The sequence below is a fragment of the Marmota flaviventris genome, chromosome 2, assembly GCF_047511675.1.
Source record: "Marmota flaviventris isolate mMarFla1 chromosome 2, mMarFla1.hap1, whole genome shotgun sequence".
Classification (NCBI taxonomy): Eukaryota; Metazoa; Chordata; class Mammalia; order Rodentia; family Sciuridae; genus Marmota; species Marmota flaviventris.
This window is the reverse complement of record NC_092499.1, coordinates 92,241,104-92,771,872: the sequence shown is the minus strand read 5'-3', so window position 1 is coordinate 92,771,872 and position 530,769 is coordinate 92,241,104. Positions and strand designations below refer to the sequence as shown.

Sequence of the window (530,769 nt, the reverse complement as noted above, 5' to 3'; positions counted from 1 at the left end):
GTTTCAGAGGAAATTTTCTCCTTTGTGCTAACGATGAGGAAAGAAAAGAACAACAAAAAAGTCATAAAATATGACGTCCCAGACATTACTGGGAAAAGCAGGAGAACATAAACTTCAGGTGGTTTCCTTCATGATCCGAAAGAATGTTTCAGGGTAGTCAGATCCTGGTTTTAAACGCACTGCTGCTTTTGGCTCAACTGGACTTCCAAATACAAAGTCCAAAAGCTGCTCTCAATGAATAGTAAGTAATGCACCCTTACTGACAGGGAACACGTTCTGGGTTAGAAATAATAGCTCTCTCACAAGTTGTTTCTGCACGCCTCGTCTCATCTTCTCAACAACATAGTTTTACAACTCAGAAATACAATAAACAAAGACGTTCAAAAACTTTCTCTAAGTCTTATATCTTGTTTGAAACAGAATTAGGCTTGAATCCATATCACTAGTCTTTGCATTATATCAGGCTAGCTGTTGCTATTATGTGCAGTGTTAATTTCACTGGTGCAGAGAAAGCCCTGCCTCTTCTTTTTTCTCTGCATATTTCCTTTCTATGTGTATAAAGAAAAAATTAAGTTACTGGCTCTCACTTGTTTAAAAAAGAGATGGAGTTGCTTTATCAATAACTGTCATGGGGACTGGGTTTGTGGCTCAGTGGTTAGAAGCTTGCCTAGCACGTATGAGGCACTGGGTTCGATCCCCAGGACCACATAAAAAAATAAACAAAATAAAGGTATTGTGTCCATCAACAACTAAAACTATTTTTTAAAAAATAACTGTCACCAACATAAAACCTAAAGAACACAAAAACTGGTATTTTCATTCAAATCAAGTAGCACGATTCCGAGACAGAAAGATTTTTCATCTTTGAATAATTATTCTATGCTTCCGGTCCATTGCTAAAATAAAGTTAATTGTCTTGCAGCTTACAAAAATTATTCAACTTTCAAAGAGGCATGTTTTCTCTCTCACAGATACTGTAGAGAAAAAGAAGTATCATCAAAATTATTAATAGTTAATTCACATGAAGTTGAGCTCTTTGCTGTGGCTTCATAATATCTAGGGAATCCCCTTTATTATGAGAAAGCAAGCAGACTGGCAAAAAGAAGCAAGACAAAAATGGGAACTCAGAAAACCCTCTCAACTCACATTGACCTTGTGTGATGGCAAAAAGTGCAACTTATGCAGTTGAGGGGGAGAAATAAAGAATGTCCACGCGTTTCTGCCTTTGTCAATGCTTTATTCACTCATATCACTGAATACAATTTCACTCTATAGGTTCTTTTTTTATGACAGCGGAATGCATTACAATTTTTATTACACATATAGAGCACAATTTTTCATATCTCTGGTTGTATACATAGTATATTCACACAATTCATACCTTCATACCTATACTTTGGATAATAATGATCATCATATTCCACCATCATTAATAACCCCATGCCCACTCCCTTCCCCTCCAACCCCTCTGCCCTATCTAGAGTTGTTTATTCCTCCCATGCTCCTGCTCCCTACCCCACTATGAATCAGCCTCCTTATATCAAAGAAAACATTCGGCATTTGGGTTTTTTGGGGACTGGCTAACTTCACTTAGCATTATCTTCTCTAACTCCATCCATTTACCTGCAAATGCCAGGAGTTTATTCTCTTTTATTGCTGAGCAAATTCCATTGTGTATATATGCCACATTTTTTTTTTATCCATTCTTCTATTGAAAGGCATCTAGGTTGGTTTCACAGTTTAGCTACTCTTTAGGTAGCTAAATTTTCTTAATCAAGAAAATGACAATCCTTAATGCTAGGCACTGAAATAGACATAATCAATTCACAGCAAACAATTCTAGATTAATTTTAAACACTGCAAACACACTTAATTATGACAGGCTCATGACAGACATTCCCTCTGCATGCTAAGTTCAAGTGTCAGATCAAAAGTCTCAAGCCTAAGGCATCCAGCAGATACACCTTCACATGGTGATTAGATCAGAAACCAAGGCAGGCTTCTCCTGGGGTGGCACTGATGGCTGGTCGAGGAGAGGGTTGTAGGGAAAATTTGTGGCTCTCACCAGGGTCAAGATGTGGCTGTAGAGTTTGAGAGTACTGAGGAAAATGCAGAGGATCAGACAAACAATGAGAAGAGATAGGATGTCAGTCCAGATCCTCTTCAGGTTCTCCAGCGTGAGGGCATTAGTATTGTCTGGCTGAATGTATGTTCATTTGCTCCATCATTTATAATAAATTTTGGGGCTTTTGACCACCCTTTCAATCCCTATCAGCTGCCACCAGGTCTCTCAGTGATGTCATTTACACTGGGGTTAAAGCATCTGGTCTGGTGGTCCTTACCCTGATTTTTTCGCCTTTCTCCCTTATGGGGTGAGGACAACATGCCAGAGACTTCACCCTGAGTTTGTCAGGATGGGAAGAAGTGACTTGTTTGTGCCTAAGGGCCATACTGGAGGGCTCCATTAGGCGTGTGTGGTGAGACTGCAGGTTTCAAACTGGAGTTTTAAAATGGAGTTGCTTAGGCTCAGGCCTAAGCCCATCCTTACACTCTCTGCTCATCCAAGAGTTGAAAATAAGCCCACTAGATAATGTTAATTTTTAACATTAAAAATTAAATTAAATTAAATTTTAACATTAAAATGTAAACTCTTTCCAAGATATTTTTTAAATATGGGATCCTGACAGTTCTAAAAGTATAATATTTTACAAAACATATGTACAAACATTTCTCAACAGGTATTTAAAAGCACTATTTGGTATTACTATTTCATTTACAGATGCAAAAATAACTTGTCCAAAGTTATATGTCTAAAATATGTCAAGGCCATAGTTTAAAAGTCAACCCTCTTTTCACTTCCTGAGGGATTTTTTTTTTTTTTGGGGGTGGGGTAGGTATTAGGGATTGAACCCAAGGGTAATTTACCACTGAGCTACATTCCCAACTCTTTTAATTTTTTTTTTTTTTTTTTTTTTTTTTTTGAGGCAGGGTTTCCCTAAGTTGCCCAGGCCTCAAGCTAGGGATCATCCTGCTTCAGCTTCCTGAATACCTGGCATGCCATCATGCACCACCCTGTGGCCAGCTTTTTTTTTTTTTTTTTTTTCCTGTTTTGATGGTTACCTCACCAACCTTTTTCCCCTAGTAATGAGTCCAGTCCAAATCACCAAGACAGTACATAAGTGCTTTCATATAGGTAGATCTAGATTAGGTATTAAATAAATTAAGGTAAAAGTCAATTCCTTAGGCCAGATGATCAAAGTTAAAATTAATAATGTTATAATCACATTGATAGTATAACCTTGATATGACATGATGATGGTAACACTCTGTCGTCTTCCTCTCAAAAACCTCATAAACTCAGTCTGATCATAAGAAAATCATCAAATTCAAATTGAGGGATATTCTACAAAGCACCTGACCAATACTCCTTAAAATTGTTAAGGTTGGGGTTGTAGCTCAGTGTTGGAGCATTTGTTTAGCATGCATAAGGCCCTAAGTTTAATTCCTCACACCACAAAACAAACCAAAAAAAAAAAAAACTGTCAAGGTCATCAAAAACAAAAAAAATCTGAAAAACTGCTACAAACCAAAAGGAGCCTAAGGAGACATGATGACTAAATGCAACATGATATTCTGGGTGAGATCCTGGAACAGAAAAAGGACATTAGATAAAAACTAAACTAGTCTGAATAAAATACCTACTTTAATATATCAGTATTGGTTCATTGTCACAAATGTACCATAGTAATATAGGAAGTTAATAATGAAGGAAATTACAGGTGAGGTATATAGGAATTCTGTGTGCCATTTTCATAATTTTTCTGTAGATCAATAATTATCCTAAAATTTTAAACAATTTTAAATTATTTTTTATTCTTATCTTTTAGGATACCAAGTATAGATGTTAATATAATTAATTGGAAAGGCAATATAATCATAGATAAAGTTTTAAGATTTAATTGGAGGAAAAGAATCTATTATAGAGTAGCAAGTGAGGTTGAAATGTGGAAATCTTGTATTTGAGTGGAGTCTTTTTTAAAAAATATTTTTTAGTTGTTGTTGGACATAATACTTTTATTTTTTTTAATGTGGTGCTGAGGATTGAACCCTGCGTCTCTCACATGCTAGGTGAGCAATCTACTGCTGAGCCATAACCCCAGCCCCGTTGAGTGGAGTCTTTTTTAAAGGTAAAAATCATGTCATTTGTTTCTTTTCTTTTCTGATCCTTTCTCCCACCAGAAACACTATTTGACATATATTACCTCTAATATATTTGACTTAATATCATGGAGTTGGGCAGAGGAGTAGATTACTTTCTAGATTATTCCTCAATATTTAGGTCTAGGTTAGAGAAGGTGGCAGTTCCCAGAAATACCCAATATACAGATGTATTATGCCAGGTTCTTTCCAGTATAAATAAAAATACCCTAAACCTACACTAGATTAAGAAAAATATATACGTATTTAGAAGGATAGTAGGAGAATTCACAAAACTATGAAAGAACATCAGGAACCAAGGACCTACAAGAAATTTGATGCTTCCAAATCTCTCACTTTTTCTCTTTCTTCCTTCTGCTTGACTTCAGATGATACTTTTCCTGTAAACAGGAAATATGGTCACAGCATTCCTGACATTTTCATGATCTGAGAAACAAAGGAGACTGTCTTTCAGCTCTCACTACAAAAATTACCAAGGAAGGATCCTGATTATCCAAGTTCAATCACGTGCCTTTCATTGTACACCATCACAATGGCCAGGGATGAGATATAATGATTGGTCCAGCACAGGATACTCCTATGTGGCCCATGGGCAATTTGCTACTAAGAAACAGAGTATGGGGTAGACCACAACAAACAATAGCAACTGAATTTTTTTCTTCAGATATATTAATTACAGTTAATGGTCAAACGATTCTGGGGTGTCATAGGTTGGATCCCCCAAGAAAAAGACTCTAAAATGGAGATTAGTAAAAGCAAATTTTTTAGGGGGTGTTCTTGGGATCATCACCTGAAGAAGAAAAGGGAAAGGAAGAAAATAGAATGGGCAAAGAGAGAAGTCCGGCTGCTCTACAGTTTCAGTGGAAGCTTTAGTGAACTCCCTGTAGAGCTCCAAAGTGGGGATGACCCTTCAGAGTCGTCCTGCTTTGAATGGACTCAGGCCTCTATACCCTCACATTGACCTGATTTAGAATAACTAGGGGGATAAGAGCAACTAGGCTGTGTGCTAACTCAAATCAATTAGTAACATGCCTGAATCGCTGGATTAAAAAGATTAGGAAAGTGCATCAGAGCTAAATGAGAAAGAAAGCTGTGATCAATTAGTAACTTGGCAACAAGCACTGGAAGGGGATATAATGCCATACATGGATAGTGGTTGTTATGCTGTGCCACCTAGATCCCCTTCACACTTGAAGGACTTATCCCTCTTCCCCCAGCGTCTAGGATTGCTGCCAGTAGACAAACTCTCAGTGATCAATCACCTTCAGAATTGCCTCAGTTTAAGAGGGCTACTTCATGAAGGCAGCCCATATGCAATACTTGTCAACAGAGCACACATATTTGTCAAACCCATTTCCTACAGTTACACAACAAGAAGCAAGAAACTATCAGAGTAAGGTGGACTCTAGAGTAAGTGTGTGAACTAAAAGACATCTCTGCCTCTTTTTAATTTTGTAACATTAGACAAAGTACTTAACTTTAGTACCCCAGTTTTCTCATTTTCAAAATGGCATATTAGGATTAATTTTGACTTCATATAATGGGAAAAAATAGAAGTAACAGGTATGAGATAGAATGTTCTTTTCTGTCACCTAAACTAAGAGAAGGGCTCAGAGTATAGCCCAGCAATAAAGCACATGCATAGCAGAGGTAAGGACGTAGGTTGGATGCCCAACACCACTTAATAAATGAACAAATAAATCTAGAAGCCAGCTATTCTGAAGAGATAGGGTAGGCTCTCTTCAGTTGGCTGCTCTGACATCCCCACAACATGGCCCCTCCCTCATCTTCACCTCTGGCCATGACCTTCTTGATCCAGGAAGTAGGAAGGAGAGCACTCCCTCCCTGAACTTTTTTTCTTTCTTTCTTTCTTTTTTTTAAAAATTTTTAGTTGTAGGTGGACACAATACCTTTATTTTTTTATTTTTTATGTGGTGCTGAGGATCAAACCCAGGGCCTCGCACTTGCTAGGCGAGCGCTCTACCGCTGAGCTACAGCCACAGCCCCCCTGAACTTTTAATGAGATGTCTGCAAGTATCCATTTTCATTCACTTCTCATTGACTTGAAGTTTCACACATCACCCCAGAGAGCAAGGAGGAACGGAATATAGTCTTCCGACTGTAAAGGAACTCCTGTGTGGAGAGACCTGTGGAGAAGCCCACAAAGAACAGACACAGACACATAAATAGTGCAAGCAGACAGACAGGAGGAGGAGAGAGGAGTGAAGCGAAGTGGCGAAGAAGTGCAGAAGTGAAGTGTCCACTCCTCCCTGCCTGGGAATTTATTAACTCAAAGAACACATACCTCCCCTTACCATGACTACATTCTAATTAGTATTTCTTTAACCCTGAGTACTAGCTAACTGAGATAAGGTCCAGGTTAGAACAAACATGGGGTCCCCATTCTCCAGGAACATCACCATGGAGACCAGATAGTGCCTGCAGAGTTGTCTTATTACCACAGAGGGAGGAGGCTGGGCATCCTAGTTCTGGGAAGCAGGGTAAACCTGTGAAGGACATTGCTATGGCAGCCAGGCATCCCATGCTTTTACACAGGAGTTTCCCAGTTGCCAGGTATTACCTAGCAGCCAGGCATTCTGTGTCTTTGCCCAGAAACTTCCTAGTCACCAAGCATGTCAGAATCATGAAGTTTGTAGACCCCAATCTCAAACAAAGAATTCCCACATACAACAGGGCAGTTACGTCCTCAGTTGAAAATTAGTCAATAAGTAAAGGAAAAACAAACCTCTCTTCCACAAATGAGGATAATAATAAAGACTATATCATATGGTTGTTGTCTGAATTAAGTGAGTTCTTATATATACAGTGCTTAAAACAGGCACTTTGCAGGTAGGTATTCATTAAGTGTTGCTACTACTGCTGCTGTTACTGCAGCACTGGTTCTTCATGGGATGGGAGTCCATGAATGTTCACTGTCTGTTCACAAACCCTTGCCTACATACAGAAAAAATAAGATCTACACTATCTCACTACTTTAAAAAATGTCCACAGTTTGTAATGGATAAAATAAAAAATATAATTATATAAAATATGATTACTATCATATGAACATCTGTTCAGTTTTGACATTTAAAAATAAGTTTTTTAAACTGGGTATGTGGAGTATGCATGTCATTCCAGGAACTCAGGAGGCTAAGCAGGATCCCAAGTTTGAGGCCAGCCTTGGCAACTTAGCAAGACCCTGTCTCAAAACAAAAAAAAATAAGGGCTGGGGAGATAGCTCAATTGGTAGAGTGCTTGGCTTGCATGCACAAGGCCCTGGCTTCAATCCCCAGAACCAAAAAATAAATAAATAAAAAGGGATGGAGATGTTCAGTGGTAAAGGGTCCCTAGGTTCAATCACAAAACCAAGAGAAAAAAAAAGTAATGTTTGGCCTGTAAGACAACTTTTTTTTGTTGTTACTTGTAATTGAACCCAAGGGTGCTTTACCACTGAGTTATATCCCCAACACCCCCCACCCTTTTATTTTGACACAGTTGCTTAAGGACTCACTAACTTGCTTCAGACTCCAGAATTGTTGGGATTACAGGTGTGCATCACCACATCTGGCTAAAACCACATATTGGACAGGACTCTTTTCTGCCTCTACCAAACTGCACAGCCCTGTTTTTTCTTCATAGTCCCAGGTCCCTTTTTCTAAAGATATCTTATTTCCTAGACTATTATGTCTCTGACCCTTTGTTTGGCTATTGCATCACATTGGAATGCCTCCCCAACTTACTTCCTGCTTTACCATCTTTCATTCTTATTTTTAATATTTTTTGTAGTTGTAGCTAGATACAATACCTTTATTTTTTATTTATTTATCTTTATGTGGTGCTGAGGATCGAACCCAGGACCTCATATGTGCTAGGCAAGCGCTCTACCACTGAGCTACAAACCCAGCCCCCAATTTTTCATTCTTTTTTTAAATTAATTTTTTTGTTTATATATGACAGCAGAATGCATTACAATTCTTATTACACATATAGAGCACAATTTTTCATATCTCTGGTTGCATAAAAAGTATATTCACATCAATTCGTGTCTTCATACATGTACTTTGGATACTAATGATCATCACATTCCACCATCATTAATAACCCCACGCCCCCTCCCTTCCCTCCAACCCCTCTGCCCTATCTAGAGTTTGTCTATTCCTCCCATGCTCCTGCTTCCTACCCCACTATGAATCAGCCTCCTTATATCAGAGAAAACATTTGGCATTTGTTTTTTGTGGATTGGCTAACTTCACTTAGCATTATCTTCCCTAACTCCATCCATTTACCTGCAAATGCCATGATTTTATTCTCTTTTATTGCTGAGTAATATTCCATTGTGTGTATACCATTTTTCATTCTTAATGATGATATAAATTTCTCACATACTCATGCAATGGCCATTATAATGTTAATATAATAACTTGACTGAAAAATATTTAATTGAATAAATTATGGATTAAGTAATGTTTTTAAAAGAAAAATTTAAAAATTACACCATGGCATTGTTATTGGAAGCCTACTTTATTCAAGGCTTCATATCATGGAGCATGTATTAATTAATTAACAAATGAATAATTGACCAAATATTCATTGAGTGCCTGCTCTGTGCCAGATAGTACTGTAGATGGAGGGAGATGATATAGCAAGCAGAGACAGAAAAGTCCCCCGGAGGCTACCAGTCTCTCCCTTCTTTTTATTTATTTATTTAGGTACCAGGGATTGAACCCAGGGGTGCTTAATCACTGAGCCACATCCTCAGACCTTTTTTATATTTTATTTAGAGATAGGGTCTCGCTAAGTTGCTTAGGGCCTTGCTAAATTGCTGAGTCTGGCTTTGAACTCATGATCCTCCTGCCTCAGCCTCCTGAGCTTCTAGGATTACAGGCATGGGCCATTACCCAATATGGGAAGCATTCAGTTTCCTTCCTCAAAAACATTTTTGGCACCCCCTGACCCAAGGGCAGCTGACCTTAAGATCGATCGTGTGAATTTCCAGGGACACCAAATAGAACACTTTACCTTTAAACAAGCTTCAGGACGGCTTCTCCACTCTGGGCCTCAGGGTCCCCAAATGGGAGAGCAAGAGAAAGTCACCAGAGGCCGGCGAGAAGTAGACTTTTATTGGGGAGGGAACCCTTGTTCTTAGAAAGTTCTGTCCAAAAAAAGCCAGAGGGGCAGGGTTACAAGGGACAGGTGAGTGTAATTCAACCCAAGGGGTGTCACCTACATCTGAAGACACACCCTCAACTTCCTGAACAATGCCCAAGTCACTACTACCAGAGCCTCTTGCTTCAGGATGAAAGGCATGAGTCATTCAGAGTGGCTCCCCACAGATGTAGGCTGTGATCTTGTTTTCACTCACACCATTAGGCCTTCTTCTCTTTCTCCAAAGACTGCTCACTTCTCTCCAGTTTCTTTGTATTTATCTAAAATAGTTTTTATATACTCTCCTCACTATTTCATTCAAATTATTTCTTGTGTCCTTGAATTATGGAATTTTTTAACAGGAAGGGAATTTAAAGATGATGTACTACTCTAAAACTTCCATTTTGTAGATGAAGGTCAAGATCCAGAGAAGTAATGTGACTTGCTCTAAGTTCTAGCCCAGCTCATCTTTCTCTTCTGAATGTTGCTTTTATTTTCTATAAACAGCATCATTTAGGCAATAATTACATAGTACTACCTTATGTTGTTACTCAACTCTTTTACATTGGTGTGTCTTATTAACCCCAGAAAGCACAAATTTCTTCACCTCTTAGTAAGTAGCACAGAAGCCAGCTATATTAAGTGTGTATGTGTGTGTGTGTGTGTGTGTGTGTGTGTATATATATATATATATAAAATTAATGGGCACATAATAGGGATTCAATAAATATTTTTGACTGATTAGTACTTCTCATCTATCTTTTAAACATAATTGGTTCTTATTTCTTAACATTATGCTTCTATTTCCTTTGCAATTTTTAAAAACCAGACTTAAATTCTTGGCAACCAATGAAAAGATAGTCATGCCTCTGCACAGTCTGCTGCAATGTATTTTTTTCTGGACTTGGCAGAAAACCCAAGGTTTCTGCCCTATTTTTTGTTCATTGCACTGCAGTTCATCTAATCTTCTCATGGTGGCTTTCTCTGCTTGACATTGTTTAGTAAAGTGACCCAATTAAAGATGGCCCCATTTAATGCAGTGGGACTATATGTAGAGCTGGTTTCAAATAATTATGCTATAATATCTAAACCTTACTTATTTACTTTTTTCCTTCATTTTCTGTTAAGGTACCTACTGCAGATACTAGCATAGCATCACGATAAATCCTCCTGCACTGACTTTCAGGCAGAAGACACAGCTGTGAGCAGAGCTAATTGTGTGTCACACAGTGCCCTTTAAGCAGATCCTTGTATATCTGTTGTCTGAGCTGTAAGTAGAAGCTAAAGCTCTTTTTAAATCTACATAGTTTTTCACTAAATCTGTTAATTTCAGCATGTCCTTTGTGTTGTTTTCAGTAGTGCAATTCCCTGTTATATATCAAGTACATATGATGATGGATTGAACGCACTTCACTGCTCCTGTTCAGGTGCTATGTTTTGATTTTGTCCATACCCTAGAGAGGCAGCACATTGCTTCCTAAGACAGACCAGAAGCCAGAGATTTTCTAACAGTAACTTTGAAATATTGATCCTTACTAACATTATGTTGATGTGTACAATGTTCTTTCTTTTGGCACTGTTAGAATTAATTAAAATCTATTTTTAAAATATTTCTTTTTAAAAATCTATTAATTTCCACAGCCAAGTAACTTCTGTGAAAAAAAGTGTGACTAAATCACTCTCTGTACATAATATGATATCTCATACCTCCATGCATTGGTATGCTATTTCTCTTCTTTAGAATGTATTTCCCATTAATTCTCTAAGTCCTTTAAGATTTTATACAAAGCCAGGTATAGTTGGCACACAACTGTAATACCAGCAACTTGGGAGGCTGAGGCAGAAGGATCACAAGTTCAAGATCAGCTTCAGCGATTTAGTGAGACCCTACCTCAAAATAAAAAATAAAAAAGGCCTGGGGATGTAGCTGAGTGGTAAAGTACCCCTACATCGAACCCCCAATGCAAAAAAAAAAAAACCCAAAACCCCAAAACAACAGAAAGAAACGAGGATGAAAAGTGAGGCCCAGATCATGGGAGGCTTATATTCATATTATATAGTCTGGATTTTTACCCAAGAGTAAGAAATAGGAAGCCACTACAAGATTTTAAGAAGAGAATGATATAGTCAGATTTATGCTTTAGAAAGGTTGTTCTGGTTAAATGTGATTGTATCTGCAAGTCTGCAGATGACAAGAAGTTCAGTCATCTGAATTTCAATTCAGGTGAGAAATTAGAGAATCAAGGAATCAGGGAAGCAGTTTTTAAGTTGGACAACTAGGTCAATGCTGGGACCATTCACAAAAATCAGGAATTCTGGAGAACTGATCAGAAGTTTCTTTGCCAATGAATTTACAGCTGTTTGATAACTGTAGAAGTTTTTCTGTTTTCAGAGGAAAAATTATACATTACTTCAAGAATTCTTCACCTGACAACCTCAAATACTCTACTCTCTCAACTGCTGTGCAAGAGTTCTATGGGGTGCAATTGTCTTGAGCTTTAATGTCATGCATTACTCCTATAGCTTTATCCCATTGTGATGAAATACATTTTCTTGGTGAAATACCATGTCATGCCTTTCACCTCCTCCTGCTAAAGTATGAGGAGAGCTATATAATAACATTTTTTTTCTAAAATATTCTTTTGATAATCAATTCACAGAGCGTGATCCTTTCCTATGCCCTTTTCTCCTTTCCTCTTTGTCCTCCTCCACCTTATTCTTCCACCTCCTGCTTCTCCTCTTTTTCCTCCTCCTTCTCTGGAAGGTTGTTTTGGAGGAACAGTCTTCTATCCAGATTGTTTCTCACTTCTAATTTGTTGACTGATGCTTCAGAAAGATGTATTACATTGGAAAAGGAAATTGTCTTGGTGTTTAGTCAGCTAGGTTTGTAACAAAACACAGATAATTCTCTTGGTCTAGCAGTATAATAGGAGGCAGGGCCTGGAAAGGTCCATTATAGCTGGTGTTCCTGATCTCCCATCCTGGACTTGCATTTTGTTCCCCAATGAGGGCCCAACCTAGCAAGACCGATGGCCAACTCTCTTGACCATGCTTGGAGAAGACCCACTCCACTGCCTTTCCATCTTTTCCTCTTCCATTTGGGAATAATTTGGGGACAGGAGCAAATACAGAACTTACCAACTTGAAACATTGCTTGTTAAAATATGCTTTAGCTCTAGTATTATTTAGCTAATAAATAATAATAAAATATTGCTAATTTGCAAAACATGACTCATTTCACCTAAATCTATTGAAATGTTCCCACAAAACAGTATCCAAGGATTAATAACTTTTACTTTTTGTTTAGGACTCATTTAAATACCATATATATATGATTAGAATTTTTCTAAGTGGATATATAGAAAGACTATTTCCATAAGATAATCATCAAATAATAGTTAAGCTGGGAGCATAGTTCAGTGGTATTGTGTTTGTAGCATGAGTGAGGCCCTGGGTCCTGGGTTCAATTCCCCAGCTTAGGAGAGGTTACATCCATGGGCAAATCATTTTGGGAAGAACTTCATCCACTACTTTTCTCTTAAAGATGTATAAATCCATTAAGATACTAAAGTCTCAGAAAAATTCTGTTATAAAGGAAAATTTTAACTTTTTAAACAGCTTTATTGAGATATAATTTATATACCATAAAGTTAGCATTTAGAGGTGCATAGTTTAATGATTTGTCACATATTTCCCGATAATTTTTATTGTTACAAAAAGAAACTCATAAGCAGTCACTCCCTATTTTCCCTCCCCTTAGTTCTAGACCTTCTTTTGATCTCTCTGGGTTTATTAATTCTGAACATTTTACATACATAGTTATCATACAACATATGGTCTTTTTTGATTGGCTTTTAAGTATATGTGTTTGAGCTTCATCAATATTTGTAGCATGTATCAGTACTTTATTACTCTTATTGCTGAATAATATTTCAATATATGGATAGCTCACATTGTGTTTAGGTTATCAGTTGGTGGGCATTTAGTTTATTTCCACTTTTTTTTTTTTAATATTTATTTTTTAGTTTTTCGGCAGACACAACATCTTTGTTTGTATGTGGTGCTGAGGATCTAACCCGGGCCGCACGCATGCCAGGTGAGCGTGCTACCGCTTGAGCCACATCCCCAGCCTCCACTTTTTTTTAATATTATGAATAACGCTGCCATGAGCATTCACCTACAAGAAAACTTGTTAATTTTGTGGGTATTCAATAGCAGATTGAGAGTGTGGCATGCCTGTTATGAACCCAGCCTAATTCCACCTTAAGATTGGGAGCCATCTCGTCACAAAGGCATGAAAAGTTAATTTCTGTTTTACATAAATTACTGTAATTTCTAAACTTGTTTGGAATTCCTGCCTGTGCTTGAACTCACCCATGCCTGGCTTTCCCTGACCAGATAACAATCCTTTCTGAAACCTCAATGGTGCCTCATAAATTCTGATGTTGGGATCTAAATTTATTCCCTACCTTGAAATGTTAAGCTATGTAGATCATTAACCTACTATCTGCCTTTGTATTATGCTTGTCAAAATCCTGTTATCTGTAAGTTCTCAAGACATCCCACCTTTGCAACTTTTTGTACTATAAAACTATGCTCCTAGAGAGCTGGGGTACTGTTCTCTAACCCAGGGTTTTTGGGAGAGACAGTCCTGGCCAGAATTACAGCTTGCTTTAATTTGATTTAAAATTGGAGTCGGTGATCTTTTCTTTGGGTCGTGGTTTAACACCTGTGAATATGTGTACATCATAAACTGTCATGTGACCCTAGGAAAATACTGTATGAGATTTAAGGTTTAGGTTGTTTTTCCACAAAATGGCACATATAGATTAAATCAAAGAAAATGAAAGAGTATACGAAAGTGTTTATATGCTTACCACTTTATAATATTTCTAACAGAGTTATCTATCTACCCTTTTCTGCACCAAATAAGAAGGAAAGAGTTATAATTTAGTATCTTTACTATAAATCTTATTCATTAAAAGAGCACGCAGCAGGTTACCCGGGAAGCAGGGAGGAGTAACCAGAAGTAACCATATTTTATGGAGAAGGGCATGCTTAATCCAGTTCTGCTTGGAATTTTGACAAAATTCTGGAAGCAAGATCATCAGGAGCAGATGGCTGATAAACCGGTGCAGGTAATACTAAGTAATTACTTAGTGTTATCTTAGGTGAAAAATAAGGAAACAATGTAAAAAAAAAATTCAATTGATGTCTGCTTCTTGGAGCACAGATTTCACTTAGTAAACCAATTAATTAATTCAGGTCCTGGTTTATAAAATATTCCTCCTTCTTAAAATTAAAAAAAATAATTTTTTCCCTTAATACTTACTGAGTTCTTTGTCATTAATGTTCCACAGAGCATACCTTGGGAAAGGCTGTTCTAATTACCTCTTTTTCTTTTTTTCCCCTGCCCTCCCGTATTGGAGATTGAATCCAGGGGCCCTCTACCATTGAGCCTCATCCCAGCCCTTTTTATTCTTTATTTTAAGACAAGGTCTTGCTAAATTGTCAAAGCTGGCTTCAAACTTGCCATCCTCCTGCCTCAGTTTCCTAAGTTGCTGGGATTATAGATATGTGCGACCGTGCCCAGCTATTTACCATATTATTTCTGTGCCAATCAAGAGTTGTGATCTTCTCCTGAAAATAATTATTTAAAATTTTATAAAATATCAAAAGTAAAAATATAATAACTTGGTCATTTTTCCATATTTGGTGCTCAGTTCAAATTCGTTTCATTTCCAGTGTAGGCCTGGGGTCAAATGATCTACTGTCCTTAAATAAGTAGACAAAGTCCTGAAATTTAGTGACTTATCTAAGAGATCAATCTTACACGGAAGTATAGACAAAGCAGTTGCTGTGACCAAAGTAAAACTCCAAAATCCTCAGATTGGATTCTTGTAGAATAGATCTTTTCAAAGTGAGAACAGTGACATGAATTCCAAAAACAGGTCATATAAAAATACTGAAAGTTGGTTGCAATGCATATTCTCTACAGTAGCAGATCTTTCTAACTATCTTTAAAATATTGCTAAAAGTTCTAATAAACTGATAATTCTCAGTCTCTTTTGTTCTGATACACATGAAGGATGATGATCACGGATGGGACACTCTTCTAGGGTTATCTGTGATTCTTAGCTTAAAACTGCAGTTCTTCTCCTTTCTTTTCCATTCAGGAAAACATTAGAATGCAAATTGGTGACTTTTTCCTCAGCTCAGAATGAAATAGGGGAGAGTGAGATTGTAAAATGTATTACTGGTTTTTGTTTGTTTGTTATTTGTTTGTTTTGTTTTTCTGTTAGGGAACTCAGCAGGACCTAAACAAGCGGATATTATATTTCTCTTGGAAAAAAGATCTCAAGTCACAGTGGGAATTCTTTCTAGCCTATCCAGAAAATTCAAGATGAAAGGGAGGTGACTGGGATAAAATAGAAGCCAAATTTTGAGGGGACATTGTCTCTTAGAAAGAAATCATCCCAAAGAAAGAAGTAATAAAACAGTGCATTGGGGCTGGTGTTGGGGCTCAGTGGTAGAGCACTTGCCTGGCATGTATGAGGCACTGGGTTCTATTCTCATCACCACATATAAATAAATAATAAAATAGTAAAAAGGTCCATCAACAACTAAAAAAAACAAAACAAAAAAAACACCAATGCCTTTCTCAGTTTGGGTCTTTTGCATCTCAGACCTGCCTTTTTACCATTATGCTTGTGCCACTGATAAACCTTTACTATAGGAAGTGTTGTAAAATGACCACTACCACAGAATTAAAGAGCAGCACAGTGGGCGGGATGCTCACCAAGAGAAAGGGGTTAATGTTCTCAGTTCATCTTTATTGTTTCTGCTCATCTGCCCAAGCTTTGCCATATTTTCTTGGGTTTCAGAACTTTCCCCATCTTCCTCTGCCATGATTCTCCATTGCTTAGTGAGAAGCATGAGCCCTGGCCTCATTCTGAAAGAGCAAGAATCCTCAAAAACCACAATAATGACATTTGAGCTAGATAATTCTTTGTTAGGAGACTGTCTTACCAGAAGAACACTAAACTACATCCCCTTTCTCTTGGTGAACACCACGCCCACTGTGCTGCGTTATGGATGTTTTAGCAGCATTCCTAGCATATATTCACTGTATGTCAATAGTCTCCAGGCATTGTCAAATGTCCCTGAGCAGGAAACGTTTTTGAGAACAACCATTTTAGAGGTATGAAAATTATTTTTCTTTTCATTCACCATAGAGAGGAAACTATTTGTTAAAAATAGTATTTTCTAAGGAAACTAAGTAGAAAAAGCAAAACACAAAAGCATAATATTTATGGGTACAGGTGATAATTTCCCAACATCATGAATGTCCATAATGCCACCAAATCATGCATGGTTAAAAGGGTAAACCTAATGTTATATATATTTTTCTACATCTCCTAAAAAAAGTATAACATTGTTCAAGTGTATATAATTCTGATTTAACTAAATTTTGATGGTCAATTATTGTTGCTAGTAAAATCTATCACATCCTTAGTTTGAGATTCTTCCCCTTGCTTCATCATTGTCTAGGAATCTCTACCTAAGAGTCCCCTTCTTAGGGTGTAAATATTTCTAATTTCTGATTTGTTCCAAGTATTGGGCAAATCTTCTAGCCAGACAGGACCTTAAGCTATTCATTAGCTCACTGGAGTTTCTTCTTTCTTTTTTTTTTTTTTTGTACTAGGAATTGAACCCAGGGGTGCTTAACCACTGAGTCACATCCCCAGCCCTTTTTATATTTTTAATTTTGAGACAGATTCTTCCTAAATTGCTTAGGGCCTCCCTAAGTTGGTAAGGCTGGTTTTGAACTTTGCCATACCTCTGCCTCAGCCTCCCAAGCCACTGAGATTAGAGCTGTGGGCCACTGCACCTGGCTCATGGAGATTCTTTTTTTAAAAATCTATTTATATTTTAATTAAATATATGTGAAAGCTGAGTGCACTTTGATTCATTGTACACAATTGCAACACAACTTTACATTTCTATGGTTGTACACAATGTAGTGTTCTACCATATGTGCAGTCATAAGTATACCTAGGGTAATAATGTCCATATCATTTCACCATTTTTCCTGCCCCCATACCCCCCACTCACCCCCCTTCCATTTTGCCCAATCAAAGTTCTTCCAATTTTCCCCTGCCTCCCCCCCTCCCAGTTATGGATCAGCATCCACTTATTAACATGATCTTCTCCAACTCCTGCAAATGCCATAATTTTATTATTTTTTAATGCTGAGTAATATTTCATTGTGTATATATACCACAGCTTCTTTATCCGTTCATCTATTGAAGAGCATCTATGTTGGTTCCACAGTTTAGCTATTGTGAATTGAGCTGCTATTAACATTGATGTGGTTGCATTACTATAGTATGCTAATTTTAAGTCCTTTGGGTATAGACTGAGGAGTGAAATAGCTGTATCAAATGATGGTTCCATTCCAAGTTTTCTGAGGAATCTCCATACTGCTTTCCAGATTGGTTACATCAATGCAATGTATGAGTGTGCCTTTTCCCCCACATCCTCAACAACACTTATTGTTGTTTGTATTCTTGATAACTGCCATTCTGACTGGTGTGAGATGAAATCTTAGAGTAGTTTTGATTTACATTTCTCTAATTACTAGAGATGTTGAACATTTTTTCATATATTTGTTGATCAAATAGGTGCTGCTACTTGGTCACCTCTCATCGACATATTTATTTAGATGATTTTACTCCTATTAATCTACATTTATTTCCTTCTCATTTGCCATTTTCTCCTTTATGGTAATGACTATAATTATTGGCAGTCACTGCTAAAATATAGACATTAGTGTGGTTTGGCAGCATGAACACTGAACCCCAAGCAGGATATCTGTGTGCTTATCCTGGCACATCAAGAATCTCCATGATCGAATGTATATCATGGAGATTGTATATCATGGAGATTCTTGAAATGGATATACAGATGCATTATTTTAAATGGGTTTTTAAAATTGTCTTTCAAAAACCCTGTCTTTCCATGACAGTTCATTTTGTTTCCTGCCTTTGTTCTTGCAGTCCTCACCTGGAGTTGCCTTCCCTTTCTTTTACAGCTGCAGACATCCATATCCTTACTCAAAACTCAGATTGAATGTGAAACCGTCCCTGCACTTCAACTCCCTTATACCTCTTAAGAAGGAATTAAACATTGCTTTTTCTGTTTCCATAGCAACTTACATGTATAGACATTTTACCTACAGATTTTCATATTGCAAACTTAAGTATAATCAAATCTATAGGGCCTAGAAAGGACATAGATTCTAGATCATGAACATGATTTGAAACTGCTGTTGCCTGAATGAGTGACTGGGAGTCCAACTGGGTTATTGTTCATGCTTGGTGTTTACAAAATGGACTCAGGTTTTTTTTGCCTCATATATCATTTCTGGGTGACATCAACTATTAAAATGAGTAATAAAAGTATGATAGCATATGTAAGATAGCATATGTGCTGGTTTAATGACAGTACTGAGCAGAGTTAGGAAAATAAAGGCCATGACTTATGCAAAAGACAATAGTAATAAATGTATCAAAAAGACACGAAAGGGACTGGAGTTGTGGCTCAGTGGTAGAGCACTTGCCTAGCATGTGTGAGGCACTGGGTTCATTCTCAGCACAGCATATAAATAAATAATATAAAGGTCCATGGACAACTAAAACTATTTTTTAAAAAAGACATGCTGGGGCTGGGGATGTGGCTCAAGCGGTAGCGCGCTCGCCTGGTATGCGTGCGGCCCAGGTTTGATCCTCAGCACCACATACAAACAAAGATGTTGTATCTGCCGAAAACTAACTAAATAAATAAATATTAAAATTATCTCTCTCTAAAAAAAAAAAGAAGGGAAAAACTCATTGATGAGTTTATTTAAAAAAAAAACACATGCAATATTATTAGAGCTGTTGGATTTTGTATCATTAGAGTTAATGTTAATAAGATTTAAAAAATTTCTGGAACAAAAGTGCATGGAAAAACTCAAGGCCAAAGATGATGACAGTAATGGAAAAGTTCCAGAGTATGAAGTTAAAGGGCCATGACAAAGACTTAGCTTGAGCTTTTTTTTGGTCTGTTTTGATCAGCCAGTCTATTGTATTTAAGCCTCAATAACAAAAAATATCTTTATTGATGAAATTATTGAGGAAAAAACTTGATTATTATTTTTCTTTATTATACCTCAGTTCTTCCTATTGATGTCATCACTTTTAAATGCAATTTTTTTAGAGAATGTAATGTTTTATAGGAACCCAACTAGTACAAATAGCAAAATAGTACTTTATTTGCTGCTTATTCAGTTCTTATAATAGTAATACTTTATGTATCTTGTATCTTTCACTGCCATAAGAGGTAGTCTTTTTTGTGTGTGTGTGGCTCTGGTAATCAAACCCAGATCCTCCTGAGTGCTAGGCAAGCACTCTACTATTGAGCTCTATACCTAGCCCCAAATGGTAAGCTTCTTGAAGGCAGGAACCATGGCCTTTATCTTCATATCTCATATTCTCCTTGGTTTCAGAAAATAAGCACCAACCCAAACATGCAAGCACTGAATGCTTTCTTTTTTTCGGTAATAGTGAATAGGAATTTTAAAATTCTGATTTTTTAAATTTTTAAAATATTTTTTGTTGTGAAATAGAATTTCCAATTGGAAAAGTGAATGATACAAAAATGTATATAGCTCAATGAACTATCACAAAGAAATCTTCCATGTAACTATCACTCATCTCAATAAAATAAAATAAAACAAATAAAACAAAAGAAAACAAAAAAATATATAGGGGCTGGAGTTGTGGCTCAGAGGTACAGCACTAGGCTAGCATGCGTGAGGCACTGGGTTTGACCCTCAGTACCACATAAATATAAAATAAAGATATTGTGTCCACCTATAACTAAAAAACAAATATTTAATATATACACACACACACACACACACACACATATACATCTATATCTATATCTATATATCCTGTTGTGGCACACACCTGTAATCCCAGCTACTTGGAAGGCCAGGGCAGAAGGATTGCAAGTTCAATTCCAGCCTGGGTAACAGAGAGACCCTGTCTCAAAATAAAAAATAAGAAAAGGTCTGGGCATATAGCTCAGTAGGAAGGGCCCCTGGGTCCAATCCTCAGTACCCCCGCCCACAAAAAGAACCACCACTCTTTCTTCTTCTTTCTTTAAATTTGTTAGTTCTACATAACAGCAGAATGCATTTTGATTCATTGTACACAAATGGAGCACAACTTTTCATTTATCTGGTTGTATACAATGTAGAGTCTCACCATATGTGCAGTCACACATATACCTAAGGTATGATATTCTTCTCATTCCACCATCTTTCCTGCCCCTGAGCAACTCTTTCTTGATCACTGTCCTTTTTGTTTCCACTTAGATAGCTATTCTCTTGACTTTTCTAAACACATACTTTTTAACACTGTAGATTGGTCTTGCCCATTTCTTAAATTTTTCCATAAATTAAATAATACATTACGAATCATTTTGTATGTTGCTTTTTTTACTCAGCATTATGTTTGTGAGATTCATCCACAATGTTGTATGTAGATGTAGTCTGTTAATTATCCTTACTGTGCATCATTCCAGTGCATGAATACATCACACCACGTATTACTCATTCCACTACTGATGCCACAATTGGGTTGTTTCAAGTTTGGAGAGATCACATGTGATACCTTCATGAAAATTCATGTACAGTTCTCTTGATATATTCATGCACATATTTCTACACCTGAGGTGGAATTGTTGGATAATCTGGTATGTATATCCTCAATTTTAAGTAGAGAACACTAAACTGTTGTATAATTCCTCCCAGTGGTATACGTGAGTTCCTAGTGCCGACTGTTGTTATTGTAAGTCTGTTTAATATAAGCTCTTCTGATGAATATATAGTATTATGAAATTGTGGGGAAGGTTTGTTTATTTGTTTTGTTTTGGTACTGGGAATTGAACCCAGGCATGCTTAACTACTATACTACACTACCTCCCTAGGATTTTATTTTTTAAATAATTTTTTAGTTGTTGATGGACCTTTAATTAATTTATTTATTTATATGTGGTGCTGAGAATTGAAGCCAGTACCTCACACATGCTAGGGGAGAGCTCTACCACTGAGCCACAACCCCTTTTTGTTTTTCAAGACAAGGTCTTGCTAAATTACTTGGGGATTTGATAAGTTGCTGAGGCCAGCTTTGAACTCTTTTTTTAAAATTTTTTTAGTTATAGGTGGACACACTACCTTTATTTTATTTTTTTTTAATGTGGTGCTGAGGATCAAACCCAGTGTCTCACACATGCTAGGTGAGTGCTCTACCTCTGAGCCACAATCCCAGTCCTGGCTTTGAACTTCTGATCATCTTTCTTCAGCCTCCGGAGTCTCTGGGATTACTCTCTATATTAATGTAGCCCTCAAAGCTGGCTGCAATTGTGGCTTTAATTTGCACTGTCCTGATTTCTAATGATATTGAGCAATTTTTACATATGTATTAAATATTTGGATATCCTCTATTGTGAAATGCATGTCCACATTTCTTGCCTACTTTTCAGCTGAGTTGTTCATCTTTTCTTTGTTGTTATCTTGTAGTTATTTCTATACTCTGGAAACAAGATCTTTCTCAGTTATTTAGTATACATGTTGTAAATTTCTTCTTTCCTGTTCGTTCTGTTAATACAGTGTAGTCTTTAAAAAAACAGGAGTTCTTAATTACAGTCAAATTTATCAACTTTTTAATATGTGTGTCCTATTTTAGAATTGTTTATGTACATTAAGATCATGAAGATATTCTATATTAACCTCTAAAAACATATTTATTTATTTTGCTTTTCAAATTTAAATCTATAATCCACCTGGGATTGTTGTGTATGTATGGTGTGAGTTACAAATTGGTTTTGTTTTTTCTCCCCAAATATCTTGTTAAAATATCCTATGATTATTTGTAGAAAAGACTTTTTTCTTCACTGTTCTGCAGTACCTCCTTTGCTAAAAACTGAATGTTGTTTAATGCATGAGCTCTCTATTCCAAAATTCTTTTTGTCTATCCCTGTGCCAGTGTCATGCTGCCTTAATTCCTATACCTTTATACTATGTCTTCATGTCCTGGAGAACAAGTTCTCCCTGCCAGTTTTTCAATAGGGTCCTGGCTATTTTGTTACTTTGATTTCTATATAACTTAGAATTAGTGTGTCAAGTAGCACTTTCATTTTCTCTCCTAGGGCTGACTTTCAGAAGCTGTTTCTATAGGACCATGTTTACTTAGAACTTAAATAGCAATAGCATTTTGAAAGTATGTGATATCGTAAATAAAAATCATGTGCTACTAATGTCAGACTTGAGTTTGAATTTATCCCTGCCATTACTCTCTCTATTAATATAGGTCCTGAAAAGGATTCAGGCTTCTTTTTAATCTATTCTGATCAACTGTCTATTATTTTTAGGCCAAAATAACAAAAACACATGTATTTCTAAAATTATTGAAGAAAAATAACTTTGTTATTGCAAATATGAGACTACATCTTTCCCACTGAGACTATCAGTTTTATACGCACAAGTTAATTAAATTTGCTAAATTCAAGTTCATCAGTTCTAAAATGGGGATTAAAATATCTTCTTTATGTGGAATACATTTTATAAATGTCCTTAGCATAGAAAAGAAACTTAATACAGCTGGAAAACTTAATCACATCTGTAATACCAGTGACTAAGAAGGTGAGGCAGTAGAATGGCAAGTTTGAGGCCTGCCTGTGCAGCTTAGTGAGAGCCTGTCGCAAAGTAAAAAATTTTTAAAAAGAGTTAGGCTTGTGACTCAATGGGAGAGCACCCCTGGGTTCAATTCTCAGTAACAACAACAATAAAAAAAGGACAAGAAAAAGAAAATAGAGGAAATGGAGGGAGGGAAAGGAAGGAAAGAAGAAATGTGATAATAGTAGTCCCTACCCTATAACTATTTTTTTCTTGTCTTGTTCACCATACCTTTCTCAGCTGACTGGGAGCAAGAGTGGGTCAAAGATGCTAGAAGGTTTTGCATAAGGAAAGCTTGATTTCCAGAAGTTCAGACACTCTTTATGATGTTTCATAAATTATGATGTACACTTTCTTTTTTTCCATTTTTTAATTTGTTTTAATTAGTTACACAGGACAGTACAATGATCTTAACATATCATACATTTGAATCAGATGGGATATAATTTCTCATTTTTCTGAGTGTACAGGTTGCAGAATTACATTGGTCATGCAGTCACCTATATACCCACAGCAATAATAATGTCTATTTTATTCTGCTGTCTTTCCATTCTCCCTTTCCCCTCCCCTCCCCTCCCATCACTTCTCTCTACCCAATCTAATGTGACCCACTTTTCTTTTTTTTTTTTTCCCTCACATTGTCATACCTGTATTCTGTATAACAAAGGGGGTCTCCTTCCCTCTTCCATGCGATTCCCATTCTCCCTCCCTTTCCCTCCCACCTCTCTTCCCTATCTAGAGGTAATTTATGATGTACACTTTCAATTTCACCTCATCATTCTTCTCTTTCTCCTCTGATATTTGTTATAAATCATACAAGTGTATAGGTTTTATTTTTAAAATGCTCAATGCAATTAAAAATCAGACTGTGCCTAGATTGTTCACATTCCAGCACTGCACAGGTATGTTGGCATTATGATAAATATTTTTTGGTTCAGTACGGAAATGTGTCAAAGCTATCGTGACAATGCAGCAAAGTATCAGTCAGTGCTGAGCATCGTTGCCCACTTATCATAACTGTAACTTGTACCTCATCTTTTCAATTTTAAACATTTGTACTTGCCTATAAACCAATTTAAAATATTTTGCAGAGATAGGGTAGTTCAGTGGTAGAGTACTACTCTTCTGTTCAAAGTTCTGGGTTTAATCTCTAAAATCACAAAAACAAAAAAATCTGAAAGTATAGCATAAAGTTAAAGTTAATAAGGAACATTTATATTTTTTTCTTTTTGGTGCACATGCATGATAAGTAAATACTGTACCATTGAGGTACACAACCACCCCTGGAACATATATTTTCAAACTCACTATACACACACACACATACACACACATATGATATGATATATATACACACATATATGATATTATATATATATATATACATTTACATAATACATATGTATATATATCATGATAAATATCCATGAATTTAAAATCAGATATCCAAACCGTGTGCTCCTCCTCTTATCATGCTGACTTCATATTTAAGTATGTTTGAAAACTTGGCCTAATTTAAATTATTTTTTTAATATTCACTTAAAATATCCTTAGTATAGACAACTGCATCTAGCTTCAATATGTGGTTATTTTGCAGCTCATTAATGCTATGAAATCTGTGAACATATTTATTTAGAAAAATTGGCAAGCAGGGCAGTTTTGTCTCCAATTCTATCTACACCTCTAAGTGTCTGTGTGTAACTGTGACTGCATATGGCCTCTTACACACATTCAGAAATGAATTTTAGTCTCTTTCTCCCTCTGTATCACTTTCTTTCTCTCATACACATGCATATTCAGACATACACATAACAGAAAGCATACAAAAAAGGAAAAGATAAAAACAGGTCCCATCTGATTCATCTTGATTTGTACTCTCCTATCCATCACTCTGCAAATTTGGGCAAAATGCTCTCTCTTGTATTCATTTCTCTCCCTATTCCCTTATTCATGCTGGGTTGGAGACAAAGTGGGTGTGCAAAAAGGCAGTCTGCTATTTCCTGCTGCATGATTTCCCTTTTCGGTGGCTCCATGGCTGCTGTCAGCTCACACAAGCCATCACAGAGATGCTCTTTTATAGATACGTGGGGAACTATGATTGAATACTTTGTGGAAGGTGTCTCACAGGAAGAATGTGAATAGTCTATCAGCTCCTGTTATTACTGCAATCCTGTCACCAGGTAGCAAAGGGAAATGTGCTCTCTTAAATGACCTGGAAGCTCATCAGACAGGAAAAGATTGAAGAGTTCATAGCATCTGAGCTTATGCAACATGCTCATTTAATTCATGAGATATTTCATTTTTGTATTTAGCTCTTCAATTTTAGGAACACTTATGTCTTTATGATTGTAAACTTTTGTTCTCTCCCATAAATGCCCATGTATTTATTTATATACATATGTATACACATAATTTATATCTGTTTAGCATAGTTCAGTTAAATAGGTAATTGTTAGATATTAATGTGCCATGCTTCAAGGATACAAAGATGAATAAGATATTAATTCTGTTCTCAAGGTGCTTGGAGTCTAATGGGGTTTGTATTTTTTTATTTTTTATTTTTTTGTAGTACTGGGGTTTGAATCCAGGATCTTGCACATGGGAGGCAAACACTCTACCACTGAGCTACATCTTCAGCCCTTTTTAAAATTTTATTTTGAGACAGAGTCTCACTAATTTGACCAGGCTGACTTAAGATCCTCCTGTCTTAGCCTCCCACCAAGCCTGACTGGTATTTGTCTTTCTAAAGTGACAATTTTATGCATAGGGACCATGTTTGCTAAGTTATATTACCTAGAATATTAAAACCTAGTAGGACTTTCCAGAAAGCACAGTTCAGCCATAGAAAGCAAAAGAGAACTGGTTCTTGTATCATTTATATGCAATTTTAATTAATTAAAAATTTTTTGAAATGATTTTAGAGAAAAGTTGCAAAGATAATACAAAGAGTTCCTGTATACCCTTCACCCAGGTTCTTCCAATGTAACATTGTACCTAACCACAGTACATTTATTAAAACTAGGAAATTAACATTGGAAAAATAATATTACTAGAACAGACTTAATTTGGGTATCATAAGTTTTCACTGTAGCCTTTTCATGTTGCAGGATCTGAGCTGGGATCCCAGAGTGCAATCAGTTGTAATTTCTTCTTAGTCTTCTCCAATTTCTGACAGTTTCTCTGTCTTTCCTTATCTTTTGTGATTTTGGCACTTTTGAATTGTACTGATCAGGATTTGGTAGAAAGTACCTCAATTTGGTTTTGTCTGATGCTTTCATTATTAATGTTGTAGATTTGGGGTAAAAATGTCACAGTGACAATGAGTCTTCCTTGCTGTATCCTATCAGGGATACATATTGACATATCTAATCTCTGGTGATTATTAACATTGATCAATTGATTCAGGTGGTATCTGCCAAGTTTCTCCACTGTAAGGTTAACGTTTTTTTTCTTTGTAATCAACAAATATATTCTAAGGCTATTCATGTGTTTGTGTGTGTGTATATATATATATATATATATATATATATATATATATGTGTGTGTGTGTGTGTGTGTGTATGCATACACACACACACACACATATTTTGGTGGTAGTGCTGGGGATTAAGGCTGGGGTCTTGAGCATGCTAGATATGTGCTCTACCACTAAGCTACACCTCCAGCCCCTCTTGTTTCCCCTTAAACCTTCACCTGTTGATTTTTTAATTTTAAAATAAACTTTTATCTTCAGAATAGTTTTAGATTTACAGAAAGATACAAAGATAGTACAGAGAGATCCCAAATGCCCTACCATTTTCCCCTACAATTAATATCTTACATGTACATTTGTTACAACTACTGAATCAACATTAATATATTACTGTTAAATAAACTCTACAGTTTATTTGGATTTCACTGCACCCACTCATTTTACTATCCAATTGGTCTTGCCTGTAGCAATTACTAATGTGATGCTGTGATGATAATATTCTGTTTTCCTCCTTTTTTTCTACATTATTGATTGTAATTCTTCTGTAAGGAAGAATTGTTCCTTCTTCCCCATTTATTTAATAACTTTTTTGTATCAATGTGAACTCATGAATATTTATTATTTCTTTGGGTTATAATATAATACTATCTTTATATATTTTTGGGTCAAATTATTTCAGCTTTCCTCACTGCAGGCTCTTTCAGGCTATCCTCTGGTTCCTTTTGACATATTCTCTTCCCTTTTCTTTTTTTAATGCTTTCTTACTTTTTGACTCTGGACATATATTTTTATGTGATTTTAGATTCTTTCATCTAAGAGGCTGTGAATTAAATGTTATTATTTTCTTCTTCAGTTGACATTTTAACTTTTTTCTTTCCTTATTTTTATTATTCAAACATTATGATTGTCCCAAATCACACTGAAAGGTCAAATATGACAAATATTCAGAGAAGGGAAAGAGGGTGGATAGAACTTGTTTTCCTGCTCATTCTTTTATTTATGGTTTTGGGTAAGTTACTCAATCTCTAAATCTCAGCTTACTGATCTGTAAAATGATGATAATAGTAATATTTACCCCATATAGTCATATAGATTAGATGAATTATGTGTCATATAATAAAAAGGGACTTGTTAATAATAAAGTTTTACATGAATGTAATAGAGTTATCTGCCTCATTCCACAAAAGCACAATATCTTATCCTTTTATTTGGTAAAAACTGTTACAAAATGTTTTTATGACTACACAGAGAAACCTATTTGAGGAAGAACAATGAAGAATTGAAATCGTATTAGCCAAAAAACTGAGCATAGAACTAAAATAATGTATTTACTCAGATGCAATCTTATTTCTATAACTCTCTTCATTCAGAAAAACCCACAGATTATATGGTAATAAGCATGACCCCTCATTCTGACATAAAATGAAAGCTTTGTCTCTATTAATATAAAGATATGGCAAGGTCAAATTATTTTTTCTCCAAAGCCACATAATGTGTTTTCTAAACTAACATGAACTATTACATGGCAATAATTCAAGCTGCAGAAGGGACCAGTTTACTCACAGGGGTTGTTTATCTTGTTCATCACTAAGATTAATGGAGTACTCATTACAGACAAGGAGTACATGTGTCAGGTACCACCTTGGAAGTAGCAGACTTAGTACCTGGTACCTGCCCTTGAGCAGAATGTAAACTACCCTATCATTTCAGGAACCTAGAGCTAAAGAAGGAAATGGGTTTTGAATGAATTTCTCAAATTGGAATCTTAAAGTTTAAGTGAAAACATTTAATGTTTTATATATATATATATATATATATATATATATATATATATATATATCACAGTTTCTTTATTCATTCACTTGTTTGAAGGGCACCTAGGTTGGTTCCATAGTTTAGTTATTGTGAATTGAGCTGCTATAAACATTGATGTGACTGCATCACTGTAGGCTGTTGATTTTAAGTCCTTTGGGTATAAACTGAGGAGTGGGATAGCTGGTCAAATGGTGGTGCCATTCTCAGTTTTCTGAAGAATCTCCATATTGCTTTCCAGAGTGTTGCATCAATTTACAGTCCCACCAGCTCATTAATTCTTTTTTTATGGCTAAAGAATGGTTATAATAAAAGATACAAAAGATAACAAGTGTTGGTGAGGATACAGGGAAAAAAGGTAAGAAATGTAAACATTACAACCATTATGGAAAACAGTATGGAGGTTCTTTTAAAAATTAAAAAATAGAACTATTGGGCTGGGGAGTGTAACTTAGTGGTAGAACACTTGCCTAGCATATGTAAGGCCCTGTGTTTAATCCTCCATACAGCAACAAAATTTTTTTAATAAATTAAAATTAAATTTAAAATAATATAGAACTACCTATACTCTAGTAATCTTATTACTGACTATATTTTCAAAAGAAATGAAATCAGTATGTTGAAGACACATCTGCACTCTCATGTTCATTGTAGCAGTAATTATAACAGAAAAGAGATGGAAACAACCTAAGTGTCTATCAACTAATGAATGAATAAAAGAAATGTGATAAGTAGATATGATAAATACTATTCAGCCATAAAAGAATGGAATTCTGTTATTTACAACAACATAGATGAGACTGAAGATCACTATTCTAAGTGAAATAAGTTGAGTACAAAAAGAAACATACCATGTTATCTCTCTCATATGTGGACACTAAAAAATTATTTCATAGGAATTGACAATAGAATGGTGGTTACTAGAGGCTGGTGAGGGGAATGGGGGAAGGTTGATCAATGGGTACTAAGTTACAGATAGGTAGATAGAAGTAAAATAAAAACTGCTATGCTATTGCACAGTAAGGTGATATAATGGACTATGCATTTCATAAAAGAAAGGTATTTGAGTGTTTTCACCATAAAAATGATAAATGAGATGTGTCTAAAACTGATTTAAACTTTGTGCAATATACACGTTTCTTTTAAATCATTTAAAAAATGTTTATCAGAGATACACAAGGCCCCTTCTATAATTTGCAAATCTAACCAAATAAACCTCAGTAATTTATCACTAAATTTTTTGTATACAGTAAACTCAAAATTTAGACAGATACAATCTTACTATCTAAAACCCCAACTTCTGATTCTAACCCCACTGAGGATCTTCCCTCCTCCATGCAATCTAGAGTGGTATCAGGAAAGTTGATTTTAAAAGAATCTGCAACATTATCTAGAAAGCAAAGAACATGGACTAGGAATCTAAACTGATTTACTAAATAGGGGCCAGAGCTTTTCTTCTCTCTGGCTCATACTTCTTACTCTGGTTTTATTCTCAACATAAGTGCTATAAGCTTTGAACTTCAACTTCTCAGATTGAATATAATTGCTTTCCTTTATTTACTCCTTTATTCATTAAATATTTTCAAGTGCCAACTCTATGTCAGGCACTATGGTTGGCATTGGGAAGCCAGCAATGAAAGCTTCACTCTAGACTGGGTGTGGGTTGCATGCCTGTAATCCCAGTGGCTCAGGAAGCAGAGGCAGAAGAATCACAGACTTTGAGGCCAGTCTCAGCAATTTAGTGAGACCCTCACTAAATTTTGCAACTTAGCAAAAACTTGTCACAAATAAAAATTGAAAAGGGGGCTGGGGATGTGGCTCAAGCGGTAGCGCGCTCGCCTGGCATGCGTGCGGCCCAGGTTCGATGCTCAGCACCACATACAAACAAAGATGTTGTGTCCGCCGAAAACTAAAAAATAAATATTGAAAAATAATTCTCTCTCTCTCTCTCTCTCTCAAAAAATTGAAAAGGACTGGGAATATAGCTCAGTGGTATAGCATCACTGGGTTAAATCCCCAGTACCAAAATAAATAAGTAAATAAATAAATAGTCCCACTCTTCCCACACGAGTGTGTGGTTTATGTGAGGACAGAGAGAATGCAATCAGTCATGGGAGAGTGCAGCATGTGCTATGATAGGGTCTGAATGGGGTTCTGTGACAGAATAGAGACTGTTGGGGTCAGAGAAAGCCTTTCAAAATGAGGTGGCATTGAATTGAACCTTGAAGAGACAACCAAGTGGAAATGCTGAAGCTGAAATCTCCTATTTGTAGTAATATCTAGTAATAAGCTACAACTGGCAACAATATATAAGGACTAGATAGAATAGTAGAAGACAGATTTATCCCAAAAGGGGTTGCAAAAAAGAGATCTCTCGCTCTCTGTCTTGAACTTTGACTTCCATCCCTGAGGCTGTTTTCTCTAATATAACCAATATTCTCCTTTCAATCAGTTTTATTTAGTTCATATTATCTCCTCCATAACATTTATTCTGCTAATCGCCCTCACTGATGGCAGAACCTCTCGTTAGTGTTTTTTGGTGGTCCACCACTCTATCATCTTTGAAGAAAAGGAGGAAAGTAACATCATGCCCCTGAAATACCTCTTTTAGTTCACAAGGACCTAGCCAAGCTCAGGGAACTATGAGAGCCAGCCCAGGCTGGAATACCTAGATAAATATTATCTAGAAGGATGTTGACTTTTTCCTCATGTATGCTGGGAACTAGGGCAAGTTAGTATTATCTGTAGAAAGCTGATTTCTTGCACACATATCAGGACATCTGCTCCTTGGGATGCTGATCGTACAAGGAACAAATCAAACTAAGCACATTAACGGTGTCACTGCTTTTGTGTCCTAACTTATAAAATCCCTCAGTGGTAACTGATTTTGGATCAGAGCCCCATGGAGAGGGAAGTGCTCAACCAGATGGCAACTGCCCCTGGAAAAAGTACTGGAAAGGATATGAGGTGTTATTTTCTTTTTTTTTTTTTTTAAGATATTTATTTTTTAGTTATAGTTGGACACAATACCTTTGTTTTATTTATTTATTTTTATGTGGTGCTAAGGTTCAATCCTCAGCACCACATAAAAATAAATAAATAAAGATATTGTGTCCAACTAAAAAAAATAAATATTAAAAAAATATGGTCTTTTGGGACTACAGGTATATGTAGCTCAGTGGTAGAACACTTACTTAGCATGCACAGGACCCTGGGTTTGATACACACATCAAGTGGGAAAAAAAGTCTTTAGAGTGAATTCTGAGTTGGTATTTCAGTTCTATTTCTTATCCTATTATGGTTTGGATCTGGAATATCACCCAAAGGCTCATGTGTTAAAGGTTTGGTCTCCAACACAACAATATTGAGAGTTGGAGCTTTTGGAAAGTGCTTAGATCATGAGCGTCCTAATCTCATCAATGCATTATTCCATTGATAGATACACAGCTAAATGGACTATTGGAGATGATTAGAACTATAGGAGGTGGCAGCTTAGTTGAAGGGAGTGGGTCATTGGGGTATACCCTTGGGGGCCATATCTTGTCCTCAACCCCTTTCTCTCTTTCTCTTCTTCCTGGCCACCATAAGGTGAGTAGCTTTACTCTGTCATATCCTTTCTGCCATAATGTTCTGCCTCACCAGAGGCCCAGAATCAACATAGCCACGTAGCCTTGGACTGAAACCTCTGAAACTGCAAGACACATCTTTCCTCCTTTTAAATTGTTTTTCTCAAATATTTCGTCACAGTGATGAAAAGCTGACTAACACAACCACATAACTTTATATAATGTACTTTATCTTTCTAAGCCTCTCTCTCTCTCTCTCTCTCTCTCTCTCTCTCTCTGTACTGGGGATTGAACCCAGGACGTTTAGCCACTGAGTCGCATCCACAGCCCTCTTTTAAAAAATATTTATTTATTTTTCCATAGCTTTATTGAGGTAAAATTGAAGTACAATAAAATGCACATATTTTAAATATGCAATTTGATCATTTTTAACATGTTAACATTTTTAACATTTTAACATACAATCAATATAAAAAGCATTTCCATTACTTTTTTTAAAATTTGAAATCATGCAGACTGTGTTTCCTGCATGATTTATTACATTAGAAATCAATTACCTTAAGATATATAGAGATCCATCCCCACATGTAAACTACTTCAAAATTAAATGGTGCACTTATAAATATCTCAGAGGTCAAGGAAGAAAGCACAAGAAAAGTAAAGAAAAAGTGCTTTGAACTAAATGATAATATAAGCTTAAAATATCTGAATCTCTGGGATGAAACAGTACTCAGATAAACATTTATAACTTGATGTACTTGTATCAGAAAGAAGATAGAATAACAATCAAATTATTTTCAAATTATGTAGTGAGAAGTAAAAAATAAAAGTAGGAGCAGAAATATATGAAATAGAGAAGAAATGATAGAGCTAAAATTTGATAAAAAAATAAACAAGTCTAATCTAGAAAAAAGCAAGAGCACAAAAATTAGTATCAATTGAAAGAGAACTATCAAAATAACCTTACACATGCTAAAAATATATTAAGGTTGTATTCTAACATATGTGATAGCTTACATAACATGATCTATATTAGAGAAAGATCTAATGTACTGTTGAGAAAAAAAAAAGTTTCAGGGCTGGGTTGTGGCTCAGTGATAGAGCCATGGCCTAGCACATGTGAGGCGCGGGGTTCAATCCTTAGGACCATATAAAAATAAATAAAATAAAGGTATGGTGTCCAACTACAACTTAAAAAATATTTAAAAATGTTTGAGATTTGTGTTTCCCTATTTTTTTTTTTTTTTTTTTTTTTGGTATCAGAGATTGAACATAGGGGTATTTAACCACTGAGTCACATCCCCAGCTCTTTTTATTTTTTATTTTGGGACAAGGTCTTGTTAAGTTGGTGGCAGCGACTTGGTGGCGACTTAGTGGCAACTTAGAACAAAGCAGCCCGCATCGGAAAAGAACACCAATCAGATGCCGGCGGAAAAGCCTGTCAATCAGCCAGATCTCCTGACTAATGCCTGTCAATCAACAGGACCCCCCTGGCCAATCCTGAAGTTCAGCCAACTCCCCTGACCAACTCCAAGGGGGCAAGGGACCCTAGAAACACCTTTTCCTGTCCCAAGCCCTTCCCTTCCTGCTGTAAGCCCCATAAAAGTCCAGTCCGGTGGAGCTTCCACGCAGTTTCTCCTCAGACCCTTCCCCTATCCCCTCTGTGGGTCTGATCGAGTTCCGCCCGTGAGTGATAGATATCTCAATAAAGCCTGTTCAGCGGCCCTTTTAAATCTGCCTCCTTTGGTCGCAGCCTGCCCCGACTGATCTGACAGGTCTCACTAAGTTTCTTAGGGCCTTGCTAAATTGCCGAGGCTGGCCTTGAACTTGCAATATCCCTGCTTTCACCTCCTGAATTGCTGGAATTACAGGCATGTACCACTGTGTCTGGCTTGCCTTTTTTCTTTCTTTCTTTTTGATTTTTTTAAAAATATTTTTTCAGTTGTTGATGGATCTTATTTTATTCATTTATTTATATGTGGTGCTGAGAATTGAACCCAGTACCTCACACATGCAAGGTAAGAGCTCCACCACTGAGCCACAACTCAGCCCCTTGCCTCTTTTCTTTATCCTTAATGCTGCCACACTAGTCCAAACCCTCATGGGATCTTATTTACAATATTGAAAATAGTTTTCTGTCAGGCTCCCTAATTTCCTTTTTATTTTAATCTATCTTGCCTGTTACTGTTAGACATATATTCTAAAAATACCATTTCTATTCACATGCATTAACTTGTTTAAACCTTACAACTCTATGAGAGCCATCTTTCTACTGATATAGAACCTGAGGCTACTTTTTAAGATCTTTCAGTTTGGTCTCTGCCTAGCCAGTATTTCCTGTCACCAGTATTCTTCACACACTGCATATTCCACTCAAACTGTCCTATATATTTTCCTTTATCCCACTTCTGACCTCATCCCAAATCTTACTTAATCCTGTTCTAAATCATGAAATACACTTATCTTCTTTATTTTACTTCAGAGTTAACACATCTATCAAAGAAATATAGAATCCTACCATGAAGACTTCTGAGACTGTTGTAATCTTCTTTCTTTCTTTCTTTCTTTTTTAAAGAAAGAGTGAGAGAGAGAGAGAGAATTTTTTGATATTTATTTTTTTTTTTAGTTTTTGGCGGACACAACATCTTTGTATGTGGTGCTGAGGATCAAACCTGGGCTGCACGCATGCCAGGCAAGCGCGCTACCGCTTGAGCCACATCCCCAGCCCCTGTTGTAATCTTCTTTCAAAACTTTATATAACTTCCTTTGCATATAGAATCTTATTTTATTTAGCATGTTAGTATTAACTCCAGTTATTATGTCTGATGATTTCATGTGGGTTCATTAGTGTAGTCTCTCTCTCTCCCTTGTATCACAAATTAGGAAAACAGTCCATGAGTTTTAATTCTTCATGTGCTGTTCAATATCTAAGTGAACTGAGTATATAGTAGAAGCTCAATAATGATTGAGTGATATTGTAGAAGGTAATCTGATAAAGTTGATGTTTTAGGAAATAGTGCTTTCTCAAATATCGATCCAAGATAAGATCTATGATGTTTCCAAATAATTTGATTGATACCACACTATGCTATCTGTCTTATATTGACTAGAATGTAAAATGTTAAGCATACCATTTATTTTAATAAAAACAAAAAGGTTGCTATTGATGAAAGCACTCTCCTAGATTTGTATTTTTATCTAAATTTGATAATTAAAAACAGTTTCACAAAAAGGAAAAATAAAACAAAAATAAAAAATAAAACAAGATGGTGGTAGTTACTGAATGTTAGGAAGGATGGTGTGTCATGAAAAAGGACAAAGACTCTGTTTCCTCTTAAGTTTCTAACAAAATTTAAGTTTGGGGGCTGGGAATGTACCTCAGTGGTAGAGTGCTTGCCTGGCATGTATAAGGCCCTGATTTCCATCACTGAAAAAAAAATAATTTACCTTAGAAATTTAAGGTTGAGTGGTTTGACACAGTTTACTACATTTTTTATTTTTCAGTTCTACCTCAGGAAAATAGGTGCATGTATGTATGGGAACAGAGGAAACTTTAAATGTCCTCTTCTAGGCTATTCTCTTTTTTTTTTTTTTTTTTAATTTTTTATTGTTGGCTGTTCAAAACATTACATAGTTCTTGATATATCATATTTCACAATTTGATTCAAGTGGGTTATGAGCTCCCATTTTTACCCCATATACAGATTGCAGAATCACATCAGTTGCACATCCATTGATTTACATATTGCCATACTAGTGTCTGTTGTATTCTGCTGCCTTTCCTATCCTCTACTATCCCCCCTCCCCTCCCCTCCCCTCCCCTCTTCTCTCTCTGCCCCCTCTACTGACATTCGTTTGTCCCCCTTGTATTATTTTTCCCCTTCCCCTCACTTCCTCTTGTATGTACTTTTGTATAACTCTGAGGGTCTCCTTCCATTTCCATGCATTTTCCCTTCTCTCTCCCTTTCCCTCCCACCTCTCATCCCTGTTTAATGTTAATCTTCTTCTCATGCTCTTCGACCCTACTCTGTTCTTAGTTACTCTCCTTATATCAAAGAAGACATTTGGCATTTGTTTTTTAGGGATTGGCTAGCTTCACTTAGCATAATCTGCTCTAATGCCATCCATTTCCCTGTAAATTCTATGATTTTGTCATTTTTTAATGCAGAGTAATACTCCATTGTGTATAAATGCCACATTTTTTTTATCCATTCATCCATTGAAGGGCATCTAGGTTGGTTCCACAGTCTAGCTATTGTGAATTGTGCTGCTATGAACATCGATGTAGCAGTGTCCCTGTAGCATGCTCTTTTTAGGTCTTTAGGGAATAGACCGAGAAGGGGAATAGCTGGGTCAAATGGTGGCTCCATTCCCAGCTTTCCAAGAAATCTCCATACTGCTTTCCAAATTGGCTGCACCAATTTGCAGTCCCACCAGCAATGTACAAGTGTACCCTTTTCCCCACATCCTCGCCAGCACTTGTTGTTGTTTGACTTCATAATGGCTGCCAATCTAACTGGAGTGAGATGGTATCTTAGGGTGGTTTTGATTTGCATTTCTCTGACTGCTAGAGATGGTGAGCATTTTTTCATGTACTTGTTGATTGATTGTATGTCCTCCTCTGAGAAGTGTCTGTTCAGGTCCTTGGCCCATTTTTTGTTTGGGTTGTTTGTTCTCTTATTGTCTAATTTTTTGAGTTCTTTGTATACTCTGGATATTAGGGCTCTATCTGAAGTGTGAGGAGTAAAGATTTGTTCCCAGGATGTAGGCTCTCTATTTACCTCTCTTATTGTATCTTTTGCTGAGAAAAAACTTTTTAGTTTGAGTAAGTCCCATTTGTTGATTCTAGTTATTAACTTTTGTGCTATGGGTGTCCTATTGAGGAATTTGGAGCCCGACCCCACCGTATGTAGATCGTAGCCAACTTTTTCTTCTATCAGACGGCGTGTCTCTGATTTGATATCAGGCTCCTTGATCCATTTTGAATTAACTTTTGTGCATGGCGAGAGAAAGGGATTCAGTTTCATTTTGTTGCATATGGATTTCCAGTTTTCCCAGCACCATTTGTTGAAGATGCTATCCTTCCTCCATTGCATGCTTTTAGCCCCTTTATCAAATATAAGGTAGTTGTAGTTTTGTGGATTGGTTTCTGTGTCCTCTATTCTGTACCATTGGTCCACCCGCCTGTTTTGGTACCAGTACCATGCTGTTTTTGTTACTATTGCTCTGTTGTATAGTTTGAAGTCTGGTATCGCTATACCGCCTGATTCACACTTCCTGCTTAGCATTGTTTTTGCTATTCTGGGTCGTTTATTTTTCCATATGAATTTCATGATTGCTTTCTCTATTTCTACAAGAAATGCCGTTGGGATTTTGATTGGCATTGCATTAAACCTATAGAGAACTTTTGGTAATATCGCCATTTTGATGATGTTAGTTCTGCCTATCCATGAACAGGGTATATTTTTCCATCTTCTAAGATCTTCTTCTATTTCTCTCTTTAGGGTTTTGTAGTTTTCATTGTATAAGTCTTTCACCTCTTTTGTTAGGTTGATTCCCAAGTATTTTATTTTTTTTGAAGATATTGTGAATGGAGTGGTTGTCCTCATTTCCATTTCAGAGGATTTGTCGCTGATATACAGGAATGCCTTTGATTTATGCGTGTTGATTAGGCTATTCTCTATTCTACCTCCGTAGGTGAAAAACAACCTCAATAAGAGTTCCTATGCTTCAGTAATGTTTGCCAAATATTTTCCCTTAGATATTCTCATTTATATTATTTACTTAAAAAGAATGTGTCTTTATATCATTCCCATAAATAAGAAATCAGTTTCTGTTATCAGAAGCAGAATATAACCATAAGAATATAAAACTTTTTCCATCAAATTCTATCTAGACACTCTTGGATTCTAAGCCCAAAGCTGACTCACTCTTTGTTATAAAGAAAATTAACATAGATGTTAATATGGTATTAAGATGTTAAAGAGGTATTAAGACATATTAGCATTAAGGTGAAACCTTCTTGTTGTCATAGTGTTATTAAAAAAGAATTAAAATAAAAATAATTGTCTTATTGTCCAAGTTAAATCAACTTCATAGCTGCATATCACCTAAAATTATTTCTTGCATCCTAGTGGAATGTATGTAGGTAGTATCATGGGATATACTAGATTAGGAGAAAATGGGATTGAGTCATCTAAAAAAATGAGGAAAAATCACAAAAGCAGAGGAATCCTTATGCCATCAAAAAATATCTGTCATACCTGTGTTTTCAGATCTGTAAAGCACAATATTGTTAGTTTTCACTTTCATTCTAGTAACCCTTACTATAAAGGGTTAAGTCTAATAAAAGAATACCTTTCAATCCTTCCATGTTCCCTTCTGCGGTGCACTATTTATCCACACTAAAATTAATTAAAGCTCTTGGCCTATTTAGAGCCTAACAAATATAAATAAATAAATAAAGAGGCTGGGGATGTAGCTCAGTGATAGAGTACCCCTGGATTCAATTCCCAGTTCCAAAACAACCTTGGCTTATAAGTCTAAAATAAACTGAAGGAATACAAGTCAGCAGAGGTACAAGGTAATAGTTTTCATCAGTCACCTACTTGTCTAGCTTAGCTTTCTGATTTGGGGATTAAATGATAGGAAAACAAGAATGGTTTAGAAAAAGGAATGACTCACTAGAATATAAGCAGAATAAGGAGAAAATAAAAAATTAGAATCTCTACAGTTTCTGTCTTACTTGGCATAGATTCTTAAAAAACAAACAAAAAACAATCTTTTGATATAGATGTAGGGTTACTTTTTCCTTTCCCTGAAGCTTTCCTAAAGTTTTTAATAAACAGTTTCAGTTAATATATCTTTTAATGATAATGGTTTACTACCTAGCTGTTGTATAATACCTTCCAACTTTACTTTCATGGATAAGTTTCCATGCCTATCAAATTCTTGGGAATGTCAAGAATTTAACCCAAGAATATAACTGGGCTAGATTTTTTAAGCAAAAACTTTGTGTTCTTTATATTGGTTCAGGGAGCTTTGGCTAAAAAAGAAAAGGAAACTAGGTATTTTAAAATTTGCTTGTCAAATAATAAAACCAATATTAGAAACAATAATGCCTGCTATTAAAATAATAATTTTCAGATATATATTGATCATCAATTATGTGAATGAAATTAAAGAAAACAAAAAAGGTAAGTAAGATAAAATCATTGGCCTTAAAGGAATTATTATTTAGTGTGTTAAGTGCTAGGTGAAAGAATTCCCCACGCAAAGACACTTCGCCGGGAGAATTCCAATTTTATTGCAAAAAGCAGTGTGCTTATATAGAACTAAGGGGGAGATGGTAGGGTTTAGATAAATGGCAGGCAACCCGTTTATTGGCAAGTTCTTTCAGATATCAGCTCCGGAGCCCAGGAATTAGTTCTCATTGGGGCTAAGGTTCCCCGCCAGCGAGATTTGAAATTGGCACCTGTGGGAGAGTTCACACGGGCGGGAACTTTTCGCGCCACTGCAGAAAAGAAGAAGGTAGGAAGAAGAGGTGCTTAGGCGCCATGTTGGGGTTTTTTTCTCTGGGGTATGGCTGCCGTTTATACTTTTTCCAACACTAGGAACAAGTATTAATGCAAAAGAAGTAATCAAGAGACAATTCAGAAGTAGACAGAAATTATTACTCTACTCTTCCTAACAGAACTCTGATTTTGACCAGGAATTCACCTTCTATTGAATGAATCATATGACTCAAATGAAACTGATTCAATTCTATACCTCTGAAGATGTGATTAATCTAAGTCAGTCATGATAAACCCTGTCATATAATTGCCTTATGAAGAAGCATGTGAACCAATTCTGACCAACAAGTCATAAGGAGAGGCTTGATTCTGGAAAAGAAGTCCATTGACCTTGCTGACTTTTAAAAGTTAGACCATAGCCTTAATAGCTACTGACAACCATCTTAGGACAACAGCAGAGGAGGTAGGTAGCCTCAGAATGAAGTTTATCTTGTGGAAGGCAGACACACACACACACACACATATAAAAGCAACTTAGTGAGGCCCTAAGCAACTCAATAAGACCCTGTTGCTGAATAAAATATAAAAAAAGGGCTGGGGACGTGGCTCAGTGCTTAAGTGCCCCTAGGTTCAATCCGGGTTACAAAAAAATAAAAAATTACAAACTGACAATTTTTTTTTCTTTTTTTTTATTGGTTGCTCAAAACATTACAATGATCTTGATATATCGTATTTCATACATTTGGTTCAAGTGGGTTATGAATTCTTAATTTTACCACGTGTACAGATTGCAGGATCACATTGGTTATACATCCATGTTTATACATACTTCCATACTAGTGTCGGTTGTATTCTGCTGCCTTTCCTATCCCCTTCCTATCCCCCCTCCCCTCCCCTCCCATCTTCTCTCTCTACCCCATCTATTGTAATTCATTTCTCTCTTTTTTTCCCCTTTCCCCTCAATCCTATTATATGTAATTTTCTATAACAATGAGGATCTCCTTCCATTTCCATGCAATTCCCCTTCTCTCTCCCATTCCCTCCCACCTCTCGTCCCTGCTTAATGGTAATCTTCTTCTCATGCTCTTCCTCTCTGCTCTGACAAACTGACAATTTATAATTGTACATATTTACATGGTATAAAATGATGTTATGATTAATAAAGTCAATGTAGAATACTTAAATAGAGCCAATTAACAAATCTATCACCTCAAATACCAATTTTGTGGAGAACGTATGAAATGCACTCTCTTAGAAATTTTGAAACGTAGAACATATAATTATCAATTATATGTGCATTGTGCAATTGATCTTGAAAACAGATAATCTTATTTCCTCTTCTGAGATTTTATGCCCTTTGACCAGCATTTCTCTATTGCTCCACTCCTTAGCCTTTGTAGCCACCATTTTACTCTTCTATGAGTTCAGTTGATACAGATTACTTTCATAACTGAGAATATGCAGTATTTGTCTAACTTTCATAACTGAGAATATGCAGTATTTGTCTTTCTGTGCCTGGAGTATTTCACATAGCAAAATGTTCTCCAATTGCCATCAATGACAGAATTTCCTTCTTTTTTAAAGGCTGATTTGTGTTCCATTGTGTATATGTACCACATTTTTTTTTTATCCATTTATCTATTAATGGACACTTAGGTTAATTCCATAACTTAGTTATTGTGAACATTGCTGCAGTGAACATGAGAGTGGAAATAGCCCTTTGACAAGCTGATTTCAAATCTTTTTAAATAAATACCTGGAAGTAAGATTGCTGGATCAAAATCTGAGTTCTTCATCACATCATTTTCCCACTGAATTAACCAAAACTGAATTTTAGCCATATCATTTTTGGGTGATTATGAATCAACACATTTTCTTATTTATGTTATTTGCTGAGAACTTACTTGGATGCAGATTCCAACTTTCAAAGACTTATTCTCTAATTAGAGAGGCAGGATTAACCATATTTCATTAACTTCATTTTCCCATATTTTAACATCTCTGAAATCAGGGTATTGTGTCACAAAATTGTCCTCAGCCAAGGAGCATCCTTATCATAGTTGTGAATACTTGTGCATGTGTATGTGACATTAGTCATGTTGTTCAGATTGCTGTTGCTCTAATTAAGTTATAACTATTGTTTTAAATACAGGTATTACATTTAATTGCCATTTAAAACTTATCATGATTGCATCTGATTCAGAATTGAAATAAAAAGCTTTTTCTGTCTTCAGAAAAGCACAGAAAGAGTAGTGAAGCATAGCTTTGATATAAATGGAACAAATATTCATTTTGGAGAAAGGACCATAATTTCATAGTTTGGGGTTTTGTTTTTTTTTTCCTCCAAATACTTTAGTTTTGTTTTTTAGATGGGGTTGCCTATGTTGCCTAGGCTGGTCTCAAACTCCTGGCCTCCAGCAATTCTCCCACCTCAGACTGCATAGTAGCTGGAACTACAGACATGTACCACCTTGCCAAACTTCTTACAAAAACCATGTTCAAGACCTGGGAAAGGAAGAAACCCACAAGTATATGAAAGTGTTACATTCTGTTACTGATAAGCATGTAAAAGAAATACCTATCACCTACCAAACAACTTACTTGAAAGCAAGAAAAAAAAAAAAAAGGCTACATCTCAGAATAATTGATACAAGAAGTTTCAAAGGCAGGATAGGTTTATCATACAAGACTGTCATTAAAACATTGTACCATAGATAAGGGAGACATCATCAACTGTATTTTGCTTGTAGGAAACTAATTGCTAAATTGGTCTTTTAAGGAGACTGTGACCACACCAGCCATGTAGGAGAATTCATTTTCCTGAAATAAGAGAGGACTTTTCAGTATTATGATTCTCAACTATTCTTTTTGTCTTCAAAGGACAGATCGACTTCTTTTTTTAAATTTATTTTTTAATATTTATTTTTTAGTTGTAGTTGGACACAATACCTTTATTTTATTTACTTTTATGGGGTGCTGAGGATCAAACCCAGGGCCCTTATTTGTTCTTTTAAGGTATACAAGACAGTACAGTGTGCAGATTAACTTCTTTACATAATTGAAGCATTTTTTTTAATATTTATTTTTTAGTTTTAGGTGGACACAATATCTTTCATTTCTATGTGGTGTTGAGGATTGAATCCAGCGCCCTGCGCATGCCAGGTGAGCGCGCTACCACTTGAGCCACATCCCCAGCCCCGCATTTTGTTCTTTAAATGAATTGACTAGTACTATTGTTAGAGTAATAGTAGTTTCTTAGTCCTGATTAAAATAAAAGAAAACAAAAGTCTGTTTCAGAAAGAAAACCATCCTAGTCTGTAATCCCAGCAACTTGGGAGGCTGAGGCAGGAGGATTTTAAGTTCAAACCCAGCCCCAGCAACTTAGTGAGGTCCTAAGCAACTTAATGAGACCTTGTCTTGAAACAGAAAAAAAGTGTTGGGAATGTAACTTAGTGATAAAGCATCTAGGGTTCAATCCCCAGTTCCAAAAATAAAAACAAAAATAAAGAAGGCTATAAACAAAAACCACCCTTAATTTTGGAACATACACCTCTTGGCATAAACAGCTGTTGAATAGTTTCTTTGTGTGGAATCGACATAAGTAATGTCTATAGGATAACATACATTCTTATAGGGGTGGGATGTGCAGCAGGGTTGAGATTTCTTTATTGAGTTTTTAAAAAATATTTTTTTAGTTGTAGATGAACACAATACCCTTATTTTGTTTATTTATTTTTATGTGGTGCTGAGGATCAAACCCAGTGCGTCACACGTGCAAGGCAAACACTCTACCACTGAACACAGCCCCAGCCCTATTTTTTGTGTTTGTTTTGTTTGTTTCTGTGGTGCTGAGGATCAAATTCAGCACCTCATGTATATGAGGCAAGCTCTATACCACTGAGATACATCTCCAGCCCTTTTGTATGTTTTAAATGTTTATGGATATATTTAAAGAGTACAGAAACTGTTGTCTGTAAATAGATCTTCTCTTCAAAACAGTCCCTAAATGATCTCTCTGCCCCTTCTTTTTTATTTAATTGTATACATCCCAGAATATTCTTTCTAAAGCCAGGTCTGATCCCCCACTGCCTGCAGAATAACAAATAAACTTCTCAGGCTGAAAATTCAGTTTGATTACACCTTTATCTTGTACCACACATTTCCACACGTTCTATGTCTATTTGGAGTACTTGCCTTTGCCCCAGGCTTTTTCTCCATATTTATGCTAGTTACTCCTCAGGAAATTCTTTCCCATGAGCTCTGCCTATTGAAGTCCTTCCCATCCTTCATGGCCCAGATTAAAGAGTGCTATTTTACATCTCCTTATGAAAGTTAATGTCTTTTTCCCTTACTTTCCTGATACTTACACTTTATATTGTGTCACTATTTAATTGGTTCATCTTGTATTAAAATTAAGAGTTATTTGGATTCATTCTTGACCTACTAGTCTATGGGTTCTTGAGGGCAGTCACCAAATTTTTTATTAACTTCATTCAATAATGAATGGGGGTATCCATTGTCCTAAATGCATACTAATTGAAGCTTCCAATCAGTCAGGAAAGTCAGACATTAACAAATTATTAAAAGATGTTGAATATTATGATAGAGAAAGGCAAGTTTTAACAGGAAGATAAAAATAAAGAGAATAAAATTTAATCAGGTAAATTAGAGAAATCTTCCTAGAAGAAGTAACATCTAAATTGAATTCTAAAGGATAGTCACAAGTAGATAGGTAAAAGTGAGAAGGGAACTGAAAGAAAATGGGAATGGTATCTAAGAAATCGCAGACCTCAGAAAAAATAAATGGCCAGGGGTGTAATTTAGTGATAAAGTAAGTCAGTAACTATGTGTTTGGTTAAATGATATTTATAAAAGGCTGTTATTTTGGATGAAGTTTTTGCACTAAGCCCCAAGAGACCAGAACAACTCAGAATGGAGTCACTCATGCTAGGTGCCATGAAATCAAACTAAATTTTAAAATGGGCCAGTCTTCAAAAACACCAAGAGTTCACATCAACTAACCAGAAGAGGACCAATTAACAAGAGCTGGCATATAAGGAGGTCCCTTCTGCTTTAACCCTATGAGGAAAATAAATTTGAAATGACCAGTATGCTTTTTGTTCCCTTTTTCTACTTTTTCTGCTTATAAAGCCCACTTTCTCTACTCAGCTCATTGAAAAGACTTTTCAGTTTTGTATATAATATGCTGCCACATTTATGAATCATAATAAAAGTCAATTAGGAATTAGAGGCCCTGAGTTGAATCCATGCCACCACACACACACAAACACAAAACCAACTAGGTTTTTATAACTAAATTTGTTAAATTTTTGTCCCTTTACAGTTCTAAGTTGTGAAATGTTAGAGTTTGGAAAATCAATGAGTCAGTGTGTGTGTAGCAGCATGTTAACCTATAGAAGCAATGAGAGTTTGAATCCTACCGTCCTAAATTAATTTTTTTTTTCCCAGTACTGGGGATTAAATCCAGAGGCATTCTACCACTGATCTTCATTGCCAACCATTTTTATTTTTTATTTCAAAACAGGTGGTCTCACTAAATAGCCAAGTCTGACCTTGAATTTGTAATCCTCCTCAGCCTCCCGAGTAGCTGGGATTATAAATGTACACAGTTTATGATTTTATCCTAAGAACAGTTGGAAGAATTTGGAAGTTCTAATAAGAGGAATGAGGACACCAGAAATATATTTTTTAAAGTACACATTGGTAGCTGGGTACAGTAGTGTATGCTTGTAATCTCAGCTACTTGGGAGGCTGAGGCAGGAGTATTACAAGTTTGAGACCAGCTTGGACAATTTAATAAGACCCTGCCTCCAAATAAAATGAAAGAAGGCTGGGATGTAGCTTGGTGGTAGAACACTTTCCTATCATGTGTGAGATCCTAGGTTCAATCTTCAGCACTGGAAAAAAAAAAAAAAGGGAAAGAAGAAGAAGAACAAGTACACAGTGACTACAATATGAATAAATTGGAGACATGAGGAGACATGAGAAGTCCAGCTTTATGTGTGTATTTGTTTGTTTCTCAAACAGTGATTTTATTTGTTTGTTGAAATCATTCAGACAAGAGACAATGATGACTTAGATGCTTAGATCTTTTCATCCCCTACAAGTTTGAGTACTCATGTTTGTTTCCAGTATCATTAATAAATGTTCCTTGAACTGAAGTAACGTAATTAGCTCATCATGTGTAAGCTTCAAGACATTACACTCAGCTCAGTGGGAGAGCACTTGCTTAGCATGTGAGAGGTTCTGGGTTCAATCTGCAGTACTGAATAAAAACCAAACAAAAACATAAAAAAGCATTGCAATCACTTAGGCACCCTTTTCCAGGTGAGTTGAGTTCACAAAACCCGAATCTAGATTTCACTTAGTCCAGAACAAACCATTCTGTCTCTGGTGGCCCCCACAAAGATTTTTGTATCATGGGACTGTAGTTATAATTCAGTGGTAGAGTGCTTGCCTAGCATATGTGAAGCACTGGGTTCAATCCTCAATACCACATAAAAATAAATAAATAAAATAAAGGTATTGTGTCCATCTACAACCAAAAAAATTTAAAAAAGGAAAAAGATTTTGTATCAGGAAGAAAGTGCTGTAACTAAAACCATTGCCAGCCTCATTTTATGGAAAATTTCCGTGTAAAGGTCACTTGTTTAAGTATTGGTGGAAATGACATTCCTTTAAGCTTCCGGGGAGGAAACTCTTTTTCATTAGCTGACTTCTGCTTTGGCTGTGAATGTTTAAAATATGCAAATAAAATCTCTCTCTTAGCTTATTGCATAAAAACAACAGCTTGTGCTTTTAATTTTTTGTGAGGTTAGAAAATCAGTCCAGGTGTCATATTTGGTAATCTGTCAGACCATTTTTTTTATGCTTAGTAATTTTTAAAATGTCAAGATAACTATTTATCAAAAAAGGGAAGTATTTATGGGTATGCATAAGCATCATTTAAAAAGAAAAGATGACATTCTTTTATTTTTCTTTTTATTTTTTGTAGTTGTACATGGACTGCATGCCTTTATTTTATTTGTTTCATTTTTATGTGGTGCTAAGGATCAAATCCAGTGCTTCATACATGCTAGGCAAGAGCTCTACCTCTGAGCTTCTGCCCCAGCCCCCCCTCCTTTTTTTTGCTGGTGTATTTTAAAAATATTTTTTAAGTTGTAGATGGACACAATACCTTTATTTTATTTTTATTTGGTGCTGAGGATTGAACCCAGTTCCTTCCATATGCAAGGTGAGCACTCTACCACTGAGCTACAACCCCAGCCCAAGACCACATTCTTCTTTGTCATGTTTTCACTTTAAAATAAACATAACTATAAGGCATAATTATTCAGGGAGTTGGGATATATCTATTTGGTATCTAAAATGATACATAAATATATATTAAAATAAATATTAAAATTATTAAATAATTAAAATATATTAATTAAAAATAATTAAAATTATTAATATTATTAATATTAAATTATTAAAATAATAATATTAAAATTTTATTAAAATAAAATTACCATTTGATCAAATTTCTTTTGTGACAAAGCCAAAAAAAAGTTGATCCTACTTCATTCACACCAAGGAAATTTTCTTATCTGTAAAATGGAGAAAATAATATCTACTTCATGAAGTGGTAAGGATTAAATAAAATAATATATAAAATAAATAAATATAGGAAAATTTAATCAGTAAGATAATACTTGGAAATCACAATAAGATGCTCTGCATATCCAATCTCCTTCCCTGAGAGGTTCAATCTTATAGGAATGAGTACATTATGGATTGGAGGAAGAAAATTTTTAGAAAAATTCTGAAGTATAGATGCAGTTAGTCTTTGGCTTACCTCTTCCCTTCTGGCTAATCTTCTTTCATATTTACATTCCGGGTGTCCAAACAGTTCTGTGGCTCATTGCTTCCCTTTCTGCAGCCTCTTCAGATCTAATCTCTTTCAAAGCATTTCTTGATATACCCCAAAGTAAGTTGTCTGTCTCTCTAACCCTATTCAAACTATCAGTCTTTTTTGGGGGGGTTGACCTTAGCTAGATGAAAGAAAGGAAGTGTCTTACTAAGCTAATTTGGATCAAACAATTTTGTCAACCTTTCTGGGGTATTTATTTTTGAAAAGGAGACAGTTATTAACCCAAGTGACAATGATTTTGTTTTGCTTTGTTTCTGCAGTGCTGGGGTTAGAATCCAGGGCCCAGTGCATACTAGGCAAGTACTTCTACTATTGTACATCCCCAGTCCATGACAATGATTTTGTAGTAGAATTTTAAGCTCTATGAAGGAGATGCTTTTTAGGCCAGGCAACAATATAGCTAGAAGTATTTCTCAATTTTAGCTGCATACTGAAATCATTTTAGAAGGTTTTAAAATATGTCTATTGCTAGAATATGCTTCCACTTCACTCTTTTTTTTAACATTTATTTATTTATTTATTTTTTGGGGGATTGTATTTGGACACAATACCTTTGTTTTTATTTATTTATTTTTACGTGGTGCTGAGGATTGAACCCAGGGCCTGGATTGTGTTAGGTGAGTGCTCTCCTGCTAAGGCAAAACCCCAGCCTCTCCCCTTCACTCTTTTTTTTTTTTTAATATATTTATTTTTTAGGTGTAGATGGACACAACACAATGCCTTTATTTTTATGTGGTGCTGAGGATCAAACTCGGGTCCCACCCGTGCTGCCACTGAGCCACAATCCCAGCCCCCCCTCCCCTTCACTCTTGAAGATTCTAATATAATTGTGCTGGGGTCAGGCCCAGGAATTGGAATTCTTGAAGTTCTCCAGATGGATTCTAATGTGCAGTCATGTTTAAGAACCATTGAATTAGAATGACTGTCCGTGTGTGTGTGTGTGTGTGTGTGTGTGTGTGTGTGAAAGAGAGAGAGAGAGAGAGAGACTCTCATTAATTTGCTGAGGCTGGCCTCCAACTTGTGATCCTTCTGCTTCAACTTCTCAAGTGGCTGGAATTACAGGAGTACATCACCAAGCCCAGCTTAGAATGACCTGTCTTGATTGAAATTTCATCACTGAACTTCCATTTTTCTGTTACATGAGTTGTATATACAGTTATACAGTAATTTCTATTTCTGGAAAAAGAAGGTTGGGAAAAATTTAATAGAAAGACAATAGAGCAATACTTATAATTTAAATGTCATTAGATCCTACATTTTACTAACAAGGAGACAAATTTAAGTGATTAAAATTACATAGTTAGGGGCTGGGATTGTGGCTCAGTGGTAGAGCGCTCGCCTAGCATGTGTGAGGCACTGGGTTCAATCTTCAGCGCCACATAAATGTAAAATAAAGATATTGTGTCCACATAAACCTAAAAAATAAATATTTTTTAAAAATTACATAATTAGAGGTGGAGCCAGGACAAAGTTTAAATAATTTAAATAAGAGGGTATTTTGAAACATCCTAAGTGGATTTTTTTTTACTTTTGAAATTTATTTATAATAGGTTAAACATTTAAAACAAGATTCACTCATGCAAATAACAAAAATTCAAACAATATAAAAGGTACAAAATGAAAAGTGAATTTCTAGCCCCATGATAATTATTCTTTCAGAGGTTATTTTTTTTCCTTAGCCTTCTCTGCCACAAAAAAAATATATATAATTATTGTCTTCCACAAGGCGGCAGTATTGCTTATTCTTCAACAGTCTTTTCTCTAAGGACCAATATTTTCCTATTGTTCAGGGTAGATTGTGAAGATTCTAGTTGTCATAGTGACATAATCAGTCCCTGGTACTGAAATGCCAGGTCAAAGTCAGATTCCTAATTCATGAAGGAAAAAAAAATATTGAGAATGAACTATACCAGACAGAACTGTAACTCTACAGATAAATAGTAAGAAAGAGGTCACGGACTGAGAAAGAGGGAAGTACAGAGTGGCGTGCTTCTTGGAAACCTATAAATTTCCTCTTTCCATAGAATTACTGGGAGAGCTGAGATCCAGTTTTGTGAAAATGTGCATCCAATTATGTCACATAGTAAAATCTTCCCCTCACAATAAACTGGACCCCATCAAGGCCTTCCATGGTATTCCTGATGATGCCAGGAGTCTCTGGGCTACTAGAGAAAGGCCTAGATCTTTTTTTTTTCCTGTAGTGCTGGGGATTGAACACAGGGCCTTGCACATACTAAGTACATATTCTACCACTGAACTCCATCCCAGCCCTGAGGCCTGGATCTTTAGATATTACTATTCACCAGAAAGAGTTGGGGAGACCATGTTTGGGCCCCCCAAACCATCTAGATCTCAGTAGGAACATATGATAAAGAGTACACATGTTCTTTTTTTCACCATTAAATTCTAGCGACATATGGTGAAGAGAAAGATGCTTAGACTTTGTTATCACATATCTTTGTCACTGCTGACATCTTTAGGATCCTGAGAGAATGACCCTTCTTTGTGACATTCATGGATAGGCTTTCCCATAACCTAGGAGGGGACAGAGCAGAAAAAGTACTAAGTGATGGAGGAAGAAAAATTCTTTTTAATCTCCCCAAAGTGTTGAGATTGTCACAGTAGGCACAGGAATGGACTGTAAGAAAAAAGGGTTGTGGTAGGGCTAATTATTAAGAGTGAAGCTCTGTTTTCAAGGTGAACACAGATAAAGCACAGCGTTAAGAATACATGGGAAACATTAAGGAATTTCCAAGATGAAGTTCTAACAAGCACTGATCACTGGAATGTGGTCTACAGTTCAGGAGTCTTTGGAGTAAAGGGTTTATTCTTCTATTCTGAACATGAGCACAAAACCAACACTCCAACTCCCCACCTCTCACCAAAGGGCTTTCTAAAACTTCTAAGCACTTTGGCCAACTTGGTAGTTTTGTCTTGGTAATCAAGGGAGTTCCTGTACCTAATTGCAAGAATCAAGAGAGGCATCATTTTAAGTACTTTGAGTCATTTTGTCAATTTAAACCAAAATGCTTACTTTCCATCAGCATTATTTCTTTTAATGCCCTTTGGCTATTTTTAAATGATGTGTTTGATTTCTACACAAAATTACATTTTTTTTGTATGACATATCAAAACTTCATTCCAGATTAGAACACTTGGCAGTATATCCAATCACCACAGTTTGTGATGGGATACCCTGACTACTTCCTTTGTAAGGCCTAGAAGTATTCATTCCTGCCAAAGTTTTATTGATAAACAACAGAAACAAGATGTTGATCTGCAATTTCTTGGGGTTTGAAGCTAAAATAGGTTTTGCATAGGATATATAATGTAGTCAGTGAGTACGCCCAAGAAAGTACTCAAATTGGAAATAAGGGACCTGATCAAAAGCCACAGAGGAGGACTGAGGATGTAGCTCAGAGATAGAGCACTTGCCTAACATGCGCAAGGCCCTGGTTCATCCCCAGTACCACATACACACAAAAACCCAATGAGGAAAGAGGGGTGTGGTGGCACAGGCTTGTAATTCCAACTGAGGCTAAGTCTAGAGGATTTTGAGTTTGAGGCCAGCCTGGGCAACATAGAGATTATGTCTCCAAAAAGGAAAAAAAAAAAAAAAAAAGGAAGAAAGAGAGAGGGAGAGCGCGAGAGAGCGAGCACATTGGTAATGAAATAAAGATTTAGAAACATTCAATCATGATCAGGCTATCTTCAACAAGTCTAACCTGGGAAGGGACCTCAACTCTGGTGAGGGCTTCTGGAGAGCTTTTCAAAAAGCACTGATACCCAATCTAGTTCTCAGAGATTTTTTAAAAAATTATTTTTTAGTTTTTAGTTTTATGTGGTGCTGAGGATCAAACCCAGTGCCTCACGCATTCTAGGTGAGTGCGCTACCACTTGAACCACAACCCTAGCCCCTCAGAGATTCTTATTTATTTATTTTTATTCTTTTATAGCAGCAGGAGTTGAACCAAGGACCTCACACATGCTAGGCAAGTGCTCTACCACTGAGCTCATTCCCCAACATATTTTAAAATGTTATTTTGAAACAGGGCCTAGCCAATCTTATTTCAAGCTTGGCATCCTCCTGCCTCAGCTCCTGAATAGCTGGGATTACAGGTGTGCACCACCACACCTAGTTAGAGATTCAAAAAAAAAATTTTTTTTTGTACCAGGAATTGAACTCAGGGGCACTCAACCACTGAGCCACATCCCCAGCCCTATTTTCCATTTTATTTAGAGACAAGTTCTTGTCTCATTGAGTTGCTTAGTGCCTTGCCATTGCTGAGGCTGGGTTTGAACTCACGATCCTCCTGTCTTAGCCTCCCTAGCCTCTGGGATTACAGGCATGGGCCACCATACCCGGCAATGATTTCTTTTTTTCATTTTCTTTTTCTTTCTTTCTTTCTTTTTTTTTTTTTTTTTTATGGTGCTGGGGATCGAACCCAGGGCCTTGTACATGCAAGGCAAGCACTGTACCAATTGAGAGAGATTCTAATTTAACTGGTAGAATTTATACCTTGTTGTCTTTTTTAAATAAAAAAAAAAAAATTAAAGGCTCCTAAGTAATTCTTTTCTATCAGGGATAATAACCACTGGACCAGACATTCTCAAAGACAAAGCAGCACTGCTTCCCCTAGGAAGAGGTGCCATGCAAAGAGCAGAGGAGTAATAATATAGAGCACAGGAAGTAGCTAGCATGGAATGCAATTCACTCTTGAGTTAGGTGAATCTGGCCTCACACCAGTAACAAAGAGCTGAACTCATCAAGAAGAGACATCGATGTCCATTTCCTGTATTTTATCATTCCCATTTCATGACACACTATTTGAGTGTAGAGGGCCCTTTATGACTCATTTGGAAAACATAAGAAGGAAAAAAATGAATGTGGTTATTCCTGGACTAGTACCCATAGTCAGCATCTTTCTGCACAGATGCAGTTTAGAAATCATCTCTATCTTCAGCCCCTAAAATTTTAAATTCTTATTGAGTAAGTTTTAAAAGCTATTCTTCAGGAGATCTTCTTTATTATCTGTTATCTTGAGAAACTCTAAGACCAAAAGGGAACTTTCACATAGATTTTAAAAGTTAAAAATTAAGGTAAAAATTAAATAACCATTAAGAAGGCACTTTCTCTTTCTTAGCACAGAAAGGGGACTTGGTCTGGGGTAAAACAGTGACGTGGGATTATCATGGCTGAGGTTGGTCATGAAATGGATGTATTCTTTCCTGAAATGTCACTTGAAATGGGCAATGGTATGGTTATATTTTAATAAAGTGATTCCATGTTCATCTAGTATGTCAAAATTATAATGTGTACATTATCACTTTGAATTTTTCTTTTATATATCTTCATAGTATTGTCTCACTTATTTACACTGGTCTCATTTACTTGAGGTTCTAATTATGAATGTTGATTGACTTTCCTGTTGCTATTTTTGGTCTTGAGCACCTACCTTGAGGGGAAGTGTGGAGATATTTGAAGGCACAATTTGTGAAATTTCGTGAAGCATGAAGATAAAATTTCCAGGAAATTCTCCATGAGGAGAGAGTCAGCATCAGTTGTATAAATTGACAAATGCTCAGAATTAGCTTATTAACACATTGTTGATGATTTTGGCAGATGCAGAATTTTTTTTAAAAAAATCAACAATTTAAGATTATCAGTAGAGACAACAGTAGATGCAGAGACAGATAAATATGGATCCAAGAGGGCTTAAATGCTAACTCATCTTTAGTTCATTATCTTTCATTTCTTTTTAAATTTTCTTATTGACAAATTTAAATGATATGTATTTATCATGTACAACATGCTGTTTTGAAGAATGTATGCATCATGGAATGGCTGGATTGAATTCATTAGAATATTCTTTATCAGAGGCTGGGTTGGGCTTAGTGGTAGACAGTGCTTGCCTGGCAGGTGTGAGGAACTGGGTTTGATCCCAAGCAACACATAAAAATAAATAAATAAGATAAAGGTATTTTGTCCATCTACCACTAAAAAAATATATATATATATTTTTTAAGAATACGCATTATCATCTCTAATTTTGAAGAATGGCAACAATGCCTGTGGATCCTTTTCAGATTGCCCACTCTCCCCAGTTGCTGAAGCAGTGAAAGCAAGTTAGTGCCCATATGATGAATTTCCCCAGCCCCCGCTGATTGAATAAGAGTTACACACCTGACCTCAGTAATTACTTCTCTGTCCTGGGAATCTGGCTTCTTTTGTTAGTTTGTATCAGGCCCAGGAGGTAGTGAACTATGAAGAGCTGGCACCAGACTGCCATTTTCTACCAAGGAGATGCTGAAGGTGAAAAAGTCAATCTTCAGAGAATAAGAGAGAACACATTATGGAGCCTAGAAAAGATGAAAATAATATCTTCATTCCTGACTTAAGTTCAATGTTAAGATCTTTGTGAAACCTGGCCATCCTGCCAGCTTTTGTTTTACAAGATACATAAGATCTCTTTTCAAGAAGCAGCATTCCCTGATGCTTGGGCTAGTTCAAGTGGGATTCTGCCTTTACAAGCAGTTATCCCTAATCAAGACAGTGTTCTTCTCCACAAAGAATGGCTGAAATCTTTAAAGGACATAGGCCATATTGACTGCAGATGTCTGGCTTCTGAAAATTTTGCTTGAATTATCTAGATTAGCCTTCCGGTAGATTAAATGGTTGTTTGGTACAACAGATGGGGCAGGCTTTGTGAGCAAATAGATCATAAAGAAATACTGAATGGCATGAAATCTTTGCAGCAATGGGCACTTTTTTTTTTTTTTTTTACCATACATGTTCTAAACAAAAAAGCATAAATCCAAGCATAAAAAGTATGGTTGAGTTTTCTTTATTTAACTTAACTAAGCCCTATTAATAAAGACCAATTTAAAGAAGATATGCACAGCAATTTGATGTCCTTTATAAAAGGGTTTGAAAAGATGCTAAGATGGATAGAATAATCAACTCTATCAATTCCATCAGTTTCTGGCCCCCTTTTGCTTCTGCTTTAGACCCTTGACACCAATTATGTAAATCTGCTCATGCAGTGCATGGTTGCTTTGCATTGTAATTTAAATGTAGGTGTCTTATGAAAACAAAAGGAAAAGCATCATCCTTTTTTGAATTTGGAATTTGAACTGAATCACTGATTTTGTTCCTGTTGAATTATCAGGCAGCTGGAGAAACAGCTGGACCAGTTTTTGAACATCATCAACAACAACAAAAAAACTCAAAGTCTGAATTACGATAGGGGATTTCATCAGAATTTTATAGTATTGTTAATAAATACAAAACATACTTTACTGGTAATTGGCTGCTTTCCTGTTTACATTAGCCAATGTATTATGAAGATGTAGCCAAATGCCGTAGGAGTTTCCCAATTCACTGAGAGGAATTAGTTTGGACTTTAAGGACTACAAAATCCAGTTTCAGGAAGGAATGAAAGATCAGAAAAAATATAGCATAGCAGTCCTCTCTGATTGCTTAAGTTTAATGCCTTTATGGCTGTGTAACCTTTAGTAAATTACACAGCCTCTTTATGCTTTAATTTTCTCATTTATGAAATGAGGATAACAGTACTACTTCATTGGATAGTTATGAGGATTAAATGAATTTTTGTGAAACATTTAAAAATAGTGCCTAGCATGTAGTAAATTACATTAGTCATTATTTTATCCCCAAATGCAAATCCTTGTTATTTTCTTGAAATTTCAGCCAATGGAACTAATTGTTCTGTCAGTGCAATATTCTTTCAAATCCAGTCAGATTCACAGCATTGTGGATAAGGAAAAGTACAGTGTGTATAGGTGCTATGTATCTGTATATAATTGCTTTGTGTATACAGGAAGACTTGATCTCAAAGTTCAGACCGCCTACCTCCCTTACGAAAATTATATTCTATCTATCTAGTAGAATATAATTGGTTGAATGACCATCTTATCTCAGGTTAGGGCCAGCATGTCCCAATTAAGTATAGGTGGACAAGGTACAATGAGTCAAGACAGGTACATGCTAATCCTTTAGATGGGGCAGGCTTTGTGAGCAAATAGGTCACAAAGAAATGCTGAATGACATGAAATCTTTGCAGCAAAGGGCTCATGTTTTACCATACATGTTCAAAACAAAAAAGTATAGATCCAAATATGTAAAGCCTATGGTTGACTTTTCTTTCTTTACCCTAAAACTAAGCCCTCTAAATATTGACAGAATTGAATACTTGAAGTCTAAATTTATTTACTATACTTTAAATATTATTTTAGCAAATGCTCCTACTTATAAGAAAAGGTGGGGGCTGGAAATGTGGCTCAAGCGGTAGCGCACTCCCCTGGCATGGGTGCAGCCCGGGTTCGATCCTCAGCACCACATACAAAACAAAGATGTTGTGTCTGCCGAAAAAACTAAAAATGTAAATAAAATATTAAAAAAAAAAAGAAAAGGTGAATTGTAAGACAGCTTCAGGTAGGTCCTCCAGGAGGAATTCCTCTAGAGGGGAAGGTCCTAAGAGGAAGTCCTGTCTCACTGGTATGCAGTGGGAAGACATGAAAATAGCAAAGGGAGGGAGAGTAGCTTAAGGAAACTGTGATCAAAGAGAAATAACTACCTTTTTCCCCCACATCCTCGCCAACACTTATTGTTGTTTGTCTTCATAATAGCTGCCATTCTGACTGGAGTGACGTGGGGAAAAAGGCACACTCATACATTGCTGGTGGGACTGCAAATTGGTGCAGCCAATATGGAAAGCAGTATGGAGATTCCTTGGGAATCTGGGAATGGAACCACAATTTGACCCAGCTATCCCTCTCCTTGGACTATACCCAAATGACTTAAAAACAGCATACTGCAGGGATACAGCCACGTCAATGTTTATAGCAGCACAATTCACAATAGTTAAACTGTGGAGCCAACCTAGATGCCCTTCAGTGGATGAATGGATAAAAAAATGTGGCATATATACACAATAGAATTTTACTCAGCAATAAAAGATAATAAAATCATGGCATTTGCAGGTAAATGGGTGGCGTTGGAGAAGAGAATGCTAAGTGAAGTTAGCCAATCCCCAAAAAACAAATGCCGAATGTTTTCTCTGATATAAGAAGGCTGACTAGTAGTGGGGTAGGGCGGGGGAGCATAGGAGGAATAGATGAATTCTAGATAGGGCAGAGGGGTGGGAGGGGAAGGGAGGAGGCAGGGATTAGCAAGGATGGTAGAATGTGATGGACATCATTATCCAAAGTTCATGTATGAAGACACGAATTGGGTGTCAACCTACTTTATATACAAACAGAGATATGAAAAATTGTGGTATATATGTGTAATAAGAATTGTAATGCATTCCACTGTTGTGTATTAAAAAAAATAAAATCAATAAGGAATAACTAAATAACTAAAAAATTTTGGGAAGGTGGACAGCACAGTGTGAGGTGAGGCAATTGGCTGGCCAGTTCCCACTGCTGGAGCTACAATGCTGTGTAGTGGGTTTTCAATTATTTGGAGGTCAGAGCCAGGGATGTAGCTCTGTGTTAGAGTGTTTGCACAAGGCTGTGGGTTCCATCCCCAGCACCGCTATATATATAAAAAAATATTGAGAGGTTGGTTCTCCAGTTCATTTATCTTCTTGGATTTTTGCTTTAGTTTTTACCTTCTTCCAAATGGCCTTTCAGTGATTTATTAATCCACAGAGAAGATGAGGCAACAAAATAAAGTCACATTAGCTGAAACTTTCCTGATATTTTCTTTGTGCAAGAGTTCAACTCAATTCATTCTCACCATAGCTCAATGAGAAGGACTACTATTATTCCTGTTTTACAAATAAGGAAACCGAGGTTTATCAATATACCCAAGGTCAGACTGCTTGTAGCACGGCATGGAGGGAGCGTACTAACTGTGAACTGTCTGAGCCTCAAGCCAGGCTCTTATCAATCATGTTCTCCTGCTTCCATGCCACTTCTAACTTGTTCCTGGTGCTTTAGAGTTCACACAGTCCTTTCAAACTCTTCCTCTTCCTTCTTCCATACGTATATAAATGAGTCCTGCATTGGTTTATTATATTGTTCTTTTTATATCTTTTCAGTTCTTAAGCCTCAAGCTCCTCTGTGCTACAGTGTTTAAGATTATTTTTTACTGGAGCTAAAAAAAAGCACAGTGTGTAGGAGTCAGGTAGAGTCATGCACTGCATAAGGACATTTTGGATGGACTACATCTGAGACAGTGGTCCCATAGAAGTATGACAGCTGAAATATTCCTATCACCTAGTGGCAAGATAGCTGCTGTAGTGCAATGCGTTACTATTGTGTTTGTGGTGGATTCTAGTATAAACAAACCTGTGCTCCCGGTTGTATCAAAGTACAGCACTCACAATTCTGTTCAATTATGTAGATGGTACTTGATAATAATAGTAAACAACTATGTTACCGGATTTTGTATTTACTATTCTATCCTTCAAATGTTATTTTAGAGAATATATAAGAAAAAGTGAACTGTAAACAGCCTTATTTGTGTCCTTCAGGGGGAGGAATTCCAGAGGAAGGCATTATTGTCACAGGAGATGGCAGCTCCGTGCATGTGACTGTTCCTGAAGACCTTCCAGTGGGCCAAGAAGTGGAGACAGACGAGTGGTATTAATGATCCTGACCCTGTGAAGGCTAGGGTAATGGGTGTGTTTGTTTCTTAGTTTACAACCAAAAATTAATTTTAAAAAGTTTACAAAATAAAGATACAAAGACTTTTTTTGTTGTTGTTTTGTTTAAAGACATGTCTTGCTATGTTGCCCTAGTTGACCTTGGATTCCTGGACTCAAGAGATCCTCTTGCCTCAGGCTCCTAAGTAGCTGAGACTATAGACACTCATCACTGTGCCCAGCCAGAAAAATATTTTCTTTTACAGTTTTACAATGTATTTCTTTTCTTTTCTTTATTTTTTCAGTACTGGGGATTAAACCCAGGGCCCTGCAAGTGCTAAGCAAGCTCTGTGTCAATGAGCTGCAATTCCCAGTCCAATGTGTTTCTATTTTAAGCTAAATATTATTACTAGAGTCAAAACTATTTTTAAAATAGTTAAAAACTTAATGTTTATTAAGTAAACATTACAGTAAACTAAGATCAATTTATTATTGAAGACAGAAAAGTATTTGTTTTAAAATTTAGTGTAGCCTAAGTACACAGAGTTTATAAAGTCTGCAGTAGCTGGCTCAGCGGTTGAGTGCTTGCCTCACCTGAGTGAGGCACTGGGTCCAATCCTCAGCACCAGATAAAAATAAACAAAATAAAGGTATTTGTTCAACAACAACTAAAAAAAATCAAGTCTGCAGTACGGAATGGCAATGTCTAGGCCTCTACATTCACTTATCTACTCATTCACAGACTCACCCAGACAACTTCAGTCCTACAAGCTCTAGTCATGATAAATGCATTCTCTTTTTATCTCTTAAAGTGTTTTCTTTTTCTATCATTAGATATGTTTAGATACACAAATGCTATCATGTGGTTAAAATTACCTGCAGTATTCAGCACACTTTCTTGCTGTATAGGTTTCAGCCTAGGAGCTGTGGGACATGACATATGGCCTAGGTGTGCAGTCAGCCTCACCATCTAGGTTTGTGTAAGTGCTCTATGATAATCACACAATGGCAAAAATCATCTACAGACATATTTCTTAGAATGTATCCCCCATCATTAGGTGACACATGACTAGTTCTACAGGTCCTACAATAAAAAAAACATTGATTCTCTGGTCTTAAATTCTTGCTCCCAAGTCTCCACCTCCTGCAACAACTTTCAGTTATTTTAGTGATTTCTTTTGATATTTGTCTCAATATCTCTAAATATACTAGAGATATCTTAATATCTCTAGAGTTATAGCTACCTCTTGATTTTTTTTGAGAGAGAGAGAGAATTTTTTAATATTTATTTTTTAGTTTTCGGTGGACACAACATCTTTATTTAATGTGGTGCTGAGGATCGAACCCAGCACCCCGCGCATGCCAAGTGAGCGTGCTACCACTTAAGCCACATCCCCAGCCCTAAAAATTTAGATTTTATTTATGAAAGATATATTGCTTCCTTCAAGTACTCCAAACCCCAGCCTAATTCAATCACATATATACACACTTTTTTTTCTACATTCTCCCAATATAGTTTACATTATAACATTGGTTAAAACAATAATATGTGTTTTACTTGACTATGTAAACACTTATATACTAGACTCTCTTTTCTTTTCTTATACAACTTTATGATTTTCCTGGAGTTAATGAATGCTTTGTTTTTATTTTTCACTTAACTTTGTTTTAATATAGTTATAACCAACTCATAAACAAATTATTCCCACCCCATGCATGCATTTCTTCTCAATATAGTAAAATATATTAAATAGCCTATCAATTTTATTTTTTGGAAACATCTGAAGAGTCATGTGATTTTCTCTATTTAGACCTTGGTTCTTCCTACAGTGGCTGCACAGATATCATTTTGGGAGTAAACTTCATTTTTCTTATTTATTTATTTTTAGTTGTAGATGACACAATACTTTTATTTTATTTATTTTTATATGGCACTGAGGATTGAACCCAGTGCCTCATATGTGCTAGGTGAGTACTCTACCACTGAGCTACAAACTGAGCCCCCAATTCATTATTCTGAGGGTTTATATCACCTCTTGTGGTGCAGGTGATCAAACCCGTTTTTAGGGATCTAACACAGATCCTATATATCTTACTCAGCTTCTGATATATTTTTAATGACTCAAAATATGAATGGCTTACAACAAAGATTTATTTCTCACTTTCATTAGATATCCTCTGTGGGTTGGCTGCAGATCAGCTACAAATTGGCTCCTTCCCAGGACTCAGGAGCAATGTTTGTCTGGGCCATGTAAGTCTTTTAGTTGAGAAAAGAATAGTATATTCACCATTTCCATTTATACTCCATTGTTCAAAGTAAATCAATAGCCAGGGTTGATGTCAGTAAGATAGTAATAATATTATAGTCCCCAATAGAGAGGGGCAGTGTATATTTAAAGACTTAATATATTCTATTATGCATTCCTATTTCTTGGTTTGCTCTGACACATTGGGACATTTACTCAATAACTTTCTGAGGAAGGATACCCAAAAGTTAAATTTATTGAGGTTTTCCTTGCTTAAAAAATATTTTTAGGGGCTAGAGCTGTGGCTCAGTGGTAGCACACTTGCTTTGCATGTTGAGGCATTGAGTTTGATTCTCAGCACTTCATATAAATAAAATAAATAAATAAACCTTTAAGAACAGCTTGAAGTTTTTTTTAAAGTACATATTTTTAAATTATGCTGCTATAAACATTAATGTGGCTGTGTCTTGTAGTATGCTGTTTTTACGTCCTTTGGGTATGGACTGAGGAGTGAGATAGTTGGGTCAAATGGTGGTTCCATTCCCAGTTTTCCAAGGAATCTCCATACTGCTTTCCATATTGGCTGCACCAATTTGTAGTCCCACCAGCAGTGTATGAGTGTGCCTTTTCCCCACATCCTCGCCTGCCGCAGTCTGGCTGGGCACAAATCACCAAGCCGCCACAAAGCACTTGTATGTTTAAACAGGAAACTTTATTGCCTGAACTCCAACAGCACTCCATGCACACTCCCCGGGAACTCTCCCAAACGCCACCCATGCGGCCCCTCTCTGGCACACCACACCAACCGGAACTCCCTCCACTGGAACTTCACCAACCAACGCGAACTCCCCAGGAAATCCCCGTGAAAACTCCAAAGTAGCGGGGGCGCCTTAGGCGAACAGCAGGGGTCTATATACAATTGAATCAATCCAGCATCATCTTGATGGCTCGCCTCTCAACCATTACTTCTGGCAAAATGCCAGGGGCCATTCCGACTTGGCTGTGGCTCTCAACACTCGCCAACACTTATTGTTGTTTATATTCTTAATAGCTGCCATTCTGACTGGAATGCATCTGATTTGCATTTCTCTAATTGCTAGAGATGTTGAGCATTCATATATTTCATAGATTTGTTGATTGATTGTGTATTGTATATCTTCTGAGACGTGTCTGTTCAGTTCCTTGACCCATTCATTGATTAGTTTATTTGTTTTTTTGGTGTTAAGATTTTTTAGTTCCTTATGTATTCTAGAGATTAGTGCTCTATCTGATGTGCAAGGGGTAAAAATTTGTTTCCAAATTGTAGGCTCTCTATTAACCTTGCTGATTGTTTCTTTTGCTGAGAAGAAGCTTTTTGGTCCATCTCATTTATTGATTCTTGATATTAATTCTTGTGCTATAGGAGTCTTATTAAGGAAGTTGGGGCCTAATCCAACATGATGGAGATTTGGGCCTATTTTTTCTTCTAATAGACACAGTGTCTCTGGTTTAATTCCTAGGTCCTTGATCCACTCTGAGTTGAGTTTTGTGCATGATGAGAGGTAGGGGTTTAATTTCATTTTGTTGCATATGTATTTGTAATTTTTCCCAGCACTATTTGTTGGAGAGGCTATCTTTTCTCCAATGTATGTTTTTGGTGTCTTTGTCAAATATAAGATAACTGTAATTATGTGGTTAGTCTCTGTGGAACCAACCTAGATGCTCTTCAATAGATGAATGTATAAAGAAAATGTGGTGTATATACACAATGGAATATTATTCAACGTTAAAAGAGAATAAAATCATGGCATTTGCAGGTAAATGGATGAAGCTGGAGAATATAATGCTAAGTGAAATTAGCCAATCCCAAAAAAACAAATTCTGAATGATTTCTCTGATTTAAGGATGCTGCTCCATAACATGCTGTGGGGAGAGAAGGATAGGAAGATTAAATGAACTCTAGATAGGGCAAAGGAGAAAAGGGGAGGGAGGGTAAGGGAGGGGGTATAGAGGTAGGAAAGACAGTGGAATGTGATGGCCATCATTACCCTAAGTACATGTATGAAAACACGAAGAATGTGACTCTACTTTGTGTACAACCAGAGATATGAAAAATTGTGCTCTATATGTGTAATATGAATTATAATGCAAAAAAGAGGCATACATTTTTACTTGATTGTAGTGTATTTGGTGATAGAATTCTAGGTTGGAGATTATTTTCTTTAGAATCTGCTTCTCCTATTTTCTTGACTCCGATGTTGCTGTTGAGAAGTCCAATGTAATTCTAATACTCATTTGTAACTTTTTCCTTTCTGGAAAAAAAATCTCTATTTTTTTTTTTTTTTTTATTCCCAGCATTCTAAAATTTTACAGTGGTGTGTCATGGTGTGGATTTGTTTCTATCCATTATATAGGACATCTGGTGGCCTTTCTAAATTTTGAAGTTTATATCCTTTTATGCTTTTTATCACTTCTGCCCTCCCCCACTTCTATTCAGCTTTCTCCTATTTTATTTCTAGTTAGAATATTTACTAATAATTTTTTTTCTCTCTCTTCCTCTTCTTTGTGGTGCTGGTGATCAAACCCAAGGCCTTGCATGTATTAGGCAAGCAGCACCCTACCATTCAGCAGTAACCCAGCCCCCAAATTTGCTTTTTGATATTTTTATTTTTCCTGTTTTTCTTTATTGTTCTGTCCTCTGAGTTACCTATTTCCTTTTTGTTTGGTCTCTGTTTTTTTTTTTTTTTTTTTTTTTAGTTGTAGGTGGACATTTTTAATGTCTTTATTTTATTTTTATGTGGGGCTGAGGATCGAACCCAGTGCCTCATGCATGCTAGGGAAGTGCTCTACCCCTGAGCCACAACCCCAGCTGGTCTCTGTGTTTTATGTTGAAGATATTTCTTTCTGTTTTTTAAAAAAATTACTTTTAATTGACACTTAGTTGTTATACTTATTTATTGGATACAGTGTGACATTTCAATACATGTATACAATGTATAATGATCAGATCATGATAATTGGCATATTTATGACCTCACACATTTATTATTTGTATAAGAAACATTCAGAATCCTTACAGATATTTTTTTTTTTTTGAGAGGGGGGGGAGAGAGAGAGAGAGAATTTTTTAATATTTAGTTTTTTTTTCATTTTTTTTCGGTGGTCACAACATCTTTATTTTTTATTTTTTATGTGGTGCTGAGAATCGAACCCAGTGCCCCTCACATGCCAGGTGAGCGCGTTACCGCTTGAGCCACATCCCCAGACCTCCTTACAGATATTTTTAAAATCCTGGTATTCATATTCTGAGTTCAGAAATTTCATTTTATTCGCTCCATAGAATTACCCTGCAGAATAGTATTCCCATGTAAGAGAGAAGTCTTTTGGCTGCACGTAGTTGAGTAGATAACTATTTCTTTTTCTTTTCTTTTCTCTTTCTTTTTTTTCTTTTTTTGGTTCCAGAGATTCAACCCAGGGTCGCTTAACCATTGAGTCACATCCCCAGTCCTTTTATTTTTTAATATGTATCTTTTTTTAGTTGTAGATAGACACAATACCTTAATTTTGTTTATTTATTTTTATGTGGTGCTGAGGACCAAACCCAGTGCCTCACACATGTGAGGCAAGCACTCTACTGCTGAGACACAACCCCAGCACCCCCAGCCCTTTTTTAATGTTTTATTTTGAGACAGGGTCTTGCTAAATTGCTGAAGCTGGTCTCAAACTTGCAACCTCCTGCCTCAGCCTCCAGAGTTTCTGGGATTACAGGCTTGCGCAGCCACCGTGCCTGGCTCTGAAACTACTTCTAAAACAGACTTTCAAACAATCCTCTTTTTTACAGTTCTATCTCTATTTCCCAAAGTACCAAGTGGGGACCACAGCTTTGTTTTACCTAGCATGTAGGAACCCTGGGTTTGAACCCATCGCAATAAAATAAGAATAAATAAACACTGGATGCATTAATTTCTACATATATTATGGGGTTTTTTACACTGCACAGTTTGCTTCTCATCTTTCCTCTTTTCTGGGGTTAGATTCAGCTTTCTTGGGTCTGCTCAAATATTATTTATCCACATAATTTCAGTCTTCAATATGTTTTTGTTGTGGTTCCTCTTTGTTCACATTGTTCTTTTAGGTTTATCCTTAAAAAAAAAAAAATCACCAGCTGTTATTTTAGTGAATTTGGTGTGAGAACAGAGGTAAGTGCATGTGTTCGACCTGTCTCTTTCTTTTTTCTTTAGGTGATGGGGATTGAACCCAGGGTCTCATGCATGCTAGGCAGTGCTCTACCACTGTGCTGCACCTCCAACCTTCAACCTGTCAATTTAAAGCGAAAGTCTTAAGACAGAATGAAGAAGTCATCCTTATCCCCATTTTACAAATGAGAAATGGAGTTTAATTGACTTGCCCAGATTGGCAAAGCATCCTGGGTTTAATCCCAAGTAATAGGATTAAAAAAAAAGAGAGATGAGGCCTGATGTAGTTCATTGGTTGAGTTCTTGCGGAAGGCCCTGGGTTTAATCCCCAGTTCCCAAACAGACAAACAAAAAACATAGTCTGGGGTTGGGGTTGTGGCTCAATAGTAGAGTGCTTGCCTAGCATGTGTGAGGCACTGGGTTCAACCCTCAGCACCACATAAGAAATAAAATAAACACACTCTGTCTATCTACAATTACAAAAAAATTTTTTTAAAAAGTCTTTGTTATCAGTGGCTTGAGTATGAGTCTAGGTTTTGCCTCTTGATAGTTATACTTTTTGATAAGTTGTTTAGTCTCGCACAAACACATACAAATGGGATAATAACAACAGCACAACCTTACCAACCTATTATGAGTATTCAACTAAGTAATACATGTAAAGTACTCAGAATAGTCTTTGGCAGATAGTGCTCCTATATTACTATAATGGAATAATTAAAATGATAAGATATATGATAATGATTTTCAGTTTTAATTAACTGAACTGTGTCCAGAAAAAATTTTAAATTAATTTAGTAGACATTTACTGAATAATTAGTTTGTGCACTGTGAAATGTTTCTTCTTCTTCTTCTTCTGTCTGAACCTCTCTATGAAAATAACTTTGGGTGAGCAACTTCATTACTTCAAAATTAGTTCAGCTTTACTGAGTGACTTGTAAGTAAGGACAAAAAATAAGGCAGGGTTACAGGTTTCCTATCCATTAATACCTAAAGAAACAAACAACAAAACTGAATTGACAACACACAAAATCCATCAGTAGCTACAATAAGGAAAACGTTATGCATAAATGTTTTCTTTTAAAAAGTGGCAATGAGGGGCTGGGATTGTGGCTCAGTGGTAGAGTGCTTTCCTAGCACGGGTGGGACCTGGGTTCGAGCCTCAGCACCACATAAAACTAAAGGCATTGTGTTGTGTCCATCTATACCTAAAAAATAAATATTAAAAAAATAAAAAATAAAAAGTGGCAATGAAAGAAACAAAATAGCTAGATGCAGTAAAGAGTGACTCCTCACTCTGTCCCTATTCTTCAGAAGCAGAGTGAGAGAAATAACAAACAAACAGGTAGTGCTGTTGACAAATTCTTCCTAATACCTTCACTAACTTGCAAAGAATAATTGTGAGGGTGTAGATAACTAACCTTGGGGAGGTATATGTTTAGTGAATTAAATTCAGTGAAATTAGAGATCCAAGATAAGACATTAAAATAAGAGAATGTTTGAGAGCCAAGTAATGTTTTTGCTGATCATATGAATAAATTTGCAACAGCAAGGAACAAATTACACTGGGCTGGAACCAGGCTAATGGCATGGACGAAAGACTTGAGGAAATCACAGTGAATCAAGAGGAAAAAGATTGATTTAAGAACTGCAAAGAAATGAAATATATGCTCAAATATGATTCAATGTATGGTTAACTGGTATTCCAGAGGAAGAGAACACACAAATTAAAAATTATTAAGAGCTACTATATAGAAAACCATAATCTTACATCAGGTTTATTTGCTTTAGAACAATCAGCATAGAGATATAATCTGATTAAGTTATTGAACTTTAGGGATAAATATATAAATCTTTCAGGCATCCTGGAAGAAAAACTAAACCACTTAAAGGGGGAAAAATTAGATTCATCTTAGACTTCTCCATAGCAAATGTCAGGAAAAAAGATAAAGAATCCATGGCTGCAAAACTCTAAAAGAAAAGAAGAAAGTAGGAGACACAGCAGATTTGTTGTTGTTGTTGTTGTTGCAGTACTAGGGATTGAAACCGGGGGAACTCTTATCACTGAGCTGTATCCCCTCCCTTTTTATTTTTTATTTTGAGACAGGGCCTCACTAAGTTGCTCAGACTGGCTTCAAACTTGCAGTCCTCTTGCCTCAGTCTATGGAGTTATGATTACTGACACACACCACCATGCCCTGCCCTTAAGCAATACTTCTATGCCATTATTCAAGTATAAAGGCAAGAATAGAAAAAAGCCCTAAGTGGATTTGGCCATTAATCATTTTTTAAAAATTATACATTAAAAAGATAAAAATTGCACATATTTATGGATTATCATGTGATGTTTTGAGACACATATGTAGTATTTAAACTAGGCTAAATATATCTATCTCCTTTTATTTATCATTTCTTGATGATGAAAACTCTGAAACTTCTTTCTTCCAGCTTTTTGAAATGTGCATTATTGTTTTTTTCCATTATTGTTATCTATAGTCATCCTACTGTACAATGAAACTTATTATTCCTATCTAATAAGATAGGAATTTAATATCCACTTATCAACTTCTCCCTCTTCCTTTCAACCCCTGCCTCACCCACCCCCATGCTCCCTGGACTCTGGTAACTATTTGACACTCAACTTCTAGGAGATCAACTTTTTTAGATTCTAGATTTGAATGAGATTGTGCAGTACTTGTCTTTCAGTGCCTGGTTAATTTCACTTAACAAATACATGTTGTTGAAAATGACAGTATTTTATTCTTTTTTATTCCATTGTGCCTAGGTACCACATTTTTTTATTCATTAATTGATGAATACTGAAGTTGTTTCCATTTCTTGGCTATTGTGGATAGTGCTGAAATGAACAATGCAGTGCAGATGTCTCTTTCACATACTGACTTCAATATGATTTCATTTCCTTTGGGTATAGTGGGTCTGCAGGATCAGATGATAGTTCTAGATTTAATTTAATCTTCTAGTTTTAGTTTAATCTTCTGTGTTAATCAGTGTTTTAGTCAGTTTTTTTTTTTTTTTTGCTGTAAGGAGTAAAAGACCTGACCAGAACAATTTTAAAAGAGGAAAAGTTTATTTGAGGAATCATGGTTTCAGAGGAGGTCTTAATCCACAGAAGGCTGTCTCCATTCCTTGAGGCTTGAGGTGAGGCAGAACATCATGGTGAAAGAGTGTGGCAGAGGGACGCAGCTCACATAGTGATCAGAAAGCAGAGAGAGAGAGAGAGAGAGAGAGAGAGAGTGAAAGAGGCTCCACTCTCCATATATGAAATATATACCCTATAGCCACACCCTCAATGAAATACTTCCTCCAGCCACACCCTACCTGCCTTCAGACACCACCCCATCAGGGATTTGATTCACTAATTAGGTTAAGCCTATAACCCAATTATTTCTCCTCCAAACCTTCTTGCATTGTCTCACACGTGAGCTTATGGGGGACACCTCACAGCCAAACCATAACAGTCAGCTTTGTGTCACTACAACCAAAATACCTACAAGAATAGCTTAGAGGAAGGAAAGTTTATTTTAGCTCATGGTTCCAGAGGTTTAGTCTGTGGTCAGAAGAGTCCATTGCTGTAGGCCCAAGGTGAGGCAGAACATCATGTTGGAAAGGCATGGTGGATGACTGTTACTCCATTCATGGCATCCAGGAAGAAGACACAGCAGGAAAGGATCCTCAGGGAAGGTGTACCCTTCCAGTGCGCACCCCTAGTAACCTACTTCCTCCAACCATGCTCCACCTGCCTACAGTTACCATCTAACCAGTCCATTCAAACTAGGATGGACTGATTAGGTTGCAGCTCTCACAGTCCAATTGTTCCACCTCTGAACATTCCTGCATCAACACAGAAGTTTTTGGAGAACACCTCATATCCAAACAATAAGACCTAAGTTTTCTATAATCACTGTATTAATTTATATTCCTACCAACAGTGTGCACATCCTCACCAGCACTTGTAATCTTTTGTATTTTTGATGATAGCTGTTCTTACTGGAGAGAGGTGATTTTTCATTGTGATTTTGTTTTGCATTTCCCTGATGACTGGTAATGTTGAGCATTTTTCATATACCTATTGACCATTGTATGTCTTCTTTTTTTTAATTAAAAAAATTTATTTTTAGTTGTAGTTGGACACAATACCTTTATTTAATTTATTTTTACAAGGTGCTGAGGATCGAACCCAGGACCCCGCACATGCTAGGTAAGTGCTCTACCACTGAGCCATAATCCCAGCCCTGTATGTCTTCTTTTGATAAATGTCTGTTTAGTTCTAGTGCTCATTTTTTAACTGGATTATTTGTTTCTTCACTGTTTAATTTTTTGAGCTTCTTGTATATTCTGGCCCGTGTCTGCTGTTTAGTTTGCAAATATCTTCTCCCCTTGTAGATTATCTTTTCACTATGTTGATTGTTCCCTTTACTCTGCAGAAGCTTTTTAGTTTGATGTAATCCTGTTTGTTTATTTTTTCTATTGTTTCCTATGTTTTGAGGGGTCTTATCCAAAAAAATCCTTGCCCAGTCCAATGCCTTCAAGCATTTCCCTAGGTTTTTTCCTAGTAATTTCATGTCTAATATTTAAGTCTTTAATCTATTTTGAGTTGATTTTTGTAATTGGTAAGTATTGGCCTTTCTTGAGCAGACTACTTAGCAAAGAAATCCCACCCATTAGATCAGGAATGAAAACCCCAAAGATGACGATAAGATAAAAAAGACTAAGCTGGACATGGTGGTGCATGACTGTAATATTAGCAACTTGCAAGCCTGAGGCAGAGGAATCACAAGTTTGAGGCCAGCCTCAGTAACTTAGCAAGACCCTATCTAAAGAAGAAGAAGGAGGAGGAGGAGGAGGAGGAGGAGGAGGAGGAGGAGGAGGAGGAAGAGGAAGAAGAAGAAGAAGAAGAAGAAGAAGAAGAAGAAGAAGGGATGATGGGGGGATGGGGATGGGGAGGGGGAGGGGGAGGAGGAGGAGGAGGAGGAGGAGGAGGAGGAGGAGGAGGAGGAGGAGGAAAAGATATAGCTCAGAAGTAAATGCCCATGGGTTCAATCCCTAGTACCAAAAATAAATGAATAAGTAAATAAAAATAAAAAGACTAGAGGTAACTGCCAAATCCTAAGATTAAACAACTACAGGGTTTACAATATTCATAGATTTTGGCAACCATATGAGTCACAAGAATTGGAAGTGGGAATATGGAAGGTGGGAGGAAAATAGGAATGTTGAATATTTCATATTGTAGAACAAGTAGTCAATTGATACTATTAATCAAGAAATATGAGATGTTCTGATTTCTTCTCTTTTTTTTTGGTATAAGTTTTTGACCCTTATTCTTTGGGCTATTTCTCATATCTTTGCTGTCTTTTCCCTTTATATCTTTTATAAAAGTTAATGTGCATCGAATATTAATCTACATAAACTGAATACTTAATAAATGTTGTTGAAGTAATTTTTCAGGTTGCACCAAATGCTAAGTCCTATGAAGATTGGGAATATATTTTATTCATCTTTGAATTCTCTCAGTACCTGGCACAGGGAGTTGAACATAGTAGACCATTAATAAATTTTTTTGAATAAATGAATTAATTTTTTTGTCCCATATATATTTTGTTGCTAGAATAATGGCTGAAGACTAGTTAGAAATATAAGGAAAATGAACCATAATTGGAGAATATAATAAAGCCTATCAACTAAATCTGAGACACCTATTATAAATGCTTCTGATGCCTCATTAAGGATATTCTACTGTTTTCAGAGTCTATTTTTCCCCCAGCAAATAATTTCTTCTTACTCTAATTTAATCCTGTCATCAAAATGATCATTTCCAGACACAGAACTGACCCTGTCACTTCTCTGCTTAAAAACCTTTAATAACTGCCTCCTGACTGTGCAGCAGAGTCCAGATTCTTAAGCATATCACTGAAGGTCCTATGTGATCTAGGCTCAGTCCATCTATTCCTGGCCAATGTACCCTTACACACTATCCACCAGGGGTACTTGGAGTTTCTGGAAAAATGCTATGCACATTTAAGCTTCTATGTCTTTGCTTATGTAGTTTTCTCTACTTAAAATGTCCTTCTTGCTGGGCTCAGTGGCACACACCAGTAGTCCCAGCTTCTATGGAGGGTGAGACAGGAAGATTGCTTGAACCTAGGAGTTTGAAGTCAGCCTGGGCAACAGGGTGACTCCCTCTTAAAACCAACAAATAAATATGAATAAAAATAGTTACTCCTCTTCTGCATCCTTCTCTTCTGCTTCTTTACCCATCAAGGTACTTTCATTATGATGTTCCATTTCTCAGTGTCCAAATCAAATGCCTTCTCCGTAAGGCTTTACTCTTTTTCAAGCACAAATAATTACACTGTTTGTTGTTCTCCCATAATACTTTGCTCAACTCCACACACTGTATTATAGCTAATTGTACATACATTTAATGTTCTCTTCTAGATTGCAAACTTCTTTTTTTTTTTTTTGTACTGGGAATGTAATCTATGGGCAATTTACCACCAAACTACATCCTCAGAACTTTTTGTTTTTAAATTTTGAAACAGGGTCTTCTTAAGTTGCTCAGGGCCTCACTAAATTGCTGAGTCTGGTCTTGGACTTGCCATCCTCCTGTCTCAGACTCCTGAGCCACTGGGATTACAGGCATGTGCCACCATGCCTGGCTGAAAAATTCTTGATTTGTGTATTTCCTTTCCTCATATTTGGGCTATGTCTTATATATCTGAGTGCCTGACATTAAATGCTCAGTAAATGTAGTTTGGAATAATAATAAAAAAGCTTATATATTCAGATTTAAAAACATTTTGAGCGTGAGCAGGGGTAGACTGAAAATCCTAAGAGTTGGGAGAAGGTAGAAAAGCTATCTCTTAAAACTATAGGTGGCTTTCTGTCCTGATTAAAGGGAAGACTTGAATATTTCGTTAGGAGCGAACTGTTTTGGGGAAACTGCATGAATTGTTTAACTATTTATATTATAGCAACTATATATCTATTACTCTTTATCTACTACTCTTAGAAAATTGTAAAGTAACCGTTAACCTGAGTATAGATACTTTAGATAAAGAAGAGTGGTATTCCATTTGGTTATGCAAATCTGTTTGTGGAGCAGAAGCCCTGCTCCTGTAGACATTGATGTAGAAGAGAATAAAAAAACTGTCTCTTTTATTGGGCACAGTGGTGCACACCTATAATCCCAGCAGTTTGGGAGGCTGAGATAGGAGGATTGCGAATTCAAAGCCAGCCTCAGCAAAAAGCTAGGTGCTAAGCAACTTAGTAAAACTCTGTCTCTAAATAAAATACAAGAAATAGGGCTGGGGATGTGGCTCAATGATTGAGTGCCCCTGAGTTCAATCCCTGGTACCCCCAACAAACAAAACAACTAACTGTCTCTTTCCTCTCTGTGGATTTTATATATATATATATATATATATATATATATATATATATATATTAATTATAGTTGGACACAATACCTTTATTTATTTATTTTTATGTGGTGCTGAGGATTGAACCCAGGCCCTCACACATGCGAGGCGAGTGCTCTACCGCTGAGCCACAACTCCAGCCCCATATTTTTTAATATACTGTTTCTATAGAGAAATGAACGTTTTTGTTTGACCCTTGCTCTTAGGAGAAAAGAAGCTGAGATCTAAAGGATACCAGAAAACAAGGACAGACATTATCTTTACTGTTTACTGGAGAAATAATTATGCAAAGGGACTAGAGTAGCTTTGATGAAGCTCTTCTGGAACTTATGCATTAAGATTGAACAACTCAATCTTTGTAAGAAAGGTGTTGAGGTGAAAGTATCATTTTAAAACTTGATAGTCTCATTGGATCCGAGGTCAAGGTCACATACCTAGCATGGAGGGTGGGGATTCCTCTAACAGAGTTGATATTTCCATAGTTAGTCCCCTAGGAAGATATGGCATGTGGGTCAGAAAATGGGACTTTTCTTGAAAGTGGATCCTAACCTGAGTGAGAAGAGTTGTTTTCTTCTCTGAGCTTCACAGTGGTTGGGTCAGGATACCCAAGTCACAGTCAGGGGAATTCTTGCTGGAGAGACAAAGCTGTGTTTTAGCACATGGACCCTTCTGCATCTAGTCTGTATAAGGGCTTTGAGATTAGCCATATCATACCTGCAGGTTACATCTTAGATTCTTCTTTTCTAAATACTGTTAGAAGTTTTAGCCTGGTCTTAGCTGTGCTACAGGGAGACTTTGATGGGAAGGACCTATACTTGTGATGTTCTGGTGAAAAGAGGGTAGTGCTCCTTCCTGTCCTACTAAGGCAATGGCAACGGTGAAGAAAGATCACTCCTGGAGAGGGAGAGGGGGAGGGGGAGAGGGAGAGGGAGAGGGAGATCTCTGATATCTCTCTATCTCTATCAGTGTCCCAGAAACGGAGGCAGGAGTTGTTATTTCAGGTATGTAGGGGAGAGAGCATCTTCTCTGGGGACTCCTTCATAGTAGAGAAAGGGGCAGATATCCTGATAATTTGGAAGGCAGGGTTTCAGAGCCATTGTAATTTACAGTTTTATTTTAAATATAGCATCCTTTATACTCAAAGACACATGAAAGCTATAACACACTGGTTCTCAAGGGCACATGAGGCCTTTTATTGAACAAACCCCTTCTATTCCAGGAATTCTGCTCAAGATTTGAGAGTTCAGAAAAAAACAAAGGTAACAAAGTATTTCTCAGTTTGACTCTATATGAACTCTTTCTAATTCTTTTTGGATTCTTCTGCTCCCGAATCTTGTTTTAGAGGTATACATTTAGATTGTTGCATTTCTTTTATTATTTTTTCATCCTCTATTTTCTTCACCAAGTGTTCTGTATCAGAGAGAAATAGTCTTTGTAGCTGGATATTAAGCACAAACATGGATGAATATCTAACTGGTTTTTCAATGAGGTGAGCATCTAAGCAGACATGATTTTCTTAGACTGGGCAGGAATGCTACTTAACACATTGGCACAGCAGTCACACTCTTACCCTGTTGATTGCATCTGTGGTCATACTTTGAAGAAAGACAGCATTCAGCTCCTTAGAGCTTTTCTGGATTCATGGTATTTTGCTTTTTTATTCTAACAGCTGCTTATTTGCATAACCTGTTAAAGACACTTCCCTTCCATTATACTAATGGGCTTTCTCTAGCTTCTTGGACTTTTTTTTTTTTTTTTGCTCTTGTGCATTTTATAATATATATATATATATATATATATATATATATATATATATATATATATATATATATATATGAATGGTTGGTATCGGGGATTGAACTCAGGGGCATTAGACCACTAAATCACATACCCAGCCCTATTTTGTATTTTATTTAGAGACAGGGTCTGAGTTGCTCAGCATCTCGCCATTACTGAGGCTGGCTTTGAACTTGAGATCTCCTGCTGGGATTACAGATGTGCACCACTGTACCAGGCTCATAAATAGCAATTTTTGCCTTCAATAAAAGTTCTTCCTGTTTGAAATCTTTCATTGTCTTCTCCCACTTATGCAACAAAGCTGAACTTTATAGAATATCACTTTGGCATATTAATGATTTTATGTATCTCTAAGACATTCCTGAAGTTTCTTCACAGATCTTTCTTGTCATGTAGACATTATCAAAATCTATTGATTCTAATGATTTCAGTTTAACATTTATAGAATACCTATTATGTTGCAGATTCCAAGCTACCTTCTGGGGTTACAAAGTAGAGTTCCTGCCTGGTTCTATGCCTAGAACACTTGACTCACTGATTTTAGTCTCATAATTTATTCTGCCAGGATTGCACTGGAAAGAGGAATCTCCTCCTATGGCTATTAAAAGCCACAAGGGAGAATCCAACCAATAAGGAGAGCAATCCAGATTACTAGGGTGATAAGTGGACAGGAAGAGATAGGGCGTGGTTGGGGGTGGACAAAAATGAATGAGAACCTTCCATGCAAAAAAATTGGGAGAAATATTGGAATTTAAAGACCCTAATGAAAAAAACATACTTTAAAGGTCAGGAGGCTGGGGATGTAGCTCAGTGGTAGAGTGCTTGCCTAGCATTAGGCCCCGAGTTTGAGATCTAGTATTAAAAATAAATAAATAAATCAATGATACGTTTTTCTAGCCTAACGTAGGTTTTTAATTTTGTTATGTTATATAATAAAGGCAATATAAACAAAAACAATAAGAAACAATGCATATTTCATTAATTTTATTTTGTGGTCTGGGGATTAAACCCAGGATCTCACCCATGCTAGGCAAGCACTCTTACAACTGAGCTACTACCTCAGTCCTTGCTATTTTAAATAAATATATTTATCACAGCATTAATGTTTGCTTCCACATGTTTTTTGTTTGTTTTATTTTGAGGTGCTAACGCTGGAACCCAGGGCCTCAGGCATGCTAGACATACTTTCTACGACTCTTAGCTCAACATGATTCTTTCTTAACATTTCTTTCCGTAAAAATCTGTGAGGAAGAATATCATGTCTCTTAGCGAAGTTTTAGTAAGGAACTTTAAGTCTTTAGATGTAGGAGTCACAAAGGAGAAAGAAGGCAATTTTTTTTTTCTTGGTGATGTATACCTCCTGACATATTGTGGTGTTTTGTTGAAGGAAGTCTGAAGAATTCTAGTTCTAAAGGTGCAAGGAAAGGATCAATACTTCCTGTTTCTTATCAGCTGAAGGGGCTCACCTCAATCTCCTTTTGTCTTCTGAAAATAAAAGAAAGGAGGCAAAGGATGTTAAAGTGGAAGGGTTAAACCCAGGCGCTTACCAACCTCTGCGGTTTCAACAGTTTTTACTTAAGTAGCTCCTACAAAGCAGATGTTCCCCGAAATAAGAGTAGTGGGGTACCGAGGCCCATAAGGCAGACAGCGCACAGCACAGGTGGGGGCCAGCAGCTCGGTCTGGAATGGGAGGCGCCTGTATTATGCAGGTGCAGGGATTGTGATCTCTCACTCTGCCGCCTCCTTGTCCTGCCTCCCGAGAGGGCGGGAACCGCAGCGTTGCAGGGTTCGGGACATGGCCCCTGAAACAGAGCAGAGCTCAAATGTATTCCTGGCAGTAGACATCAATCTTGATGGATACCCACACCTGGCCTGGGGAGGGGAAACAGCATCCATAAGAACCACCGGTAAGAGACAAGCCGCTGGTTTGGGACGCTAGAGGGCTGGTCTGGCTTGGCTGGGTATGACTATTCTCCGGTGATTGCTTTCCCCGCCCGCCCATCATCCCAGTACTCTATATCTATTGGATCCTCTATCTGCCACTCAGTTCTGCCGCGCTGACCCCCATTGGCGCCCTCCGACTGAGACCCCGCCCCAAGAGCTGGGCACAGGCAGTGGGGCTCCGGGGAGAGAGCCCAGCGCTTGCTCTGGGCTGGGGGGAAGCGGTGGTGGCTCCGAGAAGGAGGAAAAGGAGAAGGAGTCGGGCCAGTAGGAGGCAGCGGAGGCGATCGGGCCGGGGTGATGGTGCAGGTGCCCCCGGCGGGCGCGGAGCTGCCGGGCTGAGGGGCGCCTGGTCCAGGGTCCGCAGCGCCGCCGCGTCGCTCTCAGGGACGGGCGAGCGGGCGGGAAGATGCTGAGCAGGTTGATGAGCGGCAGCAGCAGGAGCCTGGAGCGCGAGTACAGCTGCACCGTGCGGCTGCTGGACGACAGCGAGTACACCTGCACCATCCAGGTCAGCACCGCGCCGCCTCGTCCGCGGGGTCCCTCAGTCCCACGAGTCGGTTAACTTGGCCGGTGGCTACCGCCCGGTGGTCTCCTCAGCCCCAGCGTCGCGCTTTTGTCCATTCTGCCTGCGGAGGACCGCCCGGATGCAGGGCTCCTTTGCCTGGAGCCCCTGCTGGGGTCAATACTCAGCGTCGCCGCGGACAAGTCAAAGCGCCCGGCCCCTCAACTCCTCTCCTGCTTTCTCTCGGGGGTGTAGGCGATGGGTTCTGACTCCTCGATCCCTACTGGGTCGGGAGCACGCTCCGCGGGCGTCCAGAGGGAGGCGGGCAGGGCGGAAGGCTCCTTCTCGGGCCGCCCCGTCGGGGGGCTCAGGCTTCGGCTCCCCGGCTGGGCAAGGACGACTGGCTGGCTTTTCTTAGGTTTTTGGTTGGAAGGATAAAGGTTTATGTCATAATTTCTTCCCTAGCATTTGTGAGTCAGAGCTCTCAGAAGGTGGAACTGAACGCGCAGCCCATGCAGAGTGGCCTATTGAAGGGAGCCCAGCCCTCTGGGCTTTAAAGATTTAGGCCCCCCTCCTGCCCTTTGATCCCGAAACCTTATTGTGTTAGGTATTTCTGGGGGGCGTAAGGTAGACACTTAGCAACAAGTCTCGGCTATTGGGGTGGTTGGCAGTGGCCAGAAAGAATCAGTGACTTAAAAACGTCAACAATACAGTAATGCTGCACAGCATTTCTTTCAGAACCTGCTATTTTTGAAGGGATTTTTACAACCTCTTGCTTATGCTTCTGCACTACTGCTGTGTGCCACGTCAGGAGTAGTAGTCTTTCCCAGGAATGCAGTCACAGCCCCCTCTTCTCCTTTATAAAGTCAGAGATTGAAAACATTTGACAATACTCCCGGTGTTTAGTTCATCAGCTACGAAGATTCTGGGCGCACAGCTAGTAACTGCTCTTTGTGAAGAAGCAAATTGAGTTAGACCTGGAGGGGTCTCACCTGATCCCTTTCCTTTGCAGTAAGAAACCAGAGGAGGCTTCTCTGCTCAGATGTGATAGACAAAAACTGCCTGCCGGGGTCTTTCCTCTTTGGCATACCCACCCCCATTTATTTATTTATTTTTGCTGACAATGCTCAATAACGGAAAATAGCGGTGTGTGAGAAAGACGCTGGGTAGTATATGAGAGCAGCTGCTCTCTGCTGACTCTGTGCTCAGTTCAGCCTTTTCTCCGCTTTCCTTTCCTCCCTCTCCCCAAACCAGCTCTGGGCCCAAGTGATGACTGCTGCCAAAGATCCATGAGGTTAAAGAAAGAGCCATTTAAATACAGATTAAACGGTCCTAAAGATGCCATCAAGTAAAAGGATTTTTGTAGTTGAATATGGCAGAGAAATGTTATGTATTATTTCCTTAATGAATGAGTGGCATACTACTTTTTTTGTCTATTGTATCATTGTGCCACGTATAGTTTTTTGTTTTGGTGGAGGAGGAAGATAACATGGAGTTGATATTTTTGTTATTTGATAATATTTGAAGTCTATATCCGTTTGTTTTGAAATTGAAGGCATTTTTACACAATAGCCTATCAAGAGCAGTGTGAGATTTAGACTTCATGAGTCTTAAGAATAGTTTTCCTGTATGAGGTGAAATAAAATTTCTGGAGCAGGTCATTAACTTTTACCAAGGTATAAAGTATAATGAACACAATTCACATTACCACTCCACTAGAAACTATTGATAACCTTGTGGCTTTAAGGTCTCATAATAAGGGAACTAATTATTTTTCCCAGTTGGTGGAACTTATGAGGTTGGTTGATTGGTATTACAATTGTGGGTAGTTTTTTTTTCTCTCATTGTCATTGAGAAAAAGAATATTTTTAAGTTAAAAAGAATATTTTTAAGTTACACAGGACTCACTGGATTTATACTTGCTATATCCTACTACAGTTGTATTTGTTTTCTTGCTCTTATTTTACATTATTATTACAATTTAATGCTATTTAAAAAATTAAGCATTGTGTAATTGGTCACACTGTAGTCAGTGTCACAGTCTAGATGTGTTAATGATTGTGCATTGTGATTCTTGTATGGAATCTAAAAAATAGGAATTCTAAAGATATGTAATGTCATTCTTTGGCACCACTATTTGAATTGCTTTTGTTTTAACCCATGTGAGGAAAGATTATATAAAAGAAATACAGTATCTTATATGAAATTAATATTTTTACATATAGCTTTTTGATCATTTAGAGATTGAGATTTTCTTAACAACTTGTCCTGTACATTTCTATTGTGTGTGTGTGTGTGTGTGTGTGCACGTGTTTGTTTGTCAAACACTGGGTACAGAGTCTGTTAAATTAGTATGGAAAGGATGGGTAAGCTTCTTATTAGGTGAAGCAATATTTCCAACAACTTAAAAATTGTAGTACTGTATATATAAAAATTTTGGGTGCTAATTTGAACTCTTTTTTTCCTTGAAGTGTTGTTATGTCATGTTTGTGTTTAAATAAGGGTTTGTATTTTAGAAGGATTTTTATGACTTTTAAGATAATCAGAGAACACTTAAGTTATTACAGGACTAGAAATGTATCACTGGGTTGTAATCATGATAGTCATATTTGGTAAATTTCAGTTGTAGGCAGTTCTGTCAAAGTATTGGTCAAGGGTTTCATAATGCAGCAGCTATACTGATCTGGCATTTAGGATGTGCTTATTAATGTAATCAAAATGCCTTATATCTTCTCAATGAAGGATGTCACAGTTTCTTTCTTTCTGATATACAAATGTATTTGTAGACCATGAGAAATGAAATCTTACATTGGAGGTCTGTAGTATAATTGCTCCCCTGTGAAGAACATTGTTAATAGCTCCCTGCCAGTTTTGAAGGTCATTGCCTCATAAGTGCAGAACTGGTCCATATTTTTCACTTATCTGTTTTATTATGCATATCTATTTTATGTTCCACATTTACTACCTTACTTTGTTATTTTATTTGGGAGAAAAATGGGAAAAATGAAAAATGAGAAAGCTATCTAATGTCTTTGAACTCAAACTGAATGGAGTCATTGAAATGCCTAGGCATGGAATATCCTAAGGAATATATTTTTAAACTATCTTTTTTGTTATAATTATTCATAAGTTATTAAGAGTATACATTGCAGAATTTTTTTAGTAGAAACATGTATTAAAAATACATCAAGTGAGAAATTTTAATAGTTTTTTTTTGTTATTACTGAAAGGTAAAGGTATCCTAGAAGTGAATTTGATTTTAATAGGGATACATTAAAATAACTGGTTAAGTAGCCAGGTTAAACTGACTTTTAAATAAATTAGAACCATAAATAAAATGTAAGTGCAGAGGCAGTTCTACAGAGGGACCAATATTTTGATTTGATTGTGGCTTATCCCCTTGGTAATTTTGGCATCTGGGGCGGGGGGTAGGGAGAGAACAAATGAATTGAGTCCTGTGCTTGCCAGGCACTCTACATGTATTATTATCTCCTTTCTGTCACCATAGCATTATGGATTGATTATACATCCATTATACAAGATGAATGGAATTGAGGATTGGTGGGAGAGCACTTGCTTATCGAATGTCTAATTATTTTACTGAGTGTGCTGTTAGATGCTTTGCTTACACCTCAATCAACCATTTGAGAGGTAGGTGGTTTCTATTTTAATGATGAAAAAACAGGTCTAGGAGGTCAAAGAAATTTTGCTCAATGTTAGTTGGTGGCTGTAATATACTTAAGAACTAATCTTTTTCTCTCTTAATTCTGTTTTTGTTTCCTCTCTTCATCTTTTTTTAAAAATGTTTATTTTATTTATTTATTTTTATGTGGTGCTGAGGATTGAACCCAGGGCCTTGCACGTGCTAGTCGAGTGCTCTACCGCTGAGCCGCAACCCCAGCCTCTCCTCTCTCCATTCTGACTTCCCAAGTCATTTTATCTCTCTTACCTTCGTTTCCTCATCTGTAAAATGGAAATATCAATACTTATTTTACAGTCAAAAGAAAATGACTTGAAAATATTACAAATAATAAGGATCACTTAAACAGACTAGTATATTACATTGTGGCTTATTCGAGTCGAAAATAGAATTGGAAAATGTTTTATTCTTTTTAAAGAAAATAAATCAGTTTATTCATTAAGTGCCTTTAAAATGATTTCTGGTTAATTTCAATGAAATTTTAAAATCCTAGATTGGAATACCTCGATTCTTTATTAGGATTCTTTTTAAAAATCCTTTTTAAAAAGGAGTTCATATTTACCTTCCTTCTATCCTGTCACGTCTTTGGCTTCAGAGGGGCATTTATTCCTGGAGTATGATTTGTCTTTTCTAAAAATTTCTGCTTCATATTAAAAAGTGGAAGCCTTGGTTTCATTAATGCAAAAGGAATGTTTTTAGAAAATTAGATAATTTTATTCACAGAGAAAAACACAAAGTTATCATATTTTCATGTTGATTTGTACTTTTTTATTTTAACAGATAATTATGCTTTCTCAGCATCTTTGTTACAATAGCAAGTCAGTTAGACTAGCTCTTGAAACTAAGATAATTCCAAAATTAGCCTCCTAGAAATCCTAAAACACTTATATTGTTTCTTAATTTCTATACTAAATATTTATTGTATAAAGCTAATTGAAATCCATCTTTTTTATATAGAAGGTAAATTCTAGATACACAATTGTGCACTCATTCTTTTTCCTGTTTAAGGAAGAGTCAGTGGAATCTGAGAGAGATCCAGAAGGATTCACCACGGCAGATTTTACTCATGGGTATTTGTATGAATTTGCATTCTGTTAAATGTTTGGAATCAATATATTCAACATAGTGTCTAATATAAAAAAAGCATGAGGTTTTTGAGTCCTTTATTTGTTACAATTGCCCAGGGACTCATTTATCATAGTTGTGCTCTCATTCATATCAAACTTAGAATAAGACATTTTTGTTGTACCTTTGTAGTGGTTTTAGGTATAGGCATAAAAATGTATAACAAAATAAGAGGTAAGGCATTAATTTTAGAAGAGATTTGCCAATGATGTAATAATTATTATATTAAAGTTCTTAAAATGATCCAAAAGTATTTCTATGGTAGATTGTACTTTAGAATTTACAAAGGAGAGAGTAATAGAAAGCTGTAAATCGTGAACCCTAAGAATTATAGCATCTTGTTCAAAGCCATACACAGTTATAGTTCAATAAATATTTGTTCTGATTTGTTTGTGCTGCATGCTTGCTGTGTTAGCTTCAACATTTTAAGATTTCTTATGCCTGAAAACAATAAACATTTTCTAACAACTGTATAACTCTTTAAAAATTTCATCCCATCCCATTCTAAACCATTTGCTCTTCAACCATCTCCCTGGTGAAAAGTACAGTATGTAAATGTGGTATTTATGGAACCTTTGAGGTCTCTCTCTCTGATAACTTTCTGCAATTATCCTCTGTTGAATTAATGGAGCCCCAGTCTGTAAGCTCCTGTGACTTTTTGGCTTGTCTCTTAGGATTTCAAGTCTTTCAGGTTTTTTTCCCCCTCATCTCTGCAGGTTTAGAGGGCTTAGATCAAATGAATCCTGTGTAGTGCAGTGCATCATGGAGCGTTAGAGATCTGCCAGAATTAGGATTCTGAATGTAGGGATCACCAGAGCCATAGAAACCTTCTTCACTTCTTTCCCCCAAGTCTGTACCACATAAAATGAGAAGCAGACACCCTCACAGCTTCATTTTCTAACCTCTTGTCTCAACAGGAAGTGAACCATGCTGCTCAGCCTGTTTCTAGTTGTCTATTTTAATCTGAATTCATATTTGACAGCCTCATCATAACATTCTGTGTGATCTACAGACCCTGTTTTATGGAGCAGCTGTGTGTCACTCTTCTCTTAGGTGTGCCTAGTAAGCACTTGTACAGCAAATGTGAATACCACGGAGGATTGGCACCAGCCTTCCAGCTTCTCTTTTGTATCTGTATGGTGCTCAGGGAAGGGTAATGATGTTGCTTTCCCGAAGGCTAGGTCATAGTCATTGTACTTCTTGTTTCCTAGCCTTGACCTGTTGGGCTCAGGTCAACCACCTGAATGTTTTTCTTATGCAGCTGATAAATATGAGGAATACTAAACTATCTTCATTCCCATGTTGCAAAATGAATGGTATTTTCCCTAAGGGAGCAAAGTACCCAGTCATATGTCCTTTCTAGCCTTGAAGCAGGTCTTTCCTTCCTGTACTAGTGACCAAATGCAACTCTTTGAACTTTTATAAACACTTTAAATTTAGCCAGAGTTAAAGATAGACTACGGAGGGCAGAGTCTAAGTGTGAATACTCCAAACTCCAGTTTTTCTGAGTGACTAAACCCTAGATTTAAATTATGGACCTCTTGTCTCCCAAGGCTACTGTGTCATCCTCATTATTGTTGGCAGTATTTTTGACCAAGATAGACCACTGTATTGGTTCTTTATCAGTTGAAATTATTTATTATTTCTAAGGATGGTGTTTTACTTTTGTGATCTTTCTAACTTCCTTCCATTGTATTCTAAAAACTTGTCAAGACTCTTAGGTTCAAATTCTCTAGGCTTCTGCCTGCTGTATGTGAGGCTAAACACAAAACTTGTGTGAATCAAATTCTCTAAAGAGATCTTTCCGTGCCATGCTCATACAGGCAAAATAATTGGGCCACATGCTTGGCAACCACTGAGTTTGTGTACAATAGCCCCATTCACTTGTCTACAGAAAATACCCCTTTGACTGTGATTATTGCTTTCATTTCCCCCTCCTCTACTTCTGACTCCTTGCATGACCATGACCTCATCTGCTGGTTCAAATTTTGAGACACTCTGGACAACTCCAGAAATGCTTTAGGACTCATTCCTGAGTGTTAATGATCATTTCAAAACCTCAGAAGTCTACTGCCCACCAAGGAACCTATTCAAGATCAAGAACAAATCTAATTACTCTCATGCATCATTAAAGTCATCTTCCCATGCTACAACCCAAGGACTCTTTTTTCCCTTTTGTAAAAATTGTGAACTCTGTCAAAAGCATGGAAGATAGAATAAGGAATGGGTTAAAGCAGTGATTTATCAGTATCACCTGGGTAATTGTTAGAATTATAAATTATTGGCTCCACCCCAGACCTAGTGAAACAGAAACTGGAGCTAAGTAGTTTTTTTTAATGTTTTAATTATGTTTTTAGTTGTAGATGGACATAATACCTTTATTTCATTTTTATGTGGTGCTGAGGATTGAACCCAGTACCTTCCACATGCAAGGCAAGTGCTCTACCACTGAGCTACAACCCCAGCCCTTTAGCAGTTTACTTTAGGTTTCCAGGTGATTCTTATGCTTGCTGAAGTTTGAGAGTCATTACTAGTAGGTTAGAGACATTGAGTAGGTAAAATTGACAAGTAGTAATGATTGGATATCAAATGTGAGGAGGAAGGAGAAGCAAAGAATGAAAAAGTTACATTTCTGACTTTTGATTTATTTCTGAATAGTCTTAACTGATTGTCTTCTCTTGTCAGGTGAAAGCTAGGTTATTTGTATATGTACACACCTTTCTTCAAGTGGGCAGGATTCTAAGGATTTTACAGAGGGGCTATTGTACTAATTTGATGCTTTTATATTTATCAGGTTTTTTTTTTTTTTGGTCTCCTTGGCCTAAAAACAATGTGATTATTGTATATTTATATGTTATTTTAAAAACAAATTTTCTGCACAACTTAAGGCATTGAGTAAAAGGAAGAGTAAGTATGTTTGTCATCCAAGAACTTAAAATTTAGATAGGAATTGCAAACACAAATCTCCAACTATAAACATAATGTGGTATTGGGGGCTCAGACAAGGTGGTGTGCTGTCAGTGCAAATGTGTGGGGGAGCCTGGGAGGAGGGACTCTAAAATATTAAGTATTTCTTAGTGGAGGCAAGATTTGAGCAAGCTTATGAAAAATGGCCTAAAGCAGAAAATGGGATATGGGGATATGTCGAGGTCATTCTAGGTTGAGTTATCAGTAGTCTGATTCTAGATAGAAAAGGTAAAGATGAGTCTTTGGTTTTTCCTTTAGTATGTTTACTGTGGTATATAGTTGAATCAAATAACAGAAATGTACTTGCTTAGGGAAAATTACTGTCAGCAAATTTCAATCATACTTGACATGCTGAGAGGAGTCAGTCCAAACTAGAAATAAATGCATAAAGCTGGTGTTGAATTAAATCTGATTCTAAAACTGTATAACACAAATTAAGATTCTTCACAAAGCAATGGCATCATATAACAAAAAGGTGGATTCAGATTTCAATCTGTGGCTGCAGCAACGACATACGAATTTTATTTCCAAGAGACCTCTTCTCTGGCATCATTTTAGCAATCTGATGAAAAAATAAGGGGGTGTCTGGGGGGAGCTGTCAAATTTCAAATTTTAGCTGAGGTTCAAAACTCTTTTGGTGGATACAGTGCGGCCTCAATTATATGAACAGTTAAGAAATGTGACCCATGCAGCCCTAAAAAGGCACATTTCAACATCTCTGTCCCTAAACCTAAGTGTCCACCTAAAATAGCTTCTCTACGAGGATCCAAGAGTGCTTCCCCGGGTCCCCAGCAGACCCCTGCCTGCCAGCTCCAAAGCTCCAAGCCTTACACAGCGTGCACTTTTAGCTCTTAACACAATGCTAGGCTAGAGCTTTGAGGATGGGAACCTCCAAGAAAGCACTGTTGGGCATTTGGGCAATCAATGTTCGGCAGAATGCCAATGCTAATAGGTTATTTTGCTTTGGAAAAGGAGAAAAAGAAGGGATAGTTTGAAGACTGATGAATAGAGGATAACTGACAATAGGAGCACTCCTTTGTTGGAGAGATTAAGGGGGCTTGCTGTGAAGTAGTAATAATTATGAGAGCCCAAAAAATTAGTAAAGGCCCAAGAACTGAAAAAAATAGTGGTAAATCAAAACAGCATACCACAGCATACCCACAGGGCACACTCCAATGTCTGGCTACTGTCGTTGAACTTGTAGCAGGAATAAGCTGAAACATTTGGGATCCTCATAGTTTTGCCCTCCATAGTAAAGCAAATTGTCCTTCATCTCCAGGCTTCTGGGGAACTTTTTTCCTCTGCATCCTGATTTAACTCAAGAACTTTTTTTCTCTGCCCCTAATTTGGGCCCCAGTTTAGTTTAAAAAAATTTTTTTTTTGGGGGGGTTAATAACCAGGGATTAAACCCAGGGATGCTTTACTGCTGAGCTACATCCCCAGTCTTTATTTATATTTTATTTTAGATACAGGGTCTCTCTGAGTTGCCTAGGGCCTTGCTAAGTCATTGAGGCTGACTTTGAACTTGAAATCCTCCTCTCTGCCTCTGGAGCTGCTGGGATTACAGCCATGTGCCACTATGCCTAGCCCCAGTTTCGTTTTGAGAATACCTAAATGGAAGAGTTGACTTTGGGATTCCCAGAGAATTTCAAACGCTTTAGGCAGGTCCCACTAAGATTCTCTGTTAGACTTTGTTAGATATGAGCTAAGCAGATAAGAACTTTGATCAGAACACAATAAAGCAGAATCAATCAATTCACTGAAGGAGCTTATGAATTTCCAGGAATTATTTAGGCTGGAGAAAGCACCCAGCCTGCCCTCTTTCAGAGTTTGGCCTCTAGAAAAATCCAAACCTCCAATGTTATTATAGAATTGGAATTTTGCAGGTCAGAAGGACTCCATAGACTGGCAAAGATGCCTGGAATGTTTTATGGCATATTGATCCTGCATTTCCACAGAATAACCCATCAGTTCTCTGGGAGATTACTCAGAGATTATTTCTATCAAAGAAATTTTTGCTGTTGAGAGAGAAAAATATGATAAAAGATTATCCCAGTACTAGAGTATAACTTCAAATTATGTCCAATTCCAGATTCTAGTATATATGAAATAGGTTAAAAAATGTGCATAGGAGTTTGCTTGAAATAGTTGCAGGACATAAGATACTGAGTTAGCTATTGCTGTGTCAGACTTTATAAGTAGCATTGCTGATCTGAAAAATTAACACTTTCTTTCTTTTAATTATGTCTTGAATAATTTAGACAAACTTGTTTACTTGAATAGTGCTTTTTTTTTTACAGAAAGCACATCTAAGAATTGCTTTCTAATAATTTTATGATAAAGGAAACATTGTTCATTCTAATTTTTAACATTGGGTACACTAGAAAGTCTGATGGATTATTTTTTTTCAGATGACAAATATGTAATGAGTGTGAGAACTTATTAGCTTCTTTTTTTTTTCAACTTTCCAAAAACTTATTGTTGAAAGGATTCAGATAGTATATATTCATCTTTCCATTTGTCTTTTTTATTTACTTTTTAATTTGTTCTAGTTAGTTATCTATGACAGTAGGATGCATTTTAAAGAGGCAGATACGATGATGATCTGCTGCAAATTAGATCTTTCAGTATGTAATTACAAAATGTTATGAACTATTTTTTACTAGTAATATATTTCACATAAGATACCTTTACTTTCTGGTTGAAAGACAATGACAAAAGAAGTGGAATTTATTTTTTCTTCTGGGCTGGGGATGGAACCCAGGGCCTCATGCAAGCTGGGCAAGTATACTCTAACAAGTGTAGAAATTTTACTTTCCCCTCACATCCTGAATTCCACAATTTTGTTTTCTATCATTTTTCCTGACATGATAACTTTTCTGTTTAGCTCTTATCTCCTTTGCTTTATGCTAATTTATACTTCTGGCCACTCTTTTCATATAGTCTCTTACCATTTCTTATTATTGTTTTGGTGCTGGGAATTAAATACAAATCCTCCCTCTTGTGAAGCAGGGTTCTACCTCACCCTTAGTGCTCCTATTGCCATCATTGCCTTATGGTCTTTCTGTGGCAGAAGATGTTTAATAAAAAGGTATAATCATAATGAAGGTAAATATATACAAAAGTGCTATGTGATATACACACACACATACATATCTCACATATATGGATATCTTTTAAGTTCATTATTTAACATAAGAATGTTATGTATTGTAGTTAATGGGAACTTGAGATAATATGAATGGAAATCTGTCTTGACATATTGGGGCTCCAACCTAAAGATTCCTGAAAACTTTGGGTTTTAGTTAGATTGGCTATTATATGTTTAGAGTTTTCTATTAACTTAAAAAAAAGTTTTTATTAGCCCAGTGAGACTCTGTGTCTACTTTGTTTTTGCTTTGGGATTGAGTGAACATTGTGGGGTCACTGCTGGACTCTCTAATCTGGACCGTTGAAGTTAGTGAAATTGGAGGGAGAATTAAAATAATTTGGGTAAAGGGAGAAACAAAAGACCAAATCCAGAGAACTGAGGAAGTGTAGGATGAGCCTTAAGCAGAAATAAATACCTGGTTACAATCTGGATAAATGGGTTTGGGATGATGAAAGAATATTGAAGATCCATGTTTTAATGTTACATCTCTGTGTTATGGAAGAGATTTAACTGTTTAGAGAAACTCTCTTCAGGTGTGGTTGGTGCACTCCTGTGATCCCAGGCAGAAGGATTGCAAGTTTGAAGTCAGCTTCAGCAATTTAGAGAGGCCCTTATCAATTTAGCAAGACCCTATCTCAAATTTTAAAAATGAAAAAGGACTGGGGATGTAGTTCAATGGTAAAGCTCCCTTAGGTTCAATGCCCAGTACCAAAAATAAATAGAGAAAGAAAGAAAGAAGGAAGGAAGGAAGGAAGGAAGGAAGGAAGGAAGGAAGGAAGGAAGGGAGGAAGGAGGGAAGGAAGGAATTAAATTTTTTTAAAAAAATGTCTTAGCTTCCATGTGGGGGTAGTATTTAACATATTCAGTGATCAATGAATCATGTTGAATACCTCACTGAGCAAGACTATGCCAGAATGCCCTGGAGCTGGGACTAAGACTCTCGTGGGTCAGATGCTAAATATTTAGTGCTGAATACATTGCATTTTCTGGCTCCCCATTTGTTCTTGTTATCTAGATGGTCTAGGTTATAATCTAACCGTGGTGTGATAGACCCATTTACTTCTCTCACATGCTTCCCAAATGCAACTCTGATCATTTTCTCTTTTTACAAATCCTTTATGGGTTTCCCACTATCAATATGCCTTTTAGCATGGCATGGAAGGACTTCCATGATCTTTCTGCTGCCTTTCTTTCTTTTTATTTGTTTGAAGTACTAGAGAGATTGAATCCAGGGCTTCATGTGTGCTAGGCAAGTGCTCTACCACTGAAGTGCACTCTTTTAAAATTTTTATTTTTAAAATAAATCCCTTTAAAAAATTTTTATTTTGAGAGAGGAGCTCACTAAGTTGCTGAGGTTGGCCTTGAGCTTGTAATCCTCCTGCCTCAAGCTCCTGAGTAGCTGAGATTACAGATGTGTGCCATTGTGCCTGGTTGCTGCCTCCATTTATAGCATTGTCTGGTCTCATCCTTCATGTGAATCTTCCCTGGCTGCATGGTTCAGACTCTTATTACATCTTATTCCAGGACAGACTCCCTCCCCATTGTTGCCCAGCAGTGCCTGGGGTGACCTTATTACCTTGAAATGTACTACCTCAGATGTCTGCCTTTTACTAGGCTGCAAACCTTTTATTTTTTTTTAATATTTATTTTTTAGTTGTAGTTGGACACAATACCTTTATTTATTTTTTATGTGGTGCTGAGAGTCAGATCCAGGGCTTTACACGCACTAGGCAAGCACTCTACCTCTGAGCCACAACCCCAGCCCCTAGGCTGCAAACTTTTGAAGGGCAGGAATTACATCTTTGTAGAATTAGTGTTGGTGTAGACATGCATAAATAAAAGTATTAATTCTGAAAAAGTTGGTTATTAATAATACAAATGAAAAGTTACTTCTAGCTTGAGCTAGGAAATTTAAAAAATGAAGACATTTGATATTACGGTCTTTAGTGTAATGCTATGGTGACCTTAAAAGATGGTTAGTTGGTGGTGATGGTTGCACAACTCTGGGAATGTGAAAACCATTGAATTGTACACTTTAAAATGGTGAATTTTATGCTGTGTGAATTATCTCAATTAGCATGAACGTCAGTTTCCTGGTTTTGATGATATACTATATATATATATATATATATATATATATATATATATATATATATTATATATAAGATGTTACTACTGGGGCAAACTGGGTGAGGAGTACCTACTATTTTTACAACTTCTTGGGTCTGTAATTATTATATCATACCATTTAAAAAAGGTGAATAAATTAGTTTCTTGGCCAAATGTGTTTATTACTGAGATTTATGGTGTGGAATGACTATAGAAAGTTTTCTCACTTAATTAGGATCTGGTTACTTTTCAAAATTATGTATAATTTTTTATAAGTAGGTAAGCTTTGATATATGACACTTGAAAATAAATAAAGTCAATTACATTCTAATAAAAAGAGAAATTAAACATTTGAAATGATATCTTGGTGGTATTTTTGGATCCTGATGTTTTGACTATCATTCTGTTTCTCTGACGTAATTATAATTAAAATGAATGTACTTATAATGTATGTGTATCATAGCAAGGTAATACTATTGTGGTTTAGAGAGTTATTTGATGTAAGGTTCATATTATATATGTTTAAATTGTAATTGTGTTACTTTATCTTGAGTTCTTACTTTGTTCTAGGCTCTGTAATAAGCACTTCATATATATTTTTCATTTAGTTCTATTAGAAAATGTTATTGTTTCTACTTACAGATGAGTACAGTAAGGCTTAGAGAATTTAAATCACTTTCTATCCAGGGATAAAAAGTAAGGGAGCTGGGATTTGAACTCAAGTTTGTGTGACTTCAGAGTTGTTCTTACTGCTTTGGGATGAAGTAGGCAGTGTTCTTTAATGGGAAAAACACTGACTGAGGGGAGTCAGGGAACCTGTGTTAAATGCCCAACTCTGACTAATTTTAATACCCTGGATAGGTAACTCTAGGATGCAGTGTAACTTCTCATCTGCAAAAATGAGGAGGCTCAAATAGAAGGTCCCTCCAGTCTCTTTTAGTGTGGACATACTGTAGTTCACAAGACATTTGTCTATGGCTCAATATGTGTTTTTTTTTTTTCCTGTTCCCTTGGTGAAAGCTATTTTTTTATAAATGCAGTTATTTCTTTGAAAGAAAGAGATGTCACAGTAAAAGCCTGGTAACTCTTTCAGTTTGTGATCTGGTCCTTAGTTTTGCAGAACACAAAGTTTTTATCTGCAGGTTCAATACAAATGAGGCTCTGGATGATTGATTTATGTTAACCAAAATCACAACAAGTTTTATTTTTAAACCAAGAACCTGTTAATTGTACTTGGGATGGGGAATGTTACTTTATTCCATTGTAGGCAATGCTTTTAGGATCAGAATTTGGAAAACCAAATTAGAAAGCTGTTTTGGAAAGCAAAAGGAACCAAATCGTTTTGAGGGATATTCTTCCAGAGTGTATTAAAGTCTGATAAATGGTCTCTGTTCCATTGTAAAATTTAGTAATTATGTGTCTACTAGATTAAGTTTTTCTTTCTCCCTTGAATCGTGCTGATAACTGATGAAGTCTTTTGTATAGCCCATCCCTTCCTCCCTCCACTATGTGCAGATTATTGTACCTGTGAAACAGACTCATACAACAGTACTCTTTATTCTGCAATGTATTGTGTTGTCATCACTCCCAAATTCTATTTATTAGCTCAAGGAAGAATTATAATGAAAATTCTATTGATCAAGATTTGTTGAAATAAAAAATATTTGAAAATATTTTTCATATTGAAAAGTAGTACATAGACACAAAATCATCTCTCATGAGTTAGCTGTACTGAAAAGTGAGGGTTATATTTTCTTTAGGAAACCAATTTCCAGTACAAAACCTTCTAAAATTACTGTGCTTGGTTTCTAAGTAATGTAGGAAATGTGGCACAACTGTCAGAGGTTATAAATGACAATACATTATGGAAGTAGGTGAGGGAACAAGCAGGGATTTGCCATGGTGAAACAGACATTATATTTTGTTATTAGTTTTGACAAACATTGGCAGAGGTTCATCAGTGTTGAAAGGGTAAAATTGAATTCATTAGATGCAATCATAATGGTTAGAATAAGTTATTTTTTTTTGTTTTTCTTTTTTGAACTAGATCTGGCTTTAAAGCATATACAACAGGTGTCATGTTATCCACAGCAGTAATAATGGCAACAACATGAATGGTGGGGGCAGGAGTTATAAAAATCAATTGAAGCAGGTTGAAATAACTCTCAGCTTCCCTTCTCTCCAGTATAAGGTAGGGTGGAGGGGGAGGTATTGACAATTGGAGTTCTATTTGCACAGACCAGATCAATGCAGTCCCAGGATGGGATTGCGGCAGGGTTCTATGAGTATAAAAGTTACTGTGATTGGTGCTTAGGTCTAATCAGGCCTTAGGGTATTTTTTTGGGTGGTATCTGCTGTACAGAGAGTAAATCAACAGACCTGTAGGGCCCAAAGTTGCCTATCTCTGCTGGGATTCTGGATCTCAGGAACCTCCAGGAAGTCTGATCCTAAGTTATTTTTTATAGGAAGGATTCAGTTCTGAAATCTTTCGTTTACTGAAGTTTTTCAAAAAATTATCAAAGTGTGAGGAACCGGGGTTATAGCTCAGTGGTAGAGCGCTTGCCTCTTACATGTGAGGCACTGGGTTCGATCCTCAGCACCACATAAAATTAAATAAATGAAGCAAAGATATTGTGTCTATCTTAAAAAAAAAATCTTAAAAAAAATTCTCAGATTGTGAAGGCAGTTTTATATTGACAATTCTGAGATTGGCTATAGGACAGATAAGTAAGCAGTGCATGGTTAGATTGACCAGAATTTTATTAGTATGCTTTTGGTGGATTTTAATAGGAGTTTTATGTAATAATGATATTATAAAAAGAGTATCATATTTGTATTCAGAAAACTTGAAGTCTTGTCTTTGCTTCATACCACCTATATGACCTTAAATGAGTCACTTAACTTTGATTATTTGTTCTTTTTTTCCTCCCCTAAAGTTAGATGATAGTGATATCTGCTCAGCCTATTTCTCAGAGTTGTAAGAAGATGAGGAAACATGTATGAAAATGTTTTGTAGGGCTGGGGGTTGTGGCTCAGTGGTAGAGTGCTCACCTAGCATGCACAAGGCACTAGGTTCGATCCCCAGCACAACATAAATGTAAAATAAAGATATTGTGTCTACCTAAAACTTAAAAATAAGTATTTAAAAAGATGTTTTGTAAATTTTGGCGTTATTCAGCTTTTGTTTTATTGTTAGTCACAATCTTTGGAATTGTGACATATAGGGTTTTTAAAAAAATGTTTTCCGGGCTGGGGATGTGGCTCAAGCGGTAGCGCACTCGCCTGGCATGCGTGCGGCCCGGGTTCGATCCTCAGCACCACGTACAAACAAAGATGTTGTATCCGCCGAAAACTAAAAAATAAATATTAAAAAAAAAATGTTTTCCTTCCTCATATTTGACTGTAATTTACTTGTATTCTTTTGGCCTCTGTCCCATGTCTCTAGTTATTTGGGGAAATTTTTCTCTTTTAGTCAAATAAATGACATTTTCTCATTTCAGTCTAATAGGAGAGATAACTATAAGAATTTTCACCTATGGAAAAAATGAATTGGGCTTTATTTTGCATAGATATTTAACTCAATAAGCCTGGCTGACGTATTAAACCTGTAAGTGGCATGTAGGTTTTCTTCTCTGGCATCGAATGTCCCTGTTTTATGCTTAAGTTTCCTTTATGGTTGTGTTACCTTTACTGCTGTCCTTTTTGTGGTCTTTCTGCTTCCCTTAGAGTGTTTGAAACTTTACACGCTTTTGCCTTGGCCAAGCTCATTTGTTGATCTGTGATAGAGTGTATCTTGCCCCTGCACACTCTGTGGATACCAATGGCTGGCATGTTTCTACTCCCCCAGGACTGACAAGCAGTGGTTTCATTTGTTGATCTGACACCTCCATCCCAGATGGAGTTAACTTCTTTGCCAATCCTTGGTGACTGTGGGCACTGGAAATAACTTTCTCCTCTGCTGATGAAATGGAAGTACCTTCCTTTTCAGGTATCTATAGCTGATATGGGTGTCACCTTTAGTGTTATTTCCTTTTCCTCCTGGTTAAGAAAAGGAAATATTTTTTACTTGAAGGTTTTCAAAGTCATTTTGAATGGTCATTGCTTATCCTATCAACTTCTTTTTCTTTTTCTTCAAGTTACTTTTAAAAATAAAACTGTATATTTTAAGTAGTACAGAGATGAATGGATATTTTGGAGAATAATCATAGCTATCATAAACTACTGTTTCATTCTTAGGAGATTTATATGGCTTCTTTTGTTAGATCTGCCTTCATCATTTAGAGCGAATTTAAAAAATAACAGCATGTCCCTTTTTTTGAAATTGGAATCTAGTTTTCAAAAAGTCACTGAATTTAATTCTAAATCAAAACAAAGAATATAGGAAATAGTGATGTGTGTGTAATTTATATGGAATTACTACTGGGTTATGTTGTACTTTTAAAAAAACAGATACAACACGTTTTTATACCTTTATTTATTCATTTTTAAGTGGTGCCGAGGTTCGAACCCCGTGCCTCACACATGCTAGGCAAGTGTTCTACCATTGAGCAATAACCCCAGCCCCTGTACTTTTTATTTTGGAAAACATATTGTTCATGTAGTTGAATAAAAACGATGTAAAGTGATATTGTGTTAAAAGCTAACACATAATCATGTAAGGAGTTCTCTCTCTAGTAAAGACATCCTAGGGTCTTTGTGTTCACAGCAATCTTTTATGGTGGGGTGGGAAGACAGCCTGGAGTGGGGTAGATGAAGCTCTCTATGCCAGTTGAATTACTCATCAGGAATTCAGTTTGGCATATACTTTAATCATTCACTTCTAGGGGACAGTCATATCTTGGCTTATAAGACTATATTTCCTAAGAATACTATAGGGGCAGCATTCTCAGTGTGCATTATTGCATGCTTCATAGTATATGGAAGAGAAAAGCTGAAATTAGTGGTCCCTAAATGCAGCCTTGAAATTATAACAAAAAACTTGTAATGTTGAATACTCAGAAGAGAGATTCATAAACAGTGAAATTGGGCATTTTGAATAGTTTAATCAATGACTTGGCTGGAAATAAAATGACTTCTTTAAAATATCACTAGGCTTAGTTATAGTAGCAATTATAATTTGCTTTTCATATTTTTTAGTAATATATGCATTGTATCATCTTAAAAGATTGTCATCATTCTGTAATAACAGTATATTTTGTATTCAGATGTTGTTATACCAAAAATAGGCACTAACATGTATTTTTTAAAAAAGCAGATTCCTATGCTTAGTATCCTAAGTATTTTTGTGTGCTCTTAAAATGCCTGCTTGTAGGCGTATATCTTGTCACTGAACTATGACTAGTATAGATTTTAATGACATATGTATGTTTCTTAAAACATAGAAACATGAATAGGCAATATATTTAAAGCTAGAGTAATATAGGTATGTTTGTCAAGGTGAATTTCTAAAAAAATTATTGTAAGTGAAAGTATTTTCAAATGAACTATTTACAGAAGTCTGTATCCCTTTGTTATATAGAAATTTAAAAATCACTGTATTGTATAACTCAACCTAGAACTTTTATGTTACAGATGTTATAATGCAACCAATTGGATATAGCCGGCAAAAGTCAGTGGTTTATCTTAGGACAAACGCCTTCATCAATGCAATATGTAGTTTGAATGCAATAACATATATTTCAAAATAGCTAGAAGAGTTTGAAAGTTCTTACAACAAAGAGATGATAAATGTCTGATGAGACTGATTTGATCATTACACAAAGCATACATGTATCAAAGCATTGCACAGAACCACATAAATATGTGCCATTACTATGTGTGAATTAAAAAAAAAAATGGCTAGCAGGGGTCAAAGACTCACCTTGTTTTATTGACAAGAGGCCTAAGGCCTCGGAATGTTGTTAGGGCCCAAATGGAGTAATGGTTAAGTACCAGATTTACAAGTTTACAGAAGGGAAAAAATCTTGGAAAAATAGGGATTTTTTTTCTGCATATAAAGAGTTATCTGAAAACATATTTAAAGTATTTGATGATAAAGAGTTTTCTTTTTGAGGTACTGGGGATCAAACTCAGATCTTTGTGCATGCTATTCAAGTCTTCTGCCACTGAACCACATCCCCTGTCTTTAAAGTATTTTAAAATGAGGTAGTTTTTTTTTATAAAAAAGTCACCTTCCCCCAAACAAAACAAAACAAGTAGGGTTTGGAAAATGTTACATTTGGAAAGAAAATCTCAAAAAATAACATTTAAAAGCCTAAAGGAATAATTCTACACTGATACTATATTCTCTCCAGGAGCAAAAGTGCTTGTAGCTCTGTATATAAGACAGTATTCAAAGGCTGAATATTATGTTCTACCTCTGAATGTTTCTTATAAAATTTAAAAATTTTATTTTTAATTGTCAAATAATAATTGTCTACATCTGAATATGTTTTGATAATGATGGCACATTTTTTTCTATAACATATTATGTAAAGGAATTTTAGTAGTACTACATCTAAATGGGGAAATAGTTATTTCCACATTTTTATAAAAAGCATATTCAAATAGCCTAACTGAATTTGTGATTCTCAGAAATTATAGCCACCACCATATTTATGGATAAAAGTTTTCTTTCTTTTCATTCTGTTTTTTAATCATTGTGTCATATTGAAGCCCACATATTCTGAGGGTGGAGATGAAGCAAGGGTCCCAGGAGTCTGCTCTTAGATAAACTCCTATAAAACCTGGCCTTCACCCTCCATTTGCATTTGGTGGGAAGAGACATGTGCTTGAATATTTTCAAGCTGTTCTCAGCAGCTTTCTGCCAGTCCTTCTCTCTCCTTTTAACTATTTTTTTTTTTTTTTAGGAACTTCATTTTGCTCCATTTTTTACCTGGTGATCTTATGACCACAAGATTAAAAAAAAAAAAAGGAAACTCCTCAAAATATTATTATTTTTTTGTGTGTGGGGGGAATCCAAGTTCCAAATGAATAATTTGGTTAAGGTAAACTTCATGTGAATATGAAAGCATATTTAAAGTATTTTTAAATGGTAATTGTAAAAAAAGGTTAAAAAAGTAGGTTTTGGAAAATGTATATTTGAGAAGAAAACCTTAAAACTTGGTATTTAAAAACTAGAAGGAACAATTGCTATACTGATACTGTCTCTTCCCCAGGAACAAAAGGGCATGTAGCTCTGTATACAAGGCAATATGCAAAGGCTGAATATTACATTTCTCTGTATCTGGAGGAATCTATGGAACTATTTTATATTTTTCTGATGGAAGGCAAAGGGCATTCAGTGCCCTGAAGGATTATAGGCAAAGTGAGAATAAGAATTGATCCAAGTCTTTCAGGAAACTAGGAATAAATGGGGGAGGTGAAAAGAGCAAATTTAAGTGTAATGCAGAAGCCAGAAATAAATGTTTTATTTTTATTTTCATTTTATTTTTTGTGATACTGAGGATTTTACCCAGGGCCTCATGCATGCTAGGCAAGCACTCAGCCACTGAGCTTTATCCCCAGCCCTGAAATAAATGTTTCGTTAGTGCAGAAGTTTTATATTTACCAGCTTCCACAGAATAAAATTAAAGGGGTTCATCCAGGGCCTGTGCATTTTTCATGTGAATTCTCTGTGACCAGTGCTTGCTCAGAAGCACAGGAGAGAACTAATAGTACAATCTGAAAAAGTAATGGGGAGGAGTAGCCTAGGTGATCCTGAAATGATATTGATCAAGGAGCAACAGGAAGAGAAGAAATGTTTGAAGTGAAGGAGGCCTGTAACAGCAGGTGAGTGTTAGAATAGCATAGCACTTATTTAGTCTGCTTGGCAGAAGAGGAACCTGGTGTATTAAGATCCACACTTGAGAAGGAATTGGAAAAGAAAAGAATAAGTAGAGATGGAGTAAACGTACAGTATGGACTATCAGGAACAAAGTACCTTGGGAAACCTGGTTTGCTTCAATTCTTTGAATTTTCCCAGCCCCAAATGTAATTGCACCTATAGTTTTAATTCTTAACTTCAGCATACATTTAAATTGATACCTGGACTCTGATTGGGCAATGAAGGTATAGTTTATGTTCACTTTTTGAAAGTAAAGCTAATAAATTTTAAAAAATTACATCAAATAATTGTTTTGACATTATTATTATAGATTCAGTTGTGTTTGCCACCAAATAAATTGATTGACCCATATGAATGTGGGAATCTAATTCATTTCAGTTTGTAAGTGAGCAAGTCTGCTTTCTGTGAGAAATTAATCAAATAGTTGATCTCTTCTACATGTGAAAGAATTCTAAACTCAGAAGGACCCTCGAGTATAGTTGTCTGACCTTGACATTTTAGAGATTTAGTGACCTGGGGTTACAGCTCAGTGGTAGAGGGCTTGCCTAGCATGTGTGAGGCACTGGGTTCGATTTTTGGCACCGCATATAAGTAAACAAAATGAATGTTCATTGACAAAAAAAAAAAAAAAGTGATTTGTTAATGGCATTTTAAAAATTTAGAGATTTACAAGATTGTAAGTATTAACTGCTTTCTAAAATTAATTATCTCTTACTCAGGAAATCATTCAGAGAGTGTGAGACTTATATTTAAATAGCCGTATAAACCATGCCATGGTCCATTGTATTTAGTGTGTTCATTTTTTCTGTACAAGAGGTTTGTTTATTCAATGTAAACAATTTGAGTTATTCTAACAGTTCTCTTAACAGTTGAATAAATTATTCCTCAGTTTCAATGAAGGATTGCTTATCTGTTCATTGACTGGTAATAGTGTTACTAGCCACTTTGTCTGATTTAAAGATTATACAGTTAATTGATATTAGCATCACTGTATCTTAGAACAGAGGATAAATAGAAGCAATGTTCTGCTTTGTTGAAGATGGACTTGTCTCAGTGATCCTATAGCAAATTTGAAGTTAAACTGTAATAATGAAACACTGTATTAAATTGCATAGAATGCCTCAAAGAGAGGGCCTTGGACTGTATATCATTCAGTTACCCAAAAGGCACTAGACCAAGTACAGAGAATGAAGAATGAGAAGTAAAGTCTCACCCTTCAGGGTCCAGAGTGTGAGGCAGAGAGTGCATTTGTTGCTGTGTTCCCCTCCCTAAACCAGGGCCTTTGTAATGCTGCTGCTTTTCTCTGCCCAGCATTTTTCTTTTTTATTTTATTTTATTTAATTTTTTTTCTAGTCCTAGATGGACACAATATCTTTATTTATTTTTATGTGGCGCGGAGGATCGAACCCAGTGCCTCATGAGGTGAGTACTCTACCACTGAGCCACAACCTCAGCCCCCCAGCATTTTTCTTAATCCTAGTGCTCTATGCAGCCAATACTGATTGCTTAGAGATAAAACCTATTGGTTCTTCCATCTAGTGTTATTTTTGTAGTGAAAAATCTAATTGATAAAGACAGATTTCTTGGAAAAAAGTTACTAGTTAAGGAGTTAGTTGAGTTGAAAAATGCTGAAAGATATTAAACCTATGATTTGCTTTAGTGGGAATGAGTCACTGACTTTTGAAAATATTATTGTTTATGTAAAAACAAACTCAGTAGATGACTTTTGAGGATAAACTTTAATTTTTAAATAAGCAGGAATGAGAGTGACTAGAAGAAAAATAAAATTATTTGTTTAATATATCCATGGGCAATACTTCCTAAATGTAAAAATAATGAATGAGATAAAAATATCAAAAGATATACCACAAAAATTAAAAATGGAGGCTGGGGCTGTGGCTCAGCAGTAGAGCGCTCACCTAGCATAAGCGAGGCACTGGATTCAATCCTCAATTTTAAAAATAAAAAAAAATTAATTTTATTTATTAAAAATAAATAAATAAAATAAAGGTATTGTGTTCAACTACAACTAAAAATATTTTAAAAAATATTAAAAATCTCTTAGGTTAAAAATATCAAAAATAAAATAAGCTGGGTATGGTGGTGCACAATTGTAATCTTAGCTACTTGGGTGGCTAAGGCAGGAGGATCACAAGTTTGAGGCCAGCCTGGGTAACTTAGGGAGACCCTGTCTCAAAAAAAAAAGGGTGGTGGTGCTGAAGGATATAGTTCTATGGTAGATGGCTCCTGGGTTCAGTTCCCTCGTACTGCAAATAGCTAGAAAATAAGTAAAAATTTAGAAGAAAAATTTGCAGCCAACATAATAAATGGTTAATACCCTTAATAATAAGCCCTCATGTAAATATTTAAAAAGAACCCAATAACTCAGTGGGCAAAAATGTCACAAAATTGGCAATTAACATAATTAGGAATTACAATTAGCTAATTAATGTGAAAAATATATTTTAGTTTCAGCAAGCAGAAACCTATAAGTTAAAACAAAAAGATACCAGTTTTTATTGTTTAAATTAGCAAGAACTAAAAAATTCTTGGTTATTGTAAGAATGTACTGAGTACAAGTTTGAATTGGTACCGTGCTTCTGAAAAGATTGGCAAATTCTCTTTAAGGACTCTACCCCAAGAAACTGATTAAAAATACAAGAAAATTGGGGCTGGGGTTGTGGCTCAGTGGTAGAGCGGTTGCCTTGCATGTGTGAGGCCCTGGGTTCAATTCTCAGAACTGTGTATAAATAAATAAATAAATAAATAAATAAATAAATAAATAAATAAATTGTCCATTGACAACTAAAAATACAAGAAAATTTCTTTTATATGAAACCATTCATTATTTATAATAGTGAAAAATTTTATTTTTTTTAATCAAAAATAGAATGGTTAAGTAAATTATGGTATATCTGATGATAGAATAATATATAAACATGTATACAAAAAACCTAATTCAAAAGATACTTTCATAGAAGTTTCAGTGTATATTATCTGAACTATGTAAAATAATTCTTAAAAATATTGCAAGGATATTAATTTCCTGTGGCTGCTTTAATAGGTTATGACAGACTTAGTGGCTTAAAATAATAGATTTGTGAGCTGGGGTTGTAGCTCGGTGGTAGAACACTTATCTAGCATAAAGTAAGCCACAAATAAACAACAGAACCCCCACAGACTCTTATTTTCATAGTTCTGGAGTCTGGAAGTCCAAAATGAGTATCTCTGGGCCAAAATCGAGGTGTCAGCAAGGTAGTGCCCTCGCCAGGGAGAACCCTTCCTTGCCTCTTCCGCCTCTCTCTAGCTGCCAGCATTCCTTGTCTTGCCAGAATTCTTTGGCTGCATCGCTCCAATCTCAGTCACAACGCTTTGTTGTCTTCTCTGTAATTTCCTTCTGCCTCTTTTTAATAAGGACATTTGTGACTGTGCTTAGGCCCCACTTGGATAAATCAGGATAATGTCCCCATTTCAAGGTCCTTAAGGGGCTGGGGTTGTGGCTTAGCGGTGGAGCACTTGCCTCCCATGTGTGAGGCTTTGGGTTCGATCCTCAGCACCACATAAAAATAAATAAACAAAATAAAGGTATTGTATCCATTTACAACTAAAAAAGAAGAAGAAGAAGAAGAAGAAGAAGAAGAAGAAGAAGAAGAAGAAGAAAAGATCACAGCTGCACAGAAAGACCTTTTTTTTTTTCATATACATTTTCAGGTTCTAGAGATTAGATTCAGATCTTTGAGAGCAATTATTCAGCCAATTATGGAAGGTAGTACATAAACATTTTTATGGTGCCAGGCATGGAGGCACAACTCTGTAGTCCCAGCAACATTGGAGGCTGAAGTAGGAGGGTCTTGAACTTGTGAGACCTGTCTTACATCTTAGGGAGACCTGTCTCAAAATAAAAAAATAAGAGGGCTGGGGATGTAGCTCAGTGGTAGAGCACTTGCCTAATGTGTGAAGTCCTGGGTTTAATCCCCAGGATCCACCTCCAGATTTAATGGTGATTATCTCTGGGTGTTGGGATTGTATAGGATTTTAATTTTATTTTTATATTTTTTCTGTCATCTTCCAGGAAGTCTCAGGGAAATAATATCAACTCTATTAGCTACTCTTAAACTGTACCAGATATAATTTAAATCTTTTCAGATTCTTTATCAAAAGGGATTTATAAACATAAAAAGAAGGTCTTTTTGCCCCTCTAGTTTTGCTTCTTGTTTCTTTTTGGGACCTGGGATTAAACTCAGGGCCTCATGCATGCTAAGTGAGTGTTCTACACTGAGCTACATCCCAAGCCCTGTTGTATCTTTAATTAAACCATCTCTACTTTGGTCATGGTACTTCAGCTTTTGGGCAGTGTTCAGAATTTCTGTTTTTAAATTAGTGGGTATTCTAATTTACCTTTTGTCTTCAACTCACTCTCTACCTTGATTAATTGATTTTGGCTTTAGATTAAAGTGAGCATTGCATTTCATTTTGATGGGCAGATGGTAATGTGGTAAAATGTTAAGATTTAAAGTCAGGAAATCTCAGCTGTGTGTTTATAACTGTAGGTACAAATAGAATTTCATCCATTTGTTTCTCCTCAACTATGCCAGTTATTGAAAATATCTTAGTTTATTTCCAGGATTACTATGGAAGTGGGTAGCCCAGGTTGCAGGAAGGTTGAAATTTCATTCCCATTAGCTGAATAATTCTTTGATTAATGTTACTACTGTTGTTGCCATTATGGGACGTGTGTGTGTGTGTGTGTGTGTGTGTGTGTGTGTGTGTATGTGATACTAGTGATTTAAACCAGGAGCACTTTACCACTGAGCCATATCCCCAGCTCTTTTTTATTTTATTTTGAGATAGGATCTTGCTAAGTTGCTGAGACTGGCCTTGAGCTTGTGATCTTCCAGCTTTAGCCTCTGGGTCACTGTTATTATAGGTATGTGCCGCTGCACCCAGCTTCTACCTTTTTTTTTTTTAATTCCTTAAGTCCTTTCTTTAAAATGAGAGGGAACTGTTTGAGACTGCATAAAGAATACTGAGCTTGCAGGTGGAGGATGGGTTTCAATTCTTTAAATTATTTTATATTGTTAAAGGGCAAGGTAGCCTTTGTTAAATAACAGTTAATCTTTTCCAAATATACAATTTTACCGTAGAACTGTAACATAATAGGAACATCTCCAGCCCCAATCAATAAGTGTGGTTTGACTAAGTTCATGATTTAATTTCCAAGGTTTACTGTATGTTATATTATCCAGCTCCCCCCATTTTATGCATATTGCACAATATCTTTACAGTGTACAATAATCCAGAAAGGTTTTATTTCACTGATAGTAACAATAAATGGACTGAATTGACTTGACTAGGCATGTGTATAGTATGTACACTGGTTGCCTGGGAATTTTAACTTTATTATTTTAAATCGTAGCTAATATCAACGCCTTTGACTGTAATCCATGCACTTGGGAATATACTTGAAAAGTGGCTACAAAGCAGTAAACAAAGAGATTTCAGAATCTCAGAATTGGCAGGAATGCTTACTTTCAGTGTGAATGGAGGGAAGTAAAGGTTCTACTGTCAGTCTTTATGATCAAACTGTGTTAGTGGAATTAGGGTTAGGATTCTATCTTTCAAAATAATGTTATGATTTTTTTCAACCAGTATTTCTTCTACATATTGAAACATGTATGTTACTTATGTCTCTTTTAGTACTCAGAGATTGAATAGACTTTAGTAGTCTTCAACCATATTGTTTATAAAGCTTGAGAATCATGAAAATAGGTTTGGCAAATGTTTTTCTCCTGTATTGCAAAATAAAAGCTGTCCACAGCCTTGGAATTGCTGTTGGGTTAGGAACCTAGTTGACTTAAGAGAGAAAGTATCACTGAAATAGCATTCTGCTTTTTTATTTCATTGTGCTATAATGATACTATTAAGCAAAGGAGAAACAACATATATTTCCCCAAAATTTTCTCTGAAAATTTTTCTTATAATTTTCTTGTGACATTGGGAGGGACCAATAATGTATCTTTATTTTTTATTTTTTAGATGTATGGACTTTTATTTTATTCATTTATTTTTATGTGGTGCTGAGAATCAAATCCAGTACCTCACACATGCTAGGCAAGCGCTCTACCTCTGAGCCACAATCCCAGCCCCTGTTATCTTTATTTTTACAAGTGTGCAAAAGGGTATACTTGAACAAAAAATAAATATTACTGTATGTACATATATACACTCACACATATACACACACACGTGTATATCTGAGCATATATTGCTTTTTAAAAACAGAAGAAAATGTTTTGTTTTAAAGAGAATACCTATTTCTTCTATGTGATCCCAAGAGTTGAACTGTTTAAGCTCTCAGATGTTAACTTGTTTTGATAAATTCTGTATTTTGAAAGCTTATTGTAGGAGAAAACCCAAATATCTCCCAACTGGTAAAAGGAAAAACAAATTGTGGTACATCCATAAAATGGAATCCTATTCATCACCCAACAGGAGCAAGCTAGTGATACGTGCAACAATGTGAATGAATCTCAAATCTGTTTTGCTATGTGTAAAGGTCAAGCATAAAATGTTCCATATTATATAATTTCTGTGACATTCTGGAAAGAATGTCAAAATATAGGGACAGAAATCACATACTGATGTGATTGCAAGGGTCTACAGATGTAGAGAAGGAATTGATTCCAGAAGGCAATTATATAAGGCAGCTTATTTAGATGATGGGAATGTTCTGTGTCTTGATTGTGGTGGTAGTTAAATGACTGTAACTTTTGTTAAAATACATTATGGGTTGCTCTCCATATCCATGGGTTCTGCATTCACAGATTCAATCAGCTGTGGATAAAATAATAGAAAAGAAAATTTCATTATACTAAGCATGTTTCAGGCTCCCTTCCCCCTTGTCATTTCCTAAACAATACAGTATAACAACTGTTTACATGGTATTTACATTGTATTAGATAGTGTAAATAATCTAGAGGTGACTTAATGTATATGGGAGGGTATGCATAGGTTATATGCAAATACTGTGCCATTTCTTATAAGGGACTTGAGCATCTACAGAGTTTGATTTCCTGGAACCAACCCCTACAAATACTGAGGGATTACTATTTTAAAGGTGTGTAGTTTACTTTTTTTGAGAGTTGTACCTCATTAAATCTACCTGCCTCCCAATTAGGTATCCTAAGTGGGTCCTCAACAAATATTAGTTTGCTGGAATTGGATTAATCTGTCATTTATTATCTGCTAGCTAGTAGCCCACTGTATCCAAGTTCTTGCAAGTAACAAAACTGACTTTGATTTTAACAGAAAGGAACTTTATTTATTTATTTATTTTTAATATTTATTTTTCAAGTATCGGCGGACACAACATCTTTGTTTGTATGTGGTGCATGAGGATCGAACCCGGGCCGCACGCATGCCATGCAAGTGCGCTACCACTTGAGCCACATCCCCAGCCCCAGAAAGGAACTTTATTGAAAGGACATTGTACAGCTTAGAAAAATTTATAGAAAGGACATAGAAGCAGGTGTGGAAAATGGACAACAAGGGGAGGGTAGGTAGCACCTAGGACCCAGAATAACACTGCAGGGCCAGTTCACAGAGGACTCTGAAGCCTCGACCTCTGAACTGTGGTGCTGCAGTTTGCACAGGGCACTGAAAGCTGGGCACCAGTGCCTCAGTGCTGCTACTTCTGTCTTTGCTGCCTCTGGAATAGATCCTCTTTGGTCCCTGCTTCTTTACTGTCACAGTTTTATAGTGAAAGTTCAGGGTAGAAGTGTCCGATTGGCCAAGTCCAGGCCATATATTTGATTCTAACTGCAAGGGAGGCTGGGAAAGTGAATATCTGTTGTTTTCTGTTTCTGTAGTGTCTCCTCCTAAGACTCACAAAGCATAGAAGCAATTTGTATGTTAGGCAGAAAAATAAGTCTATTATACCTATGTATCCATGAAAACATAAGCAGTGTGTTTTTGTTTTTTTTTTTTTAATAAGCATTTTTTTTAGTTGTAGTTGACACAAATACTTTTATTTTATTTATTTATTTTTATGTGGTGCTGAGGATCAAACCCAGGGCCTCCCATGCCTCGCACGTGCTAGGCGAGTGCTCTACCACTAAGCCACAACCCCAGCTCCATGAGCAGTGTTTTAACATTTACTTTCTGTGGTTCTTATCTTACCAGTGAATAGGTTAGCATTCTGCAGTTTTCTGATTGTGTGGTATCATTCATATGAGTATGTCACAGTTCAGCTTCATATGTGATCTCTCATTGATATGCTGATTTTAATTTGAAGAATAGTTTTGAATCTGCAAAAATGACCAATAATGTGAGTTTTAAACATGTCATATAATCAGTAAATGCTGTTAAATGAATCCATAAAAGTTGGAATTTTTTTCTAATCCAAAAAATGTGCCTTAAAAAAACAAACAAACATACACTACATTAAAAGAGTGTACCATGATCAAGTGGGAGGAATTTAGGCTAGGTTATCATTGGGAAATGCATAAATAGATTGTGATATCAAAAAGTCAAATGAGAAAAATGCTGGGCTTGCCTTGGCATCTGCTGAGATGACCATATGCACTAGAAAGCAAGGAGGTCAGGGAAACCAAGAAAATCATGATGGGAGATAGACTTCCTCTGAAAGGCAAAGACAGGGAGGAGTGAGAAGCTGCAAAGAACAGGTGGGGACTGGAAGATAGAAGCCTCTCATTAGTTTGTCTCTGTTGTTGGTCTTGCTTTCCTAAGAGCTGGTGTGGATGCTAAGAATAGGTATCATACAATGGAATTCAGGTTTGAAAGACTTCTCCTTGCTAGAAGAAAGGCAGAGACAGAGAATGTGGGGTTAAAAGCAGATGATGATGTCTATCAACATTTAATTTGGCTCATACAGAATGAAGTGGAGGCACTTGACTAGGCAACATTCAGGGCCTCTAATCAGCAGCATACTCTCTGCAGGCAGCAAAAGAAGTGGCCTTGTTAAAAACCTTAGCACAGCAGAGAGGAGAGAGACACAGCAGCTTTTTACCCTTACTGGAGACCCTGCAGAAGTTATTCTCTAGCTGCTCACTTCCTTCCCTTTCAGATCTGCTGACGAATGAATACTTGGGCGGTTTGCTTCATGCAAGCTTAGTTAGCAATCTGACTATCAAATGGTACAATATCCATATATGCTGAAGCCAGATTCTCAGCAGCGCTGCTTTTGGTAGTCATATGAGGATGATGAATAATTAATAGAACTCCAGTGTAGTTATCAAATTGATATAAGTGGAAGGGAAATTTGATCTGAAGTGATCAAAAGAAACAATATAATGAATCTGTTAAAACCAAAGAAGCGCATCATGACCACAATCATTATTGATTCACTCAATCATTCACAGGGTATTGACCAAGTTGCTAACCACTCTGTTCTAGGCAGCAGTTGTGTACAGGACTATAGCAAAGAAGGCTGACAGGCCTATTTCCAGCCCTTGAGGAGTTCAGTCTACTGAGGAAATGGACACTTTGAATGTAATCAAGAAGTGCTATGGACATGTTTAACATTTTCTTACAATCTTGAGAAAATCAAGCGTAATACAAGCTCTAAAAATGGGGAGATAGTGGGAACATAGGAATTTTAAGACAATCAGAACATTAACTTTCTAGCCTAGAGGCAGGAAAAAACATGACTTTAGAGGAAATAACAGCAATCCAAAATTGGCAAACTGTAATAAAAGAAAGCTAGCAGAAAAAAAGAAGAGTATTAAGCAAAGTAATGTAAATGGAAAGGCAGATAAAGGGAATGGGGAAAAGTTGATCAATGGATTCCGAGTTATAGTTAGGAGCAATCAGTTCTGGTGCACTATTGCACAGGAGAGTGATTACAGATAACGATAGTGCACTATACATTTCAAAAAGCTAGGAGAAAGGATTTTGAAAATTTTACTATAAAGAAATGATGTATGTTTGAGGAGATAGATACATTTAACCTGATTTAAACATTGTACGATGTATGCATGTATCAAAACATCACATGTACCCCATAAATTTTTTTTTATTTTCTGTGTAGCAGTTAAAAAATTAAATAGAAAAGAGAAGTATAAAATGTGAAAATGAATGAAAAGTGTGAAAAGATACTAGAAAAATATAGAAGTTAAAATATTAAAAATATTTATAAAAATATTTATTTGATAATTGTGGAGAAATTTCTAATCACAAAAGCTGAAAAAGTTGAAAGCAAAATATTAATTTGGCTATGTGAGTGAAAATAACCTCCTATGTGTTGGATGAAGAAATTAAATCTCAATCAGGTTAAGTCACTTTCTCAAAATCACAGAGCTAGCAGTAGGGACACTGTTTAGATCCTAGGTCAGTCTTTTTTTCACATCTGAACTCTTAACTATCACACATTTCTCTGCTTCTTTTAAACCAAAGGGAGTTTTGCTTCTGCACATAATCATTACAAAAAATTCCTGTAATCTTGTTTCTTTTCTAAGTGATGTATTTATTAGCTTCATGATGGTAGTCAGATTTGTGGTTTGTACCTTCTTGATGTTTTTTCATATGCAAATAGGTTAATTGCATCTTTGCTGAGGTCCTTTCTTTTTATTTAGTTTTTTTTTTTTTAAAGAGAGAGTGAGAGAGATAGAGGTAGAGAGAGAGAGAATTTTAATATTTATTTTTTAGTATTTGGCGGACACAACATCTTTGTTTGTATGTGGTGCTGAGGATCGAACCCGGGCCGCACGCATGCCAGGCGAGCGCGCTACCGCTTGAGCCACATCCCCAGCCCCCTGAGGTCCTTTCTTGATCCTGACATTTTGAAGGATTTATTAAATATTTCAGGTATCAATGGCACATTGTTTACTTGCTTTTACCTTTTTAAAAATAAAAGCTTTAATGAGAAGTCTGTGTGTATGTGTGTGTGTGTGTGTGTGTGTGTGTGTGTGTGCGTGTGTATTGTTTGTTTACCCTGTACTGGGGATTGAACCCAGGGCCTCAAGCATGCTAGGCAAGTACTCTACCATTGAGCTATATTTCCAGCTCTGAGTTGTAATTTACTTACCATATAATTTACCCTTTTAAAGTATATAATTGAGTGGTTTTTTTAGAACATTCATTGTTGTACAGCCATTATCGCTGTATTTTTAGAATATTTTGCCACCTCAAAAAGAAACCCTCTACCCATTAGCAGTCATTCCCTGTTCTCTTCTACCTCCAGCTCCTAGCAACCACCGATTACTTTCTCTTTCTATGAATTTGCCTGTTGTGTATATTTCATATAAATGAAATAGTGCAGTATATGGTCTTGTATTTATGGCTTCTTTCACTAGCATGGCATTCACCCATGTTGCACCATTGATCAGTACTTCATTCTTTTTTTTCTTTTAATGTGGCAAAATAGGACAAAGTTTTTTTTAACATTTTTTACGTGTACAATTGTGACATTAACTGCATTCACATTGATGTACTCCATTTCTTTTTATTGTTAAATGATATTCCATTGTATGGATATACCACATTTGTTTATGCACTCATCATTTTCTTATGGGCGTTGGATTGTTTTCATTTTGGGCTATTCTATGAATAATTCCTGTGAACATTTGTGGTCCAGCATTTAATTTTAATTTGAAATACCTCAATCATGACATGGAGGAAGGAACTTTAGACTTATATTTGAAGTGCATCTCTTAGACTAATGAAATAGTGTTATTGTGCTCCTGGGTAGTCATCTACTTCTCCCCATTTTCAAGATGAGACACCTGCATATAGTTCAAGGTATTGTTTGAGAAGTAAATTAGTATGCAACAGTTGAGACCAACGGACTTACATGATTTCTTTACATGGTTGCTAATAGGGGCAGAGGTTGGCTTTCAGAGGGAAAGGCAAGGAGGGGATGATGCCTGGGTGGTTTTAGGTTGAGATTCAAAGTCAGTCTTTGGGCTTTACCGTTTGCTTCCTGCTCTGTTGGCTCCCCTGTGATCTCATAGCCAGAGCTTTCTTGCTACCCCATTATAGTAGTTTCTAATTCAGCAGAACTCCACCCTCATTCCTCCCCTTTATCCCCTCAGTATGACTGAACATGAGCTTGTTTCATACCACCACTAGACCTATGTTACATAGTGTGTTTGCTTTTTCAGTGGCAGGAGAAGAAGGAGTGCTTATTTGTTAATTCAGATGAATGTGTAAATGGTGGAATGCCTGGTAATCTAGGGGAGAGATTTGGAGGCAAGACAAGCTTTTCTTAATTCGTACCACTTGGCCTTTTGTAACTACTTTTTATTTTTATAGGCATTAGGAGAAGGGAAACAAAAGAGAGAAGTTGGAGGTTCTTCTAATTCTTAAAGAGTGTATATACTTAAAAATCCCAGGAAAGTATGGCAGAACATAAGGCTCACAAATGTGACAGACAGTTCAATACAGAAGTAGAGAAAGGAATCTGTCATCTGAGCCCTATTTCCTGTGAAAATAACTTTGGTGAAGAGTTTGTGGGAGGAGGGGAAAATACTATAGAGTAAAGGGCTATTTGGATCTTGAAACATCTTGAAACAGTCCCATCTCTGATGGAAGAAGTTGGTTGTCATATGTCATCCCACTTCATTCCTTGGAATTACCAATGGTAGTAATTTGTACAGTTATTTGTAGCAATTTATATCAGTTATTTGTTTAATTACCATGCATCACATCAACGATTACACATCAGATGTTAAGTTATTGTTGTACTTTATTTTATTAGAAAAGTATATATAACCTTTATAGTTATACATGCTGTTCTGTTGTTCTCATTGGAAAAATATTACTAGCAGAGAAGAGTATTGTTAAGTAGATGAAATTTTGCGGCACTTTTTGAATCACAGGCATTCCTTTTCAGCAATCCTTTAATAGAGCAATGCACTAGCCCTTGAGGGTTTTGCAGTAAAACGTAAGGCTGACTTAAAGAGGCTTATTAATTGGTGAGTGAATATCAAATTACCATTTTAATAAACTGCAGGATACTCAAGAGATATGAGCAGGACATATTGGCTCAGGATGATCGTGGTCAGGGAAGGCTTTCTGGAGAAGTCATAGTTGAACCTTCTTGAATGATAAGAAGCTGGTTATGCACAAAATTGGGAGAGTTGAGGGATTTTATGGGTAGAAGGGAAAGCATGAGCACAGGTAGAGTCTTCTCTGACTATAGTTATTGCTAACTCAAGGAGAGACCAATAAGCATCCATGGGATCTAAAATATACTTGATTCTGCTGACAGAAAGTACACGGTTTACTTATTGGAGATGCATTTAATCTTTTGTTCACCAGAGTGCCATTGAGTGAATTACCTGCCTCTTCTATCATATATTTGGTATGCTTGGCTTGATTAAATTAATATACCCCCAACAAGTGAATGATTTACTTTCTTCTTATAAAATTGGTACTAGTCAATCCCAAAAAAACCAAAGGCTGAATGTTCTCTCTGATATGCAGATGATGACTCACAATAGGCTGGGGGTGGGGGGGTGGGCAGGGATTGGAGCTTCACTGGATTAAATCGGGTGAAGGGAATGGGATGGGAATGGAAAGACAGTAGATGAAATCTGACATAACTTCCCTATGTTTATATATGAATACACAACCACACGAATGGGAAGTTATAATCCATGTATGTGTGATATGTCAAAATACATATAACTAAAAAGAACCAAAAAAAAAATTAAAAAAAAAATTGGGGCTAGTAAGTTGCTATGATCCCCCCCACCTGCTGCTGCCAGTACTGGGGATTGAACCCAGTGCTACTCTACCACCGAGCTAAATCCCCAGCAGATTTTATTTTTTATTTTGAGTCAGGGTCTCACTAAGTTGCTGAGGCTGGCTTTGAAATTGCAATCCTTTTGCCTTGGCTTCTTGAATAGCTGGGATTAAAGGTGTATGTCACTAAGTTGCTCTGATTCTTTAGCTGAATCTGTAGAGTTAAAAAGTTTTTTTTTTTTTATTTTAAATATTTTCGTTAGTTGTTGATGTACCTTCATTTTATTCATTTATTTATATGTAGTGCTGAGAATCAAACCCAGTTGCTTCATACATGCTAGGCAAGGGCTCTACCACTGAGCCACAACCCCAGGCCCTGTTTGTTTGTTTGTTTGTTTAAGACAAAAATTTAAAGGCAAATTAAAAAAAAATTTTTTAGTTGTGTATGGACACAATGTCTTTATTTATTTTTATGTGGTGTTGAGGATCGAACCCAGTGCTTCATATGTGCTAGGCAAATGCTGTTCCATTGAGCTACAACTCCAGCCCGCAAAGGCAAATTTATACACAGAAACTTGAAATAAAATACTTCAATATCCCTAGATGTCATCATAAAAATGTTAATTACTTGGTGATTATGGGCTTAATGCTTAAAATTAGCTTGAAAAACTCCAATTCTAAATATCTAACAATAGGTGATTGATTGAATAAATTATGATATACAATTACACACACACATGTGTGTGTGTATTTTTTTTTTTAAAATAATACTGGGGATTGAACTCAGGGCTTTATGCATGCTACCACTGAGCTACATTCCCAACCCCTTAAATTTTTTTTTTTTTTTTTTAGACAGTATCTTCGTAAGTTGTTAAGATCCTTCTCCCAAGTGGCTGGGATTTCAGGTGTGCATTACCACACCTGGCTATAATTAGATACTGTTGAGCTTTGAACATAAAATTATAGAAGAGTGTTATGGCACAGAAAGTGCCATCATATTGTTAAATGTAAAGGAGCAGACTACAAACAGTATGAATAACATGATTATATAACTTTTGTTGAAATGTTTATTAACTGGCAAGCTGTAGGCTTTTGTAGTCTGGGAGAATAAAAGAGATTCCATTTATCTTCTCCAAGTGATAACAACTTATGCTGCCCGCCTCTCCTTTCCAGATTCTGTTCCATCCTGTAAAATTTCCCCAGTTCTTTCTGTGAGACCTAAATGTCAGCAGTGGCCATCATAAAGTGCCATCTGTGTATTAATCTTTGGCTTATCCTTGTTGATTAATACTGCCCTCCAAGGGACTCACTACTATTGAAAAACCGTAGGTCCTTGCCAGAGAAGCTACATTCAGAGTCTGTCAAAGTCCCTAATTTTCAGAATGATAGATAGGTGCTGGATTCTGTTCAAAGGTGTGTTAAAAAAAAAAAAAAAAATCCTCCTCATATCTGGGCTGCTCTTTGTTGCCTGGGCCCTGAGACAGCACAAAGTCCATAGGCCCACTTAAGAAATCAAGCAACTCTTCCAAGCTGCTGGTCTTCATCCTTTATCCACAAGGATTTAAAGTAGGCAGGTCCAAGCAGAAGTCACTGACTTCCAGTCTATCCTGCTTCTGGTCTCTGGGTGAGTGGCACCCTGTCATTTGCCTCATCCTTCTTGCTGAGGCTCCAAGTCCCCATCTTTCTTCTTTCTTGGAAATCTGTTCATTTTTTTTTTTTGAGTGGTAGATAGACACAATGCCTTTATTTTATTTGTTCATTTTTATGTGGTGCCGATCGAACCCAGTGCTTCATACATGCTAGTCAAGAGCTCTTCCACTGAGTCACAGTCCCAGCCCAATCTGTTCATTCTTTTTTACTCCATTGCCTCTCAAAATTCAGACCGTCATTTCTCATCAGAAGTCAGAAATACCCTCCTAATCATTCCTGGACCTTCTAGTCTTTTCTGTCTTTGGTTAGCCTCCACCCTTCTTCAGTAGGGAATACAAAAAAAAAAAAAAAAAAAAAGCTCATTATAGTCTAGCCCTGATGCACCTCAATGCTTTCTCCTGCCACTCAGTCTTCTTCACAGATATCTTATGTTTCTGCTTATAGACATCTATGTTTGTGTGTGAATGTGGATACGTATATGTAAGATATCTATGTAATATAAAGCTTACCATTTTCATTATACAATTCAGTGACCTTAAGCACATTCACAATATTGTATACCCACACCTCTCTATTTCCAGAATATTTGCATCACCCCAAACAGAACATCTCTATTTTCTTACATGCTGCTTCCTCTGAACAGAAAGCCCCATCTCTCTGCTTATGTCCCTGATCCTCCTAAGGTGCTATTCAGATTTGATTCTAATGCCACCTGCCACCTCACCTGAGAAGCTTTTCCCAAATCATCATCATCATTATCATCATTATCATCTTCATCATCATCTTTTTCTTCTTCTTCCTCCTCCTCCCATGTCACTCTGGGCATACTGCTGTTGTGACACTTGATCAAGGTATTGTGATTGTAGCTCTCTTTTTTTTGGGACTTTGAGGTCTTTGAATGAAGGCAGTGACTACATCTTTTATCTCTGCATCCTTAGCTTCTAGCTCTGTGCCTGCTGTGAATAAATGATTGGACTCAGCTTCCTATCAGCTATGTAAATTAGCACTTGCTCACTTGCTATCATTGAATGAAAATCAGGCAGCAGGTCTAAAGAAATTTCATAAATATAGGCTCTTTCCTCTTCCCATTAGATATTCATGGAAATTTGTTTTTTGCAGGCTGCTTTGAGTATGTAATTTCTCAGGCAGTTACACATAATCACTCATGATCATAATTTTAGTGAGTGATAGGTTGGGTCAGGAGTGTACAGTAATTGGGGGAAAGGGACAAGGATTAGGGAGAGGAAAAATGTTTTGAAATACTGGAATTATATGTGTTCTTAAATAGCCAGAAGAATTAGTTTCCTAGACTGCTTTGTCAGGTTATGAGATACTAAAGAAAGAAGGAAATGGAAATCTTGTTATTTTAATGGTATTGGATAAAACATCAATGAGAAAGCATTTTAGAATGAGTCAAAGTATTAGCAGGACTTAAGGACATGGCAGTTCCCCTCCTCCCTTCTGTTTGTTTGTTTCTTTTTCCTCTCTCTTTTCAAGAACAGGAAAATAGATGGGAACATTCTTTTTTTTTTTTTTTTAACTGTAGTTGTACACAATACCTTTAATTAATTAATTAATTTATTTATTTAATACCTTTATTTTGTTTATTTATTTTTATGTGGTACTGAGGGTGGAACCCAATGTCTCGCATGTGCTAGGCGAGCACTCTACCACTGAGCCACAACCCCAGCCCTAGATGGGAACAATTCTTAAAAACAGAACTGCTACTAAGTCTGTTTTGGAACCTCTCATTTCTCACAATAGTAGTCCAGTGTTTCACTGCTGGCTATTCTTTATCCTGGTGTGAGGTACTGAATTTGTCAGGAGTGGGATAGGCTCAAAAATTCCTAGAATAAAAATTAGATATGTGGACCTATCATCCATGAACTTCTATTTTACTTCCTTTTTTCCTTAAAACAAGTAAAGTAAAATCCTAAGCATACTATTTGAAATCCAGTTCAGCTAGCTGCTCAGCTAGAAAGGTCAATCTTTATCACTCCGTTTACACTGAACAAATATATTTGTGGCAGCATGAGAGGATCTGAATCAAGGGGGAAAATGTAGTTCAGTAAAATGATTCAATTGTCTAATCAGGCATATGGCTGGAACATAATTTGAAGGGTCCTTGAGGTTTCTTCTTTTAAAGGTTTGAAATCAGAAATCCACAATCAGCATAACCCAAGTCATGCAGATCTGATTGAAGATCCGAAATTTTCTTTTTCTTTCAACTTCTGAACTGTACTCTTTCATTTTCTTTCCTATTTGGAGTCTAGTGAAGAAAAGAAGTGAAAATAATTGAAATTGAAATTGGATTGTACATTTGCTTATTCTAGAGCTATTAGTATTGTGGATTTATAACTTATGTTATAAATGAATTAGTGATGGTTTTTTTTTTTTTTTACACAGAACATTTAGAAATTTCTGTTTCAATGCACTGGACAAAGTAGTATCTTAGTAATAGGATTTACTTCCTTAGGATTTTTAAAGACATCACTATTTTTTTAGATTTAAAAAAACTAACTTAAAAACATTGGTAGAAAAGAAGCTGACTGCCATTTAATAATAATACCTGCCTCTAAGATTCTAGCTTAGTTTGTCCTCTGGTGATTTAGGGCTACATTGTACATTGATGTAACAGAATGTTGTTTTGTTTTCCCAAAACATGTCATTTAAAAACTCAATAGAAGGTTGTTCAACAAGGGTCTTTTTTTTTTTTTTCCTTGCCTGCTTGGCAAAAGTATTTAATTGGGGAACTTTCCATATTTTCCGAACAAAACATCTATAATTTTGTTGATTTATTTGTGTAAAATTATGTATAATTTCAGAGGAAAATGTTTTTTAAGAAGGCATGTGCCAAAAAAAAAGAAAAAAGAAAAAAGAACAAAAGAAAGCATGTGCCACCAGGATACTACCAGTGGTGCTAATAATTCAGATGTCTGTTAAGGTTGTCATATAATTAAACGATCAGCAGTCATTTTAAAAAGAGTAATTCTGAAGGCCCAGCTCCTGCTGTGAGAGAAACTCATAAATAGATCATAAATATAGAATAACTCTTGCATGGATGCTGATTGATGATTCTTAAACATTTGGCCACTAGAGAAAAAATGTGAACTAGAGCTACTTTGGGTTCTTTATGTGTTTTTTGACATGAACTATGGTTTTTAGAGGTTAAGAATAGGGGCAGATGAAGAACAAAGAAGACTTTTTTAAAAAATTAATTTTTTTTTAATTGTAGATGGGCACAATGCCTTTATTAGTTTTATTTATTTTTATGTGATGCTGAGGATTGAACCCAAGGCTTCACAAGAGCTAGGCAAGTGCTCTGCCACTGAGCTACAGATCTAGCCCAAGAAAGAAGACTTTTTACCCAGAAATCTAGGAATTAAACATGTTTGGAGGGGGTCTGGATTTTAGTTCTCATAAAAAATAATCTATGTAAATATTATATGTATAAATGACATTGACGCTATAATCATCGTGACTTTATTTGATAAGCTCAACTCATTTTTAATAACAGAGCAAAGTTATATAAAATGAAAAATTGATCTCTGTCCTATTCCTGACCTCTAATTTCTGAGCTTGCCCTGTCAGAGGCAATACGGTACTGTTACTGGTTTCTTCTGTATTTAGAAGGGGCACTTTAAAAGATGTATTCTCAGTGTTTATCACAGTGACAACATAGAGTGATATAAGTAAAAATGTATATCAAAGTCCTTTTTCTACTTCCAAATGGTAAGTTAGAGATGAGATGTATGTTCAGAAGCAGCACCAACTCTATTTGGGTCTCCTCAATTTTCATAGATTGTGTTTATGTTCCTGGAATCTCATAAGAGTCAAATATGGAAACCTCAAACTTTGGGCTTATATGTTTTAAGGGAAATTTAGACTGCTAAAAGCTATTACAAAAACCTGAACGTTTTAAAACATTTTTTTGTAGTTACAGATGGACATGATGCCTTTGTTTATTTATTTTTATGTGGTGCTGAGAATCAAACCCAGTGCCTCACATGTGCGAGGCAAGTGCTCTGCCTCTGAGCCACAACCCCAGCCCCTGAACTTTACTTTTTAAAGCACACTCTTTCATGACCTCTACAGTTTAAAAAAAAATTCTGTATGTTCTGTTTTATGTTTTAATTTTCACAATTGGGCATAGTTGACTGACTTATGTCTCTTGAGACAAAGCAATACCCTTAAAGCTTTGATCTTTGCCTACGTGGTTTCTTTGTAGCTCTGTGCTCTTCATTATGACCATTAGCTCTTTTTCCTTTGGAGAACTTCCCTATTCTAGACACTCCCATGTATATTTTATTATACTCCTTATTGTACCTAGCCAAAGGTTACTCAAGTGATGATATGTTTTGGGCAAGATTAAATTTGTGCGTGTGTGTGTGTGTGTGTGTGTGTGTGTGTATAGAATGTGGCGGTCATGGATGTAGTTTTGTGATATTTTGAAATTGAGTGGCTAATTCTAGGTTAGGGTTTCCTAAACTTACTACAAAACATTTTAAAGTGTCAAATTCATTAAAGAAAATACAGGTAGAAATATATAATTAGTGCTTAGATTAAAAGAAAATGTTGACAAAGGAGATAACTATTACAGTAAATGATAGAATTTGATTCTTTGGCTTTTTTCTTTTTAGAATTGGGTCTTTTTTTAATATTTAATTTTGTAGTTGTAGTTGAACACAATAACTGTTTATTTATATGTGATGCTGAGGATTGAACCCAGGTCCTTGCACATGTGAGGCGAGCACTCTACCGCTGAGCAATAACCCCAGCCCCTAGAACTGGGTCTTAATCTACAAATAAAACATTTTGTTAAGGACAAAAAGAATAAAAAATTGCAAATAAATGCTTTAATTATAGATTTGATTCTTAAATGCAACACAGAAACATTAAAAAATAAAAACAATGTTTTTATAGTTCTACATACCCACCATTTTTTTTACTCAGGAACCACACTGGCATCGTCTGATCCTCATAGTAGGTTGGCATCAGATCTATTCATTTATTTTGTTGGGAGTCTTTTGTTACCACATAAGCCTATTGAAGAAAGGTTTTTTTTTTCTAACAAAGGAAAGAACATGAGCTTCAGGTTTGTGATAATCTGATGTTCTTAAAATAGACAGCTCTGACAATTATAAATTCTTTAATGTTAGTTTACTTACCATTTTTCTTTTAAACCAAGTGCTGTGATTATTAATTTTACAATGAAGGGTCTGACTTTTTGCATGCTTGGGTCATGTGCAGATTATTAACTAGCAGGGGAACAACTAAGAGTGGTATAAATATTTAATATATAATAAATAAAATATCACAAATATATGTTGGACCAAAATGACAGGATTCATAATACACTGGCACTTATTGAAATGGTAATATATGTTTAGTGTAACTGGTAATTAGTAGTTTGGGTAAATGACAAATCAAACTGTCTTGGCATAGTCAAAGACTGTGCTACTGTGCACCATTTCTTTCTTTTCCCCTCATATTTTGAATGTAAACTTTTAAAGTCAAGTGTAATACATATAATGAAAATCCCCAATAATAAATATAAAAATAGGTGGGTTTTCATGAAATAGACACTCTCATGTATCAATACCCAGGTCAAAAAAAAAATATTACCAGCACCCCTTAAACTTCCCTCATGGTGGCCCTCTCCCATTGCACTACTGTTTTTCTTCTACCAAAGGAAATCACTATCTCAATTATTGATGTCCACAGAATACTTTTACCTATTTTGCATTATTTTAGTATATATTCTTGTGTGTCTTTTTTTCTCAATGTAATATTGGTCCAATTTATCTATATTGTTGTATATAGTTCATTTTAATTACTGCGTGGTATTCCATTGTGCAAACATACCATAATTCTTTTTTATAAAAATATTTGTAGTTGTAGATGGACGCAATACCTTTATTTATTTTTTATTCATTTTTATACAGTGCTGAAAATCAAAACCAGTGCCTCAAATGTGCTAGGCAAGCTCTCTACCATTGAGCCACAACCCCAGCAAATATACCATAATTCTAACTGCATTGTTTTTCTCTTTTTTTGGTACTGAGGATTGAACTCAGGGGTGCTTAACCACTTAGCCACATCCCCAGCCTTTTTTATTTTTTATTTTGAGACAGAGTCTCACTAAATTCCTTAGGACGTTGCTAAGTTGCTGAGGCTGGTCTTGGATGTGTGATCCTCCTGCCTCAGCCTCCCAAGTCACTGGGATTACAGATGGGAGCCACCGTACCTGGCTGCATTGTTGTTTTTAATGGACTTTTGAGGGGTGCTTTCAGTTTACTGTTACTACAAATGATGCTAATATAGATGTTCTTACACATGTGTTTTAGTGTCCATATATGATGTGTGTATTTATCTATCTATCTATCTATCTATCTATCTATCTATCTATCTATCTGAATGAAGTTGTTAGGTCAACAGTATACTTATATTCAACTTTAATAGATACTTCTAAATTGCTTTCCAAAGCAGCTGTACAAGTTATTCTTATCAACAGTGTATATATATGCTATACTACACCCTCACCAACATGTTATTATCTAGCTTTTCAATTATAGCCATTTTGGTGGATGTATGATGTTATCTTATTTTTGGTATTAATTTTTTTTAGTGAAGTACTTGTATAAGTACCAATTTTCCTTTCTGAATTAACTGTTTTGAAAAATAATTCATAGACCATACAATTCACCCATTAAAGGGTACAATTTGATTGGAATGGCTGTTGTATAGTCACAGATTTGTGCATCCATCACCACAATCAAGTTAGAACATTTTCATTATATCAAAATGAGACCTTGTATCCTTTAGCCATTATTACCTAATTCTTTTCTTTCATTACCACCTCCCAATCTAATTTTATGTGTATAGATTTGTCAATTCTGGATATTTCAGATAAATAAAATCTTATAGTATGAGGTCCTTTGTGACTGACCAGATATAGAAGACATTATAAAGTGGTTTCAATAAAGGCTTTATCCATAAAGTGTGTGTGTGTGTGTGTGTTTTTTGCTGCCTATTTTGCAGCAAAACCAGTTTACTAAAACTTAATTAGCAATATATATCAAGCAGTTTTTACTAGAAGCATCTTATAAGTGTATACTGACTATAAGTCTAAATAATGGTTTTATATCATTGAGTAGTATTAAAAACATATAAATCCCAAAGAAAAAGCTTTGGTTTTTCCAAGTAACCAAACATGTAAGTAGATAAGGAAATTAACATGGTGATTGGGGAAAACTAGCAACTTGTTTTCCCCAATCGCCATTATTTTATTGTATTTTTTACACTTTCCAGTTTTTAATAATATTTTTTAAAAGTACATATTACAGAATTTATGCTCTTCACCATTTTAAGTTTACAATTGTCATGTTAAATACATTCAATGCTGTGTAACCATTAACACCATTCATCTCCATATCTTTTCATTTTATAAAACTGAAACCATATGCTCACTGAACAATAACTCCTCATTTCCCTGTTTTTCTGGCCCCTGGTAACCACCATTCTACTCTCTTGTCTCTGATTTTGACAACTCTGAATGGTAAGTGGGATCATGCAATATTTACCTTTTTGTGACTGACCAGATATAGAAGACACTGAGCAAGGTTCATCTATGTTATAGCATATGTCAGAATTTTCTTCCTTTTCACAGCTGAACAATCTCCCATTGTAGTGTATACCTCATTTTGCCTATTCATTCGTCCCTTAAAAGAAATTGGGTTGCTTCCTTGTTTTAATTACTGTGAATAAATGGTGCTATGAACGTGAATGTGCAAATATTTCTTTGAGATCCTTGGAGGCATCATATAGCATTTTATTTTTAAGTTTTTGAAGAACTGCCAAATTGTTTTCCATAGTGGCTGTACCATCTGTGTATCATTGACATTCCCACCAACAGTGTACAAGGGCTCCAGTTTCCCCACATCCTCACCAACAATTATTTTCTCTTTTCTTGGTAGTAGCCATTTTAATGGGTGTGAAATAATGTCTCATTGTATTTTTTATTTGCATTTCCTTAATGATTAGTGATGTTGAACGTTTTTTCATGTGCTTATTGACAATTTGTTTATCTTTAGAGAAATTTTGATTCAAGTCTTTTTTGTTGTTTGCTTTTTTGATGAGTTTTAGTTCTCTGTATATCCTGAATATTAATCCATCTTAGAAATTTGATTTACAAATATCTCCTCCCACCCTTAGGGTTGCTCTTTTGCTCTGTTGCTATCATCTTTTGATGTACAAGTTTTAAAATGTTATATAGCGGGCTGGGGTTGTAAGCTTAGTGGCAAAGTGCTTGCCTAGCACATGTGAGGCACTGGGTTTGATTCTTAGCACCAGATAAAAATAAATAAATAAAATATGGAGACATTGTGTTCATCTACAACTAAAAAAAAAAAAAAAAAAGAATTCATGAAGTACAAATTGCCAATTTTTTTGTTCTGTTGCCTAAGCCTTTGGTGTCATGTCCAAGACATTATTGCTAAATTCTGTGTCCTGAAGTTTTTGCTTATATTTTCTTCTAAAACTTTTTTTTTTCCAATTTTTTGGGGATACTGGGGATTGAACTCAAGGGAGCTTAACCACACTGAGCCACATCTCTAGCTCTTTTATTTATTTATTTAGTGATAGGATATCCCTAAATTACTTAGGATCTTGCTAGGCTGTTGAGGCTGGCTTTGAATTTGCGATCCTCCTGTCTAAGCCTTCAGAGCTGCTAGGATTACAGGTGTGTGCCACCATGCCAGGTTCTTCTAAAAATTTTATCATTTAGTTTTTACATTTATGTCTTTGATTCACTTTGAGTCAATTCATTAATATGGTATTTGGTAAGGGTTCATATTCATTCCTTTGTAGGTTGATATCCAGTTTTCCTAGCATCGTGATGAAGAGACTCATGATGAAGAAACTGTTGTATCTCCATTGAATGATCTTGGCACCCCTTTCAGGAATCATTTGGCCTTATTTATTTATTTCTGGGCTCTTAATCCTATTCTATTGGAAGTCACTTTGGCTTCATTTTCCACTGAAGAAGAGAAGGGGTTTGCAACGTTGAGGGGAGGTGCAACAATAATGACTGCCTGCCTCTTTGCCTGCTACTGGTCTGAACTTATTATTATTATTTTTTTGGTACCAGGAATTGAACCCAGAGATGATTAACCACTGAGCAACACCCCGAGTCCTTTTTATTTTGAGACACGATCTTGCTAAGTTGCTTAGGGACTTGGTAAAGCTGCTGAGGCTAGCTTTGAACTTGTGGTCCTTCTCCCTCAGCCTCCTGAGTCACTGGGGTTGCAGGCATGCACCCCCATGCTTGGCTTAACACCTGTTTTTTAAAATTCCTGTTGAAAGACATAATGCTTTCAACTTAAGTTTACTTCAAAGTGAAATTTTGATTCTATTCTCACCATGCAAAGCCATAATGTATTAACTTTCTGCATAGTCATAGAGCTTCCAATTTTAAGTTGCTGCTTCCATATGGAAAACTCCTTTAGTTTGGTGTGTTTTTCTTCTAATAAAGATGATTAAAATGAAAGACAAGGGGCCCATTATATTTTATCAGTGGCTAAATATGCTCACTAAATTGCATGTTTTAAATCTTGAACTTTCTCATTCAGTTTGGCAGAATTATCCTTGGTAACCATGTGTCCCTGCTGCTTATTAAACGTAATTGGACTGCTAGTGGGCAATCAGAATTGTAACTGTGAGTATATGCTAACATATTCCAGACTCTGAATAGCGACCTTTTACTGTTGAGTTCCGTAGAGTTGGAGTTTTGCACTGAAATGGATTTCCTCTCATATTTTCTGTTTTGAAATATATGTTTCACTTAAGTTTCCATTTACTATTTCTTGTCAACCCTTATTCTAAGAACTGAAACTCTTTTCCCCCTAAACTCCTTTATTGACGCCAGAAATTAATCCCTGACAGTTTTATTGGTGTGAGCACATTTATGAAACACTGTTCTGTAATAGTGAAAAATAAAACATTACTTGAAACAGTGATTTTTAAAGAGAAGTTGGATTTTACGGAGGTAATGGGCACACTAAGTTGATGGTTTTATAACAGATGATTATTTCCCATTCTTGTTTTGGCCTAGAGTGGGTAGCTGGTGCACTCAGTTCTGTGCTGCTTTGCTATCTGCCAGCTACCTGATGGCCTGGAGCATTAGGACCTCAGGACAAATGCTTGCAGGAGGCCTTTATAGATAGGGTTGTCAAGCAGAAATCAGTAGTTAGCAAAAACAGAGAAAAAGACTACTGCAATTTATATATGATCCCCCTGGGACTCTCCCCGAGAAATTTTTATTTTAAATCTTAGCAAACTGAGGAGAATAAGAGTTTTCTCTCTCCAGAATACTTTATCAGGACAATTCAATAATAACTCTGTGATAGTGGGTCTCTGGCCAGGTTTCAACCACCAGCTTTCCTTAAGCCTGCCACTGAAAGGGAGCATCATGGGCTTCCTCAATCTTCTCCCAGTTTAGAAGGTTTGGATGTTCTGTGGATTGCTTCTAGAAGGATTTTATTTGGAAGAAATAAATGGAAAGTCTTAAGAATAATAATGGCATGTTTATGAGTTATGTAAGTATACAAATGTTGGTTGATTATGATAAATGGATCTAATGCTTTAAGTGGTGGGTGAGGTTTTTAAGTTAGTTCATGGGAAACATTTAGCTCCTGGTACCCTTGAAAAGAGGAGTTGTAGTCTAGGATCCTTTGGGGTCCTTGAACCACAAAGTCCTCCTCTGGGCCCAGGTAACTCTCAGATTCTACCCATGACTCTTAGAAAATGATATTGAATGGTCTCAGTGACATACGCCTATAATTTTAGCAGCTGAGGCAACTTAGTGAGACCCTATCTCAAAAACTAAAAAGGGCTGAGGATAATCCTACAGCTTAGTGGTAGAGCACTTTTGGGTTCAATTCCCAATACTGGTCCCCCGCAAAAAAAGTATTGAATGATAATTGTAACATCTATGATTCAGTCTTTTTGCTTAGTTCCTGGTGGAAAGGAAGTAGGAAGTGGCTGCAGAGGACAAAAGATTAAAAAATTATTGAATGCTTAGTGTATTTGACACTGAGAGAGCTCTTGGGGGCTTTCATGGTCATGCTGGGTACAATTTTTAGCTTTTAGATGCTGTGTATTTCCATTTCTCATTTATAATCAAGTTAAATGTGTTTGGGCTTGGGGTTTAACTCAGTGGTAGAGCACTTGTCCAGCATGCAAAAGGCTCCAAGTTTGATCCCCAGCATTGTTGGACAAAAAAAAAAAGTTCTTTAGACATGCCATCTTGGCTGTGCTGCAAGGATCCACTGTGAGTCCCCCTGGGGCTGCAGAGGTGAGATCCAAGGGCAGTGAGATTTACAGATGCCACAGCAAGCTGGGTGGAGCACTACTGGAAAGCTTACTCTGTAGAACTCCCAGTACCTTCTCTAATGCCCCAGCTATCTCCTGACACCCTGGAGATATGGGTCCAAGATGGCAGCAAAATCCGAAACCTGCTGGGACTGGCACTGGGTCGATTGGAGGGGGGCAGTGCATGGCATGTAGTGTTCTCAGGTTCTGGCTGGGCTATAGGGAAGGCTGTCAGCTGTACTGAGATTGTCAAACAGAGGGTTCCAGGCCTGTGCCAGTTCACCAAACTGTGTTTCCTGCATTCTGAGGACAGCTGGATCCCAACTTCACCTGACATGGGCCTAGACCCCCTTACAGTATATCCCAATGTGCCTGCAGTAAGGGTACTGCTCAGCTGGGACACCCTGGACCTTAGTGAGTGTGGCTATCATCCCCCAGGAGCACCCCCTGGCCTGGCTCCATGACTAGCTCGAATTGTGGTCCCTGACCCCAAAGAAGGCCTCGAGACACCTGGTCCTAAAGATCTGCTGAGCCAGGCTGTTCTCTAGGCCTGAACATCTGAGATAGCTGTGCCTTTGCTGAGGACTCCTTGTGACTGCTCAACATTCCCAATGCAGCTTGGGTCCACAGAAATCCTACTGCCTTTTCCCTCTGGCCTATGAGAAGAGACTGCTATGAAGAATGCTATGTGTGGTGTGATTTCTGGATTGTTTGAGAAAGGCTTTGCCTTCAGCCTATAGTACATCTTATGTACCTTCTAATACAGTTCCAAGAATAGAGGTAGGAAATAAAGGTTCTGCCCATTGTCAGATGAAAACAAAAGTGCTCTACAATCAAGATAGTATTGTCTACTATCCAGTAATGCATTCTCATTTCACTAGTGTAGGTTTTTTTTTTTTGGGGAAATGTTTCTTTGCTTCTAAATTGGCTTTTGAGGCTAAATTCTCATATCTTGCTTATTAACAGAACTCTTAGAAAGGCATTTGTATGTCACAAAATATTTATTCTAGCTCAAGGTTCTCTGTGGTCAGTGAAAATATTTTGGCTTTACGCTCACTTCTGTGTTATACAGTATCTTTATAAAAAGCTGATTTCTAGTCCCAGAGTGAACAATTCGTGTTTCTGGAGCACTGAGAATACTAAATGGAAGTAAATCTCATAGGTACTCTGGTGTCAATTCAACAGGAAGATCAATTGAGGAAATGTTTCTAGGCTAGCTCTCTGAGGGTGGCAGAATATTTTCTACTCTACAGTTCAGTTTTTGGGGTGTACTGTGTGGTACATCCTTTATGGTCGGGCAGTTTCCCATGTTATTTTGGGAGCTGAATTTTAGAACTCATTTATATTTTTTAAAACATTGTTTACATCTTTTTATGAAGAAGCACAGAATTTGCTTGTGTATCCCAGTCCTCCTTTTCTTATTTAAACCATCAAAGTACTTTTTTAAAATACTTTTTTTTAGTTGTAGATGGACACAATACCTTTATTTATTTATTTATTTTTATGTGGTGCTGAGGATGGAACCCAGGGCCTCACGCATGCCAGACCAGTGCGCTACCACTGAGCCACACCCCAGCCTCCATCAAAGTACTTTTTATGAATTTATATTTATTGCTCTCCTCAAACTTTCCCCCTACCTCAAAGTATTTCATTTTTTAGAGCTATTAATTGTTTTCTGTGAATGATAGATTTTAAAGACATTTTCTGGCCTGCATATTGTAGAGAAACATTTTTCATAATTATATGTCTTCCATGGAGAGTATAATAATTAGGTGATAAATGTGTAGAGTCCCCATAATGTGGTCTCTTCTGTAATTTGTTCCAAGTTTTCTTAAGTATACTTATAGAATCATTAATTACTGGTTTGTGAGCTTTTAAGAGAAGAAACACAAGTTCCTTGATGCTATCATGGATTCACTAAAACCAAATTATGCCAGATTTATCTTCTTTGAAAGGTTTAGTAGATTGACAGATCATGGAAATGCACTAAGTAAAGCTAAGCCCAAACTCAGCAGAAAGTTGACCACATTTCATAGTATTTTTGAAGGATAGAGGAAAATGCGGACTAATTGCTAATGTAATTAAGTGGATTGGTACTAATGAATCAATGGAGGAAGCTTTCTCTTATGCCTCTAGTGTTCTCTGTTAGAGCTCCTTGATCAACATTTTTAATCAGTTCTTCAGATCAAGGCTTCTGTAGAAGGCATGCTTATTGATTTCGTGAAAAACAGTGTGGGAAGGATAATGAATACATAGCATAAGGAAATATGGAAAAGGTCACTGCAGACAAGGACAAAAGGCTTAACTTAATTTAAATAGCCCAGGATATGAGAGGCTTAGTTGAAGTACAGCTGGTAGGAAAGTGACTTAGCTGTTTAACAGATAGCTAGTGCGGTGTTCATCAGTCCTTTTTTGGAGTGAACAAATAAGGCTAGTATGAACTTAGGAATCTCTAGGCACCTGCAGTCTGATAACCAGAATTGGAAAGTGAAGCTTCTGCTCTATCCCTGCTTCTTCCAGATTACAAGGAGAATTTAGTTCTGAGTACAGAGTACCCTCAAGGAAAACAAAAAGGATTATTTAGAGCCTACAAATTGTATCAAGAAAGAAAGTCAAAGAAACTGTAGTATTATAGTTCTATTGAGAAGTTCTATAGTTTTGCTTTTCATATATGGTTTTTTCCCATCAATTTTATTTTATATTTTTTCATCAATTTTATTTTATAGTATAGTAGGGATCTAATTTACCTTGTGTATAGCAATTCCTTTATATTGTTATTATTATCCCCATTTCTTTTGTTGAATAGTCTTTCTCCCCTCAATTTGTATTGTCACTGTCCAGTATCAACTTTCTGTATAGCATTTGACTGTCTGAATTCTCTATAATGTTCCATTGATCTGTTTGTTTATCCTTGTGCATCACATTAATTTATTATATTATTTTCTTCAAAACTCTCTTGGCTATTTATAGTTCTTTATTCTTCTGTGTAAAGTTTAGAATGAGCTTGTCAGGTTCCATAAAAATGTGCTGTAGCATTATTACTGAAATTGTATCAGTTTTTAATAGAGTAATTTAAAAAGAACAGATCTGGTTATCCTCCAGGTATTTCTAGTGAACATAATATAGGTCTCTATTTAGTTAGTTTTTTAAAAAAATATTTATTTTTTTAGTTATAGTTGGACGCAATACCTTTATTTTATTTATTTATTTTTATGTAGTGCTGAGGATCAAACCCAGGGCCTCTCATGTGCTAGGCAAGTGCTCTACTGCTGAGCCACAACCCCAGCCCTTTATTTAGTTAGTTTTAAAAAAATTTTAAATAAAATTTTGTCCTCTTATCTGGCAGGGACTTATACATATTTTGTTGAGTGTTTTTTTTCCCGTTGCCCTGTAGCATTTGTTGTTATTGTAACTGGTTTATTTTTTAAATAACATTTTCTAAATTTTTTTATTGGTATATAAGAATATTATTTTTATAAGTTGATCTTACATCTAGCAACTTGCTGAATTCCCTGCATTAATTCTAATTGTAGATTCTCTTGGATTTTTTAAAAGTATTTTTATCAGTTGTTGATGGACATTATTTATTTATTTATTTATTTATTTATATGCAGTGCTGAGAATCAAGCCCAGTGCCTCACACATGCTAGGCAAGCACTTTACCACTGAGCCCTCTTGAATTTTTTAAAAATAAGAGTAATGATAGTTTACAAATAATAACAGTTTTTATAATTCTTTTCTAATTCTAGGCCTTATATGTATATTTTTTTTTCTTACTTTATTATACTGTCTGGGACCTCCAAAACAATGTTGACTAAAAGTGATAATAATGGACATCTTCATTCTATTCTTGTCTGTCCCTCCTTACCTTGAAGTTGTTTTACCCTTGTATTACCCCAGGTTTAATATGTGGTACTTTCACTGTTCAGTTCTAGTATTTCATAATAGTTTGATTCTTCCCTATGAGTTATTTTTAAGCACATTATTTTCTTAACATGTGATTAAGGACTCTATTTACTTTTAAAATTTATATCTAATTATTTATAATATGCATGAAAATATGTTTGGTATGATTTTTTTTTCTAGAAATTAATTAATGCACCTCTGAGGACTAATATATAGTAAATTTTTATAAATACCTTATGTGTGCTTAAAATCAATTTATGTTCTTTTTCTGTTTAGTACAGTGTTTTATATCACCTTATATAAATACATACATGTGTATATGAATATGAATACATACTAACTTTTTGATTAATGATGGACTGCATATACAATGGTAGTCTGATAAGATTATAAAGGAGCTGAAAAGTTCCTATTGTCTGGTGATATTGTGGCTGTCATAATGTTGTAGTAAAACACACTGCTCACTTGTTTCTGGTGATGCTGGCATAAACAAATCTAATATATAAAGGTAGTAATATGATTATGTACAGATCATAAAACTTGATAATAATAAATATGTTACTGATTTATGTTTTTACTATACTAAACTTTTTTTTCATTATTTTAGAGTGTACTCCTGCTCATAAAAAAGGTTTCCTATTAATCAGTGTGCCTGTTATACTGACAGCAGTCTCTGTGTTTACATGCCTCTGGATTCCATGGTTTGATCTCAAGTTGTTTATTATCACAGCCTGAGTATACAAAATCTTCTGCTAATATTGCCAGGAAGAGGTCATGTTGCATGATTGACCTGGAAAGGAAATTAAATGTGATTAAAGACTATGATGTAGAAAGTGAATGATGGCTATTCCTCGATAGCCAGGCATATCCCATTCTGCCATAGCTACCATCTTGAGGCACCAGAACAAAGTGCTGGAACTTATTACAGGGTCTGCTTTGTTGAAGGCAACGAGGTTAACAAAAATTCAAGAAGTGCCTGTATCTGATATGGGGAGAAGCTTCTGATAACCTGGGTCACAGACCAGACCCTGAGGACCCTTCTCAGCACCTTGAGGATCATGGCCAGAAGGAAGTGTTTGTGATGTTGAAAGAAAAGGCTGGCCTGTACCACAGTGGTGAATTTATTGCTAGCTTTGCATGGTGTAAACAGTTCAAGAATTGTTATTCATTATGTAATATGAAAAGTGAGTGGTGAGTCTGTAAGTGCTGATGTGAAAGCAGCTAAGGGGTTTTTGGAAACTCCACATAAGCTGATTGTGGAGGAAAATTACTTGCCAGAGCAAATCTTCAAATATGATGAAAACTCCCTGTTCTGAACATGAATGCCATGTCTGTGTTGGCTTTCAAGGCTTTTAAGGACTGTATAACAGTCTTTGCTTGGGGGCAATGGTGCAGGCTACAAATTAAAACCGTTTGTGATCTGGCACAGCGAGAATTCCACTGCCAGTGTACTATAGAGCAATAAGAAGTCACACATGACCCAGCTTCTCTTCCAAGGTGCCTCCTGAATTGCTATGCCAGTGCAATGGAGAAGTACTATTTGGAAAAAAATTTCCATAGTTTGCTTATTGTTGACAAAGCTTCTGCATATCTTCTTTTATTGGTGCTCTTCATACCAATCTCAAAGTGATATTTCTCCCTTCAACACTATTTCTTTGATATAGTTAGTGGATCAAGGAGTTATAGCAGCTTTTAAGCCCTGCTACCTTGCAGGATCTTTTGGCAGGCTATTGCTGCAACTGTGAGAGACACTGAGAAAATACCGATGCACTACTGGAAGAATTGATTACAATATCTATGACTACATCAAGAACCTTGTTTGGGTTTAAAGTGATGCCAACAAGGAGTGTATGAATGACATCTGGATGAAGACACTCAAGAGGTTTGTCCATAACTTCAAATATTTGCCAGTGAAGAGGAGGTTGCAAAAGGCAACATGGCTGTGGTTGAATTGGCAAAAAACTTTAAAATGGGAGTGGATGAGGATGATGTTGAGGAGCTCCTAGAGGTGATTCTCAGGAATTGACTGATGAGGAGTATTTAGAACTGAAATAGGAATATGTAGCTGTAGAAGAGGAAAGAGAGAAGGAGATTGAAGTAAAAAAAAAAGAAGAGCCTCCAAGAAAATGTACAGTGAAGGGTTTAGCAGAAGCCTCTGCAGCCTTGACAAGCTTGTCAAAAAGGATAAAAATGCGGATGCCAAAAGGTTTTCATCAACAGAGAGGAATGTTTATAGTACAGTATCTGCTTTACAAGCAAAGGTATGGCATTAGAAATGAACCAAGCAAACCAATAAGGAGATATTTCTGAAAAGAGGTACACCTTATCAATAAGAGCCCTAGGCAGGTCCTTCAGAAGGTGTTACAGAAGAATGCACTGTTATCATAGGCCATGACAGCTCCATATATAATGACTGCCCCTGAAGACCCGCCAGTGGGGCAGGATGTGGAGGTGGAAGACAATGATACTGATGGTCCTGACACTGTCTAGGCCTCTACCAATGTGTGTTCATGCCTTTGTTTTTAAGAAAAAAGTTTTGACAAGTAAAAGAAATAAAATTTAAAAATAGAAAAAAGTTTTTAGAATAAGGATATAAAGAAGAAAAATATTTTGTACTACGATATAATTTGTGTTTTATGCTGGGTGTTATTACAATGGAGTCAAAAAGTTTTAAAGAATTAGAGTTAATAAAGTTACACTAAGCTAAGGTTAATTTATTATTGAATAAAGAAAAAAGTTTTTTTTTGGTGGTGCTGTGGAATGAATCCAGGGCTTTGTGCATGTGAGGCAAACACTCTAGCAACTGAGCTATATCCCCAGCCCCAAGAAAAAAGTATTTTTTAAAGTGTAGTGTCTTATTTTAAAGTGTAAGACCGTGTTTAGAATGTCTGCAGTGGCATGTGGCAGTGTCCTAGGCCTTGACATTCACCAGCCACTCACTCACTCACTCAGAGCAACTTCTAGTCCTGAAGGTTCCATTCATGCTAAATGCACTAAATAGATGTACTAGGTATTACTCTTTTTTTAAAGCTTTTTATAGTTTGTTCTTTTCTATGTATTACTCTTATACCATATTTTTACTGTATCTTTTTATCTTTATATGTGTTTATATATATAAATACTTACTGTTTCAATTGCCTGCAGTATCCAGTCCAGTAACCTGTCAGACAGATTTGTAGCATAGGAGCAGTATGCAATACCATTTAGCCCAGGTGTGTGATTGTTTATAACATCTAAATTTAAATATGTCTAAATATAAATTTAAAATGATGTTCACACAATGACAAAATTGCCTAACAAAGCATTTCTTAGAATGTATCCCTGTCATTAAGTGATGCATGACTGTATATACATATCTATGTGTATATATGTGTATAATAAGATCAAAGTTATTACCATGCTCCATGTAGCTATATACTTAGGAAATTTTTGTCCTTTTGGTCTATTAGTTTCTGGTAACAGAAACTGTAGTTCTTGTCAGTTTCTCTTTATTAATCATGTCTGCTTTTGCATCTTGAGTACATTTGAGAGCCTCATACCATTAGTTGTGTAAGTTTATTATGTCTTCTTTTCAGAGTACCTTGATTGTTACTGCTATATAATGTGTCTTCCATTCCTGTTTTTTATCTTAAGTTCCATGCTATCTGTTCATATTGCTTTACTGGCTTCCCTTCACTTAACATTTGTCTGATCTATTTTTCACCATCTATTTTCAATATTTCTGTATTATTTTGCCTATGACATGTCCCTTAAGCTGTGTGTAGTTGGATTTTTTTTTTTTTAACCTAGACTGATAGACTGTCTTTTAGTAGATTGGGGTAGGGAAGGGAAGAAGGGTATATATGTGAGTATATGTGGAAACAGGTTTGAACTAATTTTTGCCATTTTATTGTAGCTTTTCTCTTTACTTTCTTTTGTATCATTTTGTCACTTGAATTGATAAAGTTGTCAATATAATCTTTTTTGTTCTACTGATTTTAAAAGCTATAGAAAACATTTCTCTTCTTAAAATAGTTATCCTTAATTTTTTAACAATCATAAATAACTACAAAATTTCTTATCAAAGATTAAAAGGATCTTAGTATATGTGAACATCTCCCTTTCCTTTCCAGTTCCACTTAAAACAGCTTTGTTAATATACATTCTCTGCTGAGCACGCTGGGGCACACCTGTAATCCTAACAACTTGGGAGGTTGAGGCAAAGAGATCACAAGTTCAAAGTTAGCCTCAGCAACTTAGTGAGACACTACATTAAAATAAAACATAAAAAGGACTGGAGGTGGGCTGGGGTTGTAGCTCAGTGGTAGAGCGCTTGCCTAGCATGTGTGGGGCACTGGGTTTGATCCTCAGCACAACATAAAAATAAATAAAATAATAATAAAGGTCCATCAACAACTAAAACACAATTAAAAACAAGGGCTGGAGGTATAGCTCAGTGGTAGAACCACTGGGTGCTATCCCCAGTATAAGGAAAAAAAAAGATAAGATTCACATATCATACAATTCACTCATTTAAAGGTACAAGTCATTGTGATACAGGGGTGTTCATAGGGTTGTACAACTACCACCATCTAATTTTACAACACTTTTGTTGCCTTTAAAAGCAATCCTGTACCTGTTGATAGTGCCTGGCCTTTTTCCCACTCCCCCCTCTGTTCCCTCAATCCTGTGCAACTTCTAAACTACTTTCTATCTCTTGAAATTGTCTATTCTGAATTTTTTATATAAATAGAATTATGTAATATGTGCTTTTATTACTGGTTTCCTTCACTTAACATGAAGTTTTCTTTTTATGGTGTGAGCAATAGAACCCAGGGCCTCTAGCATTCCGTGCAACCTCTTTACCACTGAGCTAGTATGATGTTTTTCAAGGTTCATCTATGTCTGCTACTTTATTTTATTTATAATCTATTAATTAGCTATATTTGATAATATAGTTTTATTAATTTGTGTGATCACTAGCATATATTTCTTCCTTTGGGCTCTTCTTTCTCAAATATACCCTATGGTGTATTAATTCTTTACTGAGAGTCTGTAGAAAACTCCTAGTCATTTAAGTCTTGAAATACTTTTATTTTGCTTTATTTGTTGTGATAGCTCTGCTGAACATGGAATTCTAACTCGAAAGTCTTTTCTAACATTTTGAGCATTATACATACCAAGGTGTCTATTATTGCTGATGAAGAGGCTGTTGTCAGTGTGATTGTTGTTTTTTAAGTATTTCTTTAATGCACCTTGACATTCTGCAGTTTCACTATGAGATGTCTAGATGTGATCCATTTGTGTTTATCTTGATTGGTAATGAGATTGTACTCTGAATTTCCATTTTATGGCTATTTTTTTCCTTTGTCTCTTTGAGGATTCTAAATATTTTTGAGGTAATTTTTAGAATGTTCTCATTTTCCTTAGTGAGCTCATCTCCCAGTAGTTGTTTTGGGGGAATTATGGTATTAATTTTCTTTATGTATTTTAGAGTTTTGGTTGAGAGTTTAACTTGAATGAGAGCTATTACTCATTTCGCTGCACCCTATCCTGTCTAGTGGTAGGGTTGCCTCTGTCTGGTTCTAGCAGCTGACTTGGGATGCCTGATCATCATGAGGATGGTGATAGTGCAGGCCTAGCCACCATGCTAAGCTAGTGATGGCTTGGATTCTGGTTCCTCTTACCTCTTTAAGTGTACAGCTTTATATTCTTTTTTTTTTCAGTCCCATTTCTGGAGTTCTGCCCACTCCCTGGCTTTAAGCAACAAGCCTGGCCTTAGTCCTCTGCCTTAAGTGAGGCACTTTTAATTATCATTAAACCTGGCCCTTTTTGCCTGGATCCTGATGTAGAGTCCATTGGGCCTCCTTCATTGCTTTCTATTTTTGTTCCAATTACAGTCTTAGAAATATTTTTTATAAATAAAATAATATTATAGAGTTAAAATAATTTATTGCCATTTTTTTCTTGGAAAAGTGGCTGTGGAATATACAGTACAGTAGATAGGCTAACTCAGCATCTCTTAATTTCCATCCCATGTGCCTTCCTGTACTATAGAGACTGGAAAGTGAAAATTACCCTATGGGCTTCCTTCCATCCACAGTTTCTGCTGTGATTCTGATTGTATTAATCATATTTACTTCTGTGAGATTTAAATTCAGAGCGGAGTTGGTGGAGAGACGGTAATAGGACACATAACAACCATTTTGCTAGTGCAGCTCCAGGGGCTTGGAGTTGGCTGCTATGTCTGGTCCCCAGGCTGCAATCCTGGGCTGTGTTCCCCAGAGCCAACAGTTCTGGCAGCAACTTCCTGGTCTCTAACTGAAGCTAAAACTGTGTGTTTTGGGGGCCAACAATCACAGTAGTGGCTACCTAATTCCTGGACTTTGATTGGGTGGTGCTGCTGTATTCAATAGTTGGCACATGGATGTGTCCTGCTTCCTAAGCTTTCTGATGACAGTAGTGGTGATAGTTCCTTTGGTCTGCCAGCTCTTTGTGGCTTCTGAGACTCATTCCTTAAGGTCTAGCATAAAACCTGCCTCACCAATCCTTCCAATTGTTTTGTGTTTCAAATACTAGAGTTTTCTTTTTAAGTCCCTGCAACTAACAAAACTCTGACTAATAACAAGAACTATTATTTCACTTTTAAAATTTGTACTTAAAAAAAAAAAATCAGTGTTCCATGAGTGGTGCAGGAATACATGTACATGAAGTGTGGCCTACTATCAGTACAGCTACCTTGCCCAGCATTCTCTGTCACTTACAATGTTTTCCAATTTAAAATGATTTATTTTTGATCCTGGACATGTAATACCACTACTTATTTGCATAGTTATCTGAACCATAACATTATAAAACTGAAATATAATGGCATTTATTATCGTGGAAGGAGAAAGAAGACCATGTGTATTTAAGATTCCTATGCAAACCAATTTGCCTAAGGAAATGTAGAAGATGTAACACATTTTTCTACCACTGAAAGGTAATAAAGGGTTGTGCTCTTTGAAGACTATGATGAACTAATATGATCAAAAGTAGAAAATATCAACTGGTTACAAATGAATCTTACTCTCTTATTTTTGATCATAGTTTGCTATACCTAGTAAATATATATATATATATATATATATTTAGAGAAATAAAGTTTTTCCCTAGAAAGATACTTTTATACAATAAAAATATTCATTCTAATTGTCTTTATGAAAGGGCTCTGGGATTTCTGACATTCTGCTTTTATTAAAATGTTATTATGTCTCTGATAAGAAATGTTTCATTTCATAATTTTCCTCACATAACTTGTTGCCACTCATCTGTATCAGATTTGTATTTTAAAGAGTACTGTGAAAATATCATTCAGGAAATAAGCAGAAATACTCTGAAAATTTTGTGCCTCATCTACAAACTTTTCTCTTTGTTCCTTTTTATTTGCAGTAACATAAAAATTTATGGCAGAGTCACCAAAAAGAGAATGCTTATAAGATAGTGAAATCTAAAACAATTAGTAATAGAAATGTGTCTGTTATAATTACATGGACAAAAATCAGATATGCATAGAAATAAGGACTGAAAGAAAATATGCAAAAAAAAAGAAAAAGAAAAGAAAAGGAAACAGCTATTTCTTAAAAAAAAAAAAACAAAAAAAACCAGTTGGACTTATTTTGTTTGTAGTGGGCTTGTTTTGGCTTCTAGTTTCTGAAATCTACCTTTCCTCTATTTGGAAAAATATTTATCTCTAGGTTTCTGTGAAAAAATTTTTTTTTTTGAGAATAAGTTATAAAACATTTTTTTTGAGAGTGGCTGTAGGGGTAACACATTTGTGTAGTTTTTCAGTACCACGAGTTTGGGGACTCAGATTCTGTGGCTACCATCATCCCTGTCCCAAACTAGCAACAGTCTCCTAGCTTATCTGCCTACTTGCATGCTTATCCCTCAACCTCTTTTCTGCAGTAGCCACAGTAGTACTTTTAAAATGAGTTGGGTCTTTGCTCTGTCACTTGAAGGTTTCCCTCTCTTACAGTATGAATGCCTTGTGGTATCCTCCAGGCTGTCCCTTCAGATCTTCCCTTCCTTCCTTCCTTCCTTCCTTCTTTCCTTCCTTCCTTCCTTCCTTCCTTCCTTCCTTCCTTCCTTCCTTCCTTCCTTCCTTCCTTCCTTCTCTTGTCATTGCTCCCTCAGTCCTCACCATGTAGCCTTCTTCTGTTTCTCATTTAAGCATCCCTGCTGACTCAGGGCCTTTCATTTGCTGTTGCCTCAGCTTGTGTGGCCCTTGCTGCATGGCCTGCATTCTTATTCTACCCAGTCCAGTGACCACTGCTGTCTCAAGTGTGCCTCTCTATCCTCTTACCCAGCTTTATTTTCAAAAGCACTATCCCTCCCTTTCACTTTCTGTGCATCTAAGAAGAACCCTTATTATTTCCCTCCATATTTTTCATGAGTCTCAACTCATTTTTGAATCTTTACCTTCTTGATACTCTTAAAAAAGAAAAAAAAAAAAAAAAGAAAGAAAAAAATATAGATGTTGATGGACCTTTATTTTATTCATTTATTTATATGTGGTGCTGAGAATTGAGCCCAGTGCCTCACACATGCTAGGCAAGTGCTCTACCACTGAGCCACAACTCCAGCCCCTGGATACTCTTTTTATAAGTATTTGCCAGTTTTTTGCACAATTCTCTGTGGCCATGTCATGCCCCGCCCCCTTGTTTTGAAGACGTCCTTTGAAAGTCTGGGTGCTTCACAGTATCTTGACTGTCCACATTGACTTATTTAGAGATCTTTCCCTTTTCTTCTTCTTTTAGTGACTATGCATATAAAATTTTAATTTTTTTCAACTTGTAGGACTTAATTTAAAAAAAAACCCTACAAACTCTGGTTATTAACTTGTATCTTATTTTTCTCTAAACCTTGTGTAATCTATTTTGTTAAATGTTAATATGTCTGGATAATCAGGGTTATTTTAAAAATATTTGAATTTTACATAGGCTTCTTCCAAAATATTTATCATTTTCACATCAGTAACCTATTTTTTCTTATTTGTTAAAAATCAAGTCTTTTTATCAGTTCTCTTCCTTTATTTTTTCATTGTTAATTTCTTTAAGGGTACCCTTTTTTTTTTATTAAGTAGTTTTAAAGATTCCTTGCAAAGATACTTGAGAATTTTTATCGATTGTTTTATTGTGCTAAAATACATACGACATAAAATTTATTATCTCACCCATTTTAAATGTGTAGTTCAGTGTTATTAAATATATTCATGATGCCATGCAACCATCAGTTATCACCATCATCTCCACAACTCTTTACATCTCATAAAACTGAACCCCTATCTCCACTAAATAATAATTCCACATTTCATCCTCCTTCTAGTCCTGGGGAAACCACCATTCTACTCCGTTTTTGTGATTTTTTAACTATCCTTAGAACCATATATAGTCATACAGTATTTGTCTTTTTTGTGATGGGTTTATTTCACTGAGCACGATGTTATCAAGGTTCATCTGTGTTGTAGTGTAAGACAGGATCTCCTCCCTTTTTTTCTTTTCTTTTTTTTAAGCTGAATAATCTTCCATTGAATATATATACCACATTTTACTGATCTTTTATCTGTTGACGGACATTTGGGTTGCTTCTATGTTTTAGCTATTGAGAACAATGCTGCTATGAGTTGGTATATACTCAGAAGAAGTGAAGTTGCTGGATCATATGTTAATTTAATTTTTTGAGAAATTGTTTTCCTTAGAGGCTGTACCTTTTTACATTCCTATCAGTAGTGTAAGAGGGTTCCAGTTTTATCTTTGTCAACACTTGTTGTTTTCTGATTGTTTGGTACTAGCCATCTTAATCAGTAAAATATGTTATCTCATTGTAGTTTTTTTTAAATTTTTTTTAAAGTTATAGGTGGACACAATATTTTATTTTTATGTGGTGCTGAGGATTGAACCCAGTGCTTCACGCATGCTAGATAAGCGCTTTACCTCAGAGCCACAACTCCAGCCCCTCATTGTAGTTTTGATATGCATTTCCCTAATGATTATTGATGGTAGAGCATCTTTTCATATGTTTATCAGTCATTTGTTTATCTTCTTCAGATAAATGTTAAAAGAATTACTTTTGAAGGAAAGTGGATAGTACCAGCTTGGTAACACAATAAAAGTTGGAGACTTTATGAATGGCATTTCAGAGGTTAAAAACATTAGCTAGCTTTTTGGTCAGGTCTCTGAGAAAGTTTGGATAACTGTAAGACTACTTCCTGATTTGGCAAATAGAGTCATCCATGTCAAACTATTTATTAATTTTCTGGTAACAATATTATTGTGAAATTACTAGCATAGAAATTAAAATTTATTTTTCATTGTTTACATCAACAGTTTATGTTAAGGTGGCTTCCAGCTTGCCTGAGTCAGGATTTTAAATAAATCTATAAAGCACCCTGTGTATTGAAGTTCTGATTAATCAAAGGCTAGGTAAGAAGTGCTGTCTTTTCCCTTTTAGATATCCCTGGTGTGTCCATATGACTGAAAATCAGGTGCTCTCTTATAGCTTGTATGGCTCCTCAAGTTTGGATGAAATATGTACCTTCTGAAGTGCTAAGCTTGCAAATTCCTAAATAGGCTCACAGTTCTATAATAACATAATAACATTATGGAAATACTTGTTCTAGAGTCAATGTCTCGAACTTGTTAAGTTTCACGTTGCCTGCACTGTACTAGACTCATTCTTTTTCTTCTTTGTTAGCCAGAGTCACTTGAGAACAGGTTTCCCTGTTTGCCAGGGATCCTTACTTGTATTCTCTAGAGTACTGGAACTGAAGTATGATCTTTAGAAAAAGAAATGGAAAGGGAGTCTAGTCAGGGTCCTGGGGGAGGGATCTAACCTGCATTGTCCCTGAGTCGAAGAAGGCTAAAAGGTGAAGCAGAGCTGCCCCAGTCTAGCAGACAAATCCTGTCGCCTCCAGGGCTTGGACAGGATGGTGTTCTCTTGTGGGCCTCACTTTGCATAGGGACGGGATGTTATGATGACAAGTGGTAGCAATCTCCTCAAGCATGATGGGTTGGAGGGGAGTGGGTTGTTCTGGTATGAGTGTGGCCTATCTGGAAGTAGTCATTGACTGCAAGAAGGAGGAATCTTACTAATCACTCAGCAAGGTGCAAGCTGTGTCAGCATCTTTCAGAAAGGATGGGTTTGTGGTATAAAGGCTCTGACTAAGGGATGTCTTAGCTGTGAATATGGACAGCTTGGTTGACCTTCCCCAAGCTGGTGTTCTCTGGAGGAACGCCTATTACAGAAATTTGCTGAATCATTCACTTTGCCCATGACTTAATTGTTCTTTGCCAGAAGTCAGCCATGGGAAGGGTCCTAGTAATTAACCTGGGAAACTACTGCAAGTCAGAGGATCTAGGATCCTTTTCTTCTGGAGGAGGCACAGTGGCTGTGAAAACTAGAGAGGAAATTCTTTTCCTGTTCTGGGCGCTAGGTAGGTCTATTTTTATGGTGTGGATTGTTGTCACTAAAAGTTTATCCTAATGTATCTCTTGATGCCCTTGGAAATGACTTTAAGCTGTCTTTCCTTGTTTGGAGTTAATGGAATATTGAAGCGGAAACTGAGTTATAATATCATCTGGGGACTTCAGGGAATCTCTAAGGATTACTTTCACTTTTTGTTTATTTTACATTAAGAAATGCCTTTGAGGTACAGATGACAGGGTAAAGACAAAATCAGAGGAATTGCTGTCACTCCTCAGTAGATTCTTCAGAAACAGGACAAAGTTGTTGCTATAGTTCCATAGCCCTGGGGATAATATCTGTGATTCCTTTGCTTATTACATTTTGTGGATAATGCTTCTTGAACTTACAGAATCTGACTTACAATAAATTATAGAATGGTTGGGCTTCAGGTTTATGAAATGTTTACTAAGTATATAAGATTGGGTTTTGACATCTAGTATAAAACTATTTTTAAATACTAGATGGAGGTTTTTTTTGTATGTGCTGGGGCCTGAACCTAGAGCCTCATGCATGCTGAGTATGTGCTGTACACTGAGTACACTCTCAGCTCCAGTGGGCTTTTTAAAATGACATGTAAGTAAGGAGTCTCTTTCATTATTTTAGATTGGGGAAAAATAAGAGCAACTTGTACATCTTCAATGAATTGAATTTTGTGGGGGTTACTAGGGATTGAACCCGGGGTGCTTTAACACAGAGCTACATCCATAGCACCCCCTCCCCTTAAATTTGGTATAGAGTCTTGTTAAATTGCTGAGGCTGATCTTGAACTTGAGATTCTCCTGGCTCAGCCTATTGACTTCATCTATAAAGATCTTAAAACTTCCACTGAGGTTCCTCTCCCAGTTGCTATTTGTTTAACATTGCCAACCTCTTCCAAAAGTAACTCCTACCCACTATTCAGTAACCTCTTACCACATTACTGTATTATCCTTTTCCTTATTTAGCTTATCTAGTCTTCCTCTCTCTACCCTTGTCCAGATTTTAAAATTTCAGTTTTAAGTTAATTCTATTGATTCTTGTCATCCTCAGTAAAAAGAAAGAATGATGTTGGGGATGGCAGAAGAGGTCCTAGAGGTAGTCATATTATTTGTAGTACAACTATTTTCTTTTAGATTCTCATCAAATAAAAAGATAATAGTTTGCTTAAGTAAGAACATATCTAGGAATGCCCTATGCTACTCAATAGTGAATTCCAGTGTTGGAATCCTAGTGTGTTGTACTTGGCATGTGTCTTAACTACATAATCCTATTTCTTTTTTTAATGATAATTCTTTGTAAAACCTGATTTCTTTAAAAAAATTTTTTTTGTAGTTCTAGATGGACAGCATGCCTTTATTTTATTTGCTTATTTTTTGTATGCAGTGCTGAGGATCGAACCCAGTGCGTCACACATGCTAGGCAAGCGCTCTGCCACTGAGCCTCAGCCCCAGCCTCCAAACCTGATTTTTTAACTCTTTTTTTTTTTTTTGGGCAGTGCTGAGGATTGAATCAGGGTCTTGTGTTTGGTAGACAAGTCTCTACCGGTGAGCTATGCCCCAATTACAATTCTTTTAACTCTTGTGTGCTAAGTAATGATGTAAAATAAATTTTCTATCTTTGAAAGTTTTTTGAAGATTGCCCTTTTTCCTCTAAAGAATCATTGAAATGTGATGCCATTTCTATACCATAGGGTGAAGTTTACTTTTTCCTTCATAGCTATTAAATTAATTAATAAAAAATGGAAGTATAAAGGAAAAGGGGGAAGGGTAGAAAGGCCAGATTCTTCTAGTTGCCTCCTTCATATTACTAAAAACTTATTCTTTACACTGATATCTGGTGTCATGATTTTTATTAATGAGTATCATTGAGAGAAAAGAGAACCAACAACAATGAAGTTGAAATTGTTCAGTAGTCATGAAAGCAGGAGATGGTGATGGTTATGCAGTGCTTCTCACTTTTTGAAATGAACACTGAAGGCTACAGATTGAGACCTAGGTGTCTCTCTCTTATGACCTTCATATTTTTTTAAAAAAACCATTTATTAAGCCAGTTGTGGTGGCACATGTAAGCAGAAATAACCAAAGCAGGGCTGGGATTGTGGCTCAGCGGTGGAGCGCTCGCCTAGCATGGGCGTGGAGCGCTCGCCTAGCATGGGCGGGACCCGGGTTCGATCCTCAGCACCACATAAAAATAAAGGTATTGTGTTGTCCGTCTACACCTAAAAAATGAATATTAAAAAAAAAATAACCAAAGCCGTTTTGGCACCATAATGAAAGCACAAATGACTGGGTAGGGAGAAGATTTCAGGGATCAGCAGTGCCTTTTATTCACCAGTGGAGTCGGGCATCAGAGGGCCTCACTTTCTGGGTAGAAAATGGCTCCCAGTTACAAGAAAGGCCTGCGTTTTTATAGGTTACACTGAGAGGAAACTTAATTATTGACAGAATGTGTCAGTTTGGGCACTTAGAAAACAGGTTATGAGAATTTGAAACTTGTTTTTACTGGGCAAGGATGGAGGGTCCAGTGTTTATCTTTTTCCTCCGGAGGTCATTGTACTGTCACTGGGAAAGGGTTAATGTTTGGCTTTTTCCTCCGTGGTCTATTGTCATTGGGAAAGAATTTATTAGGAAAGGATCAATATTTGTCCTCTTCAAAGGCACTGCCATTTTAGGATTGATGTTCACCTCCTTCCCAGGGATTGTCTTGTCACTGGGAAAGGATTTACTGGGGAAGGATTGATGTTTTGCCTTCTTCCTCCCTCCCTTCTCCTGGGTCCCACTGTCTTGGAGGGTTGTCATTTTCCATATCCTTCAGCGCATGCCTGTAATATCAGCAGCTTGGGAGGCTGAGGCAGGAGGATGGCAAGTTCAAGTCCAGCCCCAGCAATTTAGCAAAGCCCTAAGCAACAATTTAGCAAGACCCTGTCTCAAAATAAAAAGATAAAAAAAGGTTAGGGATGTGTCTCAGTGGTTAAGCACCCATGGGTTCAATCCCTGGTAACACAGACCCCCCCCCCCCCACACACACACAAAAGCATTTATTTTATGAATCTATGTGAAATGTATTCTGTTGTATACATATAAATTGCTCTTCTCTAGGAATGTGTTATTTAAAGTGAGCAATCACAGAATGAACACTCATTAGGAACAAACACTTAAAAAAGTGTTTGTGCTGCACGAATGCAGTAGTGCCCAATGAGCGGGACGAGGAAAGTATATCAGTTTAATTAGTAACTCTCTGTTAGCTGGACTTTTCCCCTTCCAATTACTTGGGAAGGATTGTGAAGAAGACTGATTTCCAACAATATTTAAATGATGGCAGGGTGGAAGACTGGCTAGCTGAGAATGGGAGGGACTCATAGGAGAGAGGCAAGAGACAGGGTAGAATGATGAGCTGGTAGAGGGAGGACTAGGTATACTCTAATGTGGTAAGGGCCTACTGGATAGTAGGGGTTAGGGTTCTTGATATGTAGCAATAGGAAGGTGAAACTCAGATTGAAGTTGAACTGGTTCCTGGCATGAGATTTCTGCAGGGGTTTAGGACAGGATCACATCCCTGTGGAGGGGAGAGAAGCTAAGTGTTGCTATTGAGCTGGCTGCATTTTATTAAGAACTCGGTGACACTCATAAACATACTGTAATCACTAGAACTGTGGCATTTAGTCTCAGTATAGTTTAGCAACATGTAATACTCAGACTTAGCTTATGTTAAAGATTTGTTTGTGTTAATTTATGAATTTTAGTTTTTTTTTTTAAATGAATAGATCTAAAGTAATTACTGTGGTGGAAAGTAACCTTCATCACTAGGAAATGCTGTTATCTCAGATCCTCAGCACTGTCAGTTGGAGCTGTATTTCTTTCTTTTCTAATATATCTTTATTTTATTTTATTTTTTTAATGTGGTGCTGAGGATCGAACCCAGTGCCTTACACGTGCTAGGCAAGCGCTTCGCCACTGAGCTACAACCCCAGCCCGGAGCCATATTCTTGAATCTTAAATTTTTTTTTTGAAATTGAACTTAGCAAGTTGGATGTATCATTTTTAATGTAACCTATATTAGAGAAAAGGAGGAAATGATCCGGGTGCCTATTATCACTTGGAAGGAGATTCAGAGAGGTGAACTTTTAATGAGACTTTGGTGTACATTGGATACATTTGTCCAGCAAAATCATTGAAATAACTGATCTGACTTTATCGTTTTTTTGATACCATCTGTTTACAACTCTGTGGTAATTTCTCCAAGTGAAAGGTAATTTATGGAACTTAGTGATAAGTCTACTTATATTTTTAAAAGCTTTCTATGCTTTTAGATATTCTGAGGAAAGGCCACAATGTCCTCAGGTTGCCTGTGAATATTCTGCTTCCCTGAAGTCAGGGGTGGCAGTGTAGAAGGGTGAGTTCTAGACGACAGGAACAAGAGAACTGCTGTGGCAAGACTGGTGATGGGCACTGTATCCAGTAACCATTGGCATATAAAAAATGCCACAAAGCTGGTCATAAAAATGATGGTGAAATTTTTAAGATTGATGGGAAAGAGTGTGATTTTATCATCTTCATATTCCTTTTTAAATTTTCTTTAGAAGTAAGAAAAGAGCTATTATTTCATCTGAATGTCAAGTCAAAAGTGGTTAGTATTCATCAGGCCACACTTCTCCCTTCGAATGTCTAAAGATTTCAAGATCTCAGAAGTTATTAGTGGAAGCTCTATCCTCAATTCCAAAGGTAAAGGAGTTTAAAAATCAGAGGAACTTAAGCATTTAGAAAGAACCTGGAACAATCATCTAACATCTAGCTTGGTATTACTTATAAGAACACAAGATTCTAGGGCAATAATCAAAATTCCTCTGTGAAAATCAGTCATGTCAAATCCATTTCCTGTTCTTCTGTGATAGAATGAAAAAACCCATAGACAAAGGGGAATAGTAAATCATTTTTTTCTTCATTTAAGTCAGGTTTATGATTGTTATTCATGAGACATTTTCATTTACAAACTAGGAAAACATCCTTTTTATAAATTTAAGCTACTGCACAGAAAAATAAAATAACAAAATTTTATTTACATCCAAATTAATTGGTCTTCTTTGTCATTGGTTATATTCTAGTTGTTGTGTGGAAATATGTCACATTGGTGTATCCTAGTTTTCACAATTATTCTGCTTCTAAGGGGAACTTGGATGTTTTTCAGTTTTCACTATTTTAAATAGCATATCTAAGAGTGTCTTTTTTTGCATTTTAAAAATTTTATTCTAATTTGTGAAATATGACAGCACATTGTATATATAGAGCACAATTTTTCATGTCTCTGGTTGTACACAAAGTAGAGTTACACCATTTGTGTCTTCATACATGTACTTAGGGTAATGATGTCCATCTCATTCCACTGTCTTTCCTACTCTCATGCCCCCTCACTTCTCTTCTTTCCCCTTTGCCTTATTTAGTGTTCATCTAATCTTCCCATGCTCTCTCACAACCCCACCATGAATCAACAACCTTATATCAGAGAAATCATTCCGCATTTGGGTTTTTGGGATTGACTAACTTCACTTAGCATTATATTCTCCAACTCCACCCATTTACCACAAATGCCATGATTTTATTCTCTTTTAATGCTGAATAATATTCCATTGTGTATATATACCACATTTTCTTTATCCATTCATCCACTGAAGGGCATCTGGGTTGGTTCCACAGTTTAGCTATTGTGAATTGTGCTGCTATAAACACTGATGTGGCTGTGTTCCTGTAGTATGCTGTTTTTAAGTCCTTTGGGTATAGACCAAGGAGTGAGATAGCTGGGTCAAATGGTGGTTCCATTCCCAGTTTTCCAAGGAATCTCGATACTGCTTTCCATATTGGCTGCACCAATTTGCAGTCCCACCAGCAGTGTATGAGTGTACATTTTCCCCTACATCTTCGCCAACACTTATTGTTGTTTGTGTTCTTAATAGCTGCCATTCTGACTGGAATGAGATGAAATCTTAGAGTAGTTTTGATTTGCATTTCTCTAATTGCTAGAGATGTTGAACATTTTTTCATATATTTGTTGGTTTATTGTGTATCATCTTCTGAGAAGTGTCTGTTCAGTTCCTTGACCTGTTTATTGATTGGGCTATTTGTTTTTTTGGGGGTTAGTGTTTTGTGTTCTTTATATATCCTAGAGATTAGTGTTCTATCTGATGTGCAAGTGGTAAAAATTTGTTCCCAAATTGTAGGCTCTCTATTCACTTTACTGATTGTTTCTTTTGCTGAGAAGAAGCTTTTTAGTTTGAGTCCATCCCATTTATTGATTCTTGATATTAATTCTTGTACTGTAGGAGTCTTATTAAGGAAGTTGGGGCCTAATCTGACATGTTGGTGATTTGGGCCTACTTTTTCTTCTAATAAGGCACAGTGTCTCTGGTCTTTGATCCACTTTGAGTTGAGTTTTGTGCATGGTGAGAGATAGGGGTTTAATTTCATTTTGTTGTATATGGATTCTCAGTTTTCCCAGCACCATTTGTTGAAGAGGCTGTCTTTTCTCCAATGTATGTTTTGGGCACCTTTGTCTAATATAAGATAACTGTAATTATGTGGTTTAGTCTCTGTGTCCTCTATTCTGTACCATTGGTCTACCAGTCTATTTTGGTGCCAATACCATGCTGTTTTTGTTACTGTTGCCCTGTAGTATAGTTTGAGGTCTGGTATAGTGATGCCACCTGCTTCACTCTGCTTGCTGAGGATTGCTTTAGCTATTCTGTCTCTTATTTTTCCAGATGAATTTCATGACTGATTTTTCTATTTCTATGAGGAATGCCATTGGGATTTTGATCAGAATTGCATTAAATCTATATAGTGCTTTTGGTAGTAGGATCATTTTGACAGTATTAATTCTGCCTATCCAAGAGCAAGGTAGATCTTTCCATCTAAAAGCATCTTTATAGAGATAATTTTTCTTCTTCCCTTCACTTTTACCTCCCTCTTTCTTCCTTCCTTCTTTCATTTTTAGGGTTCTGAATATTTTCTCACTTTCCTTATACTGCTTTATGGAATTATTGGCTCAAAAGATAGGAATACTATTATTGTTCTGGTTACATATTCCTGATTATTTTTCAGTTGATTGGATGTATTAATAATGTCACTCAGTAGAAGTATAGGACAGTCAACACCAGATTTTATAATTTATATCTTGTTAGTTAAAATAATAGTACTTTAAAACTATTTTAATTAGCATTTCCTTAATTTGTCTTCCTTCCTTCCTTCCTTCCTTCCATACTGGTGATTGAACACAGGACCCTGTTCATGCTGGGAAAGTACTCTATCACTGAGCTACATCCTCAGCCCTTTTCAAAATGTTATTTTGAGACAGGTTCTCACTAAGTTGCTCAGGCTGGCCTTGAGCTTGGGATCCTCCTGCCTTAGCCTCCCAAGTAGTTGGGGTTACAGGCATGAGTCATTATGCCTGGCTTGATTTCTGTGTAGTTTCTCATATGATTTTCCCTCATTTGTATTTTTTTTTCAAAATTTATCTTTTTCTCTCCTTGACCACATTAATTAATTTTAGGTGTTGCTTTGATATGATTGTATATTTCTTTCTTTTATATTTTTGGACAACAGACTTTTTGTCAGTTTTCCTCAATATGTCATATTCCTTTTTATATTTCTTTATTACATTCTGGTGAAACAATTTTTAAGTCTACTTTTTCTCTGAGGTAGTTTGTTAATCATCAAAAAAAAACAGTTTTCAGGTTTCTTTTCTTAATTTTAAAAAATAATCATAGATATATACATATATGAGGCAAGATAGGAATTCAGATTTTCCTTAATAATATTCACTTATACCAACAATTTCTCAGTGGTGATTACTTTCTCTAACATTGAGTTGCTATTGATTACTATCTGGTTATATATTTAAAAAAATACCAAATAACCCTACTATCATATTCCTTGAGTGTCACTTTTCCTTAAGCCTATGCCATATTATTTTGGCTCATGTTTACTTTAAGATAGCTATAAAGTGATTTCTTGCTATCTTATTTTTTTACACTTATTTTATCAAGCTGGTAATCACTTAAAGTATAAAGGGATTTTAATTGCTGTTGAATGAAATTTGTTTTTAATTAGGAATTTTATTATCTTTGCAACACTTAGTCATCAGCTTAAAGCATAGCTTTTTATTTGTTTTTTCCTTCTTTTACCATTAATAATATGTCCCTTAAATTTTATCTTACATTTGGTTAAAACAATATCTATTTCCTTTTGTTAATAGAATTTTAATTTCTCACAACATCATCTTATGTATCACTATAATTTAGGAAGGCAATTTGAATAATTTTATTTTATATCTTACAGTGAGAAGTATGGGGTTGACTATCCCCAGTATTGGATAAGAAATATTTTAAAAGATTTTCTTCCTCAAGTCTACAGATAACTATAAAAGAGCCATCAAACTGTTGAACTTACTGGGAAAGGGTCTGGAAGAAAGAGAGGGAAGGAGACATGAAATTTAAAACAAAAAACAAGCAAAAGCCTTTGAAATTTGGTAATTGGACTCTGACTGCCCAATGGGGACTCCTGGTCTTGATCATAGCACTTTTAGACCAGTGATCATTGTCCAGAATACTGAAGCCTGGTCAATAGTTCAGTAACACAGTGGTAAAACTTATTTAGTGGCCATTTCCACCTTATGAAAGTCTGTTAATTCCATTCTCCCCCCTCCTCCCATAGCCAGCCTCCTTCAAAGATACACCTACTCTTTCATTTCCTTGGCCTTTGTTCCGCCACATCTTCTGATATCTGCTCCCCAAATGCTCACTAGCATTGATAGTGATGCTTATCCATCTCTGTTCTAATTGACCTTTTTGCAACAGTTGACCCTGTTAACCACTTTCTTTTTAATAGTTTAATTGCAATCAGTAGAGGTAATTGCATCTCTTTTCCTCTTCATTCTCTGAGTTTTTTGTGGGTTCTTTTTCCTTCCTTCATGTTGGGGATGCACAGGAATTTATACTTCACACATTTTGTTCCTGGATGAGCTTATCTGTGACCTCAATTTCCACTAATGTTTAGTCACTGATGACTATCAAATCTCTAAGTTGATTGAGTTCAGGCAGTATTCCTAAGCACAAGACATGTACACTCTACTTCTTGCTATATATCTGTGTAGTATTCAGTCCAGGCATCTGAAACTCATCCTGTTCAAATCAAATCAAACTATACAGAAATCAAATTAAATTCACCATCTTATCTCCAAAATCTGTTGCTTCCCCATAATCCCTATTTTGGAGGGATGTCATCATTGTCCTTCCAGTTATCTAAGACGAATCTAGTACTTATTGTATTGTCCTTCTTCTATCCTGCCTCTCATCAATCTGTTATCATGTCCTGTCAGCTCTGTCTTCAAAGTCTCTCTTAAATCTGGCTCTTCTTCTCCACATCCCTGCCACTTTCTTCAAGCCCTCATTATTTTTGTCTGAACAACAGGGGCCTCTTACCTAATCTCCCTGCCTCTAGACAGCCCTTCCTATTCTTCTGACACAGTGATTTCAGATCACACAGTGATCTTTCTAAAATTCAAAATACTCATGTCATTTTTCTTGTTGGAATTCTTTAATGGTTCCATTATTGTCAGGATAAAGCCTAAATCCCTTATGATGGTAAATGGAGAATCTGTCACAAAATAATATGGAGTATTCTTTTGGACATGTGGTCTGAGGAGGAGACCACGAGTGTTTTGGATTTTTAGGGGCACCAGAAAATCTTCTCATACACCTTAAAATATATTTTCCATTTATTAGTGAAGGCTAACATTCTTTTAAAGATGTCTTTGACCTTGTACAAAGCAAATGTGTCCAGAAGGGAAAACACCTTATACTTCAATAAACTAATTTGGTCTGTTACGAAATTTGGCTCAGGGTAGAGCCTACTTGTATTAATATGGTGTTACCTGGGGGCTGTTAAAGAAGTTTAAATTCAGAAGTTTTCATAATTGTTTCCTTGGTTTCTTCTTCATAGTTTCATTCTAAATCAGAAGTGGGTAGGTACCGAAATATATGAATCCTCTTCCACCATCGCTCCTAGCAATTTTCTTTTTTTTTTTTAATTTTTTATTGTTGGTTGTTCAAAACATTACAAATTTCTTGATATATCATATTTCACACTTTGATTCAAGTGGGTTATGAACTCCCATTTTTACCCCATATACAGATTGCAGAATTACATCAGTTACACATCCATTGATTTACATATTGCCATACTAGTGTCTGTTGTGTTCTGCTGCCTTTCCTATCCTCTACTATCCCCCCTCCCCTCCCCTCCCCTCCCCTCCCCTCTTCTCTCTCTACCCCCTCTACTGTCATTCATTTCTCCCCCTTGTATTATTTTTCCCTTTCCCCTCACTTCCTCTTGTATGTACTTTTGTATAACCCTGAGGGTCTCCTTCCATTTCCATGCAATTTCCCTTCTCTCTCCCTTTCCCTCCCACCTCTCATCCCTGTTTAATGTTAATCTTCTTCTCCTGCTCTTCGTCCCTACTCTGTTCTTAGTTATTCTCCTTATATCAAAGAAGACATTTGGCATTTGTTTTTAAGGGATTGGCTAGCTTCACTTAGCATAATCTGCTCTAATGCCATCCATTTCCCTGCAAATTCTATGATTTTGTCATTTTTTAATGCAGAGTAATACTCCATTGTGTATAAATGCCACATTTTTTTTATCCATTCGTCTATTGAAGGGCATCTAGGTTGGTTCCACAGTCTTGCTATTGTGAATTGTGCTGCTATGAACATCGATGTAGCAGTGTCCCTGTAGCATGCTCTTTTTAGGTCTTTAGGGAATAGACCGAGAAGGGGAATAGCTGGGTCAAATGGTGGCTCCATTCCCAGCTTTCCAAGAAATCTCCATACTGCTTTCCAAATTTGCTGCACCAATTTGCAGTCCCACCAGCAATGTACAAGTGTACCCTTTTCCCCACATCCTCGCCAGCACTTGTTGTTGTTTGACTTCATAATGGCTGCCAATCTTACTGGAGTGAGATGGTATCTTAGGGTGGTTTTGATTTGCATTTCTCTGACAGCTAGAGATGGTGAGCATTTTTTCATGTACTTGTTGATTGACTGTATGTCCTCCTCTGAGAAGTGTCTGGTCAGGTCCTTGGCCCATTTGTTGATTGGGTTGTTTGTTCTCTTATTGTCTAATTTTTTGAGTTCTTTGTATACTCTGGATATTAGGGCTCTATCTGAAGTGTGAGGAGTAAAGATTTGTTCCCAGGGTGTAGGCTCCCTATTTACCTCTCTTATTGTTTCTTTTGCTGAGAAAAAACTTTTTAGTTTGAGTAAGTCCCATTTGTTGATTCTAGTTATTAACTTTTGTGCTATGGGTGTCCTATTGAGGAATTTGGAGCCCGACCCCACCGAATGTAGATCGTAGCCAACTTTTTCTTCTATCAGACGGTGTGTCTCTGATTTGATATCAAGCTCCTTGATCCATTTTGAATTCACTTTTGTGCATGGCGAGAGAAAGGGATTCAGTTTCATTTTGTTGCATATGGATTTCCAGTTTTCCCAGCACCATTTGTTGAAGATGCTATCCTTCCTCCATTGCATGCTTTTAGCCCCTTTATCAAATATAAGATAGTTGTAGTTTTGTGGATTGGTTTCTGTGTCCTCTATTCTGTACCATTGGTCCACCCGCCTGTTTTGGTACCAGTACCATGCTGTTTTTGTTACTATTGCTCTGTAGTATAGTTTGAAGTCTGGTATCGCTATACCGCCTGATTCACACTTCCTGCTTAGCATTGTTTTTGCTATTCTGGGTCTTTTATTTTTCCATATGAATTTCATGATTGCTTTCTCTATTTCTGTAAGAAATGCCATTGGGATTTTGATTGGCATTGCATTAAACCTATAGAGAACTTTTGGTAATACCGCCATTTTGATGATGTTAGTTCTGCCCATCCATGAACAGGGTATATTTTTCCATCTTCTAAGATCTTCTTCTATTTCTCTCTTTAGGGTTCTGTAGTTTTCATTGTATAAGTCTTTCACCTCTTTTGTTAGGTTGATTCCCAAGTATTTTATTTTTTTTGAAGATATTGTGAATGGAGTGGTTGTCCTCATTTCCATTTCAGAGGATTTGTCGCTGATATACAGGAATGCCTTTGATTTATGCGTGTTGATTTTATATCCTGCCACTTTGCTGAATTCATTTATTAGCTCTAATAGTTTCTTTGTAGACCCTTTTGGGTCTGCTAGGTATAGAATCATGTCACCTGCAAATAGTGATAATTTAAGTTCTTCTTTTCCTATTTGTATGCCTTTAATTTCTTTCGTCTGTCTAATTGCTCTGGCCAGTGTTTCGAGAACTATGTTGAACAGAAGTGGAGAGAGAGGGCATCCCTGTCTTGTTCCAGATTTTAGAGGGAATGCCTTCAATTTTTCTCCATTCAGAATGATGCTAGCCTGAGGCTTAGCATAGATTGCTTTTACAATATTGAGGTATGTTCCTGTTATCCCTAGTTTTTCTAGAGTTTTGAACATAAAGGGATGCTACTCCTAGCAATTTTCATTAATTTTTTTTTTTTTTTTGTACTGGAGTTTTAACCTTAGGATGCTTAACCACTGAGCCACATCCTCAGCACTTTTTATTTTTTATCTTTAGACAGGATCTTGCTAGGTTACTTATAGCCTCGCTAAGTTGCTGAGGCTGGCTTTGAACCTGCAGTCCTCCTCCCTCAGCCTCTTGAGCTGCTGGGATTACAGGCATGTGCCACTGGTTCCTGGCTAAGCTTCATTAATTTTTGAGGTGTTTTTCCCCTGTAAAGAATGGTGACTAAAAAGAAAAGAAAGAATGGAATCTAGATGAAATGACTAGTTTTCATTCCTTCCTCTAATTCCTCAAAGCAAACCTTTAAAGCTGGGTATTTGAGAGAGATTTATTAGTGATTGAAAGCGGATGCTATATTTAGAGATTCCTTTTAATTTTAATTTGGGTCACAGGGACAAAAGAAGTATGCACATCTGCGGGAACCCTGATTAAACTCATATCACTTTCCCTTCTACCTCTGCTGGTCCCTGTAAGTCCCTAACCTTCATGAATGCTAAGGCCCTGGTAGGCCGCCGAGCTGCATAGTGAAGCAGCACAGTGAAACACAGTTTATTATCTAGAAGAAATTTGCTTCCTTCAAAGAATGTTATATAAAATCTAAGTTGTAAGCCATAGCAATACTTCTCACAATCCCCTGTATTTATTTTTTCTCTCCAATTTTTCCTTAGGGCTGCTCAGAAACCCCTCCCTCACTAAAAACTTGAATTCATTCTGGTTCCCTAACCTGATTTGTTTTCTCTCTCATCTGTTCTCTTAAAACTCTTTATTAGATGGACAAACTTAAGTCTTTCCAGCTTTTCTTCTTATTTTTCCTCTATTCTGTGCCCATTACTCAGATTCTCTACAACAAGTGCTGAGTCCAAAAATTGATAGAGCAAGTAGGAATTCTTCCCCTTTTCCTCTCGGTTCTCTAGTCTTGCCTTTCTTATTCTCTTGATTCTGAATCATAACAGGACTTGGGAAACTGGATAATCCAAAAGAGAGCTTTCCCTAGAGGGCAGTGAAGAAAGTACAAATTGAGTGGGTAAAGACAAAAATGCATTTAGGTTTCTCTTCCTTTCCCCAGGATGGGTGCATTCACACTTTCATAAATTTTGTCATAAGGTTGCTTTGGGGATCCAGAATTCTCTTTTCTGGACCCAAGGGAAGAAGGGTGCAGACAGAAAGATTAGTAACCAGTTCTAGGAATGAGAGAACAGAGAGTGCTGACCCTTCTCCCTGTCTCCCAGCCCTAATCAGTTGCAAGCAGCTGGTTCCTTCTTTAACCCTTTCATGAAAGTGTGTTATGCTGGCATCAGTGTTCTCAACTGGCTTATTTGTATGCCTTTGTGACAGTTTTTAAAAGGTACCCTTCCTCTGGCTGTTGGAGCCCTGTAAACAAGATGAGGTTTCTGCAACTTGTTAAGCTAAAGAAATATATCCTGAAATATTCTTCCAACTCCTCTAATAAATCATCTGTCCTCCACTTTATCTAACCACTTCTGGTTAGCACATGTCCTGAGCCACTGTCATAATGAGGAAGGTTGGCTATCAAATAGGATTGATGGGACAGGGCTTATTATCAGCAGGCACTACGTTAGACCCCAGTGCTTACATTAGCTGCTCTGATCAGCCAGCTACTTAGCATAATCCAGAAAAAGAAAAAACCAGCCTTGCTGTATCCGGTGTACTTTTTTATCCTGGTGATTGCCTCAGAACCCCCATCTGCTCCTTATTCAACTACATTTGGAGCTCCATGAAGCTGCACCTACCTTCACAGCAGTTTTTCCTTACAAGTGTTTAGAACTTTGGTTTCCTCTGATCTTTTTCTCTCATTGAATTCTACCTGCTTTCTTTCCTTTGAGAAATCCTCAAAAGTCGTCATTTGCTTAGCATTCTTTCTTGTTTTCACTGAAAATTTGAATTTAATCTTTTAATGTATTTTCTTTCATTACTTTGGATTTGGGATGGGAAGAGTTGAAATATGTGCATCAATTCTTATCATCTCAATCTAGTCTTAGCTTTTATTATTTTAGTATGCATATCTGTAGTTTTATATAATATCACCCTTTGGTGTATGATTGACTCAGAATGTTATTAAAGATTAGAGCATTATTTATAATTTTCTTTGCTAGGAAGAAACACATTCCCAGTGCAAGTATATTAAAAAGTAGAATATGTTAAATTGATTTTGCAAGTCAATTCCATATGTACAAGAATAAAATGCAAAATGACATAAATGAGTAGTACAGACGACTACTGTTTCATGGAGATGAAATTGATGTTGATAACAAGATTTATTATTGGTTTATATTACATGTAACAATGTGGGTAGTTTTGAAATGTTTCTGTTTATGAGAAGAGTATATTACATTTGTATAATTTGACTTACGTTCCAATATTTTGTGTTTTTTGGCATTATACGTACTTTTCAGAATTTCAGAGCACATTTCAAATGGGTGAACTCCAGGCCAAATTCAGGCTTTGAAATGTTTTTGTTTGGACCTCATACTGTTAGCTCACTCAGTTTTTAAAACTGAATTTAATTGCCAGTGTTTGAATGTTAAGTGGTTTCATAGAGATTCTGATTTGCAGCTTCTCTTTAAAAAAAAAAAACAGAGATTTAATAATGTTGAGTCCACATTCTGCTATGGCAGTGAATGGATGGAGCTGAGCATGGCTGGCTTATTGGTTGCTGGACGTTTAGCATAGTCTTCTTCATTGCCTATTATCTCTTGAGCCAATCTGCTCTTCTTTATAGTTTCTTTCCTGATCCTCTATGCATTTGAGTTTGCGAATCCTACTATGTAATCTTTATAACTGTATTAAATTAGTATGTAATATTCACAGAGAAAGAGTACTCGAATTGTCAGTTTTTTTTTATTTTTATTTTTATTTTTTTTTTCACAAAAGATGAAGTTTAATTTTTTTACCCAATATGCTGCATAATCACTGACATTCATTTGAATGGGTCAGTATAAATAATTTCAAATTGAATATAATGAAGAGTCTCATGAGTTTATTGTCATTAGGTAAGTCTTTGGTTTTATTTATTTATAATTAATCTCCCTCTAATCTTAATGACACTCTTCTCTTCTAATTCAAGTATTAATGAAATCCTTTTCTAGTTAAAATATTAAAAGGGTGCACATAGCATCTTAGATATTTACAAATGTATAAAACTGTAAAATATGCAACTAAACCAATTAAATAATGTTGATGACAACTATAAAATTATTCTTTAGAATCTTGAGTTCTAATCACATTTTTATAAGTTACATCAATGATTTTAACATTTATCACTGAAAGATACTCAAACAGCTGTTTTAGAACATGTCTTATTTTCAGAACATGCCTTTAAAACCTATATTAATAATACGTGTATGTCTAAATGTGGTGTATTTCAAGTAATTGTTGCTTAAGGTCCTGTTGACGATATCTTAGCATATCTTAATTGTTCTTTTAACAATTTTTTTTCTTTTTTTTTTAAATTTTTATTGTTGGTTGTTCAAAACATTACAAATTTCTTGATATATCATATTTCACACTTTGATTCAAGTGGGTTATGAACTCCCATTTTTACCCCATATACAGATTGCAGAATCACATCAGTTACACATCCATTGATTTACATATTGCCATACTAGTGTCTGTTGTGTTCTGCTGCCTTTCCTATCCTCTACTATCCCCCCTCCCCTCCCCTCCCCTCCCCTCTTCTCTCTCTACCCCCTCTACTGTCATTCATTTATCCCCCTTGTATTATTTTTCCCTTTCCCCTCACTTCCTCTTGTATGTAGTTTTCTTTCTTTTTAAAAAATGTACATGAAATTCTATGGTTTTCAACTTTATAAACATGTTTCCCCACATTGACATTGTAACTAGAAGAAGTATGAAATTAAAAAATGAGAATGGTTATATGGCCCTTGATAAATATGCAAAATACTTTCTCAAAGATAGTGCATATTGAAGTTGGAAAGAGGAGTCAGTATATTGACTTTCTACCCACTGGGTCTCACAGTGTCCTGGTGGTGATCACATCAGTTTATATCTTGTTTTTATTTTTACTGATCTAATTAGTAATCAAAAAGGTGGCTTGGTGAACAGAGAATCAGAGTGAAGGAAGCAAAGTAGTTCTGAAGGGGATTTCATTACATCTAGTGAGATCTGACATATTAAGCTAGCTTTATAATATAGAATATCTGTCTCTCAAAATCACAATGACTGCTGAGTTCTACTCATTTTTCTTGGACACTGCTGGGTAAACGTTGCCAGATTTTTCTTCTTTGCAGCTCTCTCCCTCTTTCTAAAAAACCCTTTTATACTGCCATCTTCTGTTAATATTTTCTTCATACATATCTCACTACCAAAAAGTTCCAGCTTTATTTTAAGCAAACCATTTTTGCTGAGATACCTAAACCATGTTGGACTTGGTGTAGAGGAACACATATGAACTTTTTACAGATAGTAATTTCATCCATTATATAGTTAGCTTTTCCAGATTCATGTTCAGTTTTGTCTTTTACATTCTGGGTATGCTTTGTTCTTATGTTTTGGTCAGATTGGCATTTGTTTAATATTTCACAGTTTCTGAAAGTTCACATAGATCATGTTATTTTATCCTACTCAGTCCCTATATCAGTCATCTGAGGGGTAGTATGATCCCCATTTTTAAAATAGTGAACAAAATAATATAAGGAGTTTTTATATTTTCTTCAGGCTTTCTAAAAAACGTAAAAGGAAGATTTTTATATAAAACTATCTATTATAAGTTCATTGGAAGTTCTATACACTTAAGGTAAACATTATAACACAACTTTGAAATATAAAAATCAGATATACTTCTGTCTCTGGGAACTTCTGACATTTTCACATGAAAAGAGAAGAATTCAACAAGCCATTTTTTGGCATGTGGTTTTCTTCTTGCTATTTTTTGAAATATCCATTAGTAAATATATTCCCTATGTCTTTACTGCCCCTCAGATGACTGAATGGAGCAAGTACCTTAAGTAGCATCCATTTTTTTTTTTTTGTAGAGATTAGAAACAAGATGCTTATTGCTCTTCTTCTTTACGGCTCTGAATGAGTGATTAAGAGCACCTTTAATAATTCCAGTGATTCAGGAGGCTGAGACCGGAATATCACAGGTTCAAACAGCAACTTATCAAGGCCATAAGCAACTTAGTGAGACCCTAAACAACTTAGTGAGACCCTACTTAAAGAAATAAAAAGAGCTGGGGATGTAGCTTAGTGGCAAAGTTTCTTTGGGTTCAATCCCTATTACCCCTGCCTCCCAATTTAAATGTTAAGAGTTGAAAGAAAGTTGAAGCCTAGCTCCTCTGAGGCTAGTGATCTCAAAATTCAAAGAAGCTAAAAGGAACTATATGCCTTTATAAGTGGTATGTACTTGTAATCTTTTGAACATATTGGTACATTTTATTTGAATTAGTAGATGTTCAGAGTGTATAAAGATCTTCATTAATATCTATTGCAAAACTCATTGTTCTCCTTTGGTAGTTGAAGTGAATATATGCATGGAAAGTTGTTTTCCATGATATTTGAAATAAATACTAGGTTTGTATAGTTCATGTTTTAGTTACTGCTGATATACATACAACTATTTTACAACTTTCCTTTGCTTTTTTAGAAAAGTACAAGACTGCCATCTAACCTCTGGAACTTTTCCACATATAAATTATTCTAAGGGGAAAAATACCTCCATATGATCTATAAATACTACCAAATGCATTTCTAAAATACTGTTAAGACACATAGGCATGTTTTCATATGGAAGAAGTATTCCTGTGGACATTAGAAATTCTTATTGTATTTTGATCTAGAAATCCTCTTTTTTTATGAGTCTTTTTTAGGTTGAAAGTACTCAGGCTAAAAAGGGATGCATACCCAGTCAACATCACAAGGATACTGCTAGCAGCTGCACCAAAATATTCTTAGGAACTTTGTTTATAGACAGGATGAAACCTGAAGATCAAGAGAAATAAACTGATTAAGCCCTTGTAAGAGCAATTTATCACTCTGGAATATCTTTGGCAATTGCTGAAAATGCATGCTGGCAGGAAGTTTTTTAATTACCAAAACGATCAGATCATTTGCTTGGTTCTTTTAGAGTCAGTGAAATATATGAGTGGGTAATGGAGTCTGTCCAAGAAAAAATGAGCTAAGCATTGTGCCTGGCACTGTCCCTGTTGCAGATGGAAGGCCAGATGTGCAGGGTAGTCACTAATCATCAGGCTTGATGATTAGGCTTGTGTGTATGTGTGTGTACAGACACACAAATGTATTAATATATGTGTGTGTGTGTGTATGCATACACACACATACATACATACATAACAGTTAAAATAAGAAAGAAAAGATTTTTACAGTGCACAAGGACCTCAAATTTGCAGCCAGTTACATTCCTGGAAAAAATATTTTAAGTGAAAATGATTTATAAGTTTAATTTGGTTTTCGTTTAGAAATAATAGAATAAGAAAGGTTATATGCTTGAGTAGGAAAGAGATACCTGAGTCTTTGTATAATTGGCTATACATATAATATTTAATCAGCTATTAATAATAGAAAAGGACAATAATTTCCAAGTACTTTTCAAAGATAATACATTTTTTTTCTCATTTAATTTCTCACACTATTATCTTCATATTGCAAATGAGGAAACTGAAGTTGAGAGGTTCGGTAATCTGAGGAAGATCCTATGACCAGAAAGTGCTAGAGCATGGATTCATTAAGGGGATTAGAGAATGCTAACTCCTAAGAGTTTCACTTTTAGAAATATATGAGGAGCAAATAAAAGAATATTGAGACTAGAGGTGGATTATAATAGAAAGAAGAGGTATTTTTGCTGTGTTCAAAGCAGACACGGAAAGTAATTGCCAGAGGGTTGTATGAGCCATTTACTTTGTTGAATGGCAAAAAATCGAGGATGCTCTGTACTACATTTGTAAAGTGTATGAAGTCCTGCATAAAGGTAGCATTAAAGAATTTGCCTTGCATGAGTAAATGGTAGGAAATTAAAAATAACTTGGGGCATCATCATGGACAAATAAATATCTTCTTATTAGGATGTGTACTCTATTGTCCAAATATATTCTTCATGCATGATGACATTGGGCATGATATCTCTAAAATAGATTAGGGGCTGGGGATGTGGCTCAAGCGGTAGCACACTCGCCTGGCATGCGTGCGGCCCGCTTAGATCCTCCGCACCACATACAAACAAAGATGTTGTTTCTGCCGAAAACTAAAAAAAATAAACAAATATTTTAAAAAATTCTCTCTCTCTCTCTCTCTCTCTCTCTCTCTCAAAAAATAGATTATAAGAGCACAGGAAATTATGAACTATTTAAGAGTTATTCATAGCCAGAGTATTTAAAAATAGTCAAATTGGGACAAATTTATTCTTACATTTAGAAGCCTGGAAGCAGTATCATCCTACAAACCAGAAAAGTAAGATAATATACAAAATCATAACTGTTTTGAACCTATAATCAATTAGACTGAAATTAGGAAAAATATAGGTGTTTCTGTAAGCACTCGCTCACCAGGGACAGGGCATGGAAGAAAATAGAATCTACATTCAAATGAATGAGAATTCAGTTAAAATTTTAACAAATTGTTAATGGGTGAATATGGGCTAGGATGAACATATTGAGATTCAGACACAAAGAAAGTTTGCACCTACCGATAATTTCATATTCAAGGACCTCTATGGAGAAAAGTTGGGAATGCGGTGGGAGACCAGAGAAATCATCCCTTAGATTTGTACCTGGAAAGGAGAGTAGCTATTGTTGTGGGATACACACAAAGTTCACCTGTACCTTGCTCTCAAGGAAAGCACTCTTAAGACATTTGGGTAAGGGTAGCAAACCCTGTTGAAACCCATTGGTGGAAACTCAGTGTAGCTAGAAAAAAGGAAATAAAATACCTTCTACTGATGGGAAGGACTCCTCCTTCCGTTACTTTGTTGAATGGCGATAAATCGGGGAAATCATCACACTGGAGTCTCCTATGGGATGTCAGGTGTTCAGGAAAAAAAAAAAAAAAGAGAAATAAAAAAAAAAAAAGCAAGAAAAACCAGCCCACTGTTAAGAGACAAAGTAAACAACAGAACAAGATTTTGGGATAATGAGGGAATTTTAACTGTGATTAGCATGTGGAAAGTTCCAGTGAAAAAATGGAGAACATACTTGAGCAGATAGGGATTTTCAGCAAAGAGATGGAAACTGTAAGAAAAAATCAAATGGAAATAGTAAATGTGTTAACACAGTAACAGTGATGAAGAATGCCTCACTTAATAGGTTCATGGGAAGACCTGCCACAGCTAAGGAAAGAATAGTGAACATGAAGATAGTCAATAGAAGTTACCCCAATTGAAATGGAGAGAACAAGTGTGTGTGTGTGTGTGTGTGTGTGTGTGTGTGTGTGTGTGTGTCGGAGGGGGGGCCTACAAAATAGAACTGAGCATCTAAGAATTGTGGGACCATATCAAAAAGTCTCATGTATTAATGTACATCTAACTGGAATCCCAGAAGAAAAAGAATGGGACAGAGAAATGTTGAAAGAGGTAATGGCTGAGATAATGAAAGATATCAAATCACAGATTCAGGAAGTTTAGAGAACCCTAAGAAAGATAAGTGCCAAACACACAACTCCTGCCCTCACCCCTACTTAGAGATGTTGCATATTTAAATTTCTGAAAACCAGGGATGAAGTGAAAATCTTGAAGGTACCAGTGAAAATAGACATATTACATGCAGAGGAACAAAGCTGTGAATTATAATAGAGTTTTCATCAGAAACCTTGCAAGGTAGAAGACAGTGAGTGGCATCTTTAATGTTCTGAAAGGGTGTGGGGGAAAGTCTGTCAATCCAGAATTCTGTAAATAGTGAAAACATCTTTCAAAAATGAAGGAAAAAAATCTGGTAAATTTTATGAGTATTTTACCATAGTAAACAAAAAAAAGGAGAAATTAAGATATTTCAAGAATAAAAAGAGCGAAGAAAATTATTCAAGGAGCATAATCATTAAGGATAATAAAATATAGGAATAATAATGACAAACTAGTACCAGTACCTTTGGTACTATTAATAGTTTTGTAGTACTACTGTAGTAGTAGTACTAGTTACAACATTATTGCCATTTATTGAATATATATTATTGACCAGGCACTAAGCTGAATGCTTTATACCTGTCATCAGCAAACTTTTTTTTTTTTTAAATAAAAGGTTAGGAAATATTTTTGACTTTATAGGCTATATGCGATTTCTTTTGTCTACTATTTTTGTTTTTTAGTTTTTTTTTTAGTTATACATGGAAACAATATCTTTATTTTGTTTGTTTGTTTTTATGTGGTGCTGAGGATAGAACCTAGTGCCTCACATGTGTAAGGCAAGCGCTGTGCCACTGAGATTCAACCCCAGCCCTTGTTTTGTTTTTATACCCTTATTTAAAAATGTTTTTTAATTGTTGATGGATCTTTCTTTTCTTTTCTTTCTTGTGCTGAGACTAAACCCAGTGCCTCGTACATGCTAGGCAAGTGCTATATGACTAAGCTACAACCCCACACCTGTTTTTATACTCTTTTTTTTAAACAAAAAAATGATATTTTTTAGTTGTCAGTGGACCTTTGTTTTATTTATTTATATGCGGTGCTGAGAGTCAAACCCAGTGCCTCACACATGCTAGACAAATGTTCTACCACTGAGCCACAACCCCAGCCCTGTTTTTATACCCTTTTAAAAATATGAAATCCATTCTTAGCTTGAGAGCCAAGACCTTAATTCAGCCTGGGACTCTAATTTGTCTACGCCTGGTCTAAAACTGAGCTTTTGACCTTAGCTTAACAAAATCCAAACCAGTTGGATATCCCTGAAAAGTCTGCAGAAGGCCCAAAAGAACAAAGAAGGTACAAATTACTTGTCATATTATCATGAATTTTGTTCCTGTAGAAAAGATGACATAATGAAATTAAAGAAATAATTAAAATCACCTATAATTCTGCCACCCTCCCACAATAGCCAAATGCATGTCACTTTCCAGTCCTGGCTTCATGTAGCATATTTTAAGGACACTAATTTTTAATGTATTTTCAGCATATAAAAATAACTTTAGCATTTCTATTTAAAAAATCTCATTAACATTTTTTATAATCTAATAGAATGTTTAAAAATTTATCAGTTGAATTCTGATCATGACGCTTCATCAGAGCTGTCGCTTTTTTGCTTTATTCATGTAACATTTGAGCACCATTTTTTAGCCAGTGACTAGAGAGCAAGAGAGAATAGAGTTCAAAGGAGGAATGTGTGAAAAAGAACACATGAGGATTGGGAATGGAAAAAGATGAGTGGGTGGGATGGAGTTGTCAAAACTGCACTTCATACCCCAGAGATCAATTTCTATTTAAGATTTCATTCAAACTTTTGGCTTTCTGTGTCATTCTTGTTTGTGTAGTATTACTTTTGGCCTTTTTATTATTTTTCTTGAGACTGATGCTCTTTATACTTCATTACCACCCTTTCTTTTCTTTGCCTTCCTGTCCCCAGCAATTTTCTCTAGCTATGATTAAGGTTGTATCTTCTTCCTCTCCTTCTTATTTCTCTTCATTTGCCCATGAACTTTCTCAAATATTTTAACTTGGCATGTGAGTGAAAATACATTTTATAATTTAAGATACATGCACAAAAAAAACCCACAAAAAACAACAACAACAAAACACTATACCATGATATACTCGTCTGGGTCCATTGGAGTCCCTGAGATCCATTCAGAGCCCTTGAAGTCATGGCTTTTTTCATAATATGTTAGAATTGTATGCTTTTCTTATTCTCAAATTCATACATTCTTTACAAATTTCTTAACTGAACTTTCTAACACAGTAAATATTAATATACAACACATGTAATCCAAATAAACACAAGCTCCTTGAAGTCCTTAATCATTTTTTGAGTGTAAGGAGTTCTGAGACCACAATGTTTGAGAGTAGCTTATGTGTCCCATCAACATACAAAAAGCATCAATTAAGGTACAGTACTAGTTCCTTAGAATCAGTGACAGAACCTTCCTTCACCATTTAGAGGTAAAGACACACTCTTTGAAGAGTAAGTACTATTGGAGGCAGGAAGTGCAGAGATATTACCTGTCAGGTGACTCTAGAGGGAAGCAAATTCAACTTGTGATCATGGTGCAAGTGGTAAGAAGCAGCAGTGAATGTCTGGAGCCACATCTGACAAGCCTTCCTAGAGAAATGACCATGGAATCCAGGGTTGTAAAGATTAGAAAGAATGAGCCAAGTGAAGGGCTGTGGTAAGGAGGGGTTCCAGAGGGAGCAGTAGGAGCAAGGGTGGGAAGCAAAGAAGAGAGCAAAGTGAGCCAACAAATGCAAGCAGGTCTCTGTTACTGCAGGCCAGGTGAATCTTGGAGAGGAGAGGAGAGGAGACCAGGCTGGCAGGGGCCAGACCTTAGAGATCATTTTAGCCTTTTAGGAGTTTGAACTCTATCCTCAAAAGGAAATGATGTTTTATTTCATCTTTCTGTACATCAATAATTTTGTTTGTTAAAATATTAATTATTAAGTGATAGACACATTTCTAAACATTTTCCATGTATTAACACTTTTCTGTCTTCATTTCACTTATGAGGAAATGAAAGCTGAAAGAGGTAAAAAATACATCTAGAAGATGAACCATATTCATGCCCTGCTCCAGAATCGCCAGAGCACCTCTTAGTGCAAAAGAAAAGGAAAAATGGGGGAAAGGTATGGGAGGTGAAGAGTTGATCGCAAAATTTCTCAAAAGTGAAAACTAGCTCTGTATATGGGCTAAAAATTTTGAAATGTGCATTTTGAGGGGCACAATTTCTAGTTGTATGAGTTGTACTTCTATGAAGCCATCAATGATTTTTTTGAAAAAAAATCAATGATGGTAGGAACCTATAATGAAATGTGTAAAACTTTTATAGATACAACTTTATAGATACAATAAAGCCCTTCTATTAAGGCTCATTGATAGACAGTTAGCAAATGGGCTCCTTATAGACTTCTCTGAAATTTGAGAGCTTCAAATGCAAATTATGAGACATATGTGTAAATTCAGTCATGGCCCTCTACTTGGTCATATGTAGAAATTCAAAGGATTCTGTTGTGAATGTATACAAAATAAACTTGTTCCACATTGTGACTTGACTTTGTCTTTCCTCCACTGACCTTCCAGTGAATTCTCTGCTTTGCCTTGTCAAGATATTGATTTATGTGTTTGCTTTATAATCAAGGGATTAATGCCTTTAAATGTATGCTTGTAAATATTGCTTTCTCCTATGCTTCTAGTGATACCTTGAAAAAATGGGTGGAAAAATAAGCTTTTGTACAAAGTTAGGTTAGTCTCTGTCTGGGGTTGTAGCTCAGTGGTAGAGTGCTTGCCTTGTACATGTGAGGCACTGGGTTTGATTCTCAGCACCACATAAAAGTAAATCAACAAAATAAAGGCTTTGTATCTATCTACAACTAAAGAATATATTTTTAAAGTTAGGTTAGTCTTCATTGAAAAACATTTGTGCAAGTTAATGTCATTTAACTTTATTTTTCCATGAAATAGAATGTAACCATAGTTTTAAAAAACATAATAGCAAGTTTAATAGGAAGGATTCGTGTAGTAAATGTTCACCATCCATTTAGTTCTGATGGGCAGTAATGATGATGGGTTTCTTGTTAAAGCTAATGAATGTAAAAAGTATTTCCATTTTTTGAAAGGCTAAATTGAAAACTGCTAGAGTTAAAAGCAAGATAGGTTTACACCCAATTCGAGTCTTCATATATGTCCTTTGGATAATGATGTTCATCATATTCCACCATCCATACTTTATATACAGATATATGAAAAGTTGTGGTATATATGTGTAACAGAATTGTAATGCAAAAAAAGTACATGTATAAAGGCATGAATTGGCGTGAACTTACGTTATATACAAAGATATGAAAAATTGTGCTGTATATGTGTAATAAGATTTGTAATGTATTCCACTGTCGTGTATTTAAAAAAAATCAATTAAAAACTTTTTTTAAAAAGCAAGAAATTCAGAGGATTCTGCTGTAATCAGAACAGTGCATTTGTAATGCATTCCACTGTTGTATATTTAAAAAATAAAATCAATTAAAAAATTAAAAAAAATTTTTAAAAAGCAAGAAAGGTAGGAAAGGAATAATAATAAGCAACAAATAAAGAGTAGTCATTAATATGGTATTATGTAAAAATGTGGATGTGTAACCGATGTGATTCTGCAACTTGTATTTGGGGTAAAAAATGGGAGTTCATAACCCACTTGAATCAAATGTATGGAAGATGATATGTCATGAGCTTTGTAATGTTTTGAACAACCAATTAAAAAAAAAAAAAAGAAAGATGAACCCTAAACCTTTAAATCTTTGACTCACTAATAAATAACAAAACATGTTTCCAAATCTTCATTTTTTTGTATATATATTTTTTGTATATATATATTTTTTAGTTGTAGGTAGACACAATACCTTTATTTTATTTTTATGTGGTGCTGAGGATCAAACCCAGTGCCTCACGCATGCCAGGCTAGCACTCTATCAATGAGCCCCAGCCCCAGCCCCAACCCCAGATTTACATATTTTGACAGTCATTTAAATCTGAGTTTCTTATGACTAACACATTTGTTTTTAAGAAATTTTGTGGTCTTGGGATATATCTCAGTAAGAGAGCACTTGCTTATTATGCATGAGGCCCTGGATTGGGTTCCCAGCACTGCAAAAAAGAAAAGAAAGGAAAAAGAAATTTTGCTTTCTAGACTTTTGGAATAATCTGAAAGATAAGCTCTTCATTACTATGTATGGTATTGATTTGAAGGTTTCGTCAGAATTATTCAGAATAGCCAAAGAGTGGAAAGAACACAAATATCCATCAACTGAGAAATGGATAAATAGAATATGGCATGTCTATACAGTGGAAAATTATTTGGCAATAAAAAGAAATATATCTTGCAACATATAAGAACCTACCAAATTGTACACTGGATTGAACTACTGAATTGTATACTTTAAATGGGTGCGTTGTAGGTATATGTATCAAGCTGTTTGATCTATCTGTATCAACAGTTATAGTATTAACTTGAATATTGAAATTTTTGAAAATTAATGTTATAAGGGAAGGTAAAAAGCCAAAGACTACATTGTACAGTATATGTCTAATCAAAAATATTCCATAAAACTTCTTCATAATTTGAATAGGATGATTTTTTTTTTCCTTAGGAAGATAAAAATCCTCTGTATCTAATGCCATTTTATTGATACTAAATTCCTGTGTCTCTCTTTCTGGAGAAACTCTGAATCCTGGCAGAGCTCATTCTACACTGTCCTGACAAGGTCTTAGAGGCCAGCACTGTGCCAGCTGATGAGTCAGGTGGATATCCATGCTGGCTGTGTTCCCAAGGCTGTTCTTTTTTTTTTTATTTTTCATTTTGTACAACCATTTAATAGTAATGAAACTATTCATTTAAACATGGTTTTTAACTGTTCAAAGTCACCATCTGGATTTATCTGTGAATCCACTATTTATATGATTTCTAGACCTGTGATAACTTGAAATATTTGTGTTTATTGAAAGGTAAAACTGCATTAATAATTTTATTAATTAAAATTTTAAGCATGTAAATAAAATTAAGGCATGGGACATTTTTGAAAGCAAAATAGTATATGAGAACATTATATAAATATCATGAAAGGCTTATACATAATGACTGAACATGCTTCCTTCTGGGTGTGCTTTTAGTGTGTCTGATTCTTTAAATCTCAATTTATTTGGACATTATGTGGTGAGGTGACAACTGGCAGTCTGTCACAAACACGAACATAAACCTTCTCCTGACAGATACTTTGAATGATGTATTAACATGCTAAAATCATAAAAACCCCTTCCAAAGTCACAGTGATATACGTTCTTTTCAACACGACAATGTTTGTCATTATCATTGATGGCATACAGCTTCTTCAGATCCTCTTCCCTTCCACAGAAGAATTCAATCACAAATAGCACTATACAACTAGTGACTCAGTATAAAATAAATTCTTCCAAATATGCCCAATGTGATCAATCCTTTATAAACACCAGGAAATGTATACTCTTGGATGACAAAGAGTCCCAATGCCTAAGAGGCTTAACACTCATATCTCGGTCATGGCTGCATAACCAGGAAAATGAACATCATGATGGGCTCCTGCATTCTTCACATTGTGCTCATGAACAAAGTCAGTGTAGTTTCTATGGGCGTTCTGGGGTGGGGGCAAAGGCCTTGTGTTCCACTGGTTTCCACCACGTTGACAGCAGTCACTGGCCACAGACAGCCATTTCTTGTCATGCTGATCTGTTCCAGAATTCTTTGGAAGATTTTCTATCTCCACCAGCACGGGACCAGAGGATGTGGAAGGAATCACAGACGCAGTAGATCTTAGACCCCAAGTCTGTTGGGAATCATTACTCTGGGTAGAAACATTATTGTGAACACTGAGTTCTTCAGATTTTGCTGTACTTGCTTTCATATGCAAAGTTCGTCTAGAATATCGTTTGCTAGGCCTTCTTTCAAAGGATGTCGATCTTCTTGCTTTACTGGTTTTTGTGGTCTGGTACTCAGTTTTCCCACTATATCTAAAACGTGATCCTAGTCGAATAAATCCCGAGCGATGAGAACTTTTTTGGACAGGGCCTCGGAGGCGGAAGAAGGCATGATGCTCCACAGCACATTTCCATAAATGTTTGCAAGCTTTTGGATGATCCAGTCTAAAAACAAATGTATGTTCCTGCTCTTTGCCCTGATCATCATCTTCTACAACCACTAAGGTTATTTTATTCTTCTTAAAATCCATTCTGGTTATCTTGGGCCAAAAAAATAAGCCAATCTTGGTGTCTCCTTCAAAAACAAGGACTCCTGTTGGGGTCAGTCCCAAACTATAGTCATTCCCATCTCTAGCCTTGACCACATGCATGTCAACCCCATACATTTCTAGCCATTTGGCTTTATTCAGATAATTGGTTTCAGCTTGTGCTGGTGTCTGACCTCTGTATTCTTTCCATTTCTCAAAAATAGCCAGTTCCATTTCTTCAGTCTGAATGGGCACAAACCTGAACTCAGAGACAAGTTCAGGACTGTGTTCAGCAAGATCATAGTCACCGAGTTCAGCTTGCAGATTATAAGCTGCCAATTGTACTGCTGTATCAAAAGGACATTCTAATTTTCCACTGAGAATATCTTGTTTTAACTGAAGAACAAATAAATACCGGGTTAGCTCTTCACGAAGATTATTTGGTTCTGAGGAATAAAACTTAACTCGAAGATGCAGACAATACGGTGAACCAATTTTCACTTGCTTTTTGAGCCATCCAACCAGTGTGCTACTTGTGCAGAATCCATAAATCTCAAACCAAAATAGTCACTCTCAATAAGGTCCAGGTGATACATAATCTGATCAAACAGCTCTTGTCCTTTGGCTTTTTTCGGCAAGTCCACACTAACATCAGTGCCATCCAGGAGGGACACCCGGCATGTGATAATGGACTTAGAATCTCCAGCTGCAGGGATGTGTGTGGCAGCTCTCTGTGCTTCTCGGAGTCGTTCCTTCTCAGCATGTTTACGCATTGACCGGCGCCCAAGAGTTCTACGGAGGAAGCTCAGCATTTTTGTCACTGAGACAGGGGACGACGGCGATGGGGGCTCCAAGAAGCTGAGGAGGGGGCGGCTCCTCAGGCGACGCCAAGAAATGGCGGCCCACAGCGCGAGCCCACCCTGCGCTAATCTCAAGAGGACCCCGGTCGCCCGCCGGCCCGCCCCTTAAAGCCCTTCCGAGCTCCGCCCTCGAGGGCGGGGCATTCCCCCAAGGCTGTTCTTGTATAGGGCAAATGGTGTGTGGACAGTGCATCCAGTGTATCAGGCACAAAGAGGTTTTTCTTCCTGATTGACCAGTGTGTCTTTTTGTCTTAGCTGTATCTTTCTTTGGACAACAGAGGAAAAATCTCTTAACCATGACTGCTGGTATTCCTTTCTTTTCTTGGTACCCCAGGTTATAGATATAGGCAAGTTTTTTTTTAAAAAAATTAATTAATTTTACAGTAGAATACATTATGACATATAGTACACAAATGGAGCACAACTTCTCATTTCTCTGGCTGTACATGGTTTAGAGTCGCTCCGGTAGTATAATCATACACTTATATAGGGTAATAATGTCTGTCTCTTTGTACTTCCCCTCCCATCCTCACAACCCCATCCCTCCTTTCATTCCCCTCTACACAAACCAAAGTTCCTTCATTCTTCCTTATCCTCCTGCCACACTATGGATCAGCATCTTCTTATCAGAGAAAACATTGGGATTTTGTTTTTTGGGGGGGATTGGCTTATTGCACTTAACATGATATTCTCTGGTTCTATCCATTTACTTGCAAATTCCATAATTTCATTCTTCTTTCAGCTTGAGGATTATTGCATTGTGTATATGTACCGCATTTTCTTTATCCATTCATCTGTTGAAGCATCTAGGTTGGTTCCATAGTTTAGCTATTAAGAATTGAGGTGCTGTAAATATTGACATGACCACATCACTGTAGTATGCTGATTTTAAGTCCTTTGGGTATAAACCAAGGAATGGGATATCTGGGTCAAATGGTGGGTCCATTTCAAGTTTTCTGAGGAATCTCCCTACTGCTTTCCATAGAGGTTGCACCAACTTGCAGTCCTACCAGCAATGTATGAGTGTACCTTTTTCCCAAATCCTTGCCAACACTTATTATTGCTTGTATTCTTGATAATTTAGGCAAGGCTTTTGTTTCATAGTTGTCATCTCCTTTTATCTGGTCTCCTTCTTCATTCCTTTTAGGTCTTCAAGCCTCAGAGCAGAAAGTCGTGCCTGAGTTTTTCTCTGATTTGTTTGGGGCACACAGTGGACAGCTGGGCATAGGCCTGTTGCCTTGTCCTGTTGCCTGTTGTCCCGATTCCCAAGGGAGTCACCAAGACATTAAGTGCAACTCAGACTGTCCATTTGGTCAATGGGTGGGGACTAGGAAATCTTTTGAACTCTTACACAGCTCCAAGGAGTTTGCTTGGGAGCTCCTGAAAAGACTCCTATCTATATACAAATTAACAAATACTACATTTAATTATAAGTTAGGTCAATATCTTTCAATTTTTTTCTGTCAAAGAACAGTCTGTTTATGAAATTTTCATTTTCTTTTATTTATTTATTTTGTACACAACACCTTTATTTTGTTATTTATTTTTATGTGGTACTGAGGATCAAACCCAGGGCCTCGCACATGCTAGAGGAGCTCTCTACTACTGAGCCACAACCCCAGCCCTTACCTTGATTTCTCCATGGTCCTTTTAATTCCTTTCCATTTTATTTTCATTGTTTACCAGAAATACATTCTTAATGACTGAGGACCTTTTTCATGCCAAAACCCAATTCCACTTGGCTTCCTGTGCTAATACTCTTGACTACTCCTTCCTTCTCAGAACTTTTCTTCATTTGATTCAAATTCAACTGATGCGGGCTGAGGTTGTAGTTTAGAGGTTGAGCACTTGCCTCAAATGTGTGAGGCACTGGGTTCGATCCTCAACACCATATAAAATAAATAAATAAATAAATAAATAAAATGAAGACATTATGTCCATCTACACCTAAAAAAAAAAAATTAAAAAAAAAAAACTTAACTGATGCTTTTTAGATTTTACCATATTTTCGCCCACTGCAGCGTAAAGGCAGACTCCTCACCTTTCAGGCAATATATCTTTGTTTCTTGCAATGAACTGCACATTCTTTTCTTCTCTAATTGGAGTATTCTTTCAAGGCTCTACATGTCAGCGCATGATCTTCTGCATCTTGCTTCTATATAGGCCTTTTGGTCCAAGGATGTGTGGTATCCACTAGGTCAAAGATACCTGCCAAGAATGGATAATGGTGCCAGGTGGACTGGGTCTGACTTGAATGTGCCGTGGCCATCACCATAAAAATCAATTATGAAGATTGTACTAAGTTAATAGTGCAAAGGTTTTTAGTCCTGCAGTTCTTTAAACCAGTTTCCAGGCTTTAGAGGGTACTAGGAGTAATGATTTGAAGTGCCTGGAATCCCTCCAGATCTATGATACAGACTATGTTGAAGTAGCACCCAGGATTTGCATTTTTAAAAAGCATCCAAATGTTTCTGATGCAGTTGATTCAGGCATAATTCTTGGAGGAAACACTGCTATAACCACCTTTTCTTTAGTTATAGACTACATCCCTAGAGAATAAGGAGGCACTGATAATAATTTGCAAAAAATACAGTGTAAACTGCTTAGAACCTGGAATATATCTAGTTCTAAAATAACAACAGTACTCATTATCTAACGTATGTTTGTCCGTGCACTGGGAATAAATCCATTTATTTCCATTCTTTTGTTGTTGTTTTTTTTTTTTTAGTTGTTGATAGACCTTTATTTTTTTTACTTATTTATACATGGTGCTGAGAATCGAACCCAGTGCCTCACACATGCTAGGCAAGTATGCTACCACTGAGCCCCAGCCCCTTATTTCCATTCTTTATAGAAACAACCTAAAAGAAGCAGGCACACCAGTTCTCATTTGTAAGAGGCCTAGAATCTAGAGGCACTCAAGAGAATTAGCAACAAGAAATACATAGTAAGTAGGTTAGTTAATGAGGTTATAGTATTAGTGTTATTTTACATCGTTTGAGATACTCCATTATCCTTACATTTAGGGGGAAGCATGGGTCCTCTGACACTTTTACTTGATTTGGTTTGATTTCATATACTGCCTTCTCTCCACAAACATTCTTTGGGTTCCTCCCTCTGGGGGAAAGTCCCTCAGGATCCTGCAACCCACTGCCAGGCCACAAAACTGGCTTCTACAGCTTGTCATCGCAAGGCTGGAAGGACTATTTTATTTCTAGCTGCAGGAGTTAGTTCTGTTGTCTAGTTTCTTTAGTCTAATGAGTAAAAAGAATCCAGAAAACCAGGATTCTCATCATATAGCAACTTCTTTAGAAGGTGGAGAGAAAGAATCTAATGCACACAAGTCAAGCTGTCAGTGGTTGCCATTTGCTTGGGGAGACACCAGCTCCCCTCATTGTGTCTCACTGACAGTTGCTGCTTTCTGGTGTTCCAAGAGAGCTAGGGACTGAGGTGTAGCTTAGTGGTAGAATGTATTAGGCCCTGGGTTTAATCCCCAGTAGAGAAAAGTGAGACAGTGAGCTTGGGTCCAATGTGAGGCCACTAAGATAAATAACGTAAAAGTATTTTTTAGCTCAGGAAGAGCAACTTGTCAATAACTTGTATTTTAAATGTTGGGCGAGGGGGAAGTATATTGTATTCATGGAATATGTGCTTCTTTGTAGGGGATCTTAATTTATCTGAGTGATTTGATGTACCCTAAAGATTTCTAGTAATATGCTTTTGACAAGGTAGATAATTTGGATTTAAAATTGTGACTGAGGAGGTGTCAGATACAGTCAAGATGACTAGATTTTAGGTCTAGTGAATACAATTTAACTTTTTTTCCCTTTGTGCTCCATCTTTTAAAATGAAAGACTTTGGGACTGGGGTTTGGCTCAGTGGTAGAGCTCTTGCCTAGCATGTACAAGACTGTGGGTTCTAATCCCTGGCACCAAATAATTAAAATAACAGACTTTAATTATACTCTTTTGAGGTGTTCCTGCTGTGACTAGACCCAAGAGTTAAGGGTTCCCCCACCTCCCTGCTCCAGATTGTTAGTTAAATGCTATAAACTAAATCAGGAAGAGAAAAAGCCAGAAGAAAAAAATTGCTTAACCAGAATAGTTTGGTTAAACTCAGATAAGATTGTCATTTTAATATTGTGAAACTCTTTTGAATTCAGTGTTGTTTATGTATATTTCTAATTCTAGAGATAGTCTAATGGCCTCTTCCATAGCAAACCTGAAATCACCCCAGGGCTGGCCTCTGATAGTTACCAGTAGATGATTAAAGATAATGCTTTTGTATCTTGGATACTGGTGAATCTAGACAACAAACAATCTCCATTTCTCTTGAGAGAGTCAGGATGCCATGCCAATTTTGAGGAAAGAAAAATAGAATGATGGTGAGAGTCAAAATAGGGATAAATATCCCATAATTATTTTTTCCTTGCTTCCTTGCTAGTCCTCACTTTTCTCCAGAAGTGAGGACTAAAGTTTCCCCATTCTCTCTATATTTTCTCTTTTTTTAAAAAAATGGACACATTATTTCCATTTTATTTATCTATCTTTATGTGGTGCCTCACATGTACAAGGCAAATGCTCTACCACTGAGCTAACACCCTAGCCCCTGTATGTTTTCTTTTAACAATATCTCTTCATTATCATGTGATAAGAATTCTTGTGTGTCAAAGAGATTACTTGGAACTCCCAGGAGGGATCATGCTGGATGACCTTGCTATTGAAAAAAGGGGTCTGTGGAGCAGCAGCATCTGCATCACCTGGGAGCTTGTTAGGATTCTGTGATCTTAGGCCCCCACCCAGAACTACTGAATCAGAATCTGTATTTTAATGAGACCCCAAGGTGATTTGTATGCATGTTAAATTCTGAGCATCTCTGGCATGGGGAATTGTGGCTGTATTTTACAGGTCAGGAGCACACTGATTTCCCAACCTCTTTTGATCATTAAAATGTGAACTTGCCAGAACTCACTAGAACTACAACATATGGTGTGAGGGAGATGTTGGTATGTGGGGGTTATTGGCTTCCATGTCGAAACCATGTAACACCTAATATAAACAGTTTCTGTTGTTGCTGTCCTTAATCTGGGAACTCAAAGGATAATGTTGTTATGTTTTTGATAGTTGACTAGAGTCTTAATAAACATGACTAGGAGTTCTCCATTTGTAAAACAAGCAACTTTAAGTAGCAAATAGTTGATTTTAGACACTTGAAAGATAATTTTTTTCCTCTTTGGTCATTTTTATTATCTGTGAAATGTATATATTCATCAGGAAGCATTTGCCTTGGACATACTGAATTATTTTTGAAATTATGACATTTTAAAATTCATTTTTTATTTTCATTTGTTATATTTGACAGCAGAATGTATTACAATTCATATTACACACATATTCACACCATTCATGTATTCATACATGTACTTAGGGTAATGATATCCATCTCATTCCACAATCTTTTACCCCCACGGCCCCTCCCTTTCCCTCCCTCCCTTTGCCCTACCTAGAGAGCATCTCCCATGCTCCCACTCCCAACCCTACTATGAATCAGCCTCCTTATATCAAAGAAAACATTCAGCATTTGGTTTTTTGGGATTGGCTAACTTCACTTAGCATTATCTTCTCCAATTCCATCCATTTACCTGCAAATGCCATGATTACACACACACACACACATATAATATATATAAAATCTCACAGTTTCTCTATCCATTCATCTACTGAAGGGCATCTGGGTTGGCTCCACAGTTTGGCTATTGTGAATTGTGCTGCTATAAACATTGATGTGGCTGTGTCCCTGTAGTATGCTGTTTTTAAGTCCTTTGGGTATAGAGCAAGGAGAGGGATAGCTGGGTCAAATAGTGGTTCCATTCCCAATTTTTCAAAGAATCTCCATAGTGCTTTCCATATCGTCTATACCATTTTGCAGTCCCACCAGCAATGTTTGAGTGTGCCTTTTCCCCCACATCCTTGCCAACACTTATTGTTGTTTGTGTTCTTAATAGCTGCCATTCTGACTGGAATGAGATGAAATCTTAGAGTAGTTTTGATTTGCATTTCTCTAATTGCTATAGATGTTGAACATTTTTTCATGTTTATTGATTGATTGTATATCATCTTCTGAGAAGTGTCTGTTCAGTTCCTTGGCCCATTTATTGATTGAGCTATTTGTGTTTTTGGTGTTTAGTGTTTTGTGTTCTTTATATATCCTAGAGATTAGTGTTCTATCTGATGTGCAAGTGGTAAAAATTTGCTCCCAAGATGTAGGCTCTCTATTCACCTCACTGATTGTTTCTTTTGCTGAGAAGAAAAAGCTTTTTAGTTTGAGTCCATCCCATTTATTGATTCTTGATATTAATTCTTGTGCTGTAGGAGTCTTATTAAGGAAGTTGAGGCCTAATCTGACACGATGGAGATTTGGGCCTTCTTCTAATAGGCACAGTGTCTCTGGTCAAATTCCTAGGTCTTTGATCCACTTTGAGTTGAGTTTTGTGCATGGTGAGAGGTAGGGGTTTAATTTCATTTTGTATATGGATTCTCAGTTTTCCCAGCACCATTTGTTGAAGGGGCTGTCTTTTCTCTGATGTCTGTTTTGGGCGCCTTTGTCTAATATAAGATAACTGTAGGGCTGGGGATGTGGCTCAAGCGGTAGCGCGCTCCCCTGGCATAGGTGCAGCCCGGGTTCGATCCTCAGCACCACATACAAAGATATTGTCTCTGCCGATAACTAAAATGTAAATAAAATATTAAAAAAAAAAGATAACTGTAATTATGTGGTTTAGTCTCTGTGTCCTCTATTCTGTACCATTGGTCTACCAGTCTATTTTGGTGCCAATACCATGCTGTTTTTGTTACTATTGCCCCGTAGTATAGTTTGAGGTCTGGTATAGTGATGCCACCTGCTTCACTCTGCTTGCTGAGGATTGCTTTAGCTATTCTGAGTATTTTATTTTTCCAGATGAATTTCATGACTGCTTTTTCTATTTCTATGAGGAATGCCATTGGGATTTTGACCAGAATTGCATTAAATCTGTATAGTGCTTTTGGTAGTATGGTCATTTTGACAATATTAATTCTGCCTATCTAAGAACAAGGTAGATCTTTCCATCTTCTTTTTTTTAAATATATATTTTTTAGTTGTCAATGGACATTTATTTATTTATATGTAGTGCCGAGGATTGAACCCAGTGCCTCATGCATTCCAGACAAGCATGCTACCTGCTGAGCTACAGCCTCAGCCAGATCTTTCCATCTTCTAAGGTCTTCTTTAATTTCTTTCTTTAGCATTCTATAGTTTTCATTGTAGAGGTCTTTCACTTCTCTTGTTAGGTTGATTCCCAAGTATTTTATTTTGTTTGGGGTAGTTTTCCTTTCAGAGGTTTTGTCACTATTATACAGAAATGCCTTTGATTTATGGGTGTTGATTTTGTATCCTGTTACTTTGCTGAATTCATAAACTAGTTCTAGAAGTTTTCTGGTGGAATTTTTCGAGTCTTCTAGGTATAGAATTATACTGTTGGCAAATAGTGCTAATTTGAGTTCTTCTTTTCCTATCCATATCCCTTTAATTCTTTCAACTAATTTCTCTGGCCAGTGTTTCAAGAACTATGTTAATTAGAAGTGGTGAAAGAGGGCATCTTGTTCTAGTTTTTAGAGGGAATGCTTTCCATTTTTCTCCATTTAGAATGATATTGGCCTGGGGCTAGCATAGATAGCTTTTATGATGTTGAGATATGTTCCTGTTATCCCTAGTTTTTCTAGTGTTTTGAACATGTATGGGTGCTGTATTTTGTTGAATGCTTTTTCTGCATCAATTGAGATGATTATATGATTCTTATCTTTAAGTCTATTGATGTGATGAATTATGTTTATTGATTTCTGTATATTGAACCAACCTTGTATCCCTGGGATGAACCCCGCTTGATCATTGTGCACTGTCTTTTTGATATGTTTTTGTATTTGATTTGCAAGAATTTTATTGAGAATTTTAGCATCTGTGTTCATTAGTGATATTGCTCTGAAGTTTTCTTTCTCTGATGTGTCTTTGCCTGATTTTGGAATTAGGTTGATATTGGCCTCATAGAATGAGTTTGAAGTGCTCCCTCTTTTTTCTATTTCACGAAATAATTTGTATATTATAGGTATTAATTCTTCTTTATAGGTCTTGCAGAACTCAGCTATGTATCCATCTGGTCCTGGGCTTTTCTTGGTTGGTAGGCTTCGATGGTGTCTTCTATTTCCTTGCTTGAAATTGATCTATTTAAATTGTGTATATCATCCTAATTCAATTTGGGCAATTCATATACCTCTAGAAATTTGTCGATGCCTTTGATATTCTCTATTTTATTAGAGTACAAGTTTTCAAAATAATTTCTAATTATCTTCTGTATTTCTGTAATGTTTATTGTGAGATTTCCTTTTTCATCACATATGTTAGTGATTTGAGTTTTCTCTCTCCTTCTCTTTGTTAGCATGGCTAAGGATTTATCAATTCTATTTTTTTTTGAAGAACCAACTTTTTATTTTGTCAGTTTTTAAAAAATTCTTTCTTTTGTTTCAATTTCATGATTTCAGCTCTGATTTTAATTATTTCCTGTCTTCTACTCCTTTTGGTGTAGATTTGTTCTTCTTTTTCTAGGGCTTTGATATGTAGTGTTAGGTCATTTATTTGTTGACTTTTTCTTTTAAGGAATGTGCCGCAGTCTGGCTGGGCACAAAATCACGAGCCACCACACAGCTTGTAGATTCAAACAGCAACTTTTTATTCCCGAACTCACACCAGCCGTCTACAATCACGTTCTGGGGAAATCCACGTTCTCTGCCCAAATCCACCCCCACTGGGCTTCTGTCTCCCAAAAAATACTGTCTGAATCCCGTGAGAACTCAAGGGGAACTCAGGCAGCAGGATACGCCCTATTCCCAGCAGGAATAACCTTAAACCTGGAACCACCCTAAACCCGGATAGTCCTAAACCGGGAACACCCTAAACCCGGATCCGCCTTGGTCCTTGAGCAAGGTCACCTACATGCAATGTCACTGCAAAATGTCCTATTTCCACGAGTCCTTCCACTAAGCAACATGGGGTAAGCTGGCAAGGAAATTGTCATACCTACTTGGCTAATGGCTCCCAGCAGGAATGAACTCCATGCAATGTACTTTCCTCTTAGTACTGCCTTTATAGTGTCCCAGAGATTTCGATATGTTGTATCAGTGTTCTCATTGAATTTTTTAATCTCCTCCTTGATGTCTTTTATAACCCATTGTTAATTCAGTAGCATATTATTTAGTCTCCAGGACTAAATAATGGAGTAGTTTTTATTTTTTATTTTATCTTTGATTTCTAATTTTAATCCATTGTGATCTGATAGAATGCAGGGTAGTATCTCTACTTTTATGTATTTGTTAAGAGTTGCTTTGTGGCATAATATATGGTCTATTTTAGAGAAGAATCTATGCGCTGCTGAGAAGAAAGTGTACTCACTTGTTGATATATGAAATATTCTATATATGTCACTTAAGTCTAAGTTATTGATTGTATTATCGAGTTCTGTAGTTTCTTTGTTCAGCTTTTGTTTGGAAGATCTATCCAGTGGTGAAAGAGGTGTGTTAAAGTTACCCAGAATTATTATGTTGTGTCAATTTGACTCTTGAACTTTAGAAAAGTTTGTTTGATAAATATAGATGTTCCATTGTTTAAGGCATATATATTTATAATTGTTATGTCTTGTTGGTATATGGTTCCCTTGAGCAGTATGAAATGTCCTTTTTTTGTCCCTTTTGATTAACTTTAGATTAAAGTCTACTTTATTTGATATGAGGTTGGAAATCTCTGCTTGCTTCCTCAGTCCATGTAAATGGTATGATTTTTCCCAACCTTTCACCTTCAGTCTTTATATGTCTTTTCCTATGAGATGAGTCTCTTGGAGGTAGCATGTTGAGTGCTTTTTTTGATCAAATCAGCTAGCCTATGTATTTTGACTGGTGAGTTTAGACCATTAACATTCAGGGTTATTATTGAGACATGATTTGTATTCCAGCCATTTTTGTTATTTAACTTGAGTTAGTTTTTCCTTTGATTATCTTTTTCTTTAGTATAATACCTCCCTCTGATGATTTTTATTGTTGTTTTTCATTTCCTCTTCATATAATATATTTTTAAAATATTTTGCTTTTTAGTTGTAGTTGGACACAGTGTCTTTATTTTATTTTTATATGGTGCTGAGGGTCGAACCCAGGGCCTCGCATGTGCTTGGCAAGTGCTACACTAAGTGCTACACACTAAGCTACAACTCTAGCCCCCTTTATAAAATATTTTGCCAAGGATGTTCTGTAGTGCAGGTTTTCTAGCTGTAAATTCCTTTAACTTTTGCTTATCATGGAAGGTTTTTATGTCATCATCACATCTAAAGCTTAATTTTGTTGGATACAAAATTCTTGGTTGGCATCCATTTTCTTTCAGAGCTTGATATAGGTTGTTCCAGGATCTTCTAGCTTTCAGAGTCTGGGTTGAAAAATCTGCAAAGAACCTAATTGGTTTCCCCCTATTTGTAATCTGATTCCTTTCTCTCATGGCTTTTAATATTCTCTCCTTATTCTGTATGTTAGGCATTTTCATTATAATGTGCCTTGGTGGGGATCTGTTGTGATTTTGTACATTTGGTATCCTGTAAGCCTTTTGAATTTGGTTTTACAATTCGTTCTTTATGTTTGGTAAATTTTCTGATATTATTTTGTTGAATAGATTGTTCATTCCTTTGGTTTGGAACTCTATGCCTTTCTCTATCCCAATAACTGTTAAATTTGGTCTTTTTATGCTATCCCATATTTCTTGAATGTTCTGCTCATGGTTTCTTACCATTTTCACCATGTGGTCTACATTCTTTTCAAGATTATATATTTTGTCTTAATTGTCTGAGGTCCTGTCTTCCAAGTGGTCTCATCTGTTGGTGATGTTTTCAATTGAGGTTTTAATTTTAATTCATTTCAAGGATTTCTGTTTGGTTTTTCTTTAGAACCTCTATCTCCCTATTGAAATAATCTTTTGCCTCCTATATTTGCTATGTAGTTCTTTGTTGAAATGATCTTTTGCTGACTGTATTTGTTCTCGCATGTCATCCTTTAATTCACAGAACATTTTAATTATGTACATACTGAACTCCTTCTCTGTCATTTCATCTGCTGTGCTAGCCATGGATTCTAATAATGTGGCATCTTGATTTGTTTGGGGCACTTTCTTCCCTTGTCTTTTCATGTTGCTCATGTATCTTCCTTTCTACCTCTGTGGATCAACCCTAATCGCTTATAGTGCCCCTGTAGGTTCCAGTACCTCACCTTTGAGGGGAAGGACAATGTTAACAGACCCCAAAATAAACAAAATACTACCTAAAAACAAAGAGTTGTTATTAAGATATTCCAGTTTAGTCACAATGTACAGAAATGGTGAATTCAAGTATTATTTACAATATAATCAGTGGGTTTGTAAAAGGGTTTACAGTTTCTGATGGTGGACAAAGAACCAGGGGTGAGATCTAGGAAGATATCCTGAGGAAGTAGGAGGTGAGGATATAGAGTTATTATATCTTAGGAAGTGTGAAAGAGAAATCTAAAGAAGTTAGTAGCAGGAGAATAGAGAGGTATTACTTTTGGGCAGATGAGTAAGAGGGAAACAGCGGAGTACATAAGACAAATACACATATATACTAAGAAAAATTAAAAATGTTAAAATGTTAAAAATAGTAAAAAAGTAAGAAAAAAAGAAGAAGAAAAAGAATTTACAGCACAACTGTAATATACTATTCAGTTGTCTCAGTCCTCAGTATCCTAATTCATGCAAAGTATTTGTTTTCACATATGTTGGGGATGTGAGGGCAGGAGAATAAAAAGGGAGAAGAATGAAAAAAAAATCTCAAAGGAAGAAACAAGGATTGTTTTGGTTGGAGATCAGTATCTTCCCTTCTCATCCAATAGGTGGGGTTATCTGTTCTTAGTTGGTACCTCCGCCCTCTGGATGGTGGGGGTTACCAGAGTGTGAGGGTTGGGTCTTGGGTGTAGGACACCTGGAAGTGGGGTATGGCACCTGCCGGTTCTGTTGGTAGACTGTACCTCAAGGATCTCCTTTTGGGGTCTGCTCCTGTGATGTGGGTCTTATCACTGTATCTCACCTGTAGACCTCACAGTTCCTGCTCTCTAAATTGGTCTCTAAAGTATATCTCCCTCACCCTTTCCCTTTCTACTTCTTAATCAGGAAGCTTTCTCTCTGGAGATCTTGTGTATTGCACTCCGGTGGCTGCACACCTGTTGCTGTACACCTTTTGAATTGGGCAGTCACTCTGCCAAGTCAGTGGCTGCTGTGGATTGGGGGGAATTAGAAAACTATGGATACCTGGCTATCTGATGTTCCAAACTGGTAGTTGCCCCGATTAAAGATGGTAATGGAGGTGACCCAAGATGAAGGCTGCTGCTTTCAGTGATGGCATGATGGGTCTGGTGGGGGGAGCTGGGCGATGGCATTGTGTGATGTGTTCAGAGATGAGCTCTGTGGTGTGCAGTGTTCCAGTTGTAGGCTTTCTTCAGAGTCTGGGATGTCCCCAGATGCAGGCAAGCTACCGTGAGTAGAGGACTATGGCTGTAGCTGCCCAGTCCCAAGATGGAGGCAACTGGGGGAGCCCCACATTAATATATGGGGGTTCACACGGGAGTGGCGGCTAGAGTTCCTGCATGTGAGTAGTGGCTGAGTGTCCTTCGTGGGAGAAGTGTCTGGAAATTCTGCACTGGTGCTGATGCTGGGGTCCCGCTAAGGCACCCGCAAGTCCTGCATGGGCAAGTAGTTGGGAGTCAGGAGTTCTTTTTTAACACTGAGGCCCGGGGCCCCATGTGGCATTGGCCATGATTCCTAGGTAGGATCAGCTGTGGAGGGGTCCTCTATCACTCTCATCAAAGCAGTATTTCCACTAGTTGAGACCCAGGTCATGGAGCGAAACAGAAGTCTGCCTCCCTCTGGCCTACCATCTTGGATCCCCAAAAGATAATTTTTAAATGAAGATTTGTTTTGAAAGAATTTAGTAGTCATTGGAAAAGGGTGACTGTCTAACTATGCCTAATGCATAGGTATAATTATTCTGATACATGATGTTTAAAGGAATTAAATAATGTAAAAAAAATGTAGACAGGGTAGTGTAGAGTCTCCTTTACACTTTAGTGAAGTGTCACAGCTGTGACAGGGTCTTTTAGAAGGCATCAGAAATGTCAGATGACTGTGAGGAAATGGTACATTTGTGGTTGGGGTTCATATTTGTCCAATTCTTCTTCCTAATTGCATTTCTGCTGGTGTCTTCTTTTTGTATGGAATATGTTTTTTGAGTGACCAGTGTCTTATAGACATTGAAACTTGAGCTTTTTATTTATTTGTTTATTTGTTTTTGTCACATGAACTTTTGGGAGTGTGGCATTTCTTTTCTGACTGCTTTAGGTATCTGGCCTTCCCGCTGATATACGTACCATGGGGTCAGGCCAGATCCCTACTGCTGCAGGCCCTTTCCCCTGTACTTTAAGAAGATGACATTTTACATCAGGATGCAGTACACATGTCATTCAAAGGCCTTTCTGTAGCTTCTGGAGCATAGGGACTTGCTGAGTTTGCCATGATTGCATACATATTTTTGAAAAGTCAAATGCCTGTATAAAACAGTTTGTCAGGCTGGTGTTGGAGGAAAACAAGAAGTGAAATCATTTGTTTGGGAGGAATATTTTGGCATGGTTTCTCTGAAGTTGGATAAACATAATTTGTCCATGTACCCATCTGGGCACACAGTAGCAGTCCTTCTGCCCACGGAAGGAGTTTGCACACATTTGACAAGTTACTAGTCTGCATCTCTGGGATATAGATAGATGGTATCTGTGTGTGCACGCATATATGTGTGTGCATGCATGTGTGCACTTGAGTATGGGGTGTATTTGTGGGTATGTATGATTATATATTATCTCTTTATATAGCATTGATAGTAGAGCCTCCCTGTCTTTTGGTAGCACCTTCTACTTCTTTGAAGGATTGTTCAGGGTCAGGTTGATGGGTATTCCCCTTTCAACCTGTCTGACTCAGCTGAACACTTTTGTACTATGCCATTCTACAGGGGTTCTCACCCAGGTCAGTCTTATTGCCCAGACTGCTTGCCCAGTGTCTCCCAAGAACAGAAAGTAGAGAGAAAGGGAGACCTTGCTAAGGCATTTCAGGTTTTTTTTTTTTTTTTAATATATATACTAAGATTTTATTTCCTTCTAGGTGAGGGCAACTATTCTTTTCTCAACCTAAGTTTGCTTTATTTTCACTCATCAACTGTGGTAAAATGGGTTTAACCATTAAAAGTATCAGTTTGTTTATGTCAGAGATCAGAGTGATTTTATTGGGCTTGTTCTTTCAGTTTTTGTGGAAACGTGTCCCATAAACTAAAATTATTACAATTTTGCATCTTTATATCATTTGATTAACTGTTATCAGTAAATCTATGAATAAATTCTTCTTGACATCCATTTTCTCCTTTTGTCTATTGATTCATTGTTGTCATGCCTTTTTATTTTCCAAAGCAGGCCCCACGCTTTGTTGCTTCGAGCATCATCAGCATGAGATGCAGCAAAGGTCGCTTACCATCATTCCTCCTCATGCCTCTTTACTTGCTTCTGGCATTTCTCAGGGAGTGTGTGTCAGCTGGAATACATAATGGGGGCCTCACTGTACGTAGACATTTGTGGTTTATGAAATGTGCTGGCCAAGGGCTGTCCTCTTGCAAATTCCTTCCTACAAAATCCATTTCAGAAATACTACTGGACCTATCCTTCAGTAATACTCTGGGGCATTTTCCTCAGATTATTCATTGGATGAGTTTATACCACCTCAATTGTTTTAAAGTGTTTATATATATAGCAAAAGTGCTGCATTTGTGATCAACTCAATCACCCTGAGTCGGAATGATGAAGATAATTTACATTCATATTTCTGGATGACATGTAGGTCAGCTTTCCTGGAGTCTGTTTTGGATTGTGGTGGACTCTCAAGGCCAGATAATATCCAGTCAGGGATGCCTTGGAGTGCAGCATGCAGTTGGAAGGGCCAAGGCAAAAATGGGAAGAAGATATAGGAGCAATTCCCAGTGGTTTGTACTTGGCCCCTCCAGGAAGGAATAAGGTAGCTAAATTATGGAAAAGCTGCCAAGCCTTGCTAGTGGGGTTCATTTTAAAGGGAGCCAGAAAACACAATGCCTTGTTCAGGAACATCTGACAGGGGCTTCTTTTGGTGTATGGAACTCAGGGGTCATTGTTAAAGTCATGCTAAAGAGAAACTGAATTCCCTAGGGATGCTTATTATACATAGTCTTAAGCCTGTTGCTTAGAGATTCTGATTCATAGGTCTGAGGGGGGCTTCTGGAATCTGTACGTTTACAAGTGCTCCAGGTGAGTCTTATGCTTGGGTACTTTTGGGAAACATTCTTCGTTGCTAGACTATTTATTTTGCTCTGTTGGCTGGTTCTCTAGGGGTCTAGTGAGTAATGTACAGTGAGTCACTGGATCATGGTAATGTTATATCTATGGATATAATAATTCCACTGATGCTTTCTAAAGAGGTAATTTCAATGTGTCCCTCAATGAATTTTCCCAGAACTATTATTTATCAGCCCAATAAAAAATTTTTGGATGCACTTGGTCTAATTAAAGAGATGAATAAATTCTCTGAACTCATTGACCCCTTGTCTTCGAAAGTATCTTTTAGAATATTGATGTGCATATATTAGCAACTCAGAGTAAATATTATTAACCAAATGAATCAGGAAGCATAGACTTTGGATATGTTATAGACATAAACCATTTGAATGTATGTGGCCTGAAATAATTTGTTCTACCATCAAAAGATATTAAATAAAATGGAAAACAAAACTCTTAGATTTCTTTACATTGATAATAAACAACTTGTTGTAGGAGCTTGATAAACATGAGAGGAATTCCAACAGATTGGTAGGTGGGAATTTTGTGGCTCAGTAAAACATTTTTGTCTTAATTAGGACTAGCTGGTTATGAGTGTCTGAAAGGAACTTGAGCTAGCCTTAGCAGAAAGAAAGGTTTATTACAAAGTTGCCAGATCCAAGAACAAGAGAGCAACTGGGTCTTAGAGAGACCAGCACAGACCCAGGGATGCTCATGCTACCTGCCAACCCTTGATTTTGTTTGCACAGCTGCTTCTTTCTTATCTGTGTACAGATTAGATTTAGATTTCTCTATTCCACAGTCCCCTTCATGGAATATGACCACCCCGAGGTACCTGAGTAATTCCCGAAGACCCTGCTTAACTGTTCTTGAAGTTCCAGTTCCAAACTCAGGAGAGGAAACCTGCCTGGCCTGGCATGAGTCATTCAACCATGAAAGCACAAGCCTGCAAGAGTCCATGTGTATCTAGAGAGATGGGATGGAATGTGGAGATGTAGTTGTTGAGAAAAGAGGAGCCTTGTAAGCTGGTCCACTCCCCACAAAATGCAACCACAATGATATATGTCTGTTGAAGGTTTTTGTGATGTTGCTCCATTAAGATATTAACATGGTTACAGTGTTTTATTAACAAACCCTGGCCTCTCTTCTGTGCTTTGGTAAAAACTGATAGATTTAGTTCTATCCTCTGGCATCTGATTTAACCCCTATTCATGTTTGAGTTTGAAATTAAGTGACTCTTCAGAGGAAGAATTCCTCAATTCATCTTCCTTGCTTCTATGTATCCTTCCCTTCTACCTCTGATGAGATCAAGGATATTTTTGGTCTGAAGGAAGGAAGAGCTTTAGAAAGTGTGTACATTTATGAAAATGAGCCTTCAGTCATGTACTTCCTACCTAATTTATACAACTTTCTGTGCTAATTACTGTCAATAAAAAGGGAGCAAGATTGAGAATATAACAAATACACAATTACTATAATGCAAAGTAGGTGAAAGTTCTAGAAGATTAGTATAGGGAGAGAGAACATTAGGGTTATGGAGTCGGCTAAAGACTTCACAACCATTTCACTTGACTTAGGCCAGAAGATATAAATTGAATTTGTGGGGAAGAGAGGATTCTAAATACTAAAGTCAGAATAAATAGGATCTGGATGTAGCACAATTCAAGGTGTATAAAACCCGTTTCACTAGAACAGAAGTATATTATTTATCTAGACAGGGTCCCTTAGCTCATATCCTCTGATGGGCAGAGTGAGGAAATTACACTTAATTCTATTGGCCATTGACGGATTTGGGAAAGAGTAATCACACCATTACAATGTGAGCACCAAGAGGTAAAAAAAAACCTGCCTGTCTTTTTTTTTTTTTAATCTGTAGAGTCTAGTACAGTGTCTGCCATATAGAGTGTTGTGCTTAACAAATACTCGTGACTGAATGATCAGCATTATATCTTAAGGGCTAGAGGTATAGCTCATTGGTAGAGCTCTTATCTAGCATATGCCAAGCCCTGTCCCAGCACCACAAACAAACAGAAAACTATATCTAGTAGCATCTCACAGAATGAGCTGTAGGAGAAAACTGGGAGGTATGAGACCAATTTAGAGGTGAATACAGTAGCTTGAGTGAGAATTAGTGAAGAACTATGAATTACAATAGAAAGGATGAATGCTGACTTTTAAGACACTGGAAGTGGAATCTGAGGGCCAAAAACATGGTAGGGAAGAGACTGTCTCAGTCAAAGGACTAGATTCCTAAAAGAGATTGAGGACCAAAGGAAACCTATGAATACTGTTTTTTGGGTTTTTTTTGGTACTGGGGATTGAACTCAAGGGCAATCAACCATCAAGCCGCAACCCCTTTCCTTTTTTGTATTTTATTTAGAGACAGGGCTTTGCTAAGTTGCTTAGGCTTGCTTTGAACTTGAGATCTTCCTGTCTCAGCCTTCTGAGTCACTGGGATTACAGGTGTCTATCACTGTGCCAAATTTCCCTTGCTTTTTAAATTAAAAGTTGATAACGTTAAACTTAAGTTCCACTCAGCTACATTCTCAATCCTTTGTCTTTTTGTTTTTTAATTTTGAGACAGGGTCTTGCTAAGTTACTGAGGGTCTAAGTTGTAGAGGCTGGCCTCCAATTTTCAATCCTCCAGCCTCAGTCTCCTGAGTTGTTAGGATTATAGGTGTGTACTACCAAACCTGACCAAAAGTGATATTCAAAAACATATATTTAAAAATAAAAACATATACTGAAAGTCTGCTTCTCTTTCATCTTGATGTCCTATGATGAGGCTCTTTGTGTTCCAAGTAGAATATTAGGACTGAGTTTTATCCTAAAATTCATACATGGCCACTTTGTTTTTTTCCTCTTCTTCTCTTGACTCAACAGAAACAGGCAAAGAGAGTGTATTGTGGCAAACAAAAACCATCAGTTTAAAAAAAAACAAAATAAAAACCATCAGTTTTTTTTAAAAAAGTTTCTTATGGAAATTAAGAGCACTGGTCTAGAGTTTCCTTTCTTAGGAAACAAAAGTTTGTGAAAAAGATGAATATTTAATGAAACAACCACCATATTATAAAAGTGTGGTTGTACACCTCCTTCTGGAACCTAGCACTATGAGACTCTTTCAGTCACTGATTCCCATTTTTCCTCATCACAAAATCTTGTTCACATTAATGTGCTGCAATTTATCTTTTTCTTAAGTCTCTTGTGTTTCAAGAAGAAAAAGCTAAATTATTCAGAAAATATTTTATTAAGGACTATATCATGAGCACTCTGTTAGGCACTGGTAGTAATGAGACTTATGAGTTATTTATATTTTCCGCTACAGAGAAACTTATACTCCTGGCTAAAGAAACAGGCCATATGTAAACACATATACGTATATGCATATGGATATATGGTATGAAGTAAACAACATTATGAACCTGTGCCAAGTGTGCCAAATAAGCCTGATTTCATAGTGTTTATTTTATGAACTAATTAAAGACCATCAGTCAGGTACACCATACCATTTAAGTGAATTTAATTTATCATTTTCTTCTCCTAAAGAAAAACACTTAAGGAGTGTTCCCAAAGATCTCATTGAGAGAGAAAATCATGTTTGACAAATTAAACAAAATATAGTTATTAATAGCTTACAGTTACTATAAATTGATCCTGAATGCCTGCTACTTGAATAATGGAACAGGTTCTTTGATTTACCTTGTATCTCCATTGCCAAGTGTTTCCATAGTTACAGTGCTCTTTGTGTAACGTCCCCAAGCTGGTTGTGTTGGGTAGTCTCAAGTTGCCCATTTTCTCAGATTGCATATTTGCAGTCTTTAGAAATGGATAAAATTTAGTGGTTATGATAAAGATTCATAGTGATCTTTTAAAAATTCAAAACTGAAGGTAGAATGATTACAATATAGCACTTTCTTTGGAAATGAATACTACAAGATTTAATTTAAACATGTGCATCTTTACATCTTTAAAAGAAAATTGCAATTATTCATCTCTTTGGTAATTCATGGAAGGCATCCACAACATTAATCTTTGATTTAAAAAACATTATACTATTTAAAAAATACCAAATCTAGCTATTATATACACAATTAAGTTGGTAACATGGGCATCTAAAGAGAGTAGTGCTATGTATTTTATATGTCACCTCGATAATTTTTTAGGTGAGTGGTCTGAGAATCCAAAGATTAAGTAAGGTGCTTATGGGCTTACAACTCACAGAAGGGGAATAAAATTGTACCCTGGTGGTCTAACATTGACCTATACCACACATTTTCAGATTCTTAGCATCACCACAGTCTGCCTCTGACCTCAACTCCAGTATAGCTGAATTTAAAATGGAGACTAGTACAGGAGTTCCTCAAATCACAGACTTAGATCAAGTAAAGTGAGGGATGGAGGTGCGCATGCATGTAGGTCTGTGTGCATGCAGTGCACGCTGCTGAGGGCAGCATGTCGGAGGCCTCCACTGTGCTCTTTCTTTAAGATAAAAGGAGGAATGGGCTAAAGACAACATTTTAACAGGCCCTTGTGCCTAATCAGCCACTTGCTCATTTCTCTAGCTTTATAATTTGTGCTTCTGATGTTTTGACTTACTTGGCTTCATGTGGTGTGGGAATCCTTCAGTGAAATTCTTTCTATTCCTTACTTCCCAATTCCTTTCCTTCTTGCTATATCTGCAGAAAACCACCCAAAAATTGAACCAGAGTTCAATCCTTGGTACCCAAACAAATTTAAGAATCAGGGCTTCATTTTTCTCTTTCAAGCCGTACAGTATATGTGCGTATAGTATATGCTGTACAAAAAACATGGAAATGAGGGAATATTATAATTATCCTGTAATGTTCTTAAAATTGTTGGGTTCTTACTATATATATATGGTTTCGTTTATATGAAATGTCCAGAATAGGTAAAACTATAGAGACAGAAATTTGATTAGGGATGGTGCAGGGCTGTTGGGTGAAAGTTAAAGAGAAGTGGGAGCATTTCTTTGTGAGGTGATGAAATATTTTAAAGTTTATTATGATGGGGTTGCATAACTTTGTGCATGCACCAAAACCCACTGAATTGTGCAGGTTGAGCATCCCTCATATGAAAACTGAAAAGCTCTGAAATTGAAAATTTTTGAGGGCTAACATAATATTCAAATAATTTCAGATTTTCTAACTTGGATGCTCAATTGGTAGTCTGCAAATATTCCCAAATCTGAGAAACTCCAAAATTTGAAATATTTCTCAGAATTTCAGATAGGTGATACTCAACTTGTATTTGTTAAATAAGTGAGTTATATGGTATGTGAATTATAGCTTTTTAAAATTTTTTTGTAGTTGTAGATGGACAGAATGCCTTTATTTATTTTATTTATTTTTATCTGGTGCTGAGGATTGAACCCAGTGCCTCACATGTGCTAGGCAAGTGTTCTGCCACTGAGCCCCAGCCCCAGCCCCATGAATTATATCTTTAAAACGTTTAAAATCTTGGGCTGGGAATATAGCTCAGTTGGTAGAGTGCTTGCCTCCAATGTACAAGGCCCTAGGTTCAAACCCCAGCATCAAAAAAAAAAAAAAAAAAAAAAAAAAAGATTTAAATCTTGGGTAGTTTTGCCTGTCTCATTATCTAGAATGCCACTCTCTTAGAGAGTAGAACCTAAGTCTTTCCCCTCAAAACCCCTAGCATAAAAACCAGCACACAGTAGATATTCAGCAAATGTTGAATGACAAAGGACTCCTCGAGAGGGTGCTTGGTAACATCCAGGACAGAATTCTCAAATGGTGTAACTCATCATACAGGAATCACTTCAGTTAGGCTCACTGTGCTTCAACTCAGTATAAATATGAGGCTTTCAATTTTTATTTTATATGCATATCCAAAGAAGTTTAAAAATTGCTGGTACAGATCATTGAGTTTTATTCCTAATGTAATATAGTCTTATTTTAGTGCCTAGGATGATGGTGATGATGATGACGACGACAATGATGATATAATATTTATCCAGCATGTTCTATGTCTCAGGCACTCTTCTAAGCATTTTAAATACATATTAACTTCAATCTTCCTAAGGCTGAGGTGGATTCTATTATTCTCACTTTTCAGATGAGGAAATTCAGTGAAAATAATTCATGCATGGTCACACAAGTAGTAAGTAGTAGAGCCGAAGTTCAATGTGGCCCCCAAACCTACACTTCTAAACTACTACACCTGGTTGTCACATAATGTTTTGTTTTACATATTTCAAAGGAGCCTGCTCTGACTATTTTCCCCTCATGTTCACAGAATACTGTATCACTCTTAAATTTTCATCTTACATTGTTGTCTTTTTGGGCTCTCTGTGAATCCTACTTACTCAACTTGATTTTAAAACCTATTAAGAGCAGCGACCTTTTCTAGCCCTTGCCCTTGTTGTCCTGTGTTGCTCCTTCATTATCAAGATGATGAGTGATTTTTACAATAATGGATAGCCTTTCTCTTCTACTGCTTTATTAAGGCAAATGCCCCTTTTATTATGGAGATGTTTTATAAAAGATATAATTAATGCTTTTTAATGGTGGGGTGAGGGAGAAGGATGAGTCTATCATCCCTACCCTCTAAATATTTCCATGGAAATGTTCTATTAAGAGGTCAATATCCACCTTTTAAAATTCATGGTAAAACACACATAAAATTTACTATTGGAATCTCTTGAAGTGGACAGTTCAGTGACAATAAGTATATTCACAGTCTTGTGTAGCCATTAGCACTATCTGGTTTCAGAACATTTCATCACCCCTAAAGGAGACCCACTAAGCAGTCACTCTCAGTTCTCTCCTGTGTGCGGTCCCTAGCAACCACTAATCTGCCTTCTGTCTGTGGATTTGCCTATTTTGGATATTTCATATAAATGGGATCATACAAGGTGTGGCTTTGGGAGTTTGGCATCTTTCACTTAGCATAGTGTTTCCAAGGTTCATCCATGTTGTATGCTGTATTAGTATTCTATTCCTTTTTATAACAGAATAAATTCCATTGTGTGAATATACTGCATTTTGTTTATTTGTTTATTGATGGATATTTGCATTGTTTCTACATTTTGGCTATAGTTAATAGAGCTGCTATGAAAATTCATGTACAAATATTTGTTTGAACATCTGTATATGTGTGTGTGTGTGTGTGTGTGTGTGTGTGTGTGTATATATATATATATATATATATATATATATATATATATATCTGTGTGTGTGTATGTATGTGTGTAGATCCTTGATCCATTTTGAGTTAGCTTTTGTGCATGGTGAGAAAGAGGGATTCAATTTCATTTTGTTGCATATGAATTTCCAGTTTTTCCAACACCATTTGTTGAAGATGCTATCCTTTCTCCAGTGCATGATTTTAGCACCTTTGTCTAATCTAAGGTAGTTGTAATTTTGTGGGTTAGTCTCTGTGTCCTCTATTCTATACCATTGGTCTACCAGCCTGTTTTGGTGCCAGAACCATGCTATTTTTGTTACTATTGCTCTGTTGTATAGTTTAAGGTCTAGTATAGCGATACCACCTGTTTCACTCTTCCTGCTTAAAATTGCTTTAGCTATTTTGGGTCTCTTATTTTTCCAGATGAATTTCATAATTGCTTTTTTCTATTTCTGTGAGGAATGCCATTGGGTTATTTATTTATTTTTAAACATTTATTTGTTGTAGTTGGACACAATATCTTTATTTTATTTATTTATTTTTATATGGTGTTGAGCTTGGAACCCAGGGCCTCGCACGTGCTAGGTGAGTGCTGTACTGCTGAACCACAACCTAAGCCCATCCCCAGCTCTTATTTAAAAAAAAAAATTTGAGGGGCTGGGGTTGTGGCTCAGTGGTAGAGTGCTCGCCTAGCATGTGCGAGGCACTGGGTTTGATCCTCAGCACCACATAAATGTAAAATAAAGATATTGTGTCCACCTAAAACTAAAAAAAATAAATATTAAAAAAAATTTGAGGCAGAATCTTGCTAAGTTGCCTATACTGACCTCAAACTTAAGAGCCTCCTGCCTCAACCTCCCAAGTTACTGAGGTTATAGACATGTGCCACTGCACATAGTTGATGTTATTTATTTTTAAGTGTCTTCTAACCTCTCTTCCTCACACTTGATTACCACAAATCCATTAGTCAAATTCTGCTAGAATTTTTCTAAGATGCAAATTTGATCATGTGGCTTTCCCTATATCCCGCTGTAATTATGCTTACAGGATAAAGAGCAAACTCCTTGGCTGGGTTTGAGACCCCTTTCTTTGGTTTCTCCTGTCCTTTGTGGCTCCTTATCAAAACCAATGTCTGTGCCCCAACTAGCCACAGGGTTGCTGTAATTTCAGGTCACTTGTTTAATCTTCCATGTTTTACTTAATTTTTCTATTTTGGCTTCTGAGTAATTTCCTTATTAAACTTAGCTAGTTTCTTCCATTTACCAGCAAATGCCAAAATTTCACAGAATACTGTATCACTCTTAAATTTTTATCTTATATTGTTGTCTTTTTTAACCTATTAAGGGCAGGGACTGGCTCTTGATCCTTTTCTAGCCCTTGCTCTTGTTGTTCTGTGTTGCTCCTTCTATTATCAAATGATGAGGGTGTTTACTCTATTTTATTTTGAGTTTTTTGTTTCCGCTGAGGGAGGTTTTTTAGGCAATTTGGTCCAGTCTCCTACCAGAAATAAAGTTTTAAAAAATATTTCTTATTTCCCACCTGTTTCTTGTCTTGTCTTTTACCTTTGCCTCTCATACCAGACTCCCTTCAGGCTAGACCTGAACTAAATTCATCTTTATATTCCTAGGTTCTGGAACATGGGGGGAATATATATATATATGTCTTTAAGCCACAATATTGATTTAGACTACTTGTTCACCTTTAAAAATTCACAACAAACTAAACGCTGCAATTATTAAATAAGAATCTATGTAACTTCCAGCTGCTGAGTGAAGTTGGTGCATATGGGAACATTTCCTGATGGCCATATTAGATTTCCCTTTGTGGTCAGATCATAAGCATCTTCATATTCTGATCCCTGGATGTGGTTTACATGTGCTGCTTCCTCAAATTGTGGATTGTAGTCATAACATTTTAGCAGAATTATAAATATATTTCCCCAAGGGAATGATGGCCTGAGTTTTACAACTTAGGGAAGTATTCTTAAAGTTACTGTCAATATTTTGCTTATAGATACATCAATTAAAAGTGATTTTTAAAAAATATTTATTTTTTAGTTATAGGTGGGCACAATATCTTTTTTTTTTTTAATTTGGTGCTAAAGATCGAACCCAGTGCCTCTCGCATGCTAGGCGAGCGCTCTACCACTGAGCCACGGCCCCAGCCCTAGAGACATATCAATTAAGATGTCTTACTTTTCCATGGTTGTTTTTGAAACAGTTTTGAGGTGTAATATACACCATGCAGTTCACTCATTTAACATGTAAAATTCAGTGGGAAAAAAAAAGGCAAAAGGATAATCAGCCCAGATAAGTGAGAAGACATACAGAAATGTAATAGCTTCTTCCATTGTTAGATCTGTCCTGTGGGTCATGTAGAAAAGGTCTGTGTCTGTATTGTGTATCCCAGAGGGAGAATCAAGATGTTGCAGCCAAATAGCTGCACATCAGCATTTATATCTGAATTCATATAAGAAGAATTTCTGACAGTTGGTGTTACTTGAAAATGAAGTAGGCTGCCTTGGGAGTTCATAAAACTCTCCATCAATAGTAGTATCCAAGCAGGAACAAGATGACTACTAGTGGGGAATTCTGCATTGGCGGTTCAGGCATCAGTGGGTTGTACTAGATGATTTCTGAGATCCCTTTCTATTGAGAGAAGTGGATGCTGTGGAGTCTAGAGGAAACAAAGGTTGAGGAAGTTAGCTACAGCCTGCAAAATAGTGGGTATATATAATGTAAGGTATAATATGTATAATTTCTTGAAATTTGGTGGTCAGATCATAAAATTTTAGAGCAGTGAAGAACCTCATTGATCATTCCCATACTATGTAGATGGGGACATTCAGATACAGAGTTTATTCATATTGCCCAAGATCAAATTGCAAGTTAGAATAGAATTAGGACTAGAATCTGTAATGCTTTAAGACAAAGGAGTTATTCATTTTAATAATTAAGAGAAAATAAAAACAATTTAATTAAAATAATGATGGACCCAAGACTAGGTTATGCCTAGATTCTTAGTGCATTTTTAATGAAAGCTATGTATGCCAGGATGCCTTTCTAACCTTTTGAGGGCGAGATCAAAGAGTGTGAATGACAAGATTTGCCACAAAACTTACCCCTGGTGCTGCTGTCAGAGAGAAGATATTGAACTGAATGAACTATTGACTTGACACAATGTGGCTTTTTAAACTGTATTCTATGTCTGTTTTTTTTTCCTCTCTCTTTCTCTTTGCCTTTGTCATTGTTTTTGAATGTTCTGTTATTTTTGTAGTTTGATCTCACAGATTTTGTTTCATGTCAGATCTACCTTTATTTCAATATTTACCACAAACAACAAATACATTAAATAACAAAGCATTCAAAACTTCTAACATCAATAACTGTAAAAACCAGAAAACATTCAATAACAATGGAATAATAGCAGCTGGAAAAAGAATTGTTTGGCTTAGCTAACGCTTGGCTAGGAGGACATCAGCTATTTGGAGGCCCAAGCAGTATTACTGAGGTAGACAGGTTGGATAGAATGTGGATAGACAGCAATTCTCTCCTCCAAATTTAAGCACATAGCATTAAAATATCACAATGACTGGTAACCATATGAGACTAGCATGAGGAAATAAAATCTATTCTTGATCATTTTTTGGTTTTTGCAGTGCTGGGAATTGAACCCAGGACCTCATGATGCTAAGCAAGTGCTCTACCACTGAGCTACAGCCCTAGCCCCTGTTTTGAATATTTTAAGAGGAGCTTATGAAATAAAGTTCCTTGTTTAAAATGGATGCATTTTGTTATAATGGGAGCATCTGGATTTGCCTCTGTTCTTCTCTGTGAGATTGCATGTCTTAATCTTCCCCAGAGCATCTTAAAGAGAATAGGATATTTTGCATATTTCCTGTTTTGTTTTTACTGTTTTGTGATCCCATGAAATATCCTTTGATACTTATATGTGTCCACTGAGGCCCAAAGGTAAAAAGAAGAGCATTTTATTCTGTCATCTGAAGCATGTAATCAGAAAGTGTTGGAGAAACCTGTCATGAATTATGAGGACTTTCAATGAGTCATTTACAGAGTATCTTCCGCCACCAAATCCTGTGAAATTCAGTTTCATAATTGCATCACACTTCTTTGGTACCACTGTTGGAGTCAGAATTCACTTGGGAAAACACTAACTTAATTGCCAAACTTTATCTTTCCTTCCTTCAGTACACCTGCAAAGTGCTTCTCATAGTGGGAATTATATGCTTGTTCCAAGGAGAGCCTATCCTTGTGAATTAGCCAATTAGCCAGTGTTCCATATCTTATCTTTCATTCCCAAGCCTATGAATTTTTTTCCTCTAAGTACTGACACTTATTTGTGAGCTTGCAAATTGAAATATATGTATTCCTTTGCTTGACATCTCATCATTGCATAATATGACCTTCAGCTATGTTTTGGGAAAGTGATTATATATGTCTGAGTTTTAAAAAAAAATCTCTAGACTATATATATGTGAAGACTGATTTTTAAAAAAATTTTAAAAAGAACCCTAATCATAGTGTTTCTTGGCATATGAAACAAGGGTTTCTTCAACAGAAATAAAAGAACATTGGAATGAGATTTGTACAAAGCAGCACATAATTGCCTGTCAATTATGGACAAAATCACTAGCAATAAAACACTTTGTCCCTCCAAAGAGGAGGACTAATTGCCACCTAGCAAGAATTCTGGCTGACCTGATATAGTTCAGCGTGTGCCATGAGGGAATCTTACCACCAGAGAAGTCACCTGAGTACCTTTAAAAATACGTTTGTTTGGTTTTGCCAGGTTGCAGTCTTATTCTTGACTAGTGGATCGAGTGTATTTGAAGATTTGCTGCAACCTTGAAACTTACTTTTCCTGTGTTGTGATGTGAGCTAGTAGAGGAAGGGAGCCCTAGGTGTTGCTTTTCAGAGTTGACATGAGCAAGGAAAAATTTATTTGAAAATTTATACAATCTTAAGAATAGCCATTTTTGAAAACAAATTGTTATATGGTTCCCAAAGTACCAATAAAATTAAAGAATTCATGAGGAAAAACAGGTTTCAAGATAATTTCAAAGCCTATGGCTATTTCTTGGATCCTGAAAGGCCTTTAGGATATTGGTGTTGACATTTTGGGTTCAGTTTTCCTCCTCACTGTCCTCAGAGACTGTCTATATGTAACAGATGGACCAGATTGTGGCACAGCTGACCTGTTAATTTTCACTATTTCCATTATTAGAAACTTACATTGGTTGTGTGGCAATTTACATCAGCCACAAAGATGGGAAAAATTAATGGATTTTTAAATTGCCTTATAGACTATTTATTTATGGCCCCAAAACACAGACAAAATGTCAGTTCAGAGTTTTATTTGTAGGGGATATAAATCAGCTTCAGCAATAATTTTTAAATACATGTTAACAATCCTTTTTATTAATCCTCTGAATTCCTGAGCATAGTGAGAGAATATTATAGGAACTCAGTAACTATGAAATACGTTAGAAGTAAAGAAATGGATCATAGTTTATCTATGTGTGTGAGAGAATAAAACTAGTCCCTTCTTGGTGTTTATCATTACTGTTTATTATTGTTGCTGGATTCCACCTAATAGTCTCTTGGTTTCCTGAAATAGATAATTCCAGATTACTTCAAGAATTACAGTGCTGACTTGCTTTTTGTGTGTGTGTACAATATTGAACTTTGTGGTGACATATAGACTTTCCCAAGTTCATAGTTGAGGATTTTTAAACAGTCAGTAAAGGCAGAAAATTAAAGGAGAGAAAATCCAGAGCAAGCTGTTCAAAACTAATCAGTAGGAAATTATGTAAACTTAATTACTAGGGCATCAAGGGAAGGGCTATGGAGTATAATGAAATATTTTAGAAATGAGGCAAAGGAGCCAAACTAAAACAGGGTTAGTTGAAGTGTTCCCAGAAGGAAGGGTGGGAGAGCCCTCCCTGCACTGCTTAACCTTGTGCCTTGTTTTTGGCCATGAAACTCTGTGCCAGGATCTTGGGAGGTGACAGGTATATAAGGAGAGTCTGGAGCTGAATGAACTGAGTTGGGGGGGATGGAGATGAAGAGAGGGGGTGGGGGGAGGGGGAGGGAGGGAGAGAGAGAGAGAGAGAGAGATAAAGTTCTGGCTTGCACTATTTATTGGATGATGTTCATATAGTAAAATGGAGACTGAAATAGGCATTGTGATCCAGTAGCAAAACCTCTGACTTTCCATTATTAATTGAACCCAAATGATTAGTTAGGATTTAGAGAAACTCTGTACATTTCAGACTTACATCGTCGACCAGATAGAGAAAGACTTGAAGGTTCTCTACATGGGGCTCAGATTCAGTTCAATTTGGAAAGTATTTATAGATATGATCTTTTAAATTAAACACACACAAATTTTATTATTATTTGTACTGGGGGTTGAACCCAGAGGCACTTAACCACTGAGCCACATCCCCAACCCTTTTAATGGAAAGTATTTATAGAACACGTGTTCTATTAAAGGTGCTATGCTAAGCTGGGTGGGGTGGTGCACACCTGTTATTCCAGTACTTGGGAGGCTGAGGTGGGAGGATCACTTGAACCCAGGAGTTCAAGACCAGCCTGAATGACATAGCAAGACCCCTTCTCCAAGTAAAAAAGAGAGGAAAAAGGTCCTGTGTTAATGATGCATGGAATAAATGCTGAGTAAAGCAGTATTGTCCTTTAGGAGCTTTTAGTCTATCATGGAGAATGAGACAAGTATACAAATGGTAAGTATACTAGGCCATGGTATAAAATAGCACTATGTCAGAAGACTCCTAAATGTCTGTCTCTAGACCCATCTTTTCTCTTGAACCCCAGACCAAAATAGTTAAGTACTTGTACCTTTCCCATAAACTCTTTATTGGGGATGCTGGAGATTGAACCCAGGGCCTCACACGTGCTAGGCAAGTGCTCTTTCACTGAGCTATACCCTTAGTCCTACTATATATATATATATATATATATATATATATATATATATATATATATATATATATGTAATTTTTAATTAGTTGTAGTTGTATATGGACACGATATCTTTATTTATTTATTTTTATGTGGTGTTGAGGATTGACCCAGTGCCTCAACTGTGCTAGGTAAGAGCTCTACCATGGAGCGCAACCCCAGCCCTCTCCCATCGACTTTTGAGCAGAGAAAGAAATGTAAACTTTCAGTTTCTGACTCCTTCAAAGATAGAGTTAGAAATTTAGGTACACCCTGAGCAAGCCGAGAATGCATGCACACACACACATACAGAATGTTTCTTCAAAGCTATCATTTATTTGGGTTTCAAAAGCAGAATTTAGTTATTTAGGAATATGGTATTTATTACATATACATAAACATTTCTATATAAGACCTTTATGAAGAGGACAAACTCTCTAAAACATAACTGTCAAATGTTGGAAGATAATATATATGCAAATTCTTCATTTAAAATTAGATTTAGAAAATCAGATAAAATACTGTAAGAGTGATATGAAATTTTATTTTTGTTATTTCTTGTGATCTCAGTGACATGCTTTAAAAGTTTTAAATTTCAGTAAAACAAATATAACATTAATTGTAGTATTTTAGCTATCTTTAGGAATATAGTTCCATGACATGAAGTATGTTTGCATTGTTATAGTAACATTAGTGTCATATATTCCTAGAAATTTTCATTCTTACTGAAACTGTACCCATTAAATAATAACTCTCCTTCTCCCCCACCCCCCTATGGTGCTAGAGATTGAACTCATGGACCCATACACGCCAGGCAAGCACTTAACCACTGAATCACATCCCTAACTCTCTCGATTCTATTTTGTGTTTCTATGAATTTACTTTATATAAAATCATACAATATTTTTCCATTTGTGTCTTCTTTTACGTAGCATAATGTTGTCAAGGGTCAACCATGTGTTAGAATTTTCTTCCTTTTTAAGGTTGACTCATTAGTCCAATTCCTTTCTTTTAAGGATAAGCATAACATTGTGTATATAGACCATGTTTTTTTTCCCCTTAATCCATTCATCCATCAGTGGATATTTGGATTGTTTCCACAATTTGACTGTCCTGAATAAGGATGCTGTGAACATGGGTATACCCATGTCTATTCAAGTCCTTGCTTTCAATTCTTTAGGGTATATACTCAGAAGTGAAATTGCTAAATCATATGCTAATTCTGTTTTTTTGTTTTGTTTATTTTATGGTTGGGAATTAAACCCAAGTGTGCTTTACCACTGAGCTATACATTTCTAGCCTTTTTTTATTTTATTTTGAGACAAGGTCTTACTGAGTTGTTGAGATGGTTCTTGAACTTGGAATCCTTCTCAGCCTCTTCAATCACTGGGATTACAGGTGTGTACTACCATGCCTGTGTTGAATATTTTGAGAAAGTGTCATTCCTTTTTCTATAGTGGCTGCATCACTCCCATCAGCAATCCACAAGGGTCCCAATTTCTCCACATCCTTGCCAACATTTGTTATACATGTATTTTATATAAATACAATATTTTATATTTTATACAACATTTGTTTTACTTACATAGTCATTCAAATGGATGTAAAATAGTATCTAATTTTAGTTTTATCTTGCATTTCCCCAATGAGTAGTGAATTTGGGTACCTTTTAATGTGCTTATTATATTAGCCATCTGTTTACCTTTGGAGAAATGTCTGTTCAAGTCCTTTACCCATTTTTAAATTGGGTTGTTTGTTGTTGATTTGTAGAAGTTCTTTATATATTTTGGATATTAACTACTTATCAGATATGTGATTTGCAAATATTTTCTCCCTTTCCATGGTTGCCTTTCATTCTATTGATAATGTCCTTTGACATACAGCAGTTGTTAATTTGGATGAAGTCCAATTTATCAATTTTTGCTTTTGTTCTCTGTGCTTTTAGGGTCATGTTCAAGAAATCATTGCAAAGTTTTTCAAGGTTACAAAGCTTTTCCAATTATGTTTTCTTCTAAGCATTTTGTCGTTTTAGCTCTTAGCCTTTGATCCATTCTGACTTAATTTTTGTATATAATGTAACATAAGGGTCCAAATTTATTCTTTTGCACATGTCTATCCGATCACTATTTGTTGATAAGACTGTCTATTATCCATTAAATGGTCTTGGAACCCTTTTTTTAAAATTATTTTTTAGATATAGGTGGACATATATTTTTATTTTATTTTTATGTGGTGCTGAGGATTGAACCCAATGCCTCATGCATAGTAGGCGAGTGCTCTACCTCTGATCCATAACCCTTGGCACCCTTGGCCCTTGGCACCCTTTTTGAAAATCATATGTCCACAAATGTGAGTGTGAAGCTCGCTATTATATTCCATTGGTCTAGATGGCTTTATACCAGTTCCACACTGTTTTGATTTCTGTAACTTTGTAATAAGTTTTTAAAAAATTTTTATTTTTTTAGTTGTAGATGGACACAATACCTTTATTTTATTTATTTATTTTTATTTGGTGCTTAGGATCAAACATAGTGCTTCACATATGCTATGCAAGGATTCTACCACTGAGCCACAACTCCAGCCTTGTAATAAATTTTGAAGTCAGAAAGTATTTTACCCTAACATTATTCTTTTTCAAGGTTGTTTTGATTATATGAGGTTCCTTGGGATGTTATATGAATTTTATGACAGCAACATACTTTTATTGTGGTCTTTAAAGTATCTTATAAGTAGTTTCCTATGACATTTTAATAGAATTACCTCAAAAGAAGTTTTTTCTTTCTAGCTCACTGAGTTTGGGGTAAAAAGCAAAGTCTGATAATTTAAACCAATATAAGGCTACATAGTATTCTTTAAGTCCATAAGAAATAAACTATAGGATTTAGAAAAGATACTTCCATTCTAGAGGGGGAAAAAGCAGTTTACATGTCTTATGACTTTTAAAATTTTTTTTGGAGAATATTCAGCTATTTAGCATTTACCCTAAGAGAAGAATCCTCCATTCTGCCCCCATACTGTCACTTATCTTAGTTTTTGTTTTACAAATGGATAAACTTGGGATGGTAGGGGAGGGTTATACCACAATGTATGAAAGTTATTTTCATGAAGCAGCAAGTTGCTTTCCCTAGCAGATATTTAATAATTATTTTTAAAGAAATCTTAAATATAATTTTTTTTTGCTTTTTTTCCTATCTGATAACAAGCCATATTGAAAGGAATTTTTCTTTTTTTAAAAAATTTTGTTCTAGTTAGTTATACATGACAGCAGAATGCACTTCAGTCATTGTACACAAATGGAGTGCAGCTTTTCATTTCTCTGTTGGTATATGATGTAGAGTTAGTTGCACCATATGTGCAGTCATACATGTACCTAGGGTAATGATGTTCATCTCATTCCATCATCTTTCTGCCCCCACGAACCCTCCCATCCCTTCCCTCCCCTTTGCCCTCTCCAAAGTTCCTCTATTCTTCCCATGCCCCACCTCATTATGGATCAGCAGCCACTTATCAGGGAGAACATTCAGCCTTTGGTTTGGGGAGGATTAGCTTACTTCGTTTAGCATGATCATCTCCAACTCCATCCATTTACTTGCAAATGCCATAATTTTATTCTCTTTTAATGCTGAGTAATATTCCATTGTATTTATATATCACAGTTTCTTTATCCATTCATCTACTGAAAGGCATCTAGGTTGTTTCCACAGTTTAACTCTCATGAATTGAACTTCTATAAACATTGATGTGACTACATTACTATAGTATGCTAATTTTAAGTCTGAGAGGAACTTTTCTGACTTAGTAACTTAGTACATCCCTTCACTTACTTTTCTCCCTTATCTATTCAAAGGAAAGATATTTTCCAGATTTGGTAGTGATGATAACTTTTTAAAATTTTCAGATTCCTTTTAGTCATTTTCGTTAAGATGTGAGAAGTTCATATTTTTTCCATTAATATTAATATTTATTTGAATTATCAAATTTATTGTTTATATATATATATTTGTTCATTTTAGTTATATATAACATTAGGATTCATTCTGATATAGTTATAAAAGCATGGGATTTAATTGCTGTAATTCAGTCCCCAGTATTTCTCTTTCTTCTCTCCTTCCCCCTCTGCTTGTTCCCTTCCCTCTGTTCTGCTGATCTTAATGTTTTGAACGTAGGCATGCTGCAGTCTTCTCTTTTCCTGTTTCAATCTTACAGTTATTTATTTACATTTACTTTGTAATATGTATAAGAGTCCTTTTTTATCCCCTTCAGTAGGTAGAGTACTCTCCTTCCTGGCTGCCATGAGATGAGCAGCTTTCTTCTGCCACACCTTTCCAACCATGATGCTTCTGCCTCACCACAGGCCCAGGAACAATGGAGCCAGCCAACCATGGACTGAAACCATCAGAAAAAAATTAGTATTTCCTCTAAGTTGTTTTTCTAAGCTATTTTGTCATAGTGTTGAAAACCTGACTAACACCCTTAGGTTCCAGCATATCAAGGACAACAAATGTGTATGTATCCACGGAAGCATTCAGAGTTGCCTCCCATGCTTGTCCTGTATTTGACCCATTTCGTCTAGAGAAGTTTTCATGTAGGAAGGAATGACCTAACTCCAAATCAGAACAAACAAAAAAAACTATCCAAATTCAATTATTCACTCCCCTGATGTGAGAGCAGAAACTTGTGAAAGCAAGTCCTGACAGGCAGAGGGAAATACTCAGATAAATGAAAAGCTCTATGAACAAATACAGATGTTTCCTGGTCCCTGGGCTTAAAATGATGCCTCTTTCAGTTCTCTCTTAGCCTAAGATGTCCAGAAATGGGTATCCTAAAGTGAGTGGTCCACATTGTCACCATAAATCTCAATTTAGTCATCATATGTTCTCTTAGAAACTCATCCTAGCCAGATTTATCTACTTGGATTTGCCGTTGGATATAGACTGCTGTAGGGAAATGTTGTGATGTCTACAATCACAGCACTCTTGCCCTGATACATTCCCCAGAAAACATTTCTTTTGCTCACTCTCCAGCAACATTTTTCCTAGGGAGGCCTGTAAGACAAGGATGACAGGTTATGGCACATCCATGTCAATGGATAACTGAGCACAATTTAGGGGTAAACTGTCATTTCCTGTCATGACTTAAAGTTCATATATATCAAAGAAAATACCCTCCACCTAGAACTAGTACTCTGGTACCATCACCACCACCACCTCCACCAAAATGGGATACTTTTGTTCTGTGAGAGGGAAAGTATCTACTATGTAGAATCATAATTCAGTTAGTGTAATAAACTTCTTTCAACCTGAACACAGTCCTCGAATGGACATTAATATGACATAAGAGTATTGTATAGTAAATTCTGGTGTCCTACAAAAGCAAAAACACCCAGAGCTGTTTTTTAAAATATTAGTTAGTAATCTTTAGTTTTTTTCACCTTGAGAGGGAAAGGTAGTGTAGTTGTGTTTTTAAATCTGTTAATTAACAAGAGAGAATCATTTGGTCACTATTATGGTAAGTTGCAAGACGGTGTGAGAATTTACAGGGTTGTGTGGAGTGGGCTGTTTGTGTCAGACAGCCCCAACACACTGAGAGGCATACCATGCTCTGTTTTGAACAATATATGTCACATTTAGAACTGTTAGGTCTTCGACTTTTTAAAAGAGAAGTGATGAGGTCAGTAGGTCCAAAACATATTTTCTGTTTGTACAATTAGAACACTTAATAAAATCTTAAATTTTTTTTAAAAAACAGCATTAACAGTAAAGCTTCAGCTTTTACATTAAAACATCTGTGTATCTAGTGGAATATTAAAGATTTTAAAAATGTTTTCCTAATTCTTAAGAATGCAATCAATTGGGGCTGGGGTTGTGGCTCATTTGTAGAGTGCTCACTTTGCACGCATGAGGCACTGGGTTTGATCGTCAGCACCACATAAAAATAAAATAAAGATATTGTGTCCAACTACAACTAAAAAATAAATATTAAAAAAAGAATGCAATCAGTTTACCTTGATTAATACAATGAGTGACATAAGATTCAAATGTAGCTTCATAATCTGAAATGATGGAACATAGCTAAATGATGACATTAAACATTAAAAAATATATAAATTCCTGAACTTATATTACAGAAATCAACTCTGGATATATAAGATGGAGAAGATAATATTTTATGGGAAAAGATCTAGAGGTTTTAGTTAACTATAAGCTCACCATAAAGAAAGGTGTCAAACATTAGTCCCCAGTGCTTATATTAAATTGTATTAAATAGGGAAGAAAGAGTTTTATAATACATTTGACTATTGCCAAAACTTTAGTTTTGCATTCTATTTCCAGGCATCAAATTTTAAGAAGGGTATTAACCCACACCCTTCAGAGAAAGGCAGCAAGAAGATGAAGGGACTGAAAACAGCCATAGAAAGATGAATAAGAACAATTGGGCAAAGACATGCGTAAAATCATAGTTCTTACCTTTGGGGAAAAACTCAGAAATTATTTGATCAGAAACCCTTACTTTCAGGATGAAGAAACAGGCTCAGGGAGGTGTGTCCTGGGTTACATGGTGAGAAGGAAGCAGACTGAAGATTAGTTTCCAAAGATGCCAAATAATAGGATAGCTGCCATGTAAGTCACTTGCTGTGTGGGACAGGGGCCCGACATTTTTCAAAGCTTGAATAGGCAGAATCAAGACTAATGTTTCAAAATTAAAGAAAAGATTTGGGAAAAAAGTAGAAGGAAAAACTTTCTAGCTATTGTAGCTGCCTGACGTTGGAATTGGTTGCTTTGAAAAGTAGTGAGCTACCTGCCATTGAGTAAGTTGAAGCAAAGGTTGGGTAGGATATTGGGACTATTGTTGAGATGATTCCTTCCATTCAGATAAGGCTCAACTACACAAGTTAATTATTATAGCCTCTTTTGATTACTAATACAGGTTGAGTATCTGTGATTTGAAGACCTAAAAACTGAAACTTTTTTAAATTGCTAACATGATGTTCAAAAAAGATTTTGGAGCATTTTGGATTTCAGATTTCTGAATTAAGAATGCCTCTGGTAAAGTATAGACTAACTGATAAAGTATATACAAAAATCCCAAAACTCTGAAATCTGAAACACAAGTATTTCAGATCAGGGATACTCTACGTATGATAGTTAACATTTATTGGGTTTTTGTTGAGGCACTGTGTTAGGGGATGTGTATGTGTGGTCTCTTTGAATCTTCAATACACATGGAAGCCATGGCTCACAGAGCCACTTGTTTGGCCTGTGGTCACATGGGTAGTAGTTGGTGGGGTAGGATTCAAATTCAGGTGAGTCTGTCTTAGCCACTTAATTACAGTTGTTTGATTTAAATAAATATTAGTTACATCCATTTTTCATGATTGATAGCATTCCTAAACAGAAAGAGTCTCTCAGTGAGAAGGCCCAGCCTGTTATCAGGGGGATCTGTATTTATGGGTTTCAGATCTCATAAATGTGCTGTGCTCTTTAAGGCATATATATGCCATCACAGTCTTTGAGAATAAATCCTGTGGAAATGGTTAGCTATTTGCAGTTCCTGAGCCATTTCAGTAATGGTAGCAGTTATTTTAAATTATCACTTATTAAGAGACTTTGTGTTCCAGAATTTTCTTACTCTCTCTATAAAACTCACAGTAGTTATTATAATCCATATATCAGTTTTTGATTTGGTTTGTCTCCCACTCAACCTGAGCTATTTCTTAAGTAAATTACTCTCTTTTATTTTGAGATAATTGTAGATTCACTTGCAGTTGTAAGAAATCATACAATGAGATCTCACATACCTTTTACCTATTTCCCTCTGTAGTAACATCTTGCAAAACTCTAGTACATTCCACAACCAAAGATATGGCCATTGATAAAGTGAAGAAACAGTACATTTCCATTACCACAAGTATCCCTCCTCCTGCCCTTTGGTGGTCACCTTCTTCTCTCTCACCCTCCTATTCCTGACACCTGACAACCACTAGTCTTATTATCTGCTTCTATAATTTTGTCATTTTAACAATGTCATACAAATGAATCATACCATACATAACCTTTTCTTTTGTTTCCACTTAGCAAAAGTCTCAAAGATTTATCTAGGTCATTGAATGTATCAATAGTTTCTTTTGATTGCCAAGCAGTATTCTATAGTATAAAACATTTTCTTTAATCATGACCTGTTCAAGGACGTCTGTACTTTCAGTACTATGAATAAAACTATTATCTGTGTGAAGGTTTTTTTGTGAACACAGGCTTTCATCTCTCTGGGCTATATGTCCAGGAGTGCAACTGCTAAGTTATATATGGTAGTTCCATGTTTAGTTTATAAGAAACTGCAAATTATTTCCCAGAGTAGCTGCACCATTTTACATTCCCACCAGCCATGTGTGAGTAACCTAGTTTCTTGGCAGCCTTGCCAGCTTTTGGTGTTGTCACTATTTTTTATCTTAGTCTTCCTGATAGGTATGTGATATCTCTTGGTTTTAATTTGCATTTCCCTAATGGCTAATGATATTTTATATCCTTTCATATGCTTATCTGCCACCTGGATATCCTCTTTGGTGAAATGTCTGTTCATGTCCTTTGCCTGTTTTATAATTGGATTGTTCCTGTTTTTATTGTTAGGCTTTGAAAGAGCCTGGGCTTTTATATAGACCTAATTCAGCACCATGCTGGTCATTTCTTTGCTTCTGCGCCATTCCAGGTGCCTTGCTCATATAACCCCTACAGCCTGACTTATGTGACTTATTACAGATTGAAAAAGTCATGATTCCATTCTGAATAGTTGGAGAACAAAACAGCTTGTCTAAAACTCACTGCTGCCTAGAAATCTTTTTTTTTTTTTAGATAGAATTCACATGTCATAAAAATTCATGTGTTTAAAGTATACAAATCAGTGGCATTTAATATATTCACCAAATTGTGCGACCATCACCAATATGTAATTCCATCCCTCCAAAATAGAAAAACTTGTTAGCAGTCACTCCTCATTTTCCACCCTCCCAGTACCCCAGGCCCTGGAAATCTCTAATCTATTCTTTGTCTCTATAGACTTGCCTATTCAGGACATTTCATATAAATGTGATCATGCAATATGTTACCTTTTGTGTTGGCTTTTTTCACTTAGCATAATAGTTTCCACCTTTAGTAGTTCCTTCCCTCTTTTCCTCCTTTCCTCAGGATCTTGCTATGTTGCCAGGCTGGCCTTGAACTCCTGAACTCAGGTCATCCCTCCACTTAACCTCCTGAGTAGCTAGAACTACAGGTGATACCACTGTGCCTAGTTAGCATGTTTTAAAGATTCTCCATATTGTAGTATGTATTAGTACTTTTTTCATTTTTATGGTTGAATAATATTCTGTTGTTGGATCGCCTACATTTTGTTTATCCATTTATTAGTTATGGAAGTTTAAGTTGTTACCACTTTTTTTCTTCTATGAATAAGGTTAATATGAACATTTATACAAGTTTTTATGTAGATGCATATTTTCATCTTGGATATATACCAGGAATGAAGTTAATTTCTGGGTTATATGGCAACTCTTTATTTGTTTGGAGAATTTGCAAACTCTTTTCCAAAATAGGTGTTCATTTTACATTCCCATCAGCAATGTATGAGAGTTCCAGTTTCCCTACTACTTTAGCAACACTTGTTATTTTTTATTATGGCCACTTGTGTTTTTGATTATGACGATTCTAACAAAAGTGGTTTTGATCTGTATTTTCATAATGATTGATGATGTTGAACATTGTTAACGTGTGCTTACTGGCCATTTTGGTTTTTAGGGAAAATATCTTTTGATATCCTTTGCCTCTCTTTTAATTGGGTATTTTTTTGTGTTTTCATTGTTGAATTGTAAGAATTCTTTATATATACTGGACGCTAGACCTTTGTCAGATATGTTATTTCCAAGTATTTTCTTCCATTCTACAAGTTGTATTCTCACTTTTTTTTTTTTTTTTTGGTACTGAGGATTGAACCCAGGGGTGCTCAACCACTGAGCCACAATCCCAGCCCTGTATTTTCACTTTTTGGGTGGCATCTGCTATTGTCTGAATGTTGGCATTCTCTTAAATTCTTGTGTTAGAAATGTAATTTCAAGTGCTATAAAATTAAGAGATGAATTAAGAGATGGGGCCTTTGGAATGTGATTACATCATGAAGATTCCACCCTTATGGATGGGATCGGTGCCCTTATAACACAGGTCTAAGAGAGCCTGATAAAAGTGAGGCTGTCTATGAGGAACAGGACCTCACCAGATGCTGAATCTGCTGGTGCCTCAATCTTGGACTTCTTGGCCTTCAGAACCATGAAGAATACATTTATGCTGTTTGTGAATTACTCAGCCTGTGGTATTTTGTTATAGCAGCCTGAATACACTAAGACAAAAAAGAGTAAATATTTTTAATTTTTAATGAGGCCATTGAAATTTTTCCAAGTGCTTCCCATTCACGAGTACCAATCTCTCTCTAGTTCCCTTATCCTAGGAAAATGAAGTTGCCTTCTATGTTCTGAAAAAGTTGAGATTTTTTTTTAGTTGTAGGTGGACACAATACCTTTATTTTATTTTTATGTGGTGCTGAGGATCGAACCCATGCCTTACACATGCCAGGCGAGCGCTCTACCACTGAGCCACAATGCCAGCCCTTGAGATATTTTTTGTCATAAATGCCTCTATTTCCTTTGTCTCAAATTTATTAGTTTCTGTGTTGTTTCACTTTCTCTCATCTGCTCATATTCTCCTTGAAATACTAAAATTTTGCTTATCCTTTTTACTTATTTATTTTTGTTACAACTGCTTTTTATTTTATATATGTTGTATATATATTTTAAAAATAATTTTTATTGGTTCATAATAGTTATGCATACATAATTATTTTGACATAATTATAAATACACAGAGTATAGTTTGCTCCATTTAAATCCGCAGTGTTTACCCTTGCCCTTCTCTACTCTACTGATCTATTTATTTACATTTTTTAAAAATGATGTCTTGTGGATATATATAATGATGAGATTCACTGTAGTATATTCATATATTTACATTGAAAAGTTAGGTCAGATTCATTCCACTGTTTTTCCCTTATCCTATCCCTCTTCCCTCTCCTTCAATCCCCTTCTTCTACTCCCCTGACCTTTCTTTAATTTTGATGGAATCCCCACCCCAATTTCTTTTTTTCCTCTCTCTCTCCATTCCCCCCCCCCCCAGTTTAGGCTAGCTTCTGCTTATCAGAAAAAACATTTGACTGTTGTCTTTCTGAATCTGACTTATTTCACTTAGAATCTTCAGTTCCATCCATTTATGAGCAAATGACATAATTTCGTTCTTTTTCATGGCTGAGTGATTCTCGTGTGTTTGTGTGTGTGTGTGTGTGTGTGTGTGTGTGTGAGAGAGAGAGAGAGAGAGAGAGAGAGAGAGAGAGATTTCTTTATCCCTTTATCCTAAGGCATTTCTTTATCCTAGGGTACCTAGGTTGGTTCCATAATCTGGCTATTGCAAATTGTGCTGCTATAAACATAGATATGGCTTCTAAGAATGGAACCACCATATGACCCAGCTTTCCCACTCCTTGGTATATATCCAAAGGAACTAAAATCAGCATACTATAGGGATGCTTTTCCTTTTTAAAATGAACACTTCTGCCTAGTCCATTCAATCCCTTCCTGAACTTTGTTTCAGTGCTTGGCCTTTTTTTCCCTCTTAACATCAATAATCACTCATTTTTCTTCTTTCTTTTCTGTCTTTGTATACTCTCAGCTCTCTGTTGCCCCTTTAAAGAATAAGGGGGGCTTTGCCAAATTTTATTTTCCCCTTTAATCTACCAAGGTCTTTTTTTATAACTTTTTTAAAAAATTATTTTTGTTCTTTTTTGACAGAGTATATTTGGACATATATACATACATGGAGTATAACGTCCCATTCTTGTTGTTGAACATGATGTGGAGTTACACTGGTCGTGTGTTCATATATGAACATAGGAAAGTTTTGTTCTTCATTCTACTGTGTGTCCTATTCCCATCCCCACTTCCTCCCTTTAATTTCCCTTTGTCTAATCTAATGAACTACTCTTCTTCTTTCCTCCCACTTTATTGTGTGTTACCATCTGCATATCAGAGAGAACATTTGGCCTTTGTTTTTTTGGGATTGGCTTATTTCACTAAGCATGCTAGTCTCTAGTTCCATCTGTTTACCAGAAAATGCCATAATTCCATTCTTCTTTATGGCTGAGTAATATTCCATTGTGTGTGTGTGTGTGTGTATATATATATATATATATATATATATATATATATATATATATAATATTTTCTTTATCCATTCATCTGTTGAAGGGCACTTAGGTTGGTTCCATAACTTAGCTACTGTGAATTGAACTGCTATAACCATTGATGTGGCTATGTTACTAGAGTATGCTGAGTTTAAGTCCTTTGAGTATATACTGAACAACAGGATAACTGGGCCAAATGGTGGTTCCATTCCAAGTTTTCTGAGGAATCTCCATACTGTTTTCCAGAGTGGTTTCACCAATTTGAAGTCCCACCAGCAATGTGTGAGTATATCTTTTCCCCCACATCCTCACCAATATTTATTGTTACTTGTATTCTTGATAATTGCCATTCTGAGTGGAGTGAGATTTAAATTGTATATGGATGCAATATCTTTATTTTATTTATTTTTATGTAGTGCTGAGAATCGAACCCAGTGCCTCACAGGTTCTAGGCAAGCATCCACTGAGCTGCAACCCCAGCCCCTCAGTGTAGTTTTAATCTGTATTTCTCTAATTGTTAGAGATGATGAACATTTTTCCATATATTTGTTGACCGATTGTATTTCTTCTTATGTGAAGTGTCCAGTTCCTTTGCTCATTTATTGATTGCATTATTTTTTTGGTGTTAAGTTTTTGAGTTCTTTATATATTCTGGAGATTAATGCTCTATCTGAAATGCAGGGGGCAAAGATTTTCTCCCATTCTGTAGGCTCGCTCTTCAAATTCTTGATTGTTTCCTTTGTTCTGAAGAAGCTTTGTAGTTTGATACCATTCCATTTATTGATTCTTGATTTTACTTCTTGTACTTTAGGAGTCTTACTGAGGAATATGATTCCTAAGCTAACATGATGTAATGTTGGGCCTGCTTTTTCTTCTAGTAGGCACAGAGTCTCTGGTTTAATGCCTAGGTCCTTCATCCACTTTGAGTTGAGTTTTGCACAGGGTGAGAGAAAGGGGTTTAATTTTGTTTTGCTACATGTGGATTTCCACTTTTCCCAGCACCATTTGTTGAAGAGGCTATCTTTCTGGAGGAAGGACGACCAGCATCTCAATAAGGGGTTCTTCTTTATGCCCAGGGGAATCCAAGCCAACTAAAACTTACAATCTCAGATATAATTAATAAGTAACAAGTGGCCAGGCACGTGGTGCATGCCTGTATCTCAGTGGCTCAGGAGGCGGAGGCAGGAGAATCATGAGTTCAAAGCCAGCCTCAGCAATTTAGCGAGGTGCTAAGCAACTCAGTGAGACCTTGTCTCTAATAAAATACAAAATAGGCCTGGGGATATGGCTCAGTGGTCAAGTACCCCTGAGTTCAATCCCTGGTACCCCCCAAAAGATGTAACAACAAAGCATAGATACTCAGAAATATATTTACATAAAGTGAAGCCCCTGATAGATCTTGTCCACATGGGTTCTGGAACTAGACAAAGGGAAAATGGCTTTGGTGGTTTATTTAAGGGGGTACATCAAAGGCAGGGGCAGAGTCTTGCTTCAGTGATGTCTTGCAGTCAGCAGGCTGATTGACATCTTGGCAGGTCACACCCATCTCAGGTGCTGTGTGGGCCACGGCAGAGTAGGAAAGAGATTCACATTGTCTCTGGGCAATTGACCAGAGGAAATGTCCACTGGTTATTCCCAGACACCAAATGTCTCTATCCATGAGGCTTCCATGCGTGGTGACTCACATGCAACCCATGAATGGCTTGTGACAGCTATCTTTTCTCCAATGTATGTTTATGGCACCTTTGTCTAGAATGAGATGACTATTTATGTGGGTTTGTCTCTGTGTCTTCTATTCTGTACCGTTGGTCTTCATGTCTGTTTCCTACCAAAGTCTTTAATGCCTTCCCTTTTACTGTTAAAAGAGCTGTTTGATTTCATCTGAATTATTGTAGCAACCCTCTAGATGATCTCCAAGTACAGCCTCCCACTTAGACTCATCTTATATACTTTTCATCAAATGAATCTTTCCAAGTGAAGTTCTTTTTACCTAACTCTGCTGCCTAGAAATTTTTGATAACTCACTTAATATGGAGTTATAGGACTCTTCATCTTTTATTCAAAGCCCTTTATGACCTGCTCTCTCAACTCAGAAATATGGACAGCTCTTCATTGAACATCCCTCCACACCAGTTTGCTGCCTAAGGCCTCCCCCCTACCCCACCCAGTCAATGCCTGTCTTCCTTCAATTCTTCCTGTGGGAATCCTGTCTAAAACTCAGATGCCTTGGTCTCTTTTTATCATTTCCTCACCCTTCCACCAGAGGGCACTCTCCAATCTTTAAACCTATATTACATTACAGATGCCTGTATGGCCCTTACTCTGTGTGATCTGTATTATCCTACCTTGTAGCTTTTGAAAATAGATTAGAAGATCTTTGAAGGTGGAGTAGTAGCCTACCCATTGCTGAATCCTTTCCAGAAATCAGCCCAGGACTTTAGATTTATTAGGTATTTTTTTAATTGAGTGAAAAAAATTGATTTGAAGTGAATTGGGAACAAGACCTAGGCACCTGTATCCTTGGAGAAAAATCTGGAAAAGTTAAGGCAGAAAACGGGTAAACAGTGGCGGGTGAAGCAGAAAAGGTAATTTATGCTTCAGCTTTCCAGTGAATCAGAAAAGTTGGAGTTCAAAACTTCATTTACCTGGATGTTAGTTTTGCCTTTGAAAACTAATCTGTGCATAGCAGATTTATTCTTAATTCTCAAAACACTAGGGGTTAAAAGAAATTGGTTGAGTAAAATGTTGTAAAGTCACCTTATCTGACAAATTGAATCATCTCTTTTGAATGAAAGCCCTAGAATTGCTATGAAGGATGTCATGTTCCCCTCCCAGTTATGGAGAGAGAAAGTAGTGAGTTGCAGGAACTTTGTAAGCTCTAAAGCACTATGCATAGGTTGACCTTTAAAGTTTAAACATATTTCCTACAAAATGTGGGTCAGTTTTATAGCTTATAAAGTATTGGCAGCTGGTTGGTAGGCAGTGGCATGTCCGTTGGCTGGCTCTTTAAGCTACTCTTAATGGACAGGTGGGTCATGAAATCAATATCATGACCAAAAGAAAAGCATACTTTTAAGGATAAACTCAATCCCAAATTTTTATATTAAAAATCTTTAAGTCAGTCTATGTACTAGATTATATCCATTATATACATAGTATTATTAACTCTATTGGGTGTTAAAATAAGGTAAGTTGATTAAATATTTACCTATTTGGGTTGGATGACTAAAAAGTCACTTTGTGATAGGTCTGAGTAGGAAAATAATACTCTTCATTATTTTACTTTCTTTTTGGGCTTTATGTATTGATTTCTAAATTATAAGTTCTCAAAAGCAGGAAATGGATACACACACAAACATACATAATATGTGAAGAGTAATGTGTATATACATTACTCTAATTCTAACAGGACCCCTTAAGTATAATAATTTTCAATAATACTAATAATCATAATTACATATTTATTGAGTGCTTACTTAGGAGTAAATTCTATGCCAATTAATGTGTACTCATTATTTCTTTTAATTTTCAAAGCAAATTTGTGAGAAATTTAAAGGAGAAAATGAGACTTAAATGATTTGCTCATATTATTACATATGAGTCATGAGTGGAACCCAGGCAGTCTGACTCCAGTACTCTTAACCACTAGACTATAATCTTCAATAAACATGTATTCTCAGTGATGCTAATTAAAACCAAGCTGTGCACATGGCATATGTGCAGTCACATCCTGTCTGTGTTTTTATTGTGTAATGTACCCAGGATACTATAGCTCACAGCTGGTGTCCATTAATGATAATGGAGTGGGAATTCAGAAATATATCCAGAGCATCCTGGGTGCAGGGCTTTACGTAACTTTCATTATTCAGTGATCTTTAAATTCTGGGACTTAGAAGAGATTTGTTATTTGGAAACCCGAAATAGTTTTTGTTTCTTGTTCTAGTTTGGATTTGAAATGTAAGTACTGGAAGACTACTGTGTACTTTCTGATATTATTTCAGAAGAAATTTTTTTTTCCAATTTTATTTCCTCTAAGCCTTATACTTCTCTAAATGAAGAAGTCTAGGCAATATATTTTTAAGCTTTTCCTTAACTAGTAATATCAAATTTCTTGGATGATAAATATAAATACTTTCTAAGGAAGTTTTACTTATTTTCAGTAAAAAGGATCTCCAATTTTTTCCAGTATTGGTTTTCAATACACCGTGATGAAGCCATAGAATGGAATACTAAGTGGCTATTAAAAAGAATGAACTAGGGGCTGGGATTGTTGCTTAGTGGTAGATAGCTCGTCTAGCACGTGCAGGGCCCTGGGTTTGATCCTCAGCACCACATAAAAATAAAATAAATGCAATAAAGATATTGTGTCCAGTTATAACTAAAAAATAATGAACTAGATAAATACATTCTGACAAGAAAAGATGTCCACAATATATTGTCAAGTAAAAAGAGAAAGTCCCCAAAATATGTTCAGTATTCTGTCTTTTAAGACTCTTTGATTTATAGTAGTTACATACCCATAAATGTATAGAAGATGTTCATAATACTATATAATATGTTTTCAACTATGGTTAAAACCATAGTTGAGATGAGGGAAGGAATAAGGTAGGTTTTAAATTCCATATAGCTCTGATTTGTTTGAAATTCTATATGCATCTATTTCTATTTTTATTTGGTTGGGTTTATTTTTCTTGAAAAATAACTCCCTAAATACAAATACATACAAAGATGTTAAAACACACTCCTATGTACCAATCACTCAAAATGAGAAATGTAAGCATTTTTTTCATATTTGCTTTATAAATTTTTTTATTTTGTGGTGCTAGGAATTGAACCCAGGAACTTGTGCATGCTAGGCAAGTGCTCTGCCACTGAGCTATATCCCCTATAAAAGTTTCAAAATGAAAATTGAACATTACAAGGTGAAGTCTCCTATGTTCTCTTCATAATTTTATATTCTTCTTTCCCTTCCTGAAGGCAACACCTGTCATCAGTTTGGCTTGTGTCCATTCCATATTTTTATGCTTATGTTACAAAGTTAAAAATTTATGAAAAATGTATACTATTTTGTGTACTTTTAATTATACATACATTATAATGTGCCATCTTAATAACAAGCAACTTTTTGAAACATTGTTTTCCATATCCAGCCATTTCCATATCTTTATCTCTAGTTCAAACATTATATTCCATGGCATGAAAGTATTAGTTTATCTAATCACCCATTGTTGGATGTTTGTTTTTTTTCTTTTTTCCTCTGACTGTTCTTCAGTAGACACCCCTATACATGTTTTACATACCTGTGTGAGAGATTCTCTAGGGAAGAGCTTCCCCTATTTTTGTCTGTCAAGATAAAGATAGAAAAAGCTATTTGCGTGACTTGCTGTGTAGAACAGATGAAGAGGCAAATGGCAGGGTCTCTGGCTAACAACCCAACTGCCATCCCAAGGGCTGCAGGAATCCTTATATGTAAGCACACTTGTTAACCTGCACTGTGAATACCTGCACTGGGGTATTGTCTCACACACTTTAATGTTTATACGAATTACTTGCTGATCTTGTTAAAATGCAGCTTTCCATTCTCTAGGTATGAAGTTGGGCCCAAGATTCTGCATTTCTAACACGTTCCCAGGTGATGCTGATGTTTTGAGCAGCAAGGATCCGGTGCCGCACTGCCAAGTACCATAGCCTCAAGCCACATGTGGCTACTGGGTACTTGAGACTAGGCCATATTTAGTTGTACTGTAGGTATAAAATACACATGAGACTTTTGAAGACTTAGTATAAAAAAGGAACTTGAAAATCTCAAACATTTTATATGAATTGTTAAATGTCAGTTGTGAATTTTATGCCAAAACAATATTATTTTGAATGTTATAAAGTTAAGCAAGATATATTATTAAAATTAATTTTACCTGTTTGCTTTTTAAAATTTGGCTTCTGAAACATTTATGTGGTTTGTATTACATTTTTGCTTAACAGCATCATTCTGTATTTTTATACCTAGAGTTGAAATTGCTGGATGTGCTTATTTTCAACCTCACTATATATTGCCAGATTGCACTATAAAATATCTATACTAGGATATTTGGGTGTACCCTTTACTTCCACTTCCTCACCTACATTTAAAATTCACAAGTTTTTTGGAGCAGGTCATGTTGACACAGCTGAAATCCTAGCTACTCAGGAGGCTGAGGCAGGAGAATCATCAGATTGAGGTCAACTTTTGCAATTTAGCAAGACCTTATCTCAAAACAAAACAAACACAAAAGGGCTGGGGATATAGCTCAGTAGTAGACAGTGTCCCTGGGTTCAATCCCCAATATCAAATAAATAAATAAATTTGTAAGCTTTTTAAATTTTGCCAGTCTAGTGGGTTTAATTTGCATTTTCTTGATTACTAATGAGGTTGATCGTCTTTTTATGTTTATTGGCCATGTGAGTTTCATCTTTCATGGATAACTATCTTTTTGCTGATTTGTGGTAGTTTGTCACAGAGTCTGGATATTAATTCTTTGCTGTATATTTTGTAAATATTTTCTCAATTTGTTGCTTATCTTTTTAACTTTGTTTATGATATATTTGGCTGTACAAAATGTGTAATTTTGGTATAAACAATTTTGTCAGTCTTACAAAAATATGCCTCAAGTTTTAGGCCTTTGATTTACTTGGTGTTCATTTTTGTACATAATGTGAGGGATAGGATATCTAGTTATAATGCACATAATTGTGTATTTCCAATGGAAAGGCTGTTGCCTCACCCATTTATTGAATAGTCTAGGCTTTTCCTGGTTTATTAGTATGCCTTTCTCAGCCACATGCCACAGACCATATGTATTTAACTCTGTTTCTCTGTTGGGGTTTTTCAGGATAATTTTGAAAGATGACTTTCAAAGTCAAAAAAATCACAGGACAATCCTAGAAAGTCATCCTGATACTGATCCGAGGCAGTGGATTGTATCTAAATTTATGATGTGATTTATCATCCTTTCACTTCTTTCTTCTCCAGTGCGACAGATTGAACCCAGGGCCTCACATATGCTGGACATGTGTTCTACACCAAGCTACACCCCCAGTTCATCCTTTCATTTTTGAGTGTGAAAAGAGATTCTTAAAATAGTTAACAGTATATAGTTTTCAAATATTTACTTCTTGACTGAAAATGGTTTTATGTATTATTAGACTTTAGACTTTTTTAATTGTATAGGGTATATAAGTACATGATTAAATTTATGCCAATAAATTTGACAACTTGAATGAAATGACATTTCTCGAAAGATACAAACTTAGCTTGCTCAGGAAGAAAACCAGAGTAGTCCCTGTATTTTTAAAAGAAATATAATTGTATTTCTGATAGTAGCCATTTTAATTGTGTGAGGTGATATCTTGTGTTTTTTTTTAAATATTTATTTTAGTTGTAGGTGTACACAATGAACTTTATGTTATTTTTATGTGGTGCCGAGAATTGACCCAGAGCCTCACATGTGCTAGGCAGGCGCTTTACCACTGAGCCACAATCCCAGCCCTTGTGGTTTTAATTTGCATTTTCGTAATGAGTAGTGATACTGAACATTTTTCATATACCTGTTAGCTGGTTATATCTTTTGAGAAATGTTTGTTCAAGTCCTTTGCCCATACTTGAATCAAGTTGTTTCTTGATATTGAGTTGTTACATCTACTTGTATATTCTGGATATTAATCCCTTATTAGATGGTGTAATTTGCAAATACTTTCTTCCATTCTGTGGGTTGTCTCTTCACCTTTTTCCCTGTGCTCTGTAGAAACTTTTTCGTTTGATGTAATTTCATTTGTCTATTTTTGCTTCTGTTGCCTGTGACTTTGGAATCATAATGGAAAAAAAAAAAAAATACCCAGACAAATGTCAGGGCACTTTCCCCCTATGTTTTCTCTTAGTGGTTTTATAGTTCCATGTCTTAAGTTTGTAATATATTTTGAGTTAATTTTTTATATGGTTGAGATATACTGATGTCTTTCATTTTAATATAGTGCTACATAGTTCATTCTGAGCCTCTTCTGTTGCTTCCTCTCTTTCTTTTACCTTTTTAACTCCCCCCCCCAACATTAGATGGGGTCTTGTTATGTTGCTGAGGCTTGAACTCCTGGTCTCCATGGATTCTCTAGCATGAGCCTCCCGAGTACTAGAAATCTAGGTGTGTGCCTCTTTGCCTGGTAGCTTCCTTTTTTAATAGTGAGAAGCAAGTGGCTGTAATTTGCCTTCCATTTACTTATTTGTTTGACCCCTCCATATGTGTAGCTACCAGTTTTTGAAGTAGATGCTGACACTAATTTTAATATAGACAGTGACATCTCTGTGGCCCCTACAGTGAATGGTACATGTCAACAAATGTTTTATATAGCATTTATGTTTATGATTAGTTTTTTGAGAAAGGAAATTTGGAATTTTTACTAATATGAACTTTTTTTAGTTCGCTGTTGTTTAAAGGGTTTATTGCAAAATGAAAAGCATCATCAAACAATATATATGAAGTCTTTATTTGCATCAGTGAAATAAATGACAAAAATCACTATAGCCATGGCATACAGACTATTATTTAAGTGTTTTACAGCAGGGCTACTCAAACTGTATATCTAACTCATGATTTCCCTTATTTCCCACTGACCCCACTACCTGGGCAGCCTTGGCAGCTTTGGGCATCTCACAAGACATGATATGGAAAACACCTGATTAGGAAAGAATGAACTGACCCTGGATGCTCCTGCCTACCTCATTTTACCAGCAAGCAGTTTGAATACTGTTTTTGAAAAGAAGGGGTTAATTATTTGTATTAGAAGGTGGTGGGAGAAGTGATTGCTGGTCATCTTGCAGATTTAACAGCATATGGGAAATGTAAATGACTCTCATCATTAGACATGACCATGAGAAAGGTTGAAAGTTCTTATCTGCCGCATTCATCCTGGTTTATTTTAATGCAATGAATAGGAATACTTTTTGAAATACAAATAATCTGATTCAAAAATCAAACTGTATGTAATTGCTAGACAGCAGGTGTAAATTGTACTGGTGTGACAGGCTGAGATGAATGGTCACATTTATGGCCTACCAGAAGCCCTGAACAATTCAAAGTACATACGTTAATTATAATAGTCTGACTAAAGGGTCAGATTAATAACAAGGAGACATTGGACACCCTTTGTGCCTTTTATCTTGGTGAATCCCATGTCCTCTGTCCCTCACATCCTACCCCTGCAACCTCTAGGAACATCCGTGGGCATTACATTTTGTCTGCTTTTAAGCCCACACTGAAATCCTCATCTTTTTCAAATGCCTTGAAACTTGTTTCAAAAATCTACCCCTAGATTTTGACTGTGAGGGAGTCAGAATTAAGTTACTATGGTCTCAAGAGAAACTGGCGTGTCTGGTTATAGGAACTGGGAGAAAAGCAAACGTAATGATAAAATCACCTCTGTAAATCACATGAAGTAGAGAGGCAGGAAGGATATAGGATCTCCCAAGTGATCTGTCTTTGTCAAGAGCTAAAAAAATGTAGGAGGATATTGTTGTACTCTTCTGAACTAATCAAAAGCTGCAGCTAGTCCAGAGTGAAAGATTTTGCTGTTAAAGTTGTGGGAAAGAATGTTGCAATTTGAAAGTTTATATTGTATAGTAGGCATTACCTCTAAGTACTCTGGAGAATACAGAAAGAAGCATTAAGCAGTTCCTTCTATTCACTGAGCTTGTAAGTTTTAAAGATTATAAAATATTTGTTCATAGAGACCTGTTTCATTTGCTCTCTTGGATGCTCAGATTCAGATTTGAAGAAAAAGGATGCTGGGGATTAAAAAAAAAAATCTTTCATGGAATTAAATAGCTTCTGACCTTGTCTCTTTTTAGATTGTCCTCCATAGAATTGTCATTTCTGTCTTTTAGTTGCCCTCTTATTCCATTATGGAATGAAAATTCTATTTGCTGAGGTCATCAGGAAATAAACCATTTGGAAGTAAAAAAAAAAAAAAAATAGTGTGCCGTACAGGTAAGGATTTTGAGGATTTATACCCCCAAATATTTTTACTTAAATTTTAAATTAAAGCATTTCTAAGATGCACTTTTTTAAAGCAGAAAAAGTTTGTCTTAGTTTGATCATTCTTTGAATCAAGGTCATATTTAAGAATGTCAGCGTTTTATGATGTGGGTCTACATGGTGCAGAGCATGAAGCATGATTTAGTTTGTCACTATGTAGTTCTGCACCATCCCAGACTCTGTTCCCCGGGGACCTTGAACTGCTTGGGTTATCAGGCTCTGGGTATTGGCCTGATGTGGATACTCAAGACAGTATCCTTAGGTGCTCTTGCTCTCCTTGTCTCTCCCCTCCTTCAAGGGTTGTGAACCAGTTAACTCTTTGTTAGCACAGATGTAGAATGAGTTTCTTCCTCTTTTGTAAGTGGCTTTCTTCTGTGCCAGTATCTGCTGCTTGAAACCTTGCTGCCTACCCTGTCATCATTTCCAATCTCTGCTTCTACATCCAATCTATTACTCTCCCCATTGACCTCTGTGTTTTTTCCGTGGTATTTATAGACATGGTCAGGGGCTAGGAATCTAGGCTCCGTGGTAGAGTGCTTGCCTAGCAGGTGCAAGGCCCTGGTTCCATCCCCAGTGCCACAGAAGAGAAGACCAAAGACTTGTCAGCAAGTCAGAGGAGGGTTTTTTCTACGAACAGCCATCTGATCAGCTGGCAGTTCTTTAGCATTTTTGGCTTTTTTTTTTTTAAACCAGGTATTCAGGGGCTAGCTATGAACCTTAAATACTTAAAGAAAAAAGGTGCTTCTGAATTTAAAGCCAGGGGCTTGTCAGAAGACTTAATATGAATGAAGTTTTATTCTACTTCTCAAGAAGTATGGTGACACATTAAGAGTATGTTTATTTTAAGTAAAGGTAGATAATTTGGTGTTTAATTGCCCTCTTTAAATGGTTCCCAGCATTTGATGGGTCTTCTAAAATACAACAGCATAATTGATTGATATTCCCAATAGTTTAGGTTCCAGAGAAAATTCGAGTTTTTCTGTTAAGCTTCTTTAACTTTTCTAGTTGCTATTTATAGCATGTATTCACCTGACCTTGCAGTATGTAAGTTCTCTCTCTTACTAGATTAGATGTTCTTTGAAGTAGAGATGGAAGAGAGGATCTGTGTCATTTTTCTATTCTCCTTTTTACTACAGCTGTTAAAATAGTACCTTGCATATAATAGTGGCCTCCAAAATGTCCTACTAAATTGAATTTGTACTATTTCTCCAAGGTCCTTTTTGTAGTTTGTAACTGATGCTAGTTGAAGGCGCCTCCTACCAAATGTGTCCTCTTGTACCTGCTCACACTAAAACTCCTACCAGAGACACATTCCATAGTATCCCCTGTCATTTATCTCCCAAAAGTTTGACTGTTTGCTGCATGGGAAAATTTATTGTCAAGCAGAAACCAGGTAAAGTTTCTGTGTACTTCCTCTTCCAGAGTCTTTTTAAAAATATATAATTTGCCAGGCTTGGTGGTGCACACCTGTAATCCCAGCGGCTTTCGAGGCTGAGGCAGGAGGATGACAAGTTCAAAGGCAGCCTCAGCAACTTAGCAAGATCCTGCCTCGAAATAAAAAATTAAAAGGGGATGTGGCTCAGTGGTTAAGTGCCTCTGGGTTCAATCCCCAGTACAAATAATAATAAAATTTGTGTGTGTTTAATTTAAAAGATCATATCTTTACAATATTCTGTTCTTAGTGAGAAACGCCTATTTGTTTGTCATGCATTTTTGTCTCTGAATCAGTTCACTCCCCTATTGCTCTTTAAAAGAGCTTTATTGAGATGTATTTCACGCAATCATACAGTTTACCCATTTAAAGTACACAATTCAGTGGTTTGTAGTATATTCATGGGGTTGTGTAACCTTCACCACAATCTAAAGTTTAGAACATTTTTCTCATTCCCAGAAGAAACTTTTTGTCTGTTTAACAGTACTCCACATTTAGCCAGTTCCTAGTCTGAGGCAAACCACTAATCTACTTTCTGTCTATATAGATTTGCCAGTGCTGTACATTTTATAATTTCATAGAAGTAGAATCATACCATATGTGGTCTCCTTTGACTGGATTTCTTTACTAAATATTACTGTGTGTGAATGTGTGTTGCAGTACTGAAGATTGAACTCCGGGATACTTCACCACTGACCTATATCCTAGACTTTTTAAATATTTTATTTTGAGATAGGGTCTTGCTTAGTTGCATAGGCTGGTTTTGAACTTGCGATCCTCTTGCCTCAGCCTCTTGAGAGGCTGATATTTTGGGTATGCATCACCATGCCCTTCGATACTACTGATGATTAAAACTACTCTTGTATTTATAACTTCTCCTCAGAACAGATATAGTCTTGCAATTCTCCCAAGTCTTTCTGTGGTGGTTTTTTTTTTTTTTGGTACCAGAGATTGAACTCAGGGTCAGTCAACCACTGAGTCAAATCCCCAGCCCTATTTTGTATTTTGTTTAGAGACAGGATTTCACCGAGTTGCTTAGCACCTTGCTATTGCTGAGGTTGGCTTTGAACTCACAATCCTCCTGCCTCAGCCTCCTGAGCTACTGGGATTTCAGGCATGCACCACCATGCCCAGCCATGTGGTCTGTTTTTTATTGAATTTGTGATATTGGTTAAGTTGCAAAAGATACTGTCACATATCAAATCACTGGTTGCTGATAATAATGAAAATGGACCTGTTTCAGAGTCAAGACAGTTTTGCCCAAGATTCAATGATAGTCATATTTCATAAGGCTGATCCAAACTGTTACTGTGGTCAAGTGAACTTTATATATAATATATATATAAAATATTATATATAATATAGAATTGGGTTATAATAGGACTCTGTGGTTTTCACACTGACCAATGCATCTATATTCTAATAGATCATTTGAGGCTTTTGGCTATTTAATTCCTAAGGATCTTAAAGCATTGCAGCTGGAAGGGACCCAGAAGTCATTTAGACTAGTTCCTTTTCCTCTAATTCCTATCCCATTTTATAGATCTTACAATGTTAGTTGTTCTAGGTAAAATAGGTAATAAATAGCAGCATCCATTATAGCAAGATTAGAAGCACCATTTTTAGTTCCTAATCCAATGGTCTTTACTTGTTTTTATTCTTTTTTGTTGTAGTAACCTGGGTCCTCTAAAAATAAAATTGAGATAGGGTCTTGCTTAGTTGCATAGGCTGGTTTTGAACTTGCGATCCTCTTGCCTGAGGAAAGGGATAAGTAAAGCTTTGTTTGGAGGTATAATCCTGAAACAGTGAGAAAAAGAATAGAGAAGAAGCTATGAGAAGCAAAGGGAGGTATTAGTATTATCATGCTGGCAACTGTGTGATGATGAGCCTCAAAGAGACACATCTGGCTTTTACGCAGGTGCATATGCTTGATCACGTGTGATATCTTCAGATAGGATTGATAGAACAGTTCATGGTAGCAAGAGGGAGTTTCACTTGCCCTGCACTTTTCTGCCTGTTGTTTCCCATTATCAAAGGTTAGTCATCTGTGGAGAGCTAACTCAATTCTGAGTGTCATCTTGCCCCACCACTTGGTAAAAAGAGATTCTATGCCCTGGTGAAGAATTTGATCCAAATTTGGAAGTGGAGAAAGAATCCAGAAATTCAGGGTAGATGGCTAAATTATAGTAAGTAGGAAGGATCTCTCACTCCCCCTACAATGTCTCTTGTTGGCCTTAAAGACAATGATACCATGGTGTGGAGAAGACTGAAGGAGGTACACAAGATATGTCTGAGATACTTGCCAAGATAGTGTTCTTTCCCACCCAAGCTTCTGATATTATCATTTATAAATATGATTGCACCTACAGCTAGTATATTTGAGGGATTTACTTAAATTGACATGTTCTTTTCCAACAAAATTTTTTTTTTCACATTGGTATGATTGAGACTCTTCAGAGTCTTTTATTTATTTATTTATTTTACTTATTTACTTATTTATTTATTTTAGTTGTAGTTGGACACAATACCTTTATTTTATTTATTTTTATGTGGTGCCAAGGATCGAACGCAGGGCCTCGCACATGCTAGGTGAGTGCTGTACCTTTGAGACACAATCCCAGCCCCTTCAGAGTCTTGAATATTTAGGAAACTAACTAAAAATGTCATTAGAAAACTTGTTTTCTTTTTCATCTCTCTTCTCTAGAAAAAAGAAAACACTAGAAAGCCTTTTTTCAGAATTATCTTTGCTCAATACCTGGGTTTCTATATAGGTCCCCCACATGGAAAGATTTCCTGTCAATTCAGTTCTTATTCTTTCAAGATGAGCTGACTCTCCTATATTGAGATTACTCCTGCTTGGACTTCTTACTTTCACTGTATTTATGCTACTCTCATTTATATATTACTTCAAGATGAGCCTCTCTCTTGGTTTAATTATATGCTAATTTACCTCCTAGATGTCTTCAACTTTTTGTGAACCCCTCACTGCCTGGAATTATAAATGCTGTTGACTGTCAAAATGTTGGCTGATGTATTTGATGTAGGCCAAGTTGTCCAGTAGGATTTGGACAGTGGACAAAGAGATGATTAAGGTTTCAAGCTTCACAGTGAAAAGTTTAAAGTCAGATTTTGGGAAAGGTCTGAAGATGAGAGGATCATATGTGGATTAATGAATACAGGAGGGGCTTGTTTCACTGTGGAGACAAATGGTAAGAAATATCAGGATGGGAGGCCAAACAGTGATTAAATAATAAATGTGGTTTAGAAAGTGAAGAAGATCACATAAAAAAATGTAAATAACATTTCTAGAATTACATGATGTTAGGAGAGGACTTAAATTAATTTAGTTTAATGCACTTTTTGGATAGGTGAAGACACAAGGCTGACAGAGGTTAAGTGACTTAAAGTCACACATAGTAGTTCCGATCAGAGCCAAGACTTGAACTGGGTTCTTCAGATTACAGAGGTTGTGTCATATCTTATTTGTACCACAGAGTACCCCATCTCCTGTAAGAATGTCTCAAACTTCCTTTCTAAAAAACTGTCTTTGTTATTTGGTGACTTTTTTCCCAGAAATATTTGGTCAAAGTAAAGGGACTTTATGTTTTTATCTTTAATGTTTCAAAATGCACTGGGCATTAAATCTTCCAGTGTATATGATAACTTTACCTTGATGGGTCTTAAACAAGCAAATCAGACCTAAACAGCCGAAGCTAGTGTTTACCATTTATGAAACCCTTTTAAAGTTTGCTTATGTCATAAAAGTATAGACCACTATGTAAACCCAAATCAAGTCATAAAAGTCTCCAGTATTTGACTAGAGTCTGAACAATTGCTCTTATGTTTGACCTTTCTACAGTGAACTACCTTAGGGTGCCAAAGAAGTCAAGTCTGCATCAACTTAGGAAAAACAACAACAAAATAAACAAATGAAACTCCCACCACAGTTCTTTAAGCCCAGTTCCTGATCACAAGGCTCTTAAGACTAATGGGGCTGAATTTTAGACTCCATAGCCAGGTGCCTTTGAGCAGTACTCAAACTGTGATCCTAGAAAGCAGGTCTGCTCTTTCAGAAGCAGATTCTTGAGTGCCTTTCATGTTTTTGACTCCAGCATTACCTTTTTGACTGACATCACGATTTTATCTTTAAAATTCACATATATATGTGTGTGTATATACACATACATATACACACACAATACATACATGCTAATTCTATTGCACATAAATATGTATGTATATGCTAATTCTGTTCTTTGGAGGACAGTCTCTATGAAAATAGCACTTAATTGATGGCCACAATCTCTTAAACAATTATTTGGATTGGATGTTTTTCTCATTCATCCAAGAGTCAGTTTCTATAATGAAGATGTTACTTTGTCATTTAATTAGTTAATGTGTGTTGGAAGAATCTTGGTAAAATCTGGAAGGTTCTTCCAAAATTTTTACTGTTTTGGATTTATATGGTTATTCCAAATGACTTTGGGGGAACAGAAGAAGTTGCAGGCAAGGTACAGAATGGAGGATGGGACAAGATTTGCTCCCACACCTTGGTGCTTTCTTTCTTTAATCTCTCATTTTCCACTGGTGGATCATCAGTTAGGAGAATGAGATAATATTAATGTAATATTATTTTTCACATCACAAGTTAGTCCTTTACTATGACAGTTAGAGTTTCTGTGCATTGAGTAGTAATCAAATCATGTATACATTATGTCAAGTTAAATGATTGAATACAGGAACACAAACAACCATGGACATATTTTATAGGAATGTTTTTTTTAATAAAATGAACACTTTTAATTGTAATAACCAACAGATTTGTGCTAACAGTTTTTGCCATTTGCCTTCACCTATGTGATGACATTTTATCCAGACTACACTTCTATGAAATAGGAATTATTAATCCCATTTTATAGAAAGTGTTCCCTTTCTACATTCTTTCATAAACTCTTATCTGTGCTCATGGCTTCATGATTTTATCTATAAAACCAGTAACTGTATCAAATTAGTGAATTATGTTATCTACCATCTATCTGTTGTGCAAAATCATAAACCTAGGTCTTGCCCTTAAGTCATCCTTTCCCTTGCCCTATAGCCAATATGTCACTGTCTTCTCAATTTTGCTTCTTGCATAGCTCTCAAATCTGTCTCCTTGTCTGAACCTCCACTGCCACTACTCCTGTCTCAGCTCTCAAGAATCATCTCTTTTTGTGCTGGTAGAGTATATTCTGGTCACCCTACATGGGGGTATTTTGTCCACTCAATCCATTCTTTACATAGCAACCAGAATGAACTTTGTAAAACATTAATTTTAAGATATTACTACTCACCATCACCCTGCTTAAAATCCTAATGAGTTTTTCTTCAGGAACTGGCAAAGATTTGCATGCCTGGTCTCTGATTCCCTTCCATGCTTACCTCTTGCCAGATTCCCCTTAGCTCTCTAAGATTCATAATGTGCTCCATTCCTTTCCTCCACAGCCACAGAACTTTAGACACACCTTCCCTTTGGAATTGTCTCCCTGCTCCCTCTTACTTCCCCGCTACTCTACCTGATTTTAATTTCTCTGGAAAAGCATTCCCTAAACATGAATCCACATCAGGTCTAGGTCTCCTTAGGGTATTCTCTCCTTATATCATCTACCTCTCCTTAACACAGTTGCATTGTTGTCATTATTCATGTGACATCTTTCAATTAATCTCTCTTACTGGACCATACACTCCATGGTGACAAGACTGTGTCCTGCTCTAAGTACTAGTATGTTTCCATCACATAGGAAAGTGCACAGCACAGAGTAGGCACTCAAGATATATTTGTGAATAGATGAACGAATGCATTTGATATTTTCTAAGGCCCTTTTTTGTTTTACTACTATGATTCTATAAAGGACAGAGAAGTGTACCACTAGATGAGTATGGAACTAGGTATAATTGTTCATTAGATGGGAGAAATGTTGACTTTGTCTTTTGTTGAAACTGGAACTGATACATTAGAGTGGGGCTTCTAAAAGATCAGAGCAAAAGGGCTTGCTTGTGTATCTAATATCTTTCCTAGGCTCTATCTTGGAGTGGCCTGAGCAACGTTTTGATTCTGGAAACAGAGAACTGTATGTAAAAAGAAATGGCTGTGAAGCAATAGCACCCAAGCAGTAGCAAACACACTAGCACTCAGCCCGTAGATTCTCCAAGAGGGACCATTCTCCAGGGAAAGGGACCAGGTATCCTTAGAGAAATGGCTGATGCCAGGATTGGAGAAAGAAACATGCAATACAGTATGAGCCTAAAGCCCATTCTATTGCCAGAAAAATAGTGTTCAAAAGAAACACTAAGGTAGGATATGAGAAAAAATATAGGAGCTAACTGAAAGAGCTGCCAGTGGTCAAAGTTAGAGAAATTTGGGCAACAGGATAAAGTAGTATTGCATTAATAGCCAAAGTATTAAAATGAATATGGACATAAATGATTGAATAAATCAATAAGTGGGTGAGAATAGAAAAATCTATAATACATGGGGAGAACAGAACAAATCTCCCATAATAATTCTAAATAATTTATGGAATTACTTTGCCCTCAAGGTTGTAAAGCATAACTTCCCACTCAGGTGTAGGCTGCTCATACAGACTTCTTTCCACATTGTACTATATTTAAAAGGGAAAATAGAGTCTCCTTACAGTGGAAAATACTGACAGCACTAACTTAGCCAAATGATGAGGATTAGTGGTAACAGTTGCAAATAATGTTCACAGTATGTGCCCTTGACACCATTGTGGTGATTATAAATCATTTTTTTAAAGGTAAGAGCCAGTGCATGGTGTACATCTATAATCCCAGCAGCCTGGGAGGCTGAGGCAGAAGAATTGTGAGTTCAAAGCCATACTCAGCCACTAGAGAGGCCCTAAGCAACTTAGTGAGACCGTGTCTGTAAATAAAATGTAAAAAAGGCTGGTGATGTTGCTCAGTGGTTAAGTATCCCAGGGTTCAATCCCCAGTACCAAAAAAAAAAAAAAAAAAAGGCAAGAAAAATTTAAAGAACAGTCATAGTCATGGGGACATAAAGTAATGTGGTATCTTGAATGGGATCCTAAAATATAAACCAGTTTAAAACTAAAGAAATGTGAATAGGTATAGATTTTATTTTAAAATTATGCTGCAGCAGTGTTGGAAAATGTGCAATACTAAAGTCAGATGTTAATAGGGCAAAAAACTGGGTGTGAGTTATGAGAATTCTGGGTTCTAATTTCATAATTTTAAAAAATATTTTTTAGTTGTAGATGGACATAATACCTTTATTTTATTTATTTGAGGATCAAACCCAGTGTCTCACAAATGCTAGGCAAGCGCTCTTCTAGTAAGCTACAAACCCAGCCCAACCTTCATAATTTTTTATATCTTTAGAACTGTCCTAAAGTTTTAAAAGAAATTAAGTTCTTATAAAAGTGCTGAAGAAATAAGCTAATTAGGAGATGAAAGATGTAAATAGTTAAACAGGACCCTGGAATTTTTAGTCAATGAAAAATAGTCAATTTAGGATCTAATTGTTTGCTTTATAAATTTATTTGTTGCCCATTTGGGGTAGGTTTGAGTGAATGTTTTTTGAATTCAAGAAAAAAAAGGCAAAGAAAAATACTTTTTAGTCATCAGATGCCCCTTAAGTATAACTTCTCTAATTTTTTGTTTCCAGCCTTTCAAAATTCTTTTATTTGATTCAAAATAGTCTAAAAATGTAACCACCATCCCCCTTCTTTTTGCACACTGCTAAAGAGGAGGAGAAACCATTTATATGGAAACTAGAATAGCTGATATTCCAGACTAAGGTAATAAGCTGATGCATTAACAATTCATAAATGTGATTTATGTGAAAGATATGGTTTATATTAATCTTCTACTGATGTTTCTAAATTTGACTTAAAGAAAAAAACCTTTACTCACTGAACTGAAATTTATTGTGTGTGTTCATGTTCAAGGTGATATGGAGATCAGGAAATATGGCCTATAAGCACATGAAAAGATGCTAAAAATTATCGGTTGTAAGGGAAATTCCAGTCAAATCAAAATCAATGAAACACTGACCACTTCACACTCATAGAGACAACTATAGTAGAACAGACAATACAAACCTTATGAGGATGTGGAGAAACTAGAACCCTCATACACTTCTTACAGAAATATAAAAGTTACAGCCACTTTGGAAAACAGCTTGACAGTTCCTCAAAAAATTGAACATAGAGTTACCTCATTACCCAGTGATGCCACTCCTAGGTAGAAACACAAAGAGAAATGAAAATTTACACACAAAATTGTACACCTGTACACTTAAGTACGTTATTCACAATGGCTTGAGGGTGAAAATAACGCAAGTGGTTATCAACTGAGAAATGGATAAAAAATGTTATATTCAATGAAAAAAAAGAAAGTACTGATACATACTATAACATGGATGAACCCTGAAAACCTTAAGTGAAAGAGCCAAAGGATGGTTGTGGTAACTCCACTAGTAGAATCAGCAAATCCACAGAAATAAAAAATAGATTAGTGGAATCCAGGGACTGATGGGGCTGAGAGAAGAGTTTAGGAGGAATGGGAATTAGCTGCTAATGGGATATGGGGCTTCTTTTAGAAGGGAGAAAAATGTTGGAAAATTAGGTTGTTTGATGGCTGCAGAACCTTGTGAAGATGCCAAAAACCACTGAATTGTACATTTAAAGGATCAATTTTATGTATATGAAGTACAGTAAAGCTGTTTTTCTTGGTGGGGGGTACTGCAGATTGAACTCAGGGTTATTCCACTACTGAGCCACATCCCCAGCCCTTTTTTGTATTTCATTTAAAGACAGGGCCTCGGGCTGGGGATGTGGCTCAAGCGGTAGCGCGCTCGCCTGGCATGCATGCAGCCTGGGTTCGATCCTCAGCACCACATACAAACAAAGATCTTTTGTCCGCCAAAAACTAAAAAATAAATATTAAAATTCTCTTAAAAATAAAAAATAAAAAAATAAAGATAGGGCCTCAACTGAGTTGCTTAGTGCCTTACTATTGCTGAGGCTGGCTTTGAACTCGTGATCCTCCTGCTTTAGCCTCCTGAGCTGCTGGGATTATAGGCATATTTTACCTCGCCTGGTAATAAAGCTATTTTTTTTTTTAAATTTACACACAAAATTGTACACCTGTCATAGATATTTGTAAGATGAAATATATTGATCATTATGGTAGGGAAAGAAACACCCCAAAATACCTAAGGAACTTTTTATAGGTCTATGGACATTGCTATAGTTTGGATCTAGAAAGTATCCAAAAGCCCATTTGTTAAAGTCTTGGTCCCCAACTTGGTACCATTTGGAGGTGATGAAAACTTTAAAAGGTATATGAAAGGACCTATTGGGAGGTCGTTAGGTCATTGGGGGCATGTCATGAAGGGAATTGTGGAGCCTTGGTCTCTTCCCTTTTCTCTTTGTCACCTTTTAGCCATGAGGTGTAGTGATTTGCTCCACCATGCATTCCTACCATGTTGGACTGCTTCATAAGGGGCCCAGAAAGCAAGAGGGCCAATAGGTTATGGATGGCAACTCTGAAACCATGAGCCCAAAGAAACCTTCTCTTATTATAAGTTGATGATTTCAGGTATTTGTTAAAGTGATGAAAAACTGGCAAACACAGTCATTAAGCTGGTGGACAAATCAGACATCAGACTAAAGATTGCCTATATTTGGTCTAGTAGTTTTTCTGTGTATGTGAGTGCTCACACACATGGTGCTAGGTGGTCCAATAATTGATCAGAGGAAACTTAAACAGTCTTTTCATTGTTTAACAGTTGGATTGTTTCCAAAGAGAATATACTTACAGTAAAAATAGTACTGGCCTGCTAAACATCTACAGAAAAATATGATTAAATGTCTTCTAAGAATTATTCCTGCTGGTACAGGGGTTACCATAAACCTGTCAGGCTATGTGGATGTTCTAGTAGTTCTTGGTATCTTAGAATGAAGGAAAATTGAACTTAGCTAACCTTAATATAATTTCCAAGTGTATTAAATTTATGTATCATATTGTTCCCAAGAATTTGTTAAGTTGGGAACTACTTAGGAAAATGGTAGTGAACCATAGCTATTCTTGGAAAAATAGTTACATTAACAGTGTATGTCAATTCTAGAACCAAAAGAATGCATGTGTAACTAGCAAACATCAGAAAAGCTGCTGCTGTGAAGGAAAACTGGAAATTTAAATTCAGATTAGCTTCTTGGGCTAGTATTTTTGTCTGTAGCCCTTGTACTTTTCTGTTTGCCTTGAATTGGCTTTGATAATTAGATGTTGAATTAACCTTATAAACAGAAATGAAAGTGAACACTGTATGGAAATGTCATAGTAACAATATAGCTCATAATGTACTTTCCATCATTTGTCTTCAGAATTATTTCTGTAGAATGTGTGATTTGTCTACTTCTATTTGTAATGTGATATATTAGCACATTCATAGCTATTTATTACTTTCCCTTTCTTATTTTGTTATGACTTCTCTCCTACTTGTTCTCTATTCAGAGCTAAATTAAAGATGCCAAAATCTTTGAGGAACATTTAGGAAAGGAAGAATAAGACACCTCCTTCCTTTTCTTCAATGAAAAAAGGATTCATTCATTCATTTAGGAGTTATTTATTGAATGCCTACACTGGCAAGCATTTTACTAGGTGATAGGTGTTTTAGAAATAATCAAGGAGGTGACTACAGAGCTGACTCTGAACTACAGTTTAATGTAACATTGCAGTGCTCTGAATGATGATAACAGCAAAGAGACTATATTGTTGTAGGTAAGAAGAATAGAAGAACTCCACTGAACTCTTCAGTGACAGAGTGACAAATGGCAACAGACCTTGTTCAAGCTCTGATCTCATGCTGAAGGAATAACTGTATTTCCCATTAGTGAGAAAGTACTTTCACCTGATGCTAAAGCTAGCTCTTCTATTCAGGATGTAACAGAGCACTGTATTCACATATCAAAGACAGTGTGGAACAATTATTGCATTTCTCCTTTTACTCTTCTTCTGCCCTTTCCTTACATTCTGAATGCCCTTTCTGACCATTTCTTTCTCCATTTTATATCTCCTCCTCCCACATTACTGTCTGCTAAAGAACAGTCATTGTGACTCATTTATTTTTCACTGATGTTTCTTAACAGATCATGTGGTCCTCCCTATTGAGCTTAAAGGGTATATGAGCATGCATGTAGCAGTATGTACATAGGCAGAGTAAATTTTCTATTCCACTTTCCCCTCTTTTGCCATTTTTAATTGCTTTAACTGTGGTTGATGTTGAGTGATCAGCCATTTGGTATGAATCATTTAAGCACAGTCAGGAATAAAAGATAAACCAGAGGGGAAGTGAACGTCATAACTTGTCAGCCAATTTTCTTTTGTTAGAAAAGACAGCATGACAGGAAAACGAGTCCTTGTCATAAATGTTTATCCAAACCTCTAAGGTTAAATTTAAAAATATCTAGGACAAATGGTGGAATTCACTAATTATTCAGTCATGCTGCTTGTTATTACCTTGGAGGGGAACAAATGCCTTCCTGGACATACCTGATGGTCTGAGTAATCTAGGAGAAACTGAACTCTACCCAACAGGATTTTGTAAACTATTGAGTAAGACTATACTTTACACTGGACTAAACATTTCATTATTTTTTTTCCCACTAACCAGTGAATGTAGACTTGGGAGAAAACTCAGATTAGTTCTAACCAAAATAAAGTAATTTTATTTTTCTCTCCACATGTGAGTTGAATTTTATGTCACAGATATATTTAGGGAACAGTCAGAGGAAATATAGTCCTCAAAGGAGTCTCAGACAGAATGTTCAGAGAGGTAGGAGATGAACCAAGAATGTATGGTTTTGAGAAAGTAAAGGGAGTGGGAAACTTTTTATTTTTTATTTTTTTAAAGCTGTGGTGGTTAATGTCTAAGCTTCTCGGCAGCTTTCCCTTACTATAACAAATACCTGAGATAATCAACATATCAAGAGAGCCATTGTATTTTGGCTCATGGCTTTAGTGGTCCCAGTCCATGATCTATTGGCCCTGATGCTTTGGGCCTTTGACAAGGCAGCACATCGTGGCAGGGAGCATGTGTTGAGGCAAAGTGCTCACCTCCTGGTCAGGAAGCAAGAGTGAGAGAGGAAGAGGAAGGGGCAGGGCCCCACTATCCCCTTCAAGAGCACACCCCCTAGAACCTCTCACTAAGCCCCAGTTCTTGAAGTTTCCACCACCTCCCAACAGTGCCAAGCTGAGGACTAAGTCTTAACACACGGGCCTTTGGAAATCATTTAAGATCCCAAATGTGGCACTGTCCACCACTGAGGCAAAATGAAGGATAAAAAAAAATGCCTGTTAGATTTAATAAGAATGTCATTAATGGTTCTTGCCAGAACCTTTTAGTGACAGTAGGTGACTGTTTATGGAAACAGAAGAGTGAACAGAAGAGTCAGGAGGGAGATAATTGTGCTCATCAGCACTGCTTCTGTTAACTGGTGTCCCAGAAGCACATGCAGAAAATAAAACAAACATGTAATTGGATTAGAAAGAAAGTATCATTACCTGCCAACAATATTTTTATGATTTTTCTACTAGAAAAATCCAAGAGAATCTATAAGTTATTAGGTATTAAGAAAATGTAAAAAGGAGAGTTTGATTTTTCTGCCAAATGTTTGACACATATGATCTAATGTCGTTATGGTTTATATATGAGGTGTCCCCCAAAAGCTCATGTGTGAGACAATGCAAGAGAGTTTAGAGATGAAATGATTGGGTTGTGAGAGCCTTCATCTAATCAGCATATTAATTCCCTGATAGGGATTAACTGGGTAGTGACTGGATACAAGGAGGGTTTTCATTGTCATTGATTTGAAGATGGGAGGATGTTGAACAGTATGAGCGATAGGGAAGAGAGGAATTAATTCATGCAATTTATCTCTAGAGGAGGCAAAAATAAATTAAACAAGAACTTGAGTACAATCTTAGGAGAAATGACCCTTCTTCTGCTGACACTAACTCAAGGGTTATTATGCCCGAAATAAAACACAGTTTGAAGCAGGCGTTTCTGGTATTGTTCTAATTCTAGTGACAAGTCTTCTCTGACTACATGTTAGAGGCAATGCTGCATTAGGAACTGTTCCTTTAATTTTTGTGACATATGACGCAGTTTTTCTGGCCAGAGGCTTCTCTTAGGTCAGCATACATTTCTCACTTAGTTCATCCAAGCAGTGCCTGTGCACAGGTTTTATTATTGGGAAGATCTGTCAGGAGCATGTGTATTATATTTTCAAGTCCTTCTATTCACTTGGCTTTAAAACAGAATAAAGCCTCTGAGCTGATGAATAAAAAGTAACTTATTGAAATTGCCTTCTTGAGATGCTTCAGAATAGCACAGAACTGTTCATGCTTAATGATATATAAACAGAAAAATTAAAACACTTTAAATTTTTAAAAATAGGATCAATACTGCTCAACTAACAGTGGTGCAAAGAAAAATAGTCATATACCAACCTCTAACAAGACAAATATCCACGTATTTGCACATCACTGACAAATTCAAAAGCATCAACAGATTTTGTTCTGTGGTACCCTAACAGTACTGTGGACATCGCATCATCAACAGATATTCTTTGGATAAGAAATTCTAATATTCTTTGGGATGTAAAGCATATTGTGATGGCTTCAAATAAATGCCAGAGAATTTGGCAAAAGACATTCTAACCAAAGTAGCACTCAGCCAGTATGCTGTGTTCTTGGCTCACATCAGTCAGACATGTGCAAAGTCTGAGGGGTTGCTTCTTTACACCCTCAGAGTAACACTTGGGTGAATGCTCCCAAAGTGTTAAGTGTTCAAAAATGAGTTCTGACCAGGCCTGAGTGGTATTCGACTTGTTCCAAGCTTGATTCTGTGACTATGTCTTAAGAATCTCTATGGCCTTTTGTCAGTATCACATGGCAAAACCAAGAAAAAATTTAAAACCACAGGTTATGTGGAATGTCTTCTGGTTATAGTACCATGTCCTCCTATAACAGCTCTAGAAGAGTCGACTCTGACAGCATGGTCACTGGTACTTTGGAGCTTGAACCTGGAACCTGCTGTATGTGCTGCATCTGTGATTTTAGAAGCAGGACAAGATTTTCAGCAAATATGGAAATGAACAAGAGCAGGATGTAAAGAAGAATTACAGTTTTCTGTTGTCCAGTGGAATTCAGGACTGCAGGGGCACATGGCATTCAGTGTTTAAGAGACTCAGCTTGAGGGACTGGGGTGAACAAAGAGGAGGTGGCGATACAGTACTCTAACCTGGGAAGAGGGGAAAGAGGTTCCTGGTTATAAGCACCCAGTTGCCAAATTAGAGCTAGGCTAAGCCTGATAGAGAACTCATCAGTATTTGACTAGGGCTTCTTAAATCCTCTCTTTCCCCTCAGCTCCCAAGTGTTTGACTATGCCAAAGCCTGGAGAAAGAGCTAAATCTGAAAATAACTAATGTTCCTGAGGATCCAACGTAGAGGTTTGAGCAGGGAACTAGGCAAGTCCTATGTCTCCCTATTCCAATAATGCAGAGGGGAAATGGTTCCCTCAGGTAGATAAGCACATAAGCCCACAGCCCCAAAGGAGTATGAAAAAGAACATTGCTTTATCCCTTAGTGTGAAATTAACTGGTACAGAAATAGGTGCTAAAGCAGATGGCCAACTAGAAACTTAACTCCAGTTTCCTTACTTTTAAAGTCTGTGAACTAGAGTTTAGGCCAAGAGGACCTGAGGAAAACACACAAGCATTATTTGGTTGGGGAACAACCATACAAGTAAGAAGTAGTCAATAACTCTGACTAGAATACCTGAAAAAATTACCCTGTAAAACCAGGGAGATGAATGAAATGTAGTCATCCCTATGTGATCAGTGACTTTTTAAGATCTTATTCTGGTTAATTATGTCATTATATGTTTCAAGTAGACAAGATATAGTAAGTTACACACCTACCTGAAGAGCATATTTTTCATTGACTTCTGATGATCCAAACTGAGATCTTTTTTATGCCCACACTATTATCAAGGAAACAAGGGTAGCAATGTCAGCTCTGGAGCCTAAATTCCAGAGCCCCATGTGAACAGGCAAATTCCTGGAATCTTTGTCTACCAATATTAGACAGGCTATGTCAGTAGCCTGATGTGTTTTCCTTTGTAAGTGCTTCAGGGGAAAGTTATATTCTAGATTAAATAGGAATGAATTATGATCATCATTTTTTGAACACTTAATAGGTATCAGACATTGTGCAAGGCTCCAAAATTATTTAGTTTTTATTAAGGACAAACTATTTTCACTCATTTTATAGAAGAAACTAGGCTTGGAGAGTTCAGATAATGTATACAAGTCACCCAATTAGTGTCAGAGCCAGAATTTGAACTCAAATACTTGCCTATGATTTCTACTGCCTTTTTCTTTTTCTTTTTGAAATTAATGTAGAAATTTTGAAATATTAGAATATGTAGTTCTCAAGGGAATAATCTTACAAAGCAAGTGTAAATAATGGTATAAATGAAATCCTGAACTGATGTACACAATGAAAATTAATAATACATGGACATATTAAGCATAAAGCTTACTCATGCCATATCAAGAAAGGGAAGCCTGTAAAACTGTCATTATGATGGTTGAAGCGCTTTTCTTCTTTCTTTATGGTACTAGGGATTGAACCCAGGGGCCCTCTGCCACTGAACTACATCCTCAGCCCTTTATTTTTCTTTTTTATTATTTTTTAAATTTTGAGAAAAGGTCTCACTAAGTTGCCAAGGTTGGCCTTGAACTTGTGACCCTCCTGTTTTAGCTCCCTAAGTAGCTGGGATATCAGGCATGCCACTGTGCCTGAGTCTCCTCTTAAAAGAGAATATGTTTTTCCTCATCAGTTTGAAGAGCTTTAATGACCTAATTTTCTGGCCTGCTTGAATATTAAAATAGCTTTCGAGGGACCTGGTCAGTAACAATTTATAATCTATAGAGTTGAAATAGAGTAATCATTAGAGAAAAGATGCTTAAGTCTTTAGTTTCTCTAATGTCTTTGTAATGTTCAGGTAATTTTTTTTTTTTTTCTTTTTACAGGGGCACTCTACATTGAGCTACATCCCTAATCCTTTTTTTTTTTTTTTTTTTTTTGAGAGAGAGGGATTCAGCAAGTTGCCCAGGCTGGCCTTGAATTTGCAATCCTGCTGCCTTGGCATTCCAAGTATCTAGGTTTATAGGTGTTCACCACTGCACCCAGCTATGTTTAGGTAATCTTAAAGGTAAAGCAGATGAAGGTGATTAGGGAATGCCATGAAAATAGCCACCAACTACTAGAGTCCATGAAATAAGACAAAAGAGCACTAATATTGCTATGGACTGAATGTTTATGTCCTTCTAAAATTCATACATTAAAACCTGATCCCCTGTGTGATGATAATTATTGATGGGGACTTTGGGAGGTGATTAGGTCTTGAGAATGGAATCATCATGCTTGGGAATAATGACTTTCTAAACCTTATTAATTTTATTGTTATATTTTCATAGAGAAATGATGGAATAGCTCTAATATCTATATTTTCCCCCCTGTGGAAGAAGGCCCTGGGCAGAACTTTACATTCTTGCACTTTTCAAGGAATTCAAAGGCAACCTTCATTTACACCCCTTAGTATAATTGCTTTTGTCAGCCAAGGCAGGTATTTAAGTGTGTAGCACCCATCCACCCAGGCAGGCAGGAGCCCAGAGCACTCCTCACTTGGGTTGTTGAACATGTGGGTGTCTAATCACTCTGCCAGAACTTCTGATTAGGAGACTCAGTCAGACTAAATACCCACCTGCATTTACTTCAGGGCTTCTCTTAACTTCATTTTTTATCCTAATCTCATTAGGAAAACTTGCTTTAGTGACCTCTTACTGTTGTTTTAATAGAGAATAGATTTCTTCTCCCTATTTATTTATTTTTTTATTGGTTGTTCAAAACATTACAAAGCTCTTGACATATCATATTTCATACATTAGATTCAAGTTGGTTATGAACTCCCAATTTTACCCCAAATACAGATTGCATTCTCTCTCCCACCTGTCTCAGTCTTCGTACTCTTTTGTTTGGTATCTCTCATCCATCACTGCACTTGACCTTCCTTCCATGTAACCTCCAGGGTCAGTATGACAGGAAACTGCAGTCTCCTTTGGATTGTCATGGCGTCAAACCATGCCAACCTTTCATTCTCCTCTTTTTGAGTGGCAATTGTGATATCACTGAGCTTTGCGGAGAGGTGGAGTTACTTTCGATTGTAGTGTTCAACTAACAAGATTTAGAAATTGAAACATGCTTGCTTTTTCCAACTTAGGGTTTTGTTTCCACAAAATCTAGGAATGAAGTTTACAGGGAACTAGAAATTTTGCTGAATGAAATCTACTTGTCTCATTCATCTAGGGCTTCAGAATCATTTACGTTCTGCATTCTTCAAAGTAGTGCTGAATTATATCATAACTCTCATCAGTGACACTAGGTTTTTTCAGTTGTACCTTACACAGCCCTTCAAGAAGACATAAATAAAAAAGAAATAGAAGCTTGGGGTGGAGCTCAGTGGTAGAGCATGTGCTCTTAGCATGGATGAGGCCCTATGTTAATACTCCCTCCCCCACCAATGCCAGAGATTGTAGCAGGTAGAATCAGGATTTGTAAATGGGGTGGCTTTGTATTTCTGTTCTTCTTCCTACCTTGACTCTGGATTTGGGATTTTTATTATACAAATCTTGTTAGAGTACCAATTTTCCTGGCCTGCCCTTTCTTTTCCCACCACAGTTCAACAAAAAATAATTTCATTCCCCAGCCCTTTTTATTTTTTAGGATCTTACTAAGTTGCCCAGGCTGGACTCAAGCTTGAGATCCTCCTGCCTCATCCTCCTGAGTCTCTGGGATTATAGGCATGTGCCACTGTGCCAGGCTAATTTTATTTAATTTTTTATAAACTATGTTGTAATGATCACACATGTTCATTCTTACTGGTCTGCCTAAAATAATGCCAGGAATTCTATTAAAGAAATACAGACTTAAAACAAACATTAGCTATCAACTTTTTTGTTTGTTTTCCATGTTCAGTTCTCTGAGAGGATCAGGTTATCAGAGTGTTCATGATTCATTCATTCACTTATCCATTCATTCTAAGAAGCATCATAAGCTAGAGTACAAAAATGAATAGAACATAGGCTGTGCTCTTGAAGAATTTATAATCCAGAGGAGGCTTTTTATTCATTAATTCATTTGGTATTTACTGATCATGTTCTTATTCTTCTTCTCAGGTGCAGAGCCACTGGCTATGCATCACAAACACTTATGGACCTTTCCAAACTTTGTATTCCTCAGACCCCTCCCCAGACCTGCTGAACTGAAATCTCTACATGCTTATTCTACTTTAAAATGTTACAGGTGATCTGATGTAATGCCAGGGTGTTGAGAAGCATAATTTTTTTGTGGACAGTACAGTTTTAATCAGTCAGCCTGTGTTTCTACCTCAGTCCTGTTTAACCCTGTTATTTAGTTACCTTATCTTCTCTGTCAGTCCTTGTGATGTCCTGTGTACTAATCCTAAACCACCATGACGCCTGTAGGATTGACAGTGTCAACAATGAAGTCCTTCTGGGGTAGGTTAGGGTCAAGTTGCTACTGAATGCCATGTTATTTTACTGGTTCTGACATACCCATCCTGGTTCCATAACACTCATGGCTTTCCTGTTGTGACTGCAAGGTTGAAATCCTGAATAGCCATTGACACCCCCCCCCCCCCGGGGGTAAAAGGATGCATCAATGTAATCTAAAGGGCTTTGAAAAAAAAGAGAATCAAAAAAAAAAGTAAAAGACAATGGTAGGAGCCATTTCATTTAACTGACATACTTGATTTAGAAGTGAAACAGAGATTGTGTTGGCTTGGTGATGAAAAGAAGCTACCATTGTCTTCTGAATTCAGTTGGCCTGGTACTTCTACCATAGTTCTGCCAATTGATCAGTTTTCTCCCGCCATGGCCTCTCATTCACTCCTTTTTTTAGTGAATAGGCACTATTAGGGCTATGGATATAATGGCAAATTAGACAAAATGGTTCAGTCTACTTCTTTGAGACTTCCCTAGACACAGTGCTGCTCCTATTTTCACCAGATCTTTTTTTTTTTTTTAAAGAGAGAGAGAGAGAGAGAGAGAGAGACTTTTTTAATATTTATTTTTTAGTTTTTTCGGCGGACACAACATCTTTGTTTATATGTGGTGCTGAGGATCGAACCCGGGCCGCACGTGTGCCAGGTGAGCGCGCTACCGCTTGAGCCACATCCCCAGCCCAATTTCACCAGATCTTAATGGCCTTCATCCTGAGCTTCTTCCCCCAGACAGCAGGAGAGACAGATTACCTAAACATCCAATCAGGGTTAAAGTTGAAATTGATTTAATAATTCCAACAGTCCCTTGGAGTAATGTCATAGATGAAGGGCCTAGTGTCTCCTGGTCTAGGGGCAGTGTCTCTCTTCCACTTGAGTGCTATTTGTTCTGCTGGCATTTATGGTCAAAATCTGTGGCTGTATGCTGCTTGCTCAAAGCCCAGTAGCACTCTGGCCAATTGGGCCTGCCCTTGAGTATGACTGCATGCCTGCCCCTGGACAGCAGCATCTGCTGTAACTTCTCATTATCTGTGCCCTATGGGAACTCTGTAGCTCAGGAAACCTACCAGCCCTGCTACAATGCTGAGGCCCATGTCTTTGCCCCATGTTGTGGAGGAGGCCCTGAGAGTTGTCATGTCTAGACTCTCACACATGAAGAGAGAGCAGGCACTCAGCCACTGGTTTCATCCTCACTTATTTAACACACCAATTCTTCTCCAGGCTAAGGAAATCAGGACTCCGTAGCTTTACGTCCATCATGTTCTAGAAGGACTGGACTTTCTTCTACATTATATCTTCCTCCTTGCGTAGCTCTACTGTGGTCATCATGGATAGATGGGTTATCTTTGCTGTACCCCCTTTTCTGTACGCTTACTGGTTGATATAACAAAGGGAGAGAATAAAGGATTTGGGGAAATTGTCTCTTAAGATAACAGCTTGCAAGCTGCCATTTTCTGCACGTCATAGGTTATATTGCTGTCTGCCAGTGCAGTACTTTGCATGAGAAGAGCACACATCCTGCCCTATTATGCTTTTGGCTCAGATGTATGACTTTCTTTGGTCAGTGACATGAACAGATATAGGCCAGGTCCAAGCAGAAGTTTTTAGAGTCAGTGCAACCTTCCACCAGTCCTCTTGCTCTCTCTATATCTTGTTATCAGAGTGGTGTAACTAAAATAGGGGCTGCTGCGTCAGCATGGGTCACAGAATGAGAAGACATGTGGAGCAGCAGCACAGCTGCCACTGATCTACAGCCAAATGGAAATGTGAATGAGAAATAAAATTCTTTTGCTATAGACCTCTGAGACTCGAAGTTGTTACTACAGCAAAGCAGACTAGTATACTAGTATATTCAGTAACATTTTGCATGTCAGAAGCCAAATGTCACTTCCTTCTTTCTCTTTTCATTCCTTCTTTAATACATTGTAGTATCTCCCCCAAGCAGATAGATGTCTTGAGCCAAATAGATTATGTATTCAGAAAGGCAAAAGAACAAAACATCTTAATTTTTTTTCAAACTATTGCTGTTACATAACAAAAGGAATTTTGTATGGAAAATACTTTAACCTATGTTTTTTTCTTATTTTGTTTTGTTTTGTTTGTATGTGTTATAATTGGATATGAAATGTCCCCCAAAAGCTCCTGTGTTAATGCAGGAGTGTTTGGAGGTGAAATCATTGGATTGTAAGAGCTCAAGCCTAACCAGTCCGTTCTAGTTTGAATGGATTTGGGTGGTAACAATAGTCATGTGAGGCATGACTGGAGGAGGTAGATCACTGGGTGTATTTCCTGGAAGGGTTGATCTTCCCTTGGTTCTCCCTTTTTCTGCTTTCTAGCTGCCAGAAGTGGATCAGCTGTCCTCCACCACACCCTTTCTCTAGGATGCTCTGCCTCACCTTGAGCCAAGAACAATGGACTTGGCCAACCATGGACTAAACCTCTGAAACCATGAGCCAAAATAAACTTTTCTCTCCTCTAAATTGTTCTTGTCAGGTATTTTGGTCACAGCAAGGCAAAGCTAACTAACTGTGTGTGTGTGTATGTGTGTGTGTATGTGTGTGTGTGTGTGTGTGATTTTTGCTCTAAAAGAAAGATATGATTATCATTTTGTAAATAAGTGGTAGTATATGCTATGCATATATCACATCAAAGTGAATATTAGAAAGAGGTTATTAAAGAATAGAAAATATTCTGTTATAGAAACAAATGAGAGAAGAAGGCACTCACCCCATTCATGGTAGGTAAATTCTCAGTTATGATCCTTGAGTCATTGTCCACTGTTTTGGGGCAACCATTGGGTCCTTTTTGTCCAATTGCATCCAGTTGTGTGGATGCAAGTGATTTCATTCATATTCCAACAAACGCCAAGGATTCTTCATGCTATTTTTTCTTCCATTGTGTTTTAAGAGTTTGCAACAGTGTGAGATTACTTAGTGGTGAATACACCTGCTGTTTATTTACTTATGCCAGAGGCAAACAAAAAGACTGATAGACAATGAGGAAAGAACTGTTGGTCCCACAGTGATCATTTTAGCTACATCTGTGCATACATAGTAACCACTGCGAGCAGAATAAATTTTGGAAAAAGAAAGATGTAATAGTTTTTTCTTTCAGAATACCTAGAGTTCCTCTAGATTTGAATCATTAGAATTTCTCAACTAATATAGTACATTTCTAGTTTTGTATGCAGCACTGCCCACCATTTTCTGTTTGAGAAAAAGCATTTTACCATGCTCCAAACTGAGATTTACTAAGAAAAAACTAACAGTTCTAACTTCAGATAATTTGATAATCAAGGTTTCAGCCGGATCTGGTGAAAGATTTACATATAAGTCAGTTCTGTCATGGGTAAATAAATTGTAAGCTGTTAAGGAAAACAATAATTTAAGGCCTGATCATTTGTATTTACTTTATTTTAGGTACTGGGGATTGAACTTAGGGTACTCTACCACTTAGCTACATCCTTACTCCTTTTTATTTTTTAGACAAGGCCTTGCTAAATTACTGAGACTGACCTCAAACTTGCAATCCGCCTGCCTTAGCCTCTGGAATAGCTAGGATTACAGGTGTGTGTTACCATGCCTGGCTTGGCCTTAAAAAGTAGTTGGTCATTAAAAAAATAATAATAGATAAAGTAGTTGTCAAATATGGAAAGAGAAGACAAACAACATAGGGCATGAGAAATTCAGTAATATATCCTTGTATAGTTAATACAGTCAAATGTTATTTTAAATTGTAAACAGACATGACAAAAGTGGATAATTAATGGAATATTTTTTGTTTAAGATAAAATATACTGAATTAAATCTTTCTATCAAAAAAAGAAAGGAAGAAAGGGATAGAGAAGGGGGAACCAAGAAAAGAGAAAGAATTAGGCTGTGATCGCTCAGCCCACATAAGCAAAGCCAATGAGAAGCGGTGTACTTTTTCTGGGTCAGATTTCTGAACCAGTTCTGCTTAAGAAAGAAAGCTATATCTTCCTGATTCTCAGAAAGGCAGTAAGTGAGCAGCCACCAAGCCTGGTCCTCCAGAGTAGCAGCCCCTCCACTCACCTGTAATACCCCTGTTCTCTTCATGCTCCTAGCTCTAATTCTTCCACAGAGCTCTCTGTCCCAGATTTTATTCCAAAGCCAACAGTAGCCTATATTTATACCTGGGATACTAATGAAGTTATGAATTACCTTTTAGGGCAATAACCTAAAAAATGAATGCTTACTTCTTAGATTTTTTTAATGTTTAATTATTTATGTGTGGTGATTCTTTTAATTTTATTTTTCATCTTAATTGACATATTTGGACATATTTATGGGTTACAGAGTAATAATTTAGTACATATACACATGTAATTATGAAATTAGAATAGTTGGTAATCACATTTCCTCCCCACTTCCTTATGTTTGTAACCTTTGAAGTCCTCTCTTATTCTAGTTCTTCCTAAAATAGATAACAGTCTATTATAAACCATAGTCACCCTGCTATGCTGTAGAACACTAGAACTTACTCCTCCTAACTCATTTTTTCTTGTTATCCAGCCTCCTCCTATCCCTCTTACCCACTACTCTTCCTAGCATCTAGAAATCACAGTTCTATTCCATTCTGGGAGATCAGTTTTTAAGCTTCCACATATAAGAGTGAACATACAGTGTTTGTCTTTGTTATCTAATTTATTTCATTTAACATAATGTCTTCCAGTTATATCCATTTTACCACAAATGACAAGATTGATTCTTTTTATTATGACTGAATAATATTCCATTGTATATATTTGCCACATTTTCTTTATCCATTCATCTGCTGATGGATTCCTTGGTTGATTCCATGTCTTGGCTATAGTAAATACATTGGAAGTACATATATCTCTTTGATGTGATTTCATTTCCTTAGTATATACCCAGAAGTGGGATAGATGAATTATATGATAAATTTAATTTTAGTTTTTTGAGGAAACTCCATACTGTTTTCCATAACCACAGTACTAATTCATATTACCATCAACAATCTACGAGTTTCCCTTTCTCCTCATTTTTACTGGCATTTGTTATTTTTTGCTTTTTAAAAAAATAATGGAGATTCTTATCAGGGTGAGATGATCTCATCTGATTCTGACTTATTCAGTTGTCCCTATATTTGAATGGATAAATAGATCATATATTCAGTATTACACATGTATAATTATGTGTATGTGTGTCCTGTGTGTCTCCATTTTATTTGCCAGAATGTTCTCCATTTCTAACTTCCTTTAAAGTCCATTCAAATGCATTTCCTCTAATAAACCTTTGTTTACTCTCTCCTGGCCTCGGTGGAAGTTATTTCTCCCATCTCTGCATTCTAATAGCATTGAATCATTTTTCTCAAAGGTAGTTTTTATGATATTTTGCTCTGTGTTGTAGTGATGTGTATGTATGTCTCCCTTAATGCTGGTTTATCAGCCACTGGACTAAATGCTTTGATCCTCGCAACACCACTGTGAGTTAAGTATTATCATCCCACCTCTATAAGTAGGAAATTGAGGCTAAAAGAGCTTAAACTAGGCAGACCAAGGTCTCACCCTGAATGTGGTAAAGCTGGGATTCAAAACCAAATCTGGTCAACTCCAGACCCATGCTTTTAACCATTCCCCAGCTACTCAGTGATGAATTTCTTAAGGATGTAGGTTGAGCATGAATTGAGGAAACTCATATTTACTGAATATCTAATCTGTGCCTATCACTTGACCAGTAGTTTTCAGATACATTATTTATCATATGGAGTAGATGTTTTCATTTTCATTTTACAGATGAGAAAACCAATGTTCAGCATCAGCATAAACAAAGTTACAAAAACAAATAATAGATTTTGAGGATGTATTTGTAGTATATATAACTGGCAAAGAATTGAAAGCCAGAATGTCTTTAAAATCCCATAAATTAAATAAGGAAAAAAAAAACAATTCCCAAATTTTAAAAAAAAATTTTAAAAAGGCATGAATAGGAAGTTTACTGCAATATGCAAAAAATGTATGCAATGATAATTAGCAATCAGGGAAATGTAAGTTGAAGTGATGAGATGCCATTTTATATCTATAATGATGGCAAAAATTAAAGTGACTGACATCTGGTGTTGGTAAATGAGAGTGTTCCTACATTGCCAAGAGCAAAGGAAAATGGTACCCCTCTGGGGAGCACTCTGGAGGTGTGAGGCATCCTTGTACTCTGTGACCTAGCAGCTCCATTCCTCAATGTATGTCTTAGAGATGTTCTCCCAGGAGACACATGCAGTGCTGGCATTATGTGGGGGATGGATACACTCTGTTATTTTCATACCATTGAAAATCACACGGAATTAAAACAAGTGATCTGCCAGACATCTGTTATTTATTTTCTGTACTCTTCTCTATGATAGAAATATTGAATAATGTAAAACAAAAGATGAAACAAAACGTAGACATGTCTTGTATATTGAGATATTTAATAAATTTGTGTTGCATAAGTGTGCCCAGTGGAAAGAGTCATGATGTGGACTGCTTACTTTTGGTGGGTGCTATACAGATGCTTTCCGCCTTCCCACCCCCAACAACCTTGCAAGGCAGGATTGTTAGGTCAGCTACTGAATGAGAAAGTGAGATCCAGGAAGCCAATGAACATCTTTCTTGACATCATGCTATTTCTCAGAAATCCACTAAGTATTGTATTACCTTTGTGGCTTCAAAGTATTAATGTTCTATAACTTGCAATTAGTTAATTACTTGAGTTCTCAAGAGTCCGTTTTAATGTTAGTAAAAAGTGAATTTCACATACTGTATATTTTATTCTTAAAGACCTTCCTATTTGTACATTCCCCTTATTATGTCATTTTTTAGGCTGTGGTAGGATCACTGATCTGAAGAGATTGTGGGTGGATCATAAATCAAGTTCAATTTATTGAAAAAGAAAAGAAAAGAACTTTAAAAATTCATTTTGTAGCTTGGAGCGGCGTAATCCCAACGACTAGGAGGTCTGAGGCAGGACAATCACAAGTTCAGTGCCAGCCTGAGCAACTTAGACTCTGTCTTAAAATAAAAAATAAAGGGCTGGGATGTAGCTCAGTGGTAGGGCACCCCTGAGTTTAAGCCCCAGTATAAAAATTAATTAATTAATTAAAAATTTAAAAATTCGCTCTATAGTTTTTTGAATCTAGATGTTCCAAAAAATTTGAAGGAAGATCTGATTTCTGAAAAAAGAAATACTGAAAAGGTTTTGTGCTATAACAGCATCTTTCTCACAGTAAGACAGGCTCCTCATCACAGAGCTCAGGGTGCTCTGGAGTGTTGTGCCCATGACCACCTTCCATTCTGGCAGAGCTGTTTTCTGGCCGTAGTCCTTGGTGTTCTTGTCTTGCCTCTGAGCCCTTGCACATGCCATTTGCTCTGAGTAGAATGTCTTCTCAACATCACAGTTTAGGATTCCTTTCTTAGAATGTCAGTGTTACACCTCATTTGCAGGCTCCTATGATAACTTCCAAATAGGAGGTACTGAGGGACCTGGGGAGATTTATGGGAGATGAGGATGTCCTTGGTATCTGATGTCCAGATGGTAGCTATATTTAGAAGACAGGAACATCTCTCATACCCCTAATCTCAACCTAGGAATGTATATAATTGGTGAGGCTCAAAGATGGGGGCTTTTCATGCCCCCATTTTCCTGCATAGCTATAGATCCAGCAGATAAACTACTGCCTCTAACCTCACCACCCCATTCCCACATTTCTTCATTCAGAAATTTGCTCCTTCCCTTTTTTCCAAAGTCACCATCTTATGAAGCTTAACTTCCTGATATTATTTTTCTATTCCACTGCAGCCATTCTATAATAAACACATGTGATTTAGAACTTGTTACCACTAATCTAACAGTCACTTGCCTATATGGAAAACAAACACATTGAGTAAGAACGTGCTCTCCCATTTCACATGTGACCCTGGGAAATTTTTCTTCTTCCTCCTCCATTAGAAGGGAAATACAGTCCTTGATATCCTGTAGGCAGCCTTCCCTGCCTCACAAAATAATTTGTTAAGTTTCCAGTAATATCATAGACATTTAAAAAATTATTCAAGCATCAGGATATTCATTATTACCTACTTTCTTTTAAAAACTGTTAAAATATTGCATGCTTATAATCCCAGTGGCTTGGGAGGCTGAGGTAGGAGGATTGCAAGTTCAAAGCTAGCCTCAGCAACTTAGCGAGTTGCTAAACAACTCAGTGAGATTCTGTCTGTAAATAAAATACAAAATAGGGCTGGGAGGCTGGGAATGTGGCTCAGTGGTCAAGTGCCCCTGAGTTCAATTCCTGGTAACCCAACCAGTGGCAAAAAAAAAAAAAAAAAAAAAAAAAAATATATATATATATATATATATATATATATATATATACACACACACACACACATATATCATACTGTTAATCATTTTAATCCTTTTTAAGTATACAATTAAGTGACATTAAAAATATGCCTATTGTTGTGCAACCATGATGACTATCCATTTCCAGAAACTTTTCAACATCCCAAACTGAAACTCTGTATTTACTAAATAATAACTCCCTAATACTTCCTCCCAAGTGGCCCCTGGTATCCACTATTTTATTTTCTGTCTCCATGAATTTGATTATTTTAGGTATCACATATAAGGGGAATCATAATATTTGTCCTTTTGTGTCTGATGTATTTAGCATGTGTTTTCAAGGTTCATCTACCTTATAGCATGTCTCAAAATTTCATTCTTTTTCAAAGCTGAATAATGTTGCATTGTATGTATTTATCATATTTTATTCATCACTTATTGATGGACATTTGACTTCTTTCCACCTTTAAGCTGTTGTAAACAATGATGTTATGAACATTAGTATGCCAATATTTGAGTTTCTGTTTTCAATTCTTCTGGGTAATGCCTAGAGTTGGAATAGCTTTATCATATGGTAATTCTGTGTTTAATATTTGAGGAGCTATTATACTGTTTTCTACAGCAGCTATTTTATACTCCCACCAACAATGTATGAGAATTCTACTTTCTCTACATCCTCCCAAATATTTGTTATTTCCTGTTTGTTTGTTTTTTTTAATAATAGCTATCCTTGTGCTATATAATGGTACCTCTTTGTGGTTTTCATTTGCAATTACTTAATGATTGGTGATGTTTATCATCTTTTCACATGCCTTCTGGCCATTCATACATCTTCTTTGGAGAAATGTCAAGTTTTTTGCCCATTTTTAAAAATTGGATTGTCTGGTTGTTGTTGTTGAGTTGTAAGTATTCTTTATATATTAAGGATATTAATCCCTTATTAGATATATGAATGAAAATATTTTCTCCCATTCTGTGAGTTCCATTTTATGAATAGAAAATCACAGAAATTATTAAAATTTGAATTACATAAATGTAAATTTAAGTTATATTAAAACAGTTATAAATATTCAAAACTAATCATTTTATGATTACCTGTGCTCTTGAGATTATTTACATCTGAATGGTGGAAAGGCTATATAATGGTGTACCTCTGTGCATTTTTCCCCAACTCTAAGTTCAGTAATTTCACATTGATGCTTAAAATTAACATGGAATATTTGTACCTCTGAAATCAGCAAACGCTACAAATCAGGGATTAACATATGTTTCGTTGATTAGTTAGGTTATTTAGATGCGAGAAATGTTAAAAAATTATTGTCCGTAGCCATTGCATTGTGAATAGCAGCAAAAAATGAGAAAATATTCTTCTGGTATTTAAATTTATTCATTGATTTAGCAAGGAAATCATTCATATTATTGACAAATTAGTGAATTTCCAACATATGAATTTGTTGTGTTTTTTTAACTTTGTCTTTTTGTTAAAGGAAAATATTAATTCATACATTCATAGTGAATCTATACTTGACCCAGTTAATTGTTGAATGTTTACAAACACCACTGAGTAACCTCCCTAAGAGCAGCAACTTTGTATCTCAAAATCTGGCGCCCAGAAAAGTGCCTGGCTTGTTGAGCAAATAAAGATACATAGCTTTGCAGTGTCTCAATTTCTCATCTGTAAATTGAGGACAATAGACCTAGGATGCTATTGCACTGAGATGAGGGAAGAGCAAAAGTGATACTGAAAGCATTTTATGAGCAAGCAGCATTAAACAAATGTAAAATGGTCTTATTAAGATTTATTATGGTTTGATATGCTCTTATATATTGAATATTTTTCATATGTTGGTTGATTAAAGTACTCTTTAATGACATAAGGATTTTTATTCAGATCATTTGTTTTACCCAAAGAAAGCGTACATTTATTTTATTTCTTTAGCTATTTTTCAGTCTCTTTATCTGCCTGGTTCAATGCTGCACACTGTGGATAATACTAGAGAAACAGATCTTACACTCAAAGAAAATATAATCTCCTCCTAATGATAACTTACATAGAACATTGAGAACAGAAAAAATGAAGTGATAAGTATTTGGCATTAGATTGTGCCAAGGATTTTATTTATTACTTTTTTTTTCCCTTAATAGGATATCAAAGATATTTTGACTAGCCTTTTTGATTATAAAACAATCCTTCTTTTAATGCCTTTAAAATACCACAGATTTTCTTTTCCAGGGCATCTTGGATGGTGTTAAACCATCATTAGCAAGCACTTAGTAGATGGTCACTATGTGAACCAGCTGCGCTGATGAGAGTATCAATTCTAGCTGGGTGCTTTGGTGCATGCCTGTGATCCCAGCTGCTCCAGAGACTGAGGCAGGAGGAGCTCCAAGTTCAAAACCAGCTTCAGCAACTTAATGAGGCCCTAAGCAACTTAGCAAGAATTTGTCTCAACAACAACAACAAGAGAATATCAACTCTAGACCTTACAAACTTGGGTGTAACAGATTGTCAGAAAACAAACAAAAGACAGTGATAGGTGCATTAAAGATATATATCTACATCACCTGGTCACCTTCCCTTTTACTCTTAACCATCTACCTTAATATGCCAAAAAATCCTGTCCTGGAAATAAACCACCTGTCAGTAAGACCCAAACATAGAGGACAAGGAGACAAAGCTGACTTGGGATTTGTAGGGCAAAGGCTTTATTAAACCACATGAGAAAGGAGAATTGAAGTCAGGTGTGGTGGCACACATCTGTAATCCTAGCAGCTTGGGAGGCTGAGGCAGAAGGATAGCAAGTTCAAAGCCAGCCTCAGTAACTTAGTGAGGCACTGAGCAATGCAGAGAGAGACCCTGTCTCTAAATAAAATACAAAAAAAAAAAAGGACTTAGGACTTAGGATGTGGCTCAGTGGTTAAATCCCCAGGTTTGATCCCAGGTACCAAAAAAAAAAAAAAAAGGAAAATGGAAAAGGAAAGAATTAGGGCTATGGATATGGAAGCCTGGACTTTCTTCTCCCACCCTATATGCTTTGTCTTACCCTTGAGACTGGAATTCTTAGGGGTGCAGCCACTCACCTATGCCTGTGGATTTATTATTAAATAAGAAAACAGTCTGAGAAGTTGGCAACATTTTGAATGCATGTGCCCAATGTGGCATTTTTTTTTTCAAGGCTCCATATGCAAAGGCCTCTATCATATTTCCTTACTAGGAGTTAATTACTCACACACCCAAACTTAATCAAATTGTCCCTCATCACTTTGTGCAGATGGCCATTGAGAAGCTCCACTCTTTATTAAAGAAGTTACTATCTCCCCTATGACTACCTAAATCCCACTGAGACAGGGAACAGATTCGTGTTTATTGCTTAACTTTTCCTTGGAGAAAAAAATGATATTTTATACTTATATATCCCATTTATATTAACTTTTGTCAAAAGTGCCTTTTGAAGTTTATTTCCATTAAGCCACAAAGTCTAATCCTTTGATCTAAACCATATAAATACTTTGATGCCAGCCTGCACTTTGAACAAATATTTCAAGTTGATAACATTAACTTAAATAATCCTACTGCCTAACACATTCTGAGATAAAATATTGATTTAAATGCTAATATAGATGTTCAGGTTTCTACTCTCTTACTGCTCTTTCCTTATACACAAAAATGGATAAACATTTAACCTTTCCTAGACAGTGGATCTTGTTTTGTAGATTACAGCAGGGTTTGAAAGTCATCGTGTTTAACTTGCCTAGGCTTCATGCTATTAGATCAGTGACTTACTAAAAATCAGCACTCAATACATGTGCAATTGATTTATCAGTATACCCTATTTAAGATCTCTACTGATTAATAAACAGTCAAATGTAATCATGATAATAAAAAAACAGAATCTGAAGCTGGGAGTGGTGGTACACTCCTGTCATCCAGCTACTTGAGAATCTACTTGAGGTAGGAGGATTGCTTGACCACAAGAGTTCAGGGCCAGCCTGGGCAACATAGACCCTGTCTTTTAAAATAAAAATAATAATGATGATGATGAATTTCTAAAAATAGAATCTGAAAAGTTTACAAAATATTTGCAGTACCCAAACTCATTTGATCTTCTTAGAAACTCCATAAAGAACCTCATTACTATTATCGTCCCTTTTTATCCAGCTTATAAAATAGTGGAGCCAGACTTGAACCCAAAATTTTGTACTTCAGAATATGTGCAGTTTCCACAATGTCATGCTGTATCTTTGTGGCCTATTTGGGGGTATGTATAATAAAGAACTACATTATTTGCATGTATAAATGTTAACTACGTTATAAGGACTCTAATGGCTCCTTGGTAAAAACCCTTCAGTAGTATAACAAATTCCTACTAGATTGTTTGTTCTAGTGGGCTAAGCATTATGAGTACTTTTAGTGGTTTTTACCATCTTTCCACTTTCTGACCCAATCTAACACATTTTGTCACCTTTTTGGTTTTGCAGATGTTGCTGTTTAATTAGATTGCTCTGTAGAGGAAGAGAGAGCCAAGAGGCCTATTACCATAGCTGATAAGCAGCTTGGTTTTGAAGCAAAAGAGCAATGCTTCTTTAGATCCTGTGAACTGGTTGGAAACCAAGATGGTGGTCTTTTCTATTAGAGACTCTGTAGTCAGGATCCTCTTCTACATGTAGGCACTACCAAGTTCTGAATATTATATTCTGAACCTCAGTTGGTACTCTAGCTAGATAATAATGATAATGCATATATAAATCAATTTTTCGTTTAGTTAAAAGACTAGTCCTGTAGTAAAGGAGGAAGTGACAGCCACTTTGATCCTTGACTCCTGGATAAAAGCAAACCATTCCTAAGTACAAGTCCTTCCATATGATGTAACCTTTCCCATTTAACAAACATTTCCTCCTAGTAACTCTTTTTACTGGCAAACCATGAAAGGAAGCATGTAGACTTGGCAGATCAACCCTGAATTTTGTGTCTAAAAAAGTATTGGAATTTATGCACCAAGGGTCCAAATGACATTTGTCATTTGTCTGGGCAAAGACATTTCTGAAATTAAAAAGGATGACCTTATTTCACTTAGTGAAATGAGATGTACTCTTTAATAGAACACATTTTGAATAGCTTTTCTTAGAGCAGTGCCATCAAAAAGGATGTATTTTATATTCTTCCTTATTATCAGAAGAAAATGCACTCTTAAAATATTTTCCATAAGACAGTTATTTCTCATACTACCATTTAAAAATTCCTATCTCGAGGTGGTGATTTGGCACAAAGATTAGGCATTTTTTTTCTTTTGAAGTAAAAGTAGGAGTCACAACATGATTGAAGATAAAAACTATGCTTTTCATTGATGTTTAATACATAATACCCATCTTTTTTTCTTCTTGCTCCTTAGTCCTTAGGGAAACCTATAGTTTTCAAGGTTAAGCATGTTTTTAAACACCACATGCATAATATATAGTCAGAAATTTAGGTGTGTCTGATATTTGTTTAGTTAATGTTTATATGGGGAGAGGAAAGAATAGAAGTTCAATGGATTAGACAAAGGGGAATAAAGGTCAGGGAGGGGGATGGGAATAGGAAAGGCAGAGGAATGAATTAGACATATCTTTCCTATGTTCATATATGAAGTCATGACCAGTATAACTCCACTTCATGTACAACCATAAGAATGGGATCCTAATTAGAATAAGTTATACTCCATGTATGTATAATATGTCAAAATATACTCTACTGTCACGTATATCTAGAAAGAACAAATTTTTAAAAATTATATGGCTCTTAGAATGTCTCAGACACTGTTAAATTCTTTAATCCTGTTAATAGGACTTAAGGTATTCTTACTATCCCCATTTTCTGAGGTAAAACAGAAGTTAAGTACCTAGTACATCATGTAGCTAGTAAGTGGGAGCTGAGACCCAACCCGGAGAGTCTGGCTGCAAGGTCCTTGCACTTTGCTGTCATGCTTTACATTTGTGTGAACAGCAGCCTTAGATTAGCTTGCAACAGGAAGACTCCTTTCTGCAGTGATGGCCCTGTTTTCCCCCATCACAGATGATGCCTAGACCCCTTCCCATGCCAGTCTTTGCTTGCACCTTGCTCATCTGGCTGAGTTGAACATGTGCTGACAGGATTGGCTGGAATAGCTCTAGTGATGGTCTCTGTTGAAAGTGTCTACAGGCCTCTTGCATCACTCCATATCATCATCATCCCTTTCCTCTTTTTTTTTTAATAGAAATTATGCAGTAGAAGTAAGAAAATGTGAAGGTTAGCTGATGCTTTGATATTTTTTTCATAACTGGAAGAGAATTCACATTCAACTACCAAGGTTAAAGGATGAACCACAGGAGACACTGTTCCTAGCAACCAAGCTAGAACTCAGAAGATGTTTTCAAAAATTTTTTTCTTAAATATTTGATTGCTTTTATTACTTTCTTTTTTATTAGTTCTTTTTAATTATTTGTGACAGTAGAATCCATTGTGATATAATTATACAAGCATGGAATATCTTATTCTAATCAGAACCCCATTCTTGTGGGTGTGCATGATGGTGGGATTCACTTAGGTATTTTCATATATGTACATAGGGAAATTATATTAGGTTTATTATCTTGTCTTTCCTATTCCTATACTCCCTCACTTCCTTTCATTCCCCTTTGTCTAATCTACTGAACTTGTCTCACCCACCTTTATTGTGGTTTAGCTTCCACATATCAGCAAAAACATTCAACCTTTGGTTTTGGGGATTGGCATATTTCACTTAGCATTGTAGTCTCCAGATGCATCCATTTACTGTCAAATGTCATAAAGTTATTCTTTTTTATGGCTGAGTACTATCCTATTGTGTGTGTATATCACAATTTCTTTATCCATTCATCTGCTCAAGGACACCCAGATTTGCTGCATAGCTTGGCTATTTTGAATTTTGATGCTATAAACATTATCTGGCTGTGACACTGTATTATACTGACTTAAAATTTTTTGACTATATGCTAAGGAGTCAGATAACTGGGTCAAAGGGTGATTCCATTTCTTTTTCTTTTTCTTTTCTTTTTTTTTTTTTTTTTTGAGGACTCTCCATACTGCTTTCTGGAGTGGATACAAAGAACTCAAAAGACTTAACATCAAAAAATAAATAAATAACCCAATTAGTAAATGAGCAAAGGAACAGAACAGGCGCTTCTCAGAAAAAGAAACATGAATGGTCAACAAATATAAGAAAAATGTTCAACATCTCTAGCAATTAGAGAAATGCAAATTAAAACCACACTGAAATTTCATCTCACTCCAGTTATCAAGAATACAAACAACAATAAATGTTGGCGAGAATGTGGGGAAAATGTATACTCATACATTGCTGGTGGAACTTCAAATTGGTACTTATTTGCTTTTAGAACAGCGTAAGCCTATACTTTGTCAATTCATTAAATAATTTGTTCAGCAGACTTTTAAAAAGCATCATGTGCAAGGCATTATACCAAACACTTGGAATATAAATATATACTATCCACTATGGATTCAGTCTGTGGCTAGACCTCAGAACCTAGCATTAAAGCTATGAGAAAGTACTCAAGAATTTTCAAGTGCCTAAGTTACTGGTGAACTTTGGGAATGTATCTTTTTCTTAACTTAGGTATTGATGGTAATGGCATTTTGTTTGTTTATGTGAATGTTTTCTTGTGCTGGGGATTGAACCAAGAACCTTGTTTATGCTAAACCATTTCTCTACCACTGAGCTACATCCCCAGCCCCTAATATGACATTCTTGACTTAAGGTATTTATGAAAAGTGTAAAGTTAGATGAGCAAATTATTAAATGTTGACATTTAAAAATTAATGTGTGCTTTTCATTATTAGGATGAATATTTTTATTAATAAGGTAAATATTTACTATCTTTTGGACTGAAATTAAATAGATGTATTTGTGAAATATGTAGGATTGAGACTTAGTCTTTGATAAACAAAGAAGGTCACTTCATACTGGTAAAGGGAACTATCCATCAAGATACTATGATTGTAGATATTTATGCCCCAAATGTTTGTGAACCTACCTATACAAAACAAATCCCACTTGACATAAAGAGTCAGAAAGACCCCAGTAATATGGGATGACTTCAGCACAGTTCTTTCAATGATACATAGGTCATCAGATATAAACTAAGTAAAGACTCTAGACCTAAAAAGACTATCAAATGGACCTAACAGACATCTATAAAATATTCATCCATAAACAACCAAATTCATTTTCTTAGTTGCACATGGGAAATTTTCCAAAACAGAGCATGTTTTAGGACACAAAGTAAGTCTTAGCAAATATACAAAAAAAAAATCAAGATAATTTCTTGGATCTTATCAGATCATAATAGAATAAAATCCGAAATCAATAGCAAGAAACAAACAGAAGCCATTTTAACACATGGAGATTGAATAGTATGCTTTTAAAGGAAGATAATGGGTTACAGAAGAAAGCAGAAACGAAATTTTTAAAAATTTTTAGAAACAAATGAGATTAGAGGTACAATATATCAAAAATCTCTGGGGAAAGTATGAAGGCAGTTTTAACAGGAAAGTTGTAACGTTGAATGCCTACATTTAAAAAAAAAACATAAAATGAACTTTTAAAGAATATAATAACTTGCCAGTAATTAACAGGGCTTGGGTAAACCCAAAAGATTACTATGTTAAGACCAATTATACTTACATACCCTACAAGTGTACCTCCAGCCTATTAATTGAGATCAGCAAATAACATTAGTAGGCATATTCTATAATTTCCCCCAACACTTCTTAATGTCATATCTGTTCAGTGCAGATGTTTAGAAAGTTGGTCACCAATTTTGAAAAAGGCCTATCAAAATGTGTTTTTTAATCTTTTTTTTGTGTGTGTGGTGCTGGGGATTGAACCCAAGGCCTTGTGCATGTGAGGCAAGCACTCTACCAACTGAGCTATATCCCCAGCCCTGTTTTTTAAAATCTATTGATAAAATGGTTAGTCTTATTTAATTTGATATGGAAACTTTATCACTTAATGCCATATTCTGCTACAGGCTTGAAATGGCTAAATACACTTGAATTCTAAGATTTCTCACTAAAAGCCTAGAGGTATCAAAAGAATGATACTTTAGGTATAGACCAAGGAGTGGGACAGCTGGGTCAAATGGTGGTTCTATTCCCAGATTTCCAAGGAATCTCCATACTGCTTTCCATATTGGCTGCACCAATTTGCAGTCCCATCAGCAATGTATGAGTGTGCCTTTTCCCCCACATCCTCTCCAACTCTTATTGTTTGTATTCTTCATAGCTGCCATTCTGACTGGAGTGAGATTAAATCTTAAGAGTAATTTCGATTTGCATTTCTCTAATTGCTAGAGATGTTAAACATTTTTTTCATATATTTGTTGATTGATTGTGTATCATCTTCTGAGAAGTGTCTGTTCGGTTCCTTGGCCCATTTATTGATTGGATTATTTGATTTTTTTTTTGGTGTTTAGCTTTTTGAGGTCTTTATATACCCTTAAGATTAGTGCTCTATCTGATGTGCATATGGTAAAAATTTGTTCCAATACTTTAGGCTCTCTATTTACCTCACTGATTGTTTCTTTTGCTTAGAAGAAGCTTTTTAGTTTGAATCCATCCCATTTATTGCACTATTGATTTTACTTCTTGCACTATAGGCGTCTATACCCAAAGGACTTAAAAACAGCATACTACAGGGACACAGCCACATCAATGTTTATAGCAGCACAATTCACAATAGCTAAACTGTGGAACCAACCCAGAAGCCCTTCAATAGATGAATAGATTAAAAGAATATGTTATATATACACAATGGAATATTACTCAGCAATAAAAGAGAATAAAATCATGGCATTTGCAGGTAAATGAATGGAGTTGGAGAAGATAATGCTAAGTGAAGTTAGTCAATCCCAAAAAACCAAATGCCAAATGTTTTCTCTGATATAAGAAGGCTGATTCATAGTGGGATTGGGAGAGAGAACATGGAGGGGGTATGAGGGTAGAAAAGATGGTGGAATGAGATGGACATCATTACCCTAAGTACATGTATGAAGGCAGGAATGGTGTGAATATACTTTATATACAACCAGAGATATGAAAAATTGTGCTTTATATGTGTAATATGAATTGTAATGCATTCTGCTGTCATATAAAACAAATTAGAATAAAAATAAATTTAAAAAAGAAAAAAATTTAAACAAGTCACTTAAAGTCAATTCACAGAAAAAAAAAAAAAAAGAAGAAATGCTATCTGCAGAGTGTTTAGGAAGGGTTAGAGTCCCTCCATACCCAGAAAGACTTTGGAAGTGTCATTTATTCACTGGGGCATTTATACATTCTTGTTGTATCGCTGTCCCCTGCCTCCTCTGCTTCTGATCCAGCCCTGCATGATGATCTCTGTTATCTACAGACTCAAGATCTAGGACTAGTAGTTTGTTAGGAGCAAGTCCAGTCTACAACAAGTCTTCTGCTCTCAATCCTGGGTGGCAATCAATAAGTTACTTGGTCTTTTGGGTCCCTGCATGAGCATCAGGCTTATATTAGCTTATCCGATGCCACCATGTGAAGCCAGTCTCCCTTCCTAGTCCTTCTGCCCTGGTCCTTGGGCTCCTCTGTGGTTCTTTGTGAAGATTTGAGCCTCTCTGACCTTCTCACATGGTTCTTACTAGTAGACCCTCCTTCTCACACCTCGAGGATCGAACCCAGGGCTTATATTGACTTTCCAACAAACAGCCAGCTCTACCCGACACCAAGAGCTGCTGCCATACCAAAAGCCTTAACAGGGCTCCAAACTACATAGTTGGTTATTCCCCATACTTATCCTCCACTTTCAGGATGTGGATTTCATAAGTGACCCTAGTACCTGCACAGGTGTTTCTGAATTTAAGGACCCATCCTCCAGAGTACTTTTGCTCTCTCCCTCCCTTATCTGTGTCCTGTCAAAAGCATCTCCATCTTGAGTCTCTAGTGATTGCCACCTCTTCTTAGTTTTCTGTTTCACTTATAGATGTTACTATACCAGCTAGCACCTACCAGTTGGTGAGTCCTTTTATTATTTCTGTTGGTCTTGGCTCTCCTAGTAAGATTGTGAACTCCTATGAGGCCAGGAACTAATGCAAGCACTTTATTTTATTTTTTGTGTTCCTTATTGTCTCTACCAATACTAAATATATTTTTAAAAAAATAACCCTTGATAATAATATCCCAGTAACATAATAAAAAACATATCAAGCCCTCACTATATACTAGCCATCATGTACATTATCCCATTTATTCCTCACAACAGCTCTATAAAATGGTAACTGTTGTTGTCTCCTTTTTGTCATTGTCATTGGCACTTGCAGAAATCACATAACTAGTGAATGGTAGGGGGCCAGAGAATCAGACTTCACAGTCCATGATCAAGAACCACCACAGTTCATTGTATCAGCATATCTTTACCTGGATAACAAAATCTGGACAAGCAACAACTCTTTTAGGAGTCTAGAGCTTCTTAGGGGAACATACTCATTACTTTTGTCAATATTTGTCACTATCTATTGAATCCTTAAAACGAAGAGCCTTTATTAACTTGCTCATTGTTGGGAGTAGACAGATGATGAATTTTTTAAAAAATAGTTATTTTTAGTTGTAGCTGGACACAATATCTTAATTAATTTATTTATTTTTATGTGGTGCTGAGGATTGAATCCAGGCCTAGCCCGTGCTAGGCGAGCGCTCTACCGCTGAGCCACAATCCCAGCCCCAGATGATGAATTTGAGAAAGAAAAAGGAGAGGCAAGCAGTAGACAGATGGACACCCACAGATATGAATTGAATAACCCATTTGACCCTTCTTTAACCCTTGCACTTGACATTTCTGGTTTCTGCTCCTACCAGAAATCTAGTGAAGCTGTTCCTCAAGGTCCCACTGACATCTCCTCAAATATGGCATTTCCTCTTTTTTTTTTTTAGTTGTTGGTGGGCCATTTATTTATTTATTCATTTATTGTGGTGCTGAGAATTGAACCCAGTGCCTCACAAATCCTAGGCAAACACTCTACCATTGAGCTACAACCCCAGCCCTGGCATTTCCTCTTTGACCTCTGTGTAGCATTCCTATGGTGACTCCCTCTTGAGCTTCTTTCTTTCTTTATTTTGTCACAGTCTGCTGATTCTCAGATTATTGCTCTGACTGTGCTTCCTGTGATGATGTTGTCTGGTGCATGTTCTTATCCTAAATGTAAGCATTCCCTAAGGTTCTGTCCTTGACCCTCCTCTATCCTTCACTCTCTCCTTTGGTGATCTTGTTCTTTTTCATGGTGTCAGATCTCATTAGTATACACAATACTCTCACATCTGTAGTTTTGATGGTCCAGACCTCTTTCCAAGGCTCCAGTCCCATGTTCCCAAAGCCTGTTAAATACCTTCACTATCTTTTCAGTTTGTCCAGAACCATACATCAATGGTTGTGTCAAAACTCCTTCTGTTTCTCTCTGGGGACCTTATTCTTTTTTTTTTTTTTGGTACCAGGGATTGAACTCTGGGGCACTCGACCACTGAGCCTCCCCAGACCTATTTTGAATTTTATTTATAGACAGGGTCTCACTGAGTTGCTAAGAGCCTCACCCATTGCTGGGTCTGGCTTTGAACTCCGGATCCTCCTGTCTCAGCCTCCTGAGCCACTGGGGTTACAGGCATGCACCACTGTGCCCGGCTCGAGCTTTTTCTTCATGACATCAATATTCTCCAATTTGACTCATTGTTCTTTTTGATCCCCAGAACAGTTAGTGGTTGCCTGGACTTGTTGAATTATGTCCCAAATATCTGTCAGCTTTGTCTCTCAATTCTGATTGCCACAAATTTCATTGCTCCCTGATTAATTTTTCCTGAGAACAATTTTTGTCTTCAATTCTCTGCTTAAAACTCTTAAGGATGAATGGTGTTTTAGGTAGCTTTTTTGTTGCTGTGACCAAAAGACCTAATAAGATCAGTTGAATTTTTAAAAAATATATTTATTTTTTAGGTGTAGTTGGACACAGTACCTTATTAATTTATTTTTATGTGGTGCTGAGGATCGAACCCAGGGCTTCACACATGCTAGGCAAGCACTCTACTGCTGAGCTACAATCCTATGCCCAGATCAGTTGTATTTTTTTTTAAGAATTTCAAAGAGCTTTAATGACAGGAAGAGTAAGAGAAAAACACCAAGGAACATCACAATCAAGTTGCTCAAAACACATGCTAAAGTGGAATTATTAAAAGCAGCCAGACAAAATGTTATAGCATGTATAGAGGAACAAAAACAAGGACAACAGCAGATTTATAACAGCTTTAGAGGAGGAAAAGATTATTTGGGACTCATGGTTTCAGAGGTCTCAGACCATAGACTGCCAACTCCATTGCAGTAGGCCAGAAGTGAGGTAGAACATGGTAGCAGAAAGGTGTGAAAGGAGGAAAGCAGCTCAGAACATGGCCACTGGGAAGCAGAGGGAGACTAGTGCGGCTCACCAGGGTCAAAATATATCCCTTCAAAGCATGCCCCATTGATCCACCTCCTCCAGACACCCTACCTGCCTACAGTTACCACTCAGTTAATCTATTCATGTGGATTAAGGTTAAAGCTCTCATAACCCAATCGTTTTACCTCTGAATTTTCTTGCCTCGTCTCACACATGAGCTTTTGGGGGATACCTCATATCTAAACTATAACAGAAGTGTTAGGAAGTAAAGAAAGGAGGGAGGGGGGCTGGGGCTGGGGCTCAGTGGTAGAGCACTTGCCTTGCATGTGTGAGGCACTGGGTTCAATTCTCAATACCACATATAAATAAATGAATAAAATAAAGATCCATCAACAACTAAAAAAATTTTTTTAAAAAGAAAGGAGGGAGGGAATATCAAAGTAAAAGACTCCTGAGCTGGGCATCCAAGGCTCCAACTCTTTTTTCCTTCCTTGATCCACCAAGTACAACCAATAGACTCCAATGCCACTAGCCAAATGTTCTTCTTCTTCTTCTCCTTCTCCTTCTACAGAATGTCTTTATTTGTTTATTTATTTTTTTAATGCGGTGGTGGAGATCAAACCCAGTACCTCACACATGCCAGGCAAGCACTCTGCCACTGAGCTATAGCCCCAGCCCCTCTACCTCTTAACTCATGTGTATCTGTATCTCTTTTTTGCCTGTTTCACAATTATTAGTGTCCATGTTTTATCTCTAACACTAGAGGTTGCACACTCATCTTGTTCACTTTAGTACCTGCACTGTTCCCAGTGCTGTGCTTTGTAACACATAAGAGGTGCCCACTGAAGTGTGGTTTTTTTTTTAAACATTGAATAATAAAGTATGAACTAGACAACTCCTGCCTATAGCTAGTACTCTTTTACCCAGCATAAAAGATAGATGGGACATATCTCTGTTGTATTTGTGTTTGATTTTCTTCTGCTCATTTCTATGCTTCACATATTCTACTCTTTTGTCAGGAAAATAGTTTGTAGGGTCTTATTTAGGGAAGAGGTTCTTGAAGGCTTCGTATCTGAAGTTAATAATCACTGTGACCTTATGTATCTTCTGGTCACTGGTTGTTTCTGGGCAACTCTGTAAGGACTTAGGTGTTCTGCTGAGTGGGAACAGAAGGCAACTTGCTGCCCTCTTGAGTATTCTAGTAATTCATAGCCAAGCCATCCATGGCAGAACTTCCACTCAGCAAAGCAGATGCAACCAACTTCAGAGATGGAATCTGTCCTCAACCGTAGTCTGATTGGTCCTACTGGATAGTTCACTTATGAATACAAATGATTCCTTTTGGCCAATATTGATACAGAAACTGAATGATTAAAATTTCAAAATCACTTTGAAGTTCAGGGTATACCATTAGGGAAGAGTAGCCTCAGTGCTCTGTATAACACACTCAGGTTCCAGAAAGATACAGCATAAATCCACAGTGTTTATCCCTGGACAGGTTCTGATTTGAATTTGTCTAGTTTCCTATTCTGATGAATTAAGCTGGACAACTAACAAGGGAACCAAAAGGGAATGCTACCTTTTCCCCTTAAGCCTGAGATCTAAAGCAACCTTTTAACAACCTGTATGTACTGTGGGCTCCTGTACCCAGAAGTACACAAAAGCCTTAAAGCCCTCAGTAGATCCTTGCCTCAAAAAACTCCATATGGGTGAATTTTAAAAATGTTTACAGAAAGCCAAATATATTTCTTATCTTTAAGATTTCTTTCCTACTCCTGAAAATGTTATCCCACCCAATAGATAACCCAGTTATCTATTGATAACTGCATTGAGCAATTCTTATTCCCCATCTGAATCATTAACAATCAGATGTGCTACTATGACCCATCTCTTAAAAAGCTAAAAAAAAAAAAAAAAGAAGAAGAGACAGTATGAGCTGAGGCAGTATATTATTCATTCTTTCTTTCTCTACTTATTCTCTTATTTTTATTTGTTCAACAAACATTATTATTTACTATTTGCCTGGTACTAAGATTTGATGATAGAAAGAATATGGCCCCTGCCCTCAGGAAGCTTATTATCAATGGAGGAGCTCTACAGTGTTTCTTAATTATTTTTAGGTCAGTGTCTCCTTTGAGAATCTGATGAAAGTAACTGGCTTCCCCAAAATTTTGTATATGTATATGTGTGTATATGTCAATGAAGATACACACATAACACACATATATACAAAATTTTGTATACAAAACCACTAATGAACCTTATGAGAAAAATACCTGGCCTCACAAATGCTGGGAAAATGAAGGGTGCTAAGATGTTAATCTTCATTTGATCCACAGAGAACTTGCAGATTTAAAAACAATGTTTTCAGAGGAGACAAGGTTTCCAAGTGTGTACATTAACTCCAGATGAAATTCTCAGGCCTCACACTATCGTAAAAGTTAACAGCAGAGGACTTGGGGTAAATCTTAGTGGTAGAGCCCTTGCCTAGCCTGCCCAAGGCCCTATATTCAAACCCCAGTACTGCAAAGAAAAAGAAAAAAGGGAGAGAGAAAAAAAAGTAAAAAAAAAAAAAATAAAAGCAGAAGTTTCACATGTATGTATGCACATGTATACCTACTTGTTGTATAGAAACTATTAATTTTCTCTGGAACCATGATCTGACATTCATTGTTGGTTCACTGGGATGGGCATGTTTCCCTGCTAAGGACCCTTGGGAGAATGTTCATCTAAAATATAAATATGAGAGCTATTGCCATAAGCTGATGTTATATTTTGAACATTTAAAAAAATCTTTTTTAAAAAGATTGTACCCAAGGCCTTGCACATGCTAGGCAAGTGCTGCACCACTTAGCTATTTTGCCAGCCCTAAAATTCATACTATTTTATCTCACTCTACTGGCAAAGTAGAAGTTGAATAGTTTATGAGACTGGGGCCTCAGGAACTCATTCATTCAACATTGGCAGATATTTGTTGAGTTCATGCCAGGTACTATTCTAGGCAGCTGGGGTATATCAGAAATTCATGCTCTCATAAGTTCTAGCAATGAGCCAGTGATTGGAGATAATCTACTCATTTATTATGTTTATTATTTATGGTTTATGTGCCATGTTAGAAAGTAATAAGCACTGTAGAAGAAGAAAATGTAGAGTAAGGTAAGGAGGATGGGGCCATTGGGTTGTATTTGATATAAAAATAAGAGAATAAGTAGAGAAAGAAAGAATGAATAATGTACTGCCTCAGCTCATACTATCTCCTTTTTTTTTTAGCTTTTTAAGAGATGGGTCATAATAGCACATCTGATTGATAATGATTCAGAGGGGGAATAAGAACTGCTCGGTGATGATGGTTGTAGTATCAAATACTATGTCAAACGCAGTAGTCAGTGTGGGCTCATTGAAAAGGTGAGATTGAACACTTGAAAGAAGTAAAAGAGTAGATTTCTGACAGGGAAATCTGAGCAGAGGGTCTAAATGGGAATGTGGCTGGAATGTAACAAATAGCAAGAAAGTTTGTGTGGCTGGTATAGAGTTGTATGATGGAGATAGAGGTTTGAGACGAAGTCAGAAAGTTATAGAGGGCCTGATTATGTAGGGCCCTTATAGGCCGTTTAAAGAGTTTTGGCTTTTTATAGAGAGTCATTGGAGCCTTTTAAAACAGTGACTAATATTTTAAATGACTGATGGCGATGTTGACAGTATACTGATTAAGAGGCAAGGGTAGAGGTAGGGAAATGAGTTGGGAGAAATCTATGTCCAAGATGATGGTGGTTTTTTAGACTAAGGTAGTAGGTTGCAGTGGAGGTGGTAGGAGGTAATCAGATTGTGAATATATTTTAAAGACAGAACCAATAGGATTTCCTGAAAGATTAGATGTGCAGTATGAGAGAGAGTTCACTCAATGATAATTCTAGGGTTCTTGGAGTTGCTATCAATTGAAATGGAGAAGACTCCAGGTGGAGCCTACCTGAAAGAAAAGAGTTGTGACTTCTGCTGTTATATGACTTGGGAATTCTCAAACTGCTATTGGTGTATTTTTGAATTGAGCATGTAAGTGAGGATAGTAGGTGCATGGTTTCTCATTGTCAGAAAAGGAGTTGCAAGTATGGAAAGGGGGAAGACTGGAATGACCCCTTGGATTTTGGATAAGAATTAGGTACTGTGAACTCATGGTTTTTAATATATATGTGTAGAAATGGATATAAACAAACACTTCCAAACATTTTTTAACCCCATCACTGAGAAAGCCTGAAAGAAATCTTCCCTCCCCCCGGTAACAATGACACAAGACACCCAGATGTAGCTTCCTAAATACCCTTCTCTATTAGAGAAATCAGACACCTTCAAGAACTTACTGACTCTTGGCCAGTTCAGCAAAATGGTAAGATGAGCCTGAGACATCTGCTTGTACCAGAAAGTAAGAACATGTTCAAATAATGATAAGGATATGTCACAAGGACATATCATTATCATATGTACTGCAGTGGTCAAACCTATAATTATTTTAGCATCAAAATCATGATAGTAAAAAATTATAACCCATAGAACAAAATGAAAATCCATGAGTGCATACTAATAAAATAAATAAGCAAATGAATTAATGAGTAAAAGAGGAAAAAAAGCTCTTTTTAAAAATAGACTGCCAGGTGAACAAATGTCAAAGTAATTATTGTTTATGCACAAATTAGCAATGGTGCTAAACTACTGGGTGAAAATTGATGATGAATAGGATATCTACATGGTCTCAAATATTTATCTTAAAAAGGCATAATAGTAAGTGATCCAAGTTAGTATCACCAGTACTAGATACACTAACATTATGTGCCTCCTTATTTGATGCACTGAGGAAACTATTCATGAGGAAACATCAAACTCGAGAGTTTTGTTGAGGGGAGTGACGTCAGCAAGATAGCAGATGTCATCTCCCTACCGAAGCATTGGACCACGACAATGCATGGTTGGGATTGCATCTGTGGGATCCTAGGGGTCCAGAAGGGAAGTTCCAGCACACTGCTAGGTCATGAAGTCTGAAAGTAGACACACTGAGGAGAAGTAAGCAGTTTCACTTTGCCTGTGAAAGCAGTTTCACCCTCCCCAAGGCAGCACAGCTTCACATCAAGAAAGGAGAATCGGTATATCCCTACCAAATATCATTGACATTTTTCATAGAAATAGAAAACATAATGATAAAATTTGTATGAAACCACAAAAACCAAATAACTAAAACCATCTTGAGCAAGAAAAATGAAGCTGGAAGCATCACACTTCCTAATTTCAAATGATATTACAAAACTCTATTAATCAAAACAGCATGGTACTGGCATTAAGAACAGACTTATGAATCAATGAAACAGAAACCCCAAAATAATGCACTTTTATATGTTCAATGAATCTTCAACAAGGGCACAAAGAATACATAGTTAACAATGATGAATTGTTTTTTTTTTAAAATATTTATTTATTTATTTTTTATTTTTTGGCGGACACAACATCTTTGTTTGTATGTGGTGCTGAGGATCGAACCGGGGCCGCACGCATGCCAGGCGAGCGCGCTACCGCTTGAGCCACATCCCCAGCCCAACAATGATGAATTGTATATGGCTCAGTGGTGGAGTGTTTGCCTAGCACACATGAGGCACAGGGTTCCATCTTCAGTACCACATGGAAAAATAAATAAATAAATTCATATAAAGAATATATTTTTTTAAAGAAGAATACATAGTGGGTAGAGGATAATCTCCTCAACAAATGGTGTTGGGAAAAATGCAGAGCCACATGCAACAGAGTGAAGTTGGAGCTTTATTCTTACACCATACACAAAAACAAACTTGAAATGGATTAAAGATTTAAACATAAGATCTGAAACCATAAAACTCAAAGAAAATGGGAGGAACTCCCTGACACTGGTCTTGGCAATGACTTTTTTAGCTATGACACCAAAAGCACAGTAGACAAAAGCAAAAGCAAATAAATGGGACTACATCAAAGTTCAAAGTTTCTACTCAGCAGACAGAATAATCAACAGAATGAGAAGGCAACACATGGAACAAGAGAAAACAGGTGCTGCAATCCATATGTCCAAAATACATAAGGAACTCACACTGAAAAGCAAAAGAAGAAAAGAAAATGGGCAAAGGAGTTGAATAGAAATTTTCCTAAGGTTGACATAAAAATAGCCAAGAGATACATGAAAAGGTGCTCAGTAATGTTAACCATCAGGGAAATGTAAATCAAAACCACATTGAGACAGCACCTCACTTGTGCTTGAGTGGCTGTTATCAAAAAGACAAGAGAAAGGGAACCCTTCTATGCTGTTAGTGGGAATGTAAATAAGTATAGTCATTATAAAAATCAGTCTGGACATTACTAAAAAAATTAAAAATAGAACTACCATGTGACTCAGCAATCTCACTTCTGGATATACATTAAAAGGAAATGAAATCAATATGTTGAAGAGACATCTGTACTCCATGTTCATTGTAGCCTATTCACAATGGCCAGCAGCTAAGTGTCCATCTACAGATGAATGAAGAATTGTGATACATATAAAATAGAATATTATTCAGCCTGTAAAAAAATGGAAACTGACATTTGAACAACATGGATAAACATGGAACACATTATTCTAAGTGAAATAAGTCAGATACAGAAAGACAAGTATTCTGTGGTCTCACATGTGTAGAATCTAAGAAAGTTAAAACTCAGAAAAGAAGGTGATAACCAGGGTTAGGGATGGGTGTTTGAAAATGAGGAAATGTGGGTCAAAGGGTATAAACTTGTAATTACAAGATGGGTTAAGTTCTGGAGACTTAGCCTGGTGATGATAGTTTACAATGATGAATTATATATGAGAACAAAAAATGAATTTTAATGGGTAAAGAGTTTCCATTTTGAAAGATAAAAAGACTTCAAGTGATTCATTGTACAACAGTGTGATTATCCTTACCACTGAAGTGTATGCTTAAAAATGTGTTTTGTTTATTTTGCCACAACTGTTTTGATTTTGTTTCAAAACAATATGTATATATGAAACAATATATACACATACCTTAAACATCCTACAAAATATTTTGAAGTCATGAAAATTTCTTCAAGTCAAGAAAAGTTGTGAAAGACAAAGACAAACTATGAAACTCTTCAAGATTAAAGAAGAATAAGAAAACCTGACAACTAAATACAACTTGTGATTCTGGACTGGATAGACTCTGAACCAGAAGAAATAAATTTTTTTTTCTCCAATAAAATATTTGAACAATTGACTTAATCATAAGACCTGTCGATTAGATGACAGTGTCATTGTCAGTGCTTGAAGTTCTTGATTTGGACAGTTGCCCTGATGTTAGAAAGGTGTCTAATTCTTAGTAAATACAAGTATTTGGGAAATAGTCCCCATGTTGACAACTTCTACAAATGGCTCAGAAAATAATAATTATATGTGTGTGTTTGTGTTACACACAAAGAACAAGTGATTAAGTGTGGAAAAAAATGTTAACAATTAGGGAATCCAGGTGAAAGGAATGTGGGAGTTCTTTGTGCCATTCTTGCAACTTTTTTGTAAATCTGAAATTATTTCAAAACAAAAAAATTGCAGAAAGAAGTTCAACCTTAAAAGCTTAAGATGTCTATTAGACATCTAAATGAAACCATCAACAGGAAATTATGCACACATTCTGGAGTTTGGGATAAAAGTTTGTGCTAAAGGTAGCAAATTTGGGATCTACATAAAAATGGTGTTTGATGCTGTAAGACTTGACATGATCACCAAGGGCAGGAACTTAAGTAGGACAGAACCAAGGACTGAGCCCTGAAATAATCTAACATCCCAACATTAAAGACTTCATCTTTATCTCCCTTAATAAGCTTTTTTAAAATATTTATTCTTAAGTTTTTAGGTGGATACAACATCTTTGTTTTACATGTATGTGGTGCTGAGGATCGAACCCAATGCCTTGTGCATGCTAGGTGAGCACTCTACCACTGAGCCACAACCCCAGGCCCCCCTCAATAAGATTTTTATGCCATTTTTTCGTTTTCAATTTTTTTTTATATCTATAAAATTTTTAATAAAAATATTTTGTTTTTTTTAATTTTTATTGTTGGTTGTTCAAAACATTACATAGTTCTTGATATATCATATTTCACACTTTGATTCAAGTGGGTTATGAACTCCCATTTTTACCCCGTATACAAATTGCAGAATCACATCAGTTACACATCCATTGATTTACATATTGCCATACTAGTGTCTGTTGTATTCTGCTGCCTTTCCTATCCTCTACTATCCCCCCTCCGCTCCCCTCCCCTTCCCTCTTCTCTCTCTACCCCCCTCTACTGTAATTCATTTCTCCCCCTTGTATTTTTTTTTCCTTTCCCCTCACTTCCTCTTGTATGTACTTTTGTATAACCCTGAGGGTCTCCTTCCATTTCCATGCAATTTCCCTTCTCTCTCCCTTTCCCTCCCACCTCTCATCCCTGTTTAATGTTAATCTTCTTCTCATGCTCTTTGTCCCTACTCTGTTCTTAGTTACTCTCCTTATATCAAAGAAGACATTTGGCATTTGTTTTTTAGGGATTGGCTAGCTTCACTTAGCATAATCTGCTCTAATGCCATCCATTTCCCTGCAAATTCTATGATTTTGTCATTTTTTAATGCAGAGTAATACTCCATTGTGTATAAATGCCACATTTTTTTTTATCCATTCGTCTATTGAAGGGCATCTAGGTTGGTTCCACAGTCTTGCTATTGTGAATTGTGCTGCTATGAACATCGATGTAGCAGTGTCCCTGTAGCATGCTCTTTTTAGGTCTTTAGGGAATAGACCAAGAAGGGGAATAGCTGGGTCAAATGGTGGTTCCATTCCCAGCTTTCCAAGAAATCTCCATACTGCTTTCCAAATTGGCTGCACCAATTTACAGTCCCACCAGCAATGTACAAGTGTACCCTTTTCCCCACATCCTCACCAGCACTTGTTGTTGTTTGACTTCCTAATGGCTGCCAATCTTACTGGAGTGAGATGGTATCTTAGGGTGGTTTTGATTTGTATTTCTCTGACTGCTAGAGATGGTGAGCATTTTTTCATGTACTTGTTGATTGATTATATGTCCTCCTCTGAGAAGTGTCTGTTCAGGTCCTTGGCCCATTTGTTGATTGGGTTATTTGTTATCTTATTGTCTAATTTTTTGAGTTCTTTGTATACTCTGGATATTAGGGCTCTATCTGAAGTGTGAGGAGTAAAGATTTATTCCCAGGATGTAGGCTCCCTATTTACCTCTCTTATTGTTTCTTTTGCTGAGAAAAAACTTTAGTTTGAGTAAGTCCCATTTGTTGATTCTAGTTATTAACCCTTGTGCTATGGGTGTCCTATTGAGGAATTTGGAGCCCGACCCCACAGTATGTAGATTGTAGCCAACTTTTTCTTCTATCAGACGCTGTGTCTCTGATTTGATATCAAGCTCCTTGATCCATTTTGAATTCACTTTTGTGCATGGCGAGAGAAAGGGATTCAGTTTCATTTTGTTGCATATGGATTTCCAGTTTTCCCAGCACCATTTGTTGAAGATGCTATCCTTCCTCCATTTCATGCTTTTAGCCCCTTTATCAAATATAAGATAGTTGTAGTTTTGTGGATTGGTTTCTGTGTCCTCTATTCTATACCATTGGTCCACCCGCCTGTTTTGGTACCAGTACCATGCTGTTTTTGTTACTATTGCTCTGTAGTATAGTTTGAAGTCTGGTATCGCTATACTGCCTGATTCACACTTCCTGCTTAGCATTGTTTTTGCTATTCTGGGTCTTTTATTTTTCCATATGAATTTCATGATTGCTTTCTCTATTTCTACAAGAAATGCCATTGGGATTTTGATTGGCATTGCATTAAACCTATAGAGAACTTTTGGTAATATCGCCATTTTGATGATGTTAGTTCTGCCTATCCATGAACAGGGTATATTTTTCCATCTTCTAAGATCTTCTTCTATTTCTCTCTTTAGGGTTCTGTAGTTTTCATTGTATAAGTCTTTCACCTCTTTTGTTAGGTTGATTCCCAAGTATTTTATTTTATTTTTTTGAGGATATTGTGAATGGAGTGGTTGTCCTCATTTCCATTTCAGAGGTTTTGTCGCTGATATACAGGAATGCCTTTGATTTATGCGTGTTGATTTTATATCCTGCCACTTTGCTGAATTCATTTATTAGCTCTAATAGTTTCTTTGTAGACCCTTTTGGGTCTGCTAGGTATAGAATCATGTCTTCTGCAAATAGTGATAATTTAAGTTCTTCTTTTCCTATTTTTATGCCTTTAATTTCTTTCGTCTGTCTAATTGCTCTGGCCAGTGTTTCGAGAACTATGTTGAACAGAAGTGGTGAGAGAGGGCATCCCTGTCTTGTTCCAGATTTTAGAGGGAATGCCTTCAATTTTTCTCCATTCAGAATGATGCTAGCCTGAGGCTTAGCATAGATTGCTTTTACAATATTGAGGTATGTTCCTGTTATCCCTAGTTTTTTTAGAGTTTTGAACATAAAGGGATGCTGTACTTTGTCGAATGCTTTTTCCGCATCTATCGAGATGATCATATGGTTCTTATTTTTAAGTCTATTGATGTGGTGAATAACATTTATTGATTTCCGTATATTGAACCAGCCTTGCATCCCAGGGATGAATCCTACTTGATCATGGTGCACAATTTTTTTGATATGTTTTTGTATCCGATTCGCCAGAATTTTATTGAGGATTTTTGCATCTAGGTTCATTAGAGATATTGGTCTGTAGTTTTCTTTCTTTGAAGTGTCTTTGTCTGGTTTAGGAATCAGGGTGATGTTGGCCTCGTAGAATGAATTTGGAAGTTCTCCCTCTTTTTCTATTTCCTGAAATAGCTTGAAAAGTATTGGTATTAGTTCCTCTTTAAAGGTTTTGTAAAACTCTGCTGTATACCCATCCGGTCCTGGGCTTTTCTTAGTTGGTAGTCTTTTGATGGTTTCTTCTACTTCCTCAATTGATATTGGTCTGTTTAGGTTGTCTATATCCTCCTGACTCAATCTAGGCAGATCATATGACTTAAGAAATTTATCGATGCCTTCACTATCTTCTATTTTATTGGAGTATAAGGATTCAAAATAATTTCTGGTTATCTTCTGTATTTCTGAAGTGTCTGTTGTGATATTGCCTTTTTCATCCCGTATGCTACTACTTTGAGTTCTCTCTCTTCTTCTCTTCGTTAGCATGGCTAAGGGTCTGTCGATTTTATTTATTTTTTCAAAGAACCAACTTTTAGTTTTGTCAATTTTTTCAATTGTTTCTTTTGTTTCAATTTCATTAATTTCAGCTCTGATTTTAATTATTTCTTGCCTTCTACTTCTTTTGCTGTTGTTTTGCTCTTCTTTTTCTAGGATTTTGAGATGAAGTATGAGATCATTTATTTGTTGTTTTTTTTTCTTTTTTTAAGGAATGAACTCCAAGCAATGAATTTTCCTCTTAGAACTGCTTTCAGTGTGTCCCATAGATTCCGATATGTTGTGTCTGTGTTTTCATTTATCTCTAAGAATTTTTTAATTTCCTCCTTGATGTCTTCTATAACCCATTGATCATTCAGTAACCTATTGTTCATTCTCCAAGTGATGCATGATTTTTCCTTCCTTCTTTTATCGTTGATTTTCAGTTTCTTTCCATTATGATCAGATAAGATGCATGGTATTATCTCTACTCCTTTATATTGTCTAAGAGTTGCCCTGTGACATAATATATGATCTATTTTTGAGAAGGATCCATGTGCTGCTGAGAAAAAAGTGTAACTGCTTGATGTTGGGTGGTATATTCTATATATGTCAATTAAGTCTAGGTTATTAATTGTGTTATTGAGTTCTATAGTTTCCTTATTCAACTTTTGTTTGGAAGATCTGACCAGTGGTGAGAGAGGTGTGTTGAAGTCTCCCATGATTATTGTATGGTGGTCTATTAGACTCTTGAACTTGAGAAGAGTTTGTTTGATGAACATAGCTCCACCATTGTTTGGAGCATATATATTTATGATTGTTATGTCTTGTTGGTGTATGGTTCCTTTGAGCAGTATGTAGTGTCCCTCTTTATCCCTTTAGATTAACTTTGGCTTGAAATATATTTTATTTGATATGAGTATGGACACTCCTGCTTGTTTCCAAAGTCCATATGAGTGATATGATTTTTCCCAACCTTTCACCTTCAGTCTATGTATGTCTTTTCCTATCAAATGCGTCTCCTGTAGGCAGCATATTGTTGGGTCTTGTTTTGTGATCCATTCTACTAGCCTGTGTCTCTTAATTGGTGAGTTTAAGCCATTAATATTTAGGGTTATTATTGAGATATGGGTTGTTCTTCCAGCCATATTTGTTTATTTATGTTACTAAACATGGTTTGTTTTCCTCTTTGATTATTTTCCCCCCTTTACTGTACTACCTCCCACTGTTGGTTTTCATTGTTATTTTCCATTTCCTCTTCCTGTAATGTTTTGCCGAGGATGTTTTGAAGAGATGGTTTTCTAGCTGCAAATTCTTTTAACTTTTGTTTATCGTGGAAGGTTTTAATTTCATCTTCCATCCTGAAGCTTAATTTCGCTGGATACACAATTCTTGGTTGGAACCCATTTTCTTTCAGTGTTTGAAATATGTTATTCCAGGATCTTCTAGCTTTCAGAGTCTGTGTTGAAAGATCAGCTGTTATCCTGATTGGTTTACCCCCTAAATGTAATCTGCTTCCTTTCTCTTGTAGCTTTTAAAATTCTCTCCTTATTCTGTATATTGGGCATCTTCATTATAATGTGTCTAGGTGTGGATCTCTTATGATTTTGCACATTTGGCGTCCTGTAGGCTTCTAGGATTTGAGATTCTGTCTCATTCTTCAAGTCTGGGAAGTTTTCTCATATTATTTCATTGAATAGATTGCTCATTCCTTTGGTTTGGACCTCTATACCTTCCTGTATCCCAATGACTCTTAAGTTTGGTCTCTTTATGTTATCCCATATTTCTTGGATGTTCTGCTCATGGTTTCTTAACAGTCTTGCTGAGCTGTCTATGTTCTTTTCAAGTTGAAATACTTTGTCTTCATTGTCTGATGTTCTATCTTCTAAGTGTTCTACTCTGCTGGTAGTATTCTCAATTGAGTTTTTAAGATGGTTTATTGCTTCCTGCATTTCTAGGATTTCTGTTTGTTTGTTTTTATAACCTCTATATCCCTGTATAGTTGATCTTTTGCTTCTTGGATTTGTTTATGTAATTCATTGTCGAAGTGATCTTTCATTGTCTGATTTTGCTGTCTAATGTCTTCCTTGAGACTCCAGATCATCTGAAGCATGTATATCCTGAATTCCTTATCTGACATTCCATCTGCTGCAGCTATTACTTCTTCTAAAGTTGAGTTGACCTGCATTGCTTGTGGTCCTTTCTTTCCTTGTCTTTTCATACTGCTCGTGTTTCTTTCTGCTTAGTGAAACTGTTGTGTTATTGAAATTTTCCCCCTATATATTTATATTGCTCTTGTATAGTTGAAAAATCTCCCTTGCAGGGGCGGGTGGCGGCTGTGCTCCTCCTCCAATTGGGGTGATCTGTCTACCACGCTGATGGGCCGCTGGGCCTGTCCTGCCGGTCAGTCGCAGGTCTGCCTACCTTGCAGGCGCAGGCGGTGGCTCTGCTCTGCCCTTACTCCAATTGGGATTTCGTGTCTACCTTGCCGGCAGGCCGCTGGGCCTGTTCCACCGGTCGGTCGCGGGCGGTGGCTCTGCTCTGCCCCTACTCCAATTGGGGTGACGTGACTACCACGCCTGCGGGTCGCTGGGCCTGTTCTGGGCGCTGGCGGCGGCTCTGCTCTGCCCCTACTCCAATTGGGTTGACGCGTCTACCTTGCCGGCAGGCCGCTGGGCCTGTTCCGCTGGTCAGTCGCAGGTCTGCCTACCTTGCGGGCGCGGGCGGCGGCTCTGTTCTGCCCCTACTCCAATTGGGGTGACGTGACTACCACGCCTGCAGGTCGCTGGGCCTGTTCCTTTTCAATTTTTTACTGGTTCTTGTTTTTTATTTATACATGACAGTATTTTCCCGTAATTATAAAAGCATGGAATATATCTTGTTCTAATTCAGTCCCCAGTATACTTTCAGTCAATTGTCTAAGAATTTTGGTTGCAGAATGTGGGATTTACTTAAAAGCAAATTGTGAAGCAATAAGAAACATTATTAACAGCTGAGGAAGGGATTTATTGTCTATTTCCTGGCCTCACATCTGATGACTCCAACTCATTTTCTTTCTCCAGAAGTTGGTGCCTGTTTGCCAGAAGATTGTTCACAGATACTGTGTTCTGGAAAATGTCATCCTGCATGGTAGATAGTAGCTGGATCAAAATAGTCCTGCCTATCTCAGGGTAGGGCAGAACCTTAGACTGCAACCAGTTTTTCATTCAGGTCCCCCAGTTAAACTTCCTGATGTGAAATCAGTCCTCATCTCACAAGCTCATTGCATCAGTTTCCTTGCAGAAAGCACCTTGGCTGTCAGGGATAGAAACCTCTGGCCAACAGTTATTAGATCTAAAAGAGCACCACTTTTGTTCCATTCAGTTTTCAGGCCTTATTTCCTGCCATTGTGAATGGCAATGGGATTTAGGTGTTTGCACTTAATGTAGGTGAGCTAGAAAATCGAACAGTCAGGACAGAATGATATATCTTCTTTCCCATGGAACATTGGCTCATATATACTTTACCTCTGACCAGTCTGCTTCTTTGAAATGAATGTCAAAGGTAATGTGTAGTGTTGGCTCTTTTAACAGGAAACTAGAAATAGAACCCTTGTTCACCTGTGCAGAGATTTGCCATCTGTCCTTTGAAACCTTCACTGTGCCCTGGAAATTGTTTCTTTGCTAATCTTCCAGGAAACATCACTCTCTTCTACCAATTAATAATAACAATATCTACATTTTGTAGAGCACTTTGAAATTCACAAGCATTTTTATATTCATTATCTCTTTTAATTTTGGGGTGTGTGTATGTGTGTGTTGGGGGAGGTGCTGGGGATTGGACCCGGGGCCTTGTACATGAGAGGCAAGTACTCTACCAACTGAGCTATTTCCCCAACCCCTTACTTAATCTTGACAATAGAACTTCTTTTGTAAGGGAAGAAACATAGCTCAAGTTTATATTACCAGTGAGCAGCTGTGACCCTTTTTCTCCTGATGAATTGTGGTGATTGTTTGGAAACAACAAAATTTGTGGACTGAGATTGTTAACTGTTTCACGCACGATGTATGATCATCCTAGTTTTTCTATAAATAGTAGAGGTGAGATGTTTTCTTGTCATCATTGATAAACATCTTCTAGATTATAGGAAGAAAACTGTCACTGTTAGACTTCATCAGTATGAGGATTTAACCATAGGAATCAAGCCCAGGGGAAAAACTCATTCACTCTGGCAGCACAACTACATCAAGAAAGCTCAGGGGAAAGGAGACAATAGGCCAGAAGACAGCTTCTTGTATGGAAAAAGACTAGGTTCTATCAACAATTCTGGCTTCCTAGGTCATTGCCAACAGGCAACCTTAAGGGACTGTGATGAGCCACAAGAGAATGCTTTGGTACGAATATATTCTTTGCAACTTTACTGCAGACTTCTGAGCTTGATCTTTTTGTTCTCTTTCTCTAGAACCCGACATATGTTTTCCTGAGGAATCTCAAGGGTAGAATCTTTGGGTATAGTCTGGGGAAAGCAGGACAAAAAGGAAAGCTAGTTTTACTTAGAGCAAAGAAACTGTATAGCATAGCAGTTCGCCATCATCAGGCTATTTATTTATTCAGGTGCCAGCAGCATTTCTGGGAAGATGAATCCCCTGTGTCTCTCCCATTGAAAGGTAGAATTTAACCTTCCTCTTTTTCCTTCTACTAGTCCTATCCAGAGTGTACCTTATTTTGATTTGTGCATTCTAGTTCAGTAATATTCACATTAGTCCCACATTGGAATCATTGGGAAGTTTTAAAGAAACACTGATGCATGTAACATTTTTTCAAAAGTTCTCCACATGATTCTAATGTACTTCTAAGGCTGATTACAATCAAGAACAGTGTTTATCAGATTTTAGTATGTAAACAAATTATCTGGGTGCCTTGTTAAAAGTGGACTCTGATTTCAGTAGTTTCAGTGTAGAGCCTAAGAAGAATCTGTATTCTTAACATATAGAACACTTTGAGTAGTAAACTTTTAGAAAAAAATGTTTCTCAAACTCGGTATATAATAATAATAAAAAAATCACCTGGGAGCTTATATAAAAAAGCAATAGTAGTCTCCTCATGAACTAAGTCTCCAGAGCTACTCCTGCAGACTCAATCTCCAGGCCAGCTCCTGTGGATGTGGACTCAGGCTCCAGGCCCATGATAGTAGACCAGATGCTACACCCATCCCAGCACCTAGCTGGCCTCTGCAGACTCAAGCTCAAGGTGCACCCTAGTACTGGGTCAGACCCTGGGAATCCATGTTCCAGGACAGCCCTTGCGGATGCCAGTCTAGGGCCACCCCTGTGGGTCCAGACACTAATCCCGTGAGCCTGCCCAACAGTTCCAGCATTGAACACATTCATGGACCGCACCAGACAGCCTGCCCACAGTCTCTGGATAGACTGCCTGGTGAAGTCTATCCAGACAAAAACTGTCTGTAAAAACTCAAAAAAGTTGCTACTTCTTTAAATGAACCTGGCCACAAGGAACAAGAACAATCAGAAAGATGATAACATTAAAGGAAGAAAATAAAGCACCAGTAACCAACCCCAAAGAAATGGAGATTTATGAATCCTGACAAAGAATTCAAAATAATTGTGTTTTTGTTTGGTTTTGTTTTTTGGTACTTTCAGGGGCGCTTAACCACTGGGTCACATCCCCATCCCTTTTTTTTCATTTTGAGACAGGGTCTTACTAAGTTGCACAGCGCCTCACTAAGTTGCTGAGGCTGAACTTGCAATCCTCCTGTATCAGCCTCCTGAGCTGTTGGTATTACAGGTATGAGCCTCCATGCCTAGAAAAATAATTGTTTTAAAGAAGCTCAGTTAACTTCAAGAAAATACATAGAAACAATTCATCCAAACAAAACAAAAACAAAAACCAGGAAAATAATAAATCACCAAAATGAGAAATTTAACAAAGAAATCAAAATAATTTTTGTAAATCAAATTAAGTTTGGAGCTGTTTAATTAAACAAATGAAATAAAAAACACAATAGCACAACAGCAGGATTGATCAAGCAGAAGAAAGAATCTATAAACTCAAAAACAGCTTATTAAAATTTTGCACAGGAGAAAATAGAATAAAAAGGAATAAAGAAGCCTCACAGGATTTATGGGACAATGTCCAAAGACCAATATTTTAAGTTATAGAATTTAAAGGAGAGGAGAGAAGCAAAGTAGTCAACATCTTTTTAAAGAGAAAACAGAAAAATTTCTCAATCTGGGGAAAGATAAACAGGAAGGTCAAAGATCTCAAATCAAACTCAATCCAAACAAGAGTACACTAAGACATTGTAATCAAACTAACAAAAGTCAAAGATAAAGAGAGAATCTCAAAAGCAAGAAGAGAGAGAAAGAGAGAAAAGCATATCACATATATAAGGGAATTCCAGTATAAACATACCATTAACAAAGAGGTTGAATCAGTAACAAAAAGTTTTCCTTCAAAGAAAAGCCCAGGACTGGATGGCTTCACTGCTGAATTCTGCAGAGCATTGAAAGAACTAATCCTAATCCTTCCCAAACTGTTACCAAAAACTGAAGAAGAAAAAAACACTTCCAAACTTTGTTGTTGTTGTTGTTGATCTTTTTAGTTATACATGACAGTAGAATACATTTTGATATAATTATAAAAGCATGGAATATATCTTATTCTAATTAGGACCCCATTCTTATGGATGTACACGATGATAGGATTCACTATGATGTACTTGTATATGTACATAGGAAAATTATTTCCAGTTTATTCCACAGTCTTTCCCATTCCTATCCCCCCTCCCTTCATCCTCCTTTGTCTAATCTACTGAATATCTATTCTTCCCCTCTCCCCACTTATTGGGGGCGCCACCTTCCACATATCAGTGAAAACATTTGACCTGTGACTTATTTCACTTAGCATGATAGTCTCTATATCCATCCACTTACTGGCAAATGCCATAAAGTTATTCTTCTTAATGGCTGAGTAATACTCCACTGTGAAAATACACCACATTTTCTTTATCCTAGGGCACCTAGGCTGGCTGTATAGATTAGCTATTGTGAATTGAGCAGCTATAAACATTGATGTGGCTATGTCACTGTAGTATACTGATTTTCAGTACTTTGGATATGTACTGAGGAGTGGGATAACTGGGTCAAATGATGGTTCCATTCCTAGCTTTTTGAGAAATCTCCATACTGCTTTCCAGAGTGTGGCACCAATTTGCAGTCCTACCAGTGTTGTGTACCATTTCCCCCACATCTTCACCAATATTTATTGTTACTTTTATTCTTTTTTTAACCTTTATTTTATTTACTTATCTTTATGTGATGCTGAAGATTGAACCCAGTACCTCACACATGCTAGACAAGCAATCTGCCACTGAGCTACAGCCCCAGCCCTGTTACTTGTATGCTTGATAATTGCCATTCTGACTGGAATGAGATGGAATCTCAGTGTAGTTTTAATTTGCATTTCTGTAATTGCTAGTGATGTTGAACATTTTTCAATAATTGTCGATCATTAGTATTTCTTCTGTGACGTGTCTGTTCGATTCCTTTGCCCATTTATTGATTGACTTATTTGGGTTTTTGCTGTTAAGTTTTTTTTCTTTATATATCCTGGAAATTAACACTCTATCTAAGGTGCAGGTAGCAAAGATTTTCTCCTATTCTATAGGCTCTGTCTTCATGCTTTTGATTGTTCCCCTTGCTGTGAAGAAGCTTTCTAGTTTGATACTATCCCATTTATTGGTTATTGATTTTTACTTCTTGCACTTTAGGAGTCTTGTTAAAGAAGTCAGTTCCTGAGCTGATATGTTGGAGTACTGGGCCTGCACATACGTTTTCTTCTAGTATGTGCAGGGTTTCTGGTCTAATTTCTCCATTTTTGATCCACTTTGAGTTTTGTGCAGGGTGAGAGATAAGGGTTAAATTTCATTCTACTACATATAGATTTCCAGTTGTCGCAGCACCATTTGTTCCAAACTCATTTTACAAGGCCAGTGTCATCCTGGTGCCTAAGTCATACATAGACACTATAAGAAAATTATAGGCCAGGGGCGAGGGTTGTGGCTCAATGATAGAGCACTTACCTAGTATGTGTGAGGCACTGGATTCGATCCTCAGAACCACATAAAAAAACAAACCAATGAGCTGGGTGCAGTGGCACACATGCCTACAATCCCAGCGGCCTGGGAGGCTGAGGCAGGAGCATCAAGAATTCAAAGTTAGCCTCAGCAAAAGCGAGTACTAAGCAATTCAGTGAGACCCTGTCTCTAAATAAAATTCAAAGTAGGGCTGGGGATGTGGCTCAGTGGTCGAGTGCCCCTGAATTCAATCCCTGGTACCCCCCCAAAATAAAATAAAGGTATTGTGTCCATCTATAACTAAAATTTTAAAAAAGGATTATGTACTGCAATCAAATGAGATTCATCCCAGGAATTTAAGAGATGGTTATTTTTTAAGCTCCCTTGGTTTGGGAACCTTGATTTTAGCTCTGGACTGTCTACTAGCCACTAACGACATGTAGGTATTTAAATTAAAATTAAATAAGAGTAAATATTCAGTTCCTCAGTTTCATTAGCCACATTTCAAGTAAGCCACAAGTGATTAGTAGACAGTGTAGATATAGAACATTTCCTTTAACACAGAAAGTGCTATTGGCCAGCATGGTAAAATTCAAAACAAATCTATGCAAAAAACACTTCCAAAGGAGAAGTTTTCGTTTTTTTGGAAACCATCACATTCTCTTATCTTAATTAAGAAAATTAAATTTAATCTAAAGGGAGGACAGATTATAATAGTTAACTCTTCTATTTCAGTTTATAATAGTTTTATTTCAGATAACCCCTTTCTGTCATCTTTCTAGTAGAATCTTTTTGGGGGGCTTGTGAAAGAATGATTGCGCTGATCAATGTTGCCTGATTTTTATAAGTAAAGATACCTGTATCAGAAGTTGTATAAGTGAAAAAAAAAAAAAAAAGAAGTTGTATAAGTGTTATGGGGAGGAAGTAACTCTCTTTAATACTAAAAGTGTTTGTTGACATGTATTTATAACATTAAAGTTATTTATCTATCATTTATTCATTTACTTTGGTAGCTCTGTAGATTGAACCCAGCCTTACACATGCTAAGCAAGTGATCAATCTCTGAGCTACAGCCCCATCCCTAACATTTTTTTTCTTTTAAGAGTTCACAATCTTCCTCTCAAATAGATAATTTGATATATGTGGCAATGCCCAACCAAAATTGAATATTTATGCTGTAGAGGCAATTCTCATGTCTAAAATTCCAAGTCAGAGTAACATAAACAAAGCAAAAACAAACAAAACTCAGAACGATCTCCAATTGGAAGTTTGATGAAAGAAAAAATTGCAATTTTGCTAAAAGTCTTATTAATGGGGGTATTTGTACTTTCTACTTCTATAGCCAAGTTTATTTATCATCTTAAGGCCAAATATGAGTTATAACTTTTAGTTATATATCATTAGTATTATATGTCAATAGTATTTTGATATTATATATCAATAGTATTTTAATATTTATTTTTTAGTTTTAATTGGACACAATACCTTTATTTTATTTATTTTTATGTGATGCTGAGGATCAAACCCAGGGCCTCACACGTGCTAGGTGAGCGCTGTACCTCTGAGCCACGACCTCAGCCCTCAATAGTGTTTCCTTAAACATTTTTTTTCCTATGGTTTATAGTAGAAGATGCCTCATCCACAAGTAGTATAGTGTGAGGAGCTTCTTTGACTCTCAGATGACATCTTGTTGGGAACCATGAGCAGTGAAGGTTTGGGAAGGATACAAGGCTAGAACGCTGCACTGTTAGAGCATCAGTATTGAGTCATCTCTGAAGAACACTGGAGTGAGTTTCAAGTTTAGCAGGATGAAGACATGCCTGGAGGTGAAAGAACAAGAGAGTGGAGAACAGATCACTGTCCTGTTTGAAAATGAGAATGTCCCTCTCCTGGTAGGCCTGATGATTCTTAATGAAGAAGGCTGATTTGGGGGTTGGAGGGTAAGAATTGTTTGATTTGTAGTCCAAGAATTGTCAGTATTGGGAGAGAGCTCAGAAGGTCCATATTTGTCCTGCCTGTTAATGCCTTGTTCTGAGAGGATGTTAATAAGCTTGGTTTGGCACTGTTTATTTTCATGATTGTTCATGTTTCAAATCCAAGTGGGTACTCTGAGCAGTGCTGGTCTCAGTGTACAGAACACTGCAGCAGCAGGAACCTGTCCCAGGCACTCAGGCTCATTTGTATGGACACATTGTGGGAGCTGCATATATCAAAGCCACTGCAGTCCCCACCACAGAGCCTCATTGAAAATAGGATTGTTCTGCAGCTTTGCTTTCCCATCTGAGTCCCACTCCATAATCTAATGTCCTTTAAGTGAAGAGGGTCTGGGAGGAATGGAAGATGGATGTACACAGCACAGAACAATTTAAATATAGGGCTCAGAAATAATTGGCAGCTTAGGGTAAGATAAAGTTCCACAATGGTAAGAATCAGCATCTTAGCTCTGGCAGAGACCTTGGCAGGTCATATATAATCCATCTTCCCTTGCCTGTTTTCGAAGCTTAAACGATTCCAGGTAGATAAGAAACTAATTCTACATTTTAGGACTTGCAAGGAAAAAAATACAGAGATCTTTTTGAAACCTGTTCTGATATGTAATTCCTCTTTCATTCTTAAGTTAACTCAGACCATCATGTTGCAGTCAAAATTGGTTTTCATCTGTCCACTCTAATAAAGATACATAATGACAGGTTTCCCATATGTAAAAGTCATTGAAGATCAGCCATGGTTAACCACTGCATTCATTTTTTTAGTGGCTAAGATCTGTTTCCTTAAACATTTTTTTCCCTGTGGTCAGGGTTTTTAGCATCTTACTTCTGTTGCTGTCTTCACCTTCTTCACATTCTCCATGTCAGTGTTCAGTTATAAACCCTCAATTGGACCCAGTGCTGTAGAAATATCTGATGAATATCTCATATAATGATACGCTCATGTATGTTTTTTCAATACTATTAGTTTTTTTTTCTTTGCACAGTAGTTTGAGACTATGAAAATGACCCTATAAGCTTAGACTATAATTTTATTTTAATAGTCAGTGGGACTGCAGGTGCATACTTGTAATTCCAGTGACTTGGGAGGCTGAAGCATTAGGATTGCAAATTCAAGGCTGGCCTCAGCAAGAGAAGTCCTAAGCAACTTAGACCCTGTCTCAAAATAAAAAATGAAAAGGGCTAGGGGTGTGGTTCAGTGGCACACTACCCCTGGGCTCAAGCCCCAGTACCACAAGAAAATTATAGGTGTATCAAATATTTAACACTATTACTGTTAATTTTGTATAAAGAAATCAAAATGTATAGAGAAATAAAAAATAGTAAAACTAATATTAGTAAACTACAAAACATAAATATTGAGAATTGTAGTTTTATTTCTTCATTAAAAAAAAAATCCAGAGTAGTTTGAATAGTGCCTGCCTTTTTGTCATAAACCTTATGATGCCGAGCAAATCTCTTTTCTCTGCCTTGGTGAATTGTCACAGGCCTTTCCAAGTTTGGATTAGCTTCAAACATCTTGTCCTTTGTGTTGCCAGTGTCATAAATATATCTTCAGGAGTTCCTTTAATTCAAGTCTTTGCCAGCGTCACTTCCTCTGTGACACCTACATGCTTTTCCTCACAACTGTTTCCCTCCTTTATGTTGATTAGTTTGTCTTCACTGAGTTCTTCTGGTGCATATCTTTTGTTTTTCTTTTCTTAAAAAAAAAAAAAAAAAAAAACCTGGTCCTGCCCTGTTGCCCAGGCTGGCCCAAACTCTTGGGCTAAAATGATCCTCCTATCTCAGCCTCCAGAGTAGCTGGAACTATGGGTGTGTGCCACTTGTGCCTGGCTTCTAGAATCTCCTGAATGCCAGCAATGTCAATCCCACATTTAACTATTTCTTCATCTCTATTTACATTCAGCATTATCATTTTTTGTTTCTTTCCTGCATGTTAGTCTTTCTTGACCAACAGTTCCCTCTTTCAGTTATCTATTTTAGGGTTTTATCACTGGGAGAAAAGGAGGCAAACCCACTATACACTTAGTTGTTTGTGCATAAACTAATTAACAGATGCATAGTGACCAACCCCTGACACACTGTGAAAGAAGTGATGTAATTCGCCACTGATCATGATACACATTTGTTTTTTATTTTGTGACTCAGATGGCCTTATCAAAGCAAGGGTGGTCTTATTCAATTGCTACATCTACCTCTGGGTCTAGTGCAGATTTTCTGGCTAGAGTTCAGTTTGTTATGCACCCTGACACTCAGGTCTTTTTCTGGCATGCAGCCTTACCAACCTCATCTTAGATTTTTCTGTCTTCTCTGAACAATGGGTCTTTCATCTTTGACCTTTATATTACTGCTTTCTGAACACTCCATCAATCCTTAAGATTGTTTGGAATACAGATTCCCCTCCCTAGTTTATATTCATTTAATAGACATTTCTCTACTCATTAGTGTAAATGCTAATTATCCCCACAGAATGTCAGTTCCTAATTACCTGCTCAGTTAGATCCTCTTTATCCTTTTGGTCATGTGGTCCAGCCAATTGTGCCATCCTAATGTTGGTAATTCCCCATTCTGGTTCATCATCAGGATCTTCTGTGGAGTTTTATGGTTTCCCATAACCACTATGGGTTGGGTAATCAGAATCATTGAATATATATTTGAATGAATATTTGAATATTCCCTATATTATAGATAGGTTTGGTCTGTGATAAAAGCATGTTTTCCTAGTTCTTAATAATCAGTCTCATTACAGGTGAATAGAATTTTAGAATTGATACATACATGATTTTTTTGTCAGACTTACTCATTTTGTAGGCAAGGAAACTGAGGGCCAAAGATGCCAGGTAATTTGCCCTGGCCTTATAGTTACAGGTGAAGAGGGGAAGCCATGGTTCCAAACCCCCAATTCTGTTCTCTTTCTGCCTAATTTCCATCATATGGCATACAATCCAAGTCATTGAACATGATCTTTGGGCTCTCTATGGTGATTTTTTTTTTCTGGATATAAGAGTATCTTCAGAATAACATTCTGAGAGGGATGCTCAAATAAGTTTCTCTGTAGAAAATGGGGAAACAGTTGTGGTGAGGATTCCTGAGGCAATGGGGGCTTTGAACCCTGGAGCAGCTGAGAGCCTCAGTGTGGTCCTGCTCCAGTGCTCACCCTCCGCCTGTTCAGGGCCTGCCTGCTGGTGCCCAGCTGCCGGCCATTTATGTGCTTAGGAATCTGTTTGACTTGGGCACACAAGTGCTTGTTTCCAAAGGCTGTTTGTGTGACTACACACACTGCCTGATAGAAGAGGAGAAGGGAGGGGATGAAGGGCAGACTATTCTGTACAGCTTTTTCTTATTTCCATGAGATATTCTCACAGCCAAAGACTCTGGTCTTTAGGTTTGCTGACAGAGTAAAATGAGCCTGTCTGTAATTCTGAGAGAAGCACTAAGGAGTAGAGCATGGGTCCCTTTGATATGTTGTGTGAGTTCATGAAAAATGAATGGGGAATGCTGAATAATCTGTACTAACAGTTAATGTTTACACACTGAGTCTGGCTTGAAAAAAAACAAAAACAGTATTTTGCTATTTCCTAATCTCCCTGAGCTCACCTGTCACAGGCAAAAAACAGTGTTTGAAATGCTAATGTGTCTTGTAACCATTTTAAAACCAGAAGAGCAGCAGCATCTAGGGAAACTGGGATCAAGGGACTTCCTTATAAATCATCCTAACCTTCTCTCAAGCACATACTGCCCCTGCCTCTGCCCCTGGACTCCCACTGGGCCCCAGAAGATGAAAGATAGTGTTTCATAGAATCGGGAGATTTTAAAGCTGGAAAAGACCTTAGTGTTCTTCTGTCTTAATTCCAAAATTTTAATTTTATCCACTGAGACCTAAAGTGGTCAACAAACTTAGCACAGTCAGACAGTTGGCTTGGAGTTAGACTTATAGTTCAGGTTTCCCAGCTCCTGGCCAATGTGCTTTTCACTGCATTATATTGTATGTAAAAACATTTTCAGACTTGAAATTGTTGATTTTGCTGGCCTAATAGATTTTTGGAGAAGAGAGAAGTGCATTCTTACAGTCAAGGAAGCCAGATCAATACTTTTCTACAAAAAAGGAGATAAGAATTGGCATATGTCCTCTGTGGCTGAAGTTAAGACCATATAAGTGACCTAGAGATGACCTGAGCTCCTTACCTAAAGCCGGACCCTGATAAGAGTCCACTCACTGTCCAGGAAGTGTGTGACAGAATTAAGCAGCCAGTATGAGCAACAAAAAGAGTTATACTTGAAAAATTAATAGTCCCAACCTGAGCTACAGCTGGGGTTGAGGCCTAGAGTTACCCTGCTTGCAGAGTTTAGAAGTCTCACATCCTCACAGCCATCCCATTATGTTAACGTTGCAACTTGGAACACCAGGAAAATCTCATCTATAGATAATAGAGCCATCTGACAGGAACTGCAAAATAAATATGCCTAAAATGTTCAAGAGGTAAAAGAGGAAAGAAGTCTTATAAATAGACTATTAGGAAGGGCATTTTCATTATCCAGTTGATTCTTTGGAAGGAGCGGGGAGCATTTACCTCAAATGTACAGTTTCTGGGACTGATTTAATAGTCCACAGATTTGAGCCTCTTAGTGTTCCTTGGTTATTTTCCCCTTTTAAAATAGTGTTTTTTTTTTTCCTAACTTGACCAGAACTGATGGATAAACACCATTCTTCTGAAAGCACAGCCAGTTCTCCTAGGGTGGTTTCCTACTCAGACCGCCAAAGTCATTGCTTGGTTCTTGGAAGAATCGATCCTGCATGTTATCTCCGTGTCTTCATGTCCTCTGATTTATTCTGACCTCACCAACTTAGTCATTAGGCAAATTTTTTGAAGCTATTAAAGTAGCAGTCCCTATCATATAGTTTGACTGGGTCCAAAATGTGCATAAAGTACCTAATATGCCAATGTAATGATGCATCAGATTTTAGGACAATGAGAAAAGAAAGACCATCTTTGAAAACCAATAAGAGGACTAGGGGTTTAGCTCCAGTAGTAGAATTCTTGCCTGGCAGACACAAGGCCCTGTGTTCTATCCCTACAACTACCAAACAAACAATTCTCCTCAAAAAAAAAAAAAAAAAACAGAAAAGTTTAGCTGAATATGGTAACAAATGCCTGTAGTCCCAGTCCCAGCTTCTCAGGAGGCTGAGGCAGGGGTAATCATTTGAATCCAGGGGTTTGAGACCAGCCTGAGCAACATAGCAAGTTCCCATCTCATTATACCATAAACATTTTTTAAAAATCAAGAAGATATAAAGAAAGGAACCTGAGAGAATTTAGTTTGCAAGTGAATGCCCATTTTTTTCTAAATGAAGATTCACATTAGCATCAATAAATATTTTAAAAGTTTTAAGTCCTATACTACTATAGTCTCCATTTGGCATTTTTTTAAGAGAGAGAGACAATTTTTTAATATTTATTTTTTAGTTTTCGGTGGATACAACATCTTTATTTTTTATTTTTATGGGGTGCTGAGGATAGAACCCAGGCACCCCGTGCATGCCAGGGGAGTGCGCTACCGCTTAAGCCACATCCCCAGCCCATCCATTTGGCATTTTTAACTGGTTACTTGATTAAGAGTAACAAAATGGGGCTTTCTTCATAACACTGAGTGAGGACCAGGGTTAGTTTTATTAATGTATCCTATAATTAATGCCTTTCCAGTGCAACTTTAAATTAAGAGATATTAAAAGTCCTCCAATTCTTCTTTTTCATTCTATCCAAAGAAAAATAGTAATAAAAGAAAAACAGGTTGAGAGCTGTGGTGTCTTAGCTCCATCCTACATGAAAGCATTTAATTTTGCTATAAGTAAGTACAGCTTTTTTTCACTACTTTAAAATCTTGATATCCATGTTTTTCTTTTCAATATTTTTTAGTTGTAGTTGGACACGATATCTTTATTTTATTTATTTATTTATTTTTATGTGGTGCTGAGGATCGAACCCAGCGCCTCGCCCGTGCTAGGCAAGCGCTCTACCACTGAGCCACAGCCCCAGTCCCAAGATTCATGCTTTTCTTTTTCTTTCTTTTTCTTCTTTTTTTCTTTTTAGTTGTAGATGGACACAATACTTTCATTTGTTTATTTATTTTTATGTGGTGCTCAGGATAGAACCCAATACTTCACACATGCTAGGCAAGTGCTCTACCGCTGAGCTACAACCCCAGCCCTTGTGTTGTTTTTTTTTTTTAAAGAGAGAGAGAGAGAGAGAGAGAATTTTATTTATTTTTTAGTTTTTCGGCAGACACAACATCTTTTTTTGTATGTGGTGCTGAGGATCGAACCCGGGCCGCACGCATGCCAGGCAAGCGTGCTTGAGCCACATCCCCAGCCCCTTGTGTTTTCTTTAATGAAATACATGGTGTTTATAAGTTCTCTGTCATCTTTATCACATTTTTCTACTATTGTATGATATTTTCTCTTTCTTCTCCATAAACAAGGTGGTTCTAAGCTCTCTCTGTTAGTGTAGAAGACTAATGTTCATTAAAACTTGTAAAAACATTGGTTTGTAATTCTATTCTTGCAAAGTGGGAAAATGTGGGTCCTTCCTTCTCTCCCTCTCTCCCTCCCTCCCTCCCTCCCTTCCTTCCCTCCTCCTTTTCTACCCTGGGAAAGTATTCTTAGGCAAAACCAATGGACATACTGCCACAGTAAATGGAACTACTCTTTCCTTAATGGACAAATGAGAAACCAAATCATCTCAATGCCTTTCTCTTCATCACCCCTTATGGTACTTCCATTACCAAGTCCTATGCATTTTACTTCCTGAAGAGCTATGGCATTCATCCATTTCTCATCTCTTGCCAGGACCTCTGAAAGAGCCTCCTAACTGGACTCCTTCCCAACCTCTTGTTTCCTTTCAGTCAGTCACAATCTGATCCAATCACTCCTCTGCTTTGAAACTCTTAAATGGCTTCCTGATTATCTTAGGATAATGTCTGAGATTCTGAACATTGTCTCCAAGGCTCTGTACCATCTGATCTATGTCTTCTTCCTCATATCCTCCATCTGCATTACTGCATTACTGTGAGTTCCCCTTTCTGATTTTCTTCCAAGGGCTTTGCAAATATGTTTGCTATGCCTGGGGTGTTCTTCTCTCTGTTCACTCCCCATTCATTTAGGTATTTCTTGTGCTTCCTTCAGATTAGAGGAAGGCTTCCCTAACTCCCAAGGTGGTCAGGTTTTCCTCACTATGCATTCTTCCAGAGTTCTTGTGTTTTCCATTATAACACATACATCGATTTGAGGATTTGTAGACTGAAGATTAAATTCAAAGAGAAGAGAAATTATACTACTTTGCTTAGTACTGTCTCTGCAATCATAAGCACAGTACCTGGCAGGATAGATGTTCAGTATTTTTGAATGAACAAACAAATGCCTTTGACATGTATGATGAATATATGTGAAAAATGAGCAGCATCCACAACCCACTGTGTCTGGCCAGGATGAGCTCCAGCCTTAGTTTTACTGAATCCCTATCCTCCATTAAAATAAAATATATTTTCAGTCTCCTAGGTTGCTTGTGACTGGGACCAATTTTAAGACCAAAAAGATTCTAATTTCAGGTGTATGGTTTGAGTGTTTAATTTCAGTGATTCCTCAGTTTCATGTGTGAGGGGTAAAATGGTCAAGAGACAGTTGAGTGTCAGAGTAGAAAGACGGAGCAGCATAAACCAGGGAGTATTGAGAGTCAGCAGCCAGGTTCTAATTAAAACCAGAGGCAAAAAGGCATTTAAGGAGCAAATGATTTAAATGGTAGCATAAAAGACATTGGGTGGTAAATAGAGAGATGTTCATTTGAAGGCTTATTGGGGTATATTGTGTTAGAAATAATAAGTTATTTTTCTTAATACTTCCTAAAGAAGGGCACATTTGTTTTTCTAATAACAAAGATGTTAAGGTTGTCTCAGACCAACCAACATGGCCCACTTTCTGAAGGACTTCTGCAGGAGTGAAAGGAAGAATTCTTTATTGCAAAAGCTGAGATAGTTGAGGTCCTGTTTATACTTAAGCAGAGGTGGATGTTATTGACTTATAGAGCATTTAAGTATTAAGGGTATGAGTTATCTTTGCTTTTTTTTTCCTTTTGCAAACATACTTTGTAAGGCCTGAATACCTTATTAAAAGCAATATGATACTACATTAAGTGAGTAAACAAGCATCTTGGGAAATTATACTTATAACCAATTAAATTTATAGACTAGTATTTCAAAATGGCAACCAGAGGAATTCAAATGGAACATCTGGGATTCTGAGCAGTGCATTGGACTGTATTGTACAGTATTCAACTGTAAACTAATACTTCCTCCTTCTATTACCCTAAATGCTGTTCTCCAGTTGAAGATTGGTTTTGTTTTTGAAATCTTGATTTTCACAACATTACTCACATTCTATGTTACTTTCTTTTTATTGTTCCCAAATGAGAAACATTCTGCCTTATCTCATTGTACTTCCCAGGATTGTCTGTTATTTGTAAAGAATAGTAGGTCAAAGTGAGCTGTAATGACTGTGGGAATTCTTAATGAAATAGACATATACAAAAATATGCAGTGTATCTGTACTAATACCTCTTGACATCCATTTGGACTTTTTTGGGCTAGAGAGAAAGAAATCACGCAATAGCTTCACGTATCACTACCTATGTTTCTTTCTGGTCAATAATGGTGGTTGTGCTTTCAGATTCCCTGGTCCTATAACCCTCATCCAAACCATGGGGAGTTCTGAATCTCTAAGAAGATTTCTTTAAGTCCCAATTTAAGTCCCAATTCCTTGCCTCAACAATTGACTTTAGTGGCCTCTCCCTGCATTTGAACAATCATAGTCAATAAGACCCTAGAGGGTAGGAACTGGACTAACAGAACCTGAGAAGCAGCAAGTCAACCCCTTTGTATAAGCAGTTTCTGCATTGTCAAAAATAAAGTATGTTATCCTCAAAAAGTTCAGGCTTATTTACTAGACATTTGGGGGATAATACTTTTCCAATACAGTCCATCTTCCTTTAAGCATTTATGTGATGAAGAACTTGTATTTAGAATGAAAAGAGCTCTTAAAATACCCCAATAAAAAAAATAGAAGATTTGAATATACATATTGCCAAAGACATAAATACATGGATGGCAAATAAGTTTTTTTCCTACTCTGTGGTTGGTCTTGTCAGTCTCTTGATAATGTCTTTTGAAGAGCAGATAGTATACATTTTTATAAAGTTCAGCATATTTATTTATTTTACGATAGATTTACTTATTTTATGGATTGTGCTTTTGGCGTTATATTTAAGAAGTATTTGCCTAATACAAGGTTATAAATGTCTTCTTGTAAAAGTTTTATAGTTTTAAGTTGTACACTTTGATCTATGATACATTTAAGTTAATTTTTAAAATATGGAGCTAGGTATGGATTAAAGTCCTTTTTTTCCCTTTGCAAGTAGATATCCAGTTGTTCCAGCACCACATGTTTAAAAGGATTTCCTCTCTCCACTGAATTTCCTTTACACCTTTGTTGAAAATGAACATGTGTGGATCTATTTATAGGTTCTTTATTCTGTTCTCTTGATCTAGTTGACTTTCTTTGTATCAATACCACATTGCCTTCGTTCCTGCAGCTTTATAATACATCTTAAAAATAGACAGTATTAATCCTTCAAATTCACTATTCTTTTGCAAGGTTGTTTTGCCTATTTAGGTCCTTTGTATTGCCTTGTGAATTTTGGAATCAGTTTCTGCTGAAAACTCTTCTGGGATTTTAATTGGGATTGCATTGAATCTGTAGGTCAATTTGAGGAAAACTGACAACAATACTGAGACTTGAAACCCATGAACATAACATGCCCTCCCCCCCTTTGTCAAGGTTGTCTTTCATTTCTTTCTGCAGTGTTCTTTTTTAAATATTTTTAGTTGTAAACGGACACAATATCTTTTTTTAAATATTTGTTTCTTTAGTTGTAGTTGGACACAATACCTTTATTCATTTATTTTTTTTATGTGGTGCTGAGAATCGAACCCAGGGCCTCGCACGTGCTAGGTGAGTACTCTACCACTGAGCCACAACCCCAGCCCAACAATATCTTTTTATATATATTTTTATGTGGCGCTGAGAAGGGAACCCAGTGCCTCATACATGTGAGGTAAGCTCTCTACCACTGAGCTGTAGCCCCGGACCTCTCTGCAATGTTTTATGGTTTTCATTGTAATTGTCAGATTTTTAAAAAATATTTGCTAATCATTTGGATGTAAAATGGCATTTCATTGTGGTTTTTAGTGCAGGTCCCTGATCACCAGTGAGATCAAGCATCTTTCAAATAATAATTGGCCCTCCTCCTTTCTGGATTACTCTCATATTGGCCCTACATTTTATTTACCAAGGAAATATCTCTGTATATTATGGTCACTTGTTTTTCATCTGTTTTCTATTGATAGTTGAGGTATGTCTTTTTTTTTTTTTATTTTTTTAAGCTCTTAAATTCTGAAATAGTAATTTAAATATTGAAGCAAATACCTCTTTACAACTTTTCATTCCTTGTAAATTTTATCATCTCCTTCTTTCTGCCAGCAGGAAGTTCTGATCTTTCTGGTGCACCCTGACATGTTCTAGCCTAGATGAATTCTGAGAACTCTGAGTTGAGAGCAAAGATGAGGTCACCTCACTTGTCAGTGTCCCTTGGGCTATGCCTAGTTTATCTTCCTGCTCGTCTAATCTGCTTTCATTTCTTATGGTTCACTGCTCTGGACATGCTGTGATTCTGTCCCAGCTGAGCGCGTTAGAAGAGAGAGACAATTCCAAGTCACTGGGCAGAGCTTAGGTAGCCTGCAGTTCTCACCTTCAAGTCAGTGGGCACCATAGCAAATTGCTCAGCATCTCCAAGGATGATTATCAGAAGACATAAGAGCTTTAGTTATTTCTTTGTGAACCTGCTTTGAGCAAGAAAACGATCTGGATATAACACATTCTCAACAACAACAACAAAAAAAAATACTGATTTTTATTTTAAAATAATAAGCTTTTGATTTCTTTGGTTGCAATGTAGGCTTTCTTTGCTTTTGAGCCAGAGATACATGGAGCTGGTTGTGTCGTAACCTACATTATATTCTCTATGCACGTTAGAATTTGTGAATAAATTTTGCTCTTCAATTCTTGAGACATTTATTGAATACCTACTGCATTTCCAAGCAGTGTCAGGGATCAGGATTATCAAGATGACTGAGGCTTCCCTTCCCTAGAAAAGCTTATAAAAGCCAGAATATAGGAAGTGTTTAACTGACTCCAGTGCTTTCTCCAGAGAAAAAGAAAGGGAAAGGTAGATGTCGCGACCCCTTGCCCGCAAGGAAGACGCAACTCAGGAATCTTCTTTCAGCAGTTTATTCAGGCCCTTGATATTTCTTCTTCTCCCTCTCGGATGCCCCTCCCAGCCTTAATAAAGCATCTCAAGCCCCAATGCAAAGCTGCCACATGGAGCTTTCTCATAGGGTGATAAGGGATTACGTGCCAACTCTCCAAAAAAGGAGTTGTTTATCACAGGCCACAGTGGAAGCCGGCGCCATCTTCCAATGGCGGCCACGGTCTATAGGAACTGCTCACCACAGTTCCCCCTTCTGTTTTATAAAACAATGCAGGCGAAAGTAGAGGTCCTATCCCACTGTGCAGAAGTGGCTGCAATGTATGGTTCAGTCCTAAGGAGGGCCCTTCCCCAGATCCGAGGCCATATCAGCCGACGCCTTTTTTCGTGGGGCGGGGCGTGGACGCGTCTAACCCGCATGCAATAGGACATGCTCTCCTTGAGGTCCACGTCAAGGATCACTCAAGTGCAGTGCCTTGCCTCGCATCCTGTATCGTGACGATGGTGGACGAAGGGGGATAGCTGAGGCTGAACTGTGGCTGTTTATAATGACAAACAAGTTGACAGCACCCTGAAAGAAAGGCACGGACTTTAAGACGATAGAAAAGCACTAGTGTGGAAACCCATCTGCGTGCAATGGCAGTAAGACCGGCAGAGTGCAAGGGCTTTCCAACACTAAGAGAATAACAAGGAAAGACATGTCGATCCCAGTGCAATGTTATAATAACTTGGGGTGTAACGACCATGTCAAAGGTTTACTGCTTAAGATGCGCAAGCCAGACTTGAGGTGAGTTGCCATTTTCTAAGGCTGCAAGAGCTTGTATGATCATAGCCTTATCGTGAGCACTGCGGGCCTTAAGGCGACAGAGAAACCACAAACAGAGGAACATACCGAAGCAACACATTACACCAAAAATGCCTACCCCCACCCACTCTTTGAAGAAGGAAAAAGCAGAAGATATCCAATCGGTGAATTGACCCAAAGTCACGGGATCGACACGGGTACTATTCAAAACAGCAATCTGAGTTAGTTGAGACTGGATCAAGTCTTCCGCTGCCATGGACCAATTTCCGGCCAAATATTTGCCAATGATGCGGGAGGCATTCCTGGAATCATTAAATCTGACAGAGGTTATACATAAATGTGCACGTTGATCAATACAACCCAAATGTACTAGGTCAGACAGTTCCTCAACTTGAGCTTGGAGTAAATCTATTCTTTGGTTGGCAGCTAAAATCCCTGACAAAATATGTTGATTAATTGAATTTTGGGATTCAAGTATAGTGGAAGTTTGTTGAACAACTTGATTAATGGTGGCAGCAGTTTGTACTTGACTGGCCATGGCCACTCCAGCCGTAACCGCTGCAGCAGCAGACACTGCCACAGCTGTCACTATAGCTGCCGTAATTCCAAAATCCCTGCGGACTCTAAGTAGCTCAACAATGGGGAATTTATCTGGGTCCGCAGTGACTGGGATTGGGACAAAAGTTGGAATTTTCATAACCACTGCTACAGTCCAAGAACCATTCCAACACTCAGATAAGTAGCAAGTAACATTAGAACAATTAAGCATCCCCTGTAATGTAACATTAGCCAAAAGAAACAGGAACGGAGATTGGAGACAGACTGCTGCGGAGGGTAATGTAGCATTAGATAATTGTGAATTATTTGCAAAAATTTTAAGCCTCCTACCTCGCTCCGAGTCTTGGGTAATGCCAGAAACATTAAACAGCCAACTTTGGACTCCTAATATTTCCCTGGGGAAACACAAGCGCGGACTAGACTAGCCCAATCTTAGGGAGTCATACAAAATCTAGTAAGTCCCTCCACCTGAGTGAGAGTGAAAGCGGCATTTATGCCATAAGTGCGGACGGATTCTGCCAAGGTTTTAACTATCTTAAAGTCTAAAGGCTCATGATATCTTCCCCTGTTATTGTCCTGAAATACAGGGTATGCAAGTCCCATATCTGTATTAACTGTCCTCCAAACTTGCGCATGAAAAGATCTCCCGGAACCTTGGCTCCCCCCCACATACGGGGGTGGGGCAACAGGCATCATATCTTCTTCTAAATTTTCAACCTCCTCCTCCTCAGAATTCTGTTGACCAATATTAGATCCCTCCCCCTTCTTACAGTAGGCATGCGCGCCTTGTGTCTCCTTTTTCTTCTTTTTCATTTTTATCTTATGTAGTTGTTGTAACAATATATCAAGGTCCTCAGAACTCTCTGAGTCGCTTGTGTTCTCAGGCGTTCTGAATTCGGTCAAGTCTGGGTAGAGCCTTCTCCTATTTTTATCTTCAGGCTCTTTTGCCTTCTCACTACTGTTACTTTTGATACTCTCTGCCACTTCACTATGTGATCCTTCAGATTTTTCCTCATGTAGTTGTTCAAGAACGGCCTGACCCTCACTCACAGCTTCTTGGCATTTACCATCTGTAAGGCAACTACGAACCATTTTCCAAAGGGGTATCACCCCACCCTCTAATATGCCCTGCTCAGAAGCAAAGTCAAGATCTTTGCCTAATTTATCCCAACTAGGTACAGTAAGGCTGCCCGAAAATGCAAACCACGGTGCAGCGATATCTATCTTCTGTAAAAATCTCTGTAAAGTACCATGTTTCACTTCCAGGCCCTTGGAACGTAACAGGCCATCTAGGGCCAGGAGAAGCGGACTTGAAGATGCGGCACCCATGACACAACAACAAAGGAAGCACAAAAACAAACACAGAAAACAAAAGCGAAAGCAGAAGCGAAAGTACACAGTGCAGCTGCAATAAAATGTAAGGCTCTCTCTGTGTTTACAGAGGAGCTGCCCCGCTTTGGTCGCGGATCCCACTTACTAGGGACTAACCCCGCTTTGGTCGCGGATCCCACTTACCTGGGACTAACCCCGCTTTGGTCGCGGATCCCACTTACCTGGGACTAACCGGTGCACCACCCCTGACTGCTGAAAGTTCTGGTTCCCGGGTTTCGGCACCACTTGTCGCGACCCCTTGCCCGCAAGGAAGACGCAACTCAGGAATCTTCTTTCAGCAGTTTATTCAGGCCCTTGATATTTCTTCTTCTCCCTCTCGGATGCCCCTCCCAGCCTTAATAAAGCATCTCAAGCCCCAATGCAAAGCTGCCACGTGGAGCTTTCTCATAGGGTGATAAGGGATTACGTGCCAACTCTCCAAAAAAGGAGTTGTTTATCACAGGCCACAGTGGAAGCCGGCGCCATCTTCTAATGGCGGCCACGGTCTATAGGAACGGCTCACCACAGGTAGAGGCAGAAATGGGACCATTCCATGGTACAAAAGATAATTATACTTTACTGTAGAAACTTGGCCAGTGAGAGTAGAGGCAGAGGACCTGCAGCATGTGATTTCTAGGCAACTGGTCAGGAGACCCAAAAAGAAAGATACTGAAAGAAGGCACCACTCAGAACTTACTGTAATCCCAAAGCGTGCTTGTGCCATTTTCTTTCAAGAATGTTTCCCATGACCCTTTACATTTGGCCAGTTTTCACTCACCCTTAAGGACTCGCCCTAGATTTTATTTCCAATAGGAAAACTTTCTTTCCTGCTTCCCACCTTTTTTCTTTTTGAGGAGGGGACATGGGGTCTGGCTGTGTTGCCCAGAACAATCTCAAACTCCCGGGCTCAAGCCATCCTGCCTCAAACTCCTGAGTAGCTAAGCCCACAGGCACCACACTGCCAGGCCCAGCTTGTGCCTCCCACTTTAGCTGGAGAGCCCTGCTGTCCCTTCCACAGCACCCTGCGGCTTCCCCACACTGCTCCATTTATCTCACTGCATTGCCAGTGCCTGTCTGTCCCCTCCTCACCTGGCTCACCTCTCTGTCTAGAGAAGAGCACGTGTGGCACATGGCGACCTCTCAAGAAATATCTGATGAGTAAAGTAGATAATAAAATATCTAATAAGTATATGAAAATCAAATGAAGAAATGGAAGAAAGAAAGAAAATGGCTAAATTTAAAAATGAGACTGTAGGGAGAAGTACCTGTTGGAAATACAGCAATAATAATTGGAGTATATCTTGTTTTCTTTGTGCCACTGATTGTTCTTGGCCTCTTTCCTCTGTGATTCAGAAAGTTAACAAGAAACTTAACAAGAAATATAAAGAAAAAAAAAAAGATTTTCTGCCTATCTGTGTTCTAGGTGCCCTGGGAATTATGGTCCCTGCACTCAGACCACTCCAAGATCAGACTGATCTCTTTGTACTTTCTAAGTGGAGGAACTACTGAACAAAGCAGGATCAGGACACATAGTTCCCCTGAAGACTAAATTGGTCCATTAAGCAACACCCTTCAGAAATAGTTGTTCAAACGGCTAAAAGTCAGACTCACCCAAGTATTGATTGTCCATCTTGGTAAAGTACCTTGGTAAAGCCAAATATACCATTGTTCCCTGGCTTAGCTGTGGTGTAACCTTAAAAAAAAAAAAAATCCAATATGTTTCAACAGGATTCTAATGCACTGAAATAGTGAGTTGAAATCAACAAAAGGAAATTTACCAGGCATAATAAGTCCTGCACTTGGTTCTAGCAATTAAATTACATAAATATAATCTTGGAAAAGCCTGGCTCAAGAAAACTTATAAAGAGGGGTTCTAGAGAGCCACAAATTCAGTATGACCAACAGTGTAAGTTAAATATGAACAGATTTAAGTTGTCTTAAGAGAAATATATAATTTGGATCAAGATTTCATAGCTTAACTGTATTATAAAGCTGTAAAACATATGCTCAGTATGATTGTCTGAATTAAAGAACATTAGCAAACAAGAAAATAACGGGATATTAACCAAAATCTAGAAATAAATCATGTGAAGATCCAATTATAAAAATTAGGTATTCATCCTGGGAAAGGGAAGACTTGGAAAAACGTGGATTAGGATAATGTCAAGTTTCTGAAGGGCAGTTATTTGGAAGCCTGGGACTTGATGTCAGTTCCTTCTGGAAGCAAAGGTAGGATCAGTGGATAGAAGTCACTCACCCTACATTTCCTATAAAATATTTCTCTCATTATTCGAAAGAACACACCACTGAGCTGGGGATATAACTCAGTGGTAGAGTGTATACTTAGCATGCAGAAGACTCTGGGTTAGATCCCTAGCATCAAACAAAACAAAACATAGTTGTTCAGAGATGGAATAGACTACCTTTATGTGATGGTGAGATTTCTATCACTCAAATGCAGCCTGGAAAGCTAAATCCCTGAGATCAGGACTGTATAGGTCATTTATTACAGAGGGTCCCCTGGCCATTGGGACAGTCAGGGCTGAAATCCAGTCAGCCCTGCAGTAGCTGTGTCATGTTGTATTAGTCAGCCTTTTGTTGTTGTGACCAAATGCCTAAGAAAAATAGCTTAGAGGAGGAAAGATTTATTTTGGCTCATGGTTTCAGAGGTTTCAATCCATGGTTGGCTGGCTCCATTGCTTTGGGCCTGAAGTAAAGCAGACCATCATGGCAGAAGGGTTCTCAGAGCATTGTAGTTAGAAAGCAGAATGAGTCTGAGGAAGGGGCTGGGGGCAAGATATACCCTTCCAAGGCACACTCCCAGTGACCTGCTTCTTCCAAGTAGGCCCCACCTCTGCAGTTTCTATTACCTCTCAATAATGCTACCAGATTATGAATCTCTCAATGGATTAATCCATTGATGAGGTCAGAGCCCTCATGATCCAACCACTTCCCCAAGTGTTCCTCAGCTCGGAACACTGCTGCACTGGGGACCAAGTTTGCAACACATGAATCTTTGGGGGACATTTTATATCCAAACCATAGCACATGTTTTCTGGCATTGGTTTTCTAGAGAAGAAGTATTTTTTGTAATTCACCCAAAGGTGTCCCAGGACTAGTAGATGTAAAAAGATTTCCTCATCAGGTAAGAAATCAGATCAATAACTGCTAACCCCCTGACAACTGCAATTGTCTATAGTCTATGGTCACAGCTATCTTTAATTAAAACTCAGGAAAATAAAATGAAGAAAAAAATCCAAGCAGACAGATTCCATTTAATTCAAAGGAGAATAGTTTAAATGTATTTTTTAATGTAGAGACACACTGGAAGGCCTCAAACTCCCTTCCCCATGATGTTCTGAGATGAGCTGGGGGATAGGATGAGATAGAGAAAGCTGGGGTTAGGTGGTCTTCCATGCTTGATGAGTTTTCTTAATAACAACATATGAGTTCGTTTGAGGAAAACCCAGTGTCTGTCACAGATTTCTTTGGAGACAAAGCACCATTAAAATAGTTTTTCCACTAAAAATCCTTATGTTTAAAATGTGACATCTCCAGTTCCCAGCAGCACACATGCACATGTGCGCACGCACGCACGCGCGCGCACACACACACACACACATATACACAATGAAGTTTTAAAAGCAGTATATAAAATTGTGAATATACTTTCTATCCTATTGTCTAGAAATATTCTTGAAGAAAAGCCAATAAAATCAAAATGGAGATCTGCTCTCTGAAGGATGGAATTATGGATGATTTTTATATGTTATTTTTATAAATAGAAAACAAGCTGGGCATGGTATCACACACCTGTAAGCCCAGCGGCTCAAGTTGCTCAGGTGGCTGGGGCAGGAGGTCACAAGTTCAAAGCCAGCCTCAACAACTTAGCGAGGACCTAAGCCACTCATTGAGACTCTATCTCTAAATAAAATATTTTTTAAAAAGTGCTGGGGATGTGACTCAGTAGTAAAGTACCCCTGGGTTCAATTTCTGATACCAAAATAAATAAATAAATAAATAAGGAAATATGTTAAGATGATTTCTTCTTTTCTCCTTGAAAAATACATATTTAAAAAGTTTCATTTCATATTGTATCTCTACTCATAACATAAGAAGAAAAATGTTCTCTTTTTTTAAAAGTTTGCATGGCCCAAACTTGTCTATAATACTGTTAATGGAGTCAGACAGTTCAGTCTGGGTGTGACTAGGTTGATGGTTGAAGCAAAGTGGAGCTCCTAAGGAGCCCAAATCTCATCCTCTCACCCTGGCATCAGTTTACTCATCAAAGGAATTTGCTCCTTTTCTGTTCTCATTTATCACACTAAAATAATACGCTACCCAAACAAAACAAGTGTGATTACAATCTTTTTATAGGGAACAATGATATCTCATTGACTGAAGAAATGCTTCTGGAAAGAGCTTCAGAAACAGATGGGGTAAAATGCTCCGTCCAAGAGGAACGAGTTTCCCCAGATGCCATTGCTGTTGAAGCAGGAGAATGCAAAGGCTGAAAACAAGCAGCTGATACAGGGCTTTCAGCAACTAAGCCATTTTCTGTCTTCATTCCAAAGAATCCTGGGAGAGGAACCTTACATAGACATAGAGGCACAGAGCAGTTAGCCAGAGTACCTTGTCAGAAGGGCTGGCAAGAAGAGGTAGGCCATGAGTGCCAGGCCAGCATCCAGGATGTCTTCTATGGGAACAGAGATTTATCTTAGAAGAAATCTCTACCTAATTCTAGAACTCTATATCTAGTTTACCGATCACATACAATATAGTAATTGCAGAAAATTAAACACAGAATTCAAGTTCCCTCCTGTTACTTTTGTGACTTGCATTTTGTCCAGTGCAGTTTGTACCTCAGCCAGGATGCTCTTGTGACTTTCTGCATATGCAGCAATGTGCTTTGATTTCACTCTTGTGTATGATCCAGGTACCTCACCAGCAAAAGGGCATGTTTCAATTGCTAAGATGCTGCCAATACAGAATTTTGCCACAAGTTCCTACGGTTTCACACTGAAAAAGGACTCCCCTACAGGGAAGGGGCAGAAAAACTGGCAATAATTAAAGCCACTTGGCAGATTTCATAATGAAACACAAGCTGAAGGAAGAGAATGCTTATATTAGAAAGCAGAAGAATTAAAATTATACCACTCAACAAAAGTATATTTGTAGCAAGGATGGTGATGCATGCCTGTAGTCCCAGCTACTCAGGAGACTGAAGCAGAGCCTGTAAGGTTAAGCAACATAGCAAAACTCCATCTTAAAAAAAAAAAAAAGAAAGAAAAGAACAAATGTATATCTGTAACCATTATAGTTATTACCTCTCAAAAAATCTTTGGACAGAGGGATAGTAGCATTAGTCTATTCTTAACCCAGAAACTATCCAGTTTGCAAGTAAAGACCCTCAATTGGCACATGTTCTGTCCAGGGAGTCTGAAGGGTTTGATAATAGACAACATATATTCCTCTCAGGGTTTATTATTTACTATGATGTTAGAAATGAGTCCTTTTAAAGACCTTTCAGTATTTTCGAGTATATATAATAATTTCCAGGAATCTAGAAGTTGGAATATGTATATGGAGAAATTCTACTTCTGGACAAGAAACCATATCTATGTTGTTCATGGCTGTTTCCTCAGAATCACACACAGAATGACAGATACTTAGTGTTGAGTAAATATTTGTTGATGAATGATCAAAGGAATGAATTAGTCTGCTATAAAATTTTCAATGATTAAAGAATTGAGGCAATTTAAATCTCTCTTTGAGATGCTTGTATCAAACTGTATTATCCCTCCCTCTAAATATGTATTAAAGCCTCTAGATATAATCACTCCTCATTCACCCATACTCCTGTTTCACTCTGTAAAATATTATGTTCCATGAAGTAGGCATAATTTTTTTTAAAAAAGATAATATATAGGATTTTGATAAAAACAAAGATTTTTTCAGCCAAGTGCAGTGGCACATGTGCTCAGGAGGCTGAGACAGGTGGATCTTGAGTTCAAAGCCAGCAGCAGCAAAAGCAAGGTGCTAAGCAACTCAGTGAGATCCTGTCTCTAAATAAAATACAAAATAGGTTTAGGGATATGACTCAGTGGTCAAGTGTCCCTGAGTTTAATTGCCAGTACCTAAAAAAAAAAAAAGATTTTTTAGTGTTTTTCTATTATTAAACCTGAAAATTCTAGATAGTTTATTTCCTAAGCAATGTGAGAATAAGTGATGGTGAAATGATAGTATTCTTAGCAAAAGAAGTCTTTTTGCAATGAAGGAAAAGCTTGCTTTTTTAAAGTTTTTATTTATATATAAAACAGTGGAATGCATTACAATTCTTGTTACACATATATAGCACAATTTTCATATCTCTGGTTGTATACAAAATATATTCACACCAATTTGTGTCTTCATACATGTACTTTGAGGGAAAAGCTTATTAAACACAAGAATGTAGCTTTCTTTCAGAATACAGAGAGAGAAATGATGTCCGTTAGCCAGTGATACTGCCCTCCATATTCCATACACATTCATACACAGTAGAATAACAGACACAAGGCTTTCCATTAAAACCACCTTTAGGAAAGCTACCACACCTCACATACAAAAATGACTGTCAGCCTTCCAACTTGGAAAAAAGAAATAGGAGTCAGGAGAACAAAAGAAATGTATTTCATTTTTAACATACTAGAGGTAGCTTGAAAAGAAAAAAAAAAGAAATTCCCAGGAAATTCTTCTGAGAAAGGGGGTCAATTGTTTTGCTTCCCACTTTCTCACATCTTGGTAAAGAAAAGGAGTGCTCTGCAGGGCAGCATCCATCCTCCTCAGCTTTTCAATTAAAGCTAAAAATAGGAAACATCCATTCGTAAGGCATACAACCAATTTTGAGTTCTTAAAAATATCTTCTGGGCTTTAAACTTTAAAGAATCATGATATGATTTGGATGGCTTACTTCAAATAATTGGGGGTGGCAGGGTACTTATGACACAAGATTGGTTGTAAGTTTATCACTTTTGAAGCTGAGTGACAGGCCCATTATACTCTTGTCTCTACTTTTGTGTATGTTTTAAATTTTCTATGGAAAAACTAAAAATGATGCCTTCCCCCCTCCACCCCCACAAAAAAAGGGAAAAAACCCTCCACTTTCTGAGATTAGTGTGGTAAATAGCAAATGCCTGGAATATGGGATACACACACACACACACAAGCACACACACACACACACACACACACGTGTCTCACTCTTAAAATGGAATAACAGTGTGACCTTGTTACTACAGGTCTTTAAATTTCAGTTTCAACATCTAAAAAGTGAAAACAAGGCCAGACTTATCTATCTCATGGGGTATTAGGAGGATAATGAATGACTGTTTCTGAAGGTACTATGCAAACCTGTAAAATGATACAAGACCATAAAGTTAAAAAATTTTAACTGAGCTATAAACCTATCCAAAGTTCTTTGTGCTTTATTTTCCCTAAATATACATTTAAACCAGTTGCAACCAGAAATAATTCAGTATTTTTCTAATTCTACAGCATCAGAATGAAACTGAAATACATTTCTTTCCCTTTGAAATAGTTTCTTTTTCTTTGTTTCTGTTGGGTATCTGAGCTGCTTCTATAGTCAGTTCCTAACTGTTCCTCCTCCCTTGCCTCTGCCCCTCTTCAAACTCTTTGCTAACCACTACTAGAAAAATCTTTTTTGCACATAGAGGAAGGAGAGGGTATGCTGGGCATTGAACCTAGGACCTTGGGCACACTTGGAAGTGCTCTACCACTAAGAAACATCCCCAGCCCCGGGAAGATCTGCCTAGAACTACACTTGGATCATGTGACTCCCTTGCTCAAAAACATTCTTGGATCCCCACTGCCCAGGAATTGGACCCAATTTACTCAGTCAACCCTCAAAGTTACCAATGTTTATTTCTCTAATAGCTTTCCAACTACCTCATAACCACTCATATTCACAAACCTTCGCTCCAGAGCACAGGCTTTCTCCCTGATGTTTTTGTTCTCCATATCTCCCCTTGGAATGCAGTACCCCTTTTCCTCCTGTCAAGATTTTATCAGTCTCTAAGAATCAACCTTCATCCCTCCTCCTCATTTAGGAAATCTTCCTAAACCTTTCTAGGTCATACAACATCTCTTTTTTCTCAGTCTTAAATATGTTTGATTTGGTAATTAATCCAGTACTCTTGTGATATTACTTTTATTACTATATTAAACAATTTTCACTACTGTTACTTGTTTCCTAGTGTGTCCAAATAGGTGATAAATTATTAAAAGGCAATCATTATAAGCCAGTCATAGCAGCACACAACTGTAATCCCAGTGACTCCATAGGCTGAGGAAAGAGGATTGTAAGTTCAAGGCCAGCCTTAGCAACCCTATCTCAAAAATTAAAAATAAAAAAGATTGGGGATGTAGCTCAGTGAAAAAGCACTCCTACGCTAGATCCCCGGTATCAAAAAATACAAATTAAAAAAAAAGCAAGAATTATGACTTGTGTATCTTTCTGACTCAAGTAATTTGTGCCCAGCAGGCACTTTTATTAACATTTATGGGGAAATATTACCTAAACTGAGTTAGAAGTTTATGATCCATGATAGCCTTATTTAGTACATTAATACTACCTTCATTTGTCCTACTTTGAAAGTTAAAGAACAACTTCTTTAAAAATTAATTTTACACAGTATCATATAGAATGGCATAGTGGGAAATTATGTTCAGCCTTGGATGCTACACAGACCTGGATTCAAATCCCAACATAGATCATAAGCTATGGAGCTGGCAATTTATTTGACCTCTTTGTTCCTTAGATTCCTCAATCATCAAATGGAAATGCCGTTGTAACTCTTATTTTGCACAGTTAGGCATAATGGATGCATAGAGCCTGGTTGGCATCAATAAAAGCAGATATTATTATCTTAGTGCACATCATGTGGTTTTGACAGGTTGTCAGAGTGAGTGACCACAGTTCTATCTAATCCTTGGGGGTTAGAATGCAGTAAATATAAAACATAATCAGGAAAAGTCTCTTTCCACTTCTCTCTGCCTCCATACTCTGTGTTTGCTCTTATGTATCTTTAGCCCAAAAGGGTTACAAGCTAAAAATAGGTGGAATTCCTAATTGTCAATTTAATGGTCCCTAGGCCATTATTCAACTCTTTCTAAACTTGGTGCCACCCCTTGGTACTTCTTTGGAGCTCTCCTTAGTCCAAACCACAGCTCAGTCATGTCCTCTTTCTTTTCTTGCTATTTATTTCACAGCAGCTGATTATGCTTAGTTCTCCGGCAGTCTTCTGCACACAGTTATGTTGAGTTTGCCAGCACTGAGTCTTCTGAACTATGGGCTATAAATCATCATGTTATCATTTATTTAGTGATCCAAGGTTGCTTCTTCTAGATAAGACCCAAAGCAATGATATAAAAGGACTTCAATCATAAAGTACAGTGTTGTCAATACTTGAGGACCTAAACTTAGGTGGAACACAGAGTCCAAGGAGAATCATCATCACCTGGAATTGGCCACTAGGTAATATCTCCTCTCCTCTGAGGGAAGGTTTCTGGATGTGTGCTTGCTTACACATAAGAAAAAGCATTAGCATGTGAAAGAGGCAAAATCTAATGCCTAAGTCAAAAAACCTGGCTATGTAAGGATTCTATCATGATGGTCATTTATTACAATATGTAATGTGTTATTATTTTTAAGATTGAAAAAGAAAATAATCAGAAATAATATCCACAAAAGCCTTAGTTACATTCAAACATTTTTTTAGTTGTAAATGGACACATACCTTTATTTTATTTATTTATTTTTATGTAGTACTGAGGATCAAACTCAGTGCCTCAACATGCTAATAAGCAAGTGCTCTGCCACTGAGCCACAACCCCTAGACTCTCACACATGCTTTTAGAACTATATTTCTATACAGCTTTGTTCAAGCATGAGATTAGAATTCACCTTGTTTACTTTTGCTACTCAGTATTAAGTCACACAAGGGACTCAAATTCCAAATGACATTTGTTTTTCCACTTCCCATTATCACTGAGCTGTTTCTTATTTATCTTTTATTGATTGCAAAACCCTAAGGAGAGTGTTGGTTGGTTTTCATTATATGGATCTCATTTTTAAAAGGATTTTTTAATATATATATATATATTTTTTTCTTTTTTAGTTGTAAATGAATCTTTTATTTATTTATATGCAGTGCTGAGGATTGAACCCAGGGCCCCACACATGCCAGGCAAGTGCTCTACCATTGAGCCACAACTCCAGCCCCTATATGAATCTCATTTTTAAAATTCAATCATTTCACTGAGGAAGCTTAAGGAGTATGAATACAAGAAGTTGATCTTTCAGTCATATCACACAAGAGGCCTTGCAATCTTGACCCATTAAATGGAAGACAAAATCTACTCACTGCATTTTCTGGTCTTTTAACAAAGAAGAATGTCCAGAAAAGTCTCAGAGATACCAGAAATCTCAACACAGAAAACATTACTGCAATGGAGTCCTCTTAGAATCCAAAAAGCTAAGACTCTGGTAATGATCTAGTCTAGAGGCACAAAGTAGTTGATGGAGTCAGAGCTGGAGTCAGAGCTGTCGTGTCTCATCTTGCTGCTCATTGTGTTCACTCCTGTATTTGAAAGTTTTCTATATCAACTATTAAAGTCAATTGTGATTATTTGCAGGCACATAATGTCAGCTTTGCTAACACTACCTCAATTCCATTTGATTTCTTTGGATCTACCAAGACTGTATTTGGTTTATTTTTAAAGCCAAGCAGTTTTTTAAAACCTTAAAATATTTCATTTTCAATCCCTAAAAGGCTCTTTATTTAGCCCGTGATGCATATTTGAGTAGTGTTAAATTTATCATTCTGGCAGTACTCACATTGTACTTGTCATTAATTGTGACTCATCAAAGAATGTTTTGATGTTGATTCCTTGGTTAACAGATGGCTCTGTGTAGAGGAATTGAGACATCGAGCTAGGAGGCCCAAGGAAGAGGACTTCTTACATAAGTAATCACTAGAGGTTGTTTGACTTTGTGAGAAAGCACAGTAGTGGTGGCCAGGGGCAGAGCAGGGTTGGGCTCTGTATGGAGGCAAGGGGAAGCCTCTTTTTCTACTCTGTTCAAAGGGTGGACAAGGGAGTTGATGTCAGTGTTGCTGGTGTGCCAGGTGTGAGCAGGAGTGATACAAATGGCCACAGGGGCACAAAGATGAATGCCAGAATGTCTCTGTTTCTATGGAGTCAGTCATCTAGTAACTATAGTGACAGGGACCACCACACAGAAAGGAACGCAAGCTCCAGCAGAGTTGATACAAGTAAGAACTGAGTGTGGAACCTAAAGCAGCTTAACATAAAGCTTCCTTAAAGAAGATTTGCCTTCCAGAGGCAACAGAAATCTCTCCCCCTTCTTCCTCCTATTTCTTTCAGCTTTCTTGTTTTTTGGTTTGTTTTTTTATTCCCTTCCTAGATTATTTTTGCTCACCTTTAGACCTGGGCCCACTCGTGGTACTCAAAGACCTGAGAGTCCGCAGGACAAAGTCATTCATCACCTTTGTGCCAATTTCCTGTTAGTCATGAATCCAGCATGAGCTATTTTTCTAATAATCTGGGTCCTAGTGTGTGCACAAGTGAGTCATTCTTTGGTGTGACATTTAATGCTTCTTTAATTGACTTAAGAAAAAGGAAATACACATTGTGTCATTAATGGAACCAAGAGAAACCTGAAAAACAAAATTTGAATTCTCTTAGATACACTCTAGAAATAATCACAAATTATTTGATAGGTACCTACTTAACCTCTTCATTCGTAGAAGTAGGCCAATAATAACATATACCTTGTGGTGTTATATGAGAATGAGATAAAATGAAATAAGCATAGTGTATGTCTGTGTTTAGGAAGAAAAGTCAATTAAGTACATAGGCAAGGATTTGCTGACTTGCTTCCTAGCCAAAACCAACACAGGAAAAATTATTAGGAAACAAAGCAAACTACTAGTTGAATTAATAATCAATTTAAAAAGGCTGTTTGTGTGTGTTTGTTGTACTGGGGATTAAACCCAGGGGCGCTTAACCACTGACCCATATCCCCAGACTGTTTTTTATTTTTATTTTTGAGACACGGGGCCTTACTAAGTTGCTTAGGGCCTCAGCCTCCTGAGTCACTGGGATTATGGCATGTGCCACACCAGCAAGAGACTGATTAAAAAGAGCACAATATTCAAAATCAAAATGATAATGCTTTCACCACACATCATTGGGGTGTGACTTCAGTTTTGGGATGCATGTACTGAGAAAAAAGTCAGGTGATACAAATGCCTGAATGCCTTCTTGAGCAGGAGTGCAGAGAGTAAAGGGTTTGGAGTGGAGAACCTGGACATTAGCCCCTGCTTGACATTATCTGGTCACCTAAGTAGGAATTATCACAAATACCTTAATAACTGGAACGTGACCTCACTCAGTTTTCATGTTTGTTACAAAAAAAAAAAAAAAGTAAAGAATAATTGTTAGGTTTCTGAGCTTTTGTGAATATGCACTTTGCAAATTATAAAACATATGAACTGATTTTTCCCCATATTTTTATCAGAACATTATACATAATAGTGGGATTCATTGTTATATATTCATACATGCATACAATATAACAATACGGTTTAGTCAATGTCATTCCTGGTATCTCTCCTTTCCCTCTCTTCCTCCCTCTCCCTGGTCTCTTTCTTATTCTCTACGGGTCTCCCTTCTATTTTCATGAGATGCCACATATACACCTTGTTGTTGTTGTTGTTCTCTCCAGCTTCCACACAAGAGAGGAAACATACAACCCTTGTCTTCCTGAGTGGTTTATTTCACTTAACATAATGCTCTCAAGTTCCATGCATTTTCATGCAAATGAGATAATATCATTCTTTATGGCTGAATAAAACTCTGTTGTGTATATATACCATATTTTCTTTATCCATTTATTCCATTAACAGACACCTAGGCTTGTTCCATAATTTGGCTATTGTGGACTGTGCTATTATAAACATAGGTGTGCATGTACCACTATAGTATGCTGACTTTAATTCTGTAGGATAAATACTGAGGTGTGGTATAGCTGGGTCATATGGGGGTTCCATTCCTAGTCTTTTGAGGAACCTCCGTACTGTTTTCTGTAGTGGTTATTCTGATTTACGGTCCCAGTAACAATGTAAAAGTCTTTCCCCCACACACACATTATCTTAATTATTTATTATTATTTGTATTCTTGATGACTGTCATTCTAACTGGAGTGAGATGAAATCTCAGTGTAGTTTTGATTTGTATTTCCCTAATTGCCAAAAATGTTGAATGTCTATATTTTTGGCTGTTGTTTTCCCTCTTTTGAAAAGTGTCTGTTCATTTGCCCATTTATTAATTTGGTTATTTGTTTTTGTTTTTGTGGGGTTTTTTGGTGTTAAGTTTTTTAGTTCTTTATATAATCTGGATATTAATCCTCTATCAGAAGAGTAGCTAGCAAAGATTTTTCTCCCATTCTGTAGATACTCTTTTCATGCTCTTATTTGCTGTTCAGGAGCCTATAATTTGATGCCATCCCCTTTATCAATTCTTGCTAGTATTTCCTGAGCTTTACAGGTCATATTGAGAAAGTCATTACCTATGCCTATGTGTTGGAGTATTGACCTTACATTTCCTTCCAGCAGCTACAAAGTTTCTGATCTATCCCCTAGATCTCTGATCCATTTTGAGTTGACTTTTGTATAGGATGGGATCTAATCTCATTCTTCTACATGTAGATAACCAGTTTTTCCAGCACCATTTGTTTAAAAGGCTATCTTTTCTCCAACGAATGTTTTTGGCACCTTTGTCAAGGATCAGGTAGATGTGTGGGGTTTGTCTCTGTGTCTTCTATTCTGTTCCATTGGTCTGTGCATCTGTGCCATGCAGTTTTTGTTACTATAGCTCTATACTATAATTTGAGTTGGGTATTGTGATGCCTACTGCATTTTTTTTAACTTAAAACTGCTTTGACTATTCTGGGTCTTTTATTCTTCCAGTATTTTAGGATTTTTTTTCTACTTCTGTAAAGAATATCATTGGTGCCCCGAGCAGTGGCTAATGCCTGTAATTCCAGCAGCTCAGGAGGCTGAGGCAGGAGGATCAAAGCCAGCCTCAGCAAAAGCGAGGCGCATCAACTCAGTGAGACCTGTCTTTAAATAAAATACAAAATAGGGTTAGGGATGTGGCTCAGTGATCGAGTGCCCTGAGTTCAATCCCTGGTAACCGCCCCCTCAAAAAAAAAAGAAAAATAATATCATTGGTATTTTGATTCCTATTTTATCCCTTTTATTTCTTCTCTTGCCTAATTGATCTGGCTAGAATTTTAAGTACTATATTGAATACTAGTGGTAAGAGCAGACATCCTTGTCTTGTTCCAGATTTTAGAAAGAAATGCTTTCAAGCTTTTCTCCATTTACTATGATGTTGGCTTTAGATTTGTTGTATATAGCCTTTATGATGTTGAGGTAAGTTTCTTCCATCCCTAGTTTCTTAAGTGTTTTTATCATAAATGGTTGCTGAATTTTGTCGAAAGCTTAGTCTTCATCTATTGAGATGACTGATTTTTGTCCTTAATTCTGTTTATATAGTGAATTATATTTATTGATTTGCATATGTGGAATACAAATCAGCTTTTTAAGAAAATAATGGAAGTAGATATTTTCTCCCCTCAAAAAACTGATTTAACTGCCCCAAGATATTATGGCAAAAGAATATATAAAACGCAGATGATGGTAAGTCTTCACTTTTATAGATGATAAAATGTTGTAGAGATGAAAGGAAAAAAAGGTCTAACCATTAAGTTGTCTAAACAATGGTCAGCTCTTAATGGACATTAGTATTCCTACCTTGCTTGTACCTGAAGTTCATAGATTTGTAATTTCCAGCCTTTTTGGACAGATACACACAAATAACAAATGAAAATGATATAAAATTGATTTTGTTTGATGCTTCAGAATGTTACAAAGTTAAGGCTAAAGAACACTAACATAAGCAAATATATTTTAGAATTGTTTTAGTTGACAAATGACCCAGGAACAGGGTCACAGACTGACTGGGTTTTTTTGAGATTTCTCCATTCAATTTATTTTTCTTCTTTGAGCAGATGTTTCTAAATAAGCAAGATGTTGAGAACTTTGGAGCAAAAAATATGTCATCTCACATCACGTGCATTCTAATTAGTTTGGTTTTATTTATTTATTTTAATATTTCCCCACAAAATAGCTGGATTTAAAGGAAGTAAATGAGAAAGAAAGTTCTTATTTCCTTTCTGATGAGCTGTTTGTGTGAGAGCTGATTTAGCACCTTCAATACTTGAAGGTACTTAAGGGAAAAAAATTGTGTCTGGATTAAAACATTAAAAATAGAAACATAAATTCCAAGATTAAGTCCCTTGAGTTATTTGACATTTGAAGTAATTTCCCCAAAGTAATTTCCTTTGTGAAGGTTTATAAATTTATGAGAGATAATACCTTGTCCTGCCTAGAGAGTCTTGTGTCAATTAAGAATAAACAGGATTAGAAAAAACCAAGCATTAGTTTGGAAATGGATCTACTCTAAGTGTGATGAAATCATATTCAAATTACTTGGTGAAATAGTGAGTGTGAGCCTCACTACTAATCCTCCTTCTTATTCAGGACTTGATAATTGTAGCTATGAGTGATTTTCTAAATAGTCATTGTTTGCATGTACTGGTTACTTAGCCTCATGTCTTTGACTTATTTGTGGGAAACTTCCCACCAATACCTAAACCCCAAACAGATCCTCAGTTATCCATCTGAAATTCTGAAAACACTTTGGTTCTCTTGGGCCACCAAAGAAAGGACCATGCCCTAGGAAACCTATCTCTGAAGTTTCTATTTCATCCTTGTGACATACTCAAGAGACAACCCACTGGAAAATGTACAACATAGAAAAGATTTATAGGAGGATAATATATATTTCCCCAGAGGTTGGTTGTGTATAAAATCTATTAAGAAGTTAGTTATATGCTTAACAAAAACAAACTTCATTCTGGTTGGATGGTTTAATAATACACACACACACACACACACACACACACAAAATGAACCTTTTTACAAAGCAGATACCTTTCATCAATTTCTGTATAATGTTGTACATCCTTACAAATCAAACTTTCAGGTGTTCATTATAGCAACCTTACATGATCAACAAGAAATTCCTCATGACAACTAGATCTCCGTTTGGCTTTCTTTTCTTGGTCAAATGCTCAGTATTTTTGGTTTGAGATGAAAACTTTATTTTAAGCCTGAGAGAGCAGTTGACTTGCCCTTGGTCTAATGATACTGAGCAGCTGCCAAAGCCTGTTTTACATCCATGGGAGAAGACTATCCCTAGAGAGGGGACATGTAACCCATGCGTGTCTCTTTCAAGATGTCTCTTTGGGCCCATATCAAGAAATGAACTTTCCAAGGGTAGGGAGAAATCTCTGACATTTTGACTACCCTGCTGTGCACAAAGGATATGTCCTGTTAGAGAGTTGAGTCTTTGAGAAAATTCTTATTCTTTAATTTGCATTTTCATTGCACCTAAAGCTGAAGACAAATTTTGTTTTGTTTTGGCAAAATAAACCAAAGACAAATAAATGTAATCTCATATATGGTGAACTGCCATTTCTTCTAAGTTGCAGAATCAAAAGAGGCTTGATTTACTGTGAAGGATGTAGGAATAGGAGGCATGGTCCCTTTAGATAAGAATAATTATAATCAGCTCCCATTTTCTGATTATTTACTGTGTGACATACTTAGCTTGTTATCTAGCACATAGAGGTACTCAATAAATAGTTGTTAAATGAAGGGTGCTAGGTGCTAATACTAGGCACTTTATATCATTTGTCTCATTTAATCTCACATGAAGATACATGTGTATCTTCATGATGTACAGATGAAACTAAGACTCACAGAGGTTAATTGACTTGTTTTAGGGTAAGTATGGCAGCCAAGATTCCATACTCAGTTCTGATTCCAGAGCCTGTACATTAAGTACACATCTGCCTACATAGATAGCCTTTGTGCTCACGATCTCCTCAGATTGTTACTTGTTTCAGACTGTCTCATTGCCATTACTATACTGTCCTTGTCAGATTTACTTAAATGGTATGTTCAATTGATCTGGGCATTTTCTAAACCTCTCTCTCTTACCCTAGAAATACACTATCTTATTTACAAAATGTTCTTCCTATTATTCTTAGAGCATCTTAAATTGTATCATCCCCAGAAAGCCTTCCCTGAATATTTGGCATTTTTCCTGAGACTACAACAAGCCCAACTGCCTTTTTATTTATTCGTTATTTCAATATTTATTCTTCCCCCTCCAAATTTACTAACTTCTTGTTTTTGTTTAGTCAACATTTTCGAATCATAGAGTTTTAGAACTAGCTGAAACCTCAATAATTTGACCTCACAGTCAGTTTATCCAACTTTCTTAGATCACACCTTTGAGAGATGAAGGTTTTGTCTCTGCAGTTGTGATGGATACTCTTGGCGGTGATCAAGACTGCAGGGAAGAATACCACAGAGGCACTATGAGAGGCCCAACACAGAATTCAGGAGGAAAGTAACTCACATCTATTGATGTGCTCCATGTGTTTATGTGTTTATGGAGTACTCATTCTGGTCAGGGCATTATTGCCAGGGATTGGGTGGCTAAACAATGAGTGGGAAACAGTCCTTGCCCTCAAGGAGCATACTCTAAAAAGGGCTTTGAGAGAATGAGCCAACTATACAAATATCTCATAAAAAAAGACTTGAGGGCTGGAGTTGTAATTCAGTGGTAGAGCACTTGCCTTGCAAGTATGAGGCACTGGGTTTGATCCTACCACCACATAAAAACAAATAAAGGCATTAAGTCCATAACAACTAAAAAAAATTACAAAAAAAAAAAAGATATGATATTAGAGATGAATGCTTTGAGCATTGAAAGGAAGGAAATATGGCTAGTTGGAAGGAATAAAAATAGTAGCCCATCTTGGACAACATAGTGAGACCCTTCTCAAAAATGAAGCAAGCAGCTGCCAGGCCTAGTGACGCACAATTATAATCCCTGCTACTCAGGAGGCTAGGCAAGAAGATCTCAAGTTTGAGGTCAGCCTTGGCAAAGACCTTAGTGAGAGCTTGTCTCAAAATAAAAATGTAGGTCAGTGGCAGAGCACCCCTAGGTTCAATCCCAGCACCAAAAAACGAACAAACAAAAAAAACAATTCCATGAAGACGAGTTTCATCTTGGGCCTTGCAGGCCTAAGATGGTGGGATCAGTCCTGTTCAAGGGCATGGAGTGCTCCCTCTCATCCCATTAGACAAGGCTATTTCTCAAAGTCAAAAGAAGGTGGATGTTGCAAGTGCCAAACTGTAGGAAGAGTTGCTACAGAAATGTCATAGTTGCAAAGTAAAATGTCATAGTAGTTGTTCAGATATGGTGAGCCAGGATGAGTCAACTCCTTCCCCCTACACACATTATCACCCACGAATTTTGGGATGGTGTTGGGGCAAGTAAAAGGCAACCCCATTTACCTTGGTTGAGTCATTCTTATGCCTACTCTTCAATATTACTCATCTGACTTTGCCCTCCCCCACTCTTACTTTGTTCCTTCACTCAGCCCCTGTATTAGGGGTAGGGAAGCACATAGAAGCAACTGAATAATTTGGAGTCTATAAATGTAACCTTTGAGTCACCGTCCCACGGTGCTACAGTGGGCCAGGGATAGTGCCCAGAGCAGCAATGAGCTTGCCCATCTGCTTCAGGCCTCATCCCTCTTAGCAGGCTGTATCTCCAGAGTGAGTGTAGACAGAGGCGTCTGACCCAGACGAATGCTCTGGCTCACAGTCTGTGCAGTTCTTTGCCAGTCTCCAGTGACAGCATGAGAGCAGGAAGGGATGAGAAGTGCACAAACTGAATAGCTCTTTTCCTGATGAATCTGCATTGAGTCTGGGCACTGACAACACTTGGCTGAGGAGCTGTGTTGCCATCATGTGCAACTCAGCTGTGCCAAATTTCCTTTGTAATGATCATTCCACCCAGGTAGCACAGAACTTTTGCATAGAATGAGTGCTTAGGTAAGTTTCAAGAAACCTGGAAACTGGTTCCAACTGTGCCATAAACTTTAGGCAAGTCAGTCAACATCTGTGAGTTATTTTTTTTGCTCATTTGACAGATAAAAAGAGTACCCATCATACTGGTCCCTGTGAATTTTGTGTCTGAGGCTGTCAAATTACATAAGAGCTGAGAATACCCTTTGAAGGGTTAAGATATGCTAAGTATTGTCATTACTGGAATCTTACTGTTAACACACCTCAGTGCAAATAATACCACTCGTGGAAGTAACAATGAAAGGTACAATGTGGAAACTTGCTAAGTGTTCTTTCTGTTTACACAAGGAGTGTAAATTACAGCTAAGGCGTGAGGTTATTGTTGTTGTAAGGGAAGTGATTGTGAGGGACAGATACAGTAAACAGCGAAAAAGGATCTGCAAGGTGTACTGAGCAATACAGTCTATGAAAGTTGACTATATAGAACAGTTTCAGCTGAGTAGAACGTAAGAGTAGAAATTCTCTATTTGTGTTTTCCTACTGCTGACTGACCAAGCCTTCTTTTCATTGCTGATCTTTTGGTTTTGGAGACATAGTGATACTTACTCCCTAATTCTGCCCTCCCCACCACCACCACCTTCCTCCTCCATCACTAAGGACTGGGCCATCGGTGAAGGATGGTATCTTAGTCTGTTTTTGGTTGCTGTAACATAATACCTGGAGTTTTATAAGGAAATGAAGTTTATTCATAGTTGAGAAGTCCAAGAGCATAGCACCAGCATTTTTTGGTTTCTGGCAAGACCCTTATGATGCTGCACATATGGCAGAAAAGTGGGCACAATTGGAAGCTGACCCTACTGTATCCAAACCATAGCAAATGGGTATGCTACCATGGGGGAGTTCCAGAAAGGAGCCAGCAAGGACTTTTTTTTTTTTTTTTTTTTTTTTTGGTACTGAGGATTGAACCTAGGAACACTGAACCGTGGAGCCACATCCCCAGCCCTTTTTTATACTTTAAGACAGAGTCATGCTAATTTGCTTAGGGCCTCACTAAGTTGCTGAGGCTGGCCTCAAACTCTTGATTCTTCTGCCTTAGCCTCCAGCCACTGGAATTACAGGTGTGCACCACCATGCTGGCTAGTAAAGACTTTTAATGCCGTGGCCCTTTCCCCTCCTCCATATTCCACCTTGGCATTTCTGTGCAAAGCTCTGAGAACTCTTCCTCAAATGACGAGACTGTGCTGTGTGTCCTCTTAATTAAATTCCTTCACTGGACAGGCCTGGTAGGGAAGTCTGGTCTGTGGTCTTGTGTTTTATATCCCTGGGGAAGCTCTGTGCTGCTTCTTCCCACAATCAAAAGCAGGATTACAAGTAGAGAAGAAAGTCATTCTTAGAGAAACATGGGACAAAGCCTCATTGGAACTGGTCCCCCAGCAGGAGGGCTGAGGCCCATCTTCCTAATTTAGATGACTACTCAAGACCAGATTTAACTTCTTTCTCAGCTAGGCTGTTTTTTTTTTTTTCCTTTATTCTACTTTCTGCTGACCTACAGTTTTCCTCAAGGAACCAAACAAACTATTTTTGTCTCCATCCCCCCTCTTCTCCTGTGTTCTTCTCCTGGATGAATTGTCCAAGGTTCCCAGCAAAGCTGCCTTCAGTAGCCAATGACTGAGTTTGCCTGCAAGCTGCCCGCATGACTGTGCACTAGCCACACATGTCCCTTTGGCCATTCCAGCTAAAGTGGTCCCAACTCAGAAGCTGCAGGCTCCCCCCATTTTTTTCAGGTACCATTTTCTTGAGAAATCTCAAGAGAGTTCAGCGCTCATCCCTGGGTGCAAGTCTGCAGTGCCAAAGCCTCAGTCAACCAAGCGTATCCTCTGCATGATGGCTGGGCTCCCAGACTATCCAAAATGCAGCAGTGCACCAAGGGAGATAGTCTTCCGAGGTTTTAGTAGTTTGCAGTATCCTGATAAGGAGATTTTATTCCCTCCTTGCTGGCAAAGTTATATAGAGTAATTACATAAGTACTGCTGTGACACTGGGTGGAATCTCATTAAAACTGTATAAGGAACAATTGAGTTGTGGTAGAGAATATTCACTTTATACCCGTTGACTATAATCCATGTAATAGAACATTGGCCTGAGCATAAATACTGGTGTTGTCTGGCTTCCTGATATAATGTATTTGGAATATATATTTAGTGCAGGATTTGCTTATGTGGGGCATGATAAGAAGTCATTATGGGGCAGATCCAGAGTTTCCCACCTGGTGAGGAAGTTGCTCGTTGTGCAGAGCAGATTGCTCTTTGGTTTTTTACCCCTCCTAGGAGAGCCACTTGGCCAGCTTGGTTGGGACACTCTGTGGCAGTCTGACCACATGGCAACTCTGAAACATACAGATGCATGCACAAACTCAAGCCCAGAAGAATGTGTCCCTGTGGACTTCAGTTGAACATAGTCTTTCACCCAAGGTGGGTGAGAGGCCAGGCAGAGTAGAATTTGTTGTTCTTTTATTTTAAAAGAAATAGTAGCACAGCCTTTTTTACCATAAGTACCATAAGGTTGTTTTGTTGATGGTATGTGAATTGCCTCTTTTAAAAAATATTTTTAGTTGTAGATGGACACAATAACTTTATTTTATTTGTTTATTTTTTTATGTGGTGCTGAGGATCGAACCCAGTGCCTCACACATGCTAGGCAAGGGCTCTACCACTGAGCCACAACCCCAGCCCCTGAATAGTCTATTTAGCTATACTGAATATCTCTCCCCACAACAGATAAGAGACATTCTAAATAGTTTGCTGACCTGGCAACCTTGTAACCTCAAAAGCACTGAGGGCAAAATACCTAATACACCCTGACTATTTTCTGTGGATGGTGTGTTTTCACAGACCCTATCACATCTCATTTGTGGAGGATTCAATCCATTTTTAATTATCCAGAGCACAAACTTTAATATTTAAAGCTTAAGAGCATCATAAATTATTTATGAAATATTTTTATTACAAAAATATTACATCATGGAACATTTAGAAACTAAGAGAAAAATCCTCTTGACCTAACTTTAGCACCTTAGTACACTGATGTTATTATCATTTAGTCTTATTTTCTTCTAGTCCTCTTCTTTTTTCTTTTTTTTAAGGGGGGGTGGGGTGGGCAGTACTAGGAATTGATCACAAGGGCACTCTATCACTGAGCTACATCACCAACCCTTTTTTTTTTTAATTTCTTTTGTTAGATGCTGCTGGATCTCTGTTTTATTCATTTATTTATGTGTGGTGCTGAAAATCAAACCCAGTGCCTCACACATGCTAGGCAAGTGCTCTACCACTGAGCCACAACCCCAGCCCTCCTGTCTCAGCTTCCTGAGTTGCTGGAGTTACAGGCACATGCCACTGCACCTGTGTCTATGCATTCTGGTACATGTAATCATAACACTACACTTTTTTTATTTTTTTATTTTTGTTTCTAGATAGGATATGGCTGTGTTGCTTAGGCTGGTCTTGAACACCTGGGCTCAAGTAATTTTCCCAACTTGGCCTCCTGAGTAGTTGGGACAACAAGCACATGCCACTACACATTTGTAAGGTACTTTTCCTCCGTAGGTCTTCAGACTGTCCCACCTGGATTTTATCTGAGCTCATTCAGTGTTTAAAGGACAGAAATCAAGATTAATCAACCTCTGTTTATATGAAGGACATTATATTGAAGAGTCTGAATCCCTGTTGTTAAAAGTCAGTGTCACTTTGCCTGTAATAAAAATACCAAAACAATGGAGGGGGAAGCATTCAACTGTTAAACACCCAGCTTCTCTCTCTTTTGTTAAAACAGCTGAGCAAGGCAGCTGGAGTAAACCATTTGAGAATCTGGAGATTGCTGTCACTGGTAAGGATGTCCCAGCTGTGCCCTGTGGTTGAAGTTATCATCATTGTCTCAGGATGCCAAGTCCCAAGCTGAGCTCACACTAGGGACTTGAATCTGTCTAATAGGAGCATGACCTCTGCCTGCGTCATTTAGGAGCCTCGGGTGAAACAGTAGATATAAGATATCAGCTGATACCTCTCTTAATGTAACCCTGCCCAAAGGAATGACTGTGTGTGTATGTATATATGTTCAAGCATGCTTGACATAACTGAGGATACAGAATCATCTCCCCCACAGAACTGTCATAATTTTTATCCTAGTGTGGTTTATACATGTGTGTTCATCTATGTGAATGCATGTTTTAAATAGATGTGAAACCAAGCTCTTACCAGAGTAGGTTCTGCTCCTTTTTCTTAAGGAGAATGGCAATGGATTTAGGATTTATAAAAGGAGGCATATATCCCTCCTTGGTCACATTCTGCTTCCTGCCTTAACCCACCAAAACTCTCCATTTCTAGAAGCACTTCTAGCCTACATGGCCTCTGTCATACACAACCAGTTTTCATGGCCCCATCAGAGATCTGAATAGGTTTCTTCAAAGCTGCACCAACCCTAGGAGAGCTGAGTTCCCTCAGCCTGCTCACATGTATAGGACAGCCCCCTAGCATTCTTGCATACCAAGAAAGAAGAAGGAAACCTTGCAGAAACTGAGGCATGCTTGTATTGAGCAGCTCATCCATCATGATGAGCAGTACAAGTTCCAGAGCTCCTAGCTGCCTGACAAGTGCTCCTCTCAAGCCATGGAGCATGCAAATGCCTTCTTTTCCTCTCTCATCTTTTCTTTTTCTTTCTTTCTTTCTTTTTTTTTTTTTTTTAAGCAAGTGGAGCTCCCTGAAGTGCATTTACTCTCCAAATATGTACACAGCAGGACGTGAGAGATCACTTCTGTCTGTAATGGATGCCTTGTGTCCAAGGTGTTTTCCTGAGTATTGTGCTCTTCAATTTAGGACTCCTAATGCATGATTAATGTGTGTTTAAACAGTCATTGCCTAATCCGACTGCTTCACCTTAGGGACACTGGTGAGTACACAAAGCATACTTACAGAAAACTCCGTTGACATGCGCACAATGATCTGACAACTCCAGTGTTGTGTAAGTGAACATTCTGAGGCTCAGATGGTGCCTGTCCAGTCCTGCAGTTTCCACTGAGTTGCATATGATTTTCAGAGACTGGATTCCCAGAACCATTTGTTTAAGTCAGGTTATTTTTTGCTTTTTTGTTTTAGCATAAACCAAGCAAGGTCCTATGAGTTCCAGAGAGACTTGTTGTGGGTCCTACTTGATGGATGCTTACAGTCTAGTAGGAAACAGATGTATGTGTGAATTATTTTATCCCTGGGTAGAAAGTGAGGAGGATCTTAAAACTGATTTACAAAGGGAGGGAAGGTTCATTCCATTGTGCAGGGGACTCACAATCACTTAGGACTTGCAAACTTCTGTGGGGGTTGGGGTGCCTCTTAGGGGCTGGCACAGCCTTTCCCAGCCATCCACATAGGCTACCAGAGTGGTGTGTGGGCCTGTTGAGTTCCCTGCTGGTTTTACCTACAGACCAGAGGAGCCCTCTATCCTGCTTGCTTTTCTTGGCCTCCATGGCTATGAAACAGAAGCATCCTCTAAAAAGATTCTCTAAGTTCTTGATTTTGATTCACAAAAATGAGATTTGAACCTAATGATCTGTGGACAAATGGCAAATAGGAAAGAAAGACTAAGGTGGCTCACTCTGAACATTTGGGTCATTTTCATTTCATCTCATTTGCAACCCATCAGGGTCCTTAGAAGATGTGTGTGTGATTCATCATATTATCTGAAACTTTTAAATGAGTCATGCCTGAAAAATGGATGAGGACTTTTGCTCTGAGAGATGTTACAGGAACTGTACAAGCCTGTCCTTTTCTGAAAATTCTTAGAACTGGTTGCTTATAGTTAGAACCTTGAAAAAAAGTGGGAACTTGGCTTAAAGATATATATATATATATATATATATATATATATATATAGAGAGAGAGAGAGAGAGAGAGAGAGAGAGAGAGAGAGAGAGAGAGTATTAGTATGTGTATGTATTTATATATACTTTGAAAAATGGTTTATTTTTATGGAAACCATTTTAGAAGTTAGGCTTATAATCGCTAAATGATTCAACCACCAAATTACTGAAATCTTCCCCTCAAGGAGTATTTGACATTTAGTAGAAATTCTATATAATGGAATGAATATGCAAAAAAAAAAAAAAATCTGAATAGATTTTTAGTTCTTTAACTTCCTCATATTTGGATTTAGAAGGAAAGATGGCTTCAGGTAGGCTCGTTATTTGTTTCTTTTGCCTAAAAATAATGGTAAGTGGCGAAGACAAACACTGAAGACTCAAGGCTGCTTCTGCTGTATCTTAACTGATTTCCAAGGCAGCAGCCAGGTGTGAGAGTACAGTATACCTTCAGCCCCCTTATCTCCTCAAGTTGGTTGTTTTGGGTTATTTTGGAAAATGCCAGTGACACAATGATTATATACTCAAGTTCCATAAACTGTTTGGGTTCAATTCCTAGCACAGTCTCTTACTGAGAAAATTGCCCACCTCTGCGCTTTGGTTTTCCCATCTGTATAATGGATGTGATGACAGTACCTGTCTTCTAAGTGTGTAGTGGTAGTGGAAGAATACATGTGCCATGAGGACACCGAGCTTGACTCGTAGTTAGCACTCAGCCAGCCTCAGCTTCCTTTCTCCTTCCCTCCCTACCTACCCTCTTGTTCAGCGTTCCACCTATGGGAGGATAATCCCAAAGACAGCTATTTAAAAATTGTCAGCCTGGCCACCTAGTTAGTTTCTCCCAACATCTAAGGTAAAGTTTAAAGTACTTTAAATGTAGAAGTTTGAAATATAGCAGGGTTTGAGTTATGTGTGAATTTTCATGCATCTCAGCTGCTTCTGTCTCATTAGTAAGCAGAATTGAATTTATGAAAACTGAAGCTTTCCCCGGACTCTGCACTCTCTGTCTGACCTGATGAGCAGCTGTGCTGTCCCTGGGGTGTTTCTTGTTCCTATACTTTTCTGACTGCCACCAACTTGGTCAGTGATGTAAATCACTCCTTCCCTTGTCTCCTTCTCTCCCTCCCTCCCTCCTCCTCCTCCTCCTCCTTCTTCTCTCTCTCTCTCTTTCTTTCTTTCTTTTTCTTTCTTCTGTTTCTCATGCCTTTCCATTCCTTGAAACTGCCTTAAAACCAGGAATCATAATCATTTAAAAATCAAATTTAGAATTTCAAATGGATTTTCTTTTGCAAATCACTTTTTCTAAAACACTTAAGTGTATAGAAAGACAGTTTTAACTTGATTTTTGCCTAACTTAAAGTTATCAACTGAAATTGTGATGATAGCTTCTAAATATATGGAGTTTGAAACACAGTTTAAATGGAAATTTTTGTAGCCATGCATGGCCTTTTTGTAATCTACCAAAAATATGTTTCCTAACCAGTATTCTTACATATACTTTCAGACCAATGTATGATACTGGCTAAAAATGAGCTATTCAGGACCTTTAGTTAGGAAATTCAGATCTTAAAGGCTATCGTACAATGAAACAGCTTGTTTATGTACCAATATTCATTAAATTCTATTCAAGTTATAACTTTAAAAATTGTCTTTTATAGGTGTAGGGACAGTGGTTTCCTTTTCTTTTGGACCAGTTCACCCCACATTGACAAGATGTTTGATAATTTAGAAGCTTGTACTTTTTTAGCTTATGGGTAAACTGAGAGAAGTAGTTTACTATTTGAAAGGGGTTACCCAGTGTTTTTAAGACTAAAATTGCCTATGAGACTTCCAAAGTGTCTGCTTTAATTAACGTTAGGAAATAAATTAACTGAGCCATTATTTAGAGTGTGTCTATTTTTAAAAATGAGCTTGGAGTGTTTGAGGAACAGTTGGAAGCCATGAGGCCACCTCAAAAGGAGAAGGGGGATGGAAGAGAGGAAGGTGAAGACCAGCACCTCTTCCATCCCTGGAGCCTGCCTATTGAATGGGACTCTCTAAATCCCTTCCCTCAAGCAGCCCAGACCCTAGAACTTCCCTCCTGACAACACAACCCAATCCTCCCTCCCCCAAGACTCCAAGACATGTTTTTCATGTTTTGAGTTTACACTGCTAAGTTAGAGATACCCCAGAGGTGTAAAGAGACTGAGAGTGGTTCTTCATCCGAAAAATGAAACTCTTAGAAATCATGGGTGTAAATGAAGCACTTTGCACATGGAACTCAGAATGCCACAGTGAAACACATGCCTTCCCTTCCTAGGTTACTTCCACATGTATATGAGCACATAAATATGTCAGAAGAAAACCATCAAATTGTGAGTGTTTACTATCATGCTCCACATCACAGTGCTGGCTCCTGCACTGGCACTGTTTGGCTAGTCTGCCTTTGTCGTGAGGATCAGAGAGATGGATACAGCTGGCAGATTTGGAGCAGTTATGAACTTTGTCTTTAGAAAAGAAAAGAGAAGAGAGCAAGGAGACTGGATAGGACTGGAAGAGGGAGACCTGGGAGGAAGAGAGATTGGGGTGGCAGTCAGAGGAAATAAGACTTTGGAAAGATATTTTAAAAGAATATGGTGAAAGTTTTGTTCTACTATGCAGCGTGTCCCCATGATCCTGTCCCTACACAGTCATCACACAGGTTGCATGAGGATTCAGTATGTTCAGAGTGGGGAGGCATCTGGTTGTGTGTCCATGATGCTTCACTTTTTTGTGTGTGAGCTCAGGGACCCAGTACCTACTTCATCTGTAATGACATTCTAATGTACCAGATAAAAGTAATGTCATGTTTTTAAAATTTAAGTTGAAGCCCTCTGAGCAGTAGTTTAAATCAGTTCCCCTCTGCTTATAGCTGTCTGTGACTTTGACTTTTAATACTCTTTCTAGTTATTTGTATTAAGGAACAATTTTTATTTTTAAAATGACAAACTCTTTAGGGGCTGGGGTTGTGGTTCAGCGGTAGAGCACTGGCCTAGCATGCGCGTGGCCCTGGGTTCGATCCTCAGCACCACATAAAAATAAATAAAACTACAACTAAAAAATAAATATTTTTTTTAAATAAATATTTTTTAAAGAAGGCAATTTCTGCTTTCTGTAATAACCAAGTACGTCCTATTAAACCAACTTTTCCACAGGTAACTGTAAATACTGGGCAAAATATAACACTACTAAGGCATGATAAAAAGCAGAATTTAAGTAGGGTCTACTCTTGCAAGAAAGGAATGGCAGTGGCTAACTTTCCCAGTCATGTATGGCTTTCAGCTTGAGGGTGTGTCCTATCTGGTAACATATAAGGCAGCTAAAGCTTTCAGATATCACAGTTTCTGTCAAACCCGCAGAGGCCAGCATTCAGGAGAACTGCAGCATGAGGAAGAAAGGGGAGGGGCAGACAGAGGAGCCCCAAACTCTGCCCAAATCTCTGGCTGACCTTTAAACTATTCATCATACTTGACATTGATTCCCAACTACACCTAAAATAACTGAGACTTGAATAATGTTTATATTTTTCCAAGTAGCATCTCATTATAAAAATCAAGAAAATTAATTATTGGTTTATTGAACACTTACTTTAGAAAAACATTATTTTCATTAAGTTCTTGGGACTTTTGTCTTTGTCAACCAAAAGCCCTTAAGAGCTCCATTCTTTGAGGGTGTCATTTCAGAGTCAGCTCATTGAATGCTTTCTTAGTGCAAGCTGTGTGCTGAAGAGCTCAAATGTCACTGGGAGGTTAACACATGCACATATGAAACATTCAGTAACAGGTCTCATTTGATGCCAAAGAATATTTGGCATAGGACTTCTCACTATGCCATAGCAATTAAGAAAAATCAACATGTATGCTTGGAAACTCCTGAGATAAATAGATAAGATAGCCCTTGTCCTTAAGCTTATGAGTTCAAATAGTAGCATAGTAACAAAATGTGGTATTGTAAATTATAAAACAATATATAAGGGCTGCAGTTGTAGCTCAGTGGTAGAGTGTTCACCTATCACATGTGAGGCACTGGGTTCAATTTTCAGCAATTCATATAAATAAATAAAATAAAGGTCCATCAGTAACTAAAAAATATTTTAAATAACATATAAATATGGGAAAAATTAATTCTGATAGGAAATAAAAGACTGTTTCATAGAATCAGTACCATTTGGTCTAAGTGTTGAAGGCTGGTTAGAATTTTTCAGGTAGAGACAGAAGAGACTATTCCAGGCAGAAGGAGTAGCATGACCAAGGGTACAGAGGTGGGGAACTAGGGAGATAAGGGAATGTCAAGAAGCCAGAGTTGACTAAAACAGTGAGTGAAGGGCAGCTTGGGAGTGGGAAGGGAAGTGGCCAATGGGACGTGGCATTGAAGAAATAAGGAAACAATCAATCGAGTGAGTGTAAGAAGTCTGCTTGCTGTGAGTAGAAAGAGAGGTTGTAATGGCCAGATTTGTTGAGGAAAGATTTCATAAAGGATGTATTCCCAGAAGTAGAGGAGATGGAGTGTTCATTTTCTTTCTTCCTTCCTTTCTCCCTCCACCCCCTTCAGTACTGAGGATTGAACCCATGGATGCTGTACCACCAAGCTACATTCCTTTATATTTTTTATTTGAGATAGGGCTTTACTAAGTTGCCCAGGCTGGCCATGAACTTAGAATCCTCTTGCCTTGGCCTCCGAGTAGCAGAGATCACAGTTGTGTGCCACCTCCCATAAAGGTATATTCATTTTCTATGGCTGCCGTTAACAAAAAAATTATCACAAACTAAGTGGCTTGAAATGACAGAAACTTGCCATCTCACAGTGCTGAAGGCTGGGAACTTGAAATCAGGGTGTCAGCAGGACCCTGCTCCCTCTGTGGGTTCTAGGGACAAATGCTTCCTTGCCTCTTCCTAGCACCTGCTGGTCCTTGCCATTCCTTGGTCTCTGCCTCTGTCTTCACACCACTGTGTTTCTTCTTTCTGTGTCTGTGTCTACATGGTGTGTGGACCTAGCCAAATCCAGTGTGACCTCATCTTACCGATGATACCTGCACAGACCTCATTTCCACATAAGAAAACATTTTAGCCAGACACAGTGGCACACACCTGTAATCCCAGCAACTCAGGAGGCTGAGGCAGGAGGATCACAAGTTCAAAGCCAGCCTCAGCAACTTAGCAAGACTCTAAGCAGTTTAGCAGACCCTGACTCAAAATAAAAAATAAGTGCTCACTTTGGCAGCACATATACCAAAATTGGAACGATACAGAGAAGATTAGCATGGCCCCTGTGCAAGGATGACATGCAAATACGTGAAGCATTCCATATTTCTGAGTGCAGCTAAAGCAGCAGAGGTGATTCTGCGTGTGAACAACATCATCAAAGCAGCACCAAGGAAACGAGTCCCTGATCACCATCCCTGTTAAACATTTCCAAAAGCTGTTGATCTCTGGACTACTCATAGCAAAGTTCTGTTTAAAAGACTTCAGCCTTTAGAAGAAAACTGTAGAATTGATGGCTAGCTGTGCCCATTACATCCTTAAGTTTGGATGTTAGCTGACCTCCTGTTTTAACATGGGGTCTAATTTATTTCCTGTTTCATTTTCCTTAAAATTCAGTTGATTTAAAAGTTCATTTCTCACGGCATGCATTAAAATTTTGAATGACTAAAAAATAAATAAATAAAAAATAAAAAGGGCTGCAGAGGTTGTGGTTCGGTGGTACAGCACTTGCCTCGCATGTGTGGGGCACTGGGTTTGATTCTCAGCACCACATAAATAAATAAAATATAGGTATTGTGTCCATCTACAACTAAAAAAAATTTTTTTTAATGTTTAAAAAAGGGGGATTCTGGAGATATAGCTCAGTAGTTAAGCGTCCCTGGGTTCAATCCCTGGTACCAAAAAAAAAAAAAAAATAGAAGATCATATTCTTAGGTTTTGGGTACACATGAATTTGTGGAGATACTAATCTGCCCAGTACAGCAGGAAATTAAAAATAATGTGAAATATTCATGGTCTTAAAGTTCTGCATCTGCCTAATCCCTAATATTTAACTCTATTTTATGAAACACCGTTGTTCACAAAAGTATATTGTTATTATTAACACCTAATTATTCATGACCCATTCATATTTTGATTTTTATAAATTGTCATTGAAAGTCACAAGTATTTTATGTCATTGTAGAACATTTAAAATTAAGTCATCACTAAGTAACTCTGTCCTTCTTCCTGTCTCTCCTTGGTAAAAAACGATCACGGACACACAGTTTCATTGTTCCAAATGTGTAAGATTAAATGCATTTTGGGGAAGAAGATATTTTTAAAGCAAAGCCATTCCATTAAGTAGACCTAAATTTAGATTGCCAGAGCCTTGTAGACACTGAAGAGCAAGTGTTGAAACTCATTAATGAGTTCCAGACTGCTGCAGCTAAGCTGCCTGCCTCTCAGCAGTAGCCCTTGCACTAGCTTGCTCCAAAAGAAGGAGTGCACAGATGTCTGAGGGACTCTTATCTTCAAGGCTATCGTTTCAGGTATTAGTTAAAATTTCACATTCTTGACCTTCACAATTCTTAAATCATGAATTCCTAGCAACCATAATCTGTAAAAGAAGAAAAAAAAAAAAGCATATTTACACATCCCCTAATAACAAGTCAAAGATTATTAACTTAAAATATTTAATTCAACTCAGAAGAACCAAAAATGAAACATTCACTCCCTCCACCCCTATACCTGCAAGCCCAGCTTTTTCTGACAATATCCCTTAGTTAGAGAAAATGCAAATGAAGCTTCTGGAATTCAGCTTAAAAGAGAAAACATTTTATAGCTGGCGAGGCTAATTTGACAATATATATGAGTGCCAGTAATTCTCTTAATATAATTCTTGAATAAAAATCTTAGAGGTGAAGGAGCTGGGAATATAGCTCAGTTCATAGAGTGCTTGCCACGAGTGCACAATGCCCTGGATTCAATCCACAGCACCACAAGACAAACAAAAAAAGAATTTTAGAGGTGAGAAAACACTGCCTCCAAAGTTCCTGATGATGGGCTAACTCCAGATGTATTGTATTTCAGATCTGGAATTGACTCTATTTGGTGTAAAAATGATCACCAATACATAAGACTTAATGTTACTGTTAAGACTGGGCTGAGTTAACAGGAGCAACTCCTTAGTTTTCTGTGTGGAATTAGTTTCAGTTCTGTAGGCCATTCTAGATAAAGAGCACTTCAAATTGTATCTGTTAGACATGACTTTTTTGGAGGGAGGGAGCATACCAGGTTGAACTCAAGGGCACTCAACTCCTGAGCCACATCCCCATCCACAGCCCTAATTTATATTTTATTTAAAGACAGGGTCTCACTGAATTGCTTAGCACCTCACTTCTTTTGCTGAAGCTGGCTTTGAACTCAAGATCCTGCCTTAGCCTCCCGAGCCACTGGGATTACAGGCATGCACCATCACACCTGACTAATGACTTTTATTTTTGCAGCTTCGATTCAATTCAGATTCATTTAGATTCATTTCTTCTCTCTCTCTCTCTCTCTCTCTGGTACTAGGGATTGAACCCAGGGGCACTTAACCACTGAGCCACATCCCCAGCCCTTTTTACTCTTTATTATGTCTCACATCATTGATTAGGGCCTTGCTACATTGTTGAGACTGGCTTTGAACTTGCAATCCTCCTGCTTCAGCCTCCCAAGCCACTGGAATTATAGGTATGTGCTACCATGCCAGGCAAGATTCATTTCTTGAGTACCTATTGTGTTTCAGGTATCAAGTGTACCAGTGAGAATAAGACAAGATCCTTGGCCCACCCATCAACCCTCCAAGGCAAGTTAGTGCATAATTGCAACATATTGATTCAACATATTGAGAAGGAATGCCCAGAATGCTATGGAATCTCAGAAAAGAGCATCTAAAACTTGCTTGAAAGTATAATTCTCTTATTAATACAAACATGAATTCTATGCTTTGATAATTGACTTCAATATTGGTACCTACAAAAAGGAAATGTATTCTAGGATTTGCCAAAACAATCTGCTCTAAAAATAAATCAATAGTTTGATCTAAGAAATCTTACTTATTCCTTAATTATTTTCTTAATTAATTCTGTAGTCAAAGCCTTAAAAGGATTAATGGTCCACTCACCAAAGTCATCAATGATAACACTCAATTTAAAGATAGCTTTTCAACCAATTCACCCACCCTCCTTGCTGAAATTAAATTGTGGAAACTGTCCTCCACTCCTAATTTACTTTTACTCCTTTCTTTAGGTGTTCACTTAAATACACTTTATTCTGCCCCTTAAATATTCCTTTATCCAACATATTTTTACCTTCATTACCATTATCTTATTGCCCATAGCTCACCTGGATTGTGGCAATGATTTCTTACTTGTTCTCCCATATCTACTCACTGTCTGTCAGTACTCCTCCACCCACATGAAATCCATGCAAGTATTTTTCCTTATTAAAAATCTTTTCACCCCTACCTTCGCCTACAGAATAAATTCCTCAGGGCACTCATGGTCCTTCACCAACTGGCTGACTACCTCTCAGTACTGATCTCCTGCAATAGACCTCTTTGTACCAGGGCAGTTGGTTGAAATTCCTAGAGCACTTCCTGCTCTGAACATCCTGTTCCTTCTACATCTCATCTGCTCCCGAGCCATCAAGCTTCAAGCTTTGGTGCCTCCCTCAGACTCAATTTGTAAATCACTTCCTTTGTGAGGTCTTTCTGGCAGTCTCGCTTTCACCTAACTACCTTTGTACCTTGTATTTACAAGATAAATTTACTGCTGTTACACCCTCCCATTATAATTTGAGATTCTCCCCATGTCCAAAAATAAGGTTCACTTTCCAGTTAATGGAAAATTTAGGGAATCATCCCATCATTCCTCATCTCTAGAGTCTCCCTGGGCTAGAAGAATGGGTACAAGTAAGGGCCTCAAGGGAATTCTTCCTTGGCATGTGGACTTGAATACACTGAGGAGGCAGCTCCAGAGCCTGTTCAGTTGATTCTGCATCTTACATGGTCTGATGCCACATGCTTTTCTAAGTATCCATCTTTGACAAAAAGAGCACCCCAGAGCCAGGCACAGTGGTACATGCCTGTAATCCCATCAGCTCAGGAGCCTGAAGCAGGAGGATCACAAGTTCAAAGCTAGCCTTAGCAATTTAGTGAGGCCCTAAGCAACTTAGCAAGACCCTGTCTCAAAATTTTAAAAAATTAAAAGGGTTGAGGGTGTAGCTCAGTGGTAGAGTGCCCCTGGGTTCCATCTAGAGAAAAACATATAAAATACCCTACCCCAGAAGAGAAAGTCCACAGAGCATCCAATGATGCATCTTTTTGCTGAGGCAGCAACCTTTCTTATCTTGAATTCATGACTTCTTTTGACCTTTCCAGGCCATGCTGAAGATTAGGGAGATCTGGAGTATGCAAAGAAAGAACAAGATTAATTACGGCCTTCAGGGGATATAGGAAGGGTGTGTATAGCCTTACGGTATATCTGCCTCATCAATTCCCTAGACAAGGGGGATTTGGAACTGGTTACCAGCTGACATCTAATCTCTAGAAGATAAAAATGTTCTAGTTTTTTAAAAAAATCTAAAGAAAAATGTAAGTAATCTGGTTTTAAATGCTTCTTGTTTCTTACCTCATACTCTTCAAATATTGTTGAAAATCACTGGTTTCCTGCTAGGGTTTTGTTTTGCTTTGAGGATTTTTTGCTTGTTTGTTTAGTTTTTGTACTAGGGATTGAACCCATGGGTGCTTTACCACAAGCTCCATTCCCAGTCCTTTTCATTTTTTGTTTTGAGACAGGGTCTCACTGAGTTGCTAAGGCTGGCCTTGAGCTTGAGCTTACAATCCTTTTGTCTCAGCCTCCCAAGTCTCTGGGTTTATAGACTGTGCCCTATGCACTACTCCTGTTAGATTTTTAACTCTTGTTAAGATTTCTCTTTGTGCGTGTCCTCATGGAAAAACCCAATATTTGTCCTATTTCCAACAGGAGTGGTTTTCCAATTGAACAAGACCAATAGTGCCTAGGTCTAAGAGATCCAATGAGTTCAGAGAAAAATTCAGCCAAGGGGTTTTATATGTGCATAGATAAATATTGAGAGAGAGAGTCAAAGAATTATAAAACCATCTAAAAATTGCAGAGGAGAATGGAGCTACAGCCCATCAAAATTAAAGGATGGGCATTTCGAAAGAATATGTGCTTTGGAGCAAAGCAGGTCTGGATTTAAGTCCCGCATATTAGTTGTGGAGTCTTATGCAGGTCTGTTAACTTCACTAGGTCCTGGCTTCCTCTTTATAAAATGGGGTTCGTAGAAACCTTCCTTATGAAATTTTTAGCCTTAGAGTTAATGTTTGCAGAATGCTTTGCAAGCAGTTGGCTCTGGTAGTTATGATTTTGGGTTTCTGATGTGATGGAATCTGATGTTTCACCCAGATCCCCCCAGGATCAACAGCACCAGGAGTGCTGTTGGCAGTGGTTTCTATTCAATGACTGCTCAGGTGAGTGTGTAAACGCCTGGCTTTCTTGACTAAACTTGAAGCAATTCTGAAGGACCATCCCAGCTTCAGAAATCCCCATGGTTCAGCCAAGTTAGTGATAAGCTTATGTGGCAGCTCAACCTCTCTGACTCCACTTTTCTTCCCTCCCTTCCAAGGATATTGACCCCAAGAGCACTTCTAAACAAATATCCCGCATGCTAAACTCTATTCCAGAGTCTACTTCCAAAGGAACCTAACCTGTAACAATTAACTTAGCAGAGGTATCCAGTCCTGGATTATAATTCATCACACATTGACCCAAGATGCTAAAAACCAAAGATACTGTGGCACCTTGGCCAGGTGCCAGGAGGCATTTTAGAAAGACAGGAAAAGCATCAGAAAAACTGTAAGGGAAAAAGTAAACCCCTAGAGACATGTGGAATTTGCCCATAGAAAGGCCTTTGATTGTTTCCAGAATTTAAAAACACTCTAAATCCTCTTCCACATTAGCCCAGGCGCAGGGAAATGTTCTTCAGCATTAACTTCCTAAAAAGAACTTGGCTATGAGGTTCGCATCAATATAATTAAGCAAATGTAATGATTAGTCTTTTCCAGCATTGAGCTTTTAATTCCTTCCCAGTGGCAAGGGCCCAGTTAGAGACCTTCCTGGAAACAGAGCTGTTTTACTTTCCCTTGACTGTGTTGGTGGCACATGCAGTTATTTTGGAGCTGGGCAGCTTTGCAAACACCTTTTGGGGAACTCAAGTTATTTAGGCAGGAGCCCCCTGTCTCACTCAGCCTTTTCCCATCCCCTCCCAAACACATATTATGCTGTTAAAATCAGCAAATTAGACAAAGGTTATACCCACCAGGCCAATCCTGAAATTAACTTTTGGGGTTTCATTGAACTCTAATTTGGGCAGGGACACCATCTCCAGGAATGGCCTTTTCTATTCTTTCCTACACTGATTTCATCAGATAATAAACATTGAAGACCCAGGAGGAAGGAGCTCATCAAGTAAGACTAGCTGTTGCCAATTAGCCTGGTCATACTCATTGAGTAATTAATCAACCAATTCTTCTTGATGACCATGTGCTAGGCAGTAGGCTGTGGACCACAAATGCAAACACTGCACACAAGTTTCCACCTCAGACAACAGTGGACAAGAACAGGGGAAGGTTGGCAGTAGAATTGTGAAGGGGTACAGAGAGTACTGTTAACCGCTGTTGACCGGTGACGAGTTCTTGCTTCCCCAATGTTGAAGAATAACACCAAAGAAGCACGCCGAGGCAAGGTCAGAGTAGAAATTAGAAGTTTATTAAAGGACAGCAGAAAAGACTTCTCCCGGAGGAAGAAGGGGACCCAAGAGGTGGAATCCGTGGAAGGGATGTTGTCTCCCCTTTTTATAGTTCTTTCAGTGATGGAATGTAGGTGGGAAGGACCGAGGGGTGGGACACAGGTGGGCCAAAGAAGTAATCTGGTCAGGAAGGACTTCTGAGTCAGCACCTTTTTGCTGGGGGCTGTTCATTAACATTTCTTTGAGGTGGACTTTGGCCTAGGGCCTTTTGGGACTTCATTAACATTCCATGAGTTGTCCTGTGTTTTCCCTGATTCATTCTCCGCATGGTCTCCAGCATGGTCTCCATTTTAGATTTCACTCGATATTAGACCCGATTTATCTAACTACACTGACTACCTAACTTTAAATCTGGCTTCAGTACCATGAGATCAGAGAGAAAATGACTTTTCCCAGGTCACTTTTTCAGTATCTCTAAACCTTGAAGTCACTCAGGTAGTACCTTGCCCAAAGCACTTAGTAAATACAGTTGGTGTTTTTCCCAGTGGTTTTCATTCATTGTTTTTAACCTTCAAACAACACAATTGCTTTAGTCAGCTTTTCTGCTGCTGTGACCAAAAGACGGGTCAAGAATGATTTAGGAGGAAAAGCTTATTTGAGGCTCACGATTTCAGATGTCTCACTCCTCCATTCCTTGGGCACAAGGTGAGGCAGAACATCATGGCAGAAGTGTGTGGTGGAGGAAAGCAGCTGGGAACACGGCACCCAGGAAGCAGAGAGCTCTGAAAAACAAGGACAAAATATGAACCCAAAAGGCATGCCCCCAGGGACAACCCCTCTTTCAGCCACACCCTACCTGCCTAGAGTTACTACTCAGTTAATCCCTATCAGGGGATGAATCCACTTGACTAGGTTAAAGGTCTCATAACCCAATCATTTCACCCCTAAACCTTTTTGCATTATCTCACACATGAACTTTTGGGAGATACCTCATATCCAAACCATAACAATATTCAGTGGGCAGCAGACGTACAGGATTTTTTTCAATGGTGACATCTCAACCAGTGTTGTGTGTGCCTCTGTAAATCTTGGTCTCCATATTGTAGCCTTGTGATATAGAGGCACCCAGATGACAGGGATGTTCCAGGAACCTTGGGGGAACTGCTGGGTCAAGGCTCCTGCCTCACCTCCATTTACAATACTGCCAAAATATGCAAAATGAGCAGTCACTCTTACAGAGGAGGCCAGAAGTCTGGCTTCTTTCTATCACACTTCAAAGGCCAGACCACACCAGGTCATCCCCACCTCTCTGCCAGTACATGAGAGATGTGTTTCCAAGTCCAAGAATTATTTATAGACCAAGAGACACCTGTTGCTGCTCAGCCACTGAAACATCTGGGAGAATGACAGGAAACTAACAAGTTTAAGGACCAGGGCATGTATCTCAAAGCACACCCTCAGCTTCTACCTCAGCCCAAGGTCAGAGACTCTGCCTCTGGTTAAGTCTGGGATGCTGCCAGGATGAGATTAGAAGGGACATTTATCAGACCCTTCTCTGTCAGTTCTTCTTTCTTACATAACTGGACATTGGAAGAGTTCCCTATCCTATATACAGGATCATACAAATAAAACTTTATTCCCTACTCTTACCCCAGCCATTTTACCCCTAAGGCCTTCCCATGATTCAGGGTCCCCACTGCCAACTGTAGTCTAAGCAGTGCTTGGAGGACAGAGGATAGTAATAGCCTCAGGATCTACTCTGAGAAGTTCCTGCAATGATCCTCACCATGTGAGGGTGAAGGCATGCACAGGGGATCTAACAGAACTTTTCCATCGCTCACAATGCAAAGTGAAATGACCAAATTCATCGTAGCAGAATAGTTTTACATATGGTATTCACTGTCTCAGGCCAGCTAGATGCAGCTTCTAGAATTGAATGAATTCTCTTTAGTTACTCTTCCCATTTACTGTGAGCAATGGCCCTGAATTTTTTCAATTAGTTAAACTAGTGATAAATGCCTTAAACATCTACCTTGTTAGAGCTACCTGATTATCCTTTTTAAAAACGACCAAAAAAAGGAAAAACTTTTTAAAATCTTTGTTTAGGCCAAGCATGGTGGCACACACCTATGACCCAAGCAGCTCAGGAGGCGGAGGCAAGAGGATCATAAGTTCAAAGCCAGCTCAGCAACTTAGTGAGGCCTTAAGCAATCTAGTAAGACCCTGCTTTAAAAGAAAAAATAAAAAGGGCTGGGGATATGGCTTAGGGGTTGAATATCCCCGGGTTCAATCCCTAGTACCAAAACAATAGAACAAACAAACAAACAGACAAAAGAAAACAACTTTGTTTAGGAGAAGAGAGACCTGGAATATGATTACTCTGGTCAACTAATAACAGAATCAGAGACTTTGCACATGTAAAGTGACAGAAGACCATTTAAGAGGTGGGAAACTGAGGCACAGAGAGAAAAGACTTGCCCAATGGATTGCTTGCCTTTCTGACATCATTTTCCTCCTGCCCCTAATTCCCTACTCAATGCTGAACATGGAGGACTTGTCTTCTGGCATAGAACTATGTGTTCAGGGCATATTCCCCCAGCCCTCCATGGAGGGCGGCTGGATCCTTTTCCAGGAAAAGGGAGAGAAGGGGAGAGCTGGTCATGACACCAAGGCAAAAGTCTGACTGAGAAGCCTTAAGGAAAGCAGGTGCAGACAGGAGTCAGCAGTAGGCAGAGGGCTAGGGCAGCACTCAGCCTCCTTCCAAGACACCAGAGCCTACAGACCAGGAGACGAAACATTCTCGAATAGATTCCTGCCACTGACAGCAGAACTGGGGTGAGAAGGGGACTCTTTCTCTGAATTAGTGTTGATGATAACTGCTAGCGTTACTTTCTGGTGATCTCATTCATAGCAAACATGCAGCGAGTTTTGAGCTAGTTAGCCAATGAATATAAATGGTAATTGGGGACTTGAACCTTGCATCCAGAATTGGGCAGCTGCCAACTGTCATAAAAGGCAGAATTTGAAAATCTAGCAGGAAGGAGCAGAGTTTCTCTATAGCATTTGACTCACAGACTCATGCTCTGAAGTTGGTCCTCTTGGTACATGAAAACATGGGAGTTAAATGAAAGTGAGAATTGTGCAGATGGAGCTGGACTCTGGTAGAGTTCAAAAATCCACTTCTTCCACTTAGCTCTGCAGTCTTGGCTACAAGAGCTACTAGTCACCAACAGATGCTGGAGAAGGGTAGATCTAGTCCAATAGTCTCCAGACCAGCATCACCTAGGAATTTGTTTGCTTATTTTTCTTTTTTCTTTTTGTGGGGAGGGTACCAGGGATTGAATTTAGGGGCATTCGGCCACTGAGCCACCTTTCCAGCCCTATTTTGTATTTTATTTAGAGACAGGGTCTCACTGGATTGCTTAGCACCTTGCTTTTGCTGGGGCTGGCTTTGAACTCCCCAGCTGCTAGGATTACAGGCATGTACCACCACACCGGGCTTATCTGGGAATTTGTTAGAAACAAGAAGTCTCAGGCCCCACCCCAGATCCACTGGACCTGACACTCAGTGGGGGGCTGGGAAATCTGTGTTTTAACTAGAATCACTTGGAGGCAAGTGATTCTGATTCAGGCTCAAGTTTGAGAACCACTGGTTCTAAGTACGGAGCAGTTCTGTTAAGTAACAATAGAGGATGAAATACACATGATTCAATAGACACTATACCTTTTAATGCTTTGACTTTGATTAGAATAAAAAGAAAAAAGTATCAGGTAAAATGTGTTTTCGTAAATTAACTCAGAGCTTCTCTTAAAATAACAGATTATTTCCAGAGTCAAAGCTACAGGACTTAACTATAACATCAGACTGTCCTCCAGGCATCCCCAGGTGAAGGAATATATAACAGGCTGTTTGGAAACTCTACCTTCAGAGCAAGCTAGCTGTCTGCCTCCTGTCTTTCCTCTTCTTCCTCTTCTCCTCCACCACTGGGACAGCCACAATTGAGAGATATGGGGTCTGTCCTCCTGCTTTCCCAGGCCTTAGCATTTGTACAGTAAACCATCTCTCCACCCATGTTTGGCTCATGGCCCCAGCTGTCTCACTTTTCTCTTGGGCCTCTGGGTATTGTTGGTCCAGTAAGGTTGTTTCCATTTAGTGCTGGAAAGGGGAGATATTCATAAACCTGACCTTGTACCACCAGTGGGACCAGAAACCAAGAGACAGGTTCTGGAGCCTAACTGATTTCTTTCTATCTGCTGTTATGAGGGGCTTTCAAGGGAGGTGCTGCTGTCCTTCTCAAGAGAAGCAGCGAGAATGACTTGACCCATCTAGTCCTAGCATAAGATGCCAGCAGCTGTGTGTGACCTTGAGACTCTGATCAGGGAGTCCTGGGCTCTACTCACCCTTCTTAATCCTGTTGTACATCCATTCACCTGAGAATGTTGGGGGCAGGGGGTTGGTGCTACAGTCAGCTCCTGTAGCTTTAACACCAGAGAGAACCTGTTATGTTCCTTAAGAGGTTCTGAGTTGCCAGGCACCACTGCCCGGTAGTCTCCAGACTTTACAGCCCACACCTGTAATTCCAGCAGCTCAGAAGGCTGAGGCAGGAGGATCACAAGTTCAAAGCCAGCCTCAGCAACAGCAAGGTGCTAAACAACTCAGTGAGACCCTGTCTCTAATTAAAAAAAAAAAAAAAAAAGGCTGGGGATGTGGCTCTGTAGTTGAGTGCCCCTGAGTTTAATCCCTGGTACTACCCCCTGCTCCCCCACCAAAAGGCTCTGAGTTAATTTTTTTGCCAGATACATTTTTCTTTTTAATTTAGTCAAAACCAAGGCATTATAAGGTACAGTGTCTATTGGAATTGTATGGTATCTGGTCTTCAACCTCATTCAACTCCTCTTTCTCACAGAGCATGTCAGGAACATAGTAGAGGTTCTGCCTTTTTTCTTTATAGCAGGAGGAACAACTGCCAGGCATCTAAAGGAATTTGGGTTGACTGTGTGTATTTTATATTTTCTACTCTTCTCTGACCAAGTCTGGAAGACATAGCCTTGGGGTATAGAGAAGATGCAGATCTGTGCTTTGAGAACCACTTAGGGAAGATTTCCAAAATGATGTCAGATTCCTATAAGGGAGGGGACACTGCAAGGTGAAAAGCTGGCCAGAATCTACCCCAGAGTTCTTATCCAGGGAAAGTGGGCTTCTGTACCTTGAGGGCATATTCTCATTGCTGAAGCCTCATAGAGTTTTAAGTCCATTCATTCTGAAGGAAGAGGAGTCATAGGAGGCAGGGGAAAATGGTAGGAAAAATTTACAGGGTTCTTATGTACATTATGTCTCTTATTTGGGACCTCAAAAATAATCCTTCTAGAGATGTGGTATTAGCCTTGTTTTATAAATAAGGAAACTGAAGTTCAGACAGATTTCAGTACCGGTCTGAGATCACAGAGGAGGAGCAACTGAACAGGGCCTTGACCAAGTCTAGCTTTTGTTCTCAGGGCTTTTACCTTTCTAGTGTACTTCCACTCTGTTCCCCTACCTCCACCTCAAGTTCTAGGGAATGCAAATGTCCTGGGGAGGATACTTGAAAATGAGACTGTACTAGGATTCAGAAATCCCAATCTCTTCTATTTATGAGGTTTGTCCACTCTGGATCCATCGTTTATGTTGGTGTTGGTCAATCATTTTCTGTGGGAGAGATGAGGTTAAGGGAATAGGTATAGATGGACTGTTCTCATAATCCCTGACCACCCAGGCCTCTCCCTGCATCCACAGAAATTCCCAGATTTGTCAGATAACATGCATTTGCCCCCCTCCCCCCACCTTAAAAAAAATAGTTGTCAAACTGTCCTTAGGTTAAGGGCAATAGGAAGTTGACTTTCTTTAAAAGTAATCTGAAGCAGTATTATATGAGAAGCATAGGTGTATGGGAAGGTGTGTGTGTGTGTGTGTGTGTGTGTGTGTGTGTGTGTATGAGAGAGAGAGAATATGAGTATGGACTGCACACAAACTAATGACTTTTTGTTTGTTTTGTTTTTTCCCAAGCAAGCCTGGCTAAGTTTCTAGTAATTCTGCAGCTATGATATTACTAGTCCTCTGAAATATTCTCACTGGCCAGAAAAATACAACTCATATTTATTTGGTCAGTAGCAAGATGTGGTAGTGATGCTTCTAAGAATCTGTCCCCTTATTTGTAAAAATGGGAAAGATGGACAAACTGATTTTCTTCAGGCCAAGCTCTGTTTTTCTTTTCTTTTCTTCCAGAAACCACTAGACAAAAAGAACCCATGTAGGAATAAGATGGTGTAGCTCTAGAAGGATCATCATTAATATCTCAATAAGTCTGGCCCTCCTGTTAGCCCTGCTCTTACAAACTGTAACAGTTGCAGGTTTGAGGGTCTGCTCAGAGGGTCTTATTTTCCCTTGTTGGGTCTGTTTGGGGCCATCTCTGCTGAAAGAACACTTAGTCCTCCTTCCCATGACATTTACTTGCACACAGTGACCTCTGTGTTCCAGATTGAATGTGATTCCCCCACCCCACGTGCACATCCTTTGAGTGCCACACCATGTGGTGGTGATCTAAGCCAGTTCTCTGACCTAAGTAAGGTCTGCCAAGAGGGCTCCCTGCAGCATTGCACCTGGCATCTGACCCTTCAGGCGTCAGTGCAGGATCATGAAAACCACCCTGCTCTCTCAATTTGCATGTGGAATGGGGGGTATTGGGGCAAAGAAGTTCCTGAATGTATTAAAGATTAGATAAAAACCATGGCTAAGAAACACGGATCCTGTTTCCCCCCTGAACTCTGCTTTCCCACCCTCTGGACTTGGCTGCTCTCCTGGGAGTCACATGGTCATCTGTTCCCATGGCAGCCTCCTAGTGCTACAGTTTGGATACCAAGTGCCTGCTTGGGCCCCATCCTTCCCAGCCTGACTGCCGAGTTCTGAGACCAGACCCAGAAGAACACCTGGGCAGGGCTAAGCTGTGTCCCTTTTGTATTCATGGCAGCCTGCTGCATAAGACAGTGTGACTTCAAGTGGGCATCTCTGTATTTCCCCCTGGAATGAGATTCCTGATCCGTCTCCCAGAGTGAGCTGGCTGTTCTCCTAGCTGCAGCCTCAGCAGCTCCTGGACAGATTTTGTTGGTTTACCACTAAGCAAGAAAAAGTGGGCTCCTGGGCCAGGAGCCCGCAGGGGTTCCCTCCCTTCAAAGAAAATGTAAGTGAGCATGGAAGGTGCTGAGGTTTAGAAATCTGGGGCCCTGCAATTAGCACTTGTGCCCCTCATCCTCCCCCTGCCTCAGATAGCTGGGCTGGGGGTAGTGTGGGACCAGGGGAGGTAAGAGCTGCCCCAGTAATTCAGTCACACTTTTCTGCTCTGCTCACTCATGCCATGGCCCTGAGAAGATGAACTGATGTGTCCATTCCTCTATGACATTAAAGAGCTTTTACACAGCATCTGCTCCTTAACCTGGCAGACATTGGCACACACACGTGCCCTTAGAAAGCTCTGACAAGGACAGCAAGGATGCCTTTGGCCTACAAGAAATTTAAATATGAATTTAAGCCAGAATGGAGGCTGAGTGCCAATCTTTTTTTTTTTTTTAAGAGAGAGAGAGAGAGAGAGAGAGAATTTTAATATTTTTTTTAGTTCTCGGCGGACACAACATCTTTGTTTGTATGTGGTGCTGAGGATCGAACCCGGGCTGCATGCATGCCAGGCGAGCGCGCTACCGCTTGAGCCACATCCCCAGCCCCTGAGTGCCAATCTTTTTTCCCTGTCAGACTTCAGAGGACAACTTCAGCTCTTGCCTCTCTTCTAAGCCCCCTTATCTTAATGTGGTCTTCTTTTTTTAAATATTTTTATTTTTAGTTGTAGTTGAACACAATACCTTTATTTTTTATTTATTTATTTTTATGTGATGCTGAAGATCAAATCTAGGGCCCTGCACATGCTAGACGAGCGCTCTACTGCTGAGCCATAACCCCAGCGCTAATGTGGTCTTCTTTAACCCCTGGCCTCTTGTACTTTTGGCCAGCAGGGGCCCACTTTCTGTAATCCCTCCCTTTTATCTCTGCCTTCTCCAGGGGCCCATGAAACCTCAGTCAGCTCCCATTTAACAGCATGTGGCTGAAGGTGAAGGAAGCTGTAATCCTTCTTGTCCCCTCGAAGCCTCACTTAGTTGGTACTTAAAATATGTGTGCCTCACAGGTAGATGGGATTGGATAAGGTGAAGCTTAATGAGTGGGGGCTCTCTTCATGTTGGCTCCCCTCATTAGGATTCACCATGCCAGGGCCTGACTCCATCCATGATGGGTTAAAATAAAGCTTCTCTGGCTTAAAGGCATTTATTATGAGGCAGAAAATGCAATTAACCTTGAAAAGTTTAGGTCACTGGCTCAGACTTGCTTGCTGCTTGCTGCCTCAGTCCCTTCGCTCAAGAACAGGCAAAACATAGAAAACCAGAATCACACATTCCAGGGAAGAGCAAGAAGAATTCTCCCAGCCTCCATTGCAATATGATTCTAAGAGCTTCAGGGATTGTTCTGTGCATCATATGGAGAGAATAAATGGATTTTCTTACCTGAACTGTTACAAATATGTGTAGGTATTGTTGTGGTTCATAAAATTCAAATTTATTTTTAACTGAGTACTTAATATAAGTTACTTTGACCCAATAATGTCTTGGGAGGAGAATAAGCTCTGAGGTTTAACTGGAGGATAAGGATTTGGGTGCTCTGCCTCAGCTCACTTGTCCTGAAGATAAACGTTCTCAGGCATGGAGCTCTGACTTTGTGACTAAACAGTAATCACCTGTCAGTACCAGTGCCTGTTTCTGCAGTATAATCAATGGCTCAACATTCAGCACACAAAGCGCAGTGTAGCCATAGTGCCAGGGTAACTACAGGCAAAGGGAAGAGAAGATAGAAGTCCCTGGGCTTTGCCATCCCACCAAAAGAGAAGACTGGCTGCACAGAATATTCCAGAAACCCCTGAACTTAGGGATAGGAGGCCGTGGGGAGGGTCTCTTAGAATACAGCTGGCATCTGTAAGTGCAAGGGGACTCCTGAGACCAGGAAGTTGTAGAATTCCGAAAATTTTTCATGCCAATGGCTTATTGTTGATGTTCCAGCTGCAAGTGACTCCACCCAGAGTCCACCTCAGGCCACCCCTCCAGTCACAGGCGTTAAGTACCCCAAGGGAGGAGCATGTTGTAGAAAGTATCTCCACAGTGCTGAGTCATTCTGCCTTTGTATAGGCTGGAAATTTGAACTTCATGGAGATGGGCTGCCAGAAGCAGCTCTGTTCTACCTCCTATCCCCACTCCCTTCACCCAGCCCTATCCCTGGAGAAACAGCAAAGGAAGATGCTTCTTTCTATGGGTCTACGAAAACAGCCTCATAGCCATGCATCTACCACAGGCAGATGGGAACCTGAGGGAATGATGACCTCATGGTGGGGAGCACACCAGGGGAACCCACCAGATGCTGAGAAATAACCAGAGAAAGATCCTTTTTATAGCTACAGGGAATATGTAATGGGATAGGTTCTTGTTTCCTAATTCCTACAAGAGAAAAGTCATGCTTCCATTTTCTTCCTGTGAAGTGGGAAAACTCTATAGTTGGATCTACTAAATCTAAGGTTCTTAAGCAGCTGAGAGCTTTACAAGTACATCTGAGCTGCCAGCCCCTGAGAATGAGTTGTGGAAGGCAGGATTCTTATTAAAAGTCCTTGTGATTTCCATGACAGAAGCAGTTTCCCCATGGCTATTTCCCAGGCTCCTATAATGTGGTTGCTGTATGGATGGAAGCAAGCTCCTTCAGCCATTAAAATTCATGCTAGCTGATCCCAAATGTAGTAGCCAGCTTGGTGCAAAGTAAAATTTGTAGAGGAAAATAATCACAATATGCATTTTGTACAATTCCATTTCCGTTTTTCTGAAAGAGATAATAGTGTAGGATGTGTTGCGTGGGACAGAGTTGAACATATTTCCTCCACTCTCAGAGAGCCTTAAACACAAGTTTAAGCTCTGAGGCATCAGTGAGCAAGTGGTGAGACCCAGTTTGTGGCCCACACCCAGGAGTCCTGATGTGATTCCTAATCTCTGCTCTGAGAGTAGCTCTTTCTTGTGGGAAACCAAAGGGTATGGAAATGGGACCACTACTTCAGAAGTAGAGAGGGGAGCCAGGGGTGGTGATGCACACCTCTAATCCCAGCAGCTCTGGAAGCTAAGGCAGGAGGATCACTAGCTCAAAACCAGCCTCAGCAATTTAGTGAGGCCTTAAGCAACTCTAAATAAATAAAACAAAATAGGGCTGGGGGTGTAACTGTCTCTAAATAAAACAAAAAAGGGCTGGGGGTGTAACTCAGTGATTAAGTACCTCTGGGTTCAATCCCTGGTACCACCGCCCCCCCCACACACACACACACAGAGGAAGTGTGAAGCCAGCAGGAGAGGGAGGCACCCACATGGTCCCTCCTCCTTTAGCTGAGCTGTCTACCACTCATCCTTCCATCCCTGCAAAGATAAGCTTCTTAAGATATTTGTGAGAGGTTTGGTATCCTGCCCTAGTTCTCCTTCAATAGTGTAGGGTGAGCCAGCAGAAGAGGCTGAGGGAAGGTGTAAACCTTTCATGAACAGGCATGTCTTTAGACCTGTTTCTTGGAACCAGGCCAGATCCTTCTGTACCACGGCCCTGGTACACATATAAATCTCACCTTGGTATAGGTGAGATCTTTGGATCTTATAAGACGGCCTCAATTTGGATACAAAGTTAGACATGGACAGGCCAGAGTGAGTCAGCGGAACTACAGAGGTCATGGGGGACAGGCCTAGAGATGGATGATTTGCAGGCCTTCAGATGTTCTGACAGTTCCCTGCAAGTCATTCTTCCAGTCATCCTAGATACTCAAGCAGGTCTCTGAAGTAGAAGTTATGGGTTATAAACAACCTAACATCTTAACGTTTTGTAAAACCTTGTAGCCAACCTTCTACCTGCTATTCATTCAATAATTTATTCAACAAATAACCATTGAAGACCTCCTGCCTTCTATCAGGCCCTGTGCTGACCTGGGGAAAGGCCCCATTTTCATGAAAATTAGTCTCAAAAAGGAGCAGACAACAAATAAGTAAACAAGTCAAAAAGATAATTACAGACTATTATAAGTGCTATGAAGACCATAAACAGAATAATGAGATGGAAAGCTAGAGAAAGGCCATCCTTTAGGGGAAGACCTCTCTGCAGAAGGGGCTTTTGAACTGAGACTTCAAGGATAAGAGTGGCTAAGAAGAGCTATAGGAAGAGCATGCCAGGCAGTGGGAAGACAAAGACACAGGCAGAAAAGCCTTGGTGTGTTCAGGAACAGGCCACAGCAAGAATGCAGTAAGGAGAATGATTTGGGATGAGCTCAAAGAGAAGGCAGGAGCCAGGCTACATAGGGCATTACAGGCCATGACCAGAGATAGGACTTTATTCTGAGAGCAATGGAAAGACCCTGGCAATGTGAAACAGAAGTGAGGAGTGTAATTAAAGATCACTGAATGTTCACTATCACATTGTTTGTAATAGATTAAAACAAATTCCATCAATGTGGAACTGGATAATGTCTGAGGCATGTTAGTATGCACTGTTATAGAAGGATTTTCAAGATATCCTAAATGGGGGGGAAAAAAAACAGAACAAGAAACAGAGTAAAATATAAAATTGTGCTACAGCCAGGCACGGTGGCACATGCCTATAATCCCAGTGACTGAGGAGGCTGAGACAGGAGAATCTCAAGTCCCAGGCCAGCCTCAGCAACTTAGCAAGACCCTGAGAAACTTAAAACAAATTTTTTAAAAGGACTGGGGATGTAGTTCAGTGGTAAAGTGCCCCAGTGTCAACATAATAAATAATAATAATAATAATTTACTGCAAAGAGGGACTAGGAATGTAGCTGAGTGGTAGAGCTCTTGCTTAGCATGTGTGAGGACCTGGGTTCTATCCCCAGCACTGCAAAAAAAAAATAGTGTGAAGATGCCAGGTGTGGTGGCACATGCCTGTAAATCCAGTGACTTGAGAGGCTAAGGCAGGAGGATTTCAAGTTCAAAGCCAGGCTTAGCAACTTAGCGAGTCACTTAGCAACTCAGCAAGACCCTGTCTCTAAATAAAATATTAAAAATGGCTGGGATGTGGATCAGTGGTTGAGCACCCCGGGTTCAATCCTCAGTACCAAAAAAAAAAAAAAGTTTGAAAATGTATTTTAAAGAGGAGATGTCCACATATATAGGTTTGCCTATGTAGAAAATATCACATAAAAGATACACAAGAAGTTGGGTTGCTTCTGGGGTTAGAAACTGGTACACAGGGAGACTAAAGTAGAAGCGAAACTAACTCTTCCAAGCTGAAGTTGCCTGTTCCTCCCAGTTTAAGAGATATTTGTGCATTAGACATTGGAACTTGGCTTACTGACTCTGTGCCGAATTCTTTGACATTTTAGTGGGGGAGGGCAGGGGGAGGGGGGAGCACACAGGGTGGGGATGGGGGGCAGGAGGGGTTGTTGGGCTCCTTCCAAGTGCTGAAAGCCTCAGAATTCCAGAGAATGTCTAATGCAGGACCCAATTGTGAACATGTGCCCTCTTTATCTCCATATGCAACAGCTATAAACAGTTTTTAATGACTATAAAAACAAAGTCATGCTGAAGAAGACCACTCATTTCTCAATGGAGCTTGCTTTTTTTTTTTTTTTTTCAGAGAGATGCCAAAGGCCAGTACCTGTTTGACCTTCTTTGCCACCACCTGAACCTACTTGAGAAAGACTATTTTGGGATCCGCTTTGTGGACCCAGATAAGCAGCGGGTAAGTCAAAATTCAAAGCACAAAGGGAGCAGAAGGTCAGTTAATAAGCCTGAATTCTTAAATTGTTATTCATATTCAGAGTTTAGCCTTGGGAGTCAAGGACCAGCCAGACCCTGCACTTGAATGCCATTGCTTTAAATCATAGCATTAGACCTGGAAGCACCTTAGCTAGGGCTCATCTAGAGAAGCCTGGCATTTTACAAATGCAGAAATGGCAGCCTAAAGAGCTTAAGTGATTTGCCCAAAGTAGCCTGGTTTGAGGCACAGCAGATGGGATAGTGTCATGGTCTTAGGGCCAAGTGCACTGGGTGGGCTTTTCCTGCCCCCTTTCTAGTAAATGGACTGTAATTCGATATTCTGGTTAGGCAGGGCCTCACTGAGGCACCACGTCAACCCCATTTGGCAGGACAGAGAGACTGACATGAGCCCTTCAGAACCTTGCACATCCTGCAGTTCCAGCTCTGCTCTGTGTAACAAAGGCAGTTCTGCAGATAGCAGGCGTTGACAAGACTGTGATGCTCCAGACAGATACAGGAACAAGCCCATTATCCTTAGCCTCTACTTCATCTCCAGCTTCACCTCCCCTGACCTTCTCCTCCCTACTGTAGTGAAGCCAGACAATGCTGTGGCTCTCCAGACGCACCATGCCTTCTTTCCAGAGCCTTCATCTTTGCAGCTCTGCTGCTGGAAAATGCTTCTCCTTTTCCTCACTTCTCTGCACTCCACACTTTCCTTCTGGCTACCTCCATTTCACACTTAAGGTCTTACCGTGGACTCTCACTTCCTCAGGAAGTCTTCTCTAACCCTGCTCTGTATTAAGGGCCTTCTCTGGACCTGTGCCCTGCCATAGTACTTATTATACCTTGCTGCAATTACCTGTGTTCCCTGCAAATGTGTGAGTTCCCCCAAGGGCATGGACTTAGATTATGTTACTCATCACTGTCTTCCATGTAACCAGCACAGAGCCGGGAATGTTGTTGATGCTCAAGGAGCATTTTCTGAAGAAGGAAGGGATGAGTGAGTTAATGATTTAGAGTGCCCTATCTCTCACTTCCATCTGCCCATCTTGCCCATATCTGCAGTTGCTATAATTTCTGTTCATCCTCCCTTCGCTGTCTGTGGGGATGTGCTCTTCACATCCACATTAAAGTGGGAAAATATGCAGAAGCATCCAGCCTCTCACCACCCATGTTTATCTGCCATTTTCCAAAAAAACAGTATCACAAATACCAGAGGGCCCTCCTTTTATGGGTCCAGGAGTTCCTTCAGCTTCAAACATGGGGTTTGTCTCCACCATCTTCAGGGGGCAGATCTCTGCACTGTGGGGGGTCATGACACTGAGTGGATATGCCCCTCACCATGTCAAAGTTGTGCTGTTTTTCTTTGATGCCCTGAACCATTTTGTCTTGCAGGTTACATCTAGGGTTATGTACTAAACACATGAGCTTCAGGAAAGAATCTAAAGGACCATGTCCCTTTCCTTTGACTAGCCCTGCCCCAGCTTTTCTCTGATGTGTTTCATTCCTCCCAGCCCCCAGAGTTCTGAGCAGCGTCAGTGTTTGGGAAGTAGTGGTGAGGTCAGCCCTTCACTCTATAAAAGCTCCACTCAATGACATAAATACGCTTCTTAGCTCTAGACTAAGCAGAAGGCCAGAAAAAGTACGTTGATACTAGGAAGCTACATGTCCCTCACCCTACTGTAGGAGCCATTCACAATAAAATGGTAGACCACTTTGTTATATCTAGTGTGTGTTTGTTTGGTCCGAGCTTTCTGTCCCTAAAAAGGAAGGTCCATTACCCTAAAATCTATTCATTTCCTAGAGGTTCTAGTGTGTGAAACAAAAAGGGCAAAATGTGGGCTGGCATTGTAGCTCAGAGGTAGAGCAGTTACCTAGCATACGTGAGGCATTCGGTTTGATCCTCAGCACCATATTAAAAAATAAAATAAAATAAAGGTATTGTGTCAACCTACAACTAAAAAAAAATAAATATTTTTTAAAAGAAAGGGCAAAATGTGTCCTGTAGATTTATTTATTTGTTTGTTTTTTTTTTAGTTAGACTAGAATGTACTTGAGGAGAATCAGAACATACATGGAGGTGGTAAAGATTAAAAGGTAGAAGAGCTAGAGAGAGAAGGAAATGGGAAAGAGGAGGACTAAACATTTATGACATGCCTACTGTGTGCCAGGCTCTACTGTGAACACACACCAGGCCCTTTCAGCTGATGAACACTGAACACTGAGTTGTCTCAGGCACTAAGCTAAGAGCTGCACATATGTTATTTCATGTAATCCGTAAGATTAGTGAGACCAGTGTTTGTAATTATGATACCCATTCTTCAGGTGAGTCAGTGAAGTCTCTGACAGGTTAAGTAACCCCCAACCAAGATAAATAGCAAAGCCAGTCTCAAGCTCAGACCTGTCTGAATGCAGAGCCTGTGTGGTTTCTCAGATGCCCCACTAGAATCACACCTGGCAGCCGTGGCAAGCAGTGCACTCTGCAACTGGGGGTTGGGGGGTGCTGTGCTGGCAGAGGCTTGAGAGGGCGTCGAGGGTCTTAGGCAAACAGACTGGTAAAGAGAAGTTACCCTATTCCGTCAATTCATAGTGGAGGTGAAGGAAGTAAGCTCCCAGCTCCCCAGGGTATAAAGGTAGTCACAACCTGGCGCTAGGGTCCATCCCCACATCACTGCTTGCTCAGTAGGAGTCTCCATATGTCTGGAACTCTCCTTGTCTCTCCTGAAGGAGCTGCCCTCATGCCCCTTCCCCATTGTTTCTGACTCAGACCTAGAGCCTCTGCCTTCCTTTGACTTTCCAGTGCACCCTTTCAAAGTCCCAGTGTCTGAAGATTGTATCACTGTGACCCATTTACTCAAATGCAGCAGGAAACCTCCCTCTGTGAATCTTCTTTTCCTCCTCTCCTGATCCTTTCTCCCAGAGCCTAACATTATTAGTTTGCTAGGGATTCTGGGACCCAGATTTAACCAGGCAGCTGAAAAAGCAACTCTGGGCATTATCATATTCTTGGGATCCTCAGAGTTCTCCACTGGACCCTTAACACCCCTTGGACAGGCTGTGACAGCTTTCCACTCCCTTCCCAGCCCTTCCTAACTTCCTCCAGCCTCAGTCCTTTCTTGAGTTCTCACTACACACAAGCTAAAGTCTTCTCTCCAGCTATTGCCAAGGGGAGTTGCCTTTTTGTCATTCAGCTCCTTCTGCCCTCTGCTGATAATGCCTTTTCAGAGTCCTTCCTTTTAATTTCTATCTTCCTTTGTTTATTTCTTTTAATCTCTCAGTCTAATGGCTAGGGCGTTCTGTTTACTGAGCCCCTGACATTTGCTATGTTCCTTCACTGTTCACAGTTCCGGTGTGCTTTGAACAGACAGGCCTCCTCCGCCTTCACAGGCACAGCCTGGAACCCCAGTTGTTTCTGTACAATTTCATCTCTTGCCTTTGCTTCCCTGCGAAGCGGAGCCACGGTGGGCCATGTAATGTGAGAAGGACCTCTTAACCACATTGAGTGGCTATAATGAGTTGCCAGCCTCGTGGGAACTCAGATCAGAGGAAGCAAGAGAGCAGAATGTCAGCCCAGATTATCCATGTAGAGCTGACGGACGAACTGGCTCTTAGTGGGTCCATTAACTACATGACCCACAGCCCAGCCCAGAAGGTAAGAGCGGGGAATTGAGGGAGGCCAGGATACCGTCTGCATGGCCTTGGCCGCTTTCCTGCCAGAGGGAGGACTCTGCCAAGACATTACACTAAAGGGAAATAGCCAGAAAAAAGGAAAGCGTGGACCCAGTCCCCTTGTCCATTTAGCAGCTATGTGTTGAGCACTGTGCTAGGCACAGGTGGTAATTAAGATAGTTTCCTGCCCTCCTGGAGCCTACATCTATGGCCTTAAGCTACTTATGGGCAATCAAAACCCAAATAATAGCAGTTGTAGCCCTCTGCAAATTGAAAAGTTACCTGCTTAGCATAAAAGCAAAAAATATCAATAATAAATTGTATGAAGGACCCATGTAGAATTAAGAAACAGATATAGAATGATCTTGTTGCTTCCTTCCCCAAAACATAAGTAGCATGGGTAAAAATGTATCACCACTGTATCCTATGAACATCCCAGGGAACAGGATAGAATTCTACACATTGGTTGTGGTTAATTATCTTATGAAACTTAGACTTTAAACATCCCCGTATGCCAAGGAATCATGAGTATGTGTTCTCTAACACAAGGTTTGGCAATCTATGTTATTCAAACAAAAATGGAAATATATGCCAGCCATCTCTGACTTCTCTCCATTTATGAAATTTCCTCTTGTCAATACTTTCTAGAGTTGCTGCCAATAGCCTCTATCCCACTCTTTTGCCCCCCACTCCTCGCAAAAACAAATTCAGTACCCAACACACAACACCCAGTGAGCGCAGCATTTCCCTGCTTAGGCCGGGTGGGCCTTTGTCCCCACCACACAGATGTACAGTCATTGATGCCTGCTGGCATGCCAGGAACATGGCTCAGAACATTGGCACCCTGCTTTATAAAGAAGGCAGACTTTGCAGGGAAGCCCAGAGATGGCATGTAAAGCTGGAGCTATTCCCTGCCTCACAGCTGGCTCCATGGGGCGCTTATTTCAGAAAATCATATCACTCTTTACTCTCCGAGCCTATATTTCACAAGCTTTTGGACAGCTTTTACCCTAGGCTATAATCTGTCTAGTTATTTCAATTGGATAAAACAAGTTACACTTGACACTGCTTCTCATTAGGGTTTTCATGTCCTGCGTTCTCTGTTTCAGCATTGGTTGGAGTTTACAAAGTCGGTTGTGAAGCAGCTGAGATGTAAGTATTCTGTATGAAAAAAACTAAAGCCTCACCCTTGGGGCGGGTGGACGCGCCTCCCAAATGTCAGAAGTCTACATATATAAGTTTCCCCTCCTCTGAGTAAAAGCTGGCCCTAATTGAGGATTTTCTTCTGGAGGTTCAGCAGCCTCAGCACATTGGGGGGACATGTTCTGAGAGAGGGTCTCCCCTAATGGATTCCTTTCTCTCTGCAGCCCAGCCTCCATTCACCATGTGCTTCCGTGTGAAATTTTACCCCACAGACCCTGCTGCTCTGAAAGAAGAAATAACAAGGTGAGGCTGCACACACTGCCCCCAGCTACTGAGACCTGTCAGAAAGGGCTGTGACCTCAGATCCTCTGATGTGGACACTCCTAACTCTTTATGAAGGAACTATTTAGAAAGAAACCCTTTCTACAAGAACCCACTTCTGTATTTCATTGCCACATTCTTTCTTAGCTCACCCTCAGTGGAACCAGAGCAGCATGAACTTCCTTTAAATGTGAATACTTCATCTCTGCCTGCTCACTCTGAAGGGGTCTAGAGGAACTAAATAATCAAAAGCATCTTTCTGGTACCTATGATGTGGCTGCTTTAGACGTTTTTGGAGAAAGCTGGGTTGCTTCTTATTTTGGAAGATAGACTCCAAAAGTCTAGTGGAGGAAGAGCCAAGGCCTGATATTGAAAGACAGGCTGGGAAATACGGAAGATTCTAAATCCAACTGTGTAAACTCTGGTGTGCCATTAGAACAGGTCCGTGATAAACTCTTTATTGTGAGGATCATGTTCTGAGGCAGGCAGACAACTACATAACATGAATTCTATCTCGTCCAGCACCACTCAAGGATGAGAAAGAGCCTGTGTGCCCACAACCATCCTGCAAGAGGGTGAGTGAATAGGAGCTTCAGAGCTTCCCTAGGACTTTGTACATCGGAGCCAAATTCACACTAAAAGTCTCACCTCTCTCACCTCAAAGATTCAGGACCTCTCTATAACAGGGAGTCCTTATTTCAACATAAGCAAAATCTTGATATTACCTATAGCTGGTGGGGGCCATAGGCGAAGAGTAATGCCAGGGAGTTGTAGAACTGAGGAAGAGATGGCACCAACAGCTCAAATCCCTTCTCTGCAATCTTAGAGATGGCAAAGATAGGAATGAGGCTATTGCTGTCATATCAATGGCTTGTCCTGCACAGACTTGGAGATCTATTTCTGGATCCTAAACTACTTAGGAAAATCCCAAAGAAAAGAAAGAGGGAAAAAGAAAGGAATAATATAGACTTATTTTCATTGCCATTCTGAAGAGCATGCTTTCCATCAGGTGAAAAGAGCAAAAGGTGTGGTGGCATACACCTCGTATCCCAGCTGCTTTGGAGGCTGAAGCAGGAGCATTGCAAGTTCAAGGCCAGCCTGGGCAATTTGCAAGAAACCTGTCTCAGAATAAAATAACATAAAATAAAAAGGGCTGAGGATGCAACTCAGTGGTTCAACACTTGCCTAGCATGTGTAAGGCCCCGGTTCAAATCCCAGTGCAAAAAACAAAACCAAAACAAACAAAACAGAAGACCAGGGAAAGAGAAAAGAGCAAAAGTTTCCCTAAGAAAGGAAATCAGGAAATGGAAAAGAAAAGAACAATGAACAGGAAGCAGTATAAAGAAAATAAGTAGCACAAGGAAGGAAGGGGCTTCTTACATGCGCCCAGCATGGGTTGTGGGAATCTTCCTCTGATGGAGTCACTTACTTTAAGATGCACCCACTTACTTTAAAGCACTGAGGATAGTGAGGTGTGTAGTAGCTAGAACCAAACCCCATGCTCCCTGTGGGGCATAGAAACTGCAGGCTCTACCTATGCTCATAAAAGTGGGGTGACTCCCACTTGTGTCTAAAAACTAACCCCAGGGGCTGGGGCTGTAGCTCAGTGGTAGAGCTAGCATGCAAGAGGCACTGGGTTCGATCCTTAGCACCACATAAAAATTTTTAAAATAATAATAATAAAGTAAAGGCATTCTGTCCATCTACAACTACAAAAAAAAAAAAAAAAAAAAACTAACCCCATCCATATTAATAAGCAACCCTGTAGCTTCAGACAGTAAATGAGAGCAGAACCACTATGTTTCACAACTTAACCAGAGGGGAGTTTTGTTAAAGTGCTAGTCCACTTCAGCTCTGAGCCCTAGCCCTCATTGAAGGTGCCAGGGGAGACCCCTGTGTGCCTGTTCACATTTCCCAAACAAACTTAACATGTTCTTGTTGAAAGCCCAGTTCCTCACATCCTAACACCAAAATCAGGATTACCTGGTCTCCACTTCACTGAACCAACAGTGGGGCTAAAAGGATTGATCTAACGCAAATCTGTGAGCTGTCAGTAAGTAACATGGCTTTCCTTGATTGAAAGACAAAAATATGTGGTTCTACTGGTCTTTAGGAGGAGTTCTTAATACAGTTTTCCAAATCAAATGTCACTATCTCATATTAATGTTCAGACCCTCCTACCCAAGAAGCAGAATAAACCTGGGAGCTCAGGTCCAACAAGTTATTTTTTTTGGCTACTGGGCCCGGACATGATATTTAACTTCTCTGACCTTTGGATAACTCATTTATAAAATGGGGCTAATAATATCTATTCTTCTTAGGATTGTTGGCAGGATTAACTACTATACTAGTGTATTTTGCTTCTTGATATACCCCCAGTGAGCCTTTCTCCGAGCAACAGCTCAATGTGTTTGCTGCTAGATTGATTACATGCTCCATGTAAGTGCAGCATTGGGACCATGGCCAGGCCTCTCACCAAGTCAGCAAACCTGGACACTGGCAGGTTTATGAGCTTCTCTCCCATCTGCATGCATGCGTGCTAACCACCTTGGACAATTTCCCCCTCTCTTCACCTTACCAGCCTTCTTTCCCAGCATTGACAGTGGCATGAACCACAGGGTGCCTTGCCCTGATTTGTGTTGTTCATGCCACCCCTTCCCTGGGGCATTCTGCAGGGCCATGGAATGAGCTGTGTTTCTCATTCATGTCCCTACTGATCTTAAGAGAGTAGATACCTTCCCCAGCCTCACTCAATACCCATAATTCATTCCTGGCTTAGATCCCTTTATCCCACCTTCCTGCCAAACTAATTTAGCTGTCAGTGTGTTTTTTTTTTTTTTTTCCTGGCAATGTCGGTCCTAAATTTCACTGCCATCTCAGCCATTCCTATAAAGCCAGATTGAGAAAAGGGGATGAAGCAGGGAGTGAAGAACTGCACTTCAATTCATGTCTTGGATTCTTCCCAGAGGATAAATTTGGTTTCCAAATCCTGATTAATTTCTTTTGTCATTTTTAAAAGTAATAAATAGATTTTCTTGTCTAGGCTGGAGAGAAGACTGATAAAATGGGGGATTAGGCACCAGATTTAGCTTTCTCCGGGACTGCAGGTATATAAACTCTTTGGAAAGATCAAGTGATAGAAGGAAACAGAGTACAAGTGGAGCCCCACCTTACAGGGAAGCAAAGTGTCTGCCACACACCAGGGGCTCGAAAGACTTAATACAGTGAGTGACTGTGTACATTCATCAATGGCATTTTAGTCAGTTTTTTCACCACTGTGACAACAGGAACTAACAAGAACAATTTTAGAGGAGAAAATGTGTATTTAGCATTCATAGTTTCAGAGGTCTTAGTCCATAGATGGCTGGCTCACTCCTCAGGGCCCTAAGTAAGGCAGAACATCATGGCAGAAAGTCATGATGAGGAAAATGGCTCAAGACATCACACCAGGAAGCAGAGAGAGAGCCACTACTTCATTCACTGGTACAAAATATATGTACCCCAAAGGCTTGCCCCCAGCCAAACCCTACTTACCTTTGGTCACCATCCATTTAATCTCCATTAGGGGATCGATGCACTGATTAGGTTAAGGCTTTCATAACCCAAACATTTTACCTCTAAACTTTCTTGCATTATCTCATACATGAGCTTTTTTGGGGACAGACACCTAATATCTAAACCATAACAAATGGAGTCATTAGGTCAATTATTCTTTCAGTGAACATCATTTGAGCCTAGCTTAGGCTAAAATGGATTGGCAAACTTTTTCTATAAAGGGCCAGATAGTAAGTATTTTGGTTTTGGGGGGGCCATACCTTCTCCATCTCAGCTATTCAGTTGTGTCATTGTAGTGTGAAAGTAGCCTCAGACAATACATAAATGAATGAGCAAGTCTGTATCCAAATAAAATGTTATTTCATTAGAAAGTCTGGCAGTGAGCCATAATTTGCTAACCCCTGGTTTAAGAAATCATAAAGACCTGGGTTCAAATCCTGGATCATTCTTAATTTATAGACAGGACAAGCAACAGTATCCATGAGCACTTAGTTTCCCCCGTCTATTAAACGGGAACAAGAATGGCAGTTATCTCATAGAAGTGTTTTAAAGATTAGCTCATTAAGTCCCAAGTTTTCAATTCTGTGAATATTTCAGTGAAATTGATACAGGTGCATTAAAATCAGTTGGAAATCATAATCTAAAGCTTATGTATCCTTTATATATGCATTCATATATATGTACAAATGTGTATTTTTTTTCAAACATTCTAATCAGTCACCTGTTTTCTCAAAACAACAGAACTCTAAAAGTGTATGTTTATTTCAAAAGTTACCATAAGTATATTTGGATATAAATAGGGGTGTGCAGGGCTGGGGCTGGGGCTCAGCAGTAGCACACTTGCCTGGCATGTGTGAGGCACTAGATTTGATTCTCAGCACCACATATAAATAAATAAAATAAAGATCTATCAACAACTAAGAAGAAAAAAAAATAAAAATAAATAAATAGGGGTGAGCATGTAGAACAGTGCAGTGTGGGGCACCCAGAATGCACTCAGTAAATGTGGGTCTTCATCATTATCACCTTGATTACCATATAGCTATCTGTCTCCCCCCACTGAAATGTTCATTCCATAAGAGTGAGGTCTCAGTTCTGTTCCCTTGTGCATTATTTCCTGTCACTGTGGCAGAAAAGAAAGGGGCAGGCTTGTGCCACACTGTCTCTTGAAGCCATCCGTGGATTCTTCCATGAGCTCATTTCTTCTTGTCCTCTAAAGAAGGTGGTTTGTTTCTTTAGGATTTGGACTTGCCCCTCCTTCCCCTTCCCTCCCTTCCCTCTCCCCTCCCTTGCTTAAGAATGCCATGAGCCAGGTTGGGCACGCCTGTGATCCCAGTGGCTCAGGAGGCTGAGGCAGGAGGATCATGAGTTCAAAGCCAGCCTCAGAAAAAAGCAAGGTACTAAGCAACTCAGTGAGACCCTGTCTCTAAATAAAATACAAAAAAGGGCTGGGGATGTGGCTCAGTGGTCAAATGCCCCTGAATTCAATCCCTCGTACCAAAAAAGAGGCTTTATCCTTGAACTCCCTACAGCTGTCCTATCACCAGAAGTCAATAGGAACCACCCCTGGCCCCAACGGTGCAGAGACTTGTCTCCATTCTGGTTGACCTGAGATCCTGCCAAGCTCCCATCAAGACCACAGCTCTCAGTGTGAGGGAGCATCTCCCCCCTGGAGTGGGGCTGGGAGCTGCAATTGGAAGCTTTAGTGGGGTCTTTGCAAACCACAGCAGCACCCCTGCACACAGACCCTGAAGAGCTCCCCGCAGGAGGATGGATGTTCCTTTGCCTGCCCAGATTTGTTTTTAAATATCTCCTTTAGTCCAGTATGTTCTGTCCCTGAGTATTGGGCACCGATGAGCAGAACAGCATGGGAGGATTGGTGGTTGAATCCAGGCCTGGGGAGTGATCAGTGAGTAAGGGGCAAAAGGTTTGCATCCACATCCTGCCAAAGCCTGGGGAAGGTGGGAGTTGGAACAGTGAGAGGCAGAGAAGTGCTAGCTTGCTGTCTCCCACACGCCGTGTGGCATTTCACTGTGGGAAGCAAAGTGAAGACAAGCTTGATTTGGTAGATCCATCTTAATTATTCACTCAGCATTACTCTTTTTTCCTTCGGTTTTTCTTGGCAAACTCAGGCAGAGTGGGTTTGGTAGGAGGAGGGAAAAAGGTTCTTGTTAACGTCCAAGCTACCATTCTCACCTTCCCTTTGGTTTGAGGAAGATGGTCCATCCCAATGTGGTAAGAGGATGCTTTAGAATTTTCTTAGGACACTGCTTCATAAGCTTTCATCTACGTACCAATCACCTGGGGATCTTGTTAAAAAGTGCTGGTGTAGGACGGACCTAATAGTCTGAGTCTCCACAAGCTCCCAGGTGATGCTGATATTGCTGATATGCAACTATATCCTGAAGAGCAGTTTTACATGATAAAGAATATGGAATTATTTTCTTCTTCAGTCTGAAAACAGAAACAATGGAAACCTCCAATAGTCTAAGGGAGGCCCAATTTCTTTTGGTTCCGACTGATGGAATTTTAAGGGAATTTCATTACATTCCCATTACTTCCCTAGGGACGCTGCAGTGATCTATGGCTAACTAAAAGAGTACCACAAAGCCTAGCCTAAAATAACAAACATTTATTATCTGAGTTTCTGTGGGTCAGAAATTTAGGAGCGGCTTAGCTGGGTGGTTCTGGCCCAGGGTCAGTCATGAGCCTGGCAGGGACTACAGTCATCTGAAGGCTTGACTGGGGCTAGAGAATCCTCTTCCAAGATGGTGCACTCACATGGCTGTTGGCAGAAAGCCTCGGTTCCTTGCTGGCTTTTGGCAAAAGGCCTCAGTTTCTCACCACATGGGCCTTTCTGTACAGCAGCTTAGGCAGACAAAATGAGTGATCCAAGAAAAAGTGTGAGGAGGAAGCTAAACGAGTCCATGAACTGGTCTCAAAAGCCAGACCTTTCCCTTCTGTTTTGTTCTTTTGCTAGAAGGGAGTCATAAAGTCCAATCCACACTCAAAAAGCGGAGAATTAAGCTCTACCTTATGAAATGAGGAATATCAAATCATTTGAGCATGTATTTTTAAAATACCACAGAGGCTCCCTGGCCAGGGGCCACCATGAGAGGTAACCCACTTGAGGGCTTGGCGGACCTGCTAATCTCACAGGTTTGCTCTTCTTAGGAAGATTATGATCATCCAAGATCACATCCCTTGTAAAGGCATTTCAAAATGTGAAGTTATCAATTCCATTCCACTGTGACAGTGTGCATTCCATTACTTGTGAAACTACAAAGCAGTTAGAGTACAAGGAGGGCAGTAAAACATGAGCTGGTTCAGGAGTCCAGCAACTCCAAATTAGAATTCTGTCTTTGTTACTTAGTTGTGTGTCCATGAGAGAAACACTGATGCCTCAGATTATCTGGAAGAATGGGGTTAGCAATAGTGCCTGTCTCAAAGTGTTATATAAGAATTAAATGAGATATTAAATATAAAGTATGTGCTGAGCATGGTGGCACATGCCTGTAATCCCAGCAGCTCTGGAGGCTGAGGCAGGAGGATCATGAATTCAAGGCCAGTCTCAGCAATTTAGTGAGGTCTAACTCAGGGAGACCCTGTCTGTAAGTAAAAAAGGACTGGGGATGTGTCTCAGTAGTTAAGCACCTCTGGGTTCAATCCCTGGTACCAGAAAATTAATTAAGTGCCTAACACCTGGACCTGCAGACAGTGAGTGCTCAGCATGTATCAGTTACCATTATTAGCTCCTGTTCTTGTTATTCTGCCTCCACCAAGGCCCGGTTATATATTTGAAGAGATGTTGGCCACAGGTTTCTGTTTGATTTTCATGCTTCCTTCACCAGTTCCTCTTCTTATAATTTATTCGTATTTGGAGAGGTCTGGTTTACCTGTCCCAATAATCATGGGCTGTTTCCACATATGGACAGATTCTGTCAACAAACCAAGGCCCAACTCTTGAGTTAGTCCCTTCACCCACCGGTCTACTCGATTCCAAAGGCACAAGGAGGCCCAGTGCACCCACCGGTCTACTCGATTCCAAAGGCACAAGGAGGCCCAGTGTGTCCATCTCTAATGGCATGGTTTTCATTTTCATTACTGGATGATGAGGCTGGCTCCTTCCAAATCCCAGCACTGGGGCCAGGGGTTGGGGGTAGATGGAGCAACAGGGCTTTTACCAGTAAGTGCCATTTATATTTTGAGCTGCCCAGGGAAGTGGACGGGTTGTTTTGAATTTAACCTCAAACCAATTCAAAGCAAAGTGTTTGAAGGAGTCTCTAGGGAAATGAAAAATGCATTTTTTTTCTATGGTATGTTTTGAGATTTTTTAAAAATGTAGTAAAAGTGTCCTGACAAAAATTTTGATAGGTTTATATTACATATTTATGTCTTTAAAGCAATCAAAGAAATCTTTTCTAGTTCACTCTCTGTTTTCTCTCCAGGTATTTAGTCTTCCTACAGATCAAAAGGGATCTCTACCATGGCCGCCTCCTCTGTAAAACATCTGATGCTGCCTTGTTAGCAGCTTATATCCTTCAAGGTAATGACTTTTGACAGGATAAATTTGCTTTTCATGCTAAGTCCTTATTACATTATTTCAGTTACCACAGATGACTACTTCTTGGATCTAGACAGTACATAGCTTGAAACAGAGTCCAAGTTGGAGGATTTTGTGCAGGTTCCCTAGAGCCAGAAAACACGGAGAGCACTCAATCCTACACCGTTCCTAAGGTCTCACTGCCAGCCCCATAAGTCCTTCTGACTCTAGGAGATTTGCCCTTGGTTGATAACGTTATTGAGACTCTGGAGAGTAATCAAAATCAATTTTTTCATATCCTCTCATGCAAATCTCTTAAGGTGTGAAGTGTCTATGAATTCTGGTATCTATTTTATATAGAGATCTTTCAGTTCAGATTGCTCAACATTGAAAATGTTTCCAAGATGTGTTAATAAGTAAGAGTTGAGCCTCACATCACAGCTGATGCCCAGATGCCCAGACTGGCTTTTTTTTTTTTTTTGGCAAAAACAGTGGGAGAGTCATGCACTCTTCACATATGTCCCTTTATCCTTTCATGAAATGTTGAGGATTCCCAAGTGCCACTTCTTAGTCCTTAGAATGAAAGTCATTACAACTGGATCACTTTGGACCACAACACTAAAATCATGAAGTTTCCATCAAAGAATCTGAACTCTTAATTGGAAATACGTGAACTCTCAGAAGCAACTTTATAAAGAGAAACTGGAAAGTGCTTTCCAATAAGAAACTAAAGTCCTTCTGGCAGGAAAAATATCACAACTGTGTTAAGAATATAAAAGTCAGCCCATTGCCATTTTGACTTCTCAGACTCCTGTTTTAAAAATCAGCTAAGTGGAAAGTCTAGCAAGTGCTTGCTAATTTTGAGGTACTCAAAGGGTACCCTTTTCTTTTTAAAGAGAAACCCTGGCCTGATCTAATGTAATTTTAAGCTCTAGTCTTTTCTTCAATTTTACCCTGAGAATCATATTGAATTCTGCTATTTTTTTTTCTTCAAAGAAGTACTTGATGTCCAACATTGATGTTTTCCATTTGGTACTTTCTACATAAAATCAAAATAAATTATTCCAAGGTTCAAGGTCACTAACAAACTACAGGGGAAACCTTTAGTCTCTTGCTAAGTAATAGAAATTCCCAAGTAATTTGAGAGTGTTACTGAAAGTTCGGTCCTTGTCTCCAGTGCCAATCCAATAATGAGGACATGGCTTTGAGAAAAAGGAAAAAGAAGGTTTATTGCTTTGCTAGCAAAGGAGAAGCACAGGGAACTCCTGTCCCAGAGGCTGTGATTCTGCCCATCAAGGGGAGCTGGGGTTTTTACAGAGATGATTCAAAGACTACATTCCACTGTTCTGTCAGAAGTTGTAATTCACTTGTTAATTTGGGAGATGATCATATCTGAGATCTGCTGGTGCCATCCCCAAAGTCTGAATTACTTCTTTCCTGTGGTAGGTGTGTGTCCAAGGACAGATAACCCTGCTGAGGATAGGGAAAAAAAGATAATCCTGTTTCCCTTGAGTTAAAAAGGGGAGAGATTAGGGAGGAGAAGGGAGAGAGGAAAAGAAAGAAACATGTTCATTTTAAAAATAAGTTGCAGTGGCAGAGCAGCAAGGGCTATATTCAAAACATAAAATGGACCATGGTTACATGAGTTAGAATTGTAGTGAAAAGGCCCAAGCCACAAGAACAATATTGGCTGTGAGAGGAGGGAGGACATGTTTTCCTCCTAATATTTACTCCTCTCTTATCTGAAGCAGTCATGACTTTCTGTGGAAGGAGAGGACATCCACAAAGCAGCTGGAACCTCCTCCTTCCTTTTGTCACACCCAGAATGCTCTCTGCAGAGCACTTCACATAGAGAAAGCTGGATTCTGACTTGGAGCGCTGCGGAAAGCACTATGGGTCCACAGCCCTCCCAGAGTTCTGTGATCTGAGATCTCAAGAGCTTTGAACGGCTCTGTGCATGGCCAGAGGAGAAAGCCCCTCATTGAGAAAAAGCCTTAGAACTAAATAAAATAAAAATAAATTACTTATTACTGCCTTAGAAAGCAGGACATTGAGAAATCAGCCCTAGAATTTGGTGCTTCTAAACTTGATGACACTGTCTGGTTCTTATAGCCTGACACATGGTCAGCCATCTGTGAATATTGAAATTTTACTGTTTTAAAAATTTGATTTGGAATAAGGGTTGAGTTCTAAATGTGGATCATGGCTCACTCATCAACTAGCTTTGTCCCTGCTAAAATCCTCAAAATGAGCTTTAGATTTCTGACCCATCTCAGGCCCAGGAACTCTGTCTTCCTGATCAAGCTCACCATTTCCTGCTGTCTTATAGAGCATTGCTCCCAGGCCCATACCTCATGACTGAATGGTGAAGACCATAGTGCAGCCCTATGCTCTTTTATTGCAAATTTACTTGTGGGTGACCTCAGAACACAGGGTTAGCTCTACTTTCTCTCTGCTTAGACTTGAATGTCAACTCAGTGAGTACAACCGGGAAAACAAAGGTGGACATGCTCCTAAAGCACCTGCCCTCTGCCCAGCTGTGCTTGAGACCCATTGGCCTTTGTAAATCTGATGTGTGCTTTGGCTGCTACTGTGTGTGTTAATATCTTGTTGCTTTGCAAGTGATGATTTATCTGTCTCCACACAATTCTTCTACCTCCCTTTAAAAGCGGAGATTGGAGATTATGACCCAGGGAAACACCCTGAAGGCTACAGCTCCAAGTTCCAGTTTTTTCCGAAACATTCAGAGAAGCTGGAAAAGAAAATTGCTGAGATTCACAAGACAGAACTCAGGTGTGTGATGTTCCCTGCCCTTCCTGCCCCTGGGATGTAGCATTGTCAGTGATCTATTGACAACACAAGCCCAACTCTGTGGGCTCACTGTCCAAGAAGAGTGGTTTAGGCCAAGGCTTAAAAGCAAAAAAAAAAAAAAAAAAAAGTTGCTTTTGCGTTGCTGGGGAAATGGAGAGGGATTAGGCTTTGGGAGGTATTTGCTTCATTAAGATAAATGAAGTACAGAAAGCATTAACAGTGGAAAAGTAAGGGAAAATCTTAAAAGAAAAGAAGATAGGGCTAGGGGTGTGATATAGTGGTAGCATGCCTGAGGCCCTGGGATCTATCTCGTGTATTGTGGAGAAAGAGAGGGAGAGAGAAAGAGAAGGTGTTGACTTGGGTTATTTTAAAAATAATAAATAAATAAAAAGTATGACTCTGATGTCAGTCTGTGGCAGTGTCATGATAGGTAGCTTCTGGTCAGAAAATGGATCACACAGGCTGGCCTCTGACTCACAGACATAGTGGGGTATCTGGGGGTCTGTGTTTTTAACACTGCCTAATTCCACTACACATCCTGCTTGAAGCCCCTGACCCCACATAGAGGGATGCAGGGGAGAAGTGGTTTCAAACATGGAGTCTTGTCTTGCTCAATGTCTCTTACTTTGCCCAGAATTATAGAATTCCATAAAGAAGCATTAATCCATCCTTTTACCCACATGAAATAGGATCTGTGACAAAGACTTACTTTAAAGAGAAAGAATAGAGTGTTTGGGCTCCACTCAATGTATCATGATGGAGTGGATCACCCAAACTGATAACTATGAAAAGAATCAGTATATGCAATAGAATATCATAAAATAGCAAAATGTTATGTCACTGGGCTGGAATTGTAGCTCAGTGATAGAGTGAGGCACTGGGTTCGATCCTCAGAACCACATAAAAAAATAAATAAAGGTATTCTGTCCATATACAACTAAAAATATATATATATTAAAAATGTTATGTCACCGTTTTAGCACATTACATACTTAAAAAAAAATCTTTAAAAATGTTTGTGTGTTCACTGTTCTGAGGAAGAACTCTACTGGGGAGAAGGGGTGTTTCTTAATGATAATATTAAATGAAAATTAGTTCCTTTTCTTCCGCCGCCCACACCACACCATACCTTCTCCACTCTAAGGTATTACCAATGAATGTAACCCAAAGCCTCCTGAGCCTTGGGAGCCTCCTGAGCCTTTGTAAACAGTCCCTATTCCCATTGTGGGTTTCAAGCCAGATTCCAGACTCCAGAGGAATAGAGACACCTATCAAGGTTATGATCTTGGGTGTTTCCATCTCTCCCTGTACAGGGGGCCCATGGTTCCTCGCATCACCGTGTTGGGGAAATAGTGACCCCTTGTGGTAAGGTCAGATAAAACAGACCTGTGTGAGGTCTCATTCATATATTTGGGATGTCCAGCAAGAGCTGCCCAGAGGGTCATAGAGGTCAGAGTAATAGAGGGGAGAGTACTCCACAAACCTTGTTCAAGGCAGGAGTTTCCCCCAAGAAATGATGCCAGCTTTGAGGGCCCTGGGATTTTGGCCAATCCAGGGTGAATGGAGCCCACACTGCCCACCACCCTGTACACAGGGAATGAGGATGCTTCTTGGAAGGCACAGTGATGCTCTGGCCACCTCTGGTGCCAAGCCCTTTGCCTGCCACAAAAGTATTTTTTCCTGTCTTGGGTTCACTGGCAGATAGATGTAACTTCACACTAATACCTTCACACTACTACCTACTGACACAGGTTCAGCCTCACCTTCATAGTGTAAAAATGTGTCTGCTCCCTTCAACTCTGATGTGAATTCATGAGGGCCCAGGCATGTGCTTTATTTCTGTCTATTTTCCAGAAAGTAGCACAGAGGCTGGCACATAAAGGTATTGAGCGAGGCCTCTTCAGAGGGACTCTGGAGGGAGTCTAGCCTCTTTCTCACTTGGGTGGACATGTCTTCCTTCCCTGCCATGTTACTTGGCCAGTGATAAACTTAGAAATGAGCAACTTTCAGTCCTGCCCTCCAGGGGGTCAGAATCGCTGACATCATGCTGCCCAGCCCACATCTGCAGAAGCCCATCTGCTCTTCCAGGGCTCTACGCCCATGTGCGAGCCTGATGGTGATCATGCCCCTGGTTCTGTGGTGAGCTTATCTACACACCTGCAAAAGAGGCAGCTGGGAGGAGAGTGATGCAAAGGGCTCTTCAAAGATGGCTGGGATCCACTGCTGATTTCTTCCTTTTCCAGCTTATTTCCTTTTCATAGTACCACCCTATGGACAGGCAGAGCTATTGTGGAGTGTGGGGAACACAGTGCTATCTCCTAGATTATAGAGAAACCTATATCCTACATTGAAGCTACAGATGTGCTCCCCCCACACACAATGTTCAAAATTGTGAAATACCACAAAGTTAGCACCTCTCTCATGTGCCTATAATCTCAGCACTTAGGAGCAGCTGCACTAATTAGATGCAGGGAGTACTCCCTAGTTTGCCACAGACTCCACCACTCCCTATTGTTCACATTCAGCCCAGTGATTTATTATGTAGCCTGTCTCACTCTGAAGTTAAATCTATCTGCCAGTGAACCCAAGACAGGAAAAAATACTTTTGTGGCAGGCAAAGGGCTTGGCACCTAGACTTGAATCCCTGAAGTTGGTCTAGAACCAAGGAAAGAGCATACTCTATGGAAAACTGGAGGTATGTAGCTCACCCAGAGCACTTCTTGTAGAGAGTTTTGTATCAGGGGAACCTCTGAGAACAGGAAGCCCTGAAATCATGTCATTTTCTTTATTCCAGTGGTCAAACACCAGCAACATCAGAACTGAACTTCTTAAGAAAAGCACAGACATTGGAGACTTATGGGGTGGATCCTCACCCATGTAAGGTAAGACTCCCCATGTGGGAGACCGCACTGACTGTGCCTCCTCTACAGGGTGACAGGAGCAAAGGACCATATGCTTAGGACCATGTGCTTATCCCCTTCAATGTGTGCAGGAGTGGCTCTTCCAGTGACAGATGCCAGAGAAGATGTCTCAGGTTGAAAACTCCTCTGGATTCCATGCTGCATAATTCTGTGGTGCCACATAAATGTCAGAGCATCAGAAACGAAGTCCATTTAAATAACAATCCAAAACTGGGCCCTACTTGGCCAGCAGTGGGTAATTTGGTGGAAATGAAGAGAAGAGGAATGTAGAAGGCCCCCCACAGGGAGTGATCAGAAGCACTCAGCAACTGCCCACCCTTCCCTGACCCGTAATCTAGTTTCTTTCTAAGAGTGGGTTTTATTGACTGTAGTGACGAACATCACCAGAAGGAACTGCAGTGGAGTCACATTTAATTCCATTATGTGCCTGTAAGGGTGAGATGGGAACCAGCTGGGGAAGTTGCGCCCAGAGAAATCTCTGTAATTACTCACACGTATCTGGCATTTTGGAGATGATCACCAGCAGCCCCAGTCCCTGCTGAGAGCAGCAGAGACCCGTGGCCTCTTCCTGACATCTCTCTCTGCCTCCCTCCACTGTATCCCCCTGTCCCTGGTGCTTTGAATTCTCACTCCCTGCCTCAGTTTCTCCACATTTCTGCCTGCCTTTCCAATACCAAAAAGGTTACAGCACTGCCCGTAAAACCAGCTGTGGCTAGGTGTGTTAGTGCCCCCTGTAATTCCAGCCACTTGGGAGGCTGAGGCAAGAAGACCGCAGATTTGAGGTCTGTCTCTGCGACTTAGCCAGACCCTGTCTCAAAATAAAAAATAAAAAGGGCTAGGGGTTGTAGCTCAGTGACAGAATGCTCCTGGGTTCAACCCCCAGTATCACAAAAAACAGTTTTCCAACTTATCTGAAGGAGATAGTGTCAGCTAGAAGCTGAACAACATCAATCTTCCTGAGAGGTGAGAGGAAACTAAGTTTCAAGAGCAGCGTGTTCCCTTCCTAGGCCATGATAACTGAGCATCAGACCGGGCAGCTTGAACAACACAAATGTATTGTCTTGGCTCTGGAGGCTAGAAGCCTGACATCTAGGTGCTGTCAGGGTCGACTCCTTCAGAGGGCCTCAGAGGATCTGTTCCTGGCCTCTTTCCTTGGCTTGTAAATGGCTGTCTTTTCCCTGTGTCTTCACACAGTCTGCCCTCTGTTCATAAATGTCCAAAATCTCCTGTCTTATAAGGATACCAGTTAAATTGGAATAGGGTCTACACTAATGACCTCAGTTGAACTTAATTAGTTCTGTCAAGATCCTGTCCTCAAATAAGGTTACATTCTAAGGTACTGGGGGTTAAGACTCCCACATATAAATCCGGGGGAAAGGAAGACACAATTCAGCACAAACTATGGGACACAGTGACATGGGGACAGAACAGTGTTTTCCTTGGCTCCCTAGTGAAATGATGGTGAATTATCCTTGCCTAGGATTTAATATGAATCTTAAAACATTCTGGCACTTTGAAATGCTGCTTGTCTTCCAGACCCCACACTGCCTATCCACTAGCACAGTCAATTGCCATCTGGCCCCTGTGTTCTTGAGCCGATACTGTCAGAAAACATATCCATGCCGGTTTATACCGAAGAATTGATATACCAATACTTACAAATTAGCAACGCTTCCCAAATAATGTTTCCTGTGTAACAGAGGTAATTTAAACCCCTCTATCAACTGCTCAGACACTCTCAGCAGACACCCCATGAGAGTGAGAGTTGGGGGGCAGGGGGCAGCTGGCCCAAGGCTCCAGTCCTTGTCTCCCACTTACTGAGGCTTTTGGAGACTTCTGACCCTCACTTTTCTTATCTGTGATTAAGTACACAGTAGATGTTCAATAACTGTGCTCCCTGAGCTGCTGAGTCACTCCAGGACCTGAAATGACATAGCTGCTTAAAGATAGATATGGCTAAGTAGAAGGTGTGGGGATCATGTCTGAATTTGAGCCCAGCATGCCTAATCCATTTGAGGCCACTCATGAAAGGGGTCCCTGAGCTGGGCTTACAGCACAGAGGTGGGCAGGCAGTGACCCCAAGCACAACAACTAACTAGAGGTGGGTGGGATTCTCCACTATTGTCCATAGGGTCTGGAAATCATGTAGAATGGCAGCCAGACTGGTTACCAGCCCAAATCCACATGCACCCAACAAATATGGGTCTCCTGGCTCAGCCTTGACTTTGATAAGTTTGTCCAACATTGGGCAGAGAGAGGCTGAAGAGGCTGCAGGGAGAACCCAGCATTCATACCCTTTGTGCACCCAATCCTATATATCCTATCATCTCATCTCCACAGCATCAATTCCTGGAAAGGAGGAGGGAGGAGGAGGGACCAAGGGAGGGAGGAAAAGAGCAGAATGTGGCACGCCTTCCAACACAGGCCCAGTGAAGTCCTTTTGCATCATTTCTAATTTATTCCTCAGCCAGCTTTGGGGAAAAGGGGCTGGATGTTATACTCCTGGTTTTATAATCAAGAAGGCTGATGTTCTGTTGACATCAAGGTTCACCAGGCCCTGAGTAGCAGAGGAAGAATTCACACTCTGGTCACGTACGTACCCTATGTAAAACAGAAAACATGCCCCACACACTTACTTTGGGGAGGTGGGGGTGGTCATCTCATTGGACTTCCCTGTTCCTGGGTCCTTTGCCTCTGCTTACCGGGGGCTATGTCAGGTCTGCAGGCAGACCCCACACATGGTCCCTTGGCTCCTCTCATTAGGCTCTAGCCATGGTTTCCTCAGCCCTCCTGAGCAAGGAGAGCAGTTTGGGAGCCTTTACTCTTACCAGTAAGTAGAGTCACTTCAGTGATGTGCTACCAAGTACTTCCCTTAATGTCGCTACAAGGAGAGCTGAAACAAGCTGGTGCACTTGGTATAATAAATACTGATGATTTCTATTAACAGAGAGGCAATTACTGGGCCCGGGGAATCTGGGGCATGCAGCCCTAGGGAGGACAGAAGAAGAGGAATCATTTTGATAATTAAATGAAATCAGAACAACGCTTCAGCTGGGCTCTGTTTTCCTGGACAGATTAAGAAGCTGCTGTTTGTCCTGTACACACTGGTGGTTTCCTTCTGCTCAGAGTGTCCTTGTCTGGTCCTGGGACCAGAAGGAGGAGTCATAAACCCTGTCTAGGAGAGCCAGAGCATTCCATTAGCTAGCAGGTGTGCAGTAAGACCCAAACTCCAAACTTGTACAAGCCTGTCCCGAGCTTTCTGCCTCAACTTTCAGTTCCCCACTCCTGGCAGAAGCCCCCAGCTGCCCAAGCCCATTGTTGCACATGTTCCCTGTCCCTGATGCCTCTCCAGCCTTAACTAACTTCTTGTTCCATCCAAGCCGGCCCCAAGGTTAGTTGTTTTCCTTGAGTCTCCTGTAGCAGTTAGACTCATCACAGATACCCAGCCTCTGCCTGACCTTTTTATCATATATGTCTCAAAAGTGCCATTTATTGAAACTCTGCATGTGCTAGGTCCTTTCATACATTATCTCAACCTTTTTTCTTTTTTTAAACCAGGGATTGAACCCAGGGATGCTTAACTGCTAAGCCACATTCCCAGCCTGTTTTATTTTTATTTTGAAACAAGATCTCACTAAATTGCTGAGGCTGGCTTTGAACTTGCGATCCTCTTGCCTTAGCCTCCCAAGCCACTGGCATTATAACATCTTTACAACATCACTACCAAGAATATATCCTTATTTTAAGATAAGAACTCTGAGCCTTTGAAGGTACAGATAATAAGGAATAAGAGGGGGATAAGAAGTTCCCTTTGAGGGACTAACTAACATGCTTAAAGTTACTGGTTAGGACAATACTGAGACTCAAACCCAGAGTTATCTGGTCTCAATGCAGTGCTTTTGCTGTTACTGTTCATGGTCTTCGTTCTGCCAATATGGCATTTGTTTAGGCACCAAGCATGAGTCACCATCAATTCTGATAAGACACAGACCTATAAAGATTTCTAGAATCATGGGCTGGGGTTGTAGCTCAGTGGTAGAGGCTCTGGGTTCAGTTCTCAGTACCATGTAAAAATAATTTTTTTTTTTTAAAAAATGATATTGTGTCTATAACTAAAAAAAATTTTTTTTAAGATTTCTGTAATCATTATAAAAAATTTTAATGTAATTTTACCAGTTTATATCTGCTCTGTATAGACCAGGAGAAAATTAATTACAGCAGGATCTAGATTAGATAACAAAAATAAAATTGTACTGTTTCTCTGACCTTAAAATAGGATCATTACTTTCATCATCCAGCCCCCTGTCCCCCTCTCTAAATAAGAAACCCTTCCTCCATCTTGACAAGTTGCTCCTGACTTCAGAGGATGTGAGGTGACTTTCCCACCATGAGTGGGCCCCTCTTGGTTGTGCTGTGGACAGGGTGATAGATTTCACTTCTGAAATGATGAACTTGACTAAAGCCACTCAGATGGCAAGTTTCCACCAAGAATTCCATTTCTGAGCTGTCATAAAGTGCCACCAAGTCTCTTATAGGGTGCTACCACCTCCTCTTTCTTTCCATTCTAGTTTCTTGGAGCTAAGTTTAAGTATTTCGAAACTGTGATTTTTCATGACTGACTTATGGTCCCCCAACCATTAGCTCTTTCAGAAATGATTTATTAGTGTCTGGAAGAGCATGTGGAGTCATCTTTCCTATTGTTTTTCAAGAATAAGAGGCTTCATCCAAGACTGACTAAAGAAGGGACAGGATAACCCCAGGGACCCTACAACCAAGAGTGCCATGGTCCTGACTCTATCAGGAGACCCTCTTGGTTGGCTGTTGGCAGAAGGCTGCTTTGTATATAACTGCAGGTAGAACCTGTGGGGACTGGGCAGAGGAGGACCAATGTTCCTATTTCCAATATCCATCTGTGCTTTGATTTCCAAAATTCCTTTTCTGGTCATCTTGGTGACCCTTCATGGTGCTGAGTGGATGCAGGTCATGTTGGATGGTGTGTTCTACCCCAACTCGTGAATGATTAATGATGAGTACAACAAATTCATCCCTCTCCAAGAACACCACTGGCCACCTCCTAGCAGTGAGGCATTTGGGCCTCCATCCTAACATCAGAAGCTAGTGTTTCTATAGGTATTATCGTCCTCATTTTACAAATGAGGAAAACTGAGGTTTGGAGAAGTTAAGAAAGCTACAGAGCAAATAATAAGCAGAAAAAAATAATAACAATAAGCCGAGCTTGGGTCCTACACCAAGACTGAAGCTCTTTCCACAAGAAAGAAAATTTGAAACTATTTTTTTTTAACCTCACAATAAGGTCTCTACCCTGGAGTCTCTAAGTTTTAGGACTTCCCTGAATCCTGCTTGCACAAGGAGTAGAAAGCCTGGCACCCACCTTCCATCTGAGGCAGGCTGCCTCCCAGACATTCTCTTCAAAGAGGCCACTATGCTCTGGTCCATATCTCTGCCAAGTCAGCCAGGATAGCCCTGGTGCCTCCTGGCAGGAACAGTGTTTGTGTGCAGTGCCTGGTTCTCAGATATTAATAACCACCACCAAGCACTGATGACAGGAAGGAGGAAATCCAGCCCTGTGGCCATGCAGTGTTTCATTCCAGTTTTGTTTTGTTTTTTTACTTTTTTTTTTTTAGTTGTAAATGGGCACAATACCTTATTTTATTTATTTATATGTGGTGCTGAGAATAGAACCCAGTGCTTCATGCATGCAAGACAAGCGCTCTACCACTGAACCACAATGGCAGCCCCATCATTCCAGTTATTTTTAAAAACTTTTTGCTATGCCCATGAGTTAAACGATACCACGCTTATAGCCAAGTGCCTGGATCTTGACCCAAAGAGAAGGACAATGATAACAACACATTAATCAGAAATGTTTGTGAAATGTATAATTAGTTTATTCTCTGGGCCCAGAGGCTCAAACCTGCATGACTCCAAGAGGCAAACCTGTGTTTTCCTTGAGGCAAGGCTCATCAGACCCTGCAGAGGCCCCTATGTTCATAGGGCTGATCAGGCTGAAAATCTATGCCAGGGTAGCAAACTCTGCAGGCGAAGGATCAGGAGAGCCAACCCTCAGGCTCATCTGGCCTAGCAGCCTCAGCTTCCACTCACAAGCCTCCTGCCAGGTGTATGGACTCCATAGCATCACCTGAGCTGTGCCAGAAAATTCTTCTGGCATGTTTGGCCAGTTTCATTGCTTAGTTTTCTGGTCATCTCTGTCATCACCACACAGCCTGATAGTAGATTCTTACCTGAACTTTGTCACAAAAGAAGCCCCAAAACCTTTTATTTGGGGGGGATGGGGGGTGCCAGGGATTGAACTCAGGAGCACTCAACCACTGAGCCACATCCCAGCCCTATTTTGTATTTTATTTAGAGACAGGGTCTAACTGAGTTGCTTAGCACCTCGCTTTTACTGAGGCTGGCTTTGAACTCACGATCCTCCTCTCTCAGCCTCCTGAGCCGCTGGGATTACAGGATTGTGCCACTTCACTCAGTGCCCTATAATCTTTCAGATAGCTCCTTCCTCATGGAGCTCATTTTTCCACTTCACGGAACCATGATCAACACCTTCTGCTACGTCTTCTTCCCACTTGCTCAGCAGAAACCCAATCCTGATATTTACAAACTGAGGACCAGTGACCAGGAGAACCTGTCTGTTGGTTCAGGCCTCAGGGCTGGTGGCAACTGTTCTACTCAGCCAATTACTGCTTATCTTCAGCTAAACTTTCCTGAGGGAGCCCAGTGTCATAGGACCATCATGTTGATGATAACTGCTTCTCTTTAATAACAGCTTTTTGATATATAATTCATATAAGATCTACCCTTTTAAGTGTGTAGTTTAGTGGCTTTTAGTTATTCAGACTTAAGCAACCATCACCACTGTCTAATTTTAGAATATTTTCATGACCCCCACAACAAAGAAACCCCATACCCATCAGCCGGCACTGCCCTACTTCTTTCCCCAGCCCCTGGAAACCATTAACCTTCCTTTTGGCTCTATGGATTTGCCTATTCTGGACATTATATATAAATGGAATCATTCAACACTTGATCACTTCTTTCACTTGGCATGATGTTTGCAAGGTTCACCCATATTGTAGCATGTATTGGTTTTTCATTCCTTTCTACTATTGAATAATATTCCATGTATGATACTATGTCATTTGGTTATTCACCTATCAATTGGTGGACATTTTCCACTGCAAAATGGATTGGACTGTTACTGCTGGTTGGATGATAACGAATAGTGCTACTGTTAACATCCAGGTACAGTTTCTGTGTGGACATGTTTTCATTTCTCTCAGGCACGTACCAAGGAGTAGAATTGTTGGATCTTATGGTAACTCTGTGTTTAACAATTGTACACCCTTGCACAATCTCATCACCAATGCCTGGGAGTTCTCTTTGGTAGTTCATAACATTCTAAGTTGGTGCCTCCAGATAAGGGCAACAGGCTCAGTAAGCTGGTGAGTGGCAAAGCTGGGACTCTAACCATAGTCTAGTGATTCCAGATGCCCTGCTTCTTGCCTCTGCAACCTTCTGTGAGGTAGTAACCTTTCCTCCCTATGAAGAACTGTATTTCTCACTCTTTCACCTCTATGCCTGCGTCACCCCAATGAGAAGTCTTTCTATGTTGCAGGATGTGTCAGGAAATGCTGCATTTCTGGCCTTCACTCCTTTTGGGTTTGTTGTTCTTCAAGGAAACAAGAGGGTCCACTTCATTAAATGGTGAGTATCTTCATTTCCAAAACAGGCTCATTATATCTCACTAACCGGGGAGGGGCTGTGGTTCCCATGTCCTTTGTCTGTGATTGGGCAATTATGGTTCGGAGCCCTCTCCAAAGCCTTGTGTTGAGAATGGTAACTGATGAAGGTAGTGGTCTCTTCCTAGGGATCCTATTCTTCCACAGGGTTGTCCCTGAGAGCCAACAGCCTCTCCAGAGAGAGAAAGACTAAGAAGATTTAATTTCTGGGGAGGCCTGGGGCTGGAGCCAATATTAGGGAAGCAAAATTCCCAAGAGAATTGAGTCCTTGGTTCCATCACCTGCTAAGGACCATTGCCAACCCTATTAAGGCTGCTTGAGAGCATCTCCGTAGATGGCCCAACTCCCTTATCTACTCCACAACACAGACCATGACCCCTAGGGCAGATAAGTCATCCTGTTACTCTGCACAACCCCCTCTCAGACCAACCTCCTTTGTGGGCAACTGGTCTGCAAGAGCTCAGATGCTGCTTGCTCTCACTCCTATTCCCCTTTAGGCCTTAAGTGTCTTCCGCCTCCAGGAGTCATGTCCACACTGTCTTCCTTCCCCTACTCTCCACTCCCACTTCTAGCAGGCAAGAGCCTCTGCCACAGCTGCGGCTTCTTAGAACTACATTTCCTCCTGCCAGTTTTTGTTTTGTTTGGGCACTATTCTTTATGGCTGGGAAGACTCCAATTTGTTGATTGCCATTTGAATTATACTTGAGCCCCTTTGGATGGCTGGCCCCTGCAAACATTATCAGCCTCCCTAGGACATTTTGCATATTCTACTAAGTCCCTGTGATTTCTGTGCCTGCTTAGGTCTCAGCCTGCCATGACTAAGCTGGCCAGTTCCTCCAATGGACTTGGATAAATGGCTTCCCTGGTCCAGCAGAACTCAGTAGCAAAGCCTCTCCCTGTCTTCATCCCTTTACCTTCTCCAGAAGAGCATATGAAGGGTCTGAGTACAGAGCTGGTTTCCAATCAGCTTTCTTCTGGGGTGCTGTAGGTATCTGCCCTCCTTTGCCCTCTTTAGAACACCAGTCATTTTTTAACCCAGATTATTCTTGTGAATGATCTAAAACAGTGCTAGAGAAACTGCTATTCAAACATGCAGACATGCCTGCTGCCTGGAGTTACCCAACATACCAGCTTCCTTGGCTTCCTCAAGTGGTCCTCATTGTGCTCTCTGGGTGTTGATGTGAGGATTTGAAATCTGTCCAACAAAATACTTTTCAGGAAAAAGACAATGAGCAGGATCACATTTCTCCTAGTGTACATCATTTGCTGCCTGGATATATCTGGGATATTCAATGTTCCTTAGACAATGACATTCTGACTAGGGTAGCTCATGAGGACCCTGTTAGAGGACACAATTAGCTAGGAACAAGTAAGAAGCACTCTCACAGATACTTATAGTCTCTAATTATCCCTTGCCCTCCAGAAGCCACACTGCTTCTCGATCTTTTTCTTCCTTTCATCTACCACTTCTTCAGGGAGTCTCTTCACCGTGTCTCAACTTTATTTATTTTTTTAAAATTTTTTTTTAGTTGTAGATGGACACAATACCTTTATTTTACTTATTTTTATGTGGTTCGGGGAATCGAACCCAGTGCCCCCATATGCTAGGCAAACGCTCTACCACTGAGCCACAGCCCCAGCCCCTCAACTTTATAATACAGATGTAAACCCAACCTCACCCTCAAAAGAAAACCCTGAACTTTCTATCTTGCTTGATAGAGCCTAAATGATCTGTGTACTTGCCTGTATATTAACCACGGGATATGTAATGTAGTGTATCTGAGTATGTGAGATTGATGATTGACCGACTAAAAGGGAGAATAAAAGGGAATCAAACATGGAGGGAATGCTACATGACTGGTCCTAACTCAGAACTGCTGGTCAGAAGTTGTAGAGTATCATCCTGACCCAACCATGATTTCCAGGACCATAAAGAATAAGTGATTTATCTGTCCCCTGAAGTATGTCCAGCTATAAATTGGGTACATAGTGCTTACTACCCTTCTTCTACTTACTAGGATATTGAGGAGACCTCCCTAGAAATTACCAAGAGGAAGAAGCAAAGTTGAAGCAGATCTACACAATCAGACCTCCTTAGGGGTCTCAAATGGGCAGAAAAATAGGCATTCCAGAGAGGGGTAGAGGGCCTGTGGCTCATGAGGGTAGTTGTGCTGGGCAGATAGAAGTGAAGTGAGCAGCAACTGATGCCAAGGCCTAGTTCTCTGGCTCTCAGGGACATCCACCTAAGGCCCCAGTAATTTTTTCACTTTGTAAATGTAACCAAGGCTGAAAGCAGTGTGTGGAGATGAGGTCTAGGCCGTGCCATGTACAGTAACCATGTCACTTCTTCTGATTTGTGTCTGTCCTGCGGGTGACGTACCCCAGTATCCTGTTTGCCTCTTTTACTGCAGCCATTCACTGGGCTGGTGGCTTCAAGGATTTTTCTACAATAACCCCTAAGCCCCTTTCCTGGTCAGTACGCTGCATGACTGTTCCATGTAATCTGTTCTCTCTCTTTGGTATGTTGCCCCGCCCCCTCCCTGAGATTGTTTGACATTTGTCTGCATTAAACTGCATTTTCCATCCAGTGGCACAGTCACCTGAAAGACTCAACTCCCTCAGAACCTGGTTGCATTGTATTTCATTATTTGCTGTATCTTGAACTTTGGCCTCATCAGCTACCTGTGGCATCTTACATTTGACAGTCCCATCCAGATAATGCACCTGTGTTATGAACCAAATCCTGAAATGACCCGGACACTCTACCTAGACTCACTTTCCATGCAAATGTTTCCCTTTTACAGCCACTGTTGATGAGCCCGAAATCCTCCTATCACCCTATTACTATAGTGTGATTGACCAGAAAACTGTGGATTGAACTGTTCCAACAACTGTTCTCTAAGGCCACTGCGCTGCTGTCTTGTTTCAGTTCTAATTTTGGCTAAAATTGTGTCTGTGCCTGGAGCCCCTTCCAGTTGGGGTGGGCTGTGCATCTACAAGACTTAGCTGTGAACCAGCAGCCCACATCAAGGTGACAAGTGCTCTTTTTGTGCTTCTAGGAATGAGGTGACCAAGCTGAAATTTGAAGGAAAGACTTTCTATTTATATGTAAGTCAGAAAGAGGTGAGTGCTGGCTTCCTTCTCTTCAGGGAGGGCTGGGGCACTGCGATGGCTCCTGAAGTCTAGAGCCAAGTCTATGGGGTCCAAGTAGAGCTAAGCCACTCACATGCTCAGCCAACATCAAGTCAAGACCTGGAGGTGAGGTATGAAGGGTAGGAAGCTTCTGGAGTACATACTTTCTCAGGTATGCTGATGACACCCAGAGTTTTCACCCAAGAGATCCCTTCCTCCAGGAAATGTAGTCAAAATGAGATTCTTTTTCCATATACGGAAATTCCAGATGCAAATGCCACTTCTCACCAATGGCTCTCCTGGATCAACTTGTGACAGCTGAGACTTATACTGATTGGACTTGCCAGGTGTTAGGTGATGCACTGAATTTGAGCTCTGCCCCAGTGGGTCCTCTGGATCTTCTCTTCCAGCTAGCCAGCTGCTGGGGGCTTCCAGCAGCACAAGAGTTAGTTTCCCGGCTACTTCACCCTTCATTTCTTCATCCATACTCAGTCATTTCTATGTGAAATTTTTTTGCAGGAAAAGAAAATTATTCTCACTTATTTTGCTCCAACTCCAGAAGCCTGCAAGCACCTCTGGAAATGTGGAATTGAGAATCAAGCCTTCTACAAGTGAGTAGACACATGATGGGGACCATCTTTATCAGAGGCAAAGTCACAAAGGTTGCTTTTTAAGAAAAGATGGGCATGTGAACCTTGAGAAACCTTGAGACAGGAGACTTGGAGACATGAGATGACAAGGCTGGCTTCCTAGTAAAACTCAGACCCCTTTCTGGGTCTTTCCCCCCACCCCCATGTACACAGCCAAAGACAGGGAATGTTTCTGCTAAGTAGCCCAAGGGTCTGCCTTGAGGTGTCTGTCCTTGGACAGCCCCCAGGATGGAGTAATGACCTTTTGGGGTAGACAAAGGGTGTTTAATTTGAATCATGCTGTCCTTGTTGAATCATTCAGAGCCCTGGAAGGCCTGGAGCACAACAGTTTGATAAAAGATCAGGTACAACCCAAAGCATACCCGAGCCCCACTCTTTGGAGAAATTCTGAGGTCTGTCTCTTGGTGGGTTGCCCACTGCTGAGCTGGGATCGATGCCAGCCCCTCCTGTTGTGTTACTACCAAAGGTGTAAGCCAACAACAGACCAAGTACCCAGGAGCCTCGGGTGGGGTCGCTGGAGGGGCAAAGGCTTAACCACTATTGGGAAGCCAGGTTTAGGCCAAAGGTGAATTGTGCTTACTAAATAATTTTGTAAAGTATGAGTTATTTGTGTTCACTGGCAGGAGCTGGGCATGTCAGCACACAGCTGAGAGGCTAAGCAGGAGGATCACAAGTTCAAGGCCAGCATGAGCAACTTAGTGAGACTCTGTCTCAAAATTTTAAAAATTTTATTTATTTTTTTTTAGTTTTAGATGGACACAATACCTTTATTTTGTTTGTTTATTTGTTTTTATGTGGTGCTGAGAATCAAACCCAGTGCCTCACATGTGCGCTAGGTGAGCGCTGTGCTGCTGAGCCACAACCCCAGTCCCTCAAAATTAAAAATTTTTAAAAAGTGCTAGGAAATATAGCTTAGTGGTAGTGTACTCCTGGGTTCAGTTCCCAGTACTGAAAAAAAAGTAGCGAGCTGGTGATGTAGCTCACTAGTAGAATGCTTACCTGGTATGTATAAGGCCCTGTGTTCAATTCCAAGCAACCATAATTTTTAAAAAAAAAATTTTTTAAGAAGTTTTTTTTAATTTTTATAAGAAGATTATAAAAGCATTAGGAAGCCACAGGCAGTGGCATATGCCTGTGATCCTAGCTACATGGGAAGATTGCAAGTTTAAAGCCAGGTTGGCTAACTTAGTGAAACCCTGTCTCAAAAAAATAAAATAAAACGGTCTGGGGTTGTAGCTCAGTGATAGAGCACCCCTGAGTTCAATCTCCTGTGCCAGAGAGAAATAAAGAAAGAAATTTGTGCTTTAATAAGATGTGTCTTGATTAGGACAAGGCAAGACAGTTGGTATATTCTACCTGGGGTCAGCCTTGCTATCATCAAATGTCCCTAAAGGATCCTGGAGAAACCCGACTTGCCGGGGGCTGACTGGGCACCATCCCCCTCCCCAGTGAGCAGACTCTGTTACCTGCTGCTGTCCTGGGGCCACAGCTCCAGAGGCTGCTTGTTTCTTGGGCAGGCTTTCTGAACTGCTAAATAATACTATGCATTTGATACCAGCACCAGGATGAACTGAATAGGCAGTCTGAATTCTAACCTGAGGGGATGTCTTTCATCTCATGAAGAGGACACTCAGGAGAGACTTTAGCATGGCCAAATTCTTCTCCTACTCAGTCCCTGCTTTCCATGGAAAGCCAAGGAAACATTTTTTCTTTTGCCACCACCTTCCCTTTGCCTTTGACAGAGCTCAGCTTTGGTCAGTTACATGAACCTGGAGAGAAGCAACTCAAGATGCAAACTTTTGTTTGTGGGACTGAGAAGCAACACAGGAAGGATGGGGTTCCCTGAGTCTCCCCAACAAAGAGAGGAAAGCCAGAGATGGCTCTGCACTGAGCTTTCATTGCCCTGGGGATGATACATTTGGAAGCATTCTCTCTCTCTCTCTGCTAAATGGTCTAACACAAACAGAAGGAATCTCTTTGTCTCTTGTTTTCTCCAGCACTTGTTCTTAAAGCTTTGTTTTCCACCGCCCATAACAGAAGTTTGCTTCTAAACCTGTAACCAAATTCAGTTTCTGAGTTTTTCCACTGTACCCACACTAGAAACTGAGGTCATTTTTCAGTTTTCCATTGCCTCCTTAATGTCCTAATTGTTAAAAGCTTCCAGCCTGGATCAGATCCCAGTTACATCAAATCTTTGGTAGCAACCAATCATTTCAGTCCATTTTCAGCATCTCTGACACACAGGTCCCCATCCTGCCTATGGCCTAGTGCCTTGAAGATAGCTGGGGCAGACTCAAGAACATGTTGAGGCAGGAGGGCAAGTAGGCTGAATCCTCACAGAGCCCTGAGATGGGGTGGTGGGGGTGGTGTCTTCCAGGAACTGTTCATGGATTGTGGAGACAGTTCCTTAAATACTCAATGCCCATCATGGCAGAGACGTCAGAGCCAGATGGACTCCCAGCTGGATTAGTACTATAGGCACCCTGGGAGGGTTTTACGGCAGTCAGGTCTTGGAGACCCCCCTAGGCAGTTCTGTCCAGGCCTCCATTTCTAAGGGTGAGAGAACTAATGGGATCAGCAAGGCCACCAGGAGGATGTTTTCCAGTGCCCATGGCCTTCCCAGATCTCCACATTAGCTCTCTGTAGTTTCAAAAGTGATGTCAAATAGGTAATCTGGGGAAAACAGGATGGCTCCAAATTCAAATAAATGATGGAATTTTTATTGAAATTATGCTGGTTTCCTCACTGCAGGACGTCTCTGAATTTTTATTATGAGAATGCATGTTAGGACTCCCCAGCAGGAAAATGGAACAGAAAGGGCAGCCCCTACCCTCTTTTCCACCCACAATTACCCAGAGAAGGACACAAAGCATCAAATACTAGAGCTAGAAGGGACTTCTGAGGTCAAGTAGTCCCAATTCCATCATTTCATAGAGAAGAAGACTGAGGCTGGGTGTGGTGGTGCAAATAATTCAAGCAGAAAGCTGAGGCAGGAGGATTATAAGTTCAAAGATTGTCTGGGAAATTTAGCAAGACCCTGTCTCAAAAATGAAATTTAAGAAGGGTTGGATACGTAGCTCAATAGAAGGGTGCTTTCCTAACATGCATGGTTCAATCCCCAGTACTGCAAAATATAAAAAAATAAAAAGACTGGTCTGAGGTCACACTGCCAATAAAGGCATGGCTGAGATTAGAAGGATGGTATTCTTCTTTTCACCAGACCATTATCCCTAACATTGTTTCCTCGGTTCCCTTGGTCAATTCTATAAACCTTCTCAGGGACCTTCACTCTCATGACATTAAAATAGGCTTCCATGTGACTGCCAGGCTCTGAGACAGAAGGGCACCTGGCTGTGAGCACAGCCTCCAGTCCTGAGACAAGCGTGGGCTACCCAGGGCTTTTTCTTGAATCAAGTTTCCTCACATGGCCTTTGGAAGGAGCTGGGAATGTACAGCCTTGGCCTGTGTGAGGCAGGTTTAGGCCATTGGTCACACTGAACTTTGCCTTGCTACAGGCTGGAGAAATCAAGCCAAGTCCGCACAGTGTCCAGCAGCAATTTATTCTTTAAAGGGAGCCGGTTCCGATACAGGTAAATAGTGACAGTAAGTAACCATTATGAATCTATTTTCAGACCCTTCTCTGGCGGACAGTCACTCAGTGGGCCTTATTCTTGAGAACAAAGAAAGTGAGGAACTCTCAGCACAGCCTGAGGTTTCCATCCAATTCTCCTGTCTTCTAACCCTTTTACTATTTCTTTCCTTCCCTGCAGCTGTTTGTCTGTAGGGTTTTAAATGTGTCTCTTCTTCCCTTACAACAGCAGCCCAATAAGAACTGAAACAGTGATTCCTAATGTCTCACTGTCTATAAAGAGTTTTTTTGTTTAGTTTTGGTAATGTTACTGGAAATGCTGGGCAATGAGAAATCATTCCTCAATGATAATGGAAGACCTCAGAGAGTCCAGAGATAGAGAAAACTCTCTTAAGATAGGATGTCATGACACTTTAGAATTCCACCCCAACAAGCAAGCCTTTCTCAGTGACCAAAGGATTGGGGAAAGGGTAGGCCAAAGAGGCCATTTTCTTATTCAGCCAAAATACATGAGATCTTAGAATAACAGTCCTAGAACACAATCTCACTTCTTTCTGTTTGTTTTTATACTACTACTTACAGTGGCCGAGTTGCAAAGGAAGTAATGGAATCGAGTGCCAAGATCAAACGAGAGCCACCGGAAATACACAGGTAGGTTGCCAGGAGCTCCCCCCAAACCATTCCAACTCAGATCCCAGAATCTCAAAAGACCTAGTAGTTTGAGTTCAGTGAAGCTCCTGGTCACAGTGGCCACCAAAAGAGGCAGGAGAGTAGGGCAGAAGGGTGAAGAAATTTGTCCCAGCTGGAGGAATGAGAAGTCTTTAACCCATGATAAAAAACAAGAGCGGGCCAGGCTACTTGCGAATAATATGCAGACCTAGGTGCTACCTCCCTGTGATTCTCTTCTCTTCTCCCAAATCTTGATATTGATCACAGACCAAGGAGGATATGACAAAGCAGCAATATTTCATTGGTTCTGGAATCCATCCATTACAGGAAGCCAGAGATAGCCTCACAGCCCTGCCACTCTGGGTCTAAAATAGTTTCAGGATACATGCCTCATGTATATCCATAATTCATGCATTTCCAGTAGCCTATCTCCTAGAAATGGGTAAGACCCAGAAAGAATGTGATTAGCCTAGAACACTAGGATCTGGGGCCAGCCTTTGCCTCTGGGAATGGGAACACTGCTGCCTGCCCCTCCACATACAGCCCCCATGCAGCAGCCTCTGGGGGAAGTCAGAGGAGGCTACCAGTGTTGGTCTTCAGGTACATTCTCAGGAGTACTGCTCATCCTGGGGCTCTATTTCCTGACAGTCCAGTCCAGGACCACTCCTGCCCCATTAAAGAAAGGTTTAGGTGAGTCTGGGGTATAAGGAGGTGGTAGAGTTTGAAGCAGAGTCTCTTATTGGGATCCAAGGGCCAAGAGCAAAGAGAAGGTACTAAAGATTTTTTTTTTTTTTTTTTTAAAGGATCCAGGGGCTCAGGATGTGGCTCAGTGCTTACCTGCCATGTGTGAGGCCCTGGGTTTGATTCCCAACATTACATAAAAAAAAAATAAAAAATAAAAAGAACCCAAACCTAATACAGGCAAGCATTCTAGTAGCTCACACCTACATCTGTCTGTTCACTGAGTGAAAAAAACCGGTTTCTCTTTTCCTTTTACCTCAGAGCAGGGATGGTTCCCAGCCGGAGCTGTCCTTCTATAACCCATGGCCCACGGCTGAGCAGTGTCCCCAGGACCCGCAGAAGAGCTGTTCACATCTCCATCATGGAAGGTGAGCCTGAGCTCCTGGAGATGATATTGAGTCCCTCCGTGTTGTGACTTGGCCAAGTTCAGGGCCCTTGAAAAAGAAGCTAATTTGCATTTGAGACAACAGTAGGTTTCGTGGAAGAAAGAGCCCAGCAGCAGGTTATAAGTTGTTACCCAGAGGATGGGAACACCAGCTGGATACAGGATAAGGGGGCGTCTTACCAGGCCTGTGTACTATGATCCAGGATGGGGTGTAGATCTGAGTGGATGGGGTTAACCCTTTGGGAGATTTGTATGTGGAGTTTGCCAGGTGCCATGCAGTTCTGAGAATGGCTTTGTCAAGAGGCCTTCCCTTCATTTCCTAGATCTGACCAGTCTCCACAGCTTGTATTATTAGGATGAATGAGACAGTTAACCAAGAAATAAAAACTTGGTTCTTCCAATAGCTGCCACCACCTTATCTTTCAGTTATAGAAATCTGTGCTATTGCTATGTGAACTTACTGCTGTCTCAGGAAGTCAGTATGCTCTACCTCTCTCCTCCCTCCCTTTGGGGGAGGTGAGAAGAGAAATTCTGTGTATCTGCTGAACTAGGCACCCTGGTATCTGAGGCCAGCCTCTGTTCTGTTCTCTAGGTAGTCACTTCAGTTAGGAGATGTCCTCAGAATATTGCCCTCTAGCTGTTGCCATGGACCTGGCTCATTATTCACAGGCTGGATGTAAAATTTGACTATCATTCTCAAAGACGATGTTTTATAAAACCTCAGAGGATGGCAAACAGCAAGACTGCTTCAAACCTCTCTGTCCTGGAATTATGGAGTAGAAGTTGGAGAGGGAAGGCCCTATGCCCTTTCTGTGGGAATGTTGCTTGTTACTGAAATGAAAAACTGCTCAGGTTAGGAAAGTGTTGCTCTGCTAGTCCCCTGGGAGGATCTCTAGTTCGTATTTAGTTTTTTAGGATGTGTCATAAGATCACCTAAGTATGAATCACCTGCCTGTGGTATGTAACTCCATCCCAGAAGCTGAGAAACCTGGCTAGATGACCACCATCAAGTTAATTATTTGTATATTAATTACAATTATCTTAGTTGTGCTATTTATAAAACAGGGACATTTTCCTTGCCTGTCCCTTGGGTGGCAAAGGAATTGATATATACAAAGTACTTTTAAGAGTACTGTAAAGCACTTCCTAAGTAAGGCAGGCAGCAAGCACAGTGCCAAGCCCTAAGCAGGAATCAACATGGAGGTTTGAACAGAAGCTCAGCGATGCACTTTCTGGGGCAAGTGGCTTCTTAGCCTGTCACCCACACTGTGGAATGGAGCAGGGTGTGGGAGAGTGCCTTGTGAACTGCCAAGCATGTTGTGGAGTTATGGAGATGTGACCAACATCAACATAGCCTCCTATGTCTCCCCACCCCCTCCATCTTAGGCTGAGCTGAAAAATGGAGCATAGCTCTTGCTGTCCCTCTTCTCAGAAGTATATATCTCAGGGAAGTGAATTTCTTCCCCTTTGAAACAGATCCTGTTTTCTCCTATTGCAGCCATAGGTTCCTTCTCCAATTTCTTCACCCTTGCTTACAAAATGCCAGGGGAGGTGCAGTTGGGAGGACTTGCTAAGGAGGACAAAACCCAAAGGGCCAGGGTACTTCCTCAAAATTGCTCCTCATAGAACTTCTCAGTTGGCAGATTATGGCTCAGCAGCCTCCCACATGGTACTCACCAAACCAACCTGCTCCTCACACTCCATACCCAAGGGTGCCAGCAGACAAGCATAGCCTATATTCCTAGTCATGCACCTCATAGGACTCATTGGCTCAGGTTGGGTAGGTAGGAACAGCTATGTAGGAATGACCCTTACCAGCCTAATGGGGAGACAAGGTAGAAGAAGGTGGATATCTCATCTGGATGTGGAAAAAATATGACTTTAGCAGTTAAATGACTATCAGTGCAGGACTACCAAGCCTATGGAAATAAAAAATATTTCAACCCAGCCAGGGCAGGGAGAAGCCTTGAGGGATGTAATGAGAGCCTGGGAAGAAGGGCACAATCAACCAAAACCCCAGGGAACTTACTCTTGGACATGTGAAACTGGTGCATGAGCCATCCGACACTTTTAGAGTCCATAGAGCACATAAATTAGTACCTCAGAAATCATTTGACTTTTCCAGAGGAGGAGCTTTACTTGCTATCTCCAAAAGCCATGGAAGAAAATTACAAAAACATTATAAGGTTTACTTTAAACTAATTCTATGTCAATCTCAATAAAGAGGGGCCCTTTAAAAAGAAAAAACAGTCCTTTTATCAACACAGGACTGACACTGAGATGAGGCTCAAGTATGCTGATTCCCTTCATCCATTGTGCCCTTTGGGGCACCACTCAGCAGGAAGCAAACAGAAGATGGGACACATTCCTTTACCAGCCCCAGAGTCACCTTCCCACACTTCAGAGCCATCAAGCCCAAAGCTAGTGCATGACTTCATTGCACTCAAGTAGCCTGGATAAACCTAATGTCTTTTTGTCTGTACATCCTAGATTTCCTGGCAAAATCTCGATTCCCCTACCCTCTGGGATTGGTCCTTGCCCTCTGCTGTCCCTCATCCTCTGAGAGGTTGGCCCTTAAATGGGCCTCAGGCAAAGAACTACAGGCTGGGAAGCATTACTTTTTATGGCTCTAAGTGCTGCTGAGTACTAAATCCAGTGCCCTGATAACGTTGGCCTCTCCAAGCTGCTCCTTCCTTGCAGTTCAGCCTGATGAAGCTCAGGGAACAGACTTCTCTCTCCACAGAGGACACACACTGCTAAGGGGCTGCTGTGGCATGGGATCAGTGAAAATCCTTTGTCCCTAGTTGGCTTTCCGTCCTTTTCCTCTCTGTATCTCCCCTGCCTGGCTGGTTTCCCTGAAGAGATCAACTGGTTTCCACTAAAGAAGTATCCACCTTCCTGGGCCACCATGGGGAAGAGTCTGATTAAGATTCACACCAGAGTCAGCGTTCAGCTCCGGTTGACTAATCACTGCCTTCGGCCCTTAAGCGTGCGCATCCTGAGGATGGGGCCCCGGCTCCAGGGTAGGGTCCTGACAACTGTGACCCCCAGCTCATTGGGAGCCACTTCTGGGCAGGGGAGTCAGCTGAAGCAACTCCAAGGTAAAAGACGCACTCCTGTTTTGCTGTGCCACCCTTAGCCTAGATCCTTCCCACAGCACCCACCCCATACACTCCAGTCTAATAAGTTTGATGAAGGGCTGGATGGGTGGTGGTTTCTATAATAGTGAAAACTGAAATTCTTGTTCAGGACTAACCTGACATGGAATAACAACCTTAGAGGTGAGATCTGTTGGGGGAGAAGATTATTTCCTGAGCACTCATAGTGGCCAGGAAGTCTACTGGAAATGTATACCTTTTATCTATATTTACTGAGAGCACCACTAACTCAATATAATATGGCTTCTGATGACTCTCTGACTTGTTCTCTGATGTCACAATGTCTGCCTCTGTCCTTCCCCAACCAGCTTAGAGCTTAATTGTAGGCTAAGCTAAGTTTGCATTGAAGTGTTTACTGGCAGCAATGCTGGTCATGCTTTGGAAGATCTGGCAGTTGGAGTTGTCCTTGTTAGAGGGCAGGCCTTTGAGAGGGTATCAGTGCCCTGTGCTGAAGTTGCAGAGAAAGGAGACAAAGGAATGCTTGGGAAAAAAGCCAAGCCAGCAACATACTACCAGGGCCTTGATGTTTCTTTTTATCAGTGACCCATGACACACTCCAAGATACATATTTCTGTTGTAGCATGTGCCAATGGGGGCATCAAAGAAGAATATTGGGTATATAATAAAGGTCAAAGGAGCATCAAGAGCTCTGGAAGAAGGGACAGGGCTCTTTATTTCATGTCCTTTTCTAACAGTTTCTTGTACAGTTAAGACGTAAATCTCGGGGCTGGGGTTGTATGTAGCTCAGTGGTAGAACACTTGCCTAGCATGTGCGAGGCCCTGGGTTCGATCCTCAGCACCATATAAAGATAAATAAAAGTATTGTGTCCAACTACAACTAAAAAATAAATATTTTTTAAAAAGAATAGCAATAATAATTAAAAAAAAAAAAAAAAAGACCTAGGTCTCTAAGGCAGGTGTTAATTCCCCCAGAATCCAACTACATGATCAGTAACACCTTGAAATAGAGGCTTAGATTCCATCCTCGGTTTGCCATTAGCAACCAACCACATGACTTCAGGAAAATTTTGTAACATTTCACTCTAATTCATGGAGTTTTTGAAAGACAAAACCAAAGTGCTTTAAAAGTTTAAAACATACAAATTTAAGATTTTAGCATAAGGATAAATGACATACTGCTGGAACATAAGGAGATTCTGAAAGCAGAAGTTGAAAGCCATGGCAAATGGTGAGGGAAAGGGAAGAAAAATGGATAGTGGTTGCCCTGCCGTCATCCTCACCTTCCACCCCTACTCAGAACCAATTCCAGGACTCCTTCCTCTGGAGAATCCTTAACTGCACCCGTGCTGAGAAGGGATCCACCAAGCTAGTCAGGTGGGCTACCTGTTATGAGGGAGTCCAGGAAGCGGAGCCACTCTGTGCAAAGGTTATTGACACCTTTTTAAGAGAGACCTTTGGGCTTCTAGAGCTAATCCTAAACCAGACAACTGCCTAATCAGCCCTGGTGTGCTGGGAACCTGATTCAGTCCGTCAACCTGGTGCATGCATCAGGGTCTATTCAGAGCAACAGAAGGGGATTCGCTTTTCTTGTCATAGGCCACAAAATCCAGGAGAGCTAATTTGGCACTACTGAGATGACCTGGAATGGAAGATGCAAGGTCACCATGCCTGAAACAAGAAGCCACTTTTTGGGAACACTTTGATGTGGTTCATATGTGGTGAATGTGAGCCTGAAGGCTCTGGCCTGGGTGGCTGCTATTCAGTTGAGGGTATAATCAGTTCCTGTTTTTTTCCTGCCAGAGAAACAGCCCTGGGGGAACCTTGGAAGGAGAGAAATTTTCCATCAGAGAAAAAAGAGATAATGAGTAGTTTTAGGGGTCAGAAGAGCAGTATTCCTAATAAATGCCTCATGAGCTCAAGACCTTGCATGCTGGGTTGTTAACAAGGATAAACAGTATTTAGCAATCAGTATTTAAGGAAGCCCAAGTAGGCAGAATACATTCTCCTCCTCCCTTCCCCATTCCTGCCTCTGAGGATTCTCCACCCAAAAGGCAGCCTTCAGATTTCTGAACCCTGGCCTCAGTGCTGTAACAGGGGCAATATAAATGAAATTCAGATCCTCTAACTGGGGCTAACACCAGGCCCAAGAAATTCAAGGCAGGAAAAGCAGAATCTTAAACAAATGAGTCAAATCTATGAGCAAAAAGAAAAATCTTCCAAAATGGCCACTGTGTTTTTGCTGCTGCTTTTGTCCTCTTCTTGCTATGTCAAAACAACGTAGTAGCCACTGCTACTACTACTGGGTTGTGCATCCAATCAAACAAGTATACACTGGGATCCAGAAAGCCTATTCATGTTCTTGTTGCCTTTCCAGGCCTCGAGTCCCTACGGGACAGTGCCCATTCCACCCCGGTGCGTTCTTCTTCCCACGGAGACACCTTTCTGCCTCACGTGAGAAGCAGCCGAGCAGACAGCAACGAGCGAGTAGCTGTGATTGCAGATGAGGCCTACAGCCCTGCAGACAGCGTGCTGCCCACCCCTGTGGCCGAGCACAGTCTGGAGCTGATGCTGCTTTCCCGGCAGATCAACGGAGCCACCTGCAGCATTGAGGAGGAGAAGGAGTCTGAGGCCAGCACCCCAACTGCTGCAGAGGTGGAGGCCCTTGGAGGAGAGCTGAGGGCCCTGTGTCAGGGGCACGGCGGGCCAGAGGAGGAACAGGTGAATAAGTTTGTTTTAAGTGTCCTCCGTTTGCTCCTTGTGACCATGGGACTCCTCTTTGTTTTGCTCCTCCTCCTGATCATCCTTACCGAGTCTGACCTTGACATTGCCTTTTTCCGCGATATACGCCAGACCCCCGAGTTTGAACAATTCCACTATCAATACTTTTGTCCCCTCAGGCGATGGTTTGCCTGCAAAATCCGCTCAATGGTGAGCCTGCTCATTGACACCTGAGAAGTCATGACTCCTCCCAATAACTAGCCAGGTGGACCAAGGAGCCCGGCTACCCATTCCCAGCAATGGGACCCATCGTGGAACCATCGGCACACATATCAAGTCCTCCTTTCATGACTCAAAGTCCACTGCAGCCTAGGAGGGTTATTTCCCAGAAGAAAGGGATAGGCTCACGCCCTGTCTAAACAAACTGGGAAAACTCATTTTCTTCAGAGGTTCTTTCAAGAAAGGCTCAGCAACTCTTTCTCATCTTTCAATTTTGCAGGATAATTTTTGGTTTTGAATTTTGATTTTTCATAGATGTGTATTATTTTGAAAGTATCAAATAAAAATAATTTATTTTACTATTACTGATTACTGCAGTAGTGTCACCTAGCAGATGGGATGCTAGTTGAAGACAAGAGAGCTGTTGTTGTCCTCTTATTCTGCAGGTTATTTTTCTACTGGTGCCACCAGGTTCTGGGAGACATCACTGCAGCCTCAGCAGGGCAGGCCAGGGGTCTGGACAATGGGGACTGTTTAGATTTTCTTGCCAGACAAAACTTTTTAAAAAGTAAACATCCATGTAGAATGATTAAATGGAAAGTTGCTTCTTATGATGGTCTGAGTTGGATTTTCTTTTCCTTTTTTTTCCCAAATCTGAGCAGAGTGGGCATCTGAAGGGACCACCGGTACAGCAGCAGCACAGCAGGGGTGGGGTAAGTCTGTCCCCTTAGACTAGAGCCTGATGGGCATCACGATGAGTTCTGTATAATGAACTAAGACATCTATGATTTTTTTTCCTGAAGAACCTCAAAACTTTTCTAGTTTTCCAGGGGCATTAAATGACTTCAGTGACGCCAGAGAGAGTACTGTCAGAAATGTTGGACAAAATGTAGTTATATACACAAGAGCTAAGTTACCCAAGAGACTGCTGAAATGCAGAAAACAGTGCTTATTTTGTATATAGTGTAACCCTCCCAAAAAAAGACTTTCGATTTATATTTTAACAGCAAAATGTTATTTTCTTAACTATTCATATTTTGTTTTTACTTTATGGATTAAGAAAATAGAACCTGATGAACTAAACGATGCAAGAAAGAAACTGATCCTGAGAATGCAAAACGTCAGAAAATAGAATTCCAAGATCAACAAACAGCCTTGGAAAGGACAAGGAAAAGAATCTTTTAAAATAAGATTTCTAAGAGATGCTTACAAAAGACAGAAGGTGAACTTGGCAGAGACCAACACTTAGATGTAGAAATGCTGCCCCCTAGGGTCATCCTCCACATCAAGAAATAAGTTCCAAAAAGGTACTTATCCTTGCTGAGGAAAGCCCTGAATGCTCACAGAAGCACAGGTCCACAAAGGGTGAGTGTGAGTCGCTAGGCCCGAGCTCTGCAACTCTTAAAACCATCACACACAAGATCTTGTTCTCATCTCAGGGAGAGATTTCTAAGTCATCTGGGGCCTGAGGACTTATGTGAGCATAATCAGTGGTCATATTCCTGGGACCTACACAATATGCCAACACAGCTGCCAATACAGTATGATGTTGGACAGTCCCAAAAGCAGAACAGAGAGAGTCATTTATTGATTTGATCTCTCCTGTTTTGTACCCTGAAATGATAGAACCAGTTCCATTCAGAATATAACAGCCATGAAAAAATCAGGGCTCTAAGGGGTGAGGGGGGAGAGTGGATTTGTCTAATTTTAAAGATAGATACTTTTTTCATCTAGACTACAGTTCAGGAAACTTCTGAAAAGTAAAGACAGTAAACTTTTTTTTGGTTCTGTCACAATTACTCAACTCTGCCGTCATAGTACAAAAATATGGATTATGTGTGCATGAAGGAGCATATCCTGTTCCAATACTACTATAAAAACAAGACAGTATGCTTATTTTGGTCCATGGACCATAATATGCCAACCCTGATCTAGACAATAAAACTGACCATTATGGAGCAGAAGAGGGTCAGCTCTTCTCCAATTCCTGGCATGTGTGAAAGACCTAGGCTTTTTCCCAGTGGAAACACTAGGGTTGCTTGTTTACAGGGTGCTTGAACAACAAACCAGCAGAGATGTCTGGAGCCAAGATGAGCAAGATCAAGAACTGGAATGCTAAAACATGGCAAATCAAAAAATGGAAGTGGGCCTATCTGATCATTTTCATACCAGCAACAATTTGGGCAGAATCACAAACATAGTTACCAAGTGATGAGACAAAGTGAGGGAGATCCTAATAAAGATTCACTTAAACCAACTAGCCACTGCCACTTGTCATCTACATAGCAAAGGCTTTATTTAGCACAGGACTAAAGTGAAAAGTAGACCCAGAAATGAAAAGGCTGTCAGGAGACAGGGAGCTGGTGTTAACCTGGATATCTACTGTCTTATGCAACATAGATTACCTTCTAGTGTAGTGCTCCTACCTCAGTCTGTAGAACACGGTGTCTCTATGCAGTGAGTGAGAGCCTTGCCTCGGACCTTTCACATCCACACTAGAGAGATACAGTATCCCATTGCCTGGTGTGTTAACTTGTGTCTAGAATTCTAACAGTGCAGTAGTCCATACCATTTCTAGCAGCTGAACAGAAACTTTTGAGATTTTTTAAGGCTTTTCCCAGAAAATATGGATAGAAAAGTTTCCTTCAATTTGCTTTTCAAATTGTGCTTGAATAACAAACTTCCTTTGTTGGTAACTAGTCTTTTTTGATATCTCCCCACCATTAAAAACTGTTCAAGTTTTTTATCTGGTTTTTCGTGTTCTACTGTGTCTCTCATTTTATCTCACTGTAGAAAAATCAATGGTTTCCATAGCATCATCTTTCAGAGGAAATAACTTTCTGAAGAATAGCGAACTGCATCTTTAAGCAGTAGAGGGTAAACTACCTGCAAATGTGAATTTCTTAGTTTCACTTAAAAATAGTTGTTAACCTTTCGTGTGCCAAAAACTTGAGTTACATTTTCCTTCAAAGCAGTGTACTTTTTTTCTACATATGCAGTATGTAGTTAGCATAAAATCATTGGTGCCATGAAAATTATTTTTAAACTTAAAATAAATATTTAAATACCATGAAAAAGTGGGCTCTTTGTTTTTTAACTTATATACCATCTCACAGTATCAAAAGTTACTAACACATAGATAAAAGGATACTACCAGTAGGATTTACATAGCTGACTGCTATTCACAATTGGATCATACAAAATAACATATGTCCATCAATTCTCATTGTCCCCCCATCCCAGAATAAATGACTAGAAACTGAAAAACTTTAAATGTGGAATAATTTGAGGTGAATTGGACCTTGTTCTGGTAATGAAAACCATGAAGCTTAAGTAGTTTTCTCAGGATTACCTAGTATGGCTGTTTGCTGGCTGAAGGAATTAAATCTTTGTATCCACAGCCTGAAGCTTGCTGCTTTTCTGAAGAACTTCCTTCACCAAATCTTCTCTGTGAAAAGGAAATTCAAAGACCAGAATACTAAAATAGGACTGAAGCAATTCAGATTCTGTTCATTTCGAATCATCTGTGGTCACTCCTAATCTGACCAAATCTCTGTCTACTCAATACGAGAACAACTCCTTAACAGCAAAAAGGCAGGTCACCTCAAAGAAAACAGCTCCACGGGAATTCAGAGCTTATGAGTTTAGGAGAAATCCAAAAGGTCAAACTGACAGCAAAAGTTTATCCCAAAGGAAAGGAGCAATCATAATACACATATAATTACAGAAGCCACACAGCTGTAAACCAGACTCGAGAAATTACATTACAGATTACAGTTTAAGAATGTCCTAAGGGAGGCAGTTTTTCTTTATGTGCTGTCTAGATGTACACAATTACTCTGTTATAAAGCTTATGACCAAGAAACAAGTGCCTACTCATTATCCGTCCTTCCTGCATTGCCTCAAGAAGGTATAACTCTACTAAGTGAAACTGGATATAAATAGCAGTTTATGATGCTGCAATGGCAAAAGAAACCACAAAAGTCAGGAATTTTCTTGTGTTTATTGCAGAGACACCCCCCCCCATTACTACCAAGTATTCAAAGCTTAAATGATGGTACTAATTTGATCAAGAGTAGTTTTCAGCATCTTAAAAAGAACAATTCCCACAGAACTAACCACTCTGGAAACTATGAAATTAATTGGTATAGAAAAAGGGAAAGGAAGCTTAAAGCCTTCCTTTACTGTTTTCCTAAACAGTTCAGACATAATTCAACCTCATTTAGCTTTACTTTCCATTTTGTAAATTAATGTTTCCATCACACTTACCAATGCTTGTATCATAACACCCAGAAAACACAACTCCCATTCTTTATAAACACCCATAACCTATTAATAAACTAAGTCTCAGAACACTTAAATTTAATTACAGAGAAAATTACTTAGAAAAAAATGTTCAAGGAAAATACTCACTTTATTTCTTTGCTATACAATTACGAGAAGATAATATTTCCTAATTCTTATAATTCAAACATATTGTCTAAGCTTTTAGTTACAAGTCTTTCAGTAGTACTTTGGCAATGAAGAACAATGGAAAATAGATGTTACACAGTAATATTAGTCACTGATTTAGCAACCCCTCTTCCCAACAGTAGGCCCATTGAAATTACCATTAACTTCTGAGAAAATAATTTCTTTAAAAAAAAAAAAGTAGTATGATATGTCCCAAAATATGAAGAGAAATTAAAGTTATTCAGACTATTAAATCTGAAGAGCTTAAAGACGGACAGACTAGGGCATCGGGACATACTAAGGCAGTAGCTTTCACTTCTAATTAAAAAATTTTTACATCAGTATATACATAAACATAAACCTACATATATATGCATATTAACTAAGTTTTATAAAACAATATTTATTCTTATTATGTTTTCTGTTCTTAAGTAATTCTTCCTTTTTTTTAAACACTACTTCTAACCTCCGACCATTAAACAGACTTCCTATGAAGAGCTATAATTCCTAGTCTTACATTGGAATATAGGTATTATGGCAGATCCCTATATTTCTCAGATCCCTCTCCTAGACTATCCTCCTTGGCTGTGTCTCAGAAGCCGTTCAGAGGAAGAGGAAAAGCAAGGCTCCACATACCCAGACTAAATTGTTCTTAGCAATTTTCTTGGCATTTCATATAAATTTTTTTGGGGGGGTGGGGTATCAGGAATTGAACTCAGGGGCATCTGAACACCAAACCACATCCCTAGCCCTATTTTATATTTTATTTAGAAAGCAGGGTCTCACTGAGTTGCTTAGCACCTTGCTTTTGCTGAGGCTGGCTTTGAACTTGTGATTCTCCTGTCTCAGCCTCCCAAACTGCTGGGATTATACACGTGCGACCCCACGCCCGGCTTATATAAAATTTAACTGAGAGGCAGGTGCAAAAAAAAAAGTTCTTGTTTTTAAAAACTAAGTTTCAAAATCATTGAGTTAGAAGACCTTTCAGGACTCCTTCCAGCATATAAGCCTAAAAATAAACATTCACTACAAACTTAGAAAATAAACCACAAATCTATATATCATTGTAGACTAAAAATTACTATCATTATATAACAAAAAGTTAATACTGATCATTCAAGCTTTATAATTTATCTTGTTAGACTTTCTCAACATACTGCCTGATTAAAAGTGCTAAAAGCATCTCAGCCTCTACTCAAATTCCCTCTCCATGCCTGAGAAGCATCTTCTGAGGCTTCTCCCTTACTAAATTTAGTATATTCTGCTCATAGTTCTTATTAATAAAGCAATTTTATATTTTATAAATATAACACCAAGTAAACACACTAAGCTATGTGTGTATCATTAGGTTTCTTAGTGATGAATTTGAACAAATAGGTATACCTACCTAGAAACTAAGTAGCTTTCTTAATTCATAAAAACATGTAACTTCCCACTGGAATTACCTCCAGCCAGAATATACCGAGTTGGGTGCATGACATTGATGGAACACACAGAGGCAAGACATTCTCCAAGAAAAGAATGCACCCTCTTTCCTGTCTCATGGAAGATTTCCACTCGTCGTGGATGGGCCATGCTGCCAACTAAGATACAATCTTCTTGTTTAGGGTCCCACACGGCTTGGAACCGGGTCAGCCATCGTCCAGTGATAGTGTTGTGCCTAGATGAGGGGAAAAACAACAGTACTTTGTAAAAAATTAGTGTTGAAATAACTCACAGTACAATTGGGCAGAGGGTAAAGATGGCATTGTAACAAATGCTAGTTTTCTCTTTTAATGACAAGTTTCTTCTCACCAATCTTATCTCATCCTCCTACAAGTCTGAAACTCAGAAAACATGAGGTCTTCCTCAACTTTGAACTTCTGGTACTGAGCAGAGTTATTTATGCTCAGAGGATAGTAACCAAGTGACTATCAAAATGGTACCTTCCAGCTGAGGTTGTGGCTCAGTGGTAGAGTGCTCATCTAGCATGCACGAGGCTCTGGGTTCAATCCTCAGCACCACATAAAAAATGTAAAATAAATATAAATAAATATATATATATATACTGTGTCCATCTAATACTAAAAAATAAATATTAAAAAAATGGTACCTTCCTTGCTCACTGTTCCTAGATCAATGTACTTTTTTCTTATAAGCATATCCAAAGAAAAGTCCTGAAAATAAGAAATCTATAAACTAGGTTATTTCTTGCTTTAACAAGATCTGCCACTTTCCCTATTACATTCCCCTGACATCTGAACTTAAGACCATTTTATATGCCATACAATTTTTTTTTTTTTTGCTATCACAGTTCATACAACTTTAAAATAAAAAAAATACATTTAAAGCTGGGCAAACTGGTGCACTCCTGTAATCCCAGTGGCTCAGGAGCCTGAGGCAGGAGGATCACAAATTCAAAGTCAGCCTTAGCAAAAGCAAGGCACTAAGCAACTCAGTGAGACCCTGTCTCTAAATAAATTACAAAATAGGGCTGGGGATGTGGTTCAGTGGCTGGGTGCCCTTGAGTTCAATCCCTGGTACAAAAAAAAAAAAAATACATTTAGGTCTCAAAGAATAAATCACAAGAGAAATTACAAAACATTGAAGACAAATGAAAATGACAACACAACATACAAAATTTATGCATGCAGTGAAAACAATACTAAGAGATAAATGCTTATATTAAAAAACAAAAACAGGGCTGGGGATGTGGCTCAAGCGATAGCATGCTTGCCTGGCATGCGTGAGGCCCGGGTTCAATCCTCAGCATCACATATAAACAAAGATGTTGTGTCCGCCGAAAACTAAAAAAATAAATAAATATTTTAAATAAATTCTCAAAAAAAAAAAAAAAAAACAGGGCTGGGGATAGAGTTCAGTAGTAGAGTGCTTGCCTAGCATGCATGAGGCCCTAGGTTCAACCTACCAAAATAAAGGAAGAGAAATATCTCAAATCAATAACTTAAGCCTGTAATTCCAAGACTCAGAAAAAGAACAAACTAAACCCAAAGTTAGCAGAAGAAAGAAAGAAAACAAAGTTGAGCACAGAAATAAATAAAAACAACAGGGAAAAAAATCAGGTAAACTAAGAGATGTTTTTTAAAAAGATCAACAAAATTGGCAAACCCTTAGCTAGGTTAACCAAGAAAAAAAATTCAAAAAAAATAAAATCAAAGAGGGAACATTACAACTGATGTCACAAAAAGGATTTTAAGAGAATACTATGAACAATTATAAGCAAACTGGATAATCCAGAAGACAAATTTCTAGAAATATAACCTAATAAGACTTACTCCTAAAGACATAAAAACTCTAAACAGTCCTATAATTTTATAACAAGGAGATTGAAGCAGTAATCAAAAACCTTCCAAAAGAAGTACAAAGCCTGATGGCTTCACCAAAGAATTCTACTAAATACTGATAATAATTGATACCAGTGCTTCTCAGATTTCTTCAAAGTATGGAAGGGAACACTGCCATACTCATTCTGAGGACAGCCTCACTCTGATACTAAAGCCAGACAAATATACAAGAAAACTATAGACCAATATCCTTGATCAATACTGATGTAAAAATCCTGAACAAAATAGCAAACCAAATTCAACAGAGCATTAAAATAATTACACATCATTAGCAAGTGGGATTCAAGGATGGTTCCACCATCAATTTAACACACTATTGAAAAAAAAACAAAACACACTATTGTACTAGAATAAATAAGAAATAAATAAAGAAAAGCATATGATTATCTCAATTGATGAAGAAAAACCATTTGACAAACTTCAATGCATCGTCATGCTAAAAACACTCAACAAACTAGGAATAGAAGGAAACTATATCAACAAAATGAAAGCCATACCTGAAAAGCTCAAAACCAATATGTTCAATAACAAAAGACTTTTAAGATTTCCTCTGAGATCAAGATTAAGACAGGGTTGTGCTCTCCTGTCACTTCTATTCAACACAGGACTAGAATTCTAAGCCACCATAATTAAATAAGAAAAAGAAATGAAGAAATAAAATTACCTGTTTGCAGAGGACATGATCTTAAATGTAAAAAAAAATTAAAGATTCTATGCAAAAAAAAAAAAAGTGTATAATAAGCAACTTTACTAAACGAACACATAAAAATTAGTTGTTTAAGCCAGGCAAGGTGGCACATGCCTGTAGTTCCAGCTACTCAGGAGGCTGAGTCAGGAAGACTGCTTGAGCCCAAGAGTTAAGGGCCAACCTGGCAATATAATGAAACCTCCTCTCTTTAAAAAAAAAAAAAAAAAAAAAAAGGAGGGGGTCTACTGGGTGTAGTGATGCATCCCTGTAACCCCAGCAACTCGGGAGGTTGAGTGGCAGGAGGACTGCAACTTCAAGGCCAGCTGGGGCAACTTAGTGAGGGCCTCTTCAAAATAAGAATAAAAAGGGTTAGAGATGTGGACTAGTGGTTAATTTTCCCTGGGTTCAATCCCTGGTACCAGAAGGAAAAAAAGAAAAATTCATATGGGAGCTCAAATAGTCAAAGCTATCTTGAAAAGAAGACAAAGTTGAAGACCTTTAATTGTTAATTTCAAAACATGATACAATATGGTAATACAAGATAAAAAACAAATAGGGCTGGGGTTGTGGTTCAGTGGTAGAGCACTTGCCTAGCACAGGTGAGGCACTGAGTTCAATCCTCAGTACCACATACAAATAAATTAAATAAAGGTATTGTGTCCATCTACAACTAAAAATATTTTTTAAAAAAGGACAAACAGGATTACTTCAAACTAAAACTCTTCTTGCACAGCAAAGGAAATGGTCAACAGTGAAGAGACAAAATATTTGCAAACTGTCTGACAAGGTATTAATATCCAAAACATACAAGCAACCACCCCCCCCCCAAAAAAAAAAAAAAAGAAAAAGAAAAAAGAATCTGATTTAAAAATGGGCAAATAATTTGAATAGACACTTGTCAAAAGAAGATATATAAATGGTCAACCAGTATATGAAAAAATGTTCTATATCACTAATCATCAGGTAAATGCAAATCAAAACCACAATGAGATATCATCTAACTCCATTTAGAATAACTATAATCAAAAAGACAAGGGCTGGGACTGTAGCTCAGTGGTAAGAGCGTTTGCCTTGCATATGTTAGGCTCTGGGTTTGATCCTCAGCACCACATAAAAATAAATATACTGCGTATACCATATAACACTATTTAGCTATAAAAAGTACAAAATCCTGTCATTTGCAACAACATGGATAGAACTGGAGATCATAATGTTAAGTGGAATAAACCAGACACAGAAAGACAAATACCACATGACTTCACTCATCTGCAGGACCTAAAATGGCCAAGCTTATAAAACTAGTGACCAGAAGAGTAGCTACCAGAGGCTGGGAGGAGGAGATGGAGTTCTACCTAATAGATACAAAGTATAGCCAGACAGAAGAATAAGTGTTGGTGTCTTATTGTACAGAGAGTAATTATAGTTAACAATATTGTACCATACAATCCCAAATGGCTAGGATTTTTAATCTTAATACAAAATGATAAATGTTTGAGATGAATAACTAAGTATCCTAGTTGAATAATAATATACAATGTATAAATCATCTATAGCCCATAAAGATATACAATTATGTATCAATAAAATTTTTTTAAGAAGCATAATACAAAGGCAGGGGTTGTGGCTCAGTGGTGGAGCGCTTGCCGAGCGCTTGCCTAGCGCGTGCAGGGCCCTGGGTTCGATCCTCAGCACCACATAAAAATAAATAAAATAAAGATATTGTGTCTAACTAAAAACTAAATATTTTTTTAAAAAGCATAATACAAGGCAACAGTAATTAAGACAGTGTGTTACTGGAATAAAGATATAAATATAGACCAGGGGAACAGAATAAATACCTCAGAAATAAACCCTCAGGGGCCAAGACCACAACAATAGGGAAATGACAATATATTCAACAAATAATGATGGGAAAACTGGTATTCATGTGCAAATGAATAATCCTTGACTTATACCAATTACAAAAATTAAGTCAAAGTAGATTAAAAATCAACCTGAGACCTAAAGTTATAAAATCCTAGGAAAAAAACACATGAAAAGCTTTAAGGCATTAGATTTGGCAATGATTTCTTGGATATGATACAAAAAGCATGGACAACAAATGCAAAAGTAGAGAAATGGGATTATATCACACAGAGAAACTTCTGCACTTCAAAACAAACAATCTACAGAGTGAAAGACAATCTAAAGAATTTGAATAAATGTTGGCAAATCATGTATTCAATAAGGGGTTAATGTCCAGAATACATAAAGAACTCCTATAACTCAACAAATAAAGCAACAAAACCAAATAACTCAATTGGAAAACGGGCAAAGGACTTGAATAGATATTTCTTCAAAGAAGATATACAAATGGCAAAGCCTAAAAAAAGATAATCAAATCACTAATCATTAGACAAATGTAAATCAAAACTACAATGGGTAAGAATCCCTTGAGGCCTGGGGTTGTGGCTCAGTGGTAGAGCGCTAGCCTGTGTGAGGCCCTAGGTTCGATCCTCAGCACCACATATAAATAAATAAAACGGAATCCCTTGACACCCACCAGGATGAAGAGAAAATGAACCCTGGGCATTCCTGGTGGGACATGTAAAACAGTGCAACCAATATGGAAAATAGTATGGTGGTTACTCTAAAAATTAAAAATAGAATTACCATATTACCATTACCCTTTTCTGTGTACACATCCAGAAGAATTCCGCCAGACACAGTGACATTTACTTATACTCCCAGTTACTTGGAAGTCTGAGGCAGGAGGATCCCAAGTTTGAGCTAGTCTCAGCAACTTAGTGAGACACTGTCTCAAAATATAATTTTTTTTAAAAAGGGTTGGGGATGTAGCTCAGTGGTAGAGCAACCCTGGGTTTAATCACCAATGCTACAAAAGAATTCAAAGCAGTATTTTCAGAAAATATCTGTACAGCCATGTTAATAGCAGCATTATTCACCATAGTCAAGAAATTGAAACAACCCAAATATCCACTGGCAGATGAATGGATAAATAAAATGTGGTAAACACATGTAAAATATAACATGGCCTTTAAAAGGAGACCTTGTCACATACTACAATGTGAATGAACACTGAGGACCTATACTAAGTGCAATAAAAGGACAAATAGAATATGATTCTACTCACATGGGGTAACTAGCATGATCAAAATCTAAAAGTAGTGGAGAGGAAGAAATGATCAGTGTAAGCAGTCAATGTAATAATCATCCCCGCCACATGGTTAAAAGGCATTTGTATCCAGCTCTGCATGTGTTTAAAATAAATGTCTTTAAAATAAAAAAAAAAAAAATCTAACAGTAAAGGGCTGCCCTTTTATTTTCTATACCTTTATACCACTAACAATCCTTCCTTTTCTTTTTTTTTTTTTTTTTCCTTTGGTACCAGAGATTGAACGGAGGGGCGCTTAACCACTGAGCAACATCCCTAACCCTTTTTATTTTTTATTTTAAGACAGAGTCTCTAACCAAGTTGCTGAGGCTGGTTTCCAACTTGCAATCCTCCTGCCCCTAGCCTTCCCAGCTGCTGGGATTGTGTAAACAATCCTTTATTATTAAAGAAGCAGGGACTATAGAAAGCCATATTTCCTACTGCCACTAAATGACCCAAGCTTTAATGAAAATTTTTACTGTTCAAAAATAATCACTTTAACTTAAAAAAAAAAAAAGAAACACATTATGGGTTGGGATTGTCGCTCAGTGGTAGAGCGCTCACCTAGCGCGTGCGAGGCCCTGGGTTCGATCCTCAGCACCACATAAAAATAAAAGAAAGATACTGTGTCCAACTACAACTAAATAAATAAAACATATTAGAAGCCGGGTGTGGTGGCACACACCTGTAATCCCAGCACCTGAGGAGGCTGAGATAGGAGGATCAAGAGTTCAAAGCCACCTAAGCAACAGCAAGGCACTAAGCAACTCAGTGAGACCCTGTCTCTAAATAAAATACAAAATAGAGCTGGGGATGTGGCTAAGCAGTCGAGTGCTCCTGAGTTCAATCCCCGGTACCAAAAAAAAAAAAAAATTAGAAACTGATAAACTAGCTGGTATTACACTTGTGCCATCGCTGTATAGGGGACACTACAAGAAAAGTGAAGGCCAATATCCCTGATGAACAAAGATGCAAAAGTCTTCAATAAAATACTAGCAGTCAGATGTGGTGGTGCACACCTGTAATCCCAGCAACTGGGAGATTGAGGCAGGAGGATCACAAGTTCAAGGCCAGTCTCATTCAGCAACTTAGCAAGACCTTGTTTTGAAATAAAATATATAAAGGGTTGGGGATGTAGCTCAGTAGTGATGTGTCCCTGGGTTCAATCCCCGGTACGTACGTACGTACGTACATACATACATACATACATAAATAAATAACAGCATTATACTTTCACACTTCCCAGGCTCCAAAACCCTGAACCAAAATAAACCTCTCTTTTTATAAATTTCTAGGCTCCATTATTCTACTATAACAATGGAAAACCAAACTCAACAGCATTTTAAAGAGATTGTTCATTATGATAAAGTGAGAGTTACCCTAAGGATACAAGAATGGTCAAAATATGCAAATCTATAAATACGATACTCCACATTAACACAATGAAGCAAAAAACCCATGACTATCTCAACAGATTTTGAAAAATATTTGACAAACTTCAATCCCTTTCCTGATAAAATCCTCAACAAATAAGGTAGTGAAGTATTGTACCTCAACATAGTAAAGACCATAGACAATAAAAACCACAGCAAAATTCATATGCAACAGTGAAAAATTGAAAGCTTTTCCTCTAAAATCAGAAACAAGGCAAGGATGCCCCCTCTTGCCCCTTCTATTCCACAGAGTACCAAAAGTAACTCCCAGACAGAACAATAAGGAAGGAAAAAGAAAGAAAAGGCATCCAAATTGGAAAAGAAGTAAAATTGTTATTGTTCGCAATCAATATGACCATAGAAGTAAAACTGTCATTGTTCACAGTCAATATGACCATAGGTACAAATTAATCCTAAAAACTGATGAAAATTTCAAAAAGCTTCAGAATATAAAATTTAACATACAAAATCAGTGGTATTTCTTTTGGCGGGGTGAGCAAGGTAATGGTAAACTAACCCAGGGGATGACTTTTCTATACACTCTATACATCAACATCTAAAAAAGAAATAAAGAAAACATCCCTAAGGCTGGGGATGTAGCTCAGTGATAAGAGCACTTGTCTAGCATGCAAGAGGTCCTGGGTTCAATCCTAAGGGAGGGAGGGAAGAAGAAAAGAATTCCACATATAATAACTACAAAAAAGTAAAATGCTTCAGAATAAATTTTTTGTTGTGGTTGTTGGAAAAAACTTCCCTTTTGTTCAGATAGAACCCTCCTGACATGTAGCTGCTTCAGAATAAATTTTGATTTTGTTTTCCAAGATAGGGTTTTACCTCAAATTTCTGGACTCAGGCAATCCTCCTGCCTCAGGTTATAGCTAGGACTACAAGCACACACCACCATACCCACTTTCAGGAATAAATGTAATGAACCAAGAAGGTTGCTGTGGTTTGAATACATGTTTTTCCCTCTGAAACTCAAGTGGAAGCTTGATTTTGCAGCAGTGTTGGATGGTGGGCATTGGGTCATGGAAGTAGAGGTCTCGTGAATGGATTAATACCTTTCTTGGATGAGTGAGTTCTCACTCTCACAGAATCACATTAGTTCCTGCAAGAACAGGCTGTTATTAAGCGAGTCCCCCTCTGTATTTTGTCTTTCACCGGCACCTGCTTGTCCTTCTGCTTTCCAACATGAGTTGAAGGAGCATGAGGCCCTCACCAGAAGCTAAGTAGATGCCAGCATTATACTTTCACACTTCCCAGGCTCCAAAACCCTGAACCAAAATAAACCTCTCTTCTTTACAAATTTCCAGGCTCCATTATTCTATTATAACAATGGAAAATAGATTATGGCAGAGGTAAAAAGACCTAAATGCTGAAAACTACAAAATGCTGATAAAAAAAAAAATTGAACAAGACACAAATAAATGTAAAGATATCCTGTGTTCACAGATTAAAAAAAACTGGTATTGGGACTGGGGTTGTGGCTCAGCCATAGAGCGCTCGCCTAAAGCGTGCAAGGCCCTGGGTTCAATCCTCAGCAACACATAAAAATAAATAAATAAATAAAGGCATTGTGTACGACTAAAAGAAATTTTTTTTAAATTTTTTATTGTTGGTTGTTCAAAACATTACAAATTTCTTGACATATCATATTCCACACTTTGATTCAAGTGGGTTATGAACTCCCACCTTCACCCCATACACAGATTGCAGAATCACATCAGTTACACATCCATTGATTTACATATTGCCATACTAGTGTCTGTTGTGCTCCGCTGCCTTTCCCATCCTCCCCCCTCCCCCCTCCCCCCTCCCCACCCCTCCTCTCTCCTCCTCTCTCTCTACCCCCTCCACTGTATAACCCTGAGGGTCTCCTTCCATTTCCATGCAATTTCCCTTCTCTCTCCCTTTCCCTCCCACCTCTCATCCCTGTTAAATGTTAATCTAAAAAAAAAAAGAAAAACTGGTATTTTAAAAATGTCCATACTTCTCAATCTATAGATTCAATGTGATTTCTATCAAAATTCCAAAGACATTTTTTATAAAAATAGAAAGCAATGCTAAAATTCTGGAAAGCCAATCAAATATTATGCAAACAAAGCTGAAGCATCACACTACCTGGCTTAAAAATATACTACAAAGCTACTGTAATTAACATGGTATTGACATAAAAACAGATATACATATAAATGTATCTGAATATACAGCCTAGAGATAAATCCACACCATTTACAGTCAACTGATTTTTGACACAGATGCCAAGAACACACAATAGGGAAAGTACAGTCTCTTCAATAAATGATGTTAGAAAAATAGGATATTCACATACAGAAGAATGAAAATGGATTTCTACCATACACCAATATCAATTTAAATGGATTAAAGACTTAAATGCAAGACCTAAAACTGGAAGACTACTAGAAGAACACAGGGGGAAGTTCCATAACATTAGTCTGGAGTATGAGTTTTTGGATATGAACTCAAAAGCACAGGCAATAAAAGCAAAAATAAGTCAGGCATAGTAGTGCACACCTGTAATCCCAGTGGCTTGGGAGGCTGAGGCAGGAGGATTACAAATTCAAAGTCAGCCTCAGCAACTGAGTGAGGGCCTGATTAACTTAGCAAGAGCCTGTCTCAAAATAAAAAATAAGGACTAGGGATGTTGCTCAGTGGTTAAGAGCACCTGAGTTCAATCCCTGTTACCACCCTCACCCCCCCAAAAAATAGACTAATGGAACTTTATCAAACTAAAAACCTATTGCACAACTAAGGAAACCATCTGCAGAGTGAAAAGACAATCTATGGAAGAAAATATATGTATCTGAGGAGTTAATATCCAAAATACATAAGGAACTCAACTCCATAAAAAAAACAACCCAATTAGAAAATGGGCAAAGTATGTGAATAGATACTTCTTTTAAAAAAGATGTATACATGGCCAACAGATAGGTTTTTAAAAGTTCAGCTTCACTAAATCAGAGAAATACAAATTAAAACCACAATAAAATATCCCCTCACATCTGTTAAAACAGCTATTATTAAGTCATAGCGTAGGGCTAGGGGTTGAGCTCAATGGTAAAGTATCTGCTTAGCAAGCACCAGGCCCTGAGTTTGATCTTTAGCACAAAAGAAAAAAATAAATAAATAAATGTTGGAATGTTGGAGAGGATGTAGAGAAAAAGAAACCCTATACACTGTTGGTGGAAATGTAAACTGGTACAGATACTATAGAAAGCAGTATGAAGGTTCCTCAAACTATTTAAAAAATGAACTACCAGGGCTGAGACTTGCCTCACATGTGTAAGGCACTAGGTTCAATCCTCAGCACCACATAAAAATAAGTAAAATAAAGGCATGCTGTCCATCTACAACTACAATAAAGAAAAAGAAAAGGAAAGAAAGAAAGATGATCCAGCAATCTCACTACTGGGTATATATCCAAAGAAAAATTAAATCAGTGAGTCAGATATTTGCACTCCTGTGTTCATCGCAGAATTATTCACAATAGCCATGATTACTGAATCAGCCTAAGTGTCCATCAACCAATTAATGAATAAATACAATTGCAATGCTATTCAGCCTTTAAAAAGAGAGAAATGTTGTCATTTGCAACAACATGAGCAAACCTGAAAGACATGTTTAGTGAAATAAACTAGGCATCAAAAAATAAATGCCACATAATCTCAATCACATGAAGAATCTAAAAAAGTTGAACTCAGAATGATGGTTAACAAAAGCTGGTGGGGGAAGGATTGGGAGATGTTGGTCAAAGAACACAAATTCTCGTGGGAATAAGTTCAAGATATCTATTGTATACATGATGATTATAGTTAATAACGATGTGTCATATTCTTCAAAATCACTGATTTTTTTAAGTGTTCTCACCCAAAAAAATGGTGTGAAGTAATGCATATGCTAATTAATTAAATGTAGCCATTCCATAATATATACATATTTCAAAACATGCTATATACAATAAACATGTACTTTTTTTTTTTTTTTTTTTTTGATAATGGGGATTAGACCCAGGGGCGCTCAACCACCAAGCCACAACCCCAGCCCTTTTTTGTATTTTATTTAGAGACAGGGTCTCACTTAGTTGCTTAGCGCCTTAGTTGCTGAGGCTGGCTTTGAACTCACAATCTTCCTGCCTCAACCTCCTCCACAGCCAATGAGATTACAGGTGTGGGCCACCGTGCCCAGCCTATGTACAATTTTTGTCAAGTAAATTGTGAATATGAAAAAAAGAAACTTTTAAGCTAGAACATAAAGTATGGAAGAGAAATTTAAATGGCAAAAAACTTACAAAAAATAAATATACTTAAGTATAGCCTATAAAGACTATAAATCTCAGAAAGCAACAATCACACACCCTGTCCCCAACTTCATAAACACTAAAAAACGGAGTTATCAAGGGAGAAGGCATGGTGTAAAGCTAGGTGTAAAAAAACACTCACTCTCTCTAAACAGCAGATGGAAAAAGAGGGTAATCAAAGAAATTAAATAAGTAGGAAGATGGGAAAGGCACTCGAGCCCAGAATAAACAAGCACAAATAAACAGAGCTTCAGACAGCCTCATCAGCAAATGAGTAGTTAGTCTTCTTTAATAAAGTAACATGAGTAATTCAGGTCAGAATAAAGTCATTAACCTTATCCAAAAATAACTTCCACCTGCAGAGAATAGCTACTGACTAAAAGAGATTGAACCTCTTTATAGACACAGACAACCTGGAAGCAAGAGCTCTTCTGGATAGCAACTAGAAAACTAGGACACTTATACAATGTGATACAAAAATCAGGCCTATTACAACTCTTTAACAATCAGACGTCTAACTTATGCCCTCCAACAAATAGTTCAAAGCAATCCAGGAACTGTTATTTGGCATATGGAAGCCTACCTGATGGTGGTGAGGAGAGGAATCTGGGAAGAAATACAGCTGCTGTCAAAGACTCTGCAAAATAACATGAACCAGATAGATTTTTATTACTTCTGGAAATTTTCCTGAAATAGCATCAGTGTATTTAACAAGACATTCATTGGTTTGTTGTATTAACTATAATTATTTTAAAATATATATATATCATATTCTAACCTCAGCAGATATACTGAACTAAAAGAATATTATAAAATTATAAGGAATATTATAAAATCCAGTATTTATGGATTTATGTGGAGATATTTAAACTAATACTCCAAACTTAAAATGAACATTCTAAAGTGATAATCTGGACTCAAACTATATTTGGATTCACAATGAGACATACACAGGGATGTGATTTGAAAATGCAAATTCCCTTAAAGTATACACATGTATCAAGAGCAATTTCCCTACAAAACTCATCAGTTGAGGGCCTTATATTATCATTTCCAGGTGCTGAAGGGCCAGCACCCAAAGAGTCCAGAAGCCTCCACTAAGTACTGTGCCAGAAGGAAACCAAACACATCACTACCATCTCCCCTTTTCATTTTGCTTAACTATTACAATGTACTTACTCCACACTAGAGCTTCTTGCCTAGATTACTAGAAAGCCAAATCATTAATGGTTAATGTAACAAAAGTAAACTTGTCAGTGTAAATGAACAAGAATGGGACAATAGGTAGCTCAAAACTAAAGAAACTGCACTGTGGAAATAGGACACAGGGGTGCCATTCCCTAGTGACTCTCTTACTTCATCTCTTGGTAATGCTCACATACTGTGCTAGAAACTAACTGGGCACCTGTCACACATTGCAGACCATGCTTTTCCTAATGGGTGCCATTCCATAAACTTCCAACCAGAAATAAAGTGCCATATCTGAGCCTGACTCATGGTATATATTCAACAGATATTTGCTGAAAGACTTTTCTACTTTGGTTCAACTGATTTTAAAATCAATTTTTAGGAAGTAGCTTTAGAAAATACCAAAGCCAAAACCCTAGAACCATATCCACAAGTTTGTAAATAAGCCAAATTTTTGCTATGTTTTCTGCCTGCCCATGGTCTGGGACTATACAATTTCCATTCAACAATTCACCTGTAATGTAGAACCTATGCCACAAAGTAAGAGCTTCTCCCTATGCTAAAATTATCTCCTTTCCAAGAGGACACACAACCTGGTTTCATTGGGATTTGAGGGCTGCTTCAGTGTTGAAAAGAAAGCTTGACCATCAATTCCCCAGGGTAGCTATAGACCTTTTCCAATCTCAAGGAAATCTCCTAGACCCCAAAACTGCTGTGAAACCATTAAGTATATGGTTTCTGTGAACCTCAATATGGCCACAAAATAGTAACCCTAGCGATTAAATAGGAACAACAGTAAATTAAGTGTCTCCTTTACCAACACAATAGCTACAGACTCTTCAGATTCCTTAAACCCATATTTCTGCCTTCTGAATTTACCTCAGCTTACAATCAGCACATGTGGTCACTACTCTGTTACCAGTAACAGGTGAAAAATAGGCAGAAGCAATGCTCTTCGTGTGTTCAGTCAAAGAAATCAAAGGCTGGCTTCCCCTGAGTTTCAGGTGCCTGACGTCATAAATATGAATATCCCTGTAATGAGAGGAAGAATTATTAGTGTTGCCAGAGTACATGTAATGAGCCTCTAGAACAGGGTTAAACATAAGTTAGAAACTCAAATACTTGCTACATGGAATAACATTTAAGACATAACCCCTAATTCGGTTTTAATTTTAAAGTTATTGATACAGATGAAAAGTAAAATATTAGAAAAATTCAAAAATTAGAGCAGATACCTATAACCTGCATGTACAGAATTGGTTTTTCAATCTCTCCAAGAAAAAAGGCAACACAGATTTTTTAATCTCTCCAAGAAAAAAGCCAAGTTACAGATCACATACAATTTTATTTTATTTTTGTTTGTTTTAGTGCCAGAGATTGACCTCAGGGACACTTCACCACTGAGCCACATCCCCAGCCCTTTTTTGGATCTTATTTAGAGACAGGGTCTCCCTGAGTTGCTTAGCGCCTCACTAAGTTGCTGAGGCTGGCTTTGAATTCACGATTCTCCTGCCTCAGCCTCTTGGGATTACAGGCATATGCCATCATGCGCAGGTTATAAAAATTTTCTTCTCATAAAACTAGAAGTAAATGCATATGCATATGGTGCCAATGAAAACAAAAATGTATATTTCTTTCAATATTTTCACTATTTATTAAATCCAAATGAATTTCTCATTTAAAAAAAAAAAAAGTCTCACTCAAGAAAAGCCCCCATTAGTGAAGAAAGGAAAATTATTTGGCCTTTGTGTATCACAAAAGTCAGATGTGTTTGACAACCAAACTAAACCATGTATTCATGGCATGAAAAGGACTAAATCTGGGCTGGGGTTGTGGCTCAGCGGCACAGCGCTCATCTAGCATGTGCAAGGCCCTGGGTTCGATCCTCAGCGCCACATAAAAATAAATAAATAAAATAAAGGCATTATATCCAATTGCAGCTAAAAAAATAAATATTAAAAAAAAAGGACTAAATCATTACATTTTCAGAAGAACATACCTCAACCCTGCAGTCATGAAATACTGTCTGTGCACTGGGTGGACATGAACAGTTCTTATTTTTCTCAAAGAAGAACGAATTAGTTTCTCAAAAGAAGTTCCAGGTGTCCGTCTATCCACCAGTGACATATTTCCATCCCAGTGTCCCACTAGTAAAGTAGAAGCATCTTCTGTCAAGAAGTCAAAGGAGGAAAAGCCACTTCTTTCATTTCTATATACCTAAAGATATAAATAATAATCACTTCTACAACACTCTTAAAATCAATGCACAAATTCTTAGTAAAAGATTATAAGACAGTTTACTCAAATAACCTCATTTATCTACACAGGAAGCTCAGGACAAAATGGAAACAAAGGTGGTGATCAACTCAGAGGCTCACCTACAATCAAATGGTTCATCTACCCATATCCTAAATCTCTTAAACCCAATAAATCTTAGTTCCTGATCTACCCTGTGAAATTTACCGGAAAATGACTAAATATGAATTCTATCCAGCTGAAATTAAATCTCAATATAACAAGTAACTTTGCCAACAAAGTCCAAGATATGTGGTAGCATATTCATCAGATTAAAATTCTTGCCAGTTAATCAGGCTATGGATCGCAAGTTCTAGATCAGCTGCAGCAACTTAGTGAGACCCTGTCTCATAATAAAAATAAAATAAAGAAGCGCTGGGGATGTAGCTTGGTGGTAAAATGGCCCTAGGTTCAATCCCCAATACAAAACATAAATGAATGATGAAACCTACATCTAAAATTATCCTAAAGTTCATGAAGATTCAAATCCAAATTTTAAAAGTTCAAATTGTAAGAATTCTCTTACTGAGGATATCTGGCATGGTTAAACAAATCTGAAAATTCATCTTAAATAATATTATTAAATGGATATTTAAGTAGTAGACCAAAATATGAACAATGAGATCCAAATATTTTGTTCAGGCCTTGGGAGTTTCAGACCTGTCACACCAGAAGTCAAATAGATTAGAAAATCTCCAAGCAGTAGTCTGATAATCTAGGCTGTGTCTGAGGGAGGATTCATGAGTATCATTCAACTTAAATTTTTTTTTTTTTTAAAGAGAGAGTGAGAGAGGGAGAGAGCAAGAGAGAGAGAGAATTTTTTTAATATTTATTTTTTAGTTCTCGGCGGACACAACATCTTTGTTTGTATGTGGTGCTGAGGATCGAACCCGGGCCGCACACATGCCAGGCGAGCGCGCTACCGCTTGAGCCATATCCCCAACCCTCAACTTAAATTTAAGCAGACTTAAACTTTAATCTGACTAGCACAGTTTAAACCAGCTCAGGAAAAAGACTTACCAAGAGGTAATTACAAATAAACTTGGCCCAAGGTATTCTGAATAAAAACCCCTTGGGTCTCTGCTTCCTGCACAGTATAGCCAATAGCAATTTTCAATTCTAACCTCACCAGATCAGAACAGCTGGGCTAAATGCTTCATCATCATATTAGAACACACAAGACCTGTTAAATCTGGGCTGAGGATGTGGCTCAGTGTTAGAATACCTGACTAGCATGCCCTGGATTCAATCCCCAGCACCAAAAAAAGAAAGAGTCATGTTAAATCTTAGCTAGAAGGTTAGGAAAAATCAAATTTTTAGGCCAGACACAGTGGCACACTTCTCTAAACCCAGCTAACTAAGAAGCTGAGGCAGGAAGATTCCAAGTACGAGGACAGCTTGAGCAATTTAGCAAGACCCTGTCTCAAAATTTTATTTTATTTTATTTTATTTTTTTTTAATTTTTTATTGTTGGCTGTTCAAAACATTACATAGTTCTTGATATATCATATTTCACAATTTGATTCAAGTGGGTTATGAGCTCCCATTTTTACCCCATATACAGATTGCAGAATCACATCAGTTACACATCCATTGATTTACATATTGCCATACTAGTGTCTGTTGTATTCTGCTGTCTTTCCTATCCTCTACTATCCCCCCTCCCCTCCCCTCCCCTCCCCTCTTCTCTCTCTGCCCCCTCTACTGACATTCGTTTGTCCCCCTTGTATTATTTTTCCCCTTCCCCTCACTTCCTCTTGTATGTACTTTTGTATAACTCTGAGGGTCTCCTTCCATTTCCATGCATTTTCCCTTCTCTCTCCCTTTCCCTCCCACCTCTCATCCCTGTTTAATGTTAATCTTCTTCTCATGCTCTTCGACCCTACTCTGTTCTTAGTTACTCTCCTTATATCAAAGAAGACATTTGACATTTGTTTTTTAGGGATTGGCTAGCTTCACTTAGCATAATCTGCTCTAATGCCATCCATTTCCCTGTAAATTCTATCTGTCTCAAAATTTTAAAAGGGACTGGGGATATAGTTTAGTGGTAGAGCACTCCATGGTTCAATCCCCAGCATCACAAAAATAAATTAAAAAATACATTTTATAATTTCTGTATTATATTACACACCAGAAATTTTAGATATGCATAATATATTACCATTATGTGGGTAATTTTTCTATTGTCCTTTTTGTCAGGTATAAGACTCATTCCTACAAAATTCATGTCTGAAGGGCAGGATGGATAAACAAAAGAAAAATATTCCAGTGTTTTCCCTCAAAATTAAGAAGTTATTTTACTTAAAATTCTTTCTGCAAATAATAACAGTGAATATGAATAGTCAGGTGTGGTAGTATATACTTGTAGTCCCAGCTACTCAGGAGGCTAAGGCAGGAGGATGGTATGAGCCCAGAAGTCTGGGGCCAGCCTGGGCAATAGAGTATAATCCTGACTCTTAAAAAATAAAAAAAAGGGGCTGGGGATGTGGCTCAAGCGGTAGCGCGCTCGCCTGGCATGCATGCGGCCCAGGTTCGATCCTCAGCACCACATACAAAGATGTTGTGCCCGCCGATAACTAAAAGAAAATAAATATTAAAAAATTCTCTCTTTAAAAAAAAAAAATTAAAAAAAATTTTAAAAATAAAAGCAAACACTATGTGCCAGTCTTGGTCCTAAATACTTTATCTGTATTCACTCCTTTAATCCTTTTGACAACCCTATAAAGTAGACACTATGACTATACCATTCCACAACTATGGAAATTGAGACACAAATAATATCACACAACTAGTAATAGATGGTCTGAGTCTTGAACTTAGTCCTTAGGCTGTACTACTTTTCAGTCTGATATAAAAATCACTCATGTGGCCGGGCACAATGGTACATGCCAACGACTAAGGAGACTGAGACAAGAGGATCACAATTTCAAAGCCAGCCTCGGCAAGTGCAAAGCAACTCAGTGAGACCCTGTCTCTAAAGGAAATACAAAATAGGGCTGGGGATATGGTTCAGTGGTCGAGTGCCTATGAGTTCAATCCTCAGTACAAAAAAAAAAAAAAGCACTCATATAGCATTTCATGGAGAATCCAGAATATCATTGGATGTCAACATATAAACAAATTAACATTTACCTCTTCAAAAATAGCTCTGGAAAAATCCCCACATCGTAATGTGCCATCATAGCTCAGTGACAGTAGGTGGGCTGGATTGGCAGGTGAGAAGTAAAGACAGCTAACAGGTTGACTATGGGGATAAAAAACATATGCTCCATCTTCTTTTCTTTGCTGGGTCTGGAAGAGGTGGAAGTTGAAAAAGAGATTAAAAACTAGTGAAAAGTACATATTTACTATGTTATTATGTAATTAAAGTATTTACATCTGGATTATATTGTCTTTTTTAAGTCTATAACAGCATCCACTCTCCCATTCAAATAGTCAGAATTAGGAAATGACATTAAATTATTTTCTTTTATCATTTTCTGATAGTTTTAATTTTCTTACAATTTCATTTTCTTCTTATAATTTTCAAATCAACAATACCAAATCACATTAATTTTAAGTGTCCAGCTTTTCACAAATAGCAAACTAGTTTCTTTACAATAGTGGGGGCAGCGCGGGGCGGGGGGCAGGGTGGACAACACAGACAAATAGCACGCAGATCACTGCTTCTGCCAGGCATGGTCACATGAACCTGTAGCCTTAGCACTCAGGAGTCTTAAGCAAGGGGATCACTTGAGCCCAGGAGTTAAGAAACCAGCCTGGGCAAGATTGTTTCAAAAATTAACTTTTTAACTACCTTTTTTTTTTTTTTTAATATTTATTTTTTAGTTTTTGGCGGACACACTTGTTTGTATGTGGTGCTGAGGATCGAACCCGGGCCGCAAGCATGCCAGGTGAGCGCGCTACCGCTTGAGCCACATCCCCAGCCCTTAACTACCTTTTTTTAATTAATTTTTTTATTTATATATGACAGCAAAATGCATTAAAATTTATATTACACATAAAAAGCACAATTTTTCATATCTGGTTGTATACAAAGTAAATTCACACCAATTCATGTTTTCATACATGTACTTTGGACATCATATTCCACCATCACTTTTAACCCCATGCCCCCTCCCACCCCTTTGCCCTATCTAAAGTTCATCTATTCCTCCCATGCTCCCCCCTCCCTACCCATGAATCAGCTGGGTCAAATGGTGGTTCCATTCTCAATTTTCCAAGAAATCTCCATACTGCTTTCTATATGGGCTGCACCAGTTTGCAGTCCCACCAGCAGTGTATGAGCATACCTTTTTCCTCACATACTCGCCAGAACATCCAAGAATTATGGGACAGCATCAAAAGTTAATTTTTAAGCATCTCAGAAGGCTAAGACAGGAGGGTTATAAGTTCAAAGCGACCCTCAGCAAAAAGCGATGTGCTAAGCAACTCAGTGAGACCCTCTAAACAAAATGCAAAATAGGGCTGGAGATGTGGCTCAGTGGTTGAGTGCCCAAGTTCAATACCTGGTATCCACGCCCCCCAAAAAAATGTTTTTAAATCATACTTATTATGACTTCACAAGATGAAATCCCCAGGAAATTAGAAATATACTCTTTATTTCACATATGACATTAATTCATTACTATAGTATATCAATATCATTAACACTTTGCTTTCTAAGTAGGCTTATAATATTAACATTATTCTCAGTATAATTTTTTTTTTAAACATGGGGTCTCATTATGTTGCCCAGGCTGGCCTCCAACTTTTCATAAGGTATTTGGTCCTGGCAGAAAAATTATAGTTTTAAAAGTATTTTGTCTACTAAATGCACAATGAAAATTCACACATTTGAATTTCCATATTAATATTACTACATCTAAGGATTAGCCTTTATTCAATTGGATTACTAACTCCTAAGAAGTCATTTTTCAGATTTGGGTTCCTATACCATATAGCATATTATAAACCAGAGCAATGATTATTTCCAAATCTGGCTTAGTCTGCTCTGAAATAGTCAATTTTGGTTTTTATTTTTATTTTTTAGAAAATATTATTTTTAATATTTATTTTTAGTAGTGTAGTTGGACATAATACCTTTATTTTATTTATTTATTTTTATGTGGTGCTGAGGATCAAACCTAGGTTCTTGCACATGCTAGGCGAGTGCTCTACCTCTGAGCCACAACCCCAGCCCTTGGTTTTTATTTTAAATTTTAAAATTAAGAAAAAAAATCTTTTTTTTTTTTTTTTTACAAGGAAAAGAGAAAGAAAAGGAAAAAAATTACAAACACACACATTCTCCTATGAAAAGTTAACAACTGTTGACATCTTGGCATAATGTTTATAACATTTATTTTCTAGAAAAACAGAACTATCTATTGTTATAAAGAACTAAAATGGGGTAGGCATGGTGGCACACATCTGTAACCCCAGCACCTTGGGAGGCTGAGACAAGAAAATCACAGGTTCAAAGCCAGCCTCAGCAACTTAGCAAGGCCATAAGCAACCTAGTGAGACCCTATCTCAAAATGAAACAAAAAAAAAAAAGGATTGGGTATGGAGCTCAGCAGTTAAAGCACCCTGGTTTAATCCCCAATACAAAAAAAAAAAAGAAAATATAGAAATGTACAAAGACGAAAATTCAAAAAAAAAAAAAAAAAACACTACAAATCCAAAATATCAAGATTTAAAAAAAAATATTGAGTGAGGATTACAAATATCTTTATACAGAGGTTGGGGATTTGAGGTATCCCCCAAAAGCTCATGTGTGCAGCAATGCAAGAATATTTAGAGGTAAAAGGACTGGGTAATCGGAGCCTTGACCTAATAAGTGTGTGACAGGGATTAACCTAGTGGTGATGGTAAACAGGGAATGTGTGGCTAGAGGTGTTGGGTCCTTGGGGTAAACCTTAGGGGGTTCAAATTTTATCCCTGGAAAGTAGAGTCTCTCTCCACTTCCTGGTGCCATGTCCCCAGCTGCTTTCCTCTGATATAGCCTTCTGCTATGATGTTTGCCTCATCTTGGGCCCAGAAGAATGGAGTAGACCACATGCAGACTGAAACCTCTAAAACCTTGAGTCTCAAAATCCTCTATATTCTTGTCAAGTCTTTTGGTCACACAGCAAAATAGTTAACTAAAACACCTGGCATGAGTTGAGACCCTGGGTTCAATCCCCAGTACCCACCCCACCCCCCAAAAAAGAAAAACAATACAGAAATGCACAAAGATGAAAATTTTTAAAAATCATTACAAATCCATTACAAGTCTTGATTTTTTTATCAAGAAAACATTGTGGGCTCGGGCTGTGGCTCAGTGGTAAAGTGCTTGCCTAGCATATGTGAGGTACTGGGTTCTATCCTCAGGACCACATAAAAATACATAAAATAAAGGTATCACCTACAACTAAAAAAAAAACAATTAAAGAAAATATTGAGTAAATATTGAGTGAGAGTTACAGATTTCTTTATACAGTCCTATGCAGACAGCATGACAGAGACAATGAAGAAACTTCGGAAAAACAGGACCATGCTGTACATGCCATTTTTTCATAGTATTGAATTCAACTATACTTCAAAATAACAAAAGAAAATGAAGCTAAGGAAATTTCTGAACTTCAGATAATTCTTCACAAGATATATTGTCTCCTATAAAGGAAAAAATGTAAAACATAAAGCAGCTATAGTCATTACACTTTTTATTTATTCTATTTTTTTTTTTTTGGAGTGGGAGGGGTTACGGGGATTAAACCCAGGGATGCTTAACCATTGAGCTACATTCCCAGCCCTTTTTTGTATTTGATTTAGAGACAGGGTCTTGCTGAGTTGCTTAGTGCCTCACTAAGTTGCTGAGGCTGGCTTTGAACTTGAGATCCTCCTGCCTCAGTTTCCCAAGCCGCTGGGATTAACAGGCATGCATCACTGTGCCTGGCTGGTTTTGATCCTTATGCTTAAACTAAAAAAAAAAAAAAGAATTTAGGAGTAGAAAACCTTAGGGAAAAAATTGATAATGAACATTCAATTCACTTAAATGCTGAACTATTATTAAATGTTAAACAGCCATAGGAATTATGGTTGTAGAACTCAGTATAAATGTTATCAGAGTAGATAAAAATAATATAATAAAATATGGGAATGTAGAAAGGGTGGTTAGAGAAAGACAGAGAATAATGTTCTTAACCAACAGAAATTAGCTAAAAGTGAGAGATTAAAAAATAAAAAGTGTGCCAGGCACAGTGGCGAATGCCTGTTAATCCCAGCAGCTCTAGAGGATGAGGCAGGAAGATCGTGAGTTCAAAGCCAGTCTTAGCAATTTAGTGAGGCACTAAGCAATTCAGTGAGACCCTGAAAAAAAGAGAGAGATCAAAACCAGGGCCTTAATATGTGCTAGGCAAGCAGAATACCACTGAGCTACATCCCCGATCTCATTACTAAATTCTTAATCTTGATTTACTATTTTTTTTTTCATTTTTTAGCAGTACTAGAATTGAACCCAAGGCCTTATGCATGCTAGTCAAGTGCTCTACCATTGAGCTACAACCCCAGCCCATTTTATTTTGAGACAGAGTCTAAGTTACCTCGCCTGGCCTCAAATTTTTGACTCTCCTGCCTTAGCCTCCCAAGTGGTAGGGTTGATTTGGCCAGAATTTGCTGCCAAACATTTTTCCAGAGAAACTCATGAGTCTTGAATTTTTTCACATATTTCTTTAGGTTGTTGTTTTTTATTTTATTTATTTTTTTATCTACCTTCTGCCATTACACAAAAACAATTTCTTTAGCTGGATAAGTATTCCAGGGCCATATGTCTTTCTCTCAGAACTTTATAATATTGTATAGAAAACTGAGACAAGCCAGGCTCTTCATACTGAATTTGTTTTTTTGTTTGTTTGTTTTGTTTTGTCTTAGTTACACGTGGGCACAATATCTTTATTTATTTATTTTTTATTTTGCTGAGGATCAAACCCTGTGCATCACATGTGCGAGGCAAGCACGCTACAAATGAGCCACAACCCCAGCCCCTTGAAATTTTTTTTTTTTTTACCTGAAGATTTCTTTATCCATTAAGTTACAATTTCTCTAGAACACGGGATCACCTTCAGCTGCCATTCAATTCTATCTTCATTTCAGGAAAAGTTCTTTTTCAATACACTCAGTTTCATTTGTTGGGTCATCTTTGACTGTCTTTCTATTGGCTTCTCTAAGCCTTTTTCATCTGTGGTTGAGTATCACAAATCCTTCCTATAATGTCTCCAATTTGATTTTCTGTAATAGCTATTCTGTTCCTTGCTCTCACCTAATATTAGTTTCATTAATCTTCAATCTGTTTCCTTTGTTTTACAATCTTCTTTTTCATCTCATTCTGTTAATTTTATCATCTTGCCTTTCAGCTTTATTTTTGCTAAATTAATGTTCTTACTAATTTGTTCCAAAGAAGTGCTGGTCAAAAGAACTTTCTAAGGTGACCAAAATGATGTGGCTATGTGCCTGAGAACTGAACTTTCAATTTTAATTAGTTTCTCAAAATAAGAAAAATTAAAAGGGCTGGGGATGTAGCTCAGTGGTAAAACACCTCTGGGTTCAATTTCCAGTACCAAAATTATAAAAAAAACCCAGAAATTTATTTCTCAAGTCTGATGATTTGGCAATCCAAAATCCAGGTTCTGGATCATTTGGTTATCTACCAAAGGCCTACTTTCTGGTTTCTGGATGGTCCCTTTTAGCTCTGTCCCTGTGGAAGATGAAAGGGGTCTCTACTGGGTTTCTTTTATAAGGGCAATAATCCCATGCATGACCTACTCACCTCCCAAGGCCCCACACCTCCTAATATCATCACTTTGGGGATTAGGAAGTCATCATATGAATTTAAAGGGGGATACAACATTTAGATCACAGTAGATCATATTTTAAACGTAATTTAAAAACTATGAATTTTATGTGACTTTTTCACATATACATTTAAAGCCTCCTGGCAGTTAATTTATGCCCAGATGGCTAATGATATTCAAGCTAAAAATGTTAAAGTTCTATAAAAACAAATTTAATTCCTCTAGATTTCTAAAATTTAGAATCATAAAGCAATTCTATCTCAAATTATAGGTATAAATGAATGTCTCTCAGCTAGTCTTCTTAAGACTATTTGCTTCAGTCAAACTTGAATACCTTAAAAAAAAAAAAAGAAAGAAAGTAATAAGAACTTACCAAATCCCAAAGTCCAATTTGCCCACTTTTGGCCCCAGCTGCTACCAAAGTTCTAGTTTCTGATGGGTGGAGAGCCACAGAGAATATTGAGCCATTGGTAACTTTATGAACAGCATCTTCACTAATAACCATTCCATTTAAATTGGCTTTGTAGCTACAAAATTAAAATGTTACATTTTAAAAGTAAAACCAATCTCAATAGTCAAAATAAGTAAAAGATGATTCAAAAAAGAAAGTCATAGTAAATAAATGTTGGAAAATATTCAACCTCCTGATTAACTGAGGAAATAAAATAGTGAGGTACCATTTTTGAATTATAAAATTACCTTTAATAATTTTAATGATGATATCAAAAACCAGGAGGCCACAGATAAACATACATACTCAGGCTAGGGCTGTAGGCTCAGTGATAGAGCACTGCCCCACACATGAGGGTCAGGATTTGATCCCAGCACTGAAAAATTTTAAAAATATAAACACACACACACTCACATGTATTGCTAGTTTTAGAGTGAGTTCATATAAGATTTTCAGGAGGGGGAAAAAAAGATTTTTGGAAAATGATTTAATAGTGTGTACTAAAAGCTATTAAAAAAATTCCACAATATCTGACTCATTAGACCCACTTCCAGAAATCTATTCTGAGAAAGTAATCCACTGTCATAGAAACACTTCAACAAATATTATACAATTACACAAAACTAAATGGAAAATAACCCCCAATACTAAATAGGCAGAAGGAGGTTAAGTAAAAATTTCACCTACTCAATGAATTATTATGCAATTATTTAATAATTTTAAAGACTCGGGCTGGGGATGTGGCTCAAGCGGTAGTGCGCTCGCCTGGCATGCGTGCTGCCCGGGTTCGATCCTCAGCACCACATACAAAGATGTTGTGTCCGCCGAGAACTAAAAAATAAATATTAAAAAATTCTCTCTCTCTCTCTCTCTCTCTCTCTCTCTCTCTCTCTCTCTCTCTCTCTCCCCCACTCTCTCTCTCTCCCACTCTCTCTTTAAAAAAAATAATAATAATTTTAAAGACTCTATTAACATATAACCACAAATGAAAAAGCCTAATGCAAAATTGTATATACTTTAGAATACATTGTTGTAAAAACGTGAATTCACTCATTTTCTTCAACACTGAATAAATATATACTATGTGCCAGGGTGTTCTAGTTATTGAGACAAAATCCCTGCCTTCGTAAAGCTTATATTCTATTTGTATTACATATGATAACACCTAAAAGGAAATATACAAAAACAAAAACAACAGTTATTGTAGAGTAGAAATACAGGGGATATTTTATCACCTCATGTTCAAAATTCCTATAATATTATATAGCTTTTGTAGCTCAAATGTCTCAAAAAAAATATAAAACAAAGGCAAGGAATTTTAATTTACCTTTTAATGCTGAACAGCCCCTTTTCAGTGTTCTTACGACTTGTCTGAAACATGAATAGAAACCAAAGTGCTGTTAATATACATGGAAATTTCCTTAACAGATGATACTAAAAGCTATAAGCTCTGCCAAGTTATACCTTGTTCATTTCACCCCATGTCTGCAGAAATTCTTTAAATAGTTCATTGTTGTCATCTTGATTTTCAGGAATCATTTCTAAAGGCCCAGGAGGTAACAAAGGCTGTAATCAAAAATAAAAAGTTTATTGTTTGTCCCCTTGCCCTAGAATTACACATTCAAAAAGGCAAAGGGTATTTGTCTGTTTTTTCACTACTTTACTGTCGACACCAACAACAGTGATAGCACATCACAGTTATTCAAAAATAATTATTCAATAAATGAATGCCAACAAAAAACAACAGATGCTGGCAAGGATGTAGAGAAAGGAACTCTCATTCCCTGTTGGTATGAATGCAAATTAATGCCACCATTATGAAAAACCATATGGTGGTTCCTCAGGAAACTAGAAATAGAATTAACATATGATCCAACAATCCCACTACTGGCTATATATTCAAAAAAATAAAATCAGTATGTTAAGGAGATATATTCTTTGTAACATTATTCACAATTGTCAAGATATAAAATCAAACTAAATGTCCATTAAAAAATGAATAAAGAAAATGTTATTTATACACCATGGAAAACTATTCAGAAAAATTTTTAGTTGCAGCAACATGTATGAAACTGGAGGACATTATGTTAAGTAAAATAAATCAGAAAGACAAATACTGCACATTTTCACTACACATGGAATCTAAAGTTGATTCTAAAGAAGTAAAAACCAGAATAGTGTTACCGGAGCCTGGGAACAGTGTGGAGGAAGAAGGGATGGAAAGAGGGTTAATGGGTACAGGGATGCAGATGGATCAGAGGATTAACACCTAATGTTCTATAGAACAGGAGGACAACTATGCTTAACAACAATTAATTTACTATTTGAAAATAATAGAGATGTTTAATGTTCCCCAAACAAATATGTCTGAGATGACAGATACATCACTTTATTCTGATCATTACACATTATATACATGTAATGCAACGCCACACTGTACCCCATAGATACGTACAATAACTATGTGTCCGTTAAAATACATATAAATAGGGGCTGGGGCTCAGTGGTAGCATGCTTGTCTGGCATGTGTGAGGCACCAAGTTCAATTCTCAGTACCACATATAAATAAATAAAATAAAGGTCTATCAACAACTTAAAAAAATTTTTTTAAATATATATATAAATAAAAAATAAATGAATGAATGCCAGGTCTCCTATCTTATTTAACCCTCTTGACGATTCATTCAATGATACCACTTTTTAAAGACACCATAATTCAGAGAAGTTATTTGACCAAGTTATATTGCCAATAACTGGAAGAGCTAGGAAGAACTCCTATTAGTTCAGTTCAGTACTCAGTGCTATTATTCTATGCCAATGTTTTAGAAAATACAAGTTGAAATCAAATAATAGGCTATGAAATCATTTTAATTTGTCAAAAACAGCAACTACAGTGAATGAGAATAGAATAAAAAATACCAAAATGCATACAAATAGTAAAGTTGTCATTTCACAAAACTATTGTTTCAGAAGAATGTGTGTTTGTGTGTGTGTGTGTGCGTGCATGTGTATGTGTATGTGTTTGCAGTAGTAAAGATTGAACCCAGGGTCTTATACATGCTAAGCAAGCTAACTACCACTGAGCCACATCCCCAGTCCATAAATGTTTCTTATCATGGGTTAGTGCTTCAATAAAATTTGGAAGCTATTCTACTATGCTGCTTTCCATATCACCTTGATTTGCAATTAGCTCCCAAGGCACCAACCTAATTAGTACTATCTTCCAATTTATAATTAAGAACTTAGATATAAAACATTAAAAACAGTAGGTGCTCATGAATTAAAAGTATAAATACAAATCTTATTTACAGAACAAATTTAATAAATTAAAATGTTTCCACTCACTGGTAGTATAAAATTAAGCTATAGCAAGGGAACTTCACTTATATCACATACTACTTATTAATAACATTAATAATTACTTTTTATTATTTATTAAGCTCTTAATACAATGTAAGGAACTTTACAGATACTATTTCATTTAATCCTCATGATAGCCCTTGAAAACTTCTATTACTGCCATTTTTAAAATGGAGAAACTGAGGCTCAGAAAGGTTAAATAATTTATAATAATTTACCTACAATCCCATGATAGGTAAGTCCTGCAGAAATACAGAACAATCCAGTCTTTATAACTTTGAAATCTTACTCATTAAATGATATAACATTCAAGTACTATTAATGAAATGTAAATAACTCATCATTTTCAGGGCTGGGGTTGTGGCTCAGAGGTAGAGTGCTCACCTACCATGCGTGAGGCACTGGGTTCGATCCTCAGCACCACATAAAAATAAAAATAAAGATATTGTGTCCACCTACAACTAAAAAATAAATATTTTTAAAAAATATAAAATAAAGGGGCTGGGGATGTGGCTCAAGCGGTAACGTGCTCGCCTGGCATGGGTGCGGCCCAGGTTCGATCGCCAGCACCACCTACAAACAAAGATGTTGTGTCCGCCGAAAACTAAATAAATATTAAAAAAATTCTCTCTAAAAAAAATTAAAAATAAAAATAACTCATCATTTTCAAAACATTCTGTTTCAAACACTTTAAACTTTTATATTATATATTGTATTTGCACTCTTTCTTACATTTTCATCTTCTTCTAATGTCGGCTGTGTTGGAGTTGCTGGTAATGAAACTCCTGAAGGATCCACTTTTAGCAATCGCATTGACCTTCTACATCCAATCTCATTTTCTCTCTTCTTAGGCTTCTTTCTAAAGGAGTGGGAAGAAATTCTTGTTATACTCATAAAACAATAAAATGCATTTACTGATATTAAAGAGAGAACTTCTAGGAATGGGTCCCACAGATGAGTGTGTGTATAAATATATAAAGATATATAGATATATACATCTCCACGGTGATTTTAATAAAAAATCTGATTTTAATAAAAAAGCTACTCCCCAGTCATTTTTACTTTTTTATTTTGAGACTGAACTAACCTAAATTTCTGCATGAAGAAGTGAAGGACATAAAATATTTTATGGTGTATATATCTAGAATGATATGCAACTATAGAAAAGAATGAAATATTGGCTGGGGCTACAGCTTAAAGGTAGAGCACTTGCCTAGTAGCATGCTCGTGGCCCTGGGTTCAATCCTCAGTACTAGAGAAAGAATGAAACAGATCCTTGGGTGCTAATAAAATGAACTCTTAAGTTGTAAGATGTAAAAATGAGGCCCAGTACATGTTTACAAAAAGGTTACACATATATTTGTACATGATGAGGCTACCCATAAAGGAATATATATGAACTATTAACTGTGGTATCTTCTAGAAAGAAAGCCTGGAAAACTAAGGATGGGAGGAAGAGTTAAATGTTTCATTGCATTTTCCTTCAAACAGTTTATTTTTTGACTCATACACATCCCCTACTTCTTTTGGAGGTATTGAACCTAGGGGCACTGTTTTTTTTGTTTTGTTTTGTTTTATTTTTTATTTATTTACTTATTTATTTTTTAGTTGTAGATGGACACAATACTTCTATTTTATTTGTTTATTTTTATGTGGTGCCAGGGATCAAACCCAGTGCTTCACGCATGCTAGGCAAGCACTCTACCACTGAGCCACAACTCCGGCTCTTTTATTTATTTATTCATTTTTAACTAGGTCACAAAAGTGTTTATTTGTTCTCTTTAGATATACATGACAGTAGGGTATATTTTAACATATAATATATACATAGAATACATCTTACTATAATTAGGATTCCATTCTTCTTGTTGTATATAATGTGGAGATTCACTGTGATGTATTCATATATGAACATAGCAAAATTATGTTTGAAAGGGCTGAACTATCAATGGGACATCTAGGAAGATATCAAATATTGGGAAATTAAGTCTGTGTAAGGTCTGAAGATAGTGTCTTTGGTAACTGTTTGTGTGTTCTTGTCCCAAGGGACACTGTTAATACTAAACTACTGCCCAGTCTTTTTTACTTTCTTTTTTTTTTAATATTTATTTTTTAGTTTTCAGCGGACACAACATCTTTGTTTGTATGTGGTGCTGAGGATCGAACCCGGGCCGCACACATGCCAGGCGAGCGCTCTACCGCTTGAGCCATATCCCCAGCCCCCTTTTTAACTTTTTTATTTTGAGACTAGACTTAAATTGCCCAGACTGGCCTTGAACTTGCAAGCCTCCTGCCTCAGCCTCCTGCATCACTAGGATTACAGATATGAGTGACCAAGCCCACTTTTCCCCTACTTTTTTATGTATCAATTTTTCATTTAAATTTTTTTTTCTTTTTCCAGTGCTGGGGATTAACTTTAGAGTTTCACACATGCACTCTACCCACTGAACTATATTCTGGGGACTCCTTTTTTTTTTTTTAAAGCAATTCATTAAAAAATATTTGTGGGGCTGGGATTATGGCTCAGCGGTAGAGCACTTACTCGCACATTTGAGGCACTGGGTTTAATCCTCAGCACCACATAAAAATAAATAAATAAACAAGGGTATTTTTAAAAAGAGAGATAATACATTAAAAATATATTTGGGAAAGAGAAGATTTCCTGTTTCCAATAATTCATATTTCATCTCTACTAATGCCAGCTATACAAGGTTAGGGGCATAGCACAATGGCAGAACACTTGTCTAGCATACTCAAGTCTATAAGATTTGACCCAACCACTGCAAAAAGAAAAAAAAATTCACATGCAAAATCATTAGCTATAGTCTGGCACAGTGGCACCTGCAATTCTAGCAACTTGTGAGGCTAAGAGAGGAGCATCACAAGTTTGAAGCCGGTCTCAGCAAAATTAGTGACACCCTAAGCAATTAAGCAAGACCCTGTCTCCAAATAAATAAATAAAAAGAACTAGAGCTGTAGCATGGTGGTAAAATGCCCCTGGGTGTTCTAACCCCGAAACAAAAAAAAAAAGAAAAAGAAAAAATTCTCAGTTACAGTTCACATTAGTTCAGAGGAATTAGTAATAATCACTATTTACTGAAAAATACTAAGCCAGGTGTGATGGCACATGCCTGTAATCCTAGCTACTCAGAAACAGAGAAACATGAAGATAGTAAGTTCTAGTCCAGTTTGGACAATTTAGTGAGACCTAGTCTCAAAATTAAAAAAAAATAAAAATAAAAATAAAAATGTCTAGGGGACTAGGGTTGTGGCTCAATGGTAGAGCACTTGCCTAGCACATGTGAGGCACTGGGTTCGATTCTCAGCACCATATAAAAATAAATAAATAAAATAAAGGCATTGTGTCCATCTACAACTAAAAAAAATTTTTTCTAAATGGCTGGGAAGCCGGGCGTGGTGGCGCACAGCTATAATCCCAGTGACTCAGGAGGCTGAGGCAGGTGGCTCAAGAGTTCAAAGCCAGCCTCAGCAACTTAACGATGCACTTAGCAACTCAGTGAGACCCTATCTCTAAATAAAATACAAAAAAGGGCTGGGGATGTGACTCAGTGGTTAAATGTCCCTGGTTTCAATCCCCGGAACCAAAAAAGAAAAAAAAAATGGGGCTGGGGATGTGGCTCAAGCGGTAGCACACTCGCCTGGCATGCGTGCGGCCAGGGTTCGATCCTCAGCACCACATACAAACAAAGATGTTGTGTCCACCAAAAACTAAATACTAAAAAATTCTCTCTCTCTCTCTCTCTAAAAAAAAAAAAAAAAAAAAATGGCTGGGAATATAATTCAGTGGTAAAGCACCACTGGGTGCAATCCCCAAAAGGGAAAGAAAAAAGAAAAAGCTAAACCAAGCATTCAGCATTCACTTCCTCATTTAATTTTTGAAAAAAGGATGAATATATGGAATATTTTAGGCTTTCAAATAGCCAGCCCCCTAGAAATATACTCCCAGAGAACTCCACTCTTTGAAAAACTCTCACACATAGCACCAAAGTTTAGAACATCTGGAGTCGGGTCTAGAGGTATATAGCTCAGTGGTAAAGTGCTTGCCTAGCACATGTAGGCCCCTAGTTCAGTCCGTAGCACAGCAAAAAAAAAAAAAAAAAATATTCAGAGCACCACTCTTCATAATAATGAAAATCTGGAAATGACTCAACTGCTGTCCATTAACAGTAAAATAAACTATAGCACATTCATACAATGGAATATTCTAAAACAGAAAAATATGCATGAAATAAAACTGTATACACCAACATGAATGTTTTAAAACTAACATGCAAAGGTAAGCAAAACAAGCTGCCCATGGTGGCACATGCCTGTAATCCCAGTGGCTCAGGAGGCTAAGGCAGGAAGATCCTGAGTTCAAAGCCAGCCTCAGCCACTCAGCAAGGCCCTTAGCAATTTAGCAAGTCTCAAAAGAAAAAATAAAAAGGACTAAGGATGTGGCTCAGTGGTTAAATGCCCCTGGGTTCAATCCCTCATACCAAGGGTGGGAAAATAGGCAAAACTATCGAAGCCCTAAGCAACTTAATGAGACCCTATCTCAAAAAAATAAAAAGGACTAGGGATGTGTTCCAGTGGTTAAGCACTGAGTTAAATCACCAGTACCAAAAAGAAAAAAAAAAAAAAAAGACAAAACAATATATTATTTAAGGATACATTCATAGATAGCAAAATCATAAATGAAAGAATAATTACCAGCATATTTGGGGCTAGGATTATAGTACTGAAAGCAAAACAAAATTATTCAGCATATTAGTTGTATCAGGAGGATCAGAAGTTCGAAGCCAGCCTCAACAACTTAGTGAGGTCCTAAGCAATTTACTGAGACCCAGTCTCAAAATTTAAAAAAGGGGGTTCAATAATAAAGCCCCCCTGGATTCTATCCCCAGTACTGGGGAAAAAATATATATATTATAATTTCTATTAACTTAGATGCCAGGTATGTGGTTGAGGGGTTTGTATTACTATAAAGTTTTCAACTATATATATATGTTATATGTACTTCTTTTGTATCTCTTATAAATACATATTTATTTTTTTTATTTAAATCTCCCTGGATTCATATAATGTTAACTTTACAGATCAGGAAAAAATATGTAAATTACCCATGGTTGATACTACAACTCTACATGGCTTAATCAAAACTAGAACCCAGGGGCTGGGGTGTACCCAGCCTAGCATGCATGAAGTCCTGGTTCAATCTAGAGCACGGAAAAAAAGAAGAAAAAAAAATTGAACACAAACTTGTTAAATTTCAAAGGCTGTGCTCTTTCCCTTATTATATAACTTCAACACTACCAACTTGGTAACTTGATACTGTTATCTTGCAATTACTAAGTGTTAGAAATTTGGGTTAGGTAATTTAATAATAAATCACCAATCTTTCCTTATAAAAAAAAATAAATGTAAACAGGGTACTGTGGCACATGCCTATAATCATAGCTACTTGGGAAGCTGAGTCAAGAGGATTACAAATTTGAGGCCAACTAAGACAATTCAGTGACACCCTCTCTCAGCAATAAAGCTGGGTTCATCCCCAGTAGAGGAAAAAAAATAAAATAAAAGCACAAATGTATAGTTACAAGACCAGTGATATTGTTTTTTCAGTATTAACTCCTATGACAACTCTTCACACTTGAAGCCACAGTTCATTAGCATCTAGCACAAAATAAATGAGCTAATGATACCAAAAATTTTAGTTTCCTCATTTATATGTAGGTGCTGCTAAAATGCAAGAGACAATTCAAGCTAAAATAATCCCAGAGTTCAAATCCTAGAGCTACCATTTATAAGCTGTTTTGAACTTGGGCAAATATATCTCTGAGCCTTTTTCTAACTCATAAAATAGATATATTACCTACCACATTTAGAATTAAATGAGATAATACAGGACAAACTTTTAAGGTCACTGTACTATGCTTCATAGACATTCAATAAATGTTAATTCCCTTCCCTTATTCTAGGACTGAAAAGCTAACTGAAAAGCAAAAGGATAGTCAGAAAAATAAAAAGAAAGAATGAGGTAAGCACAGTGAGTGGCACAGCTACTCAGAGGCTGAGGAAAGAGGATCAAAAATTCAAGGCCAGGGCTGGGGGTTGTGGCTCAGCGGTAGAGTGCTCCTGAGCGAGGCACTGGGTTCCATTGATCCTCAGTACTACATAAAAATAAATAAAATAGGGGCTGGGGATGTGGCTCAAGCGGTAGCACGCTCACCTGGCATGCGTGCGGCCCGGGATCGATCCTCAGCACCACATACAAAGATGTTGTGTCCGCCGAAAACTAAAAATAAATATTTAAAAAAATTCTCTCTCTCTTTCCCTCTCTCTCATTCTCTCTTTAAAAAAATGAAAATGTTAAAAAAATAAAAATAAGAAATAAATAAATAAAATTGAAGTATTGTGTCCAACTAAAAAAAAAAAAATTTGGAAAAAAAAAAGTTCAAAGCCAGCCTTAGCAATTTAGCAGGACTCTGCTCAAAATAAAAAGGGTTGAGAATGTAGCACAGTGGTAGAATGCCCTGGGGTTCAACCCCAGTGGGTTTTTTGTTGTTGTTGTTTTTGAGTTTTTTGGTTTGGTAGTTGTTTTCTGTGGTACTGGGAACACAATCAAGGCAAGAGCCAGCACCCTACCATTGAACTATACCCGCTGGCCCTGAGAAGAATCTTCAAGAATGATTTTTCTGGGGCTGGGGATATAGCTCAGTTGGTAGAGTGCTTGCTTTGCATGCACAGGCCCTGGGTTTGATACCCAGCATCAAAAAAAGAATAATAATTTTCTGGCTAGACATGGTGGTACATGCCTATAATCCTGGTGGCTCAGGAGGCTGAGGCATAAGGATCACGAGTTCAAAGCCAGCCTGAGCAACTTAGCAAGGCCCTAAGTAACTCAGTGAGACCCTGTCTCTAAATAAAACACAAAAAAGGGCTCAGTGGTTGACTGTCCCTGAGTTCAATCCCAAGTACCAAAAAAAAAAGAAAATGATTTTCTAGGGAAAAAGTAGAAATCTTTATTTTGTGGAAATAAAAATATTCCTCCATTCAGAGCAACAGTAAATATAAACAAAATTCAGCTCTGGAGATTCTATTTGCTCTATATTCTCTTGATGAAAATGAGAACTGTAAAGTTATTAAAAGGTAGTATTCCCTCAGAGATTCCCACAGGGATTAATATTAAATTATAGAGTCTCTGATCTGTTACTAAGATTACTATACCACTTTTTCAGATTATAAAACCACAACGAAATATCATGGTCCAGCCACTGTAACCACATCTTTTACCTCTTGGACTTAGGAGGTTGTCTCTTCTTTATCATTTCACGGAGCCTTGCAGCTGACTGAAAGTACACAAAATACATACGCATGTAAAAATGCTATCTTACAACCACATAGCTTAACTTTTAAAATATTAAAGTCTATTCAGCAAATAAAGATCCTTAAGACAGAATACCTGTTTTCCATGGTAGACATGAGATAAATATACTATCCATAATAAAGGCAAGTAAATAATGCTGCCCAATACACTGATATTCTGATACTTCAGACAAAGTTGCTAATGAGTTAACACGATGAAATGCAAAATTAACTCAAACATACTATTACAAATAACAAGTTTCAACCTCTACTACTGGAAAATTACTTTATATTTTTTTTCCCAGAAAAAATTGTGATATTTTTCTAAATCAAATCCTATTTTGTTAACTAAAATCATAGATTATGTATTTCTTTTTATAAGAAATTCTTTTTTTTTTTTAGAGAGAGAGAGAGAGAGAATTTTTAATATTTATTGTTTAGTTCTCGGCGGACACAACATCTTTGTTTGTATGTGGTGCTGAGGATCGAACCCAGGCCGCACGCATGCCAGGCGAGCGCGCTACCGCTTGAGCCACATCTCCAGCCCCATAGATTATGTATTTCTGATAAATTTTCAATTGCTGATGATTTAACAATTTAATCCTTCAATTAATCCCCTCACCTACCTGGTGCAAACAACACAGAATATCTGGGAATCTGTTATTCAGAGAAATCAATTACTTATTTTGTAAAGTTAAGGGTTTGATATCTTTGGTGGGGGCAATTATACCCTCCTAAACAGCTATTCTTTCACACAAAGAAATTTTACCCCCATTGTGAAAACACCAATGTAAATTATACCTTTAGCTATGATCATAAACACTAGCAAAGACATCTTTTATCCTTAAAGCTCCCTATAAAAAGTATACTCCCATCTATTCTTAAAGTTTAAGATTTAAAAACAAACAGTCCTAGGATGTAGCTTAATTGGTAAAGCATTTGCCTATTATGCAAGAGTCCCTGGGTTCAATGTTACCACTTTAAAAAAAAAAAAAATAGGGCTGGAGTTTTGGCTCAGTGACAGAGCACTTGCCTAGCCGCGTGAGGCACTGGGTTTGATCCTCAGCACCATATTAAGAATATAAACAAGGGGCTGGGGATGTTGCTCAAGTGGTAACGCGCTCGCCTAGCGTGTGTGAGGCACTGGGTTTGATTCTCGGCACCACATAAAAATCAATAAAGATACTGTGTCCATCTCAAACTGAAAAATAAATATTTTTTAAAAAAGAATATAAACAAATAAAATAAAGTGATTGTGTCCATCCACAACTAAAAATATTTTTTAAATATATTTTAGTTGTAGATGGACACAATATCTTTACTTAGTTATTTTTATGTGGTGCTGAGGATCGAACCCAAGACCTTCGCACATGCTAGGCGAGCACTCTACCGCTGAGCCACAACCCCAGCCCAAAATATTTTTAAAATAAATAAAAGATAAAAACAAAACTTGTGGGGCTGGGGCTGTGGCTCAGCGGTATCGCACTTGCCTGGCATGTGTGAGGCACTGGGTTCGATTCTCAGCACCACATAAAATAATAAATAAAGGTCTATTAACAACTAAAAAAAAAATTTAAAAAAAAAAACTTGTCCTCTCACTCCTACATCACACATCCTTCAACCCACCACTCCTACTTCTTCTTTATCTTTGGTTAAAATAACCATTTATAACTTATTGTTTCTTTGAATGTAAGACAACCAATAATGATATCATTATTTTATGTATCACCAAAACTGAGGGGGGACTGCCAATTATAGTTTTAAGATACCAATTTAAAAAATACTAAAATGTGAAAAGATATACTTAAAATCAATGAAATATGGTAATCTCATTCTATTAACATGAACTAGAACATGATGTATAAAAGATTCATTATCTATGTTCTTTTATATATATATATGTGTGTGTGTGTATATATATATATTTATTTATTTTTGGTTAGACATAATACCTTTATTTTGTTTATTTTATTTTTACGTGGTGTTGAGGATCGAACCCAGGGCCTCGAGCATGCTAGGCGAGCGCTCTACCGCTGAGCCACAACCAGCCCAATATCTATTTTCTTTACATGAACCGAACGCTATACTTGACTGGGAACCTTTGGGTTAGTGTATTTTCCAAAGTGCTTTGCAAAGGTTTCTTAACAGGCACATATTGGGGCTGGGGTTGTGGCTCAGTGGTAAAGCGCTTGCTTAGCATGTGTGGGATCAATTGCTTAGCACTGGGTTCAATTCTTAGCACCACATATAAATAAATTAATAAAATAAAGGTCCATCAACATCTAAAAAAATATTTTAAATAAATAAATAAGTAAAATAGGGGACTGGGGATATAGCTCAGTTGGTAGAGTGCTTGCCTCGCATGCACAAAGCCCTGGGTTCAATCCCCAGCACAAAAAAGGAAGGAAGGAAGGACAAAAATAAAGGTATCATGTCCATCTACAACAAAAAATTACTACAAAAATAAAAAATTTTAAACAACAGTCCTTATATAAAACCTACTGAATTGTGTTTTCCTTCATTTGACACTATGAAAACTGATACTACAAGTATTTCATTGACCTGCTGGCAAGAAGAATGGCATTTTAGTTTTAATTAGAAACTTCTCACAAACCTCAGACAACTGAAGAGAAGCAAAAAAGTTTGCATTTTCTGATATGTTCTTGAGTCTCTTCCTTTCATATGGTGACAATCCTGAAAAATCATCCTATAAAATTACACCAAAAATAATGTTATTTTACATAATCATTTAAAGCAAAAATACCTCATGAAACCAGATCTTTCATTGTCTGCATGTGTACCTTCTTTCAAATTGTACCCCCTCTATTCATTTGATAATGTCTTACCAAATAGCACATAACCTTTGCTGCACTGGATACTGAGTCTAAATTTGGGATAATCACAAAGTATTTGTATGTATTCCCAACTGAATACGAAGTGATCTGATATAAGAAGTCAAGTTCAAAAGCTAGATCTGAACTTGTGATCCTCCTCCCCCAGCCTCCTAAGCCACTGGAATTACAGGTGTGCACCACCATGCCCAACTAAAAGTTATGTTTATTAAACAAATGATTCCTGTTAAACACAGAATGAACAAATGCATTTGTTGCCATCTCCTCCTAAAAACCCACAAATACAACACTGAAATAAATATGAAAGTGAGATAAGATCCTAAAAGCTTTTAGAGGAAAAAATAACAATCAAGACTCAGAGAGGCACTAACTTCTCAAGATTAAGAAAAAGCCATAGGGGCTGCAGCTATAGCTACAGCTCAGTGGCAGAGTGCTTGCCTTGCATATGTGAGGCACTGGGTTCGATCTTCGCAGCATATAAAAATAAACAAAAGAAAAAGCTATAAGACAATAATACATTAAAAATGCTAAGAATGGGGGCTGGGACTATAGCTCAGTGGTAGAGCACTTGCCTCACACATGCGAGGCACTGGGTTCAATCCTCAGCACCACATAAAAATAAAGATACTGCGTCCATCTACAACTAAAAAATAAATTAAAAAAAAAAAAAAAGTTAAGGATGGCCAGGCATGGTGGTGCATGCTCGTAATCCCAGAGGCTCAGGAAGCTGAGGCAGGAGGATTTCAAGTTCAAAGCCAGCCTCAGTAACTTAGCAAGGCCCTAAGCAACTCAGGGATACCCTGTCTCTAAATAAAATATTAAAAAGGGCTGGGGATATGGCTCAGTGGTTAAGTGCCCTTGGGTTCAATCCCCAGTACCCCTCCCAAAAAAGAAAAGCTAATGAAAAACTAGGGCCTGGGGATGTAACTCAGTGAAAGAATGCACACTTAGCACGTATGAGGCCCTGAGTTTGATCTGCAGCACCAGGTTAAAAAAAAAAAAAAAAAGTTCTACTGGAAAGATTAAATTATTTTCAACTTATAATCATAACTCCAATTAAGTCATCATTTGAATAGAGCTAACGATTTTTCATATCCCTTTTTTCAGGAAGCTACTATAAGTTGCACTTTACCAAAATGAAAGAATAAGCCAAGAAAGAGAGAAACATGGATCGCAGGGACATAAGTTCCAGCACAGATGCAATAAAAGATAAAAATTCAAAAGAAAATGGTAAAGGGTAGGCCTTTACCATTGAATAAAATGGTTCTGAATGGAATAAGATGATGGAGAGCACTAAGAGAATTTTGTGCAGGCCAGAAGCAGTGTCACACACATATAATTCCAGCTATTCGAGGCAGGAGGATCACAAGTTCGAGGCCAGACTAGTCAATTAAGCAAGATCCTGTCTCAAAAATAAATAAATAAAAGGGTTAGGGATCTAGCTCAGTGGTAGAGCGAGCCTTTTTTAGTGCCACCAAAAAAGAGAGAGAATGAGCGTATTTTGTGAAGAAAAAAAATAAAATCAAGACTTCAGGGACCTGGGTTGTGGCTCAGTAGTAGGGCATTTGCCTAGCATGTATGAGGCACTAGGTTAGATTCTGAGCACCACATATAAATAAATGAATAAAATAAAGGTTCATCAACATCTAAAAAATATATTTTTAAAAAAACTTCAGAAATCTTTGATTTTGAGCCCAGCACAGTGGCTTAGACATATTAACCCACTTCCTTAGGAGGTTGTGGCAGGAGGAACATTTGAGCCCAGGAGTTCAAGACCAGACTGGACAACATAGTAAAATCCTGTCAAAAAAAAGAAAAAGAATCTTCTTCAAGCAGGAAGGGTGGTGCACATCTGTAATCCCAGCAATTTTGGAGGCTGAATCAGAAGGATGTCAGGTTTGAGACCAGCCTGTTTTTAAAATGGGACCCCATCTTAAAAAAAGGAGGAGGGGGATGGGAATGTAATTTAGTGGTAAAGCACCCCTAGGTTTAATCTCCAGTACCAGAAGTGGAGAAGATCTTTGATTTATATTGAGAAGTCTTACAACACAGATAATACTGGATTAAAGCTAATAAAAGTATAGAAAGGAAAAGTGTGTGTGTGTAATATGTGGTATAAGTGAAACAAATCCTTCCTTTATTTTTAAGCAAAGCTTAATTTTCCATATAAGTTAACAGCTACATTGGGAGAGAAAAAAGCTAAAAAGGTTGAAAGTGCCATTTGTTGTTGAACAGCAACAGAAAGGTGTGTGTCAGGAAATTGCCAGCTATTTGATTTTTGTTGTGTGTACATGTGAATTTTTCTTATATCAATATGTGCATGTACTACTGACCAAAATATTCTTCTCACATACATGCAAAATAGCCAGGCGTGGTGGCACATGCCTGTAATCCTAGTGACTTGGGAGGTCGAGGCAGGAGGATCATGAATTCAAAGCCAGCCTCAGCAACTCAGCAAGGCCCTAAGCAACTCAGTAAGAGCCTGTTTCTAATAAAATATAAAAGAGGGTTGGGGATGTGGCTTGTGGTTAAGCACACCTGGGTTCAATCCCTGGTACCAAAAAAAAAAAAAAAAAAATATATATATATATATGCAAAATAACATTGATAGCAAAGATGAAATTGGAAAGGTTCCATTTACCACTGCCTTTAAAACTGCCATCTTAAAGAAAAACACCACCATCAAATACAGTTGTACCCTCCTACCCAAAATTTTACTTCCCACAGTTTGTTACTTGAAGTCAACCATGGTTCAAAAGTAGCAAATGGACATTCCAGAAAGAAAACTTTTTTATTTATTTTTCTTTACAATATTGGGAATTGAACCCAGGGATGCTCTACCACTGAGCTACATCCCCAGTCCCTGCTGACCTTGAACTTACATTTCTCCTGCCTAAGACATCTGAGTCACTGAGATTATAGGCTTAAGCCACCAAACCTACCCAGAAATAAACAATTTTTAAGTTTTAAGTTGTATGTCTGAGTAGCATAATGAAACCTTAGTTCTGTTCCATTCTGCCCAGTGTCCCTCTGTCTAGCATATTCAAACTGTATATGCTACCCACCTGTTAGTAGCTATCTGGGTTATGAGATCAACTGCAGCAATATTATAGTGCTTGTGTTTAAGCAATCCTTATTTTACTTAATGGCCCCAAGACACAAGAGCAGTGATGCTGGCAATTTGGATATAACAGAGAAGCCGTATGGTGCTTCTTTTCTGTGAAAAGTTTAAAGTTCTCAGTACAAAAAGAAAAAAATACATCATGGGTAAGAACAGTACAATAATACTTTCTGAGGCCGAGTATGGTGACACATACCTGTAATCCTAGCTACTCCAGAGGCTGAAGCAGGAGGATTACCAGTTCAAGACCAACCTGGGTAATCTAGCAAGACCCCATCTCAAAAATAAAACTTAAAAAGGGATGGAAATGTGACTAAGTGGAAGAGTATTTGCCTAGCATAATCAAGGCCTTAGGTTCAATCCCCAGTTATGATGATGAATAAATTAGGCACAATAAGAAGCTAATAAGAAATTATTTTAATGAAACAGAATTATAAATGATATCATATGGTAAACTATGTGAATGTAGCCTGTCTCTCTCAGTCTCTCTACAAATATTTTATTATACTCACCCTTCTTGTTTACCATAAATAAGTGAAACCTCAGAAAGTAAAACTGGGGCCCTACTATAGTATACACAAGGTTTGGCAACATCCATTATTTCAGGCATCCACTGGGGTCTTGGAATATATATCTTCCCCAGAAAAGAAGGGACTATTGTAAACCCAGATGTGATGCACTGAGAACATATTTGCTTCTGAGACCATTCCCAGTAACACAAAACCTTTAATCATGAGAAAATGTCAAACAAACCAAAATTGAAGGAAAATATTTAAAATAACTGTCCAGTACTCTTTGAGTATTAAAGACATGAAAGATTGAGAAAGTGTTACATAGTGGAGGAGACTACAGAGACACACTATCTAAATCCTGTGTGTTCCTGGCCTGGGTGGTCAACAGGAATAAATATATGACTGGAAAAACTGGTGAAATCCAAACTCTATTTAACAATATTGTATCAAGGTTATGTAAGATGTTTGTAAGCTGGATGAAAAATATTCAGGATCTCCCCAAAACTATCTTTGCAAGTCTTCTATAAGCCAAAAATTATCTCAAAAATTTTATTTTCTTTTTGTTGCCTCAAAATTTAAAAAAAAAAAAATCAACTGCTAAGAAATAATTTATAAAATATTTAACAGAAGAGTTGGGAAATAAAATTTAGAAAATTTCCCAAAAAATAGAATAAAATCTTATACTTGCAAGGCAAGGCTCTTATCTGTAATGCAGCAAAGTCTTCCTTCATTTGGGGAAAAAAATAAGCTTATAAACTAAATACTGTTCCTAAAGCATGGAACCACAAACTCTTAGTCATATTACTCTAAAAAGTTAATAAGTGTGGGGGATTATAACTCAATGATAGAATGCTGGTCTAGCAGGCACAAGAACCTAGGTTCAATCCCATCCCTGCAAAAGAGAAAAGATAATGAAACAGAAGGCCAGGGGATGCAGCTCGATGGTAAAGTGCTTGTCCGGTATGCACAAGGCCCTGGGTTCGATCCTCATGACCATAAAACACAACTCACACACACAACCCACCAACAACTAAAACAAAAATTTAAGGAGCTGGGGTTGTGGCTCAGTGGTAGAGCGCTTGCCTAGCATGTGTGAGGCACTGGATTCAATTCTGAGCACCATGTATAATAAATGAATAAAATTAAGGTCCATCCACATATTAAAAAACAAAATTTTTTTTCCAAGTACATTTTTAAAAAAGGAAGAGAACACGCCAGGCCCAGTGGCGCACCCACACTCCTGTAATCCTAGCCACTGGGGAGGCTGAGTCATGAGTTCAAAGCCAGCCTCAACAAAAAACAAGGTGCTAAGCAACTCAGTGAGACCCTGTCTCTAAATAAAATACAAAATAAAGCTGGGGATGTGGCTCGGGGATCAAATGCCCCCGAGTTCAATCCCAGGTTACCAAAAAAAAAAAAAAAAGGAAGAGAAAATAATAAAATGTTCTATTTAAAATGTTATAATTTAGTTTGTCCTAGGAAAAACGTATTCTATGCATTTATGGTTCTGCTTGACTATCTCCCTCCTGCTGATCATATTTTCTCACATCAAATTAAATCCATTTTATATTAACTTCCTTACACTCTAAGAGGCCTAAAAGATTCTGACTAGTGGTTCTCAAAGCTCCATTCCAGACCAACAGCATGGACCAACAGCACCAAAGTCTCCAGGAAACCACATTAAAAATGCAAATTCTATGCTCCACCTAAATCCAGTGCTCTACAACTGCACTATATTCTCCGCCTTTTTCTTTCTTTTTTGAGACAGTGTTACTAAATTGCCAAGGCTGGCCTTGAATTTGAGATCCTCCTTTCCTCCTAGCCTCAACCTCTAGAGTCACTGGGATTAAAGTAACTGGGAGTACAGGAGTGAGCCACCATGCCGACCCTCTCCAGGTAATTCTGATACTGGCTAAATTCTGAGAACCACTGATTTATCCAATCTTCTCATTAGGGAGGTTATTGGCTTAAAGGAACAAGATTTCTTAGAAGTTGACTCGCCTAGAAACTAGGCTCCCAACCCCTATTTCCATGCACTTATGATTTACCCTTTTACTGTCCCACATGGGTCTGGATTCTTACCTATGGGACAATAATGCATAAAACAAATGCCTATTTCATAACAAAAACTTTTCAATTATCATGTCTCTCTTTCCCTAGCTTCATTTTCTGTTGCTCTAGTTCCATCAACTTTTTGTCATGTGACATGGTTTATCTTGTCCTGCCTGAAGTTGCCACTCAGAAAGCCAGGAGAACCACCCAATCCATGTTTTTACCCTGGACCCCGTGATTCAGATGTCTATAGTACTGGGGTTTCGCTTTGAAAAACACTGTCACTTCTCCTAAGGGAAAAACTACTTAAAAATTAAAAAAAAAAAAAAACTACTGCCTAGGCAGAAGACAAAAGAATTAGATTCCTTAAACTGACTCCAACCATTCAACAGAACTAATGAGTATTTCTCTTTTGTGTTAACTCTACTTCATTTGTCTCCTTTTGTTTTTAAAAGTAATGCAATCAATTAATGATTGTGTTCCTACCCTGACATCAAAGGTCAATTGCGTATGTCCCACAGGCTGAAAACTTCTGGTAAACCATGCAAATATGTAAAGGTTAAGGGCTGGGGATATGGTTCAGCAGTAGAGCACTCACTTAGCACTTGCAAGGACCTGGGTTTGATCCTCAGCACCACATAAATATAAATAATAAAATAAAGGTATTGTGTCCAACTACAACTAAAAAATAAAATTTAAAAAAAGTAAAGGTTAGCAAGGCACAATCAAGTATGAGTAAGCTCAAAAATATATGCAATAAACTGAGAGGAAAAAAAAAGGAACTAAAATTAATCCAAGGAGGCTATCTGGTAAATATTTAAAACACAAAATTTCCACTAAACACATTAAATTATAAAATAATTTTATTGCACTTAAGACCTTTGATGACCTTATAGAACTTCAAATTTCAAAACAGCCAAGAAAAATTAGAACTACTAATTAAATTCTTACCAGGCCAGGTGTGGTATCTTCATCACTGCTTTCCATATCAACCTTGCAAATCATGGCATCTGAACTGTTCTTGTGTTCTAGTTTGTTACTTTCAGCATGAACATCTAAGGATGATTTTTGCAGAGTAGATTCTGCCTTGGAAGATATGGCTTTCATTTTTGGAATTAATTTTTTTTTGCAAGTTTTCTTTAATTGAGTCTTCTTAAACTTCTTACACATCACTGCATCATTAGAATTCTTTTCTAATAGGGATTTGGGGCACTTAAATTGACCTAACTTGTAATTAGTGAGTGAAAAGGGAGCAAGATAAACCTTAGCTGTTTTTCCTAGAACTGTAGTCTGTTCTGGTCTCAGAGATACGAAAACGACGTTTTGATTTTCTTTATATTCATTCACCTATTCAAGTCAATAAAGGAAAACAGTATTAGAAACCCAAGTCCTCTGCCTTTTCTTAGAAGATCACAACTAATCTCCGTTAACAAATCTAATCTCCATTTCATGACAACATAATTCAAACTGATAGCCTGTAAGGAAACTTCTTCCCCGCCTCCAAAATCTCTATTCATAATTCATTAGCTTGAATGAAATTACTGAGTTTTATTGAGCAAATTTCTTTTCCATAGGAGCTTATCAAAGCAATAAATAATGACTAGCGTTTGTAACTTAAGGGACTACTCCAACTGTCAGCTTCACAGTAACTTAATAAAGTTGCTAAAGCAAATGCTGGGGGCATGAGAAAAGGAGATCCCAGGTCCCATCCTGTCATTATTTCTAGGATTGTTGACAACAGCCTTCCTGTTGTTCTGGCACTGAAGGCCTAGTTTTCCACAGAAAACCAGGACAGAGATCCTCGCTTATCCCGGGTGCCAGGCAACGGTGCCCAGCAAATCCCAAAGACTGAGACAGGAGAAACAGAAAACCGTCAGACCGCTTCTCACCTTCACCTGGTTACGCTGTCTGGAGCAAGCCTTCTCCTCGGCCTCCGCGCTTAACCGCGACATCTTTCTACCGCTTAGCAGCTGACGCCTTCCCGCCAAGACCGCTCGGGAGCCCGGGGTGGGCGGGCCTTGGGGGAGTTCTAGAGGGAGGGGCAGCCCAGCCGGGATTTGAGTCCCGGGAAGCGGAGCCCCGCTCAGCTGACCTGGCAGCAGCGGGAGAACCGCCCCAATCCACGTTTTTACCCTGGACTCTGTGATTCAGGTGTCTGTGGTACTGGGGTTTCGCTCTGAAAAACACTGGCGCGGGGCTGGGGCTGGGCCGTGGAGCATTTGCCTTGCACGTGTGAGGCCCTGGGTTCTATCCTCAGCACCACGTAAAAATAAATAAGTAAAATAAAGGTATTGTGTCCATCTACAACTAAAAAAAAAAGAAAAGAAAAGGAAAGAAAGAAAAACACTGGCGCTTCTCCTAAGGGAAAAACTACTGCCCTGCGACGTGAGTCTGGAAAAAGTTAAGACGCACGTAGGTGCCATAAGGAACGGAGGGCAAAGGAAATAAAAATTAATACGCAATGCAGGCTTTACCTAGGCCATTACTTCCTTGTAACTCCACTACCAAAAATGATGCCCCTTTATTATATCTTCTTCCTGGGAAAGGAAGTATCCCTGGCCACAAAATTTAAACCTCTTACTTCAGCCTCCCACATAGTTGGGATTATAGGAGTGCTCCACCGTCCCCAAAATAAATCTTTTTAAAATTATGTCTACTCTTTATGTCTCTATCTCTCTCCAAACTGCTTCCTTGGTTCACTAATTGAATCACCACTGTTCTTTGCTTGACACTTGCCAATTTAGTGACAGAGGTACTGAGACTGACCTGAGGGGCACCACTGAGTTACATCCCCAGCCCTTTTTATTTTTTGAGAAAGGGTCTCACTAAATTTCTGAGGCTGACTTGCAATCCTCCAGCTTCATTCTCTCCAATCACTGGGAATACAGGCGGGGCACACCATGCTCGGTGCCGACTTAATTTCTTTTCCCAGTCAGGGCCCAGCTTTAAAATGTAAGCTTTAAAATAATTTGAAAGTTAATTTGTTGCATCTTCAAGATCTTCCATGACCTCGTATGCATGGAATTTTCTCTTGACTCAAAAATTACTGATATACCAAACTTTTCAGTGACCCATATATACCGTACTATTTCTGGACTTCAAAGATTCTGCTCACGCTAACCCTTCTCTCCCCAAACATGGTAATTATAAAGCCCTTCCTAAGGTGAAGCGTGTTATGACTTCCAATAAGTCAATTTGTTTTACACAGCTCAGCTGTAAATTGGAATTGCTTGTTATTATTCTAAAAGTTCTTTAAGACTTCCTAAATAAAACTCAGTTTTCTTGGACTTTAACAATAGTCCATACTCTTTTCAGAGCCTAAACACAGTTAAAATAAGCACTTAATTACTTTGGAAATTAAATGCAATTTCCAGCCAAGAATGGATTTTAATACGCAGTTTCCAGAATCCCCATCCAATGGACGGATTAAACTAATTCTTCTGCGTGTTCAACAATCTAGACAAACAACTTGTTATCTCCTCAGTTTCTTGTTCACGGCCAGATAGCCGGACCCGACGGCGCACGCCTGTAATCCCAGGGATTCTAGAGGCAGAGACAGGAGGATCGCCAGTTCAATAACATCCTCAGCAATTTAGCGGCACCCTGTCTCAAAATAAAAAATAAAAAGGGCTGGGCATGTAGCTTAGTGGTAGAACGCCCTTGCATTCAATTCCCAGACCAAAAAGAACGAAACTTCCTTGCCCTACAGCCAAACCCAAAGGAAGCAACTTCCCACGAGAACGGGATTCCAAATTTTGCAAGGTTGAGGACCCGGAAGGCACGGAGAGGTGGGGGTCTGGAGGAGGGGTGGGGACGGGGGAGGGGCGCCTAAGGACATGCGCAATAACAGACTCAATTTTTAAGCGGCCTGCGCTCAGAAGTCCTCCAAAATCCCACAATCCTCTCGTAACACATTTCCGGTTTACCTAGCTCTGACGTAAAAGTAGTTTCTATCAGTCGTGCTGTCGTGCCGGGCGTACCTAGGTTGGAAGTAGTTTAGCTGTTCGTTGTTAGTGTTCGCTGCTTATAATCAGTCGAGTTTCGGGAATCAACACCGCTGCAATCAACATGTCGGTCCCAAGCGCACTCATGAAGCAACCGCCCATTCAGTCTACGGCTGGGGCCGTCCCCGTTCGCAATGAGAAAGGTAACTGTGCTCACCCCTCTCCCAGTCAGATCTTACCTCTCCCAGCCTCGGCATCCAAAACTCCCCCGGCTGGCCACCCGAACCCCGCTGGCCTCATTTCTTCTGCCTTTCCACACTAAAGTCGCACCCGTTCGCGTTGTCTGGGTTGAGGAGGGGATCTACTTTGCATCATATCTTGGTCTTGTGACCTGTCTGCTCTCGTACGGCAAGCACCCCTCTATTCTATTGGCCTCCACAAATTTCTTACATAGCAGTCTGTTTAGGCTGCTTTGATAACTCTTATCAAGTATTGTAGTTATTTACGTGTCTATCTTCCCCTAGAAGACCATAACTTCGTTCAGGCCGGGAACCGTGTCTTCGAATAGAAAGTTGTGTAAGGTAGTGCCCCAACTTTAAGGCATTCACATTCTAGTGCATGTAAGACATGAAAAAAGAGGTACATGCCAAGCAGATTGGGGTAATCAAGAAAAGCTTCTTGAAGACAGTGTCATTTAATTTGATCCTTAAAGAACGGGTATGATTTCAATAAGTGCAGATGTAGGAGGGACCAAAGTTTTTTCAGTAAAAATGTCGGAAAAGAATATCTTTTTTTTTTCTTATTCTTTAAATATCCTGTATCAAACTTTGTGCAACTTGCCTATTTGGTGGTGGTGGTGGGGGGGGATGCTGTTCATTAAACCCAGGCCTTCTGCATGATAGTCAGATGTTCTACCACAGAACTACACCATTTTTTCTTTCTTTAATTCAACATGACTTTTGAGAATTTTTTAATACATATCAATTTCATTCATTTTAACTGCTTTTAAATTCCATTATATAAATAAATAAACCACAATTTATTCCCTCCTGATGGGTAGTTAGTAGTTAGTTGTTGCCATGTTGTTTTTCCTTTTATTGCAGAAGCCTGCAGTTGCCATCCTTTTTTGTTGTTGTTGTTGTCAATGGGTCTTTATTATATAGGGTGTTAAGAATCAAACCCAGTGCCTCACACATGTTATGCAAGTGCTCTACCACTGAGCTACAACCCCAGCCCCAGTTGTCACTCTTTTTTTTTTCCTAGAAGTAGTTGCACACAGTACCTTTATTTTATTTATTTATTTTTATGTGGCGCTGAGGGCCTTGCACATGCTAGATGATCGCTCTGCCACTGAGCCACAATCCCAGCCCCTAGTTGTCATTCTTAAATGTATCTATTGGATACCTTTTTTTTTTTTTTTTTGGTACTGGGGATTGAACTCAGAGGCACTTAACTACTGAGCCACATCCCCAGCCCTTTTTTGTATTTTGTTTAGAGAAAGGTCTCAGTGAGTTATTTAGCACCTTACTAAATTTCTGAGGATGACTTTGAACTCATGATTCTCCTGCCTCAACCCCTTAAATTTACCACTGGATTACAAGACTGAGCCATCATGCCTGGCTTTGTGATACATTTATGTAAAAATTTCCTTAGGGAGGAGTGTCCTAGAAGTCATCAACTTTACTATCTGTTACCAATTGTTCTCCAAAGTAAGTTATAAGAACTTCATAGTTTTTATTTCCAAGACATTCATCCACACTTCATTGTATGGGATCTTTCTTTTTTTTTTTTATTTCTTTGTAGTGGGGATTGAATCCAAGGCACTTACCACTGAGCTACCTGCCCAGTCCTTTTTTTTTTTTTTTTTTTTTTGCAGTTGTATATGGACTGCATGCCTTTATCTTATTTGTTTATTTTTGTGTGGTGCTGAGACTCAAACCCATTGTCTCACACATGCAAGGCAAGCGCTCTGCCACTTAGCTACAGCCTCAGCCCTACTGCCTAGCCTTTTATTTTTTTATTTTGAGACAGGGTCTTGCTGAGTTGTTTAGGGCCTCATTACATTTCTGAGCCTGGCCTAAAACTTGTGATCCTCTTGTCTCAGCCTCCCAAGCTGCTAGGATTTCAGGCATACACTACTGTGCCCAGCTTCCAGGCTGGTCTTAAACTCCTGGGATCAATTAATCGTACCTCAGTCTCCAGAATACACCTGATTACTTTTTTTAGAAAATTTTTTTATTCTAATTTGTTACAAACCTGACTACCATGGGGGGGGGGGGGCAGGTAGTGGTGTTAGGAACTAAACCCAGGACCTCATGCATATTAGGCAAGCACTCTATCATTTCACTACATCCCAAGTCCCTAATTTACTATAACTTTAAGCCTTGCTCTTTGGTACAAACCACCTCCCCCTTTACCCCTTCCATTTTATTCTTCATCAGAATTATCTTAGTTCTTTTCGGCCTCCTATCCTTCTATATGATTTTAGAAACAGCCTGGGGCAACTTTTAATGGAATTGCATTAAAATTATAGATTATAGATTATACGTTTATAGGATAATTCAGGCACAGTTACGATCTTCTCATCCTTGAACATGATATATTTCTCCATTTATTTAGAGCTTTTATATCTTTGAATAAAATTATACTTTTCCTCCTAAAGGCATTATTTTACTTGTTGAATTTATTTCTTGGTATTGAGTAGTTGCCGATGTAAATGGTATTTTAAACAATATTTTCTAATTATACATAGTTATACATAAATACACTGTGTGTGTGTGTTGGGGTGGTGGTGCTGGGGATTGAAACCAGGGCCTTGTGCATGCAAGGCAAGCACTCTACCAATTAAGCCATATCCCCGGACCCAAACACTTTTTCTTGTTTATTTATTTATTTATTTATTTTAATTGTTAATGGATCTTTATTTTATTTATTTATATGTGGTGCTGAGAATCGAACCCAGTGCCTCACACATGCTAGGCAAGTACTTTATCACTGAGGCACAACCCCAGCTGCCCCATACAAGTTTTTTGTTTTTGTTTTGGCTTGGTTTTTGGTACCAGAGATTGAACTCAGGGGCACTCAACCACTGAGCCACATCCCCAGTTCTATTTTATATCTATTTTGTGTTTTATTTAGAAACAAGGTCTTGCTGTGTTGTTTGGGGCCTTGCTAAATTGCTGAGGCTAGGTTTTTGTTTTTGTTTTTTTAGTGTAGTTCGACACAATACCTTTATTTCACTTATTTATTTTTATGTGGTGCTGAGAATCAAACCCATGGTCTTGCAAGGCGAGTACTCTACAACTGTGCCACAATCCCAGCCCCCTGAGGCTGGTTTTGAACTCAAGATCCTCCTGCCTCAGCCTCCCAGCCACTGGAATTATAGGTGTGCTCTACTGCATCCAGCTTCCTGAATTGTTTAGCTTGACTTGTTATCTTGTATTTTTGTGGAGACAATGATAGCTTGGAAATTATGGTAGTTTTTTTCTTTTTCAGTCCTTATCATTTATGTATTTATTATTGTCCAAGTTAGAATCATAATACAGGGTTAACTATAAAGTATAATGGGTACAACATAAGGATGCTCACTGTTTGTTCATTTAAGAAATAGATCTCTCCAGTCTCATGCCTATAATCCCAGTGACTAAGGAGGCTGAGGTAGGAGGATTGCAAGTTTGAGGCAACTTAGTAAGATCCTTCCTAAAAATAAAAAGGGCTGGAGATGTAACTCATTGGTAGAGCTAGCTTTAATCCTCAGTACAAAAAAAAAAAAAAAAAATCATTATGTGACTTAAAAAAAAATAGCATATTTCTCCTTTTTCCCCCACTACTTTTCTAAAGTTAAGCCATTCTTGAAATCCTAGGTTTACTCCTATTAGGTCAGGATGATTTAGAGTTTTGGTTTTTTGTGTGTGTTGTAAGGATTTGGGGAGAGAGTATTTTTGTATGTAAGTGAAACTCACCCAGAGTTTCCTTTGGTTATCAGGATTTGCTTATCTTATAAAAGAAGTTGGTTAGTTTTCACTCTTTCTGTTCACTGCAATTGTTTGTATGTGTGAAAGAAGTTACTCTTGCAGATTTGATGGCACAAAAGCTAAAGGAAAGAAGGTGGAAATAAATAATATTAGAATTTTAGGTTATGTGGCAATCTTTTATAAAGGCTGCCGTGGAAATTCCAAAGGAAATTAAAAGAATGTCCAACCAACATTTTAGTTTTATAAGTTCCTACTTATCATCCTGACTATATCCTGGGCACTGTTACAATAATTTGTTTAAGGTTATAGCTGAAATGGTAAGCCATGAATTTATGGTGGGAGTGGAGTTTTTTTCTACTGGTTCACTGCTCACCTTCCTTCACTTAATTGTACCCAAGGTAAGCTTTGTTATCATGAGAGTAATCACAAGAATGCTTTCCCATGTGTTGGCCTTTGTTGGAAAGCACCATTAGATGAATAGGAGATTGGGTAATGGTTCTCTTCTTGTGCTTAAACCCTTGTCTACCAGAAATTCAGGCGCTACCTGCAGAGGCCAAGGGCTAAAGAACATTGGGAAAGACTACTGACTTATTATGTTAACTTATTATGTTATCTCTCTTGCCCAGGTGAGATTTCAATGGAGAAGGTAAAGGTAAAACGTTATGTATCTGGAAAGAGGCCAGACTATGCCCCTATGGAGTCTTCAGATGAGGAAGATGAAGAATTTCAATTCATTAAGAAAGCCAAAGAACAAGAAGCAGAACCGGAGGAACAAGAGGAGGATTCATCTAGTGATCCCCGGCTGCGTCGTTTACAGAACCGTATTAGTGAAGATGTGGAAGAAAGGTAATGACTAAGGTTATACTTCCCTGGATCTGAACCTCTGCAGGTTAATTAATGACATCACTAATACCTAATACCTGAATAATATTTATATGTACCAATTATGCTGTTCTAAGTAGATTATATTTACTAATTCTTATAATCCATACAATAACCTTATGAGGTTGTCGTTATTTTACAAATGAGAAAAGTGAAGCACAAAGGAGTTAGGAGAATAATATGACAAAAGATACACAGCCAGTAAGTGGCAGCTTCAGAAAACAGCAGGTAACTTCTAGCCTAAGGATCTTAATTAACTCATTAAGGAAATAGAAAATAGATACCAAGAGGCTCCAGAGATTTCTCTATAGTAGAAGGCTTACCTAGCATGGAAGAGGTCTTGGGTTTCATCCCAACTCCTCAAAGAATAGAGAGACAATTGTTTGTTCATTAAACGGAGTCTTTTTATCATGAAGATGTTTTATAAAACTTGAGAAATTGGTTGTATCCACCTACTTATTCCCCAGTGAGGGGAAATGACACTGATAAAGTAGGAAAAAAGACTTAAGAAGTGATCTCATGTTAGAAAGAGAGCCTCCCAGTAAGGGGATTTGTATGTTGTGTATTGATTGAGGCATTACCTTACAGAGGCCATAGGTCCTGAACTCTCACTGTTCATATTGTCTCAGGAATTTGTCACAGCAACCATCAAAAATTGTTTCACTAAAATACTATGTCACTGAAAATAATATAGTATGATTTAATATTGAAAGTGTAAACTACCTTGAGTTATTGAAAATGTCCCTCTGTGCCATGTGAGTTTGCTGTTGTGCCCCCAAAATGGTGCCTGAACACATTTAGTGTTTAGTCAAACACATTAGTCAAACAGCATATAGTCAAACACATTTTGACTATATGCTCTGACATTCTGGTATAGTTTCTTTAATCTCTACCTCAGTTGTTACATCTCAAAGACATTCGTATTAATGAAGGCAAATCAGGTTTGTACTGCAACTAAGAAAATGTGGTGGATTTTCCTATTTTTGTGACATTGGTGATACACTTGGAGATCCTGTTTTTCAGATTGGCCCGACATCGGAAAATAGTAGAACCTGAAGTAGTAGGAGAAAGTGACTCAGAAGTAGAAGGAGATGCTTGGCGCATGGAACGAGAAGATACCAGTGAAGAAGAGGAGGAAGAAATTGATGATGAGGTGTGGTAAAGGGAAATGGGAGGTTTTTTTCCTGAGCAGAAGAAAAATTGGTGGGAAGATCCTATTTTTTTTCTTTACTTTTTTTTTTTTTTAGTAGTGGGGATTGAACCCAGAGGTACTTTACCACTGAGCTATATCCTTAGTCCTTTTTATTTTTTAATCTGAGATAGGGTTTTATTAAGTTGCTGAGGTTGGTCTCTAACTTGTGATCCTCATTGCCTCAGCCTCCCAAGATGCTAGGGTTGCAGGCATGTGCTACCATGTCCAGTGCCAATATTCATTTGCTGAGGCCATAAAGGCCAAGATGACTGCTTTTGGCAGAATTGTGATAGTGTTTCCTCTTTATTAGAGATAAAATTGAAAATAAAGTGGTTCTACATTTCGTTTACTTAGAATTTGTTGAACTTGATGAGACAAAAATAAAAAGCCATCTCAGGAGTGTAGCCTAGAGGTAGAGCTTGTGCTTAGCATGTGCAAGACCCTGGGTTCAATCCCCAGCACCCAAAAAAAAAAAAAGAAAAAAAAAAGCCATTATAGAGTATAGACCATTTGAATAACAAGCTTAGATGTATGCTTTGATAGGAAATAGAGCGGCGCCGTGGAATGATGCGTCAACGAGCACAGGAGAGAAAAAATGAGGAAATGGAAGTCATGGAGGTAGAAGATGAAGGACGTTCTGGGGAGGAGTCAGAATCAGAGTCAGAGTATGAAGAGTACACAGACAGTGAAGATGAGATGGAGCCTCGCCTTAAGCCAGTCTTCATTCGAAAGTAAGTATCTCACAAAACAGGTCAGAGTTTACATAGTTACTTCTTTCTAGGTCTGACAGTAAAAGCCTCATTTCTATCCCATGTTCATCCAAATCTAAGTACTAAGCATTTAGGCCAGTGCCCAGGGTGGGTGTAGATATTGAGTAGCAGCATGGTATAGCAGGAAGCCTGTTTGTTTTCATATCTCTCTTTCCAGTTAAGGAGCACTTATCTGCTCAAGGTTGTATATTTTAAGCATGAAATTAAGTTTAAATAACAAATTCTGGGCTGAGGTTGTAGCTCTGGCAGAGCACTTGCCTTGCACATGTGAGGAACTGGGTTTGATCCTCAGCACCACATAAAAACACATAAATAAAAGTATTGTGTCCATCTACAACTAAAAATATTTTTTTAAAAAAATTCCTATTTGTGGCTGTGGGTGTGGCTCAAATGGTAGCACGCTCGCCTGGCATGCGTGCAGCTCGCGTTTGATCCTCAGCACCACATACAAACAAAGATAATTCATTCTCATTCTCTCTCTCTCTTTAAAAAAAAATTTCTATTTCCTAATGGCTAGAAATTCTATTACTTATAATCCAGCAGGCTTCTTATTATCTAGGCAAACCTCAAGAATGAACATAATTTTGGTGAACTAAAGATCTGTGAGAATGCCTCTGTTTTTGACAGTTTGCAAATAATAGAGCCAAAGATTGTTTGGCTTTGTTGGATTTGGATGGGACTAGATTGAGAGGAACAAAGAGAGCCATTCTAAGGACTTTGGGCAATTAACAGGACCTCTGTGATGCAGGAAGGACCGAGTGACAGTTCAAGAACGGGAGGCTGAAGCATTGAAACAGAAAGAGCTGGAGCAGGAAGCAAAGCGCATGGCTGAAGAGAGACGAAAGTACACCCTCAAGGTACTGGGAGTGGTTGTGAGGATTGAGTGCAAAGAGTGGTGTAATTAGGTTTGTCTGAGGATAAGGAAGTGCATATCTGAATTGTTTTCCTTATCCAGATTGTAGAAGAGGAGACCAAGAAAGAGCTGGAGGAGAATAAGCGTTCCCTGGCTGCACTGGATGCACTCAACACTGACGATGAAAATGATGAGGAGGAATATGAGGCATGGAAAGTTCGAGAGCTAAAAAGAATCAAGAGGGACAGAGAAGACAGAGAAGCGTGAGTAATGGGATTGGTAATGCTGCTGATGGAACAGGTTTTCTAGTACCAGTACTGTAGTTCTGAGGCCTGTCACCTACTATGGTTTCCATTCTTGGGATGGGTTTGGTTTGCTGCTTGGTTTCTTTGTTTGTTTGTTTTCAGTATTGGGGATTAAACCCAGAGGGGTTTTACCACTAAGTCACATCCCCAGCCCTTTTTATTTTGAGACAAAGTCTCACTAAGTTGGTTAGGGCCTCACTTATGTGCCGAGGCTGGCCTGAAGCTTGTGATCTTCCTCCTCAGCCTCCCAAGTTGGGACTGTAGATGTGTGCCACCACACCTGGATTTTGGTTTGGTTTTGTTGTTGTTTTGTGACCCTGGAGATTGAACCCAGGGCCTTAAGCATGCTGAGCAAGGGGCTCCCTTTACTGAGCTACATCCTCAGCCCCATTCTTGGTTGGGTTTTCTTTGGGGGGAGGGTTTGTGTTTTGTTTTGTTTTTAGCAAAATAACAGGATTTATTACAGTAAATAGAAAGCAAAACTCCCAAAAAGGGAGGAGTTCCAAGAGAGGGATGCCAATGGATGGCTATTGTCTATGGGTTTGTATAGATCTATAGGTTTAAGGAAGTCAGCCCTATGCCCAATCCCTGCGTAAGGCTCTAAGTGTCCACTAGGCATTCCTGCAGTCTTTAATCCAATCAAATATCGATAACACATTTTTCCTTCTTTGGTGAGGCTGTGGACTCCAGGTCATATATGTCCTGATTTAAAAATAACCTTATGCAAGTTTCTGAGCAAAAACCTACTGCTTTACCCGGCAAAGTGGCACACACCTGTAATCCCAGCAGCTTGGGAGGCTGAGGCAGAAGGATCGTCCATTCAAAGCCATCCTCAGCAAAAGCAAGGAGCTAAGCAACTCAGTGAGACCCTGTCTCTAAATAAAATACAAAATAGGCCTGGGGATGTGGCTTAGTGGTTGAATGCCCAAGTTCAATCCCCGGTACAAAACAAAAAAATAAAAAACTGCAGCTTCTGTTTTTGCTCTGCTGCCCAGGAAGTCACCCAGGGGCCCATTTCCCTATCTGCCCAGCATTTTCTCTTCCTCCTAACTTCAACAGCACCCCTTATAGAAGGTGTCCCATTTACCAGAGCCACCATTAGAAGTAACCTTTGTTGGCTCTGTGGGAAGAACTTTAATTCATTCTAGACCTTTTAAGTAATTTTTGATAAGTTTTCTTTTCAACTAGCTTTGAGTAGGAAGAATGGAAATAAATATTTGGGTGAATTGATAGGGGAAGAGAACTAGTCATTGAGGTTTTTTGAGCCTGTGCCACTGCCACTCACCTAACTTGGTGAAACCCTATCTCAAAATAAGACTTTAAGAGCCAGGCGTGGTGGCTCATGCCTGAAATCCCAGTGGCTCAGGAGGCTGAGGCAAGAGGATCACAAGTTCAAAGCCAGCCTCAGCAATGACCAGGCAGTAAGCAACTCAGTGAGACCCTGTCTCTAAATAAAATACAAGTAAGGGCTGGGGATGTGGCTTAGTGGTTATTTGGTGAGAGCTTTCTTGCTGAGTGGACTCTGCAGAGTACCAGGGTGATGCAGGACACCATGTGGCAAGGTAGAACCTAACCACTCTAATGCTAGATAAATACTAATAAATAGTTTTGCTACCTTAACAGGCTTGAAAAGGAGAAAGCAGAAATTGAACGCATGCGAAACCTGACTGAGGAAGAGAGGCGAGCTGAGCTTCGGGCAAATGGCAAAGTCATCACCAACAAAGCTGTTAAAGGCAAATACAAGTTTTTACAGAAGTACTATCACCGGGGTGCCTTCTTCATGGTAAGTGAAATGGGTATCAGAAAATTGAGCAATAAGAATAATTCAGAATCCTTTTTTCCTCTAGATGGAGAATAAACTGTCCTGAAATGTTATTTCTATTTCTAGCAGTCAACCTTCTCATTTGCTTTTTGCCTGAGAAGGATATAAATCCAGAAAAAGCATTGGGTTTGTAGAAACAGCAGCAACATCTGTTCTGTTTTGGCCTCAGCTCCCAGAAAAAGGAAATGATATAATAGAATAATTAAGAAAATGAAAAGAAAGGGATCTATGTAGATACTAAAATAATTAGGTTCCCCAAACCACTTAAAAATCATTATTTCAGCCAGGTATGGTGGTGCATAGCTGTAATCCCAGCAACTTGGGAAGATGAGGCAAGAGGATTGCAGCCCAGCAACTTGGCAAGGCTCTAAGCAACGTAGTAAGACCGTCTCTAAATAAAATATAAAAGGGGCTGGGGTTGTGGCTCAGTGGTTAAGCACCCTTCTCATTTCATAGCCAAATGAGAAGCTTAGATCATATAAAAATCAGAGTCTGTAAATAGCTATATATTAGTTCACACTTGGGTGGCCGTTTAGTTCACTTCATTCTGAGCTGACAGAAGGTGGCCTGTTAATGGTTAATTATCTGACCCTTATGTTGAATGTCATTATCATTGTTCTTCATATAAAAACCAAGGTCAAAAAAGCACTTTTGTTAACGCTGTGTAAAGTGACATGGACTTTTAAAAAATTATTTGAATTAGTACCAGTGATAATTTCTTAAAAAGGAAAAACAGGAAAGGCAATGAAATAATTGATTGCATTTATTACTTTTGATAGTATATGGTTTGTTAAATTATTTCCTAATGAAAGGAGTTTGTATCATAAAACTAGCTTATTTACCAGGCATAGTGGTACACACCTATATTAAGCAAAGGCAGGAAGTTCGAAGCCAGCATCAGCAACTTAGCAAGGCACTGTCTCTAAATAAAATATTAAAAAAAATAGCTGGGGATGTGACTTAATGGTTGTGTACCCCTGGGATCAAATCCCCAGTACCAAAAAAAATTTAAAAATTTTAAAAACTAAGTTCCATGTTAAAACCCTCAGTTTTTAAGCACATGTAGTTTTCTTGTCACTAGTGATGATAAATTATTTCTTGTATTGTTTCAAAGTAAGAAAGTAGTTTTGCCTAAGCAGTCAGCAGCTTTAATTATCAAGCTTTTCCAGGTGCAATGGCACACACCTATAATCCTAGCACACATGAGGGTGAAGCAGGAGGATCTCAAGTTTGAAGCCAGCCTCAGCTACTAGAGGAAATCCTATCTCAATATTTTAAAAAGGGTAGGTGGGAGTTGGCAGTGTAGCTTAGTGGTAAAGCACCCCTGGGTTCAGTCCCCAGTACTCAAAATAATCATCATATTATCATCATCATCAAACTTTTTTAAGAAGCAATACATTGTTGGCTAAAAAAACAGGACAGTCTTTTGACATATTCGAATACTGACTCTTCTTATCTGGACAAGAAGTGAAATTAAAATGGATTCTGGGATTAAATGAGGGATTTTTTCAGGCCTAAGAAGGAAGTAGATCTCATAAAAATTGGGTTCTTTTGTTCTTTGTGGTATTTGGGATTGAACCCAGGATCTTATACCTGCTAGACAAGCACACCAAGCTACATCCCCAGCCCTTTTTTAATTTTTTTTTTAAATGGTCTGAATTTCCCAGGCTAGCCTTAAACTTGCAATCCTCCTGCCTCAGCCTCCCAAATTGCTAGGATTACAGGTGATGCACCACCGTACCTGGCACAAAAACTGTTCGATTGGCTGGGTACTGTGCCACATACCAATAATACCAGCAGATCCAGAGACTGAAGCAGGAGAATTGAAAGTTCAAAGCCAGTCTCAGCAGTTTATCGAGGCACTAAGCAACTCAGTGAGACCCTGTCTCTAAATAAAATACAAAATAGGGCTGGGGACGTGGCTCAGTGGTTAAATGTCCCTGAATTCAATACTCAGTATACCACCACCACCACCTCAAAAAAAAAAAAAATTGGCCTTAGCAACTTAGCAAGACCCTGTCTCAAAATGAAAATAACTGAGGATGTAGCTCATCCTCAGTACAGTTTCTCTGGTATTGTGGGGAGGGGGAAGACTGGAATTTTAGGATTGAGGATCTAAGAGACCAATAGAGTGGAAGTCATGAGTAAATAAGTGCAACCTTCAATAAGTATCTACACTTAGGAAGGAGAAACAATATAATAGAAAAAAGAATATCATCTTCTCAAATAGGAATCTCTTGAAGAAAAGCTCAATACCCTATTTCCTTTGTTTCTTTGTTGCAGAATTTAATAAATTTGTGTGTTTGTATGGGAAATAAAATCGTAACACTGATATTCTTTTTTTATAGGATGAGGATGAGGAAGTATACAAGAGAGATTTTAGTGCACCAACCCTGGAGGATCATTTCAACAAAACCATTCTTCCTAAAGTCATGCAGGTATGGGCACTCTTTGTCAACATAAAAAGAAAAAGTAATGTACTGAGGGCTGGAGCTGGGTCTTAAGTGTTCAGTGATATAACTCATCATCAATCCTTCCCTTAGGTCAAAAACTTTGGACGTTCTGGTCGTACCAAATATACCCACCTTGTGGATCAAGATACCACCTCCTTTGACTCAGCATGGGGCCAAGAGAGTGCCCAGAATACAAAGTTCTTTAAACAAAAGGCAGCTGGAGTACGAGATGTGTTTGAGCGACCATCTGCCAAGAAGCGGAAAACAACCTAGGATTCAACTATTTATTCTAACTGTGGGACACAAGGAGATGTCTCAGCATCTGGTCCTTGACATTCTTTTACCATTATCACGTGGTTCTTATATCCACCTTACTGGACTTACTGCCGTACCTATAACTGGGTAGTCCAGTCCTTGAAGGTGCTTTGTGAGGTTTGGACTTAAGACTAAGAAACCCACAGAAAAGCACTATCCAGGTAGGAATAGAAGCTGCCCACTTAACAGTTTCTGAGAAATCTTAGGTGTCTCTGCTGTGGCTTCCCATATTTACTTGGGAGTATTCAGTTTTCTTCCATCCATCCACTTAGCTTGTGTCAGAAATGTGGGTGTATTAAGTGGAAAATGCAATACTTCTACCTTAGGGTTAGGAGTACTATACCAGGAAATCTAAGCTCATTGAAACCTGTTTTGCATTTTTGGTTGAAGGCAACTTTTCTAAATGAGTATACTTTTTATCCTTTTGTGTATGTCAAGAAATAAAAGATATACCCCAGAATTTTTAGTATAATACTGGAGAATAAAATATGCAAACTAACAAGTATTAACTACCTATTAACTAAAATAAAAGCAGGGAATTGTCAAGCAGAGGGTATTTTAGTTTGATCATCCAGATTTATTCATGTGTAAACACAGATATTTGATTTTCCTTCCTCTGAACTACAGCTGTACATAGAACAAAAATTAACTCATGAAATAGGGCATGTGTCTTATTGAGTCCAAATACCTACTATCATCTTGTTCTTTGTAGGGTGGGGAGCAATCCTGAGTAGCAATCCAGGACCATCCATCATACTAATTGCCATGCGCTTAGCAAAGTACCAAGAATTCTGAGGGTTTAAGAAATGAAATTTTACCAGTGGAAAAACTAAAAAAAAAATGACGAAGGGCACTGGGGATGTGTACCTCAGTGGCAGAACACTTATCTAGCATGTGTGAAGCCCTGGGCTTAAACCCCAGCACCACAATAAAGGCAGACTGAGCCAGGTGCAGGGCTGCATGCCTGTGGTCTGTTACTAAGGAAGCTGAGGCCAGTAAGGAGGATTGCTTGAACCCCCTAGGCATCATAGTGGGACCCTCATCTCAAAAGAAAAAAAAAAGATCTTTTCACATTCTTAAAATGCCTCACTGGAAGAATTACTCTGCTCAGGCTGAGGCAGGATGATCATGAATTCGAAGCCAGCAAATTAAACCCTGCCTCTAAATAAAATATTAAAAAATGGGCTGAGGATGTGGCTCAGTGGTTAAGTGCCCCTGGGTTCAATCCCTGGTATTAAAAAAAGTGCAAATATGAGTTACTAAACGTGAGCCTAAATATCAAGTTACTATTTGGAATATAACCTATAAACTGTCCTAGAACCAAAATGAAAAAGGGCCTTGAAACTCTTTTGGGAAAGCACAGTTCCCACTTGTTTGTCCACTCTGAGGCAGGAACCAGTCAAAGTTTTTACATTTACCAGCTCATCAGTTCTTACAACAGCCTATAAGGTAGTATTTACAGTTGAGAAAACAAGTTTAGCAACTGTGACTTGGCCAAAATTCTTGAACTTTTCTAGAAATGCAATGTCAGGGATGGGGATATAACTCAGTTGGTAGAGTGCTTGCCTCGCATGCACAAGGCCCTGAGTTCAATCCACAGTACCACAAAGAAAAAAAGAAAATGGGAAGTCTTATAGTTCAGAATTCAAATCTTTCACAGATCAATTCTATATAAGGCCTCCCTGCCCCTCATATAATTAAATCTTAAAATAACCTTATTAGATGTCTACTCTTCCCACATTCACACCTTAGATATTTAAAATTCCAACTCCAGAGGCCTATGAACTGGTTTGGATTACTCCTACCCATACAGTGGCTCCTAGGATGTGCCTGTCCTTCCTAACTATTCATAAGCTATCCTGGAGACATGTGACTTTGGGTACACTAACTCTGCTGAGACTCCAAATGTACTCTGAATACTGCTAAGGGTCAGTCAGATTCATTAAGTGTTCTGGAGGGGACTGGGGGTATAGCTCAGTTGGTACAGTGCTTGCCTCACATGCACAAATCCCTGGGTCCAATTCCTACCCAACACTACCAAAAAAAAAGTCTTCTGGAAGGAGGGATCGCTTTAATTCCGTATACTCCATCCTAAGTTCCCTACAACAAAAACTATATATAAATACACTTGATCCAAGATGACAAAACTGCAAAAAAAAAGTCTTTATTGCAATAAGTTAACCCTGTAAATATGCCTGAAAAAGTACACATCAGTTGGTCAGAGCAATAAGAGCCTCCACCACGTTTCCCATGTGTTCCCGCAAGCTCCTCTCTGCTGCTGCTCGAGAAATCTCCATCTCTGTCATCTGCAGGAAAAGGATAAATTACGTGTTGACTAGGTCTTCCCAGAGACATCAATGTGCCATTAAACTTGACTCCACGTATTTCAGGAAACAACCCAAATTAAGCAGAACCTCCCCTGCCCATACACTAGTTTGGCATTACTACTCACTATCAACTCCAGATCTTCTTTCTTGATAGTGACCTTTGCCAGTTCCTTCTCCCTGAAAATATTCATGTACATTAGTCCTCATTCTCTACCTCAACCATAAACTCCTAGGAACCCAGGTTGTAAACCCTCGATCTGCAGGAACTGGTGAACAGAGTTGAAAGACGGCACCAAAGGCTTAACTGTGGTTTTATTTTTGTTGGGGGCATAAGTAGCAACTGGTAAGAATGGCTTCGCACTTAAGACTTACCGTTCTTGTTTGGCTTTCTGCTCCCGAGACCTTCTATCTCCGATCACGGACATAGCCTATAGGAAAGCATAGAGGATCGGAACCGCTCAGCACAACCGCCACAAGGCTATACATGTTTTTCTTCCACGAAGAAGTGCTGCCAGGTGCTGTTTAATTCAATTCTGTGCACCTGAGGCCCAATTTCTATCAAATTCTTTTGAGCAAACGGAGGACTTCCTAAGTGAGTTGCCAATTAATCCCAGGTCCCTATGCATGCTAGCAAAGCACTCAATCAACTGAGCTATATTCCCAGCTGGAACGCAGGCTTCTACCTACAGGGGTCCCTCTGCTCAAACCACCCGGACACACTCCCAGTCAACCTTACCGTCTCCAGATTGGAACTCTGGATCTCCTTCTCCTCCGCATAGTCGGTGACCCGCTCCAGGTCCGCCGCACCACTGTCATGCTTCCGTGGCTTCTCGGGGGGCCGTTCGGGGCCGCTGGTCTCAGTTTCCAACTCCAGCTCCACGTCCCCCTCGGTCGCCATGTTGATCTCACCGCGCCGCTGCAGAGCCCGGCTTCATGATAACATCCGGTGACCGTAACTTCCGCCCAGTGAAGGGGCGGGGCCTACGCTGGACCACACCCTCTTCATAACCCCAGTTCTAGAAGCTTCAGCGAGGAAAGGAATTCGTCTAACAGACTTCCTTTCGGGTTTGTACAGTATTTCCGGCAAGGCTTTCTTTTAGACCTAATCTGTCACCACTCCAGACCACCCCGGTTGACATCCTTCCCTCTTCATTATGCAGGAATGGAATCCCCCCACTGCACACCAGGAACTGTGTCCAACCAGGATGGAAGATGTCTAATCCTAACCCTATTAAGGATGCTAATCCCCAGGAAGCTACTCCCTAATCTAGGTAAAACAGTCTGAGTGGCCTTAGGTGTGAGGCCCTGAGAAGAAAGCACCTTCACAAGGGCATTTGTATTTACCACTTTCTGGAGATTTGTGTTCTTTTCCTGATGTCCCCATTGGTCTTTGGACTGGGCGACCAGCCCCAGCAAAGCAACAGTCCAATGGGCTGAAGTCCGAAGAAGCTGCTACTTTCTCATCTACTCTCCATCTGGTGGACCTAGGCCTAATCCCTGGGACAAAGATGGTGGGTGCAAAGTCCACCACAGGTCCCAGCACCTCCGTGGGCCTAGCACAGCAGCACAGTGGAGTCATAGTGAAAACCCCCTTCTGTCAGGTGAGAGGATGAATGGGCACATAGGCTTGATTTTTATTTATTTTCTTTGGTACCAAGGATTGAACTCAGGGGCACTTAACCCAGCCCTTTCTATATTTTTGAGACACAAAGTTGCTCAGGGTCTAAACTGCTGAATCCTTGATCTTGTGATCTCCTGTGATCCTCCTGCTGCAGTCTCTCAGACTGTTGGGATTATAGGAATACACCACCACCACACCCAGTATGGGCACGTAGGCTTGAAAACTCCCTTAAGCAAGGACTATCTGAAAAATTGAAAGCATAGGATGGCTGAAGCTGGGTTGGAAAACCTGTAGAAGCCAATAAAGATAGGCATTCTTTTCTTCTCTATAATCTCTATTCTTTGCCTCAGTAATTGGCAAACCTCTTTTCCCATGTTCTCAGCCCCAGTTGTTTTAGGTCTAGGGAAAGGTCAATAGCTTAAGCCTGCCCACAAGCTCTGTGATGAAAGCCTTACTGGTGGTCATTGGAAGACAATCCTAAATAGCTCAGAATCAAATTGAGAATTCCTATGCAAAAGGGAAGGGAAGGGAAATTTTTGGATTTCAACCTCATGGGTTAACTCACATACACATTAATGTTTGCCTTTCCTCAGCAAATCACCTTGTTGCCCTGTATCTGGTCTATCCCCAGATGTCCTGCTGTGGCACTGTTCCTTGTACCAGCGGCTGCCACTCTAGGAGGCCCTCTCTCACAGAGTCTACTTGTAGCCGCCTGTTCTACATCCTCCTTCATGTAGGGGCCTCAGCAGTTTGCTGCCTCCTGCTGTCAAGGACAGTGGTGGAAAGGGTCTGGGGTGAGGCACATGGGGTAAGTGGAAGGTGGTAGGTTGCAAGGTGGGAAAATATGAGAAATGCTGAAATAGACAAAATTTGGATTGGGGGCAGGGAGCAAAGCAGTGGAGATACCAGTGAGAACTAGGTACCTAGCTTGAATTGATTTGCCGTGCTATTTCTCACCCTCCCTTCAGATCCAGATGCCCTCAGGGTTGTGTTCCCACCTGTTTGGTCATTCTGCCTGTCCAGTGCTCAGTGGCTCTGGGGCTGTGTATCGAATATGTGCAGGAACCGCCACCTTCCACCTGCTACAGGCTGTGCTACTGGTCCACCTCCACTCCCCTACCAGCCCACGGGCACAGCTGCATAACAGGTTTGTGTGTACTTTTTGGGCAGGGAGGGGACAGAAGAAAGTAGATACAAGGTGGGTAAAGGAAATTCCTGGATGAATAACACTGTAAAAATACAAAAAACAGGTTTAAGTCCCTGCTTCCACTGTTCTTGCTGTGTGACCATAAGCCAGATACTTATCCTCTTTTGAGTCTCTCATGTGGAGATAACAACGAGGGTATTGTATGCAAACCATTTGTAAAGTATAAAACATTGCCTAGATGTTATTAGGTGACTTTGAATTCAAATTTAAAGTGCAGTGGGCCTGTTCCCTCCCTTCCTTTACTTATACTTTCCATATTTTTGCTTTATTTCCCATTAGGCACTATTCACTCTCCTTTATTTTTTCTAAGTCTGGTTTTCTCTCTCCCTCCTAACCAGCTTCTGGTTCCTCAAGGTGCTGTTCCTGTTAGGTCTCTGTGCTGCTGCCTTCTGCATCCCTGATGAGCATCTCCTCCCAGGTATACCATCTCACACCCCAATCAGCAATAGGCTAAAGGCTAACATGAAGAGTGGGTAGGAAGAGAAGCAGTGATATATATGACCAGCTACGTTCTCTCCCTGGTGTCCATCTTGCAGCCTGGCATTACATTGGCATCTGTGGAGGCTTCACATTCATCCTACTACAGTTGGTGCTTATTACAGCCTTTGCCCACTCCTGGAACAAGAACTGGTATGGGGGCACATAACCCTAAAGGCTCTTTCTGGAAAGGCCGTCTGGCATTACTGAATTCCAAAAGGCTGAGCAAACTATTAGGGAAGGGCAAGTGGATGAGGGAGGGGCAAAAGAAGACAGCAGAGAGGGGAGACACAAATCAAACCACATGTATGAAAATGTAAAAATGAATCCCGTTAATTTGTACAATTAACATGCATTAATTTTTTTTTTCTTTTTTGCAGTACTGAGGATCTAGCCCAGGGTTCCTCTACCACTGAGCTACACCCACAACCCTTTCTGATTGTGTCTTGTTAAGACACCCAGGCTAGCCTGGAAGTTACAACCTTCCTGCCTCAGCCTCCCAAGTAGGGGGAGAGGGGTAGTTGGGATTACAGGCATGAACAACTTAAAATACACTAGTCCTAACAATAAAAGGCTGGGTAAAGGACATAACAGATCACTGGGCTTCCCAATAAGCAGTATCAAAAATTCAAGAATGTCCTGGTGCAGTAGTATACACCTGGGCAGACTGAGCAGGAAGATCACAAATTCAAAAGCCAGCCTCAGCAATTTAGCAAGGTACTAAGCAACTCAGTGAGACCCTGTCTCAAAAAATGAAAAGGATTGGGGATGTGGTTCAGTGGTTGAGTGCCCTTGGATTCAATCCCCAGTACAAAAAAAATAAATTTAATTAAAGAGTGTGATGACTCTGGATGGGATGAGTAATCACACCAGTCTTCTGCAAGAAGGGGAAAAGTAATGGGTAAAAACAAGAGTTGGAGCTCTAAACCATTGCCCACCTCCCCCTCCTTAGGCAGACAGGTGCAGCCCAAGACTGCAGCTGGTTCCTAGCTGTGCTGCTGGCTACCCTAGGATTCTACAGCATGGCGGGGTTGGGAGCTATGCTCCTATTCCAACACTACACACACCCAGCTGGTTGCCTTCTTAACAAGATGCTGCTTAGTATGCACCTTTGCTTCTGTGGCCTCCTCTCCTTCCTCTCCATCGCTCCTTGCATCCGCCTCAGTGGGTATATGCCCTACAACATTCCAGATTTGGGGGTAGGGTGGCATGTTCTTCCAGTATTCTACCAAATTCCTTAGCCTTCCTAAAGGATTCCTAAAAGGAATCTCCTTCCCTCCAGTTATGGGAGAAAGAAGTGGATGTGGGGGTAGGAGTTAAGATAATTACAATCCTGTAGACTAAAGCAATACCTATTCTCCTCAGAGCAACCCCGCTCTGGCCTTCTACAAGCCTCTATCATCAGCTGCTATATCATGTATCTGACCTTCTCTGCACTGTCCAGCCGTCCTCCAGAGAGAGGTAAGGTCCTGTAGACCAGGACAACCAGTGCTTAAAACTTTTTTTGCTCCTGCCAAATACCCAGCTCTTTGTTCTTAACACCTTTCTCTTCTGTTACCCTTCTTCAGTAATCCTTCAAGGACAGAATCTCACCCTGTGCCTGCCTGGCCTGAATAAAATGGAACCCCCAATATCAGATACCTCACTAGCAGTGTTGAGCGCTGGCATTATGTATGCTTGTGTGCTTTTTGCTTGGTACGTAAAGGTGTGAAGGGGAAAAAATGATCAGAGGGAGAATGCCCAGGACAAGGGAAGAGAGTCAGGAGAATGTCTAGAACCATGGTTTATTTAAACTTTTTAGCAAGGCTAGAATGAGAAAAGCTCCCCATGAACAGGGACAGTTTCTAAGAATAGCACTGTCAGATGATCTTTATGAGATGAAGGGGGTGGGGTGGGGGGTGACTTGAGAATTTAAAAGTATGTGCAGATTTTAAGATTTTAGGGCCCTCACACAGATTCCTAAATTCGTTGAAAAGCAGTTCAGGGACCACAGCACCCTCATGAGGGTTACCAGCAGATTAGTTGGCAATAATGTCCCCAAACAATCCCTTCTATTTGGACCAGCTTGAGAACTCTCTTATTTCTCAGCAATGAGGCTTCCTACCTGGCTGAGGTATTTGGGCCCTTGTGGATCATCAAGGTTTACAGCTATGAGTTCCAGGTGAGGCTCAAGAGCTCAGTATCCCCATCATCCCTCCCCCAAAACAGACAGACAGACACACATCCTACCAACCTCTACCCAGAATGCTCAGATTCTAGCTGCTGTTACCTTTTATTGAGTACCCAAAATGTGCTAAGCACTGTGCTAGATACTTTACATACATATCTCATTTAATTTAATCCTCACAACAACCCTGTGAGGTAGGTATTTGCTCCATTTTACAAATGGAGAAACTGAGGCACAAAAGATTAAACATCTTACCAAAGTTTGCATAGCCATTTAATATGCCAGAGCTATAATTTGAACCCAGATATGCCTCCATTTCTTACACTAGACCAATTTTTCAAAGGGAAATTTCCTAGATTAACACCCTCATTCATTCCAAAACATGCTGCCTTTTGTTTTGCAGAAACCCTCACTCTGTTTCTGCTGCCCAGAAACAGTGGAGCCAGGGGATGGTGAGTGTCAAGTGAGGAATCCTAAGAAATGACAGAAATCAAAGAGCCCTCCAGAACCTTCCTTAAGTAGCTGGGGGAGGAGGGAACAGGTATTCCAGCAGCACTGCTTGCCAGCAGCTCTTCCTTCTCTGCAGGGCAAACGGATGGGGCAACCCAGCCAACTGACCAAGAGACCCCTCAAGCATCACCACTGCAAGCCCAGCATCTTTCCTACAGCTATTCTGCCTTCCACTTCGTCTTCTTCCTTGCTTCACTCTACGTCATGGTTACCCTTACCAACTGGTTCAGGTAGGATGGAGATGGGCTGGAGATACTCTCCTGAAAACCTAGCTATTTTAAGGAAAGAACAATTCAAGGCCATTCCAAAGGGTTCTCAGGAGACATACATAGGTCTTCCATGATCTGAGGGGAGGTAGATCTAAAGGCTAGGGCCCTGAATATCTTTAACAACAGTCTTTGGTTCCACAGCTATGAGGGAGCAGAACTGGAAAAGACCTTCACCAAGGGTAGCTGGGCCACATTCTGGGTCAAGGTTGCCTCATGCTGGGCCTGTGTACTACTCTATTTGGGCCTGCTACTGGCACCACTCTGTTGGACCCCCACCCAGGACCCCAAGCCCCGGCTTACCTTCAGGAAACACTACCATATGGCATCAGTATTACCAGATAATAGCCTCCAGTCTAAGTCCTTTTAACAAAAAGGATTCCCTTCAGACTATATCTCTAGTCTTGGCTCAGAGGAGCTGACCAGTCCAGCTCAGTACCCTCAGGAACACAAATGGAGTTACTGACCTCTAGGCTTAAGTTAATACTATGTCGGAATTGGAAGAAGTGTTCATACACACCCTAATGCCCTGGGCAGAGTTTCTGACTCACTAGAGCTACCGTTATGTCTTCATACCAGTTCAAGATCCTAACTCCCAAATCAGCAGCTGCAGGAACCACTGCTAATCCCAGTAGACAGTGCGGCACCAGCCCTTTCCTGGTTCCTGAGCTTGGGGTGGGGGTGGGAGTGGGGGTACAGAGACCAACAAGGACTGAAGACTTGGATCTGCCCTTGGAGATAAAAAGAAAAATAAGCAGTTCAACCCTGGGCACAGGAGTACAAGAAGCCCAGAACATACCAGGGCCAAGAAAGAAAGGAGCACAGAGGCTACCCCAGGTTTTAACCCTGATCGTGAGGTCAAGGGAAGCAGAAAGACAAAAACCACCCTCATTCCACGAGGAATGACAGAACAGAAGAGAATGTGAACACTTGAGAGCAGCTGACTACGGGAAGTCGGTAAGCAGCAGAATTTTTTTGGCCAACTTTCAAGCAGTCGAACAAACTGAGGAAGAATGAGGAAGAGAGGCATAAACTTAGGTCTTGGAATCTTCCCACTTAGGCCCTTAACTCCATCCTTGGGATGGTGTTCAAGGTCTGGGTGGGGAACAAAACAACAACAAAAAATGTTTTAATTAAAAATCACAGAAAAGAAGTCTCTATACTTTTTAGAGGATTTCTCTACCATATAACCGGAATATTTGTCTAGTTGTCATAGTAAAATAAAGGCTTCTTCTGTGATATTTTACTTATTGAATCTACATATCCTCAATTCTTAAAAGAGCTCTCCCTTTTTGGTGGGAAAGGGCAGTCATTCCTCCATCCCCATATCCCCCCAAATCCCCAGTCAAACCAGGCGCTCAAGGAATTACAAAGCTACTTTTAATACTTTGGGTGTGCCCCACAGGAATAAAAAACACTGGGAAGGGGTAACCCCCTCACCCCCAGGAGTGGCCCAGGGGGAGAGAAGCTACCTGAGGGTAAGGAAGCACAAAAGGGACCCGCTGCAGACTCAGGGCAAAGGGAATGCCATCGGTGCTGGGACCTGTGAGCACTACAGGAGGAAACGCGAGCATGGTGGGACTGGCTCCAGGCACACAGGCGAAGGGCAAGAGGGTTGGACACGAAGCCACAAAGCTACTTGGGTTCCTCCTTCTTCTCGTTTGCCTTTTTCTGCTTCTGCTGCATGATCTCCGAGTCCCTGGGGGTAGAGATGATGGGGCACTGGGAGGTACCAGAGGGCAAAAAGGACAAGATGCAGGGGATGAAGGGCACAAAGGATAAGATGGTATTGGATGGGACAAAGTTCAGCATGTGGCTGCTGTATTCCCACCCTAGGAGAACAAGAGAAATAGAGCTGAGGCTCAAAAGGCAATCAGTCTCCATCTGGCTGTTGCCCAAAGGGTCAGAAGTCTGGCCACACAGGCCCAAGGTGCTCTATTCTGTGCTGAGTACCACACCCAGCAACACCAGTGAGAAAGTTGGGAAAAGGGAGGAGAAACTAACAGCAAGGAGGGACAAAACTACTGGGCTGTCATAACCACACTGTGCTTGAAATGTAAAGCTCCCTGCCCTTGCCCTTAAGGTCACCCAAAAAATGAGACTTAGGGAAGTCTTCTACCCCAGTCCCTTCCTGCAAGGCTGTTAACTAACAATTTGGAGGGTGGAGAGGAAATAAAACCCTAGAGGAAGCAATAACGCTCTGCCTCTCACGCCTAGTCCAGATTCAAGTCCTAAGGTAGCTCTTTTTCCTGATATAACCCGTTTCCCCCAGGTCTCCCCTATCCCCTCCCCTCCCTGGGGCTACCTCTGCTTGCGGGCGGCAGCCGAAAGCCCGTCATCTCGGCGCTTTCCCTTAACCGAGTCGCTCTGCTTTTTCATATTCTTCTGGCGGGCGAGCTCACGCTGGTTACCGCCTAAGGAAAGAAGGTAAAAAGTGAGACGCCGGGACTGTTCTGGACATACACTCTTTGCCTCCATCCCGGGCAAGAAGGATCCAACACTGGCATCCCCGGACCTCGGCACCGACCCATTTCGGGGCCTTGGCTGCTGGGGGATGGGGAAGGAAGGTGCCACGGGGCAAGTCAAACTGCAGGGGAGTGAGGACGGTCAGTCCGAGGAGCCTGCGGGAGGCGTGTTTTGAGTTTGAGGGTGGCGTAGGGGCCCAGACAGATGGTGGGTTTGGGTCCGTGGGGGATGGGCTGGTGTCAGGAGTAGGAGGCTCCGGGGCCTATCACGCCAACATAAGGCTTCTCAGACCGCGGAAGGTCAGGGAGGGCCGATTCCTAACGAAAGGGCGGGGGGGTGGTCTCGTGAAGTGGTGGTGGGCAAAGGGTTCGATTCCGGGCTCCAAGCCTGAGAGCAGCTAAAGAACGCTCCCGGAAAAGGGCCTCGCTGGGCAGCTCAGGGGAAGTCAAGGCCGACGAATCTGCCGACAAGTATAGAACGAACGGAAATAAAAGGGCAAAAGGAAAGGGGCTCGGTGCTCACGGGTCATGGCGACGGCAGCGGCTCGGCCTGCCTCCGTTGCGTCCCCTCGTTCTGTCCGACGTTGCAGGCCCCGCCCCCTTCTCGCAACGTAACCAAGTCGTCCCTTTCCTCCCCGCCCCTTCACGCCCGGGCGCCGACTCTCATTGGGCAGGAAAAAACACGTGGAGCCCAGGCCACGCGCTAGCCGGGGCGGATAAGAAGCGGAGGTCCGCAGGCGGAGCGCGCAGCGTGGGGCGGGGTTTCCCGGGCGAAGCGCTGGACCGGGCACGGAGAAACTAGGCCGGGTCACGTGGGTAGGGTGGGGGTGGAGGGGTGCGGCTGGCGATGTGGCGCTCCCGCGAGCCAGAGCACGTGACCGGGCAAAGTGACCTAATGCAGGGACAGTTTGAGGTAATGACAAACTTGCGGTGAAGGAATGTTAGGAAACGAAGGGCGGGGTTTCGTGGAGTCTAGGTGGTTCGTCTAGCTCTGAGGTATCAGGGTTCTGCAACTAAACTTGGTCCTGTTACTGAGGACATTTTTCCTCCCCCGGTCACTTATTTGTACACTTGGGTTCACCGCGCTAGAAGAACACATAACAAAACACAATTCGGAAACCCCATCCCAACCACATTTATCCCCCTCCTAAAAACCTGCAGGGTAGAAAACCTCAGCCACATCCATTATGTTCTAAAACTTTGGTCCTGCTTATTTTACCACAGAATTTTTTTTTTTTCCAATGCTGGGAATTGAATACAGGGCTCCTGTGTTCACACGTTGTACCACAGAGTTACACCTCCAGCTTACTGAAAGAAACTTTCAACGTGAAGATGAAGTATCTTGGAATTTCGGAAGACCCAAAATCACAAACTACAGTGTTGCATTAGGGGATACACAGACAGTATCCATATTCCCTCTGGTTTTTAAGACAGTTGAACAGAACTGGAAGCTAAAAGTAATCTCCTCATTCTTAGTTCCTACAAGACTGCTTACCACACCTGGAAAGTTCACTGGATAAAGGAAAAATGCTTAAGAACGTAGGAAAGGAGTGGTTGTAAACTTTGATTCTCCCCAACTAGCACCCACAGCAGAACTGAGTTGAAGCTGGAACTCTATACTGGCTTCTCAGTATAGGACTGATGGGAGGCATTAACCCTCAGTCAGAACCGTCAATTTCTTTTATACCCAAGTATCACCTGACCTACTCTGTGTTATTAATATTTGTGTATCGATGTCTTTAATAAAGGATAAAAATGAAACTTCATATTCCTATAGTAAATTTTAAATGAATGTCACTTCCCCACAAAAGAAACTATATAACAAATGCAATAAAAATGAAATATATTATTTAGATCAAAATAATGTCATTGTCTAGGCTGGGGATATAGCTCAGTGGTAGAGTGCTTGCCTAGGTGTGAGGCACTGGGTTCGATCCTCAGCACCACATAAAAACTAAATAAAGATACTGTGTCCATCTACTATAAAAAAAAGTTTTTTTAAAAATGTCATTGTCAAAGGTTCTGAATCTGGAACCTGCCTTTTTTTTTTTTTTTTTTTAAAGATAAGATCTTGCTAAATTGCTGAGACTAACCTTGAACCTGCAACCTCCTGCCTCAGCTGCTGGGATTACTGATATGCACCATGCCCAGCTCCTCTTCCTTTTTCAGGTCCTTCTGCTCCTGTGGTAGCTAGTCTCTGAGATGACTCCCAGTGATCTCTTCCTCGTGATAGTCACACTGTTGTGCAGTATCCTCCCACTCTGAGGTGGTCTACATAACTGATAGAATATGTCGAAAGGAATGGTGTGTCAATTCCAATGCTAGATCATAAAAGATATTATGGCTTCTGCTCTACTCTTTAATCTCTGGTTCTCAGGACAGCCAGCTGACATGTCATGATGTTCTTCCCAGTGATGAAGAACTGAGGCCTCAAATCAATAGCTTTGTGGGGAGAAACTAAGGCCTCTTGCTGATATACACATACGTGAACTTGGAAGAGGATTCTCTAGCCCCAGGCAAACCTTAGATGGCTGCAACCTCATGTGAGGACCCCCATGTGCCAGAATCACCCAGTAGGCCTCTTCTGAGTTCCTAATCCACAAAAAAAAATGTGGTATAATAAAATTTGGTAAGCTTAAGTCACTAAGTTTTGTTATTTTTTATGGAGCAATAGATAAATAACATGCCTTTCTATCCATGACTTAATCTACTCCCTCACAGACCTCAGAGAAAGATTCAGACTTTGAGTAAAAAGACCAGTCCTTTCCACCACCACCCCAGTCTCTATTTTTTCCCTTTTCTCAAACTATAGTAATAAGGGGTTACAACAAAAACGTGGAGGTGTTTCTCTTTTCCCCACTTTGCTCAAGCAATGGCTTTACCACACTCATGCCCAGTTCAGGGGCCTAGTTTTTGGCTACCTAAAAGAACATGGGGAGAAAGAAGGAAAAACTAAACTGTTTGAAATCTCTGCACTGTAAGGAGGCTAAACTGAAGGAATTATAGGAGATCCTGGAAAACTGTAGGACACAGGTCTTGAAGGCAGAGATCTTAAAGCTTAGGAAAAAAGTTAGATGGGTTGGGATGACAGGAAAGAACCATTAGAGACATATACTCCAGAATGAGGTGAGAGCACATACCTGCATTTGAACTCAGTATCTTCGGAGCCTGGAGCGGTGGCAAACACCTGTGATCCTCTCTTAGGAGGCTGAGGCAGGAAAATAGCTTAGCTCAGGAGTTCAAGGCTAGTCTTAGCAACATAATAAAACTTCATCTTGGGGGCTGGAGTTGTGGCTCAGCAGTAGAGTGCTTGCCTAGCATGTGTGAGGCACTGGGTTCGATTCTCAGCACCACATACAAATAAATAAAATAAAGGTCCATCAACAACTAAAAAAATATTTTAAAAAAAGACTTCATCTCAATAGTCAATAAATACCTAGGGTGACTCCCCACTATAGTTAAGGCCACAGCTGACATGTAGCAGAGCAACAAGTTACGTGTAGATATGCCCAATTCCAGAGCCTGAACATAGATAGCAGGTCTCCCTAAAAAACAAGTCATCTTTTGCCTAATGGCCAGAGAGTGGGCTTTGGGATCAAACCATCTTTGGCATCAGCACTGCCACTTATTAGCCATGAGAACTTGGGTAAGTGACTTACTCTCTTTGTACCTCTATTTCTCCTGTGAAATAAGAATGCCTGACCTCCTTCAAGAGTTCCTGCCTGGGCTGGAGATGTGGCTCAAGTGGTAGTGCGCTCGCCTGGCATGCATGCGCCCCGGGTTCGATCCTAAGTACCACATACAAACAAAGATGTTGTGTCCGCCGAAAACTAAAAAAATAAATAAATAAATATTAAAAAAAAAAAAAAAAAAAGAGTTCCTGCCTGAGGAGAATCACAAGTTCAACACCAGCCTCAGCAACTTATCAGGGCCCTAGGCAACCTAGCAAAACTCTGTTTCAAAATAAAAAATAAAAAGGGCTGGTGATGTGACTCAGTGGATAAACCTCTGGTTTATCCGAGGTCATAAAAAAAAACAAAAAAACTGCCTGGTCATTTCAGAGTTATAGTGTATAAGTGTGTAGGGAGTGGATATAATGTATCCACCCCACTCCCAGGAGAGAAGGAGACTGGAGATGGTTGCTTCTGAAGCAGCAAAATCCCCCATGTTTGATCTGAGCACAAAGATGGTATAGTTCCAGCCTGTTCTCACTAGCCACTGAATCCTTGTAATGAGCAACTTTTGCTCATGAGATTCACCCATTCACCTGGTTTCTCAGAACTGTAGGGCTGTCTGCTACTCTTCCCACCCAATCTTTCCATCCTGCACCAACCTTCCCCCTTTATCCATCAGACCCTGCCCTATAAATCTCTGGCACATATCTAAATAGTCAGGCATGGTGGCACACAGCTGTAATCCCAGAAACTAGGGAGGCTGAGGCAGGAGGAATACAGGTTCAAGGCCAACCTCAGTAACTTAACCAGACTCTATGAAAATTAGTGGGATCCTGTCTCAAAATAAAAAATAAAAGGGCTAGAGATGGGCTCAGTGGTTAAGTGGTCCTGGATTCAATCTCCGTGCCAAAAAAAAAGGTGGGGGGATGTCAGTGGTAAAGTGCCCAATACCAAATCCTCAGTACCAAATATAAATGAAGCCAGACTTTGTGGCAGTGATGCACACCTGTAATCTCAGCTACTTAGAAGGCTGAGGCAGGAGGATCATGAATTCAAGGCTAGCCTGGGCAACTTAGGAAAATCCTGTCTCAAAAAATAAAAATAAAAAGGGCTGGGGATGTAGCTCAGTAGTAGAACACTACTAGCTTCAATCACCAATACCAATAAATAAAATAAAATAATACAATAAACTTAGTACAGGGTACAGAGTTAGAGAATAAATTAGAGATAATAAGTATAAGGAAAAAGAGAAAACTGGACTTGAAGGGTAAACCTACGGGTATCACCAGCAACAGTCTGACCACAATGCATAAGAATGAACTATCTGGCTTCCTAGTCTCCAATTCCCCAGTCGCACCAAGCTGCATGGGTACCCTCACCCTCATTTATAGAGAGAGAGACCACAGAACCAGCCCCATTGGGAAAAAGTACACCAGCTAGAGAGATGAGTTGAATAGTGTGGAATGAGGAAACAAGTCCTCTTTGGCACCTGCTGCCTCCTTGTCACTTTCAGCAGCTCAGATAGGTGAAAGAGTGGAACAGCCCTGTAACCACTTTTTTTTTTGGTGGGGGTGGGTGGGTGAGGAATGAACTACTCAAGAGCACTCAATCCACTGAGCCACACCCCCAACCCTATTTTATATTTTATTTAGAGACAGGGTCCCACTGAGTTGCTTAGCACCTCACCATTGGTGAGGCTGGTTTTGAATTTACAATCCTCCTGTCTCAGCCTCCCAAGCTGCTGAGCTTACAGATGTGTGCCATGGCACCTAGCCCAGGCTTTTCTTATCAATTCACTGCACCCTAGACTCTTTCATTTATTTATTTGTTTATTTATTCCTCCTCCTCCTCCTCCTCCTCCTCCTCCTCCTCCTCCTCCTCCTCCTCCTCTTCTTCTTCTTCTTCCTAGAAACTGAACCCAGGGGTCCTTTACTTCTGAGCTACAACCCCAGAACTTTTTATTTTTTATTTTGAGACAGGGTCTGGTTAAGTTGAGGAGGGTCTCACTAAATTGTTGAGGTTGGCTTCAAACTTGGCTATCCTTCTGCTTCAGTCTCCCAGGTTGCTGGGATTACAGGTAAGTGCCACTACACCTGGCTCCAATATATTTTCAATCCTGTCAGAACCCAGCTTGGAGGCTGGGGGTATAGTTCAATAATAGAGCAGTTACCTAGCATGCACAAGGCAAGGCATTCCACCCCCAGAGCCACAAATATGCAATAAAAGAAAGAACCTAGCCTGGAGCCTCATCTTCAGTCTAATTTTTCCAGGAGGTATTATTAGAGATTCTTTCAACAAATATTTATTGTGCACCAACGATGTGCCAATTAGGTATTAGATATACAATGTTGAACAAAATGTCTATCTCTGCACACTGGAACATATAGTAGAAAAGACTTAAATGCTTTTCCCCTTCTCTCTTCCTCTCTATCTTCCTTTCTTTCTTTGTTTAATCTCTGTGTGTATGCAAATTGATTTGATAATTGCTTTAAAGGAAAAAAATAGATTCTATGCAAGGATGATATTCAAAATATTTCACAGGATGCACAGCATAATTACCCATTAAAAAACGGATGTGAGTATAATTTGGTACTGGGAATTGAACCCAGTGGTGGGTTTTTGTTTGTTTTGTTTTGTTGTTTTGGCGGGAGGTTGAGACAAGGTCTTGCAGAGTTACTGAGGGTTTTGCAAAATTGCCATTCTCCTGCCTCAGCCTCAGAATTTCTGGGATTACAGACATGTGCCACCTCTCTGGACCAGATCAGATTTCAGTGTAATTTAAAAGAAGACACTCTTTTTTCTTCTACATGTCCTAATATGAAGTAACTGAATAGTACTGATACTTTTATGAAGGGAGTAGACTCTGTAGACCTTAATTTGTGAGTATGTGTGTCTGTGTATGCGTGTTTGTGACACTAGGAATTTAACCCAGTGGCCCTTATCCACTGAGCCCCATCCCCAGCCTCTTCCATTTTTTATTTTGAGACAGGATCTTGCTAAGTTGCTTAGGGCCTCACTAAATTGCTGAGGCTGGCCTGGAACTTATGATCTTCCTGCCTCCTGAATAACTGGAATTATAGGTGTGCACCGTAGTGCTTGGCCATGTCTCTTGTTTTTATTTTCTCAGACCCAGATTCTTTGACATAATAGGAAATGGCAATCAATAGTGCCTGTCTTTACACCTCACAACTTGTCCAAGATGGAGGGTCTGAGTCTTAGGTTCAGTGGTTAATATCCCAAGACAGGGATCCAATGGGTCAGATGCCTACCCTTGTGGGGGAAGGGAGGTATGAGGCAAGACTTAATAACATCAGTCCCCCCAGAATACCATAAGACCAGAATTATTTTATTAGTATGGGAGAGAGAGTCACAAGCTATCAGTGGGCTGTGTGTGAACCATTGCACATAGTAGCATCCTGAGGGGATAAATCTGGTACTAGGAACTCCCCCTGGCACCCCCCACAGGTATTGACCACCTGATGCAGGTGAACTTCCCCCACAAATTCTGCCAAAGATCCCACACATCACCTGAGATGGGTGTGACCTGCCAATATGCCACTCAACCTGCTGACTGCAAGATATCATGAAGCAAGACTCCACCCTTGAAACCTTATCCCTGCCTTTGATGTACCCCCTTAAATAAACCACCTGAGCCATTTTGTTCTTTGTCTAGTTCCAGAACCCATGTGGACCAAATCTTTGCTTTCTGTAAATATTTCTGAGTATTTGTGCTTTGTTATTTACTAATTATTTAGAATTGTAAATCTTAGAGTGGCTTGGATTATCCTGGGTAGGAAGAAGAAGACCTTAATGAGATGCTGGCCATTGTCCTCCCATAGGAGAGAAATAGGTTTTATTAAAAAAAAAAAAAAATGGGGGGGGGTGAAATTTGTTTCCCAAAGAGGAGGAAATTAGATAAAATATGTATATAACATCAAGTAAGACAAGATAGCTATGGGCTGGGATGGTGGCAACAGAAATAGCAAAAATATATTTCTTTTGGCGGGTTCAAACTATATTTGGCAATTCTGTGAAAGACTGTATGAGGAGTGGATAAAGACAAATGTATTATTTACTCTTGGGTTCATTTATTTCTTTATCAACTATTAAGTACGTGACCATTATTTGCCAGACATTATTCTAACGACTATGTATATATAAAATAGTGAACAAAATAAACATGGTCTCTGATCTCATGTAGTCAACATTTTAGTGTAAGAGACAATTCACAAGTAAAGAAACCAATCAAGGGCTGGGGTTGTGGCTCAGAGGTAGAGTGTTTGCCTAGCATGCATGAAGCACTGGGTTCAATCCTCAGCACCACATAAAGTAAAATAAAGACATTGTATCCAAGAAAGAAAGAGAGAAAGAAAGAAAGAAAACCAATGTATAATTATAACTTCAATCAAGTGTTAAGAGTAACAAAGAGGAGCTGGGGTTGTGGCTCAGTGATAGAGCACTTGCCTAGCACGTGTGAGGTACTGGGTTTGATTCTCAGCACCACATATAAATAAAATAAAGCTCCATCAACAACTAAAAAAAAAAAAGTAACAAAAACACAAGCATAAAGAATAATAGGAGAGGGGCTGGGGATGTGGCTCAAGCGGTGGCACGCTCGCCTGGCATGCGTGTGGCCCGGGTTCGATCCTCAGCACCACTTACAAAGATGTTGTGTCCACCGAAAACTAAAGAATGAATATTGAAATCTCTTTCTCTCTCTCTCTTAAAAAAAAAAAAAGAATAATAGGAGAGGGAAAAAGTCCCTCCCACCACCAAAACTAGTTATTGTGTACATGTTCATTCAACCACTGAGCCACATTCCCCAGTACTTTTTTTTTTTTTTTTTTGAGACAGGGTTTTGCAAAGTTGCCCAGGCTATCCTTGAACTCGAAATCCTTCTGCCTCAGCCTCCAGAGAACCTGGGATTATAGATGTTCTCCTCCATGCTTGCTGAAATCTTAGTCCTTAATAATGTAGTCGCGCTACTGGATATATCAACTGTAGCATTCCTTCTATTCTGAGCTTCCTGCTATGGGAACCATTGTGTTTTTTGTTTAAGAAGCCTTGTGTCAGGTTTCTATTATTTCATCCAAATGCATCTTATTTATTTGTTTATTTATTTATTTATAGTATCAGGGATGGAACCCAGAGGCACTTAAACACAGAACCACATTCTCAGCCCTTTTTGTTTTATTTTGAGAGAGGTCTAAGTTGGTTGAACTTGCAATTATTATTACCTGCTTCAGCCTCCCAAACCACTAAGATTACAGGTTTTGTGCCACCACACCTGGTTCCAGTCCTTTTTAAAATTTTTTTGAGACAGGGTCTCCCTAAGTTGTGTAAATTAGCTTCAAACTTGCAATCCTCCTGTCTCACTTTCCTGAATTGCTGAGATTATAGGCGAGGACCACTGTACCTGGCATCAAATGTATTTTAATCAAATACAGACAAAAGGAACAGCATATGCCAAGACCCAGGAGACAGGAAAAGGCTTGGATAATGAGATGAACTTAAGGAGTCACATAATGAAGTGATCCAGTCAAACTATCTGACATTGCCAGTACCCGTGGCTTATTGCCTACATTAATAATCAAAGGAGATGCTAAATTTCTGCTAGAGGTTAATGAAAACAAAGTTGTGACTTTCTTTTTCCCTTCCAAGTTCACAGATTTCCTAAGTTTTATGGCCCACAGGCTCAGCTTTAGAAGAACCTCTGCTTTGCAACCTTAAGTTAAATAATTTAGCTTCTCTAACTTTTACTCTTTTTATCATCAGTCCTTGGTGTTTGATACATTCCTAACTCATTCACTCTCTCACATTTGTAGGCAATTTTTTCATACTATTTTCTTATCCCCAGCCTCCATCACTCCATTTTCATTCTTTCTCACAGATGCTTCCTAATTCACAGAGAAAATGGATGTCTTAGGAAAGAATTTCCATAGACTCCCACATCTACCAAGCTCTGCATCTGCATCCACTTTCTCTGCCTGTTGTCGCAGATGACAGAGGACTCCTACCTAATGGCAGTCCTGAGTAGATCCCATCCCTTCTAGACTACTCAAGGACACCATTCTAGCAAACTTCCTCTCTCCTCCATCATCAGAGATTTTGAGATGGTTCCAAAATAACTTCATCAGCATATAAACATGCTATAACTCCCTAATTAAAACCTTTTCTTTTTGGGGGGCTGGGGGAGTTACCAGGGATTGAACTCAGGGGCACTTGACCACTAATCCACATCCCTAGCCCTATTTTGTATTTTATTTGGAGACAGGGTCCCACTAAGTTGCTTAGTGCCTTACTAAATTGCTGAAGCTGGCTTTGAACTTGTGATCCTCCTGCCTCCTCCTCCCAAGCGGCTGGGATTGTAGGCATTTACTATTCTCTTTAACCGTACTCCAATCAAGCTTTCATCCACCATTTTACCAAAAGTGCTCTTGTTAAGTTTAATAATTAACTCACATTTTCGTTTTGTTTGCTTTTTGGTACTGGAGATTGGACCCAGGGACACTTAACCACTGAGGCATATCCCCTGCCCTTTTTACTTTTTTGAGACAGAGTATCCCCAAATTGCTTAGGGCTTTGCTATATTTATTATGTTTATTTCTAGTGTTTCTTTCTGTTCTAAAATGCAAGCTTTCCCAAGTCAAGAATCTGTTCAGTGATGTATTATAAGTCTCTACTACAATGCTTGGTATAGAGTAAGTGCTCAATAAATAAGTGTTGAATGAATGAATATTAATACCTACACTAAAAAAATATCATAAGGATTAAATAACAAAGTCCTGTGATGTGGACCATGCCTATAATCCCAGTGTCTTAATGAGACCCTGTCTCTAAATAAAATACAAAACGCGGCAGCGGTGGGGGGGGGGGATGTGGCTCGGTGTTTAAGTGCCCCTGGGTTCAATATCTGGTACCAAAAACAAAACAAAACAAAAAACACAAAGTCCTGACACATAATGATCACCCAATAAATGTTAGATCCCTATCTTCCTTCCTTCTGCAAAGATCTTCCCCTGTTACCCGTTCTTCTGAAAAAAAAATTTTTTTTTGAGATTGGTTTTTCTCACTATGTTGCTTAGGCTGGTCGTGAACTCCTCGGTTCAAATAATCCTTCTACTTCAGCCTTAGTAATGGATCTATAAGGCATATACCACTATGTTCAGTTTCTCCCCAATTTTTCACCATTCTAGTTTCTCTTTTGAGTTTAAAATGGAGGAAAATCTTACAACAGGTCACAGATGATTAAATGGGCTAAGTAACTGAATAGACACTTCTCAGAAGAAGATATATAATAAATCAACAAATATATGAAAAAAATGTTCAACTTCTCTAGTAATTAGAGAAATGCAAATCAAAATTACTCTAAGGGGCTGGGGATATAGCTTAGTTAGTAGAGTGCCTGCCTTACATGCACAAAGTCCTGGGTTCAATCCCCAGCAACAAAACACACACACACACACACACGTACACACACAATAAAATAAAACAAACTACTCTAAGATTTCATCTCACTCTAATCAGAACGGCAATTATCAAGAATATCAGCAGAGCCAGGCATGGTGGTGCATGCCTGTAATCCCAGCAGCTCAGGAGGCTGAGACAGAAGGTTTATGAGTTGAAAGCCAGCCTCAGCAGAGGCAAGGTGCTAAGCAGCTCAGTGGGACTTTGTCTCTAAATTGGGATGTGGCTCAGTGGTCAAGTGCTCTTGAGTTCAATACCTGATACAAAAAAAAAAAAAAAGAAAGAAAGAATATAAGCAATAATAAGTATTGGCAAGAATGCAGGAAAAAAGGTACAGTCATACATTGCTGGTGGCACTGCAAATTGGTGAAACCAATCTGAAAAGCCGTATGGAGTTCCTTAGAAAACCTGGAATGGAACCTCCATTTGACCAAGCTATCCCACTCCTTGGTCTATACCCAAAGGACTTAAATCAGCATACTACAGTGACACAGCCACATCAATGTTCATAGCAGCTCAACTCACAATAGCTAAACTGTGGAATCAACCTAGATGCCCTTCAACAGATGAATGGATAAAGAAACTGTGGTAGATATACTCAATGGAATATTACTCAGCATTAAAAGAGAATAACTATGGCATTTGCAGGTAAATGGATGGAGTTGTAGAATATTAAGCTAAGTGAAGTAAGCCAGTTCCAAAAAAACAAAGGCCAAATGTTCTTTCTGATAAGTAGAAGCTGATCCATAATGCGTAGGGCATGGGGAGAATGGAGGAACTTTGGATTGGGCAGAGGAGAGTAAGGGGAGCGGAGAGGTTATGGGGCCAAGAAAGATGGTGGAATGAGGTGGACATCATTATCCTAGGTACATATATAACTGCACATATGGTGGATGCAACATTGTATACAACCAGAGAAATAAAAGTTTTGCTTCATTTGTGTTCAATGAATTGAAATGAACTCTGCTGTCATGTATAACTAATTAGAACAAATAAAAAAAAATTTAATAAAAAAGGGTCACAGATGTCATTTGAGAAGAAAAAGCAGCCTAGGAGATTAGTTTTACTTATACCACAATGTTTGTCAAATTAGCAAATTGTCCCCAGAGAAGCAGAGAGGCCTGATGGGTAGGTAAATGTTTTTGTGGTTGGAGTTGGTAGTTTATTGCACAAATTTAAAGATCAACTTTATTGAGGTATAATTTACATACACTATTCATGGGTTACTCTACCACCGCTATATCCTAGCCCTTTTTAATTTTATATTTTGAGACAGGGTCTTGCTAAGTTGCCAGGCTAACCTTGAACTCAGCGTCCCCAGTGGCTAGGTTTACTGAGTTTTTATCTGATTTTTAGGTGATTTGATTTGGGGTGGAGAGCATTAAGGTTACCTGGAATTATGCAGGTCCAGGGATTTAACAGATTCTTGTTAGGAAAAAGGACAACATCATGGCTCTTGGGACACCAAATAGGGACAACTGGAGGGCTAGCCTGAGATTGATCCTGGTGTCTCACTGCACCAGAATCTGCATCTCCAAAATGCCTGGCAACTTCAAGGCACTTCCGGAAGGAATGAGCCAGTTGACCTGACCCCTCTCAAGTGTGTTTAGGCCAAGAGGTGACCCAGGGACTGAATTCAGGCTCTCCTTCGCCTTGCAACTCTCCTGCCACTACCCACGCCCCACATCCCCGCCCACCGATGCGGCGCTCCAGCCTATGACAGCCAGGCTTCATCGCTATCACTACTCCCATTGGGCCTTATAGCTTCTCTGGCCTGCAGTAGAAAGTGGCTTCGGATCTGCCACAGCAGGCTGGAAAAAGCAAAAGCGCCGCACCAGTTCCCACTTCGGCTCCTGGGTTTCTGACGCTCTTGACGTGAGAAGCAGCAATGGTTGAACCCGCCTACCAACCAAGCTATCTTTCCCGCTCTATGGCTGAAAGCCTCAAGGGGTTGCAAGTTCAGTTTTCACTTAAGAGACCGCAACTCTGAGTTCAGGGTGGCTGGAGAAATTGAGAATTCTGGATGAGAGGTCAGACCGCATCTGGCCGCAGACTCTCCCCAGAACTGACTAGCCTTTCTGAAAGCTCCAGTAAGGCCTAGATCAATATAAGAGGAAACCATGGGGATTGGGGTCCCCAGGAGATCAAGGCACCGCCCGCTCGGCTGGGCGGGGTTCTGGCGGAAGGCGGGGCAGACCTGAGCTACCTGGCGTGCCCGCCTAGCCCTGCACAACGGAGGTGGCAGTGGTAGCTCTCGCTTGTGGACCTCGTTCTACTTGGGCTCGACCTCGCCTCCATGGAGGGACCTCAGGAACATTTGAATGGGAAGCTTCGGCTTTGCTTCTCCCCTGCTGCCCGGACCAGCCTTTTACTGCTCAGGCTCAACGACGCTGCGCTGCGGGCACTGCAAGAGTGTCAGCGGCAACAGGTAAGGCCGGCTCCTGGCTCCTTCTTCCGTACCCCTACCTTCGGGACTTCAGGTCTCAATCGGCCACACTGGAGCAGGGACTTGGGGAAGGGGAGCAGTTTTCCGCAAGCTCCATGCTCCCCACCTCTCCAAGTGAAACCGCAGCCTTACCTTCGCTCAGCTAGCGTCTGTGCTCTCCCGGCAGGTACGGCCAGTGATTGCTTTCCAAGGCCACCGAGGGGTAAGTGCGGGCAGGGTGTGTGAGTGAGGTCGGGATGAGGGGGCACAAAAGTGGGCTTCAATAAGGTGCGGTCAGGGCAGGAGGCTGAGAATGGTCACTGTCTGAGGAAGTTCGGAGAACTGAACCCTAAGTGGAAACAAGGGGGCTGCTGGGTTTGTGGTCCCAGGAGGCTGCGGCTGGGGACACTGTGCCTTCTCAGTATCTTGGGGAACTCAGGCTCAGCTGCACCTGGCGTGCTAACGAGCCCCGTGGGACCCATCTTCAGTCTTAGGCTGGCTCTGGGAGGAGTGGCGTGGGCGGGAGGGGAGGGGTTGACTTCATGGAGCTTATTCTTTTTTCCACCCCAGTATCTGAGACTCCCAGGCCCTGGTTGGTCCTGCCTCTTCTCTTTCATAGTGTCCCAGTGTGGCCAGGAGGGCGCTGGCGGTGGCTTGGACCTTGTGTGCCAACGTCTAGGCAGGTAAGGCTGCAGGTAAGAATTTGCAGGAAGTAGGGAAGGGAATGCGAAAAGGTGCTTAAAAACTCTCCACCTTGTTGTTTTTTCTCACCACTTCTTTTCAGATCTGGGCTTAACTGCCTCCACTGCCTGGGCCCACTCAGGGAGCGCCTCACTATTTGGGCAGCTATGGATTCCATCGCAGCCCCATCAATGGTTCAGGAACACAACCTAACTGAAGATGCCAGAGATCCTGAGAACTGGCAGAATAAGGGAGACTATTTTGAAGGAGATGTAGTGTCACAGACACAGGTGGCACTAGAAGAGGTGAGGTTAGAAAACTGAAGGGATTTGTGATAAGGTGGGGCAAAGCCTGAAGCTGAGGGAGTCAAGTGCTCCTGCCACTTTCCCTGCCAGGTGTCAGATCCACTGGCAAGCAATCAAGGACAGTCAATGCCAGGATCCTCAAGGGAGCACATGGCACAGTGGGAAGTGAGGTACCTGGCACAGGGTGGGACTAACATGGGAAGCCCTGGTCTAATCTCCACCCTTAAATGCTGTAAAAGATCTGGACCCAGGTCCTACCTTGGTCTTCATCTCTCCCATTCTCTCTTCAAATATCTTAGGAAGCAGACCCACCTTCCAAACAGAGAGTTGGATCAGGCATTGCCTTCCTTCACTAGCTGGAAACATCAGCACAAGGTAATGCGTAATGGCAAGGACTTTTCAGAAACCACTGAAATTTTTAAATTGAGAAGCCAAAATAGGAATCTCCTGGTTTGCTGTTTGTTTTCTCCACAGAAACGTCCATCGTCAGAAGCTACTGAAGAATTAGAAGAAAAGAGGCTCAGAGCTCTGCCTCTAGCTTCAGGTCCCCTACAAGAGCTGTCCAGTCAGGGCTTACAAGAGGAAGAAGATTGGGAACAAGAAGATAAAGAAGACATAGACCCTAGGTTGGAGCACAGTCCCTTAGTTCAAGCAGGTGAATTAATGAGAGGAGGGTAAAAATGCCACAGTGGAAAAAAGATCTATAGTCACTTTTGTGTTTTCTTGCTTCCTTCCCAGACTCTGAATCCCCAAGCCCTGAAGAGGTGCCAGATTATCTCCTGTGAGTAATTTCCAATTTCATCAAGCCTATACATATAAGCTCCCTGGAAGTCAGGAGCTTTTGAATGAAATTGAAGGTGATAACTCTCCTGACAGGCAATACAGGGCCATCCAAAGTACAGAGCAGCAACAGGCCTATGAGCAGGACTTTGAGAGAGATTATGCTGAATACCGCATCCTCCATGCCCGTGTTGGGGCCGCAAGCCAAAGATTCATAGAGCTGGGAGCAGAGATCAAGAGAGTTCAGCAAGGAACTCCAGAACACAAAGTAAGGACTGGACCCAGGCTGGCTTTCCAGCCTTAATGGCCGTTACCTATTGCTAATCACCCATAAGCCTGTTTGTTCAGTGACTAAGAAAAGTGACAGGCAAACCTGTTTTGGCAGAAAAATTAGTCTATATCATTTGGTGGAATGAGAAGGGAGGTTACTTTCCTGATTTTATTTTTCTTCCTTTTAATGTTGAACTCAGTGATAGTATTTTCTGTTTCAGGTGCTGGAAGATAAGATTGTCCAGGAGTATAAAAAGTTCAGAAAGGTAAGACAAGTTCTGAGAACAAAAGCAAGAAGGTAGAACTGTTTTTAGTTTTTGACAAGAATGCTTTTTCTCTGCAGCGGTACCCAGGTTATAGAGATGAGAAGCATCGCTGTGAGTACCTGCATCAGAAATTGTCCCACATTAAAGGTCTCATCCTGGAGTTTGAGGAAAAGAACAGGGGCAGCTGAAGCTGTCAAGCAGGCTTCTTGACCCTCTGTCCAGTGATATGAACAAAGCAGCTATAAACTAGTGTGTAACTATCTGCTTTTCTTTTGCTGACCAGTTGAGGCCATGGTGGCAAGTAGAGAGCTGCTGTTCTAGGTTCTTGAGGATTTTTATTGTTGTCATATTTGAAATTTTTAGGTTGTGGGGCCACTGCTGAGACCCCCTCAGCTGTGCCCAGGAGACTAGAAAAGTAGCAGAAACTTTGAAGATATTAGGCAAACTCAATAAGTAAATCTAGCCTCATAGTTCCCCAAAGGAAAGAACAAGTTTTGGTAACAGCTAAGGAAACTTATAGCACCCCTGGATATAATGGGAAAGGGCTTGGGTATTACCCATGTACTGAAAGTAAATTCTTTTATAAACATGATTAAAATCTTGCTTCTGTGTTTTTGTACAAGTTTTATTTATTTATTTTTTTGTTTTAGTTGCAGTTGGACACAATACTTTTTTTTAAAAATGTGGTGCTGAGGATCAAAACCAGCACCCTGAACGTGCTAGGCAAGCACTTTACTGCTAAGCCACAACCCCAGCCCCTGTACAAGTTTTTATATTTTCCTTAAATCCTCCAAAGCAGTGATTTTTACCCTTTACATCTAACTGCTTCAGGCGCTCTCTAAACAATTAGATCCCCAGCCCCTGGCTCAGATGTTATGAATTAAAATCTCTTAAGATTATGGTTTAGATGTGTCTTTTTTAAAATTATTCTTTGCATTGATAAGGATTGAACCCAGGCCGCACCAAATGTTCTACCACTGAGCTATATCCCCAACCGCAATATCTTTACTATGCATGATCCATGTGTGTTTTGCTGTAAGGCTTTACCAAATCCATCTTATAGTTGAACTAGAGATTACAGTAAGAAAGTTCTCCTTTTGTGAACACAGGGGTTTATAGGATCACTTACAGTCACAAGAGTGATATTGCTTTCCCTAGTTCCACTGGAGAGTGAAGTTAATGGACCACACCCAATAGTGTCAGCAATTCCTGAAACAACTTGGATGCAACTCCAACCTGGTGCCACACCCATGCAGGGCATTTCTGGGCAAAGAACAGTCTTTGGGAGGTATAAACATGCAGAAAGCTTAGCATTAACCCATCCTTAGGGCACGGACTGGGCCAGAAACAGCCCAATAGGAAAGACCCTTTACCTTTTCTAATCAACTCATTTTCAAATTGAGAAATTACATCTAACAACCAGGCAATAAACATGTAGGAATAGAGAAATTCAGAGTGATTTAGAGTTGAGAACTTTGGATCCAATCAATTATTCTATAGCTATAGCAATTATGTATAGCCACTGTGATGGCTTTTTTTGTTTTGTTTTGTTTAAGGTACTGGGGATTGAACCCAGGGGTCTCTACCACTAAGCTTCATCCTCATCCCTTTTTATTTATTTATCTTAAGACAAGGTCTCATTAGGTTGCCCAGACTGGAATTGAACTTGCAATCCTCCTGAGTTGCCAGGATTATAGGCATGTGCCACCATGTCTGGCAATGCCACTATGTGACTAAGTGAATTAAAATTAAAAAGGTAGTTCCTAGCCACATTTCAAATGCTCCATAGCTACATGTATTGGACAATGAAGATTACAAAATGTTACCATCACTGGGGAAAGCTTTACTGGATAGTAACAGTCTAAAGAAACTTGATTCTTCATTCCACGGGAAAAACAACACTTTAAAGGGGGCTCATTTATTGTCACTGTTCCAAATGTACAAAAAAAAATTAGAAAATAACCCCCCAACTCAAATCCCCCCACCCCCATAACATTCTTCCCAACACAAATAATTTTTCCCAAAACCAAACACAAACTGGTCCTGGTATTTCCATAAACAGTGCAGCTAAGAAACAGTTTAGAGAAAATTTAACAGGATTCAGATTATATCCATTCTATCCTCTCAGCCCCGAGAGGTAATAATCCCATATGGATCCCAGTCCTCCCCAATGGTTTTCCCATCTCTCTGGTAGAAGAGTCCTTTTACAAAGTGGTATATTTGGCTGCTGCTTTAGAGATCTTCCTGTGCCTTCTTCTTCTTCTTGGGTTTTTCTTCTTGAATTATAGGGGGATTTGTAGCTTCTCGCTGTAGATAGCTAATAAAATCATTTAATTCACGGCCACCCTAAAAACAGAAAGATTACTCTGAAAATTTAACTTCTTAAAGAATTCTGGATTCTTATATGTATTGTCATGAATGTTGAAAGAATTACCAGTTAAAAATATCCAATTAAAGAACTGGATATGCACGTGTGTGTGTGTGTGTGTGTGTGTGTGTGTGTGTATGAGGGGAGGGTGGGACAATGCACTTACTTCATATTTCTTTGGACTTAGCTTCTTGCTGGCTGGAGAGAAGTAGATAGTAGGAAAACTGGGGAAAGAACACAGAAGAGTTTAGCAATTTCTGGTTCTCAAGTTAATTCTATAATTCCTCAAGTTTCTGGGAATCACTTCTCTTTACGGTTTCAAATATATATATATATTTAAAAAAATACCTTTATTTATTTTTATGTGGTACTGAGGATTGAACCCAGTGCCTCACACATGCTAGGCTGAACTCAACTCCAGCCCCTAAATTACATCTTGACTAAACCCAGAACTCACAAAATTTCTGACGGTGGGCCCACACTACAGATCACTAAGCTAAGAAGGAACAGGTATCCCAGATGCTTGGGAGGCTGAAGCAGGAGGATCACAAGTTCAGAGCAAGCCCCAGCAACTTAGAAAGACCCTGTCTCTTGTGTTATTTTTAAACTTTTTAGTCTACTTACCCTCTGACTTCATATGGAGAAGGCACATCATTGGCTGTGGCATCCATCTTGGCTATGACAATATTTGGGTCTTTGCTGAGCTGTTAATAAAAAGGTTAAACCTTAATTTTTTTTATTTTTTCAGTGCTGGGGATCAAACCTAAGCCTTCCTACATGCTAGGTAGGAGCTCTACCACTGAGCTACACCCTTAGCCTAGAAAAGGTTGGACCTTTAAGTTTCAAGTTTTCAGTGACTGAGGCACATTTCATCAATTCAGGATTTAAAACAATCTCAGTCTTCAAGCACCTGGACAAATTGCTGCTCAGACGGGAAGAGTGGTGATGCTTACAGATAGTACTCAATCTTCCAGCTTTCCTTTCTTCTTTTGGGTCCTACATATTAAGACCACATAAAGCTGGGCTTAGTGGTACACACCTATAATGCCAGCCTCCTGGGAGGCTGAGTCAGGAAGAGCACAAGTTCAAGGCGAGCCTGGGCAACATAGTGAGGCCCATCTAAAAAAGAAAGCCCCACACATATACAGACACCTTTAAATTTACTTGGCCTGAATAAGTCATAAAAAGGGCTGATCCAAGCATTTTAAAATAAAGCAACATATGGGTTCATATAAGCCATTATAAAAATTCAGAAGCACCTACATATTTTTATCTATAATCTAGGTTGAGTCTGAAGAGTGGAAGATTAAAGTATGTCTCTGAAGCACTATACAGACTATACACACTAGGGGGCAGTCAAGAGAAAGTGAGTTAAAGGGAGTGGGGGCAAACTCTACCAGTACTTAGGAATATTTACATCAATTTTCCACTCTAATTCTAATCTTCAGAATAGGATTCAGACTTACCTTCTCTCCAAGTTCTTTATACTTGGGTTCCAGATTTTTACAGTGACCACACCAAGGGGCATAAAATTCAATCAGCACATCTTTATTTTCATTATTCACTATTTCATCAAAATTCTCTGCTACTACTACCTGGAAAACACACAGAAGATTCTCTAGTTGTATGGTGAAGTGAAGAATAAATACAAAAGGTTTATGTGTTTCTGGACCCAACTCCTCTCAAATATGGATTCAATAGCACTGAAAATCAGTCATGGAAACCAAATCTCATTTACAGGCTATATTGAAGGTTATCTCCATTTCCCATTAACCAACTCATTCTCATGTCTATCACCTGTCCAACTATGTTCAAGAAGCCAAAGGAAATATAATTACTACCTAACCATTCCTTAAAATAATTTCAATGCTACAAAACTATTCCTAAGGATTATCTTGATCTATCTCAAAGAGTAGCCAAGCCCAGATACAAATTCCATCAGAAAAATTCTATGGTTTTAAACTTCTGTCCCTAATTAATGTTATGAGCTCTGCCAGTATTTGTTTTTGACTTAGGGAGGTGAGGACAAAAACAAAAATATATCCAGCAAGGTCTCTGTTCAGACTCAGCATTTTTAGAATAAAGAAATGAGGAGGCGACTGCTAATAGGAATGGTGAGGTTGTGAGTAGTGCACCTTTACAGGCCCATCATTGCTCTCTGGGATAGGCTCAGACTTCAGATATCTCTTCAGGTTGCCATCAAAGTAATCTTGAAGAAACCTCTCTAGAGCCTTGCCATCTCGCCTGAAATTAGAAAGACAGGGTCATGTTTGTTAACTCCCATCACAAGATTAAAAGCAATTTCTCTGAATAGTTTTTACATATTTTAGCTTCAGTTTCACAGCTAAAATAAAGGAAAGGACTCTACTTCTCAACATGTGGAATTAGACTGAATAAGAAAGAAATCAACTCATTTTATTTAATTTCCAATGTGTTCTCTGTGGATGAGGAATTTCAAAAGGAAGAAGTACTCTCTCTTTTTTTTTTTTAATTTTTTTTTTTAAAGAGAGAGTGAGAGGGAGAGAGAGAATTTTAATATTTATTTTTTAGTTTTCGGCGGACATAACATCTTTGTTTGTATGTGGTGCTGAGGATCGAACCCGGGCCGCACGCATGCCAGGCGAGCGCGCTACCGCTTGAGCCACATCCCCAGCCCCGTACTGTCTCTTTTATAAGAGACTGAGATCTGATTTTGTTGCTGTTGAGAACAGTGCCATTACATATCTTGTAATATAAGTTGACTCAAAAGAAAGATTTTTCTCTTCTGTTAATCCTTCAACGTGTCAAAAGTGAAGGTAAAAACTGGCCAGGCATGGTGGTGCACACCTGTAATCCCAGCATCTGTGGATGCTGAGACAGGAGAACCACAAGTTCAAAGCCAGCCTCACCCTGTCTCTAAAGGTAAAAATTGGTCTGAGGTATTAAGATCTTTTCAATTTCCCTGTTTACTTTAGGCTCATGTTGTATTCCTAGAAGAAAACACATTCTGCTAGAGCTGAAAGGGGGATGACTTGAAGTTATATCAATCTCAAAGAGGTTCTCCAATTTTCTCTATTTACTACTTCTAGAGAAGTACAATCATATATAAATTCCAACCTGTCATCCTTTTGTTAGTTTTCAGAAATCATTTAGAATCATGATCCTTAAAGTAACTATAAATGAAAATTGACAGTCATAGGTCTTCACTAGAAGACCTATCTTTTACATCCCAATGTTGTGCTTTACAAATTCTTGGTAGTATAAAAGGCTGTAACAATTTCCTTACAGAATCAAATCCTGAACCTATGCTGACTAGCAACTCACGAGAATTCCTCCTGCATGACAAACTTCTCCCCTTTCGCAGTTCTGATAGCAACAACAGGAACTTCTCCAGTAGTGCTCTCCAAGCCAAAATCAGACAATTCATGGCTAAAGGTTTTACGGCTAGCTACAGCACAGTTGAGTTTGTGTCCAGCATCCAGGAATTTCTTTGCCACCATCATTACTCTGTGAGAAACAAGAGATATTTTTGCTAAGATTATGCTAGGTAAAGCATTTTTGAGGTTAGAAAGCAAAGACCAGGTTCTATAGTCTAGGCAACCCCCTGAAATTAACCTGAACTTGTGTTCCTATGCAGTAACACAGGATTATGGTATACTTCAATGTCTTAAAACTGAACTTCACTGCCAAATTGGCGGTACCCCACCAACTGGTCCATTCTCACTCAATCTTACTTCATTATATAACTGTAAAATCTATTGCAAGCCTAATGACTGATTTGAAAAGAAAATTTCTAAGGGTAAAATGCACCAAGAATAGTAGTGGTGTTTTAATTAAGTGCATTTTACATCAAATTTACACCTTTTACTTTATAAAGTTTAGAGTCACAGCATCACAAAGTAAAGGAACACCTATGGAAGACATGCTCAACAATTTTGGAAATGGTTTATGTTATCTGTTCTTATGGCTTCACATATAGTTTTTGGACCTAAATGTTCCAATTCTTATCTGCTCTTACATCACATGGTAATAAGACAATTAGAAGGAATTGCTAATACATTGGATAAACTTGTTTACAAAGGGATAAACATGATTCTTATTACCTGTTCCTCCAGTAGTTAGAACCTTTAGCATTCTTTTCATAGTCCACATCATAGTAAGCCATAAGTAAGTCCTTGCCTTGTATCAAATCTTTATTATCTTCTGTCATATGAGGACAGATACCAAAACTGAAATAAAATAATTAAAAACATTGACAATTCATAGCTATATTATAAAATTATCACAAAATAATTACATCATTTATAAAGGAAGGTCATTTTCAACATCAGGACAATACTGAGCAATATACTGTACAGGACCACAATAAAAGTTCTAGGACCTACAGATGATCACTTTACTATATACTTGAACTATTATATATTATAGTTCCTTGAGTAGGCTATTTAAGCCAAACAAGGCTCTGCTTAATAACTGGAGTAAACAACTAATGTGAAGCAAAGAAATTTCAGACAAGGTATAAAGAGGTACTCACATGTTTTCCTGGATAAACTTCTTAATCTTGCTGCTAGTCAATTTCTGATCTGTATATGCCACACTTTTGTCCTCAAACTTGTTAGTAAGATGTGGAGGACGAAATAAGGTGATGCCCCTTAAAAACAAATAAACACCTTATACAATAAGCAGCAGTAGACCTGTCTTCTAACTTTCATTTAAAGTTCAGACTATCTACTTTCACTAAAGACAAAATAATTCTTTTCGGAACTGGGCATAGTGGTGCACATCTGTAATCATAGCAACTTGGAGGAGCCTGAGGCAGGACTGCAGATTCAAAGCCAGCTCTAACAACTTAGCGAGGCCCTAAGCAAACTTAGAAAGACCCTGCCTCAAAATAAAAAGGTTTGGAGTTACAGCTCAGAGGTTATTCTGAGATCAATCCCTAGTACCAAGAAAAACAAACAAAACCCCCTCTTTTCTGAGACCACAGACTTGGCAACATGACCTTCTCATCAATATAGAGATGACTAATTTCCTTGATCCTGAGTGTAATAATTGTGTAAAAGGGTTAATAAACCTTGGATTGGAAAATTAGAGGACTTTGGTTCTAATATTAGCTCAACCACTAATTTCAATGACCTTGGACCAAAGAGTCAATTTAATCTACTTTTAGTTTTTTTTTTTAATCAGCTCAAAAGGGAGTCAGAATGGATAATTGATTTCCAAATGTTGAAAAACAGAAAGAGAACCCAGTTTATCTCAAAGCCCAATATGTACAATAGCATAATGCAGAACTTGCTCCTACTGGAAACTAACCTTTCACCTTGTAAGAAAAGACTTCATTAAATACCTTTAAGAGTCCTTCCAGTTAAATCAGATTTAGAAAATTTTCTTTTTCTTTTCTTTTCTTTTTTTTGGTACCCAGGATTGAACCCAGGGGCACTTAAACATGAGCTACATCCCTAGCTCTTTTTATTTTGGGACAGGGTGTTGTTAAATTGTTGAGGCTGGCTTTAAACTTGCAATGTTTCTGTCTCAGCCTCCCAAGCAAAAATTTTCTCTCTTGTCGGTATCACATATTCAGCCAAGGTTTCCTGAATCCACTGTGACACATGAGAAAACATGACTACCTTAATTACTGACATCCGGCCTCTAGTTTCTTGTTTATTCCTCCTCCCCACACCACATACACCCTCATACAATTTCATCACTTGTTTTTGGCTACATCTTGGCATCTGTAAATCCTTATACTCTTTTCTCATTCTTCCAAAATATATATTTTTTTCTTTTTGTGGTGCTCAGAATCAAATCCAGGGTCTCACAGTGTGCTAGGCAAGTGCTCGACCATTGAAATATATCCCAACCCACTTGTTCTTCCAATATTAATCATTACCTAATTTTATGTCAATTAAAACACAGGTATTTTCACAGGACACAGGAAAACTACATGGCAAACAAGAACCTAATACAAACAATGCTGAGCAAAACTGTGAACAGGGATTTTCTTTTTTTTTTTTTTTTAATGCATGGCTATCATTTTCAGAGTACTTATTCTCAAAAACAAGCAATTCTAAACAAGATGATGTTATAGTCTTGTCACACACATGGGGAACTCAAGACGCTTTTGCTATAAGGTCTTCTTAGTAAAACCTCTGATGTGAGGCTATTAGACAAGTTTAGAAGGCAAGTCAGAGAAACAGCCACAATTAGCAAATCAAAAGTTAACAGGCTGACCTGTGTGCGCTAGCTAATAAGCTACAAGTAGCTCCCCAAGCATGTATATATCTGGTGTCTCTTTAGTGAAGAGGTAGTAAAGACTAGTGATCAAACCTACCTATCTGTAACCAGACTTTCTTATTCAAATTTAGTTCTGCCTCTTAGTAACTGTGAGAATCTAGGCAAATTACTTATTTGTGTGCTTTCTATTCTATAAGTTAACATTAGCCCTTGACACACCTTTTACTTTATATGCCCACTGAGTGATCTATCTATTGCCATGGTTATAATCATTTAACATGTGATTGACCAACAGATTTTTATCTCTACTCAAAAACTTTTCTGAAGGAATGGGAATATAGCTCAGAGTACTTGCCTAGCCATTTACAGAGCCCTGGGTTCAATCACCAGCATAGGGGTGAGGGACACTTTTCTTGGATTCTACTCTTATTTATCCAACTATCCACTGGGTTCTCACCATCTGGATAACTTACATGCTTCTCAAACTCACAGTAACCTTAACAGATCTCATTATGGTTCCTTCCAAATTTGTTTGTTTCCCAACCTGATGATGACTATTGCATACAATGTGTTAGAAATTTAGACTTTGGATGTTCTCCTTTCACATGGTTATGATTGAATACTACTGTTTACATCCTCTGCCTTGTTCCCTCTGCCCCCCTTTCCACCAGGGATTGAACCCAGTGAACTTAACCACTGAGCTACATGCCCAGCCCTTTTTATTTTGAGACAAAGCCTTAGTTGCTTAGGGCCTTGCTAAATTGAGGCTGGCTTTGAACCTGTTATTCTCCTGTCTAAGCCTCCAGAGTCTGAGATTATGGGCATGAGCCTCCATGCCCAGCTTGTTTACATTTTTTTATACTATCTCTTTCTTTCCATTGCCACTAATACTGTCTCGGTTTAGATTCTCAGATGTCATTCTCAGTTTAGATTCTCCTTGTTTTGCCCTATTCCTCCCCTTTCAAGCCACTACTATGTGGGTCCCAGTAACTTCTTTACTTAAACAAAAAATTAACCACATTACTTCCCAACTCAAAACCCTTTCAATGGTTCTCAGATATCTAAAAGATAAAAATCTAAACTCTTCTGTATAGCATTTAAGGTCCATAATTTGCTCTCGGTTAACCTCTCCAACTTTATGTTTCACTATGATCTGGTTCACAAACAATACCCTAGTAATCCTGCAGGTTCCAACATGCTGAGGTCATCTCATATCCGCTACTAAAAAAAAAAGAATAATTTTCATCCCAACCACCATAACCTGCTTTGAAAATCTCATCCTTCAAGAGTCACCTCCTTTGGGCTGGGTTGTGGCTCAATGGCAGAGCACTTGCCTAGCATATGTGAGGCACTGGGTTTGATTCTCAGCACCACATATAAACAAACAAAATAAAGGTCCATCTACAACTAAAAAATATATATAAAACAGTCACCTCCTCTAAGAAGCTTTTTCTGATACCATTCCCCTCCTCTGTACTCCCAACATACTCTGTAGACATTTTCTATCCTAACACATATAACACTCACACTTTCTTTTTGTGTGTATGGTGCTGAGAACTGAACCTTGCACCCATTAGGCAAGCATTCTACCACTAAGCTACATCCCCATCCATACACTTACATATATATATATATATATTTTGTTTATAGAGTCTTCAGATGCCTTTTAGGAGCAATAATAAGTTTCTAGCATTTAGCTTAATGCCTAGCAAGTGCTTAACAAAACTTCTGGAAACAGACATCACTAGTTACTAAGGCATTCAACTCAGTCACTTACTCTCCATTATCATCATACTCCTTCACCAGAGATTCAACATTGGTGTGTGCAAATCGGTAGTTATCCCTCAAGTTGTTGGCTGCTTTTAGGAACTCAGAGTGCGCTTCACTGAATAAATCCTTGAAAAAACCTACATATAAAATGTCAAACAGGAAAAAAAAAAAAAAAAAAAAAAAAAACAGTTAAGTGCTGAGAGATATTCAAGACTTTTATTTATTTGCTTGTTTATTCATTTTTGTGGTGTTGGGGACTGAAGCCAAAGGCCTGGCACACTCTAGGCAAGTGCTCTACCACTGCACATGCCCAGCCCAAGACTGAAATTCCAATTTTCAAAGCATTCATTCTACTACAGATAAGCAAAAGTGAAAAGAACCGGGTCTGGGGCTGGAGTTGTGGCTTAATGGTACAGCACCTGCCTAGCATGTGTGAGGCCCTGGGTTTGATTCCTATCACTGCATATAAATAAATGAATAAAATAAAGGTCCACCAACATCTAAAAAAAATATTTAAAAAAAAAAAGAACCAGGTCTGCTTTGTGATGGATATATGATACAATATTCAGCATGAGAATTCTTCCCCCACCCTATAAAGAAACATTTTTGAGAGCCCAGGGAAAGGATTTGTCAGGGTCCAAGTCTTCATTCTACTTTTCCAAATTGAATAAATCTGAGCAAATTGCTTAATTTTTCTGGAACAATATCAGGTATCAGAAGGATTAGATTAGAAAATGATGTCAAAATAAAACACTTATTTTTCCTTTCTATGTCTTGCCTTTAAAACTTAAGTCTAGAAAAGTGATTGAAACATAAAAATCTAATAAATGCCTACTTATTGTTATCTCCTTATTCAGATAAATGGTAAAACCCAGATAAAATGGCTTGGCTTTTACTCAAATTTAAATGATAAATCAGAAAGTTATTTTATTACAGTAATAGGAGATCAAGAGAAGCACAAACATTGTATACATATTTTAGTTTTCAGCAAAATGTATCATATGTCATATTTAAAAATAAGAGCAAGACCAGTCACTCTTTTCTCTTTGGCTTCCTGTGCACCATGAGATCTCTCTAAAATGGCCATGAACATATATGACAAATCCTAGTAATCTGCATCTTAAAATTTTAACTCCCCTATTATTGTGAAAATAGCATACGTGAGTTATTTATTTCCCCTTTCCTTAAAACCTTATTTTCAGTCATACCTACCTACATAAGAGTTAAATCTCAGAGTTTAAAGAAGTGATGCTAAGCACCTTGCAATACCAGCTACTCTTGATTGGGGACTGAGACAGTATTGGGGTTTCAGGGCAGAATGGGCAACATAGTAAGAACTGTAATCCCTGCCACCTCTCAAAAAGCCAGTCATAACAGCTTTTTCTCCCATATTATGGTAATGATACAATTCTATCAGCTATTCATCTTTTCAGCTGCCCCTACATTTCCTCCCCTGTTCTAACCTGTAATGGAGACTGAACCCAGGGGTACTCCATCACTGTCCTACATTCCCAATCCTTTATATCTGGCAACAAGATTTTGCTACATTGCTAAGGCTGGCCTCAAGCTTGTGATCCTCCTGCCTCAGTCTCCCAAGTAGCTAGGACCAAGTTGATGATTTTGTGGCATAATTAAATATTTGCTACTTACCCACCACAGAGGCATCTTTATCACTAATGAACTTCTTAAATTCTTCCTCAGACCTAAGAGGCACTGAAGCGGGTCCTGCCTGCTTCTTCAGGTGGCTGACAATTCCATCTTAGAAGATGAAAGTTATAGAAATACAATTTATTTGTAATTTTTGAGAAGGCAATTATTTATTCATACAATTCAAAATGTATAAAAGGGGGACACAATGGAGTTTTTTTTTCCCCACCCTTGTCCCTAGTCACCCAGTTTCTTCCATAACCTTCTAAATTTTCTTTTTTTTTTTTAATGAGAAAACAGAAGCACAGGGAATGTGTTGTATATGGTGGTGATCAGAGCAGCACTCACTTGCCAAAACTCAGTGGACGAAGCACTTTTTTATATTTTTTTCGGCGGACACAACATCTTTGTTTTGTATGTGGTGCTGAGGATCGAACCCGGGCCGCACGCATGCCAGGCGAGCGCGCTACCGCTTGAGCCACATCCCCAGCCCTGCACTTTATTTTTTAAATCAATCTGTCTATTTTTGTGGTGTTGGGGATCAAATTCAGACATGCTAGGCAAGTGCTGTCCTCTGAGTTATATCCTCAGCCCCTTTCAAGCATCTTATGCATAAATAAGCAATTACACATTTATTCTTTTTTCTCTCAAAATGGCAACATATACATAAGCTATTCTTTATTTTTTTGGTTTGTATGTAACACAGTTTAGACATAATTGACATCAATACATAAAGAGCTACCTCAACCTTTTATTAGTTACATTGTGTTTCACAGAATGGATGTACTATAACTTATTTAACCTGCTACAAATAATGGAAATTTGTTTCCAATCTCATGCTATTACACATGATTCTGTGATAAACAACCTTGTAGAGGCTGGGCATGGTGGTGCACACCTGTAAATCCAGCAGCTCTGAAGGCTGAGGCACTAAGCAACTCACTGAGACCCTGTCTCTCTAAAGAAAATACAAAATAGGGCTGGAGATATGGTTCGGTGGTTGAGTGCCCCTGAGTTCAATTCCCAGTACCAAAAAAAAAAGACTATATTTGCAGGGCAAATTCCTGTAAGTGGATTAACTGGGTCAAAGTGTGTAAGTATTTATAGTTGTTAAAATGCCCTCCAAAGAGATTCACGTATTATTTTTAACTTATACTATCAAGTAAATTCTAGTGCCTACCACATAAAACGAACAAACAAATCCATATTATCAAGCAATGCATAGTCACCTGTAACCTTACATTTTCAAAGCAAAAAATGCAGTGACTTGGCTAGCTATGTTGAAATCTAAATACATACATTAAAACATACACATAGGTTGTGTATATAGCTTAGTGTTAGAGCATCTGCCTTGCATGCCTGAGGCACTGGGTTTGACCCCGGCACACCCCCACCCCTGCACCCATACACCCCTAGTAGACAGATCCATACACCCACACACACCCTTAGCAGACAGACCAAAAGGTCATTATTCCACTTCCTCCTAGGGTCCACTGAAACCATTTACAAATACAAACATAGGCCAGATGTGCTACTCCTCCATGATATTCTATCTCTTTACCCCTTTCTTTTCTAAGTACTATCATGATTTCCAAACTAAGACAGTACCGTTTAACTCTTTCAACATGACTGAGCCTGTTCTGTACTTCTAAATTACTTTTTCCTTTCATCTTCTTCCATTTATAGATATTTCAAAAAAGTTTCCCTCAGGTTTTATCAATAGATTAGTTGAAATTGGATTGAATTATTTAGTCCTCAAGGTAGTTGCCATCAGTATATCAGAACATAAACTATAATAAACTGAACATCTAAAATTCTCTGGAAGGCAAAATGGGAGTGCTGAGTAATTAGTTTAAGCAGGAAGCAAAGAGCAAGGTTCTTAGAGGTGCACATGAACAAAACAATCCCTCTTGGCTAAAGACTTTATAAATAAGTAGTCAAACATCTGACCTCCTGGTTAGATGTGGAGACATTCTCCAGTTTAAGAACCCTATGTTAAAGCCCAAGTGAGAATATTTACCTAGCAGCATTGTGGCTGGATCCATCTACAGTTAGTTAAGACCTGACCAAGTTCTGAAAAAAATATATCAATAACTCTATTAGCCATACCTTTGATTAAACTGGTAAAAGCTGAATGTTAAAAATTTGAGTGTTGGGCTGGGGATATAGCTCAATTGGTAGAGTGCTTTCCTTGCATGCATAAGGCCCTGGGTTCAATCCCCAGCACCATGGAGAGAAAAAAAAGTGATTTCAGTTGGGCCAAAATACTTATTCAAGCATTCAGCAAAGAGTTATTAAGTGTCTGCTATATGTGAAGAGTCTATGTGCTGGGGACAGAACTGTAAACAAATCAAAGGTTCTGCTTTATTGAACCTGACAATATAGTAAGTTCCAAATAAATATGCAATTAAAAAAAAAATATCAGATAGTAGTCAGGTGTGGTGGTGTAAATCTGTAATCCCAGAGACCTGAGATGACATTCTCAGTAATTTAGCAAGACATTGTCTAAAAAAAAAAGGAGCGGAGCTGGGGATGTGGGGATGTAGCTCAGTGGTAAAAACACTCTTGGGTTCAATCTCCAGTGCCAAAAATAAATTTAAAAAATCAGACAGTAACCAGTGCTATGCAGAGAATTAAGAGGTTGATGACCCCCCCTCACCTCTACTGAGGACTGAACTCAGGAGGCTCTCCACCACAGAGCCACACTTCCAGCTCTTTTTATTTTGAGACAAGGTCTCAATAATGTAACTGAGGCTGGCCTAGAACTTGTGATCCTTCTGACTCACCTTTCCAAATTGCTGGGATTATAGACATGTGCTGTAAACATCTGGCCAGGGTCCATGTTTGTACATGAATGAAATTCCCTATCTCCTAAAATCCCCAAACTTCTTTCTTTAGCCTTTCATTATGAAAAGGTAAAATATACATACAATTATGTAATAAACTCAAGCTGAAATTGTATTTGATGATATAAGATTATTTTGTTCTCCTTAACTGTGAACTCTACAGAATTGAGCTCCCACTTAACCTCTCAAACTTCACCTCTCATCCTTGCTAATCACATTCTGACCACATGGTATTTCTAGGTCTTCAACCCAGCAATTTTAGTCATGTATTATATAGCCTCTTTGTACCTGCTTTCCCTGTGCTTAAAAAGCTCTGAGATCTTCTCATGGGTGGCTCCTTCCTATCAGGTTTCAGCTCAAAGGTTTCTTCCCTGACCACCCTATTATGCAGTTCTCCCATCCTCAATCACTATCACATAGTCTGGTTTTATTTTTTCCCTTTAATGCTCTCATCACTAATTCAATTTATTCCATCTACGCATATTCTTGACTTCTTAAACTGTTACATAACATACATAAAATTCACCACCTTAACCATTCTTAAGTATACAGTTTTGTGGCGTTAGGTACATTCACACCGTTGTACAACCAGGTCTCACACATTCTAAGCAAGTATTCTACCAGTTAGCTATACTCCCTCTCTCATGTATATATATAGTTGTAGATGGACACAACATCTTTATTTTCTTTTTTAATTAATTAATTAACCAATCAATTAACGTGGTGCTGAGGATCGAACCCAGTGCCCCACTTGCTAGGCAAGTACTTTACCACCAAACCACAACCCCGTCACCCCCAATCTTTTTTTTTTTAAATAATAATCTTAATGGGGTGTGAGACGAGATGGTCATTCATATACATTTTTAGAACTTGTTTATTGCTTTCTTCCCTTTATCACTCCCAGAATGTAAAGCACCACAAAAGTAGGGAGTTTGTTTGTTTTGTTTACAAATACCAAGTACCTAGTACATATAGAATATCTGACATCAAGTAGGTACCCAATAAATATGTATCAAATGAAAAAAGGCCTAGCTGACCTTATATCTCAAGTTCAAGTATCTTCTACAGTACTTACAGAATCTATTCAATCTATTCAGATAGTTGTTTTTTTTTTTTGGGGGGGGGTTACCTACAGAAGTGCTTTCTTAAATAAGGAATTTTTAAGAGTGAAAGTATGTTATGTAAAAAAATATTCTCATGTTTCTACTATCAAAAACAAGGTATTTAACAAATTCAGTTTCCAGGATATAATCCAGGATCCTTACCAGCAGTCCTAGGCCCATCATAAGCACCTGCTTCTTCACCATCTCTAAATATCTTCAGGGTTGGATAGCCACTGACTCCATACTTATTACAGGTCTCTGTGTTGGCAGTGCAATCAACCTAAAGATTAAAAAACATACTTGTATTCCCAAAATATTAGGACTGTCAAGTCATTAGAATATTAAGCAATTCTTGGCATATATACCACAGAACATTGGATCTTAAAGGCACACTAGTGCTGGTCAAGAAGCAAGTATTGATAAGTATAGTTTAGATTCCTAAGATTCCTACAAAATACTTAAAGTACTATTTAAATTTTGCCCTTGGAGTCTCTGTTGTCTAAAGCAGTGGCCTCTACCTTTTTTTCTGCCTCAAAACAGGTGAGAAACAAAAAAAATCACTTTCATAGTCACACAAAGCAGAAATTAAATTGTGATTAAACTTTCCCCCCCATGGCAAGCTGCTTGGTTTCAGGATTAAAAGCAGTTTCCAGAAACAGCCTTATAGATGAATGTGTATTTGAGACTGGCAGAAATATGAGCTTTTAGAGTAGAACAACTGTGAGTTTACTACAGAAGAATGGCAAGTTCATGAAGCATTACTTTAACTGTAAAAAACAAATACCAAGTTTACAGTTGACTAATTGGTTACATATCATCAATAGCCCCATGCCATTTTCCTACTCACTATGAATACCATATGGCAGTTTAGGGAACTCATTTACTCAATAATTTTCCTTTAACCTTTATAGTTGTACTTATACTGTCCATATTTGCTCCTAATTCCTATTTATCATATAGTTTCTTTCTTTCTTTTCAGTACTAGGGACTGAGTCTGGGGTGGTTCACATTTCTAGCCCTTTTTATTTTGAAATAGGATCTATCTAAGTTGCCCAGGATGGCCTCAAACTTGTGATTCTCTTACCTTAGTCTTCCGAGTAACTGGGATTACAAGTGTGTGCCACTATACCTAGTTGCCCTATAGTTTATTTCTTATGCCAATAATTTCCTTAGTCTCATTTTTATTTTTTTGAAACTATACAATAGTCAGGCATTTGTCCAGAAACTAATATTCACCCTTCTTAGCACCATAAGAGTACAGAAAGTGAATGCTAATTGTATACACTATTATTTAAAATACTTTATATCCTTTAAGGAAAAATCCGCCTTTACTCACCTTTGCTAGTGGAACTATTCCTTTTAATCTGGTAGCTGCAGCTTCATACTCAGGAGCAAGCCTTTTGCAATGTCCACACCTACATAAATGTAAAAAAGCCATTTTCAATTTAATGCTACAATTTTTTTTAATGTCTCTCTAGGAAGAATCTCAAACTATAACACAATTTTTGAACTATCAGATACTTCCAAAAGCAAAAATATCACACCCAAACGTTATCATTATTGCTAAAGTAAACCAGAGCTCTCAGAAGATAAAGGTCTTATGTAAAGCCCAGGTAGACTCTTTAGCACTGGCTCAGTGCAAGGGCAGCATCTATTTTCTGAAGTGAAAGTATATTGAGCCAGGCACCGTGGTACATACCTACAACCCTACCAGGGAAGCAAGAGAATCACAACTTCAAGGGCAGCTTGGGCAACTTAGCAAAACTCTGTTTTAACAGGGCTAGCTAGGGATGTAGCTCAGTGGTAGCGTGTCCCTGGGTTAAATCCCCAAGGTGGTCAAAAAAAGAGTTCTGGAAACTACAGTCAGAAGTGTATCTCACTTTCCTTTATCCCAATAGCTGCTGCCATGAAGGTCGAGCTGCGCAGTTTTAGCGGGTACAAGATATACACTAGACACAGGAGGTGCTACACCAGGACTAATGGAAAGGTTTTCCAATTTCTTAATGCAAAACATTTCCTAACCAAGAGGAATCCTCGGCAGATAAACTGGACTGTCCTCTACAGAAGAAAGCACAAAAAGGGCCAGTTGGAAGAAATCCAAAAGAAGAGAACCCAACGGGCAGTCAAATTTCAGAGGGCCATCACTGGTGCATCCCTTGCAGATATCATGGCCAAGAGAAATCAGAAACCAGAAGTTAGAAAGGCTCAACGAGAGCAAGCTGCCAAGGAAGCAAAAAAGGCTAAGCAGGCATCTAAAAAGATGGCAATGACTGTTGCTAAGGCTCCCACAAAGGCAGCACCTAAGCAAAAGATTGTGAAACCTGTGAAGGTTTTTGCTCCCCGAGTTGGTAGAAAACACTAAATTGGCAGATGAGATTTTAAAATAAAGATGTGTTTAATAACTTATATGGTGTTGAATTTTTGCTCCCAAAAAGGCATGTTGGGTCTACATGGTAATAGGTGTTCGGTAAAGTTGAGAATTTAAGACAATTTCAAATTCATTTCTTGGGGCTGGGGGTATAGATCAAAATTGTAGAGTGTTTGGTTAGCATATACATGCTCTGGGTTTGATTTCCTGCGCCAAAATAAAATGAAAGTTCATTTCAGGAATAATGCCTTCTGATGTAACCCTTTTAATTGGAGAAATGTTAAAATAAGGCAATAAAGATGTGTGGTTGAATGCTTAAAAAAAAAAAAAAAAAGAAGTATACCTTACACTAAAGACAGAAAGGTTTCAAGCCTATTTGACCAACTAATGAGGTTAAAATGAAACCAATAATTCCATTTTCCCTTAGGAACCAGCATTTTGGTTCTTAATAAAGTGATTGAATCTTTAAGAACTAACATGCTGGGCTGGGGTCGTGGCTCAGTAGCAGAGCGCTTGCCTAGCATGTGTGAGGCACTGAGTTTGATCCTCAGCACCACATAAAAATAAATAAAATAAAGGTCCATTGACAACTTAAAAAAAAAAAAAAAAAAAAAAGAAAAGAAAAAGAAAAAAGAACCAACATGCCCGTAATCCCAGCTACTCAGGAGGCTGAGGCAAGAGGATTACAAGTTAGAGGCCAGCTGGGAAACTTAGGAAGACCCTGTCTCAAAATAAAATAAAAAGGGGTAGAATGCTTTCCTAGCCTGCACAAAGGTCCTTGATTTAAATGGAGTAATAGAGGGGTGAGGATGGGGCATGCAGCAACAAATGATTTTTCTCCATTTTCAATGACTCTTTTTGACCAGAAATATAGTTTGAGGGGTAATGGAAAACAGGGCCCAAAGGGCACTGGTATAATATTAATAGGTACTCTATTGGCTTACCAGAGGCCTACTTCTTGTCAACTGACTTTCAACACAGCATTAGAATGATATATTTAAGATGGCAAGCCTGATTTTTAGTTACACGATTCACCTGTCCATGAGAACCTATAAAAGCATGTAAACCAGACTATTTTTCCAAGAGGGCCACCAGAAGCACCTGGTCCAGAAAGTCCTAACAAGTCCCACAGGTGCACTGTACATGCAATGGTATAATATATTCTTATGAGTGCACAACAAGCACCAGCTGTACATCATCTTTTCAAAAGCCCATGGGTTGCATAGGGATCATTTTGAGAACATTAAGAAGTTCTGTAACCTCCCCAAGACAGCAAAAATAAAAAACAGAAGGAAAAATTAGGGAAAAGACATGAGCTGATATATTATACTCCTAAAACTGTTTATGACAAAGGACTGTAAGAGCTTATATTCTCTAAGATCTTCAGAAATCCTATTCAAAATCTATTATGGGAGAGTTTAAGCAAAGGAACAGTGATGAAAAGGAAGATTGTTAATACTTCATGCTCTAGGATCACATACATATTTACTAAAAGTATAAAAGGACTAAATGATAAACACCAAATTCAGAATAGGGGAGGCATTAGACGGGGAAAAAGTACACAGGGGGTCTCAACTGTACTGACTTTGTTTTTAGACTGAGTGGTCTTCTCAACTGAGTTTCAGTACAGCATTGTATAAAGAATAGTATATTAAGAAAAAAATGATATTTATTTCTCTCTCTCTCTCTCTTTTTTTTTGGTAGTGCTGGAGATTGAACCCAGGGCCTTGTGAATAGGTAAGCACTCTATCAACTGAGCTATTTCCCCAGTCCCAAGCTATTTCTTATATAGTATTTTACAGATGCATTTTTTTAAAATTGAGATGTGTCTTACATTCATATAATACTTTCAATGGCAGCATTTCTTTCTCAGTGAGGCATAATGGTTCCTCTCTCAATCAGTCCTGATGTATTTGAAGTATGTCATTTACTATATCCTTTGTATTCCTCTAATCTTCAAATAAACTAAAAATTAGTGTACTTGGGTTATAACCCAAGCACACAAATTCCAATTAATTCAATGTAATAAATAACCAGGTTTGGTGGAACATAATAAGCATTAAAAGGTTTTAGGAATGCATTTCAGTAGCACATGCACTTAAAAAGCAGCATCTTAAAGAGTGTGGGGCCAGACACAGTGGTGCACTCTGATAATCCCAGTGGCTCAGAAGGCTAAGGCAGGACTGTAAAATTGTGGCCAGCCTAGGCAACATCCCTATCTCAAAATTAAAAAATTAAAAGGGCTAGGGATATACCTCAGTGGAAAAGTGCCCCTGGGTTCAATCCCCAGTAATAAGAAAATAGAGGAGGAGATGATGTCTTCAGAGAACTATGAAGACTCTTTTTGAGAGCTAATAAATGTGAACGTATGTACGCGTATAATGACTATATAAGCAACATATAGGACTGACAAGAAGGGAAAAATTAGAGGGAAGAATAGAGCCACCTAGCTGGGTGTGGTGGCATAAACATAATCCCAAGGACTTGGGAGGCTGAGGCAGTAGGATCTCATGTTCAAGGCCAGGCTCAGCAACTCAGTGAGACCCTGTCTCAAAATAAAAAAAAAAAAAAAGGGATTGGGGATGTGGCTTAGTGGTCAAGCACTCGTGGGTTCAATCCCTAGTCCCAAAAATAAAAGAATAGAGCCACCTAGAAGATAATATATTTCACACAGTAAATAATGAAATGAGAATAAAGAGATAGAGGAGAGGTTTCTATTGACTTTCTATTGTAGTAATTGTCAAGGTTAAATCAATAGTTAGTAATTTCACCTCAACTTCTTCAAACATATGAAGAGGGAAAAAAAATCATACAAAATAGCTATTAGGTTAGACCAGTTGGTGTCAACCCTACATGCATATCAAAAAATATTCATGGAACATTAAAATAAAAAATTATGCATGACTGACAATGAGAAATCCCATGGATGTAGGGAAAAAAACCAGGTGTATGTGGGAGTTGCAAGGTCGGGACAAAAAGCCACTGCTCTAAGCATCAGCAATATCCTTAAGTTCAACAAATGCACAAAGGGTGTTCCCATGAGGTTGACCGAGATTGCCTTCTTCAATTTGACAGGAATGTAAATCAGGTAGAATTTATGGAAAATTAGAGTTACACAGACCTGTCAAGATTTACCACTATCTTTTCCATTCATCTCTAGGCAATATTAAAACAAAGAATCCACCTACCCTCAGGGATGGCACCTAGCAATGATAACGAATTCCAACATATATTCACCTGACAATCATTATTTCATGCCTGTCATGTGCCAGATGCTATTATTTTAACATTTGATAGATAAATCCATTTAGTTCTTTCCCTATAGGAACACCAGTCTGGTTGAAGGATCAACTGGTTAGTTGTCCAGGGAAGGAAAGAGTAACTTATAAGCTAAATATCAATTTTGAAAAGTTTAACTGGGGGTTGGATCAAGTAAGAAATAAGCATATATAAAAACAAATATTAAGGTCAGAATGATGGTGCACACCTGTAATCCCAGATACTTGAGAGGCTGAGGCAGGAGGATCACAAGTTCAAGGCCAGGTCAGGCAATTTAGGAGATCCTGCCTAAAATAAAAAAGGGCTGGGGGTATGTAGTTCAGTGGTAGAGCACTTGCTTAGTGTGCATGAGGCCCCAGGTTCAATTCCCAGCCACATGCACAAATGTATTTCACTTTATTTTATCCATATAATTCTATTCCCAGGGCTGGGGATCAAAACTCATGCATGCTAGGTAGGCAAGTGCTTCACCACGGAATTATATTCTCAGCCCCACATATCCTTTTCTGTACTCTAGAAACATTGTATATTAAATATCATTTTTTATTACTAGTGTTAGAAAATAGTAGAGCTAGTTGAAGATGTGGTTTAGTGATAGAGCACTAGTCCAGCACCAGCAAGGCCTTAGGTTCCATCCCTACCACTGCAGGGAGATTAAAAAGTCTGGAGGAGCTGAGTGGGGTACAGTGGCATCCACCTGTAATCCTAAGGGCTTGGGAGACTGGGAGGCCAAGGCAGGAGAATTAGCAGTTCAAAGCCAGCCTCAGCAAACAGTGAAGTGCTAAGCAACCCAGTGAGACCCTGTCTCTAAATAAAATACAAAACAGAGCTGGGGATGTGGCTCATTAATTGAGTGGTCTGGAGTTCAATCTCCAGTATACCCCCTCCCAAAGTTTAGAGGGTAGCACAAAAATCTACAACATAAGTAGATGTTCAGGATTTAAAATTAATACTGCTCAATATATTTTTAAAAATTATTACATTCAATAAGGCTATTATTTATCCTTCCCCTGGAAAAATTCAGATAATCCTATCCTTATAAATGTATACATGACTAACTTCATAATGGAAACCTTAGTCTACAAAGAAAACTTCAACAAAATCTTTCACTTTCACTTGTAAAATGAAAATGGAAGAAAACCTAAAGATAAAAAGAACTTGCTCACAATAGGCTTATTTTACTTTTTAATTTTTTTAGTTGTTGATAGACCTTTATTTTAATCATTTTCATTTATATGCGATGCTGAGAATCGAACCCAGTGCCTCACACGAGACACAAGTACTCTACACTGAACCACAACCCCATCCCTTATTTAATCTTAATAAACATTTCCAGCTGATATATTAATAAATAAAATAGGAGGAAATGAAGACATTATCAACAGAAGACTTCCTTGACTCCAAATCACTCATTCAGAAAGCTGATCCTTCTTGCTGATATTGTGGAGGATGACCTTATCTTTTAAACCAATTAAAAGCAGACACCACAGCAGATATCCATTCCAATTCTTGGGACAGTTTAGTGCATTATGGGATATGTAGTTTTAAGGGAAGCACGTGCAACACTTTAAAATAGAAAAGAATGCCTTTAATTGGAAAATTTTAAAATTTTGCTTTAAACTAATAGCCTGATGGCCCACAATTCTCCAACAATTCCTGAACTGTTATACCACCCCTAGAGTTAAAAAAACTACCCATGACATCCCCTCAAACTTAATAGGATGATTATATAATTAAGAAGAGACATTTTTAAAGGAGAACATGAGTTCTAGAGACAATATCTATAATATGTGATCAGTACTGTCAGCCACAAGAATGCCCTGGACACAAAATTTGTCACAGGCTGAAAATATAATTGGACACCTCTAACACACCCTTCTGAATCAGGTGGTCTTTACTTTTGAGTGTAACCCTGAAAAAAGTCAGCCAAGCTGGAGGAGTGAAGACCCAAATCAGAAGCAAGTAAATGTTACACACTAACTTTGTATTTCTGATGCTTTTGAATAGTCTTTAACTAAGGGTCATTGTGCCAGGAGGGGAAAAATTAAGTACTGTAATTGGCATGGATGCATTGGGCTTTAAAACAATTCTGGTTTGCTCTGATAAGGATATGAAAGTTACCACCACCACCACCACTCAGGATGACAGGGCCTGAAATTCTATTTGCTCTCCCTTACCCTCAAGTAAGATTTTTTATTTTAGATCTACTCTAAGGAATCCACACTCTTATTGGGGTTAAGTCACCCTGAAACCGGAGTATTTCTCTAACACTGGCTACTATTTCAGAAATCCTAATTAAAACCGATAATTTGGTCAGATTCTGATGGAAATTATTCTTGTTCATCCAGCCTTTCTTTTTGACAGAGACCTCTGCCAGTGCTGAAAAATAAATGATGAGTTTAATGTAAAAACTGTATGAAATAGATAAAATAATTGCCTGCTTCAAGAAAGCACTTCTGACCATTCTGCAACCCCACTGACTGACTGACCTTGGCTAGAAACCAACAGTCGTGGGGCGAGGGGCTAGAAGAAAGGAAATAGCCTGGGGCCCAGGACCTCTGCACTTACTGAACCCGTCCTTTCTCTACCAGGCTTTGGGATGCCTCGTCTGCAGAGTGGAGAGCTTTTACACTGACTCACCTAAAGACTGAAGATACGAGTGGAGGGGGAGGGGATGGTTAAACCCTCTGCAAATAGGAAGTACCGCAAGAGCGCGGAGGTATGGATGTGGCCCTGTGCGAGAGGCACCTCCGGATTTTCCTTCCGGGGTCCCGTTCCCAGGCGATCCACGGCCGCTTCTCCGCTTTCGACAAAGCACCTTCCAGCTTCCCGGGGATAGGAAACTGGCCGGTTGCAAACTGGCCCGCTGGAATGATGGAGGACGCCGACGCTGCGTAGGCCCTACCATTCCGCGCCCTGCCCCCGGCCCAGCCGGCCATCCCTCCCACCCCAGCAAAGTGGCCTCACCAGGGCGCGAAGAACTCGACGAGCATGAGGCCCGCAGAGCCCGTGTCGGAGATGCGACTCTCGAAGTTGGCGTCCGTGAGTTCCAGCACGTCGGAGGCAGCAGCAAGGCGGGCCGCGGCTAGGAGAAGCGCCACACCCGGGAACGGCGCTAGGCGGCGGAGGCGCATGGCGGCGAAGTGAGGCGAGGGCGGCCGGGAGGGTCGGGGCTCGGCGGGGACTGCGGAGATCGAGCCGACTACCACGCACCGGCTGCCTGTGCTCGCGCGTCTAGCCCAAGCGGACCTGCAGCCGGAGGTCCCAACCCCCTAGCCCGGCTCGGGCCGCAGTGTGGCAGTCGCTGATTGGCTTCCTGGTGTCTGCGTCGGGCGGGCGGGACCAGCTGGTAACTGCCGAGTGGCTGGAGCGCGGGGCGGGGCCGAGGCTGCAAGCACAGCGGCAGGGGCGGGGCCCGGGGCGGGCAGGATCTTGGGGGTCTGCAGGAAAGGCGGCGCAGCGAATCTGGGGCTCGGCCCGGAGAGGGTCCTTCGTGGGGGAACCAAGTTCTGAGGGCTCAGGAGCCGGAGGCCGGGGAGTGAATTCCGGGTTGAGTGGGCGGAAGGGAGCCTGGGTTGAGGTGAGGCCCAGCAGCGGGAATTGAGAGAAAGAGCTGGCTCCTAAGGGACCGTTGGAGTGGACACACGCGGCAGGACACATTTTCAAAAGTCAGATTTTTGCATTGTCCAATTCCTCATCATTTATTTATTTATTTGCGGGGGGGGGGGGGCAACCACCTACGCCCTCACTCCGCTCCACCTCATTGCCTGATTCCCTCAGTCCAGATGGGTCCTGGATACTTTGTCCATCCTGAGGGCCCCTGCCCTGGTGGCTGCTGCTTTTTTTTTTTTTTTAACTGAATAAATTTAGACAAGTTTTTTATTAGAAATGCTGTTAGAAAACGAAGTTGTCTGGGCACCTGGTTGACTACGCAGTATCTCTGACGACTTCTATTCTCTTTTGTTTAAATCAAACCATGAGTCTTAGTGAATTTGTTCTCACTGTTAGTAGTTCCTAGATTTGAGCTTGTTAAGATCTCTTAAAGGCAAAAAGGGTAAAGAAGAGGAGCAAAAACCCTCTAGTACTGGTGCAACTTCTAGAATGAAATAACCCTTGATTCTTCTGTTTTCTTAACAGACATGGCTACTGATTACCAAGCAGGGCACATGCAACTGCCCAGAGCTGATGCCATTCGTTCGCGTCTCATCGATACTTTCTCTCTCATAGAGCATTTGCAAGGCTTGAGCCAAGCTGTGCCTCGGCACACTCTCCGGGAGATACTTGGTCAGCTATTTCTTCGTTACACTTAGTTTAAGACTCCTGTCTTCATTCTCCAGAGTAGGAAGCAGAGAAATTTAAGGGTAGAAAATTAAGGGAAGTTTGTTTCGTTGCTGATTTGGAGGCTACACTTGATAAATTATCAAGGGTTGTATAAATAAAACTTTGAATCCAGGAAATAGAGCCCATGTCACTCCCTTTTAGGCTATTAGCTTTGACTAACTTTGAAAAGTTTCTCACCAAAGACACTTTGAGTTGAAACTGCTGCTTTCATTCTTGGGCATGGTCAGTGTTGGTCTTAAGCCGTATGTTAATTCTCACCCCAAACTAACAAGATTTTTATTTGCTGTGAGAAGGAGCAACTGCAAGGCAAGTCCTTGTACTATAAAACCCATTTTCCGATCAATCTCCCTACGTCCAACCCTCCTTTTCATAACCCCAAAGAATTTCCTTTATGTTTGTCCACTCCCCTTTTTTGGATAGACTCTTGCTGGTTGGCCTTTAACTCCTGGACTCAAGATTCTCACCCTTCAAGTAACTGGGACTAATGTAACTGATGTGATTCTGCAATCTGTGAATGGGGTGAAGGTGGGAGTTCATAACCCACTTGAATCAAAGTGTGGAATATGATATGTCAAGAAATTTGTAATGTTTTGAACAACCCACAATAAAAAAAAAAAAAAGTAACTGGGACTAGAGGCATGTGCTATCCCTTTTAAAATTTTTGTTATAGATCCTTCCCTTCAGAAGAAACTTTTGCTGGGAGATCAGCATCAGCTAGTGCGAATATCCATAAAGCCTCGACATGTAGGACGAATTTCACATGCCCAGCGAATGATGAGCAGGTTGCGTGTGCGCTGCAGTCAGAGGCCACCTCTTTCCTTGTGGGCTGGATGGGTTCTTGAGAGTATCCTTTATGTCTCTGTTTTTTATGCATAATAATTTGCCATCTGTGTATGATTTCTTTTTCCCGACCCCAAATACCATTTTCATTGTATCTAACGGTATCTATATATATATTTATATATCCCTACCCAGGTCCTCATGCTGTATCTTATGTTCTTGCTGTTATTATTTCAGTTCCGTAAATCTGAAAGAACTCCATTTTATGTTTCCTTAAGAGAAAATAGGTTCTGTCTTCACAAATTTCATCATCTTCCTCATCTTCCTGAATACAATCGTACTAATGGTTGAAATAGGTGAGAACTGATACTGAAAGAGGAAGTGGGTGGGAGGTATTTTCTTTTAAATTGATCATTTTACCTTTTAAAACATTGTTTGAATTGTGATAGGGACAATTCTATTAAGCCCTCTGGAATAGATTTTGTAGAGCTGCTAAGATCTAGAAACATTTGGAGGGTTCTCAGGGTACTAGGTTCTCAGGGTACTAGTAGTAGACACAGGGTAGTCTAGACACTTAAAGGTAGGGTGTAATATGTAGCAATGTGACAAATCCACAGTGAGCTGGAGGTGGGAACAAAACACCTGGCAATTGGCTTACTTTTAAAAATAATTTTCATATTTTGTTTCTAAATGATGAGAGAGAGCTAGGGCATGGTGGTGCACACCTGTAATCCCAGAGTCCCAGAAGAATGAGTTAGGAAGATTGCAAGTTCAAAGCCAGCCTCAGCAATGGCTAGGCACTAAGCAACTCAGTGAGACCCTGTCTAAATAAAATACAAAATAGGCCTTGGGATGTGGCTCAGTGGTTGAGTGCCCTTGAGTTCAATCTCCAGTACCAAATAAATAAATAAATAAATAAACAGACAAATAAATAATGAGAGAGAAAAAAGAAAATATTTGGCTCATTTACAATTCTTACTCTGAAAATAATACGTTGCCACCATGGATAATCCTTATTTCCAATTAGAAAATAAATGTAGCATCATTACAGTTTCGTTGACATTGATGTTTAAAGTTTTAGAGACAGCTTGATGTGCTGTATAAAATTTTTCATTGTGTGAGTGCACTTTATGGAATCTAATGAACATCATGATGACATAAACTTGCAGAATTATTTTCTTCTTTTTTTTTCTTTCATGGTATCCAGGGACACTTAACCACTGACCCACATCCCCAGCCCTTTTTTAATGTTTTATTTAGAGACAGGGTCTTACTAAGTTGCTGAGGCCAGCTTTGAACTCACGATCCTCCTGCCTCAACCTCCTGAGCCACTGAGATTATAGGCTGTGAGCCACTCTCAGTTTATTTGCTGTTTTGAGAGAGGGTCTCAATAAATTGCCTAGGGCTTCCTTAAGTTGCTGAGGCTGGCTTTGAACTTGCAATCATCCTGCCTCAGCCTTCCCTGGTGCTGGGATGACAGGTGTGTATCACTGCACCTGGCTCTTATGCTCTTCTTATCTTTATTTTGTTTATTTGTTTTTATGTGGTGCTGAGGATCGAATCTAGTGCCTCACATTGCAAGGAAAGCACTCTGCCACTGAACCACAACTCCAGCCCTCTTATGCTCTTCTTAAAGTTGTACTTTTCGGCATCAGTGTTCCTTACTTAATTGTAGATATCATTAGCTAAAATGTTCCTAAAAACAATGAAAATTTTAAACTATATAAGTGTCAAAATCTATACAGTTTGTGTTGTTCAGGGTGATTAAGTATGTTCTGATCTTCTTTAACTGCCAGGTATATCAATCAGAACATTTGATGTTCCTTGGATGGTTCTGTTTTAGAGGGGAATGTATTTAGTTACTAAAGAATAAATATGGGAATTAAAGTAGAGCCCATAACACCTTTAAAATCACTAAACTCTGGAACACCTTCAAGAATTCCCAAGGTACTGTCATGTAACAAAAAAGAATTTTCAGGGGTTTGCAAACTTGTTTGAAAATGCTTTCTAGTTGAAAAAAATCCTGAGATGCAGAAAGATAAAACTTTCAAGGTCATTCATCTAGAAGCTGGTGGAGATTACTTTCAAACCCAGGTATCTGGCCCTGAAATTTTTTCCTTGAATTCAGCCTGAAATTCTGAATACCGGTTGTTATATCAAACGTATGTCCCTATACCCATAACTAGAAAAAGAAAGCTAACCAATTACAAAAATGAGTGCCTTCTGTGAAGGGATGATTAAAAGTATACGGTAGTTTGGAGTGAAAAGAATCTGGGAGGCTGAGACAGGATTGCAAGTTCAAAGCCAGCCTTAGCAAAAAGTGAGGGACTAAGCAACTCAGTGAGACCCTGTCTCTAAATAAAATAACAAAATAGGGCTGGGGATGTGGCTCAGTGGCAGAGTTCCCCTGAATTCAATTCCTGGTACCAAAAAAAAAAAAAAAAAGGAAAGAATCTTAGTATCTGTAAAATAATTAAAATATTACAGGATAATCCCCATATGCTAGCTGTAAGAAAAGTATTGTTAATTTGAAAAACTTAACTAAGTAACAGAAGATTTAGGGAAAGTAATAGAAACCAGATAATTAAGGCACTAAGGAATTTAAGATTAATTAGGGATATATATATGTATTATTATGTATTATTATATATTATATATATATGTATTATATGTATTATTATATATGTATTATTATGGAAGGCAATTCTGCCCTTCTGCAAAAGTCCTTTAAGTCCTATTGTTCTAACTTAATGACATTTCTTATGTTCTAAAGATTTTACTAGTTTTTGTTTTGTTTTGTTGGATGGGGGGATTGAACCTAGGGACTCTCTACCACTGAGCTACATTCTGAAACAGGGTCTTGCTAAGTTGCCAAGGCTGGCCTTGAACTTACAGTCCTCCTGCCTCAGCCTCCATATAGCTGAGATTAGAGGGATGTGCCACTGTGCTTGGCAGGATTTTACCAGTCTTATTTTCAAATCATGTAACTTGGCCAAATCAATACTAGTATTTTATTATAGCCCTTTGTATACAACTAAATGAGAGAAAGAAGAAACACTGGGGAATGATATTGTTATATTGTGTGCAAGTATGAAAATGTAACAACAAATCCTACTATTAAGTACAACTATAATGTATCAATAAAAAAAATGAGGAGAAAAAAAAAAAAAACCCAAAGGCTTATTTCTACAGTGGAATTGTAAGCATTATTTGAACTCATCATTTGCAACTCTTACTGTTGTCGTTTGTGGAACATATATACAAATTATGGTGTGCTCCTCTCTTTGGCAATGTTGAACTTCTCTTGCAACCAATGTGAATTTACCTGATATTCTATGTGCTAGATTAGGAAGTGGCAATAGACAACTCTCAATATTGAAACTCTACCATAGAATCATATACATATGCCTGACTTGGTTGATAAAGCTACTGCCTTCTGTCACCCCAAGAGAAGAATATTCAAATGTAGATCTTCACTATTAACTCACAGCAGTGACTAAAATTCCTGGCTGGACTGTGCTGGGCTCCTCAGCTCTTTTTCCAATAAGATTCCTTTGCATTATTAAGGCAGGCTGTTTTTTTGTATGTTTGTTTGTTTGTTTGTTTTTTTGTTACCAAGGATTGAATTTGGGGGTACTTAACCACTGAGCCACATCCCCAACCCTTTTTAAAATATTTTATTTAGAGACAGGGTCTTACTGAGTAGCTTAAGGTCTAAGTAAAGTCCTAAGGCTGGCTTTGAATTTGCAATCCTCTTGCCTCAGCTTCCTAAGTCACTGGGATTATAGGTATGTGTTGCTGTGCCCAGCAGGCTGAAAATTTTTTCAAGTTACATTTTCATTTCAGATAGTATATACATTTTCATTGATTGATGTGTAGTTGGAGGCAGTCATTTTTGCACACTCTGTTTTGCTTAGGCAATTCCTAGAATTTCTTCCTCTAAACTTCCTTGGGTTGCTTCTTTTTTTTTTTTTTAATTGAGGATTAAACCTAGGGTGCTCTATCACTGAGATATATCCCCAGTCCTTTTTATTATTATTATTATTTTAGTTGTAACTAGACACAGTATAGTTATTTTCTTTATTTTTATGTGGTGCTGAGGATCGAACCCAGGCCCTCTCACCTGCTAGGTGAGTGCTCTATCTCTGAGCCACAGCTTCAACCCCTGTCCCCGGTCCTTTTGGGGCTTGGGATGTGGCTCAAGTGGTAGCGTGCTCACCTGGCATGTGTGAGGCACTGGGTTCGATCCTCAGCACCACATAAAAATGAAGTAAAGATATTGTGTTCACCTAAAAAACTAAAAAATAAACATTTAAAAAAATTTTTTTTTGAGGGGCTGGGGATGTGGTTCAAGTGGTAGCGTGCTCACCTAGCATGCGTGAGGCACTGGGTTCGATTCTCAGAACCGCATAAAAATAAAATAAAGATATTTTAGAAAATATATTTTTTTTGAGACAGGGCCTCACTAAATTGCTGAGGCTGGGGGCTGGGGCTGTGGCTCAGTGGTAGTGCACTTGCACTGGGTTCAATTCTCAGCACCACATATAAATATGTAAAATAAAGGTCTATCAACAACTAAAATAAATAAATAGATAGATAGATAGATAGCTGAGGCTGGCCTTGAACTTGTGATCCCCTTGCTCAGCTTCCTGAGTAGCTAGGATTACAGAAGTATACCACTACACCAGGCTGGCGCCTGTTCATTTAGCTTCTTAAAAAAGCATCAGCTCTTTTCCCAGAGAATAAAATAACAATAGCTTCTTTAATTTGTACTTCCATACTCAAATCATCAGATTCCTCTTTCCAAGACTTCTACTTTACACTGTTTCATTGCTCTCTTTGGTTTCCTGTTTTGTGAAGGCAAAAACTAAACAAAAATTATAGTAATCAATTTCCCAGTCACAAATGTGGTTTTCAGCTACTTTTAATACTATAATCTCATGTTTCTGAGATCCATAACTTATTGTTATTGATAAAATATTGTCCTTTTGTTGAATCTAAGCTGCCATCAATAGTGAGATGCAGAGGGGAGGGGAGGGGAGGGGAGGGGGGATAGTAGAGGATAGGAAAGGCAGCAGAATACAACAGACACTAGTATGGCAATATGTAAATCAATGGATGTGAAACTGATGTGATTCTGCAATCTGTATATGGGGTAAAAATGGGAGCTCATAACCCACTTGAATCAAATTGTGAAATATGATATATCAAGAACTATGTAATGTTTTGAACAGCCAACAATAAAAAATTTAAAAAAAAAAATAGTGAGATGCACTAAGAAATAAAAATTCTGGGACACATCATTGATTTTTAAGATGCATCCTAATTTCAGAGATGTTAAAAGTGGAACACTGCCTCAGAATTGGAGGAACATTTAAAAAATTTTTTTTTAGTTGTTGATGGACATAATACCTTTATTTATTGATTTTATGTGGTGCTGAGACTTGAACCCAGTGCCTCACACATGCTAGGCAAGCACTCTGCCATTGAGCTACAGCCCCAGCTCTGGAGGAACATTTTTTTAAAAATTATTTTAGTTGTAGATGGACACAATACTTTTATTTTATTTATTTATTTTTATGTGGTGCTGAGGATTGAACCCAGTACCTCACATGTTAGGCAAACACTCTAACACTGAGTTATATCCCCAGCCCCTGGAGGAACATTTTATGTAAAAGAAAAATTTCAAGAAGCACATATCCTAAAGAAGCATTAGGATAAGTATAGTATGACTCCCTTAGGTTTTTTTTTTAAGAGAGAGGAGAGAGAGAGAGAGAGAATTTTAATATTTATTTTTTAGTTATCGGCGGATACAACATCTTTGTTTTGTATGTGGTGCTGAGGATCGAACCCGGGCCGCACGCATGCCAGGCGAGCACGCTACCACTTGAGCCACATCCCCAGCCCTCCCATAGGTTTTTAACCAACCCATTTCAGAGAGTTGACTGTATGGTTCCTTTCTTTTTATCTTGATCCAATCCAAGATCAGATAACTGTAAAGCAATAACACCATAATATTGATGCTTATTTAGCTTATTTTGACCTTACTTTTTTCTAGTGCATAGCATACATTCATTAGATGTATAAAAAGTGATGGAGAAGGTTAAAAGATTAAAAGTTAAAGGGACAGCATTTAGCAAATAATGAGGTTCTAGAGAGGAAGCATAGGGTTCAATTTGCTTTGCAGAAAAAAAAAATAATTTTTTGGTAGAGAAGAAGGAAAAGAAAGCTCAAAAATAAAGGGCCAAGTAATTTTGAGGTAGGCAAGAAGACATAAGGATAGATAGAAAGGATACATGAGAAGAGTGGCCCTGGATTAAAAATCTAGATTTAGAAGTCCCTTTCATATCTTAATCATAAACAGCACTGTTCAATCAGTTATTAGACCTTATCCACAGGTACACCTATGTAGTATCATGTTCCAAAGCAGAATGTATCAAAGACAAGAAAAGTAAATAATCCCGGTATTGCTGTTATTCCACTATTCAGCAAATGAACCCCATTCTGGTAATGGTCAGCATGTCCAGTTAACCAACACAGGGGAGAACTAAAAACAATCTCTTAGATCATGTCTCTGTACTATTCATCTTATAATCATATATAAATGTGCCTACCTGAGATATAGCTAGGGCATTCCTCTCCTGTGCCCATACACTACCCTCTCAGAGTGTGTATTTCTTTCAGTAACCTCAGTCTGTTCCTTACTTAGACCCTTTTTAAAATTCCTTTATGTGATGATATTAAGAATCCAAGGATTCTCACTGCCTGAGTTGAGGTCCACCTCCCTTTTGGGGGAACTCCTTGATACTCCTGCCTGGTGATGATTTCATTTTATAACACAGTAAACATGAATATAACTATGAATCTGATTTGTTGTGTGTACATCCTTTATGAAATATTTTATATATCCTGAACCTATGTTTTCATTCTATTAAGACCCAATGCTTTCTTGTGAACTCTGGGATTTATTTAACAGTACAGGGGGTGTGGGTAGAAGTGGTAAAGGGGAGGAATCCCTTAATGGTTGTGTGATCCCAGAATGGGTGGGAAGTGATTTGCAGTTGTTAGATATTAACAGAAAATGAATTGTGGCTGTTTTTTATGGTCATTGCTGTATGTCCCTGAATTTTATAGGTTGAAGCAACAGTGATAAGACAGGAAACTCAAAGAAAAATGGAATAGTAGTGGACAAAACTGTGGTTTATAAGTGATTATTTTCCATTATTCAACTTCCTACTTTCTTAATTTTTATACCTCCTTTGTTTTATCCTCACAGAATTGCTAGAATCCACAAATGCCAAACTGTGGTCATTGAAGCTGATTTTGGAGGTGGCAGCGTGGTTTATCTTGTTTGTTTTCATCTTAGAGATCCTTCTAATGTGGCTATCAAGCTTTTTTCTTTTCTGGAAGAATGCCTGGAATGTATTTGACTTTATTGTTACCATATTGGTAAGGATAGATATCTTGAGGATTAGTTAGTGGGCTAAGGAATGTGTCTAGGTAAATCAAAATAACGAGAATACAGAAAGAAACACACAAAAATTAACCTAATTTCCTTCTTTGATATTTTTTTCTAAACTAAAAGTCAGTAATTGCAAGAATTGTTGGTATTAGGAGCAAGGTAGAATCTAACCACAACATCAATCCCAGAAATAACACCTGCCAGTTACTAAGTACTTATCAAGTGCCTACACTAATGTTTTACATGTATTATCTCATTTGTGCTTCACAACAGTTCAAGAAGATAAACACTAATTTTATCCCTTTTTTTATATCTAAATGAGTTGAAATGCAGAGTTAAGTGACTTAGTATAGGAGGGCTGAATCAATCTCCTGAGAATGCTATTCAAAGGATAGTACATAGGAAACTATTAGGAGGATAGGATGAAGAGTGCATCTGTGCCTGGGTGGTTTGGGGTATATTTTACTCATATTCTTGTTTCCTACAGTCTTTGCTTCCTGAAATTGTGGTGTTGGGAGGGGTATCAGGTCAATCTGTGTGGCTCCAGCTGCTGAGGATCTGCCGGGTGCTGAGGTCTCTCAAACTCTTTGCACGATTCCGTCAAATTCGAGTTATTATTTTGGCCCTGGTGAGGGCCCTCAAGGTGATTTGACTGTTGCAGCTAAAGCAGGGGGCAAGGTAGATGAGGGTTTAACATTTAATATGAAATAAGTCTGGATGGGTTAAATAAGGCAATAAAAGGTCCTGTGAAATGTTACTTGTTGAGAAAGGACCAGGAATAAACTGCTGTGAATTTGAGATGACTGGGTTCTGGAGTGGAAGTAAGGGTTTGGGTGGGCTGGCCAGGTGGGCTTGACTGGGCTGCTGGTGAAGATCAGCCTAGTCTGGCCCAGCTCTAACTTGAGGTCATGGCCTTTAGAGCATGACCTTCCTCTTGATGTTGCTGCTCATCTTTTTCTACATTTTTGCTGTGACTGGTGTCTACTTCTTTGAGGATTACACCCGTTCAACTCGCCAGGACCTGGTGTACAACGTGTTCTTCTCGTATGCAGGGCTGGGGAAGTCTGGGTGAGGGGAGAGAATCTGGGTTAGACACTAGGAAGCTCATCCAAAGCACAGTAATACAAAAAGTATAAGCTATTGTAAGAAACAAGAACAGTTTCCTCCTTCCTCAGCCTCCCAAGCTGCTAGGATTACAGGCATACATCCACTGTGCCCAACTCCAGCTCTTTTTATTTTTAATTTTGAGACTAAGTCTAGTTAAGTTGCCCAGGCTGGTCTTGAACTTGTAATCTTCCTGCCTCAGCCTCCCAAATTACTGGGATTACAGGTATACAACACTGTGCCCAGCAGTTTTATAATTTTTTTTATTATTTGTATATAATCATGATAATTATTTGGGATCATCTATGTCACATGTTCATCCATTTATTTGCCTATCAGTTCATACCAGTGAGTTAGAACAATTAGAATGAAGGTTTAAGAAAATCTTATTGGTGCCAGGCCTGTGGCACTCATCTGTGACTCCAGAGACTTTGGCAGGAGGATTATAAATTTTAGGCCAGCCTCAGCAATTTAGTGAGCCTCTGTCTCAAAAATTTTTTAAATTAAAAAATGGGAGGTGGGTACTGGGCATGTAGTTCAGTGGTAAAGCATCCCTGGGTTAAATCCCCAGTATATATATAAAAAAAAAACCAACAAAAAAATCTAGTTGATAACTCATTCATCTTTTGAAAATTTATTATCAAGTACTTACTATGCTTCAGGACTAATAGAATAGTAAGGGGTATTATTTAAGATAAAGGAAAACTTGTGTGTATGTGTGCAGGAGATTGAATCCAGGCCCTTGAGCATTCTATGAAGGTCTCTACCGATGATCTAGAACCCTAACCCCAGGAAAACTTAATAAAACAATTTCAAACTGAAGAATAATTAGCTAAAAATTCTTTTAATATGTTAGAACAAACTCTGAAGAAATTTTATGTTGCTTTAAAAATAAGAATTGTACAGTTTCTGAGAGATTTAGATGTTTGCTTCTATTATTCACACACCATTTTTTTTAGGGACCTGTTGAATTCCGTAGTGACAGTGTTCATTCTCTTCACCTTGGATCATTGGTATGCACTGCTTCAGGATGTCTGGAAGGTTCCTGAAGTCAGCCATGTATTCAGCAGCATCTATGTCATCCTTTGGTTATTGCTTGGCTCCATTATCTTTAGAAATATCATAGTAGCCATGATGGGTAAGCATGAAGGAGGTGCAACTTGTCGGGAAAGGGGTTGGCAAGAAATTAGTCTGATAACTGGAATTGGTGGACTGTGGGTAGAGAGAACCCAGTGTAGCAGGAAGGCTTGGATCCTGGAATGGTCTGTTCCCACCCAAGCCCTCTTTCCAGATCTAGTCACCACCATCTCCCAACTCCTAATGGCCCTTTGGGGCAGTTACTAATTTCCAGAATATCCGGAATGAGTTGAGCGAGGAAATGACGCATCTGGAGGTTCAGCACAAAGCTGACATATTCAAGCGGCAGATTATCCAGAGGTCTGCTCCCCTATTTTCAGACCCAACTTTTTTTCTCTCGAGGGCTCTCTGACCTCATTCCTGGATTTCACTCTTTAACTTTGACCCTACTTTTCCCCTTATGACAGAAGATTCGCTCCTAAAGTTAAGAATTCCCCAGTTCTAGTATGTTGCCTAATTCTTCATCCACTGTGAGGGCTTCCCAACTCTTTTTCACTCCTTTGCCACAATTTCTTCTCCCTATATGGTTTTCTTCACTTGCTGATAAGAATTCTTGTCTTTTTCCCTTATTGCACTATGCTTATGGATAGTTTTCTCTACCCTTTTTCTTGTTTATGTTTTTTTGGTTATTTGTTTTGCAGGAGACAAAACCTGTCCCCTGAAGCACTGAGGTCATTCCATAGCAAAATACATACCAGGTTAGGAGCACTTATGTGAGCTGGGATGGAAACACATGAAGGAGGAGAGTTTAGAAAATCAAAGGAGAGGGCTGGGGCTGGGGCTCAGTGGTAGAGCACTTGCCTGGCACATGTCAGGCACTGGGTTTGATCTTCAGTACCACATAAAAATAAATAAACAAAATATTGTGTCCATTTACAACTAAAAAAGAATATTTAAAAAAAGATTGACTTTGAGAGAGAGAATCCATTTATTTAATAACTATTAGTTGTAATCAGTTCAGTGGTGACCCTCCCAAATTATATGTCCATATCCTAACTCTCTAGAATCTTGTGAATGTGACCTTATTTTTAAAAATGGGCTGGGAATGGTGGTGCAAACCTGTGATCTCAGCGACTTGGGAGGCTGAGACAGGAGGATCACAAGTTCAAGGCCAGCCCCAGAAACTTAACAAGGCTTCAAGCAAGTTAGTGAGACCCTGTCTCAAAATAAAAAATAAAATAAGTGCTGAGGATGTAGCTCAATGGTTAAGCACCCCAGGTTCAATCACCAATACCAAAAAAATAAATAAATAAATAAGTCTTTGAAGATATGATTAATTTAAGGTTCTTGAGATGAGTTCATCCTGGATTTTCCAGGTATGCCCTAAGTTCAATGACAAGGATCCTTATAAAAGACAGAAAACACAGACCCATAGGATAGGAGAAAGAGAGGTGAAAATGGAACTAAAGATTGGAATGATGCAGCCATAAGCCAAGGGAAGCTGAGGCATGCTAGGTAGCTGCTAGAGGTAAAAGAGGCAAGGAACTTTGCCTCCCAAAGCCTCTAGAGGTAGTGTGGCACTGCCAACACTTTGATTTCAGACTTAGGGTCTCCAGAACTGTAAGAGAATATATTTCTGTTGTTTTAAACCACCAAGTTTGTGGTAATTTGTCCTGGCAGCCACAAGAAACCGATGCAAACACCTTCAATGAAACAGATACTGTTCTAGACCTTTAGTGTGTAGCAGTGAATAAGATAACAGAATAGAAAAAAAGATACTCATTCACCCATTAACAAATAATTATTAAATACTTAGTAGGTGTTTGGGACATGCCAGAGACCAAAATAGACAATAATGCCTGCTTTCATGGCGCTCATATACTAGTAGAGGTAAAGAGATAATAAGCAATGAACATACAGACATTAAGTTAAATTATGTTAAGTGGGCTGGGATTGTGGCTCAGAGGTAGAGCGCTTGCCTACCATGTGTGAAACACTGGGTTCGATCCTCAGCACCATATAAAAATAAAGATATATGTCCACTTATAACAAAATAAATATTTTTAAAAAATTATGATAAGCATTATGGAAACATTAAAATTAGAATAGGTTAAAAGGGAATTAGGAGTAGAGGCTAAAAAATGCATATGGGTTATAGTTTTAAACAGGGTAATCAAGGTATCCTCAATTGAAAAGGTAATATGTGAACAAAGACTTAAAGGAGGTGAGAAGATTTCCCTGGGGATATCTATGGGAAGAGTGTTAGTGGCAGAGGGAACAACTAGTACAGAGGTATTAAGCTAGAAACATGCCTAATGTGTTTGAAAAACAGCAAGGAGGCCATTGTTACTGGAGCAGAATAGGCAGGGGAAAGAGTAATGAGGTCAGAGAGATGATGGGATGGGAAACTGAATCTTTAGGGCTGTGGGAGGTCACTGGAGGGACTTGACTTTAACTTCAAGGGAAATGGGAAGCAGAAAAGAGGAGAGACATGGAGTGATTTACATTAAAGGATTATCAAGGTTGTTATATTGATGGTAAACTGTAAAGGAATAAGGGAAGGAGCAGAGATCAGCAGCAATGCATCTGTTTTCACAAAAGATGAAAATGACACAGACAGGGTTGTACCAGTACCAGTAAGTTAGTGAGAAAAGGTGTATTTTAAGGGTAGGGCCAAGAGGATTTATTCATAGATTGAATGTGAGAAGAAAGAGAAGAGGTAAGAAAGGATATATTAGGGATAAATGAGATTGGAAGTGCCTAAGCTAAGTTTGGGAGTAGTTCATACTTCATAAGCTTTAAATTATCACTTTAGGGGTGGACAGGGACAGGACTAGAATAAACTAGTCATAACTCATAAATGCATTTGAAGCAATAAAATCTCTTAATTCACATACAGAAAAATCAGTAAACAAAAGGTATCTTCGGACTTTGAAACTTCTGAAGGGGATCACATAGAGACTGAATCCAGTGTTGCTGCTGAAGAACCGGCAGAGACTGAGCGCCATGCTGCTGAAGATATGGCAAAGGCTAAATCAAAAACAAAGAAATCTGTTCCCCGCAAAAAAGAGTACCCATCTGCCTCCTCTGCCTCCTCTTCTTCTTCCTATTATTCTGTGTCTCCAGGATTCAGATATTCTGATAATATTGGTGAGCAGAAGAGTTTCTTCTACTTGAATTCAGATTGCTCTATGAAAAATCACAATCTTAAGAGGAGCTCTCCCACTGTGTCTGTGTTCCAATTTTCTTCACCAGTCTGATTTTCTGGTCTTAATTACTTTCTTTGTACTTTTTAATTTTCCTTGAAGTTCTGTTTCACTTTGGATAAGTGTGGCTGTGGCTCTTTTCACTCATTGTACAAAGTAGTCTTTTTAAGGCATGATGGTACACCTATAATTCCAAAGATTCAGTAGGCTGAGGCAGGAAGATTACAGATTTGAGACCAGCCTTAGCAACTTAGCAAGAGAGCTTGTCTAGAAATTTATATATATATGTATACACACACATTTAAGGGCTGAGGATGTAGCTTGGTAAAACAATTGTGGGTTCAATCGCCAGTACCCCAAAACCAGAAATCTTTTGGTGATGTGCCCTTTACCCTCCATGCTTCCTGTTTCCTCTTTCATCTCCACCTTTCTAGCCACACCATGAGATTTAATCAACTCATTTCCAACTTCTAGAAATCTAGGCATGTTTTTAAGAAATATTCCTCCCTACAGATAAGTTGGACTGGGAGACTCTTGTGCACCAGAATCTACCTGGGCTAATGGATATGGATCAGGATGACCGTGTGGTTTGGCCCAGAGACTCACTCTTCCGATATTTTGAGTTGCTGGAAAAGCTTCAGTATAACCTAGAAGAGCGTAAGATATTACAACAGTTTGCAGGTATGGAGTTACGGCAGTCATGGAGATTGGGAGTTGATAGCATGGGAATTATATATATATATATATATAAAACTGGGAAGAAGTGGGAGGGTGTCCACTATTCTAGCACCTCAGCTTCTTGATGTCTACCTCACACCTGAAAAGGGCAAATTCTTGTTTTGGTATGTCACATTTTGGCTATGTGTCCCAATTTCCTGTAACAGAGAGAACGTAGAACCTGCTTCTCCAGCAGGGGACGCCCAAATCCTATGAGATCTGAGAGCTTGTTCACCAAGAGCATAGTGTCCAATTCCATTTGGGAATTAAGGTGGGTTTTGCCCTATTTGAGCAGTCCACTCCCTTCTGGACATAGTCCTTCTCTTTGAAGGTCTCAGTTCAGTAATGAGCAGTGGGCTCAGGCTCACATTGGACAGCTATGGGGTTTCAATAGAGAGCAGAAAGCCCACAAGTGCCCACTGCCCCAGCCCCCCCCAAATTTTTATGAATTGTAGACTTTTCCCATCAGCCCTTCTAGTGTCAATCTAGGGATACAGAAGTAAATGGTTTAAATAGTAGAGTTTTATATAAGCTAAGAATTATCTGCTTGAAATTATTTTCTCTATATTTCATGATTTGGAAATTAATTCTGATTAATAAAATTTCCCTCTAAAAGTAAAAACAAACAAAAAAACCTGGAAGAGTTAGGGGCTTTTTTTTTTTTTACAATTTAATATGGATTAGTGTCATCTGAGTTTTCTTCCTCATACCTTGCTGAAAAGAATCTAATATGAATTAAATTAGGAAGGAGGACTCTCTGTGCATATATACATATGTGCATGTGGTGGGCACAGGAAGGCAATAATAGAAATTTAAAACATTGGGACATAGAATTTTGGGTAGAATGTCAAAGACAAGCTTTGTCCACATCAAAATTTGCTTGACATTCATCCTGCTCTTTCCAGTAATTCTTCAGTCCTGCCTTCCCACTTGTTTTCTGGGGAGAACAGGGTGGAAGGGAAGAGAAAGTTGAAATTGGTTTCTTTAATCTTGATTAACTTGTCTATGGCAAAGATTGCCAACTCATATGGCTTAATTTAGAGTAAAGATTAGTCGATTTGTGTGGGAGTCTAGAACTCAGAAAAGCAAGGTCTTCACCAAATGCTTATATGTTCCAAACATTCTTAGCTCTCCAGCCTCACAGTCTGTTTCTTTATAGTGCAGGCATTGATGAGCTTTGAAGACAAGTAAAGCCTTCAATGGATGGCTTTGAAATCTTTGGGCCCAGCAGAAGATAATGAAGGGAATACTCGGAAATAGAGAATTCAAAATATAAATGTCTAATAAATACTGCTTTTGAGTTAACTAATTATGTTTCTGAGACATAGGGACACTGAAAGCATAAGGTCAGGCAAAAAAATTAGTTCAGATGCTCATGGTGCCTGTGCTTCTTGCCATTCCATTCTCTCTACAGCTCTTTTTTATTTTTTTAACTTTATCATTTAATCTTGTAATCTTCTACCCTTCTTGCAACCTCTGCTTTCCCTAAGGCAGTCTGTAAAGCACTCTGTGGGAAGAGATTCTCAGAGCTGTTGTTAGTACAGCAACAAAAAAGTGTTGTTTGTTTCCATTGTCTACTGACATTACTTCTCTTATGCACCATTAATGCTTTTTTTCTTTCTTTCTGATCTTAATTGGTTTTATTTTGATTCTAGAATTAGGCAGTAGTCTGGACCAAAAATTGTTCAGATCCTCCCCAGGCACCATTAATTTCAGTCAGACATTTTATACCCATTTCTGTGCTGAAAGATATATTTTTTTATTCCAATTTTTTTTACCATTGCTCAGAGCAGTATTCAAATCAACATGTTACACAGATTTTTAGTGTTTTGAAGGACCTCAGACTTAATCTATCTCACATCAATGCAGGAAAACCTTTGTGTGTATGTGTAGTGCTGTGGATGGGCCTCCTGTATGCTAGGCAAGTGCTCTACCACTGAATTACATCCCCACAGGAACATCTTTTAAAACCTCATTGAAAAGGTGATTATCTAGCCATTAGTTATTGTTAGTAGTTATTGGTGATTTACTACATAGAAGAGATCCCATTTCATTATTGGATGACTCAACTCAGTTGAAATGTTTATTATTAAAAATTCTATCACTTGAGTGACATGGATGAAGGTATAATATTATGAATATTTATAGTTTTTATAAAATATAGTATTATGAATATATGCTATAAATAATACTCTATATATGGAATATAGTTATATATTCCATAAGATAACCACATATGAAAGATATTTTTCTCTTATTTTTTGGAGATGATAAAATTGAGACTTAAAAAAATTAAGTAAGATAAAATACATGCCTCTAAAAAAAAAATAAGTAAGGCTGAGCTCAGTGATATATGCTCATAATACCAGAGGCTAAGGCAAGAGGATCCCCAAGTTCAAGGTCAGAAAATTTAGTAAGACCTTCTGTCAAAATAAAACACAAAAAAGACTATGTCAGAATTCAGAGGTAGAGCATTCCTGGGTTCAACCCCTAGTACTGCCAAAAAAAAAAAAAGTTGCCCAAGGGCACATACCAAATTAGAGACAGAGCTAAGAGTCTAAAGCAGGTTAAAAATTCTAAGTTAAGAAAGATTAAATTTAAACCATTTATACAATAAAATAGCTTACTCTATTGACTTTTCAATAAAGATTCACTGTTGTCACAGCTGTGGTTCTTTTCTCTGCAGTCCTCTCATGTCTGCTCTCTTCCACGTGTCCATGCTCTCTAGGCTGGCTTCACTCAGTTAGCCAGATGATTTTCTGAAACTTCTAGACCTATATGCCTATTTGCTCATAACCAGGGGAGGAGAGACCATGACTCCTTTCTCAATCATTGAACAAAACGAAACTGAGCTTTGGGTCAGAATAGTGGTTATTCTTGCAGTGAAGCCACTATCTAGGAGAAGGCATGAGGAACCTGGAGTATTGTGATGTTCTACAACTTGATCTGCATGGTGGTTACACAGGTAAATACACATATAAAAGTTCAATGCGCTATACACTTAAGATTTGGGCAAGGGCTCACCTAGCACGTGCGAGGCCCTGGGTTTGATCCTTAGCACCACATAAAAATAATAAATAAATAAATAAACAAACAAATAAATAAATAAATGAAGGTATTGTGTCCAACTACAACTAAAAAATAAATATTAAAACAAAATTAAAAAAAAAAAAGATTTGGGCAACCCACACACTCACACATCCTGAGCATCACTGATTGCATCAAGAAGTTAAGTCAGGGCTGGGGTTGTGGCTCAGTGGTAGAGGGTTAGGTCATAGGCTTACTCCTAAACCAATCATAGAGGTAAGGTGGATAGGATGACTAATTTAGGCTTTCTCCTGGAACGGGAGGTAAGGTCAGTCATACCTAACCTTAAGGGCTATAACTGCAATGGGGAAGGGATGAATGGGTGGTAGGAAGGCAACTCCTCTGGTCATCATTACTTAAGAGTATGTTTGGCAGAAAGGTCAAGATAGGGAAAGTGAAAATGAATGGAAATTTCCAGAATAGGTAAATCTAAGAAGACAGTAGATTAGTGGTTGCCTAGGGATTTGGGGAGGAAATGGGACTTATTGCTAATAGATATAGTGTTTCTTTTTGAGGTGATGAAAATGTTCTGGAATTATATAACCACTGAGCCACATTCCCAGCCATATTTTGTATTTTATCTAGAGACACAGTCTCATTGAGTTGTTTAGCACCTCATTTTTCATGATCCTCCTATCTCAGCCTCCCGAGCTGCTGGGATTATAGGCATGTGCCACTGCGCCTGGCCAACAACATAATATATTTTTTAAAACATGGAATTATATACTTTAAAGTGGTAAATTTTATGTGAATTATCTCAATTTAAAATGAAGTACGTAAAGACTATCCAAAATTAAGAGCAATATTGCATTTCAAGAAAAGACATTTTAGTCATTCATAAAATGAAGAACAAAATATGTAACATTGTAGTAAAAATTCCATCATAAGAAATATGGCATATATATTTAGGAAGAATAATTGAAAATGCCATTTTTAGGCACAATTATATACCTAGAATTACTAGAATTAGGGGTAACAAAGGATTTCTATTTAGTACTAATAGAAGAGGGCTGGAAATAGAAACCTGGGAAATAGGAATATTTAAATGATAGGAGAAAGCAGCAGAGCTACCAAAGAAACTAGAAAGAGAATAGCTAAAAAGACAGGGAAACCATTCTAGAGTAACATCTTTAGGGGCAAGACAAAACTTCAAGAGAAAAGTAATGGTCCAGTAAGATCTGAACTGAAGTATCCATGGAAGGTGGCAATCAGAAAACAATAAATATAATAAAGCAGAGTAAGGAAGCAGTATCTAATCTTATGTATGCTACCCACAAAGTAGTTGTTCTGTGAGGAGCTTTTCTCAGTGTGGCTGGTAATTTGTGATAAGTGTAGAATTTCAGGTCCCATCCTCCATATTAAAGATTCAAAAGCAGAGGCTGGAGGTATGATCCAGTGGTAGACCACTTGCCTGGTATGGGTGAGACCCTGAGATTCTCTCCAGCACCACAAAAAAAAAAAAGAGAGAGAGAGATCAAAAGCACTTTATAGGTATCTGATGGACTTTCTCAAACGATTCCCTTCTGAGTTTTTATAACTGACTTTGAATGGTCTGTGCATGCTGTGCTGCCTCATTATTTAACTCTTTCCTCAAGGAAAATGGTCTAACATTAATTCTATCAGAAGTTTATTCAACAAATATTTGTTGAGTTCCTAAGTTCTAGATACTGCTATAGGCACCTGGGATACATCAGGGAACATACAAGACTAAAATCTGCCCATCCTAAGTAGTTCCTCTTAAAATCACCAAGTAATCTGTATCTCAGCTACCCTGGAGGTTGAAGAGGGAGGATCACGAGTTCCAGGACAGCCTACATTTAGGGAGACCCTGTCTCAAAATTTAAAAAAGGGCTGGGGGTGTAGCACATGGTAGAGCACTTGCCTGGCATGTGCAAGAGGGCCCTATGTTTGATCCTCAGTACAAAAAAATATTACTAAGTAACAAATTAAATCTTCCATGAAGACAGTGAGTTTATTTCCTTCTACATTTGTTTGCTTGTTGCTCTTTTAATGAGCTATATCCCCAGCTCTCCTCTAAGGTTTTTCAAATCATACTCCAGCAGCCCAGAGCTATCTAATAATAGCTGCTGAATAACAAAAACACTTTTTTCCTGATTAAATGTAAATATTCTAAAATGTAAGGATCAAGTCCCAAGTTTTCTTTTTATGCCCTGACCAGGTATCCTTTCTGTAGCTTTTACTGTTGTTCTTAAGTCAAGATATTCAAGCTCAATGCCAGGACTCTGAAGTTTCCTTTGAAATATATTGAAGAACTTGGATATTGTTGTAATATAACTAAATGTTAAAATTTTACACATGGTTTATGTTAAGATTTTATGTTTAGGCCAATTTATTTATTTATGTAGTGCCAGGGATCAAATCTGGGGCCTTGCACTCTGGGCAAGCACTATACCATTGACTACATGCCTAACCTAGAACATAACTTTAGCCTTTGATTTCTAACTATTATATTTTCAATTGCCATAATGGAACATAAACAATATGTTTCCACTTGGCAGCAGAAAAATTAATATTTGTTTTATCACAGTATAAAATAAATAAAAATACTATAAGAAGAAAAGATAAATTTATATTAACAGCCAGATTCTGCCTACTCTATTATCATAGTTTACCTTTTATTTTTTTATGTTCAAGATCTGAACTGAAGTATCCTGGAACGTGGCAATCAGAAGACAATAAATGTAATAAAACAGAATAAGGAAGCAGTATCTAATCTTACATATGCTACCCACAAAGTAGATGTTCTGTGAGGAGCTTTGCTTAGTGTGGCTGGTAATGATACCACTGGTTATTGGTGAGGTTATTGGTGACGAGTCCTGCTTCCCCACATGTTGAAGTTTGAACATTAAAGAAGCACACCAAGGCAAGCAAATGAAACAGGGTTTATTTAAAAACAGGTAACATAGACTTCTCCCGCAAGGGAGAAGGGGGCCAAAGGTGGTATCTTGGTATCCGGGACCCCCAAAAGACCACCAGAGACCAAGATCGATGTAAGCAGCAAAAAGGTGTTTATTGTGAGCTAGCTTGGTCCTTTGCATGCACACAGCAACTGGTGATGCTGAGAGGCCCCGAGCCCAGGGTTTGCAGCAGTTTTATACACTCTTTGGGGAAGGCAGGGACTTCACATACATCATAGCATCTCTTTAGCAAATCATCACACAGTGTGTGTGTGTGGGGGGGATCGCCATCTTCCTACCGCAGCCTCCAAACAACTCTAAAACATGATTAGCATATTCACTGGCGGGAACAAGTTGGGTAAGGGTGATTGGTTACTATAAGAGGGGGATTCGTTTGAACTGATTGGTTTAAGCCACGAGGGGTGTACATGCTGAACTACATGGTTTCCCAACATGTTATCAACCACCATAAACTACTGGGAGGGTCATCTGGCATCCCAGGTATTTTCCCTGTCTCATGCTGATTGGTGGTTGCTAGGGGATTGCTATGGATCCTCACCTAGCCTGACTTGAGTCAGGGACATCTGGTGCAGCAGATTTCTCCTGTTATTTGTAGATAAACAACTCAGTAGGGTGGGTATGTGCCTAAGAGTGCTCTGTGGGTTTTTCCAAGGACAAGGGCCATGCCCTCTTCCTTCGACAGGCTTTGCTCTGAGGTAGAGGCTAGTTTCTCAATTGCACTGTCTTTCCCATCCCCACACCTCTTCCCTTCCCCTCATTCTTTTCTGCATAATCCAAAGTTCCTTCATTCTTCCCCACCTACCCTCCCTCCCCCCCTTATGGATTAGTGTCGCTTATCAGAGAAAACATTTGGCCTTTGGTTTTGGCTTATTTTGCTTAGCATGATATTCTCCAGCTCCATCCATTTACCTGCAAATGCCATAATTTCATTCTTCTTTAAGGCTGAATAATATTCATTGTATGTATCTACCAGATTTTCTTTATCTATTTATCTGTTGAAGGGCATCTAGGTTGGTTCCATAGTTTAGCTATTGTGAGTTGAGCTGCTATAAACATTGATGTGGCTGTATCACGTAGTATGCTGATTCTAAGTCCTTTGTGTATAAACTGAGAAGTGGGATAGCTCCTTGCTGTTGCTGTGGTTGGCTTTGAACTTGCCATCTTCCTACCGCAGCCTCCCAAGCTGCTGAGATTACAGGTGTGCGCCATTGCGCCCAGTGATTTCCATGCCTAGTCTTTTGAGGAAACTCCATACTGATTTCCATGGTGGTTGTACTAATTTACATTCCCACCAACAGTGTAAAGTGTTCCTTTTTCTCCACATCTTCTCAAGCAGTTATTATTATTTATGGTTTTCTTTATAACTGTCATTCTGAATGGTGTGAGATGAAGATAATTTGAAGTTATGTAAGTATTTTATTTCTCCTTAAACTTTTGCCCACAAATTTCAGCAAGGTGGATCTTATTTACAGTAATTACTACAGTAGTATTATATTTCTCTCATTCTTTCTATAATTCTAAATTGAAATTCTTTTATAAAGAATTGTCCCTTCTCTGAAGTGAACATTTTAATTCTTTATCCAGATGGAAACAGTAATTTCATCACTATAATAGAGTTCTTAGCTTCTATAATGTGGGCTACAAATACATGGAGTAGATTCAATTTATTTACTTAACAGATAATTTATTTACTCCATTGTATCAGTAATAGTTGAAAGTACTTGGGGTACAACAGGGTCTAGTCTCTACTCAACAGTGTATACTGTAGTCTAGTATAAGATTACACTCATGTTTCTGCACTGAAAATTAGCTGGATTCTTCTGAGTGGTATAAGGGTAACTGAGGCTTTCCCATAAAAGCCTGCTGAGGACCAAATGAGGATACTTTACTGGACTGACTCCCTGTTTTTATTCCTTGCTTCAATGAGAAAAAAACTGGAATTCTCTCCTGATCCTCTGTGACTGTTTGTCATCACTTGTAAACAGAAGTTTTTACTGCTTCACTTCTTCCTCCAAAATCTCACACTGATTGCTCTTGTTGGCCAACTATAACATAGAAACATACAAGGAATAGAGCCAGGCAAACTGGCACACACCTGTAATCCCAGCGATTCAGAAACTGAGGCAGGAGGATCAAAAGTTTCAGGCCAGCCTGGGAAACTTAGGAAGACTCTCTTTCAAAAAAACAAAAACAAACAAACAAACAAAAAAACCTGGAAGAAAAACCTGGAAATCCATATACAGCAAAATGAAATTAAACCCCTATCTCTCATCATGCACAAAACTCAACTCAAAGTGGATAAGGACCTAGGAAGTAAACCAGAGATCCTGTGCCTATAGAAGAAAAAGTAGGCCCAAATCTTGATC

General features: G+C 38.3%; 11 protein-coding genes, 1 long non-coding RNA gene, 1 other non-coding gene and 1 pseudogene across 21 annotated transcripts; 9 read left to right on the top strand and 5 right to left on the bottom strand.

Annotated features, from left to right (window-relative positions):
• Positions 1–76,072: 76,072 nt before the first annotated feature.
• Positions 76,073–390,011, top strand: Frmd5 (FERM domain containing 5). 3 transcript variants are annotated; one of them, XM_071608208.1, is made up of 15 exons: positions 76,073–76,174; positions 347,196–347,300; positions 352,096–352,138; positions 352,354–352,432; positions 360,454–360,551; positions 363,218–363,341; positions 366,154–366,241; positions 373,935–374,023; positions 377,118–377,181; positions 377,710–377,801; positions 381,356–381,430; positions 382,012–382,080; positions 383,101–383,207; positions 388,718–389,061; positions 389,943–390,011. In XM_071608208.1, exons 1-15 carry the CDS (start codon positions 76,073–76,075, stop codon positions 390,009–390,011), a joined length of 1,548 nt encoding a protein of 515 aa, XP_071464309.1. The 3 variants fall into 3 exon arrangements, with proteins under 3 accessions (XP_071464309.1, XP_027781655.2, XP_027781653.2); XM_027925854.3 differs by lacking the exon at positions 389,943–390,011 and adding an exon at positions 389,241–389,288; XM_027925852.2 differs by lacking the exon at positions 389,943–390,011 and having other exon boundaries at positions 388,718–389,295.
• Positions 123,850–124,233, top strand: LOC114084812 (ribonuclease P protein subunit p25-like protein). The gene has a single exon (XM_027925857.1). The coding sequence runs from the start codon at positions 123,850–123,852 to the stop codon at positions 124,231–124,233; it is 384 nt and encodes a 127-aa protein (XP_027781658.1).
• Positions 166,254–168,537, bottom strand: LOC139704558 (band 4.1-like protein 5 pseudogene; annotated as a pseudogene).
• Positions 327,896–328,002, top strand: LOC114085124 (U6 spliceosomal RNA). Its single transcript, XR_003581412.2, has one exon. It is a non-coding gene; the product is annotated as a U6 spliceosomal RNA (small nuclear RNA).
• Wdr76 (WD repeat domain 76) lies at positions 334,642–442,401 on the bottom strand. 3 transcript variants are annotated; one of them, XM_071608206.1, is made up of 14 exons: positions 440,568–440,646; positions 439,630–440,025; positions 432,756–432,848; positions 430,070–430,125; positions 423,506–423,632; positions 420,878–420,979; positions 420,741–420,784; positions 419,336–419,489; positions 413,285–413,443; positions 409,857–410,074; positions 408,737–408,889; positions 407,253–407,306; positions 395,178–395,392; positions 334,642–335,247 (listed from the first exon to the last, which is right to left on the bottom strand). In XM_071608206.1, exons 1-14 carry the CDS (start codon positions 440,628–440,630, stop codon positions 335,117–335,119), a joined length of 1,965 nt encoding a protein of 654 aa, XP_071464307.1. In that variant the 5' UTR covers positions 440,631–440,646; the 3' UTR covers positions 334,642–335,116. The 3 variants fall into 3 exon arrangements, with proteins under 3 accessions (XP_071464307.1, XP_071464308.1, XP_027781994.2); XM_027926193.3 differs by having other exon boundaries at positions 335,172–335,247; positions 395,120–395,392; XM_071608207.1 differs by lacking the exon at positions 439,630–440,025 and having other exon boundaries at positions 440,568–442,401.
• Positions 442,402–442,615: 214 nt separating this feature from the next.
• On the top strand, positions 442,616–455,693 carry Mfap1 (microfibril associated protein 1). Its single transcript, XM_027925978.2, has 9 exons — positions 442,616–442,825; positions 447,223–447,442; positions 448,502–448,631; positions 449,214–449,401; positions 450,189–450,297; positions 450,396–450,556; positions 452,222–452,381; positions 454,769–454,858; positions 454,964–455,693. The coding sequence occupies exons 1-9, from the start codon at positions 442,747–442,749 to the stop codon at positions 455,144–455,146; spliced, it is 1,320 nt and encodes a 439-aa protein (XP_027781779.1). The 5' UTR covers positions 442,616–442,746; the 3' UTR covers positions 455,147–455,693.
• Positions 455,694–457,336: 1,643 nt separating this feature from the next.
• On the bottom strand, positions 457,337–458,518 carry Hypk (huntingtin interacting protein K). 2 transcript variants are annotated; one of them, XM_027925130.3, is made up of 4 exons: positions 458,252–458,518; positions 457,888–457,943; positions 457,641–457,692; positions 457,337–457,494 (listed from the first exon to the last, which is right to left on the bottom strand). In XM_027925130.3, exons 1-4 carry the CDS (start codon positions 458,411–458,413, stop codon positions 457,399–457,401), a joined length of 366 nt encoding a protein of 121 aa, XP_027780931.1. In that variant the 5' UTR covers positions 458,414–458,518; the 3' UTR covers positions 457,337–457,398. The 2 variants fall into 2 exon arrangements, with proteins under 2 accessions (XP_027780931.1, XP_034493202.1); XM_034637311.2 differs by lacking the exons at positions 457,337–457,494; positions 457,888–457,943 and having other exon boundaries at positions 457,633–457,692; positions 458,252–458,438.
• Positions 458,519–459,019: 501 nt separating this feature from the next.
• Serinc4 (serine incorporator 4) lies at positions 459,020–465,013 on the top strand. Of its 2 annotated transcripts, XM_027925773.3 has the most exons (12): positions 459,020–459,116; positions 459,768–459,944; positions 460,105–460,283; positions 460,682–460,761; positions 460,880–460,973; positions 461,773–461,984; positions 462,186–462,281; positions 462,389–462,515; positions 462,909–462,981; positions 463,391–463,439; positions 463,574–463,727; positions 463,908–465,013. In XM_027925773.3, the coding sequence occupies exons 1-12, from the start codon at positions 459,024–459,026 to the stop codon at positions 464,131–464,133; spliced, it is 1,560 nt and encodes a 519-aa protein (XP_027781574.1). In that variant the 5' UTR covers positions 459,020–459,023; the 3' UTR covers positions 464,134–465,013. The 2 variants fall into 2 exon arrangements, with proteins under 2 accessions (XP_027781574.1, XP_071464306.1); XM_071608205.1 differs by lacking the exons at positions 459,020–459,116; positions 459,768–459,944; positions 460,105–460,283; positions 461,773–461,984 and having other exon boundaries at positions 460,468–460,761.
• Positions 465,014–465,126: 113 nt separating this feature from the next.
• Serf2 (small EDRK-rich factor 2) lies at positions 465,127–466,859 on the bottom strand. Of its 2 annotated transcripts, none has more exons than XM_027925138.2 (3): positions 466,752–466,835; positions 466,069–466,177; positions 465,127–465,485 (listed from the first exon to the last, which is right to left on the bottom strand). In XM_027925138.2, the coding sequence occupies exons 1-3, from the start codon at positions 466,756–466,758 to the stop codon at positions 465,200–465,202; spliced, it is 402 nt and encodes a 133-aa protein (XP_027780939.1). In that variant the 5' UTR covers positions 466,759–466,835; the 3' UTR covers positions 465,127–465,199. The 2 variants fall into 2 exon arrangements, with proteins under 2 accessions (XP_027780939.1, XP_027780935.1); XM_027925134.2 differs by having other exon boundaries at positions 465,200–465,462; positions 466,752–466,859.
• Positions 466,860–471,799: 4,940 nt separating this feature from the next.
• Positions 471,800–473,561, top strand: LOC114083895 (uncharacterized). 2 transcript variants are annotated; one of them, XR_003581229.2, is made up of 3 exons: positions 471,800–471,979; positions 472,397–472,477; positions 473,368–473,561. It is a non-coding gene; the product is annotated as an uncharacterized lncRNA (long non-coding RNA). The 2 variants fall into 2 exon arrangements; XR_011706427.1 differs by lacking the exon at positions 472,397–472,477.
• Positions 473,562–479,154: 5,593 nt separating this feature from the next.
• On the top strand, positions 479,155–482,995 carry Ell3 (elongation factor for RNA polymerase II 3). The gene is made up of 11 exons (XM_027925126.2): positions 479,155–479,797; positions 479,982–480,017; positions 480,365–480,477; positions 480,579–480,780; positions 480,871–480,950; positions 481,080–481,155; positions 481,255–481,435; positions 481,519–481,561; positions 481,657–481,828; positions 482,052–482,096; positions 482,174–482,995. The coding sequence occupies exons 1-11, from the start codon at positions 479,666–479,668 to the stop codon at positions 482,282–482,284; spliced, it is 1,191 nt and encodes a 396-aa protein (XP_027780927.1). The 5' UTR covers positions 479,155–479,665; the 3' UTR covers positions 482,285–482,995.
• A 1,003-nt stretch (positions 482,996–483,998) lies between these two features.
• On the bottom strand, positions 483,999–506,921 carry Pdia3 (protein disulfide isomerase family A member 3). Its single transcript, XM_027925765.2, has 13 exons — positions 506,658–506,921; positions 499,380–499,458; positions 498,206–498,323; positions 494,098–494,205; positions 492,455–492,584; positions 488,978–489,094; positions 488,547–488,672; positions 487,768–487,950; positions 486,600–486,708; positions 485,931–486,059; positions 485,089–485,168; positions 484,631–484,688; positions 483,999–484,442 (listed from the first exon to the last, which is right to left on the bottom strand). Exons 1-13 carry the CDS (start codon positions 506,822–506,824, stop codon positions 484,329–484,331), a joined length of 1,518 nt encoding a protein of 505 aa, XP_027781566.2. The 5' UTR covers positions 506,825–506,921; the 3' UTR covers positions 483,999–484,328.
• LOC114084734 (large ribosomal subunit protein eL24-like) lies at positions 499,950–500,429 on the top strand. Its single transcript, XM_034637075.2, has one exon. It carries the CDS (start codon positions 499,950–499,952, stop codon positions 500,403–500,405), a length of 456 nt encoding a protein of 151 aa, XP_034492966.2. The 3' UTR covers positions 500,406–500,429.
• A 61-nt stretch (positions 506,922–506,982) lies between the features above and the next one.
• Positions 506,983–523,568, top strand: Catsper2 (cation channel sperm associated 2). Its single transcript, XM_027925764.1, has 13 exons — positions 506,983–507,039; positions 507,828–507,974; positions 508,702–508,875; positions 509,099–509,167; positions 516,088–516,260; positions 516,761–516,916; positions 517,193–517,317; positions 518,337–518,515; positions 518,715–518,814; positions 519,156–519,212; positions 521,354–521,604; positions 522,174–522,341; positions 523,537–523,568. The coding sequence occupies exons 2-13, from the start codon at positions 507,830–507,832 to the stop codon at positions 523,566–523,568; spliced, it is 1,629 nt and encodes a 542-aa protein (XP_027781565.1). The 5' UTR covers positions 506,983–507,039; positions 507,828–507,829.
• The last annotated feature ends 7,201 nt before the right edge of the window (positions 523,569–530,769 follow it).

Bases quoted from the DNA above. Each gene is read 5' to 3' on its own strand.
- Frmd5 (XM_027925852.2), top strand. From the start codon at position 76,073: ATGCTGAGCAGGTTGATGAGCGGCAGCAGCAGGAGCCTGGAGCGCGAG. The intron at 347,301-352,095 runs GTAAGTCAAAAT...TCTCTGTTTCAG, and splicing joins TGGACCCAGATAAGCAGCGG to CATTGGTTGGAGTTTACAAA. The intron at 382,081-383,100 runs GTAGGTTGCCAG...CTTTTACCTCAG, and splicing joins GAGCCACCGGAAATACACAG to AGCAGGGATGGTTCCCAGCC.
- LOC114084812 (XM_027925857.1), top strand. From the start codon at position 123,850: ATGCCCCAGCTATCTCCTGACACCCTGGAGATATGGGTCCAAGATGGC.
- Wdr76 (XM_071608206.1), bottom strand. From the start codon at position 440,630: ATGTCGCGGTTAAGCGCGGAGGCCGAGGAGAAGGCTTGCTCCAGACAG. The intron at 407,307-408,736 runs GTAAATTCAGAA...GTTATTTTGCAG, and splicing joins TGTGCTGATTGTAAGCTGAG to AGTCTTTGACAGCAGCTGTA. The intron at 395,393-407,252 runs GTAGGCTTCCAT...CCCCTCATCTAG, and splicing joins CCTCTCCTCACCACCATCAG to GCACAACACTATCACTGGAC.
- Mfap1 (XM_027925978.2), top strand. From the start codon at position 442,747: ATGTCGGTCCCAAGCGCACTCATGAAGCAACCGCCCATTCAGTCTACG. The intron at 447,443-448,501 runs GTAATGACTAAG...CCTGTTTTTCAG, and splicing joins AGTGAAGATGTGGAAGAAAG to ATTGGCCCGACATCGGAAAA. The intron at 450,298-450,395 runs GTACTGGGAGTG...TTCCTTATCCAG, and splicing joins GACGAAAGTACACCCTCAAG to ATTGTAGAAGAGGAGACCAA.
- Hypk (XM_027925130.3), bottom strand. From the start codon at position 458,413: ATGGCGACCGAGGGGGACGTGGAGCTGGAGTTGGAAACTGAGACCAGC. The intron at 457,693-457,887 runs GTAAGTCTTAAG...GAATATTTTCAG, and splicing joins CAGAAAGCCAAACAAGAACG to GGAGAAGGAACTGGCAAAGG. The intron at 457,495-457,640 runs GTGAGTAGTAAT...CTTTTCCTGCAG, and splicing joins AAGAAGATCTGGAGTTGATA to ATGACAGAGATGGAGATTTC.
- Serinc4 (XM_027925773.3), top strand. From the start codon at position 459,024: ATGGTGGGTGCAAAGTCCACCACAGGTCCCAGCACCTCCGTGGGCCTA. The intron at 460,762-460,879 runs GTATACCATCTC...TCCATCTTGCAG, and splicing joins TGATGAGCATCTCCTCCCAG to CCTGGCATTACATTGGCATC. The intron at 462,516-462,908 runs GTACGTAAAGGT...CTTATTTCTCAG, and splicing joins GCTTGTGTGCTTTTTGCTTG to CAATGAGGCTTCCTACCTGG.
- Serf2 (XM_027925138.2), bottom strand. The intron at 465,486-466,068 runs GTAGCCCCAGGG...GGTACCTCCCAG, and splicing joins GCTGCCGCCCGCAAGCAGAG to TGCCCCATCATCTCTACCCC.
- Ell3 (XM_027925126.2), top strand. From the start codon at position 479,666: ATGGAGGGACCTCAGGAACATTTGAATGGGAAGCTTCGGCTTTGCTTC. The intron at 480,478-480,578 runs GTAAGGCTGCAG...ACTTCTTTTCAG, and splicing joins GTGTGCCAACGTCTAGGCAG to ATCTGGGCTTAACTGCCTCC. The intron at 480,951-481,079 runs GTACCTGGCACA...CAAATATCTTAG, and splicing joins ATGGCACAGTGGGAAGTGAG to GAAGCAGACCCACCTTCCAA.
- LOC114084734 (XM_034637075.2), top strand. From the start codon at position 499,950: ATGAAGGTCGAGCTGCGCAGTTTTAGCGGGTACAAGATATACACTAGA.
- Pdia3 (XM_027925765.2), bottom strand. From the start codon at position 506,824: ATGCGCCTCCGCCGCCTAGCGCCGTTCCCGGGTGTGGCGCTTCTCCTA. The intron at 492,585-494,097 runs GTAAGTAGCAAA...TTTTATATGTAG, and splicing joins TAAAGATGCCTCTGTGGTGG to GTTTTTTCAAGGATTTATTC. The intron at 484,443-484,630 runs GTAAGTGCATTG...TTCTGTTTTTAG, and splicing joins TAAGTCCAAAGAAATATGAA to GGTGGCCGTGAATTAAATGA.
- Catsper2 (XM_027925764.1), top strand. From the start codon at position 507,830: ATGGCTACTGATTACCAAGCAGGGCACATGCAACTGCCCAGAGCTGAT. The intron at 517,318-518,336 runs GTATGCAGGGCT...CATTTTTTTTAG, and splicing joins GTGTACAACGTGTTCTTCTC to GGACCTGTTGAATTCCGTAG. The intron at 521,605-522,173 runs GTGAGCAGAAGA...TCCTCCCTACAG, and splicing joins CAGATATTCTGATAATATTG to ATAAGTTGGACTGGGAGACT.